Source organism: Pipra filicauda, unplaced genomic scaffold (assembly GCF_003945595.2).
Source record: "Pipra filicauda isolate LSUMZ 115617 unplaced genomic scaffold, ASM394559v2 scaffold14_size4853619_pilon, whole genome shotgun sequence".
Lineage (NCBI taxonomy): Eukaryota > Metazoa > Chordata > Aves > Passeriformes > Pipridae > Pipra > Pipra filicauda.
The window spans coordinates 625,820-1,202,535 of NW_024103985.1; the positions used below are offsets into that span (position 1 = coordinate 625,820).

The 576,716-nt window shown below is 43.6% G+C and overlaps 6 protein-coding genes, 6 long non-coding RNA genes and 5 other non-coding genes across 23 annotated transcripts; 3 read left to right on the forward strand and 14 right to left on the reverse strand.

The window, feature by feature from the left end:
- Window positions 1-70,385: 70,385 nt before the first annotated feature.
- Window positions 70,386-90,714, reverse strand: SCARB1 (scavenger receptor class B member 1). Of its 2 annotated transcripts, none has more exons than XM_027733170.2 (12): window positions 90,506-90,714; window positions 86,128-86,285; window positions 84,358-84,499; window positions 83,697-83,900; window positions 83,400-83,495; window positions 82,679-82,791; window positions 80,600-80,766; window positions 79,870-79,988; window positions 78,753-78,826; window positions 77,804-77,855; window positions 77,196-77,342; window positions 70,386-71,512 (listed from the first exon to the last, which is right to left on the reverse strand). In XM_027733170.2, the coding sequence occupies exons 1-12, from the start codon at window positions 90,623-90,625 to the stop codon at window positions 71,390-71,392; spliced, it is 1,515 nt and encodes a 504-aa protein (XP_027588971.1). In that variant the 5' UTR covers window positions 90,626-90,714; the 3' UTR covers window positions 70,386-71,389. The 2 variants fall into 2 exon arrangements, with proteins under 2 accessions (XP_027588971.1, XP_039234811.1); XM_039378877.1 differs by lacking the exon at window positions 70,386-71,512 and adding an exon at window positions 71,533-74,869.
- A 3,517-nt stretch (window positions 90,715-94,231) lies between these two features.
- Window positions 94,232-95,762, reverse strand: UBB (ubiquitin B). 2 transcript variants are annotated; one of them, XM_027733173.2, is made up of 2 exons: window positions 95,659-95,762; window positions 94,232-95,232 (listed from the first exon to the last, which is right to left on the reverse strand). In XM_027733173.2, exon 2 carries the CDS (start codon window positions 95,224-95,226, stop codon window positions 94,309-94,311), a length of 918 nt encoding a protein of 305 aa, XP_027588974.1. In that variant the 5' UTR covers window positions 95,227-95,232; window positions 95,659-95,762; the 3' UTR covers window positions 94,232-94,308. The 2 variants fall into 2 exon arrangements, with proteins under 2 accessions (XP_027588974.1, XP_027588972.1); XM_027733171.2 differs by having other exon boundaries at window positions 95,708-95,732.
- A 250-nt stretch (window positions 95,763-96,012) lies between these two features.
- Window positions 96,013-99,759, reverse strand: LOC120322752. Of its 2 annotated transcripts, none has more exons than XR_005562643.1 (2): window positions 99,655-99,759; window positions 96,013-98,325 (listed from the first exon to the last, which is right to left on the reverse strand). It is a non-coding gene; the product is annotated as an uncharacterized LOC120322752 (long non-coding RNA). The 2 variants fall into 2 exon arrangements; XR_005562644.1 differs by lacking the exon at window positions 99,655-99,759 and adding an exon at window positions 98,930-99,242.
- On the reverse strand, window positions 98,504-98,575 carry TRNAA-UGC. Its single transcript has one exon. It is a non-coding gene; the product is annotated as a tRNA-Ala (tRNA).
- Window positions 98,875-98,946, reverse strand: TRNAD-GUC. Its single transcript has one exon. It is a non-coding gene; the product is annotated as a tRNA-Asp (tRNA).
- Window positions 99,184-99,256, reverse strand: TRNAF-GAA. The gene has a single exon. It is a non-coding gene; the product is annotated as a tRNA-Phe (tRNA).
- On the reverse strand, window positions 99,600-99,671 carry TRNAD-GUC. The gene has a single exon. It is a non-coding gene; the product is annotated as a tRNA-Asp (tRNA).
- Window positions 99,760-99,906: 147 nt separating the features above from the next.
- TRNAA-UGC lies at window positions 99,907-99,978 on the forward strand. Its single transcript has one exon. It is a non-coding gene; the product is annotated as a tRNA-Ala (tRNA).
- Window positions 99,979-100,923: 945 nt separating this feature from the next.
- DHX37 (DEAH-box helicase 37) lies at window positions 100,924-117,264 on the reverse strand. Its single transcript, XM_027733169.2, has 27 exons — window positions 117,100-117,264; window positions 116,001-116,170; window positions 114,946-115,058; window positions 114,011-114,338; window positions 113,157-113,305; window positions 112,338-112,430; window positions 112,120-112,216; window positions 111,628-111,741; window positions 111,147-111,248; window positions 110,539-110,653; window positions 110,057-110,152; window positions 109,407-109,483; window positions 108,591-108,729; window positions 108,261-108,337; window positions 107,454-107,686; window positions 106,905-107,016; window positions 106,209-106,315; window positions 105,637-105,825; window positions 105,388-105,512; window positions 105,003-105,119; window positions 104,711-104,883; window positions 104,206-104,320; window positions 103,638-103,775; window positions 103,221-103,315; window positions 102,713-102,786; window positions 101,753-101,850; window positions 100,924-101,315 (listed from the first exon to the last, which is right to left on the reverse strand). Exons 1-27 carry the CDS (start codon window positions 117,200-117,202, stop codon window positions 101,239-101,241), a joined length of 3,426 nt encoding a protein of 1,141 aa, XP_027588970.1. The 5' UTR covers window positions 117,203-117,264; the 3' UTR covers window positions 100,924-101,238.
- A 218-nt stretch (window positions 117,265-117,482) lies between these two features.
- On the reverse strand, window positions 117,483-123,904 carry LOC113994217 (BRI3 binding protein). Its single transcript, XM_027732994.2, has 3 exons — window positions 123,490-123,904; window positions 122,523-122,625; window positions 117,483-121,956 (listed from the first exon to the last, which is right to left on the reverse strand). The coding sequence occupies exons 1-3, from the start codon at window positions 123,682-123,684 to the stop codon at window positions 121,538-121,540; spliced, it is 717 nt and encodes a 238-aa protein (XP_027588795.1). The 5' UTR covers window positions 123,685-123,904; the 3' UTR covers window positions 117,483-121,537.
- Window positions 123,905-129,983: 6,079 nt separating this feature from the next.
- On the reverse strand, window positions 129,984-130,750 carry LOC113994219. The gene is made up of 2 exons (XR_003542975.2): window positions 130,602-130,750; window positions 129,984-130,498 (listed from the first exon to the last, which is right to left on the reverse strand). It is a non-coding gene; the product is annotated as an uncharacterized LOC113994219 (long non-coding RNA).
- Window positions 130,751-130,818: 68 nt separating this feature from the next.
- AACS (acetoacetyl-CoA synthetase) lies at window positions 130,819-170,975 on the forward strand. Its single transcript, XM_027732993.2, has 18 exons — window positions 130,819-131,131; window positions 134,256-134,359; window positions 137,955-138,075; window positions 141,030-141,143; window positions 147,723-147,820; window positions 151,512-151,626; window positions 152,136-152,217; window positions 152,900-153,047; window positions 157,161-157,241; window positions 158,356-158,480; window positions 161,213-161,277; window positions 161,456-161,578; window positions 162,860-162,973; window positions 163,477-163,602; window positions 165,182-165,251; window positions 165,933-165,991; window positions 166,828-167,030; window positions 169,643-170,975. Exons 1-18 carry the CDS (start codon window positions 131,014-131,016, stop codon window positions 169,778-169,780), a joined length of 2,004 nt encoding a protein of 667 aa, XP_027588794.1. The 5' UTR covers window positions 130,819-131,013; the 3' UTR covers window positions 169,781-170,975.
- Window positions 170,976-182,001: 11,026 nt separating this feature from the next.
- On the reverse strand, window positions 182,002-188,072 carry LOC120322750. The gene is made up of 3 exons (XR_005562639.1): window positions 187,492-188,072; window positions 183,459-183,587; window positions 182,002-182,157 (listed from the first exon to the last, which is right to left on the reverse strand). It is a non-coding gene; the product is annotated as an uncharacterized LOC120322750 (long non-coding RNA).
- Window positions 188,073-189,158: 1,086 nt separating this feature from the next.
- On the forward strand, window positions 189,159-419,181 carry TMEM132B (transmembrane protein 132B). 3 transcript variants are annotated; one of them, XM_027733115.2, is made up of 9 exons: window positions 189,159-189,374; window positions 252,155-253,034; window positions 289,861-290,001; window positions 349,358-349,544; window positions 381,292-381,435; window positions 404,235-404,440; window positions 410,458-410,731; window positions 412,011-412,202; window positions 413,432-419,181. In XM_027733115.2, exons 1-9 carry the CDS (start codon window positions 189,290-189,292, stop codon window positions 414,584-414,586), a joined length of 3,264 nt encoding a protein of 1,087 aa, XP_027588916.1. In that variant the 5' UTR covers window positions 189,159-189,289; the 3' UTR covers window positions 414,587-419,181. The 3 variants fall into 3 exon arrangements, with proteins under 3 accessions (XP_027588916.1, XP_027588917.1, XP_039234812.1); XM_027733116.2 differs by lacking the exon at window positions 189,159-189,374 and adding an exon at window positions 206,662-206,707; XM_039378878.1 differs by lacking the exon at window positions 189,159-189,374 and adding an exon at window positions 243,888-244,181.
- On the reverse strand, window positions 379,804-381,442 carry LOC113994259. 2 transcript variants are annotated; one of them, XR_005562645.1, is made up of 3 exons: window positions 381,200-381,442; window positions 380,976-381,060; window positions 379,804-379,850 (listed from the first exon to the last, which is right to left on the reverse strand). It is a non-coding gene; the product is annotated as an uncharacterized LOC113994259 (long non-coding RNA). The 2 variants fall into 2 exon arrangements; XR_003542987.2 differs by lacking the exon at window positions 379,804-379,850 and adding an exon at window positions 380,141-380,227 and having other exon boundaries at window positions 381,200-381,440.
- An 11,890-nt stretch (window positions 419,182-431,071) lies between the features above and the next one.
- LOC113994260 lies at window positions 431,072-456,469 on the reverse strand. The gene is made up of 3 exons (XR_003542989.2): window positions 456,341-456,469; window positions 431,762-431,871; window positions 431,072-431,144 (listed from the first exon to the last, which is right to left on the reverse strand). It is a non-coding gene; the product is annotated as an uncharacterized LOC113994260 (long non-coding RNA).
- A 24,599-nt stretch (window positions 456,470-481,068) lies between these two features.
- On the reverse strand, window positions 481,069-489,336 carry LOC120322747. Its single transcript, XR_005562635.1, has 3 exons — window positions 489,264-489,336; window positions 482,226-482,365; window positions 481,069-481,111 (listed from the first exon to the last, which is right to left on the reverse strand). It is a non-coding gene; the product is annotated as an uncharacterized LOC120322747 (long non-coding RNA).
- Between the last annotated feature and the right edge of the window lie 87,380 nt (window positions 489,337-576,716).

A 576,716-nucleotide genomic window follows, 5' to 3' on the forward strand; every position in this document is an offset into this window, starting at 1 on the left:
GGCAGCCCAGGTCACTGCTACACCATTCCCACCTTCCAGTTTCACACTGCAGTTTCTGATTTTAACTAATAACCTACTTTTTCTTCCTCTCCCTCCTCACAGGGGTATAAGGAAGGTCGTGCCCCCTCAGCCACCACCATTCCTGCTCCAGTGTTGGGTGCCCCCTGCCCAGGAGAAACCACCCCCTTCTCCCTACCACATGACCACAAAGGATGGAAAAGCATCTTGGAAACTTCCACTTTTCCCTCCCTGTTCCAGCAGCTGGAAAAACCTCCATGTCTCCCTCCCCACTCTAGCAGACCACGTAGGCAGAGCTGAGCAGGCACGGGTTCCCTCCTGCTCTGCCTCCCGCAGTTCACTTCTTTTTTCCCACATCTCCCATGAGCGGTGTTTCCCTGGGAGCGGGAGAGCAGGATAGCGGGCAGCTCACGGCATTCCTTGCCCCAATACGGCTGCGCCGCTGCAGGGCAGAGGGACTTTCCCAGGCCTGGACTCGGTCTCCTTAAGTCACCCGACTTGCTATGTAAGCACAGGCGCACGGCTCAGTGTGAGCATAAACAACAGGAGCACCAGGCAAATTGCCTCAAATGAGCCTGATGCGCCAGGAAAAGCAGGAAAAGTTGCCCTCCGGTGCCTGGGGCAGCTGGGTGTCCACCAGCTTCGGGCAGCACCTTCTTCGTGGTTCAACACTTTGGTTGTAAGACTTTATCCACAGGCTGAGTGTCTTCTGAAGCAAAGGAGCAGATCAGATCTTCACATTTATCTTGGAAGATAAAGGACTGAATTTATCCCTGTTGTATTGCGGGGTTTCTCTGCTCCAGCCATTTAGCATTTCTTGAGCTTTTTTCTTTTTTCTTTTTTTTTTGTATCTGTAATGTTTCACTTAATGAATAGAAGGCAAGTCCTGTACCATGGCAAAAAGACTCAGGACATTAATTTTACAGGAGCCAGGCTTTTAGGTTCCAGTGACCTTAGAACAACATTAGAATCAAATGTATTTGAGTAAACCCCGTAGGGTTGAACACACTTTCCAGCAATGTTGAATATCCTGCCAGAGAACAGACGGATTATTTGCCTGCTCCTATGGTCCAGAAGGCCGTGGTCCCAAAGGGGATCACTGGGCTGGTATTTGCAGTGGCAATATGAGCTTTTCACAGTAGCATTGCTCTTATAACAATGGGGTTGATTTCCTTGTGCATTTCGCCGTCCTGTGTCAGCCTGGCCATTGGTAATTGGGATCAGCAGCTACTGATCCCAGTGATGTTTATAAAACCATTATGGAAACCCACTACGCCTAGTAATCTCAAAATAATACCAAAATTACCCAATAATACCCAAAATAATGCTTAGCCCAATGCTGTGGGGCTAAGTGACTATAAGTGTGAGTCAGGACCAAGTAGTGAACCCCTTTGGCTGAATCACATCTTCATTATCTTCATCATCTTCATCTTAACAACTGCCTAATGAGGGATGTGTGACTCTCCTTAATTCAAGAGGCTAGATGTGTTTGTATGGAGTTGCTGACCCAGGAAAGCATATCCCTTCCCTGTCTCAAAGCAAGAACACTGATCTTGGCTTTAAAATAGTGGCCTTGCCAACATGAGGCAGCAGTGCTGTGCTCTTTGCAACAGGGTTCTGGCTTTTGGAGCCTTGAGGCTCCCTGCGATCATGGAAGCTGGAAGCTTCTTGTGCTGGTGAAATCACAGATGAGGTTGTGGCAGAATCCCAGGGCTCTGGGGGCTGTGGCTTCATGAAAGCAAAGCCTACGGCGAGCCTGCTGTGAGCATCCCGGAGCAGTGGGAGAGCTGGCGTGGGTGCTGTGCTGCAGCCGGACACGTACACGCACATTAAACACAGGAGACAGAGCCTGGCTGTCGCTGTAATCACAGTATATCTGTGCTGCGAGGCTGCAGATAGCTTACACAGATTTTCCGTAGCATTTCACTTGGAAGTTGCTGTTGATAGCTATTCCATCAGATAAAATGGTAATGCGAGCGCGTCCAGCAGCAAAGATGGGGATTTCAGCTCTCAGTGGAAAACTGGAGTCCTGCCTCGGATTTTTGAGATGTTCTACATTAAACTTTCCCCATGCCAGGCACAAATGCAAGAAATTGGGGTATTTTCTTGCTTGGGTTGACCTGAACTACTCCAGGAAAAGAAGCGAGATGCAAAACAGGAGCCACCCTCCCTTTGAAACCGCCCTCTCATGGAAAGCTTTAGGGGAAAGTAATTACATCTAAAGCAAGCTGCAGCCTTTAGCCTCAGTCAGCCTGCAACTGACTTTATCAGAGCATCAGCCCACTAGGACCAGTGTGGGTGAAAACCATGGCAGGGGTTAACCCTCCACAGTCACACGGAACCCACAGTACGGGCACAGGAACAAGGGGTCTTGAACCTCCTAGTCTAAGGGAGAGAATGGGGTATATGGCAAGGTGTGGAGCAGCAGGAAGTTTGCACCCCTGCCCTGCATGATGCAGTGCAGCTCCTTCCAAAGTACCTTCCCACCACCCCAGTGACCTGCCTTTACTTGCTCCGGGCATGAGAGGAATTTCGTGGAACTCGGGTGGTATGAAGGGATGCAGTTCACCTTGGGGAAGTGGATCCATATCAGGAAAAAAACCCCAACAAACTACAGATCTCTGCATGTCTCCCTGGAGAAGGAGGAAAGGCAAAGACTGGGGAGCTGGCTGGCAATGCAGGGTCTTGCACCAGCTCCCCCCAGCCAGGCTCTGTCTGCAGGAGGTGACTGCTCCTGCCTTTTTCCATGCTTGCTTTCAGGCTGGCAAAAATTTGCAGAAAAAAATTTCTGTGAATATTCCAAAATTGGTGGCACTCGGCTACATGCTGAGAGGGGTAAAACTGAAGTCATCCTGGGTGGCAGCTCTAGGTTGGGAAATGATCCAAGCAGATCAGGTCACCTTCATCCCCAAGGTGCAACAGTGATCCCACCCCGTGCATCAGCCCCACCATGGGAAAGGGACCCCTTCAGCACCCCAAAATGCTGCAAAGGGATTGTACTTTTCCAGGCAGACCTGACCCTGGCCACAAGGCTTGGCCTCTCCTCTTTCTCTGGCCATTTCCTTGGCTCCTTCTCTCAAATGGCTGAGCTGAGCACTCCTGAGCAGCTGCCCCATTCCCTCCCATGGTGGGTTTGGGTTAGGTTTGCACACCCTGTGTCAGGGCCTGGCAGTGGGTCACACTCCATCTGCCACCCCAAACGCCCATCACCAGCAGACCGGCACACTCACATAGGCTCATCGCAAGTTGTCCTGAGGCTGCCTGAGGTTTTAACGTGTCAGGGGGCAGACAGGACCCCAAAAGGGCCATGTCTCTCCTGAAGAGATCAGCTTTTAAATGCAGATAAATGCAGATTGGTTTTAAATTCAGCTAAAAGCAGCAAATGCATTCTCCCCGCTCACAGGTGCAGGGTGATCCCGGGGCTGAACTGCTGTGGTGCAGTGAGGCACAAGGTGTGAATTTTGAGCCAGTGGACAAAGCTATCTTTGTCAAAGCCAGCGATGTGGATGCTGACAGGCAGGACACAGGCTCAGCAACCAGTCCTACGTGCATTTTTACCTCCCAAATACACACCTCTGGCAGATGGTTGCTGCCTCCCATGGTACTGGGGCAGCTCACAGGATAACTAACTAGTCTTTACCACAGAAATAAATGGCCACAGCTTTATTAAATCAATATTAATTCATAATCTTTAACAGACAATTATAGTTATCTCACACACAAAACTACCCACCTCTTCAAATCTCTGATCTGACAGGGTTATAATTAGCTTATTACTGGCCATACATCTGCTAATAACTTTTCCCTCAGCCCTGTGAAGTGAATTAAGGAGCGCTAATAAACCATGGCTGTTAATCCATTTATATGTCTTATGCTTTTGTCTAGGCACCAAATTTAAAGATACATAAAAAGGGGTTTTCTCTTTCCTTTCCTCCAAGGTCTGAATACCTCGCAGCCCCCAGATGCTGGGTGTGGACAAGATATCCTCTCCATGTCCTGGCTCACTGGGACAAGATGCAAGAGGAAACTTGGGAAAGCACTTTACAAGCTGAAAAACCTCAGAATATTTGTAAGCAGGAATATTTTCCCCAATGCCTTCTTATTCTCAGCCCCACGAGGCAGAGGGTACTTGGGAAGGTCCACTGGCAAGGCTGTGAACCCCAAAAAAACCACATGGGAGGGCATAACAGACAGGCAGGCAGAGAAGAGGGGCTGACTTTCGGCAGCACTCCCAGCTCTGCCTGCTCTCACTCCACACCACAGAGCTGTTCCAGGGCCGGTCATTAGCAATAATGAAAGTGAGATCAGACGCGGTTGGGGGTGGAGGGAAACGTTGATCTCAAACGATGGCCAGTAATAAAGGACAGCAGAGAGGCACTGTGTGATGTGACGAGATAAAAGCAGATGGCTGGCTGCTGCTTCTAATTATAGGACCCTGCTAACGAAGAGGGCGCTGATTAGACTGACATTGTTGTAGGACATGAATTTGTTGAAGGATCCGGTGCTGGGGTTTGGGGTTCAGGGGTGCTGTGATGGGGATCCCCACTGCCTGGCAGGAACTGCCCCAAAACCTGCTTCTGCCCTGTCTCTGCCTCACCAGCTGCACCCCCAAGTGAGGTTTGCTCCCACCATGGGAACAGCTGGGTGAGAGACTGGGGAGATGTCAAGGAAGAGCCAGCAATGATGTCCCTGTGTGTTGGGCGGTGACGAGTGGGAAAGCCCTGACGTCCACCACCAACCCAGGAGGCTCCGAGTTCCAAGCCCCTGAAGACGAAAGGAAGTTTCTTTTGAGTAAGAAATGTGGTTGAGTCTCATGGGGGAATAATTTATGATGCTTACTGAAATGAGACAGAAAAAAACACATTCAGTTCTGCTTTCATCATATTTTTGGCTATGAGTAAAACAGTAGAAAATGATGAGGGCTTCCCACAGCAAAGCCAAATGCCTCAGACTGAAACTGGTAGCCAGGCCACTTCTAACCAGTGAGTTGATCTTATGCATATTTTTGGTCATGTTGGCACTTTTCCTCCTCCATAGAGGAGATCTGAAGTGTATTTGTAATGACAGCTCTGTCTCTTTCTCGGCTGAGCTCAGCTTGGGATGCGGGAGCCTTCCCCAGTGGCAGAGGAGGACACTCAGCCTCACCAGCCTGCCTGGTTTGGTGGCAATGCGCAGACACACATCTGCATGGGACAGCTCCTTCCTGAGGGGCTCGGGTGCACCTGCACCAGCGTTCCACCCCACAGCATCACTGCACCTTTCCCCCTTTTCCCATGGTGGCTTTTTGGGACCTGCGGTGGCCCTGGAGCAATAACACCCATGGGAGGGGATAACTTGTTGGCACAGGGTCCTGAAGGAGGATTCCCCATGCTTACAGCCTCTGGCCCTGCAAGGATAGCAGGGTTTGGTTTTCTTCCCCAAAGAGTTGAGCTGATCCAGAGCCCCTTCTCACCCCTCCAGTGCCACATTTGCAAAACTGCTTGCTTTCTTTGGATGTGCTGCTCTGTGCAGGAATTGGGAAATTTTGTTTGTGGAGGTTTTTTCATTTTAAGACATCTGGTATTTTTTTGGGACTGGGAAAAACATATTTCTCTCTTCTGTAGTCACTTAAACTCCAGCAAGAGCCCTGCATTGGGATGAAAAAGCACCTTTTAGCAAACGACATAGAATATGCAGCCTAAGGAGGAGCCAGAAAAAATGAGGCAGAAATTTTGCAAGACAGGAGATGGACAGAGCAGCTGGCAAGCAGCTGGCTGAAGTTTGGAAAAATCCTGAAAAAAAAAAATAAAACTCAGCAAAGCCAAACCAAAGCTTGAGAGTCAGTCTCTAAAAGAAATCCAAACATCTTTCAGGCAATGGCTTTTTCTGGGTGAAGTCCACAGGAATGACCCACACGACCCTGAATTGGTATTTTCAGTGTGGCTGGAAAGGCACAGAAGAGGCACATGGAGCAGTGGGTGAGGTGATGCAGGATGGGACCAGGCACCCGGGTGCCCAAGAGGTGGTTACTCCTGGTCAGGAGAGTTGTACTTGCTTAAATTAGAGCAGATTTTCAGGAGGATCCTGTAGCTGAGCTATGGGCATCTTCCCATGGACAAGGAGCCCAGCAAGTGCCTGTGAATTCCCTGCAGGATGACTGCAGGAATTTCAAGCCCCGCTTAAAGAGATGAAGCAGTTGCCAGGGCACCCAACCTTTTGACATCTTAATGAGCCAAGAGTTCAAAAGGATTTTTTTTTTCTTTTTTTTTTTTTTATTTTCCCTCCCTTCTCAGAGAATTCAACTTTTCATTTCCCTCCTCCCAAGTACAAGACAGCCAAACAGGGGATGACAAATGAGCGTCTCGCTCCACCTGAGGAGTTCAAGCTGCAATCATCCAGCTCCTTGTAGCTCCAAAGAGCTGGGAAGTGCCAGCACACAGGAGAGGAGATGTAATTAGGTGCGATTCAAGAACAGCTCATCAGCTATATTTAACAGACAGGCCAATTCCTCGGTAAGCAAAACCTCACGGAGGAGCTGGGCTTTGCAGAGCTGTGCTCCCCCAGCCCTGGCTCTCCTGTACTGAACTAGGCAAGAGCTGTTTGCGTTTCTGCCTGAAACACTCTTTATTTTGCTTTTTTATTTATTTTATTCTGCAATTTTAAGTTGTAATGGTTGTTTATCCTGTAAACATCTCATCTGAGCAGGGCCCTCTTGTCCAGGTTTTTTTAGCACGTAGAGTTTCCCCTTCACAGGGATCAGTTAGTTGGAGGGAGAGGAGCACAATGGCCCCTTTTATCCTAATCTTTCCGCCTGGAATAGATGGAGAGTTCTGCCTGAGTCCTGATGACATGCCATGAAGAACATGGTAACAGAGAAGTCACTGTGCCTTATGCTGAGAGAGGGGAAAAGAGTGCACATGTGCGTCGGCACAGGAGCATCAAGTGGGATGGGAATGCCAGTGCCTGGCTCCCACCAGCTCTGCTCCTGCATAGAATCATAGAATGGTTTGGGTTGGAAGCAACCTTAAAGGGACCTAGTTCCAACCTCCACACCATGGGCAGAGATGCCACCCTCTAATCAAGTTGTTCAAAGCCCAATCCAATCTGGCTCTGAATCATCCCACTGGCCAGGGTTAACACAAAGGACCAGGAGGTTTGGGAAGCACCTAGGAGAGCTGGCATGCTGGGCTGGGGGGGAGGGTTGCAAGGCTGCTGAGGGTTATGGGACTGACTTTTCCTCAAGCCACTGTCTCCATCCAGCCAGTGCCATACTGGGAGCTGCTTCCTGCAGAAAAGGTGCCCTCCCTCAGTGTCTCTGCCAGACCCTGTCCCAAAATAACACCCAGAGATGGGGAACAGAGAAGTTCAGGAACCAGCCATGGCCTATTGAGGAGACAGGAGATGCTAAATCCACGCTTGCCTATGAAGGTCTCTTAAATATACAAAGTGCATTAAAGTATCAGCTTAGCTACAAAATTCAGTGAAGTAACCATTGCAGCTCCCTGGAAGACCTCTCTTATTCTTCCTCTTAATGAAAGTCAGCAAGAGGATGGAAATTCTGTGTGTCAAACTTTGGTGAAGCCTTCCCAGCCATCGCAGGCCAGAAGATGGGACCGATGATGTTCAACCCCCAAGTTCAAGGATACGATGACCAAAAGGGATATCGAAATACTCAGGGCAGAGTCCTCAGGCCTGTGGGGATGGGTTCTTGCCTCCAACAAGGCTGGAGCTGAAGCAGGCGAGTCCATGGAGAGCAGGGCATGCTTCCCTCCACAGGGAAGGATAAAAGAGCTATTATGGAGATGCAGACTCTGTTCAGGCTCACGCTCAGCTCCTTGTGAGCAGAGGGTAAAGAGCTACTTATGCTGGAACATAAAAGCTGGGAGACAGCAGAGCGCTATAAATAGGGAATATAAACTTTCAACTGACAAGGCTCTGATTTTGTTATTGTAAAAAAAAAATAAAAAAGAGAGGGAGAAAGAGTGCCTAGGTGGAGCTGACAAAGAGGGAAATACATGCAGAGTACAGGTTTGTTCCCAGGAACGCACTTATTATAAGTCAGATGTAGTTAGAGCTATTACTTTAGCTTCAAATGAATGGAAGGAGAATAAATCTGCCTTTGTGCAAGGCTGCCTGCAAATAGCATCTCCCTCTAGCAAACCTGCAATTGTGTTTGCATGAGACATTTGTTAGAATAAATGCAATTTAAAAAGAAAAACAGTTCACACCTACGGCAAGGGAAGGCTGGTGATATGAATGGCAACCAGCAGGGGAGGAGGATGAAGCACAACAGGCTTTGGCAGCAGGGGGCAAAGCCTGTGGCACTGGAAAGGGCTCATCTGGGATGGCTGGAAGGATGGAGATCCTGTGAACAGTTCAACCATGGTCCCTGTCCCCACACATTATGTCTTTACACTGATCACCCCAAACTGCTGAGCCATTTTCAACCATTTTCCTACCTTCTGTTCCTAGAGGATGGTGTGATAAAACACAGATCTTCTAGGGAAAGGATGAGGCACACCGGAGGTGTGAAGAAAGTATCTTCCCCCACTGCAAGCAGCCACACCATCACAGCTTTGGGAGCAAACCCTGAGGTTTGTCCTGCATCTGGGTAGCCAGGACACCACAGGGAGGGGCATCCCAGGAGGGTTTATCTTCTTCTTTGTGAGCCGACTGAAAAAGAACAGCACTTCCTCAGAAGCTTTTGGTTTTGCATATCTTATTCCTAAATAACTTTCCCAAGGTATCGAAAATGCTTGAGGGTTATTTTTCTTCTATTTTCAACAAATGGAGAGCTTTTCCTCCCAGAGCACATCACCACCCCGTTCTGACCTCCATCCTGCACGGCTGCAGCAGCAGCTTCAAGGAGGCAACCTGCAGGGTTGGCACCTCTGGGGGCTGCTTGTCTCCTCGTGATACCCACAGGCGTGTCTGTGCCCACTGACAACTTCCCCCAGATTGCAAGAGCATGAATGGACCATGGCTTTTGACAGGCAAATGCAACATCTTGCTTGGGCAATGACCTAAAGAGGAGAGAAAACCCTACGCAAAGTCCTCTTCTGCCTTCTGTTATTACCATTATTATTATTTTTAATATTATTCCCATTGAATTTATAGGAGTAACTGTCTGGGAAAATTACTTTACCTCTGGTTCCTTCATAAATTTTTAATAGAGCAGAAATAGAAAACCAAAAGGGATTTAAAAAAAAAAAATATGCGTTAGCGTCAAACTCTGGCTCTATTCATAATTAATTATACTTTCAGGGGGAGGGGAAAAAAAAGAGGAAACATAATTACAAGCTTCTAGTGAGAACATTCATTATCATGCTAATGCAGAAATCAGTACTGCTGCGCCTCTGTGTGTGTGTGTGCCCGTGCTCGGTCTAATTACTCCGCACTGATGTGTGTCATTCGCACGGTTACCTCGGTGCTGCATGGGACCACGAAGTCAAAGTTAAAAAGGAGAAGGTGAATCACAGTTGGATCGATGAGACTGGCAGGTGCTGGGGGTGGACGCTGCATCCCTGGCAAGGCTGGGGTTTGCCTGGTGTTTCCCAGCGCTGGCTCCTCGAACACCCTGGCCGCGGTGTTCGGTGTTCGTCAGCGAATAACAATCCCAGCTTCGGTATTTTGGGCTGATAAGCCATTACAGGAGCGTTAGGAAGCATTTCAAGGTGTGAAGAGCAGCACATACCAGGGGAGGGAGGAACAAGCCAGTCTGAGGGAGTAAAGAACCCAGAGAGAGGTAGAAGTGGAGAAAAACAAGGCAATAATTCAACTATTTAGTACCTGACAAGTTCCCGCATTTGCCATGCCAAAAAGATTCTCACCTTACAAAGCAGATCCTGAGCATTCTTTTATGAGAAGCATTTGGGCTCAGCTGGGCTGCAAAACCACCCTGGGCAGGGTGGCCCAGTTGTTCCCAAATGCCAGGGAGGAAAGGGAGATCTTCCATAAAAGAAGGGGTTCAATCTAACCCCAGATAACTGATATTACCAGCCGTAGGTGCTTTTTTTCCCTTTTCTATCCTGTTCCATTAGGCACAACCGATGCCAGCACTGAGCCTGGCAGTGTGTCCCAGCACAGGACCCGAGCGCCTGGCTGCTCCCAGCATCCATCTGAAAAAACCCTTGGAAACCAGACAAAACCATCTTCCTCAGCATTCCAGACCTGAACCAAGGGGCCTGGTGGTACCCAGTGGGGTCAGGCATGAGGACGAGCCTGCTCTTGTTGGATACCAAGGGGCCTGGTGGTACCCAGTGGGGTCAGGCATGAGGACGAGCCTGCTCTTGTTGGATACTTGAAGCTCCAACTGAAATGAAAGAGAAAAACTGCAGGCTCAGATCCACGCCTTGAACATCACGTTCGGTCCCAGACATGTTTATAGACATGAGTTATCTAAATTATGTTAAACCTAAGTTCGGCATCTGCACAATCTGAGCATTTCTGGGGAATAATTAAATGGATTTCCCATTATTTCTCGAGCTGCCAAGTGAATGCCCTACTTTTATAAGTCAGAGCACTGCATTTCCCCAGTGATAAATCCTCCATCAGACTGCAGGAACTAGAGCCCGGCAGGCAGAGTGGAGCCAAGGGGAAACAAGGCAGTGGTGGGACCTCCAGCCCTTCTGGATGTCTTAAAAGCCTTGGAGCAAAAAAGCTCCAGGGCCAGTGCCATGGTATGTTCTGCCTGGCAACAACTGGATAGGGAGAGGGCAGTGATGGGCAGCTGGAGAAACTTGGAGCCAGGAGCAGCCAGTGCTCCAAAAAGGGATTAAAGAGGGGAGGAGATGGAGTGGAGCGTTGGTGCAGTGCCATCTCTGATTCAGTAATCCTCTGCTCGGAGGAGAAGGACAGTGATAATTAAAGGAAGATCACCCTTGCTCACATGGGAAAAGCAGCTCTTGCAGGAAACTGGAGGGAGAAAAGATGGAGCCAGGGATGAATGCTGTGCCCCCAGCACCCTGCAAACACCTTCTTCCTGAAATATCCTCCTGTGCAGGATAAAAACCCTCCTGGGCACTGCCAGGATCAGCGCTGGTTGCTGGGCGTCACAGGTCCAACTTACAGTGATGCTTCTGGAGAGCTGCTGAAAAGGGATGACACAACTTCCATGGGAAAACCCATTCCCCAGGCGTGACAACTCTCCTGTGCCTCCATCCAGGGCACAGCAAGGAATTACTGTCCCAAAAAAACAGTGGTTGCTTTGTCACCTACAAGCCTATGTTCAAACACTTTGGAGCATCTCCAGCAAAGGAACATCCGAAAATTAACCGATTTTTCTTGGCATAAAAGCAGCTGTTGTCACACTCATATGAGCACATTAAATTTAAGCGGAAAAAACATTTAAAAACCTCTGAGAATTGTTTGCCCCAAAAGCCACCATTGCCCAGGCATGACAGAAAGATGCTCCACCAGCAGCACCAAGACCCTGCAGCTGGAGGGTGGGAAGAAGGGAAAGTTTATGCCTGGAGTCCCGAGGATAAAATCAGAGATTATTTTTTTTCCCAAAGGTGAGCTTTGTGCAACATCTGGGAGTCATTCCCTTTCCCATGTGCTCTGGCAGCCGGGCAAGGGGCTGCTCTGGCCTCACTCAAACCCAAGCTGTGCCTAATCCCAACATTCAGGGCTGCCTGCGAAGCTCCCTGACCCACACCAGCCCCAGACAAATGGACCAGGCAGCATTTTCAGCCAGTGACCGAGCTCGGGGCTATTTGGGAACCTGGAGCATAATTACTCTGCAGAGTCTGCCAGCTGCTCTAAAAATATCCACCCCACCTCAGCAGGCCGACACTCCCACTTTTATCCAAAAATGCATTTAGGAGGCAGAGGCTAAGAGTAGCACTGGGTGCTGTGGCTTTGAAAAGAGCAATTACATGGAAAATAAAGGGGCAAAAGCACAATCTGGCCATCTCCATGGCACTGGGCAGGCGGTGGGGTGCTCGGAGTGGAGTGTGGCCGGTGCTTGCACACCCGCCTGGTCCTGGGGATTGGGGTCACAATGGCTCTGGTGTGTCCCCAGGCTCTGCTCTGCCCCGTTGGAGCACTTTCCCAAGCCATAAAGCAGACCTCAGGTTTTATGTAAGCGTCTAAAATGAGTTATCACACAAGGGAGAGACAAGCCAGCCATGCCCCCTCCCTGAAAGCCCTTCCCAATAAAAGGGCCTCACTGTTCTTCCAAATGATGAAACCGGAGCCAAATCCCCTGAAAGGAAACAGATGACCTCTTGTGCTGGGAACCGCTCCGGTCTCTCCGTTAATTTGATCCCCGCTGGAGTGTTGCCTGCCCAAAGGAAAAGCAATAAGCCATGACATGAGCATCCGTGTCCCTGTCGTAGGAGGGAGGGAGGCGCTTCCCACCTGGTCCCTAACGAAGCAGCTCGTTAGGGCTAACGGGATCTGGGCTCCTGCCACACTGCCTGCCTTTCCCAGGAATTTTGCAGGAGATATTTGGCCTCTGCCAGTGCAGGTTGATGTTTAAGCCCTCAGCAGCCCCAAGTGCCAGTAGGAGTCATGTTTTTACACAGAAAGGTCACGTCAAGCATTGCTCCCCTCAACCAAAATGTTGCTGGATGCAGAATCTGGCATCTCAACACCCCTATTTCTGCAAAGTGGATGCAGCCCAGGCCACGGTTCAAGGTTTTTTTGTGTTTATAACCAACCAATGGAAAAATAAAACCAGATTCCGCACGCCGTTTATAAATATGTTTTATGATGTATGAAAATAGCCCTAAAGCTTTTCCCAAAAGTCCCCATGACAGAGTTTGGGAACAGCCAGCCACAGGCAGTCCAGCTGTGCTGGGGGACCTGTATCTGCTGAGCATCCCCATCCTCTGCCCTCCAGGCAAAGGCAGTGGGAGCTGTTAACTTTCCACTGAGAAAACCATGCTACTGAGAAATGGTGTTGGAGATCAACACACACAGAAACGGTGATAAGTAGATTATATATATATGTCTATATGAATGATGATAAATAGATTATCTTTAAGATCCCTTCTAATGCAAATCACTCTATGATAACTCCAAAAATACTGGCTCATGGTGTTTTTCCATGGGAGTGGTGGCTGCTCATACGAGGATGCCGTGCCCAGAGGCAGCATCATCTGTCCCAGTGCAGGGTCCCAGCACAGCCTCCCCATACCCAGGGCAGGGCTTTGGGAAGCACCACATCTACCAGGGCACGGACAGCCCAGTTTAGCAAGCTCCTTTTTTCTCTTGTTGCACTTTCTCCATCTGTATCGAATAGCAGAGCTATGAATATTCAAGAGACAAATGTGTTAAAAATTGGTGACATTTTCAGGATTGGCTCACACTAGCCAGAGAACGTCATTCACAGTAATTACAAATAAAATCCACAGCCCTTCACAGATGACAACAAATCCAAATGGCCTTTTTGCACAGTGAAAATATTAGCCTTAACACCTTTTTTTTTTAAATATCTTCCAACCAGTTGCTGCTTTCACAGGCATCTCTGAGAGAGCTGATTTCGGGAAAACTTTTCCCATTGTGGTTGTGTTTGCTGCCTGGTACAGAAAGTGAATAGCACTTTTTTTTTTCCCTCTCTCTTATTTGAGAGTTTTCTTGGTAGGGATGAAACCACGAAACAGAAGGCTGCCTAAATGAAATTATTAACCCAGAGAAACCACCAAAGGAACTTGATTAATTTGCCAAGTAACAGAGCCCGGTTTGTTCTTTTAGGCAACACATCTTAAAGTAATTGAATCACCCCTTGAAAAAAAACCCAGTAGATGATTGAGCCCTGAGGTACACTCGTTCGCTATCCTTAATAAATCTCTCTTTATGAAGGAGGTAGTATGCTTTTCTCATCAGAAACCTGTTAATTTTTTTCTCCTTTAAGTAATTGAATACAAAGTTCAAAATCTATCTGCAGCATCCTCCAAGAAAAAAAAAAAAATCAAAGGTTTATCTCCTGCTTCATCTCAGCAAGTTAATTATGCTCTCATAATTGAGTTAAACCAGCAGGTTATTAAAAATACCACAGGATTTTTTTTTTTTAAAAATGAAGTATCATGAGCCTCAAAAAGCTTTGGCAGAACCAAGTATCCCAAGATATGGATCGTGCCCTGCATGCTGCAGGACATGCCAAAGATGGACCACTCCAACCTCATTCCATTTCAGAATAGTGTCTGAGATGTTTTTTCCCCTCCATTTTCAGAAGCAGGAGGATGGGCCCACCATCAGCTGTGGTATCATAGCTTCAGCCAGAGCTGCAGAGCAACTTCTATGGGCAACCTGTGCCAGGGCCTCACCACCCTCTGTGTAAAGAATTTCTTTTCAATATCCCATCTCACCCTACCCTCTTTCAGTTTGAAGCCGTTTCCCTTGTCCTGTCACTCCATGCCCTTGTCCAAGGTCCCTTTACAGCTCTCTTGTAGCCCCTTTTGGCACTGAAAGGGGCTTTAAGGTCTCCCCAAAACCTTTTCTTCTCCAAGCTGAACAACCCCAACTCTCCCACTCTGTTGTCATAGGAGAGGTGTTTCAGCATCTTTGGGGCCATAACTGAGACATCTTTGACTATTCTCCCTATGAAAGAAACCTATGCTGAGCTTTGTGGTGCCCTGGGATGGAGGAGGAGCCCCCAGTGCTCCACCACCATGGTGCTTCCACGTCAAGTGTATTTCTAATCAGCATTTCACGTCAAATATTACCCATTCAACTAATTCCACTAATTCTAGGGAATTACAGAAATAATTGCTATTTTCCAATAGACACAGGCCTGCCTCTCGAGACAGAAAAAAAAATAAGGAAAAAAAATTCAATGAAGTACTGTTTAAGGAAAGTCAAAATAAGCTATTTCCATCTCCTCATTTGCAATTAACTTCAGAGCATAACACAGTGGGAGGTGGTTCATGGGAAAAGTACGACTTCATTGTAATCCTCCCTCCTTTTAAGAGGAAAGATCGGCGGAGATGGATGCACCCTGCCAGGCCACAGTTGCTCTGCTCCCTCCGGGCTGCCTGCCACCAGGGAGAGGTGAGGGCAGGAGAGCTGCCAGCCCCACGCTGTGTCCCTGCATTGCTGTCCTGGCAGGGTGCTGGGCATGGGCCCTTCCCTGAATGCATGTGGTCACCACCAGCACCACTGTGGTCCTGTGTGAGATGCTCCATCTCCATCCTCATCCTCATCCCCGTCTGAATACAGATCCCACACCACAGCCCCCAGGAGACACCTTCCCAAAGCAGAGGGAGGAAAGAGATAACAGCCTGGAAGAGCAAGCATCTTCTCTGGGAAAAATGGGAACTGGTGATTATCGGGTTGGAGGTGGCAGAGTGAGCATGTGGTGGGGTGGCAGGATGGAACTGCCCTCCTCTCAACTGGGCTGACACTGCCTAAATGAAGGGCTGGTTGTTACCATCATCTACGGGTTTTTTTTAAAATTAAATCAGGACTTTTCTGCAGCAATATTCTTTTCTTCTTTCCCACAGATAACAGTACCACCACAAGAAGAGGTGGCCCAGCAGCACATCCTTCCCTGGAGAGCTCTGTAGAAGGGTCCCAGAAGGACTTTTGCTCAGTGGGGCACTTCAACGCCACTCTGCCTTGCATCAGCCCTGCTTCACCTCAAAACACCTCTCTGCTTATGGGTGTTTCTGCCACATTCTCAAAAAAACCAGGCCAAGCAACGGTTTGGGTGCAAGAGGGACCTGAAAGAGCCGGTTCCCCTGCATTGTCTGGCAGGGTTGGGAGCTCTTCTCTGCTCTCCATGCAAATGTTCTCCAGAGGAGAAGGCTCAGACCTTGCCATGCACTAGAGCTGGGAACATCCTGCAAGTCTCTGCCCAGAGGCAGAGATTCCAGACTGCAAGGAGGATGTCCATCACGTGCCTTGCCTCGTCTGACTTTGGGGTTGTGGGTTGATTGCAAACCAGCCAGTGAGCACAACGTGCAGCACAGAGGCTGGGGCCATTAGCAGAGCCAGTACCCCAATCCTGCTGCCAGCAAGAGCAGAAACCTGATGCCATTTCATGATCTGTCCTCAGTCTCCCCCTCCAGTGCCTGGTGACCTTGGCTGGAGAGGAGGGTGCTCTGTCCTCCGGCAAGCACTTCTCTACAACATTAAAAGCATCACTGACGTGGCAACCTGCTGATTGTGCATTAAATATTCACCTACATGATACTTCCTTTGAAGAATTCTCCTTTTAACTGTTCTATTTTCATCGCTGTCCTCATCTCTCCGTAACGCTCCATCTTCTGCTTAAGTGTCATCTTCAGATTTTGTTCCCAATTAATATTTCTATGGCAACTGCATTTAATTTTGAAGTGGTAGCACTCGCTCTGCATGGGGAACAGAGCCTCCTCCCCACCTCACAGCTCTGTGCCTGTGGTGGACATTTATGCTGTTGTGTTTGGTTTCAGAAGCCATGGTCCTCTGTAGTATCTACACCCACTGCACAGCCTGAGTGCCCCTGCCTTGCTCTCTTGATGCCAGCCTGGGCACAGCCAGCAGGTTGGTCCAGGCAAGACCAAGCTCAAGTTCATCCATCATCTTGTGATCCCTTATCCCCAAGGACCTATATTTGCTACAGCATGGGGTAAAGCACAAATATTTGGGAAACATACTCAGTAGGATCAAGACACACATGGTACACCCCGGGGAGCAGCCAGGTCCACAGGCAGGATGGGAACACACTGTGAAACAAGAAGTGGTGGGGAACACAGGAAGTGGAAGAAGGAAACCCAGCCTCCACCCTGTGTCCAGCTCCAGATGAGGACCAGTGCTGGGTGGAGAGTTTTGCCCCAACACCCTGAGCTGTGAACCCAGTAATGGGGTGCAGATACTCTCCGGCCCCTATGGCCACCAGGCACTGCCCAAAGCAATGGGGAAGGCACCCACTCCTGTCCCTGTGTGGGTCTCCTCCTCATTCAAAAGGCACAAGCAGCCCTTGAAGGTGGAAGTAATCCACAAAGGTGACCACCAGCAGCAGCACAGGGACATTCCCCCAGCTCAACATCACCAAGTGCACCCCAGGACCCTCCTGTGGGCTCTGTACTGGTGAGAGAATAAAAATGGGCACAGAATAGTTAAAATAAACCTGTGTTATTGCTTGGAATGAGAAGTATTTGTGTGCTGGTTTCCCTGACATGGCTGCCTTTGGTTCTGGCTGAAACCTTGCAGGCATCTCTGGAATGACAGAAATGCCGAATGTCCTGTTAACGGGGTTCTGCATCCATCATCCTTCATCACAGCCTGGCTGGCTTGCGTGGAGGAACCTGTCCTGGATGGGCCCGGGGGAGGGGGCTGGCAGCCTGACAGATGTAAAGCTGGGCTACTGCGTGTATGACACGGAGTTTGGAGATTAAGCTGTATAAATCCATCTTCAAAATCATTTTGTTCTGAGCCAACATCTCTGCTGCTGCTGATGCCCTCCCAGGCACTACAAAATCATGTCCTCTTCATGCACAGGGACGATACCTGCGCAGAGGTTCTTCTGTCACATCATGGCTTGGTTCCCTTTTCTGTGTGAGGGCTGTTTTCCACAGCAGCTTGGGGCATCGCTGCAGTTGCACTATGCCTAGCATTGCATGTTTCCATGCAAAACCACCTCAGACACCCTCAGGGGACATTCTGAGGTTTTGCTCTGTTTTTGGCCCTGTGTGTAAAGTTGGCATCCAGCTTTCTAATCCCAGACTCCATCCCCTGCGAAGTGCCCAGCTGAATTCCTGCCTCCACCTGGAGCCTGGCATACAGATGGGATGCCCTCCCACCCCCTGTCCCCACCATGCCACCACCACCCAGCAAAGTGCCACCAGCAGCACAAGTGCACCCACCATAGTTTGGTTTTCCAAGCACTCCCAGACAGGCTCAGCTCACAATATCTACATTATTCCTCATTCAAATGAGGGAACCACAGAAAAATGTAATTTTGGAAGCCGAGTAACTTAACTCCCCACAGCTGTGCCTTGGGCCAGGCTCCAGCTGCTCGGCCGCCCGCAGGGCTCCTCTGCGCTCACACATGCACCAGATTCCTCCCAAAACTCACTTCCCAGGATGAGCAGTCACTGTGAATAAAATTTGGGGCTTGGATTTCTTTTCTCAGCCAGTTGGGCTGCCCCGTGGTGGTGGCACGAACACGAACACCACTGGAAGGCAACAGTCCTGACCACTGCCCTTCCCCAAAGAAGCTGTTGCCCAACTGAGCTGGGGGAGGAACAGATTCCCCACTCTGTGCTGGTTAAGCATGTTTTTCCACACCCAGCCCTACACTGCCAAGCAGAAAGACATCTTTCAGAGCCCATGCCAAGACGCTGGCTACAGATCTGACCTCGTCCCTCCCGTAAAATTATTCTTATCTCAATGACACACTGACATTCTACCCCAAACCAACTCCCACCATTGCAAGGCTCCATGTGCCCTGGAGAACACGCAGGAGCTACCTTGATGCAGCCTTGGGCAAGGTGACAGGCCAAGGACAGAGTCTGGGGGGCGCAGGGCAGGGTTGCTCCTCCCCCACCCCTACACAAGTGCCCATCTCCTCCCTCTCATGCTACAGCGAAGCTGGGAGCTCTGCAGTGCAATTGCTGCCGTCCCTGAAACGCTAAATGCCCTTCTCTTCACATTACTCGGCTGGGCGGTGAAGGGCTGCTGCCCTGCGCAGCCTCCCGGAGCGACACGCACTCGCCAGCTCTCAGCTTGGGGAAGGTTATTAATGCCTTCCTGCTGCTGCTGCTGCTGCCGGGCTCCCGGGCAGGCTGGTGGCAGCACACGTCCCCAGACACGGTGCCACGGCGGAGCACGTCCCGCGTCAGGAGCTGCCACGCAGCCGGCGCATGGCAGGGAGCGGCCGCAGAGCCCTGTCCCCGTCACCTCTCATTAACGTGAAGCGACTGTTCGTACAACTCGCTCGGTTGGGAGCTCACCAGGTCCCTACACCCAATGTCATCCTTAAACGCGGGCACTGTCCTCCCCCCGGGGCTCTGCGTCAGGACATCTTTCTGGATGCACCGGGAAGGTGAGTGCGAACAGAGGCAGCTCGTCACTGCCATGAGGTGTTTTTCTCTGGTGTATTTTCAGGGGTGATGCATCCCTTCCGTGCTTCCCCCTGCATCCATGCCCTGGCATCCCTGCTCCAGCTCACGTGTGTTTGACCATATCCACAGCTTCCCTGTCCGGCAGCCCAGCACCACCCAACGTCCCAGGGTAGGGTTTCCACCTCCCAGCTGCTCCCACGGGTTTATCAGGGCCAAAGGCTGATGGAGGCTGTGCCACAGGAAACCCACTTAACAAGAGGTACCTCCACAAATCAGTCTGATCCCTGTACGTTTGTCTCTCCGGCTGAAGGACTCTGCACTGTCCCAGTGAGCACCCAGGGACAGCAAATCACAAATGAGCTCAGAAAACACGGCTCATGCACTGAAACATTCCTCTTGGCTTGCCCCAGCCATGGAACACAGCACCAATAATAACAGGCATCGGCTTTCTCTTTAACCTGAGATCCTTACAAGTGATCAGCAAATTTGAGAGGCCAATTAAGGAAAATCAGCACTTCATTAGCTTCCTGAAATGCAGCCACCGCTGGAATGAGCAGAGCTCAGCACAGTGCTAACCCTCAGCGAAACACAGAGGAGAAAAACACTCCAGTCACTGTGGACTACAGAGAAGGAGAACTCGAGATGCCTCACAGAGACACCACATGTGGGACTGCGAGGGTCAACAGTTGGGAGTCTCTCCCTTGCTAGACACTTCATCCTCAGAGCCCTGCCAGCTCCCAGGCTGCAGGTCAGTGCTGGGGGGGGGAAATTTTAAAAGGCATGGCTTTTTTGACGGTGTAGAATGCTTCCCTACCACTTGTGCAGGCTGGCTCTTTTCCATGGGTGAGCTCATTCTCCATTCCCCTTCCAAACCACTGTACTGTGGCCCCAGCACCGAGTGCTGGCAGATCTGTGATGACAACAGCACAAGTTAACCCCAGCCCAGCACCCAGCTTCAAGCATTGGGAAGTCCATCTTCCCTGGCAGATGAAAGGGGAAACCCTGAGGTTAAGACTTGGCAGTGGAGTGAGATACCTCTCCCTTCCCTACATCCCTTCCCTGGATTATGGAATACTTTGTTTTTTAAGACAGCCTTGTGAAAATGGCATGAAAATTTAATCGTCCCAGCACAAAATGCAATAGCTGCTCTTCACACGCACTTCACCACGATTTATTCTCCTGCTAAAGACTTCACACTCACCATCCACCTACAGCAGCTCATCTGTCCTGGGGAAAAGCAGTGCCCACACCACGCAGCCATTCCCTCAGCCATTCCAGGGGCTGCAGCACTGGGATGTGCTGGTCCTCTGGGATGCACTGGTCCTCTGCAGCAGCTGCAGTGTCACACAGGGTGGAGGGACTTTAGGTGCAAAGTGATTTTTACACCACTGTGAACATTGCTGTGAGCACAGTGCGGGTCCAAGAGCATCTTTGTGGGCTGAGGCTGCCCCAGTACAGTGGTATTTCCTGAACAAGAGTCCCTGCAAGGCCCCATGCATTGCTCCCAGCCTGCCACGGGCTCCAAGGAAAAAATTCTCTCTGGAAACTGAACATGAGTGATGCGACACCCAGTGCTGCAAGAAATGGGCTTTGGCTCTTTATCCTTCCCCTGGACTTTTGCTCAAGGAAAGCCATGTCATTTATTGGGAGAATGTCCTCCTGTTAAAAAAACAGAGACCCTGATTCTGTTAACAATTTGGCAATGAATTAATGACATTTTCCAGTGGAAAAGAAATTGCAAAACTCTCCCGGGAGCTTCTGATTCGACTCAAATAATCTATCAAGTCAAGCTGACTGGAGCCTGCCCGCTCGGCAGCTCGTGCAGCTCTGAGCTTATCCCCAGCCCAAGGAGCAATAAATAAAAAACCAGGAGGATGAGAGGGGTGACAGGGAGGAGTTGGGGTGTCTGGCTGATATCCCTCAGTGAGAAGGTCTGAGGGGATGGAGATGCAGGTTTGCAGGAGATCAGTGCATTGGATGACAGGTTTCTTTAAAATATCAAGAATATCAATACTCTTTAAAATATCGATGAACCCCACGGCAAGGGTGGAGGTGCCACCATCCTTCCAAACGTGGACCAGCCCCTCCAATTCCAGCCCCACATGCTGAGTTGCTCTGCTTTAGCACAGACATCCCTGGCCATTGCATATCAAGAAAGGAAAGATGCTTAGAGCTACTGATAGCTGGGGCTAAAGGAGACATTATCATTATCCAAATTGCCTGCTCCTCAGAGAGAGATGGGCAAATTTCCAGGGATGCAATGGACCCCATTTCCCTGGCACCTGAGGGATGCTCTGTGCTCCCTTAAGCCGGACAGCTGTGTGGTGGCACTGAGGTGAGGGGGTGAAGGGCTGAGGACTAGCATAGCATAACATCCCATGGGATCCTCACAAAGCAGGAGACACCCTGGAAGAGGCTCAGAAGAGGGTTGGGGCTCATTTAAATTCCTCAGCAGCATCTTGGTTGCATTAGAATGGAGCAGTAGCTCACAGGTGCTGTGCAGCTGAATGCCCAGCTTATAAACAGGGAGATAAACACTTATTTCTTGAGAAGATCTGCTGTGGTGTCAGTCCCCACACTCTGAATCCCCTGATTTACAGTTAGAAAGTTTGCCTTGACTGTGCTCAGAATCATTAAGCTACAAACCATAGACTAATTATGGGGCCCTGGGCAAAAACGTTAATCCAAAGAGCATAAAATTATAATGACTTTCTTGGCATAATTAGACCAAACAAGATAAACAGTCCAAATAGCAACTGCGGCTTCGGCACACTCACAGTCCCAGCTCAACCCACTGCATGGTTGCAGGATGGTGGTAGGAGGCAGCAGGAGAAGGGATGTGCCAAGGGCAGAGGGGTTAGGAAGCATCACTGACCAGCCCCACAGTGCTCATTTGAGCTCATGCTGAGCCCAGTGTGGAAGTGTCACACAGCAGCAGGGATGTTCCCCTCTCTTCCATCAAGCAGAGCTACCCCATGGTCTGTCATTTCCCCAGCAACTCCAGGGACCAAACCCAAGGCACCAGCATGGATGCAGGAAAAATGCAGCCACTGCCACTATCATGCTCAGCATCCCTCCTGCCACACTGCCAGATGTCCACAGCGACAGCACATCCCAGCATCACCTGGACCAAAACTCCAGCACAACAAGGCAGGCAGGGCTCATCCAGTCTGCCAAATCCAGGAGGAGTCACTCAGATCCCTGTGCCTCTTAGCAGCCCCATGCCAAGGGGCCAGCAGCTGAGCCCCGGGACCCAGAGAAGTGGCCTCAGGCGGGGTCAGCAGAGCTGTTTCCAAAAGCACGGCTTAAATGTAATGCTCACTTTATCTGCATCTTTATTTATTTATTGCTGACTGGGAAGTGCAACACAAAAGCTAATTATTTGATAAAAGCTTTGGGCAGGGTATTAATGAGCCAGACTTCTAAGCAGATTTCTAAACCTCTTTTCTGTCTCTGGCTGCAGATCGGAGCTAGTTGTGCCGGAGTGGGTTGGGAAAACAGGGCCCCTTTCACGTGTGACTGGGGGGTCACCCTGCATGGCACAGGGGGGCAGGGCACGGGGACAGGCATGCTAAGCCTCCACTGCAGCACCAAAGGGCTGTTATCCCTTTTTTCTCCCTCCTGGAGGATTGCTGGTTGTTCCTAGTGCCAGGGCTGGAAAGAAGGGAGTGGGAAGATGATGGGCAGGGAGTTCAGCAGCCAAGTGTGGGTGTGATCACCTGCAAACAGCTGTGGCCCACAGCAGTGCCACAGGGCCTCTCAGTGCACAACCTGTGAGGCCATATAAATTTAGCAGAGACCATATATATATATATATATATATATATGTATATATATTAGCAAGGTCATTTGTATTGAGCAGGAGGGAAGAGGGCCAGCGGGGAGCTGCAGCACTGAGGAGGTGCAGCATATCATGAGCATCACCCTGCACTGGCCATCAGCAAACTCAGCACTCAGGGTAGGGGGACCACAGTGCATGGATGGCTCAGCCCCAAGAAAAGCAAGGAAGGGGGTGATGTCCAGCATGAGGACCCAGTCCTCCCTGAGGGGCCACTGGGACATGGCACCTGCCTCTGACCCACCAGACCAAGCAGGAGCATCAATCAGCATCTCCTTTCCAGACCCCATTCACGGCCTCCCACCAAGACAAGCCTTTGGACTCATTATGTCCCTATTTTCTGAAAGCCTTATTTCAGAAAGTCTGATAGCCAGACTACTCAGAAAGCAAAAAGAGCCATCTCAGTGCTGGCAGCCCCTCTGACATGCCCAAAATGCCACCCCCCTTGGGTACAAGGAGAAGCCCCCTCGCAGCTCAGGGCCTGCAGTGAGGGCAGGGTGCACATGGAGTGCTGGAGGCTCTTTCCAAGTCAGAAAAACCCCCTTTGACACCCAACAGACCTCCCCTGCAGCTGAGCCAGCGTGGCATTACTCTCCCTCCCTCCCCTCTGCCTCCAGCACCAACTGGCTTTATGGGCACCAGTTGGAGCCATTCCCCAGTAACCAGCTGTTCAATCCAGTTGTAAATCCCAGCTTCCAGTTCATTTTTGCCATTCCGGGCGACACCCTTGCTCATATTTGTGGCCACACTTGGCAAAAAAGGTCAGACCAAAAGCATGTGGCTGGAAGCCCCATGGAGGGGATCCCACCCCCCTTCCCTGGACTCTCTTTGGGTGCTTCCCAGCCCACAGCTGCTGTCAAAGTCCACCAGAGAGCCTCAGGTCTAGGTTTTGGGGGGGGGGAAATCAAATTAATCCATCTCTTTTTTTCCTGCTGTTTCATCTCTGTGTGTGTCTGCCCTTGTAGAAACCCACCTCCCACCCACTCAGGGCAACAAAGCCACTCAAATGTTTTTAAAAGCAGTGTGTTAGCTGGAAAATTTTGCAACCACAGTATAATGGAGACTATCTCCGGGCAACCAAGAGATTAGGAAGATAAATGACACCGATAAAGGGCATTTTAGCCCAAAGCAATTTTAAATCAACGCAAATGGGGGATTTTTTTTGTGGGCAGATGTGCGAGTGCTGGGGCTGCCCATGGGTAGGGCTTGGACATCAGGATTTCAGGGGGAATGTTTTGCCTTTGCTCCTGTGCTGCTGAAGGAGTTGGAATGGTTCCCTCCTGGCAACTAGTGAGCAAAAAATGGCTCTTACGCTGGAGTATTTATTTTGAATAATTTGAATTTCCTGTTAATGGGGGAAATTCTGTTAAAATTTAATGTGTCTTGAACCAGCAACTATTTCAAATAAGGAGAATAACTGCACCTACAATGAACCACAGGCACTGCTCATGAGCAAAATGCATCTTCTAGGTGTGGAAATGCTTATTTTTCCCAGCAATTAAACCACCATCAACACCAAAATCAATCTGTGTGCACGTGCTTTCCCTCCCATCCATGCTTATAAAGTTCCCTACGGGGACACCCACCCAACAGCTTCCATATGCCACCACACCTCTTTTTTTTTTTTTCAGTCAAACTTCAGTGTTTTTTTAGGATGTGACACATGAAAGAGTAGTGCCAACGAAGGGGGTTAGCAACATGAAAAGTCAATTCCAGATCCTGTGAGCACAATGAATTGCTCTTAAAAAAAAAAAAAAAATCCAATCAAGAACTTTTCCTTTCTTCTCTTTTTTCTATTTTTTTTTTTTTAGCCAAGGACGGTATGTGATGTGTATAGTCTCAAAAGGAGATTTACTAGACACCGCTGTGACTAAGGCAAGATGTAATTAGAAGAGGGGAGGAACATTTATCATTTGCCAGAGTGAATTAGGTATTTCGACTTCTCAAAAGAATTGAACACAGAGGGTGAATTTTTTTCCAATTTCTCTCACATCTCCAATATTATTAAGTTCAGCTAGAAAACACTTGAGACAAATTGACTCATCTGAGCCCATCTCTTCATAATTGCTACACATTTTAAATTGGCTTAGTTAAATGAACGCTTCGCATGGTGGTTGACAGGTTCTGTTGTCTGGATGCGATATTAAAAATATCAAAATCAACATGAGAGCTAGAGCAGAGCTTGGGGATATTGCTTTTCTGAGCACTGGATATTGCTTTAGCTGGAATGTAGGAAATATGTACAACTTTAAAGGTGGTTTTAGACGCAGATTAAGAGATACTATTCCTCTCCTATTAATAGTAAAGTGGTTTTTTCCCCTTTTCTTTCTACTTAGCAAGAAGTTTATAAGCTCATGCTCTAATCAACTGGGCCATCAGCCATGGTTGTGTACAGACACCATCCCATCACAGCTTATTCACTGTGCAAGCCTCCACAGAGTGCAATGCCTTAACATATAGTGTATTTCCAGTTGTTTTCATGGAATATACTCCACTCCCAGCATTCAGGAACCTCAAGGAGTCTGATCCTGCCCAGTTTTTTATGACTCCAACCAGTGGAGGCTGGGACAGCCAATGCTGGGGGCTCTGGGGCAGAGCTGGAGATGCTGGGTTCCTCCCCAAACCCCAGCAAATTCACTCCTCCTGCTCATTTCCTCAGTGGTGTTGGTGCACGTGAGATGTTTCACGGGTCTCATCTAAAGGTTACTGAGAGTTTCAGAGAGAAGGGAAGAATTTGGGTCTGTGCTTTGCCAGCGTGATCTCCGACCGCATTTGCAAGACTCAAGAGCTTTGTGAAAACCCAAAGCCAGGCAAAATAATTGCTGATACAGAAACATTTGAGGAGCTCAGGCATGCATTAGATAAGGGATCTTGTTTCTGCTCCCCCTCCCCTTGGCCTGTGTGCTTCCTTTCCACATTGTTTTATCATGAACAGAAAATAACAGCAGAGACAGAAAGGCAGAGCCTGCCAACAGTGTGATTTATCTTGGCTTTGGAGCCAAAACCCTTGATAAAGCGTCTTGGATGACTATGAGCAGGGGCTGCAGCAGAGCTGGGTACCAGTCTGCCCTCTCACTGCCCATGGAGCTTGCAGTGGAGGAAGAATTGAGGGCAGAAACTGGTTTTGTACAGAAGCCAATCAGAAATTCAGCAACTGTGACATTGGGTTGGGGTCTCCCAAACTCACAGTCCCTTTTTGCACCCACACCCTGCTCTGCTCAAGCCCCTGAGCCAACTCACCTGTCCCTGCCCTTGGGAAGGACATGATGAACTGCCTGACCCAAAAAAGGGGAAAGCAGATGAAGTACCACCCGCTCAGGTCATGAAGCTGCAGCCTTATGTTGATAATAAACATCACTCAAGGTCTTGCTATAAAATCTCCCAAAGATGGAGACCATGTACCTCCCTCTGTACAGGGATGTGCCCTGCACTGATGTGTCTACAGAGGGATGGAGGGATGTGTCCCTGCAGTGATGTGTCCACAGAGGGATGGAAATTTTGCAACTTGTCAGCCCAGTTTGCTGCAGAGACGCACAAATAACCACGTTGGCAAAATTTTTTCACAGGACTGGGATAGAAATAAATGGGTTACCAGAGCCCAGTGTGTATTTGTTCATTCTTATCCCAGCAGCGAGATTTCTCCCTTATTTAAATAGCGTCTCCAAGGGCCTTACCCTTACTCATCTAATAAAGCAGTGTGTCAACACCAGTTCTGCATCACAAAATGAAGGGCACTCAGCGATTCCCCCATGGGACGATTAAATAAAGAGAGAGGAAAACAAAGGATCATTTCTGCACGAGGAAAGACCTCTCACTGCACGAGGCACCGTGGGGCTGGGGGAGAGGGATTCACCCTGTCTGCACAGGGCACGGCGGGCGAGCACTGCCCTGCCCAGCTTCGAGGACAGCAGGGCCAGACAGGGGACTTAAGGGCTCTAAACCCACTAAATTAAAGCTCAGGGCTAATCCTCCCGGTGGGATGGACGGGGGGCTCTGGCAACTGGGCTGCCTGGCACTGCTGTGAATCAGTGGTGCTTCGAGGCTGAAACGGGAATTTGCTGATTTGGAGCCAAAAGCAGTAGAGCCAAGCAAACCACTTCAATTTAGGGTCTGGCTTAGCGACCCTCATCCTCGCACAGCCTGCCCGCAGCCCCACCACCTCTCCCCTTCCTTCCCCCAGACATCAGCAGACAAGATCATTCTGCGGCATCCCTGGGTTTACCATCGAGTTTTTTAAATCTGCTTTTTTATGAGAACACTTGGGTGCTTTTTTAGCACATCTCCATCGAGTTGGTTGCCCCAAATAAAAGGACACTTGGAGGGCAGAGCTGTCCTGAAACATCTTAGCTCTTGGGAAATACGGTGCTCATATCCCCTTTGCAAAGAGGAAGGGAGTGAATGTCTCCTTTAAAGTGCCTCAAAATGAATTTAATTTAGAATGGATTTCACATTCGCATTTGATGAATTAAAACCAATGTGGTTTAACAACTATGTAATGGGGTATATATATGATCTGTTAAACAGGTGTTTGAGGTTTAGCAATTATCTAATAAGAGACTTATACATATTACAGTAGATAAACTTCAATAAATATGTTCTTAATCAACCAGAGAGCACTCAACATACAATTACCATCCCTGCCACATCTTGTTGAAATGAGCAGCTGATTCAGTGCACGATGGGATTTTATGTGCTGCTTAAAAAAACCTCCCATGTCTCCTGTTTGTGCTGCCAGGGTGTGGGTGCTGCTGGAGAGGGGTCTCCATGCTTTCCATCCAGGAGATGGGGCAGCTTCAAGAGCTGGGTAAGAACCTCAGTGGTTGATTATCCCCATGGCATATTTGTGATGGGGATCCACATGAGCAGCACTAGCTCCTGCCCTCCTCACCCCATCTTGCTACACATGCACATTCATTCACCAAGAGAAATGGAAAGGGATTCAGGATGGAGAGTTTCACCCTGACAGAGGGATTTGCATTAGGAGGTGTCAAAAGTGGAGCAATAGGCTTAACATGCACCACAACACCTTGAGATTTTCCCTGTGGCAAGCTGTGCCAGTGATCCATGCTGTGCTCCTGGCTCACTCTGGGAGGGATGCAGAAACCCACCCCCATTGTGATGTTTTGGCTAATTTGCCACGTTCCTAGCTAGGGTGTTAAATCTAATTAGCACGTTAGTGCTGGCTTTCCCAGCTGTAAAACAGTGGGAAAATCCCTACGAACACCAGAGACAAAGGTGTGAGTCGATTCTGTGGCTTCCCCCATCTTTGTGCCCCGGAAAGCCGGGTTTCACCCCAGACTGGAGGACAAAGATGACAGTGCCTCATCCTCTTGCTGCTGGAGAAATAAACACTGGCTGTTGTGTTGGGCGGGAAAGTACCCAGAAAGCACCCTTGGGTTCACAGACCTTATTTTATTTTATGCACAGACCTCAAGCAAAAGTTCATGGTGGGTTTGAATCAGTGCTGGGACAGAGCAAAACTCAACCCAAGGGGATTTTTACTTCTAATCACGAGACCTTTGCACAAAGAAGCTTTGGAACGGCACATGCCCCTGTGTCACTGCCCCAGGCCCTCTCTTTCCCAGCTCCTAATCCCCACAAAAAGCCATAAAACCATCAAGCAATTGGGCAGCCCGAAGTGGCTCCTCTGGGTATTGGAAACAATAATACAACTGCAACATCAAGCTGACCTCTGAAATCGCATCCACCACTCCATGTTCCCCTGAGTCCTCCATCAGGCCCTCCTCACCCCACAGTATAACCAGGTAAACATCCTCTGTGCTGAATTAACACCCTCCCCTCTGTGGAACCAGGGGATTTACTCTCTGTAGCCCTTGCTGCTGAAATCAGGGAAGTTTGGACCATGCACAGCCTGCGAGACACCCTCATCCCCCTGCGTCAGGACCCTGGGGACATGGTGCTGCCAGCAACAGGCACACCAAGGCAGGGAATATAGCGATCCCCCTTCCTAGGGAATTTTCCTCCTTCTCCCCTTGACTGCACCAGATGAGCACATTTTTAAATATAGCATTAGTGCTGTCTAATAGCTGGCTCGCTCTGGCTGGGAAATCTGAGTCGCTCTCATTGATTTCACAGCAGTAAATGCACGGACACCAGGCGTGCCCGGGGGACACGCAGCTCCTTGGGCACAGCCCGCCCTGGCTTAATGACTTCTGCCAACACACAGCAGCTGTGGAGCCCTCCCTCGCTGTGCACAACCCAACACAGCTTTGTCTTCTCCTGGTGGTACTTTTTTCCATCATTACCAGGGCGATTTTATCGATGACTCTATTGCTGGCTATTTAATTATTCCCTTTTAATCCCTTCAAGCAGATGAGACATAAAAGCAAAGGCCATTAGTGACTCTGGAGTGATGTGCAGGGGCATTAGCCTGGCAGGCAGAGCAAATCTCAGGCTGGATCATGCCACCCACCTACCATCTCCGTGCTGGACAACCATGTGGGAAGAGGCATGCCAGAGGGAGCAGTGCTTTAAATAGAGACAACAAAGTGGGGAAAAGCAAGGAGGAATGTGCCAAGGGTGTCCCAGTGCCTGTTTATATATCCCCCCAGAGCACCTCGGCCACAGGCACCCGTTTCAAAAAGCAGCTGAGGGCTGAGCGTCCTTGGCGGGTTTTTCTGCTCAGCCCATATTCACAGCACCCAAACCCCTGCTGTCATGAGGCTGTCACCACCAGCACCCCTCAGGGATGCCTGCCATGTTCCCACTGAGTTTCAGCTGACGGGCTCAGGTGGAGGGAAAGCAAAAGACATTTGCTTCTTTTTTTAGACTTGAACAGAGAAGTTGTACAATTTCAGCGTATAAATAATTGAAGGGCTAATGTGATCTCAAACTGAGCACTTATTAAATGGAAACGTCCCTGTTGACAGATGAATTCCTGTAAATTTTCTTTGGTTGAGCTCAGATGCCCATTTTCTGCTTCGAAGCAGATGAGGTCACCCTGGCTGGACAGCACACGCTGTGCCTGGCAAGGACCTGGGCCTTTGGAAAGGAAAAAAGGATGATAACAATAATAGTTGTAATAAAGGACTGAGATTTTAAAGGCTGCAGGGTGGCGCATATAGCTCAGTGCACACATTTGCTTTCCCTCTTCTTCAAAGACCCAAAGAAGGTCCCCTGGGGTGTCCTCAGGCAGCTGAAGATGACCCTGGCCAAGACCCTGTGCATCACCCCAGGGACCACAGTACCGGTGATGTGGGAGGGACGGAGGGGAAGGTCAGGACCCCTCACAGACGGGCAGCACGGAGCTGCCCCCGGCGTGCCATCACCTCCCCCCTTGCTGCCGCTGTGTTTACGTTCTGCCTTCCTTCAATTATAATTAATAGCGGCTCATTATCAGGAGGGGACCGTTTATAAGATTCAATTAGAAGCCATTTATTTTAATGCTTTTGAACACAAAATGAGTTTGATCTCAGGAAACATTTCATTAGCATAATCTTCCCATAACAAGATCATCTCCTGAGCTTGACATATTTACAAGCCGGTACCAGGCGGAGGGACCATGTCCGAGGGGCTGTGGCCCTCGGATGCTGGTACTGGAGGTGGTTAACAGGGCACAGCCTGCACCCTTCAGCATCTCCCACTCTTCTGGGAAAAGCATCCTTAGCCAAGGGCTTGGCTGTTTTGTGAGAGTTTGGCCCTCACCTCTCACCCTCTCCTCATCCCAGGCACCAACGTGTGGCTCTTGGAGCTGCCTCACCCTGGCAGGCACCAGCGTGGTCCAATGTGCTGGAGCCACAAACCCAGCACTGAGTCACCAATAACCCTTTGCCCTTGACCAAACACAACCTGGGGGCTGTTGGCAACACTCCCTCTCTCTCCCCCAGCTGGAACCCAGCCTGCTCCAGCTCTAGCAAACAGCTCCCAGCAAAGCTGTGCCATGGCACAGAGAGGGAGTGAGATCATTTTATTTGACTGTTCAGCTTCGGAAATTTAGTCATGAAGCAGGAATGAAAACTTGTGTCTACTCCAAGTCAAAATACTCAATACAGCGTGGCCATTTTTTTTCCCCAGGGATAATCATCTCTGATTTGTTGCCCATATGGAAGATGTATTGGTTTTCCATACACCGGATGAGTTATACATTTCATAAGCTAAGCCGTCCATATATTAAAAGTAATATGATATCATTCACTTACAATTAAGCTGCATAGTGCACTGCCATGTATTTTGGGTATAAAACTATGCCATGAACATATTTTTAAATGCTTTGTCTTTATCAGAGCCCTGTCTGGAGCTATTGCCTTCCAGAGAATGACGCTCTTAGAGTTCTGCCACATCCACTGCAAAACGGACAAATAAAACACCCCAACCCTCCAGCAGGCACCGAGCCCCGGCAGCGCCCATCCCTGGCAGGGGTTGTTTTGGCTCCAGTACACATGGATACAGGACCACAGAGTGCAGCAAAACTGTGCTTTGTTTGTTGAATGGAGAAGGAGCCCCCTTAGCCCAGGGTCCCCCCAAACCTCCTCTCCAGGCTAGGCTGACCCTGGGCTCAGTCACACTTTCCCAGGCCTGGTGCTACACCTCCCTGTTTAACCCAGGGACAGGCGAGTTGCAAACGGGCAGGGATTCAGGTTCCAGATCATTGCAAGTGGACAAAGGATAAAAAAAGGATATAATTATTATTAGAACATTGGCATTAGGGAGCGGGAGTAGGCAGTGCCCACACTGCTGGCCCCTCTGCTGCCCGGCTCAGGCACAGGGCATGAAGCCAAGTGCTCCCTTCCCCGCTCTGCATTTCACAGGATCATGTTTTAAAGCCACCTAAAAAACTGGGAAATAAATTCCCCCCCAAGGAAATCTCTGGTGTCACAGCTCCAGATTATCTGCTAGTGCAGGAGGCAGTGCTCAAATATTTTAAATGTATGGGCCATACGTTCTGGGAAATATAACATACACAGCGAAAAAAAACATTGCTTCCCATATGGGCTTGGAGAAGCTGCGGATTACAACGCATGGAGCCAGATGGCCGGTAACTCAGTGCAGCTGAACAAAAATCTCTGGGCCAAATTCATCCCCACCACAACCACCCTGGGCCCAAAAGGCTTACGACATCGTTTCGCTTGGCTCCTCATGTTTGACTCCTGCAATGTGTGAGTTATCTGCTCATGGAAGTCAGTTTGCGACAGATAGCTGGAGCCTTGTGTCTGCAGTTGTTCTTCCCACTCCTGTGGGGGTCTGTCCCTCCTCCCCGAGGTGTGGGAACAGATGGACCCCTCCCAGTTCTCTCACTCCAGGGTTGGGAATGGGGCACTTTGGGGGAAATTATACAACAGGTTCAGAAACACCTCATTGCACCAAAGTGTTTCAAATCCACTCTATAGGTTCTCCCTTCTTGGAGTGTTGGGTATCCTTGATTTGGGGCTGACCACACCATGCACCCACCTCCTCAGCACTGCACCTCAAGCTCTGTGCTGCTGGACACCGTCACCTGCACTCTGTTGCTTTTCTCTGATGTTTCAGTCAGGATAAATGAACAGAAAGATCTATTTTTGTGCTTAATTTGCTGCTGAGCTCAGGTGGTGAACAATCCCTGAGCAGCCCCAGCAAACCCTCTCAACACCCACATCAGACCAAATAGCACCTGCTCACTGATGGCACAGAGCTGCAGAGGGACCTGGGCAGCACTGGCATGTCCAGGCCACCAAAATTGCTCCCTGAAAGTCCCAGGGGTGCCCAAACCCTGGAGGGACAGAGAAGCTCCTACAGCCACAGGAGCAACAGGCATCTCACACTGACAGCACCCCCAGTGGAATTAAGCAGCTGATTACACATAGGGATTGGAAATCAAGATCTTTCCTAAAAGGTGATTAAAATGCCCATTGCTATCACACAAGATGTGTTTCCAGCTGTCACACTGTTAAATAACCGGCTCAGGAAGGAGAGAAGGCTGGAGCTCCCCAGGCCCTGGGCAATGCCAACGCTCCCGGGACAGGCTAAGCCTCCTGCTGCCTTCACGTCACCGGATTTTCCCTGGGAAGCCGGAGCGCCCAGCGTGCCGCATCCTGCCTGGCGGTTTGCCGTGACTCACCCACGAGCCTCCCCATGGAGGCACCAATCCTGCTCCTCTCCCTCCGCTCTCCCTGCCTTACTGTCCCTATGAATCATTAGTCTGCAATAAGGACACCAGATGCGTGTAAAGATGAGTCATTTGAAGGAGGTGAAAGGAAAACCAGACCAGCCACATATTGAAACTCCCTGTAACAATAAAAGGACCGTGTACGTAAATCAGTTTATTTTGACTACGGCGATAGTGCTCTGCTGAGAACATGTTGACTCCCAGAGAAAACACCAAGATAGAACGTGATCCCGTTCCCCAGCCAAGGGCAGTGCCCCAAAGGCCATCAGACCTGGTGCCTTTGCTTAATGTGGGGCTGAGAGGGGGTGCTGGGGGACACAGACTCCACGCGGCCTCAGAGCAGACACCCTGGCACACCACGGTGCTGCTGGGATGGCTCTTCTGTTTTGAAATGGATACAGAGCAGCTCTGTGTGCATTAGGCACAGGTTAATGCAACCCAGCCACTCAGGCAATCATTCAATCAGAGAATCCCATAATGGTTCGGGTTGGAAAGGTCCTTAAAGATCATCCAGTTCCAACTCCCTTGGCACGGGCAGGGACACCTTCCACTAGACCAGGTTGGTCCAAGCCCCACCCAACCTGGCCTTCAACACTTCCAGGTATGGGGCAGCCACAGCTTCTCTGGGAAACCTGTTCCTTCGTTCATGCCTTTGGTTAATGAAGTTGAATTTAAACACAGCTCAGGGATGGAACAAGTCCCTTGATGCAGCACTGGGGCACTCAGGTCTTATCCCTGAGGTGCACAGGAGCCCAGGTGCTGCTGCAGAACCATGTCCCTGGGCTTGGGGACCCCAACAAAAAGCCAGCCAAAGAGAAACAGCCCTGCAGGGAGCTGCTGCTCCAGCCACGCTTGCCCACCGAAGGGAAGGCAGGAGCTGTGATCGTGGGATTAAAGTCAATTTACTTGGTGACATGGATTTAGATTATTGCCCAGTTACAGTGTGATTAGAGGGGCTCAATGTCACCCTAGTGGGGAGGGAGGGAAGAGAAAGGGAGATGCTGCAAAAGCATCTGGCCATGCACTTAATGAAGAAAAAGCACAGCTCCACAAGTTATCTCAGCTCTGTAATGGGGTCAAGGGATTTTATGGGATTTTTTTTTTTTTAGTCTCACACACACCCGAACCCCAGGACAGCCCTGCAGTCCTGGAGAAGGAGGGAGGGGATGAGCCCCTCAGCACCCTGTGCCCGGCTCCAAGCTGTGCCTGCACAGGGCCCTGAGGATCCCAGCTGTAGAAGGGAGCCCTGGCCGTGCCAGGCAGCACCATGGTTCTGCCGGCTCATCCCAAATTGTTCACATTCCTCCACTAATCTCCAGGCTGCCCACGCTACTCCTCTCAGCGCTTCCAAGGAATTGAGGGCTCTTTCTCCCCTGCCCTCCCCAGCGCTGCCAAAAGAGCTTTTGCAGCAGTCTCAAGGAAAGCAGAGGATGGGACAGGGATGGATTTGGGGCTCCAAAGTGATGTGGACAAACACATCCTTGCTAAGAAGGAATATTCTTCCTCTAGCTAATGAAATCACTAAATGGGAGCAATCTGCCCCTCCCAGACCCTACAGCCGAGCAGGCGTGTGGGGCACGGCCGTTTGCACACTCAGCAAGGCAATAAATACCCAAATGCAGCCCTCCAGCCCTTGCCTGCCTCCTGCAAGGAAAATGCCAGGAACAGAGCCATTGCCAACCTGCAGGATACCAGATTTGTGTGTACCGAGTCTCTTACGTGGTAAGATAGAAAGGAAGACAACTTTGAGCTGCAGAGAGAAGTACAGAGAACTCTGCAATCCCAATCCCTCTGGCTTGACTTCACCAAGGTCTATGTTTAACTAAGCCAGCTCCCTCCCTGCCAAATGCAAACATGATCCTTGGGGGAATAACAGAGCGAAGAATTTGGATGAAGAAGCTTTAAGAAAAAAAAAAAAAAAAAAAAAGGAAGACATCCAACAAATACTTAAGGATACAACTGAGGAAGAGATTTTCAAAAATTCAGAAGTGTAAGGGGTTGCTCTTAAGAGAAAGCCAGCTTGGACATTCCCAAAAGCTGCCATTCCAGCACTGTGCTGATGCTCCCTGGGACACCCCTGCCTGCCCCGGCAGCCTCCCATGCCCTGTAAGGTTGGCTTTATATCTGAGTATGCCCAGTGGTTACCTACTCAAAGAAACCACAGAAACCACCTCAGGGTATATGCAGCAGTTTTAAAGAAAAAACACGAATTCGTCTTGGAGAAATCCCGAGGTCCTTCACTGCACCCTCAGGCTGAGCAAACCTCTGTGGAACTCCACGTGCTGCCTGCAGGGCAGATCACAGTGCAGCCTCACAGGGCATGCAAGCCCCTGGGGATTGTGGATAAACCAGACTTAATTACCTCTCTACCTTCCTTTTTTAATTTTCTCTCCCTCCGGTCCTCTGTTTCTAGACCACAGCCACTGCTCATCCCGGTGGCAGCGGGATGTGGTGGTGTCCTCCCCTCTGGCCCCATGGGTAGGATGCTCTGTCCACTGAGCACACGAGGGGCTTTGAAACATCAACACCCACCTCCAAGGCTCATCCCCTGTGCCCCCTGCTCCCACTGCTGACAGAGACAGATGGCCAAGGGCCTGCAAGGTCTGAGCAAACAGGAGAGAGTGAGGAGGAGAAGGGAGTCTGCCCTTGCTTTTATTTGCCTGGCAGCAGGGTCACACCAGGGATTTGGTGCATTAACTCTGCACCGGTCCTGACTCTGCTGCCCCAGTGCCATCCCAGGTCCCCTCATCCTGCTGCACGTGCACCCACTTATCAGACATTAAAAGACTGTTGAACACATTCATTTAAGTAAATTATGTTGTTGTAAGATTGATTTAGCTGTGCGGTCCTCTGAGTGCTATATTAACATCCTATTAGAGGAAGGAGAAATCCTCTCCCCCAGCTGGGATGGAGGAGCTGTGGAGCATCCCAGTAGTATCATTCCTGTTCCCCTTGGCAGGGCCAACAACAGCACTCAGGAAGATGGGAAGAGAAGTTTGTTTTCAAGACAGCTTTGTCCAGGTTTCTGAGTTTTCCAGATGGTTTGGCTGTCTGGGGATGCCTCTTGATGCCTTTCACAGAACGAGCCCTCCCTGAAATATGGGAAATGGGAACTAACACTAGAGTCCAAAAAACAGATTGCAGGAGACTGAAAATACAGATGTGTCAAGAAATCAAAGGGTGGCTTTTCCCCTTCACCACTATGGTCGTGGGATTCTTTTTATAGCCAGAATACTGATGTAAAACAAGCCTTTCCTAAAATGTCTAAAGTTCAGAGCCTCTTCCTGCAGCAGAAATCACTGTTTCAATATGGGGTAGGACCTGCGTCTGCAGGAAACAGGAGACTGGAGGAAAACCAGGGAATTCCTGGGGAGAGCATCCCTGGATGAGCCATGGCCTCCAAAGGGATGTGTAATACTGCATATGGACTAGATGACTGTTGTAGGTCCCTTCCAACTGAACTGTCCTGTCCTGTCCTATCCTATCCCTGTTGGTGATCATCTCTGAAGTAACAGGAGCCTCTCCAGATGCCTATTCTGTGGATGGGACAGCACAGTACAGTCTCACTCCAACCACAACACCTCCAGCAGCTCCCTCCCAATGCCTGAGGAACCACCCAAGGCACTGCCCTTATCTGTCACCCCTGGAGCCATGAGTCCTCACAGGGACCTTATTTTGCACCCACACCTCTTGGAAAACCTCCATTTCCACTAGTTGTTTCCAGGGAGAGTCTCTGCTGCTCTGGCACCAGCCCAGCACAGTGGAGAAAGCACTCGCTGCCTGCTTTAAGCAAGAAAATCCATACATGGTAGGAAAGTTTGTAAAAGGCAGAATCATTTCGATCTCAGATAGAGCCAGCATGTGATGGAAAGAATTTCCCAATTGGCAGGGCAGGAGAATCAATTTAAGGTGTTTACACAATGCAAAGCTCCCAGTGTATAATTATCATTTTATAGTCAATCAATTGTAATTCTGATCCAGGAGCGCAGCACGGGAAAATTAGCATTCAGGAGCACCTTTGATAAATTAGCGAGGATTACAGAGTCTGTGTTTGCAGAGATTTTGGTCTGGCACTAGGGGAGGATTTAAAAATGGCAAAGTTTTTGCCTCTGCGGCTCAATACACTTGGGACTGAGGAATTTAAATCTGTTTAGTTCTGGAAGAGAAGTAGGATTAAAGCTATGGAGAGGGCAGGGATCTCTTCTGTATTTGATTAGGAGTTTTATGATGCAAAGAAGCTTTAGGGAACGCTTCAACTCTCTGTGCATGGGATTATACACATCACTGTATTAATTATTAGTATTAGAATAACACCTAGAAATCCCAGCAGCATGCAGAGCCCTCCTGTTCCAGGCACTGAATATTTTGGGTATGATCCAGACCCTGCTGAAGTGACCCAGGGATCCGAGCCCACCGCTCACTGAGGTTTGGATACCGTCCCTGGAAGGGATGGCTGCACCCAGTGAAAGTGCTCAGGAGCTTCCAGGGATCCCTCACTGCTGCTGTTGTGAATCAGGGAGACCCCAGATCAGGCACAACAAGAAGCTGTTTTCTGAGGAACAGCCGGATAAGGATGAAATCACCCCAAAACATCCCAGCGCAGCCACAGATCTTCCCCAAAGGAAATCCCAGGCAGGGGTTGAAGAGGGGTTGAAACAACCATCTTGCCTATAGACCTGATGTCTTCCTTTGCCCAGATTCCTGCAATAGGTCCATGTCCTTGCCCCCTGAGAGCTGATGCAGCATTTCTCCCTGCCAAGGTACCACTTTACAGGGCACTCTTGTGACTGTGGGCAGCAGTGCTGAGCCTAGGAGTGTTGGGGTGCCCAGGGCATGTTTCCCACACAGGATTTGTTTTATCTCAGGTACCCAGATGCTCAAAAAGGTGAAACTCAGCTCCTTGCAGCAATCCCACAACCTGCCCCGAGTCCTTTTGGCAACACTCAGCTTATTTTGAACATGGTGCTGAGCAGAAATGCAGCCTTTCCTTTGCAAAAAGCCAAAACACCCTCAGCAGGGGGGGAAAAGCCAAACTCTCAAAAGCTTTGGTGGGTCTGGAATCAGTTGGTTCCTTGGTGTCAGGGAAGGCAAGATGGACCCAGTACAGACAGAGAGAAGCTCACGGGATGCCAGCATTTCCTGCCTGCCTCACCAGCTCTCAGGGCTGAAAGCACTGCCAGAAAACAGCAGAAAATCAATCCAGTAAAAAGAGATGTTTTTTCTGCCAGGGGAATGACTTGCCCAGCTCACAGACCGCACGTGAGAAAACAGCTTCCAAAAGCTGATGAACTGAGAAGCTGAGAGCTGGGGTGGCTCCTGGTGGAAGTGGGGCTGGAAGGAGATGCCCAGGGATGGGCAGTACCCTGCACACCCACTTACCATCCACCTGCACCTCCAAGCATTTGCTTTGGGAAAAGGATGAATTTGGAAAGCCCTGGTCCCAGGGGAGCCAGGCAGCCACACCAGGCTTTCCTTCCCTGGCCTGTCCCATCACACTCCTTTCCTAAAAGGCCTTTTAACAGCACAATTAATAGACAGAAAAGGATGGAGGGAGGAGGGGAAGAAGCAGCAAAAGGGCCCCAAGCAGCAGCTGGGTGCAAGGAGTGTGTGACCAACAGTCCCTCATCAGCTCCATCCTTGGGAAGCCACCGGGCTCTGGATGGGGAAGGGAAACTGCTCTGTATGCACAGCCCACCCCTCATCTGCGCCGGCTTTATCATGGTAATACCGGGAGCCCAGTCTGGTGGCAATAATCTCCTCATTCTCTGCCATTTCCTCACGGGGGTAAAGATCATGGAGCATTAACACAACGGATGTGCACTTTGAACCAGAAGCTGTTCCCTGGGCTATAAATCAGCGCCTGCCACTGCAGCACAATGGCCCTGAAATTAATTACCCTGTCGCTTTGCCAAAGGGAAAGCGCCTTGTGCCGCTGCGGATGCAGGCACCGGCAGGCACACAGACCCCAGGGACAGCCTTGGGGACGTGCCGTGGGGCGGCTGGAGCCGTCACCGGTGCCTTTCTGCCAGCGAAGGGCAAACCCTCACTGCCAGCCCAAGGGGTTTTCTGGATACACATCTCCCTTGAAACCTCTTTGGCCATTTGACTGTGCCTGGGACGGTCTGCCCTGCTCCCTCCTCATCCCCACGATGCTGCTGGAGCTCGAGGAGAGCAGTACAAGTACCAAATTGGGCCATGGAGCCCAGTCATTCATCTTGGGGTAAAATCCCCACGGTTTTGGTCCCTGTGCTGATCCAACCAGCTCTCCCATAGACCAGAGAAATCTGCTTCCCACAGGCTTCAAAATGGGCTGCAGTATGCAGGCTGGGTTTATGGGGAGAGCAGACATAAAGAACAAGCTGAGAGCCAAAGAGGGCAGGGAAGGAACGTGTTTTTTTCATTAAATCCTGCAAAACACAAGACATTTGTAACCATTCTCAGATTAAGAGTCATCCACTCTTTTTATGCCTTTCCCATTGTTTCTCAGAGGCAGAAAGGAAAGGAACAGGGAAGACACACCAGGTCTGGAATCTAGATGATCTTCTCTGGGTGACTCTCAGTTCCCAACAAGAAGTCCCTGTTGGAGATTGTTGCCCAGTGAGGTCTGTTGCCCCAGCTTGCCCCTCCACATTCACCAGAAAGTCTCCCACCACCAAAGGATGCTGTTGCATCCCCACAAATACGTACTTTTCCCTCCAGCCTTTCTGGCTGAAGCTCTCTGACAGCAGACACCCCTCAGGTGACACACTGACCCCCCTGAACAGCCTTCACTTGCCAAATTTCACGCTCAAGGAAGACAAGGTGCTGCAGTGGGTGTGCTGGCACTGCCGGGCAGGAGGAGCACTGCCTAGTGGGAATCCATGGCAGGACTGTGCACAGCAGGGTTGCCCTCAGGCTGCTCTGGGGGATGCTCTCCCTGCACACCTCCTGCTGTCCTACGAGATGCTATTTATGAGAAACACAAACCCGCCTTCCCTTCCCTGCAGCCAAAAAGGTCACATCAAGCGAGCGGTGAGATTTCCAGCTCGAACAGACTGTTCGGGGGTTGTTTGCAGTAAATTTTTGTATTTTTTTTAACATCTCAAGAACCGGCGCAGCAGAGCCCTCACACAACGCTTAGTCCTTGTCTCACATGAAACACAAGAAAGAAAAACGCAGTTGGTGCCCAGTCCATTCAGAGCCTCCCCTGCCTGACTTCCAGATCCTCCTCCTACCCTCTGACAACTCTCACCTTGGCCCTTCCTGTCTCACCCTCAGTGCCAGGGCTGGCAGTGCCATCCATCCATCTGCACGTCCCAGCAGGGTGACTGCTCGTCCGAGACATGCCGACAGCAGCCCTGATGAGAAGCCGAAAGCGCCGCTGCCTTTGGGAGCCGGCACAGCAAAATTTATGGGAAAATGAGACCTGAAAACGTTGGTGCTAATGGAAGGGAGAGGTTGTACAGCGCAAATAAAAATACGACCCGAGTGATGCAGAGTAAAATGGCAGCATCCATCAGTTCTGAGATGTTTGCTTGCAAAGCAGAGGCTCTGGCTATTAGTTTGATGATGATTACAGAAAGGAAAGGGGAAATTACAATGCTTTTTCGGCCTGGCTTCCCTCCCACCTGGGCAACCCATCCCTCTCTCTACTAAAAGGTGCAAAAGGACAAAGATGAACCAAGCAACCAAAACACAGACCACAATGCAAGTCCATTAATTTAAGATATATTTACATTTTAGGAAAGAAAACCAAGTGCATCCCAAATGAACAGCAGTTTTGGCTGTTGGTCCTCCCTCCATCCCCAGTGCAGCCCAGAACCAACAGCTCAGTAAATAACACCCTGCATCCCTTTGCACCTGGGTGAAACCTAGTTAGGCAAGGCCTCTTGGGAACCTCCAGCTGGGCTCTGTTGCTCCATGGCACGGTGCTTGCCAAAAGTTTGAACCAAAAAAAATTTTCCTTGAAAATTAGGATAGGAAAGATGGAAATGCCAGCAAATTCACCATGGCAAAACCTGTTGGGATGTGCCAGCACCAACTCTTCCATGAAGGCGCTCTATCAAGAGGGATACTGGGATGTTAAGGAGCAGCGGCCAAAGCATGGCCTTGCACTCCTCTCCCTGTGCCCTGGACCAGGCCAGCAACAAGAGGAAACCCCACTATTGCCCATCACCAACTGGGCACTCTCCTGGATCTATTTGCTCTTTACAGGACCATATTCAACATCCAGGAGCTGCCTGGAGAGACTATTTTTTAATTGCTTGTTGTTCTTCAGTTAAGAGCCATAATGCCCAGCTGAGGGAGGACCCAGCACTGCAACTGCACCCGCCCTGCCATGTATACACCAGGGACATAAAACATGGATGTTGCTATCTGGAACAGGAAAGTGTTCCTCATCTCACAGGGGCTGCGGGCTCTGCACCCAGAACTACAAGGCGACCATCAAAGTACATTTTCAGGGCAACTCCCCCTGAAAAACCTCTTTCCCCAGCATTTGCTGTTGCAGCATTAATTCTTTCTGTTCTGCTGCTTTATAATTGGGACAGAACCCAAAGCGTTTCATACGTGGACTCCTGCAGGAGAATCTCTAATAGCTGTTTACAGCTGATATGATGGAGCAAAAATAAAGCCCCTGTGCTCAGCAAGGCGAGGAACATCTCGCCTCTATATTGCCATTTTTAGCTACCTGAAGGTACTTGACTGCTCAGAGGCAGAGCTCAGGGATGGGCCTGCTCATCATCCATGGAGTATCTGATATTGATGGAGAAGAGAGACACAAAGCCCTACCTACCTGTGGAGGTGCCATGAGTAATGGCAGAGGACCTAGGAAAAGAACTTTAATTAAAATTAAACCTGTTTTCTGCCCACTCGTGGTCACACATCTACTGGTGACCTGAGCTGGTGTGAGCACTTTATGAATCACTTCTTTTCCTCTGAGTGTAAAGTAGAACCAAAAGGAAAAATCCTTGCTCACCACTGAGCTGGACTCGGTGATCCTTACAGGTCCCTTCCAACTTGAGATATCCAACAATTCTATGACAGTTCACGCTTCTGGAGCCAACTTGGGGGTCCAGAGGAGCTATTGCTGCCCAAAGCCCCATCTCCCTCCCAGCTGGCACATCCAGGCTTTGCTACCCTGTGGACACCCCATTCTGCACCTCGGCACTGATGCGCCTCGAAACGACTCCCTGACGAGCAGAGCAGGAAAAGTACATTTTTAATTAAGTGATTTTGGCCAAAGTTTTTGTAACCAAAAGGCCCCAGAACAAGAACAAAAGCTTCCTTTCAGGCAAAATAAACGTTTGATGAGGTATTTAATCAAAACCAGCACAACTTTGAGGGAAGGGAAAAGGAATTGTGCCAAGATGGTGTGTTGCTGCATTTTGAAGGTCACTATGTCCCCCAGCTCAGGCCACCCAGGACAAGGCTCAGCTGTCCATCAGGACAGCATCCCCCAGCTGTCCTGTGACTCCCACCCCACTGTTCTGATTTTACAAGGGACAAATGACCACACCTTGGGCTCTGCTCAGACATCCACGGGGGACCAGGGCTGATCCCTTTCAAGAGATTCAGAGCTGGTCCCAGGGAGGGCCCTGCTCTGCAGGGCTTCTGAGTCCCACCAAGTCCCTTGCCTCCCAAACCAAGGCTGCTGCTTCCAAGCCCCAGCTCAGCAGATGAAAGTGGGGAGCTGACTCCACGCTTACAGGGACCTCACAGCTCTTCATCCACTGGAGAGGATACTCCATGCCCCCTTATCCTTTACAGCAAGTGACCCATGCAAGCATCACCTCATCCTGCTCTAGAGAGCTGCCTTTCCAAAACCCTCTATCAAAGACCTGCCTTGAATATATATATTACTTTTTTTTTTCTTCTAATAATAAAACATTTAGTTCTAGGTCACTAAGCAGAGGAGATGGAAGAGGAGAGGCAGAGCTGCTCTGATCTCTTTTGCAGCTTTTTATAGAGAAATGTTCTGCTTAACTGCCTTTCTGGAAAAAAAACCCCAAACCTGTCCACAGTATAAATGAGGACTGGCCCTCAGCCAAGGCTGCCCAGCTTCAACCTGCTGGTGTTATCAGCTCTGGGGGCTCACTGGTAACCAAAGGTAATTTAAAGGAGTGGTGTAAAAACCCATTTTCCCTGGCTAGAAGAGCCAGATATTCACAGGAGAGCTGAATGGCAATAACCAGCCCCAAAAACATCCATCTGCATGAGACCCTGAGCAAGGAGATGGGAAGGAAGGGGCACAAACCACCTTCAACTGCAGGGAGCAGGGCATCACATGGACCAGGATCATCTGCACCCAAAGCACCATGGAGGCACAAGACCCAGCTCTGCCCCTTCCCTTCCCCAGTGCCCGAGCCCCATCCAGCAAAACATCACAGCTTTCTGGTGACACGACGTTCCCCCTTCCCACGCAAGTTCTCAATCCCTTATTCATCATCCCCCATCAGTCATGTTCTCCATCCCTTCACTGGTTTTTATTCCCCTTGCCTAAATTTCCTCTGATTTGTTGATATGAAGGAATAGCTCATGGGTGGTTTCCCCATCACTGTGAGCTGCAGAATGTCATGGGAGACTGGGCAGGGGGTGAGACATCAATAAAGCAGATGCAGAAGATAATGATGCAGGGATTTGGGTGATATGAAGTGCTGGACATACAGAGTCAGACCTGAAAACCCACCAATGGGAAAACCCATGATATGGCCATGGCATGGTGAGACCATGGGGAGTGACCTGCCCCCTCCTTAAGCACCAGACTTGTGAGGGATCTGGATTCAGCCTTTCACTAATGCTCACGTGCAGGCAAATGCTGCAAGAAATCACAGGATAATTAAGATTGGAAAAAACCTCTGAGCTCACTGAGTCCACCACTAAACCCTGTGCCTAAGCACACATCTACATATTTTCTGAACAATTCCAGGGACAGTGAACTTGCTTTGCCCTAAATCACAGTGTTATTGTTGGGAATAACACTGGAGAAATAAAGGGAAGGGGAGTACAAAACAGCACTGGTATTTGGGTGGATTAAGCAGAGCATGAACTTGAACTACTGGAAGTTCATATGCTCCTACAGCAATATGCTATAAAGCTTTATGCACTTTGATTTAGATAAAAAGCAGTTTGCTTATTTTTTATTCTGCACTACAAACCAATAAGAGAGCAAAACCCAAGTCATTACTGAAAAGCCGGCGCTCACGTAAGCCTTACAGAAAATGTCTGTCTCGTGGCTTGATAGCCATAACAAAAATGATTAATAATCTGCTGCAGACACTTATAATTGCGATAGCTTCCTCTTGTGAATTTAAATAGCTTTCTTGAATTACTGCCTTTGACATAATCAATAAAGCTGAGTTATTGCTTTATCAGGTGGTTCTGTATGGCAGTGGAGAAACAGAAACCAGGGGAGACAAAATCCCTCCAAAAATTCAAAGCCAGGGGCTTGTCCCCAGCAGGTCTGGGCCACTGTGGCCCCAGAGCCCCTCCAGGCTTATTTATATCCTTTTAAACAGACTTGACAGCGAGCTAGAGACAGAGTGGGAACCCATCGCAGCCCAGCAGCAAATATTTAATGACTACTTGTAAACCCAACAATATGTTTAACTTTTCTCATTCCCTATAGAAAGGCTCTTATTTAGCCTAAGCGGACTCTGAAGTTAAATATAGGGTCTTATGACGTGCCAGCGCTTCAGGGGGACACAAGGAGAGTTTCTAGACCAGGATTTCCATCCTGTCAATGTGGAAAATGGTGTGAGTCTGTCCCAGGGTAATCCACGCCAGCAGTGCAGGGATGTGACTCTTCCCTCTCCCTCGCTTTTCACCACAATCAGCAGTAAGGGGAAACAGTGTGTCTTCAAGTTTCAGATTAAACCCAGAAACTTATAGATAATTTTTCCCCTCCCTCTGAAGAAAATAATATTTCTTTCTAATAGGCAGAAAAAAAGCAAGAACTCACTTCGAGCTTTCAGGAAAGTACACTGATTTGGCAAAACTCTGTTTTAATTTAATACCCTTCCACACAAACTTCAAAGATTAAACACTCTGAAGCCATCAATTGAATTACTTTAAGGCCAGAGCAGAAAGTCCCAAAGAGATGCTGTCCCATGCACTGTCCCTCCCGACTGACCAATGTGACCAGCACAGCACCTGTTTCTCTGCCTGTCTGTAACAATGGGTCTGGATGGGTTTGAGCAGCACCAAAGCTCCTCAGCAGTCCAGAAATGCTCTGGGGACAGATCCTGCTTTCTGGCCTCATCCCACTCTGGTGGGAAGAAGCCTAAAAATGAGATTGGCTAAAAATAACATCCCCGAGGTCAGCAGCATCTCGGGGAACAAGTGGTCTCACACAAGAGAGATTTCCGTTTTTGAGGCCAAACTAAATGTTGACTTTTTATTAGATTGGGTGTTTTTTTAAACCTACTTATCTCATTCCCTGACTGGGGATGGAAACAACCATCCTGGTGAGAGCCCAGTTTTACATTTGGCTCCCCATCACAGAGAGATAATGCATTGACAAGATTTTCTGGTCAGATAAAGGGATTTTTCTTGTTTCCAAATTCATGCCTTTGATAGATTTTTTGAAGTGCAAAATATTTCCTTTTAATAAATGCTGCACCATATTAGCATTAAACTGTTTTTTTTTTTTCCATGAGAATCCTCTGCTAGATCTGCCCAGCGAGCAAAAACACCCCCAAAATTAGGAAAAAAAAAAAATCCCCTGAGGTTAACAAGGACTTCCCATAACTCACTCTGAGTCTCTGCCCTAATGGAGATGGATGAGTCACAGGTGGGGCCACTCTGAGAAAATCACATTTTTCATTTTGATAGCACCTTTTAACAGGAGCTCTCAAAGTGCTTGAAAAACCTTTAGTGCTGCTTCCCAGGAGTGGAGCATGGATGGAAATTTCCCTTGAGGGGGAGGATCAAGGCAGGCTTTTGGTTTTGTTTTTTTTCCCCTCTGCTCAATGAAGCCCAAACCCAACCTGACACCAGGACAGCCTGCAGGACAGGAGCTCATGTCATGCTCTAACATCAGCATCCTGGACCAGTGTTGCCCTGCACATGCCCAAGCTTTCCTGGAAACAAACAAGAAAAAAAACTATACCCACAACTAAACCTCGCTACCATTTTGTTCCATCTGTGCTCTCAGCACTGGGGGGGAGCCAGCACAACAAATATTTCCCATAGGATCTTTTTTTTTTAAAAGATAAATGAGCAAAATCTTGTTAAATTGAAGACTAGAGACAAGTATAAAGTGGGATTTTCCTGTCTGGGAAGAAAGCGTTCCTTTTTCTTGACTAACCAAACTGTGCAGCATCTTTTCTTGTCACCTTAATTCCCCAGCTGATTCCACCTCATGTTGGGAAAAGCCTTGCACAGCAGGAGAGCACCCACCATGCTCCCTGTCACATCTCCTCTGGGGAGGAAAAAAAGGGGATTAACACACGTAATCAAATCCCAGTTTTAGTGGAAGCCTTTCTTTAATTTAATCAGCATCACGGATATTACACCAGCGACGCGTTAAGCTAATGTACAGGAACGCCTCTGCTAAAGAATTAAGATGATTGAAAACCAGAGGTGATGCTGGTGTGGTGGGATGTCTTGTGGAGAGGCTCAAAAGCTGCCTATGGGTTTACCCAGCCCCGAGCCTGGGCAGTGAGTCCCACAGTGCTCATGGAGCAGCACATGGATGGGAGATAAAGCTGAATTTAGGGGCATTATTTGGAGGAGAAGCTGGTTAATTCTCTTAGATGAGGGTTAAGCAGTAACACAAAGCTGGGGCATGAAAGACTAACCAAATAGCAACTCACATGAGGTTTGGGTTTCATAAGAGGAGGATATCACAGAGTCGTAGAATGGTTTGGGTTGGAAGAGACCTTTAAGTCTGTCTTGTTCCACCTCCCTGCCATGATCAGGGGTAAGTTCCACTACACCAGGTTGCTCCAAACAGTGTCCAACCTGCCCTTGAACACCTCCAGGGATGGGAAACTGCTGTTAGTGCATCACCACCCTCTGAATAAGGAATTTCTTCCTAACATCTGATATAAATCTTCCCTCTTTTAGTTTAAAACCATTCCCCATTATCCACCCATGTTAAAAGTCATTCTCCCTTTTTATAAACCCCTTTTAAATACTGAGAAGAGATGACCAGACCTCAGAGCTGCCAAATGACCCACATCAAACACAGCCTTGGTTTGGTGAACATGATTGCCCGTGCCTCAGAGCAGCGCCTGCATTCCCAACTCAGCCTCAGAAAATCCCAGGACATTAAGCAAAATAAAGAGCCTCTTGCAGCAGCGCTGGCTGCTGAGGAGGCTCTGCGGGAGTGGCAAGTGCTGGCAAGCAGAAGGCAATGTTCCTGTGCTAATGCCGCAGCAATGACATCTTCTTCAAGGGCAAAAATGAAGATAAAGTTCCCAGCCCCAGCCAAAGTGATTGATGATGGCAAAGGAAGGCACAGATTCTGGGGAGAGGGAGAAAAGCAACCTGAAAATGCCTGGGAGATGCTCACTCAGAAGTGCTGTGCAGAGCAGTCTCTGCCCAGATCCTGCCCCACACAGGGTCACCCCGGCTGGGAGCCCCTGCTGCTCCTTACCCCCCTTCATCCTGGCTTGTGTCCTCCTGAGGGAGGCCTGCCCCTCTCGGTGGCCTCTTGGCGCCAGCGCCAGCAGCCTCCCTCTCTTCCTCTCCCCACAGTGTACCTTGTGGGATTGTGAATTTTTAGGTCATTTCCAGAATAAAATGATTTAAAAAGCAGAGGGGCCAGCTCCTGCTCTCGGCTGCACAGAGGAAATTCCTGTCTGTCTCTCAGGGGCTTTGCCTTATCCGTGCATCCGCGCTGGAGTTGCTCCCACCACCACCTTTTAATCGTTTTTGACTCCTACTTCCTCCAGCTCCTCATCCAGCTGCTCCAATCACCAAATTTCATGATTTCCTGAGACCAACAACAACAAACAATACAAAAATCTATTAATGCTGAAAATAAACCTATTTAGAGGCTGCAAGTAAAGGACTGGTGATGCGAAGCAAGGGAGGAACAGCCAGGCAGGAGCTCCTGCCTCAGGGAAAGCCCTCTGAGTCCTGGGCACGCTGGCCAAAAATTGTAACCACGGAACTCAGCGAGTGCCAGGATTTCCATGACATGGCTGCAGAAGGCAGTGGGCAGGACTGGAGCAGGAATGATGTGCATCAGCCTGGATCTGGCTGGTGCTGCTCCGGGACAGACTCTGTAGCCATGCCAAAGCCCATGGAGCATGTTAAAGTGATCAGGGTTGGTTTTAAGTGGTCCCAACCTGGCTTTGAGCAGTGTGGGGTAAATAGGGGCTAATTGGCTCTTTGGGGGAGTTTTTGCTCTGAATTCCTAAGAAAAATCACTGCCTTGGCATCCTGCACCAGACAGAGGTTTAAATAACCCTCAACAGACACTGGAGCATCCCAGGGACCACGAGGTATAGCCCCAGGGTTAAAAGCTTGCTCTGAATAAGGCAAAAGATTATGATGGGGAAAAGAACTTACATTTTTTTTTTAGGCACAGATCCAGCAAAGGTGCAGTAAGAGAAACTGAAGCAGGAATCCTCCAGCCTCCCCCTCTGCCTTTTCCAAATGCAGGGAAAAAAACAGGGGTAAAAAGAGCCAGCACGCTGGATTTAAGATGATACCTCTGACCTCGTGTTTTCCCCTAATGAAGACATCAGCTGAGGATGAAGGAGGAAGGCAGGGGCTGAATCCAGGCCTTGGGGATGGTTAAGGAAACATTAGTGAGAGCTGGAAAAGCCCCAAGTATGGCTCCGGATGGAAAGTCTGGAAGTTGACACGTTAGGTTTCCTTTTGCTGCTTCACGTGCCTTCTGCTGCATCTCCACCATCTCTGGAACATTCCCATCTCTCAGGCTGTAACACACACACGTGCCAAGCAGGAATATTTTAAACAACCTTGGCACCCAGGTGCAATCGTGTGTGGAATTATGGGTGGAGAAAACTTGCAGAAATGACGGTATGCAAAGCGCTCAGCAAACCCCAGTGCCAAAACATTTAAAGGATTTAAAAGCTGTAGGAACGGGCTTTCTGTGGTGTAAGAGTTATCCTCTAAGGGGTCATCAGGGATCTGGCAGGTCTGCACACATGGATGGCCAGGCAGTGCTCCCCGGTCAGGCTGTTCCCGTGCTTGGAAGAGCTGCCGCATAACGAGCCTGTCTCCGTTTATTAACACATATAAACATTTTTGTGGTGAGGTTTTTATGATCCCTTTAGTAGCAAAAATGTAAACAGGACCTGAAGATATGCAAGGCTTAACATTCTGCCTCACGAGGCGGCTGCGAGGCCGCACTGTGGCCCTGTAATCCCAACGATGCTTCATATCCCCTGTACCCACACCAAGACCTTTTCCAAAGCTTGGTCCTGTGACCACACCCTGGGGGCAAGGGAACAGCAAGATGGCACTTGCAGCCCATGGAGGAGCCACTGAAGAGCGTATGGGGTGTCCCAGAGCTCCTCTCACCTGGCCAGGTGCGTGAGAAAGGAGAAGCAGTTTCTGCCTGGGGACTACCATTTCTCATGGACACATCTCCTGCAATGGAAGCAATTCCCCCAGCAAACACCCACAGAGCTCAGGCCACGTATTTAAAGGAATCCATTTAAAGGCAGCATCTAGTAAAATTAAGTCATTCTTGACAAGAAACAGTTTCTCTTTTCTTGGCTCCTGCCCTGAATTTGTGGGGAGGCTGAAGATATCACCTGCTATATTAAGCATGATATGCAGCCTAATGGCCAAAACACACAGATCTGGCCTTCTGCCGCCTCACCCACCCATGCTCCCAGCTCTTAAATAATTTGCTCCCTTTAATGTTTTTAAGTGAACAGGCTTTCAGGCATGGCAGAAATCTACTCTGAGCAGTCATGAAAAGAAAAGGAAAAGGAGACACACAGGACAGACATGTTCTCTACACCCAGAAAAAAACTTGTTTGCAATTCAAGATAAACAGACACCATAGAAATACAGAGCCAGATGATGAATCCCTGGCTTCCCGCAGCTTTGGGACCTGCCCTGCTGCAAGGGCATGCTTGGGGCCAGCCCCTGACACCACAAACCTACACCGGAATTGGGGAGCACATTAACCCTCAGATCTCTGCAGAAACACAGCCCCCCCATGATACATCAGGAATCAGGCACCCCAAAATAAAGGCACAAAAAGCTCTCTGATTCCCACGGAAAAGGAGGATTCAGCACAAGGACGAGCCTCCATGGCAGTCTCCCACAGGCCACCCTGTCCCAGGAGGACAGGAAGCAGCCCTTGCCAGGGCTTATGCCAATTAATGGGTAGTTGAAATACAAATCGTTTAACCAGCAGCCGAGGTGCTGAGGGACTGCCGGGAATGCCGTCCATCTCCCCCCAACACCCTGGTGGCTTCAGGCTGACAGGAGCTTAATTGCAGCTGGGGGGAGAGAGGAGCCCTTCCCGCTCGCAGCCAAGCTGTGCATCCCTGGAGGCATCCTCCCCAGTGAACCAGCTGGTTATTTAATAATCTGCCAGAGTCAGGCACATTCCCAGGCCTATGAAACACCTCTTCATTAAGGGAAGGGAAAGCAAGAGCTTTCCCAGCCCCCGAGCAGCAGTGGGGCTCCCACCAAAGCCCCTCGCCCATGCCACGCAGAATGTTTTCCTCATCCAGGGCACCACAGCATCTCCACTTTTCATCCCTTCACCACAGTGTTTTTGGCAGGCAACGAGCCAAAAACATCAGTGCCACATCCCATCAGGCATTTGGCTACATTGGGTCATCCTCCAAGATCCCTGGAAGCGTTCACGGACAGGTTGGATGGGTCTTTCAGCATCCTGGTCTAGTGGGTGGCATCCCTCTCCACGGCAGGGGGTTGGAACTCGATGATCTTTAGGGTCCAGCCCAAACCATTTGATGATTCCATGATCCCAGCACAGCCCAGTCCCCCCTCTCACCAGCCATGGGCATCCCCCCCTCACAGCTGCCACCTCCTTCACAGACCAGGAGGGGAAGCAGAGGGAATTAAGCTGAGCAAGATGCATTAGCAATTTAACAGGGGGAAGGAAAGGACTGAAGATAAACCTTAATGATACAAATGTACCCTATAATTAACAGTTAACATTCAGGGAAGATAGCCCTCGGGTGGAGTCGTTGCTACCAAGGAGAAACATGGTCATTTATATTCCGTGTGGGTCCAGGAGCAGGCAAGGAAGCTCCCACACACTGCCAGCACTTGCATGTGTAAATAACGGCTCCTTCCAATGAGGGAAAGAATTTACAGCAAACAACATTCTGTGTGCTTGCTCAAGTATCTTATGTTTAAATAATAGGAGCTAAGTGATGCATTTCTGCTCAGGCACTAATCACTGCCAGGGGCCCACGGCTCCGTTAGGGAAATTGCCTTCTTCAATCATTTAGGACCATCTATGGCTTCTCTGGACCCAGAGCTGCTCATTATTAGCCTCAGTACTCCTACTCACGCATGGGTTTTTGGAGAAAAAAATCAGAATTGGGGATTTAATAGCCCGTATGTGAGTTGCAACCAGCCTGACAGCTCCAGGCAGCTCTCAACATCCCCTGCCACAACGCCAGGAGGGAGGAGATCTGGAGGAGATGCTGTCCCACACATTCTGTCCATCCAACATGTCTCATCCAAGTGTGCAACACAGCCCTGAGCCTCAACCATGGTGGGAAGCGCTGTGGTGACCTGTCAGGGTGGGCAGTGAGGGTTGCCCAGAGGAGAAATAAAGACCAGAGCGGCTCAAAGCAGTTTCTAGCAAGTGCAGCAAGTGTCTTTCCTCTGCAAGCACACTCAGGGCTCCCCTTGCCAACCTAAACATTATTCTAACTGCAAAACCAAGACCGTAATCCCTGTCACGGTTGGAGACTAGCAGGTTTTTATAACCAAAGCTGGAAAACAAAAGTCCCACATTTAGTTTTAAATACATCACAGCTTTTCCCAGGTAAGAGGAGGAAATCCTTCCCCCAGGGCCCTGTGAACTGCTTGGAGATGGCAGATCCAGGATCTACCAGCTGAGGGGTGGAGAGGACATGCAACCCACACATGCTGTTAAGGCTGTTGTACTTTTCCAACTGCTAAAATTGCAAGTAGGCATTAAATATCTTATTGAGACTATCAGCACATACAATTTGTGGTCATTAAATGCATTTCCTTTATGTTTCCCCGAGGCTAGAACAAACCTTATTTTCAGCTCATTTGCAAGAAAACTCTCCGAAGACTATAATTTACCTGCTACCAACACCATAAATCTTTAAAATTAGTTACTTAACTGTTTGCTAATGACCATGGATGTGTTCGCTAATACAGCTACTTTTTAATTAGCTCACAAGCAGAAATTTGAGCAGAGAGAAATGCTTGGATTTTGTTTAATGGAAGTCAATGCTATCCCAAGGTAACTGAGACAGCACTAGTTATAGGGCCCATCCTCCTTGCCACTCCAAGCCCAGCAGCTTGGGGGTAATAACCCCATCCAGGATCAGAAAGCTGGATCCAGGCTCGTTTCAGTATCCAGGGCTGGCAGCACGCACAGGTACACTGGAGCAGCAAATAGCACAATGAATTATGGAAAATGTGCATTATTCCCACTGTCAGGAGGGAGGTGGGAATGCAAACAGCAGCTTGGTCCAGTGCAGTGCCCAGGCACCAGCGGGACACAGTGAGAGGCAATGGGACCAACAGAGTTCCCCTGAGCCATACAACCCCCTGCACCCCTCCAGCATCCTCACCTGCAGCATCCCCTTCCCCATCCCAGAGCTGGTTCCATACAGTCATGCTCACCTTCCACACAGGGCAACAGTTCTGCCTGAATTCCCACATTTATTCTTAATTACCTCGTGAAGAAGTCAGATATATTGACTGCCACCTGTTCGATACATAATTCATGTGCCAGGAGAAGCAATTTCCAAAAGTTCACCTTGTTGGATCCTTCCAGGGGAAGGGAAAGCAGGTTTTTTCTGGGCGTCAGCAATCACATGCTGTTAGCAGAGATGGATCCCTGCACGTGTTACAGGGGCAGCGGATTTCCAATTGCCACTGCAAAACACGGGGGCTACAAATATTAGCACTCGGAGGCATTTTGCAAGGCAGACATTTTAATTTAAATCGATGAGTTATTGATTCATTTTTCACGCAGGAAGGAGAGCACAGTGTGTATTTCTGCCACTCGATCTGTACTTCTGATGACCTCAGGCATACAGTATAAACCTGATGTAAAATATTTCCTTTCCTAATAGGGGAGCTTTTATGGCCTTGGACCTCAGTGAGCAGAAAGTCATCTGGGAAAGGATGCCTGACAAGGAAACCATGGCAAGGAAGGTAATTAATGTTCAGCGCATACTCTCAAATTAGCCTATCCCTGAATAGGAAGGAAATGAATCACGATCTTGAACTTTTATTTAGCCTCAGGGTCTTCTCAGACACTTACAAAATTTCCCGGTGTACAGGAGCTGATAAAGGGCTCAGATCCCCATGCCTACAGACTTGGGAAGGATGAATGAAGAATGAAGCCAGGAGGGAGAGACCTGTTGCCTTTCCAGAAGCTGCCCTGTGCCCACAGTTTGCTTTAGGGAATTGGGAAGCTGGTGGGGGTTTTTTAGGGAGTATCTTCATTAGGAAGCTCAGGGACCACAGGAAAAGCTGCAATCTGAGCTGTGACTCTCACTGATCCTGCACACTTCCTAATGGGACCCACCAAGAGCATCCCCTGTGTTTCAGGCTGGGTCCCCTGCTGTGTTCAGCTGCAGAGGGCAGGAAGGGGAGCTGGCACCTTTCCCTGGTGATGCAGATACAACACTGTCTTCCAAATAGTCGAAGGAGGTGTGAAGGACCAGTCTGGTATGGATGCCTACTGGAGGAGGTGTCTGACCACTCCCAGGATGCTTGGTTAGGAGGTACCTGCCCTGCATCTGCCCCTTCCCTGAGCTGGGACCAGGGCATGTGTGCAGTGTCCCAGAGGAACAGCCCCTATCCCAGGGACCTCATCACAGAGCCCAAAGCCAGCTGAAGAGAGAACATGGAGCAGGACGGAGAGCTAAGCCACAACTAAACATAGGTAAAACATCACTTTTCCAGCCATTTTGCACTTTTGTGAGATGATTCCCCAGCAATGGCTCTTTTGCCTCCCATAAGTTCATGCTCTCTGACCCTGAAGCCATCATCCAACACTGGCAACACCACAGTGACTTTCATGGCTGCTCCTGCCATGTCACGGGGCATGAGGACATCCAGGCCAAGGAACAATGACCACAGACACCAAAGACCTTGTCTGACTGCAATCTTTCTCAGAAATCAGCAATTTCAGTGAAAATAACAGGAGTAAAGCCTAACTGTGGGACGGGCTCTGAAGGGAAGTGGTTTTCCACAGATTTCCATGAGATACCAGCAGGTCTTCGCCCAGTCTGCATAATTGCATCCTTTGAAGTCTGGCTCATAAAGCAGCAACAACAAAAATCACTTTCATGTCTCTCATAAAGCAGAACTATAAAACCATGAGCCAGCTTCCAAGGAAAGCTGCCCTGTGCTAGTCAGGACACCACCTAGGGTTCGGACTGACTGCCTGGCTGCAGCTGAGGACACCAGGAGGAGACGGAGAAAGCAGCGGTCAAGACAAGTGTGAGTGGAGGGGCTGTGCCAGGACAACATGAACTGATCCCCCAAGGGATGTGGTATTACACATATGCAGAGCATAATTTTTGCAATGCCCCTTTTGAGAAATACTGTGTTTTAGCCCCAAAAGCAGCTGCCACATCCCACCTTTGGCTGTGAGCTGGGAAAAGCTGCGTGCAAGTCAGCCGCCTCCTCCTGTCTCGTACCACAGCCCACATGGTGCTCCTGCAGCATCCGCATCCTGATGAACGCCAGCAGGAGCTGGAGACCATCAGGATCAGCCCTTTCCCCTTCACCACAGGACTCTGAACCAGGACAGCAGCCAGGTACCTTCTGCCCCCTCTCTGTGGACAGGTTTTCTTCCCACAAGTGCCACGCAACGTCTCAGCACTCATCTTCAAGAGCAAGCTGTCACCACTGTAATAAGAACGCAGGAGATCTCTATTCCTGGGTGCACAGCACCCTTTGCATCATCGAGAGGTGTCCAGGCACCTCAGTGGTCTTTATTGGCCCCTTTTTTCCATAGAGATGGATAGGGTTTGGGGAAGCATTTCCCCAGACTGCCTGACAAGAGATGCCAGTGGTGCAATCCTGAAAATGTCCCTAATGCAAAACCTTTTGCATGGGCAGGAGTGTGGGAAGGTGCTGCATTTGGGCAGCCTCAGCTGGGTGTTAATCAAGACTTTTCAGTGCAGGAGATGTTGCATCAAGGGCAGTTTTTCTCCCCAGCACTACAGCAGAGCAGCAAACAGACACTGAGAGAGATCTTTGCAGGTGAAGGGAAGAGCTACCAAACATTATGTGGATAATCATTTCAGGGGTGTTTGTAGAAGAAACCCTTCTGGTAATATTAAATGATAAATTATGTGCCAATAACTTCCCCGGCACCGATCAGAAGGCATTTCAGAGACGAGCAGGAGATGGGGCCAGTCCTGACAGTGACAAATTGGAAGTGCCGGCAGACACGCCGCCCTTCCCAACGAGACGGTGAGGAAATGCCATGTGTCAGCATTTACAAATTAAACCTGCGAGGCTGCCGCAGCCCCGCCAGACACCGCTGGGGCGCAGAATAAATTCCTCTGAGTCACTCGGGTTCAGAGGCGGCTCTCTCCGAAATTAGGCTGACTATGGGCTCATTTGCAGAGGGAAATGCAAAAGCCACATTTGTCATGCACCAGTGTCCCCAGCTGGCAGCAGGGCTCTGCTTTTAACCCACTGCTTTCCTCTCCGCGGTGCTTCCCAAGGGAACAGGCTTTAGGCAATGCATTTTGACTGAGACCATGACTTTGAGGATTTTATGCTAAAGGACATTAAGAGATTTAATGATAGAAAAGACATTAAGACTTCCAGCCTAAAGCTCAGAACATTACTCCCACGGAAAGATAGCCAAGGATCACCCCCAGGTCTGCTCCTCGCCAAAGAATAGGGGCACTTCTCAGTGTAGGCTCACTGTGGGAAACTTCAGGACTGTGATTAGACAAGGAAAAACAAGAAAAGAAAATCTGAGCCGTGCCTCTCAGGGACAAAGGCTGCTCCAAAGACACCTGCACTTGCCAGCAGAGCAGAAGGACCCTTGGCAAAGCTGCAGAGTGCTCCAGAAGCAGAGCTACCTCGCCAGAATCCAGAGCAAACAATAGCTCTTTGTATGGCTAAAACACACCAGATGGCTGGTGTTGTGAGGATCCAAGTTTAAGGATGCACTAAGCCACTGTAGAAGAGGAGCAGGGGAGAGGAACAGAGCAGAGTAACCCCGGGCTCAGCCAGCACTCCGAGTGTGGAGCCATAGGGAGAAAGGGCTGCAGAGATAACAAGATGTAACTTCCATCCCTGCCTCACTGAGCAGCCTTGTAGGGCTCTGCCAAGACCTACAAATGTGTTCAAAGCCCTGAGCATGGTCTGCAAAGAGACCAGGTAAGAAGCAGAGCCTCGAGGAGAGATGATTTACCAGGTTCTGCAGGGAAACACTCCTCTCACGTAGCACAAAAGCAGGATGTAGATGTAGGAGAAGTAAACAGGAAAAAAACTAGCGAAGTCTGGATTCCTGGTGTGCTGCAAAGAAAACTTTCTCCCAGAGAAGTGTCTGTGTGTGCTACCCCCTACAACGCTCACAGCAAGAGGGAATTGTGCCAAAATCAGCAGACTGAAGGGAGGAAAGCACCCAGCAGTGAGTCAGAGGAAGAGATTTTGTCTATAGATGGTAGAAGTGCAGCAGAGAGAAGTGAAGGGGACATATGGGGAGTGGAAAAGGCCACACCACCAGATGAGGCAAGCCACAAAATGCGAGCTGTGACCAGGACGAGCATGGGAGCTGGGCTGGAGATCTCTGCATTATGCAAGGCAAGGCAGTAAAACTACAACAACCCAGCCAAACCCTGCATTCTGCAGCACTGCTGTCATCGTCCCAGCGGGCACTACAAGCTGCAGAACAGCAGGGGGAAGGCACAGGAGGATACTTTGAGTAGTGGAAAACCAACAATAATATAAGTTTTAACCAACTGAATTGATGAATCAAATGAGCCTGAAGCAGAAGCAAGTGGTTCCTACAAGGGAAAAACTAAAATTTGTGTCCAGAGCTGGCAAAACCCAGGGAGATCTGCCCTCAGATCACCCAGGCATCACTGGAAGGGAGGGAGCATCTTCTGAGTGCAAGAAAAAGTTTGTGCTGGAAAGTGGGAAACTGCAGCATCAGCTATGAAGATGTGAGGGCTGTACCCTCTGGCACCCGGGATTGAAAGGGACAGAGGATGCACAGGAGGAAAGGACCATCCTCTCTGAGCACAGACTCACAAGTCCAAACACAGCAACAGAACAGAAACACACCATTTTCAACCTAAAAACACGACGCAGAGCTGCACACAGGCAGGCACCCAGGTCAGGGAGAGGTGCTGCTTGGGGTGGTGGGTACAGGAGCTCTGTGTCCACTGCAAAGCCTGGGAGTGTCCCTGGCAGCAGGATTTGGAGGACAGCCAGTGTGAGGCTGTGTTTCCACTCTCTCATAACTGGCACCCAGCTGAGCTCACCCAAAGCAGCCTCCAAAGAGTTTAACACTTCCCTCTGCTGCCAAAAACCACACACAGGTTTGCACAGTGTTCCAGTCCACCCAACAGCCACCCAGCCCCCAGGACAGTTATACCCCTGGTCCTTATTAATAAATCCCAAGTTGTTCTAAGCAACAAAATGTTGGTTTCCCATGAACTTGTGCAATTTGTCCTGGCAGCCTGTCCCTGCTCCCTGCCCGTGACACAGGGAGCAGGAGCACCAAGGGTGCCACACTGCTGGATGTCGCTGGGGTCATCACAGGGCAACTCAGTAAATCTCCTGCAAACCTCTGATTTCCTCCTGTGCCTCACTTTCCACTCCCAAATCAGACATGCTGCAGTTTTTGCCAAGTTGAACTCTTAGGACAAAGGGGAAAAAACTTCTGGTGATTTATTTCTCAACCCAAAGCTATCCCTTTCAGAGGAGGCCTCTCATGCCAAGTCCTAACTGAAAAAAAAAAATAAAATCACATTCATTAGTCAGCTCACTTGGCTGGATCTGTAATAAGAATGTAATAAACTTTCCATATGTCTCTGATAAACTAGACAGCTTAAGTTACGAGCAGAAAAAGGCATCAATTTTTAAAATGTCAAAATTTGCCATGTAACTCGGGCCAAGCACTTGTTCCTAACGAGATGGTGGAAAGAGTCAGATCCAAGTTTAGAGACAAAAGAGCTGGAGGAGGACAGGCCAGTTCACCACTTGTGGCTCCTTTTAAAGCCCTTGTTTTCCCCAGCAACATCCATGGCAAGCACATTCCCCCTGGTGTTGTCAGGTGGTTCTCCCTGCTTCCAGACTAGGACCCATCCCCATGGTACCCCAGACAAGAGGTACTGGTGACCCTTGTAGGGCATCCCTCAGCAGCCCCAGGCACAGACACCCCTTTGCTGCAAGCACAGGGGTTTGATGAAGAGGCTTTTCATGTCCAGTGTGGGACTCTACCCTTTGCCCTCCAGCCCCAGGGGTTCGATGCACTTACATTCACAATCACCTCATTGCAGGAAGAGGCAAAGAGATGGCCTTTCAGGCTGACACATGTCCAGGGTCATCACCCTGAGCTCAGCTTTGATGAAACCCTGTATTTTTGCACACACAAAGTCAGCTACATTCCTCTGGAAAAGGGTCTGAGAAGTTCTGACACCCTTGGGTATGGCCCAAACTTACTCTAGTGGTCAGTCACACACAGCCATGGTGGGAGACCGTCACCTGCCACATTCCTGATGCTGAGCCCTGTGGATGAGCTGTTTGAGGGATGGGGGCAAACCCTCAGCCTGTCCCCCTGAGCAGTGGTGCCCATGGATGGTAGCACAAGGGGTGCAGCAGAGATGCAGATCTGAAGTGTGGGGTCCATCAGACAGTCAGACTGGCGTACAGAGACTGGTCCCCAGTCCCTATTCAAGCCGTGGGATAGCAGGAGCAGGCTGAGAGCAGGCTGAGATTGTGTCTATAGATATTTTACCACCTGTCCTCCTTGCAGCCAGGCAGGGAGCCGGCCCTCACCCGGGGGCGAATCTGAGCACCATCAACCTCAGAGAGTGATGGTCTTTCAGCACTTTAATTACAAAGCAGTAGGCGAGAACAGCCCGCCTGATGTTCAGCAGGAAATTGAACTGCACAAGCACAGCAGACATATTCCTGCACGGCTCCCCTAGCAACTCTGGGAAAGTTTCCAAATTCCTGCACCATTAACATTTAAGGAATCGTCTCTGAACTCTGGTAGTTAAACAGTGAGGAGAAACAAGACACTGTAAATGGATTTGTTCCGTGTAGGTCAGTTACTGAAGGGGCTGCTTAAATCAGGGCTCGCTGCTTCACACTGACAGCAAAGGTCTGCCTCAAAACACTTCATCATTTTAAGTTTTCCACCTATTTTTTTCCCCTTTGACCACTACCAGGCCACAGCAATATCTTATAGTCCTGCCCTGCCGCTGCACACAGCAAAGGTGAGGGGACACGGAGTCCTTTGGGTGAGAACTCCTGTTCATGTCCACCCCGAGACCACAGTGATGGGCAGCCCACCAGGGTGAGCAGGCCCTTGGAAGTGAGGTGGTGGTCACATCCCAAACACCCACGTGAATCAGGTCAGTGGCCATGTACAACCATGGCAGTGGGTGCTGGTGGGGAGGGGTTGCAAGCAGTTGTGCCTGGCATGGGTGGCACATCGGAACCCTCTCTCCCAGCACAGATCTGAAATCATCGCCTGCCTCTCCTCTACTCCCCCTTACACTGCATCAGAAGACACCTTGATGCTCTGGGCAGGAAAATAATGCTGTGATTTATCTCCCCACACGCATTAACTTGACATCTTTATTGGTGTTTGCAGCAGGCAGAGCCCTCGGCGCAGGAGCGGGACTGCACGTACCGACCCTGACAGGCGATTGCATTTCTCCAACGCCCAGCACAAGGTGCTCTGGGGTCTCAAGGCTGCCCTTGAGCATCCCTCACTTGGCATGAATCATTTCCTGGTTAAATCACCATATGGCTGTGCTGCCAGTGCATGCAGGAGCTCGTTATGCCTCAGGATGGGTGAGCAGCTACAGGGCAAGGCTTTCCTCTGGGTTTGTTCTCCAGTGCCCATCTTACATTTGAGCTTGGTCTGAGTGCCCACTCTCTGGGGGTGAGTAGATGGCAGTGAAAATTATTCCTTTTCAAACAAGTTGGATCTCTCTTGCCTCAGAGTTTAACACAAGCCGAGAAGATGCACAGTTTCTTCCCTCCCCTCTTTTAGTTAACCTGCCTAATGCAACACAGAAGTGTAATTTAGTTATAAGCTCCTGATTGTGTGTCCTCAATCCCAGCTGGAGAACCAATTCTGTCTCCACTGTCCTCTTGTAAAGGCATCAATCTAGGATTCCAATTTTTTAATTTTTTTTCCTAAGCCTGGGGCTGTCCCGTTGCAGGCTGATGGACAGCACAACCTTGCCATTCTCCAAGCCATTCCACAGCAGAAAGCCAAGGCCTCCTCTGAAATCTTTTCAGAGTGTTATCTATGGCCCCTGCCCTTTCCTACAGACAGGAAAGAGAAAAGAGAAAAACACTGTCCCAAATGTGTCCCTGCCCTGGCTGAGCTGCCCCCACCACACACCCAGCAGGATGCACTCACCCTGCCCAACTCAGCTGGGGTGGTCATACACACATCTGGGAGTTGTATTGGGAAGGGAGCAGCTCCCCCACTCTGCAGGGAGACCAGAACCACCCAGAGCTTCAAAAGGCAGAGTCTGCACCCAAAAGTGCATCCCAGTATTGTCCTGTGCCCAAGCTGCTGATGGCACCTCGATGCAATGTGCTGCAACAGAGTATTAACAGCACAAGTTAATCGAGCAGATCCCTGCTTGGACACTGCCAGCCACCACGGGGCTTCAAACCATTCAGGTCCCTCGGACTAGTCAGTGAGTCCATGATTTAAGAGTGTGTAATGAGTCAAGGGTATATAATTTTTAAATTTAGAGTAAGTTTAAGAATGCATAATAAGTCAAAGTCAGCTCCAATTAGTTTTTCCAGGACCACCCTGCGTGTGAAACACAGTCTTGCTCCAGTCTAACGACTCTGCCTCTCCTGCAAAAGGCACGGAATTGTGGAGAGCACATTGGCAGAGGGGACTGTCCCCCCTCAGGGTTGGGGGATCACGGAATGTGCTTCTGCCAACAGGCAGCTCCTGTGCAGAAGGTACCAGCGTTGCCTCAGAAAAACAGGTTTGGCATTTGGAGACATACAAAGCACTTGTGTTCCTCTGCAGCCCAAATGCTTGCTGGGTGCGTAATTCTCTCCATTAACAAATCCATGAGGGGAAAAAAAAATAAATTCTGGAAGAGCTTGGGTACACCCTCCTGGGACTTTGTTTCAAGTCTAATTGCCACTTACACATCTTTAATTTCAAGTGTTGACCTCACAACTGCTCCCAGTGCAAACTGAGGATGGACAGCAGAGGCTGCTCCTCTCCCTAGTCTGGAGGCAACAGCAATTGTAGTGGATGCTGTGTTTAACAGCACCAGTCTTCCCAGCCTTTTGTAGTGCCAGGGATGGAGCTGAGGCTGCCCTGGCCTCTGCTGAAGGACCTGGGATCCATGGATATTCTCCATGGCTGTGCTGTGGGTATTTACACTCAGCAGTATTTTAAAAAATGCATGAAGCCAGCAAGCTGCTCAGCCCTGCCCAAGCCTGGCCAGAGGGGCACAGTCAGCCCCAGTGTTCAGAGGGGACCTTAAAAAACCTCTGAAGCAATGTGAAGTCGGGCTGGGAACAGGTTCTGAGATTAGCCCTGGATGGTCAGTGAGCAAGTAACCCTCCCACACTGCAGCAACAAGGCAAACACAGTCCTAAAAGGCACCCTGGCCAACCAGAGCCAGCCCACACGCAGCACTGCTCACCTTTAGAAGTAAAAAAATCACACTTACTGACGCACACTCGCACGAACCAGCACCCTTCGATTTACTGTTATGTATTTCCACAAGTCAAAATCCACCTGGTCAATAGAGCTGGAAGGAGAGCCCATCGCTCAGCCGCCCCGCGGCTCTCAGGCACGATGATGCATTGGCATCAATCACCGGGCGCAGGAGAAATAAAAGCACTGGAATATTGTTGTTCCAGGATTAATGCCTCTTGCTGTGAAAACAAACGTCCCAGACTTGCCTCAACATTCATTTTTGATAAATGATTTGACTTTGCCTTGACACTCCTGTAGCGGCGGGAGACCATTATCCTGAGACAATGTTTTATTCTATTGACATTATCTCTTAATTATAATGTGAGGGATATCAAAGAGAGCAAGAGCCCACCAATTCCTCAGACAGAGTTTTTACAGTTTCTCCTGTCAGGGTATCTGGGAGAGGTTTATTACAGCAGTTCAATGATCTGCTCCAGTTCAGCCTGCAAAGGGGACCCTTCCCTGACCCACCTCTGTTGCAGCCAGGGGAGCTGTGCCCCTTCACACAACCTTAGGTCTATATGTTTTTATCCAGTAGGAAGAGGTTTGCTTGGGTTTGTTTTTTTTTTTTTTTTTTTTAATTTCCAGAAGCAGGGAGTTTTTTAGAAAGACAGAAAGGTCATTTGCATATTTTAAACCGAGATTTTTAGCAAGATTCAAAAGAGATTTGGCATTTAGTGTACGTCAGTTAACATTCAGATTAAGTTTTTGGAAGGGATCGTAAACCTTATGCTTCAGGAATTATGCCAGTTGCTAACTTCTGGCAGGAGACTGAGGAGGCAAGTTACAGGCTCACCTGTGCTATTTTGGGGTTAATTACCCCCTCAGAAGCTCCCTGGAGCAGGGAGAGCCCAGACACTGCTATGCACAGCTCAGCCCATGAGCAGCTGGGGCTGGGCTGTCAGCAAGTCTGATTGGCATTAATTGTTTGGAAGATTTTGTTTTGCCAAACTTCTTTGCAACACGCTGAATAAACAATAAGACGGGGAACCAAAAAGCTCCCTCGTCCTTGAATCCCTGAACCAGAGCAAGCACCCCTGCTCCTGTCTGAGGGCCCTGCAGAGCATCACATTGCTGCTCTGGAGGGAGGAAAATACCAGTGAACAGCGTTTTTAATACTTGAACTGAGCCAACTTAATTAACTTGCAAGAAAAAATGGCACAGCGTTTTGTAGTGGGACGAGCTTTCTCTACACCAGAAAGCACAAGGGTAGGTCTGGATGCCAGCTCAGGCTCCCATCAACGCCTCCAGCCCTGCAGGGCTGGCACAGGGGGCGGAGGTGCCCGCGCAGCGTGGCGGGAGGGCTGGACCGGGAAAATCAGCTGTGACATGTTCAGCCGAGCGGGATCAGAGGGAGATGATGGGGCTCATCGTAACATCTTCATTCCTACCCTGCAGCCATAAGCCAAGGCATCTTCGCCTGTGACAGACAGTACTGCAAGTCCCCCGTGTGCCCGGGGGCAGAGCAATTAGCAGTGCCCTAACCACGCAGGCAGGGTCTGGCCTCCTGCAGCCACACGGGCTGGCAGGTAAGGACATCCTTCGAATAACCAGGGGCTCCATCAGTGACAGAGTGGTGGGGACCAAGTCCTGTCTCGGCTCCACAGCAGCACTCACCACTCCCATACTCCAGCCGTGACCAGTTCTCCATCAGCAGTTTGAAACTGGAGCGTGAAGCTCTCCACAGGGAGCATGTGTTGATTTGTTTCACGATTTCCATTAATTACCAGGTAAATGAGATCCCTGCACACTCCTTGGGCACCTTGCCTCATCTGTCTGGGCTCTGACAGCTGCTGGAGCAGTAAGTATGTTTTCATCACATGATGCCTGGCAGTGCATCCTCTCCTCACTCTGACCTCCAGAATCATCCCATCTGTTTTATTTCAGCATCCTCCCCTGGAACTTGTTCTCAGCGGCTAAAATTCATCCCACTGCAGGCAGGGGAGCGCTGAGCCCTCGAGGCTTCAATTAGCAAGGGAAAAATATCTTGGAGCCTCAAGACTGGCTGCAGTTTTGGGGCAAATGACACCCAGTGCCCTGAATTTGGGACCTGGCACAGGGCTCACATCAGGCTGAGCTACCACACACAAGGAACCAAGCGGATTGATTGCTGGTGTGTTCACCTTCCCTGTGAAACCTTTCCTGAAAAGCCAATTAATGGCACCTAGTGACTGCTCTGGCTGCTCTTAATTTGTAATTAAAGTCAGGCCACAGCTGAGCAATAGTGACCTTTGCAGGGAGGCAGTGGGGAAGAGGAGAATAATCTTTGATTTATTTTGAGGGAGAGAGCCAAACTATGGCTGCACTTGGGACTTGTGGAATCACATGTTCCATGACTTGAAACCCTATTGCCCAGCAGGGACCAGAAGGGATGCAGGTCTCCTTCTCTGCCCCAGGAAGTTACAGGGATGGAAAGCAAACTGAGTAGGGCAGGAGGTGCAGAAGATGCCACGGGGCAGCCCTGGTTAATGGGTGACTGAGGGAGGTACTGGGGGACACCCAGACCAAAGCAGACACCTGGAGGACACCAAACCCATCCCCAAACTGCATCCCTAGGGAACTGCTCCTCGAGGAGAGCTCTCTGCTCCAGTCCCACATGGAAACACAGCTGGAGGGCTGGGCACACTCCCACCCTACCACCTCTGGTGATCCCAGCTCACTAAGCTGCTGTTCTAACGTAACAAGGATGTTTTTTCTGGGACAGAGGGACGTTTTGGATCAGATGAAGGGGTGGGACACGCTCATTTGCAGCCTGTGACATGCCCCAGTGATTTACAGGCACGCAGAGGGCCTGCAGCCCACTGGGCTTTCAAGGATTACTTAACACAGGATAAAGTAGATCAAATGCAAATGGGTGGATGGTATGTGAACCACTCCAGCCAGCCAGGACTGCTAAACCTTCTGGTTTCTTTCACAAGGCTTTGAAATGGGGAAATGTAGCTTCAGATAATTTATTTGCTAGGGGCACTAAGGAGGGCAGGGAAAATTTATGAGCCGAAGAAAATCCACAAGGTATGTCTCTGGGGATGCACCCGCCAGGACACTGAGTGCTATTTAGACACAGAAGGGGTGATGTGATCCCTGCCTTCAGCCCTGTGGCTGCTGGGGAAAGGGTCACCTCCTCCAGAGCCTGGCCAGAGCCCTCAAACTATCCCCATCAGGGTATGGAAATTAATGCTGTGCACAGAACATCTGGAGAGGGGATAAGTGCAACCATGGGTTGCCTGGCAGCTCTCTGCAGGCAGGCAGGGACTGCCCCTTGGTCTCTGCCTCCCCGTGGGGTCAGACAAGCTGCTTGGTCACCAGGGGTGCAGGTGAGACCGATCTCACAGGGAATCTCCCCTATACCCCTCCAGAATGCCCAGCACACCTGGACCAGAGCAGCCCTGCCAGAGTCCTGTGAGGGAGGGGACTGAGTTACCAACACCAGGAACTGCTGTTTGCTAAAATAACGCTCAAAAAAATCCCAGTCACCATTTATTTTTATTGGCACTGAAGGTGCTTTCGCTGCTGCTCCTGGCATCCAGAGCTCTGGAAACACAGTGCTCACAAGGGAGATAACTGAGAGAGGCTCAGTGTCAGAACTGGGGACAATTGGTGCAGAAAAGAGCCATGGGCTGTGAACCTGGACAACACTGACCTCCAGCCCCGGATGTTCCCATGGATCTGCTCTGCTCTGGTTACTATGTACATGGCCCTGAGCCAGACACTTACTTGGAAAAGCAGAGGAAGTCTGCAGCGAGGGGGAGAGGGTAATTCCTTGAAATGCTGTCTTTGGGGATGGGATCTACAGTCACTGGAAATTCCTTCCCTGGAAGCTCAGTTGCAAAGTTCAGCTCCCTCCCCTCAATGGCTTCCAGGCCCTTGCAGTGCCTCACGCTCAGCCCGATGAGCAGTGGGATACTAACCCATGGTCCCACGATTTGCAGGCACAAGGTGAAGCCTCCTGTCCCACAGCACAAGTTACTCAGCAGGCAATTTCCTACAGGAACCGGGCCAGAAACTAGTTCAGATGGAAAAGACAGAAAGCAGCTGGGTCATATAGGGAGGTGGGGTTTTTAACAGAGTAGCATAGCTACAAACAGGGTTATTAAGCCCAGAAATGCAGCTGGATACCCCCAGGAACAGTGCTCAGCAGGAACATCCATAGTCACAGGGGCAGACAGTCAAGATGGGAAGGATCACCTGGGATGGCTGTTGCCTGATGAGGATTGTCTCTGCCTGAGGACAGCAACCACATAGAGCTGGCAAAACCCCTGATCCAGTATCAGATGCTGAGGATGGTCCCTGGCCCTGCAGGACCAGAGAAGGGCTCATCTCAGACCCTCCTCATCCTGCAGACACCACATGCATCCAAAGCGGCATCTTGTGCGTTCAGCATCAAAACTGAGGCCGGTTTGTGTCTGGGAAAATCATGAACTTACGAAAGGGGGAAAATAATAAATTCTTTTAAAAAGAAATCCCTTTAAAATAGCATTGTGTGCCTATGTCCTAACCCTCAGGAACCATGGGTTGAGAGATCAAACCTTGTTCCTCAAGGGACTGATAGCACCATTTGGTATCAATTTTCCATCTGACTGCTCCTTTTTAGGAATTGTTTCTCCTGCTCCAGAAAACTAGCACTCCCAGGGAACCACCAAGCACAGGGAACACTGGCTCCAGGCCGGCTTCACGTCACCACTCTGAGCCCCACGGACTCGGATTGCAGTTGGAACTCCCCACTGGGCAGCACCCCACATGGATGCACACGGCAATGGGAAAGGAAAACAGGGACTCAGTGTAGGGCTATGGTCTGGTTTACCCCAACAGAGCCAAGATTTGGCGCGTGAACTGCCATGAGAAAGTGATAGGGTGACTTGAGAAGCCCCATGAGCACAGCAGCAAGAATGGAGCATCCCAAAGGGATGCTCTGTGCAATGGGCTGGGGCTCTGGCTCTCACTGCCAGGACACAGCAGCACCTCAGTGAAAGGAACTGCTCAAAGCAAGGAGTACATTTCTTTTTCTTTCCCTTTTTGAAGGGCAGGAGAATTTCTGACAGCCCTGGGCAGAGGAGCTCATGCACACAGGCTTATTCCCAGAAATGGTCCAGCCCTGACTCTGGTGACTAGTGAGGCGATAAAATTAAACTCCTGTGTCCTCATGAGCAGGAGGTAGAAGGACATTTAGTCACACGCTTCTAATGAGGCATTAAACACCATAAAGTTTAACACCAACATCCAACACACACTTGGGAGCAGAGGCTTCGCTGCCAAAGCCCAAGCAGCCCGTATTTGCTTTCTGCCACGATAACACACCCAGCGAGGGTCTCAGTTACACACGTGGAGGGTGTACCCACGGCAGGGCTCACGCTGGGGGCAATGCCAGGGTGGCCCAGCGCTGCCCCTCGGGGGCAGGGAAAGGACGTGGGCAGCGATCTCTGCGGCGTCGGGCACCCCTCGGGTGGGGTAGCAGTGGGCTGGGCAGCAGCCAAGGCAGCAGACAGCTGCACAGAGCGGGGCTGGCCAAGCAGAGGGCAGCTCAGGGCCAGGGCTGCCGGGCACCGCTCGCGCCAGCACTGCGGCGCCGAGCAGAAAAACACCATCAGCTCAGTGTCAGACTGAGAGAGGGCTTAAACCAGTGCAGATCCCCACACACAGCCTAAAGAGCAGGGTCCAGGCTGAACTCGCAGCTCACACACAGGAGGGTTGCTGATTTAAGCTACACGCACCCAATCCAGGACCTGAGTCCTGCACCACAACACGACACAGCAGAGATCCCTGCACAAGAGAGGATTAAACCCAACCCGCACAGGCAAACACTGCAGTGCCCAGGCACAGACAGGCCGTCCAGGCTCTCCTCCAAAACCACATGAGCTGCTTGTCCTCCCTCCAGATATTTCCTCCCAGACAGAGAGGTTCATTGTAGCCAAATGCAAGAGGAACCAGGTGTTGCAAGGCACTTTGTCTCCTCCAGGCACACCTCGCATGGATATTGGGTCCTGCAGTCCCACACTGCAGACATCTGCATGCACATAAAGCTCAGTGCCCTATAGCTGCCACAGAGAAAAGCATTTCCCATCAAACACCACAAAGCCACCTCTATAACTGCAACAGCATCAGCCACACATTGCTCTGCTTGTCTGCTTCTTGTGCGGTTTGTTGGGGTTTTTTTTAAGCAATAACAGCCACAGCTCTGCCCCAGGAGACCCACCTGCCCACAACCACCAAAGCAGCAACCTTACTCACCCCCCGGCGTTGCTGAAGAGTTTGGTCACTGCTGTCAGAGTCCTGTACACAGGGGAGACCAGAGCCACAGCTCAGGAACCGACCTGGATGTGATGAGGAGGAGCAGAGCACTTACACAGCAAAGACTTCCTGAGTCTCAAACAAGAGCTCCCTTTGCCTGCTGGGATTTTAACCCAGCACAACTAATGATGGGCACCTGGGAGCAGTGGGACACAGGTGAAGAGGATAACACAGAGGCTGCTCCTGCTGCAGGAGCGTCTGAACCCTCTCTGCAGCCCTGCAGCCCCAGACGGTAGCTCAGCTGGGGATGCTTCAGAGACGGTGGGATAGAGATAGGAAATGGGAAAAGCTCCTGTGCTGCATTTATACTGTGTTTATAAAAGCACCCTACCCCCAGTGTAAATGGGGAAGGTTGTGTTATTCCTGGTTTGTCTTACAGAGGAGCTGGTGAAGGCTCCATCACGCAGTGGGGGGAAAGAAGACACCGAGCCCTGATAGTTCCTCCTTGACGATGAAGCACCTTGTGCATGGAGATGACCCATTCAACTCCCATGGCTGTTCCAGGGTGGGTGAAATGAGGCTCCCAAGACTCCACACAGTAAAACAAGATTGTTGTTATGATTACTGAGCCTGTGAAGGCCAATTAAAATTCTCGGGAGAAGGTAAATGACTTCAACCTGGCTTAGTGCAGGGGAGGGAGGGTGTTGCACCAGAGGTGTTTGGCCTGTGACAGCCCCGAACACGACGTACAAAGGGAATTGGCAAGGGAGAGTGAGTCAGGGCCAGGAAAGGACTTTGGGCTGTGAGAAGCATTTCAAAACGAATTAGAAACCTCACAAGCAGCCAACAAGGTGAACGGAGTGCAGGGGGGGAAACAAGGGGAGCGCTGCGAGGCGATGGAGAGACCCGTCGCAGCGTGGCCCCGCCGGGGCAGGGGATCAGTGCCGAGGATCTCTGCCCGTGTCCCCCATCCCGGGCCGGCCCCGCCGTTCCCGGGTCCCGCCGCCCCCACCCGGGACCACGCCGGGCCCGCACCGACCGCGGCCCCACAGCGCCCTCGGGCGGCCGCTCGGCAGCGCTGCAGCGCCCGGCCCCGCCGAGCCCCCCGCGCACCCCACGAGCGGGGGTGAAAGGATGAGCTCTCGCGGAGTGTTTTGCCGCAAAGCCACAAAAACAAACAAACAAACAAAAAAAACCGAACAAACCGACCGCCAAAGCTCGTGCTAGGAGCGGTATTCCCGTGTTTTTATTTGTGTTCACTTGTCCAACAGCAATTAGCACCGGTATGTCATTAAAGCCTCTCGCAGGGAGCCCACGGGGTGGTTATCGCTGCTCTGCCCTCAGCTTTGGGTCTCATAGGTCTGAGCTGATGGGCTGGTGTCCCAGAGAGCCTCTGCCCTACTCCTGTCTCTGTCGCTGCTGGCCAAGGCTGTAGGTGTGAGCTGCTGTTTGCAGCTGAGTACGTTTGGATTTAAGGCCAGAGAGAGTTTACAGCTGTACTTTAAGCATCACCCTCAGTGAGGACTCGTGCCACAGAGATAACCCAGCAGTAGTGGCCACAAGAAGGGACTTGGCTAGTCCTGTTGTACCTGTGAGACACACTTCAGGCATCAAGGTGAGTTCAGCCCATGGACCAAGTTCTGGGGAGCTGCCACCCTTCCCTGTCATTACCCAGGCTGTATCACAGCTGTTTCCACAGTAAGGCAGCCCAAACCCACTGCAGGACTGGGAACATGGCCAGTAAGGAATGCACTGGCACAGGAATTGTGATGTTGGTTTTAACTCCTGTGCTCTTCCTGCCCAGTAAGATGGACAGAGGTCTAAAGGGAAAAGTATTGCTTACCCCACAAGAAGGTCACAGGGTTGTCCTGGACAACACTTTCCAGACCCCAACAGTATTCATGCCACACACAGTGCAACAATTCCTCTGGTCCAAGGAAGACCCAGCTCTGTTTTGTCCTTGCCAGATGCTTCAACACTGGCCCCTTTAGTTTTCCTAAGGGCTACCCCAGCTCCTGGTTGGAAGTGAAGAAGGCAAGTGTGGTAGACAACTACTGACTGGTAGTTAGACAAAAATATCCCTGTGCTTTGGGCTTCTTTTTCACTGAAGTGTGATCCCAGCCCACCCACCCCTAGGTAATATCCAGGCCCAGGTCCCCCAAGACACCGTTTCAGAAATCTGCAATAGTTTAATCAAACTGTACTAAGGCCATTGTTACTTTCATGATTGCACATATTCCTTGCTCTCAAAAGCACAGATATTTTCATTAACACTCAAGGACAGGGTTAAGCTTCCCCCTTCCCATGGTCAGGCAGAGTGGCTGGAGCAACCAACAGCTTCCCAACACCGACAGCCACAGCCAGAAAAGCTGACCCTGGATGGCTGAGCAGGCAACAGGGACAACTGCCAAGAGCTGAGTGACAGCTCAGATGTACCACAGAGTTTTTGCCAAGGCTCATCTCACGCAGTCACTGACAGCAAGGAGAGGCAAAGTAACAGGGCTGTGAGCTGGAATGACTGGAGTGCAAGGTCATGGCACAGAACTGGGGCTTTAAAAGTCACCACTGTACTCTCCAAAACATGCAAAGCCTGGAGCAACCCTGGACAGGCTCCAGGTACCCTCAGAACAGACATCACTGAGGTGACAGCACCCAGAATTGATTTGCAGTGTAGTCCAGTTACATCAAGTGGCAATAAAACCATAACTGGCTCCAGCACAACTGCCCCATTCAGTGAGAGTAACGGTAGCTTTTAAAAAGATCACTAAATCCCATCCCTGCTACCTACACAAACCTCATTTGTTTTAAAGGCTCCCATTAAAGTACCTTTTATCCCTAGCAATAGGCAGTTCTAAATTGCAAATAACTTCTCAGATCAGTCAGCAACCACCTTCATTCCTGCTAGCCCACCAGAGAGAGGGGCTGTGGCAAAGGCTGGCCCTTGGGGTCAAGGGTTCTTGGACATTGTGTTGAGAGTCTGGATGAGGTCTCCCGTTCCTGGCGCGGGAGTGCTGTGCAGCAATACTGTCCCGTGGCTTTGCTGTGGTTGTGCAGGGTCTCCACTGAGCTGTCCAGGACAACTTCAGCTTCCAGAGACCTCTGGGGATCCAAAGCAGGCCTCGCCTCCAGCACGGGTGTGTTCCGGTGGGAAGCGTGGCGGGGCTGGTGGCTCAGGATTCGGCGTCATCCTGGCTCAGCGTGTCAGCGTCGTGTAGGAGCGGCGTGGTCTCGGAGGAGGGGGGTGGTTTGCTCTGCCTGGTGGGGGGACGTGGACTCTTCTCGGCGGCGGTTCCCTGCAGGGGAGGGACAGAGGTTACGGCGTGCACGTGCCGGTGGCACCGCACTCACACCTGACAGCGCGTGCCACCGCACCCCCACGTGGGCCACGCCCACCCCAAGCCTCTGGAATTTTCCCGTGGCCAACGACCCTTTTCTGAAGGCTTCTTAAATTGAAGGGGTTTGTACCTCCTCCCCCAACAAAACGAAGTTAATTTCCATTCCTGCCCACCGACATCGCTAACACACCCCACCAAGCCCCCAGCCTGAAGAGCTGTGTGGAGGAGATACAGGACAAAGTCAGTGTGCTGTGGGAGGATGATGGAGAGGTCTTCTCAGGGACAGAATGGCTTGAAGACCCCCAGACACCACCTGCAGTACACACGGACAGCACTCGTTCCCAGTATAATGGTAGGTGCAGCCTCTGGAGAAGGCGAAGGGTGGGAGCTGGTGCTTCCTGACACCAAGAGGAAGGTTCCTCCTCACCTAAAGGCTTACACCTACAGAACAGGTTCACCACCCTCAAAGCTGAGGAGGAGTCAGAAACACCTTCAAGCAGATCGCGTGGGCCCCTGACCATAAATCATACAAGAACCCCAGGGGGAAGCAGGAATTGACAGAACTGGGTCACTCGCTACTGGTGGGGACAGAGACACCACCTGCCCACCTGACTCATCATCTAGAGACATTTGCTGCTCACTGGGGATTGGGGTGTTGTGGAGGGACTGTGAGGCTTATCTAACCCTTTGACTACTGCCCACTGCTGCTTCAGCGTGAGCACCACTGATACCACCAGGACCACCTGGAAACTATTTGGGCATGGTGTTATTTGACTGAAGATTGGACTTGATGATCTTGGAGGTCTTTTCAACCTTTACTGAGTCTATGATTCTAAAAGTGACTACAGACCTCAGGTGGGGGGGTATACAGTCTGGGCAAAAAAGGTGGTTAATGTTCAAGGACCACCTCCTCCAAGTTCAAGAACCCAACGAGCACCCAAAGCCAGGAAAAAATACCAGCAGGCCTACCCGGATGAACCAAGAGCTCCTGGCCAAACACAAATGCAGAAAGGAAGCATATGGAAGGTGGAAGCAGAGACAGGTAACCTGGCAGGAATATAGGGGCACTCTCCCAGCATGCAGGGATGAAGATAGGAAAGCCAAAGTCCAACTGGAATTGAATCCAGCCAAGGATGTCAGAGACAAGAAAGGCTTTTATAAGTACCCAGGTGACAAAAGAAAGAGTAAGGAACATGCAGGCCTGTTCCTGAATGAGGTAGGGGACCCCAGAAACCAGAGGAAAGTCTGGAGCAAGGAAGACACACCCTTGGTGGAAGAGGATGAGGTCAGAGAATACTTAAGTAACCTAGACATACACAAATCCATGGATCCTGATGGGATTAGCAGGTTAATATCACAACAAGGCCACTCCCCATTATCCTGGCAATGGGGAAAGGGGCCCAAAGACTGAAGGGAAGCAAATGTCTCTTCTATCTTGAAGAAAATCAAGAAGGAAGACCTCAGGAGCTACAGGCCAGTCAGCCTCCCTTCAATCCTTGGGAAGGTGATGGAGCAGCTAATCCTAGGAACCATATCCAGGCATACGAAGGACAAAGAAAGTCATCAGGAGTAGTCAACATGGATTCAGCAAAGGGAAATTGTGCTTGACTAACTTGATAGATGTCTGGGATGAAATGACTGGTTTGGTAGATGAGGGGAGAGCAATGGATATCATCTACCTGGACTTCAGGCTTTTGACACTGTCTCCCATAAAAACCTTATAGGGAAGCTGATGAAGTATGGGCTGGATGAGCAGTGAGGTAGACTGAAAACTGGCTGACAGCCAGAGGGTTATGAGGTCTAGTTGGAGGCCAGTAACCATCAGTGTACACCAGGGGTCAATACTGGGTCCAGTCCTGTGTAACATCTTTATTAATGATCTACAAAAACTGGGAGAGTGGCTGATACACCAAAAGGGATCTCAGTAGGCTGAGAAACGGACTGGAAGGACCCTCATGAGGTTCAACACTTGGGCAAGAACAACCCCATGCACTAGTACACAACAAGGGTCACGCAGCTCTGAAGCAGTTTGGCAGAAAAGGACCCGAGAGTCTCAGGGGACACCAAGCTAAACATGAATGAGCAGTGTGCCTGTGTAGCAAAGGCAGCCAACTGTGTCCTGGGCTGCATTGGGAGTGTTGCCAGCAGGTCATAGACGTGATCCTTCCCCTCTGCTCATCACTGGGGAGGCCATAGATGGACTACTGTGTTCAATTCTGGGATTCCCGGGCTAAGAGAGATGGAGCTGCTGGGAGGAGTCCAGCAAACGACCACTAAAGTGATTATAAGACTGGACTGTCTCTTATGTGAGCAAAGGCCAAGAGAACTGGGACTGTTCAGCCTCAAGAATAGAAGGTTCAGGGGGATTTTACCACTGTATACAAGGATCTGAAGGGAGTGTGCAAATACAGAGCCAGGCTCTTCTTGGTCATGTCCAGGAACAGGACAAGAGCCAAGTGGCATGTAAACACAAGATATTCCATATGAACATTAAGAAATACTTTTTTCCTTTTCTTTTTCTGTGAAACTGTAACAATGGGAACAGGTTGCCCTGAGGAATCTCCATCCCTGAAGATATTAAGAGACATCTGGACATGGTCCTGAGCAACCAGCTTTAGGTGACCCTGCTTGGTCGAGATGCTGGACTCGATGACCTCCAGAGGTCCCTTCCAACCTCAACGATTCAGTGGTTTTGTGATCCTGTAATACAAACCCAGATATTTTATACATGACAAATTCCCTCTTGAAAGCCTCTCGAGGCTTCCTGCATGCAGGGGAAGGGCGACACCCACCAGTTGGCTATCTCTGTTACCCCTACGAGTTTTTACCCCATTCAAAAACTTACCTCTGGATCTCAGACACTTGGAAGTGGGGGGAAATAGGCAAGAAAAGATTGGTGGAAATACCAACCTTACTTTTCCCCCTGATCCCTGCTGGTCCACAGATCTGGGCCACAGATCAGGTACACCAGGAGAAACAATAAGAGTATGTGCTTGCAACGTGGTTAAGTGTGAGTATTAAGACATCTAAATTGCCCTGAATAAAGCCATGAGACAACGTTGTTCCAAAGCTTGCCAGGAGGGCATGTCTGGTAGATGTGGACAGTAAATGTTTAATTTGATTGGTTTTAAGCAAAGTTTAATCAAATCAGGATGAGAGAAAAGCATGTTACCTTGACTGGGTACCCACCTACAGTCTGGCTTCCCGCAACACCATCCCCTTAACCGGAGGCGGCTTTATGGCAGAGGTGGCCTGGTTGGCCTTATTACTGTCTGAGTTCTTTTTATTGCTACTCCAAAATAGAAAGCATTTTTCCTAGAAGACAATCAGTCTTGTTTATGGTGCACTTGGACACAAATTTCATGAGGGTTCCAATTTTCAGAGGAGATTTGAAAATCACTGTTGAACTAGAATCTAGTTATTAATGAAGATTTCAAAATTTAGATTAAACTAAGTCCTATTTAAGATTTTGGTCAGTGTCAGCCAGTTTTAAAATGGTCTGTTTGCCTTTTGAATGTGTCACCACACAGGCTCTAGGCCACAATGGCAAAGGAGAGATACAACGTCCGGGTGTGTTTTACACCTGTACAGAGTTATGCATTTTTAGAGCTTTGCGTCCAACAGATGCATTTCAAACTGGCTCCACTATAAACTAGACTAAGATTTAAGTGTTTCACAGTACCTCATCTGCACTGGGTTCAGAGCACACTGCTCCCTCCAGAAGCCAGAGGCACACAAGACACTCCAGGGAGGAGCTGGGTTCAGGGAGACCTTCACGCTGGCAGACACGTGAAGGGGCGGACAATGTCCCCGCTCAGGGTCCCCTCTGACACAGCCTGTGACTTCAAGAGGCAGAACTGTGCACGATTAAGCAATCAGCGCCAGATCAGCAACACTTCAATCAAATGAGGAACACACCTTGGCTGCAAATCACTGTCTTCCAGTTTACGAGCTCTTATCTACTCAATTAGGTGGAGACATTCATGTGTTGTTGTACAGCTTTCTTGGAATTTAAAAGGTTATTGGAGGTCTTTAATCACTTTCCAGGTAGTCAGGCACTTTCTGCAGTTGACACAGTTCTAACACTTCATGACAGTTTTGGCTGAGCACAGAAACACAGCTGGCTAACGCCTGGATTTGTGACATTGCACAAGCAGATATTCAGTCGGCTTGAATGAGTTTAAAAATCCAGCTTTTCTCCCTGACCCTTTCTGGCATGGTTAAATCTCTTCGATACCAGGAATTAAGACTTGCACAAAGCAGGGTGAGGAAATGCCAGCTCAGGGCTACGTAAGGTGTTAGAAGCAGCTGCCCAGCCCTTTCTCAGACCCGCTGAAGTGCAGCAGAGTGTCTGCCTGCCACCGACCACTCACATGTGCTGAAGGGGAGCCATTCATCCCAGGACCATCCTGGGAGCACAACAAGGGTTTGGCAATGAGCACTGGGCTCCATGCTGGGCCCTAGCAATGCTCCCACCCTGCAGGGAAGTTGTGTGGAGGAACAAGGGGATTTGGGATCATGTGTTTAAGTCACTTAAGCAATTGTAGGCTTGGTTAAAATCCAATTACGTGATACTCCGAGAACTCCAGGGGTATTTAAGGTGGGTTTGCATTAGTGTTTCAGTTAGAGCAGTAACAGGAGGCTGAGCAAAGGAAGCCCCTCACACAGGCCTCTCCTTAGTCCGCTCTTATCCCAAGCATTGCCTTTTATCCCCACAAGTAGCTCTTCACCTCTGTAGCTTTAGAGCCAGCCTAAGCCATCTGATTGTAGTGCAAAACTAAACCGGCTTGCTTTGATACAGGTTAGGGCAGGGAGCTAGATCTCTACTTCAAGAGCTAAAGCTTGTAGAGAGCTTAGTGTTATCAGATCACTGTCATGGAGCCGGAGCCACAGATCTCCACTGAGTGTTTTAGCTCTTTTATATTCTGTCCTGACAGCTCCTCAGCCTCACCCCCACTGCCTGCCCCATCACAGGCCAACTGCTGCCCAGCTGCCAGATCCTGGCAGGCTTCAAAGGTCTGCACTTCTCTGTAAGCCCAGATCCACAAAGGCTCTGAGGGTTTCACTTCCAGAGCTATTTGGAGCACTTTGCCCAGCAACCAAGTGGATTTCAGTGGAAAACAGAATCTGAGCTGGGCTGAGAAGCAGCCACAGTGGCTGCATCTCCTCTGCAAGAACACAGCAACTGCATTTCATCTGTGAACAAGCTGTGCTCAAGTAGCTCCATCCTCTGGAGAAGCCTCTGCTCTAAATGGAAAACTGTTGGGACCCTGCAGGGATGCAGATTTGTGCAGTGGCACAGACCTGCTGCTGCCTTCTACAGAGGCTGGGTTGATAAACTAGGCTTGTTTCTTCATCAGCTGGCTGAGCTGAGAAATACCTCCTCCTTCATGAAGCCGCTTTCATCACCACTGTGCCCCAAGAAAGCCACAAATGCTTTATGTTATCTATCTGCAGCCCAATTTCCGGGTGGCTGAGGAAGTCCTGCTGCTATCTGCTGGCACCTGGCACCATTAGGAGATTGTTGGTGGCATCAGCCAATGTTTCCTCAGGAACGTTAGATTGTCAGCCCAATCTACATCATCTGATTAAGTCTGATTTGACTAACAGCATTTCCTACCAGACATCTGCAGATTCTTACCTTATTTGTTACCATGAGCACAGCTGCTGAGATAATGAGTGGGACACTCAGTCCAAGGAAGATATACTGCAGGTATTCCAGCAGCGACGGGAACAGCACCAGGTTGGTGTAAAACTGGTTTAGGACTGAGCCGTCGATGGATCCGCTCTGCTCAAAAAAGCAGAGTTGTCAGTGGCATTTCCCTCCCATCCAGGGTTGACACACACCAGCTGAAGAATTCCTCTCCCACCCCCTCCCAGCCTAAATTAGGGAATTTATGCAAGATTCAGTCAGGCTAGAAGCTTTTACTAAATAGCTGGAGTCAGCTGGACATGCACACAGATGGGGGCTACACTCCCTGGCCCACATTTAGTACAGGGATGCTGGCAGCTCTGTCCAAGGCCCTATTTAACCCCACATCTAGGGCAGAGCCAGAGATTTACCAAGTATAGTGCAGGGTTTGTTCAGCTCAGAGGGATTAATGACATAGCCAAGTATTGAAAAGCCTTCTGTTGGTGCTTAATTAGTCTGGTTGGCTTTAAGCTTTATCCAAAGTGGAGTTTCTCCAGCACTGGGTGATGGGGAAGCAGGAGAAGCTCTGCAGAATCAGGTCGAGGAAGGCAGCTCACCTCTGCAAACCACAGCAATGGCAGGACCACTGGCTTAATCTTCCCTGTTTGCCTAGGGGGGGAAGAGAATTAAAAACAGAAACACACACTTAGATTTATGGTTGATCAATCCACAATTAGTGCCATAATTCTTCCTAAGGGGATGGGTCTGATAGACTGACAGTGGCCAGGAAACCAGTGTAAGGAGGTGGCAATCCCTGCTGCTTCAATGAGCTGCTCCCACCGTGGGGGACCTAGGTCCAAGCTGGGCTTTTCATGCAAGAGCAGAGCTTATGCTTTGATTTGGGATGAACTGCCTGAGGACAGCACTAAGTGCCATCCCAAACCTGGGCTCCAGGGACATGAAACTCAGTGAAGCAGAATGCTGAAGTTCATGTCTCAGTCACCTGAGTGGTAGAATGGGGTGGTGCAGCCAAGTTGGCAGCATGGGGACTGTCTGCAGGTATGTGCACCTCAGCCAAAGCAGCAAGAGCACACTCCCACCCTTGTGGATATTGAACATCTGGCACCACACAACTTGGTTACAGAAACCTCCTGTTTGCTTTCATAGAGCTAGAAGTGTCTTTCTGGACACAGACTTCACTGTTAACCCTGCAGCCAGAATGTTTGGCCTCTCCATGTTGGAGGTAACACCTGAGAGGCAACACAGCACAAGTGAACAGCTCCTACTTCATCAGGAGGAGCAGTCCATCTGTGAGCTGTCTGGTCAGGAACAGGAATACTGTCAGAGCTGAGCAAACAGGCAGCCACACCTGCACTGCTAAAGGATGGCAGCTGGTGGTCACTGGAATGGCTGACATTTCAGCAGGAGCCAGCTGGCTCTGGTCAGTCAGGACAACTGGTCATGGTAAAGCTGCTTCATATTTGGAGAGAGTAAACTCTGCAGTGGCTCAGCAGCACTCCCTGCTCAGGGAAGGGAGATGGACACTTCTAGAAGGTGACTACTTACATTATACCAGACACCTGCTTTATGTACAGGTTCAGCTGGAGCTTGATAGAGCAATTCATGGGGATGCCCGTCATCTGCACAGCAAGACACCAACCAGTTAATCAATAACCGCTAAGTGACTTTGTAGGAACCAATAGATCCTGTCCAGCAATACCCCAAGACCATGAAAACATCACACTTCAAAGCTGGGTCTTGTTGGCACCCATTAAGGCAGTGGTTTCTCATGACTCTGCAGTTTTGCAACACATTTTTACAAGCAAAGAATTTTTGTTGGACTGTCCCTGTTTTAATCAGCAGACGGCAGCTAGATAAGAACATATTTAACTTTACTTTTATCAGTAGATGTTTGATACTGTAATAAACTTAATTAGATTTTCATAACTGCGATAAGAAAAGCAGTCAGAACCCAGTGTGCAGATAAGACACACAGTTTACCTGCCTCAAGAGGGAAATTGGCTTTTAGCTTAAGCAAACATCACTGAACGTTTGGAAAAACTAACCATACACAACAGAGGCCGTGGGTGGAAAATCCCAAAGTCCCCTCCCCATCAGCAGCTGGGACAACACCACCTCAGGATGCCCCAACTCATGCCCCCCGGAGTGGTGACTTCACCCTTACGCTGTGGATGTGTGGGGAGTGTGACACAGCAGCAGACCAGGGCAAAAGCAGCCATTTCGATGGGCAGGTTGAGAGACTGGAAGAAGCTAGACCAAAAATTGGTGGTGCCAGCTTGAGCCACAGCATGATCTGCAGCCTTTGGCAGCCATTTTCTCATGGCAATACGTGTTTGCAGATTTGGGGCATAGCTGGGCTGCTGCCAGATACACCTCCTGGTGTTATAGACCTGAGTCAGTAGAAAGAACTTGATTGCGCTTATCGAAACAATTACGCTTATAATTAGTCCTGTAATTCCCCAGAAGCCAGGCTAATTACTTAGTTAGTTTATGGCTTTGACATTTTATCTGCACATGTCCTCACCAGTCTTTGCACTATGGAACCTGCTCAAATCAATGCCATGAGAGCAGAGTGTGGCCACCACTCAGCCGATGGCACGCTCCCTTCCCCTGCCTGGGCTGGCCCGTGGGGAGATGGGAGGACCCCAATGGGTTCACTTACAGGGTGCACATCCAGGAAAAGTGCATGCTGGTCCTTGCTGGGGTTCAGGCCCACGACGGCGTTCACCAGGGAGGGGTCGGCGTTGTAGAAGTGAGGGTGGGAAATGAACATTGGTGCATCTAGATGAGATCAAAGGCATCTTAAGATCCTCCACACCTACCTGGAACACTTTGTTGAGGTTTCTAAGCCTTTGCATTACCTGTTCTGAACAGGCTTTTATCCCTTTCTCCTCCTGACTAGAAGGCTCCTTCCCTTCACTCCCCACAGGTTATCCCACTGCCCTGAGAGGATTAAAACCAGCCACCCTCTCCTACCATGCACTGATCAATGCTGTGGTAACTCGCTGTTCCCAGATGCAGGTCAGGACACTAAGTTTGGATTCTCGCTCCTGGGTGACCCACACTTAGTATTCAAAGCCAACATTTACTTTGGCAGTTACATGAGCTGCCTCTTCCTCACTCCCCTGCCTGCTCCCTCCCCAGCTCCCACTGTATCCTTGGGCATTCCCACAAACGCCACGCTGTCCTAGGGCCAGGGACCAAAGGAACTTTGGGCACAAGGGTTTGCCTTCCTTCCCTCCTTGCTGAGGTGCCTGTGGAGTGCGTGCAGAGCCCAGCAGCACCTTTCAGCACTCTGGCAGACACCAGAGCTGGTTTTCCAGACAGCCAAGCTTGTATTGTCTCAAATTTAATATCGGTACGGCAGGGACAGACAGGAGAAAAGGACTTACTGAGCCTACAGGTGCTGACGTTCTGGATGCCAGACTGCATGCAGGGGCAGAAGCCCTCGTTGGGTGGATAGTCTGTGCCATTGGCAAAGAGGGTTTTCGGCGCCACGAAGCGATAGGTGGGAACACCCTTGAACTTCCCGGACTGCTCGTACACCAGTGTCAGGGATCTGGGTTTCGGTGGAGAAGGATCGGAATTAGCCAGCATGATCCCAGCCCAGAATTGGGTTCTTATCTTGGCTGGATAAGATGCAGTTGCAATGTAACTTAGACTTTGAGATCAAGATAAACCCTCAGAGCAGTGCTTGGGATGGGGAATGAATATTTAAGCTTTTTGCTTTCCATGTTTTAAGCACAGATAAAGGGCTGGTCAGGACTAGCTACGGAGAGAAACTACAGGCTTATAAATCTGTTTGCTGTATCCAGGTGAGATTTGTTTAAAAGGCATGTAGTAATCCCCAGGGCAGCTCTCCAAGAGATAATACCCACTTTGTGCAAGCCTTGGCTCTGAGGTTCTCCATTACAGGGGATGGACACTGCATAAATCTCTTTTGAAGCCCAACTCCAGCCATTGTCAGGGGAGTGGAAAATTTTACCACATGACACAGCAAGATTTTTTTTCTTGCTACAATAGGCTATTGATGTTACACTGCAGTATTGCTACCAGCTGGCCAGGATCGATGCAAGTTTCCAGGATAAAAGTTTGCTCCCTTCACACTTGATTGAGGCTTGCAGGGATCACAGAATGGGTAAGGGGTCACAGAAGGGACCCATGACAGCCTGGGCCTGCCAAGGGGATGCTCATGCCTACAGATGCCTTCTGACACCAGGACTAAGGATTCAGGGCATGTCGAGTACTTACACTCATGCCTCTTGGCTCTGCTCACCTTCCAGCAGGGAGGCAGAAGCTGCTGTAGCACATCACCAGGGTAAAACCTTGCCTACCCTGCAGGGATAACCAGGTAGTTGCCCCTCAGCATCAATCAGCTGCACAGGAGATGAGCCCTGCCTGTCCTGCAGCAAGGCAGATACACTTTTAGTCTATCAGCCGAGGTTTGTGACTCTGGATAAACACAGACTGAGGCAGAAGTTTGGAGAAAAGACACAGCACTGCCCAGTGAAGAGGCTGAGCCACTTCCCCCACAGCTCTGCCTGGCAGGACCCTCCTATGCTAACAGGAAACCAAGTTTGGTGTCCTCCACTTCACTGGAAGCATGCTCTGTTTTCTAGAGATTTCTGTAGTTTTACAGAAACAGGTATGTGTATTTAAACTTTGGTTACAGGTAAACTTCCCTGTAAGTTCCTAGCTCCAGGTCACTTCAGTGTTTGCTGATGTCCCTTGTGCAGAGGAATTCCTGTACTATTGCTTGGCTCAGCTGCCTTTGTTTGTTCACTGAAGAGGTCATTGTTCCCTATTCAACATGAGCACTTGCTTGTTTTGCAGCACTATCTACAGAGCCAGAGTTAACTTCAGCTTCCCCAAGCTGAGCACAGGGGTTTTGTGTCTGCTTGCCCTCCTTCCAGCCTCAGGTATACACACACGGGTGGCTCTCCAGGGTACTTTAGTCCCTGTGTGATCAGCTAAGGTCAGGGTGTCTTATACAGGACAGGCAAGCAGTGCATCACCCAGGCAGGAAAAAAAAAAACAAAACCAAAACCCAAAACCTAAGAGAGACGTGAAATAGTGGCACAAGTTCCCCTCTGACATAATTTCTACAAGGGTTTAGTCAGCTAAAAAAGTTCCGCAAACAGTTACAGCTGCATTTCCTCCTGACAACCCCCACTTCTCCCTCTCGCTGCCCACATCTTATCTAGACTGGTTATTTTCTACTGATTCAACGCGGGCAAGTTGGACTCCTCCGGTGATCTGGGAGGTATTTATGGACAGCACAAGATGCTGATAATCAGACAACTGCGCTGTTTGCTAAGCTCAGATACTGCAACCCCGAACCGCAGCTGAACTTTAACTACAGAGACGAGTCCTAAGGCCTCTGCGTCACTGCACAGGTACTCTGTGTGCACAGGATGAGTGCAGCGTGTCCTGACACCTGCACAGGGACGGGCTGGCAGCTGAGGCCTCACCTGCAGGCATCAGGGCTGTAGAACTCCAGCGAGGTCGGGGGCATGAACGGTGGCCACATCTCCCCCGATGTCCCATTGATCATGTTGCACTCGCTGCTCCGCCAGTAGTTCACCTGTGGGACAGGTGGAGAGAGAAGAGCTCAGAAGGGTGAGTTTGCTGGAGTTGGCTTCCACCCCTGCATGGGACATCCACCACCCTGCACTGCCTCCACAGCAGCTCGAGAGCGCAACACCAAAGAACATCAAAGATCCTTCCCATCTTAAACGTCTTTTCCAACCTCAGTGATTCCATCAGTCAAACATCTGCCCAACTAATGGAGAAAAGATCCACCACCCGTTGTGTTTGATGTGTAGATTCAGTTGATTGTAGTTAGGAGTGATATTCCATGAGGGAAGAATAAAGCATCCCTTTAACAAGGGTATTTAAATACCTTAAACACAGGCCACAGGGGCCTGAGACTTCAACCATTAGAGGCAACCAGCTCCAACAGCATTTCAAGGGAGTCCAAGTGACACCCATGAGAAGCTGAATTTAATGCTTCCTTACAAGCCCCTTGCCACATGGCTGCCTCCTGGCAACTTCCTAGAACAGAAGTTGCAGCAGTTTAGAAACTTGTCTTCAAACCTATGACCCAGAGACAAGAGCTCCTAGAACTTTCAGTTTATCTTAGTTTATCTCAGGCATTGCCCCTGTGTTAAAGGTTTGCCACCTGGTACTTACCTTCTTTAGCCCATTCCATGAATCCACCATGTGAACTTGACTGATGTTCTTCATGCCCGTGTTCACTGTGAACAATCCTGAATTGGAGTTGTTAAACTGCAGAGAGAAGAAGACTTTTTAATCCACTACACGTAGCAGGACTGCAACACGTTACTGACTCGGTGTGCTTCACCAGCTCTAGGGGTGCTTCACATACTGCCAGCTAATTAACTTCTACTTATTTCAGTTAAGTGCCTGAGCTATCCCCAAGACCACTACTGCTGTGATTTTAGCATTCCCAACCAACACTTTACTCACCTCTATAAACAAGCCAAACTTCCCCTCGAAAGGAATCAGACCAGGAACAAGTGTATTTATTGTGTCTATAAGAGGGTCTTCGTACCCCCACATGATCTCCCCCACCGTCCGGTTCATGAACGCCTCCTGTTTCATGCCAGCCAGGGCTCCACTCAGTAAAAGCTTCACAAAATTTGGCAGTTTTTCCATCATTACAGCTGCTCCCTGGAAAAGAAAAGAAACCTCTGCAATGAGAGCCTCATCTTTACCAGACAAGCATAATCTTTGATGCTCAGCAAGATCCTTCTGCTGCTCCCATCTATAGCCCCAGAAAAACCCATTGGACAGACTGAGGTTCTTCATTTATTCCCAGTTTGGGAAGAAAGCATTTGAGGGTTCACAGGCTTCATTTCCCCACAGGATGCTCAGGGGAGGTTTCATACTCAAGCCCAGCTGCTTTGCCAGCCTCTCTGGTTTTCGAACATGCACACACTGGTTTTGGAAGAGTAAGCGCAACACAACAACTAACAATCAGAAAGAAAATTGCACTTTATTAGTTTTATACCTCGTTGCTTGATGAGCCTTAAGCCCTAAAAGAAAGTAAGCTTTGATTTAGCATTAGGCTTCACCACCCTCCCCGCAAGCTCAGAAGTTGGAACCCATCCAGGGAGCAAGCACTTACCATCATCAAAATGTTTGGTACGACGACATAGTCTTCTTCAGTGCCATTGGACATGTCTGGCTGGAAGAAAAGGTTACGGTACTCCAGGAAGGAAACAGTGTCATTGTCATGGAACGTGATGTTTGTTTTATACCTGTACTCCCTGCAAAGAGATGAAAGAAGTCATGGGAACCTTCCCCCAGGCAGAGCCCCCGCAGCCCCTTTGGAGCAAGGATGGGCTGCACCGGCCTGGGCTTGTGGAGGAGGCCGAGCCCCAGGGAGAAACCACAGGGAAGAGGTATCAGCCTCCACCCCAATCAGAGTTAGGGTCTAGCAGGAGGGATGGGAATCCAGGTGCAAGGCATTCCTGAGAGACTGGATTCTTTCAGACACAAGGTGTTCTTTCCCAACTCAAGACCCAGCCCACAAGAAGTTTGAGACAAAAGCGTAAATCTCCTCTGTCACTTTGCTTACAGCCATCGAAAAGCCCAGCCCCATCAAAGAGGTGCCCAGATATGCAGAGCCACACCAAACTACACACTAAAAACGACCTGCAAACAGGAAACTACCAGCCAAGATGCCACAGGACCACCAGTAAGCCCACACTGATTTGCTCCCAAGCTCCCTGACAGCTTCCAGGTTCAGGGCAGCACAGCATTGTGGCCCTCCTCCTGCTCCTCGGGGCTGCAGGCCATCCAACTCCTGCACGCTGCCCAGTGCTCTTGGACTCTACCCCACACCACAGGGGCAGTCCAATCTCATGGAGGCTGCTATGCCCTGCCATAGCATGAGGTTGTCCCCAACACCATGAGCCTGTCACAGCTCCTGAAGGAACTGAAGCTCAACCCACCAGCAAAAACAAAGTCCTTTACTGTGGAGCCTCTATTTTACAGCCCACATTAGGGAAGGGCACTAATCTTGCTCAGTGGGAACACAAGGACACTAATAAGCTTTACCCCTTTGTTTATTCTTATTTACAATAAGTGAAGCCTTTTCCCCAAGCCAAGTGACTGATTGGATCACAACATACAGAACCCACATGGTATGACCTGGCAAGCCCAGATGAAACAAGGGTATATACATACTGCCAGGTTTCCCCCCAGCACTGCTCAGCTTTGGATTAATCAGTAATCTTTCCACATGAGCTTGCTTAGCCTGCTGACTTAACCTTGCCACATTGGAGTAGGCACTAACATGTCAAATATGACTACTGATGGGTAAATTCACGCTCTCAGCTCAGCATCAACCATCACTTCATGTTTCAGGTGCAGAGGATGGGACTTCAGCCACCATCCTCAGCCACGGCAAATAGGTCTGACCAAGTTTTAGTGGTCTGTACTGGTTCTCATGACCAGAACGCTCATGTTAAGCAGATTCTGGGTCTCATATTAGATAAGGACCCATGAAGTTTGATATTGAGGTGACTCCAGCTCCAGAGCTGGACTCTTAAATGCACAGTGAAGATGAAACGAGTACACTCTGAAGATGAGGGTCACTCACCACCACACCAACACCCCTCATGCCTATGTTTGGAACTTATCAGCCCAGGTCTGGCTGTCCAGCAGGCCCCAGCACAGGACTGAGCTCTACAACATAGTGAAGAAGAGATCAGTTTTACCACCCCAGTGGCCAGGGGTCCTACTAGTGGCTTTAGCAAGATCAGAGCAATTAGAGCACATTTGGGTCACTTTAAAACCCTGTGCCACTGCACTCACACCAAGTATGCAGCGCCGTGCCCTCCTGCCAGAGGAGTCAGCCAGCAGCTGAGCTGGACCACACGTGGTCCCTGACCTGTACACGTAGGGTCCACGCTGGGTCAGCACCGGTTTCGCTCCCTGGAGGACTTGCTTGGGGTTCAGCACTTCGAAGAAGTGCACAGACAAGTAGAAAGGAACAGGAACGACTTTCCACATGTTGAAAGAGATGCTGCTGGGGTCAATCCTGACGTTCTGTAAGGGGAGGAAAAAAAAAAAAAGAGAGAGAGAAAAAAGAAGTGAAAAAAGGAGCAAGGAGAGACAACTTTTGGGCTCTGTGGCTGCAGATGAGCATATCCACCCTCAGCTCCATGTGAGGCCCAACTGAAGGCAACAGTTCCTGCAGAGGCTCTCTGGAGGATCCAGGTGGGCAGACTGAAACTGAACTAATCTGAACTGAGAACTTTTACTTATGCAGAAACATCAAGTTTATGCTACAGGATGCCTGTTGGCTTATTTATTCAGGCTCCATTTTACAGATCCTACCCACAGGATTTGAGAGTTCTTTTGATGTGCTGGAGACTCACTCTGCACTAGACAAAATAGCACTGAATTATTCACACCTCTGCATGTTTCATTTGCTTGGCAGAACAACCTTGCCCCAAAGGCCTTCGCTTGTGGGTTTGGCAGCTCCACACAGCCAGGAGGCAAGGGCTGGGAGAAGTGACAGCTATCCTCACAACTGTTTGGATACCAGCAGGAAGAGCCCATTAGATTCCCAGAAGATGGAGAATTGGGATGGCAACCGAGCTGTGTCCTAACAGCACAGGACACCTCTGATTCCTCTCAGCTGCCATCCTGCATTGACTCAGAGTTGATCGTGAAGCAGGCCAAGGACAACACACAATTGTGTTTGCACGTCATTGTCCTGTTTGCTGTGAAATGACTGCAGGAGCTCAAAGACAACTTAAGCCCTCCTCAGCTCAGGAGCTGGCATCTGCATACACCTGCCTCTACTCCCTCCTTGCCTTCGGGGTAGGGGGGGCTGCATTAGGGGTAACAGCCTGTTCCTTCTTGAACATGTACTTTGGGTGCGTTCCACCATAATCTTTCTTCTGCAGGCACAAATCCTTGCCCTGGTTAGGTAAGTCAGTCAGCTTATGGAAGTGGGGTTGATCCACTAACTGCTGAAGGCATGTGGGCTTATCACAGTGCAGCTTTATCACAGTGCAGCTCAGCAACCCCTCAACAGCTCTCCTGCTCTGGAGCAACTTGATCTGACTGGGCACGTATTTGTTGGCACAGGGGATTGAGACAGAAGGCTGCCAGAGGCCTCCCCACAACACCCCATCTTTCTTTAGTCATTTCATGACAAGGTTGGGCTACCCACAAGCAGCAGGGCTCTGCAAGCCCCTCATCCAAGCCCTACCCCTAAGCAGACACCTCCACGGTGCAGTGTAATCCACCTAACCTAGCAAACCCTTCCCACCTCCACTTCCATGCCCACATGCTGCTGGACAAGGGCCTCCATCCTGCTAGCCTGAAGGATTTTAGGGCAAAGAAGCAGTGATAGGACAATTTTTTATTTACTCTGCTTTATAATCCTGATTCCCAAGTGTCCAGCCAAGTACGATCAGGAGCATCTGGTTTCCTTTACTTGTTTGTTCTGTCTTGCACTCCCTGAATCACCTGTTGCATATGCATTTATTTATGTAATATGTACCCAGTCAGCATCCAGGACTTTGAGCATCCCAGCTCAAGGCTGCCTGTCCCAGCCCCCTCCCATCTGGGCACAGGAGCTCAAGGTGCTCCATAGGTGCTGCTAAGTAATATCCACTGACAGGGTAGCCTTGGAATTAAGCTACTTGTAGGTCAAAACAAACACGGTCATATGCCTAAAATAAAAATAGAGTACTTGTCAACTTAGATAAAACAGAGTATTTGTCAACTTAGATGGGTTATAAAGTGTCACTGAGATGTTTGATCCCTTCTAATCAGGATGATCCTTGTTCCTGAGGAACTGAAGGGAACTGGTTGCTGCCCATTGGCTCCAGACAGGACCAGAAGAGCAGCAGCTCCACTGCAATGCCCAAATCCTGCTTCTCCAGGAGGGAGGCTTCAGCCACCCTAATCAGCAAAACCGAGAGTCAAGGTTTCCCCTGCAGACTGAGAGGAGCAATCACATTGGGCGTCGGTCAGACCTCACCCTGCACCTCCTCTCACCACCCTCCTCCTCACCCTGCTAGAACAGCGAGGACAGGGCTGTCAGCCCACTCCCAGCCTTCAGCCAGGACAGCACCAGAGCTCCCAGGTGCAGCAGCAACGGGTGGCAGAGGGATGAGCTGATGCAGCCTCACTGTGTTCAGGCTCATATCTTGTAGGCAAGTCTGTGGCATTCCAGATGCTTCCAGAGAAGCAATATCCCCAGGGTTTGCATGGCCAACACCACAGGCAGCCCAATTTAGATTCAGTTTCTGCAGTTGGGGCAGGAGATAGGCTCCAAGTTCCCTGTTTCTACTGTGTCTTCTCCTACAGATTTTACCCAAAGATATCCTTGAAACTACCACCTCTTTGTAACCAAGCGCTTTTCCATCAGGAATCACCATCCTGACAGAGCTCAGGAAGCCAGCATGGGCAAACAAGCCTTCACCTGCCCAAGACCAGCCCTTTAAGCTTCCCTCACCCAGACTACTCTGAAGACCAACCCAAGAGTTTCAGTGAGCCCCTGAATACTTCTCACCACCCATCATCACTCAGTTACGAGGCTTAATGTGAAATGGAAAAAGTAAGAGCTCAGGGCCATTTTGGGTCATTTTGAAGATGTGGAGACCAGTGCTTGAGATGAAGGGAGGAGAAACAAGAGTTGGTCTTTCCCTCATCTTCTGTTCTCATTGCAAATTATTAGGATTTAGCTAATTAGGTTGAAAGAATCAGGATTAGCTAAAAAGAGGGCAGAAAGGTTTTTGGGGAAAAAAAAAAGAAAAAGAAAAAAGTAATTTCTGTTCTGCAGGGGCCATCCAGCCTTTTATTTGCAGGTACCAGCTCCTGATGTCCATGAAACTGAACAAAGATTTTTCTACCGTTTAATCCACAGGACTGCCTGGCTCTGCCCAGACAGCAGCACTTCCAGGGGATATGTTTAAGTAGGTCATTTTCGGCAGAGACTTTGCATCACATGCAATGACAGCCATTGGTTGTTTGTTCACCTCTTTCGTCAGAAGCCCATTTTCAGGGGCTGACCTGGGTAGGTGGAAGCTTGGAGAAAGGCCCAGGCAAGGAGCACATCTGCTTTGGACAGCGAGAAAACAGTTTGGCTAAATAAGCTCCACATTACAGCAGGATAACTGGGGTCCTGGCAGCAGGGACAGGAGTGTTGGTTCACAAGAAATGCAGCAGTTACTGAACAGACCAACAACTCCATCCACAGACCCACACTGTGGGGGACAAACCCTCTTCAGCCACAGGACCTCTCTTGGGGATAAGACAGGTCTTCTGAGAAGCAACTCTTTAGGTTTTCAGTCTAGGGGAGAGGACTCAGAGGCTCAGAAGCTGCCCAAGGCTCCTTCCAAGTGCTACTGTACATCATTTATCCTGTTTCCACTCGTGAAAGCATCACACCAGAGTACACTGAGACTGACAGTCTGCCCATCTACTTATGAAAGGAACAACTGGTCCTGCAGGTAGAGACAGGAGGGATGGGAGGAAGGGCTGGTGCCCAGGGCGATGCTCAGCCCAGCACTGGGTGCCCAGCCAATTCCAGGGATGCAAAGAGCCCTCGTTAATCAAGGGTGGGAACCTGCTCGTTCCGGGCACGTTTGCCGTCGCCAGGAGTGAAATACCCCAGGGGTGGAATATCCCAAGTACGGATTTGCTTAGAGTAAGATCCTGAGGCTGCTCGGGATTGCAGTTGCGATACTGTCACCTCCAGGGCTCGGCTGCCTCACGCTGTCGGGACCGCACTGCATAAAGGAAACGTGCCCACACACCAGCCAGCACCGCACCGGCTCCAACACACCACGCTCCGCACCAGTGCCGACCCTGCATCCCGCACCGCCACTGACACACCCTGCTCCGCACCAGCACCGACCCTGCATCCCGCACCGGTACACCCCGCTCCGCACCGACACCGAAGCTGCCCAAGGCTCCTTCCGAGTGCTACTGCACATCACTTATCCTGTTTCCACTTGTGAAAGCATCACACCTGCCCCCCGCACCGTCTCCAACACACCCCCTGCTCCGCACCGTCACCGCCACCGACCCTGCATCATCCCGCACCGCCACCGAGCCCCCGCACCACGCACCAGCTCCAGCACACCCCGCTCCGCACCGCCACCGACCCTGCATCCCGCACCTCTCACCGGACGAGGACCAGCCCCACACCGATGCCCTGGCCACGCACCGGCTCCGACACGCACAGCCCGCTCCGCACCCCCGCATCCCGCCGCGCCCCTCCCGAGCCCCCCGGCCCTGCTGACCTTGATGACCTGCTCCCTGATGATGAGGGGCCCCACGATCAGCAGGCAGCCCCCCACGAGGGCGCAGGCCGCCCCGGCCAGCCCCAGTCCCACCGACAGCCTGCGCCGGGTGGGGGCCATGGCGAGGGGGAGGCGGGAGCGGAAGCGGAGCCGAGCCAGGAGCGGGTCCTGCCGCCGCGGCCCCTTTATGGCCCAGCGGCCCGGCCCGGCCCGGCCCGGCGGGAGGGGGCGGGGCCCAGCGGGGAAGGGGCGGTGTCAGTCGCGCCAGGCCACGCCCCCTCTCTCCGGCGGCGGGACGGGAGCAGAACCCGGGGATGGTGTGATCGTGAACACGTGTGTGAGCACGGAAAAATATAGGAAAATAGGTAAAATAGAGAGAGATATACAATATGTACGTAGATAAAATATCGTTCAATCATACAATGGTTTGGGTTGGAAGGGACCTTGAAGATCACCTCATTCCACCCCCCCCTGCCATGGGTAGGGACACCTTCCACTAGATCAGCTCAGAGATTCATGCAACCTGGCCTTGAACACTTCCAGGGATGGGGCATCCACAGCTTCTCTGAGCAGCCTGTTCCAGTGCCTCACCACGCTCACAGTAAAGATTTTTTCCTAATATCCAGTGTAAGCCTACTCTCTTTCAGTTTGAAGCTGTTCCCCCTTGTCCTGTCACTACATGCTTTTGTAAATAGATAAAAAAACATAAACATGTATGTATGTGTTCATATGTATATATAGTATGAGTGTATATTCATCGTAGTAGCCCAGACTACTCCCATGAGGGTCTGGTTCCCTCCATGACTGCTGTGTTGGCAGGTTGGGGAGCTGCAAGCCTGTTGTCACAGCTGGTATTGGGTGTCTTGGGAAAGGGGGCATGGCACACAGACAGCCCAGCAATCAAGCAGAACCCAAGGCTCAACCCCAGGCTCTTCCTGAAGAGAAAACATCCATCACCTCTTAACCCACCATGTTTGCCCAAGGAATTGGGTTTTTTGTCTATCTTGTATGTCTAAAATGTCCCTGAATAAAAGCCTCGATGAAACTCATCCCTAGAAGTGTCTAGAAGCCAGCAGAGACTAAAAAACAGAGTCCAGTTTGTGACAGCCTGTTTGAAAACAAGCCCATTGTCCCTGAGCTAAAGGGACTGGAAACTGGAGTGCACCCAGCTCCCATACACCGTCCTCCATACAACCCATAGCTCCCACCAGGCAGAGGCCAGCACAGCACAGCACTTGACTCTTGCCACGGTCTTCACCTCGGTGGAACACCTGCATTTGTATCTTTACCCTCAATTGTGTCTTTTTTTGTTTTTTCCTTCTAGACCCCTTTTCACTCTGGTAGTTGCCTCTGATTAATTGCCAGATCAATTAACGGATGTCTCTGATCGATCCTTGTTGGTCTCTGCAGGTGAGGCAGCAGCAGGCTGTCCCCCTTCTCCCCAGCAGCAACGCTTTCAGACCAGCTGTGTTTTCTTTTACTTTAAAACATTTTGCTACAAAGAAATTCTGTGAAAGGAATTTTTCTTCAAATCCCAATAAAGCCCACTAAAATCCAGGAGATGCCCTGAGGTGCTGCGGAACAATGTGATCGTGAGAAGGTCTCTCAGAACAGCATGTTCCCAGAGAATGTTTTTGGGCACACCATGGTTAGAACAAAAGACGTCCTTAACGTTTATTAAGTACTTTGCTGTTCTCATCAAATTTAGCTGTTCTGTGGTTAATCCCACCCCAGATGTGCTCTCTGATCAGGGGTGCTGCCTCTGAAGCGTTGGCACTGCCACTGTGAACCTTGAAATTCCTCAAACCAAGCAAAGCGACCTGTAGAGGTCAGGGAATCATGGAATGTCCTGAGCTGGAAGGGACCCACAAGGATCATCGAGTCCAGCTCCTGGCCCTGCACAGGACAGTCCCAAAATCCCACCATGTGCCTGAGAGCATTGTCCAAACGTTTCTTAAACTGTGGCAGCCTTGGGGCCGTGACCACTGCCCTGGGGAGCCTGTTAAGTGCCCAACTACCCTCTGGGGGAAGAAACTTTCCCTAACATCCAACCTAACCCCCCTGACACAGCTCCATGGCGTTCCCTTTGCGAGAGGCAGTGGCTGACTCAGCTCATGAGAACACTGCATGGGTTTCCTCTCCAGGCTTCCTGTTCTGCCTGGCTGCAGCAGACTCCAGGGTTGCTGTCAGGGGTTTGTACAGCATTGTCGTTTTTAAACATAGCATTGTAGAGTTTTTTTCACTGAGACTTATTTAAAATGAGTTTCTTAAAACACATCTCTGCAGTCATTTGTGTAGGCTTTTTGTGACAGTGCTCTCCCCCCACAGCAGTCAGGCTGCCTTCAAATCAGAACCACTTGAAGTTATTTTCTCCAGCTTTTTTTTTTTAATCACCAGACTCCCAAAGCTAATCTTACCAAGCATGTAGAGAAAGGTGTTATGAAAACACACCAAGCTGCACTTCTTCCTTGTTCTGTAAGAGCAGCTCCCTGCATTCCAGCAACACTCACCCTTTAGCCGACCAGACCCCTGTGTTTAAGGAACCAGAGCCCCGCTGAAGGGCTGCTCAGTTTGTAACTGCTGCGTGAATTTGGATGCCCCAAGAGGCCAGAAATCCCACAGGATGGCAAACTGGTGGTTGCAGTTGTTTGGTGATCAGTTACTGGAACCAGGACAGGCGTGGGCAGAGCCTGGTGACACCCCTGCAGGAACGCGACAGTAACTTAGCGATGGCACAGCACCAGCCCTCACCCACATGGGATTAGCTCAGCAGTGTTCAGAAGCTTCCGCCAGACCAGCACAGATCTCTGTGATCCAAACTCGCTCCTTACAGGCCACACAGCCCTAAAAGCATCTTCCACTGCTTCTTAAAATAACACTTGGTGTTACTTGAGTTCAATCCCACTATCGGTGTTAAGATCCCTTTGGGTCTCCCTGAAGTCAGTGATCAGCTCAGGTCACTACTCAGCTCCCATCACCATCCCCTTCCAAAGGCAACCACTCTTTAAAAAAGGGCACTTGTTTCCTTCAGCCTCTCCCCTTCCCACATCCCATGGCCAGCACAGCTGTGGTTAACAACTCGTCAGCTCCTAAATGCAACCTCCCCACAAACCCTTCAGTGGAAACTTCCCTTCAGCCAGGGCTTTACAGCACACGGGAACTGCTCTGGTATTTTAGCACAATATTTCCAGCTGGGGCACTGCTGGAATGAAGTTCATTCCAGATTTCCAGTGTCTGTGAAATTAGTTTAATTAGTTTGCTTAATGTACTCAGGCTGCCACACCACTTCCCAAGCCCAAGGGCTGCAGGACCAGCAGTGACATCTCAGTCCCACCCTGTGTTGGAGCTTCAGGATCACCCTTCTGCTTGCTCCATTAATCCCAAAACAAGGGCAGAACCTGGCCGTTGCTGGGAAACCGAGAGCTGGGTTTCAAATCCTCCCAGCTCAGCAACAACTACAGTTTCCCATTACATGTCCACCCTTACACAACACCCACAGCTGCGCAACATCTGCAGGTGGGCACCGAGCTGCAGCTGGTAGGGAACACTTATACAACCCAGGAAAACCATGGCTGAGGGATTAGCTACGCTTGCCAGACAAGTGGGAGCCTTGCCTAAGGCAGTTTTACAGTTCCTTTGTCCGCAGAAACTACGTAATTATTGTTTATTAAAGAGCTGGAGTTGGGAAATGGCACAAACAATTGTTCATGTAACCTGAGACACAAATTTTTGTGGATGCAACAGCTTTATTGGAATGAATAAGTGCAGAGAAACTTTTTATTTGGATGCAACAACCTGTTGGTTCAGTTACCACCCCTCAGGCGCAGGACAAGGTGCAGGGTGGACTCCTTTTGGATGTTGTAGTCAGACAGGGTACGACCATCTTCCAGCTGCTTCCCAGCAAAGATCAGCCTCTGCTGGTCGGGTGGAATGCCCTCCTTGTCCTGGATCTTGGCCTTGACATTCTCAATGGTGTCACTGGGCTCGACCTCAAGGGTGATGGTCTTGCCAGTCAGGGTCTTCACAAAGATCTGCATCCCTCCCCTCAGGCGCAGGACAAGGTGCAGGGTGGACTCCTTCTGGATGTTGTAGTCGGACAACGTGCGACCATCTTCCAGCTGCTTTCCAGCAAAGATCAGCCTCTGCTGATCTGGGGGAATGCCTTCCTTGTCTTGGATCTTGGCTTTGACATTTTCAATGGTGTCACTGGGCTCGACCTCAAGGGTGATGGTCTTGCCAGTCAGGGTCTTCACAAAGATCTGCATCCCACCTCTCAGACGCAGGACAAGGTGCAGGGTAGATTCTTTCTGGATGTTATAGTCGGACAGGGTACGACCATCTTCCAGCTGCTTCCCAGCAAAGATCAGCCTCTGTTGGTCGGGTGGAATGCCTTCCTTGTCTTGGATCTTGGCCTTGACATTCTCAATGGTGTCACTGGGCTCAACTTCCAGGGTGATGGTCTTGCCAGTCAGGGTCTTGACAAATATCTGCATCCCACCTCTGAGGCGCAGCACTAAGTGCAGAGTGGACTCCTTCTGGATGTTGTAGTCGGACAGGGTACGACCATCTTCCAGCTGCTTCCCAGCGAAGATCAGCCTCTGCTGATCTGGGGGAATGCCTTCCTTGTCCTGGATCTTTGCCTTGACATTCTCAATGGTGTCACTGGGCTCGACCTCAAGGGTGATGGTCTTGCCAGTCAGGGTCTTGACGAAGATCTGCATTTTTCCCTGGAAGAGACAAACCCGCTGTGCTTTAGTAACGCTTCCGCTCGCCGGGGCCGCGCTCCCCGGCGGTGACGTCACAGCGACGGCCCCACCCTTTCCGGGATGTGGGCGTGGTCTCCGCCCCTTCCCTTTCCCGCCCGCGGCGCGCGCCCGCCACCATCTTGAGGGGCGGCTGCGCCTGCGCCGCCGCCATTTCGCTGGTGCCCGTTCGCCCTCGCCCCTCCCGCCCTTCCCTTCTCCGCCCCCGGCTCGCGGAGCTGCCGTTAAGGGGAGGGCAACGCCCCGGCCCTCACAGCCCGCCATTGACCCCAGCCATCGCCCTTTCTTTCTCAGCGCGCACATACACTCTGTGTGTCCCACCCGGACACCTAGCATGCATCTAAGCCCTGTTGCCGCCACGCCAAGCGGTTCCCCCCGCCGAGCACTCACCGCGGGGCTGGCAGGCCAAGCCGACAGAACAACTCCCTCCCAGACTCACCCGACTCCAACTGCGCCACACATCCCCCTCCCGCCCCTTATATGGTCTCGCGCGCCCCGCCCCCACGTCCGGATCACTCCGCCGCGCACTATTTTCTCGGCCCCGCGCGCCGCCGCTCTCCTGCGTGCGCTGGGGCGGGATGGGGCAGCGCGGAGAGATCTGTGCCCCGCGCGTGGGTGCGCTGCGTCCAGCGCGCGCGGGGAGGCGGGCGGGGCGCGAGCAGCGCCGGGAAAACCCGGCGTGGAGTCGCCGCCGGAACGGGACTGCGGCCATGGCGCCTCAGCAAGCCCACCTCGGAGACATGCCCGTGTTTAAAGATTTATTCCAGAGCCTCACGTTTTATTCAGGGCTTTAGACATGAGGACACAACCCCGCTGGGACGGGCAGGTCGTGCCAGACCCTCAGTGCCACCATGGCCGTGGGAGAGGGGACAGGGAGGAGATGGTGCTGGGACACCTGCCGAGGCTGGACCACCTCAGGAAAAGGGGGCTACAGGAGGCTCCTGCCTGGGGTGGAGAGGTGACATGAGGGACAAAAAAGGATGGATACAGAGTTCCAAGTCCTGCAGATGGTCTGCCTGAGATACAATGAGTGTCTATATACACACACATAAAGTAGACTGTGCATCTGAGCTATCGTGGAGTTCATAATTCAGGACTAAGGCCTTGCCTTTACCCTAGCCTGGGGTAAAATCAATCATAAACAAATCAGAATAATGCCTATTTCTTATTCTGTTCTTGCAGAGCACATTCTGGCAGATCTCTGCTGCACTCAGTTGGCTCCTGTGCCATCCCAGTCAAACTGCACAGCAATTCCAGGCCACGGCTGAGAACAAAACGGGGCTTTGTCTGCAAGATTCAGGAGACGCCATTCGGTCCAATCCGCCTACAAAATCCTTCGTTTGCCAGCACCCAAGGAAAATGGAAGGGACACAGATAACACCCAGGACTGCTCACCAGCAGGAACAGAGCAGAGGCCCAGCAACAGCTTTGTGATTGGTTTGAGGGAAACCGCCTGTGTCTGGCTGACACATGGAGCTGTTACAGGAGGGGAACGCTCTGGGGAGCTCCTCGGCCTCTGCTGCCTCGTGTTTGTACCGACACTCACCACAGCAGCAGTGATAATAATCTCAAACGCTGGGGTCATTTAGACGGGGAAAAAAAATCCACAGAAGTCTTTTGGTTTCTTCTCAGTGCTCAGTGGCTGACACTGTGTGCATTGGGAGTTGAATAAACATCAAAGACTGGAAAAGCCTTCCAGGTTTAGGTCTTTCCTCAGCTGAATATTAATGTTAAGCTTGTTCTTTTAGTTACAGAGGGAGCACTCAGGACTGGTCTGAAAATAGTCAAAAATGCACATGGAAAGGTATTTCCTGACAAGATGGAGTTTTGTAACAGGAAGAAATAAGATGACACAGTGCTGTTCTTCACCTAATTAGGGTAATCAGCCAAGCACTGAGCATCCTGAGTGAGTTTATACCTGATGTCTGAATCAAACACAGGAGGAGCACACATTTAAAGGTTGAGATTGGCAAGGCAGATGTTCGGCCCTCATCCAATAGTCCTTAAACACATCTGTGTGGTTTGCAGGAGGACAGTGTTTCCTGAGCTGGGAGAGGATTTCTGTGAACAAAGCCCTCCTTGTTTATCCTACCCTGCCTCTCTGAGTACCCACCGTTAGGATTTCAGTGCAGGCTTGATGAATATGTTGATCTTAACAGACCATGACCTGCTTTACTGACAAATACCAACTTCCTGTGCCAAAAAGTTACTTTGTGCCTGTTAGAATAAACTATTTCTTATATTTACATGCAGGGCATATTCCAGAAGTACAGCTGCCCAGGGAGATCCAGGGAGTGATTTACAACAGGGATATTCACACTTAGCAGTGCTGTAGCCAAATACTGGCTCAAAATAACAACTGGAAGTAAGATGAGTAAATAAATAGCACAAGGAGCTTTTCAGCCACTGTGGCAGGAAATGTCACTTTGCATTTGTCACCGATCATCTCCCACTGCTGTTGGATTCACTGTTGGTAACTGAACAGTGAGATGAAACAGCTGCCACTGAACTGTGTAGATAAAAGCTGTTTCGGGCTCTACGTGGGCTTTGGTCTCTCTGGGCCAAAACTCTCAACTGTGCCATAACTCAGCCCTCTCGGCTCCAAAGGGTTTCCTGATGAGCCCAGCCAGCCTGAGGAGATCAAAGCAGAGAGGTTGTTTCCCCAAGAGCTCTTTCCAAGCTGCTCTGGGCGAAGCTGCCCACGCTGCCGAGGGGCTGAGCAGGACAGTGGAGGGGAGTGGGCACTGCAGAGCCAGGTCGGAGAAGGGGAGAAGCTCCTGCATTGTCGCAGCCAGTGACTGCAGTCACCTGGGGTGTCCTGGTGTTTGTCCCTCCCCCTTGGCTCTGGGAATGTGAAGCAGAGACCGTGAGCTCTGTGTCGCTGCAGGTCTGCACGTCCCCAGCTCTGCCAGGCTATGGGATGAGGAGGTGTCAGGTGGGGCTGGCCAGTGTCCCCTGCGTTTTGGGGTTTGGAGCTTTGTCCCTCTTTTTGGGCTGCTGTAGGGCCTTGGCGTGGCGATGGAACTCCAGCAGAACACAAGAGCCGTGTGTGTTTGCCTGAGGAGAAACAAGTAACAAAAAAAAAAGCTATCCTGTGCCACCAAGGACCCGTTTGAGGAGCAGGGTCATGGCGCGGTTTGCTGCTTGTTTAACGAGAAATGGCGACTTTAACTGGATAAAAGACATTACGGGGGGGAAGGGGGAAAAAGCCAAAACCAAAAGAGCAGTAACCCCATGGAGATGCCGGGGATTGAACCCGGGACCTCATACATGCAAAGCATGCGCTCTACCGCTGAGCTACATCCCCCTGCCCGCGGTGCTGCTTCTGCCCGCCGCCCAATTCCGTCTTGTCCGCGCTTCCCTGTCCCCGGTGCAGGGAAAAGTGGGCAGAGCGATGCGGGCACCGGGTCCCCGCCGGGCCGGGGGAGGGCTGTGGGCGCTGCAATGTAAGGAGCCCTCTGTGGCCTTCACGCAACCCTTAGAAACATGGGAACGCGCTGGTTCGCACACACAAAACTGATTTTTTTTTTTTTCCGTCCTTCGGAAAATGGAAAAATTCGTGCGGGAAGAAGAAAAATGAATTCTAAGGAAAAAAGTGGTCGCAACCTCCCCGTCGGGGAATCGAACCCCGGTCTCCCGCGTGACAGGCGGGGATACTCACCACTATACTAACGAGGACGGCTTATCAGTGTCCTTCTGCGCGCCCGGTCATGCCCGAGGTGACGACCCGGGACCTGCTCCACTGCTGCCGTCCTCCGGGAAGTGGTTCCCGTCACAAAATCTTCACCCACCTGAGCGCCTGCGGTGACTCCGGGAGAGCCGCCCCTCGCCCGACGCAGGGACCGCAGCCCCGGCCCCGCTCCGCCCGGCGGCAAAAGCAGGGGCCGTCACCCGCACGGGGAACGAAAAAGCTTCTGCCGAAACCCGGGATCGAACCAGGGACCTTTAGATCTTCAGTCTAACGCTCTCCCAACTGAGCTATTTCGGCGGGCGACAGCGCCCTCGCTGGCCGCGGATACGACCCCGCCCAGTTTCCCCCCCCGGTGCCGCTGCCCGGCCGAGCCGGTCCTCCCGCGCGGGTCCCACCCCCGCGGCACCAGCGACCCGTTCCTGGCGTGCCCGGGGGTCGCACACCCCCGGGTACTGATGTCCACTCCGCGGTCCTCAGGCACCCCTCCTGGCACGCCCAGCCCTGGCACAAAACGCAGCACTCCCGTTTCCACCCCACCCCTCTCGCAGGGGGTGACGGGGCCCGGGGTTCCACTCCACGTCAGAACCCTGCGCGGGGCCGCCCGCAAAAAACGGCGGCCGGGGACAAAACACAGTAGGACCTCCCCGTCGGGGAATCGAACCCCGGTCTCCCGCGTGACAGGCGGGGATACTCACCACTATACTAACGAGGACGGACGCACAACAGCGTTTTTTCGCCTTGCACTATAACAGTGCAGTCCCGCCCCGGGCGGAGCCGCCGCCGCTCCCGCGGGTGCTGCGGCTCCCGGGGCCCCGCGCGGGGCTGTGCGGAGCCAGGGGGGCGGGACGAACGCGGGAGGAGCGCGGGGCGGGCGCGGTGTGGCCGCCGGGCCCGGCGTGCGGGCGGCAGTGTCTGTTTATCGGCTGTACAGGCAAGTTCCCTATCCAGGGGATGTAGCTCAGTGGTAGAGCGCATGCTTTGCATGTATGAGGCCCCGGGTTCAATCCCCGGCATCTCCACTTTTTGCCCCCGCCTCGTGAAGCCTGTGGGTTTTTTGCTTTCTCTTGCCCCATTTTCTAAATTAGGAGCCACGATTTCCAAATAAGTTCCATAATGGCGTTTCTTTTTTTCCTTTCCTCCCACAAACAGGGCAGTTTGCAGACTTCTGCTGCAATTCTTGTTAGAGAAAGGCAAGACCCCCCAGCACCCTCCTGCCTGGGGTTATCACAAAACACTGCAGAGCTGCACTGTTTGACTTACAAACACAGTGTAAGGGGCTGGATTCCTTCTTGCTCGAGAACAAAAGTTGCTGTTTCATCAGCTTTAGATATTTTTAATGCTTACTTGTGTCCTGGCCTCACCTCTGAAGTGTGTGGGAGCAGTGGGTGAGTGGGAGCAGTGGGAACAATGGACATGCATCCAACCTCTTCTCCAGTTGGACCAAAATTTCTTGTTGTGAAATGAGCAAGTGGTCGAAGTCTGCCCTGCTTCCCAAAACTGGCTGCATTCCCCAAAGTGCTCCAGCCTGTGAAAAGCAGGTGGCTCTCGAGCACCAAGACAAAACAGCCCTGACCAATCATGTGGCAAAAGCCCCAGGAGATCTGAGTGCCTGCAGCACTATGCCAGGAGTGAGGAGAGATTTGAACAAAAATTTTTGGAAGCAAGATTAGTGGGTATCCTGGAGAAATGGCAAACTCCTCAAGATGCAGGAAAAGAACGATTAGGACTGCACTGGTTTGGCTGGGCTAGAGTGGATTTCTCCATAGCAGCCCCCTTGCTGCAGTTCTGGATGGGTGACTGACAGTGCTGACACACACCAGTGTTTGTGTCTGGGTCAGGGTCAACCCACCACCAGGCCCAAGGGTTCTGTCTGTGTTTGGATCTGCTGACACATGTGAGGAAGTGCCTACACAGCTCCGAAATTCTGCTCACTGCAGCATCCCACAAAGAAATAATTTCTCCCATTCAAACCAAGAATTTTACATATTTATTACAGTTCATATGACTAATATAGTCCAAAGAGAAACTTCTGATTAAAAAAAAAAAAATCCATAAAATACAATGGATAAAATTATCCAAACATTAATATTACAAAGTACCAGCCAAACAGCTGGTAGGACTTCTGGGAACAGGGAGGACTTCCCAGAAGAAGAGACTAACACCTGGCTCTCTTACAAAAAGGTATCGCTACAGTTGGTGAGTCCATCTGTGTCAGATTTCCAGGGAAACCCTTGGAAGCTCTCGAAACACCTTGGAGACAAGAAGTCCATCAAGAACAGTCATACTGGTGGCCAGTTCTGGGCGAGGTCATCGTGCATGGCTTCAGGGATCCACTGACGGTAGGCTGAGAGCAAATCTGGAATGGGAGCAGAGTGGTCAGACAGCCCTGGGAGTCAGGGACTGGGGTGGTTTGGCTGGAAAAACAAGGTCCTGTGGGATCACCCCACAGGAGCAAGAACCAGCCTTTCACCACTGGGATGGTGCTGGAGCTTGGACACTTGCATGCAGATGTAACAGCATCCAGTGGGGGAGAATGATTGTGAAAGTCATCACTGCATCACTTTGCTGCTGCTTCTATAAAGACCTCTTATAATCTGGTACAAATACTGAACAAAAGCCATTTTACCTGGAAAAAAATTTTCTTTGCAAGAACCAAACACGGGGCATTACTGTTTCTCGTAAGAAAATATCTGGAGCTTATCAAGTGACATTGTCCACTTTTTAAATTATAATTCAACAGTGCTCGAGGTACTCCACTGATATGACTGATAATTAAGCAAGCAGAACACTTACATTTAGGATTTTTCTTCCATGCAGCCAGTAAAGCATTACGATTATCACAATTTTCTGCAACCAGAGCCTGCAGGAGGGATTCTGTCCTGGGCTGAAGTCTGAATCAGTAAAATGGTGCAATAAAACAATGTTCATTAGCACAGTTTAAGTTGGCTTTCTAAATTCACACTCCATATTTTTAAAAGGCTAAATATAGATGTATAAACACACAACCTCTACATAGAGACGTGCCACTGGCTCAAGAAAGTTCACTCTAAGTAGATTTTTCTCCAACCACAACTTTTTGTGGTTAGAAGCTGCAGCAGGTTGCTCTTATGTCTGCTGTGCAGCTGCAGAGCACAAGGTAAAGCAAAAAGGTCCCATGCTGAGCTCTGGATTGACTAAAACAGGGAAACACGTGGTCACTGTAGGACCCTCGGATAACACCAGTCCCTTTTAACGAAGTCTTCCAAAATCCTTCCATCCATCAACTCCCTGAGAATTCATAGAAGACTCAGAGAAAGTTTATTTTGGCAAGTCAGAGGAGGATGAGGGGAGAGAAAGGGAGTGACAGCTGACAGCCTTTTGGAGGGTCAGAGGTCTCTAAATGTAATCAAACCCATGGTCTGTTGGAAACATGTTTTTGAAAAGAAAGGCAGAATAATTGGCCAAACTGCAAAGAAAAGCAAGGAAAGCAGCAGTGCACATCTGGCCATTCCTTGGAGGTGTGAGCAGTACCTGTGAGCAGCAGAGCAGAGCTCAGTGCCCAGGCTGTGTGTCCTCCCACACTGCCCTCACAGTCACCCAGCTCTCCTGAGACACAATTTTTCTTGGTAGGAAAACTAATTTTCTTCGCCCTGCAGTTACAGCCAAGATCACTATCTGCAACACCCTTCCCAGCATTCAATTTTTTTAATTTAAAAAAGAAGTGGAAAGTGTTTGATGGAAACAACAACCTGAAGTTTGTTTTTAACAACTTACTTGGACCATGTCTTCAGCATTATGAGGGGACTGGACAGCAGGCACTGGCTGTAAGAACCCAACTTTTTAATGACCTGAAAGATTTTTAAAAACAAGGTAAATTAATTGTTCTGTGGAGACAACCATCCATCACCTAGCACTACTATAAATTCCATCTCATATTCTCTTTTACCATCTCTTTCCTATCCATGTCTCCACACCAGTCTTGTCCTGACTGGCTTGTTAGACAAATCTTGTGCCTCAGAATGGACAAAGACATGAGCTAAAACTTCTTTTCCTTTGCAAAAATGATACTTCAGTTTGGGGGGTTCTTTCATTCAAATACTGATTTTCATGCTTTTTTTTTTTATTTTAGAGGTATTTTCCCCAACACACCAACCACAGCAAACTCCTCCATCCACCAGCAAGTTATAAGCAATGACACACACACACAGAAATTCTCCTCCAGAAGTGGGGCTAAAAACTTATTGATAACATCAAGGAAGTGATGCACCTGGAACACACTCACCTTTCCTTCAAGCAGGAACCTGGCAAAGTATTTGTAGCGATCAATACCTTCTGGATAATCAACTTCCACGGCAGGGAGCTGCCAGCTAACACGATCTGGAAACAAAGATCACACCATGCTTGAAGACAAGGGCACGTTTCCATGGAGGTGCTAAGAGAAGAGGGAAGGACGCTGCCACCACCCAGCCTTCACAGGGGGAGCAGCAGGTTCCATAAAATGCCCATTTCAATGGGAAGATGCCAACATTTAAATGCTATGAACCCCATGGAGCTGTTCAAACCACACTGTTAAGCTCTCTGAACAGCCCAAGCTGAGCTTGGCCTTTCTGGTGTGCTGACAGCCCTGTTAAACCAGCATTACAGTGACAACAGGGCAGCTCTCGGACAAAACTACTGAGAGACACTCTAAGACACTTACAAAAGACACTCGGTCTGTGACACCGAACTCGGCCTCTCTGGGGGCAGTACGAGGGAGGAGGGTTTTCCAGAGGCTTCCCAAAGTGGCAGTATGGTGGCAACAAGGCAGGAATCCACTCAGGTTCAACTGCAGACACACCTTAGGAGGGAAAACACACACTGAATGCAGGTTTGCTGCCAAGGGCCACCACTCACCAGCGGCCCCACAAGTACACGATCTCATGTCATGATCTCACCTCCAAGGATTCACTTTGTCTCATTTTTCAAGTCAACTTTTTTATGTTGTAAAAAAGCTGTTCAGAGACCAGCAGAGACCAGCCCTGTCAGCTGGTGCACAGCAGCTATTTCAGAAGCTGAGCTTTGCTCCAGCCAATTCTACTATACAAAGAAAAAAACCAGGCCAATTTATCCCCTGATCCAGATCTAGAAAGCATAAGGATCCAAATCCTAGGAGTCACAACCACTCTATAAGGAGAGCATTTAGTCACTACAGCAGGGAAACACTCTGCCAAGGAATTTTTGAGTTCCTCACCAGACCTTCAGCACAAGCTGGCCCACAGCGGTCTCACCTTTCATGTACAGCTTTGTAGTCTCGACAATTTCTTGATACACCACAAACTCTGGAAGTTCTTTGAACAGAACTGAGCTTGGGTGGATGAACACCGGGTCCTCCAGGAGAGCAGTCTGTAAGGAAGCACAAAAGATTGAAGAGAGTAAGATGAGTTACTGGCAATCTAATTTCTTGGTTGCATCTAATTTCAGTCTCAGATGTACATTTATATGGTTTCCCTAAGCGATGGAGGTTTTTAATAGCCCCATCATTTTCTGCTTCACCTTCTCTGGAGACATCAGGAACTTTGCAAGATGGACTAATGAACCTTTTCTTAGCTCTTTTAAAACAATTACTATGTGAGGACTGGGAAATTGCAACACTGCAAACTTAAATTCTAAGGAGAGAACTTACAGGAAAGTCAACATAGGCAGTCCCAGTGCTGCACCCAGCCAGAAGTTTTGCACAGGAGTGTCTTTCTGCTATGCAGAGGAGGAGGAATTCAGCCCAATCCAGCTGTTTACCTTGTACGCATTTTTCCACTTCTCATCCAGAAGCTCTTCTGCCTGAATCCTTCGGGCAACATGATCCCCCAGCCCTGCCAGCACGATCTGCCTCAAGTACGTTGCTTGAGCTTCTGTTGGGGGCTTCATCTTCGGATCTACATAGAGCCCAGCATCTGTGCAGACAGAGTTCACTGCGGGGAGAAAGAGGTGAGATAAGAGTCAATAGGAAAAAAAAAAAATCAGTCCAGTTGATGTGTCACCCCCCCCCAAAAGAGAATAAATGCAGCAATTGCTCTCAAAACCCACTTACCTGCTGTTGTCAGCTGCCCTCTCAAGCGCCTGATTTCCAGCATGGCTTTGTATCGGAGCCCGTTCTCTTCACAGAATTTGCGGGTGCACCCAGCGAACTCACAGGCCCCCACTGCCCCTGGGAGTGAACAGACAGGTGGAGAAAATGGCTTAGCTGATCAGTTTTCCTAATTAAACCAACGGTGGGACAGCTCTGACACAGTTAACAAATGCATTTTGCTGTTCCACCCGGGAGCAGCACTGGCGGGCCGCCCAGAGGAACAGCCTAGAAACTGCACCACTCAACTTGGCCCTGCAGCACGAGGATGCCTTTGGTTGTACAAAGCTGAGGGCTCAGGGTGATGGAGGAGAACAGAATGAAGTTAATGGTGAAGGGAAATCAGTACCTAACATCACCATGAGGTCCCCCAGCTTCTGCATCGGCCCCTGCCCAGCCCAGATCTTTTGCATCTGTAAAAACCTCGCTCTCTTCCCCTTCAGCTGGGCTGTCTCTTCCTCACTTACTGCTGGCCTGAAAGAAACACAGAAGAGCATCAGTGAGTGTTGTGTGTAAGTGCAGAGGGGCCCCAATATGAGAGGCATGAGCTGTGAGGGTGATGCCTCCTGTAAGGAGGGTGTCGGGCTCACCCACTGACCTGTCAAACTCTTCGAACAGCTCCCGGACGGTCATGGCAGACACGATGGTGATGGTGTAGGGCAGGCAGTCGTGCTGCCTGCTCAATGCCAGCATCTTGGCATAGCGGGGGGCTACAGGAAAAGTGGCCATTATTCTGCCCAGGGGACTAATGGGGCAGCTCAGCTTTGCTGCCAGCTGCTGCTTCAGCCTGGGGAAGGAAGAGGAAACTCATGTAATGAAGTAACGTCTGATTAGAACAAGTCTGTGTTCCTGGTTTTGGCAGCCCAATTAAATTGATGTGTTTTCCTCAGGTTTTGTTATGTGCTGGTTGGAAAGGCTGCGGGAAAGGTTCCTTTTCCTCATGCAGCTCCCACCTGCCCTGCATGGCACACTCCCAGCACAGTCTTTCCCTGCCCGAACATAACTGGGGCCAGTAAAACAAACAGAGGTGATTCAGAGATTGAAATGATGGCAGTTTCTGTACCAAAGCCCACCCTCGGATGCGAGGGCTGAGATGGAAAGGAAGTGGGAGGACAGCAGTGCCCACAGGCTTGACAGAGGAAGAAATTCATGGGGGACCACAGACGTTACCTTCCCGTCACAGGGGGTTCCTTCAAGGCACCCAGGGCTATCAGCAACTCCTCAGCTGCTGCAAGTGTTTCCGTGGGAGGTGGTGTTGGGAATGGGAAGTTGACTACCTACAGACATCATGAGAAAAAGCCCATCAGTACATCACTGACACAGCCCACTGAAAAAAGTCTGAATGCAGTAAGAAGCTTTGGAAGGGAGTGAAATTCTCCCCTCTGGTTACATGTGCCAAAGTAAAACATTTAGGATATTTGCCAGGAGCGAGAGGAAAGGACACATAATGGGAGGAAATGCTTAGAACAAGAACATTAGGAAACAGGAACACCAGAGTCACCCTTCGCTGCCACTGATTGCAGGCACCGCCTAGGGCAGGCTGCTCTAAGGTCTAAATTTATGTATTGTGCTTTCTGAAAGTGCTCCAGTATCTCCAAAACACAAACTCCTGTTTGGACAGGGGGGTTTTATACCTCTAAGAACATAAGAAATCACTTACTACCTGAACAAACATGTTTGTTAAGGCCTGTTGGAATTCAGAGCAGCTTCTGCAATTTGCAAAACCAAAATCAAGTCTCAGGGTCCTAATTTCTAACACAAGGCACAGACTCAAGCAATGATGACAGAAGACATTTCTCTTTGTTTCTGACTCCTAGGGGCAACCACTTTAATGAGTGCTGTAGTACAAAGCCACTTCCACCTCACCTTTTCTATATTTAATGCCTTCATTTGCAGAATCAAGTCTTCTACCGGTCGCTTTGTTATTTCTGGAGCAGAAAATTTCTCAAAGTCCATGAAGACTGCAGAAGAGTATAACCTAGTGGAACAGAAGTGCTGCTTAGAGTCTTAAAAGAAATCTTAACTCAAAAGATACGCATGAAAAACTGGCAAGGGATTTTAAAAAAGGCCACTTGTGTGTATTATTTACATAACTATGTCATTATTTATGATGCATATGCCTTATTCACAAGTTAGCTCGGCTTGGAGTTAAATCCATCCAGCCATGGTTAAATCTAATCTGGCCATGGAAATAAGGGTTCTCAGCAAGAGAAAGGCCCTTGAGAAGCCAAACTGTCAAACTGACATCACCAGTTCACGCTTGGCTTTACCTCCCCTTTTGAACCAAGGGCAGGCAAACCAAAACATTCCAAGCAGCAACAGATCCCTGCAAAAGGGGCAGCAGGGCGGGGGAAGCTGGCAAATTCCCACTGACCCTCCAAAGGGCTTTTTGTTTCTCCCCAGCAGGCAGCTGACCTGTAGCAGTGCCCTGGCTCCGTGCGGCCGGCCCGGCCCGCCCGCTGGTTTGCCGAGGCCTGGGATATCCAAGTGACTCTGAACGACGACACCCCGGTGATTTTGTCGTAGAAACGTTTCTTGACCTTCCCACAGTCCACCACGTACTTGATGCCCGGGATGGTAAGCGATGTTTCAGCCACGTTGGTGGCCACAACACACAGTCTGGTGCCAGGAGGAGGAGCCCTGAATACCTACAAGAGACAGATGGGCCTGTGAGGTGCAGCGCCAGCAGCGGAAAAGGGACAGGCAGTCGGCTTGGATGGGCTGCAAAGGGATGACGGTGCATATGGCACTGCAGGGGAAATCCAAGAGTCAGAGCTGAGACTTAACTCTTTGTCTCCAGCTCTAGAGCTCTCTGTCCAGCTCTGTGAATCTTCAGAAACACCCACAGAGGCTCCAGGCAGGGCACACACCATGTTGTGTTCAGACACGCTGTTGTCACTGCCGAAGCCAAGAAGGAACACGAGGATCTGTACAAACTGCCACTTGGCAGCAGGATCCCAACGTGCCTGGGGCCAGGGCTGATTCTGACATGCTGCAGGACTGTCACTTACCATCTCTCCCAACCTACTGAACTGGCGTATTAGGGAGACCCCAGCCCAAGCAAGGCCTGCCCCAATCCCATCCCAACCTGCCCATTGGGCCACTCAAGTCTGCTCATTGACAGATAGTCCAAGATGGGAATTTCAACTCACTTGTGGCTTTAGACAACGATCACACATATCTATAAGGATCATTTATTCACTGTGGTAATAAATCCTTTACCTTTGCCTGTTTCTCTGGTGCCAGCAGGGAATAGAGTGGGAGCACATACAGGGGGAGGGATGAATCAGATTTCTCATCTGTGAAGAAACAAACCCACATTTCAGTACACAGTACATCAACTTCCAGGCTTAGTCCCAACATCATCTCCACAAACACCACTTCATCAAAACCAGGAAAGTAATAGGTATAAAGCTGAAACTGGAAAACCTTAACAGCTTTTTTCACAGGTCTGCCGTGGTGTCACATCAGTTCAGCAAAGGACAACCAACTAATGTCACCCATTTCACAGGTAACAGGAGATAAGGGGTTTTTCTTTCATATGGGCCAAACCTTCTTCTGAGTCTCCATCTCCTAAATCCAGGTCAATATCAGACCCTGCAGCATCATCATCAGTGTCAGCATCTCTGTCTTCATCTCCTTCATCCACTGGTACCACAGAGTAATTGTTCAGATCAATTTTGGGGAGCGTCTGAGAAAGACAAGAAAGACAACACAGAGCATGAGGGGGGGGACAAACAGCACTTTGCATTGCTTTGAAAGCAAAGCTGAGCACTTACTCCAAACATCTGCTGACCTGAAGGTGACAGAAGGATTGCAAGATTTCATTGGTATTTTAAGATTCAGCATTTGGTAACTGTGACAGTCGGGGGAAGGGGGGAAACCCAAGCATTTTAAACAGTATTTTGTGCCAAGCCAAGCTTCTTCACTTAGAAGACGGTGGGAAAGGGTAAAATTTCTTTATTCAAGCCCCTTCAGCTACCAGGATACAATGTCAGCGGACAGTATATCTATAGCACCAAGATCTCCCACTAACAAAGTGCATTCAGGATGGGGGCAGAAGCCAAACACTATCCTTGCTACGAGATGCATCAGTCCCAATTTTGGGTAACAAACAGTGAGATGAGGAGCAGCCCTGGGGCCAGCAAGTCTGGAACTCCCTCCATTAAAGTTTTAGTGGTCAGTACTCAACCTGAATCCATCTCCTGCCCATAATATCCACAGTGTTAGTTCTCTGCTGCTCCTGATGCAGCATCAGCAGTGTGGGCAGTACTGTTGGAACTCCTGAGGAGACATGCAGGCTACTGTTTGCAGGGAGGGACCTGCTCCTTCCTGTCTCTTTGAGGAATTCTACCCATCACACATTACCATAACTTTCCTCCGCTTCCTCGATTTCTTAAATTTTCTCATTTCTTCCACTGAGTCTTCTTTGTCATCCTCTCCCCCTACAAAAAGAGACAGTGGAACAACTGTTAGCTGACCATGCTTCCCTCTTGGAAAAGGTAGTGGGAGGAGTCTGGTCCCACTCCCACCTTTTTGGGATTGCAACGTGTCACAGCGTGAAAGAAGCAAACAGTCACACTGAAGGCAGAGGGGACAGGGATAACACACAATTTTAAGGTTATAATTCCATCTGGGAACTATACAGAGGATCAGCAGCAGCACACACAGCAATTGTATGTCTGGAGGTTTAGGAGGCAACTAGCTCAGCTGTATAAGAATTTTTTGGAAATTATAGTATCTGAAAATAACAGTCATCAACAAGCAGCAGCATTTCCACTTTAATTCCCAACAGAGTAAGTGAAGAAATGCAATGGAAGAGATCAACACACAGAAACCTTTTCCCAGGCTCAAACCAGCATAAATTTAACAATCAGTCATGAAAATCATCCACAATGAACCATTTCCCCGATCCTTGTTTTTTGTGTTTTTAAAATAAAAGCTTATCTTTTTAGGTGCAAAGCAAACTCACTTGTCAGTGGGATAAATTCAAATTTTAACAGTTTCTATAGCATTACCTGCAGTGTTGTTTTTTTGGTATGGGAAGGCTTTCCTTAGCCTTCTACAGAGAGAGTGAACTTCTGCCTGGCCTGTTAAAAATACCAAAATCCCACCTGCAAGAGAAGAAAACACCAAACCTCAGCACAGGCATTTCACCTTGGAAAACTTCAGATCTTGTTTTTGATAAAAGACAGGTTCAAATATACTGTGAAATAACAAGAAGGGACAGGGTGTTTGACCACATCTGTCTCCTACCACTCTCTCAAGAAGGTAATACAACTATGATTTAGTTGAAGGGTTGCTTTCACAAGAAAAAGTAAAGTAAATAAAACCACCCAGGACTTCATTGAAGTCCCACGTTCAGCTTACAAAAAACCTCACCCCAAAACAAAACAAAATACCCCAAATACCTCCCCCTTCCCCTCTCAAAAAAACAACCCAAAAAATTATAGACATGTGAAGTACAAAGAATTTGAGAGGTTCTCAGCAGTGACCTTACCTGAGGGCAACATTCGATGGATTTTACAGACCTTTCTGAAGCACTCTCCACTGTAATCATCCAGGGGGGTTTTCTTGTTAAAATGAACAGTTACAGGGAATTGCCTTGCATCTACCTGGAGAGGAAACACAAAGAAAGGGTTTGGTTGCTGTCATAGCTCCAGTACAATCACTGCAGTGTTCATGGGACAACTAGGAAAGCTCATGCTCTATTTCTGTTCAGCTCTTGGGTTTGGTAGCTACAGAACACTAGACCCACAGAAATTATCAGTGCTGTCTGCCCTGAACACCATAAAACCAAACAAGAAACCAAAGCTTTTCTCCCTTTTAGATCATCAACTCAGATTGAGGCTTTCTAGTTCTCCTGAACTTACAGGTTTTTAAGATAATAAGATTCTGCCAGGGTGGTTTTCTGATAAAAGTGGAAAGAAAAACACCCAATCCCAAAAGAAACAATAGCCTAAACAAAATAACTATTTTTAAATTGGTATCTGAAAGATTTCAGCACCAACTGGAAAGATAAAGAGTGCCCCTATTTTGTAACTGGTTTTATAAAGGCTGTACTTGAGCCAGTACATCTGAGGCAGATCTCAGGGAGAAATACAATACCTGAATGACGGGAGGCTTAACAGAAAACAGCCTGTTGTTGTCAGTGAAATCCTCCACACGAAGGGTGGCCGACATGATGATCAGCTTCAGGGGCAGCCCTTTCTGCAGGGACACAAATCTGTCACTCTGTGCCCCACTTATTTCCTCCCAAGCTCTGCTGTTGGCAGCTTATGCCAGTTCAACGATAAGCATCTTGTTCTCTACCAGGCTCCTGGTATTCAATTATCTAAGTCTCAAACTGGATGTTGCCTGAAAAGTCATCTAACGTTGGTACTGATATGTACTATTTTCCCCCTTTTTGTAGGCTCTGTGCTTCTTCGATCATACAGAAAGACGAGCACATTATGTGTTATTTCATCATTTCTGTCAGATTTCCATGAACTTCCACACCACAGAGAGTCCCTCCTCACACAGAGCCTCCTCATGGCTCACATCCCCCTCCCCACACCTGTGTCTAATACAGGAACACTGCTCCTCTCACCTTCTGACGAAGGGGCACGATGCGAGACAAGAGGCCTATCAAGATATCCGTGTACATACTCCTCTCGTGGGCTTCGTCAATGATAATGACTTTGTACTTGGAAAGAAGAAAGTCCTGGGAAGAGAAATCAATTTCACCACAGGAAGCCTCAACCAAGGACGTCTTTCAATCAGAACACCCTACAGCTGCACAAACACTGACTCCCCATCCTCACGGCTGCATCTTTCACACATCTGAGCAGTTTCATGTGTCCACCGTACATGAAACAGCCTAGTTCTCAAGAGTTTCTTCCTCACTCTCACTTTACACAGCAAGATAACCTAATGTTTAGGGACCTGGGCAGGAATATCAAGGGTTGAGATGAAATACACCTCCGGTGCTGAAAGGGATTTTGCTTTGAAAGTTTGGTGGCACATGCGTGCAAAGCAACTGGCCTCTCTTCCAGCTACACAAAACAATTCCCTTTTTATAACACTGAGGACAGCAACTTACCTTCTGAATCTCTTTCAGCAGCACACCATCTGTCATGAACTTGATCTGTGTTTCATCTGTAACATTCCCCTCGTATCGGATTTGATATGAAACCACTCTGCGAGGAAACACCCAGGGCACCCACAGGAAAAAGCACAGGGGGAAACAGAAAGTCCGTGACATACACAGAACACCTCAGTGTCACCTTTCAGTGAGGTCTCAGCTGTTTTTCTGCTCACCTGTGTGACAGGTTCATTTCCTTAGCGACTCGCTGGGACATGGACACTGCAGCCACGCGCCGAGGCTCCGTGATCCCGATGGTCCCGCTGGAACTAACGGGGCGAAGGAAAGGAAAGGACGGGTTGTTTTTATTAAACTAGGAAAAGAACCTAGAAAGATGACAACAGGATTTCTGCACAGTGGCTCTAGATTAAGCAGCATCACTCACACGGTATCATTTAGATACAGTTAGAAGGAAAAGACAGAAAGGAAGTTTTGCGTTTCCCAAATGCATTACATGTGTATTGATCTGAAGATGCATTAGCACAGGAATTTCCCCCCTGCAATTCCAGCTCACTGAACTCCAGTCCCCTTGGGCGTCCCTCTGGCATTGGGGTCCATTTCAGAAGAACTCAGGCTGGGGCAGCAGCACAGAAGCTGATGCAGCTCACAGGAAGCACCTTATGAGGTGCCTGAGCTCATAAATGTTACCGAGCGCCAGATGAACCGCAGCTATTTTCAAAGCTATTCTTAAGAAACACACACATTTCCTTGCAGAGGTAAAACCAAACCTCTGAAACTAGAGGATAAATCCTTTCTGCAGGAAACAGGCCAGGGGCTTTCAAGAGAATTTTTACCTCAGAGGTTTGAAAAGATTACTTGTGCAGAGAGACTTCTGCAGGTCAGTCTTATTCCCCTCGGATTTCCTAAAAGCCCTCTCAATATGGCCATTACCACTGCACAGGGAAGACCAGATTCAGTTCAGCCATACCAGAAGTGACTGAGCTCTGCTTGAGTTTTCCTAATTCCATCTGCTGGATATAAAAGCAGATTCCTACCTGGCATAACCAGCTTCATAGAGAAACTGAGGCACTTGTGTGGTTTTACCGCTTCCCGTCTCTCCACATATGATCACAATGGGATTCTCATTAATGGCTTCCATGATGACTTGCTCTTCAGCAAGGATTGGAAGTTTTAGTCTTGCTTCCTAAACAATATAAAACACATATTTTAGTTTCATTGTGTCTCACTGCTTTTTTGTTTTCCTCAGGATTGAAAACTGTTACCTTCCTCAGACCATAAGCCCACAAAAAAGAATTCTGCAAACCTTGTGGCTCGAAAAGGTCTAAACCAGCTAATATAACACCAGCATGTCTGAGAATCAGTCATCAAAACAGCTTCTCAGAAAGCAGCTGGCAAGCCCTGCACTTTTAATTTGTGAAACTTCAGAGTCACTTGAGTTTTTTAATACGGCACCTCAAGGGAAAACTCATTTCACAACTGTCCCAACTGTTCAGACCCATGCAGAGCTTTTCCCATTTCTACAGGACGTCCTGCCTACAACAAATGGGATAAAACCATCCAGCACAAGATACAGCACAATGGAGAGCTAAAAGAGACTTCACAAGATTTTCCAGTGAAGGACAATAAAGGACTGCTAATAGATTTTATATATAATACCACAGACAAACTCTTATATCCTAAAAACAGAGTCTTCCTACTGCTAGACCAGACAGGCTTAAAGCTCAGATCTGTACCTGAACAACTTGCCTGAACAAGGGCACTCTGCTGCTGGGTCAGATTAGCAAGAGATGCAAGACACTGCTACAGTGTCTGCAGGGGCCCAATCCAATGGAAAATACCACCATTCCCAACACCTTTGGCGAGCACTGTACTGCTCACAGAGCCTCACCTGAATCTCAGGAGACCTGTCCACTGGGATGAACACTGCAGGCTTGCAGGATGGTTTGTTGGAGGCTCTCTGGGAAGCTGGAGCACTGGGACCAGTTGGAGGCTGTTCAACTACTGCCTTCCTTGCTCCTTCCTCTGGCTTTTCAGCAGCACTCACAGCACTGGCTGAGCACTTCTCAGTTTCTTGTTTCTGCTCTTCCTCCTCCTCCTCAGAGCTACTGGGCTCTTCCTCAGGCTCCAATTCTGAACCTGAGCTGTGCCTTCTCTTGTTGGCACCACTGATGCTCCTGATCTTTTCAGGTACATCAGTCCTTGGCTCCTGTACTACCCTAGAACAAAACATGAACATGTGAACTAGGTTTTGGTCAATATTCTCCAGCATCTCAAGCCAGACATGATTTCCACACGAACCAGGATCTCCATTCCTGGAGGTTTCCACAACTCTGCCAGGTAAAGCCTCAGCTGTCCTGATTGCTGTATTTGTATCTAAGCAGGTTCTATCCTGGTATTTATTCATTTCTTCAGATGGCACCTTTGAAGTCTCATTATTTCAACTTCTGCCAAAATACAGCTCATGATAAATCTAGCAACTGTGGACCACATCAGCAAATGTTTTCCAATACAAGAAAAAAATGCTTAAGTAACTGTTTAAGTTAAATGTTTATCCACCAATTTTGTAGTTTAGCACAATTTGTAGGACTCTGCAGATGTAACTCTCACCCACCTTGTCCCCTATGAAAGACCAAGTTCTTTTAACTAACATCCTTTCAAAGAAGAAAATATTATCCGGAAAAAATATTATCAGATAAAACCCAGAAAATTATTTCACTCCATCCATTCCATGTTTGCAGCAAGAAGAAAAAAAATTAATCAAGGAAAAGCAGCTCAAAATGTTGCTGTTCAACCACAATGGTCCTTCTCAAAAAAACCCCTTACCTTTTAGCCTGATACATGCGCTCCCCAATACCCAGTTTGGAAGTCGTGTACAGGAGTTTCATTTCTGCCTCAGAAGCCTGGACCTCGTTCAGCTTGCTCAGCCACTCAGCTCGCTTTTTGAGGAAAAACAAAAAAAATCAGTGCTTACTGTCACCAGGAAATAATTTCATTTCAAGATTTGCACTTGAGCACTACAGGGTGCGCTCTGTGCTCTGGCAAATCCTGCTGTGAAGTTGTAAAGACCTTCCTGCTGCTGCATGGTCAGACCTCCCCAACGAAGATTTCAGCTCTACACCAGAGCAAAAATAGAAATGGGGACTTGACATCACTGCAGTGAGCAGCTCAGCTGCACCCTTCGAACACAGGGGAGAAAATGGATTTGAACTAACGTGCTGGAATGAGGGCTGGAGCAATGGGAACCTCCCTTCAACTCTCCCATGTGGGACTAGCAGGGGGTCAGGCAGCCACAGTTTTAAAGTACCTCCAGAACCAGAGTTCCTTTGTCAAAGCATTATTCAGACACTAAAAAGAAAAGGAATTTTGCCTGGAAAGGTTTTGTAAAGAAAGAATGCTCTATTTCCATACAGAAGGCTAGAAATAAGTACTTCAGGAGCACCAGCAGAAGCAGAATAAGGGGTGCATCAAACTTTTCATTCTGCAGCAGGACAAAGCTGCTCATACAACCCACTTCATGGAATGCTTTTAAAATGTAATCATGTCATTGACTCTGCCAGCCACTTGTCTACTTCCCAACACCTGTCTACGTGGTCAGGAATGGGAACCTGAGCCAGAAATGGGGTGTTCCTGCAGCACCTGACTCACTGGGAGGGAGGGCAATGCTCTTCACCGCTGGAGCTGCACTCACGAGCCCATGGGTGGTGCATCTTCAACACAATGCCCAGCAAAGGGGTGGCTGGTGCTGTTGTAACATAAAGTTCAGCACCTGCATGTCTGTGAGTTCTGCTCATCATCATCCCATTTTCCACACACCGATATTAAATTATCACTTTAAGAGAAGTGACGAGCCTGGAGTTGCCAGCAAAGCAACAACATACCTCTTTTTTCTTCTCCTTCTGCTCCAAGACTTTCTGCAGGTTTTTCTTCTGTTTCTTGCTCAGGGGTTTCTTCTGCTTTTGCACAACACAGGCAGATTTTTTCTTCTTTGCTTTTTTTGCTGGCAGGACTAGGGCATTGCTTTCATCAATTCCCTTCAGTGTTGCTCCATCTGAAATCAAGTCTTTGATTATTCACCAGCGCCAGGTGGACTATTTTCAGCACACTGTTTAACAGCCTTATCACACACCAGGACAGATTTTGGAGTTTCAAACAAACACAAGCCTCGTGTCCAGCCAAAGAAAATTCTGCAACATCAGCAGGGGCAAAAGACCACAAAACTGTGGATTAAATAACCCTGAGCTTACTATAGCCCTGAGGGAAATTTTCCATGACTTATGTAACAACACTGCAATTTTTGTCTTTTTACTCAAATCCCCAGGATCAGGGGGCAGCACATGGCACAGTGTGCCTTGGGGTGACCCTGCAGTCTCCTGCCTTGCCCAGGCACCAGTAAATTTTAATGCTAAAAATCTGCATTACTAAATTCTGAAAAATAAAAATAGTATAATAAATGTGGGGGTTTTTTAAAGGTAACATTTGAGAATGCAAATGTTAAACATAAAACCACTTTAAATAATTGCTTTAATAAATAATGGAACCACTGGTTGTCCTGAGTTGGAAGGGACTCCCCGAGGATCATCGAGTCCAACTCCTGAATTCCCTGAACGCAGTAATGCTCCAGCAGAGCTGTTAATGCAAAGCCTGCAAGTCACAGAATCACTGAGGCTGGAAAAGACCTCTGGGACCACCGAGTCCGACCTGTGGCCGAACATCTCCCTGTCAGCTGGACCATGGCACCAAATGCCACATCCAGTCTTTCCTAAACCACCTCCGGGGGTGGCGACTCCAACATCTCCCTGGGCAGCGCGTTCCAGGGAGGTCCTTTAAAATAACATTAATGCTTCCAATAAAAGCATAATAAAAATATAGCAAAGGCATGACAGTAACTCCAATCTTAGCAACTCTGCAGCCCCTTCAGCCCGAGTTCTCAGCAACGAATACAACGCCCGGGAGGAGCCGGGCCGGGTCCCGCCGCACCTCCCAGCTCCAGCGGCAGCTCCAGCGGCTCGGCGGGCGGCGGCGGCGCGGCGCCCTGCGGCAGCCGGGCCTTCCAGTTGTGCCGGCGGCGGGCACGGCCCATGGTGGCGGATACACGACGCACGACTGGCCACGACACACGACAGAACCCAGCGCCGACCCACGTGCGGCTCCTGCGGCCGCCGCTTCCGGGGGGCGCGGGGGTCTCGCGAGAAGGGGCGGGGCCGGGCGTGCGCAGGCGCAGGGCTGCCCCGCGGAAAGGCCCCGCCCCCCCGGAGCTCAAGGGCCCCAAAACCGCGCCGGGACCCCCCAAACCCACCCCATCCCACCCCTTCCCATCCCGGGGTCTCCCCCCCCGCGCAGCCTCACCAGGGACTCGCTGCTCAGTGGAAAGTCTCAGTAAACATTTATTCGAAGCTTTGCCACACAATACCATTAAGTTGATTTGTGAGATTTTTGTTCTAACAAATACTGAACTACGGAGTACACGGGTTTGGCTGGTCCGATAATAAATAAATAAAGGCATGTTAAAGCTCGGTAAAAAATGAGTCTGGTACATTTGTAGCTACTTAACAGTATTATCAGCAGAATCTCGTATGTCTCTAGGATTGTATGTCAGAAGTGAACACAGAGCATCTCTTCAGACCAAATCGTTTTCACATGAACAATTGTACAAACTTAAACACTGTGAAAGCTGATGTACAAAACGGTGTGAAATCACTACCATCAGTGCTAACAATGAGTGCTACCACAGCAAATATAACTTCTCATCAAAAGGAAAAGGTCGGTTTTTACATGTGCTGTCATCACAGGTCGATGGAATTATCCAAAAAGTTTAAAATACATGCGGATACAATAAAACCTTTTATTTTCCAACCCAGACAAAGAGAACTCATGGTCACTTATGCCATTAGCTGCCAAATACGAATCAGTACATGAGGCAAATCACACTTAAAACACCTCTACACCACCGAAGCTAAGGTTGATACTGGTCTATTTTCCACACTGACGATGCAACGAGTCTTGGAAAAGCAAATCACAATGTGAAGGACGGGCTATAAATACAGCACTGAACTACACCAGGTTTGTACACAGCACTCTGACACCCAAAACCACTGTGAAAGCGCCACATTCCATACAACACATCGGTTATCTACAGCCGGAGGTGCTGCTGCAGACGTCAGCTCTGCAAAGATGGGAGCGCGTGGAAAAACACTACAGGAGTTTCAAATATTAGGTCCTAAAGCACGCAGGTTTAAACACTCCAGACCCAACGGGATCTCCCATCCTGGACAGCCTGGAGCCCCTCCTCAGCCGGTTACACGGGGTGATGTTCTTCGCAGGGGAAGGTCCGTGAGCAGGATCCATTCCGGAGGAGCAGCCAGATGGGATATCCCCACACCCAGCCGGTCCCAGGTCACCTGTGCCCCCTCAGCGGCAGGTCAGGAGGGCCATGGCTGTGGCAGGAGTGCACAGACATCACTCCCCTCTCTCTGTTTTGCTGGATCCCAGTGAAAGGAGGGAGCTGCGAGGTTTGTTCCAGTCCCATCTCTGCCCCCAGCCCAAGCGAATCCATCAACTCCCAGTCTTGGTTTGTCCGTGGGTGACAAGGCAAGACCTGCCTGTCTCTGGGACGCTCCAACCAATGGCAATACAAAAGCAGTGCAACCACTGGCACGGGTTCTAAAAAACAGCAAAAACCTCCATGGATAAACTAGATGGCCCGGTATGGAAAATACTTGTAAAAGGTTATTTACAAAAGTTGAAAGAGATTAAATACAATACCACATTCATGTCCCAAAAGCGCTTTCACTACAGTGCATGTTTAAAAATACAGAGCATTTTTAAAGTATATATATATATATATATATTGAAGATTAGATTGTGCTTTAAAAAATCATTACTTCTGAATTTGACTAATGTGAAAACTGAGTGCTGGGAAAAATACTGATTAAAAATACCCAATTTTATATATAGCACTTTTGACATAACATTTTGCTATACATGGGATGCAAGTAAATATAAAAATACATTTTTCAAGCAGCAGGGTGATCAAAATCAAAAGTATTAATATAGGAGGGCTGATTTTACAAAACTAAGATAAATGATTAGAGCAAGACAGGGAGAAACTATAATCCAAATTAACTTTTACATAGTATTTTTAAAGAAATCTTTATAATAGATAACTCTTAATATATAAATGATTCAGTATTTTTAACTTCAACGTTAAATATGGATTACATAAAATACAATCTATGCAAACTGACTCATGCACATAGTCCTAAGAAGGCGATGGAGCCGCTGACACGAGCGAGGTTTGCAGACTTTGGTCCTCAGGCCTTAAATTTAACAGAACACATCAAGACCTGACAAGCTGTGCTAGTCAATTCCTAATTTCCAGGTTGGTGTTTTAGCCTAGTCTTCTGTGCACAACAGTAGGCAAAACTGAGTTTACAGGGAAGACTCTGTAATACTATGGAAAATGAGCTGGAAAAAGGAATACATTGTATTTTATATTTTCAGCTTTACAAAGCGGACTACTTGTTGCCATAGTCCTCATCTTAAGTTGCGAAAACCAGTTATTTTACAACTCTAAATGTTGTATTTCTCAATAAATGGTGCGCAGGGGGATTTACAGGTGACATAAAAAACTAAAATGGATTCCAACCGTGCCAAGTGCATATGAACTTCAACTGTGTTGAACTCAAGTGATCACCGTTCGGAGTAAAGGCCATTACCATGGATTTTAAAAATAACCCCTCATGTAAATGTCACATACAGACCCAAAGAGGTTAGGCAAGTAACACACATTCTAAGAAGAACATTAAACTTCAGCATAAAGAGAAAAATAAATTTGCCCAACAGTTACATTCAGTTAAGCATCACATCCAGCAAAAGTTCTGCCCAACGGAACAAGAGGACAAAGGCCAAGCCGTGCTCAGCTGCCCTGGCCTGTCCTACTGGCACTCACAGGCGTGGAGAGGAGAACCTCCTCATACTTGTTCCCTTGCTTTGTAGCCAGGCCCTATCACAGACCAATTTTTTGTTGCGTTTTTTAATGTAATTTTACGTTTAGACCCTATGGAACACAGAGTGCTTCAGCTGTGGTCCCTTCCACCTCTCATGGTATCAGTGCTCATCACTACGGGTCAATGCTTCCCCTCCCTTCCCACATCTCTATCCTCGAATGCTGTTGTTCCCAGGTCAAACCACGTTCCTGACTTCCTTCCCTGAGGTTACCTTTGTTTCACTGCATTTCAGCAAACCGTTCACAAAGCCAGTGATACTCTACCAAGTCAGTCAGTTCTAAGTTACAAATATAGAAATCCTGCAAAATAAAATTGCTTCAAAGCTCCACCGCTTTGAAATAGAACCGTTTCCTACACCCTCCTCATAAGGTGACTCACTTTCCCCAAAACCTAATGAGGACACAGACTTCAAGCAAAAAGCTCCTATAAAACTATTACAATTTTAGAAAAAAATCCAGATCTTCCTGAAGATAATTTATTGCCGCTTATTGGTCCTGAGAAAGCTTTAAGCAACAATACATTTGCACGTGTTTTAACTGCTGCCTTTTCTGAGAAAGTACGTGGGTCCTGAGATTAAAAATCATGTTTTAGTCTATGCATTTATGCTTGGAAAATGCTTCACTGTGCAGATCAAATATGAATTACAATTTGTCACGCTACGTCTTTTCCCTCTGTGCCAATTCATTAAACCAGATTTCCTTTCAGACAGCAAATTAAAGGTCTTGAGATGAAATGCAATGAAAAAATGCCACGTGTGTTTCTCAATTCCTCCCATTGGACTGGCATTTAAGGACTTCAAATCTTCCTTCTCCCTCATTCCCCACCTCCTATTAAAAGCTATGGTGTGAATTTTTTGGCCTGGATACCAGAAAATTCCTCATCTGATACTCTATGAAAGGCAACTTCAAGGCAATGAAATAAGCCAACAAAAACACAAAAACATTCACAACTTTGAAAAAAATAAAAATGTGGACCCACAGCAGATACTTCTCAATGGAAGTGCTTGGTAGCTCGAGTTTTTTGTTGTTTTTTTTTTTTTTAACTTTTAAAGTGTCAAATTTGCATATGTTTAGCTCAATTTCAGTATTTGAAAGACTACTCAATTTGCTTTTATAAAAACTTTACAAAAGATGTTTTTAAGTGCTTGTAAAAGTAAGCGTTTATCTACTGAGAAAATTCTAGTACTGGATAAAACTCTGAATATACAGCTGAATTTTGTAAATGTTTTTCTTTCTCCTACAAGTTTAATGGCTGAGTGTATAATCTAGATAAATTAGTCTCACACATGATGAAAAGTTATAACTTTGCACACTTTTTACCATGTGACGTTTTTGTTGCTTTGTAACTTTGAATGAGACAGTGCTTAGGAATTTTCTGGAGCTGGTGTACAGTGGTCTGCAGGGGCTGGTTCATTGCTCGCTGCCCCTGTCCAGGTTCTCAATCACCCTGGAAAGGCGGATGCTCAGCAGTCTGATCTGACTCTCCAGGTGGTCCATCTTCTCCTCCAGGCTGCTGTTGTTGTTTCTTCTCCAGTAAAATCCAACCGGCCCCGTCATGAAGTAAACAGCGACGACGAAGCAGAGCGGCAGGACGGCGTGTTCCGGATCGCCCTCGTACTTCTGGAGGATGTACACGCACGACAGGGTGAACAGGGCAACCCTCGCAATCCAGAAAAACCGACCAAACAGCATGTGCAGGAGATAGAAGAAGAATCCAAGGAAGAGAGATAGAAACCAATAGGCAAGTAAAATGGCACCGATCAGCAGGAGGGCACGGGTCGGGTTGTTGGCAATTGCTGCTGGGCTGAAATAATGAGTCAGGTTGGAGGCTGAAAAACAAAGGAAAATGTACAGAATGTTAATGAGGGCAGGCTGCAGTGGTACAGGGAGAAACACGAGCACAGCTCCAAAAGGTCAGTCCCCCACAGCAGCGGGGTCATGGCTGTGTTTTCTAAAGTGAGGGGTAAAACTGGTTTATCCGTTTCTGGATGGACCTTCTTCAAATTACTGGCTGACAAGTTCATACTGGGGCTACAGATCCTGCTTTGTAAAAGTTATATTCTAATGGCTCTCAGCTGTGTCTTTCTTTCCTCTAGTCCTCCCTGATTTCCCTGCACCATTCCTGGCTGCATGAATCCATCTAATGATGATACCAAGAAATCAACCATGACTTCTAAGTCATTTTACAGACATCCTACAGATACATATAGAGAAATGGAATGGTTGAGTTCAGTCTTCTTGTTCGAAGGTACTCATAGCAAAATCAAAGCCACATAAGCAGATAGAGACACTGCTGATGGATGTTTAATGCAGCATGATAAAATGATTTTCCCATTTGCTTGTAAACACTGACACAAGCTGAGACAGTTCAAGGGTAAACAGGCATCACACTTACCATCAATTCCAAGAACATCTAACAAATCAGTCCATATTCTCCAGAATGTGTCCATTAATACATCCACCCCATTCACAAACCTCTCTGTCAACCTTGAGAAAAACTGAGAAATAAAATTGAAAATTAAAAAAATCCTCAATTCCTAGAAACATACTTTGAGACTTACTAGTCATAAGTAGAATTATAATCCATTAAGCAAGAATTGTAGGTTATTTTGTAGTCCCCAAGGGAAAAAAAGTAATTTTGCAATTTTTTTTAACTCTGTGAATCTTAAATTTGCATATTACAATTATCCTTAGTGTAGGTATTTGGGCATGTAAATGTATACGTTGGCAGCACTGAAAACTGCACTTTATGGGCTTTACTATTGTTCTGAAGTTTAGAGATAACACAATCATTAGCAATTGGTAAATCAAAGCAGGGAATTAGTTTTATCGAGGAACTGCGAGATGTCCCCAGCACCACGCACAAACGTCTCAAGTGTACTCGTAGGTCAATTTAACAGTATTTATTACTTCTTCCTACTGCCTGAGGGAAGGAGGAACAGAGAATCAGGTCCTGCACGCCTGATTTCCTGCAAGTTCCTACGGCCCTACAAGCGCAGGATGCTCTGCTGATGCAGAGAGACCGGATTTCAGCTGAAGGGCTCCCCACCGACAGCGGGCTGCCCTGGCCGTCTCCCCCACCTAAAACAACCTTGATTTAGAGATTTCCCTGACAATTTCTCCCAGACTGCCGCCAGCCTCCGCTGCCGTTTCCCTCCGCGAAGCGCCGTTCCAGCCGTTCCGCCGCCTCACCCGCACAACGACGAGGCCGCGGTGGGTCCCACCGCGCCGAGGGGCGATGGGGGAGCGCGGCTGTGCCCCGGGAGCCGCCGGGTCACCCCGGGGAGCGCAGCGAGGAAGCGAAGGAAGCGCGGGAGGTGTGCGGGGCGGCGGGGGGGGCAGAGCAGCGCCAGGCGCCTCACCTTCTGCAGGGCCCGCACGTTGTCCTCGCCGAAGAGGCCGCTGACGCCCTGGTAGAGGCCGCTGGCGGCGCGGCGGAGGCTGTTCTGGCGGTCGCCGCCGCGGCCCCGAGCGGCCTCGGCGCCGGGTCCCGCCGAGCCCCAGAGCAGCAGCAGCAGCAGCAGCAGCGAGAGCAGCGCCCGCCGCGCCGCCGCCATGGCCGCCCCGCTGCGCCGCCGCCGCCGCAGCGCCGCCCGCGGGACCCGCGGAGCAACGGCAGCGTGAGGGCCGGCGGGTGAGGCGGGCGGGGCTGCCCGCGCGGGGACCGATGGAAACCGCGAAACGATCGCTCGGGTTGGCAAAGATCGCTGAGGGAAGCGGGGGGAGCGTGGCCAGCGCGTAGAGGTGATCCTACCCCTCTGCTCGGCCCTGCTGAGGCACGTCTGGAGGGCTGTGCCCAGCGCTTGGGCTCCTCTGTACGAGGAAGATAATGAGCTGCTGCAGAGAATCATAGAATCAGAGAATCATAGAATCATAGAATCAGCTGGGTTGAAAGGGACCTCCGACATCATCAAGTCCAACCCTTGATCCAACCCCGCTGTGGTTCCCAGCCCATGGCACTGATACCACATCCAGTCTTGTCTTAAAAACCTCCAGGGACAGAGAATCCACTACTTCCCTGGGCAGCCTATTCCAATGTCTGATTACCCTCTCTATAAAGAAATTCTTTCTAATATCTAACCTAAACCTCCCCTGGCACAGCTTAAGACCATGCCCTCTTGTCTTGCTGATAGTTGCTTGGGAAAAGAGACCAACCCCCCCCTGGCTCCCCCCTCCTGTCAGGGAGTTGTAGAGAGTGATGAGGTCTCCCCTGAGCCTCCTCTTCTCCAGGCTGAACAGCCCCAGCTCCCTCAGCCTCTCCTCATGGGACTTGTGCTTGAGTCCCTTCACCAGCCTTGCTGCTCTCCTCTGGACCTGCTCCAGGACCTCAATATCCTTCCTGAACTGAGGGGCCCATTGTATTTTATCTCAAAATCAGGAATAACACTATTTTTCCCTTATAATAATTCAGGTTGAAATCTCCCTGTGCAGCCCCCCCACCCCAAAAGGTCTATTCAAGTCTCTTGCTGTGTCCAGCCTGCCCTGGGATTTAACTTTTCCCAGTCCATTACCAGTTCCCAGATTTAACCTCTTCCAGCATCCCATCTGTCACAGTATTTATCCAGTTCCAGGTGAAATTTCACATGTAATAATCCACATGGCAATTTTTTTTCCCTACTGTAAATCAAGGCTTACAGTGTCTCAATTTAGGGTCATTGCTCTTACTGACAGAGCCCTGGATGCTATCAGGCTTCTTTGCCACAGGGCCCATTGCTGTCTTGTGATCAACTTTCTTGGCTCCTCGATCCTCTCCCATGGAGCTTTTAAATTACTCAGCTGTTGGGGCTCTGGAGACTTGTCACAGTCTTTACAGAATACAGAGAGATGCCTTTCCTGCATGGGTATGAAATCTCCTCTGAGGCGATTCTGAGATGCAATCCCCAAATGACAAGGGGAATACAGAACTCTCATGTCTAAAAAAATGACGTCTCTCTTTCCAGTACTCTATCAACTTCACTTTGAGGGATTCTGAAGGATGCTCATGCCCTTCACCCTCGAGAAACTCTGACTCAGATGAAACGCCAAAATTCAGCACGTTTCATGGTGTGACTCCCCCTTCTGACAGGTTTTGTGTTGATTTTTCCTTACTAACCAGGCTAATAAAGAAACAGCTGGGAAGTGTAAATTAGACAATGTTATCAGGTCGTTCTGTGTAGTGAAGCCTAAGCAGGATGTTGGCGGAGTGAAGTAAGAATCCCCAGGAGATAAAAGAGCACTTCATTGCCTTCAGAGCACATTCTGATTCATCACTGATTGACAGGAACACAATGACTGCGATATAAAAATAGATCCACAGGTCTGTAGCGTAGATTCTGCACCGACTGGTGACGTGAACTGGGGCAGCAACTGTTTGCTAAATTGCCCAACAGTAACTTCGAGGCATGAGGGATCCTGATGTCCTCCCCAGAGCTTCTCGGTGAGCTTGTGAAGGTGTAGGCGGCCCATGCTCATGTCTGTGCACCACTCAGGGTGTCTGCTCTGAAAATTACAGGGCAGATCTCTGCTTTTACTGGCCCCTTCCTGGGGAGTTCTCGCAGAGTCAGGGATGCAGCTTGTAGCTCTTCCAGTCTCTGGAATAATTTGAAGCATCTCTTTCCAAATTTATACCCCATGTTCTCAATGTTTAAAGCTCATGGCTTGGCCCAAGCCTGGTAGCTGAGTAGTTGAGTAGACATCTAGAATAGAGACATCTCTGCTATGGCCTTTTTCCCAGTTTTAGTCTGGCCAAAACACTTATTTTCACATTTAGCAGAATGGCCTAGACCTTTCAGCATTTATTTCTATTTGGCCCTGGAAGGGTTGGGCCCAGATCCAGGAAGGTACTTAGGATCTTACTTGATTTCAGTAGGGTATAGATTTTTAGATTTATAAATGGTGCTTTCATTCTTTTTTAAGATGGCCCTGAATTTGCTGATTTGTTAATCCCTGTGTATATTCGGAAGTCTATCTCATGCTCTCCCAAAATGGGTTGGCAACTGATGACAGGCATTTCTGAAGTTCTTATGAGGTTTCTGGTTATCTGCCCTCAGTGTCATGCTGTGCTTATACTCTGAACACACAGTAAATGTCAGCTTCTGGGGCATTTCTTGCATCTAAAGAGCCCCACAGTACAAAAAACCAGAGGTAATTAACTGTCATGAGTGTTGTTTTCTGTGCCAGTTATAATTCTTCAATTTGCTTCCAACTGGCATGGCCTTCTCTGGGTCCCTTTGTGCTGTTTCTGGTCCATGGGGTCTTATATCGGAGAATTTGGGAATGTTGCTGTTTCTCTACCTGAGTTGCCATCGTGAGATCCCTTCAAAATCGCTTCTGCAAGTGCCTGTTGTTTCTTTCCATCTGCTCTTTACAGAGTTTCTGAGGCCTGTGCTAGGGTTGGTTGCCTTTGGAAGCCCGCACTCAAGGCTGTCCTTCACACGACATCAGGATATTTTGGGAGTCTTCCTGGTGTTTAATTGATTTCCTGATCTGTCTCAATGAGCCTATTTCAGGTACGTTCAACTCTCCAAATCCACAGCTCTTATGAAATTGTGTGGTATTTCACCCTTCTTGTTTAAATAAATGAAATAGCGTCTGCTCAAAGAGTACATTGCGTCATGGTATGAAATATTGATCTCAGCCACACTGAACCTCTTAGTGAGGACAACTGTGAGGTTTCCAGAAAGATCCTCTGATGAGGGTCTCACTGCGCAGAAGAAGAATGAGTGTGCTTCTCTGTTTCCTCATCTGCACTAGAAACTGTGTAAGATGTCCTACTCAAATAGAGGGATTTAGCAACAATTTGAACTGTATTTAGAAGAAACGGGGGTCTGTTTCCTAGATGTCTAAGTTTTGGCAGATCATAGGGCTCTCTCTTTTTAAATCATTGTAATGCTGAAAAAAATGGCATAGCCTTAAAGAAAGCCAACTGGTGTTACTGTGGATCAGTTCTTAACCTCTTTTTTTTTTCTGTCTTTACTACTCACCAGTCTCAACCTGCCGTAGCTGATTGCTTTATGACCTCTTGTCATTTTAAGCCTTTTCATGTCCTCCCTGTGAGGCTTTTCTTGCAATGTGTCACTGTTTCTTTTCTTATTTTTTTTTCCTTTCTCTTTTCCTTTTTTTTCCCCTTTCCCTTTCCTTTTCCTTTTTTCTTTTCCTTTTTATTTTCCCTTTCCTTTCTTTTTTATTTCTTTTTCTGAAAATGCCTTAGATTTTGATTCTAGTTACTTGTATCTGATACCACACAGAGGTTGCAGAGATCATGGAGATCAAATGAGCCAGAAGTTTCTTATTCTTATCCAGACTTATTAACCAGCTGGTGCATGCTCTGAATATAGGATTTTTTTACAAAAACTTTCCAAAATCTTTATATTTCCTAATCCAGATGTTGGATCAATGGATCATGGTCAGGCCTCAGCATACTGCAGGTATTGCCACAAGGTATTATTACAAAACTTCTGTCTCACAGATCCCGGAATTTCATCACTCGAACTCCCAAGTGACTTCAGGTTACCTCAGAGACAATGTGGTAGTGCCATCACCAGTGTTATTACTGTTCATTGGCTCTGAAGGATCTTTTGAAGGGCCCCTAATCTAATCTAAAGCAGAAAATATGATCTCATTTTTAACCTTATTACTATTAGCAGGCATAAAGCAAGGCTTAAAAAGATTTGAAAATGGTCAATTCCAGTTAATCTTATTCAGGCTATTTTCCTCCAGCTATCCTAATCTAGTCTCCAAACTAATTGCAGTAGTCACTGCAGTCCTCCTAATGCCCATTTTCTCATTAAAGATTTGTTTAATTTTCCTTCTTCCCATTTTTCCAAAGTCACTTTTGAAAGAGGGAAAAACTGCTTTGGATAAAGCAAAGATGGAATGGAAGCAAGGAACCTGGATGCATAACCCACTCTAAGTAAGGATGCAATAGTAAAACTGCTGTTAATAAGATAAAAACACTGTCAGACTTTCCTAAAACCCCTAGTTTTATCATCAAATCCCAGCACACCCCTTCCTCCCTGAGCTGTGACTGTGTCAGTCCTTCTTAAACACCTTTTCCAGCTCAGCGAGAGGATTTTTGGGTCGCTTCTCAGGTAATTTGGCTGCTCATTTTCTTTTTAGAAGCCCAGGTTGCTCTGGGTGGGGCAAGGCGGCTGTTTTGCTGCTGCTTTTAGGAAGAATTTCTTCCCAAAAAGGGTGCTTAGACATTGGAACAGGCTGCCCGGGGAGGTGGTGGAGTCACCGTCCCTAGAGGTTTTCTAGGAAAGCCTGAATGTGGCACTTAGTGCCGTGGTCTGGTTGACAGAGTGGTGTCGGGTTGGACTCGATGATTTCAGAGGGCTTTCCCAACCTAACTGATTCTGCGATTCTGTGCATTTTATCTTAAAACGGGCAATTTCGGCATCGCCTCGGCGCTGAGGGGACCCACGGCGGGACCCCCACCCCTCCCTCCGTGCGGCATGAGAGCCCTGCTCCCATTGGGCACACCTCCCCCGATCCGGCCGCTCATTGGCCGGCAGAGAGAGGGGCTTGAGAAAGCTGTGCGCCGATTGGTTCTCCGTGGCGTCGGCTCTTCCCCCGCGAGGAGAGTACGCTCTGGGCTGATGTGGGGCCAGGCACGCCGCAGCCAATCAGACGCGCCGACGTCACGGCCGCCGTGCGCCGTGCGAGATCCGTCCGCGGGGCGGGGCTGCCCGGCCCTGAGGGGCGGCGGCGGGTCACGGAGTCCCGGAATCAGTGCATCGATTAGGTCGGAAAAGACCCCTGAGAACATCAAGTCCAATCTGTGACTCAACACCACCATATCAACCAGACCGCGGCACTGAGTGCCACATCTAGTATTTCCTTTAACATCTCCAGGGATGGTGACTCCACGACCTCCTTGGTGGTTCCAATGTCTAATCACTCATTCTGTGGGGAAATTATTCCTAATGTCCAAGCTAAACCTCCCCTGGTGCAGCTTGAAACTATGTTCTCTCATTCTGTCACTTATTGCCTGGGAGAAGAGACCAACCCTGACCTGGCTACAACCTCTTTTCGGGGAGTTGTAGAGAGTGAGAAGGTCCCCCCTGAGCCTCCTTCTCCAGGCTGAGCCCCCCCAGTAGCTCGTCATAGGACTTGTGCTCCAGACCTTTCACCAGCCTTGTTGCTCTCCTCTGGACCTGCTCCAGCACCTCAATGTCCTTCCTGAACTGAGGGGCCCAGAACTGGACACGGCATTTGAGGTGTGGCCTCACCAGTGCCAAGCACAGGGGTCAGTGGGTGGCCTCGTGTCCACCCTCCTGGGCTGTGACCCCCTTGGGGAAAGAGTGGTGGGGGTGCCTTGGTAAAAATGAGGAATCACAGCTTTGCTTCCAGTCCTGTCCAAAACCTGTCCCAAAGCTCACCTGTACCCCCAGAGCAGGGCAGGCTGTTTGTCAGCTGGGGGTAAATGGTGTGGAGGGGCTGCATGAGGTCTGAGGTCTGTGGTGGGGCAGGAGGCAAAACCCTGCTGGCTGCTGCCCTGCATGTCCTGTACCAGTGTTGTACCCACACAGGTTAACACTCTGTCAGTGTCATAAATACCTTCACAAACACAAAGGGTTAAAAAATAAAAGTCACAGAGAGATGGGTTCTCCAGCCAGTTTCTCCACCACAGGCTGTGGATCCCAAGCCCGCTCCTGTCCTGCCTTCTCCCTTATCTCTTGGCAGGTGTCTGGCTGTGGATTTCACACTGCCATTGACCTCTGAGTGCTGCCAAGGCAAGGGAGGCACGACAGGCAGATAACGTGTCCCCGTTCCACCCCAGCCTCCTCAAGGCCTACAGCTCTGGGGAGAGTTATTTAAAAAAATGCCAGATGTAACATCTGTCTCTAGGCAAATAAACTGTGGATTGTTTAAATCACGTTTCCATGGTCTCCACATTTAATAAAGTACTTGCATTCTGGTAGCACAAAAATCTAAATGACATTTAGAGCAAGTATACGATCTACTACACGTATTTTACTTTCATATACAATATGCCTGTATATAATTTACCATCAAACTCCCATCTTTTGAGTCTTCTATGCATTAGAAGCGAAATCATAACCTTGAAAATAAGTTACATAAGCAGCACGGATACCCTGTGGAATCGTTTAGATTGGAAAAGATCTTCAAGATAGCACTGAATCCAGTAGTGAATTTCACATAGTTAAGTGCTTCATTAATGCCAATTCCTGGCTGAAATCACAGTGACAGCCACTAGCAGAGGTCACACTCGGAAAGCAGAGTAGCAATAGTAGCTTTTAATCCAAGGTGCAAGCTGTGTAGGCAGGGAGCGTTACACAAGCACGGCTGGGATGGTGAGGCCATGGAAAGACGCGTTTCTTGCCTCATTTTTAGGTCAGACACTTGTTGCGACTTCTTCAGGCGTCCCTGGGGGGGGGGGGAAATTAATAGAGCGGCGGTGATTTCTCAGAGATCCAGTGAGAAGCGCGAAGCGATGGTTCCTCCCGGTGCCCTCACGGCGTCTGGTGACCTTTAGAGGTGACAGGGACCGAGCGCCGGCTCCCGAGTGTCCGGCGCGGCCGCTCCCCCATTCATTCCGTGCCCGCGCTCCCGGGGCCGGTGCAGCGGGTGACCTCGCACTGCTCGGGCGGGCACCGGCCCAGCCCCGCCGCCCCGCCCGGCCCCGCCGCCCCTCCCGGCCCCAGCTCCCCTCGGTCCCTCCGGTCCCCGCCGCCCCTGGGCGGGGCGCGACGCCCCGCACTTTTTTCCCCGCGGCGGAAGGTTACGGAGTGATGCGATCGGCGGCGCCTTAAAGGGTGCGCGCGGAGGAGGGGCCGCAGTCAGCGCCGAGGCGAGGCGGGTGCGTGGGGCTCTCGGGCGGTACCGCCGTTACCGGAGCCCCGTGGGACGGACGGTGCTTGTCTCGCTCCTCTGCCGCCACCATGTCGCGTGAGCCCGAGATCATGGAGTCGCAGGTGATGTGGGAGCCGGACACCAAGCGCAACACCCACATGGACCGGTTCCGCGCCGCCGTGGCCAGCAGCTACGGAATCCGCCTGGGTGAGCGCAGGGCGGGGGCGGGCGGGCGCTGCTCTGCCTTCTCCGGGCTGGCCTCACTGTGGGGCCGCGGTGGGGCTGGGGGCCATCCTCCTGCCCCTCAGGTCTCGCATCCCTTGGGTGCGCGGGCACCCCCCGGCGCAGGAGGGTCACAGTGGTCCAGGCGGGATGCTCTGCTGGAGCCTCGGCCAGAGGCCTCCGGGACAGCATCCACTGAGTGAGAAGGTACGTGCTGGTGGGAAAGGCAAACAGCCTTATCTGCGCCTGGTGCTGCGGCTGGATGTCAGCCCAGGCAGCGCCGGCGTCGCTACCTGCGGCGGCTCCCGGTGTGCAGGGAGCTGCTGGGACCAGGAGCAGCACTGGGGTGACTTGGTGTTTTAAAGGGATGTGGGAAGGCGGGATCACTACCGCCATGGCTGGGAGGTTAGTGTAAGCCTTGGTATGATGCTTTAACGACATAGTTGTGTGAGATTTAAGTTAAGGCCATGTGCATCTTTGATTAGGGAGAGTATGTTTTTGTAATATTCAGGTATGCTGGGAGGTGAAAGGTGATGCCTAAGCTTGTTCAGTGGTGGAAGATAAGGGTTTTTTTGCTATGTATCTGCCAGAGTTTGTGAACTGCGAGCTCTGCTTTGTGCTTGTTCAGGAACACCTGTATGGCTGTAAATAAGTGCGTGTGGTTCTTTGACTTGGAAACAACGTGTTGTCTTTGGGATGAGCTGTGCTTTGAGCAGGGGTTGGACTTCCAGGGATGTTTTCAACCCAGAACATTAGTTTTTCAATGCTTGCTGACTGTAGGTCATGTCTCCAGGGTATCAGTGGTTCTGGCTGTGTGAGCTCAGCCACATCATGGACGAGGTGAACTTCAGTGCATGTGTGGGTCAAACCCTCCAGTTCTGACTAGCTTGTTTTATGGTGTCTGCTCTTCCTAAGTGTTTGAGGGCCAGGTTGCTTGTGTAGCTTTCCTGTGATCACTTGTCTGATGGGGGATGAAGGGAATAGTTTTGGTAAGTGACCTGAAAGTTTCAGTCCAGTGTAGATGTCAGTGGTATGAGCAGAGACATTCTGGAGTGGTAGCAGTGTATATAGTGATTCCTGCAGTTCATGTCCAGAAAACAATTCCTCACCTTGATTGCTATGTAGGTAAGCCAGGTCATTATTTTGACTGCTGGTGATTTCCCCTGGGAAGGCAAATGTATAGTGTCTAACTCTCCTGCTGGATAGGAAGCAAGTTACTACAGTGTTTTAGCCAACTCCTGAGTGAAATGTGATGTAACTGGTACTCATATGATCAAGAGTGAATGCAGTTTCAGATGGGCTGCCTGTGTTTATGGCTGAAACAACTAGAACTCTTTTCATCCCACTTTGAAGTGGCTTTCCCTATTGGAAAGTGGATTGCTCTGCACATGTAGAAACCTTTGTCAGCCTCCATTAGATTTGCACTGGTGTTCACTGGCCTGAGTGCTATTCAACAGCGAAGAATGGATGCTTTATATAACCTTAAGATGTGGACTCTCTGAGGAGAGCTAAGGGCAGTATAGCCCTTTAAGCAGCATGGCTCTGCCTGGCCCTGAAAGTGTAGCAATAAGATGCAATGTTTAACTGCTGAGTAACAGGCCTGTGCCCTGAAGGACTTGTGTGCTGATGCTTATTTGGAACAAACTGTATAGACAAAACAGAACAAACTGTTCATACTGTGAGAAACCAAATTAGTAGTGTCTTGAACCTTTTTGCATTTGTCAAATTATTTGGAGCATGTGGTGCAGTTTGGTTTTGAAGGGGGAGATGGCAACTTAAACTTTTCTTGGGTAAAGTTTTATCTCCACACAGCTGATGTTTGATGTGCCATATAGTAACTTGGGTGGAGTGTAAAAAGGGTATGTAGGAGTCTGGGATTGAGGCAATATGTAGGCAAAACATGATTTATGGAGAAGTCTTGGCCTTTGTCTATGTCAGTAACACAGACAAATCTCACACTGATGGAAAGAGTTGAGGTGGAATTAAATGTTCAAGGGACAGACTGGGTGAGGAAACTGCTGTAGTGGCCATGTGTAACAGTGCAGAGGTAGTTCTCAATGTTTTTCTCTCACAAAGCTGGAAGGTGTCCTCTTTGTAGGAAGAGGATGCAAGCTGGCTTCTGAAGCAATTGGCTGGATAACAGGATGACAAAGCAAAGCTAATTGGTGAAAATGCTTCTGAGTGGTTTAGCTGAAAGCATCAAATAGGGCACACAGTTGGCAGAGCAGGAAACTTATTCTCACTGATGGCAGATATTCATATTTAATTGGTTGTTGGCACAGCTTCAGACAGCATGGACATGATGAGGGAATGTCACTTTCAGGCTGGTGATGTGGCATCAGCTTCAGTTATTCATACTTAGAACTGTTTTACACACTGAATTTTGGTATTTAGTTTGAGTTGTGGGGTTTTCCTATGCATTCCTCAGGTTACTTCATCGGTCTCACAATCATGTAAGACTTTAAACATGGAAATGAGGAGTTTATTGCCGGGTCATGCTTTAATATCTAGCTAGTAAACATCTTGTTTCACTTCATTCATGCTTTTTCAGCATGAAAAGGTAAGCTGCAGTCTGTCAGACCCCATATTTACTGAAAGTTAGGCATGCTTCCTCTAACAGTCCTGTTGATACCACAGCTGGACAATGAGTGTCACATAATCCCCGTGTCACTGAGCTCTCAGAGGTCTTTGGCCCCTGACTAGAACCATATAGCAAGCGTCCCTTCTCAGGAAGCCTTGTTTATCTTTTGCTGTGTGAACATATCATGTTGATATGATAAGGGAGTGAAAGTGTCAGCAGACGGGACTCTGGCCCTTTGATCTTCAGCTGCACTGATGTAGGAGGAAACAGAGTTACTAGGAAAGGTTTCTGTCTCAGTGGTGGCAGATAGCTTGTAACAGTCAGGTGAAGGGATGCCATGTGTTCAGGTTCAAGTAAACTCTGCTATAGTCACTTGCCTTGAGCTGAAGTCATCTACTCTGTGTGGTCAGATTTATCTTCCTGCTTGTTTTAGCCACAAATTTTCTTTATCCAGGACATCCCTAATTGTAGTTTGTCTGAATTCCTGTAATTATCTGCATAGTGCTGACATGTATCTATTACTTCCAGCCAACTATGATGACTTATACCAGTGGTCAGTGGAATCCTACTCAGACTTCTGGGCAGAATTCTGGAAGTACAGTAACATCGTATGCTCTCGCCTGTATGATGAGGTAAGTTGAGTGTTTATCTTACAGTAAGTGCAAAACAAACAGGAAATAAAGTGGTTTCACACTCGATCTTTTGACCTCTTCTTTGAACTCTTGCAAGTGATATGAGGAATCTCTTAGATGTATAGTCCTGAACTTCCTTGTGTGGTGGGTGGTGGTGTTCTGTTGCTGGTACGCTTTAGGACAGTGAAATCCTCAAGTTTTGTTGTCCTAAGCGTTTCTGCTGTAGTGTCCTCGTGTTCATGTGCTCTTGCACACATTATCATTCCTGGCTTCTTGTGAGGAGTCTATCAATACCTGTCTTCTGCTTTAGCATCGTGCTGGTAGAATATCACCTTGGTTTTGTAAATGCTGGCGTGCTGTCAAGTTCATGTTTGACTTCCCTGAGTCAGCTTACCTGATAAGCACACCTGTTACTCTCTGGCTTTGTAGAACTGGTTTTGGAAGCTCTGCAATCAGGCTTGAAATATTTCTGAGGGAATGGTAGTGGTTGAACACTGTCACGGTGCAATACTAGAGTGTACCACAGAGTTGCTGTGGGATAAAGGTGACTCTGAAGCTCTTGCAAATGGAGGGCAAAGCTGAAGCCCTTTTATAGTCCTAGTGTAAGATATCAATATCACCCTGTAGTTTTCCATCTGAGGAAGATGATGGATTGATTGCTTCAAAAGATTGATGCAGTGAAACTTTCCTGGGACTTAGTGGGGAGGACTAGACTTGTTTCTTAATCCCTGGAGACCATCTGTTCCAAGAACCCTCAGAGTACTGGCAGTCCTGCAGAAGGGACTGGTAAGTTTCTTTTGAGTTCTCCTTCTGTTTTATGAATTTCTGTACTGATGTGATAGATCAAGTGGTTCTTCCTGCCATGAAACTGCTTTTTCAGGTGTCTTAATGTGACTCATCCTTTAGAAGAGTGAATTCATCAAGAATGTAAGAACTAGCCTACTTTGAAGTGTGTAGTCTGAAGACTGTAAACACTTAATCTTTACATTTTCTATAGATGGTAACTCAAAATCTTGCCAGGTTGAATTTGGGTACTGTCTATTTTCTCTACATATTCTGTGCTCCTAGCAAGCCTATCCTAAATTTCCACATGAATTCAAATTGTCTTGAGCAAACAGTTCAGAGCAAACTGGACAGTAACACTTGCTCTCTTGCCTTACAGGACTGGTACTCCTGAAAGCCAGTCCCTCCAGATGCCAGCAGTGGCTGATGCATTGGAGGGAAACTGGAGCAGGAGATGGTGCCCTAAAGATGGATGTTTCCTGGGGATGAGTAGCAAGAAGATGGGGATGTTTAGAAAGGCTTTAATTATATTTCTTGTGAGCTGCGGGCCTGTGTTGTAGTGGTCTTGCTGTGATGTCAGGTCTTGAGAGAGGAGAGGGAGGGTCAGCTGATGGACAAGGACTGCAGAAGATACTGAGTCACTTGTGCTGGATGTTGCTGTTTGCCTTTTCCTCAGTGTCAGCTTCAAGGCTTGACTCCAGCTTTGCTGACTTGCTGTTAGTCCTTGCCGTTGGTCCATTTCTGTTGTGTGTCAGGAGGAAAGGAAGGTCACAGTAATTGAGCTGGTTTGTGGTAGCTAAAGAGCTGAGAAGCTTGATTTAAGGTACCTTACAGCTTGATCCTGGCTGTCTATTGGAAGTAAGCATTATGCTTTGAGGTAAATAAAATTTTTCATGAACCAGAGCTAACTCCTTTGTTCCTAGCCAGTGGAACAGTTTATACTTGCACAGGTAATTCAAAGAAAAACAATAAAATGTTTACATTTTATGTTGTGTACATATAATATGAACAGCCAGTGTTTTACTTAAAACCTTTACTAAGTTTAAATATTTGATGTAGACATGCTGTTGTCGCTCTGTAGCAATTGATACCCATGTCACTTGTGAAAAGAACATGGGTACTTGCAGTGGGCAAAGCTACACTGACATGGCAGCTTTGGCATTGGCTTGTCAGGTTACAAGTAGCTGATTTTGAATAAGGAATATAGAGTCTATTTCTTTTTGCTATGAGAAGCACCTGACAGCTGTTGTTTGGTTCTGTGGAGGGTCCTCTAAGCCAGAGATCAGGTTGTTCATATCACAAAGTACCACTACCAAAGACAGGGTATTAACTAGGAGTCATAAGTGTTACCTGGGGAGAAAATACTGGAGCATCAAGTATTATATGATTTCAGCACCTTGTGCTAGTGGAGCTCTTTGATGCTTTTTAAAGGGTTTTTTTTTCCACTTCAGGAAAAAGTAGTTATGTTGGATCTTGTCCTGGAAAATGTTGAAAACATTCTGCTCACTTTTCTTCAAGCTAAGGAAGTCATAAATGAGTCAGATCTAAAAGCAGCTTCTAATTGATGCAGTAATATATGTTAGTATATAAAAAATATTTCTGCAGCCGGAGTTGATAAAGTGTAAATGTTAGAACTCAATTTTTATTTGTTAGGAGAGAAGAAATCTACATGAGTTCCCACTTTTAGAAAATACATTTGAAATAAAGTAATGCAGTAGATCACTTGCACATGAGCTTTACCTTGGCTTATAAATTAATTTCAGGACTGCCTCCAGCAATACATACTGCCCATCTCAAAGCACAAAACCATTAGGTTTTCTGGAATGGGAGATATTTTGAGCTCTGCCTGGCTTTCAGAAGAGCCTTTCAATTGATTTGAAGGAATGCTGTTTTTATAATGTATGTGCAGTCCACGAGAGAACCTGAGGGTATAAACTGAAGCTTTCAAAAACACAACTATAAAATAAAGTTTCTATTTAAAGATTTCAAAATACATGTGCTGCTGAGCAGTGGTGCATTTTGGAAGGAGTTTAGACCTCTAGGGCTAATGCTTAGGGGCTCTTTATACTTATTACTGTTTTTAAAGGTATAGTCTTAACTGTGACTGATCAAGGGATATATTAGTACTTTGAGGCTTTATAAGTTCGAGATGGGGAAGTTATTTCAGCTCAATCTCTTTTTGATGGCTTTTCATTGCATTTTTCAGTTCTTTGTATGTCCTAGTCCTAGATGGGGAGTTACTTAATATTGGTTTATTATGTTGTTGGACCCTCTTCATTCTAAAGCATGGAGAATTGGGTACATTTGACTATACAGTTCATTATTTTGAATTACCATTGTTTGAGTTCCTGGTGTTGGTCTCTCTACCCTGTGACTCGTGCTGGGGAAGGGTGGATGCTCACACCTTTCTAAGAGGGAGGCTGGGGAGTAAGTCTTGTGAGAGAGTTTCCATATACTGCAGCTCAGCCCCTGTTTGGGGTGTTCCCAGAGGCTAAACCCCAGTGGTCACTGTGGTTTGCCTGTGCCTTATGGTCTGGATGTTGTCACAGTGGTTTGCTTTGCTTGTGTATTAAAGGCTGGTCCAAAGGTAGAACTGTCAGCAAGGAACTTCTTTAAGTTTAGTTGTAATGACGTATTTGCTTGTGACAGTTGACAAATAATTAATCTTTCCAGGCCAGTAATTCCAGGATTCAGTGTCTGTCTGCCATCTCTAAGCTGGGAGAAATTATTCTTGCCTAATGCAGTCTAAAAAGAGCTTGGAATTAATTAGCTGATTTCTCTGAAAAAGAAATGTATTATGTATTCTTTCCAGGTGGTCGATACATCCAAAAGTATTGCAGATGTCCCGGAGTGGTTTAAGGGCAGCCGTCTGAACTATGCAGAGAATCTCCTGAAGCACAAGGACAATGACAAGATTGCACTGTATGCAGCAAGTAAGAAAAAATCACTGGCTTATATTTATTTACAGTTCACAGGACTAGGCCTTGTGAAACAGCTCTGATGATTGAAACCTTGAAATAAACTGGTTTGGGTGAGGAGAAAAGAGGGTAGTATGATCAGTTACTCTGCACAATCTGTGACACAACTCTGCAAAAAATCCCAGCGAAACACGCTTTTAACAGCTACACAATAGTTGTGCATCGTGTCCTCTGCTAAGGAGCTGCAAGACTCCATTGTTCATTGTTAAGCTACTAAGAAGCATCACTGCTTGGTCAGTCTTATGATAAGGATTAGGTCCAGCAAAGGGGAAGCTCAGAATACAGCTCCCTAAGGAAGCACTCACACACCTGCACAGAAGATAATCTCATCTAACAGATTAGAATCCGGTTTTTAAAGTTACCAAAGTCAGCAGACAATAAAAATCCCTTCTCTGTATTTCAACATTACCGTCCTTATGGCTATGCACAGATTTTACTACACTTTAATCTTCAGTGTAACCAAAAAATTAAGACAGAGTTTAGTTTTCCAGACAAGTGAAATTGCAAGTCCCCCATGCACATAACTGTCTTTTCTGTATTGTCAAGAGCAAAGTTAATTCATACCTACACCCCATGTAGTCCTTCGTATTCCTAAAATAAAAAGCATAGGAAGAGGGTGGGAGGGACAATATCAGCAATAGTGCCAAAATACTTCCTGAAGGCAAGTGTTTATGACAAATGTGAAATAATACCTCAAATACTGAGTGCTGCTAAACACAGCAGGACCTCAACTACCTTAATGCAGTTGAACACATTCTAAGAAAACTTCATTTTGTCTGCCAAGGACTTTCTGTAACTATCTGTATTCCCAGAGCATGTTTGATTGTGTAGGTGTTAAAAGTCTCAGTTTTCAGATACATAGGAATCAGTTTTACAGTATGTTGCTCTTCTGATAGCTGTTTAAAAACAATGCATCACATAAGAATTTAAGTAGGTTTACTGCTGTAAATTTACTGCTGAAGAAATACTTATCAGTTGCATTTTATTGCTTAGATGTATTGAAAAAACCTTTCTGATCTCATATATATATTTATATAAAATCAGCTACCGGTTCAGAGAGAATGGGGAAGTCTGTGACCCAGTTTTGGTGTAATAAGAATTGATTTGGTGAAGTATGATAGAAATGAGGCTTGTAAAAGGAAGGTGGCTTCAAAGTGATGGACTCATTGCTTTCGGAGTTTGAGATCATTATAAAAGCTTCTTATGTATTATTTAATGGAGGAAAAAAAATCAGTGTAGTTAAGTACATCTTGTGAAAGCCAAACATTGATTAGTAAGCTAACTCTAAATGTGTGTAGAATTGATGTGATTGATTTGTTAACGTTAAAAGCTAAATGTTCAACTTGAGAAAGTGGAGTTAAATATTGTCACTTTGAATTACTGAAGGAATTATTATCAGTTTAGTGAATTACTGCATTTGACATGTGGTTACATTGTCCCTAACAAGAAGCAAGACCTACAGGAAGTCATAGGTTGTACTGGAGATTCACTACTTTGTCTCACATAATCACAGGTGATGACACCAAAAAGAGCAAAATTTTCTAGTTGATTATTGAATCAGTACTGGAGTGAACACGTTGGTTCATCTGTGGTGAACAGACTTCCACCTGCATTTCTTTCATGACCTTCTGCTGTTTTTAATCTTCTTAAGACCTCTTAAGTCAGAGTATTTTTTGTTAACCCCGTGCTGCTAGGTCAGAGTGGTGGTTTGGGAGCCTGGTTTGTGTTCCCTAGGGATGAGTCTGTGGGAGCAGTGTGGGTGTTCTAGAGCACAGGAATGCAACTGGAACTTTCCTAAACAATTTCACTTGTCACTGGTTCCCGCAGTGAGTCCTTTTTGTGATTCCCTTCTCCTGGGGCCTTAATCATGAAGCAAGATCAGAGTCCCATTTCCTGTTGTTCTGTGGGAACACAAACTCTGTTGGCAGTCCCTGCTCAGTTTATGAACTACACGTTATGTGGACTTCTGTTGTTTTGCATCATGACCTGCTCCCTTGCTCTATAAGTCCAAATTTATTGGTATGAAATTCTAAGAGGGCAAAAGATTAAAAAATACTGTTCCCTGCTTAAGGCACTCAGACTGATGGCAGCTGTTCTGCAAGGACCAAGTAGCAGGGTATGCAGCTCACCTTTCCTGTGACATCCTTGGCATATGTATTTCCCTAAGAAGTCCTGGATACCGGAAACAGGACAGGCCAAGTGGTTTGCAGGAGTCACATTGAGGAAGTACAGGAAGGGACCTTTAAGATGACAAATATTCCCTTTCATAACATTTAGATTTGTTCTTTTTGTTTTGCAAGTGATTTATTAACAGCTTATGTAACATCTGACATTCAGTACAAAAGTGAAAACACCCTGCAGATCCTTTCAGAGATGAATTGAGTCCAGGTTAGTTTGTTTGCTTTGTGCTATGTTGGCAAAGGCAGGTGTTTAAAAAACATATTGAAAGTCAGGCCTGTACGTGCACGATTTTCTAGTTAGTGACTTACTGTAATATAACCTAAACTTGGCAACTGGATTCTGCTTCCTAGAGCTAATGAGAGAACTGAGCAAAAAGGGAAAAATGATGTTATTTCTGTGTTAGACATTAGCCTTGGTGGGTGCAGTCTATTTACCATGAATGCCCTTTGAGCACACAGGTTTCTCCAGTGAATATCTTGTGGTTTTTGCAGATGTATCTGTTTTTAGAAATGTCCTTGTGCCTTTCGAATGAATACCACTGATTAATACTTGATTCCCATTAAAAAGAAAAGCAGAAGAGGAACTTAACAAGCAAAAAGTAGAAATATTAGTGGAAATTCTTATCTTAAAATTGCTTTGTATCCTTCCAGAGCTAATTGTTTGTACTAGACTCTGCTTATGTTACAATACCTAATTTCTGACTGGTTGCTTTAATTTTCTTTCCTCAGGGGAAGGCAAAGAAGAAATCTTGAAAGTTACTTTTGAAGAACTGAGACAAGCTGTAGCTTTATATGCTGCAGCCATGAGGAAGATGGGAGTAAAAGCAGGAGACAGAGTTGTTGGTGAGTAGTTTTTTTTAAAGGACAGGAGGTGGAATTGTTTTAAATACGCAAGTGACTAGTTGAGTTATAGAAACCTGAGTATGAAATACTATTTCACAGAAACTTTCCAAAGAAAAGGCCCTTATGCTGCTGTATTTACATTTGTAAGAAATATACTTCTAGAGGGAAGGAACCTGGATTAGCCTGCAGGTTCTCTAGCACTGGAGGGGGAAGGAAAATACCTCATTCAAAGCTTCACTAAGGTCTGTTTCATAAAGACTCTGTGGAAGCAGAAGTGAGAGACTTTGCATCTCTCTGAGCCTTAACTCACAAGGTCTGGCATATTTAGACAGGGCAATTGGGAAATCATGGTCTCAGGTTGGTTGTTCTGGTGCCAGCTGGCAATTCCTGACCCTACAGCCCTGGGTAATCTGGTGCTCTGTGAACTGCAGGTCTTGAGGAGTGGACTTGTACTGTCTTCTCCCACCAGGGCCTTTGGGAGGAATCTCCTCTGGAGCAATGGTGGTGAACAGCTGGTGGGCAGTAAGCCTTCAAGTCATACCAGTGTGAAGATCAGTGGTTAGAGCCCTGTGATCCTTTCAGTATCTCACCAGATACTCTGCAGTCATAAGACTGTGATGTAGATTTTTCTCTATAAACAGTTTTTTGTCTTGTGAATGGCTTGTACAGTCCAGGCATGGAAAGGGGTTACTCAAGCTGGTCTCGGTTCATTTATTTCTGAATTGCTGGTTTTGATCTTCCAGCTGAGCTGCTTCATCTCTACTTCATGTGCTCTGTAATTCTTTAGTTTTCTCAGCATAGTGCCAGTCAGAACTGCAGTATCTTTGAAGCTCCTTGACTCCTACCTGGAGGTTCTGGTGTGTGTATCCATCATAATGCTGTAATCACATGTTTTTGAGCAATACTTGGCCATTATCCCAAGTATGTGTAAATTCTTATGTGATGCAAACCCCAAGTGATGAAACTGTTGGTTTGTTTTCTGCGTGTTACAAACTTGAACCTGTATCTTGAAAACCAGAAGGGTGTGTTTTTAAAGCCATAAGTATGACCTGAAAATGTAAAATAAACTCAGAGCTCATTTCACACATATGGTATAAGTATTCTCTGGAACTGGTAACTGAGCACTTAATTATCACAGCTGGTGGCTTGGTTTTTAACACAGAATTAGAGATAAATCCTTAATTGGGTATGAACCACCCAGTGAAGTTGAGGCTTGTCTGAGTGAAGACTAAGATGCTCTAATTTCCATCTTAACACTTACCATGTTCTTATTTGACCACTTGTTGAGGAGCAACAGAATATGTACTCTGTAGCTGGAGAAAACATGCTCTTGAAAACATAGCTGTAGTCTGTGCTGCTAATTATGCTATTATTATGACTTTAGTAACAATTCCTTTTAGTTAATGACTGTCTTGTTTAGCACGTCTGCCTGGCTGCTGCAGGGACCAGGGATCTGTGTGGAGTGGGGCCCCTTGATCATTTCAATAGCTTAAGCATATCTTTATGAACAGCTGCAGTTGGTTTGTGGAAGAAGTCTGGCATTGTAGGCTTGGAGTGTCCTTACAAAGCCCTGTACTTTTGGTAACAAAAGAGATTAATGAATCTAGGCAGCCTCTTTTCCTTAAAATCACAGTGTGGTTTTGGGCTCAGGTAGAGCTTTTTACATTTGGAGTCTTCGCGTGTGTGTTTTCTTCTGGGCAGTTTTTTGCATTCTGCATTTTTCCACTCTGCCCTCTTACCCTGGCTGGGGAGACTCTTTTCCTTGTAATCCTCAGTCAGAGGAATCCGTATCAGTTGAGCTGTTGCGCAGTTCCCGTTCTTTCCCTTCCCCTGGTGCCCCTAGTCCCGTGCTCCTGACTCTCTGCTTTGCCTTGGGCAGGAGCCCACATCTAGGGAGAGCTTCCCTGTGAAAGAAATCCAATGGGATTTTTGACAGTAATCCCATTATTTAGATATATATATTTCTTTGCACTGGGTTTCAACTTCTTTCCTGTGTTTCTCTCCTATGCCAGAGGATACCGGCAGTCCTTGAAAGAGCTGAACTGTAACATTGCAGTCAGAGACTGAGGCTTCCCAAAATGAGTTGGGGAAGATGCTTCAAGTATTGGGTGGGAAAGTTTGAGTCCTATGTCCTTTTGTGGTATCAAAGGTCAGGCTCTCTGAAGCTTGCCAAAATCCACTGGGACTTAATTTGTTCCGAAATTTATAGCGGATGGCAGAGGGAAGGGTGATTCTTCATGTGGCTTATAGCAGTAACACAGGGCATGCTTCTACTGCTTCTGAAAAATCAGCTTTTAAATAGAAGGGAGATATTCTATTAATTTTATTCCAGCTGCCTACCACTTAGCAAGCCTGTCAGGTTCTGATGCCCTTTAACACTTTCTCTTAACATCTTGAGCTGTTAGAATCACACATGAGAGCTTTTTAATGTTGTTTTCCTGTGGACTCCATCCCCATGCTCTACTGCCTCTAAGACAAGACTACTTTAACTTTTCATTACACTTAACATATCCCCTAGTTTGTTCAATACCAGTTGTGGTTGCATCATGACAGTAATAGTGTGTTAAAGTTGGAGGTGGGTGAATGTGGGTGGACAGGCAGTGGTGTCAGCACTCTTTCAGCTTGTTTTCATCCTAGTCCTCCCTTTCCATCACTAAGGAGATGGCACTTAATAGTAAACATAATTGAAACAGGTGTGTGGTGAAGTATTTCTTCCTCTAAAGATGTCTTGCAGTACTGTCAGTGATGATTGAGCAGTTGGAAGAGACATAGGTGCAAGCTGCACAGATCCACATGTGAGGTACTCCTGGTCTCCCCCTGGCCATCTGTTTGGCGAGTAACAATGACTGAAATAGGAATAAAATAAACCTGGGAGTGTGTTTCTCATCTCTGGATATGTTGCTTCTATTATATCCCTGTAGCCAGCTTTGCTCTGTTACAAGTCAGCAGTTAAAAACAATCTGATCTTCCCCATGTGTTCACACAAAAACATCCTCAACAAAACATGAATGAATAATATTGTTTAGAGCTGGTATTTTATCTATAGTAACTGTATTAGCCCTAGTTGCTTACGTGGGTTTTAAAGCTAGCTTTGTAAGGAGATTAGCATGTTACTAATAGTCTCAGGCCACAGTAATGTTAGGTAGGATGTCCAACTTTAAAGTCCTACAGGAGTTTGAAATGCTATGTTAACATTGAAAAGGGAAACTGGAAGTCTGGTCTTTGAATTCTCTTCTGTTTGAGAGCTGGTGTAGTTCAGTAGTATAAGCCACTGAGATGTTTTAGTTGTAGCTCTCCATTTCCTTCCTCCTGATGCATTATTTCAATGCTCAAAGTCTCTGATGCAGGGTTTCAGTTCAATTTCTTTTTCATGCAGGTGACTGCAAATGTTTGGATACCTGTGCTTCTGTATATACATTTCTTCTACCTTATTAAGGCATTAGAATGTGTTCTCAGCACTCTGAGAAATAAGACCTGTGACATAGTTTTCAGCATGATCATATAAAATTTTAAACTTCAGTTTTTACCTGTTCTGTTGGTGAAGTACTGCAGTGTAAGTGAACACATGTAAATGTAATCTCTGTGTGTGCTAGATAAAGCAAATAGCAACTGACAGAAAATGCTGTCTTGAGCAGATCAGGCTGTTAGTGCCTCTTAAAAAAAAATCCAGGCTGTTTTTAAGTTACCACTTGTCCTGCCTAAAGGTTTTATGTCAAGCAAAGTTTTCATTTCTTTGTCCTTATGGAGATTGTATACATCCTTATAAGTCAGGAGGAGTGCTGCTAGGGCCCTTGGTATGTCATACTCTGATATTCCTAGTTGATGAGTTCCCAACTCGTGTGTTTTGAGCCCTCTATTCAATTGCTTTTCAGTTCACCCAAAGTATGAAGATCCTTCTCTTTCTAGTAACAGAAGTTAGTTTTCACCTTCTGTGAGGGGTAATTTAAGCTACAGAGATAAATACCTTTTGCAACCTTTACCCATGTTGATAAATTCTAGTTTTCTTAGCTGAAATATTGTATCAAGGAACATGGAGACTCTAGTTAAATACCTGAACAAACATATGATGGATATCTAAACTAGCAGTACCATTATTCTTCTGTAGTACAGAGCTTCTATACATAGGTCACTGCTCTGTGACTCCTGCCTGATGTTAAAATCCAGCTAAAGAAGTTGCCTTTTTCATCCTCTTTGTCAGCAACATTCCTATTTCTCCCATTTTAGACCCTTGGGACCTGTCAGCCCACTGAGTGCTTTGAGGAGTAAGTTGGTATCTCAAGGGGTGCAGTCAAATGCAGGGAGCTTTACACATGGCAGTTGCTGTGGTTTGTCTGCCAAACTCAGATGCGAGAGAGGGAGAAATCAATTTTTATAATAGTCTTTCTTATTTCTCAGAATCCTGTTTTAATCTGAAAGACTGGCTGAAGAAGTAGTTTGTGTCATTGAGGGTTGGGAGCTGCTGAGAGAAAAGTAACAGGAGCTCTTACATTGCTGTGTTTGGAGGATCTCTGGTCAGAATAGAAACATCTTTATTCATAATACCTGGTGTTGGGACAGATGTGAAATCTCAGGGATCAGGCAGCCTGGCTGCCTGCAGAGATTGGGTAGATACAGAAATGCAGAGTAAGTTGCTGTACATGTTTCATACCTTTGGGCAGTTTTGGCTGGTATCCTCCAAAACTCAACCACCACCTCAAAGGCAACTGACAAATGAAACTAATGATTTAATTGTCTGGCTCACAATAATCAGCAAAGACTTGTATTCTTGCCTTGAGGGCTTTTGTGTGGGAGTGGTGAAAAGGAGGATTGCTTATAATAGAACTGAAGCTTGTGAGCTATGGCAAGGTACCAACTGCTCCAAAGCGGGGAAAGAGATCTTTCAGTTTTCGTTGCACTCTGGCCCCCTGATCATCCCATCCAAGAAATGCTCAGTGGAAATATTTGGCATCAATTAAAGAACTGCTTTTGACACACAAAATGACATTTTAATCTGTTCAGGTTCATATATTTCAAATTATCACTTAGGGAGGAAGGTTTGTCTTAAAAGAAAAATTTCTAAGATTTTGGGATACTGTACCCTGTTCATAAACCTTGACCCCAAGGGAAAAATAACAAAATAAATAATGCCTTTATGGGCATGAGATTTTGCTGCACTTTTTGCTTAAGAACTAAACTGAAGAAAACACCACAAGCTATAGGCAATTCTAGGGAGTAATTTATGTCTTAGCATGGTAGGAGGCTTTTATTCACTGTTGGGTGTTTTCCAGAAATTGTTGTGCTTAAGTCATAATGCTGTTTTCAAAGTTCCTACTCCCAAAAGCAAAGCTGCTTAGAGTAACTGAAGCAGCCATGCTGGTTTAAGAAGGTGTTTCACTGAGTTTTTTGACTTGAAGTTTACTTTTTACAAAGTTGGAGAAGGATGGATTTTTTTTTTTCCAAGTGTTGTGGACAAACTGGCAAAAATCAAGCTCAGCATCCTCTTGCTTGATAAAGTTGATGTAACAGAAATTGCTGTTAAGATCTTGATTGGATGTACTTTTCAGGACAGGAACTACATAAGTATCTTTCTTTGAGAGGTGCCTTGTGCTGGTAAATGTGCAGTCCTAGATCTGTCAGTGTTCACTACAGATGTTAAGCAGGTGGAAAGCATTTTTTATTGCCACTTACTGCCATTTAAGTTTGCTTTCAAATGCTGAATTCTAGTTAGGTGTTGGAGTACTGCAATTAGGTCCATTCTGTGCCTTTTTTTGGTTGCTTAGGAAGGATGATCTTTGATCTACGTCAGTGTAGTTTGTGAATTCCAGTTGCATGTTTTCCTTTGGGTTGGATTCTGATCAGTGCAGAGTCAGTCTCAGCCACCCAGCACCTTCTGGAGAGTTGTTCAAGTTGAGCTTACCAAAACTCTTAAGTCTTTTGACATTAATTTATTCTGTATGTCTTAATAAATTGAATTTAAAACTTGAAATCTTGCTGCAAGCTAATGAGAGAAACCTGAAGAGCCACAATAATGTAGGAATGTTCCAGGGCTTGTCCCACTATTATTCCCTTATCAGCTGAGACACTGGTTTTGCTTGTTTTGTGTTTATGATTCTGGCAGTGTCTACCAGACAAAATCTAGCTTTGTAAAGCTGAATCTCTGCTGTTGAACTATTTATAACCTTTCCTTCCAGATACTCGTTTCTTCTCCAATGGCTGTTCCTGCAGACCTGTTCTATTCCCTTGCATATGCTGTATCCTTACGTACCCTAATCAATCCACAAACTTTCTCTGCCAGCTATTCTTTTCAATGTGCTGCTCTCTTATCCTGGAAGGCTCATTAATTAAGCAGAAACACTTGTAAATTGGGGGTAACCTTCTAGATAGAAAACCTGATACAAATATTTTTATAAATGGGTTTATTTCTAGTACCTTGTGTAACTGATTTGACTTCACAGTAGGACATTATGGTTGTGTGGGGAACTTGAAATCATGCTTCAGTGTAGGATTTTGAATTTTTAATATCTGTCTACTGTATATATTGTATTTACTGTAAGATTTGATGTTTGTGTTCCATCTCTAACCATCCCATCCCTGCCCTAGGTTACTTACCAAACAGCATCCATGCTGTGGAAGCAATGCTGGCTGCTGCGAGCATCGGTGCAATCTGGAGCTCCACATCACCAGACTTTGGCATTAACGTGAGTGGCCTCATTGCATGTGCAGAAAAGCTCTTGCTCTGTTTCAGACAACTGTGAGGGTGATAAATACAAGTGGCAGATCGATTCTGTTCACTTTAGTCTTGCTGCCACCTCCTGGCACAGCCAAGTACTCCGGATTTTTTTTCTGGCTACCACAAACTCAAACGTGTCCTTTCAGTTGTCAGTAATGATTTTCAGCTTAGAGGTTTGAGTAACTTTAGCTACTCATGTTGGAATATTTTCAGATGGACTCCATAGTCTTGGTTAGTTTTTATTATATTAAATATGCTAATAAGCAGCAGTTCAACTGAGTTGTCTGAAGTTTGGCCCTTCATTCGGGGCTGCTTAGCAATGTTCCAGGTTCTTTGCCTAAGCAGTCCCATCCTTTTCCTCTTGTGTGGGTAAACTCAGCACCATCCCAGTTGGTCTCTTCCCAAAGGCTTTGTTTGCCAACAAGGTGGAGAATTTCAGGCTAATGTCACTAACCTTGTTGACTTAAGTGAAGAAATAAATTTTTGCTGTATTTCACACACAGCATTATCGTGGCATCCAAATAGATATGCCCTGGAAGCTTTGGGAATATATTCTGCTTGCATTGGGAAGTCTTTACCACCCATCAACAGATACAAATTACTTCCACAGTAGAGTGTTGAACCTTCTATCTAAAAGTTGACATGACAGCATTTGGAGAATGTGCTGTTTGTGCGTTGCAGGGCACAGAACACCAAGGCTTTTAGGTAGTACCCTCAATTTCAGTGTTTAACCACAGTGTCTGGTTAAATGTATGGAATGTGCTCCCTGGATTAGCACTAGAGGGCGGCAGCATTCCATGTTTTGGAAAAAAACTATTAAAAAATCATTACAGCATGTAATGATCAATCTGTTCTACAAATATTTTCTGCTTGCTCAGAAAATGACAGTATGGAATATCTTCTCTGCAATGTGATTTGGTCTCTCATCTGGGGGGAGATTGTTCATTTTGCTTGCATTACAGAGGACTGGTATGTTTTCTGTCCGTGTTGATTTGCTGTTATTTTCAGTGCCCAGCTTTAAGTTTTTGTGATAGTTTTTTAATGAAACTTAGCCTTGGAGCAGCAGTGCCATCAATATCATTTATTCTCCTTTGGCAACATGTGTTGGCATGAATTCAAACCCTAAAATCTTGAGGGAGATCAGCAGAGATCCTCAGACATATTGGCTTCCACCCTAAGGAAAACATATTCTTCCTTCTGTGCAGTTGCATTAATCCTGTTAATGTAAATGAAGATTTTTTTGGTTGTGTTTTGGGAAATAGTGTAGCATTTTCAACATTTCAAGTCCAATTGTGTATATATGTTTGAAGCTTAGAAATGTCACTTTTCAGAGCTGCCTACACACTGCAGTCTCTGAATGCCATACATCCAAAGGTTTCAAGCATTCAGGAAGTCTGCTGTCAGAGAACCAGTGAGCTCCCTCCCACACAGAATGCCACTCTTGGCAGCTCTTGCTTCATTTCTCTAGTCTCTGGTAATCCATTTCCATATATTAATAGGAAAGTGGTGCTCTGAGGCCTGTGCGTGAGAAATTGTTGGATATAAGAGTTTATAAAGGAGCTCTGCATTTAGAACTAGGTGAGAAACCTTTGGTGAGCCCTGGCACTGTCAGTGCAGCTCCATTTGTGGGGTCCTGCAGAATTTTTAGTACTGGATTTGAGGCTCATGGAATTGAACAAGCCATATCTGCTGTACCTGAGCTTTTTGTGAAAGTGATTCCTTGCTGAGCCATCTGGTTGGATTAAAGTTTCAGTGTAGCAATTACATGTTCCATCTGTTTGTATTGCCTTTGTATCATGCCAGGCTGCCCTGTGGGATTTGATCCTGCCAGTGCTAATGAATCCAATGGAGTGTGTTAGCAGATTTGGTAAGACCCTGAGTATTGGAGTCATCTCTGTTTCTGATTCACTCCTCTTCAGATCTGATTCTTCTGTTAGAGTACCCTTAGTTCTCATTGGTCTTCACTTTTAAACACCAGGCAGTGTGGAAATGGGGTATATGGGCTCTGTGCTCAGCATGAGTACACACAGATACATAAATACACCCAGCACGTGTGTGTGGCTGCTTCGTCTGTTCTTGGAAAAAGGTACAAAGAAGTAGGTATGATAAAATACCTAAGAAAGCAGGAAAGTGACTGTAATGTATTAATTAAATCTACATTTCTGAGTTTGTTAGTTAGGGACCTCTTGAAAACCACTTCTGTCACTGAAACAGATTCTGGTGATTGTTATTTTAAACCAATTGATGTATTTGAGTGTCAGTGCATTGTCACTGTGTTTTCTTACGATGTGAACAAGGAAAATGAAATGCATCTTTGATATGAGAGAAAGCTATTAAGTGATATACTCAGCAGGGACAGTTAAATATTTATACTTAGTCATATCCCTCTACCTTACCTGTGGTGTTCAGGGAGCTTTCCTGAAGAGAAAGAAAGTCCATGGGAAGCTGTTAGGACAGGACTGCTGTGCCTTTTCAGGAGGCTTTCTTTCAACCCTGAGGAGTCCAGCTTGAAAAGAAGTTTAACAGAGATTACTTGATTGTGATGTTTTTGCATTCATCCTCTAGTTTGGTAATTTGTTTCTCACTTTGGCTGCGAAGTAGAAGACAAAATAGAAAACAGAAGAATAAAGAATGCTGGGAGGAGTAAGCACATAACTCAAGTCTGACTCTTGCAGCATGATTTAGGAGATTGTTCTTGAACAGTTAGCTGACAATTTTACAATATTGAGTAATCTTATAGTTCTTAATGCTTCAAGTAATGTAGCTAGAGAGGTTTGAACATCACTATGTGCTGAGTGCTTTTAATAAAAGGATTTGCTTCTTGCTGTTGAATACAAACTGATTTATTTCTGGTAGGCTGTGTACATGCAGTGTACATGGAAAAAGTGCCAGAAAGGTTTTAATCTCAAATAGGATGACAGCTGTGATAAATTCCTGAAAAGAGTGTAAGCTGGAGGAGACACCTGAAAAATTAGCATTTGAATGTGCCCTGCCCCAGAGATTCTAAAGGAGCTGTGGTAGTTTTTGCTGGTAGCGTAGGTGTTTGTTCAATATGCAGATTATTTTGATAAAAGAGTGATATAGTTTCCTTTGTTAATTGTAGCAAAACAAAGCTGCCAGTTCAGGTGAAGTGCCACCTCACTCTATGATAAATACATCTCCCACAAGACTGGGCTGTTTGTTTCTCCCCATTCAGAGCCCCAACACTGGTGCCCTGCCAAAGGCACCCCAAGGGCACGTAGAGCACCTGCCTGCAGGTGCAGCCAGGAGTCCTGTGGGCCTTTGTGGAAATGAGGGGCCCAACTCCTGCTCACATCGTTGTCCTCTTTAGATGAGTTTACAGCTGACTCTCAAGGTGACTTTTTTAGCTGCTTAGACAGCTTTGTGAGCTTGACCCTTCAGTGAACAATGTTCTGTGGTCTGTGGGGATTTTATCTGTATTACTGGTTGATACATTTGGGGATCATGAAATAGATTGTTACAAACCTGTTGTACTTTGGACATCTTGTGTGAATGAAAGCAGGCAGTCTTTTAACAACTCTCCTGTTAATTCCTGTCCTTACTCCTTGCTTGAATTGAAATTTGCATTTAGCATCCACTGAGATTTCCTAGCAATTCATTTCAGGGCTTTTTTAACTTATTTTTCTCTTTGTCCCTAGGGTGTGCTGGATAGATTTTCCCAAATTCAGCCTAAACTTATATTCTCTGTTGAAGCTGTAATATACAATGGCAAAGAGCACAATCACTTGGAAAAGCTGCTGAGAGTGGTAAAAGGTATTTCACTGCATCTTACCTAGTCTTAGTTATACTGTAGTTCTCTGAGCACTCAAAGCCTGCACTGACACTGCTTGTTGCTGTCCTTCCTTCTTTACCGTATCACTGTGGTCACTTAGATTTTCAGAACAGATTTGAGTAAAAACTGAGTGGTACTTTCTGTAATTTTAACGGTTTTCTGCTCATTTAACTTAAATAGATCACCAGATATTAGTCAGCAGTAGAAGCAGAGGAACAGGAGCTGATGATAGTGTTTTTAAGCTCAAGCAAAGTGCTGCTGGAGACAAATGAAAGAGGTATTAAAGCACTAGAGCTTGCAGATTTACACATAAAAGGCTGGCAGTATTGAGGAAATTATATCTTGGGTAACAGTTTAATCTTTTGGGGTTTCAGTGCATCAGAATTATTGCTGTTACTTCGTGCATTACACTGTATGATTCAACCAGGCAGAAAAGACCTCTGGGTATGTAACTGAGTGTAGTAAATAATTGTTTTCTTCTTTCTTTCAGGGCTTCCAGATCTAAAAAAAGTGGTAGTGATTCCGTACGTCTCGTCAAGAGAAACCATAGATATTTCCAAGATTCCAAACAGGTAATGGGAGCTTGTGAGCTGTGAGTGTCCAAACTAGGCATGAGATGGATATTGATAGCTATGGAAACTGCCTGACTGACCTCTTGAACTTGGAAAAAATGGGATTTAGTCAGATTTAATGTGGTCCATCCTCATACTGGAAACAGAAGTGTAGTGTAGGTTGCTGCAGATGTTTTGCTCCTACAAAACCATCATTGGTATTACTGGCTCTCAAATGAAGGCACAATTCAGTAGGACATAGCAGGGAGAACAAAGCTTCCTGACCTGAATAATTAATAATCTAAATGACATTTTTAGAGTTTCTTTTGCTTACTTACTGATTTGGATTATGTATGTTTAAACACTTTTTGGAAATGATCGAGTCCCAGGGTTAGACTCAGTTTGTTCCTGTCTTCTTTGAATTGTTAAGACTGGTAGCTGGTCACAGGGGCAGGTTTATAGGTTTGATTTTGTTGTCTTCAGTCTAAAGATTATACTAATGGCTTATTTTAAAACAGAAAAGGAAACAAAATAATTAGCAATTCAAAGAGTAGACTAGAAATAGAAATTATATACATAGTTTGGGTATATGGCTTATTGTAAATGAGCTGTTGAATACAGAGGTAATCTTATGTATGGGCTGGGGTAATGCTTTCAGAAGTTTCTGCAATGTTCCTTTTTTTTTTTCCCCCCTCTTGTGCAGTGTCTTTTTAGAAGACTTCCTGGCTACTGGGAAAGGAGACCAGGCTCCCCAGCTGGAGTTTGAGCAGCTGCCTTTCAGTCATCCTCTCTTCATCATGTATTCATCAGGCACAACAGGGGCACCGAAATGCATGGTGCATTCAGCAGGGGTATGTCTCCCCTCCTGGAGCTGCACTGCCTGTACTTAACTCCCTGGATTACATCTTCCCTTTAACAGCATCATACCATGGTGTACTTTAAGGAAGAATTGATTGCTGACAGTGTTTCAGTAACTCGCAGTGAACCTTTTTATTTATAAGTGGCTGTTTGAAAGCAAATATGGATTGCTATAAAATATATTGGTTTAGAGATCAGTGTGGAGACCTTTCAGATTTCTGGCAGCAAGTATCAGTCACAAAAGCATCACTAGAACTGGCCTGACTGATACTTGTAGAGGAAAGGCCAAAAAACTTGAATTGGGTGTTCGGAACTGATTTTTGGACTCTGCCAAGCTAAGGCCCATAGGAAGCTTGCAGTTTTTATAATCTAGATTATTTTTTGCTTTAAACTATATTCTGTGTTTATTAGTTCAGAGTATGTTATTCTCATCAATCCTTTTTTTTTTAAGGAAGGAAGCCAGAAGGTTACCATCTCCTTGAGTGTAGCTTTTGCTTTGTATGGAAACTTTGCTTTAGGCCATGTCTTGTTATGGCTAAAGGTGTATATGATATTAGTGCCAAAATGGTCTGTGCTCACGTTATTTCTGTTTACTATTGATGTTCTCAAGCTCTTAAAGTAGAGGAAGTGACTCCAGCAGTCAGACATAGTGTTGAAACTTTAACTCTTCCATTAGTGTAATCCTTAAAAGGAAGGGCTTTTTTCCCCCTCAAGGCAGGCAGGATGTGTTGAACAGTGCAATTGTACCATCATGTGTAAATGGAACTGCACAACTTTTAGCCAGAGTCCATCATTTCTGCTGTTTGCTCTGAAAGTCAGGATGAGCATCCTGCACGGCTGGGTGGCCTGAGGGCAGGATCCTTTGATGCTGTGCCCATAGTGTGTATGTTCTTGCCTCTCTTTGATGGCAAGGACTGGAGGATTTGCCCGCAGACAAATCCCCTGCTGCCTGTAAACACTCTGCTTTATATATTATCAATAGGAGTTCATACCAGGCAGCATGTGATACACAAAATGGTCCCATTGGGACACATCCAGTGTTTGTGAAGAAGGTATATTTTGTGGTTTGACAGCTGTTTTGAAGCTGTGCTGGCTTTAGACTGGTTAAGTACTTGCAGGGGTGGATTAGTAAAATCAGGACAGGTGTTTTGTTCAGTGATGGATGATAAACAGTAGAGATGAAAACAGATGTAGATCAGACAGCAGGACTCTGCAACAAAGTTCTTTCTTTTCCCATGTTACCTGTGTTGCTGCTTAGCTGAATCATTGCTCTGGTCTCCATCTTTTCAGTTTGTACAGAGCTACCTTAGAGTTTAGGTACAGATTACTCATCCTTGCTGGGGAGGAGAGGAGGTAATGGATGGATGAATAGGTTTGTAATGATTCTGTTCCTATTGAGCAGCTCTAGTTCTGTGTTGCAGGGTGACTTTTTTTTCCCCTTAAGTTCTAGAAATTGCCTAAAAGCAAGTTGTTTCATCAGAGGCCGCAGGAGTTGCATGCTTTGTATGTGTCAGTGTGAATAGGGCCTGCAAAGAGTCCATGCAAATAAATTCTTAAATGCCTTCTACACGCTTGGTTGGGTTCCTCTGTTTGTTCTTGGCATAATCTTGTTTCGACTGGAATTAATAGTAGGATTCTTATTGATTTCAACAAAAGCAAAATTAGTCCACCATCTTTGTTTCATTTTCCAGCCTTACATTAACTCAAGTTTGGTTTTGGTAATTAAAACAGCAAGAAGAGATGACATTTCAATGAAGACATTTCAAGTATTGCTTATTTATAGCATGCTTTGATACTGTGTTGTTACTGTAGTGATTTTAGATGCCAATAGGCAGCTTACTTTAAATTCACAACTCAGTTTATCTAATTCTGCAGTATGTTTCTGGTCTATTTTCCCTGCACATATTCTGTTTTCTTGATACACAGTGAAATGACACATTATAGATAAAGAAAATGCAGCCAGGTCATGGGAGATGTTTTAAAAAGTGGTGCCTCAGAGAGAGTAGGCTTTTTCTGGTGTGTATGGTATTGAACAGTTGGGTGTGCTACAGAAAGACATTTGGAGGGTTCTTTTTAATACGTAAAATACATTAGTGAGTAATTGTTGTTCTTTAGTCCTAAAAACATTGGTTCTGCTTCTTGCCTCGTTCGTACAGACCCTTTTTCGGTTATTCCATATTCCCAGCTATCTAAGGAGATAACTTTTTGATAAAATCCACATCATTTCTTTCCATCTTAAAGACTTGCAAGACATCTGCCCTGCTGCAGACTCCTTGTGCAGCTGCAGGCAAGTCACTCTGAGGATTTTTCATGCTCGGACTCTTTCTGAACAGCATGCAGAGAACACTGCTGGTTTGAGACCAGGCTGAGCAGCCATGAGTAGTTACTCATGGCAGGCTCTCAGCTGTGTAACTGCTTAACACTGGTCCCTCCTGAGCCACACTGTGGCCCAGGAGCAGCAGTGCCTGCTGGTTTTTGGCACTGCAGATGCTCAGCACTTCACCTGCCTTATGTTGAGCCCACTGAAGACAAGTAGACCAGTAAGTTTTATCAGCTACCAGATCTGTGTCATGAAATGCTACATGCTCGGGATTTATTTTGAGGGTTGTAAAAGTCCTATAAATAAGCAAGCCCTATAAATAAACTTGAGAGAGCATCTTGGGCCATAAGCTCTTTGGAACAGCTCTGCCTTCTCCCACAGTACCTTTGTTTCCAGGCTGAGTCTTAACAGGTTTTGCAGGGGAATAGTTCATAGCCTCTACCTGAAGTCATTGTTTTAAAATCCCCTTTTGATCCCAAAACTGTGAAGTAGCAAAAACCAAATGAAAGAAAAAGAGAACCAATACTTATTTTAATTGAATTTGACTTTTAATTTTGCTATTTCTTGTGGCTCTTTCAGAATCTCCTGCAGGGGCAGTGTGATTTCTTTTTGTAAATGCAGTAATTATGTTAACACCTGCAATTCTTCTGGCAACCTTAACAATTCAGTTAGACACAGTGTTTCTAAGTCCTAAAGGTTGTGGTAATTTTCAGCAGTAGAAGATGGTAGCTATAGCTAGGTGGCAGTGTTGTGACAGCTGAGGGTGTTCAAACAGCAGCAGGTGAATTCAGACCTGATTCCTTTGAGCTGTGAAGCAAAAATAAGATTTACTCCTTTATTTTTATTTAATGTTTTCTGCCTTTTCTCCCGAAGCGTTTGCCAGTTTTATGACTCTCCTTTTTCATTTCAAATGTTTATCTGTAATCTTTTTTCTTTCAGTGTAAATCTTGTTTCATGCTTATGAGGCTGTTAATAGTTTCACTGTAACTCCTTGCATAAATGCAAGAACCATTTTTTATTTTAACATCAGCCACGTTAATTTGTCACTGAGGTGAAGTGTCTTAATGAAGTAGTCTGTAAATTTATTTATCCTAACAAGTTATGCTTTAACGATGATCAGGAAGGTACTTTAGCAGCATTTCCAACAAAAGAAAAGTAATATATTCAAGTACATTATTAATACTGATGATCTGAGCAGTGAGACATTTCGCATTGCTAGTCACTTCAGTGCTTACAAGAGATCTCTAGTGTTAGGTGTTATGTCTCCTAGATGTTAATAGATAAGATAATTTGGATACATAGTGCTAACGTATAGCAGCTGCTGCAGTTTATGGCAGCTCTCAGTCCTTCATTCCTCCCAGTTGCCCAAACATGCTGAAAATGAAACTCTGTCAAAGGGCTTATCTTGGAAAATCTGACTGGTAAAAGCCTGATGGTCTGGTTAAAATGATGGTCTGCATGGAGTACTCTGCAACTCTGATGGCTGTGCAGAGTTGAAAGTCAGGGAAGTTATTTATTCCATGGATTAAAAGTGATGTGCCATGAGGATTGCTGAGGTCTAATGAGAGAGGCTGAAAAGTTATGTGAGAATGAGGAATGCAATTGCTACTGCAGTAAATAGACCCTGGGATTTACTTCAGTTGTAGTTAAAGGAAATACTTGCTTTAATCCTGCAGTACATCCTGCAATGTATTGACTACATTAGTAATTTTTAAGTCTTAATGTGCTGTCAGAGTTTTGCTTTTCACTTACATGATCTTGTATTTTTCTTTCACTGTCTTTGCAGGGCACACTAATACAGCACCTGAAGGAACACATTCTTCATGGCAACATGACCAGCAGTGATGTGATTATGTACTACACAACGGCAAGTGGGGCTTAAGGCACTTCTAAAATCACTATAATAAATCTTTATAAGAAAGATGAGAACTTTTCATACAAATCTACAAGTACATTTTAAAGTATTTTAAATGTTTGTTCTGCAAGGGATTGTCCTATGTAACTGAGTTTAAAAAAATTCAGGTAAAATAATAAAATGCAACCTTTCTGATGAAAGGTCAAACCCATGTTAAATGTTTCTGACCTAACTGGTGAGGAAAATGAATTGATTTTTACAGTCTCTTAGGTTTATTGATCAAACTGCCTCATCAATATCACCTACAAATCAGATTCCAGTTTCCTCCATCATGCAGGGCTGCATCATACAGAAGATGAGACTTTCTATTATGTGTCTGTTTTGATGGGGAGGAAAGGAACTGCCCAGCTCTAAATTTTGTAAAGGAAAGGGAGCAAACCCGATCTATGTAAGAGTTCAGATATGGGGTGGGGGTGCTTTTTCTGATGCTGTGATAAAGAAAAATGATTCCAAAGATTCCCACTGCTGCAGCTGTCTGAGAAGGCTCATGTCTTTCCTCATGAGTTCCTTTCTGAGCTTTAACACAACTAGTCAGTTTGCAATATCTCCATGGAGGGATCATTGTAATTGCCTTGTCTCAAAGTTGTCTTGTCTCTTGACTTGTGCCTTAAAGCTATGTGTGTAGGGAGGCATGGAATTCCCATCTCATTAGATATTTGTAAGGATAAGTTAGATGAGCATCCATCAGGAACGTGTAGCTGCTCAGTCTTGGGACAGGTGAGAGGATAAGCAGTGCTTCAGCCTTATTTGTGGATTCTTAAATAACATGGTTAGACATAATAAGTGGAGATGGGTGTGAACTCAGGTATTTAACAGTTTCTTACAGCAGGAGAACTTCAGGCAAGGGAAGCAGAGGGCAGGGTGGTACCTTTGGCACGAGGACAGGGACCATGCCTTGCTCCAGCTTCTGCCAACATTCACACCTGTCCATCCTTTTATAGTTGCCTGTAGCTCCTCTACCAGCATGTGACAGCAGACAGCCCTCCTGATCCTGTGCTAGAGCTGCCAGAACAGCAGACAGGGAGCTGATGAAGATAAACTGATGTAGGTATCCTCTCTTTTCCAGACTGGCTGGATGATGTGGAATTGGCTAGTGTCTGCACTTGCTACAGGAGCTTCAGTGGTCCTGTATGATGGATCTCCTCTAATTCCTTCACCAAATGTGCTCTGGGACTTGACTGACAGACTAGGGTATGTAAACAAGATTAAACAGAAGGATAATGGCATTTGCTTCTGTCACAATGACCGCATCCAAGCAATCTCACTAAAGGTGTTGTTCCCTTGGTCAGGAACTCGTACACAGCATGACATGGTTTGTCTTTTGACTTAGCCTTGATTGGAACTACTTTTAAAATTTTGTGCTAAAAACACTTTTTGAGAGAGCAGGAGAGACAAAGAGCTAACTGTTTCAAATTTGAGTCAAGTATTAGAATTCCAGGCAAACAAAGAGTTCTGGTTCAATAGTCAGTTTTCAAGAGCAGCCTTTTCAAAAGGCAGTAATTGGGAGCAATCTGACGAGTAATTTCTCAGTGCACTCAGAACTTAGTAAATAAGAATCCTTTTTTTCAAGCAGCTCAACGTAAGACTCAACATAGAACTTTGGCTTAAAGACATAAATTGACTGGAAAGACTCAGCAGGGTTGCTTGTATTTCCATACTTTGCTTTTTAATCTGTAATGCCTAATTCTTGCTGACAAGCTATTCTGTAATTGGTTTATACTGGTTTTTTTCTGCCTGCAAATGCTCAGAGTGCCCTTTCTTGAAGCCTAGAGAAATAGCAGGTATCACATAAAGCACTGCAAAACACTGTGGTGGTATTTAACTTTGTACGCTGGTTGAACTTCGTTTTTTTTGTTTTGGTTTTTTTTGGTAACTTTCCTATTTTGCCAACTGGATGTAAGCAGTAGGTTTGAATGTTATTACTGGTAAAATAAGTGTCATTTTTAATTGATAATGAAAATTAATTTGGTGGTAGAAAGTGGATGAGTGGAAAAGTGGAAAAGATTCACTTTCCAACTCTTGATAATTAATAATTTAAACCTCACTGTCTCTTGTGACATGTAATATTTAAAGACTGGCATTTTGTCTCTGGCTGTTATAACTGAAAGTTAATGCCTAGTCAAAATGCTTCCAGTAGAGAAACAGCACAAAACAAACCCACAAACTTGAGCCATGCCCCACCCCCTAAAAAAACCCTGGTAGAACAACAGGCAAAAAATCAGAATCGAGAAATAACACAGCTTATTTTTAAGCATTGTTTCTTTTCTACATGCCAAATCTGAGTGAAGATAAATGTGTCTGCATGTCTCACTTTTGTAATCTGGCGCTAAAAGCGGTGGCCATCTGGGTGGTACTTCATCATGCAGTCTGTTCCCAGCTCACTCATATGTTAAATATGTTAAAAAAAGGCTTCAACATGTGAAGACTACCTTGCTTCTTTGGAGATGCACCACACTTGCCTTCAGATACCCTGATGATACTGTAAGAATATGCAATCTCCTACTGCATGGCAAGAACTACTCAAGTGGACATCCATTAAATGATCTGTTGAAGTGAATTAGTGGATGGTGACTAAATGCAGTTATGTAGCATTTGGAAGGGAATAATAGGAGACTTGGCTCTACTGTGCTATAGAGGAAGTGTCAAACATTAAAAATAAATAGAGAAGTATTTTTTATTCTAATGTAAAATAAGCACTGATTGGAGACATGGAAGGAAAGAGATTATGTAAGCATAAAAATAGTTCACATGGTTGAGGTACATGGGAACTGAGGAGCAGTGTCCTGTGGGCTCTTGTGGTGGAAGGTTCCCTGCCCATGGCAGAGGGGTTGTGGAGCTAGGTGACCTTTAAGGTCCCTTCCAAGCCAAAGCATTCTGTGATTCTGTTGTGCTGTTCCCATGTGCCTGGTAAATTGCTCTATGCCACTGATGTGTTTGTGCAAGTAACCTGAGAGCTGAGAGTCATCCACCTGAATGGCAAAGGTAAAGCATCTCTTTTTGATAGTGTTGAAATATCTCCTTGCCTGGAAGTGTTCTACCTTCTATCTTGCCTTTGGAGTAAAAGCCAAGATAGCAGGATCTTATTTTTAAGCTCTGCTGGTGTCTGTATTGCCCATGTTCTGTGCACTGAGACTGTAGGCTTATCCTCATCTATTTTCTTGAGTCAGTTTATTCCTGAGTGAGTTTATTGCTGTAATATAAAATGAATTAGCAGAAGGCAGGGAAGAGGATTTCCTGAATGTTAGCAGAAACATTAAACTAGCACTTCTATCAATAGAGTAGGGAAGAGTCACAGCCTTTGTTTCAAGTTTTAATTCCATTGTATCACAGAGCTCTAAATAGACTTTGCAAGGGCAGGATTGAGTTGGGCCAAATTTCCTGTTTGTTTAGGCACCTGCAGTTCAGGCTTTCACCAGTGGAAACTGAAAAATCCAATCTCTGGAAAATCACTGAGTGCTGTCTCAGAGTAAAGTATTTTTTATCCAACTGTGGCCTGAAATGGCAAAGGTTTTCTGTGTAAGAGTGTACCAAGGCAACAGCTTTGCGTTACACAGCTTTGTGGCAATTATGACCCATTAATGAAGTAAACATTATAACATTTTCTGTTGTCTTTGGAGTGTTCTGCACTTACAAATTCCTGTAAGTGAAAGTGAATGATGTTTTCATGAGGTGGGAAAGCTTTGCTTAATATTTAAAGACAGAATGAAAAGTTTCAAAGCTGCAGAAGTGACACATGATCTGACTAATTTTGATAGTTCAAAAGGATGTGCCTTCTACTTAGAAAGCTTTAAGAGACTGCATTGTTTGACTAATCCACATACAGAGTGTCTAACAGCCTCTGCTTACAGCAGTGGGAATTGCACGTCTTTGGAATCTTAGCATATTTAAATATGTAAAACATTTAAACTTTTTTTTCCCTCTAGGATCACCATCCTTGGAACAGGTGCAAAATGGCTGGCTGTGCTAGAAGAGAAAAATTTAAAACCATGTAAGCTTCAAAAAGCTGGTGAATCCCTCCTGTCTTCCTTCCTACCTTTCCTCTCCTGGTTTTGGGCCTGTATCTTGTCACAGTCCTTTATGTAATTATGCTGTGTTGTAGTGACAAAGAGTTCGAAACCCTTGTAAAAATTATACATTAACCTGCGTTGATTTTTCTCCTTTCTAAGGTGAAACACACAATCTCCAAACACTCCACACTATCTTGTCTACAGGATCACCACTCAAATCTCAAAGCTACGAGTATGTCTACAAACACATAAAAAGCAGTGTCCTCCTGGGATCCATTTCAGGTGATGCTTTTATACTGCAGCATCTCAGTAATTCTCTTGATTGCCTGTGCATTTCCTTCTTGCTTACTTGTGCTGTATGTTTGGGAAGCTTAAGCCTTGGATCATTTGGGAATGGTTATAGTTAAACTGAAATGAACTGTCTTTTTAGTGCAGAGATTTTTCTGCATAATTCACTGTGCCATAATGAAACTCATACACTCCAAAAGGTTTTTGGTGGATGTTTTGGATCTTAGCTCTTTTTAAGTATGATCATTTATTTTGACTGGCTGTCCTTAGGGGTGGCAGGGTTGAGATCAAGAAAAGAGTCTATTAACCTGCAGAACATACTGTTCTGCAAATAGCTGACTTTAGCAGAAAATATCTCTTGGAGAATTCCCATTTCAGTTCTTTTGTGCCAAGTAATTGGCACTGCAGACAGATTTTTTGTAAATTATATAATTAGAGAAATATCAAGCCCCCATGCTGTGCAGTTTGTTGTGAGGAGTGCTGAGGCAACTTGTAGTCACATAAGATCCACCACAGCACTCTTCCTTTTGCTTTGTAACAAGGACTGCCTCTTTCAAAGGGCTTTTTAACTCAGTTTAGTTTGATTTTTTTTTTTTAAAGTATAACCATTCTGCTGAAGTTCTCAGACTCTGAGCTCAATAAGAGTAGTGCTGAATCTAGAACTTGCTACTACAGACATTAATAGACTCTAATGCAGAAGCCTATTTTTGAGTAAAGCTAGCATGATTGATTTGTGTCTTAATTCCTCTTCTTTGAAGTCCTAGAAAGACTATAAATATTCCAGTTAAGTAAGCACTTTGACAGTATCTATTTTTCTTAAGATAATTGTTCATCCTATAGGCATGGCTCCCCTCCTGCTATGCTAATAAGATATAAAAGCTAAGTAAATGTTGAGTGGAATAGCTTGACTGGTTACTTTAATCAAAACAAACAAGAAAACATTTCTAGGTAATTCTCTGAATATCTTAAGTTTGTAAACTAGGGCCTGTTTATTTTCTCATTCTTCTATAAGTGGAAATATCCTTAAATGAGATTAAAGAAAATGTTGAAAGGAGAAAAGTTATGCCTGAAGGGGTAGTTCTGCATGAAAGGCATACATATATAAAGACATAAAGCAAGGAAGGAAGTCTTTTATTAAAAGTCACAACATTATCGTGGATAATACTGTTTGGTTTATGGTGCTTAATGTGGATCAGAAGCATTTGGCAAAGGTGGCAGTTTACTGCTCTAGAGTTCAAAGTACTGTATATTCTAAATGGACTTCTTTTATTATAGGTGGAACAGATATCATTTCATGTTTCATGGGTCAGAATGTTACAGTTCCAGTTTACAAAGGAGAAATTCAGGCCAGAAATCTTGGAATGGCTGTAGAAGCGTGGAACGATGAAGGTAACTATTATCCAAAACACTATGCATGCTTATAAAACAAAGTAGTTACATGACCTTAATTTTCATTCATCAGATGGGTCAACAGTCAGCTGTTAATGTGATTCCACTTTAGAAACGTGTTCCACAAAAGCTGCATATGGATCCATCTGATCTGGATTTTAAGGGACTCCAGTGAAGATAATAGTCCTTCCTTTTCTATTACTCTGCTAAAGCACATCAAGGCCAAATTCCAGCTTTTGGTGTGTGTTCCCTAGCTGTGTTGCTGGGCATGCCAGGCTGGCTTCCACCCTGTGGTGTAACTCTCCTGAAGTTACTGAGGTTAAGATAGGGATGATCTTAGTAACTGAACACCAGTTGAAACCAAGACCAACAGTCACAGCATGTCTCATACTTACACCAACATCTGGCTGTAATAATAAGTGAAAACTGTAGGTGCTCTTTGCTTTGGTACCCTCTTATTTACAGAAGGGAAATGCAGAAAACACTTCTTTGTTTGTAAACAGGAAAACCAGTTTGGGGTGAAAGTGGAGAGCTGGTTTGTACCAAGCCTATTCCCTGTCAGCCCACACACTTCTGGAACGATGAGAATGGAAGCAAATACAGGAAGGCTTATTTCTCAAAATTCCCAGGTATGTCATGAAGGGCTTTGGATATTGCTTAGACTGGCCAAGGATCCAGATTGTGTTGCTGTTCCTAGCAAGGCACAGGTTTATTTGCTATTGCCCAGTGACAGGCATGTGCAGCTTTGAATTTCGATTCCCAGGGTGAGAACCCCACAGCGTGTTTCATATCATCTCACTCTGTTTTCTAGTGCTTTGTTTTGATTATGGATCCAAATCAAACTAGTAAGAACCTCTGCAAGGCTCTAATCCCATTTTGCTGCTTTCATTAGGCAGATCTGACTGTCACAGCCTCCCAGACTGCAGTGCAGACACAGACTGCTTGGCACGAGTGTGAAATGGAAGTGCTGAATAGGTCAGGTAGCAATCAGCTATTAATGAGTCCTACTGCACCTCTGCCAGACTGCTCCTGCCTAGCTGGAGGAGTGAATCCCAAGGGATAAGTGCTGACCTGCTACCTCATTAGCATGAAGATTAAGTATATGCTGCCTCAAACATGCATATTCTGCATTCATAGTCTCCTACAGAGCAAAGGAAGAGGCACTGTGGGCCAGAGGCTTTCTTCCTAATAATTGTGGAGGACTCTGCTCATCCAGGGCTTTTCCTGATGTGGCACAGTGATGCTGAAATCCCTGCTGCCTCTTGGGCAGGGATTTTATAGGAGCAGGATCTCCAGCTGCTGTGTTTTGGAGATGGAAGCTTTTTTAAAAATAGCAGCAATACAGAGTGGATTCACAAGAGAAGTCAGATGTTTAGCAGGAGATAATCTTATAGGAAAATTGAGGGAATGTGGAAGTTGCAGTCTGCATGTAAGCCTGACAGCAGTAAATAGAAAAAATGTGTGTGACAGTTGTTAGACTGAAATCACTGTGGTCCAGAGGTTCTGTCTTTCTTTGTAAATGGACTTAAGGCTGTAACAATTAAGTTAGAAGATGGTCTTACTTGCACATGCATGTGAGGTTGGAATTTTTCTCTAGAAAAACTTGAGTAGAATTGGCTTGTACTTCTGGTTTTGGCAGGCTGTGTAGCAGTATCAATTTTAAAAATAATACAGAAGTCATTCTAGCTCCAAAAAGTCAAATCAAATTTTACATTAACACAGATCAAGAACATTAAGCACATAAGCTCCCTAGGGAATTGTTGAGACCTATTATGCAAGTCCAGAAAATTTCTTGCACAGAATTTTACATTCTAAAAGAAGTGGATCAAGAAAGACTGGTGGGAATATTGTTACCTTTGTGGAGGATTCTTCCAGTTTGCTCAAAATGTGGTGTTCAGAGGAGCTATTCATCTGCTTTGTAAAAGGATGCTGTATAGTTATGCAAACAAAGAATCAGAAGATAATGTGGAGTTTGATCCTAACATGTGAGCTGCTCCTGGGTGTGCTAGCTCTTTGTAGTAAATGCAGTATGAATTGTTTGTGTAGTTAAATACTGCTACGCTTGCTGTGGGTAGTTCTCAAAGCATATCAGATAAATTATACTTAAGTATGTATTTTATTAAGTTAATGTGAGTTGAGTTACACAAATGTCTACTGTGACTGGATGAGTAAGAAATCAGCTGCTTAACCTCTGCCATTCCCTAATAGGTGTCTGGGCCCATGGTGATTACTGCAAAATTAATCCCAAGACTGGAGGAATTGTCATGCTGGGCCGCAGGTAAAGTGTTTTGAGTAAACAAGTGCTAAAATTTGCAATCTTCACTTTGGAGTATGATGTCCATGATTCTGTGTCACACCTGTTAGCTTTATATTTTATTTAATCCAGTATTGTGGATTTCAGACCTTAAATTAATCAGAGCAGCTGGATTAGAGGGAAGGGACTAAATTTCAAAGTTCTACACCACTTTTTTTATATGTGAACACAAGACAGTATTGGACTTTCTGCTTTCCATGGTTTATAATGATCACTTAATTTCAATTGAGAGTGCAGCACATTCAAGGTGGTGAATTGGGAGATTGTCCTCTGGTCTTGTCTTTAACATCGACTTGTTTTACAGCAAAACTTAATTATGGAAGGTCAGGTATTAAGCTGTGCCTGTTTTAGTGATCATTAGACATTCAAGATCACAATTGGGGCTGAATTTTCTGCTTGCATTTCAAAGCTGCTGTTTGAAACCAAGTTGAGTGAATGAATACTGTTGAGGTTCTTGGTACAGCTTCCTTTTAATGAGCAGAATGCCTTTGTGAATTAAGTCCTCTTACAATTCTGTTTGTGATGTGGCTGCACTTTCACTGCCTGAAATGTAGAGAGACTCGGTTAATTGCATTAATTTTTTTCTCTTCATCAAACTGTAATCACATTTTAATGCTTCTTTGTTTTGTTTGTCTGACTTTTCAGTGATGGTACATTAAATCCAAATGGAGTAAGATTTGGAAGTTCTGAAATCTATAACATAGGTATGAAATCAACTTTCCACCTCTTTCAGCTATGCCATCGTTGCCTTAAATCTGAAATCCAAGCATTATAAAGTGCTTGAAAGGATTAAGTAATCAAAGACTTGCTGTCTTTCAGACGAAAGACAATACAGAGTATATTAGCATTAGCAAAATTTGGTTTTGTGAACTTGAAACTGGTTGCTTTCCTGAAGTATGTGTAGGGTGGGAGATGACTAGTTGAGATTATACAAAAGCAACATCTTAAGGAGCATATAGTAAGGCTTTACAGACTAATAGTATCATGCAGGTTTATAAGAGAACACTTAACTTGTCAGGCTTTTTTTTCTCCCCCAGACAAGCTCTTGACATTGTTTTTATTGTACCTTACCTGGTAATTAAGAAGCAGTTCTTGAGCTTGTGCTTTGTGCTTCAAAGATGTTGTGGCAGGTGGTGAAACTGTCCCTGCAAAGGTGCTAATCTGAGACTTAAGCACCTGTTGCCTCTTTGTTCTTGTGTCATCAGGCACATTATTCTCCTGTCTATGCATCTGTGAGGAAAGCCAAAGAAAATGGCTTAGTGTAAAAGCTTATTATCTGTCCCAAAAGCTATAGCAATTTTTTTTTTTGTTATGGACCTAAATGTATCCTTAAACCTGGATTTTCACCTGGGCAGGAGTTAAAATTTCAGAGCACCCAGAGGGGAAGCTGAGTGTAGGATAATCTAGGCAGGTTGCTTGTTTGCCTTTGCAGCTCTAGGGGAGGTGATTTTTTTTTTTTTTTTGATACAACCACAAAAAATGTGCATCACGAATGGTACATAAATACAAATACTAATAAGGACTTCCTCTTTATTTTCAGTGGAAGCCTTTGAGGAGGTTTCTGATAGCCTCTGTGTCCCTCAGTACAACAAAGATGGGGAGGAGAGGGTGATACTCTTCCTGAAGATGGCATCAAACCACACGTTCAGCAAGAGCCTGGTGAAGAGGATTCAGGACGCGATCCGGATCGCGCTCTCCGCCAGGCATGTTCCCAGCCTCATCCTGGAAACCAAAGGCATTCCGGTATGTCATGAAAAATGCTGCCTACTTTTTTCTTTGTCACCTTGAATAGTAATTAAGGAGCAGTTGTCACTGCTCTTCAAACCCACATACATGGAAATTTTAGCATCTCAAAAGTGTATTCGAGCTTTATAAATAGTTTGTCTATGTTGCCTAGCAACGTCTTTTCATCTCCTTTTCAGCTAAGCATGGTTTTTGTTTTTTAAATGTGTTGCATTTTCTCAGGAATATATCCTTAGCCTTTTAAAGGAAAATATTAAAAAGGTAACTTAATAGCTTTTCTTGATATCCACAAACTTATTTTGTTTCTGTTTTCCTGTTACAAGTGACATTCTTAGGAAAGCTGAGAGCACCCAGCAAATTCAGAAAATCATTTTGTAAATGATTTCACTTTTACATCTGTTTAGCTGCTTAAATGTAGCTCTATCACTCTTAACTGTAATAGTAATTAAAATTAAATTGTTGTGCTTGTGTGGGAGGAGAAGTTTGTGTAGCTCAGGGTTCTGCATGCTCAGTCTTCTGAAGCTGTTCTGCCACAGTGCTCGTTGTGTGAACTCTTTAGTTAGAATGTCTGTTTTTATAATCTTCTCTAATGCTACAGTCTCCTGAACAGCTCTGAGCAGCAGAATGGGGGTGGAGAGTGTAGGTTTCCCAAGTCCATTTGCACATAAACTTGAGTTCTCCATTTGATACTCTTGATACTCTTTTGCTGCCAGTGTGGGTTTCCCTGTGAAAGTGCTTTAGGGTTCAACACTACCAACCTCCGTGGTCCACATAGTGATCTGGTTCTGATCTGTTATTTCTGCTTCAAGCCACTGTTGGCAAATAGTACTTGGCTCAAAAGAGTGTTAAAAAATAAAAATCCCCTGAAGTTTAGGTTTTCTGGGCTGTAACTCAGCTTCTGCATGAAGTGTTGAACTTGTGAACTGTGTAAATCACCTGAATGTACAGCACAAAGTTGATTGTAGTGAGGTGTTTGTGATGGGCTGCCCCTCAGGAAAGCCTCCTCAGATCATTAATTAGTTCACACATTGACTGAATTGAGAATTGAGTGAATTTTAATTACCTTTCAGATAAATATGCCAGTGGTAAAGTGATCAAAGCTGTCTCCCATCTTCTAAAGTTTGCTTGGAAGGGAAACCTCCTATTTTCTCCTACTTTTAGAAATGTTTGCATCCTCATCTGCAAATACAATCTAATCCTGACACTGATTTCTGGTAGAAATAGTACAGCTGTGGTGAGGTGATTTAGTAATACAAAGAATGGCTTTAATGGGATATCCAGGTGTTAAAAAAAAAATGTAGTGCAAATCTATCTTGTCTTGTCCTGAGTAAGCACTCTGGTCATCATCAACAAGATTTACTGATTCAAGTAAACAAATTTGCTTTGAACACTCTGATCTTTGTGTTCTAAAGGGCAGAATTCCCCTGCAGGCCACTGAGATTTTCTGGTTTCTGGGCACTTGTGAAAATTAGTTTGCTAATCATTGAGGAGAAGGAAGAAGAGTGGTTAATCACCATGACTCAGGGGGGTTAGATTACACATGACTTCAGTAGATCTAAGAAGGACAAGTTTGGTTTAGCATCAGGATCAATATTGCAAGAGTGCATTGAGTTGAGGATTATTTAACTTGGCTCTGAATGATCTCTAATGAAAAATAGTGGTGCCTGGAGTTGAGTTTTCAGTGGTTTTGGAGGCCAGGAACAACCTGAGTTCTTTGATCAGCGGATTCATTAGTGTAAAGCAGGTGGGGATCCTGTTCCTAGAGCAGACAGACAAAATTAAGGAGATACTTAAAAGTCAGTTTTTCCAAGTTGACGCCCCAAAATGTCTGTGGTATCAGCACAAGGAAAGGGCTAATAAAGCCTTGGTGCCTGTAAAAGCAGAGACTGTCCAAAAAGGCCCTTGGCAGTTCCTGATCACATTGAAGTAGTTGTTCTTTCTCATACTTCACTAGGTAGAAATTAGTGCTCTGATCCCAAAAGGATAACAACTAGGGTTTTGTTTTTCTGCAGTGTCCTTACTTAGAGTAACACAATGTAATAGAATTTGTGTGATACATAAGTGGAGGTGAAACATGTTTCTTACACTGCATTTTGTTTGTTATGGTTTGTTTTGAAACATTTAACTATAGAAGACCAATTAAGCTCAGAGTTTCACTTTGCCCTTTTAGAAAAACTGTCCATTTAGGATAAAAAAAATCATGGTTTCTTTCTCCCAAATCCCAGTGCAGCTGGGCTTTGTTTTTTTATCCCACCCATACAGAACTAAAAATTGTTTGAAAATTGGATGTGTCAGAACACAAACATTAAATATTTTTAGTGTTTATACCATGATTCTGATCTGGGTTTGTTGTTTTATATTGGAGCTTGATTGTGTTCTCACAGTATTACCAACAGGAGTAATAAACTAAAATGACATATAAACTCTTTGAATTCCACCTACTCTTCAAGTGATATTTCAGAAGAAAGTACTTCAAATGTAACAGAAGAGAAGGCATTGTGCTTAAATTTTGATAGAGTTCTGGGATTGGTGGGGGGTTTCATGAATATTTCCGTAAAGCTGCTACATCAAAAAAAAAATGTAATTTTATCTTTGCTGGTTTTGTTTTTCAGTATACAATAAATGGGAAAAAAGTGGAAGTAGCTGTGAAGCAAATAATTGCAGGGAAAGAAGTTGAGCAGCGGGGAGCTTTCTCAAACCCAGAGGCTTTGGACCTGTACAAAAATATTCCTGAGCTTCAAGACTATTAAAGTCACTTATTTGGGTTTTTTTGCATCTGTCTTTGTTTTGTGTTTGTTTTGTATATACCAATACTGTATGTAAAGAAAAAACTCTATTTAATACCAGTGGTTCTTTTAAAAGAAAAAATATTTCATGAAGTGCATTATGAAAGGCTTGGGTAAAGCTTAGCTCCCTTTTATTGGTTAAATATGCCATATATTTTGGTGGGTTTTTTTCCAGCCTGGAAAGAGAAACTTGCCTGTTTTGATTTTTATATATATGTGTGCATCTTTTCTGGTTAGATTTACATCAGCCCATCAAATGGGAGCACTAATAGTTGCGGTTGCAGATAGAATATTTCTTTCATAAAATATTTGCTTTCTTTTTTTTAAACTGGATTTTTAGCAACGTTTTTCAATCCCATGTGTTTCAGTCACCTGTAAGGAACATACAGTGATTTTAACTCCTTGAACCCTGAAACATGCAAGTGGTTCTATATGTAGTGTGCATTTAAATGTTTTTATAAAGCCAAATCATAATGCACTAAACCCATTTGACTTGACTCAGAGTAATTTCAGTCTTGAAATATCTCACGGTACCCTTGAAGGTAATTGCTGCTTCATTTTGTGATGTAGCCTTCCTATTGTTTTAAACTTTTGGTTGGTAGACTTCTGGGGGCTCAGAAGGTGAGGGAGCAGTTGCCTCCTTGTTGCTGGGGTAACTCCAGGTTATTTCCATGGATTTTGCAGTCATTTCTCTGGATTAACATAATTGCAGGTGAAGAAGGCGTTTTGCTTCCTTGGTTGAAGTCCTTTATTGGCTCTAGGGCAGAGATCCCATATTAAGCTAACTGAGGAATTTCAGTGTGTTTGTTTATTAAAAGCTGATGGGTTTTGTAACTTTTTTTACAAAATGTCACATTGAAAGTGAAAGACAAGTGTTTTCTAGCTCTGTTTCCTTCCAGTTTATAAAGGGAAAAATACTGTAATGAGCATACTAAAACAGTAAAATGGAAGCACTAAAGTGTTTTGTTTTTCATAAATACAGTTGCAGTAGTTGTACCACCCTCTGGCATCCAGTGTCTCCTGCACTATTTAAATTTTGTGGGTGAAATATTATTGTACTTACAACTGTGTTGAATGCATTCAGCGTTGATAAAGAGTTAATTAAAATGAATTGATTCTTTATATATATAATTATATATTACTTCTGTTTCAACTGTTACTGTCTTATTTTTATTTTTCTTTAGAGTGGGTGTCATTGTTAGCTCAATTTGTTACCAATTTTAATGGTTTTAATTCAAGTCTGACTTACTACAGAACTTTCTCTGTCAGTTTTATCCTATTTTCTTGTACAGAGCCCAAGACACTGTGGACACCCCCCACACTCACTGGGGGTTTTAGAAATCCCTCATTAGCAAACGTGGCTTTAAATATGCTGGTACTTCCTATACTGTACCAAGTCAGCCCATGTTGGCATGGTAAATGTGGTAATACAAGTACCAATCACTCAGTAGAAAAGTGTAAAAAAAATGAGCTACCCAGCTGCCAATAACCTATGATTAAAGGTACTTTTAAATTCCTTCCCCCTCTGGCTTGCTACATATAAATTTTGCATTAACTGTGACTTTGTATTCATTAAAACTTCATTATATTGTTCTTTAATTCATGCAAAATGTGTGGAGTTTACAAAGCCCACAGATCCTTATTAATAAATCATTTTGGGATATTTAATTAATTAAAGATAGTTTAGAAGCACAGATACTTTAAGAACATATACAATGCCTGGAGGCTGCTTTTTAAATCCTTTATCCTGCTGGAAACACTGGAGAAAGTGTCATTAATGGATATAATTTGATCTCTTGCAAATGTCACATGTTGCAAAGCTTTTCCCAGACATCAGTTAAAAACAGAGAGATCTGCTTCTGTATTGCTCTGTGTACTGGAAGTGACTTTATATGGCCATAAAGCCCTGATGGGTCCTGCAAACTCTGCTGTGCCTCACCTAGTCAAGGGTCTGAGTTTCAGAAATGCTGGATGTTGACAGCTCCTGGAAGCCCAGAGATGAGAAAATCTAGAGATGAGGAAAGGTAAGTGGGTATTTGAAAGGAGGGCTGTGGCAGAGCTGGGAACACTGTCCACAATTCCACAGTGCAGCTCCTCCTGTTCCAAATCCTGTCCTCCAAACATCCAACTTGTATTTGCCTTTGCTTACCCATAGTGTAAGTGACCCATGTCTTTTTGGATGCTGCCATAGAGCCATGAGGATGGCTGTACTCCCTCCACCTGGGGGAAGGCCAAAATATCCCTGGCACAAAAGCAGGGAGATGAAGTCATCACGATTTGCAAAGGAAGAGGAGAGAGCATCACTTTCTGTTTCCCACCCAGGTGGGTGTTTTCTGGGACTCAGGCAGAGGGGAACTGCAGTCCAATTCGGTTTTAAGAATGTCTTTGCAGACTGGTGGCACCCAAAAGCTTTGCTGCAGGGTCTGGCATGGCACTGAGCTTTGGTACCATGGTGTGAGCAGCAAAAATTCCTGTGAGCACCAGGCTCTGCTGTGTTCCCAAGGCATAAGCTGGGCAAACCCTGCAGTGTGTGGCCAAGTTGATGGGTCACTGAGCTGCCTCGGGAGTTTTATCCAGGAAGACTTGATGCCTTAGGGCTTTCAGGATGTAATTAGTTGTACCTTGAGTGTGTAGCCCTCTTTTTTTTTTTTTGTTGCCTATTTATAATTTGAAGTTCACAGTGTTTTGCCTGGAAAGCTCCATGTGCAGATTTTAGTGGGATGTGTGGCATGCAAATAGATCTGGCTCTGGAAATGGCATTAAGCTCTGACTTAAATGTTGAACAGCAAAGCAATTAGAGCAGAGGAACTCCAGGCTAGGTGCTTTTCTTGCTCAGTCCTCAGCAAATTTGAGAGTGACTCTTGAATTATGGGATGGAATCAGCCCATTTGCCCTTGAGAGATGTGGTTTTATCACTCCCCTCTTAGAAATGTGCTTTTGTCAGCTCCTGTTAGAGCAGGTACTTTCCCCTCCCACTACCTTATGATTTCAATTAATTTCCCTGGTTAGTGGTGGTTCTCAACGAAATAAAATGAGCTGCTACACAGCAGCCCAAGCAGGGCATAGCTGATAAAATTGTTTATTGTTATGTGCAAGAGAAATCGGTTGTGTGAATTACTTATTCAGTGGTTTTAAAAACACAGGTAATTGCCTGATGGAATGCAACTTCCCCGGGGCCATTATTGTCTTTCAGTTTAGTGCATACATATTTAAAAGGATTTCATTTATGAGGCAGAGCAGTCAGTCACACAGGTAAATGGGCGTTAAAATTAGATTTAAAATGCATTAGGAAGGAGTACCAGGGTCCGAGTCTGTTCTTGAGACAGAACTTGTAGGCTTTTGGTCTGGGGGTAAACTGGTGTCTATAGGTAATGGGAAAACCAATGTCTATAAGGGAATGCTCTGGCTTGCCTTTGAGACCCTGTTCAGAGGTATTTCAGTACACAGGCAGGCTTTGGTCTTCCTACAGGGGACCTTTGGAGCTCTGCATTGAGCAAGTCTTCCACTGAAATGTTTGAGCTCGTTAGTGCTTTCCTGAGGTGTCAGTGTACTGGCTGGATCTTGTCCTACAGAGCTGAGGATAAACCTGAAATTGCTTAGTGCACCTTTAGCCCTTTGTGAGGAGGATATTTTTAGCTCTTTAATAACCAGGTCTTAGATAGCAACAAGACGCAACTTAATTTTCTTCTAGATCTTTTGTAGAAAGAGGAAGGCACGTGTCCTAACCTGTGTTCTTCCAGAAACAAAACTGGGGTAGGAATTGCTGTGAAGCATGGCCATGGTCCAGCATAGCAGCCTCAGAGCTGATGAGAGCACACACATTTTCCTTGCTGGGAATTAGGAGCGTTTTTAGATTCCGATAATGAGATAATCAACATCAATTTGAACATTTTAGCTCTACATGATCTGTGTGCAAAGCAGGGATGACTCTGTTAAGCAGAGGAGAGGGAAGCTGTCTCTGAGATGCTGTTAGTGAGTCAAAGAGTGTCTCGGAACAATTCCAGTTGCAGAACAATAAGATGTCCCAAAGTATTACTGCAGCAGGCTGCAGCTGTCCACATGATTCCTCACCACTGCCTCTGATGGCCGGAGAAATTCTTCCAAACCACCAGTCAGAGATGAACTCTAGTGATGAACCAGTGTTGGTGGGGTGGGGAAAACCTCGGCATGCCATTGTTTAACTGGGTTGTGTAGCACACCAGTGAGAGCTTAATTGGACCTTGTACTTCTTAATTAGAAGACAGTAATGAATTCTTGTCTTACTGCTTTTGACAAGTGGTTTTGAAAAGTTTAGGAGGCTTATCAGCATTCAGCCTGAGATTCCAGCTGAAAGGATAATGTCCCTTGGAAAAAGACATAATCTCCAGGATCAATAATTAGTTTACAATAGCATTTTAAAGTACACATGTAGAGGTTTGCATCAATAATGAGTCTGCTCAAAAAAAAAAAAACCTTTTCAGTTTTGTTCCCTCTTCTGTAGTGATTTAAAGGAAGTTAAGTTTTGGCTGCTATAGGGTAACAGTCCTGCTGGTGGGGATAATCATGGAATCATTGAATGGTTTGTGTTGGAAGGAACCTTAAAGATCACCTACTTTCACCTCCCCATTCTGTTTTAGTTTTACAAAGAGGTTGTTTCTAACATTTCCAGTCTATTGATTCACAGCCTGTGTTTTGACAAGGATTGGGAGGGTATTTCTCACTGTATGGCTCTGTGCCATTAGAAACATGGTTTGGCAATATTGTTCCCCAAAGCCCTGGGGTGGGATTAAGGAATCATTTAGGTTAGAAAAGACCTCTAAGAGTGAGTCCAACCATTAACCCAGCACAGTCAAGTCCATCACTAAACCGTGCCCATAAGTGCCACCCATTCTGGAAAATGGCTCAATCCCCACCTCGGGAATGAGAGGGCTGTTTATAGAAGCAAGTTCTAAGCTGAGTGGTGAGAGCTGGAATCAGTACCTCTGTGAAGGTGTGCAAGTGGGTAAGTGGGATGTGTGTGTCTAGGGCAGAAGAAGGGGAGGCTGGAGGAGGAGGTCACAGCAGTGCTCCTCACTCTGCAGCCCTTGGATGCTGTGGTGTTTGGGAACCTGTAGCCCAATGCCCATTCCTAGGAGCTGCCTGTTCACTTTGGCTTTGGTACTCCGGAAAATGTTTTGGAAGCTGTTTTCAAAACCCGGTCTCATTTAACCCATACATTTCTGTCCAATGCAGACAAGAGCTCTAGGGTTGCCAGCCTATTTTTAGTTAAGCCCCAGCTTAGCATGATGGGCTTTTTCCCTTTCTAAAAATCAGTTTATGTTGGGTTCTTTCTAGAGCAGCCAGAGGGAGGAGAGTCCCATCTGTTACCTCTTATTGTCTCTGCCTGTGTCTGCAACATCTTCCATTGCCCAGGAAAAGGTGGGTTTTAGGAGCTTGCTGAGATGTGAAGTTGAGTTTCCTTCTCTTGCAGTGGATTTTGAACTGATGGAACTTACCTGGCACAGCTGGTCCTGTGGGCAACTAGTGATGGGCTTGGGCCAGGCACAGACTATGGCAGTTCAGCAACTGGGGGGGGCTACACCCTGAAAACTCAATTACAATTAATTTATCTGACAGCACATTTATTTCCCTTTGAATGAGCAATATTTCTCTTCAGCTTATATTAGCTATGAAGAGGTTAAGTCTAAATGGAAATAAATTGCATAATAAGTGAATTGAAGGAAACTATGGGAATTTATGCTAGTTTAACTGACTCGGTTTAAAAGGTGAGCTGAGTTTAAACCAGTGTGACTTCAACCCTCTCCGGGGCTGAAGGAGGTGGCCTTGAGCGTACAAATGTGATACTCAACTGAGAATTTTAATTTGCCTAGTTCTCATGTATAATAAAATATGCTAGATACATGACACTTCATGAATTAATGCAGGAGTAGAAAGCATGAAGAGAGATTCTTGTACAGGATTTGTTCTTATAATGCAAATGCCAAGCAAGGCTTTAAATGGCCCTGGCTATCTGGAATCATGGAGCCTATTTCACGCTTCACTTAAGGGTTTGTTCCCATTTCCTTAACCTTTTCACTATTAGAGGGTGTGTGCATGTATGGGAGGGAGGCAAATTAGGAAGGAAATGCCCCAACAAGCAAAAGCTTATATAAACCCCTGCATGCATGTATGAGCTCTTAGCACATTGGGGGCCTTTGTGGAGGTTACCGAGTGATGAAGCAGTGGGAGAGCTCAGCCTGTCAGCCTCTGTCCTCAGGAAAGGCATTGTTGAACCCTGCTGGTGTGACTGGGATTACTGGGGCTGTTGGAGTGGGGAAGGAGAAGGCCTAATTGTTGTTCTTTGGATGATCTGCCTCAGAGGGATTTCTCTTTGACTTCATGTAATGGACAAAACATACAGGTATTGCCAGGGTTGGTGCAATGCAAATAATCTGTGTCTTTAACCCCAGGGGTTACATGTGCTGCTGGGCTGTTGGGACTCAGAGGCAAAGTGCTGCTGTTCTGCCTGGGATGAGGGAGGATACTCCTGGTGTCATGGGGAGAGCTCAGCTCATCCCTTCTCTGGGTTACTCTGCTGGTCACTCCATCTCTGTGCTGTGCCTGTACATGGGAGCTGATGGTGTCTTTGCCCTTCCTCTGCCTGACCTGCTCTGGTAACCCTTGCTCAGAGACACTGTCTCTTGCCACGTGTCAGTGCAGTGCTGGGCCCCCTCCCAGGCCCTCGGGTCCCATGTAAGGGAGAGATGGAAGTTCACAGGTGATGCAGCAGCAATGAACTCTGCATCTCTGCAGGAGAGATGGCTGGCCATGACACTCTGCATCCTCCTTGCCAAAACTCTCTCCTGCCTATGCTGAGGAAGGATCAGACCCTGCCCTGAGCAGCACAAGCCAAAGGCAGTCCTGACCCTGCAGTGTGGCTGTGCCAGCAGTTCCAGATGACATGAAAAGATACCTGTAGGAAAAACACCAAACCAAGGCTGATGGAAAGGTGAGGGAATGTGGAGGGCATCAAAGACAGCTACAAACCCCCACTGATACTGGGATATGATCACTTCCCATGTGAAACCTGTAATTAGACTGAGAAGAGGACAGCTGCTTCTGACGGCATAAAAATATTGAGACATGACTGCAAAAGCAGAGATTTTTCTCCTAATGCAGCTCAAATTAAAATGGGGGAGGGGGAATAGATTTTCATATCTCATAAAAATATTTCTTTTTTTTTTTTTCCCCTGAATCAGTTAATCCTTGAGAAGTAAAGCAGCTCTGTGAATGAGAAGAAAAAAAGTTACCCTCACTGGGATTACAGTGTTTACAGGCAGCAAGTGTGATCAATGCTAAGCTGTTTGATATCTCCAGTGATGATTCTCCTCCTCTCCCACCCTCTGCTCTACCCAGACCACGTGTACTTCATCCCTGCCCTGTGCATAGGACATTTGGCACCACGGGCTCCTGCTGAAAACCAGAACTTGCTTTCAGACTTCAAGGAGCTCTGGAAACCTCCAGACATACAAGAGAAAAGGTTGAATGCATTTCCTCCCTAGTTTAAATTTCTGTCTTTATTCCCTGATGCAAAACCTCAGTTCCCACTGAGTTCTAGGTGAAATAATTACTTTCATGTACAAACAGGAGCAAAAGAAGTTTTTAAGCAGTGTGGAGTCTGATGTGAGAATTCTATTAGGTTTCAGTGGGTACCTGCTTGACCTTGTAAATTGAAACTCTGAAGGGTCACTGTGTCTTCTCATGGTATTTAATTTTCTGTGCTTCAGCAGCAGGGGGTGAAAGGGAGCTGGAATAGGTTTATTCAAATCTGTGTAGGAACTGAATGAGACAAAAATAACTATTTTTTAAAAATGGCACTAATCAGAGCATTGCTCTTTCTGTTCTTCCTCACCTCTGCCTTTTTGGCTCCTGAACCAGGTTTGAGTATTGACAGGACAGATCAGCTTGTTGGGGTTTATGAAATCCTCTGTCTCCCCCACATGCTTGTTTTTCACTTTTAGGATTATAATGGAGACCTTGATTTGTATCATAACGATGAAGTTGGGAATATAATATAATGGCCACTCTGAGCTGCCTCACTAACAGGCTAATTCCTGAATTTAGGATCACTGTAAATGCCATGTATGTTCATTAAAGGCATTAATGTAATTAATAATAAAGAAAATGCCAGGTTGATATAATTTGGCTTATTACCTATTCCCAAGAACATCAGCTCCTGGGAAGAAGCATTTTGGTGGCAGGGAGTGGCATGATTTACTGCCACCTCCCATTGCCCCTCTCCCAAACCTCCAGCACATTCGTTATGCCTCAAATATTCTTACATTGAGTTTTTTTCCATTGGTCTAATTATAAACTTCATTATAATTGTTCATTAGTTTTATTTTGTTCAATTAGCTTAACAAGTTGCCAGATGAAATACAAGACTGGCAATTAGCTTGATCTAATCGTAATGAGCCACTCAAACTGGGTCACCAAATATGTTCGTTTATAGCACTTTTTTTTTTTTCCCCCCAGTTGGTGAAAAATAACAAATATTCAGAGCATCTCCTGATCTAAGGAGTGGAAACTTCCCAGTAATTTATTAGAGTAGAAAAAGAAAATCAGTTGTTCTGCTCTTGGTAGCTCAGCAAGGTGCAGCCCAGGTACCTGAGTTGCCCTGGCTTACCCAGACATGGGCAGCAGCTGAATGGGGCCGCTGGTACCTCGTTGAGCCCTTGTCCTGCTGAATAAAATGAGTCACTTGAGCTGCCAGGAGGGAGGTCAGCTCTGACCTAATGTCTGTTTATCTCCTCAGATCCCAGAGAATTCCACGTTATAGTGGCTTGTGGCAGAAGGGACCTTGAAAGATCATCTAGATTGCACCTGGCTGGTGCTCCAAGGGACAATGACAACAGTGCTGTGCCCTGGTGGAAGCTGAAAGGTGAAACTGTGCTGCCTAAAGAGGGGAAAAGCCCAATGTGAGCTGAGCTGCCCCTTTTGGTGAAGGGTCTTGGGAGGCTTTGGGCAGCCCAGGAACTTGGTTTGAGCCACTCTGGTAGGATGGTTTTGGCCATGTTCAGCCCTGCACAGCAGTTGGTTTTGCTGTGAGCTTTGGATAACCCTGAGCTTTCTTTTTTTTTTTTTTTTCCAGACTTCCCTTTTGCCACGCATTGCTCAGATCGGCTCCTGTTAAGTCGCTGCTTAGCAGCAGCTCCTGGCTTGTATGGTCCAGTGGCTTACAGCAACCTCTCTTGGAAGATAATTTGGGCAGGAGAGATTATTTGGTATGAATAATTCCTCCAGCATGCTAGGCACATGACATCTAAATCACAACTAAATTGCAGGGATGAGCCGCATAGCGGTGGCTCCTTAGCAAACTTAAGTGGTGGCATTTAGAAGATTCAGCCCCGGACTCGGATTTCTCTGGGATCTTGTCCTGCAGCTGACAACAAAAAAACCACAATGAAATATTTAAACCAGCACCGAGAATACAACTACCTCTAAGTAATTCATAAAACACTGCTCTGATGTCAAGAGCAAGGGCTGATGAAGCCGTGTGCCAGTCCGAATCCATACCTCTTCCCTGGAAAATCTTGTCTACCAAGCCCATCCCTGACAGACAGATGAGTTTGGCGGTCTATTAGTGCAACCTCTTAAAATTTCAGGCAGGGACTTTGTTCCATGCAAGAAGGGGGCGAGGAGGTGCTCGTCCTCGTGGAAAGACAAATCCCCCACCTCAGCGCACCGACAGCCGCTCTTTGCTCCTGAAATCCCCTTTGATGCGGCGCTGTCTCTTGGCTCTATCTCTAATTATCCGCGCTGCCAGCTGGGACGCGGCGGTGTCAGCGCTCCGCTCGCTGAGCGGGCTCAGATTAAAGACCCCGAAGGCGCAGAACGGGAGGAAATTCACACCTCTGCCTTTCGCGCCGCAGACAGATCCCTCAGCTCTTCAAACGCCATCCAAAGGCATGTCTTCGACTTAATGAACGCACCCGGAGGTAGCGGCGGCCTCTGGGGCTGCTGCAAACACGCGCACACCCCTTCCAGAGCATCCTCACGGCGCTTTTCGCTCCAGCCTCCGCACCCCGACCTGACCCTGTGCTGCACCGGGAAAGCCTGAGCGCTTTAATGAGCGGAGGGATGCAGGAGCATCCGCTATGCCATTGGATGTCCCCTGCCTGCCTGGAACAGGTGACACCAGGCACAAGGGAACAATTCCAGAAGCTGGGATGTGTCCATGTGTCTCCCCCCGGTACTTGTGGGCTGTGACCCAACAAGCGCCAGCAGGACCCGTCTGCCCAGTGCCAGGAGAGGACTGCACTTGAATAAGTCCTGTGAAGAAACATCTCTACTCTTAATTCACTTTTCTCACCTTATATTAGTTTTATTCCTGCTGGGTTTTAATCAGGCAGGGGCAGATGTAAACAGACTTGTAATACGCTGCTGAAATCGCGAAAGGGCTGTCTGACACGTGGCTTTGCATTGATTCAAGTAGTTACAGTCATAATATCCATTAATTTTTGTAGTGCTCCTGGGGGCAAAAGTCTCTCCTGTTCATTAGAGAGACCTGAATTTCTAAGGATCCCGGTGTTCGACACAGCCTGTTTGGCACTCCTGCTGTGAAAAAAATCCCCTTGTTTACACAGCTGATGGCCTGGGGTGGGGACGGTCCTGGCACCGGGGCCACCTCCCCTGCGTTTTATTTAAGGCTCTGAAATGCTCCTGCTTCGAGATCCCAGAGCACTGCTGAGAGGCGAAGGGTTGGCGGAATGCTTAAAAAAAAAAAAAAAAGCCACATATATTCCAGGCAAAAATTTTCTCAGTATAAATGTTGAGGCAAAGCGGCGTCACAGATGACAGGTCTTCAAAGCCGAAGCACGAGCTACGCTCGGGGAGGGAGGAAACCAGGCAGATCCCTCTGCCTTGATTAGCGAGGCTTTCCAGGCGCCGGCTCGCTCCCTTTCTGTCTCCGGGCTGCCTTTGAAACAACCCCTTTGACGGCTTCAGGCATTTCTTAGTTTAGCTGAGAATGAGCGAACATAAGAGAAGAAATCTGTAAGAATGACAGGGCCTGCGTGTGTCTTTTATATGCATTTCTGGAGCACAAAGACTGTTTTAATGAGCCGGCACATGGCTTTGTGTGACTCCTGTTTTTAGCAACTCTGCGGTGATGGAGCTACCTGAGAAGTTTCCCGGCTGTGGCCTTCATGGAAAATGCTTCATTTTTTGGGTTGGTTTTGTTTTCTATGGAAAACCAGGTCCTGACTGATGGAGGAGTGCAGGGGCAGGAGCATCTGCTGGTCCCAATGGCACAAGGTGTTTGGGGGCTGAGCTTTCCTTACCCTCTCCAGAGCAGCTCCTCCAGGCACTGCTGTGTCCCTCCCACCCCCACAGCGTTTGCCCTGTGCCCTGCAGTGGGTGCAATATCTCTCTGTTTTTAAGCATCACTCCTTTGCTTTGCAGGGAGAACTGGAAGCAGGTGTGGGTGCCCAGGCTGAGGCCAGAGGAGGACTGCATGGTACCAGCATCTCCATTCAGGTCCATGTGGCCTTTGTGGGTGTGGGCAGACCCAAAAATATTAATTAAAAGCTCTTCTCTGTAATGTTCCAGGCAGCACAGCTCTGAGCAGGAGAGCTGAGACATCCCTGCAATCTGCACTTTGGCAGCTGCTGGGAGAAAGAGCAGAAGGTTTCTCAGAAGGAGCAGAATCAGGGCTTGTCTTTGCAACCCGGCCGTGGTTCCAAGTGGTAAATGAAGGACATATGATGGAGCAGCCACAGGCCCCAGGTTCACCAGAGGTACCGGGTATTTTATTCATTCAGAGGCATCAGAAAATGATGTAGCCAAAACATGGTATGAGATCGTTTCTCTTTATTTTGGCAAAGCTGAGAGAGTAACTCGGGTTCCTCATAATTATGCAAATAACAGCATCTACATGGCATCTGACTGATTTTCTTCATACGCAATTATTTCCTTAAAGAATACGACTGGATATTAGGAAAAATAAAGAATAATCAAAGAATGCTTTATGATATCAATTTCTGAGGGGCCTTGGGCTCCCGTTGTTTTCCTAAAGATATTAAATTGGCTTGTGAGAAGTAGATCACACGTTTAGAAATGTGTGCTGGCTGAAGAAGTGAGTTGCAGAGTTCTGCAGCACGTGCTGTGCTGCTGACTGCATGTCCCACGATGGAGCCATGGCCAGTACCCGTGTGCCAGGCCAGCATATGCAGCACTTCTTAAAAAACTGGCACATTTGCCCCCTGGTAAAATGTCTGTCCCACTGGTAATCTGTCTGTCCCACTTGTAATCTGTGCTTCTCGGGGTCTGGAGTACAGTGGTGGGTCCCAGTCCAGCTTCTCCTGAGGTCAGTGGTGAAACTTCTGATGGAAAAGGGAACTGGATCAGACCTTTCTCCCAACCTGACCTTTCCTCTGACTTCTGCATCCAAACCCCAGGACTGCTTTTCCAGGGAATGGTGTCTGTGCCTTGACAAACACCTTCCCAGTGGGCAGACATCAGGGATGGAGCATCTGGTGTCATCTGAGATGAATTCATTGCACCCAATTTTCCTCCTTCCCACCCTGCTGTGGCACATGAGCTTGCTCAGACTCTTGCTCCTGTGCTTGCAGCATCCAAACCCAGACTTGATTTGTTTGTGGAGAGAGTGCTGGAATTGAGGGCTGTGGGATGCCTGCCACCTTCCTGCTGAGCCAGTCCCAGCCCAGCCACAGTAACTGGGCAAAATCCCTCAGCAGCAGCAGCAGGGTCCTGCACAGCAGGGTCTCGGGGTACAGCGCTGGGGGACGGTTTGCAGCAGTTTGGGAAGGATGGGGTGTGAGATGGGTGGGTGCAGCCTGGCCAAGGGCAGCACTGAACCCCCTGCAGCTTCGAGAGCCTGAGAGAGCCCCAGGCTCCTGGGAGAAGCACAGCACAGGCACGCAGCACACGTTCTCCTTATGTTCATTTTCTAGGGATTTTGTTCTGTTTTTCCTCAGGGCTGAGCAGCTCCCAGGCTCCAGTGAGCCCCAGTGACTGTGTGAGTTTGACCTAATTGGGGGAGCGTTAATTCTCTGATCTTTGAGCTTCTCTGACTGGAGTCTGAGGGAGGATGAACACACTTCCCCCAGCCCTTTTGTTCTTCCCATTACCTGGGCCATGTGGTCATCCACAGTCCCATCCTCCTCAGCACCCTCCTGGTCCCTGGCACAGGTTCAGCCACGCTGGAAGCCCTCCTGCACTCCCTCCCAGCTTCTGAGCTCACAGAGCCACAGGAGCAAACCCCATTCCTTGCTACAAATATATAAGCCATTTCTCTGGGTCTGCTCCTGCTTTCTCCCTCTCTGGTGCTTCCCAACCAGAGGAAGAGAGGAGACATTGAGGGTGGGCTGTGGACCAGGTGCACAAGCCCCCTCTCCTTTGCAGGTGGCTCATGGTGGTGTCAGGGGTCACTGCCCCGGGCAGGGGGCTCGGCTGGATGCTCACAGCTGCGAGTAGTTGGCAGACACTGAGCATTTCCAGCTGGCACAAGGACATGGGTTCTGCCAAGCATCCCCCACCTACTGCATACAGGTGTTTGAAATTACACAGGCAGAAATCAGTCAGTCTCCTGCTTAGGCCTATCTTAAACCAATTTAATTAAACACAGGTAAAGGAGGGAGCAGAAATTATGGCAATTCATCACCTTTTAGTCTCTGCAGGTGCTTGGCTGCAGCGGGGCACCACAATTCTAGCTGCTCTGCACTTTTCCTCCTGGGAGCGATTAACCCGCTCCCTTCTGGCGAGTGTAGCCCTCTACTCCTCTGGGAAGAGGCTTTAAGGATAATGAGTGAGAAGATGATTAAAAGCAGAAAAAAAAAAAAAAGAAAAAGCCAAACCACTCTGATTCAGTTCCTGCCTTGCTCACAGGTTTCCTGCCTGATGCTGAGTGAATCACTTACCTCGGTGATTCACGCCGGCCCCTCGCTGCCAGGGGAACAGCGGCTCCTCCTCGATGGGTCCCTTTGGTTTCTCCCTCTGTGGATGATGCCAGGGACCAGAGAGGGGCAGATCCCCAGAGGACCCCACTTTGTGCATCGGGGGTGCCACACCACAAGCTGTAGTGTGGTTCCTACAGAGGGGCAAGGGCAGCTCGTGGGGCTTGGGCAGCCCTAAATAGTGGTGCTGATGTGCTGCCCCATCTGTAAAGCGGGGATTGCCATGATTTCTCTGCTCAGATGCTCTGGGTAGAGTGTAACAACCCACAGAGCAGGTACAGGGCACAACATCCCAAGGCTGGATTGCTGGTGGTAACTTCCATCCCAGCCACTACCAGTGACACGTCAGCCTCCATCCGACAGCCTGAGGATTCATTACCCCAGTGTTTTCCAACACTGCAAAATGGATGCAATTAAATTTTTGTAAAATCTGGGCTTTCTCTGACCTGGAGCTAACACTCCTTCTTGCAGCTTGCAAGCAAGCAGTCGGCAGACACGGTCTGACAGGACAGCATCTCTTAATGATGCTCTAGATGGAACGGGCTTCCTGAGGGGCCAGATGGACCCACTGGCAGAGTTTCTGGCTACCCGCTCTCCACACACAGCAGAGTTAAATCTCAAGCTCCACACGAGTTATAGGTCAAGGTGCCATCGTTTGTACACAAGCTCTGATGATTTAAAGGAGGAAATGCTAAAATAGGAACAACTCCATCTTGGTCCTGTCAAAGCCTCTTCCCACCCATTGTCCAGACATTTTCAGTAGTGGCAAATCCATCAGCTAAAGTAGCTGTTTCTTCACATTTCTGCCCTGCCCATTAGGGCACTCCCACAGGCACAGCCACAGAGCCAGGCTCATCATCTTCCACAGGCTGTGACGCCAGCACTCCCCGTGCCCCAGGTGGGACCTGGGTTTATTGCCTTTTCCCAGACCTGTTCACGTGTGTCCTGGTCTTACAGGTACCTGATGCCCTGAGGAATGCAGCCTCTCTGATTGCACAGTGCACCGGGGGTCAGGACTTGTCCAGCTGGGAAGAAAGTATTTTGCTTTCCTATAAGCTCCTCCTTTGTACTTAAAACGAAATAACTAACTCAGGTCGATTTCCAAAACATACAAAACCAAAATATTTCCATTCAAAAGCACCAAAAATATTTAGATTTCACCATTTTCTTCCCCCAGCCAAAGCTGTTTGTGGAGTTTGACCTGGTTTCGTGAGCTGCTTTAGTGAGCCCCAAAACTGCAGTTTTAGGACAAGTCAGGGTTGGTTTTTCTGGAATCACTGAACTGTTTTTAGGTCTGGCAGCTTTTCTTATAAAAGCTGATCTGACAAGCTTGGCCACGGTAGGAAGTGATAAAGGTACGAAGTGATAAAAGCTTTCAAATACTGTAAGACACCTCAAAGGGTAATTAAAGTAATTATTTCCCGTCATTATTAAACACTGGTGGAGGGAAAACCAGGTTAAGAAAATATTCAACTCCTGCCTCCCTTATCAGATACTGCTCTGATTCTGATGGTAATTTTGCAGACCCTTTGCTGCAGTTCCTCCTTCTCCTGCTCCCAAGTCCAGATGTGGACAGGAGTGAAAACCCATGGGCTGGCTCTCCACCCTGGAGTAGGTGTTCCCCAAGGGTTTCACCCTGTTTTGAGCATGTGATGACCCTGAGAGTCAAATTTAGCTCAAGCAATAACATTTCTGCTGTCCTGTGTGCTGTACAGAGCCTCGGGGTTACTCAGGCTCCTTATTCCCTCCAGGAAATCCAGCTCAGGATCTGGCCTCCATCCTTACCTCCCCTTAACTCCCAGCTGGGTTTTTGCCTCCTAATGCCTAAAGACATCTTTAAAATTCCCATCCTTACTGTTTCTCTAGGAGCATTCTTGAAACCTTCTATCTCCTGACATTTGAGTGATCTAAAACCCAACAGCTTTCCATAATGCTGCAGAAGTCTTTCAAGTCTTTCATAACACAGGTTGCCTCTGTGTGTAAAGTCACGCCGGCACAAGGAAAGTGCAGCAACATCCCACCGGAATAACTTAAAAGAAAATCTCCTTTGGGAAAAGAATTATTTTGAGGATCACATATGGGAGACACAGATTATGGCACCACGGGCGGCTCGGCTGTCTCGGTGGCATCTCCTCACGTCCCTTTTGATGCTCTCGCACCAGAAGAAGACAGGGAGAGACAAGGCAGGCTGTAAACCAGCTAAGGAGCTTGGAAATGGCTCAGCAGCGATATGGAAACCAGAAGCTCCAATGAATTGTGCAAACTCAGTCGAGGAGCACTTATTGTCCTGTTGCTTTGATGAGGAAGCTGTGCTTCATCAGCTGTAGCTGTTTATTATTTTGTTGATTAATCTGCAATTCTTCCTCATGCTTTGGGAGATCCTTTGCATCTCCCAATAATCCCCTTCTGTTTTTTCACGTCTCCTCTTTTAACCTCAGTGAGGGAAATTAATCCTGGTTGCCCCTGTAGTTTATGATCAGCTGGCTCTCCAACAGGTTTGCTCCCCCCACTCCCCAGAACACCTGTCATGGAGCAGCTTCTTCACCATGGGCTCACCCTGCAAGGCATTTTCTGAGCTGGAAAATCCCTAATTCTGATGCTCTTTCCCTGTGACAACTTGTGTTTCACCTGTTAATTTGTACACAGTCCCTAGTGTTCAGCCCCAAAGCCTCAGAAGTGTTTATTACTCTTTGTATTTGGTTTTGTTATGGTTTGTTTCTTGCAACACAAAGAAAGCTGCTGGAAGGAGAGAAGGCAATACCAGAGCAACTATCTTAGAGTCTGTAGGCACCACCTAATACTTGTTTCCACTTCATTTTTACCAGAATATTACCTTTCATTAAAAGGCAGTAAAAGCATTAAAGCATTTTGCAGAGGAGGGAGAAGAGTTTATTGCTTTATTAGGCTGAGAGGCACATAATGGATCGCTACAGCCTTACTATCCATCTTAAGCACAAGTTTGGGAAGATGTTAACCAGACTAGTCCTGCATGGGAAGAAAGGGACTGGGGATGAGCACCTCTCAGCCAATGCACCTGGATCTCCGAAAGTGGGATCACTTCCCTGTCAGCACTTTGGCAGTCTGCAAAATTTCTCACTTTGGATTTTCTTTCACATGTTGGATATAAAATCCTACTTAAAAATGTGCAGCAATGACGGAATAAAGTCTAAATGCTTCCCAAAGCTTCCACAAAGGTGACGTGTGTGCAGGATTTGGGCTGATGAGGGGGACAGGACAAAGTGCTGGTCCAGGGTACCCCACCAGGGGGTCAGTGCTGGGTTTGAGCTGCACAAGGGAGTTGTCTCCTATCACACTGTGCCCCTGTAAACCCCCTGAGCTGCTGCCCCCAGGGAACGCAGCTGAGCCACAGGGCAGAGTTCATGGACACCTTTGGGATGCTCTGGGTGCACAGCCCTTGGATGCCCAGCCCTTGGATGCCCCTTGCACACCCCTTTGCACATTTCTTTCATAGTGGCACAAGACCCACAGTGACCCATCCCGGTCAGAGGCGGCCCATGGACCTTCAGCTGGCTGCCCATGGCAAACCCAACATCCCCCACACTCCCCAGGAAAGAAATGGGATGTCTAAAGCAGCTAATTCGCTTATTTTGGATCACCAGATTTCCACTAGCAACTAAATATTCTGGTGGTATTTTATTAGATCAGGTACCAACAGCAGACAGCAAAACGCTTCTCATTACTGCTTTTTAGGCATTTTATATACTTGTGTATTAGTTTTACCTTTTTAGAGGAAACCAAATCTTTGGGTCCTCTTGGATTTTGTTTTTTCTCCGCCTGTGTGGGTCCAGTTCTTCCAGCCTGAGGTTGATTCCTGTGTGCTTTCATGCTGATGTACAGTTCCCTACGTGGGAGATAAGCATTTATTCACGTTCGTGTTTGTGTGGAGTGGTAAAATATTAGAGTTAAATTTTTTATGACATTCCTAGGAGTGGTTATGGAGCAAACAAGATTACAGCAAGTACTACAGAAGCGTTTGTTTATGCAGGGAGAGAAAAAAATCAAACTTGGAGACGTGTTTGCAGAACTGCTGGAGAGCCCAGGGGATGGGTTTAGTTTTCCCTCTCTTTTTGTTTCTCTACCTCGCTGGTTTTACTGCAATCACAGTAACAACTCCCAGCAATTAGGGATGAGTGGATTTTGAGTGGATTTCTGGTTCCAACACTGGGATGTGTTTACATTCCAGGGAAGGGAACACGGGCAGCGCTTGTCTCTATTGGCAAAGTGCCACCCAGGGTGATCCCGCTGGGAAGGGGTGTGTGAGAGGCTCCCCTGGGCGTGCTGCTGGTGCTGCCAGCACTGCCCTGGGCACCCTCCTCACTCCCACTGCACACTCCTTGGGACACCCTTCACACATCCCCCGGGGTGCCTTCACACCCCTTGGGGCTTCTTTTGCACAGCCCTTGGAACACCCTTTGCACAGCCCCAGGGGTCCCTTTGCACACCCCCACGCCCCTTGAGATGCTTTTTGCATGCCCCTCGGGACAATCTCACATCCTCCGGGATGCCTTTTGCAGAGTCCTCAGGATCCCCTTTGCACACCCCTTGGATGCCATTTGTACACACTTTGGGATGCTCTCACATCCCTTGGGACACCCTCACACCCCATGGGATACCCTTTGCACACTCCTTGGGACTCCCTTTGCACAGCTCCTGGGATGCCCTCACATCACATCCCTTGAGGTGCCCTTTGCACACCCCTCGGGACACTCCCACACCCCCTGAGATGCTCTCACACCCCTCGGGACACTCTCACACCCCCAGGACAGCCTTCGCACACCCCTGGGATGCCCCGCGCTCCCCCCGCGCCCGTTCCCGCACCGCGCCCGCAGCGGCCCCGCGCAGTGACGGCGGCGGCCGCCAGGGGGGGCCCGCGCTCTTCCCGACGCACGCGGCCGCCGAGCGACCCCCCCCAACCCCGACCCCGACCCCAACCTCAACCCCAACCCCGACCCCGACACCGCACTTCCCCCGCCGCCGCCCCGGGCTGCGGGACCGGCCCCGGGGCGCTCCCAGCCCACCCCGGGAGAAACTCCCGCGGGCCGCCGGCATCGGGCGGGGGGAGTGGGGGTGGCGAGAAAAGGGCTATACGGGGCTCCCCTTCTCGCTGCTCCCGAGGGGCGGTGCGGGGCACCTGTGGGGCTGTCCCCTCATCCCGTCCTGACCCTGCTCAGGTGAGCCCGGCGGCACCGCCCCCGCCCGCCCGCCCGCGCCGCCGCCGCAGCCCCCGGCACCGCGCCCGCTGCCCCGGGGGAGCCGCCGCTGCTGCTGCCGCTGCTGCTGCCGCGGGCGGGGGCGGCGCTGGTGCCCCCCCCGGGGCGGGGATGCGGCGGGGGCGGCCGTGAGCGCGGGGCCGGCGGGGAGAGGGGACACCCCCCTCCCCACGCTCGGCGGGCGCCGGCCCCGCCGCCGGACGGAGCAGGAGCGGGCGGGAGCGGGGGGGAGTGGTTACGGGCTCCGCCGCGACACCCCCGGCCCCCCCCGCCCCGCTCAGCCGCCCCTCTCCAAATAAATCAGCACCATGACTACTTCTGGGCATGGAACAAAGAGGATGCTCTCCCGGGGCCCCGCGCTGCTCCTGGCGCCGCTGCTGCTCCTGTGCCGAGGTAACCCCTGGTCCCGCCGCCGCGACCCCGGCACCGTGGTTATGTTTGTGGTTTGTTCTTTTTTACCCCCCCCTGTTTATTTTTTGTTTATTTTTAAACTCTTCTTATTTCTTTTATCCCCCCCCTCCTCCCCCATTTTTATTTATGGCTGTTTTCCCCATCCCTCCCTCCGCGGGCTCCCTCCGCAGCGCTGCGGGTGGGACGCGCTCCGAGCCCCATCTCTGGGGCGCACAAAGTTTTCCCCATCCAGCTCCGCCGCCGCAGCCCCCCCGCTGCCTCCCCGTGTGTCCCCCCGCCCCTCCCCACGCGTGTCGCGGGTTCCCGGCCTCCTGCGCGGGGGCTGCCCCGCGGCTTCAGCGGCTGCCAGCGGGTCGCTGCCGACTTGGGGGGGGGGGGGAGGAAAAGTTTGGGCTTGCCACGGCGCTTGAGAGACGGAGAAGGGTCGCGGGGTTTGGGGTTTTCCACAGTGCGGCCGACCCCCGCTCCTCCCTAATGCTCCTCGTCCTTTCTGACTATCCACGGGCGCTGGTGGGGGGAAGGATGTGCAGGAGTTAAATCCCTTCGGTAACAAAATACTCGTGCCGCCTTTCTTCCGCTTTATTCCGAGGGGAACGGGTTTCCGTGCCCTGGCGGGGAGGGGGGTCAGGCCCTTGTGTGGGCTCAGGTGGGATTCCCTTATCGCAGCCAGCTCCGAGGCAGGGAGCGCGGCTGGGAGCTGCTCTCCCTCTGTTCTTTTCTTTTCTTTTCTTTTTTTTTTTTTTTTTTCCCCCCCCAGCTGTACTCTGGAGCAGCCTTTCGGGTCCCACTGGTGGGTGTTTGCCGGGGAAGGGCTCACCCCCAGGCTGGCAGAGCCAGACCCGGTGCCCCTGGGAAAGTCTTTAGCAGGACTTTTCTCTGGGGACGTTCTTCTCTGCTTGCTCCCGTGAGCTCCCTGGCAGATGTTGTTCCTAATAAATAGGGGTTGTTAAAAGCTAATTAATTAAGGTGCATCGGTGCTGAAGTTGCTCGGGGATTCGTTTGCTTTTACTGCTCCTCGGGACGGTGCACACGTTCGGCCGTAGCGTGGAGCCTGGACTGCTGGGGAAACTTCACGGGGGTTTTAAGAGTGTGCCTAAATGCAAGGATTTTAGGTGAAAAGGGAGTGATCCACGGGAGAGGTAATAGCAGCAGCTGTAGTTTCTGGGGAGGGCACAAGGAATGCATTGAGGTAGGGAAGGTGTTTTAGGAAAGGTCTCTACAGGGGCAGTAGGAATAATTTGCTAAGAAGGAAACATCAGCCTTGATGATGTCCGTCAGAGATGATGGACAGAAAGGGGTCCTTGCTCTGCTCACCCTAAAAAGTGCTGCTTGCCCCTGCCCTCCAGCTCCCTCCTCTGCTGGGGAGTGCACAGCCACGGGGGCACTTGGAAATACTGTTGAGCACAACATGGCAACTGGGGTGCCGAGTGTGGGGTGCAAGACTTTGGGGGGCAGGGCATGGAAAGTGGGGTGCAGGTTGTGGGGAGTGCAGCACCGAGCACAGGACACGGGGCATGAGCACTGCCCTGCGGAATGATGGCTTTCTGTTGCCAGTGTGATGCCCTGTACTTGTGCACCTCTCCCTTTATTTGAGGAGAGAGTTAGGAGCAGTGAAGAAACAAGTTTTCTTTCTTTCTTTCTTTTTTTTTTTTTTTTTTTTTATTTATTGCTTAGCCACATTAATGATAATCTTTCCCCTGATATTCTCTCCTCCTGTGTGGGTAGCTACCATGGTGAGATTGGGCTGTGGGTGTAATTCTTCCAGCGCTCTGAGTGCTTAAACATATGGAAACCCACTTTGAAACAGTTTGTGGCTGCAAACCTACCGATGTACCCATTCCTCTCCGCCGCTCTGAATCCTCCCTGCACAATGTGCGCTTTAGGAACTCGCAGTGCGCTCTCAGCTCAAGCTGTGAATAACGAATCCGCTCCCCGCCTGCGCCTCTCTCGGCTGCAGCATCCCTCTGCTTTCGTAGCGGAGCTCTGCCCCTGCCCTGTCCCACCCCTGGCGTGGACCGCAGCAACGTCTGTGTGTGGAGAGGGGGTTTGGGATGTGGGGAAACCTCTTCCGAAAGAGGCGAGCGGTGGCAGAGCCCGGGAACGCCTCCCTCCGGGGCTGTGCTGGTCCTCCTGCGGCTCGCTGCGATCCAGCTCCGCTTTCTCCTCTGGATTACAGGGGTTAACGAACCGCATCTTGGGTTGGGTTGTTGCAGACGGGAGAGACACCTGCATGAGTCATGCCGCGGTGCTGCCATCCCTGCAAAGCTCCTGGCTCACACAGACGGTCGCGTTGGGCTCTTGCCATTTTTCTCTATTTATTTGCCTTTGCTCCCTCCCTTCCCCCCTCGCCGGGGCCGGCTCCGGGCAGGCTGCGTTTCGGGGACCGGAGATGCACCAGGCTGAGTTTCTCCAGCCGCTTCAAAGCGGGTGGCATTTGTTCGCCTGTCAGGCAGGTCCCCTAAATAGCTTTGTGAAGGTCCAATTAAGAGATCACTCTCCTGCCCCGGGTCTCTGGCGGCCCGGCTGCTGGCGCGCCCGGCTGCGAGCAGAGGGTGTGCGTGTGTGCTTGGCAGCCGAAGGCCGCTCACGCTGAGCTCGAGGATGTCTCTCGCTGGCAGCAGGCCCCCGTTTGTTGCTGGCATCTAGGCAGGGTTTTGGCCGCCTTCCTCGCTGGCGGCGGCGGAGCTGTCTCCGAGGTTGTATGAATAGGTATCCTGTGAGTGGCATTGGATGAGTTACCTGAATATTTTGTTTTCGTGCCTGGTGCTGTTCTCCCCCGGCTCGCTCCCCTGCCTTGCACCCCGGAGCAGGTGTGGGAACGCGGGAATGGGGCGTGCAGAGCTTATTGAACAGGCTCCTTCAGCCCCTGTAGGATGCGCCTGGGCTGCTGTCATCTGAGCGTGAGGAAGGACCTGCGAATTGCTTTTAGACTCTGGCTCCGGGGAGGTGTGGGTGGAGAGACATTATGCTTATTTTATTATGTGTCCCTGTATCACTCTACATAATATGGAGGCACTTTTTATTCAGAGGCTCTTTAGGAAGAGAAATGAAAGACCTGTGTTATCTACGGTACAATAGATTTGCAGAACTGTTGAAATGTGGGTTATTTTCCTCAGATTAGTGCAGATCTCAACATTCCATGCAGTGGCTGTTCAAAATGATGTGATTTGGGGAATAGTGGGGTAGGGGAAGAAGTCTGAAATATACTGCCTCTTGCTCCAGCATCCATTAGAGCAATATATTTCAAATACTCTGATTTTACTTCCCATCAGTGTAAATCTAGAGCAGCTCCTCTGAAGTCAGTGAAGCTACTCTGGATTTATGCATTGTTGCTGTGATCAGCATTGGGCTCTCTGGGAATGCAGGAGGCAACTGTGTGACTTGCCCTGCACAGCATTTTTCACTTCAACATCTCCTGTCACCGATGCTGCAGCCTCTTTTTCGTGTTTGAAATGGGGAAGTCCACATCACTGACTGTTTTTGGGTTTTGACTGTTTTCTTGGATTTGTGAGGCTTGGTCACAGAACTCCATTCGCTGACACTTGACTCTGGCTGATCAATGGAGTCTCCTGAGGTTTGAATGTCAAAATAGTTACATTAAAAAATAAATCAATGAAGTGCAATTAATTTGGTGTATTTTATTGCTGGGAATGATAGGCATTCCCAGCCCTATTATCTCCATGTTTAAAGCAGCTTAGCATGGCGAGGAAGGTACGAGCCCAGGAGCAGCTGTACAAGGTCAGAGCAGAGGCTGGCTGAGGCTGGGACAGGGTTTGTGCCTCGGGAAGGATTTTTGGATCAAGGATGCATTCCTGAGCCAGAGATGGCTCCATTTATTTAACTGCTGTGATGGGTTTGCAATCATGGATTTGGTTGCTCTTTGAGCCCGGGCAGATGTTTGGTGTGCACAGTTTCTGGGCAAGGACTCCCTTGCTTCAAAGCACCTGGGGAGAAGAGTCTGTGCACCAGGACCATGGCAGAGGGATCTGAGTTACCCGGGGCCTTAGGGTATGTAGGGTTTTGCCATTTCCCATTGATGGGATGGAGATTCCACCGTGCTGACCCCACACTGAATGGGGGTCCTCCTGCCCTTCTCTGTAGCTCCTCAGAAATGTGCTTTGCAGCCAGGCTGCTCAGGAGATCCGTGCTGGCTGTGTCCCAGCAGGGTCCCTCTGCTGAAGGGTGGGGGAAGCAAAGGGTGTTGTTATTCAGAGCGCTGGGTTATGGCAACTCAAGTGCTGCTTGTCCTGACCTCGGTGGCTGATGCTGGTGTGAAGCAGGAGTTTTGCTGTGATGGAGAGGTGGCTTCACCAAGCCGTGTCTCTCGCTCGTGCAGGTGGCTGCAAACCTGTGCTCTCTCTCAGAGGTGTGACTGGGGAACAAAGGGGAGGTGACAGTCTCCTACGTCCTGCATGAAGCAAGTGAAACTAAGGTCTTCTGGCCTTAATAAACCTCCCAGCGAATGAGAAGCCATCCCACCGAAGTAAATACTGTCAGCTCAACAAATTTAATTCACAGAACTGGGTTCCCCCTTCCCTCCCCGCCTAAATATAACTAATGTTTGTTAATGACAAGCGGTGACTTGGTTTGTTGGCACAGCATTAGCTCTTACCCCTGTCAGTGGCTCAGCTGATGTGCTGGCACGTGGTGCTTTCCCGACTACGGCTGTCAGATCCTCTCGCACTGACGTGCCACGGAGGCTGGGGAGTGTGAGTTACCATGTGGTGCTCTAGATGTCGTGGAAGATGCTTCGATTTCGTGCTGCAGGGAGTTTCCCAGCTGCCATTTCAGGGGAAGTTGTTCCCACGTGAGGATGGGCAGGCAGAAGTTACAAGGAAAGAGGTCCCCGGAGATAACTTATGGGAGGGGATGGGGATTGCCCAGTGTCTGCCTTTCCCTGGGTGTTCCCATTCCCCTCTGTGACGTAGAGTGCTGCAATGGGATGTAAAGCAAGGGCTGCTTGGAGTGTGTGTGGTGGGTAAATTCAGTGTGGAAGGACTTCACTGTTTGTGCAGTAGCCTGCATGATGGACTTGAATCTCAGGTGCAGTGTAAATACTAATGTTTCTTCCACACTATCCAAAAATTCTCTTGCAGCACACTTTGAGCTTTTCTTTGTTTACATAAATGTGTTTGTTTCTGACAGCATGTAGAAAGCTTAATGAATTTATGATGTGCTCCAGATTCAAGCACACTTTCTTTTTTCCTTTTCTCTTTTTTTCCCTTTTTTGTTTCCCCTCCCCACCAAAACCATTCTTTCTTCCCAAATTTTGGTGATGAAATGGCAAGAGCTATGCACCTCTCAGCAGGCTAAAGTAACCACTCTGGGCAGCTTATGGCTTAAATCTGGAGAGTAACACTATTGAGAGGCAATGTAAACATTCTATCTTTCATGGAAGTGAGTTTGTTCAAGTTCAAAAGCAGCTCAGCCTCCCCACTCGATCAATTTGCCTGTCACAGGAGATGATTTTGAAAGTGACGATTACATCCTGTCTTGTCTCTTGCAACTTCAGGCAAAGGAGTGAAAATGAAGTGCAGCATTTGATTTTTAACTCCGTTTATTCTGATTTTTTTGGTGGTGGTAGTCAGGGGCGAAGCAAAGGGGTGCCCTGAGGGGTGAGGGATAGCCAGGAACAGAGGGGTTTCCACGGGGCTGCCGTCTGCTGAGTAAACTAATTGGAATCTGCATGTAAACCAGCTCTGCTCATCTCGCCGTGCCTGCACCAGCTGGCCCTCAGGAGCTGCTCTACCCCGTCGCTCCCCTGCAGTGGAGGAGGAGACCTGCGGTGGCAGGAGGATGGGCTTTTGGTGATAAAGGTGGTAAATCTTTGGGAGAGGGTTCTCAGGGCTCTGTGGTTGTGTGCCCTCCTGCCCCGGGGAACGGTGCTGCCATCCAGTGAAAGGCTCTGCAGGAGCCAGAGCGCTGGTTGTGAGGAAAGGGGTGGTGTGAAACTACCCCTTTTAGGCAGTTCTGGCTTGACATCAGTGACGGTGCCACAGAGCTGCCCCGGATGGGAAGAAATGATGGAAAAATCCCACTGATGCAATTCAGACTGGGGCTAAATGGAGAAGCAGGGACGAAAATCCTTATTCTGGCCAGGCCAAGGGGTTCAGGAGGCTTCAGAGATGGTGTTTCCACTGTGACCAGCCCACTGGATGGTGTGGGAAGTGGTGCCTCTGGCCAAGCAACTGTCCCCATCCCAAGCCAATTATCCACACGGGGGTAACAGGTGCCCTAAATACACAGTGCTGGGAGAATTTGGTGAATCAGCCTGGGGAAGAAAAACATTTCTGCTAGAGAAGGGGAAAATGTCATCCTCATTGCCCCAGAAATAAAATCCTTTAGGAAGGTTAAATGAGAGGTGAAGTTATCTTTGGTTTTTTTTTTTGTTTGTTTTGCTTGTATGGAAACATTTCAAAAGCAGATGGCATAGCAGAGATTTATTTCCCGTTAAGTGCAGAGGGCTGGTGCACAGGACCTTATCTGCTTGTGGGCCCTGTAATAAACCTGCCAGCAGGTGATTTAAATCCAGTTTTTCTGATTGGGAGAGTAGTGGAAGGAACAGGGTTTATGTTACTTAGGAATTTTATGGGCAATGTTAGATTTTTAAGATGCAGAAATGATCAGGGCATGGCTGTGTAGCACCAGAGATGTTCATTTCTTTCATAAAGGATCTTCACCGAGTCAGAAAACTGAACCATTTTCCATTATTTAGCAGCTGAGCTGCCAGAGCCAGCTGTTTGCATGAGTGACAGACGCAGCTACTTTATATCTCAGTTTAGGAGTTGTTGTCAATTAGCCACAGCTTTTGCTTAGCAGCAAGACCTTTGCCACAACGGGGAAGGAGGGCTGTTTAATGGATGCTGCAGCTCTGGAAACAAAACATTTATGCTGCAGCTCAAAAAAAAAAAAGGATGAAACTCACACGGAAAAAAGACAGAGGCCGTGCACCCTAAAAGGGAACCCTTGAGCAGATGGAGCAGGTTTCTATGCAACGAGCAGTAATTAGAAACTCTGCAAATAGTCAGTAGCTGCTGGCTGGTTTTTGGTACTTGGATTTTTGATTGAAAAAGTAGCAAATCAGAGATGAGCTTTGGAAGGAGTTGGTCCGGATGTCTGCATGGGGCAAATCCCTGGCCAGTGTGAGCACCTGGTCTGGTGAGAGACAACAGCCCACCCACGGTGCTTCTGTCCCTGATTCCATGGGGCCACAGCAGTCTGGAATGTCACTGGTGGTTTTGAAAGGCACTTAAGAGAGCTGGGGGTAGAGGGGACCAATAACACAAAGTCTAACTATCTTTCACTGAGAGCAAAAAGGATACAGCACACGCCTGCACCGTGAATCAGGCTTTGAAAGGGTTGCAGCAGAGGTGCCCAGAGAGGAAGGTAAGCTCTCTGGAAGCAGCAGAGCTCTGTCAGGGCAAGCTCAAAGGCCAGTGTGCCTCAGCCATCCTCAAATTGTGGGAATTAGAGCTGGAAAAGTTGGCAAATGAGCTGCCTTTCCCATCTCTGATGGCTGTTGGGTACAGACTGTTCCTGAGCGTGGCTGGTTTTCAGGGATGCAGCAGGACTTCTGCTGCTTCCTTTGGCAGAGCTCTTCACGGCCCATTAGACCTCTCCTGTATCCGCCTACTTTCTTCTCTGCTTCCTCCCATCGTTTGTTGGATGACCTGAATCCCCAACTTTCCAACCCTATCACCCATCCAAAACCACAGCCAGGCAAATCTATTAAACAGGGACAAATGGTTAAGCAGAGAGTGGTAAATGCTCTAAAGAAGGAGCTGGGCTTGGCATGTAAATACCTGGCGTGTAAATACATTTACAGCTGGAGGTTATTTGGAGAAGAAAGGGCAAGGACTTGAAATGCACGTGGTGATGAGCCATAGATTATGCTCTGAAAACACTTGGAAAGCAGTTACAGTCCCACTATCTCATTCATCTCCCACTAAGACATTCTGCTCCAAGGTGTTTGGAAATAATGGAGTAGCTTAGTTACTAACATGATTAAATCCTCATCTCTGACAGCTATGAGAATTAATATACAAAGGTTTCCTTTTTTTTTTCTTTCTTTTAATGCAGCTCAGTTATTCATTTCCTGTCTTTCACTTAGGAGTAGTCCACTGAAAGTTATTAGCATGAGTATTGGTGCAAAAAAGGCTCAACTCCATTAAAGACAAGAAACAAGGAAGAGAAAAACACAAGCTAGCATGAGTTTTATTAGAGTTGAGCCATTTTTTTTCCTTTTCAAATATGAATAATTCATCGTTCTTTCACCTGTAGATCTCAGGGGGCTTTAGAGAAGAGGGTGGGCACCATCAAAGACGTGGTCTGTCCTCTCCATCATTGCCATGAGGGGCCCTGGGGCAGCAGGAGGGAGAACAGAGGTGTTGGGTGAAGCTGAGCTCTGGGGTTATTTTTTGATGACAGCTGACTTTTTATGCTGCTGCTCTTCGAGGAGTGAGGCTCCCTTTGGTGGGAGCCTGCTGAGGTGGTGTGGCCAGTTGGTTGGCCCTGGTGTGCTGAACCCTGCTTTGGCACCATCTCTTCCTCCGTGTCTCAGCCCTGGCTTGTTTTGGTGTCTGAGCTGCTCGGCATCTCCAGGGCCCATCCTGAGTTGTGCTGAGGCCTGTGGATGAGTGTCAGGGCTCTCTTGGCTGCCCCAGAGTTGGCATTGTGAGGCTGAGTGCCATGGGTTATGTTAGGGAAGGGCTGAATTAACACTTGGTTCTTCTGCTGTGTTTGATTTGCACCAGCCTGTTAAAACTGTTATGGGAAGTCATAAGCAGAAATGGAGAGATGGAGTTTATGTTCTCTATTGCTAAATCAAAGACAACTCTACAAAGCAGAGCCCAGGTGATGGTGCCCAGCCCTCACCTCCCTGGCATGACAGAGCTGGGCAGCCCATGGGCACTGGGGACATCTTTTCAGGGACTGCACTGAGGAGCTGTTCTTCAGACATAACCCTTTACAACCCAAATATCCATCTTCTGCACCTTATGTCACTTATTACAGTGTCATAATGAGATTGCTGGTGTCTGCTGTAAGCCCTGGGGGATGCAGAGTTTGACAAGTATCAGCTCCTGGATACAGCTTCAGCTACGTCTTATCAAAGCATCCTGCTCATCCAGAGTTAAAATGTCTTCTCCCCTTTCTCTTGAAAGCATATTGCAGCCCAACAAATTGAATGCATTAGAAGGCTTTATTGCATTTAGCCAATTAAAAAAAAAGGGAAGGTCAAAGAGAAGTCATTGCTTTGGTTCCAGCACCAACCAGCAAACTTTTAGATGTTTTCCCAAACTGCCCTAGGCCCTCTTTTCCCACAGCTCACCTGCAGTATGACAGTCCCACCTTGCCTTCCTGTGCCAGCAGTGCCAATAAAGACAAGTCCAAGTGTGTGTCAGCAGCCTGGCTCCCCATGTCCCCTGGCAAACGCCCCACATGTGGTTTCCAGCACTGAGCCCATCCAAGATGACCAGCTTCCTTTTGTCACAGCTGCAAAACCCTCATCCCTCCCCTGTGCCTGTGGTCTGTTGTGTTAGAAGAGCCACTGATAAATTCCAGCTCTCGTGGCTGATGCTCAGCCCCAGCTGAAGGCTGGGTGGGGAGGGGAGAGGATTTGCAGCTGGACAGGCTGAATCAATCCTGCATTGCTACAGTTTCAGCTGCTACATGGACTTGTGTCCGAGGTGGTGATCGTGGTGGGACAGTGGCCAGCAAAGGGCTGAGAGCAGGAGCAGCTCCAGCTCTAATGTGTATCCATCAAAATGCTTCCCTGTTAGGTGTGGAGAGTCTGGGAATTGCTGTTTCAGGCTTCAGTCTGTGGGACTTCATCATCTGAGTTATTATCTCCAAAACACAGTTATCTTCCCCGAATGGCAGTCTCCTATTGAAAATGATGTCTTTCAGCAGGGCACTTGCATTTATTTACTGTGAAGCTTCTCCCATTAGTATAATCATTACTCCTTGGACTGGGTTTGAATTCAGAGCATCCCACTGTGGTACTTAAAGAATTAATTAAAGCGATGAAAGAATTCCTCTAAAGACTTCTATGAATTGGTCTGGTTGAAGTGTTTTAGCTTTGCTTCAATTGGTGCAGCGCTTGTCAAAGGATTGTGAGAAAATGCATGGGTCAGTGATTTAGATGAGGCAAATTACGTTAGAAAAATTGATTTGATTTAGAAAGTGAGCTTTCAGATCACAGGGAATTGCCTGCTTCTTTCTCTGCCGTGCTGATTCTCCCTGAAGATGAGCAGAGGCAGATAATTCAGGGTTAAAGTAAGTGGTTGTTGTAAAAGGTTTGTCAGAGAGCGGAGGAGAGATGGGCTGACACATATCTTTAGATAAACGATTATTGACCCATATATTGCTATCTGTGCATCAGCAGGAGTTACAGACGGATGAGGATGCTTATAGACACTCACAGGCAGTTCACAGGCTTGCTAAAGAACTGGGTCCTTGTTTTTAGGTTTAGGTTTGTTTTTTTTTTCCCCTCAGAAATGGCTTTTCCACACAGCACATCTTCAGAGCTGGCACCGATCTGGGAACGGGTGCTGTGTGGCTGCTTTAGCAAGCCCCGTGCCTGCCTTGCCTGGCTCTGTGCTTAGTCATTCCTGGGGCTGGCAGTTTGCTTTTCCTGAGGTTTTTCACTTCCTCGGATCAAACTGAGTGTTTCCTCCTTCTGTCCCTTGTCCTTGTCTTAAAGGGGCTGCGGTCCCTGGGCTGCAGTAGGATGATGCCCAACAGTGGGCACGTCAGGCACTGTCCCCTCAGAGGATTGATTACTAAAAAGCACTTTCTGAATGAGCAATTCCCTTCCCTGAATGCTGAGACGTTTCTTTTGAGTTCTTCTCCCGACCAGCTGTGTTTTGCCTGTGAGAATGATGGGTTGCAAGTGCAGTGACTGCTGTCCAGGGACCCAAATTGTTCACAACTGTTCGTGAGCCGCTCTGAATGGGCTCGATGTGTTTGTCAGGGAAGAAGGGATGAAGTTTGGCAGCATTTCAGTTTTCACTTTGTAAAATTTCTCCTTTAAAGAATAGTTAAGGAGATGACTTTTGCCTAGCAGTGCTTTTTGTTTCTTTCTCACCTCGCAGAAGCTTTTAAATTCCAGATTGGTTGCTGGAATGCTGGAGAGACCTCATTTTTGGTGTGGCTTGTGCTGGTGGCATTTCTCTCCATATCATCACCACCAGCTCCCTTGGCATGAAAATGCAGGTGTGGGGCTCTGGTGTGCTTCTGCTATTCTCTCTCCCCCAGGGTGGGCACGAGAGAGGTGCAGGGCTTGTGTAGTATCGACATGGTGGGGTCCAGCCTTTGGCTCAGAGGGTGTGTGCACATTCCTGTGCCGTGCAGAGAGCCCCATCCATACCCCAGCCTCAGGCTGGGAAGCGAGATGACAAGTGCAAGGAGAGAAATGATGCTGGAGAGTGCTGGAACGGAGCCTCCCGCCAGCAACTGAATTCAACGCTGCAAAAAGAAGTTGCAAAAGTAGCAATCCATCTGTCCACTTAGTGGGAGAAGCCTAAGATCATTTCACAGTAATCAGCCCCCTGGTGTTCAAAAAAAAACCCAACCAAAAATACTGCAGGTTTTTGCTTTAATGTGGGTAACATTGTGGCAAAATCTGAAGCACATTAATGTGCTCAGGGGCTGCGTTGTTTTTTTTCCCCCCTCTTTTTGGCAAGTGGGAGCTGTATCAAGCTAAAAAATAATATAAGGAGACAATAGGTTGTCTTTTTTTAGGTACTATGTTTCTGCTTTACATTTCAGAGGACTTCTGTCCTCCCTGAAACTCTCTGGGTAATTACCAGCAGAGTTATTGGCAGGTGGATGTTTTTCTGCAGGGACAGTCGGACAGAGAGCAACGTCATCATGACGTACCTCATGGTAACACATTCTCAAACTGATGCATTAGGTAGGTGTGTTGCCCTGCTGTTGCTGCTTGGCTGTATTGGTGTCTCTGTTAAAAGCCACAATATTCAGGGATTTTAATTTGGTTGTAAAAACTTGCTCTAGGCACTACAAAGTTCGGGAGTGTTTTTTTTGTTTGATTTTTTGTTTGTGTTTTTTGGTGGGTTTGTTTGTTTGTTTGGTTTTGGTTTTTCTTTGTAATCTCATTTTTTTTTTCCTTTCCCCTTAACTGAAAGGACCGAGAGGAAACAGGCTCCAAAGGCACCACTTGATTCTTGCTTATGTAAATTGACAAGCACTGAGTTGGGGGAAGATCGTAGAGATTTCTGCCCCCGCGTATGGAAATGTTCATTCAGATTAAAAGAGGGGTTACAAACGGTGGGGTTTGAGCATTGCAAGCTCAGTGCCACAGGCTTGGCCTGGTGTTTGGGGGTGGTTGGGGCTGCAGTGAGCAGAGCTGGATGCTGAGCACACGAGTGAGATGCAGTGGGACTTTGCTGTGGGACCAGAGTCGCTGAATTGCAGCAGATGCTTTGCTGCTACACAACAATTTGTAATTAAAACAAAATTTGACATCCCGATTAGATTAAGCGGTTAAATTCATTCGCGATTTTTTTTTTCTCCCTGCATTGTGTAATTAACAACATATGACGCTTTTATTAGCTCAGTTAAAAGTTATAATGATTAATTTGCACATCAAAACCTCCCCATGAATCAACTGGTTCAGCGCACCGGAGCGAGCTCAGTTGTGGTGTGATTGTGGGAAGTGCCCACGTGAACATGTGTGTGCCTGCTCCCAGGGCACGATGGTAGTGGCATGATGGATGCTCCAGTGCAGTGGTTCCTGCTGTTTCAGTCCTTCTGTGAGTCAGCAGCGTCGCTGTGCCTCGAGTTGCTCAATAAATGATAGTGTGACACTTGCCAGGACGTGGCCATTCCTTTCTTGCATCTCATCTCATCCCAAAGCACCCCTCTGACCAGGCACCTGGAGCACTAGAGGTCATGATGTCAAGGTTACTGGTGGTTCTTGTTGTTGCCTGGTGTCTAAAGTTGGCCAAATTCTAATTGTTTTTACCCAGGTTAATCTTTGATTGTCATGAGTTTGGCCTGAAGGCTTTGTAAGTCAGTTTGGGGTTCTGACTAGTAAAGAACCTTGTTCCAGCAAGCCAAAACCAACAAGAAAACTACTATAAGCTAATTATAACGAATGTCTTCTTTCTTTCTTATCTAGTCATAATATTGTCTTTCTTTCCACCTTCTGCTGAGCTGTGAAAATATTCTGCAAAATTATATTTTTGAGTTGATGGAAAAGTACACCCCTGTCAACAATATTTTTCTACTGTTCATCAGAGACAGGCTTCATAACAGAAGAGATCTGTGCTGGAAAAGTACATCAGCTGCAAACACTTTATTCAAAGTCTTCTCAAATAGCAGGGAGGGTTTTTGAGTTCCTGCTCTAGCTGAAGATGAAATGCAGAATGTGGCTTCTAATATTTCAGAGACGTGAACGGGGCAGGTCGTAATAATGTATTGCCATTTTCACAAAAGATGGATTTTATATTAAAGGTTCTGGTGGAAAAAGGTCTGGGGGTGTTAAAATATTGATATATTGTTTAAGTTAGTCTATGAGGGTGCCATCTCCTTCCCTGGAGCACTGTGGGGGTCAAGGACATGTAAGTGAGTGGAAAACGAGCTCCCACCTTCTGTGGTCCCTGTCCATGTCTGTGTGTACATGCACATGTGTGCACTGATGTTAAATTGGTGGGGTGTTAAATGTTTCACTTTTCCAACCATCAATTTCAATTGAATTTCATAAGCCATTAAAGTTCTCCACTGCTTTCTTTGCTGTTCCAGTTATGTGAGCTCCAGCCATTTAGCTGCGGGTCCTGAGGCATGATTGCTCTGTGGAGCAGCAAAAGTAAATTGGTTCCTGATGTAAAATCTTTTATATATATATATATATAATTTTTTTTGATCTCTCAAACTCACTCTGAGTGATGTTACAGTGTTGGGCTGATGATGTGAATCTTCAAGCTTGGCTTTTTCTAGTCCAGTTCTGGATCCCCCCCCGACAGCATCTCTTTTAAAAAGCTTTTGTGCCTGGCTTGAATGGCAAAGTCTTATGTGTAGAAGAAGAAGATTTCTTTTGTTGTTCATATATTTATCTTTAGAATCATGGTGGAAAGATTGGACTGGGGTTTTGGGTTTTCTCCCTGTAGAAATGTTTATGAGAATGATAGTTATTTGGATCAAAGGAGATCTTCTGGCAGTCCTCTGACTTTGATTCAGTACTGGCAGTGCGACAAATAATGAAAAAGCAATCATTTCCCCTTCTCCCACTTTTATTCTCAGGATAAATGAATGGTTAAGATCTTTGTGCTCCAAAATAATTGCTCATGGCTCTTACAGAAAAAATAAAAATCCATAACATTCACCCTTTAAATAGATGATTTGATCTTCTCTGTTGGTTTGTGTTTTGCACAATTGAGTGTCTTTTGCTGCCAGTCTGAGGCTAAACTGGACAAAGTTGATATGGAGGCTTTTGTAGGTTGGAAAACTGGATAAGTAATTTTACTGCTTTGGAAAGCAGTTCCCATGATGGGAGCTGAGTAGCAGGGATGCAGCAGGGCCACGTTGCCATGGTCCACTGGTAGAACTGTCCTGCACAGCATAAAGCTAAAGCATTTGCCAGAATATCAAATGACTGGAAAAAAAGAGTAATTTTAATTTTCTATGTGATTTTAAAGTAGCTCAAGCATCTTCTACAGTGGGTGTGAGCGACTGCTGAGACCTGCTGGGCAGTTCACGGCTGCTGGTTCCTCCTCCAGCTGCCTGGGGGCTGATGAACAGAGGGAGGTGTCCACCAGTGCTTTGCCAGGATTTTTCTTTTTCCTTTGTTTCGTTGCTTTTATGGCAGTGGATGTAGGGATGACCTGCCATATTTTACATCTTTCCTCCCCCAGCAGCCAAATGGTGCTGTGCAAACAGCCTTGGGGCTGCTCAGGGGGACTGTGCACTCCACCTTCTTGGAGCATTAACCCACCATCGTTTCCAGCAAAGCCAGGCATAAAATATTAGGCTGGGCCTGTACTCCTTATTTGGGGATAACTGCAGCAGTTCCATTACTTTTTTTTAATTTTTTTAAAATCCTGCTAATTGGTGCTCTCAGCCTCAGCTCCAGTTTAATGAAGGCTGCTGCCTGAGAATCATTGCAAACAGTTATGGAAATGCATTTAAATGCTTAAATCTGTTGTATTTTTTTTTTTCTTTATGGGCTTATTACTTCAAAAAGAATAAATATGCCCTGCATCCCTGCCTACCCAGGATTGCGCTCTCAGCTGGGCTCTGGGCACTTCTGCAGCAGAGAGGGGGGGCAGGAGGTTAGTGCAAATGTGCTGAGGAAGCCCAGTGCTGCTGCACCCGTTGTGCTGAGGGAGCACCATTTTCGATCTGTTTGCTCCGTGCTCCAGATGGGGCCTTTGGATGCTGAGGATGAGGACTGATAGAGCATCCAGCTTCCCTCCTGCCCAGGGGAGGAGAGCATCCCTCCTCCTCTGACCTGCCCAGCACAAGCATCTCAAGCTACTGGCCCCATTAGATGAACAGACCTGCTATAACTGGGTGCCAGTGCCATGGCTGCACCCCTCATGTCTGTCTGTCCATCAGTCAGTGAATGTCCCTCTGTTCCTCATGGTGAGGACTCTGCATTTGCCCAGAGACAGAGAAGGTTTAAGCTGTGTCTGTGCTAAAAAGTGAAGGAAAAGAGTCACATAGTGGGTTTTCCCATCATGGCTCTTGGCTGTGGCCATACATTCTCCAGGTTGGGAGATGCATGAGCCATTCCTGGTGGGTCCTGGGCTGGATTTGGACGTGGGCTCGTGGTTTTTCCTGAGGCAGAGAAACACCATTCAGTTGGATGTACACTCTCACAAGCCAGGCCAATTAATTGTGCTCTGGGCATTGAGCCAGTGATGGTAGGAAGCAGTGAGGAATAGGCCAGGCTGTTACTTACTTCTCTAAAGAGAGAATTTTGGGAGGTCAGGAGCTGCCACAGTGAGTGTGCTTCTGGAATGGTTTGCAGCTTGTTTCTGTTGGTGAGACACGGCAAAGGTGCTGCTTCCATGAAGCATCCCCTGAGGATAATGTGTGAAGTTGGTTGAAATGCCTCTTTAACAGCTGGAGTTCCACCAAATTTATTCTGCTGTTATTAAGTTGTGAGACCTCAGGGTGGTGACTCTGTGCCCTTGAGACAGCGTGGTTTGGGATTTCTTTTTTTGTTTGCTTTGGTTTTGTTTTTGTTTTTTGGAAAGCCCAATCTGGTGCCCCGTGCCAGCCAGTGGTGCCCAGAGGTTGTCACCCTGTGGTGGCCTTGCCTCGGCTCATCCAAAATGAGCTGCAGGTCCTTGAACAGGTGTGTGGATCTCTGTTAGTTGTTGGCAGCTTTAATCAGAAAAGCCGGATCAAGCATCAGCTTATCCTTTTATCCCAGGAGGTGGTTGCTTTGGGCTGATGATGAGGGAGATGACCTATGTTGTCTCTCACCGTTTGTCTGCAACCTTTCACTGGTAGTAAATGCAAAATCCTTCCTATGGTGTTGGGAGGACTTTTGGGGATCACGGATTCCCACCACACCCACACCCCCCTGCTACTTTTTTTTTAAGGCTGGACTATATCTTTCTTTGTGAGAGAGCCCATTCATCCAGAAGCCTTCCAGGTAGGGATTTCCCTGGTTCTGTGTGGATGTTTTTCTGCCTTTTTGTCTGCAGGAAAAAAAAAAAAAAGTGATTCTGAGCACTGCTGGTGAGGGGGGGCATCCAAGTAGAAATGCAAACTTCTCCAAAAAAAAAGAGAATTAAAACCCCTGCTTTGTTTGTGTGGAGGTTTATTTGTCCAAGCTGTGTCAGTCATTTCACATGACTCCAAGTATATGGTGCTTCAAGACCAAGAGGGTGCCCAGGGCCTCCTGAAAATGGCTGTGAAAGTAAAATAAGTGCTTGTGTTTAAAGAACAACGTGGGGTATTGTTTATTTGTGCTCCTAATTAGAGGGAGATGCAAGTGCTCTGATTCCCATATTTTAAAAGCAACATTGAGCCAGTGTGATGGACAGGGAAGATGAGAAGAGACTGCTACAAGCCAAAAGCAGCAAACTCATGAAGCAGAGCTGGAGACAGCTTTAAAACTATGAACATAATTGCCTGAGGAGTCTGCCAAGGAACCAGATGCTGTAAAAGAATAACTTCCATGGCTTGGCATCTGTCTGTGATGCAGGGAGAGGAGGAGGAACAGGGGAACTACATGGAGGAATGGGGAACGGTTGCTCCAGCTGCAAAAAGGGGACCTTTGAAGAAATTTGTTTCATGCTGACATTTTTCTATGGAGGAGAGTGAACATGTAAAGAGGAGAGGTGAGGGTCAATGTGCTCGTCTTGTGGGCTGTTTGACCTTATTCTGCGTGTTTGATGTCAGTGTTAGAAGGTTGTTTGGCTGCTGGGAAGATCCGGGTGCTGTAGCAGCTTAACCAGGTGGTGATAAATGAAGAAGATGTGACTGGGCTGAATTTTGAACCTTTTGGGACCCATTTGTGCCCAGAGCCCTACAGAGTGCTCAGTTTTCCGTGCATGGACAAGCTCAGTTAATTTTTAAAATAAGTGGCTACATGTGACTTGTCTGAGGTCAGGTCACTCTTGGCAGTGCTCTAGTTTAGAAAGCCATACTGGAAAGTTTCTGTTATTTTTCTCCCCAATTTAGTTTTTCAGTGGCTATTAAAGTAATTGCAGTCCTAGCAAAGGTGAACAGCTGGGTTTGACATAATCAGTACATGAACAATATCCATCATTTACATGGTATAAAACCCCTGCCACACAACATATTCCTGAGGCTGCATCGTAAGGGAAAAATAAAAAGCCTTTATGGGAAGGGGAGCAGAAAATCAGCTGGGGTCCTCATGCATTGAGTACATGGCAGCAGTCATGCAATCTCCTTTCTGCTTGTGCTTGAACCAAATACCCCAGAAAAGTGATGATAATAATAGTGCTGCTCATGGGGCATCTTCAGAGCCATGCAAGTGGTGCTGCCCAGTGTGCATAAACATAAGGTGCTTCTCTCAGCTGGGAAATAAAGGTAGTAGTGCTGTTTTTAAACCAGGGAGAGGAAGGAGGTCTTTGTTCATGAATTAGACTTTTTTTGCCATTTTAACAGCCTTATGTTTTCTACACTTATTTGGCTTTAGTCAGTGAAGACATTTAACATGCTTCTTGGGTGCACAGGGATGAGATGGAGGTGGGAGTGGGATGAAGGGCTTGGGACTGGGGGGGCATCACTGGCATCCCAGGGAGCCTGGCAGGGAGCAGGGTGGAAACTGGGAGTGACTGGGGATGAATTCAGCCCCTGCCTCTGCGTGCTTGTGGCAGCCTCCTGCACGTGTGTCCTTGTTTGTAAGCAGCTGTGGTTATTTTGCCTCAAAATAACAAAGCTTTTTTTTTTTTTTTTTTTGCAAGCAGGGGTTGGGGGAGAGGCCTCTGTGTTGCTGCAGCTTGGGGACACAGTCATGTGCAAGTCAGAGAGCCACATCATGTTGAGTTCTGAATGACTCTGCTTATTAATATAATAAACCAGAGGAACACACTGTCATGACAGTCTCTGCAGCGAGAATCCAGGGGGTTATTTCAACCAAAGCACATTAAATCTTTCTGTCTCCTGAAAATTGCACCCTGGAGGTATGGGCTGGAGGGTAGGAACATTTAACAAGGGCTCGCAGGAGGTTTTATGCATATCGTGGTCTCCAGAGCAGTGCTTTGCTGTCTGAGGTTTTATATCTTTCCATCACTCTAGTTAAGTTCCTCAGACATGATAAGAAGGAAAGCATTCTCTCTCTCTTTTATTTTTTCCCCCTTCATTCCTGAGTTTCAAGATGAAGTTTTCTCTGCTGTAGCCCTGGTACAAGACCTTTTCTTCAGATGCACTATATGAAAACGTGCTGTCATCCTCTTTGAAAGCTGTGAAATGTGTGCATGTATATGTATATTCTATATATACACATACACTATAGAGAGATACATGTGTGTATATATAGATATTATTTTCTCTCTCTCTCAGATAAAATAGGCTTTTCTCCTCTCTTTAAACTAAAACTGAGTGTTTGTTAGGTGATGGAAGATAAAATTCTCACCAGGGACCCTTATGGGCTCACAGCTCTATCTGATGTGATTGCAAGGGCAATAACACTCCTCTCCCTCGCCCCTGACACCAGGGTTTTGGTCACTGAGTGCCTGGATAGGTTCACCAAACCCTTGGAGAAGACCTGACATGGGGTTAGTTAATGGCAACAGCCCATCTGCCTCCCTGAGAGCAAAGGAAGTCTCTGATCCCACAGAGACACCTTTGTGGCTTCAAATGGCCCCACCCTCGGGGCTGCCCGCTGTGGACAGGGCTTTCCAGGAGGGTCCAGCCCCTGCCAGGGAGGGAGATGAAAACAAAAAAGGCAAGTTTCTTGGAGATAGCAAGTTGAGGGGAGTCCCTGCAGGTTCCTCTGAAGTATTTTGCATCATCCCTGTGCCAAGCACTGAGCGTGTTGGGCTGGTCCAGGTTGCTTTGCTCTGAAGAGGAGGTGGAGCAGCCCAGAGCAGGGGATGTGATGGTCCCCCCTTTGCCAGCCTCTGGTAGAAAAGGGGCCCCCATCTTCCTGTATTTCCTAGGTGTTGGCTTGACACACAGGCAGCCTTCTCTTTTCTTTTTCTAATCATGGAGAGGGTTCAACACATTGTCTGAAATACCTCTTTTGCCTCGACAGGGGGGTTCCTTGAGGCAGTAATTGACTCTTCTTTCAGCAGTGGCGTTTTACCTGGGAAAGCAGCCAGTCAGTATTTTCAGCACAGTAGATTTCTGCCTTGCATTAAAAAGAGGTGGTTTCAGATCCTCCTTTTTTTTTTTTCCCCCCACCCCTTATGATGATGTAATTTTACTTTGTGCCCTCTCTACCGTTCCGTCCATGGTCACTCCAGCTCCTTCTTGGAAAAACTTCCATTGGGCGGGCACTTATTTAGTTTCATAGAAACAGCACCTGCAGGACCAACAGGTGAATAATCTGGAGTCCTCAGCTGCACCATGTCAGGCAACTGAAATCTCCTTTAAGTGACCTCAAAATGAAGGCTGAATTACTGCTGATTTTTTTTTTCCTTTCGGTGAGGAATCACAGAATGAATGTGTGATAACACTGAAGGTAAATTGGAAGTGGAGGAGATGCTGGATACTGGCAAGAAATCTAAATAGACCAGGAGAGAAGGATTTCCAAAGCAGAAACAAACTGTTCTTCGTTCTTAGTTTTTCATGCCAATTTAACGTATTCATGAAAATTGCCTCAATTTAACTTCAGGGGAGAAAAGAAGCTACAGGGATGGTGTAGCTGAAAAGCTGCATCCTGTTTTAGTAAGTTTGCTGTACTTTAGATTTTCACCTAGAGGGTGGCTTTTTTTTTTTTTTTTAATGATACTTTCCACCAGCAGTTCTCCACACCTGCTTCTTTTTAAAAAGCACTCTGCAAGCTGCAGGAAAAAGATGCTAAGAACAGTTATCCTTGTTCCATGGGTAGAAGGAACTGGCAGGGATGTGCAGTAACTTTGGACCCTGCCAGGAACAGAGGTGAGCCTTTAGCTCCTGCATCCTGTACAGCACTGCACACCCCTGCCTGGGAATCATCCTGCAGCATCCGACTGGAGCAGGAGGTGTGGGGCTGAGCTGGTCATCCTGCTTGATTCAGCCTCATTTTATGTTCCTGCCCTTGGGTACAGGCAATGAAAACAGTGGTGAATATTTTGGATTATATACACCCTGTATAGCTAAAGGCATGAAAACTTGATAAACGTGGCTACTTGTCTGGCCTCTCTTGCCAGTTAAGCAATCTGGGTTGAATATCTCCCCCTGCTCTGGGCATTGGTTTCCCCTCTAGCATTTTCTCTTTCCTCTTCTTATCTCCATTGTTAATGTGCCCACACTCAGGTGGGATTTAAGAAGCACTCACTTGGCTTTACGTGAACTGGCAGGTTCTGCTCAGGTCATCGAGGTACATAAAAATGCACCAGGAGAAACCACTGGTGTTATTGCTTCCTTTGCAAGGTCGTGCAGCCACCCAGCAAACCAGTGTGAGTCCCTGCCCTCTCTCCAGGACAGGCTTTCTTGGGCCCACAGGGATGGGAGATCTCTTAGCACCTGGAGTGAGATACCTTGTTAATATAGCAGCACCACCTCTGCCTATCTACCTCCAGCATTTTTTTCCTGGAGGTTTTGATGCTTGAAATGCAGTGACAGTGTTTCCCTCCTGGTACCTGGAAGAACATGATCCTCTGCAGTAAGTTATCAATGCTGCCTTACCTTCTGCTTAGGAAAGGGCTTCAAGGTATTTTATTGTGCAGTTTGTTCTGTGCCTCTTTTGTGTACAAGGGGGAGACAGTAGTTTCTGGGTCTACTTTATCCTCCTCTACATTTAAAAAATAAAAGGCCTTAGGAAAAAGAGTAATACACTGTCAAATTTTCATAGTTTCTTTTGCACAGTGTGGCCTTGTTGGGGTGATCACGATACCGACAGGCAGAGATCCTGCAGCGTGCTTAGGCAGAGGCATCAAAGTTTTCAGGGTATGGGTTGTAGATTTTAAGGACTTGCAGCCCAAAGGCGTTTCTTTTCCATCTTTGCAAATGTTTCTGATGCTGTATAAATACTGTCTCCGAGGTTTACCAGCAGCTAACATTATCACATGCTTTCATCTAAAGCAAAATCAGAGCGCCTCTTTTATATCTCTGAGAGAATTATGGAAGTCTTTGCAGCATTGCAAACAAATGGAGATTGACAGTTATTAGTTGATGATCTAAATGCTCTGACAGGGTTTGGTGCAGAGGGATTTTCAGTGACTGACTCAGAGACATCCCTTGTGTGTGCTCCACAGGGATGCTGCATCCACCCTGCCACTGCTGACCGTTTACTTGGTCCCCACTGGGGATCTCTGTGTCCTGGGCAGTGAAGGTGCTGATACTGAGCAAAGCGTACAAGTTGCCCACCAGAAACCTGCTGTTTGCACAGGTGCTCAAAAGGGGCCTGAGAAGCCCCCTTTTTTTTGCCCCCAATATAGAAACTGCAGGATTATGTTGCGCACATTGCAGGTCACTTTCAGCAGTTATCAGAAGGAATTTAGCACCTAATCTATGTCTAACAAATCTGAATTAAGTCTTTAATTGAAGGACTTAATGTGTAGAGTAACCAAAAAATTAAACCCCCTGTTCCCTTGCTATTGCTCAGGTGTGCAGTATCTCTCCTGTGTGAGGCAGATTATATAGCTCATTTTATCTAAGCATAAGCAGCATCTGCTGGATAAGGCTTCAGGCATCACGGGCCCCTCTGTCCCATCTGCACATCCCAGAGCACTGCTCCAGAGCCCTGCCTGCCATGTCCAGCTATGGCATTGCAGCCTTTAAATACGATGGTTTTCATTTGTCACAGCTGTCAGTGATTCAAATCAATCTCTGGTGTCGTTAATCCATCCTGACTGGAGATCCCAGCAAAATGGTTTAGTAGTTGGGAAAAGTTTACACTGTGGTGATACTTTGCAACAGGAGGGGCAAAACCATTGTCGTGACTGTGCCCAAGCTCTCCAATTCCCAGGGCAGCTTTCTTTTTGGGTTTCTTTCTGGGCACAGTAAGCTTTGCACTGAAGTCACTGGGATGCCGGCAGGGGAAGCAAGACATTGCCTAGATCAACCAGCACCACCCTGCTTCCCGTGATGCTACGGAGAGCTGGGAGTTAAATTTTCTTAAATCGCACAGAAAAGGCAGAGCACTTATTTTGCTTGCGGTTATTCCTCCTGCTTCTCCTCGCCGGTTATTTGGGTTGCTGTTGAAATCTCTCTCCTCCCTGTGTGTAGGAGCAGCGGCAGGATGGGCAGGCACGGGTTACATTGCTAAGCAACCCTGCCGGAGCGCCGCGCACCCCGCGCCGTCCCTGCCACACACCCATTCCCATTGTCCCCTGCCCCGGCGCTGTGCTTGCTGGATTTTGATCTTGCAGATCCGTCGATATCATTGATTAGGGGAGATTGCAGTGATGGTGAAGTTAAGCAGGAAACGGCACTGCCTGTTGCTGGTGGGAGGCTGTGGCACAGGAATGTTGTTTGCAGGGAAATGATGCTCGTGGCTATTGATTGGCAAACACTTTGCATTGCATCGAATGTCAGTCTAGTTAGGTCATAAATTTATGGATGTCATTCTGCATTTGCCACAAAGTTTCCTGCTCTCTGTGTCGTTTTTTTTGGGAGAGTTTGACTAAAATGGCAACGTGATCTGCTATGAACAAAATGGAGAGACGGGAATAAAATCCTAGCTTTATCATTTGCATTTATTCTACATCTCAAAGAGGAGTGTTTAGCATACCTCTGCTTTCTAATTTTACTTTTTAACATGGTTTGAAGCCCAGGGACACTCATTGTATGTCAATATAATGATATCGGTAAAATATTGGTATTTGGAAATGGTTGTCAGACAACTTTCATTTTCCATGCACAAGCGCACAGTAAACACACACATTTATTTAATACTTTGGAGACGATTTTAATCTTTCAAATATACGCTGGGTAATTGAAAACAAATGTTAGCTTCTCTTTAATAGTGCTTCACAGTTGTCACAGTGCAGTGTGACCGAGTTTTCATTTTAGTATCCTTCAGAGACAGTTGAAGTATGCGGCTTCTTAAATCTGAGCTGACTTAGAGCATGGGGATTTCTCTCTGTAAAATGCATTATTGCAGTGGTTTGAGGAGTCTGCCGTGTTTGTCCCTCCAGGTCGTGCCTGACCTGTTCAAACTGGATGCCCTCTTTGCAGCTGACCGACTTTCTGGGCTGAAATTTGGTAAAAACTTTTGTAGTGTGGGGGCTCTTGTGTGGCACTTTGCAGCTGGGAGGCAGTTGCTTCATGTGGCCTTGGGGTGTTGTGACCCGTGGCACTGCGGGGTCTGGTCATTCATGGTCCAGATCCAACCCGGTGGGTGCTGTATCCGTGTTTGTGTTGTGCGAGCAGCGAGGGCGGCAGAGGGGAGCTGACCTGCATTTGGAGCGGGGCTGGAGCTGCTGTGTCAGCAGTGATCCTGGACACCGTGTCCCCAGGGGCCACCAGGCTCCAGGTGGATGCTCAGCAGTTTTGCTGTGGGGACAGGACTCCAGAGGCAGCTTGGCTTGGCTCTGCAGGAAGATCCATCCCTGGGTCACTGCTGTGTGGCTTTTCAGAGGTAACCAAAAGAGAGCAATGAATGCTTTTTCTCCCCCCTGCATGTTGAGTTTGGGCTGGTGATGCTGAGGAGGAGCGGGCCACATGTGGGATGTATCTTGTCTAACAATTAGTCATCCTAAAAAGGGTGTTTTGGTTCTCTGTTTAATTGCTGCAGAGGAGTGGGCTGCCTCAGAGGTAATTTGTCCTGCCTTCACCCGGGTCTCTGCACGCAGGGGAGTGGGATCCCTGGTCCTGCCGGGTGGAGAGGAGGAGGTATGGGCACTGCCATGGGTTGATCTGGATGGGGTTTTCCAGACTTCAGCTAGATGAGGTTCTCCACCCCAAATGTGCTGACAGCCCTTGAATCAGTAAGTATCCTCTTTCCCAGCCATGTCTCCGTGGAGACATGTTTGAGGTGGGAAGGGACCCTCAATCTCCCAGTGCCCTGTAACCACTGTGGGAAGAGGGGCCACTACACTCGTCTCTGAAGTACAGAGAGTTTGCTTTCAGCAGAATAAACCATTGCTGAAGAATGTAGCTAATGAAGAGATTTGAAGTGCATTTATCCTTTGAAAAGTGAGCCTAAATATAGTTCTGTGGAGTTTCAATATATCTCTCTCCAAGACATTTAGATCAAATGTACCCATTTTGAGACTTTTGTATTTTTTCCTTTTTTTGTCTGTAAACCCTCCCCTGGGAATTTAAATTCTATTTGAGCTCCTTTGGACCCGTGAATCACTTCCAGACAGAAAGGCACTGTGGTGCAACTGGAACATGTGTAATTATGTTAGTGTTCAGTAAAGCAGAGCCCACGTCACCCCCCTCCTATTGTATCACTTCTGGTGTTGTTTTGGGAATAGTAATAATAGTAGTAGTAGTAGTAATAATAATAATAATAATAAAATGGCTACCATGAAAGCTGGGGGACCTGACTCAATGCATGCAGGTAAGAGAAGCTGGGGAAGCAGCAGTCCTTCCCAAGTGCTCCCCTGGCAAGTCTTTACAGTCCTCAGCTTTTTTTTGGATGAACTGGAAGCATGATCAAGCGGTGACTTCTTTTGTGAGACAGCTGTATCCAGAAAGGCCATTCTCATACACTGAATGAAAATGGAAATTCTTCTCTAAACATCCACATTCATTTGAAAAACAGTTAAGAAATGAAAACTGTCAAGACCTGAGACTGAGAGTCCATCTGGGCCCCTGAAAGAGCTCAATTTTCCCTTTGCTGATCTGGGCCAGGTATATAAATGTGATTGGCAAAACAGCAGCAGAGGTGCCTGGGCTCATTTCTGTTTGCATCCATCCACTAGAGACTTCTTTCTAAGGATTTGCTAGGCTCCTGAATTGTCATCTTATCATAAAAGGATGATAAAATTGCCCTATGCTGCAAATTCTCCCAAGATCTGCACCAGAATCAGAAAATTCTTTTGCCTGCCACGGTGAAGTCCGAAAACCAGTTTAACTTATGCCTTGCCATGCACACTTTTGAAGAGAAGTGCTGAAGATTTGTTCTGTTTGTTCATTAAGTAAAACTAGCAGAGAAAAGGTCTCATTCAAATGCGTTATTTTCTGAGAGTGACATATGCTGTTGACTCACACAAATATGTCTCCTCTGGAGAGTCCCTTGTGTGAGAAATCTCGGAGCACTTTGTCTTCACTCCTTAATGAGATTTTTTTTTCCTTCAGCAGAGCTATTAAAAACTCTGATCTTAATTCTCAAAAAATGCAAAAGATGTCAAATTATACAAATCCAATATTTGATATGTTAATAACCAAAGAGGCTGTAAGAGGGGGAGCGAAAACATAACCTGAGGTAATGCATTGTCTTCCTGGTGGTGTTTTTCCCCTGGTTGCTGTTTATTACTATCCTTGTTACCTTGGTAGCAGTTTCTGATGTATCCCTAGATAATAACATGCACACAGTAATATGACAAATGTATGGTATATTGGAGCACGTAGAGTACATGCAGGTGAAATGAGGTGTATTTCTTTTTTTTCTTTTTCCTTCTGGTATTCTTGAGGCCATAAAGTCCTCAGAAATAATTTGCTGACTCTCCTGATGCTGTCACAAGGGTGGTGTTTCTGTAACACCCCCAGGGATTACCTTTGAGGGCTGTGTCCTGCTTTAGAGTGCAACACTTGTGGTCCTGGTTTTAGGAGCAGAATTGGCATTTTCCTTTTTATTTCAGCTGACAATTAGCAGCTGTTGTGACATGTGGCAATTGTGTTTTTCTTGCTTTATCCTCTATATCAAGAAAAAAATATCTCTAAGGTGGTACGTGCTCAAGTCTTTACCTTGCAGGATGTGTATGAATGGATGGATGACTTGGAAATGTCGAGTTTTGTCCTGCTTTTGGTCAGTCTTTTGAAAGATACTCTCAATTGCCAGCTCTGATGGTTTTAATACTTTGTTTCAGCAAAAAGTGAGTAAGCATTTTCTCCTTGGATCAATGTGTGGTGCCAGGCCCTGGATGGAGGGATGGGGTGGGGGCTTGCTCAGCTGGATTTATCTTGGTGGGGTCTAAATGAAGCTGAAGGGTTTCAAATGCTGACCCCCATCAATTGTTCTTCCCATGGAGATAGTGCCCCTCTCTTAGCAGAGGAATTGCCCTGTCAGCCAGGTAGTTCAGAGCTATCTTAGGCAGTGGTGTCAGGCCTGTTCCACACAGGGTCAGTTCAGTGTCACAGTGATGGTTTTGAAGGTTCCAGTTGTATTTATGGTGCTCTCCTAAACTGAACAGAAAGTACTTAGAGCACGTAAATGGCAAAGGGCATAACAAAAGCAAAAATCCATGGGCAGGGTTAAGTAATGAAGTTGGTGTTTTTTCCACAGGCAGGATTTTCCACATTGTGCCTCCCCCCTGACTTGGATTCCTCTGGTTGTACATGTCTCTCTTCTGCCACCTGTATATTTCTCATGTTGCCCAACTTATTCCCGTGACAGTGAGCAGGAGTTTGAGTCAAGGAAAAATGCATTGAGCAGATTGCCTTCTGGGATCGGTTAGGGATTAGTGGCTCTTTTGGGAGCTTTAAGAGTTAGCTTCCTTTAAAAAAATTTTGTATAAAAAATTGGGGTTTGTGGTGCAAAGTTTTATGGGAAGCAGAGAAAATAATAAATCTGACAGGCTCTGCCCAGGGATGTCTTCTTTCTCTGCACTCAGATGTGGCAAAGTTTAGCTGCTGGCATCTCTTGGAATGAGTGCATAAGGACTAGATCTTCAAAAGCTTGTCTAACTCTTTAGGAGTCAAGCTCAGTCCTGCAGGATGCTGCTTTTCTTTACTTTGCTGCCAGAGGATCCCTGCAATGGCTTCGTGAATGCTCAAATGCTCAATGCCTGACTTTAACCAGAGTTTTTCAGCCTGATATTTTCCCCTATCAAAGTCTGCTCCCATCGTAGCTGAGAGGGAAAAGCAAAGTGTTCCCAGCTTCTGGCTTTTTTTCTGAGCTCAAGGGCCACGGCCGTGCTGGGGTGGATATTTAAGTGAAAACCAGCTGTTTTCTGTGAGTTGCAGTGGATGGGAAGTCTTTGGGCATTTGATTTCAAGATGCTTTAGTTTGCTGCTCTTCTGGAGTTATGAAATACCGTAGAAATGCTGACAAATTAGTGACTTGGAAAACAAGCTCTCATAATGAAAATGTCAGAGTTTGGAGACCTGCTTGGTGGCTCGGGGGAGTCCAGTGTTCTTTTCCATTGATTATGGAGGTGCTGGAATGGCTAATTTTGAGCTTTCCTCTGCAATATTTTGTGACATGTTATATACTTGGCAGAACAAATCAGGTCACTGCCTTTACTATCTGCTTGTGCAACGTGTAATTTTTGGAACCAGAGGGCAACACTTGAAATTTGCACAGAAATTGGAATTTAGCTGTGAGGATTTGAGACACTTATTTTACTTGGATTATGTTCCTGTTTATCAGCATCGGGAGGTATTTGAGCGACCTAAAAATTGAATTCTAGGTTTTGCATTAAAAATAAAAAAAAAAGTTAGAATGAGTTTCTCTTTGTGGAAGTTGGATATTGAGTATAGATCTGACTCTCCTGTGTCTGCAGAAAGAGGATAAAGGATAAACCAAGCTTATTCTTAAAAGGCACATAATAAAAAAAGAAATAAGACTTAAAAAAGTCTATTGGACAGCTTTGAATCAACAATACTGAAGTGGGAACTTCAGAAACTTTTCAGAACAGATTGTGCTTGCTTTCTTTTATCTCTGTAAAAGCTAAAACTTAAAAAAAGAGGAAAAAGTAGCCACTAATGAAAACACTGAGGCAACTGTTAACTATCATTTTCGATTAAACCATCTAGTGAAGAGCCTGTGGGAGTTGGCTTGAAAAAGGATATTATTATTACATTGCTTTATAGCAATACCAATTTTTAACCACAGAATCTGTTCTTTAGGCATTAAGTACTGGGAAGAGCAAAGGAAGTGAAGATTCTGAATTACATAAAGCTGATGAAAATACATTTATAGGATGATCTTTCTCTGCTGGTGAGAGAGTAAATGCTAATTTACTCTTGCTGTCTAAACTGAGCTGGAGTAACAGGCACACCTATGGTGAATGTTATGACCTTTGTCTAGTGCTGCTGTGCTCCCTCCCAGAGCTGGCAGTATTTTGTGGATCAACAAAGTACTTTCCATTTAGATGAAGACTTTTAAACTCCTCTCTTGAATATATGATTCACTTTGGAGATGTGTAGTTGTCTAACACAGCAATGGCTGTTGCAGTTAGTAATGTATTTTGAGATCTTTGAGATTGGACAATGCTATCAAACTCTATGATGTCTGTTATTTTAATTTTATGTTCTGCTCTATACAGTCCTGAAGCCAAATATATCTTCTATTCTGCTAGAGGGAACTGGCTTCTTTTTAAGATTTTACAGGCTGTTTCTGTTGTGCAGTGGAATTCAAATTAGGAATTATTCTGTTCTGTTCAGAAAGGAAAGTCTAATGTTGAAGGTGGAAAGCCAGGCAACGTTCAGTGGCAATAAAACCATGAGGGAACTGAGTCCATGGCAGTTAGACAGCTGCTGGAAGGTCCTTTGCATACAGATCATAGCTGGGATTTTTGTTCTGGGTCTTAAAGAACACAGCCCCCTTTCATGTAATATGGTGTTCCTTCTAAACAGAAAGGTTCCTCTTTAGTCCTCCTTCCACGTCATTCTTGGGGAACAAAACAGTTTAGTCTCAGCTTTGCAAAGAAAAATAAGGGGGGGCTCCTGTTCTGTGCTCAGAGAACTGGTGTTCGATCACAACCTTTAGGGATGATAGATATGTGCCTGACCATGATGCATTGATCCATATTGATCTTGGAAAACTGATGAGGGGCTCAGGCTTGAGTGGTCCATCTACATGGAATCAGATGCAGCCTTATCTCAGTTTAATTGATTATTGAAGGCTTTCCTGGCTTGCAAGCCAGAATGAGCTCTTATTAGATTTGGCCTTTAATGGCAGCACAGTTACCTGAGGGCAGAGCTGCAGTGTTACAGCTCCTGAATGTTTACTGGCTCCTCCTTTCCCTCCTTAATGCTGCTCAAGGTGACTGCCAAATCCACAGGCTTTCCTAATGAAATGTAGAAACTGCATAAATCTTTTTTTTTTTTTCCCCCCCCGTCTGTTCTTTTTATCTCCTATAATTGTTCCCCTTAGGATTGGCTGCATGATATCAAAGAAGATTTTCTTGTGCAGTTAGTTTCAAAATGGCATATTCTGCCTGTGCATCAGTCTTGTGCTGTGGAGGCAGGTGGCTGTGGGCCAGGAAAGACCTTGGCACTGCTCCTGGAGGGCTCTTTTGGAGGCCTTGGTGGTGAGGACATGTGCCAGGTCTGCCTCCCTTCCCCATGACCACACATGCTCGGGCATTTACAGGTGACTATTCGCCTCCCATCTTCCCTTGGAAGTGCTGATGCATTCCCATAATAAAGTCCAATAAGACATTTAAGCACCTGAGTCCCATTACAGCCTGCAGGCCTTCAGCAAACCTGGTTGGGCGAAGCCAAGCTTAAAATATTGGACCACCCCAGAACTGGTTCCTCGGTGTTGCATCATTGGTCCTGCAGCAAGGTGGGTTCTGGGTGTGAGGTTTGCTGGTTGTTTTGCTGCTTAAAAATTGAAGTAGGTCTGTGCAACTCGGACAAGCCTTCCTGGGCTTCTGACTTGTGTAGATTTAGTCGCAAATTCAGTGTGGATGAACCAAACACAGAAACAGCTGAAGGAATTTAGCTGGATCAAATTTTCGAGGAGGCTGACAGAAAGAGGCATCTGCTTGAGTAAGGATGATGGAGCTGTTCTGCTGTTTTGAATAGGTTTCATATGCCTGCAAGCTCTGGACTTTTTTGGTTTTGTTGAATATATCCTACCTGTTGTAAAGCAATCTGGCCTTGTTTTAATAAATGCTACAGAGCTCTGTACTGTAGCTCCACAGCAACATAAGAAAACTGGGAAAAAACATTCTTGGCTTTCAGCAAGCCTGCAGAGAGGCTGAGTTGCTATGGGTTGTGTTCTTGCATGCGCCACTGTGAAATTAAAATACCAAGAAGTAAAAAAACTAACCAACAACAGCCATTCCAACCTTATTCCTGTCTTGTTCTGCTAAGTTACAGTAGTGATAACTAGAAAAGTTCTTTTCAACTGTCTTCCTGTGTTCCATTCAGAAAAGCAAAGCTAATAGTGTTGCTTTTTAAAGAGCTTTTTACACCGTGGATATTCTCCTGCACTGATCTTAAGTTTGGACTGCCAACCATGGGAAATAATATTTATTTAATAAGCCACCACCATCATGAAATCCCTTTGGACTTAAGGAAAAGATGTGTAGAATAGAAATTAAATGTAGCAGAGGTAAACAGAAATTTAATAAGGTTCTATAGGAATTCCTGTACAAACCTAAGGAGTTTAATAGAAAAGAGGTTATTTAAAGAGGTTATTTTTAATCATCCTCTGGAACTCAAGAGCACGTTTTTAATTAAATTATATAGGATGGGTAGGAAAAAAAATAAGGAAAGATGACTAATTTTCTATTAACCTTTATTCAACTTTTTCATAAAATGAATTAAGTTAATGACTCATTTCTGCTTGTGTCGTCTTGGTGAAAGCTCATATTTACAAAATTTAAACTGTCTCCAGTGTTTCCGGTCATTCCTGTCCTTCCACCCCTCACTGAATAGGAAGATGAACCTATAGAAAACATGATACTAAGCCCTGATGACCCTTTGATTTATTGTGGGACTGTGAGATTTTTTTACCTTTTATTTATTTATTTATTTAATTCTGATTCGTGTGATTGTCCTGGGAAAGAGGAGAGTCCTGAATTCCAGGTTCCTCCAGACTGGTTCAAAATGGGTAACTAAAAGAACCACCTCGGTTCTGGCCATCACCATGTGGAGCCACATGGACCCTCTGGCCTTTTATGGCCTTGTTGGGTTTGATTCTCTGTGCTGCTTTAATAACTGTAAAATGCAGTAATTAAAGAAAACTTGAGAAAGTCGTCAACCTTCTGGACACTGGTAATTTTTTGCTAGGCTGGGTAATGATTGCACTCACATGGGCCATTGGTCTCTTAAATGAAATTTTATCCCATGCTTTGAAAAACGCTTGACGTTTCCTTTAGTACCAGAGAAACCAAGCCCACAGACACCCCCTTGAAAATGGCTTCATTAATTAATCCCACGAGGCTCATCAATGTTGCTGGTGTCTCCATTAGTTAAATGCAGAAATAAAGACAAATGGCTCTTGTTAACAGTCCCAGGAATGCACAAATCTTGCTTGTTTATGGAAGAAGGCAACACAAGGAGACATTGTGTTACGAGGCTTTTTGTTTGATTTATGGCGTGTTGCCTTCCTCTGCAGTCATGGATTTAGGGCAGAAATGTGTGGATGGGTGCAGTGCCCTACCAAATGCACCTCATTTGATCTCACACAGGTGACACTGTGGAAATGTTGGTTGGAAGGATCTTCTGGAGGTTTCCAGCCTCCTGCTTGGAGGACAGTTGCCTACATGAGCAGTGGTTTTGCTCATGTGAGATGAGCCCCAAAGCCCCTTCCCCTGGGATGGGGGTTCATCCTCTCCCTGGCACCTGTTCCTGTGCTGTCTCTGAGGGAATACCTTCCCGACCATCAAATTAAGTCTTCCAAACTGTAACTTGTAGCTGTTGCTGCATTTCTCTGACAGATCCCCTTTTGAGATCACTTCATCTGATCTTTATTGCACTCAAATTGAGCTGGTTTTGCTCCCTCTGGTCCTTGCTGACCCATTATCACCTTCCTTTCTGCCTGCTGAGGCTCCTCCAGTCCAACAGGGTGAACAGTACATAATTTCCTAAAAATATCTTGGGTTTTCAGCTGTCACAGCTCTCTTTGCCCTTCCACTACAGCCCTGCTCATCTTTTATTGCTTGTCTTATGTGAGAGCACCATTCTCCTCGTTGGGGAGGAGCTGCCTGGGGGTGCTCACGATGGCTGTGTTCTTCATCTTACCAGAAAGCTGGACTTTTCTAAAAGGGTGCAGAAGGGTACCTTTGAAAATCAGTTTGCAGGTCTGTCTTAGAAAATTTTGGTTTAATTTTTCTCTGTGACTGAGCAGTGCTTCATGGAATCAGAACTCCTGGAAATCAGCAGTGCAGTGGGAGGGGACTGTGGCTGCTCCAACTGTCGCTCGTTCCTCAAACAGTGCAGGAAGGAAATTCCTCTTAATTTTGAAGTAGAGGAACAACCACTCTGTGTAGCTTGTTTTAACAGTTCATATAATTAATTCTGCTCTTTTAGCTGGGGTTGCTATTTTTGTCAACCCTGGACTTGTGTACTGCTGTAGTTACAGCTCTGGGGCAGACCTCCTGTTCCTCCCAGTCCCGAGTGCGAGGTAGAGCTCTAATTATATTTACAGTTAATTCACAGTTCAGCGAGCAGAGCTTGGGGCCAGTTTCACAAGTGCTTCGCTTTGTTACCAAACTGCTAATAAATATGGGGAGCCTTTGATAGTGAACACAGGCAGCAAAATCTTAACAAGGGTGGGAACTTGTGTGTTATAAACTCCATGCTACAGCATGGATGAAAAGCAGAGCCCTGCAGAAGGAGCACACAGGATATCGCAGCACATCCATCACAAAGATGTTGTTTTACTGAATCACGGTTTAATTGGCGTGTAGGCTTTGCTGCTCCCTTTTGAATGTTTAATGGTTACTGAGGTGTTTAGATGGAGGAGAGTAGGAGATAGTCTTGTGTTTTAAGTTATTAGGCTGTGATCAGGAGATGTGTGTTAAGTCCTGCACAGTGGCTGGGCTCTGAATTTCAGCGGATGCTTCATCTGTGCGTGTCTCAATTCTGCAGTCACAAAGCAGAGATAATGTTTGCAAGATTAGGCTGCCATCCTATGTCCTGCCTGGCTGCCTCTAAGCCAGACGGAGGGGACTCCTGCAGCTGACAGCTCCAGCTGCCTTCTCTCCCCCTGCCTGACCCAGGGCAGCCCAGCTGGCTGGGCCACCACAAGCCTTCTGCCTTCCCATGCCAGGCAGGCACCACACGGGCAGTGCTGGCAATAGCTGGGGTGGGCAGCAGGGCTGGGGGGTGCCACCAGCCCTCCCTCCAAGTTGTTGTGTTGGAACATGTTAAGGCAGCTCCACAGTTGAAACTTTCCTGGTAAGGTAAGCCCTGTGCTCTGTTTGCCTCAGGATCTGTGTTAGTTCCATCCCTGAGCTGTCCCTGAGCTTCCCTGCTGTGAGACAGTGGCTCTGGGGGGAGGAATATCCCATGGTCTCTCCCTTCCTTCCCTCTTGCCATTCATGCATGGAAGCTCCCCAGTTGGAATCTGATTCTATGCAACCTTTTTCAAAGCAAACTGTAGGAACAAGGAATAATGGGAGAAGAGGTGGTTTGGATGATGGAAGACTTCTGTGCACATCTGTCTTACCTACTGACTTAGTCAGCTTTCACTCCAGCACCTCCATCTCTGAGGACTGAGGCTTCTTCCTTCTCATGTCTCCCCAGAGGTCTTCGTACATTTCTCTGTTAGTTTTCTCTTTTTGAAGCTCAGCAGTTGGAGCTGATGGGATTTCAGACCAAGCAATGCCAGCCTTGCCCATCAGTGGGAGCATTCTCAGGATGTTGAAACTGGGGTTAACTGTGAGATTTTGTAGCAAACACCACAGCTGAGGTCAGGTCACCAGACCAGTTCATTTCGTTAAAGAAATATGCACCAGTGAGGAGGAGGAAGGGCATGGTGCAGCCTGGCATTTAGAAAAATCGTGAATCATTGATTTGTCCCACTGGGATAGTGGATATATAATGTGGCATTGTTATGCCTTGCTTTCCTCCCAAGGATAGGCTGTGCATCGATTGGAAACTCATCTGTATTTTCAAATGTCTTAGCCAGGCTGTAGGTGTTGAAGAGTTTTTCAGTGAGTACAACAAAATGTCAAAGTTATTTTCTGCATTAAGCCCTCTCCCTCTACTAAAAATTCCCTCCTGCCTTGACTCTGTGGTATGGATATCGATGTTTATATTTTGACTTTGTTTATAGGATACTGGGCCAGATCAAAGGGAGAAATTGGACATAGGCAGTAGGAAAAAGCTGCCCATTAAGAGATATGGAAGTCGTGCAGCTCTTCTGCAGCAGAGTTATGCAGAAGGCTAAAGCCCTGCAGGAACTTATTGCTCCCAAATCCTCTCCTGACTGCTTAGAGTGAGCATGTAATTTAGGTCAAATTGTGCAAAAAGTGAAGAAGAACCCCCTCTGTCCCTGCTTTTTGCCTTCTCTGCTGAGTTTCATTCTTCTACACCTCCCATGGCTGTTTGGCATTTCCTGGGAATCTGAAAGTAGTATGTCCATGTGCAGGAGGTCTGTGTGTCCCTCCTCACCTGCCCTGTTTTCTTGCATTTCAGGGTTAATTTGTGTCCCTCACTAAAATATCAGGTTACTTTGCTTGATCAAATGCCAGGATGGAGTGGCAGGTAGGCACGAAAAATGAACTCACCTTATACAAAATCGTTGCTCTGTGTTTACATTTCCATGCTGGTTGCCAGCCACAGGTTCCCTATAGGTTTTATCCAAGTATTATCTATTGTATTTATTTAGGGTTTGGATTTGAAGCAGGGTTTGAATGCCATTGCCCTGTACGTGCTGACAGAGAAAGAGCGAATGCCTCAGGTGCACTGTTGTCCCATTTCTGAAAGCACTGGCCATGGATGTGTCCACCTGTGAGTTACTGCAGTGGAGAAGAGGGCAGAGCCGAAGCTGGAGCAGCTGCTGGTGAAGCTCTCCATCTGCAGACAGCTGGTGGGGCTGGTTGACATGTGTTATGTCCCCATGGACCAGCTCTAAGCAGCTGTCATGGGAAAGAGTGACCTTTTTTTCCTCTCTTTCCTTTTTTATTTTTACTTTCTTTTCTTCCTCTATCCTGCTCTAGAAGCAGATATTGTAAGTCACTAAAAGGATGGGGCTGATATCAAGCTGTACCTGCCATATCACTAATTATAATTAGCCATTACAGAGGGAATTATACTGGGAAGGCAAACTCTGAACCATCGAGTCCTCACTATTATTTAAACTCTTTTGGTGTCTATTTTGCTCTTGAGAGTCAGAGTTCAGCTCTTAAATCACTTTGAATCCTTTTGGACAGAACAGTTGCTGAAGCTGGGGGCTTTTTTACAAGACCTTGTATTTGTGAGGTTTCCCTGTGATGCACAGAGGCATTTGTGGGGTTGTAGCTTATATGTTTTAATGGAAGAGACATGGCAGTGATTAATTGTTGAGAGTGCTGGAGGTGCTCGAGATCATGTGCTCCTCAGCAGGGATTCAATTTAACATCCTCTGGTCTGGAAAGGTGCTGGACCAGACCTGCCCCTGTGCAAATTCACGTCGGTATTGTCGCGGGGGAGAGTTTTGCATCAGAATTCCTGAGAACGTGGATAATATGAGGGATTATGGCCTCTATCAGTGGGTAGCAATTAAGGGGTGTCAAGATCATTAATGCATAATTATTCTTAATCTTTCTACTGCTGTATGTACTTAACAAACTAATACAGAGGCAGGGATCCGTGCCCTCGCTTTGACACTTCAGATAATAAGAGGCCAGCAATAAACTTGTTCACTGCATACTTCTGTTTTTCCTTGTAAGTAAATTCTGAGCTCAAACAATTAAAAATTACCTTGAAATTTATTCCTGTTAGAAATCACACCGAGACTGATGAGACTACAAAAGGAAATGCAGGGCTGGCTCTGGTCTGCAATAATTGTTTGCCTCTGAGTTGCTGACTGAAGTGCAAGGTGGGTATTTGAAAGGAAATACAGAACTTTTAATTTTTTGCTCATGTTTGTGAGCATTCCTGACTTAGCAAATCACCAGGAAACTGGCTAAAAAGAAGCGATTTCTTAGCAAATGAATTGTTAATTATTGAGCTCCTGTGTATTCCTGTAATTTTAAAATCACGTTGGCAATGGATCAAAAGAACATGTGGTGCCACAGTGTTAGAGTATTTTTATTTATATCTGATTCACAATTGTCTCCATGGCAATGTGAGAGATGAAGGCAGAGGAAAGAAATGAGTTATCACATTATTAAATGACCCAGTGGAAAAAAATTAAGGCATGTTAAGGATTAATTTTACATTATAGAGCTGCCTAGCAAGCCATTATCATTATAGTTAAGGATTTGTTAGCATTTCTATTATAAACATGTTTTTGAAGTGTTTATTACTGTTTCAATTTGCATTAGGCTGCAACTTTGCATACAGGTTCTCTGAAAAATGAAATCTAATTTTAAAATGCACCAAGTAGGCCAGTTTATTAATTTTAGAATATTTCAGTGCTCTGTGTCTTGTAGAGAGAGATATTTTTTCATTCTAATGACTAAATAATGGCTCTTTTCCCTTCCAAAAAGGAACCCCATCCCCTCAGTTGGAGAAGCAGCCTTTACTAGTGTTTTTTTAGTGGAATTTGGGGCAAATCAGTGGATTTTTTACAGGTGAACCCAGCCCAGCTTTTTGCAAATTGAGCTGTTTTCTACTCTGCTTGTGTCAGAAGTATTGTCAGTAGATGTATGACTGAAACAGAACAAACAGCTGGTGAAATTCTCTTAGAGAACAGAGGTTTTGTTTGTTTTGTGTGGGTTGGGGTTTTTTTTGTTTTTGCCCCTTGGCAGAGGGGGGTGGAAATGCTTTTCATTACAGCACACAGTTTATGCAAAGTCCCCCTGCTCTCTGTGGATTATTGCATAATGCACGATAGCATTTTCAAGCTTGGCTAGCTGTGATTAGGAAGCTAAATGGGGGGGAAAAAAGCAACAATTTTTGTTCTAAAGCCAAAACATATTTGTGTCTTCCACCAACCAGGGTGCTGGTCCTGAGTGCTGGGCAGGGAAAGGCCAGAGGTGCTGGGGGGCCAGGCTCTCTGGGGACACTGTGAGTGACCCCACGTGTGCCTCTGATGGAGGGGACACCTCTCTGTCAACTGCAATTTGAGGTGTTTTCAGTAGGATCTTGGGGGCTTCAGCTGCCCCAGAGATCTGTCTGAAGCATCACAGTGAGAACATCAGGTGTGCAAGCAAGGTGGGAGTTTAATGGTAGAAACAGAATAGTAAAAATGGCACCAGTGTGTAAAACAGAGGGAAAAGAGGAGTCAGGGCTTTATGGATCAACCCGTTTATCCTGAATTCCCAGAAAAATCTGTGAGGCTCTGCAGGGCTGGCTCCTGTCCATCTGAGTTCAATATTTTCATTATCAATCTGGGTAATGGAATGGAGAATACGTTTGTTAAGCTGACAGGTGATATAAAGTCGGGAGAGACTTGCACATTCCTGGGGAAGAAAAACCAGAGCGCTTTCTTAAAATAATCTGGACAGATTGAAATGGTGATCTGGAAAAAAGGGATGAAAGGGTCAAGTGATAGCCTGGGGCAAGAATTGCAGCATTCAGCAAATAGCAGGCTGGGCAGCACTTGAGGCATAGGATTGGGGGTTACAGTAGAGTATCAGCAGCACAAAAATCAGCATGACATGGAATGATAAAAAAAGCTCTCTGCAGGACTGTGTGCAGGGGAGGCACGTGACGTGATGCTACTGCTCCAGCAACCCTGAGGAGGGTTTGGTGGGATGTGGGGCCCAATGTGACCACTGATGACCTGTCTGGGAGAGAGGGAACATGTTCCCATCATATTTGAAATCTGAAAGCAATTCATGTAGGCTAGAGGACTCTAGGAGGAGTGTTGCTTCTCCTAGAGTGTGTAGTCTGGGAACACAGGACCACTAAACCTTGCTTTATAGTTCCTTCAGAAGCTGTGGTGTCCTGCTGGGTTGTTTATGCAGAAGAAAGGATCAGTAATACACAGGTTTTCTGCAGCCACCCGTTTTCTTGCACATGTCTCTCTTCTGAGCACTGACCTAACTTGACTCTTCTTAGCTTTCATTCAACTTTAATTTTAGAAGAAGTTATTAACAGGGTAGCAGCACTGAACAGGATGGAGCTAGCTGAATTCCCTCTCTGAAATGCTACTTTACTTGATTAAGTCCAATGACATCTTTGCATTCAGCTAACTAGCTCTCTGCAGGTGATAGAATAACTAATCAGAGTAAAAACATCAAATGACATGAAATATAGACTGTAAACACCATTCTAATTAGCAGCTTTATGGGACTATGTCAGTGAATGATCATGGAAGAGATTTCTTGTTTTCCATCTTGAGAATATTTGGGGTATTAGTCATGGCTGAATGCTTGCTTGTGTCTTCCTAGCTGGGATTTAGGGTATTTTAATCCTGGTTCTCTGTGCAGTCCCTGCCTATTAGGAAGAGCTGAAAGCTGTCCTTGGCTTCACATTGACCTCTGGTTTTGCCTTTGTCAAATAAAGTTGACGAAGGTGGCCTGGGTTTGGTGGCCCTGCAGCCCCCAGCACCTGGGTACAGGCGCCCAGTGTAGCAGTGTGATGGGTTATATTTTGAGCACAGTTGTTTCTTCCTCTCTCTTTGGAGCCAGCTCAGCCCTTCTCTGCTTCTGGAGCCAGCAGCCTTTGTCTTGGAAGTTCATCAAAGATGATTTTCAGTAATTAACTTCCCAGCCTGGAAAAACAGTTTCTTGACTGCAGAATTACTGACTGTTATGTAAGCAAAAACATTTTTATACAAAATACCCGGACACTTTACATCTCTCTCTCTCTCTATTCATGTAGACAGAGAACAGGTGGCTGTGGCTGCACCCTGCCTTTGATAGCTGATGGTTCCTGAGCTGTTGAGGGTGTTGCACCTCTGAGAAGGAAAGTGGTGTGGCAAACCTGGCAATCACCTATGTGGTGTCCAAAAACGATTCCTCGTGTTGGTGCCCAGATATTTGGGTCGAGTCAGCCCATGTGGGGCAGTGGGAGGAGGGCACTGGGGGGCTTTCACGTTGCTGTCATGTCTGTGGAGTGCTCAGGGAGGAGCTGTGGTGTGGCTGATTGCTGGAGAGGTGGTAGAGCAGGGGGCTGTTTTTTTTTTTAAAACCTTTCAGTAAGATGGAGAGGAGGAATGATTTCCATGACAACAATTCAATTAGGGAGAGAGAAATGATGGCTCTTGGAGAGGGAATCTGAAGGGAAGGTGTCATTGCTGTGAACCTGGAGGGGGACTTGGGGGAGAGCAGGGAGCTAAGTAGAATCAAAACATTAAAACACAAAAGCATGATTATTGTTTGAGAATCAGCACTTTCAAAAGGAAATAAATGATGGGAAGAGTGATGTGAAGTAAGCCCTTGGTGAGGAGGTGGAGCACTGGCAGGGAAGGAGGAGGTCAGACTCCTGCCAGCTGGTACCTGAGTGTGGGAGGGGAGCAGGTATGGGAGGTGACCACACATCCTGAGGAGCCTCTCGGCTTCATTCCAGTGCTTTGGTGTTTTCTCCGTATGTGTAAGTGAAACCATCTTCTCTGTTTCAATGGACATGACAGGGCTGGAGTCCATGTCTGAGTGTGGGCTTTCTCCTCTTGCCTTGAAATCCTGTAGCTGTGTGTGTGCCTTGCAGGTCCCAGCAGTCTGGGTGCCCCTGCAAGCTGCTCCAAAGTCAGCCTGCAACTACTTTCTTTTCTTTCATCAGTCTTCATGAGCTGATTTTCTTCCTAAATCCTTGAATCCTAGCTCCCTTTCATGCTAACTAGAAAAGGCTTAGCATCTTGAAATTGCTTGGACCTTGATTATGATTATTCTTTCTTTTCAGACACTATAATTTTGGGCAATAGGTGGACCAGTAGATTTGGTTCTGGCACTGACACTGTTGAGTGTGAGAAGTTTGCTTGACCTTGAGGAGCCCGTCCTAAGACAATAATGATAAACAAAAAAACCCAAACCAAAATGTGAATAATATCTAAACTAAACTTTGCAAAAATGACATTCATTGAGCAATTTGAATTCTATGCAGCGAGAGCAAGCTTGGAAGACACTTGGATGCATTTTCCAGCCGTAAACCAAACAGGTTGTCAACTTGAAAGGTACTTGGTTATTGCTGATAAAAGACGTGGCCAGTAAAAGGCAGGAAGATACGCTGGGAATAAATAACTGAGTCTATAAACAGTCGGTATTTGTTATATGTCTCTGTAATGCAGTGTTTTTGCAGACAAGTGTACTGAAATTTCAACTTATCGGATTAAAACAAACAAACAAAAAAGGTAAATAAATTCTGCTTGGGATGGGCGAGGTGGTAGCATTGTGCAGGGTAATTGCTCTCCTCCAAAAGCACCGTGGGTGTATGTGAGCATGAAGTATTGCCATGCTCAGAGCAGCCCCGAGCTGGATCTGGCCAGGTGCCTGCAGTGCCTGTGGGGTTGAGACCCTCCCCAGAGCTCTGTGCCACTGAGGACACCACTACCAGCACTGGGATCAGGGCAGCAGCAACAGGTTTGAGGTGGTGCTGGTGGGGTGTAGGTGTACACAGACCCTCCTTCGCAGGGGTGTTGTGGCCGTGTGGCTGTGCCCGTGTGACCTGGTGATGGACAGTGTATCTCAGGCAGCACTAATGGAGGAGCAGAGTCCTCTGTGCTTCAGATAAGCCCAGACATCAGCAGTGCTTATAATTAGCACTGCTACCCCCACGCTCCGCCTCAGGAGCCGGCTGTCAGCAGCTTTTATCTCTGACGGTCATTAATTGTTTGGGCTGGAACAATCCATGGGCGTAGAGACTGCCACTGAATTATGGATTATGAATCCTTCACCACGGATTTTATCTGTGGTGCCAAGGAAATAGGTGCAGCCCACGCTGCCTCGGTGATCTCTGCTTACCTTTCCTTGTTCTCTGGGGTCCCACCTTGGCATTCCTGATTTGCAGGAGAGACAGAGGAAGTGAAATGCAGAACAGCTGAGATTTGAGCTCATGCTGTTGTGTAGTGGAAGTAAACAGAGGAGCTTGAGACACCCCAAATCATGCATCTGGGTTGGCGGATAAAATTTTAGTCTTTTGCCTTGTCCCAACTGTGGAGTTGACCCCTGCTGCTCCTATCCCCAGAGTGGTTGTACAGGGAACTCCAGTTCTTGAATTTTTTGATTGCTGACTTATGTAACCATAAAGTTGTGGGGGTTTTTGGAACGTCTTTGGTTTTTAAATGTCACCTTGTGCGAAATAACTATGCTGCCTTAACTGAGGAGGAAACACTGCCCTGTGATAGAGTGAAAGCCCCGGACTGATGTAGGTTTTTCAGTGCAGTGACTGCACTGAACGATGGTGTCTGCCATCCATTTGCACTTTGGCATGATCCAGCAGTGTCTGAAATGAATGCCAGAAGGAGAAGTCAGCACATGGTTCTCCTCTTTTATTTTTAACTGATATTTATATACAAGGAGGCTTTCACAGTCCCCTCTGTCGCAGCCTTGCAGAAAATAATCTGCTCTGTAGTGTGTTGTCTTTGGAGGGCTGCAGAGGAGCCATGAAGCCACATATCCCTGTGGAGGGGTTGGTAAGCAGAAAAGCTGTGCAGGTTCTTGCATGTGGGACGTGAAACAAGTGTCTTCCTCGTTTGTAGTTCAAACCTTTTGGGGTAGAGCAGGAAGGGAGGAGAGGAGAACCAGATGATTCATGTTCAAAATCATCTTAAATATTGACAGGAAAAGCAAGATCATGAGATGGTGCATGAGGCATTGGGAATGACTGATGAAGCACTTGGGCCAATATATCCTGCTTTTCTTTTTTCAGGAGATGATTTAGCTTCTGTTTTCTGACCTCTTTGGATATTAACAACCATCCATCTCACTGACTCCTGCTCTGTTGCCGTTCTGATTTTAGTCCCAGGTCAAAAAGTCCCAATAACCCTGACAAGAGTGAAGGCAGAAGGGCAGAATTCACTCATGCACTCTCACATTTCCAACATACAGCTTAGCTGTGTTTTTCCAAGTGGGTTTGTTAAAAGGTGGATATACTTTAAAAACAGGCAAAATACTGAAGCCCCAGTTTAATTGCTGGTTACAGATGCTGCTTTTGATCCAAGCTAAACTTCTGAGCCAAGCTGAAGTTCTTACAGAGAAGAGTTTGTGAAATTCTAAAGAGGAGGAAATCAGCATTAAAATAGCATTTGTAGAGAATCTTAAGCAAAATTTGCACTTTTCAGTAAAGGCCTTTGCATCATAAATTAGCAACATCTGTCCTCCTATTCTATATGTTATTTCCTCTCCAAATCCCCTCCAGAATCTGCCATTTTTCAGAAGTATTCTTGGATACATTGAACTGTGGCTGAAGATGCTTCATAAAATATGCATAAGCACTTGTCACTCGGATAATGCTTCTCAATACTTGCCACTTTGCTGTATTTTAACAAATTAACCCTCCAAACATGACTGATTCCCGTGGTGAATATGGGCCAGTATCAGGATGAGACTCTATTGGACCCAGGAAATCCTGTTGTAAAGTGTGTTCAGTTGTGAGAAGCTGCTGCTTTTTTTGTGCAATACATTGTGGTGATTGGTAAGATCTGAGAAATTCAGAGTATGGCTTACAGGTAAGCTCCAATATAGCCAGATTTTAGAGGGATGACATAAAGTAGGATAACCTGTCATCTTCCCCACTGCTGAGATGCTGCTGATGTCTCAGAGGGCAGGTTAACTCTCTTGCTTGTTTCAGATGCAGAGTTCACTTGACTGTTCGTAGAGAAATAGGACTGGGAGGGCACATGAAGGGTCATCTACTCCATGCCCATGTCCCAAGGAAAGCTCACATTTACCTGTGAAATTCCTTGCAGATAGGCTGTTCTTATGGACTCCCAGTGATTAATACCTTCTCGTGCTCCCAGGCAATGTGATCCCGTGTTTCACTGTTCAGTGGATAATATTGAAGAATAAAGTCCAATCCTGGAAAGCTTCTAAGTGTGAATGAAAACATTTAAAAATCAATACTGTGCTTTACAAGGAGAAAATAGGTGTGTGATAACACTGGAGAGAGATACCAGGCAGATTTAATGCCTGATCCAGAAGTCCTTACTCAAGCAGAAGTTTTATTTTACTCCCAAATTCTTTTATTTCTGCTTTACTGACTTAATGGCCACATGCATCTGTCAGTGGCACATCCCATGCTTTGGGCCATGCTGAGGCTGCCTTTGGGAGGGACTGACTGGCATTTGGGCTATTTGTTATGAAACCACCAGCGAGTGTCCCCTGCTGTGAGTATTTGAGTGGGATGGAAGTTGGCATCATCCTGAGGGTGAACAGGACAGAGACTGTGCATCCTCAGTCCCTGCAGGGATGGTTTTCTCAGTGACCACTGAATCCCTGTGTTTCCTTATACCCTCAGGTGTGGCCAGGCTTTGCTTGCATCTGTTCTCCAGGTGGAAATAGCTTAGAGGTGTCTTTGTGCTTCCCTGATTGTTTGGCCATGCTGGACTAGGCAGACGTGATCAGGAATTACCTGGCAGGAGGGAGAAGCCAGCTCTGAGCTTTTGGAAAACGTGTTGCAACTCCTGTAAATCTCAGAAAACGTGAAGTGTGTAATGTATGCGACACCAGTCACTGAAAGGTCAGCTGGCTTCGTGCACATTAGTAACGTGCATAAAAAATTAATGAGGCTCACTAATTAGTTTGTTGTGGTGGAATTTTTTTTTAACAAGACACAATTGATTTTCAGTTTATGCTAAAAACATAATGAAGTGCACTGAAGGCTGGTCTTCGCAAATTTCTGGTTCTCATTGATAAAATGACAAGATTTGGAGCTGTTGTGGTCTGCGCTGTTGGAGACAGCACAGGCACCGTCCCAGCCCTGGGAATTGCATGGATTCAACCTTCCCTGCCCCCCCTTCCCCACTGCTGCTCCCATTGCCCGAGCTCCCCCATGCCTGTGCTGTACCCCAGTACTGCCAGGAGCCCAGACTTCCTGGGACTTAATTTCCTGCTATTGTGGGATGTCTGTATATTTAGAAGGTGAAGATCAGCTTATTTGCTTTACAGTTTTCGTAACGCTTCTTACTTTAGGAAAATTAACTAGTTTGGGTCTTTGCTGCAAGCTGTGTATATGCTGGAAACATTGTGATTAAACACTGCGGAAAGAGTAAGATAAGGCTGTTGATTAGTTAAAATTGTATTTCTTTCTTTTTTTTTTTACCCCTGCACTTAAAAGAAACAGCAGACATTTTTGTTTTTATTGCAATCATGCAATTAACTGCATGAATAAATATACTGCATTTCTGAAAACCAATATTCTGGGAAAAAAAAAACTATGGCAAACATGTTTTGTTTAAAATATTATAATCTGTGATAAATCCTGCAGGTGATGATGTCCAGACAAAAGGCCTCTAAGGCAGGAGGGTTACATGGAAAACAGGATGATCTCTGTGTCTGTACTGGTGCAGATAAGCTGGTTGAGACAAAACCTACTTGCAGTCCATGTCAGGGGTCCAGCTAAACACCTACACTGCTCCTGGTGTGGAGACACAAACCCCAATAAATTCAGACATGAGCCAAGAAGAAGAGGAAGAATGTTGCCTCTTCTGGGCTATCTTCCATTTCGCTGCAGATACTCCCAGTTTCTCTAGACACTCCCTGGGGAGCTCCCTGGCATGTGGACCTTGCATTCCCATCTGTTCTTTCCAGGTGTGTTCAACAGCCTGGTGTCCTTGGAGCTTGGGGTGAGGGGGACACACAGGATCTTTCCATGTGCAACCTTGTGCCACAGTCAAATGTGGTTATGTAAAAAGTGCTCTAATTTTTCTGAGAAATGATGTGCCAGGGGAGCGTTGTGGAACCTCTGTCTCTATTAATCCTTTATACTGCAGTTTTTCTTCTCCATAACTGACTTGAAACATGTTGAGAATTCCTTTGGTTGCAGACTTTGGGAAGCCTTGAGGGCTGCCCAGCAGACAGATGCATTTTTCCTTGCTGAGTTCCAGGAAGACTCGTGCAGCATCCTTGCTCTTCAAAGCAGGTTGCTGACAAGCAGTCAAAGTGCCACACTGTGACGGGTGGTCACTGCTGAGGTTAAACCTGAGTTTTGTTGTGATCTTGCATTAGCAACTTTGATTGACAAGTTCCCCCTCTTGAACTAATTCACCCTCCATCTTCATGTTTCTGTCTGCCCAGCCTTGAACTGAAGGCTATGAGGGTGATATCAAAAGGGAGGCTCATTTATAGTCTGGTGCCTAAAAATATCTGGCTCTAAGTTTCATCTAAAATTCAGTAGAGATGATGAGTTCAAAGGGTGTGTTTGAAAGGTAAGGGCTAGGATTTTTGCTTTTTATTAAGTAAGTCTTTATTTCTCCTCTCTTTGTTTGGTTTTCTGAAGCTTGCAGTAGACTTTTATAAGAATTCTTAAAGTAGTGGCTCTCAGAAGGGACTCTTGCCATGTGGGGTCTGGTGACAGAATTTTTCATATCAGGCAGCAAAGGATGCTGGTCTGAACCCCACTGCACAGAGCAGTATTTTCTTGTGTTTGCAGTGCTTACACATTTTTGGTATGAGTAAGAGTGGCAGAGCATTCCTTGAAGATTAGCCAGGAATAGATCAGGAATAGGCTGCCTTTGGGAGGCTGTGCTTCCTGTTGATTAATTTAGCATCCCACCGTGGTGATCCGAAGGTACTTGGTGTGTGTGAGATCATGGGTGAGTAAAGATGGCAAAATAAGCTCTTTTGCCAACAAATGAATTTGCAGTAAGGGATGCATCCGGGGCTCTTGTTCCATATCCAGCATTTGTATGTAGAGGCAGAAGTGCCTGTGGCTTGGTTCATCAGCCTTGTTCCCATACCCTTACAACAGGGCAACTGAGGCATCCAACTCCTTACCCTGAATCAGGCAGTGCTTGTGCCTGAGGACTGAACACAGCATGGTCCCTGTGTCCTGATGGGACAGGGTGCCCTCTCCTCTTGTCCTCATGCCTCATTTCTCACTCTGGATGAGTCCTGTACTTGTTCCTCAAGTAGGAAGCAGGTGATGCAGTCAGGCTTCTTGCCATGAGATCCAAGTCTACCAGAACAAGGCTGGTGAGGTTGGCAGAGGACAGTCTCCACCCAACTGGTATGACATTTGGCATCAGTCAGATGTTGATTTTTATGCTCAGGCAGATGTTGAGGCCAGCAGATAAATATGCTGCCTGAGAAGTTATCTAAATAAATTTTCCAGATCAAGGCACTGTGCAGGAGAGGAATCAAGAATAATTAATCTCAGAGTGCCTGGGAGAAGCAGCTGTTCTACCAAAGCAGAGGGAGAAGCAAAGGTAGAAAGGGAGGCGAGGATGGCCCGGGGTAAACTGGTATGAACTGTGCAGCCTCTGGGGGAGAATGCTGTGCTGATGGGACCTTCAAAGCAGGAAGGTCTGACTCCAGTGTGTTAAGGGCAAGACATCCTCATCCCAGGGAGGACAGAAAGGTTTCAAAGGGGCTTTTAGCTCTTGGGACCAATGATTGATGGCTTGGATTTTTTTTAATGGAAATAGTGAGTTGTCAGTCTTTGTATAGTCAAGCTTCTTTCCTGCTCCTGCCACCTCCTCTTTGCTCACTGCTTTTCCTGTCTTACTCTCCTGGACAGTTGCCTCCTGCTTTTCCTTGGGACTGTTTTTCCTGTCTACTGCTGTCTCTTTTCTCCCTGTGCTGATTCACAAGGCCAGACCTGTCAGCCTTGAAGAGCATATGAGCTCAGGCTCTGCTTTGTGCCTCTCCTGCTCCTGACACATTCCCCCACAACAAACTTCCTGCTCGTCTGGGCTCAGTCTTCACCTTTGGGTGCCTAAAAGGAGTGGGCCCTTCCTTGGCATCCAAGTCAAACCCAACTCAATTAGGAGAAATGGGAATCATCTACATTTCCTTTAGTCTCAGTGGGAGCTGCAGGTGTTCAGGCCCTTTTGAACACAAACAACTTTTAAATGTGTGCAGAAGTGTTGGATTTAATTTGGTTTTTATGTACTGGCATTTGAAATTTCTGATCTGGCTGCTGTATTTGTCAGTAGAAATAAATATAGCCGGGAACTTGGATGGGACCAATTTTCCAATGAGCTTGAAGGGTATCTGGCTTTATGGATCCCAGCCTCCTGGCATGGCCTGTGTCAGTCACTGAAGGCTTGTTAATTCTGAGAACCAATCTTGAGCAAAATCCTAGACTAATATTTGTCTGCTTCTCTTTAAAGATTCAACATCCAGTGTTGCGTTAGTAGGTTCCTGGCATTTGCTTCTGATATATATTTGAAATGCTGGTGTTACAAATGAACTCTGATCCAGAGTGCTCATCCTGCAGGTGAAAGTTTTACCTCATAAATTCATTATTTGTCAGATCATTATAAAAATCAATTTTTTATCTTTTTTTGGAATATTTATTTTACAGTTAATCCAGATTTGCATTTCTGATCCCTTGTGGGTGTTGTCCATATTTTAGTTCACATACTACAATGTGGTCTCTATCCAGCTCTGAAGGAAAATATAGGACCAATTTCAATGACAATCTACAGTTGTACCAGCATGTCCCAAAGCCTGGGGAAACCTGTCCATTAAAAAATAATGGAGTAGGAAGTCCTGGCATAAAGTAAAGCCTTGAGTGAAATTCCACAGCTTCATGGACTGTTAATTCTTTATTAGGTTTTCCTAAGACTGAGATAAAAGGCATTTTATCTTTTTTAAGGTTTGCATTAACATGTCATTGAGTTTTATAGATACATTGATCTTCATTTGGCTAATCGAGAAAGGGTAATAGAAATGTGTGTTAAATGCTAGAGCAAAGATAACTCCATAACACTTCAATTTTTTTTGTTATTTTTATTTATTAAGTTTTCTTCAGATACAGAACTGTGGTCAGTGTCAAGTTGTGAAATTCAGCTCCTTGTATATTTTTATTGGTTGTCTTGTCTAGTGTTTTTTCTAATTTTTTTTTAGCTGCTGTTGCTTTCTAGCTAATTTGACAGTAAAGTTGATGTGTCTTCCCCAAAAACTAACGAAGAGAATTGACAGGATTTTTAAAAAACACTGTCTCTGTCTGATGGATTCTTGCCTCTCTTGGCTACCCAAGAGGCTTCTTTTTACAGTGTATTCCAGTTTGAGATGGAGCAATGAAGTGTGTCTTTGGATTCAGAGAAAAGACCTGAATCTGACTGATGTCAGTACTTTTTTTTGCTGCTATTGCCCGTGAACAAAGATTAAGGTCTGCAGATTTCCAGAAAAATGTACCATGCTTAGGACATGGCTGGGACAACGGAGGTGGCACACGGAGCATCTGAGAAGACAAAGACAGTTATTTATCCTCTTACTCTAACAGTGAAATCTCAACTTGGTGGAAGTTGGAGGGGTTTTGGCAAGTCAGGGATTTGTCTCTGCTCTTTGGGTCGGCAGCCCTTGCTCATTATCACTGCCTCACGTGGCTCGGGAGGCTGCGTCTTCCGCCGAGGGTTTAATTGTGCCTGCCTTGAGAGAAACGAATCCCCCTCACCAGACTCACTGTGTGCATTTACTGAGGAAGTATCTGTGGATAAAACTTTATTAACAGCTGTTGTTATTAATGAAGATTGTGCAGTGGTTGGTGTATTAGCCCTGTGTGTGGAGGCATGTGAAAGGGAAACAAAATGAGAAATTATTTTTGGCTTCTCTGTGTTGAAACTATACATCCTTCATCAGTCCTGCATGTGCATAAAGTAGGGCCAGGGGAAAGAAGAGGTTGACTGTGGTTCTCTGCTGCTGGAGAGAGCTCAGGCTCAGGCTGGATGCTTGTTCCCAGCCTCATCAGATCTCAAGGCATCCTGACAAATAAGGAACGAATGAAGCACTGGATTAAGTCCCCTGTGCAGCACTGTGTGACGATGACCTTCCCTGCTTGTTAGCTCTGAGCTGAGAAATCTTCCTCTCCTGCTGCTGAAAGGACTGCAAGGACTTCACTCACACTGAAAGGGCACAAGTTGGTTGGTTTCAGAGATGGTCCCCTTCATATCAAGGATTTATTCCATCCTTTCCTTGCCAACCAGTGTTGCCAAGCCAAAGCGTCAGAGCAGTTTAGATCCTACTCACACATCTCATCTTCAGCTCCCACTCTTGCAGCCTCTAGCAAATGCTTATTTTAGCACCAGCTGGCTCTGATCCCTTTGAACTCTCTGATATGAGATTAAATGTTAATTTATTACATATCATTATAGGATTATATGTTATCTCTCGGATAATGGAATCCAAATGTTAGAATAGCATGTTTAAGATTTAGTGCTTGCACACATTTTCCTCCACTCAGGAAACAAGAGCAGATGAAGGCGGAAGACTGAACAAGAGGTGAATTAATCTGTCTGATCACAGCTAGCCAAGAGCTCAAGCCCTGAAAGAGTATAGCCAGAGATTCATACTCTTTTTGTAGAGTTCAGAAGAAGAGGAGAAGAAATTGACTGCATTTTCTAAAAAATAAAAAAAATATGAAGAAATTGTTATCTGCTTTGGGTGTTCTATGGGCTAAATCCCATGGATAAATTATGCAGTGTGAATTATGTGCTTGGCTCTAGATATAAATGCCAGACGAAGCAGAGTGCTGAAGTGGCCTGGATGCTGAGTTTCTGCAGAATTTTATTCTCTAGGCTGTGGATAGGTGAGCAGTACTGGATGTAATAAGATATGACTTGAACTTGAATTGACTCAAACTTGAACTGCACTTGTGATGTTTCTGTGAAAAGGTTTATAGGAGATGCCACTAAGCAGAAGGTAAACATGACTCTTGTGCTGCTCCCTGTCACTGCCCAAGACAGCAGCTTTGAATGGGCAGATGCTGACACTGGTGGAGCTGCATCCTCAGCATTCCCAGATGCTGTGCCGTGCCCATGCGCACTGGGCTGAGTGAGTGATGCCCTGTGACTCTTTCTCAGTTTTATAATTGCCCTGTCATGGAGAAAAGAATTAGATGCAGCTTTTTGCCTTCTCAGGGAATCTCAAATGTGATCTAATTTACTCTTCTTGACTCTTTGAGAGTTTGAAAATGCTGTCAGCTAATGCTCATTATCTTTTACTGTGTTAATACGTTAACACAAGTGAACCACACAGCAAGTGTGACCTCATCCAAATTTGGTTTTTGCTCAAGAGTTTTTGGTCTTTGCCTGTAAGTTAATAATTGTCTGTGAGCAAGGTAACTGTATTTGGTGCCTCACAGCATGAAAGCCATAATGAGGTTTCACTTTCTTTACACACAAATATTTTGACAAGATCTCCTTGAACTGCCTCCTCCAGAGCTACTGGGAATTTTCATTGTTCTTAGAAAATCAAACTCTGTCTGTTGACAATTAGCAATTCAGAGAAACAAACACCCAAGAAGTCCTGGGTGAGGCTGCAGGCTCCTTCTCTCCCCAAGAGGAGCTGTTCTCCACGTGTGAATGACAAGCCACGGCCTTTGATCGCTGTAGTAAGAGAAAAGCAGCACCGAGGGATGGTTATTTCGTCCATTCTGACAGCACCCGCCGTAAATTTGTAAAATATGTCAAATGTGTATTCATAAGGTAAAATAATGCATTCAAGTGTGGAAAAATTATGCTTTGTTCTGATACCGGGATGTGCTTGAGCAGGACTGTTTCAATAAGCAAGGGAGCATGGGAGGAGGTCAGCAGTCACCCTAGGAATGCAAAGCTCTCTCACTCTGTAACAAATTAATGGAGTTGCTTGAGGCTGTTGTCATTCCAAAAATAAAATGTTAAGTAGAGGAATCTGAGAGAAAACAGAAACTTTTGTTCTGGGTATTTTGGGGTGGGGGAAAAAAAGGAAGCCGTCATTAGAAAAGAAGGATTTGTGTTTTCCTGTGCTGTTCCTTGAGAGGCAGATATGAATTGATGACTTAATGATGTCTGACCTGCAGAATAAGGCCTGTGTGGTTGCTCCTGTGGGAGCCAGAGAACATGTATTGTTCTGGGAGTCTGGTTAGTGTAATGTAATATTGGTTGCTGGTGAGAGCAATGCAAAGTGCAGATTGAAGACTGGGTTCAGAGAAAAAAGGCACAAATATCTCTGAACTAATAGTGGTGAATCTGTAAAGCCATGGAGCTTTTTCTGAAGCAGCTAAAAGGCTGTATGACCTCACAGGTCTCTGTCTTGGAACTTTGTGGCTTGTGCTTAAATTTCCCATTGGGAAAACTCCCTGAGTTAGTGAGACTGCACATACTTGAGATGATACCTGTATGTGCGTGTTTGCAGGATGGGAACACAAATCTTGCTGGAGGTAACAGCCTGCACCTCCAGAGTTCTGAGGGGAGACCTAAGTGAAAGTTGACTGGTTTCCACAGACCTACACACTGCCAAGATTTAACTCTTTAACTATCTACATTGCTAACAGTGCCCAAAATCAACGTGGGTAGTCAGAGTCACTGCCCAGGTGAGAGATCCAGCAATAATGGAGTGTGAAAGGTGAATTTCTCCCAGTGCTCAGGCAGAGCTGTGGGGCTGGTGCCCGACTCAGATTTTGCTTTGCGCGCCTCCCCATCCTGTGTTGCTTTATCGCGGTCCCCAGCAGGGCCATGCGTGGCATATTCTCTTCCTGGGATTACAGTCACAGTGGGATATGGATGTGTGCTGGTGAGAGAGAGGATTTTCTCTGCATTCAAGACATATCTGTGTTCTTAATAACTTTACAGGGGTTTTGTTGTAAGCTGCTTTTGTGGTTTCACGGGGCTGTTCGGGCCCATCAGTTTGGAGCTCGTTTCCTCCAAGAGCTTCGAAACAACAGGATGGGCAATCCAGCGAAAGCCCGCTGCTCTGGAGAAAGGCTTTGGATTGACCATCCTGCTTTTTGGCAAAGCCTTTGGAGAATCTCCTGCCAGCATTTTAACGCCTTGTAATTTTTGGCCCAGGCAAGGAATTTTTCAGTATCTCCAAAAACAGATGCTTCTATGGGGAGAACCAGAAGTGCTATAAAATGATTTACCTGTATAACCTGTGCATGCAGGAATGTAGAAAGTCTGCAGTATGTAGAACTTCAAGTTCCTTTGCTTCATTTTGTGCTTAGGTGTAATATTTGAGGCCACTGACTGCAGTCACAAGCTGGGGTTTGTAAAGACAGACACAGCCAAGATCTCAGTCCTCCAGGAGCTGAGGGAGGGATCAACCCACACTGGGGCAGAAATTATTGCTTAGAGTAAAAATGGACAATGCTGAAGCAGATTTAGGGAAGGGTGAAATGGCTCCTTATTTTTTTTGGATGAAATTTGTTCCTTAAAATGGGAGTGCAAGCAATGCAGTCAGCACTGTGTTTCTCTGTATTGTTTTAATGGTGAACTCAATCTGGGAGTAATGGCAACCTGCATTAGTGATTTGGGGAGCAAAATGGTAATTTGGGAAGTGCAGTATAGAGGGATTTTCTGTTTTCTGGAAGGCAGCTGTGCTCTGGTGTCACGGGATGCCATTTATACCAGTGCCCCTTGTTCCATGCCTGCTTTTGAGGTGCCATTTGCTGGGGGTGTGAGGGCATTTACCCCAGTCCTTTACTGCTGTGCCACTGAGGAACTTTGTGAGAGATGGGGATGCACTTTGCTGTTCAACCTTAGCTGCTTAGATCAATATCTGCAGCAGGAGAGTGATTTTAATAAAAGGACTCTCTCTCAGCTTTCCTATCTCCATGACAGATAGACCCCAGCTAACATAAATCCTGGCCTTTCTCCTGTCAGTCTCTTGGCTTTGTGTGACTTGTAGGTGTTTTGACACTGAATACAAATATTTCAGAGTTGGCTTAATGGTTTAGAGCATATATTTAAAAGATTTACTTTTGCAATCACCTGGTGCCTTTAGTGAATGTGTTTGCCTTGTGAAGCCTCCCTGTTGTTTGGAGAATATATCCACACACTCCCATACATGTATTCATTTTCTGTTGTTTATGAAATATCACTGAGGGAAAATGACTTTTGCTTTGGATAACGGCTTAGGGAGCCCTCTCCTAACTGCTTTTTTAGCAATGAGAATCTACAGTGGCCGTGACAAACCTTATTTATCAGGTTCCAGGAGGGATGCACAGGGGTTTGCAGTGCTGACAGCTGGAAGCACCAACTCTGCGCCGGGGTAAGGAACAATGCCAGGACCAGTGCCATGTGATGGGGAGCTGGGTGAGAGGTCCAGCAGCTCTGCTGGGGCCCCTGGGACTGTCCCCCTGCTTAGCTTCACCTGGGTTGGCTGTGCCTCTTGACTACTGTAGCAAAGTTGTGCTGCCTGGGAGTGTGAATCAGCCTTCCTGAGTCGGTGCTGCCTTGGTTTTCGGGGTTGATTTTGGCATCTCTACCTCCAGCCAAGATGTGTCTGGAGGGCAGAAGAAGGATTTAGGAAACCTTAACGCTGCTCATGCTGGGGGGAGGCACCTTGGGGTGGGCTGTGGTTTTCATGGTTTGTGTTCATGGGTTTCTGCCCACCAAGCAGAGGTTGTGCAAAACCTGTGTGTGTGAGCATTGCTTTAGCAACTGTTTCTCCCCTCCAGGTAACCAGAACAGAAACTCTCCATGGTTAATCAAGTGTTTTTAAACTTCAGTTTAGCTTGCAATAGTAGCTCTGTCATTTAGTTCTTCCAGCTGATGAATTTGTGACCTTTAGCCACTGTACTAATGCCTCTAATTGTAAGTGGCAGGACAATTTCCCTGCTGCTGTTGTATAAGAGATGCAGAGAAACTTGCCAAGAGCAGCCTGTGACTTTTAACCATGTTATCAACACCCCTGATTGAAACTAAAATTGCAAGGTAGGCCAGTGATCAGCCCAGCAGAGCAACCTGAGCAATTGCAACAGCCACATTAAATGAGAAACTCATTGGGGACTTCCCTTCTTGGACACCCTCCCTGCTCTGCAGCCTGGGCTTTGTCAGTGTCTGCACCAAGGTGGCCTCGGCTGTGCCGAGTGTGATCTGCAGGAAATCTCCCTTCTAGCACTCTGGGAATTAGTCTGGGCAGGAAAACCTTAGTTCTGCCAATACCTATATTACCTCTGTCAGAGGAGGCAGGAGCTGGAGACTCCAAGGAGAAACCCTGTGAGTGTCTCATCCTATTTCTGCTTGACTCTTGGAGAGGGAAAGTTCAGTGTCCCTGTGCTCTCTTTGTGCTCATGCTTTTCCTCTGTAGATTCACCCTCAGTCTTTGTTCTGTGTCCTTCATCCATTGAAAAGATCCTCTTCTCCTTAATGGAAAGAATATTTTACACCCAGGAGATTTGGGCAACAACTCCCTGGCCCTGTGAGCCTGTGGACATCTGCCTTGGGAACACCATTATCCTGTGGTTTGTACAGTCCATGGATGGGACCATGTGGTGCCTCTGCACGACATTCAGGTAGTACTACAGGGATATATATATATATACTATCTAACTTCTAGCTTTTCCTGTCAGACACGTTTGAATAAATGGATTGAACAACAAAGATTCTGGCCAGAAACACACGTGTGAGAGTGAGGAGGAGATGAGTAAATAGAATCCGTGATGACATAAAGATTTTACGGGGTGTGGGGATGGGTGCATTACTCACAGCTGGTGAAACCATCCCACTATGTTTCAAGAAAAGCTATTGTAGGGATGTTTAGAGAGTTTTAAAATTTGTTTTATTGTGACTGTTTTTTCTATTACTCCAGCCCATAAAATCAGGTGCCTTAGTTATCATGTTTACCACTGTACAGGGTTCAGAGGGAGCAATAAAAGCCTCTAAAACTTACCTGAAATAGCCTTCCTACACTTACAGATGCCACAGGTTTAATGTCCTGTATCTCAGATCCTTCCAGGCTTTGACATGATGGTAGCATTTGGAGGAAAAGGGATCTCTCTTCTCCCTGGTGGAATAAAATTTCCATTGTGTAACCTATTTAGGTGCTGGATCTTTGGATTAGAAGCTATGACAAGTTTGACTGTAACAGCCAGTGTTAATGTTTCAGGGGGATTTGCGTTCCTCAGGTTTGAACAGCATGATTTTGAGTAATTTCATATTTGAGCAGAAATTGTTCTCAAAAAGAAATGGCAATGCTGGGGCAGCAGAAGGATGTTTTGTCCAGGAAGTTGAACCTTCTTGAGAGGTGAATTTCAGTTGTTATAGTGATGTGGTGCATTATAGACATACTTATATTTCATCCTAAAATTTTTTGTTTGTTTGTTTCAGGCTGTGTCACCTTTAAGGTGACTTCAGTCTTTGGAAATAAAAATACAACTTGGAGAACCATTCAGCTGTAATGATAATGGTTCAGCTGCAGCTTTGTACTTGATAAAATCTTCTATACAGGCAAATCTGATGTCTGCATGGGCTCTCACGGAATTCAGAGGAGGAGGTGGCTCAGTAGCTTTACTGCTTGGGTTGCATGCTGTTCCCTGGTTAGGATAAATATATGGTCTGTTTTGATAAACAAGCTGGAACTCCTCTTTCCCAGTAATAACGTTGTTCACAATCATCTTCCCAGAGAACAGCAAATAATGAGGTAGTGGCTTAGCCACTCAATTTCTCAGCCTTTTATAAGTAGAGCCTCGTTTCCTTGAAAAAGGATAAATCTCTAATCTGCTGGTTACAGTGCTGCTGTAAGGGTTTTAATTTTCAACTAAGTAAAAAATGAGGGTAAACTTTGTGTATTTGTTTGATGGATTTACTTTACCCCATCTTGTTTGCTTGCATGTCCTTGTGTAATGTTGTGGCATCCTGTTTTACAATTGCTTTAGGAATCACCTCTGACGTGTTGCCAGCGAGGGAGAGCAAATTAAGAATGACCATACCAGGTCAGGGCACAAATCCACCTGGCCCAGCAGCCTGTTTCTGATAGCACCCAAAAGCAGATAATTCTGTAGGAAAGAGTAAGATCAGGCAATCACAGACAGTGCTTCCCCTAAACATGCTCTCAGCAGCCCGTGGCAGAGGTCCTGTCTCTGCCTAACGCTGATTCAGGGAGCACAGTGAGGAGCATTCTCTCTGGAGTCCAGCACTTCTCATGCTTTCCTTGCCAGGCTAATGGCAATTTTGAGCCTTTTTGTTTTACTCCAGTTTTCCAAACTTTTGCTGATAGAGAACCCTGAATTAATCTTCAGGCCTTTTGGGTATTGGGTTACACTCTGCCTCGGTCCTTTCTGTGACAGCAGTGCTGGAACTGGCATGGGATGCTAATCCTGCTGTACCTATTCACTCAGTCGTAGAGGAAAATGTATGAAAACAAATTGCTAGTCCAAGCTAAATTTAGATTTATTCAGTTGGAGTTAATTATAATCTTTATTTAGTCCCAAGCGATGCCTTCTTATCATACACTTAGTATAGCTGAGAAAATTAATTTTTATTCTACCATAAAGGTGAATGTAATAATCTGGGTTCAGGGAAGGGATTACTTTAATAAGATTTATAGGCAGCCTTTCAGACAGTACGGTTTTATTACTATCTGTAGGTGGCCTTGCTGCACATATGGCTTTCAGTATGGGTGACTCTGCAAAATGCATGCAAGCTAAAAACTGTGGTAAGCACCAGCTCAGAAACTTCCCCATCCAACTTAATCTTCTGGCAATGGTAAGCAGGCATAGCACTTGACTTGCCTTGGAACACAAAAATACAATTTATTACTGAACTTGTGGCTCTGATCAGGGGTTTCATTCATATGCATGGTTTAATTTTGCACTTAAAAATGCGTTTTAGTAGACAAAAGATTTATGAGGCCAGAGATGTTGCTTTCTTTAAAGCTTTTTGAAAGCAGCGTGATGGGCAAACATAGGCATGTGGTGTGGGAGGAGAAGCTTTAGTGAAGAGTGAGCCAGCAGATCTGATGGGGCAGGACTGCTCTGGCCATGGTCACCTAAACCTGCCACATGCAGGTCTCCACTGGCCACCTTTAGCAGTCGAGTTTTTGGATAGAAGGAGGCTCCTCCCAAGGGTGACTTATCACCCTGCAGATGTGTCTAGGAGAGGATGAATGAATTCTGGGGAGACCCTGATTTGGTGAAAGAGGAGGTTGGAGGGTGGCTGGGCTTTGATACCCATCTGAAATGAGATGGGCCAACTCCCACGGAGGGTGGCAAAAACGTGCAGCTGCAGTGAAGCCTAAGTAACAGCAGCTTGACTCAGACATTTGGAGATAAGTATGTGAGACATTGTCCCAAGCCTGCAAAAGTTAATTAACCACTCTTTAGTTTGAGATGTTTGGATTAAGTGGACTTCTCTTTTTTTTTTTTTTTTATTGTATCCTTCTTCTTGTGTTTCAAAACAAGCTGCTGGACCAGCAGTGTTTTGCAAAGTTGAATCTCTGTCTCCACAAGTGTGTAATCAAGATTGAATGTAAGGACTGTAACTGGTTGCAAGTCCTACATCAAGTTATATCCTTACATCAAAATGGGATAAGAGGAAGAGAGAATGAGAAAAGCTTGAAAGGATCCTATCATCTTTTCTCACTCTACAGTTTTTCATATGTTGGCAGCTTCTGGGCTGGCTTTAATGTTAAAAAGGTACTGGGAACTCTTCTTAACTCTTTCCTGCAGTATCATTTATATCTTCAAATTATTCTGTTACAGTTGAAAACATTTTTTGTTGTTATGGTTCTTTTTCTGTGCCAGTGTGGTTCACGGGATAACTACCTCAAGTACTAAAGGAGTAAGGCTTGGTTTTGAATGGCAGGTGATGGAATTTTTCTTAGTTTAGTTAGATGATGGAAGTTTACCCCTCAAGGGCACTATGGAGGCTTTTTCTCCTCCTTTTCCTCATGAATGTAAAACTGAGGAGATGAGTCACAGGATGGACTCTGAATGTGGGAAGTAAACAGTGACATCCTCCTTTCATGGTTATTTCACTAAATTTTGAATGAGTCAGGGAGAGCACGAGGCGGGTGTTCATCTAGGCTCCTTAAATCCTCACACAACCCAAACTTAGCCTACTCATAGTGCTCAAATGATGTCTAAACTCGTGGTAGACTTCCACACTGTAATCATCCTCCTCATTTTCCTGCTGCCAGGATTAGGAGTCAGAGTTTCCCCAGCTGTAGCCAGGTTTTTCACCTGGAAAAACGTCTCATGGCTGAGGCCACTGCACAGCATCAGGTCTTACCCGTTGCCTGTGTGAGAGAAAGTGACCTACACAGCTGGCCCATAATTAATTATTCTCCTGTGGTTTATAAGTTCCAGAATAGCTTTCCTTGTGTAGACACCCTATTCTGGGATACAGTGTGTTTTTATTTCAGGCTAATGCCTGCAATTCCAGAACAAAATAATTATTATGAATAGAGCCATTTTTATAGTGGAATAATGTACATGTGTAGTTTGATCTTTATGGTCTTCAGTAAAGGCTGGTGGGAAGGGCTGGTGATTTTTCTCCTATACAGACAAGCCATTGATTGCCTCTATGAGTCATGGATAACATCATAGTACTTACTGGCACCACATTACTTGAAATTATTCCTCTTTTACAAAGAGGAGTGTCTGTATGATCTCGCTCTGCAATTCTGATGATGCTGCAGGAAAGATGAATTTTAACATTTTCACAGTTTTCCACAGGTGCAGGATTGGCTTCTTGTTTGTTTTCAGAGAAAAAGGATATTGAAAAACTGGCAATTTTAAACACTTGTTGTTCCTTGCACCTCCAGCTTCAGAATTACTGAGGGTTTATGGAAGACTTGGCTCCTGTTAAGTAGTTTGCTAAGTAGAGAGAAAATTTAAATGTGAAATTTGGATTTGTGCTCCAACAGGAGCTACTATCCTTTTTAATAACAAAATGATGATTTTAGAAGACTTTCTTCTTACCACAGCTTAACATATATATTGTTTTTAATGCTGACCTGCCGCTGCCACCACTGTCTTCTAGCAGGATACTTGTTTTACTTCCTATTAAAAAGTATGAAATCTAAGAAATGTAGCTTCAGTGAAATCTTGAGTTACATGAATGGTAGGTTTTTACTGCACAGTGTGCCCTGCAGCTGTGGCTTTGTGTCTGCCTTAGTCCTGTGCTGCTTTTTGTGGCAGAAGTCCAGGGTCAAGTGAGATTAAAACCAAAAGCAATGGATAATTTCATGATTAAATAAAAAAAAAGAAAATATCAAGACATCAGAAAAAAAGCCTTGGTTGAGGTCTGAGCTGGTTAGGGTAAGGACCAGGAAAGGGCATCTCTTATGCACAGCATCATATGCTTGGTTTTGTGTGTGGTGTCTTTCTCTCTGCTCCTGAGAAACATCAGAAGGGTGTTTTCTTTCTGTCTCTACTCTCGAACTTAGCAGGATGAGCTGGGCTATAAGCATATTGCCCAACTCTGGAGAGAAGAATTTTTGGCATAAAATTGCAGTGATGAGATTTTCAAAGCTGTCCTGTTGCTCTAGGGGTCTGGATATTTGGCTAATCTGAATGAATATCTTAACAGGGGCAAAGCACCTGCAGAAAGCCTTGCCGAAGTTCTCATTGAAGGAGCAGGTGATTGATCCATTGCATTGTTGCACACCAGAAAGCTGCAAATGTGTCCTGTTTCTGATTGTTGCTCTAAGGAGATTGATGCTGTGGTGCTGATGTGGTGAATTAAAAAGGTGGGGTGTTGGCCTGCCATCGTATGAAGAATTTCTTTTTAGATGTTCCTATAGCGTCATAAAATGCTGCTAAATTCAGATATCATATTTTGTTGCAGGCTGGTTCTAGGACAAAGCTCAGCCCTGTCTACTGGTGTTTATGGCTTCTCATATAAGCTTTTGGACAAAATTTGTATCTCATTTTGCTTGAATGATATCCTAGCAGGATGATATCCTAGTCCTCACACCAGTTCTGAGAAGAAGCACTGAATGCTGCCACTATAGTGAAATGGAGGGAAGGGAAAAACATACCTTTTAAACTTCCTGTAAATCATTTCTTGAGAGAGATAAAATATCTGCATAAAGTGTGTGTGGGAGTCCTATAATGTAAACACAAATGTATTTAAGCCTTGTCTTGTTTTTGGCTCCTCTTTAGGCGCAGGAACTATGTCATTATTTAAGTCTCTTCTGCAACCTGGTGTGTCTTGAGAGAGGGCAGGTTTTAGCTCTTCCCCAGAAATCAGTGTGCTCTCGCTGCTCTATGTCCTTTGCTCATCTGTACGGCTGCACAATTTTTACAGCAAATGCAACTTCTCAAAAGTGTTACTTTGAAATCTAGTTCAATTTATTTACAATTAATCCAGGAAGGGGCTTGTCTGCATCTGACTTTTTAGCAAAAGAAACAATACCCTCCCTCCCCTCGCTGCCTTGGCTTTCCCAGGAGTGAAGTTCACTTTCAGCACCCGAGTTGTGCAATTGCACAACAAGCCACACTGTGTCAAGGTGCTCTGTAAACCTGGAGACTTCTGCTCTAGAACTGGTGTGCATCTTCTCTTTTCTCCTGCTATGAGCAGGATGAGGTTTGACCCACACTGTGTTTCCAAGTACGGTTGTTACTCAGTGCTGAGGTAAAAGCATGGGGGTCCCACAGAGCAGCACAGCAAGTGATAGTGGAGCATTTCCTGATCCCTGCTGACCTGGTCACCAGGTTCTGCTTTTTACCTCTATCCCTGTTGCAGGTTGCTGTGGGTTCCTTGCCTTGTGCAGAGGAAGGTGTGGGCTGGCCTGGTGTGTTGGGAGAGATGGGCTGATGTTTATGCATCAGTGCAAGGCAGAGGACAGCCAGGTGGGACGACTGCTTGGCAGCTGCTCTGCATCTGCATTTGCCAGCGGAGCTGAGAGGAAACCCTGATCTGATCCCCATGTGCAGTAGTGAGAGAGGACACTGTTTGATATTGTTTCCTGCTGAGAATTTTTTTGGATACTTTTGTATATTTTTGCATATTTACTCACTCCTGCAAAGAATATTCCAATGGCTGAAGACAAATCTTGGCGCAAGGAAATATACAGCAAAAGTAAAGGCAAAAGTATAGTGATGAAATGAGAAGCATTTAAACAAGGGTAGATAATATCAAACCATTGAAAAATAAATGACCAGAATTTCAACTGAGAACAAGAGTGGGGCAAAGTCAAATGGATGGGATTTGCCCTAGAATCCGTCTTTGATGAATGGGTAGGCTTTAAAAATACACAACCTGAAAAAAAGAGCTTAAATATTAGAGCTTTTATCTCTGCTAAATTGTGGCTGCGAGTATCTGAGTCATCTGGCTGGAACAGGTGTAATTGTTTGTGTGGTTGTCGCGTTGTGTATCTGCTCTGCCCAGTGCTGACAAACAGTGGAATCACAGCTAAGCTTCAGCGAGAGACAACGAGAGTTTTGACCTTAGGATCTGTCATTGTGCCTCTGTTATCTCTCTGCATTATGGAACTGCTTCATTTCAATTCATTGGGTTTCTGTTTATTTCCTCTGTGGCAGTCCCAGGAGCTTGGATTCACCGGCTTTTTGTTGGAGCATATGAATTGTTAGTTTGAAAGGCCCACTGTTTCTAGTAGAATTGCAGCCCAGGTTGAATATATCTCACTATTAATTAGAGATTGGCCCGAACCAAAGACGTCTATTTGATCCCTCCCTCCCTCTGGAATCTTTTCTTTCCTGGGAAAAATTGCTCAGTGCTGGCTGGAGGATTGACTATTGTGTTTCAGAGAAAACTTTTGTGGTTTCCAAATGTGTTTCATTCTCCTCAGGAATTAAACAAAAAAATCCTTCTAAGCGTCTGCAAACCTTCTGTATGTAAAGGATTTCTCCTTCTCTCAAGTTCACTCTTGTCTATAAATCCATCCCACAGAGACCCCTGTGAAACCCCATATATTTTAATGTGAAAAGTTTTGGTTTCAAGAACACAAAGCTTTTATCAGTTTTCCACTGACCTCCAAACTGCTGACCTGGCAGAATGAATTGGGAGTGATGCAGATTTGCTACCCCCCCATTGCATGGTGTGTTAGTGACATTAGGCTAAAGAAAACGTTCAGTTTTACTGCTTAAAATGTTGTTTTACTGCCTACTGATATTTAATATGCCAGTTTTTAAGGCATATTGAGACATGGGTGAGAGAAAGCTGAAAGTTTAATCTGACGATAAAAGAGAAAAACCCGAAGAAGTAAAAAGTTTTGGAATTTAGATTGGGATCTGGACAATCAATCCCCTCCTTGTTGTATCCAGAACTTGATTAATGGCTTTCAAGTATATATCAGACTGGGGAAGGTGGAAGAGGAGCTGTACAGCTGATGCAATGGGATGTTTTCAGCGTATGAGCTTTGAACCAAAGGTGTTATTCCGTGGTACCTGTGTCGGATTGTTTTGTAATTGTAGTGAGCAGTATTGATCTCTGGTAATACATTGCTTTTGAGAAAAACTGAGGGGCATGCTAAACAAAGATTTGAGCTGTCTTTCTGTTTCCTTTTATCTTTGGCCTGCAGTGGTGGAGAGCCGAGGAGGGATCATGGACAGCGTACAAAGATTCTCAAACCTGCCAACGTATCTCCCCGCGAGCTCCCACATCTGCAATGCTGATGTTTTCTTCTTCCTCAAAGAAGCCAACCAGGATATCATGAGGAACTCCAGTTTGCAGTCTAGGGTGGATTCATTCTTTATATACAAAGCCAAACAGCCACCTGTCCTAAATGCCACGTATGGACCCTTTTCTGTTGAACAGCCTGTTCCCTTGGACCTCATGCTGACTTCTGCATCTTTTGGTTTCACAAATAAATTCACTTTCAATTGGAAATTAAAATCTCACATAATCAACAGCTCAATCTATTCCAATAAACCCAAAATACAAACCTTGTTCTATATTGCGGGGAAGGACTGGGATGACTACAGTTCTGAGGAGATGTTGCCTTGTGTGAAGATGTTTGCTTTCCTGGAGTCTAGAGAAGTTGTGGCCAGCTGCAGATTGACAGGCCTTCTAGGATTATGTGTTGCAGAGCTGGAATTGTCTCCTAGCTGGTTCAGCTCCCCTCCACCCATGGTTTCAGAGGAAACAGCCTCTCTGGAAGGGATTACTGTGGAGCTCTTCTATAAGATTTATACAGTGGATGGGGAATGTTCTCCAGAGGATGAAAAGTGGGAAAACAATATCCATGCAGGTGAAGATAACGAACACCAAGCTTTGTCAGCTATGGAGAGGATTGGTAGCATCGTTGTTTACCCAAATCAAGACCAATTAAAACAGTCTTCACTAAGGCTTGATGAAAATATCGTTATTCGCTTACCACTGAACCCGGTCAGAGAAGGTGACATTGTGACCTTTCATGTTTGCCTGGCTGATGACTCACTAGCAGACCAGTTTGTATTAAGGTAAGAGAATTTTTAAAGTGCTGTATGCTAAGCAGTCTACAAATAGAGGCAAATCACTGCTGGGTGTAATTTCTTTGGTTATATTCAGTGTTTTCCTGAGAGAACTTTGGCATTTCCTCTCCAGCAGGGGAAAACTATAAATTCTCTGTGTGGATGATACTTTTTGGAACATGGACATTGATTTTAAAGTATGAGCTATAAATGTTTGTTTGATTATTTCTTATTTTAATTCTGTTTGCTTCTAGTAATAATTCTGCCTCTTGAATTATCCCTCTGTAAGTCAACCAGGGTAACTGCTGTAATCTGTTTTGCTAAACAGTTTGCAAGAGGGTTTTTGATTTCTTTGGTGAAAGTTACTCTGCTTTTATCGATTTTATTACCATCTTTCCAAAGTACATTGGATACATTTTGCACAGGTCATATGTGGTGAGGAACTGTTTTGTTGCATTGTATGGAGGGGAGCTGAGAGGTGAGAAAATGAGATGTGCCTCAGCTTGTGTAGGAATCCTTTGGCAGAGCCAGGATTTGGGGCCAAACTTTGCAAGTAGTCTTCAATTTTCTTGTCAGACCAGCCTACCCTGTTTCCTCAAGCTTTTGACTGCTTGTTTTGTGACCCATTTTTGTTTTAACTTTGGGGACTTTCTGTTGACCTTTACTTGTGAATCTGCCTGTAATAGGAAAATTCAGGCATTTCTAACCACCCCGAGGGTTAGTGCTGAATATTTGCTATGTCCTTAGCTGTCAGACTGTGGGTTCAGAGCTTCACAGAGACCAAATTCAGAGAGAAATGTGAGCCAAACTGGGGGAATAAGAGGGCCAAAAGGTAATTGAGAAGTGTCATCTGCTGTGAGAATGTGAGACACTTGGGAAAGAAGGAGTTGCAGCACATGCAAGGAAACCTCAGAGCAGATTTGTGCCTTGCTTCTGACTTTCTGATCCGAGAACGATGGGAGCAGAACATGACAGAAGTGCACTTTGGGGACAGATGTTGAGAAAACAGACAGCAAACCTTATGCAGCACTTTCACATCATTCAACATCTGTGAAATAGCACATGAATATTAATAAACTTACAGATTGCTGCGTGAATTGGGACAAGTGGTTCATAGTGCAGTGCTACTGATGGGGGGGGGAATGTGTGAGAAATATAATGGGGTTTAACCAGACTTTAAAAGGTTTGGGTCAGGTTTAAACACAACTTAGTCTTGCTTTTACCTGGATTTACTGGTTTTTCTTCGTTAAATGTGGATTTGGCCAGCATCCACTGTCAGAAGATGGACCAGCCTCATGGAGCAGTTGGGTTTCAGCAGTTGTGTATTGATTGACTGTGCTATAGCAGAGAGATTATAGAATTTGCCTAAGGCTCTGCAAGTATTTAACATCAGCTCTTAATTCTCAGTTTTCTGTTCCCTTTACCACACCACAGATAAAATTCCCAAGGTATTAGAGACAACCTAAGATGAGGATGTTTTCTTTCCATTGGAATTTCTAAAATAGCATTTGCCTTGTACTAAATGGCACAAGGGTAGAGTTTTGATATTTCTGCTGGCCAGGAAATAATCAAAGACTTCTTGCAGAGACAGTTTTGAAATGTTGTCTTCCAAAAGCAAAATAGGTCCTGGAAACTCTGAGCGTGGTACCTAACCTGGGGTTTCAGGGAAGCAGAAAATGAGGGAGTGGAGAACTTCCAAACTGGGGAGCCCCAGGATGAGACACAAAGCCTGGCTACTGCCAAGATCCTCATCTTCTCCCACAGCCCCCTGTGGCTTGCATGGCTCCAGCTGTCAGGTGTTCTCCCAACACACAGAACGTGCATCTTGGTGCTCCCGAGCTGCTGAGAAAGCAGTCAGGTTTCCATGGGGATTTCCTTCTTTGAAAGTATGGAATCGGTTAATCTCCAGGAAATGTTTCTGTTACAATAAATCAGCATGTTTTACGTGCCCAGAAATATTTCCTTGGAAAAGTCACCATCGGCTCTGTGTAGTCCAGCCTGTCTGGGCTTTGATTTGGCTCTGCTTGCATCGTGCTTTTCATCAGAGAAACTGCAAGTATTTTTATTTAACCTTCAGTTGAATGCTGAAAGTAAGAGGCAAAAAGGCAATTCTGCTGATGGTTCACCTGTCCTTCCGGATGGAAGGAGCACCAGCAACTGTTGCTATGATTGTTTCAAATGACATACGTGGGGCCCATGGGGAGATTATCCAGCTGAAGTTTACACAGTGGGCAGGGAATTATGCTGAGGGAAATACAAGCATTATAGTTCCTGCATCTAATTTATGCAGTTTCCCTCACCAGCTTTCCCTGGTTTTTAGCTCAATGCTAATGTCCATAAAAACCCAGAAGGTTTTTATATACATAGAATTTCTGCATGTTATAGCCAGAGAAAAATACATTGAAGTGAATGTTTGCCTTGGGAAATATATTTTTACCTAATATAACTGATTGTTTTTAATCATATCTGTTATAAGTGTAGCTGGGTGAATTGCAGTCTGGCTCATATGAGATGATAGATCAAAATCAAGTCATTCTCAGCGCAGCGTTTGATGCCAGCCTTGAGCTCTGACAGTATGCAAAGGAACAGATATGCTCAATTTTATGCACTTCTTTACTATTTCATGCTGTGTTGTGTAGTATTTTATTTCATGTTGGATTTTGTTCTAGCAAAACTGACTTCAGTTCTCATATGAGACCTGATTCTTCATTGTTTTGGTAAAATTTGGGATTCTTAACCAAGCTTGGAAACCGAAAAGCAATTGGAAACAGTTCCTTGATTCAGCAGGGTGCTGTGTTGAAAGATGCTCACTTGTTAGACAACTCTTCCTCCCAGTGTTACTTATGGGGTGATGCTGCAACTTGTTTGTGAAGCTCCAGCTATCACTTCCAGTAGCTTCCATCAGTCCAAACTGGTTTTGCTGTGCTCTTGGCTGTTTGTTTTCATTCAATAACTAGAATTTCAGGTGGAGTGGAGGTTTGGTGGTGCTCTGGTCTGGGGAATTTGTTTCTCTTCATACTGCAACCCAGCTGGTGTGGCTTGGTGTAAGTGAAGGACCCGGATATGTCAAGGGGCAGAATTTGGAGACTAAGTGTGCATTTAGTGCTTTTGCTGTGCCTGACAGTCATGCTGCTCACTTTTTTGACAGATGATCTATACATGTCTGCAATGAAATTCTTATGACACTGGAGATTATTTCGTGGCCTTGCTGATCTGATCTGTACTGTAAAATTCACCATCTGTGAAGATAAATTTTGCCCATTATGTTTGGTGGGTTGTCACTAAGCATAGTTTAACTGTAAAGGTAGGTGAAATGGGCTATGTTGCCACGATTAAACTCTTTTATGTGCTACCTAGTTAAAACAAAAATAATTAAAAAAATGAAGGACAGCTTTGAGATTCCAGCAGGACTCCTACATGTTTCAGTGTCACAACGTGCTTCAGCGTCACAAATATTCAGGCACTTTTTGTCCTTTGATGCACTGGAGTATCTCTGTTACCTTCCTCACTGACAAACTTAGATGGAATGCAGTAAATGAGGGAAGATGGAAGTCATGACTGCAGAAGGGGTAACACCAATTTCTGTGCTAATTGCCAAATGGAAGAAGTCTCCTGATACCCATGGAGGAGTTACAAAAGAGACAGGAGAAAACAATTCCTGCTCAACTGGAAGAACAGAAATCTCATCTAATAGCATTGGGAATGGCTTCTATTTCTTCTGTGGTGTTTGTTATTATTTAACTCCATCTTGAGACTCAAAGGGTGTATTTAAAAGAAAAATGGGAGTCAATTTGTACAGCAGAAAAACGTTTAAAGGAATAAATGGACAATTGCCCTTTGGTTATAGGGAAGAAATGAGGACAGTCTTTAGAAATAAACCACGGATTTTTGTCCTGTTTTCCAAGTCTCCCCATTTAAAGCGTCGGCGAGGATGTGCTGGTAATGAAGGCTGAGCACTAACAGCAAATAGTCGAGTCGCAGACAAAAAGTGGGTTTGTTGGCATTCCTTACACGTCCCTAACACGAATGACCCATCCTTCTTTTCTGCCGGGTCAGAATAGAAGTGGAGATTGGAGATATTCCAGGAATATCAGCAAGGGGCTGAAACCAGGTAATGAATCCCCCGGTAGGGAAATGAAAGCGGCTGTGGTCAGGATGTGGTCCTGTGTCTGCAGGGCCCTGCAAAGAAACCTCGCTGTCACTCGGTGCCTAGGCAACCTCAGGGAAAAGGATTATCTGCTCCTCCCTGCCATGGCTCCACACAGTGCAGGGCAAAGATTGCTTTTTGATTTTTGGGATGAACCAGTACAAGGTGTAATGCCTGCCGGTTGACTTCTACTGATTATTCTCATTGGGAAAAATGATATTAAGGATTTATATTAATAAACATATATCCATATGGAGGGGGTTATGTCTCCTGCTAAGGAGTAAAAATTGCACAGGCCATTAAAACTGACTTACGAGGCTTCTGCGTTAATAATGAAAGATCTGTAGAAGTCTGAGCAGTCGTCTAGAAGGCCAGAAAAAGATCATTAAGAGGATGTCTCCTGCCAATAGCTGCCAAGAGCAAACAAGGGGAAGAAAACAGAAGGTTTTGGATCTGGAAATGCATAGAAAATGAGAGCATACAGACTGTGGGGAATGCAGCCTGGCTGCCTGTGAGGAGGAGGCTCCGTGAGACCTTCGCTTCTAAACCAAGCTGGTAGGAATGGAGAAGCACTGTTACTGGAGATTATTACTGGGGATTATTACTGGCAAGAGAAATAAATGATTAACTGAATCGTCATTTTAGGGTGAAAATTCAGCAAAAGTCAAAGTGTTGAGAAAGGAAAAAAATTTACTTCTGAAGTCAGAAATGCTGGTTCAGATTTAGAAATAATCACAGAATTAAAGCATAATTGGTGGCTTGGGCATATTTGGGTTTTACCCAAAGATTTTAATAAACCCAAGATGACTGTTGAAATTTGTTATTTCTCTTTTTTCTCTCAATATATATTGAACTAAATGTAGGTATGGAATAATGATATGCAATATTAAAAAAATAATGCCAAGCACTGCAAAGTCTGGAAATGCCAAAGAGGTCTGTGCAACCTTAGTTCAGGTCCCAAGTATATCTGCATTATAATGTATTCCTCAAAGACAAATTCACACTATTTTTTTCCAGATCTACTGCTTCATTTGATGCATACATTGTCTTCCTCCCACTGTTTTCTTTTCTTTTTGTCACTGAATGGGAAAGGGAGTAGCATCCTTTCAGGACACTCCTACGAAGCCTGGGGGAGCTGTCACCAGAATTTTTTTTAGCTTGAGTAAACCATTTCTATAAATTCCCTTTGAGAAAGGGCTGAACCATTCTTTTATTTTCCTTATTTCTGTTCGAGGCAGGCGCGTGGCCCAGAAAAATTGGCTTTAGCTGACGAAAGCCTGGCATGGTGGTATGGAGTCACACATTTCACAAGGATGCTGTATGAGGGAGTTAGACCTGAATGTCTGTTGGCTGAAGGGAAGAAGACATCCTCCCTGGGAGCTGCTGGCAGTGTATGGCTCTGCTGCACGCACGTGCACAAGCCAACCTGCCCTGGCAGTAGTTGTGCCACGCTGGCAGATTTTCTCTCCTTTTCATGTGCCTTAAGATAACCTCCTCTGCCCTAACCACACTGGAGAGGGAGCGGAAAAGAAACCACCCCCTCGTACAGTCTCAAAACCATTTAAAAATTACAAAAAAACAGCTCCTTCCTGGAGCTTGAGCACTCCTAAAAGCTTAAAAACCAATGGATCTCCGACAGTGAATAAATGACCCAGTGAATCCTGAAAGACCCTGAAAGACTACAGTCAATAAAGCTTTTTAATGGAATTTTAGATAAAGGTCAACTATCTGCTACAATAATCAACCGTCCATGATCACTCTTCACAGGAATAAACCAGGCAGAGCAGCAGCCCCACGTGACAATGAGAAGCCCTGCTAGTTGTTGGATATTGGCTTTGAAGCACTTCCAGATGGGATTGCAGTGTCGTGGTGATAAAACACTGATTTTTTTTTTTTTTTTTTTAATTGGGATGTTTCCTGATGGCAGCTTCTGCTGCCCTGCAGAAGGGCTCCTGAACATGATGCTTTGTCCAGAAACAGAGTTCCTGTGGTGTTAACAAAGGTGGTGATAGGGTGAAGGAGGATGAGGCTGTGGTGCTGAGTTTGGGTGAGTGTGGCAAGTGTCCCTGCTGTTTACTCCTTCCCTTGTCCTCCAAAGCCTTGGTTTAGGATTCTCTTCTCTCATGGGAGTGGGGAAATGTTCCTAAGAGTTGGAGAGGAGGGTTGATCAAAATACAGAATTAGATTAACTAACAGTATTTAGTTTTCATTTCACCAGTGTTTTTCACTAAGAAGGTGAAGCGTCAGTTATTTTTAATTTTGATAGTTTGGGAATGTTTCATGTGTATGGTGGGGGAACACTTAGTACAGCTGGAATGAAACAAGGATCCACTTCTCATTGGAAAAGGCGTTTGGTTTGCCTTGAAACTTTAGTTTTTCTTCTTCTCAAGTCCTGCCAACACCTCAACTTTCTCATTCATCTACCCATCTGCATCTATGAGCACTAAGGATGTGGCAGTGTTATGTAAATTAATTTGCTGTATCTCACATTCAGAACCCTGAAGTGGAAAAAGGAGTTAGCTGCGTTGATTTTGGCCTGGTTGGGGCATGAGCAGGTGTCTTGTCTTCGCACTACAAGTGGGTACACGGTGCTGTGTGCAACTGGTGGCATCTTGACACATCAGATTGTTTTGCATGTGTGTGACAAATAAGGTTTGTAATAGGAGGCCTGACAGCCTCTTGCCGTGTAAGCAGACATTGCTGTGCTCTGCAAACAGAGATGATGTGAAAAGCGCTTCTCGTGGATCTGGAAGGTGCCAATACGCCGTGTGACTTGACACAAACTCAGCCTTGTTGATGGTAATGGAAAGAGATTTTACATTTTTAAATGGTTCGGGTTCTACAAGCTTGTTCCCAGGCTGATCCCCATCTCCGAAAGCACTGACATGACAGCTCCTGCTAATTAACTCCAGGCAGCTCCTGCAGAGCTCGGCGCTTGCTCCGGGGCCGGGTGTGGATCTGCAGAGCACTGTCAGCAGATGTGGCAGGGCTGCACCGGGAGCAGGGACTTAAAATACTTGTGATGCTGAGCGGACCTGGGATGGAGATTTTGGAGGAAACCATCACTAAAAGGGCACCCTTGGTTCGTTGCATCTCTTCAGACTCTCTCTGTGCGATGTGGAGGTGTGCTGGGTGTGATCCCTCCTGGGTGAGGAGCTGCATCAAAGGGGCTGCCGAAGGTTCAGCCTCTGCTCTTCTCCAGAACTTTCTTTTGCTGGGGGCTATCCTGTCTTATCCCTGCTGTGATTAACATTGGTGCAGATAAGAAAAGGGAAGAGTAAGGTACTGAAGATGGAATTAGGAGTTTTTTGCCTGTGAGCACCTGGCTCTGAGTTCAGTTACCTCTGTTAATGAACATGAAACTGCCTTGAGCTGACAAAACTGCTTAAATACACAGTATCACAAAGGGCAATTTAAGGAAGACAGCTGCAAGATAAACACTTTCTTCATCCATTTCTTTTATTTCTTATCTTGTACTCAGGTTGGAAGCACAGGTCAGAAAAGGTTCCTGATTTTGAGTGATCATTTCGAGTTTGGGGGCATGCTGTGGCTCTTTGCAAACTGTGTTGCCTCGTAAGCAAGTCCCTGGCAGGGAGCTTGGGGGGGAGTCTTTGTTTTGGACAATATGCTGAGTAGTTCCTGCTTTGTGCTGCCAGACAATGATGGCATTGATCAGTTCTTGTACAGCTCTTCATTAGCTGGCAGTGCAGTAAATCACAGTCTTGTTTAAACAAGTCAGACACAACAGTGATTCGGTCGTTGATGCAGTTAGTTCTCCTTCTATTCATTACATTCAGCGTAATGAATAGTATTAAAAGTAGAAAAATGTGTCTACTTTGAAATTCCCTTTTTTCCCAAGATGTTTGGGGCCATGCATTGCTCTAATTTTATCCTGGTAAAAACCAGATTACTATCTCACGAAGCTGATGAAGTATTGCTTTGAGCGAGCACACTGATCTCAATTTCTTCATATTCCTGCTGATGCAACAGAGAATTGCTTTTGTCCTTGTGTTTACCCATGAGTTTTTGCATGGTCTGATAGAAGAAGGCCAGTGTGATGGTTTGCTGACAGCTTTGGGGAGGAAGGACTTTCAGAAAGAGCAGGAGACAGAATATTGCAAGAAAATTGTCAACATATCTTCTTGTTTTGGGTGCTCCTCCTGCTCCCCATGTGATTTCTGTCAATAAAGGACCTGTAAGGAATGGTTTTGGACAAGGCAGAGCAGGGAGCTGTGCTGTGTGTGAGGTATTTAATGCCTCCAATGGCTGCCACGTCTGCCTTGGACTCTTCACTCAGCCAGGGTATAAAAGAAATCATATTAACAAAGTTATTGGATCCCAGATGAATCAAAAGAGCTGCAGGAGAAGAAAACAGTGACAAATGAGTCTGCCATCCTGAGGCACAGCAAATGGTGCTTACAGCTAAAGCTATTTCACTTCTTGCACCGCTCGCTGCCAGCCCTCCGGTGCTGCGTGGGCAGCGGGGAGCGAGGCGGTGCCAGGACGGGGATGCCTCGTGCTGGCAGAGCTGCCAAAAGCCCCCGTGTGGTGGGACCAGTCTTGATTCAGCTCTCTGCATGAGCTTTCCTGAGCCCGGGGAGCAGATCCTGAGTGGTGGGGTTCACCTCTCATCTCCCCCCAGCTCTCAGTCTGCCACCCAACAGCCCCCTGCCCTAAGCAGCGCTGGGTGTCAGTGCCCTGCGTGCAGCAGTGTTTCGTCCTGTGTTGGGAGTTACACGCAACTCAGTAACAGGAGAATGACTCTAAAATATGTTCTCCTTAGGATCCCTGCGGAGATGCTGTGGGTATTCCCAGCAGAGGAGGAATTGGTCTGAGCAGCAGTATTTCCAGGGGCATCCCAATGAGGAGGGTGCTCCTGGGAGGGCCATATTCAAGCAGCCCCATGTTTGCGGGGCAAATCTGTCACCTTTGTCACTCTGAGCCATCAGGCATGGCTCCAGCAGATCTCCCTCTGCTCCTGCCATGCCTTCCTTTAAATTGCTTGCTAAGACCGAAATATCCACAACATCCTTTTGAAAATTTTCCTGCCAAGGGAACTTTCTCAGTTGCTTTTATTCTCGCTGTGTGGCCCAAGCTTTTGTGGCATTAATGAAGGAGTCCTCAAATGCATTTTCACTAAATCCCCATCTCTAACTGTCCTGGTCCTAGAAGACAGCAAGTGGGAAAGGCAGAGAGCAGAAGTGTGGGATAGGCAATGCCCTGTTCATGGGCTTTCTAAGCATCTGCTCAAGTTAATAAGGGTCTGCTCAAGAAATGTGCCAAGTGACCACAGGAAGCACATGGATGAACTCTTTGATACAGATCCCTTGTGGAAGATAGTGATAAAATGCACCAAGTGATGCTTGGGGACAGTCTGAAAAGTTAGTCCCATCCTGGGAGATGGCAGAGGATGAGGGAGAAGTGGTAGCAGACTGTGAGAATCTGGATCAGGATCCAAATGCATTGTGAGTATTGGATCTGGGAGTTTGGCTTTGGCCCATCTCTAATTTAATTTGCCTGGCCAGAGTCTTCTCTCTCTTACACAGAAAAGAGGGGTGATTTAATTGACTTCCATAGAGTTGCTTAGGATTTGTGCCAGTAAAACTATTTGAATTTGGTTATGTGCAAGACACGTGTGGGGGCCAGTGTTCTGGCTTCCTATTTCTCTGGGAAATTTGTTAGGGGCTGTAGTAACCCTGAGTGGGTGGGTGGACAGGACCCAGATGGATAGGGAATGGTCATGTTTTGAGTACTGTTTTTAATGACACACAGTAACACTATTAGTACATTCTTAATTATTGCATTTCCTGCTGTTATCTCCGTAATGTGGCATAAGTACCTATGCTCTTCAGTTAAGATGACTTTTGACTCACTTGCCAAAGCTAATAACCCTTTAAAAATAATTTAAACGCTTTCAGAAGTATTTTCCTGATGCTCTTGGGACCAGTAGTCCTTGATTTGCCATAGAGCAGATACAGAATGAATAGCAGTACTGTGGACTCCCTCTAACAGCGACCTTATGTGAGATGTAGTGATTACAGCAATTAAATCCTCTTTGCCAAGGCAACCAGGGCTTTATTTCGAACTGAAGTTAGATTTTTTTTTTTCCCCCAAATGAATCTCTTCTGCATGCATTATTCATTTTTCTTTGGAACATTTAGCCTGTATGAGTTCCACAAGCTCAAATTCGGTATTATTATTTATTAATTATTGCATTGAGGTAACGTCTAGGACAATCTGCCTCTGGGGGTCAGAGAGCACAGGGTTCCCCTGTGCAGCCACAAGCAGAGCAAGGCCATAACCTTTCTCTCAAGGTGAAGATTGAAGACTTTACTGCATTTGTAGAAGAACTTGTGAAGAGTTTGCATTCACTTTTTGCTTGACCCTAAAACCCCTGTCAAGGAAGTTTGTGGTATTTTGGTCCACTGAATGCTCAGGCCAGTATAGTTTTGACTGTACTATTAAAATTATTTACTTAAGTGTTTGAAAAAAGTTGGTTGTGTCAGCTCAGCCTTTTTAAGTCCAGCTATGTTTGGGTGAGTTGAATGTGGAACTTCTTGTCACTGTGACTCTTTCTTGGAGAAGGGAAGGTCAGTGATCAGCAGTTATGGTTAAGATGCAACATTTTCTGTAACCGTTCTGGAAATTCTGGCTTAGGGTGGTTTTTGGAATCCTTTTTTTTTTTAAAGAAGAAAAAGTGTTAAAGAAGTATCAATAACCCTTCCTTTGAATGTGCTACACTCTTATTTTAAGATTGAGTTCATTGTCTCTTTCTGCTGTTATATAAATAGCCTCTTGATTGACAAGAAAACTAAAATGATTCTGTTTAAATCTGTACTGCTCTCTTAAGAAATCTACATTCATTATTCCTGGGATGACTGAAAGATTTACAATAGTTTATAATCTGGTATCATTTCATTCTTCTTCTTGGTGTTATTAATCACCTTGTCATAAAACGTCAGGAGAACTTTGTTCAGCTTGCATGATTTGGGCTGAGAAAGCCATACTTTAATATTAATGTTTCGTAGGAAATTGGGTAGATATCTTTGCATTCTGGGAACCATAAAATGGATGAATGATGTCCTTTGACTAGATATTAGATGCTTGCAGGCTGCTGAAGCATGGTTGAAAGAAACCTGCAGCTGTACCACCACGGGAAGAAAAATGACCGTGCAGGGCAGATCTGGCTCAGGTCAGTATTTGGTTGTGGGCACCTGCAGTCACAGGTACCAGGGAGGCTGGTGTTTGTGGTTGATCCTTCTCTGTGTTAGCGCTGGACTTCCATCCTGGTGTGTCTCATTGGGCGACATGAAACCCAAGTCCCAATTATTTGGTCATTTGAAGATTCTGGGTTGCATTTCATAAGCCTGGAGGCAGTCAACCAAGATCCTGGCTGGGTTTCAGCTTCAGTAATTACAATTTGCCAGCTCAGATTTTCTCTGCCTCTTAAATCACATCCGCTATTTTTCACTTCCTTTACTAACTGCTGTGTCCCCTGTGCTGTTGTTGATGATAATAGTTCTAATGCTTCTCCTATTTCTGTAACGTTATTTTATCTGTAATGTCTCACAGTGTTGGTACAAGAAACGTCTGTCATTGCTTTCGTTTTACAAATCACTATTTTTATTGCTCACGTTCCAGTGATATACCTCAAAGAGTAGGTGCTTTCCAAAAGGAGGAAGGCAATGCCCCTTCTACCCCCAATCTGTTATTTTTCAGTGAGGACTGGGGGGCTGATGGGGTGCTCCTGCCTTGCCCTTTGAGTCTGTTACCAGGGCAGACGTATTTGGGATGGCCCAAAGGGTACCCTACACAAGGCTGGTGAGTTGGTGGGCAGGGAGGTGCCACCCTGTGGGTGCCCCCTGTGCTGCCCCCCAGGTGGTGATGCTCAGTCCACCTTCCCAGGGGCTCTGCCCCTCCACCTGTCCCTTAGAGGCCCCGGCTTTTCCCAGCTCACCTGTATCCCCTCCATCCCAGCATCCCCACAGGAATGCAGGGCAATGCACAGGCTCGGATCTGTGTTCAGGCCAGGAGAGGGCAGAGTGGACTTGTGTCTGAGGCAGAAAACCCTGACAAAAGTCAACAGCTGATCGGGAGGGGAATAATTTTGGGCAAGAATGTGGCTTGGTGCTAGTTCTGGTGCCCTGGCTGGAATGGGAAGCTGCCTGACGGGCTGTGATCCCTCGGAATGGACCCAATGCATCACCTCACCTCAAAAATGCCTCTGTGGGGGGACATTTAGCAACTTGTTCCCCCCAGTGTGCAACCCCCCTGCAAAGGGCAGAGACATGGCAGCCTGCAGGGCTTCTGCAGGTATTATTTCTTACTGAGGAAGAGCAGGTCTCTTCTGAGGTGTCCTCCACACATCCCTGGGATGTACCCAGGCTGTGGGCTCACGTAGGCAATTTGCCACCCGAAATTGAAATGCATGTAACATGGGTTTATGAGTTTTTCTTTACCCCTCCCCCCTGCCCTTTTCTGAAAGCTGTTGCATTTTTTCTCTTTATGAATGCACTGTGCCCCTTGTATGTGCTGGATATTGCAAATGCACTTCATAAAGCAAATTTCCCCGCTGGTCTGAAGGTTAAGAAGCTGTAAGTGAGCTTGTCTCTTTGCAGAACAACTTTCTTTTTGGGCTTGAAAAACAATGGAAATGTAGTTAATGTTCAGCCTGACAGAGTCTTAGCAAACGTACTAAGGGCTTCATTTAATAAAATCATATTTCACTTTCATAGACAAGAAGCAGAATAGAGTTGAGTCTTTTTTAATGAATAAAGTCCATAGTAAGGCACTTACAATCTTTCTTTATGTGAGGCTCATTCTCGATTTTTTTTTTTTTATTATTATTTTAGGAACCAGGAAGATTTAGTGCAGCATTTTCTACATTTTGTCGTGCTTCCTTTGGAACAGAATGGAAAGGGAAATGTATCTTAATGTTAAACAGACATGAAACAAAAATGTGGTTTTTCCCCAAAGAAAAGTTAAACATTTGCAAGAAAAATGTTCTTCACGACAGTTTCAATTCTGTTAAAAACACATTTACTGTCAGAAAATAATGGTGCTGGATGAGCTCTAATAATAAACCAATTTGTGTACCACAGGAGTGGACTTTTTCAGCCTTTTGTTGTAAGTCATGCTGGAAGGGCTGCCACTGGGCTACAAGAGCACAGATATTTTCACACTGGGATTTGTGTCTGCTTGATTTATGTGAATAACTCCATTGAAGTACAACTGGGAAAAAATTCATCATGTGACTTCTTATTAAAACATTGCTTTTTTTTTTACTCCCCTCGGTGATGTTTGAGCAGCTCCGTGTATTTTTCTCTCAGATTTCTCTTTTTTATTTCTCTTTTCTTAAGTGCTCTCTCTGCACAGTGCCTCGATTGTACCACACACAGAGCAAGCGACAGCAAACTCCTCATTTCTGGCTAACTGGCCTGCTGCAGCTCACAAATGCCATTAATGGGCTGGGTGGGAGATGCATTCCTGGAGCACCGGGGTTGCACAGCGCTCCCCTTTCCTTCACTGATCCGATCTGTCGAGATCAGCAGGTGCACCAAAGCATGCAAATCTAAAATTTGCTTTGAGGAAAATTGAGTGGCATTTTTCCCCTGAAACGAGCTGTTCCTCTGAACATCGCTGCCAGCTCGCTTGCTTGTGAGAATATTTGCAGAAATGGGATGCAAAAGTGGTACAAATGCAGCCAAATTGAATACATTTACAGATGTAAAAGGCTGGGCTTTTTTTTAGGCTTGCGAATCTCTTTGGGGCGAGGACTGTCACTTTGTGTAGATTTATAGTGTCTCGTGTAATAGGTCCCTAAACACACTGGCCTTCAGGTGCCACTGCAGCCTGGTGGGTTCAATGCTGGTGACAGTGACAACGCTGGTCCCACCCAGCTTACAGACCTGCAGGTTTCTATGACGGTGCAGGTACCTTTTATCCTCTCCAGGCCACAGTCAGTCATGCTTGATAGCAGTGTGAAAATTGGATTTGTCAACTAGTAATCCCTCAGTGATCAATAATTAGTTGTAATTATGCGCTGTTTAAGTGCTGTGGAGAGAAAATTGAAGTTTGTGGCCGGAGCAAGGAAATGAAGAATGGCAGGTACACCAAGCTGTTTGGCATAAGGGAAATTCAGTTAAAGAACTGAACTCACATGAAGAATGGTGAGTCAAACTGCCTTCTACAGCCAGGCCAGGTCACACAGCTGGAGGGGCAATAGTGTTTAGGCTAAGCAGGCTAAAATAGTCCTTAGTGAGCGTGCTGCCCATAAAACATCATGACTTGGACAACAAGGAGGTTTGCTTTTTATTTGTGTCTCCCACAGATGTGCCCAGTGTGAAATGCCATGAATAAGCTGTTATTTGTGTGAAAGTATCCTTTGAAACGTCTTTGTTTATAATCAGAGCTCACTCCCCCACCCTTTTTTGAATTTTTGTCCAGTATATGTGCTGAGAGAGGCTGGAGTCCCTGCTTGAGTGTTAACTCCTGGGACTGTGCCATCCTTTGCACTCTCTCTGAAAAGGTGCAGCTTAGACACATGGTTTGGTTTCAGACGGAGGAGGAAAGGTCTTCCTTCTTTTTGCTTTCTTCTCTGTTCCAAAGAGCACAACAGACCAGGTTTCCAGATGGGCAGGAATGTTATTCCACCTGTTTCTGAAAATCTGGTTGCGTCTGGCCTGGGATTTCTGTACCAACTTTGCAGATAAATCTGTCACTGGTAATTCTTCTCAGTCAAAGAGCCAGAGAGGCTCTGTGTTTCTTCATAGTATACCCATGGGTGATTTCTACTGCCTCGTATGCCTGATTGTCATTCTCTAAATAGACATGCAAAATGAAACTGTTTAACTGCAGGAGGTGGGAGTGAACTAGCTGGAGTAGACCTATTACCCAGTGGTATGTGAGAAAGAGCCAGCAAAATTTATGGTTTCTGAAGGAGCAGTATATTTTTAAGCTTCTTGTATTCCTACACTTCACAGCTCAGATTAGCAGATTGTTGACAGCTCCATGATATATTTGCTGTCACCTGGCTGGAGTCCGAAGCAAGTGATAAATTTTTAGTTTGAATGAGCTTGTGTGACATGCAATGACAGATATATTTTTTGTTACTACAAGTATGTAGCGTGTCCTATGGTTGGGGATTTTGGTGCTATTCTTGGTGTGGCCGTGAGTGATTTGCTTGCTTTCCTTGTGCTTCTGTTTCACCATCCAAGAAAAGGTGGAGAAAATGACACTTTTCTCACTTGCTGTGATGGCTCATTCTTTTTTTTTTTTTTTGCGATGTTAGAGCCTGACAGAGGCTTGTATCATCTTCTTTGGGTTCAGTAAAGCCCATCTGCTGGCAGGAGGGAGGAAGAAAAAGAAAAGAATCCAACATTTCCAGTTGCTGTTGCTGAATTTCATGTATCTTGGGTATATGTCACATGGATTTACATTCAAAAACTTGGAGTGTTTTCAGAGTGACAATACTATATTCTGGGAAGATTCAGCTCCCAAAATACACATTCAAGGTGGGAGAAGGGACAGTGTGAATCAGTTTTGTCTTCACATGACTGAACACCTGGAGGAACTGAATTTACAGATTTTGATTGCAGGTAAAACCACAGTGCTGTATATTGGTGAGCTCTATTCAAACAAAGAAGAAAGATAAATGCTAGTTTATTGGATTCTCTCATCTTTATAGTTTCTGGTGACTAAATTTATCTCAACAAATTCAAATCTCTCTTCCCCAGGCCTTTTAAAAGGTCTCACATATATCAACATTAATAGGATGTAGCAGTGTTGAAGCTGGTATTCTGCTGCTTGAGAAACATCTGAGTGAGGTGAACTAGCTTTGCTTGCAGTGGGAGAAGGAAGAGAAGTACAGTGTTACACCTCAAGTCTTCTGCTTGCTGGGGGAGCTGGAGTTGGCGATGGACTGTGACGGAGACTTTGTCATCTGTGATCAATGAGGTGTCACACACAATGTTCAAAACCACTGCCAAGTGTAGCTGAGCACTGGGAGATCTGTTTAGGCTAGAAACTGTCTTTCATTTGTAAAATCAGCTTCTACTAGCTTGAACAATAGGAAGTTTGAAAAGAAAGTAATTATTATATTCCCTGGAATAGAAACATTGGATTTTCTCGCTGAAGACTTTTCAGAAATACATGCCCACTAATTACTCTTCACTTGGAGGATAAAAGCAGTGGTTTCCAGGCCAGGTAATGCACGTCTGATGTGACTTCTGGAAAGAAGCAAACAGGGAAAAGAAATTCTCTGAGAAGGCTGCTTGATCTGCTGGGGAGGAGAATGGATAGAAGTGCAACATTGCAGTGCAAGGGCATTTGCCAGGAATTCTACTCAGGCATGGAGCATGGGGCTGTGGGGCACTGGGAAGTTGTCCCTTCCCTCCAGCTCCAGGTGGAGCAGGGACCTGCTCCTCAGGGCACACAGAGCATATGTGTGCAGATGGACTCGTGCAGGGCCCCATTAGCTTGTGCTGTGTGCCCTGTGTGGCTGGCGTGGCACGGGGAGCTTGGCAAAGGGTCATGTCAGTGGAAAGCAGTGCCCTGTCAGGGAATTTCACAGTACATGCACATGCAACCTCCATGGGTCAGGCCTGATTAATGGATTTGGCCAGCAAACCAAAGGGAGCAGCCAGTTTGGGAAGTGGCACTGCTGCCTGTGTGCCCTCCAAACTGCCAGGGAGGGAGCAGCAGCAAACCTACTGAATGGGTAAAATAAGCTTTGCATGTACAGGAGGCATATGTGTAAAGAAGCAAAGCCCCACCTCTACTGCACTGTGTGTTTGTACTGTTCTGGAGAAAGGTTCAAACTGTACCTAGAAATAGGTCTTTCTGAATTTGAGAGCAGTTTCATGATAGAACATGGCAAACAAAAACCCGTGAATATACATCATTAAAATACCTACTTTAAACTTCATGTTGTACAGATTTATATTTCCTAGACATTTTTCTTGAGGTTTTAAACCCTGGACGCTTCCAGAGGGCAAGAGATTTGGTGCCAACAGTCCATCATGTTATAAGGCCTCTATCTTTCTACATACCTTGGAGTGAAGGGTAGCACAATTCATGGATTACAGGAATTAATATGGTTTCTTTTATGTGTAATTATGGAAGGCAAATGTATTTAAAACAAAAGAACTATTCCAGGTCCATAAACCCATTTTACTTCGAAACAGATGGTAGAGGCAACAGCATCAAGAGACAGGGAAGCAGGCTCTTTCCATTTCAAGGAAACGTTTTGTTTTTGTGCAGGCAGAGCAAGGGATTAAGCCTGGGCAAAAAGGTTGAAGGTTGTGTCTACTCAGCAATACTTTGAGAGGGGCCACATGTGGAGCTGGCATCCTCTGCTTTTAGTGTAGCTGTGTTTCGTGGGCAGACAAGGGTAGATGTCCAGCCCAGATGCAGCTCTCGTTTGGGTTCTGCCCCCATGACACTTCTCTGCTGCCTGCTTCTTGTTCAGCTGCCCACATGTCCTCCTCCAACAAGGGCAGAGACGCTGTTCAAAGCACCTCTAAAACTCTGATGTGCTTAGACATCAAAAATGGGAGGTGCACCTCTCTTGCTATGGAGTCCTGGTGATCACTCGCCTTAGGGGGGAGAGCATATGTACAGCAAATGGACACTTACATAACCCTATTAGCTTATACTGTGTGATTTCAACTGTTGGTTTGCCACAGGGAGCTCGAGGAGAAGAATTAGGTAATATAAATAGAAAGATGACATCCTCAAAAAGAGCGCCATTCAGCACATATTGCTGGCTGGCCTCATGGTTCGGAGCCGATAAGCAAATTTGGCCTGAATCCTGTTGCAGCATTTTATGATGGCACCAGCATAGCAGAATTGGCAATATCAGCAGAGGTGGACGCTGTGGATGTGATCCCTGCCATCCGCTGCCCGCAGCGCTGACTGCAGGAGTCTGCCTCTCAGTGGCAGAAACCTGGGGCCAAATTAATTGTGATTAATTTTGATTACAGACCATTCCCTTTGAAGTGACTCTCAAGATGAATTTGTCCCATGAGTGCTTTAAAGGGCAAGTTGCTCAGAAGTGCTTCTGCTAATGCATCCTCCAGGTTTATTTCAAATATCCTGTTTTTTTTTTCTTCGTTCAGCAATTGGTTCCTGGTACAAATACAGACACTTTGCATTAATTCCCTATAGGGCTTCTGTGCCATATTTTTAGGCTTTTGAGTGGCATTGTGGAAAACATGAAAGCATTATGGTAATGATCAAGGCCAATTCTTGTCTTCTTTATTCAGATATCAATTAGGGAAAAGAAAAATCTGTGATGCTTAATCATGCAGAAATCCTGCTAAGAGCTCATTTAAGGGAGGGTTTGAGTGGGGACCTCAAGATTTGGCCCCTAGTGCATGATGAATTTTAACAACAGCGAGGTAGTGATTAGGTGGAAGAATGTGAGTATAAGTGGTTGAAGTGCTGGAATGAAAAAAGAGTTAACAGCATTGTCTGCTCAGCACCACAAGGAGCTGTTGCATATTATTACATTTAAAGAGAAGGAAAGTACAATGAATGCACTTTTAAGCCAATTCCTCCCACCGTTCTTTTCATTTGTTTGGGAATATTTTGTGGGACTGACCGAAGGCTTTGTCTGGTGTAGCAGTAGCCTCTCAGCTGCCTAATAGCGGTGAAGGAAGTATGGAACAGCACCTTCTCTTACTTATTTACTCATAAAAAGGAGTGTTTACAGAAAGCTGTGCTTTGACCCATGTTTTAAGAAAAGCCACCCGTGCTTCACTCCTTTCAGTCTTCTGAAAGCTCACGTGATGAGAAGCACTTCTCACCACGAGCAAACTGCCAAATGCATTTGAAATGGAAAATTTCTGATTGAAATGGGCATCTTGGAGGTTCCAGCTGCTGGCGACCGTATGGCAAAACAATGGCGACGTTTGCAATTGCTCTGCAAAAGCTGCTTATCCAACAATCAGGACAGCTTTAAATATTTATTTGAGACTGGTTGGTTTTAAGTATTGCTTTTTGTCACACACACTCTTTGTCTAATTAAAACAGGGTGATGGCAGCCAGGGATCCTGTTTACCCACATCATGAGTGCTGAAGGTGGGTCATTTCAGGGCCTTACAGGTCCCTGCAGAGAGGAAGAGGAATTTGGAAATGGTTGGGTTCACTTGGAAACAGAATTTTGAAGACTTTTCTAAACAAATGTGAAAATTTCAGAGGAGGGATCAAGAGCGGAGGAAAACTTCCCAGATTTTTTTCCATTCATAGGTAGAGATTGAGAGCAGCAGGAAACTCTGAGGCTGGGGCACTGGCCAAGTACTCAAACTTGAATTGGGTTGGTTTTCTGTGTCATCTTTCCCCATTTTCAGCTAAGGTAGATGCTGACTTCCAGCTATGCTGCTTCCTGTGTTCTCTGTTCACCTTTGAGGTCTGTGGTTGGATAGTTTGTACTCGGAGGATCTTTTGGTGTGTGGAAGGGGTGAAGGAGAGCTTTGCCCTTCACGTGGTCTCTTGCTCCTCTTCCACAGCTTGTTCATGAGTTTACAGCAAAGCTTCTTCTGACTCTACAGCTGTGTGACTCAAGTGCAGGACACTGGTGTGGCTGCAGCCAACTGCCGTGTCATGGGCTGATGGCAGCTGGGAAGAGAGGGGCTGTCCATCTCTCTGTCCCAGAAAGTCCTGTACATAGGTAGAGAGGCTCTTTGGTGCAGAAAGTCCTCTGACAACTAGGAAATGTAATTTTGAAATTTATCCTTACAAGTCCTTCTGACAGCTGTTCCTATTAGGAACTCAATCAGTACAGCATTGTGAATTCAGTCAAGTTTTCCCTTGACATGCTATGAATGTATTAAGTGATGAAATGTCATAGAATCAAAGCAAATTTGCACTTATTCCAGAAAGAAATCTGAATATGTAACTGTTGTAGTGGTGATGGGGTAAGCAGAGATTTGCATTCCTTTTGGTGCATAATGGAAATTCTGAGTAGCTGGACTGACTTCCCAGCTAATGTAGTGGTAATCCTGCCATAGCCAAATTGTTTCTCATTTCTAACCATTTTTGGCCAAGTTTGAATACCAGTGTTTCTGTCTGGTTGACTCTAGTTTGCAATTGAATAATTTAAATGAATAAAGATTCAACTCCCCTGTTGTATTCCCATATACTCTTTGCAGAATTCTCTTCCTGAGCTGTAGGAAGTGATCAGGGATGAAAAGGGGGACTTCTTGCACCCGGCAATTCTCTTATTTAAGCAAACTGCCTCTTGTCTCGAGTCACCTTGAAGAAAGTAGCTCTTCAGTAAACAAAGGGGAAAATCTGCTTAGTACATTTTTGGTTATGAGACTGTAACTTGTAGCAGGCTCTGCCACTAATCTGTCTGATGGAGGAACGGGCACCTCTTAAGAAGCTGTGGCCCAATAATAATTTCGGCAAATGTATTCGCTCTTTGAAGAAACACTGCTAAGGGTCTGAAAGCTGTTGGGAAGCTTGTCCAGCTCAGGAAGAAGAGCTGAGATGTGGTGTGGGTTGGACATGTGGTGGGTTGGGTGTACTGGGGGGGAATGTCGTGGCTGAGCTGGCACTGCTTGTCCTGCTGTGGGACCTGTGGGACCACACACCGGGGTCACGGGGTGGGCACGGAGCTGAAACGCTGCCTCTCTTCAAGTCCTCCCAGGCTGAGAAATGACAAACCCATTATCCCCTCCAAGCACTGAGGTATTCTGGCTGCTGAGCCATCAATAACACACCCCATCATTTCCCAGACAAAGCTTTCCTGTTCCTTGGGTTTTGTGACACGTCCGCATCCGTCGCTGCCGCTCCACCGCACGTCGCCGGCTGTGTGAGCCTTTCACAACACATCGCTCTGCACTGAGTGTCAGAAAGCCGCTCAGAGGCATTGAGGTCTCTCCTTGCTTTGTTTCAAGCCTGAAAACCTTGAGATTTTTTCCATGTTTTTGTTCAAGCCAAAGAAAACTTCCATTGGAAGGAAGAATCTCGGGATTTGGCTTTACAGCCTAAATGCAGCCGATCTTGCCACATCAGTGGTTTATCTGAGCGAGGGCTGCAGCATTGTCTCCTTTTAGGGGCTCTTGTCTCCCTTGTTCTCCCTCCCCCTCTGCACTGTGTAGTGCATTTGGAGCCTTCCGAGGCCATTTCCAAAGTGTTGTGATTCATCAGTAATTACTCTGCTTTGAATCTATTGTTAGTTTACTTTTCATATAAGTCATATAAGTCCCCAGCTTTAAAACCTGCTCTTCAACTTTTATTTCATTCAAGTTTATATTGGTCTTGGAAAAAAAATATAATCTTGTGCACTTTTATTGTCTTTTAGCATCTGCTTCATTATTCGTTATATTTCAGTAGTTATTTATTCCAATGAAGGAATATAAATGTTGGAACATTCTGCAGAAAGTCAAATGAACTGCCAGCAGTAAATAGCATTTTTGACCAGTTTATTCATTTTTCTTTCTGCTTGCAAATTGCTTGTAAATATGCCTCCATTTGTACAACTTTGGTTGTTATTTGAAATTATTCTGCAAAGAGAGATTACTTGAGTTGTTTCATACTAGGCGGGCTTGCAGGATTTCATCTGATCAACTATAAGCTTGGTGTTATTTATTTTTAAGAGTAACCCTTCTGTTTGTGCAGTGTGCTTTGGCAGGCAGCACGGGCTGTCCCGATGCATTGGCTTGCAAGCTTTCTCTCTACATCAGCTTTTAACTAATTTGTAGGAGTTAAATAAATATCAATGACTGTGCTGTTTTGTTCCTAACCTTGATACATTTCCAGCCCTTTGTCCTTGTATTTGTTTTGATTCAAGTTGTTGGTCTGCATTCAGATTCCAATTAGTTTTTCCCAAAGTATTTTCTAGCAATTCTTAATGGGGATGACCTGCCCTGTCCATTTGTTAGCCTGCTCTTTATAAAAAGTCTTTAACATAGGACTCTTTGAAGCATCTGCAACCCACCAAAACCTAAAAACCCTTCTGCTACGAATTTCCCATCAAATTTCTTTGCTCCACAGAGCAGGACTGACTTATCTGCGAGTTCTTAAGGTCGACAAAATTGTTCCTCGTGAGACATTCAGTGAAAATGAAATCTAAAATCAATGGTCATCTGCTGAAACAGCACCTTCCTAGACATTTAAGGTTTGAGCTTACTGGTACTTCATGACTGGCATCTTTGTGTGATGGTCATGGGGAATTCAAGGAGTCACAGCATAATTTCTCCCCTTATGCAATGCTTCATGTGGCTACGTAAAAGTAATCTTACATCAAGTGTCATGTTCAGCGTAAATCAAGAATGTGGAGGAGGCTGCACTTTTAAACCTGTGGCAGGAAATCACATTAAATTCAGTGTAATTACATTGTTCTAGAAATGTGATTATGTGTTTCAACTACCAGCCTCCCACTAAATTACTTCAGATCAGTCTCAATCTGTGGAATGAAATCTGCCTGATTTAGATGTAAAAAATGCAATAAATATGAGGAAATGCATTTTGCATTTATATTTTATGCTCACCTGTGACTGTTTATTACCTTCTCCAAATCTAGCCTTTCCCAATCTCACCTGCTTCATGCAGGGAAATTGAACCCTGACTTCCCTTAATATCATGATTTAGTCTTTGCAGTACTTCGTGTATGACATTAGCTACTTAATTTCACATAAAACTGCAGAGAGATCTTAACTGCAGGAATATTCCGTAAAGAAAGGGTTTCCCCAAGTGAAAATAAGATAAAATGTTCTCAGGACTAAGTAAAAACTTGAATGTAATGGTACTGCTGAGGTTTCACTGTTCTAAAAGGTAAAAAAGAGGGATAATATTGGTATTTCTGATGAATGAGCTTTAGACTATGGCTTGCAGGTCCACTTTTTGAAGCCCACTGCTGTGCTGGCAGACAGTGTAATACCTGAGAATAGTTGAGCCTGAAGTTAATTGAGGATGATGGCTTGACAGTGAAGATTCAAGTGAGGAAGGCAACACTGCCAGGAAGGAAGGGAGCACTTTCTCAACTCCACTTAAAAAGACTTCCTCCATATATATAGTGATTTTCTGAATGGTGTCTTTGTAATTTGAGCTCTTCATCAGCAAATCAGATCATTTATAGCCTAACTATCAAATTAGAAAGCAGTCTCAGCCCAGTAACATACTGTCTTGGTGTTTAATATCCACAAGCTATTGACGTGAGTAATTGATAACAAGGTTTTGTATCAGCAATTACTGGCATGGAAGATATTGTCACTTTAATGCCCCAATACTTGACTCTAGGATAAAGTCAAATATAGTGACAGTAATTGGTGGGGGAAATAATTACAACCGCAATCACACAGGCATCGACAAACACCACCTTTGCAGGAGACTGATCTGAAAGCTGAGCTCTAACTTGATGTTAATGTTGCAATTGGAAAACAATTGCAATTTGTAGGTGCAAAATTGTGTCCGTAAAAATACCAGGCAGGTTGCTTTGCTTGTGCTTCTTTATCCCTTGGATCTTCTGTAGGAGTAAGCAGAGTTACCCAGAGTTGGATCAGGCTGCATTTCTCAACCTTTAGTCCCAACAGCATCTCCTGTGTTCAGAGCACCACCAGGGTGGGTGACTCTTTGAAAGTGGAGAGGTTGATTTGTGAATAAATCTTCTCCAACTCTCTCTTTAATTTAAGTACCAGATAACTTTAAGCCTCCCTCCCCCACCTCCTTTCCATACTAAGTCTCAGTGAATGGGTCTTCCCCTTAGTTTTAATGGGTCTTTGAATATCTGAGCAGTACAGTCAAAAGGACCGTGAAAATAAAGGTTTCACAGCTGTAGAAACTACTCAGATGTTCCATGAAGATGAAGTAGGGAAGGAAATGATTAATCTTTCTGTCTTTTTCAAGATGTGTTAAGATCAGACCAGGTCATTTTCTCTGAAGAGCTTGGGAGGAGCTCAGAGGGAAAAGGGCTTGTCTCCAGAAATTAATCTCCTGGTCTTCAGGATTAGGCTCTTGAAATATGTCTGAAAGTGACTGCTGTAACAGAACAAGGAACATTTATTCCATCTTCGTGCATTTTATAAACCATTTCAAGTATGATTAAGCTCCCCCTCCCCCAGCTGTTTCCAGGTATTCATGGGCGCATGATGAGTGATATTATTTCATGAAAATACTGTCTTTTTGGTTTTCACTGCTTTATCAGATTTTTCATGACCCGAGAGATACATTTTTCTGCTGGAGTGAACAAAAGAAGGCTGGGCTGATGTGGCTGCATGCAGGGCTTTCTCCAGCCCTGCTGTCAAGCCTGGAGAGCAGAGCTGTCCTGCCTGTCCCCATGTCCCCAGCTGTGGAGGAAATCTGCTCCTCTGGACACCCTGGGAGGGGAAGACTCCAGAGAGACAGTTCTTTCCTTCCAGGCACAGGGAAGAAGAACCACAAAGACACTTGTTTTACTTGTCCCCTTGAAGCAAGAGAGGAGCGGCTGCTGTTTTCCTGCTCAAGCATAACTAGTCATAATTAGTTTAGCCCTGGGTTACTGGTCCTTTGCTGTATGAGCTCAAGAGGGGGTGTGTGTGGGTGTGTATGTGTGTGTGTTTCTCATAGTTAAGAATTCTGGTGTAAAACCACGCTGGCATCATCCTCGCTCCAGTCACAGCCATTTTTTGACCAGCCCCAGATTTCCCAGCAGATGTTAAATGTTCTTAACGTGTAAAGACGATTTTGACCCCAGATGCCAAGCTGTGAGACCATCATATGGCACCACAGAGCCGAGGGCACAGTGTGCTGCCCCTTGTTAATGTGACTTAACAGCTGATTTCCTTTACTGAAGGTTTGGAATCCCCCCTAAGCACAGCAGATTCCCTTGCTGAATTAGATCGTCTTTCTGTGGTTTGAGCCTCTATATCAGAACAATTTCAGTATTCAATCCTCTAAACAAGGCTCATTAATCATGAATTCATGACTAACAGGGTTAGGGACTAGTTACAATTGGAAAAGCGGAACAGGAATGGGAAGTGCTTAATGCTCAGTTGGATATAGTGTCTCACTGTGAGTGTTTTTCACTGAAAACCCTTGAATGCACTGTAATGGATTTTAGCTGGTTTTATAGGTAGTTGATTCTGTGCCCCCCAACTCCTCCCAGTGGGAAAGCCTGATTTTGGAGTGTTTGTTATGGCAAACACAGTGTATGCTTTGAAATGCTGAAAGTGTGAGAGACTTCTTAGTAGCCAGCACTTAGACCTCTCTAGTCTTCATAAAACATGAATTGTTTCTCCTCCCCCTTTTTTGATCATGACCTTTTGCAGAGATGATTTTTCATCTGGTTTCTGAGGATGTGTAGGAGCTTGAATCTTGGAGTGGTCAAGGAAACAGGCTAACCAAAATCAAAGCTGTGAGAGTGGCTCACTGGTATCCTCACAGTGCTGGGAGCTGTCCCTTGCTGTTTGTCTCACTGAAGTTGCCTGGGACAGTGCTGGGTGTTGGAGCCTGTTGTGCTACTGCTTGTAAGAATCAGCTTCTGGTGACAGACCTTTTTTCAGTTCTTCGCTCTTGACATGCTCCTGAGTGAATGTTGTTTGGCCCCAGACTACTGAAGCAGCTCATTTAGCAAGGATGTTGTGACTGAGCCACGGTGGAGGATCTGCTGTCCTTACAGGGGGAATGCTGGGACTGCAGGTGAAACCAGGACAGAGAAGTCCTGGTGGCAAACAGTCCAGCTGGTAAAGGAAATGTGATAAAGGATAAAGTACTGGTGTTAGGAAGGAAAGGGAAAGCTGCAGAGGGAATGATGCTATCACCTCTACTGATTTAGGAAGTGAACTGACCCCCTCTACCTCTGTGCTCTTCTGCACATATAGACAAAACCAGGAGCACCTTCCTCTGCCACTTAGGTCAGATGCCTCCAGTTTTTGATTATGGCCTTTTTGTCCTGTTATGCCCCCAGGTTTTTGTTACATGCACAGTGCACCTAGGTCTTTGTTAGGGATTAACGTTCTGGAAGTGGATTCGCTCCCCTGAAATCTGCAAATGTTTTAAAAAGAAGTCAGAAGCACAGTGTGCAGCTGCCTTTCACCCTGTTTATTGTTGTGCCAGACCTGTCTGCCCACGTGTTACATCATGTTGGAATCCATCCTGAAGCAGGCTGCTGTCTGCAACTGGTTTTCAGCCCTGCAAACACTGGAGTTTAATTTAAAAGTCGCTGTAGGGATTAAAGAATCCTTCCCCAATCCTGCTGGTCCAGTGTGAGTAATTCTTTTCGACAGGCAAGTAAAATGCCATTAGTTTCTTGCATTACCATCAATCACTGTGGTGAACGGCAAGTAATTTTTGTGATGTGGCTGCTAAATTTTCCTGACAGCTTTGCAAGGCTGGATAAACTTTTTAAGCTGCAGCAGCACTGTGAGCAACAGTCTTTGGAGGGCTGGATCCTCCTGACCTCTTTGCCCATCTCAGGCTCTGGGGCTGCTGGGGTCTTTCTGTGAAGCATCAGCTTGCGGGATGATATTTTGGCCAGATCTGGAGAACAAAAGCCTGGACTTGGAGCTTCAAGGCATCCAGAGGGGAAAAATTGTCTCCTCATCTTCATAGTTAGAAATATTGGAGGCAAATCCAGGCAGACAGTGCTTTGGCACCATCCAGTTGTGGGGCTTTCTCTGGACTTTATTGCAGTAGATTATGGACCCAGCTGTGCTCGGAGGAGAGACAAAGCTTGGGACTTGGAAAACCCTTGCCAAATCTGCAGAGATCCAAAGGGGGATTCAAAGAGTCATTGGTGAAAGTTCAGCCTACCTGCAGAGAGTCTTCAAAAAGCTCCTGAGAAGCAGCACCTGAAGAAACCAAACTGGGCTGCCAAGGGTAAAAGCCTGTTGGCACAGGGGCCAAAGGGCTGATTAAGGCTACTTGAGCACCAGAGTGAAGAGCTGATTCTTGAAGAGAGTCTTGACAAATTGTGGTCTGCAGCTAGAAAAGGAATCTTACAGTAAAAAAATCAGAATGAAGGGGAAAAAAAAGGGAAAAAATAGTCTTTGATGTTTTATCCCAGCTGGAGGGCTGGTTCTCGTCAGAATTCGTACATTATTAGCCTGCTTGGTGGTCATTGGTGCCTGGAGTACAAACCACATAATCATAATGCTCACTAAAGTTTTCACTAGCAGCAGAAAAATGCTTTTTTTGCTGTAATATATGATGCCACCTTTTCAAGAAAAGTACTGGTCTGAGCTACGCTGGAAATTGAATTCTGTCTTGTGGAAAGGGAGATTATTTGCCGAGGTTTCCTTATTCACCGTCCTAGCACATTCTGCTCAAGGTAAAGGTGCACTCCAGGATGATTGATTGGCAAGCACGAGAGGACTGCTGTTCCATGTGACAGGGATATAAAGAACGATATTTTTATTTTTTGACAGTGAAGGGGAAATGGCATTACTAGCAATATTCAGCAATGTACTCTGCAGCCCCAGTTAGCTCTGCATATTTTATGGCATCCATTTTCTTTCTTCGATTAAACAACATAAAACCCCATAAAATAATCCAGTAAAAACAACAACTACTAGTTCAGGCAAAGTTCTTGTGGCCTTTTTAATTTTGGGAGATTTTTCATTGCTATGTTTTTTTTTTCACTCTTCCCTCTAACTGTCCCTTGTGCTCAGGTCTGTGTCTCCTTGCCACAGCCTGGGTGGAGGTCCTGGTAACAACCTCCTTTGTGCTCCTTCTTTATGCAGAATGCTGAGCAAGCATGGAAAAATGTACCATAGGTCCCTTAAAGGCCACAAACAGTCCAACAAATACAACAAACTCCAGGGCTGACTGTAATGCTCTGCAGCAACCCAGGAAAGTTCCGATTCAAAGTTATTTATATTATGTCTGGTAAAAGATAATTATTTGTAATAGTGCAAATTGTATTTAATAAACTTTTTTCTTAGAGGAAATTTATGAGTCTCCAGAGTGGTGAGCAAATTCAGCCACAGTGATGTTTTAAAAGGTGTAAACCCTCACTCAGTGCTGACCAAGACAATGCCATGGAGCTCATTATCTGCTTTTACAGGGAGAGAGGTGGAAAGTTTTTACTTTGTTGTTGTTTAGGTGCTTCCAGAAACCATGACCTTCAGGGCTTTTTTTTTTTTATTATTTCATTTTATTTGTAGAGGTAGAAAAATGACTTCTTTATAACAATTCTTTGTCTCCCAGGAGGCCTGAACCCTATTCAGGCTGCAAACATTTTTGCTGTGCTGATTCCTGAAAGGAACCTTTCAATAAAAGGAAATCTGTGAGTAGCTTTGTCTTTGCAGGAGGAAACCTCTGGCTTACTTTGATTTTTTTTCATTATGGTTTCCAAAGCTGTGTTTCTGCATGATTGCGAGAATTCCGAGTTCAAATACTTTGGACACCTTCAGGCTTGGTAATGCATATTCTCCTGTACTTCTGGGCTTTAAGGAAGAGTTTCATTTATCAGAGCATTGCACTGGTTTCAAGGCAAAGGACATGGTCTGAGTGTTTTAGATCTTTCAGAGTAAGGTTGAAGAGACTGAAGGGGATTTGATTTTTGTTCTGTAGACACGTGTTACAGAAAACCACTCCAGTGTTTTATTTCTTCTCTCTACAGAGGAGTTAAACCACAAATTGTTGTGTTGGAGAAAAGAGGGCACGCGGTTCAGCTCTTGGAGATGTCTAGCAGCACGTGACAGCAGACACTCCTGAGCTCTTTGAGTAATCATCAACACACCATAGACTCAGTTAACTCAATGGAGGCAGTGGAATAAAGGAAGATATCCCTGCTCTTTCAGGGGATGCAGAGGTGTGAGCTGCTTGTGCATCCTAATGAGAAAGGGACGTTATGAGTTGTTTGGATGTTATGAGTTGTAAGGATCATTTAGGCTTGGGAAAAGACCTGCTGTCTCCTCCTGATCAACAGTAGTAATGGTTAGTTCATGTTTATTGGATACTTTGAGTGTGTAAAATGTCGAATGAGTTTTCAGAATTGTGTATTTATTTGCAGATTATGGGCAATGTTTCCTGCCCTCCAGGCAGGCAAAGGACAGAGGACCTGCTCCTCTTCCATTCTGGTGTAGCAGGAGTCTCTGGGGCTGTCAGGCCTTTTTTCCTGCTGTGAAGGGTTTGCTGGAATTTAAGAGCTTTCATCACAGTCTAGACCCACATTTGCTTATACTGTAATTAAAGTAGTTTGTATGTCAAAGGCAAAACGTTTTCAGGTGGACTCCCATAAATTTTGACTTTGAGCTTTATTAAGAAAATGCCAATTGCTACAGAACTCTTTGACCTGCAGTTTTAAGTATTACTGAGAAATCACAGAAATATACTGAAATGCAGTATTTGTACAATTTTTAAGGATACAAATACACAATGTCTCCATAGAAATAGTAAGGTTTTTTTGACAAATTTCCATACAAAGTTGAGTAAACATCCTTATTCCCATTTTGAAGTTGTCCAGACAGTTAAATGGTTATAATAACATGTCTTTAGTCAATAGATTTGGACCTGATGTCTCCTGCCCCAGTGCCTGGCAACTATTTTTCTCCCAGAGGGACAAAATTCCACTGTTGTCATATTTCAAAGAAAACAGTGCTCACTGTGGGAGATGGCATTTTCATTTCATATTACATAAAGACTTCTGAACCTCTCAGGTTTCCATAGCAGTGTTGGAAACCCATATAAAACAGGTCTGGTTTGTGACAGGAATAAATAAGAATAAAAATTAATAGCTTTAATTTCAAGCCAATAAGTGTGTCTTTCTGCTGTTTTTCTAAGCTCAAGTTGCCTACCCAAAAGAGAGAGAGCAGGTTGAAAAATGGAGTTTCTGCTGAAATGTGAAGATGAAATCTTAAAATGTCTTCTCTCTTTTAAAAAAATGACAAAAATTGGGAATTTTCCATTGGATATGGAAATATAACATGATGTTTGTCTGCTTTGAAGTTGACCACATCCTTTTTGCTGATTTTATAGTCTTATGTCTTGAAAATGTTTCTGAGACACCTTCCCTTTCAAAAAAAATTCCTAAAGGGGGGCATCTCTTCTGACCTTCCTTCACAGATGTGAAATTTAACATGTCAGTGTTAAACAAGTGCTTTAAAATTCATCAATCTGGTGATCTAGAACAACTGAGGAACTCTCCTAAAATGTTTATACAATCTTAGGAGAAGTGGGGATCTCTTGAGGGAAGCTACTGCACTTTTTTTGGAGAAGTTTTATGTACAGTTTGATGAAAAGAAGGAGGAAGAATTTTTGGTGAAATACTCCCCCCATCATCATCTCCTGTTTTTCATCCTGTCTTATTTTGATCATGCTTCTGTAAAAGCTTCCTCAAAATCATAAGCCATCATACTCAAGGGGAGGTTGTGTTAATTTGTCTTCCCTAATAGTTAATTTATCACATGGAAAGCGCTTTACTGTCAGAATCCAAATTAAAATCCTGTTTACTCTTTTCATTATTCAAAATCCAATATGCTAGTGAGCTTGATGGTTAACATATTTTGAAACATTTGATGAGCTGCAGAAAAAAAATAAAAAAGGTTGATCGCTTCACCTTTTTGGGCAGAAGAGTGGTAATTGTATCATTCTAAATCTTTAGCATTGATCCCCTCCATGATTTCGAAGGGTTCTCTGTTCTCTGAGTTGTTGGGCTTTTTTCATATCAACCCCCACATCTGTTGAGCAGCTTCCCTCCTGCTTTGCACCACGCTGGTCACCGAACCTGATTTGTCTGCTTTGTCCTACCCAGTGCTTTGACATTGACTTTTTTTCCCTTGAGCGTGTGTTGGATTGAGATATTCTGATGTACGACAGTAATAACTGCTTTCAGAGAAGCTGCATCCCCAAATGTTTGGCAGGGTTAAGTAAGACAGCTACAAAAGGTTGCGTAAAAATAACTGCTGCAGGGAGGAAGTGAGGTATGCCAGAGGGAGGGAGAGGCAAAGCTCCCGGGGTGGTGTAAAGGTGAGAGAGTGCTGAGGGGATGAGGTACAGAAAGGGCATTTCCACGAGGTGCAAGGTGGCTGGGAAAGCTTTGACCCTGCAGTGGGGAGGTGTTCTGGGGGGAAGGGGGCCAAGGCAGGCAGAGCACAGTACACCCCTGGCTTGTTTTGGAAACACATTTGGGCCAATTATGCATTGATTGTGCAATGAAGGGTCAGCCACTGGGGTAGTTTTTAGCATGGATGAAATTTGGAGGTCAAATCAGTTGACTCTAGAAGTTGATGCCTCTGTCTCTTAAGTACTGAGTTATTTTTATTCTCAAGGGCAAACATGCTTTCTTTTTGTCCCACCGTTGAGTTCCCACATTATTTCCCACGTAATACCTATTGCCACTGGCTTTATATCAGGGCCACATTAAGTTTTTACCTGCTGGTACCATTAGTCAAACCTTTTTATTTGGGATTTCCTTTTATCTGGTGCCTTGCAGTGGACCTCTGTTCCAAATTGCTGTCTGCCTGCCATCTACCTACACCTCTACCTACACCTCTACAGCCTCCCTGGGCTGTAGGCTGTTTGTTTTACATGTCATTTGTGCTTCTACACTTGTTACCTTTTGGAGAGGGTTTGGATCTTTGCAGGGTCTCTATGTATCTTGATGTGTATTTTATGTACTTGGAAAGATAGCTTTACTTATAGTGACATTAATATGGAATTGTAGAAGCAAACACAGCTGGCCTAGTGCTGCTATTTTAAGGAGAATTTGATGGGGAAGTAATTTGAACATAAATATGCGATAGGTCTTTTAAAATATAAAAAAACTCCAAAGAACTAAAGTTCTTGGAAAAATACTTTAGAAAATAAACACTTGCTTAGGTGTGAAGATTTAGGACCTGATCCCCTGAGCTGTTGTAAATCTGACTTCCATAAGAGGTAGGGCAGTGCAGGATTCCTGTTTCACACATACTTCAATCCCACAGCAGCAGAAAGGACACTGGTACATGGGTTGGTCTTTCATGGCCATTTCCTGTACAGAAACACTGCCCATCGCACCCACACCCCAGAAATCCCCAGATGCTATGCCTGAATTCAGTGATTATTTTAATTTATAATGCTTGGTTTAATGTATCCTAAACCACATGTATTTTAACTAGAAACTCCCCAGGGTCTTCGTTCAGAACTAATTGCTTGCTGTTTGTGCAGTTCTTCAAATATGTAAAATGCTCTGTGAGGGCTTGGAATTACTCAGCTCTGCTCTGGTTTGGTCCTAAAGATGGGTAGGGGTGTCTAGCTGAAGTGCAAGCCTGGGAATCAGGATGTATAGGCCCTCATTCTGGCTCTGCAGAGACAGTATAATTTTTGGGCAAGTTGACTAAAGTGGCCTACAGCTTGGATTTCCTGTAGGGGAAGGATAATGATTTTATTTTTAATTGGGCTAAAAATGCAGTTGAAGGTCTGACTACAGAAATGGTTGGAAATTACAAATGAAATTTATCATAGCTGTTATTATTAGTACGTCATTGAGAATGAATTTAGCTCAGATCATGTTTTCCCCCATAATAGACTATGGGGGGTAAGAAGATTTCTAAAATAGCTCTGAAAAAGTCTTTTTTCTCATAATTTTGAGCATTTCCCATCTGCTGTGAGCACATTCCTGTTTTATTTCCTAAATATCTTTTCCTTCTGTTTCTATTTTAAAGTTCCTTTTGCCAAGATTTTACTTCCCAGTCACTGCTGCCAGGAGTGGGGTGGGTGTGTGTGGCAAGCAAGCATTTACCTTTCAGATTTTGCAGTTAATTGACTGGCAGGCCATGGAAGTCCCTGCACCACTTCCACTAAGTGCTTGGTGCTTAAATCCCTCTTGCAGCCCTTAAGTTGCTTTCCAGCTCTGGTGATTACTGGTACCTTCTCCTTTCCTTCTGTTGTAATAACTGAGAGGAGAGGTTTGGAGTGGCTGAATTCATGGGGTCACATACATTTCAGGCTGGGATTGCATTTTAAAATAGTTCCTGACTGTTCCAAGTTGGCAGGCTGGGAATGCTTCTGCTTGCCCACTGCATTCAGTCTATCATGTTTCTGTCCTTATATTCTACAGTAAATGGAGGACATACTGTTCAGGGGAAAAAGTCCTGCCAGGGCTACCAAATGTACTTTGCAGTCTACACTGAAAGCAGCTCCCTCTGTTCTATCTTTGGAGCTGGAGAAGGGGCTACATTCCCTCCTGAAGCAGTTTCATTGATTCCCTGCTCTGGGCAGCTTTGGCACTTCTCCCCCTCCAGCTCCCTCCTCTTGAGATCTTATGGGGAAAGTGTCATGAAAGGCAGTTCTGGAGGGTGTCACATTTCTGTGGGACCTCCTTCACCCCTGAAGAAGGGATATCATGAATAAATAGGCCCTGTTGCAGGGTAACTTCTGCTGAGCTCACTCAGTAATCCTCTGTCTCACATCTCTACTAATTGCATTATCAAAATGCCATGTACGTTGTAATGTCTTAAAGCTTTTTTTAACAGGACAGTTTTCTGTCTGAAAATTCTGCTTTTCAGAAATCAAGTGTTTCATGGAAATGAAATGTCAGTTTTGCCAAATTTCCTATTGGCTGTCATCTTTTGTTCCTTTTTCCCTTCCCCCCCTCCCCATTTCACAATTATCCTTTATAAAAAGAAGGAATTAAGCCATCTTAGTAGTAACAGTTACTTCTTGGGTCATGCTTCTGTGAAATACTTCAATTCCACGTTTTCAAGCCCAGAGACGGCAGAATTGTTGTCAACTGGCAAATTAAAGGACATCAGATTTTTCTCAGGCAATTCCATTTGTCCTTACAACTCCCTTTGAGTTGGAAGACCAACACTTCCCAGTATTTTATGTGTGAGGAAGGGAGGTATAACAAAACTAAATAATCCACCCAAGCTTATAATTGAAGCCTGGCACAGAGTGGTGCCCACACACGTGCCATTCACCATCCTTTATCCAAGTCATGTTAGCTCTGCTAGGAATTTCTTACTCTTTTGCAAAGCCTCAGTCCCCAAAACTTACAACGATTTCTGTGCCTGTGGAGTTTGGGGGCAGATTTAAAGATATGAATCACTTATCTGAGGAACAGTAGGCTCAAACCTCCCATATGTAGGCTGGTTTAATTTGAATTTCTTGACTTTTCCTAAGTGAGAAACTGAATGTAGTTTCTTCCTTCTTTCAACCTTCCTGGCTCTACTGATATCCAAAAATGCAAAATGACATCTTGTCTCAGCCCACCAGAGCAGATGCATTGCAAGGGATTAGACTGGAATTTTTCCTAAAATGCAGTATTCTGAGACATTTTTGGAAAATGTAGCTGGAGAACAGAGGGTTTGATGTTCACTTGATGCTAACCCAGCAAGGCAGGAGATATGCAGCAAGTGAAAGCTGTAGGCACAGCCCAGAGCCAGCATGGCCAAAAACCAGAAGGCCTCTTGTTAAGGGACAGAGCCCTGAAGGTGAAGCAAAGTGGTGGGTCAAGAGGACAGGCACCAGCAGAGCCTCATCTGATGTCCAGGCAGGGAAAAACCATCTGATAGCTGCATTCAGACACAGGAGAACAAACAGCAAAGCTCCTGGCTGAGGGAAGTGGACACAGCTGAGGGGCTGAGCTGAGAGGAGAGTTGTTGTTTTGGGGTGCAGAGTGTCTGGAAGAGGTTGGAACAACTGGAGATGTGGATAGATGTGGATATTTGAGGCTCTTGCATCCTTACCCCCACTCTATGTGTGAGGAGCACTGATGGAGGTAAAGATGAGCAGCAGCTTCATCTTCCATGAGAAGGGAGCTGCACAGGGGTCTTGAATGCTTATCCCTGCTCAGGTGTGCAGGGAACTGTGTCATGTTGCTCTTCATCCTCGTTGAGATACACCAACCCTAGATTTGGTTCAGAATAGATGTAAGTAAACGCTGCAGAGTGAAGATATCTGTGTAGGAGGACATAACAAGCTTCTGACAGATGGAAAAAGGCTGATGAATCCTGAAATCATGGGTGAGATCCAGCTGTCCTGGTGTGTGTGTCCCCCCAGCATCTCCTGCCCTTCAATTAACCTTTAATTAACCAGGATTTGACCTGGGTGGAAAGCCAGGTTAGAGATTTCCAGACATGTTGTCAAGAAAAAATATAGGAACTTGAGGGGACAGGGAGGTAAGCTTGTTAAAAAAAATACAATTTTGGCTGAGAAAGAAAAATTTTAAAAAGCGTTTGGTGGGGTTTTTTTCTTCTTTTTCTATTTTGGCCCTAATGATTTTTTTTCAAGAATGGTTGACTAGGTCTAATGAAAAGAATTATTGAATCCATTGCTGAGGGCCTAATTCTCTATCTCATGTAAATTACAAGTCAGTCTGAAATGAAGCCATGCAGGTGTCTTGCAGGAATTATTTGGTCCACTGTAATTACTACAGCATAAATGAATGTTCCTCTGAAAAAAAAGAAGAGGAGATGATAGGAAAGGGGCCCATCAGCTTTGAGGTGTGTTGTGTGGAGATATGAGCGCCTGTGGAAAAGCATGAAGGAGACAATTAGAAAAATATCAAGTAAAATTCTGTCTTTACAGGGAATATTTTTCATCAGATTGGTTATGCCAGGCACGGATTTGACCCATCAAGTCAGTAAAGCCTTACAGGCAGAAATAAGGGTATCATAAAAGCAGGATGAATTAATTCCTTCTCAGGGGAAAAGACCACCCATTGAGTCCTGAAGTTACTTTGATCCAAATCCATGAACTCAGCTAGAACTTAAAGGAAATTCTTAATAGTGTAACACGAGCACCAAGTGGCCACGAGGCATCAGGGCAAATCCATCACAATTCACTGTTAAGTAACGCTTCAGGTCTCAGCAGAGCTGTTTCATTCCACCATACAACTAAGAGGTCCCTCTTGGCTTTGCTTTTAATTAATTAAGTCACAGTAGTGGCAATCGTGGCTCTGCAGCAGTTGCTTTCTGCCTAATTGTACTCCAGGCATATCTGCAGCACTCCTGTCAAACTCCCAGGCTTGTTTCAGGAGTCAAGCTGCACAAATGAAGTCCCTGCTATTAAAAGCAGTTTGTTTCCTATTCTTTGGCAATCTGTTCCTGGTGCTGAGCCCTGCTGGAGCATGGACTTCTTATTTTTTTGGCAATTTTTTTTTAAAGTCAAAAACCAGTGACATTTACCAGCTACCAAACTGATTTCAGACTCTCACCATGCTCTGGAAATCAAGGTTCTCCATGTCAGCATCAGATTATTTGTAGCAGCAAGAGTTTGATATGCCCAGTTTGATAGATCTTGATGCAATGGCATGAATATTTTCATCCCTCAGTCCTAGATCTGGAATAACATTCCTTTGTATTCCTTCCAGCATTATGGTTTTTGATCAGTGAAACACTTTTTTTTCATGCACACCGCCCTAATATTAGAAGACACCTTACTCCCAAAGGTTTGCAGGCAGGAGGATGTATTTTATATCACAGTCCTCTTATTCTCCATCTTAAATTGCAGGACAGACACAGCAAATTAAATCAAGTTATGCTTAGTCACATCTGCTTCATTTGTATCAGGCTGGTGCCACTGAAGTAGAAATTGTTCTTAATCTCTCCACATTGCTCGAGCTGGAAGTTGACTGGCTTTGCACATAATGAAACTCATACTTCATCTCTTTAAAATGATTGGACCTGTTTTATCTTTTTAAAGCAGAGTGACTTGTGGTCGCAACGTATCAGCCTGTTATTGACGGGAGAGGGAGCATTTCCCTTCAGCTCCCTCGTTTACCTCTCCGGGTTTGTTTGGAGGAGATCTGTGACTAAAGCAGTCCCTGTTGTCCCCCAACAGAATCAGGACAGCCCCAGGTGTGAAGATCACGGACATCAGAGTGAGTGATGCTGACCAGTGGGGGGTCCAGGAGGAGACGGACAGCGCGAGGAGCACGGCCACCGTCACCTGTGTGCACAACGACCCCGGAGCAGAGGACAGGTGAGACACCACGGCCTTTCCTGCAGTAACCCTTGCTAAAGTGCTGTGAGAGACATGCCAAAGCTTCTTTAATGAGCCGTATTGCCCTTATTAGCAGTATTTTTTCCTCCTCAGCCTCCTTGGAAAAGCTCTATGTGACCTGATGAGAGCTTTTTCCTTTTGTTTCACTTCTGAGCTTCGGATGTAGATTATCTAATTAAATTGGAGGCAGCCCACAAATCCTTAGCTCACATCTGCTTTTCATGAACCTTCAGGGCAGCAGAATTCCTGCTGCCAAAGGGCCAACAGGAAAAAATGAACTCAAATGGAGAAATATGAAGAACAATTGAAAGCAATATAGGGCAGTGCTGTCTTCTTTATTTGAAAATCTATGAAAGTCACAGCTATTCAGTTTTATTCATTATTGCTGCAAAACACCTGAGTGTCTATGAACTCTCCTGAATGCTGTGTACTTTGTTATGTTAATGCTCCCACAAGCTGTATCAAAGGTAAGGAGAAATTTACATTGTTAGTCAGAATTATGTATTTTACAAAACGAGCAATTTCTCTCCATTATCATGCAGTTAAAGTACACTGTGTGTAAATTTAGCTAGAAATTGTATAATAATTAGGAAATCACAAAACTTCATGTCAAAATTTTTATTTGTGGAGTCTTTTGCATCCATCCTTTTTTTCTGAAAACTCCTCTGAGGGAGAAAAATGGTTGCTAGCCAACTGTTTAGATCTAGGAAGATTGTTGTCAGAGTTTTGCAGTGCAAAGAGAGTTTCTACTCTGCTTAGTTTCTGCAGCTGTATTTGAGGAGCAAACAAATCCCACCCAGCCCTGGGTACCTGCCATAAAAGCGCTGGGGGGAAAGCTACTTAATGTGAGTTTACTTTTTAGCAACAGGCAGTGCAGTAGGCACTGCTGAGGTGAGAGTCCTCTTGGATGTGTAAAAGAGGCCTGATGAATAGCAAGGAAAAGTGCCTGTTTCTCTCCAGTGCCGACGCAGAGTGGAGGCGACTGAGTGGGACGCAGACATTTGCCTTGTAAACCCGTGAAGTGAGGGGAGGTGATTCCCCACTCTGGTGAAGTGCTACAGAGCCTTCCTGGCATGAATTCCAGGCGAGGCTTTCAGTTCATCAGCTCTTTCATGCACTTCTTCTCAATTAAAAAAAAAAAAAAAAAAAAAAAGAAAAAGTTTGGTGGGGGAAGACCCCTCCTGTTTCCTAAGTGCAGTCGTCAGTCGTAATTCTGAGGTTGTGATGCAGGAAATTCTAGCCACCTTCCATCCTTATTTTCCTGGGGATTCCTAGGCTACTGTACTGATAAAGCAGAGCTCTGGCAGCTGAATTTGGCACTGTATACTTTATCTCCAAATCCTTTGCCTTTTGGCAAGAAGTCCCAGCTCCTCCAAAAGATGCTGAAGAAGCCAGTGAGTCCCTTTGGTGGGGTAAGAGCTCAGCCACAGGGGCAGTGGCCTGGAGGGGATCTCTGTGCTTGTCCTGGAGCTGCTCAGTGACACACAGAGGCTCCAGCAGTGAAGGCTCAGCCAGAATTGGCTCTGGGGGATGATCAGGGTGGCTGAGCAGTGTCTGATCTCTGCTGAACTTCGCACTGGGGATTTTTTCTCTAACAGCTGTGACCTCTGTTCTGTTTGGAGCAAGGTGGAGAGCCATCAATTTGAAAGTGAAATGCTGAGGTTAAAGGAAAACTTCAGATGACTTGGTGTTACAGAAATCAAAATGAAACAACTATTTTTAAAGTTGGAGAAAAAAATAGCGTGAATGCTGAAGCTTATTGCCTTCTATGTGGTTTCACTAATCCATGAAATTATACCTGTCACAGTAACTTAGTTTTTATTAAAACTGAGTTTTGCTTTGTGTTGAACTGTTAAATTGCACAAAAGCAATGAATCTCAAGTTAATTAATACTTTGACCCTTTCCTTTGTGAGATTAGTTTAATATTTTTGGATTAATTAAAGTATGCAAATAGAAACTGCTGAAAGATCATTTCCAGATTTGCAAATATTGTAGTACTTAGAGTAAATATTTAACTTTGATCTCTACTTTAATTTGCCTTTTTGGTCATAATGGTGGCCCTCCTGTTCCTTTTGAAGGATGTTAAGTGTTTATGTGGAAATTCTGCTGTCTCATTTAAATGAGCAGAGACCTGAGCTTGCTTCTGTTAAGGTCAATGTGGAAAAACTGTCACTAGACCCGATTCATCTGTTCCTCCTTTTAGTAATTCAAGGAGCTTCATTAAAGGCAGTTTATGTATGAGAGCACAGGATCAATCTCTTTGGTTGCAGAGCAGAGGCTGTTAGTAAACAGAATCATATCTACCTCGGGGGAGATGGGTTTTTCTCTCTTGGAAGGCATTTCAGCGCTGCTGACTTGCCCAGCGTTGTGCTGGTAGCAGAGCAGTGGGTAAGCCAGGACTGAGCCTGGCTTAGCTTTTTTCTGAGTAAGAGTTGGCCACGTTTGTGGTGGCTTTGAGCCTCCCTTGGGCTCTGTGAAGAGGGGCAGCTCCAGGAGCTCCAGGAGCTCTGGTGAAACCGAGAAACTCCAGCAAGTCACAGCTGGGTTTGTGAAATCCCTGACTGTCCCTACTGCCCTGCCCCCCGACAGGGCTGCTCTCCCCTGCCTTGCACTTGGGTTGTGCTTTCTTCCTCAGTGTGCAACTCTGATAAGAGCCACCAACAGGCACTGCCTGCCAGGAGAACAGTGGCTCTGGGGTGTGAAACGTTCCTAATCCAGTCTGCATTCCTTTTAGCCACTGTTATCAGCTGGAGCATTTTCAAATTTGCTTACTTTTCTGATCTTTCTCCCTCTCCCCTCTGCAATGTTATCGCTATCCTGAGTTTTTCATCTCCATTTCTCACATTTCCCTACGCAAATTGAGTGTCCATTAAAATGCTTTAAATTAAGACCTTTCCTCCTTTCATGCAGAGTGCATCATGCCTATTCTGCGCATTACTTGAAAAAAAAAATTCCTTATCACAGTGTTTCAGGCAGTTTACATTATATTCTATTAAAAATCCATTTTGTCCAAGGTTGTCACAATTCATAGATTAAAGCTTTCCAGAGTGTGTTTTGTTAGGAATACATTCATAAATTCACCTCTTTAGTAGTCCCATAAGCTTGTATTTAAAACCTCTTTTTGATAATGTAGTTGAACAAAGAGTGTAAGAAGAAGAGATTTATTTTAAATACACACACACAAATATACCCACATCTATTCTGATTTGTGTGGAGACTTGTTTTGCCCTTACTGCTGCCATCTCAAAGGACTTTTTTGGTAACTTGTTGAGTGAGGAGATTGATTGTTGCCATCTACATCTCTTCTCCCTCATGTTCTCTCCTTGGGGCAGAACTCTGTGAATTTTGGTGGGGTTAGTTGAAGCAGCAACATGGTTTGTTGCAAAAAGTTTCTGCTTCAAGCACAAATAGTCCTGCATTATGTCTGCAGCGCTTCCATTCCATAGGAAAGAATCTTTATGGATTTCTGCACTGAGTTCAGATGCATCTTGTAAGGAGTGAGGAAGTCAGGGCTGGTGGGCTAAGCAGCAATTAGGATGTTTTCAGCCTTCAGTGCAGAACAGCTGAGTTTGTGAAGGGCTGGGATCTTACCCTGTGCTGTAGGGCTATATACTGAATTATTGCAAAAAATGCTTTTGAACCACAAGGCTAAAATTTGGGAGTCTACCAGACACGAATCCTTTGTGGTTTCCAGAAAACTGATCCTACTTTTGTAAAGACCGTGCAGGCTTTTCTCACTGTATTTGCCAAAAGATGGATAGAGCCTTGCACTTCTTGTGTCCTTTGCTCCTGAGAGTTCTCTGGAAGCATCTCAGGAAATGCCATAAATTAACCTGCAGTGGGACTGGGGCAAGAGGGCTCGAAAAGATGCCCTGAGAGCCTGGTCCATCTTGGCAAGCTACAATACCCCATAACTCAGCACTGATACCCTGAGGAATGGGATTTCTGGAGCTTTGCCAGAGTGATTTAGCATTTTGTCAGATTAGGTTGTTTCAGGTCATTGCTGAGCAGGAGCTGAGTTTCCGTGGTCTCATTTGAAAGGCCCCACAATACCACGTGTTTCATGGTCATGGTGCTTGGTGTCTCCTTGATGGAAAGCTGAAGAAAAAAAACTTAATGTGACCTGGCCCTTGGTTGAGGACAGATGAGATGCCAAGAACACAACAACTTAGGTCAGAGAGTTGCAGCTCAGCTCTGAAAGAGAGCATAGAAAGAGATAATTTTCCTTACTCAGGAACACTGTCATTAAATTGTATTGGATTATTATCAGATAAGGAGAGTCTGATCCTCTGACAAACTAGTATTTTAATCAGAAGGGTTATATTTATGCTAACTAGCAAAGTTAATAAAATTGATTTTACCTGCAGTGTTGAGTACAGTGTTATTGAAACCAAACTGGTTCTTCTCACCTAGGGATTATTTTATCTTCATGTCTATAATACAGCTTCCATCTCTCAGGATATCCATCACTGCATAAATTAAACTTGCATGAGGGGCACTCAGAATGCAGAAGTAAGGAGAGTGAAATCTTCAGAAAGCTTTTTTCCAAGTGCCCTCAGAAGTATTTATTCTGTCACCTGAAAATTTATATATTTTTTTTTAATTGATACAGACCAGCTCAGCTCTGGCATTTTACATCATCTGTCTTTAAACTTGAATGAAAAATTAGGATTCTATAATGATCATTCCATTTCTTTAGTATTTTAAGAGGTGTTTACAGAGTTCAAATTATTTAAATTATTTTACGAAACTGTAATTGTAATGTCTAAAACAGAAAAAGCAGTTATTTTATGTATTTATAGGTAGGTTTTAAAATAATTCACTTCTTTTTCTGTGCTTGCCCTACATATTCTGCTCCCCACTTTACCGAGGGCAATAAGCACTTACTCCACCTGGAAGCCTGGGGTGCTCTGAGGCTTCCTGGCAGTGCTCAGCACTATCTCTGCCAGATTGGAGCTCTCTCTCACAGCTTTTTGGAGGTGTTTCCGCACTGAATTCCCCACCACTCCGCTCCAGAATGACACACTTGAGTCCTGTGTTGCCTCCAAGCTCACATACCATCAAGCAGTGGTAGTGTGGTGCATATTCCCACTGTCTCCAAAGCAGAGCCTGCTGTGGTCCAGGGGGTTTGATGAGCAGGGGAGACCTCACTGCAGTTACAACTTCCTTGGGAGGGGAAGAGCAGGGGCAGGCACTGAGCTCTGCTCTGTGGGGACCAGTGACAGGACCCCAGGGAATGGCCTGAAGTTTGTCAAGGAAGGTTTAGTTTGGATATTGGAAAAAGGTTCTTCCCCCAGAGGGTGGTTGGGCACTGACCAGGCTCCCCAGGGCAGTGGGCACAGCACCAAGGCTGCCAGAGCTCAGGGAGCATTTGGATGATACTCTCAGGCACAGAGTGTGACTCTTGGGGATGGTCCTGTGCAGGGCTGAGGGTTGGACTCGATGATCCTTTTGGTCCCTTCCACCTCAACAGATTGTGTGATTCTGTTATTTACTGCAGTGATGTGGTCCTGTGGAGGGTCTGGTGTGGTTGTATCCAGAGTGCCAGTTCAGCACAGGGCATGCTGGTGCTGGAATGAGGAGTTTGGTTGCTTCTGTAAGATAAATAAGCCTATAAAGATGGGTGGCTGTAGCACACAGCAGTGTGCTGTTAACCACACTGGGGAAGGCATCAGGCCATGCACTGAAACACTCACTGATGTGTTTATTGCCAAAGGAACTCGCCTGGCCCCAGGACACTGAGTGTGTAAAGTGCCATCAGCAGCAGCAGTTGTCTGACAGAAGATCAATTGCATGTGTTGCTTTACACAAAAGAGCAGTAACTGGTAAAGACAGACAGCCTTGCTCTGTCTTATTTTAGGGCCATGCAAAGGCTGTGGGCTGGATGCCATGAGGTTCGCATAGTACTACAAAGTGAATGAGCAAGAGGAGCAGAGGGAGCAAAGAAACACAAGAAGATGTGTAAAGCACACAGGAAAGAATAGAGAACAGCTGAGGGAAAAAAATCTGGGGAGATAGGAAAGGAAAGCCAATGCTGTCATCCCCTACCAGACCAGTCTGATGTAGGTGAAGTGATCAGACTTCCTTAGGGCCTCTTTCCACCATTAAAGCTGTATTTCTATGAAGGCAGCTAATTTGAAAAGAAAGGTTTTGAATTAAAAACCAGAGGTGCTTAGGGTGTAGGAAGAAGCCATAGACTCTGTGGTGCAGTGTTTTTGGGTGTTTCCTTCCTATTCTTATGTACTTACTGCTTTCCTTAGGTCGGAGGTGTCATGGGCAAAGAAATGTAGAGTGCCTATGACCTAAAGATCCTGCAGGAGTTCATTCCCTGGCCTTTGGCCAGCCCTCAAGACAGCACTGTCTCTTGAGCCATTGATGAAGAGGATTTTATCTTTAATGTACCAGTTTTCAGGCTGTGACCTCTATTATGAATGATGGAGTCTGTTCTGCTTTGTATAAAGGGTGTTCCAGTGAGAAGCATCCACACACATTTTCAAACATAAGTGACTCTATTGAGTCACAAAGAAAACTTGAGTTAGAAGAATTTTAACTAACCTTTATTCTTTACATCCATGCCTTTTTGTATAAAAGAACCCAGGCCTGCTTGGAAATGTTCCTCTTAGATAAAAGCACTGACACCTCACAGTAGCTTACAGAGGACGTAAAAATAATAGACAAATTGCAGTGGTACAAGGGACAAGTTATTGTAGAAAGCTGTGGTGCAAGGATCAAATATCATTTCTGGAGGGTCTTTTTTTTTTTTTTTTTTTTTTTTTTTTCTGTTCAGGGCCAAGAACAATGAAATTGTCTGTCCATCTCCTCTTGGGAGGCTAATAGCCTGGAAACCCCATTAATTCTCTCCTGGCCAGCCAGCTCTTTTGGATGGCTGTTTCTTCCTCTTTCTTAGTTGGGTTCACTGCTGCTCAAGTACAAACTCCAGTAGAGATGGGTCAGAGGCAGTACTGACTGGTAGACCAGATAATTGCTTTCTGGCCCCAGTTCACTCCTCTTGTTCCATCCTTGCTGGTGTGGTACCTGTGTTATGGCACAAGGGTCCCTTTTTGAACAAATTCATCTTTGGTAGATGGAAAAACCCATTGTGCAGTGCAGCAGGGAGCCCCAACAAAGTCGGTATACTGTTGTCTGGAAAATTTGGAGAATGAGGAACATCTTGTTGGAAGAACTCAATTCAGTGGAGGAAGATGATACAATACAGAGACATGAGTATTACTTAGAAAATCAATGCTTGAGAAAGGTATTTTAACTTGCCAAACAGACAGAAAGCTTTATGTCAATCCAGAGAAATACGCAGAAAATTCCTTCTGGCAGCATTTGCTTAATGGACTTACAGTGAATTAGAAAAATATTTTTTTATTTTATAAAACTTGCATCTTGCTTAGAAGGTTTGGTTATGCCTCAGAAAACGTGTCTACCTACCCTGCTGGGTAGAATGGCCTCTGATGGTAAACTGTCTTTGTATAGAGTAGGTGTGATATTCCATGAGAAGGTTCAAACTTGAGTTATGTGTAGCATGTCTTGGTGAGAAAGGGCCCGAGGAATTAAAGACTCACACTGAGGGAAAGAAAAAATTCTTTGTTGTTGCATCCCACCTTCTACCTTTTTGGTAGCAATGGAAAGAAAACTATAAGAAATAGATTCACTGTGAGAAAAGTAACATACATGTCTGACCCCCTGGTGGTGTTCATTCACAATTTTGATCTTTCCCTCAAAAAAGCAAATTCTGATTTCTTGGTCACCTTGCTGATAGATAAGGCAGTTGCCAGCTGTGTTTGTGGCTGAAGACTTTCTTCCCGAAGTCTGTTCCTAACTTCTAGAAGTGGTTATTCAGGCAATATTTTAGTTTAGAATTTAAGCCCTTTCAAGTTTTGATCTCCTTTTTCTGTATTGCCAGTTCAGGTGGTATAAGGAAAATGGAAGATATTATTTAATACCTGACTTTGCTTTAGTAGATAATGTGGGGCTAAAAAAAAAAAAAAAAAAAAAAAAAAAAAAAAAATTAGTCCTTGGTGCAGCGATGAACATGCAAAGAATGCTTAAATAAACTCTTCACAAGTGTGGTTAATAGAACCTGATCCAAAGCCTATTCTGAGTGACGTGTCTTTTGAAAGATGAGCCAAATAATTCTGAAAAGAGTCTTGTTTTTTAATTTGACCTAATTACCTTCGTTTTGGGTATTATCATTCCTAGATGTGAATCTTAATATTGATGTAACAGTTGGGAAAGTTTAATTTCAGGCTAGGGTAGTCTGCATAATTAGGACTGCAAGAACGTGGCAGGGAGACTGGGAGCAAATTTCAAATGCATGCAGACGAGTGAATGACTGTTCAAATCATTCTTCATCCGTTGGAGCTTGCGTGCTTTTTCCACGTTGGATGCCAGAGGGAATGATGACATATTCAGAAGTCAATGGGCTTCTCCAAGTCTCTGCTGGTTTCCTGTCTGCTGTTTCCTGTGCGGTGTGTTTTGATGTGGGTGGTTGCACATGAGTTACCTCAGGAGGTCAATGACAAAAGTCTGTACAGCTCTGGAGGATTTCTAAAGCTTTACAGACCTGTGTGTGCACATTGCAGCCCTGCTTAATTGATAAAGTCCAAGTAACCATGGCTGCTGAACTCATCACTCTCATAACAGATGTCCTGACTGAAGGAACAGAAGTGATCGTTTGTTAGATTTTGGGGGTTTGTTTCTATAATTTAATCACCTTTTTCTTTTCCCTCGATGACTCAAAGGAGCCTTTTCTTTGGTCTGAGTGTCCAGGAAACACAATTCTTAGTGCAGTTCATCTTATAAATGCAGGATCTGCACCTGTTTAGGTATCTTGCAGCACCTTTAGGCATCTCACATCACCTCAGTGCTGGGAAAGCTTCAGTGAGCCTTCTGGAGATCACAGAGGGAGGGAGGAGACATGATCAAAATTATTATGCTACAAAAGCATTACCTGATTCTTCTGTAAATATTGTACTTATTTTTATATAGACCCAGATTAGAAACCTATTCGTTTGGCAAACTGAAGTCTAGACTCAGAAGAGCACCTTTATGTAGGGTGCCACTTAAGTACGTACTTGGTTTCGAGTACCTACCTTGTTTCTGTGGATGGCAGGTATAATGATAAAGGAGGTACTCAGAGTCTGCAATTAGAGACACCAATATGTGGAAAATATAAGACTTGATGGTGAGCCATGTTATATATAATGACAGGCATTAGTGTGTCACACCTGAAAATACTGTGGAAACCAGAAACTGGAATTTTCTGTAGCGCAGAAACCTCTCTGGGTATGTTGAAAGTGTTGCTAAGGAATTTATTTTTGGCAACTGTACACTGAGATTTAAGTACCATAATTGGATTGTTCTTTGATATAATAGGACTAGAAAAGATTATTGAATGAATGTGAAATTGGGGAGCTGGTATTTGAGGTATATTTAATTCCCTCTTTTACCAGTTTCTGAGCTTGACTTGTAGCAGAACCTACTGCACACATTTGAATTCCATTCATGACATGTTGACTTGCTTACTTAATAGCCAGTGCATTAAAGTACAAAAGCTAACAGCTCGTTTATTAGGCGTTTAGCCAAAATTTAAACTTGTTTTATTGTTAGGAGGTGATGTTGCTAGACAGGCAAATATTAAGTTTGTTACTTTGATTTATTTGAATAATCTCTGCCAAATACGTTATAAAACATCCCAGCATTAACTTTGCATAAATTATTTTTTGCTTTAGTTGGAATTTTTCACTCATTTTGCCATTGATATGCCTCACCTGTGTATATAACTTAAAAAGTTGTAAACTTTTTATGTTTATATTTTTATGCTTAAGTTAAAAAGTTATAAACTCTTGTAAAAAAAAAAGTAAAAATTTGCTGATGCTTCTGCCAGTGTCAGCATGTGATTTTTATTTTATTATTTTTTTTTTAAAAACCTCACTGTTTATTTGAGAAGAACATTAAGTTGGAGTTAAGCTAAGAGCCTTTGCACATTCATTAATGTGATGAATCTTTAAACTGGGACTTGGGGCACTTTTGCAGGATCCTGATGCTTTAGGGTGTCCAAAGGATGACCTTGTAGAGGTTATACCACTCCAGAGGCCAGTACAGAATGGCCAGAGAGAAAAAAGCCTTCCAGAAAGCACTGGTAATTGGGAAAGCTCCGTGGAAGAGGCAAAATACTGTAACTTCACTGTTGGAGGGAACAGTTTGCATCAGGACCAGCTTGTCTCACGAGGTCTGTAACAGGAAAATAGTTATGTCCCCTCATCACTTGGCTGAAAACGCAGGACACCATTTTATTATAAACTTGAACATACTGTCTTTGGGAACTTGCACTCAGGCACTTGGAAGCTGGACGTGTTTGTTCTTTCTGTACAAGTTGGCCTATGCAGATTTTCCCAGGACACTTATTAAGGGGTTTGCTGTGAAATATTGCAGTCATTAAGGCAAATTGCTAAAGCTTTAGCGAAAAAACTTTCCTTAAAACCAACTGCCAATAGCTTGATCTCACAAAAATGCCTTTTTTTTTTTTTTTGTTGGTATAATTAATGAACTGGTTTGATTCTGCTGGAGTTTTTGGACTCACTGGGCTCAAAAGCTTGGCATGTACAGCTCTCATTAAGAGCTTTGTTTCTGGGAGTTGTTCTTCTGCATGTGTTGTCTGGGTGCTGTATTTTTTGGTTCTTAGCCTGTGCCTGGATTGTGAGCAGCCCTGAGCTGAGGATGGGGCAAACACAGACCCTCCTGATGTCTGCTTGTTGTGTTAGGCTTGGCTCCCCCAAGGAAATATCCCTGCTCCTGACAGCCAGGAAGGTGCTACCCTACATCACCCACGGGCTTCACACGTTTTAGCTCATCAGCCAAGGGACTGATCAGCATTGCAAAAGCAAAAAGAATTATTTTGTCTTTCCTCTTGGGAGTTTTCAGTGCAGAGATTTAACCCCAGAATTATTGACCTTGGCAGTGAGGTATTTGGATTCCTATTTTCACTCTCTCTTGGACAGTTTTTGTCCATGCTGATTTTCTAAATCTGTGACTGGTGTATCTTTTTGTTAGATGAGCACTTCTTCTTAATAGTGTACCAGTTAATTTCTCTAGTGACAAGAGGAAGAAATAAGTTATTCCTCCTCTAAAAAGAGTGATTTAAGTAGGGCATAATGAATGCAAAATGCTGTCATTAAAAATCAGCAGATAAGCTGATGGTTCATCTGTCATTGCCAAACCTTGCCATAAAGGAAAAGTAGATAATTTTTTTAAAAAACAAAACTGGTAATGATGAATATGGAACCTGCTGACTGTGAATGCCTTAATAATGAAAACTGTTATTTAGTCAGTCGACAACACCTTGCAACTTGCTGTACAGCAACACCTTGCAGGAGAAAATTACTTCTTTCATACTGAACGTTTTTATTTGATTGCCAATTGTCATCCTGTTATTGTTATGAACTGTTTATTAATCAACACCACAGGGATCCAGAAAGTTTTTTCCATCTCTGGCATGTGCCTTAGGAACTGAATGCATGTGCAGGAGTCTCTCTTCAAGTCTCAGTAGACTCGTATTTGGTTCAGGGACAGGTTTTCAGGGAGCTCATTACAGAACCTCAGCTGACATTCACAAAGCCAAATAGCAGCTGTCCTCTCTGTTTTGTATGCCTTTATTTAGGTTTTTCTTTAAATGGGAGGCTCTGCTCCTCTGCAATGTGTCCAGTAATCAAGATATGAGACTGAGACTTGTTTGGAGTTCAGTAACATTGAAAACTTGACACTTATTTGCTTGCATGAAATAGGACCTGACTGTCCCAGCCCAGCGTCTGATTTAGGCTGATTTAGTGCTCTGTTCCTCACTACATGCCCCAGAACATTTATTTTTCTCATTCATTACATGGAGACAGGGAAGGAGAAGTTTGAGACCTCGTCTCAGTATATGCTCCATCCCACAAAAAGCATTTCTAATGACTGTGTCTGAAGCATTGAGCTGCCTTTGAGAAGCTATTTGCTGCTCCACAATTAGCTCAACTTTTCCAGTTGCTCATGTTTTGCATATATTGTTGCTCCGAGCCAGGTGAGCATATGCATGTTCTGAAAAAACTGTGGTGCGAAGGAAAAAAGTGTCAAATATCTTCTTAGAAACTGAAAATAAGAGCTGATGTCTGTTGATTTGGAGATGCCCAGGCATTTGTATCTTTATTCTTTGCATGAGTGTTGAAAACCACTGTATGGCTCCTTTCTCTGTGTTTCACAGAACAAATTCTCTGATCTTTTTTTTTTCTTTCATATATAATAACAACAAATACTCTAAAGAGCAGGAGAACTGGATGGGTGGGAGAAGGAATAGAATGGAACCAGTTGAATGGAACAAGAAGTTGATCACCTGCAGTGGGGCAATTTGTGGGTTTGCCTCTTGTGATGCCGTGAATTGGCGAAGCCTTTGGTTTGGTGTCAGTCGGTCCTTTAGTTTCACTTTTTTGATGAGGGGATGTCTGCTGGACTTCTTTCCCTCCGCCTCTTCCTCCACCCCGAAGCTCCAGCAGAGATCAACAGAAGTGATGTGGTTATGTGAGCTGTAATTCTGTTTCAGCCATGATTATATGTCAGTCTGCTGCACACCGTAAGTGGTGCTTCTGGATTCCTGCTGTGAGCAGTTGATTAGATTCTAGTACCTTTTATGCTATATAGAAGGATTTTTTTTTTAACAAAGCACAGTAACAACACAAAAACCCCAGTTTATATTTTATTCTTTTTTTCTCCCCCACTAGTAACTCATGCTTAAATACAAAACTAAAATGTTTTTTGGCATACCTGACCTTCCTTAACCCAATCTGTCCTCCCATTCCAAATAAAATTAAATTTAAAGGTTCCTATTTGCCCTAAATTGTAGGATAAGCCTTTAGCCTAGGTAGAAATTTTCTACAAAATGTGAATCTTAAGCTGAATTTTGTACTCACTCTGACAAAATGAATGCTAACTGCAAGTTTATTTGTAGTCCCACTTGTTACATTTTTCATTGTCAGCACAAGCTTTATTCCTCCAAATATATTATTGAATGAAAGAAAGAAGCTATTCTTTTATCTTTTACTGCTGATGCCTGTAATTCATCCTGTTCATTTTCTGCTGTTTTCTTTGTATGGTTCCTCTCTGGGTTATGTAGCACAGAAAAACTTAATTGCTTAAGTCTGATGTACTTTTCTATTCCTGGCAACAGTGTAGGTTGCTGAACCATTATGTGGGAGATGCCTTCTGGAATATGAAGTGTGTGTTGCAATTGGGATATGGCAGGGTTAGGGCCCAGTCCAGGAGGAGCCTTTTAATTGCTTTTTGGAAATTTTCTATAGTGCTGCCAATTATATTATTATTTCCTGAGCGGTTTTTGCAAGTGGAAAGTTTCCTTTCTGAAGGTCTCGGGCTACAAGGCTTTCTTACTGTTTATGTGGCCATTTGATTTTGAGAGATCAGGAGTGAACTCCCTGAATTTATGTACCAGCAGCTGATGTTTGACAAATGCCAGGAAACAACTCTTCATCTGAAGATGTGAGGACAGACCCATTACCTTTCATAGTTAATCAACTCTGATTTTTTGCTGTTCAAAGCTTTATTCAGTCGTTAATATTTGCAAATAATATGTCTGGTGCTGGAATAGTGGATAACACTGGGGACAGATTGTGTCCCAAAAGGCCAGGGCAGCTTACATTTACTCATTTGCACATACTGTACTTTATTTTGTTTATTTTCTTTTAAAGAGAGCTTTAATTGGGTCTCTGGATGAACACTCATGTTCCCTTCTCTCTGTGTGCAAAGTAGTACCTTGTATAATGAAGGCTGTGGAGAAGCCCAGGCTCTGGGGTTGGTCAGGATGAACTTTTTCCTTGTTCTGCACCTGGACAACCAGTTAAACTTCTTTGTAGGTTTTTAAAATGCTGTAGAGGAATGACCCCTGTGATACATAGGCTCTTTTTGTATTACATAAACAGAGTTAATTTCAGCTTTAGTTCTACCTATTTACCATAAAATACTGGGACAATGCTGGTACTCTGATGTGCAGAGGAGTTTTATTAAGTAGTGATGATGATGCATATTGAAAAGTCACATTTTTTATAATTTCTTTTCAAATATTTACATTCTAAGTCCCAGACTTTGGAGAAGGATTGCACTTGCATTTGTATGTAAAAGTAAGATTCTTCTTGTTGTGGCTGATGAAAAATCTTGAAAATTTTGTGAGACTCAAAAGATGGGAAAGCAAAGAAAGAACATGTAAGAGCTTCAGGAATCCTCAGGATGAGGTCCTGCATGTGCAGGATCTGATAGGTGGTGTTTGTGTGTTGGGGATGCAGAGGATGGCTGCTCTTGGAACCCCTTTCTCAGGACCAGCTGGGCTGCACACCCTGGTGAAGGGGAGCTTCCACATTTCCAGGCATAAGTTATGTCTTCTGAAAGTGGTCATTGGATTTCCTGTCTTGGTGATTAATTAATGATGGAGCAGACAGTAATTTTAAGATTAGCATTGTCAGTCTACCTGTTAATACCCCATGCACACTGAGGACCCTGCCCTGCTAATTAGTATTTCTGTGGTTTCACTAATCACTTGAACTGGGAACTAGGCCAAAACTAACAGAAGAGACTTCCAGTACAATAAATTGTTTTAATTTTGTGATCTGATCTTATGCATGGCTCAGTGTTTCTGAAGGCAAGGGTAGAACAAAATCTCATTTTGCATGATAACATATGCAAATCAGAACTTTTTGGTCCCAGATGAAGCTTCAGTTCTATTGACATGGTGCTAGGAAAATGCTGCTAAGAATAAAAAGCCACTAAAACTTTATTTTGCTGATAATATTCTATTATTGCTTTGTAAGCTACTTTATCCATAGGGCAAAATCTGCCAGAGAGATAAGAGATCCCATAATTCCTGTTTACTTGTATCATTCCCTTTATAATTTATAGAGTTCTGTAGATGTTTGTGGCATTTTGCAGACATATAAAAGATTGACATGTTCTTACCTCAAAGAACTGAAAAATTCTGCAGTTTAGCAGCACTCAGCAGTTCCTTCTGTTTGAATTTTACTTTTAATGGCACTGTATAAAATCACTATTATACAGCCACCAAATGAAATGGCATTTTATTTTTAGTTACAAATGCGATGTTTTTAAAATGTTTGCTGTAGGTCCTAGACTGTCTAGGGATGGGCTGGAAGGCTCTGTTCACAGTCATCTCCTCAACTCTTTACCTAATTGTATATTAAACCTTTTCCCACCACTGACTGGAAAAAATTGAATGTCATTTCATTACTGGTATTTGAAACCTCACTTTGCTACTTGACACATCTTTACCTTCTGCATTATGTCCTTACATCCTAAAATTTATGTAAAGTTCCACCTTTATACATGCAATTTTAGGATTTCCAGGCACTCGTATAAAGTAAAATCCTTCTATATCCTGCCCAGGCAATTTAACAGAATTATATATATAAACACAACATTAAAAGGAATTTTCTGAGCCTCATGATTGCACTGATTTTGTTTGTCACACACACCTGCATGTACTGACTTGCTGTATTCTGTCACTCATAGTAAACTCTGTCTCACAGCGTAATGTGACAGATGCTAATGAACATGAGACATCACCAGTTTCCATAGCACAGATACTTGGAAAGGGCTTTCACCTTATTACATGCTTTGAAAATTAATTTTATTGAAAATAAAGTAAGATTCCGTGGGGTCTAAGGGGCTGTACACTTGACCCTAAGCATAAATGAAATTCACTTCAATTTTATGGCTCGCTTTGATGAATTCCAGCCTAAAAGACTTTAGAGCAGCAGACTGGTGGGAGGCTGGAATTATTCAGAGAGGTTTTGTTCCTGAGGAGGTGAGTGAAAAAGCTCCTGCTAATTTCAGTGGGAACTCGAGTAAGCTGCAGTGCTGTCGTCCAGTTACATTTTCTCAGTGCAAGGCCACAGCAGGAGTGGTTTTGTCTGGATTCTTGGGTATAACACTCAGAGGGTTGCAAGGTCAAAACTACGCAAGTTTGTCAGACACCCTGCCTTTCCCTTTGAACAGAAGCTCAGCAGAGAGCACGATGTAACAGAATTTACAAAACACACAGTTTCAAAGACAGCGAACTTTCTTAAGGACTTTGGGCAGGGAGGACTGGGCCGATGGTTCTGCTGTCAGCCCTGAGGTGCAACGTTACACCCGTGCAAATATTCTCACATGGAAGCACGAGGGTAGAGATTGGTATAACCACTGTCTTCTAATTCCCTGATACATGCTTTTTTCTTCCATGCTTGCTGTGGGAGATGAGTTGGTATGCACCATGCTGGGTGAACAGCAGCTCACATCTCTGTGCATCCACAGCTCTGTGTTTCCTTTGCTCCAGTTTCTTCGGTTCTTTGACATCTCCAGTTGCCTGCAATGGATAATCATGCTCTGGTGTGAACTTTTTATGCTTTCCTGGGGAGCACCTTCCTTGTAGGCTGTTCTCTTTCTCAGTGCAGTGAGCTGATCTGCTGTCACAGGCTTTTTCACCCCATCTCTACACTGGTGAAACACCTTTTGACCCCGGTGGCAAATCAGGACTGCCCAGCTCTGTTTAATTGGGGACAAAACAGTTGTAATCGAGTTTAGTAAACTTTTTGCTACTTGTCACGTGCTTTAACCATCATCAGGGCAAGGTGAGGAGGGCAGGGTGCAACTGAGGGGAAGAGGTTGAAAATTCAGAGAACAGGAGGCCCTGCTCATACAGGCTCCTTAAAGCCTCCCATGGACGGCAGTTCCTCCTGGCTCTTGCCTCAGGGATTTTGGAAGAAGGACCAGGAAGCACAGAGGAGGTTTGTGAAGAGGGGCTCCTGCAGGGCACTGAGGTGGGCACTGCCACGCTCCCCTGTGTCATCCTGGGGCATCTCACTCAAGGCCACTATGGTGTGAACCAGATCAGCGTGTCTCTGACATGCACAAATGTTTTATCAGTTATGCTTTAAACTACAGGGGTTGTCGGCATTTCGGTCACACGCTCTGCTGGGGTGAGTTAATATCCTTCCTGACTGAGTACATTGCCTAGAGGGACCATTTGGTGTGTAACACTCTGGTTGAGAGAGCGATACCCGGCGCTGAGCGGCGCGGGGTAAAAGACTAATGTGAGCTGTGTTAAATGGTGTCTTGGGCTTTCCTGGGTCCCTATTCATAAAACACAACAAAGTGGCGACAAGTATAAACCTTGTCAGCTAAAGGATCTGCTGGGAATAGCAGAGAGTACTTAGTGACTAAAACAAATCAAATTTTGAAATCCTCCCTTCCAAAGGAAAGCACAGAGGGGATTTAACTGCAGTGAACAAGTGTGTTTGCAGTAAAATGGCAGCAGGAGTGGGGCGGGGGAGAGGAGGCTCCGGGATTGGCTCCACTGTGCCGGGGTAGGGCATTCTCTGATGGGGTTGGTGTGTGGCTCCAGGAGGGCAGTTAGTGGGCTTCGAGGGACAGGGATAGAAGGGCTGCCTGGCAGGTGTGGGTGACCACCCTGGGCAGTGAACCCGGGGCCAGGGTTACGGCTGTGCCCTCAGCCCGTGCTGTGGCAGTGGCAGTCAGAGCAGCAGCTCCTTTCCAAACCCCTTCTGGATGGTAAGGCCCTGCCTGCTCAGTGCAGGGTCCTACTGCACAGGGTTAAATACACGTTGTGCACTGCTACCCTATTTGAGTCTGGGAAGATTCCTTTTTAATTGTAATTAGGCTGCCCTTGTGTTCGTGGCGTGTTTCCATATGGGAATTGTTCCTGATAGAAGCTGTTCCAGGAGTTTGGCTGCTTGCCTGGTGCTGGGGAGCTGGTCTTCAGCTCTCTACTAAACCAGATGCTCCCTCTGTGACCCTGGCCAAGTTGCTTAGGCTCTCTGTGCCTCAGTTTTTAATCATAAAATGGGAATATTGACAACTGCTTCTCTCACAAGGGACTTAGAAACACAGTAATCAGAGAGAGTTGAACCCTCACAGAGCATTGGGAGGAATGGTACATGTTCCTCAGGCAAGCAGACAACAGCACCCATGTGTTTGACTCTGGCTTGGACCATGTCCTCAGATGAAGGAGACTAATGCACCAGTTGCGAGTGTTGTTTTCAGTTCCCCAGCAAAGCTTTAACTGAACCTGAAGTCTTTGATAGGCATAGAAAGAGAAGCAATCAAGAGAACGCCGTGAAATAAACACTCTCCTTCTCTGACTAAAAATGCAGATAAACTTCCTTGGGATTTTTAGTAATATTTGTACCTAAATCTTGTTGAAGTTTGCAGCAGTATGACAGAAAATTCTACTAGGCCCTTAGTGGTTATGTTTTCTGATCACTTATGTCATTCATTTCGCCCTTTAGTAAGGTGCTATTTATTTCCTTGCAGTGTTGCCTTGTGAGCCTCAGTTGCAGCACCGTTAGTCACCCTTGGACCTTGACTGAAGAACCTCTCAGTGCCCTCTGGCAGTGGTTGGTTTGCCCAGCACAGCCTGGTCATTGGTATCCTTGTGCTTTGGAGATGGAACATGTGCTGTGCAGGCTGAGACACTGAAGTCCTCCCAGGAACAGGCCCTTTCTTCGGATGGGCCACGATGGCACGTCCTTACTTGTACCACCAAGTAGCCCAGAATATTGGGCTGAAAGACAATTTGTGTCTTGCTTTGATTTATCTTTTTCCTCTTTCATTTCTTCACTGAACTACAGCATTGTATCCCCTAAGGACAGGACAGGGCCCTTGCTCTATTACATGGAAAGTTATTGAAAACCTGTAGGAAATTAGGTTCCCTTTCACCATTCTCTACTCTTGCATTAACTTGTTCAGAGAGCTCCAGCAGGTAACTGAGTTTTCTCCAGCAGAGACTCTGCTGCCTCGAGCCTATCATGTTAATCTCCCTTAATTAGATCCTTCATCCCATTCTCAGGAACAGATGGGAGGCTCAGGGCTCTGAAATACTTGGGATCTCCTGAGACACCTGAGGAGCAGCCCTCCAAGGTCTTCCACCCCTTCACAATCCCAGTCATCTCCATCGAGGCTTTTCTGTGCAAGGGCAGTGTGGGTGTCCTCTCTGCTGCCTGTGGAGTGCTGCAGGCTCATGTTGCCCTTACAGTGTTCCCCTCCCTCCTGCTGCCTCCATCCATTCCCCTGCACCTCAGCAACCCTATGGAAGTAGTGAGGTGAGCTGCCTCTCTTTCCTACAAGGATTTCTGATTTTATAATGGATTTTGGCTTATCAGGAGCACATCCCATGTCTTATTTAACCTCCTGCTTTGTTACCAGGGTGGACATCATCTTTCCACATGGCTTTGTGAAACTGTTTATGTCCATGTCCTTTTTCTCAAAACTACAGTTGCACATCACAGCTTCAGTGGGTGACGTAAGATCTTTCTCATGTAACACATACAGTGCACTGATACTCAGTGGTGCTCCTGTTTTCTAATAATGTCCTAATATCTACTAAGACCAAGTGTAGAAATCATCTCTCTTATTGTTTTAGCACTTGCTCTAAGTGTCAGTGGCTTACAGGATTGTAGCCATGTGCTATGTGGGATATTCACAAGCCTGTGAAAGGCAAAAAGCAGCAAACCATGTCTCATTGGATACACTACATGGCAATGCATAGCCCACATTATTGATTAGAAATCCAATTACCACTGCATGTCCTGAGCTTTTCTACATGCTTCTTTGGGACAGTATTGGAGTATTCAGCCAGAAGTTCATAGCAAGGTCCATCCATAATCTAAGCTAGATACAGCACAACTGCTGAAAAGGGGATGCTGACAAGGGAAGGAAGCTGGAACACAAGAATCTGGCCCCCTTTCTCCTGGATATTGTAAAAGAAGATGAACTGCTGTGTGCTCGTGGTGACAGTTATTTTTTGTCATTATTGTAACTGGTTTACTTCCTTGGCTTGTCAGCCAAAGATGTGCTAGTCAGCAGTCGATACCTGGGAGGAGCTGTAGTTCCTCTGATAGAAACCCTGTTGTACAGGGGTTTTTTTGTTTATTCCTTTAATTCCTTCCTTCACTGGTCTAAGCCTTTGGTCCAGTTCCACAGATGCCAAAGGGTTTTAAGGGAAACACCTGCATGCTTGGATTTTAGTCCGGAACAGAATTTCACAACCGTCACTTGGAAATGGGAGATGGTGCAGTCAGTAAGCTCAGCCTATGAAGATTGGGTATGTGAAGGATGAAGAAGAAGCTGTGAGTGAAAACCCTTATAGAATGTTTTTGATCTGTTCTGTTTGGTGGATCTTGGAATACAGACAAGCCCATTAAAATGAGACCATAAAACAAACCACGGGTTTTGGTATATGTACAAGTTTGTCAAGACCCAAAGCAGAGAGCTACAAGATTTAAAGCAAGTATCCTTCTGAAATTATAGTTTGGAACAGGGAGCTCCATGCCAATCGATGGGAGTCTGCTTTTGTTATGGTCCCCAAAACCACGAGGCTGACTCATGCTATTACAGTGATGCACAGTGTTGTCAAGGAAATGGATTTGGGCACTTGGCAAATACAGGAAGGGTGTAAAAGGCAAGGAGATGTTCTGCTGCCTTCCAGGAGCAAGCTTCATATTGAGGATTTCTTTTTTTATGGCTGAGATAGAGAATACTCATTTGTGTTGTAGAAGTGAGAATTTTATGCCCTGGCCTATTGCTGATGTTGTGCACATCACCCATGGGAATGCTATTCTTTCCTATACGTAGCAAGGTTTGTGAACTTTTGCTGCCTTGCCTCCTCCTGCTGATGCCTAAGAAGCTTCTGTCCACAGGGCTTAGGTGAAAATTAGAAAGAGGGAGAAAAGGGAAGAGAGTAGAGATATCATGTATATTTTAGTTCCTTAGGGAAGAGCTTGGCTGTAAAGGAATTGTTGGGCTGAGTTCTGAAGAGGCTGAGGTAAGGAGTGAGCCTCTAAGGACCATATTTGCAACCTATCAAGGCCTTTTTTTCCTTTTTTTTTTTTTTTTTTAATAATAGCAGCAATATTTTAAAGCACTGTTTAAAGATGAGCTTGAAAAGATCAACCAAAAAGGCAAGAGAAGTGGGATTTCTCTTATAAAAACTTTGCTATCCAGTCAGCCTGCTTAATTGAACTTTGATGAAAAGAGAAACTGAGAGGAGGAGGGGGAAAAAAAAAAGGAGAAAGTAGCTACCTGTTAAAAATTATCAAGATGAGGGATTGCTGTCTGTAAAGCTTCTTAAGACAAATCCTTCCTTACATAACTCCTTGTCTTTCTTTCACTAACTTTAATGAAATCAGAAGCTGACAGGAAAAGTGAAATGTCTGCACTAATGAGATAATCTGACTTATGAAGACCAATAAGGCAAAGGATGCATTAAGTGTTTGAATAATAGAGCTTAAGACTTGGCTGGAGCAGTGGATGCTTTGTGGGAATGTGATGTGGGAGCTGTCAGGGACTCAGGGAGCAGTGGTGAGTGTTGTTCCCATGTGTGCCAAAGGGTGTTCACCTGCAGGCTGGAAGGAGAGCTCTCCAGATGACCAGGTTTGCCTACTCTGTAGCCTTTTTTTTTTTTCTCCTAAAAGAGACAAAGGTTGGCAAGGGGTAGGAGACCCAGAGAAAGGAAAAGATAGTCCATCATGAGGTCTGGAAAAGGAATGTTGTGGCTTTTGGGGACTAATATATATGGATATGAATTGCTAAGAGTAAGTGCCTTGTTTATCCAAACTCGATGTGTGTCCCGCTTCTGAAGGTCCTAATCCAACCTCCATCCAAGACAGTGGGAAACCTTCCTCTGATTTGTTTTTTTTTGGATCAAGCCTTTGGTGGTAGAAATCTGGAATCACGCTTTGATACAGGCCACGACTAGGTGGAAAGGAATTGTGAGGAGAGCCTGTGCCCATGTTTAACTGCAAGCTTGCAGTTATCAGGAGCATCATGATACCTGTTTATGAACAAAATCCATTTTTTTTTATGTGGTACCAGCAGCATGCACACAGGTTCTCTAATAGCCTCTGGTTTTGCCTGAGGTGAGAGGTAGCTGGGGCTGGCATTTGTAGATTTATCTTGTGAGAGGTGCACTTTCTGCAGCTCGAAGTGAAGGAACTAACTTACAGTTTGAAATGTCAACCTTTTCCAAGAGTGTTTAGGATTCACAAGCACTTTTATACTGTAAAACCGTTTTGGGGGGAGTTGTGTTATATTTTAGCAACGGAGATGCAACCACTTCAGTCCAACAGCTGTTGTGCCTGTTGGTGATGAGGCTCTGGAACGCTCACTGCAACCTGAGGAACAGTCAAACAACCACTACTAAAACAGGACTTGCAAATGGGATTGTGCAGCCTGGTAGCCTGTGGTAGTTAGTAAATGGCCTAGGTCACCTCCAGTCCTACTTTGTATTTTCTGATGTATTAGGAAATCTCAATTTAGAGTGTCCTAATCTATGTTAGAAATGACAATATTTTACTTATCAAATGACAACACACAATGAAGTTGGATTGTACATGTAACAATTCACTGAGGTTAAATGAACTGCTACTTAAAAATAATATGGTGGTAGGCATTTAATCATCCCAATCTAACTGTAAGATATAGTGGCAATCCTTTTGTTTCAGTAAATTAAATGCCAACAGGGAATGCAAAAGGGAGTGAGGCTCCATGAGAAACATGGCACAGTACATTAAAAATCAACTATGGAGAAAGGTGATTCATTAAAGTAAATGCCAACCTTGAAAAAGAGACTCTAACAACCTATTACTGTAAAACAAATAATAGCTTAGATGTGATCTTTTGCCATCCCATATTCTGTTATTTCTCTTTTGTTAAGGAATACAGAGATCTGACAGCAATGATGGAAAAGCTTGTGCATGGAAAATTTGGATTGATTGGACAGTGACAGCATTTGTCAGCTTAAGTAAAGATGTTCAAAGTCAACACACTACCTGGAGAGGTAATATTTTGGTGTATAGGAATCACTCTGAGCTCAAAATTTAACCAGTGATGCCAAATCTTGGATATGTTGCTAATTAGCTCTGCAGAGCTGCAGGGATCCACTAAGATTAATAGCAGTTGTAGAAAGCTATAGATTTTGTATGATGCCTTTCTCTTGTCAGTGTAACTTGTGCAGGAAGTCTACTTCTGTTTACTTTAAGATTTGAACTTTTAGGTGAAAATAGTTTCTCTGGGCAAAAAATAAATCCTTCAGCTCTTTACTAATGTTGGAGTATCAGCTTCAAAATGTGTTTCCTAAGAGAAATGATGGTACCCCATAATATCTACACAGAAATATCTTACAGTTCAGTGTCTTTTATTTTGAAGGATCTCCAAATCCTTTACAAACTCTGATTGACATTTCCTTCTCTGATCTGCAAAGTACCTTTTACTGTGTTCTCTATAGCATTCAGCATGTATTGATGTTGATTTACCATGAAGACTGAAAGGGCTGTGCTGTATGTATGGGCTGGGTCTCTCACTTCCTCTGCGTAGCATATAGACATTTGATATATAGATATTTGAACACATAATATGTATGTTTATATAGATATTTGAGCACATAATATGTATTTATGAAGCATCTCAGTTTCAACAGGACAGCACAGAGGGACGATAATGTGGTCCTTTCATTCATCATGTTCTCTTAGCTGTGTTGAAAAGCAGCCTGTCTTTAATAATGGGTAGAAAACGCCATGGTAGTCTGGTTGTCACTGCAAGTCCTTGGGAAGCAGAGTGACAACAGGCCAGGAACGCAGCGGATGCAGCTCGGCAGAGTCAGCGGAAGCCGTGGGAATGCTGTTGACGTGTGTTCATTTGGGTTGTCGTGTTGGGCTAATCAACAAAACATCTCACTGCTGCCTGAGAGTCTGGCCCAGTGTCACACTTTCCAAACCATACTGGGCTGAATACAGAGTTTTAAAGGCAGGGCTTTGTTATATATCTGTATGTATGCATAACCCCCAGCTTCGAAGAGCTTTTCTTATGAATCTCTGTTGTGAGGGAGTGAAATGTAATCTCTTGTCCTGGGCAAGTAGATACAAAGTGCTGATTTGGCTACTAGCAAATATGAGGAGTCTCTCAGCGAAAACTAATATCCTGTGGAAAGATTTTTTTTCTTTCTTTCTTGGGTCTGTTTTCCCTATCTTTGATGCCTTTATTTCATCACCTTTACTATTACTGTATTTAACATATAGTCATAGGTTTTCCAAGGCAAGGGAATATTAATTCATGGTCACGTAAGAGAGCTTTTTCCTGTTCCATCCTGGGCATGCAGAGCATCACGAGGAGTCCATCCTGGCTCTTGGCTGAAAGGGGCTGTGGGAATGGCCAATGAGAAGGGAAAAAAAGTCTGTGCTTTGTTGCCAGCAGACAGACCTTTCCTTTCTGCCACTGGGAGGAGCATGAAAACAAGAGAAACCACATCTTCCTCCTTAGAAGCAGAACGCTGCGATTCCCAGACTGGAAGGACTCAAGTTGATACCTGGATGAATTTTCCTACTGATATGTGGGAGTTAGTGGTCTCATCTTTTGGGATGTCAACGAATACAATGTTTTTCACTTGAATACTGAGATTATTGGGGCACTGTGCTTTTGATTCCCCTTCCCAGCCTTACAAACCCTATAAGGATGCTGGATGTTTGCGCAATTAAAAATGGACCAGTTGCCACATTGTGCAGTCCCAGTCCTGTTACAGCTACTGGACTGGGATGAAGGTGTAGTCCTGCCAGCCCTGCTTTACTTCTGGGGCTTCCAGAACAGATCTGTGCCCCCTCAGCATGACCTAAAATCTTCAGGGATAGAGGGGGTGTTGAACAATAAATTAATTAATTATTTTTAAAAAATATTATTACCAGTTGCTCTTTTTTCCCCATCTTTAGTTAAATTAGCTGGTCAGGTATAAGCAGATCGTAGGAAACTGGATGTTCTCCAACTGGCTGTTGCCATCCTGCAGTCTGAGAGATTAGGGTAGAGGCTCTGCCCATAACAGGAGTGCTTATTGAAGGAGGAGTGACGCTGCAAGTGACTGTAGTCCTGCTGTGCTAAAATTTAAGCTTCTGGATAAAAAAAGTCAAACGGTAGTATGTGCATGAATCCAGACCCTTTTTGGTGCCTAGGGGAAACACTGCCTTTCCCACCCTGTGAAATAAACCCATTCAGAGGATTTAAGACCTGCCTGGAAGGTCTGAAGTTTTGGTGGCTGCCTTGGATACGGATGCACACATGTGTAAGGCAGTGCAGGAACTGGTATTCCCCACGTGGAACATAGCAGGGTAAAATGTCAGTGCAGTCCCTTTGATGTTCAGAACAGTGACAGGGCAGCACTATGGGAGTACAGTCCCATAAAATGGAGGTTTAGGAACGACAGCAAGGGTTTCTGCCTGATGCTACAAATTCACAATAAAGCTCAGGGGCACGGTGTAATTATTTACTTTGCTAAATAACACAGAGGAGCTATGGTTTAATTACAGTAGTTTAGCTATGCAATACAATTGCAGAGACTGAGGCTTCAGTGCATTGCATTAATGAGCATTGCTATCGGTTACTTCTAATATTGGATAATGTTTCTTTTGTTTTAAATCATCCTTTTCAAATGAGTTCCATGCAGATGAGAAGGAACCTTTCCAAAGTATCACAATGGATTGTTTTTGTTTCTAAAAGACACAACCCAACAAGGCACTTGATACTACAATTATACTCAGGAAAGCCAGATGCATTTGGCTCTGCTCTTTTTGTCATTGACATCCCTTTTGTGCTAGCTTTTGATGAAATTTAAGCAAAAAGGATGTAACTGGGCATCTTCAAGATGGCAAGAGTCTGTATTTCTCAATCCTATCATCAATCCAATCAACTTTCATTTAAAGAAGATTGGAGAAGCGAATAATGCACATTAAATAATAGCTTTTCCTGAACATTTAGGGCATACTAATTAATAAATAGCTCATTACAACTTCAAGGCCAAATTTTATTTTTATTGAAGTCAATGGCCCAGCTCCTTCAACTGAACAAGAATAGTGTTGGCCATTGCTGTGTAGTGTCCCAGAAAATAGATCCTTCCTCCATTGTTACTAAACTCTCCTCTTTTCTAGCCTTTTCTCTATCTGGTCTGTCCCACCTGCTTTAAGATGATCTTTCTCCCCACAGTTCGAAGCCTAAATTTTTCTAAATTCTGGGTGTAAATGGTATCTTCGGCCAACCAGTTCTTCAAATAAACTCTACAATAAATTAAATTTGAACTACAGGTAAAAAATATGTCTAAAATACTGTTGCTTTTAATATCAGTTACATATCCTGTGATTTCCTCTGTGATGAGAGGAAGGAACCTTGTCTAGTGGAAGGTTCCCTGCCCAAGGCAGAGGAGTTGGAATGAGATGATCCTTAAGGTCCCTTCCAACCCAAACCGTTCTGTGATTCTTTGAATCTGTTTTTCTATTCATATGCTTGGTGTTGTTTCTCAGTCTGTGTAGTTGTGACCCATTGTCTCGTTTTCATACCCTCATCAAACTTTGAAGCAATGACAATATGGAACATGGATAGTGTGTGTTGAGAGCAGTTACCAGCTGGACAGGACGTGGCAGTGAAGGATGTCTGCATTTCTTGATCGAGTTGGCTACCTGGGAGATGTAGGGCCTGGGGAGTGATGAGGGAAAGCTATTCCTTGTTCTTATTTTTGGAGATTTTTGTGTTTATTTTTTGTAGGCTTTTCAGTGGCTCTCAGAGGAACAGTTTATATATTTCTCATAGGTGTCATACTGAGCTGGACTGGAGGAGTGTTTGGAAGAGAGAAGGGAGTATGGTCAGTGCCTGCAATTCGCACCTGACAGGCTCTTCATTTCATTTTAGTTATGGATGCTGTTCTAAGCTGTGCATCTCAGCTATGCATAGTAAATTCATGGTTAGACAAAACATGCTTTCCTTTCCCTGCTTTATACCTCTGAAGAGATGGGATGCTTTTCACAGACAAACTGATAAAATACTTGAAGTGCTTTGTGTCGAGCAAGGTTGTATTGACATGGAAATTTAGGTTGTTCAGTGATACAGCTGTCCAGGCTTAGCTAAGTTTCATGTATTAGAAGCTGGTATTCTTCAAACTGTCAATTTTGGGGGTGGATGAGTGACTAAAACAGATGTATTAATGTCTAGCAGTTGAAGTACTGTTGCCTGTGGTTATACAGACTAGCGTAGCGTCTTGCCAAGATTCAGAAAATAAATGGAAGGAGTGCGAAAAAGGGGAATGCTGTGAACACCAGGAAAAGCTTTGGTGTTTCCTCTCAGGAGGAAAAGGAAATGAAAGACTGGCTTAGTGCTAATTTTTGCTCTCAGAGGTAGAAGTAAGACTGTAATACTTAAAGGTACAAGGGAAGCCGGCACTTTATTCTCAGAAATGTGGCTGTAAGTCCCCAGGTCGTGGCCCAATTGTGTTTTGGGGAATCACATTTTGGAGATCAAAATTTCCCTTGCTGTTTCAGTTATCTGAAGCCATTGATTGTTAAAGGTTATGAAGTTAATTTTCATTTCAAAATGCAAGCGAATGACACTAAATAGCTTCTTTATGTTTTTGCTATTTTACTTGTGAAATTCGGCATGGAAAGAGCATGGCAGGCTCTTGGGAACTACTCTGGTAGAGTGGGAGCTAGAGAGAGGGAGGAAGTTCTCTAGTCTCATTTCCTTGCTTTTTTTGGTTTGTTTGCTTTGTTCTAAAACAGTCTCATCCATTCTCAATTATCTGTAGTTATTTGTGGAACTGAACAAAAATTTATTTATTTACTGAAAAAAGTGAATTATTCTGCCAACCAAAACTTGTTATATGTTTATACCATTTAGGCTATAAATAAGGAGAAATATTTGATCTGTGTTTTTTCTAGACCTTGGAAAAATAGATGAGTTGTTGTTTGTTTTGGTTTGCTTTGTTGTTTTTTTTTTTCCCTTTAATATCCTTGTTTGGAGTTCTTGTTTTCTTTTAAAATATTCTTGCTGTGGCTTTCAAAAGGTGTATGCTCTGACCTTGCAAGAATGATAAAAAATTTTTAATTTCGCTTGGTCTGATCTGAAGAAATACTGCAACTTCTTTCTTTCTCAGATTCAATCACATTAAAAAAATCAATTCTTTGCAGAGCTCTCTGTGTTAGGGACATTTACGGGTCTGTCTTCAGAGAACTGAGCTTAGGAGCCATCTAGGTAAGACAACAAGGGCACAACAGTAAATTGAGTGCTGGTATTTCTGTCAGGTTTGCCCGAAGAAATGCCAAGGGCTGTGTACAAGGAAACCTTGTGCAGGCAGGAAGGACGTCTGAAGTCGCTCTGGGTCCGAAGCAAATACAAGCAACAGCAGGACTGAAAATGCAAATAGCTTTCAGACAAGCCTAAAGAAAACTGCAGCAGCAGCAGTGGAACCATCCTGTTTGCCACCAGGACCCCGCTGTATTCCCCACGCATCTCCTGTTCCTGTGACCAGCACGCTGCACGTTCAGAGCTGCAGAAGTGGTGATCCAGAAAATTCATAAATGTAATAAACTCAGACAGCAGCAGCAGAGTTAGAGAAGCCTCGTGCCACAATCTCCTGCTTCCCACTGTTAGAGACGTGTAGCCAGAGCATTGTTGATCTGCCTGGTACAATCAAAGATGTTTGCATGCTGCACTGAACATATGCTCTAGGTACTCTCCACAGGGGCTGGCAGATTGCTTCCTCTGTGCAATCATTTGTGTTGCTGCGGCTGCTATTCTCCTGCCCAAACGCAGGGCTGGAACCAACACAGTAATTTCCAGTCCTGCTGTAAGTATTCCTGATGCTGGGACTCTCAGAAGACTGCACAGGTACTATTTCTGGGACAGCCCTAAAAAAATACCCAGAGAAAACCCCAGCGATCCAGAGAAGCCAGAAAGGTTTTTTCATTATCTTGGGCTAGAATTTCAAGAGTATGACTTAAAAATTCAACCTAGCTCTGGTTTGGCTTAAAACCCAAGTTCTCCCCTAAAACTGCTCTTGATGCTGAAGATAACCCTCTTTATTTAGCAGCTCTGTGTGTGATATATGAGCAGTTTATGAAATGTGCTCTTTGATAATAACCTGATGAAAAATCCTGCCTTATATAAATAGTGTATGAATTCGGGGTGCCATTTTGCCTTTATTAGATGTGTGTGGGCTGCTCAGATCTACAACATGCACTCTGTGATCCCAGCAGGGCTCAGAGGTCTCTCTTTGTAGGAGGTTGGGCCCAGAGAGGGGAAGGACAGAAGAAGGAGCAAGGAGAAATTGTCTGTTCAGTTCCTCTATTGTACAGCAGAATGACAGACTTTATGTTTACACTGCCGAGGTGTTAATCCACTTTCTGTATTGACAATCCTCCTTTCCTTCCAGCAGAAACAACTCAATATTTTAGTCTCCTTTTTCTTCCCACTTCTTTTTTTTTTCCAGCGGCCATATGGACATTTTGGCTTTGAGTTGAAGCACAGGACACTACAGTGCAAATAAACAAACTTTGCATATGGGCTGCTGCTTTGTTTCGGCAGCTAATGTCTGTTCAACTGTGAGCAGAAATCTGTCTAAAGAGGATAGGAGAGAGAAAAATAGCTGGTTAGACAAAAGTTCCAACCCCAGAAAATTCTTGAGAAACTTTTTAAGAAGAGGAATGGAGCAGGTGCCAGAACAACAAAAGAAATGGAGTAGGTGCCAAAAGAACAAAGGAATGATCCTAACTGACATTGTGTTATTAGGAGAAAATCACCCTCTGGATCCGTTCAGGAGACGATGGATGGGAAGTGTACACGACATTGATCGCTGCACGTTGTGTTTCCCCAGCCTGTCTGTTCCCTACCAGGAGGGTGTTCTACAGGATTCTTAAGCAGATTCTGCTTACCTGTGAGAGGCACAAATTTCACCTACCCTGAGACCCTTTCCCAGTCATTTGGCAGTGTGAAAGGATCTCTGTCTGGCTCAGAATCAGCCCCAAGATTTTTGTTAAACTCCTTTTCCTTTCCTATCGAGCACTGAGCCAGAATCAGGATGTGTTATTCTTTCCTTTGTCGAGTGTCAGTATCTCTTGGAACCCTGGGGTTGGTCTCCGATCCCAGCTCACTGGAAATGGTAAGGGAGCTTCAAAGGCACGGAGCCCTTGAACAGCCAGGCATGTTAGGGAATGCTGCGTCCTACCTGGATGAAACAGGTTGGCAGCAGGAGTTGAAATCAGATGAAATGGCAGGAGGTCAAACCCTTGGCCTCCTTCTCAAACAAGCCTTATTCATCTTATTCTGAATGTTGAAGTTTTTCTAAGGTAGTTGTTTGTTTTTTTTTTTTGGTCTTTTAAAAAGTTATTTGTGTTTTTCTGTTCCTTTTGGAGGCCTAACCAGTAATGATCCCAAAGATCACCAGGCATTGTTTCTGCTGGAACAGAAACAGGAACTAGGTCTCCCAGGACATCATGTTTAGAGGTTGATTTTCTAGGTTGTGAGTCAGTTCCTTTTCAAACAGACGCTGCTATGTCTTCTAGGAGTGGCTACAGGGGACTAAAGGATATCTTGTAATTCATATCATTGGGATATATTGTAAATATTCTAGGAAGTTAGGGGCAAATTCTTGGGTACTGTGCTGAGCACCACAGAAAATGAACGTCTAACACATCCAGAACGTGCCAAATCTGGCTTCTCTTGTCAGATTTCTGCTTTGGCCAACTCCGGGCACAGCACTGCCACTTATCACAGAAAACTGAAATAATCTGTTACATTTTAAACAAATCCAAACCTTCAGATTGTGGCTCTCATTCAAGTGAAAGGCACAATTATCCCCTCTATTAAATGTGCTAATGAAGCCAAAATGAGGTTGGGTGGGGGTGAAGTCATTGTTTGATTTTAATGAAACATATTTTCTTTTTGCATTTTATTTTAATGAGAGATATCCCATTAAGCTTAATACAGTCAAGCTTCTGATAAAGGCCCTTATCAAAAAACATGCCATAGGAAAATAAATTAATTTAATTGTGGCAGCCAAACAAAATGGACCATTTTCTTGGGTTGGAAGCAAAAATGGAATATGATCTAATAACACCACACTTATTAGTATTTCTGATATGTAAATTAAAAGCATTAAGTGAATAGCAAGATGATCCATAGCTTCTCTAGATAGAGTAATAAATGTGAGCCATTTTTTTTAACACAGAAAACTGGTATAATTAGAAGACTGTTAACAATTTTTTTAGCTGCGTGAAATGAACAAGCCACAGGAGACCAGTTTGTCATAATAATTAAAGTTCAGAAATAGTTTTATATTACCATAAGTGAGATTTGATAGATATCTTTTTAATTTGCTGTAAATAGCTGCTTCTTGTTTGGTTTGTGTTTTTTTTTTAAGAAAGCCCTTTTTTTTTTTAAAAAATTTTAATAGAAATATGTCTCATCTTTGGGTGATAGTGAAATAGAATTTCAGATGCTCTGTAGTCTGTTATTTGCCAAGGGCATACATTAAATATCTTCCTAATGTGAGGAACATATGGGTTACCACTTCACAGGAGCAAACAGACACAACAGTTTCTCTCTCATGTAGAGCACACACTGAGCGTGATCATTGGATATTTCTGAATTTCAGAATTTCTCTCATTTCCCAATGCATTCTTTACAGTAAAAACTTATGATGTTTTGAGGACAAATTAATGACAAGGAAATGATATCTGGGCTAGGCAGGCTTTGTACTCTTTGGAATTTAATGCCATGTACCGTTCCTATTCTTTGGTGTGGTGGCAGGATCTGCACAGTGCAGTGGGCAAATAGGGCCTGTGTGATCCTTCTGGCTGGTGCAAGGCCTGCCCTGAAAGTGGAAAGTAACTTTGTGCAGTGCCCATGGGAACACTGAAGGCAAGAGTGCTCTTCAATCCTAAAATATGTGACTTTCTTCACCCCTGACCCTTAAACCTATCTCCACTCATGTTCTTTGGGCTTATTCAGTCCTGTCTTGCCATATTCAGTCCTAAATCCTTTCTTGATATATTTGCAGGCTCCCTTTAGTTGGTTGTTCCTGCATGGATGATTTAAGGCCAGCAAATAACTTTTTCACAGAGTATGCAAGTGTCTTCTCCAATAAATAAACACCACATCTCACATCAGTGGGCACCTTGGGACTTGTGTAACAATTCCACTCCTGTTTAGTTCAGATAGGATGGAAACAGAGTCCAATTGTGCTGTACATTTCAGAGCCCTGCTGTTTCAATGCAGGACTGATTTTCCACTTTATTTGTAATGGAAAATAGGACATCACTGTGTTGGTAGCGAAAAAAGCAAGAAGCCATTGTAATCTGCTTTAGCTTGTGGCTCTTCTGCTCTATATAGATCTCCTGCAGAGTTTATGTAACTTAGTTATGTAGTGCAAGTAGTGCAAGAGGCCAAACCTGGAGTTAAAAGGATTCCTCCCCAGTCAGTCAGAGCAGCTGGTGGGTGCTGTGAACCCATAGCTATTGCCTATTCCTAAATATTGACATTCCATTTATTTTGGCTTTCAATCTTCATTTAAAAAATAGATATCTGTGTCAAGAATGCTGTTTTCTCAGTAATACCCAGGGACAAAGATCCGGAACCGAGCGTTGCAGGCCACAGAAATGGAAGTGGTGAGCAATCCTTCTTTGTGACACTCACAGCTCTTCATAGATGTGAGCTGGGGAACAGCCATTCCCGAGGAGCCAGGTCTCAGCAGTGTCTATTTGCCCTGCTGTGGGAGGGAGAGCAAAGAACAGCAGAGATGGACCATAAATAAGAGAGGCGAGTTAGTATTGATCAGGAAATGGGCATCTGGAGAAAAGGGTAAATTCAGGAGTCAAAGAAATTATTAGTGGCAATCAGAAACTTCATCTGAATGTATTGATTTATCTGTAGAACACAAATAAGCTGACAGCTTTGTACTCATGAAGCACTTTAAATGTGTTATGCTTGCTTTTTCCTAATTGCCAGAAGAGGAGTTAAGAATTGGTCTGGGTTAAAATTATAGGGAAAAGTTGAAGTGATCTGGATTAAATTCCTAGATCTCTTGTGGACTTGAATGCTACGCTGAGTACATAACTAAATTATTGCTTTTTGCCTCAATTCTCCATCTTTACAATGAAGGTAACAGGCCTTCTCTGAGATAAAGGGCTGGTATGATAGGAACTGAAGATGTGCTTGCCAGGCTGATACAAGAAAATTGAGGTAAACATTGAGAAAAATCCCACAAGTTGACTTAATAATCCCTGTCCTCAGTGAGGTAAAGGCAGGAACTCAAGCAAATGTTTGTGGTGAAGTCCCCTCCACTTAGTGCAATGACATTTGTGCTTTGAGTTTAGGATGTGTCAATGTTATAACCCTTGCTATAAAAACAGCGGTAAAAACTTGCTTTACATTAAAACTCCTCAGAGCAACCTGCTGCTCAGGAGGCAGGAGACCTTGTTTTCTGTTCTCAACTTTGTGAAGAGACAAAGCAAGAAGATGGGGTGGCAGCCTTTGCTGTGTTCTAGGATGACTTCTAGGTGTATGTAACCACTGTGCTTTAGAGTGATGAAACGTGGTGACGCAGAGCTGCTGCTGCTGCCTGACCCTGGGTTTTTTCTGGAGGGGAAAAGGACCTCCACCCTCCCAGCTGTAGAGGAGGAGTTGTCTGTGTGGGAACTTGGGGACTGAATCTTTCAGAGAGCACAGGGGTTTCCTCATGCTCCACAGGGCCAGATTTTCCAAGGGGACTCAGCACAGTTGTGTTATAGGTTTAGATTTTTTCAAAGGAAATTCATGGGCACCACATTGAGTGATTTTTTTTTGAAAGCCCAGCTCTGATAATGAGTGCCAGGCTCAATTTCCTGGTAGACCTCCTGTTACTATTAATGATGCTGCTACCTGGTTCAGAGGATGATTGTGAGATTAAATTTCTTCTTTTCATAAAGACTTGGAAGTATGGGGATGACAGCTGTTCTACAGTCACAGTTGATGGGATTAAGAAGATACTTTATTGATAAAGATGAATTTGGAAGGGTAACAATTTGCTTCTGAGGTCCCATACAAACTAGCCTTAATTTTCATCTGCCATCTTGAGGCACACTAGGGAGGAGAGTAAATTCTCACAGTCAGACTGGAAAAAGCATTCCTGTAATTCTTATTTAGTACCACTTCCTATTAGTCCCAGCCTCTCATCAGCTATACTCGGATGATAATTTATGTTTTAATGGGCAGAGCACTTTACTGCCCACAGGGTTCTAAACCAAGCCAGAATTTATGTCCTGTGCCTCTGAAATACCATATATTTATTTCCCTGGCACTCAGAGTTGGCGGAGTTGAATCTTTAAAGAGCACAGATCTGTCCTTGTACTTTGTTAAGAGGGGACCTCAAATGTGGTTTTCGTTTGAAACCAGATGCAAGAGAAAGCTGTTTAGTCCTGTGGTGAGGATGGAGGAGCAATCATGGAGGGGAGGGCTGTGATAGGGTGGTTTTACCTTGGCTTAGCTGCTAATTTATTCTTTCCTACAGGGTCAGCCTTCTGGTTTTCCTTATAGAGGGCAGGGAATTGCTACTTGTGGCCCTCCTGGTGGCACTGGCTTGGGCCAGCTGTGAGCTGTGCTGGGGCTCTGGCCCCTACTTGCCCTTTGCTGTTGCATTGCAAGGAGTCCTGAGATCATTTCTTTTTCAGCAGAAAGTAGCAGAAGGGCTTTCCAATCAAATAGGAATATTATGTCTATTTAAAGCTATTTGTGTTTGTGCAGGCCATAATCCTGTGAGAGGCAGAGGCAGTGGGAGACAGCCCTGTGCAGTGCTGAAACAGTGTGAGAGTTAGGGAGGAAGAAGGTATAGCCCGTTCCATCTCCTGTTTTTTCAGACCTGTAGCATTCCAGCCCTCTCCATCATGTTGATTTAGAGCAGCCCACCAACATTTGGGGCTGGGCAGGGAGTTGGTGCAATTCTCAGAGCACATTTAGGCATCGATTTCTCTTCCCACCTGTTTTAGGGCTCAGCAAGCCCTGATGGCAGAGACTGGGGAAAGCTAGACGTGTGCCTTTGACCTGCCAGTTTGCTTCTCTCTGTCCTGAGGGGAACAGAAAAGTTAATTTATTGACTATCCTAAAATCTGGAGAGGTTTTTGCTTTCCCTCCAGCAAAGAGGTGTTCGGGGGATTCTCATTTTTAATGCTGAAATTATCAGTTTTGCTTGGAGGATTGGGAAGGTGAACCGTGTGCAGGCTGATGTTATCAGGGAGGAGTTTGACAGTGACTGCAGTGATACCAGTCCTTGACAAGTTGTGATGTGTGCCAGTCAGAACTTGGAGCTCTGCAGTTAAAATTGTTTCTAAATCATCTGCAGGTCTCTATTTCCTGAATCTCCAATTCTATTAAGTCTCAATTAAAACTTTCAGCTCAGGCTGTCTGACCACTACTGCTTTCAGTAAATCTTCTTCTGCTGGTTCCTAACTAGTAAGCTCCACTTGGCATTTAATTTAAATATGTTTCAGCTGAATTTCTTTGCTCTAGGTGTGAAATGGGATTCTTTTATTTAACTTACGAAGATAAGTTATATAAAATCAACTGTGGCAACTTTGTTCCATTTATTAGGCAAGAAACTTCTCCCAGCATTAGAAATCCTGTCAGGCACTTGGTGACAAGAAATACATATATGTGTGTGTGTATTACATGAAATAATTACTGTTTGTAATGCAAAAGACTGGTTTAATCTAAAAGAGTACACGGATTTTTTCTTGAAAACATCCTACAGCTAAAAAATAGATGAAATTTAAGAGGTTGGAAAGAAAAATTAAAAAAACAAAACAGAAAAAGAAGTCAAAAAGGAGAAGAACTACAGTGGTAACAAAAAATAAACGTATCATTGGAATTGGTATTTACAGCAGGTAGTGCTTCCAAACCCTTGGAGAGGTGAGGAATTATAAATGGCAAGTGCTGTAGAAACAAAAATATAATCCCTACTGCTAGACTTTTGTGAACTTGGTGTGAGGCAGAATGCAAGGAGGGGACGAAGCAGGCAAATGGGAAGAGAAAAGGTGTAGGGTTGCCAGGAAAACAGAAATTACAGCTTGCCACTGACAAGTATCAGCAGGGGCTGAATTGCAGTCATCACAACTTGAACATTTCAAAAGCCTTGCAGAAAATACGGTGTTTTGTTGTTCTTCAAAACAAAGAAGTTCAGAGGAGGAGGTGCTCTAAAGGCTGACTGAAGCGTCGACGGGCTGGACTAGTTCTCCAAATCTGAATTTGGTGCCGTCTCTTGGTGGCATCATTTATGTGCTGTGATGTGTAGCAGAAAACACAAGTTACACTGTGTTAGACGCCCTTCTGGTACCCTGAGGACTGCTTGGAGTATCCCCACTTCTCATGGTCTGCTACCAATTTGCAATCATGTGTAATGAGGTTTTGTTTTCACTCGTCTGCCTTGGTGCTGCCGATGGGATTGACAGGGCTCTGTCACAGTCACTCCTGTGCTGCAGAGGATGTTGACTGATCCTCTCTCACAGACAGGGCGTCCTGAGAGATGCTTGAATTGGGTAGTATGGTTCTTATTACTTTGTTACAGGCATTTCAGCCATTGAACATCTCATTACTGTCAGCAGCTCCTGAGATTATCTATTTAAAACTCAGTAGTTTTGTAGATAATATTTTAACACATGCAAACATTTTTCTGGCTTTGCCCAGGCTCACATCCCCTGTATTTGCTTTGTATTTCACCTTTCAGTGAAACCAGTGACAAGGTTTAAATAAGGAATATTAATATTAATTGGTTTCAAACTGAAAAAGGGGTAAGTTAGGTTAGATATATGGGAGAAGTTCTTTACTCTGAGAATAGTGGGGCACTGGAACAGACTGACCAGAGAAGCTGGGGATGCCCCATCCCTGACAGTGTTCAAAGCCAGGTTGGATGAGGTTTGGAGCAACCTGGTCTAGTGAAAGGTGTCCCTGCCCGTGGCAGGGAGTTAGGAACTAGATGGCCTTTAACCCTCTAAACCAAACCATTCTATGATTCCATGAATTCTGGGAGGAATGTTTTGCATCCTGGCAGAAAAACAGCTGCTTTGTATTTTACTGGCCTAAAGGCAGGGATCGGTTGCCGTGACTTGCTGTGCCACCATGTGACTTTCAGACAGATATGGGATGTAGGGAATGAGTCAATTGAAAGCTTGTGGCTAGTTTGCTGTGGTTTTTTTCCTGCAGAGAAAATTTGGGAGATTGTTTGTGCATAAGTGATTGTTAAACCACTCATTAACACACAGACCTCCCCAGCTAAAGCATTGGAGTGCATGATTCATCCTTGGCTCTCCCTGCACCTGATGCTGCAGCTGAGCTCAGGCGGCCGCTGGCTCTGGGGTGAAGGGAGGATATCATCACCCTTCACCAAAGACACACTGTAATAGTGACTGACCAGCACAGGGATTTAATGAACTTGGCCTTTTTCTAAGAGCTCGTGTCCTTGTGCCCTCTTCCCGGCAAGTCCTGTCTACCTTAGGAGCTGTGCTGGCTTGACAGTAATCTCTCCTTCCCTGAAGGGGCTGTGTTTTGATCTCGTTATTGATGAGGTCTGGGTTGCTCCTCAGACTCCTCTTTGGGGCTGGATGCTGAGTCTGACCTGTCCCATGTGTGCCACTGTGCTCAACATAGGTGCTTTGTAGCTGGACTTAAAAGGGAGTCAAACCTTTTCTTTCCTGAGACAGGATCATGTCCTTTTCATTATGAAAGCATTTTACATTTATTTAATCACAGCTGCCTGAAGGAATTTCTCTGAGCATTCAATACACATTATTGTTAAGAAGCTGTTAAAGTGGTTTCATTCATGTACGTTCATTTATGTTATATCACAACAGAACATCCACTTCTCTCCAAAATTACATTGTGCTGAGCACTGGAATTCCTTTCCTTCACTGGGTTGAAGGCTTATTCAGTCACAGTGCGTTTACAGGTTTCAACATATTTGGCAGTCATTGTTCCTCCAGGTTTTTGCTCTTGCAGTATGAGATTGGAGATACCTGTATCTTTTAAACCACATCAGCTTATTTTAGCAACAGGCATCTTCAGATCCTTTTGGATCCTCCAGCTGTTTGCAAGACACATTGCTTGTTGTCAAGTCAGCATTGTGTTAGCCTTGCTGTGTGTGCTGGTATTGCATCTACACTATTGCAAAAATTAAAGACTTTAGCTTTTGAACAGGTAAAAAATCTTTTTCTGCAGGAGATACTGGTGGCAGGACACAGGCCCTCACTGAGATCAGCTCAAGTTTGCCTGTTTGGAGGGGTGGCTGGGGGACCCAGGTCCACACAGAGAGGGTTCCTGGTGAAGAAAGCCAAAGCTACTCCATTTCCTTAGATGCAAGAGCCATTTAGTTCTCCATCCTTACTCGAGGTCCGGTGGCAGTTGTTGATTTAGCTGAACTTGTCAGGTTACTGACTGAAATGCTCCCATGTCATAAAAGAACATGTTACTATGTCTTTTGCAGCAACAGAAAGGACTGACATTGGAGTTCTTTCCAAATTTGAAAGAAAGTACAATTTTTAACCATTTAATTTCCAAGTACCATAATTTCAATTTACCTTAATGCATATTTTTTCTAATGGTATATATCTAATATTATTTAAAGAAATTTACCTAGTTTCCTCAACTGAATTTAGGTAAGCTGCACTACCATCAGCATATGGGATATTTAGTTATAAAATTAAGGATGCAGAAGGTAATTTCAATTAAGAGAAAAGATAAAAATTAGCAGCTAGGAAGGCAACATCTGTGTTCTTCTGCAGAAAAGGGAAAATATCCACTGGGATGAAGATACCCATCTCAGTGAGAATGAGTCAGGTCTGGAGAAATTTTAACATTGTGACAGGTGAATAGGGAAATTACTGTCTTTTCCAAGAAAGGATTGGTGACATCACTGGAAACCAGCAGCTGGCAGGTCCAAAGTGAAAGGAGGTTCTGCTTCACCAGCTGCACGGACTGGGGAAGGCCTTGCCAGAGGATGTTGTAGATTAGAAAAGTTTACGTGGGTTTGGAAAGGGAAGGGGCATCTTCACAAAAGAAAAATCCATTCAGTAATAAGAAAATTCCTTTTTTTTTTCCTTCTTCTTCTTTTCATTTTTTTCCCCAAAGTCCCTACACTGTTGGCTGCTGCTGACTGGCCGAGGGCTTGAGGAGTGTGTGCAGGCTTTCCCTGACCTAACACTCCCCCGACCTAACACTCCCCCTTAGACATCCTCCTCCAGCGATCTTTGGGATCGTAGTAGGGCAGAGATGTGCCTGTGATCTGACTCAACTCATAACCAGAACAGTTGCACCAGCACAAAGCTGGTGTTGAAGACAAGCCTGAGGTAAAAGGCTTCCTCTTCTTTCCTCTGCACAGCATGGGCTGTTTCTTAATTTATTTCGAGATGGTGAGATGAGCTGGGACTGGGCAGGGATGTGACCTGCTGAACCCACAGTGTTTCTTGTTTTCAGAGCCTCCAGAAGGAAGGAGCAGCTCAGCGAATGTGAGAGTTTGCTCTGTGTGGGATGTTTCCTCCTCCTCCTTGCCTGACTGAGAAATGGTTATTTATAGTGTGCAGGTCCCTGGCCTGCATGTGGACATTTGGCTGCAGATTCAGGTCTCGTCCTTTAATATGTCCCTTAGCTAAAAGCCATCTGATAAACTGCTGACACAGGATTTGAATTTTTCTAAGGCAAAGCTCCTGTCTAATTCTGAAGCAGAACTAGAGGTGGTGTGTGCATCCTTTCCTAGAAGGAAAGTTTAAACCTTTCTAGTACATTGTTAAGGGAAGGTGTAGGCTGCAGGCATGGAAACGCAGAGCATCCAAACGATGGCTTGTTGTAAAGCACTCAGTGTGTGAAGCAGAGATGATGCACTTGACAGCAGCTGCTCATCTCCATCCCCTGCATGGCAGGCTGCTGAGGAGAGGAGCAGGGGTCGGCTTGCCTTTATTTTTGGTTACAGCACACTGCAAGCACATCATTCCTGTTTCCGACACACCTCTGTGGGGCCTTGCTCTTCCACCTGCCACCTGGGAAAACAATCTGTCAGCTCACGTGGCTGCCATGACTGTCACTTCAAGCTGATCCATTTTCCCCGTTAACCCTCTACATTACACCCTCTTCCACAGCCTCAGTGCAATTCTCTGCTCTTTTCCCTGCGAGTTCCATCAGCAGATGTTGTGTCATCCACTGCAAATCTCCCTTTGCTTCCAGGATATCTTAGTCACTTAAAGCTGAGTTAAGTAGAAGCGAAGGACAGAGAAGAAGGAGAAGGAAGAGGAGGAGGAAGAAATAGATGGTGTTGCTGAACACTGTTGTCCATGAAAATCTCAAACTGGCAACCACAAAGCGTGGTGGTGCCAGGCTGCAGCTGTCCTGACGTGGGCTTCAGGCTTTCCATTTACTGTGAAACTGCACTTGCAGCAGTCAAAGCTTAACACTAACCCACAGGGACCATGTGCCTCATCCTCAGCAGGGAGAGACTGGGCCAGAGCCAGTCTTTCTGCCCCTCTGTCTACTAGTTCTTCATTCTGTAATTCTTTTCCCAAGTAAGTCTCTCCGGTAGTCAAATTCTTTTTCTAGATTGCCTGGCTTTTACCACTGATATCCCCAGTAAAACGTTCTCCTTATAGTCCTGCTTGAGTCAGGAAAGAGATTCTTACAGTCCTGCCCGGTCAAACATTTCCTATTTTTGGTGCAATCTTGGCACCAGCTTTTTTTGCAGACACAATCTGCTGGAAAATCACGTTTCATCCTTGGTGTTATCTGAATCTGTTGATTTGGTCTTGGGCTGCTTTCCTAGAGAGATGAGGTGGAGATGTGTGTGTAGATGTGTGTGTGTCCTGTTTTCAACGAAATTTGACAAAGTTTTCAAAGACACTGAACTCCTGTGCATTTCGTGAAATACAGGTGTTAGATAGAGAAGAGAGTCTGTATTAGTAATCCCTCAGACAGAAAAGCCACAGCATCATCTTTGGGCCTGTTGGACAGCAGAGAACCCACCAAGGAGAGCACTGTTATGAAAAGCCAGGAAATGGCTCACTTAGACTCTGTGAGTTCCCAGTCTAAAGCTCAGTTTCATTAGTTCTGCTGCTCCCTGGACCTCTTGACTTTATTGTGGCATATTTGTACCACTTTATTTTTATTTTTCCACATAGATGGTTATTTAGTGCCTATTTAGGTTATCTCTCTAGGTGCTTTTTTTCTGATTCTTTGCCCTGGCTAATGTTTGCTTTTCCTTTCAATTTAATACTGTACATTTAATATTAGACATTTTTACAGTGGGAAAGAAAGAGCCATGCTAAAATATGTTACTGATCTAACACCAGGCCTGTTTTGTGTTTTGTTTTGGTTTTTTTTCCCCCCTAGAAATGGAGCAGGTTTTTAAATACTGAGTTTGTAAACTGAGTTTGATTATGCAGTTTATTAAGGGTCTTCTACTTAAATAATTACATACTAAATGTCCTAACAGCTCATGTTTTCTCATTATTTCAGTTTGTTTCTCTTTACAGACTTCAGAAGGATTTTTATTTCAACTGAGTAACAAGCATGTGTCTACTTTTTCTATTACAAACCAAACAAAAAGAAGTAGCAGTTTCCCAGACTGTATCTGCTTTATAAGACTGTTTATATAGATCTATATTTCAAACAAAAGGGATGATGGTCTATATCTCACCTGTGACCTACACCTGCAAACCACATAAAATCATTGCTGAATGGAACTCTAAATAAGTTATGTTCATTCTTCAGCAAAGATTTTTGCTCTGTGCTGTATAAGAGGTGACAAACCAAGACATAACAGTGAGTTATTCAACCTAATTTCTTGAGCTGGATGTACAATTTGTGGCTAAAACTTTGTTTTACTTCTGCTTGTTTTGTTCACAGGCTGTTTGGGGTTTGACCATGTTACTCGTAATTTGAAAGTATCTGCCAAATAACTTTCACAAATTGTTCTGTAGATTTGTGTGCAAATAAGATACTTTGAGTTTTTTTACTGTATAGAATCACAGAATGGTTTGGGTTGAAAGGGACCTTAAAGACATCATTTAGTCCAAATCCCCTGCCATGGACAGGGACACCCTCCACTAGACCAGGTTGCTCAGAGTTCTGTCTTTGAATACAACCTGACTTTGAATACTACAACGTGGTATAAAGATACATATAGAAAACATGATGAGTTCCAGAGAAAATGCCATGAAAATGCGTTATTTGTAATGCAGGCAGATAAATTTACTCTGGCAAAGCTGTCCTAAATTTTTAATTCATGAGTTAGTTAAAATAGTGAAAGGAAATTATCGTTTTAATTATAACAAAACAGTTTCCTGATTGCTATGGCAATAGTTAAATGTATTTCCCATAAATTTATTATGGTGATTGCAATGACTGTTAGCTTTAAATTATTTTTTCCTTTTTTTTTTTTTTAATTATAAAGCATATGATTTTTTTCCCCCAAGGTTAAAGACCAGAAGTAAAGTTGCAGGGAGGAAATATGTTATATGTGAGAGAAAAAGTGTCATTATGCTACTGATCGTAGTGCTGATGGTTCAGTTGGTAGCAATTGCTCAGCTGCTTCAGAACTGGAACAATGATCCAGGTGGATCAAGGACAACTTCCACATAAATCAGAAAATGATGGCCCTCCTGACTGGTTCTCATCTCTGTAGGTCTCTAGTATTCTTCACAGAAACACTGCTATTAGTTCCTGTGTCTGATTTGATTGAGTACACTCTGTCTCCCTAAACTTTTTTGTATGCTCTGTGGGATATGATCCACTTCATTCTGAATTTATGTAGAACTAACAAGAAATACAGGATATCTTAGCTTTTCTGCAAGTGTTGAGCAGGAAGATATTAATGCAATTAATATTTCAGGTCAATTTGCTCTGAATTGGAGTATTTCATTTTATCAAACTGGTCTGGAATGTGCTAATTGAAATCCATTCAGGGAAACCATTAAAAAGCTTGATCCCAGCAGGACACTGCCATTCTTGGTTTCTGTTTTCTCATCCGGGTCAATAATTCTAGATGGAAAAACCCTTCCCATTGTCTCTCTGGGTCACCTCAGAGACTGTGAGAGACTGAGCTCTGGTGAGTCCATCAGCTGGAGGGTGAGAGAGGTTTGGGGGTCTGGCCAGGGGTCTCTGCAGAGAGGCTGATGTGCTCCATAGGGCAGAACCATCCCTTTCCTCTCTGGTCTGGGACACTGACGCTGAGAGGAGCACAAGGGCCACCAAAAGTGTGTGTGGCTGCTGCCCAGCAGGAGCAGGATCCGACCTGCTTTGTCATGTGAGTGGGATTTCAGAGGGTATAACTGAACAGGGACTTAATAGAAAGGAAATAACATTATGCAGATCTTCAAAAATGGGAGTAGCATCAGGCCTTACCATATTACCCTGATTTATGGAAAACCTCTGTACCTGCAGGCCTTTGGAGCAGGTGGCCTTGGTTGTTTTTCTTGGCAGTTAGGGACGTGAGTGCATCCATAGAGACCATGAACAAAGCATGGGAATCGTTCTGAAGAGATTATTTATGCATTTACCTTTATCAAAAGCAAAACCACTTCATTAAGCACCCAGGGAATGCAAAAGTGAGGGGAAAAGTGGCTTTCTTGATGAGATAAACACAGTACCAGTTACTCATTATGCATAAAATAATAGCACATACCACACATTCCAGGGGTTTCAGGCTGGAAGATGTGTCACCACTGCCACGTTCCTCTCGTTTCCCTTGTATTCATCTAAAAGGTACTGATTCAGCCACTGTAATTGGGTTGTTATATACTTAGGGAAAAAAAAAAGAGAGCCCCCAAAATCTGCAACAAAACCCTTCAAACTTTTACACTGAAAGCTGTGCTGTGTGCTTGTATGTGTTTCCATTCGAATATGAATTGGAAGAAGGGGAACTTGAATTTTCAGTTCTCTGATGAGTAGATGAATAGGTAAGTGAAGAAAGAAGAGTAAATAAAAAAAACCTGTAGGTAAAATAAAAGGCATGCAATAAGCCTCGGCTTTGTACACCACTCTGGAAGCAGAACCATCTGTTCCTTTTGCCTCAGACACCTTCCCTTTTATTCATATAGTCCTCTCAATTTTAAATTAAAAGAAAAAAAAAGAGAAGAGTTTTTAGGGATACCTCATTATCTGTATTTTGTTTATGGAAACAACTCTCAATGAACTTGATGTTTACTTTATTGTCTGGTATCTGTGCAGGGGCTGGATGGGGGGGAGGAAAGCCCTTTGGATACATTTTGCAGTTTGCTGTTTTAATTAGAGCATTGTCATCTCTTGGCTGTTTGCAGATCTCCAAAGAAGTGTTGTGGCCTGCTGGGTTATTCACTAGACATTTGTGTGATTGATCTTCTTGTAGCTTTTTCCTATTGTGATTCTTTCATTTCTGGAAGCAGGTTTGCAGTTGGGCTTTGGGTGCTTGGTAAATAGGACTTGAAGCAGAGAGAGAGGAGCACATGGTGCTTTGCCCAAGTGGATGCTTTGTCTTTCCATGCCACCCTTGCTTCCAGCTGCCCAGGCAGGACCTGGGCAGGGCTGTGGCCAGGGATTTAGGCTCTGTGTCTCTGCTTCATGCTGGGGACCTTGGCCTGGTGCTCTGGGGGGCTGACCTGGAGGTGAAGCTCTCGTGTCCCATACAGACTGTGGCACTTGTGTGCACATGGACCCCTCTTTTCTTCTGAAAGGAGAGAGTGGAGGGGATTTTTTCTCCGAGAACTGAAAGGGCATTTTGGAGCAATGCCACCAAATTCAACATTGTGGCTCACAAGGTGCTGCTTTCCACTCACAGGAAATTGTTTGGGGGAAAGTGATAGAGAGGTAAAGTCTGGGAGACAAAGGAAGATAATGAGGAGAAGGAACTCCAAGAAAATGAAACTTCAGCCTTAGTCTGGTTCTACAAAGACCTTTGTGTTCTCAGTCCCATGAGCCAAATGCAGACAGTTGTGCAGACCAGTATTGAAGGTAATTTAAAACCAATGTCACTTCAAGTACTGTGTAAGGGGAAAGGAGCCTTTATCTTGTTTGTTCTGCTTTGTAGGTCTCCTTGGAACAATTGTGTTTTATCTTTAGTATTGAAAATTGTTTTATTTTTAATTAATTTAAAGTAGCAGCTCCTGCATTCACTCACAAGTGGTAAAAGTCCCCAGTATTAGGTCAGCTTGATGGAAATAGGTGTTAGTAAAATGCTCTACAGATTGCCTTCGAACCTGCTTCCTGATTTTAAAGGTTTTTTTGCATTGCCTCTGCTGAAAATGATATGCAGAAGTACAAGTCTTGCAGCTAAAGCTGATAATCTACACCTACCTCCCACAGTCTGCTTTGTTTATATGGTGCCCTGGTGAGAAGTATTTTTAAGGGTTGGGGTTCTGAAGGCAAAAGGTTTGAATAAAAAGGGATACTGGAAAGTACAGATTTTTTAAAGGCATAGATGCCTAGTCTCTTTTCCCTCTGATTCATCACTTCAAAAAATTTTCCCTTGATTTTTGAAATCTCACATTCTTTTCATCAATTCTTCCCACTCTCCTCTGAAGTTTCAGTTTATCAGAATTCCAGACTTTCTCGATTGTTCCACGCTCCTGTGCTGAAGATGTCATTGTTTCACCCCAAGATAAATAACATGGAATTACTTTATTCTTCAAAAGAAACAGACTTACACACGTGCAATGTTGGTGTCAGTGCCTCCAGTCGAACTGGGTAAAGCTCATTAACCTGATGTTCCCGTGTTAAAAGCAATTTAAAAGCAAATATAACTTGGAAACCTCAGAGTGCTGTTTAATACCGTGTTGTGAGAAACATGGTAGGGGTTGCTTTCCTCTTGTAACCCAGTTTCAATATTCAGCTTAGGAACAGAGGAAAATACCCTCAAGGTTTTTTTGTCTTTCAAAAGTAATTTTTGAAAATGGACTTACTTTAAAAAAAAACACGCCTCCTGCTCTTCAGACCAAATCTATGTCAAAAGCTGAATTTGACCCATGGCACAAGATTTAGGTGCTGTGAGCAGCTTCACAAAGCAGGTAAAAACCCCGTGATTGTTTATATGTCTTATTATCCACGTTAATTGCACTAATAATAATAATAAGAAAGTGAACTCATAAAGATTACCCTAAATTCTGGTACAAATTGGGATTACTGTTGATCCTTCACCCTGTTCAGTTTATGCAGTTTCTGTGTGTTTCTGGGGCCACGTTAGATCACAGAATCATAGAATAGCCTGGGTTGGAAGGGACTTTAAAGATGATCTAGTTCAAAACCCCCTACAGTGGGCAGGGACACCTTCCACTGGACCAGATTGCTCAGATGGATGTTCCTGCCTTCTAGTACATGTTTGAATCCCTATCAAAGCAGTTTATCAGCTGATCTCATTCTCAATTATAACCTTCAGAAGCATTCATATAATTAGATGTGCTGTTGTAATCCTCTTGGAAACAAAATGTGAGCATGGAGCTGCCGATAAACTGCAGTAGTAGGGAACAGGTAATATATATTTTAATAAGCAATAAGTTTAAAATGTGTATCTAATGAATTCTAATGGCATCTTGTTTTTCTTAAATTTGTCTTGTAAAGGCAGAAGTAAATTTCAAAGTTGACATTGAACCAGAATTTTTTATGTTTTGATTTTTTTTTTTTTTTTAAATTTATGGTCCTACTCAAGAAGTCGATTAGATTTTAGGTGCAAACAGATCTTCGTCTTCTGCCCACTGAAAGGAAATATAAAGCTCAATGGACTTCAGAGAGTTAAACTTCTTGAGTGGTCCTGCCCTGTGCATTGAGCATCTACTTTGAGGGAGGAATATCCTGGTCAAGTAACGGGTAGATCTTTCCTGTGGTCAGTGTTCTGACACCAAGAGGTTGTGTAATGGTGCTGAACTGGGAGGCCAACATTATGATCCAATAAAGGAGGCTCAGAACAGTGATCTGATCATGAGACTTGAATGTGCTCTGCAAGAAACCTCCCAGGGAAAGAAGGATGTGGCAGTGGAGGGGTCATGGCTTGGAGCTGGTCACCAGTGGCTGGTGCAGAGATGCACAGGGAGCAGGCAGACAGCTGGGGGGGCATGGAGGGATCTACTTGGGGACCACGAGGTGTGGGGCAGGGTTTGCTGCAGCTCAGGAGGTCTCTAGGTTAGCTGGGAACAAGTGTGGAGGACCTGCCTGCAGTGACACCATGCTCCAGGGGGAGAGCTGTGTACAGGCCTTTCTGTTTCTCTTCTGTTTGATCTATTTGCTTGGAGTTTTCCCTGTTTAATAAGTTACATATTCGAGGTTTATGATGATGAAATCTGGCTTTATTTGAGCTACAAAGGCTTTTGGTCTTCTTTAGGGAGCTCATTATGAAGAAAAATCATAGGTAGTGGATGTCAAAGCTCTGGCTGACCCAGGAGCTTATTATACCTGGTTTAAAAAAAGAGTGAAAAAGTGATCACAGTATGAGCTCTCCCTCCTCGTTTTGCAGGGGTTGCACAGAAACTGGAATTTCCTTCCAGCATAGAGAATGATCCTGCCTCTTTGGGCATATGCATCCTGAGCTGTTCCTTCATGATGGCTTTATGTTCCCTCTCTCCAGAGGCACTGGGGCATTATGGTTTTCCTTCCAGTGGGAAGAGCTGAACAGAGCTCCTTCAAATATCTTGCAGTAAATCCTTTAGTAAATAAATCCTAAGCGAACCTCAACACCTAATTTTCCCTCTGTGGGTGGAATGTGAGAACAAGAGCAATGAAAGCTGAGAAACAAATGAATTTCCTTCTTCAAACAGTATTATTTGCAGGGCTGTGGGGTGTTTTGCACTCTGTCTCCCTGCCTGGTGCAGATTAGCTGGGAAACACAAGCTGACTGGTTGAGGACCACGCAGGAGGATGCCAGGATCTGCACAGCCACTTCTGTGGTGCAATCTCTCTGACAATTAATTTACTATAGGGCTTACCCCTTGGGGTCTCTTAATTCCCATCATCCTTTTTCATCCAGCACAAAGTGTTGGACTGCTCAGCCAGGACTCCAGCTTTGCTTTACAATGGGTTTGTTACTGAAGTGTTTTATGTCCTGTTCTGCACTCAGGTTGCCCTTTGGATTATTTTTTCTCCCTCCTAATCTACATTCAATAAACATCTTCAAGTTGCTCTGTCCTGCTATTTAGCAAAGATAAATGATTTTGGAATATGAATTCTCCCAGTTCAGCTGACTGTCCAGAATAAAATTATAAACACAGGAGATAAGATTAATAAAAGCACCAAACTGCTGGGTGGATATTCTCATTACTGCACACAAGCTAGACAACATCCTCCTCCACCAGTTTCCTAGTTTGATAAATGCCTTGAGCTGATTTAAAAATGTATAGGTTATTTTTAACCATGGTAGCAGAACCATCTGTATTGTATCTGATGAAGTTCTGTGATAGAGCAAATTGATTTATTCTATCTCCTTACAAGTTATACTAAGCTTTATGTTATAAATAAACTGGTTTGAAGTACATGATGTCATTGAGCTTGAAAGTCTCTAGATAAATTTGTACTTAAAGGGTTTGCGCCTTCCGTATGAATTTGAATTGGTCCAGATTGTTAAATCTCGTTTCTGTCTCTGTCTTGTGGACTGCAAGATCTCTGGGGTCATGACTGTCTTTATAGTTGTGTTTGTATGAAATACACAGAGGGCCCAAAACAAGCCTGGTGCTCTCGTACATTACAGTGATAAAAATAAGAGCAATCCAAAAAACAGAACTGTGCATTCAATGGCAGGATTTTCAGAAGCACTGCAAGGAACTGTGTACCTAAATCCTACCCATTGCTGGTATAAAATACAGGGAATTAATGAGGAGCTCAATTCACTTGAGGTAGAAACAGTCCTGGCTATAGCAGGGATGTGCCCTGTGCCATGGCCAGTCTGGACTGAGGTCAGATTTGAGATTTCTTATTCCATTCCAGGGCATGAGAGAGGCTTCTGCGGGCACAGACTGGCATTTCCCTTTGCCTTGCTCTGAGGTCACTGGGTCTTCCTCTGAAAATCCATGGGAAAGGTGCCTATAGTGGTAAGAAGAGGGAATTAATCAAATGCTGGGCAGAATACACTTATTGTTAGATGAGTACTACAGAACCAGCAAAAATTGTGGCTGAAATAAGGCAGAACTTCTGAAGGAGGTGGACTGGAATCACTATCCCTGTGTTTAAGGATAGGTTTTGAGAGACCAGCACTGAAGACAGGATGATGCCTGATGAGTGCCATGTATGGTGCAGACTTCGGTGTAATTAAAAAGAAAATGAGCAATGCTCTAATTGAGATCTGAAGATTAAAAGTTAAAAGCTCAGTATCCTCTATTACTTACTGTCAGATAGGGATTTATGTTGCATATGTGTAACAAACCATTGCATTTTAAAGATGGAACCATAAAAAAGTTGCTGTAATTTAAAAGCAGCCAATTTACTAGGAGTACAGTTTGCAGCTATGTCACTTGCTAATCAGTCTGTTAAACATAATAGCCATTCTTGTCTGGAGGCAGTTAATCATGTTGTGAATGCACTTATCAGCGTGTATTAGAAATACAATACAAGACTTTCCAACAGAGGAATGGATGCAATTACTGCAATCAGTATACATTTAGCTACAGTCTTATACCATGTTTTTCTTTCCCATTTTTTTCCCTTTTAAATAGTGCAGCAGTGATTTTTCTCTTAGAAAAATATAAAAGATGCACTTGAAAGTGTTGTTAAACTCCACAGACGTGCTCAAAAGTGACCTGTCCATCTCCAGGAGAGGTGGCTGCTGGCTGCTGAATCCTTCCTGGACGCAGCAGTGTTGGAAGCTGCTGGCTTTGAGTGTTGTGGTGATGGTTTTCAAGGTCTTTGAGCATTTTCCCTGATGGGCTGGGAGCGTGTCTGTGGTGGCATTTGTTAGGTGGTGGGGAGCTGGAGTTGCTGCATTTGAATTAGACTAAAGGAGCTCAGCATATGGATGAACTCTTTTTTTTTTCTTTTTTTCTTTTTTTTTTCCCTGTGCTTTTCTACATCTAAATCAATAGCGATGAGGGATCTCAAAGTTTTTGAAAGGCGATATTGAAAAAGCATGAAAGCTAATTGCTTCCAGCATGACTACCCACCAGCAATGGGTGTAAATACAGCTGTCCAAAGAATGCCAGGACTCGACAAAATCTAAGGATTTCAGCTAAACAATTTTCCAGGGCCGAGCATATTCTTGTATGGGGAGGAAGGGAGTTGTGAGGGGGGTGGGAGAGGGGAAGAGATTATGAAATCCTGAAGAGATTCAGGGAAGAGAGGAATAGGAATAGAAAGAGAATAATTTTTCTTAATTCTGCTTTATGTTAACCCATTATGTTAGGGATATTTTATGTATTTTAGTATGATTTGCAGTGCTTTCAGGAACCTGCCTTCTTTTTCTAGAAATCCTTTTATCTGTCTCTTCATTCTTTGTGACAGCTGGTATTTTTGCTTAGGTAATATTTTTAATTGTAGCAAGGAAAATGAAAAAAACAAATCAATCCCCAAATTTTGTGACTGTTATAGTGGGTAATAAGGGAGTCAATATAACACCCTCTCCATCACACCAGTATTTTTGCTACTCTTGTGTTTGGGTCATACATTGCTCAGACTCACTGATGAAAATATCCTCGGTGAGATGTCCTTGGGATCCTTCCCAGTGTATCTGGACTGGCTTACACTGGTCAGCAGCTCAGCTTGGATGCTCAGCCCCACTCCATCACAGGTTGTTGCTGAGAAAACTCATTGAAATGAAGTTCTAGTATCATGTTTTGTCTTTTATCATCTAAACAAAAGAGTGGGGCAGGTGGGATGGAACACCACTTCTCCCCTCTCCATTTCTAATTATTCCTTTTCAGAGCCTAAATGACTTAATCTCATCTATTACTGACTTGTGCCTGCACTCATTTACTCGTGGTATGACCTTGGCTCTGAGCAATATTCCAGCTGCCCCCCTTTAGCTGTCACTGCCTTGGAATTCATCACGTGTTGGGAAATCATTGTCTTGCAAGTGTGACAAAGTCTTGATTGCCCTTTGGAAAGGTGACCTGGAGATGTTACAGGATGACTGTTGTGTTGACCTTACTTTCATGCTATTAAAATGTAATTGTGGGGTGATTTTTAGAAAGAGAAATATTAAATCCACCCATCTGTATTTTGTTATTTGGAGTTATCTTTGCGTGTCTAGGGATATTTGGATTCATTTTTGGAACAAAACCAGCCTTTTAATGGGGTGACTTGGATTAGAACTGGTTGTTTCTCTCCTGCTTTTAGTTTTGATATGAAGATCAGGACTTCATGCTGATCTCAACTAGCAAAGAATGGAGGTACATAGAATTACTGCAGATGGCTCTTTCTGTTCATACACTGAATGCAGAGCCTGATCCACCCTGTGTTTGCTCAGCTGGATGAATTAATCTTGTTTATTAATTAAAACTTGAGAAACTGATGTGTCTGTGCCAGTCTCACTGTCATGTTTTTACTGTCTGTTCAGTGGGTATCAACAGCGAGAGGAAACGCTTAACTCTTTTTAAAAACATAATTATCAGCCTTTAAAATAAAACAATTTTATGCACACCATGTGTCTCTCAGGGAAGTGGGGAGAGAGGAGGTCCCGTTTGTGTTAATGTTAATGGGCTACCTCGCTGCCTGCTTTGAGGATGTTGCCATTTATTTCTTAGCACAAGTGTGAATTAGCCACAGGGCAGCCTGCACATTATCTCTCCATCTCGGGGTACATTAGATTCAAAGAAAGCTAGGTCTGCTTCATTAGATGCTTAATCTTGTTCACATCTGAAGAGAAGGAAGGAGGAATGAAATAATTCTTACCATGTCTCTATTTTGATCTTCATTTCATGCAGGTAGCATTACAGTAGATTCTACAGCAGACTTATGAGTTCTGTGCAGTCTTAGCAAGCTGTAGAAATAAAAAAACAACCGACTGTTTTTAAATGTCCCATTGTCTTTGCTGTCTGCTTGGCGTTCTGTTATTTACTTATTTACACTCTCTGCCTGTTAAGCAAAGGATTAAGTTAAAAAGGTGTTGACTTAGCTTTTCAAATCCTCAAGAGGAGAGCACCATTTGTCACTGTTTTATGTATCCTCCAGCACATTAGGTATATTCCTGTCACAGTCTGCAACTTGTCTGCCCTTTCCTTTCATTCATAAATTCAGTGCATGGGGAATTTGCATTTCTAGATCCCCTTTGGTTGATTTTTCTCCCCAGGGAGATCCAGCTGTCATCCTTAATTGTAATTCTGAGATCAAAAGAGCAACTGGATTGCAAGGAACTTTCTCCTAGGTCTAGTTGTGTTTTTCTTTTCTCATGGCAAGAGAAAGGGTCTGATCATGTAATTCTGATGTCAGGCATATAAAAATCATGAAGTGTTTAAAATGACAAAGAAACGTGTTATTGGAAATGTGTTTTGAGCCATTAGGGTTCCTCCACGTTGCTTACCCAAGCTTTTATCTAGGAAGATGAGGAAGCTGCATGCATTATTTGTAAATATAAAATTCAAAAATTACATAATTTTGTACGTTCAGGAGCTGCCACATAGAGTCACTCTTCCTGACACAATACATTTGGAAGACGTACAAATAAATTAAACTGTTGCTTGTCTTCCATTTAATGGTTGGCAGGAGAAGAGAAAGACTCTGAATAAAGCACCTTCAGCTATGCTGAGCTGGTGGCCAGTAACCCAGTGTGGGGATGGTGGAGGAGCTGAATTAAGAGTGGCCTTTTTCTTCTGCTTCATTACCTATGGTGACATTATAGACAGCCCAAAGTCTGTCCCATCCCACTGCAGTGAGTCACCAAGGATTTCCAGCAGTAGATTTCAGAATATGTTTCCTATCTCCACCGTCGAGCCTCTGGATGCCCCTGACCATCCTCTCTGTTTTCTCTGAGGTCAAGTGAAATGTTTGCTGCATTGACTTCACACCCAGATTGGCTGAAGTTATCTGTGCCTTGGGTTATTCAGCTGCAGCACAGGCTCCCAGAGTTGTGCTCTTGTTCTTTTAAAGGTCTCTTAAGAGTCTGTGGAATGAGGGTCTTTGTATGTGAGTTCCTGCACTGTAGAGAACTTCTTGTACCACCGAATTTATTATCTTGAATTTTCAGTCACTGGTCCTTTAAAAATCCATCTCTGCTTTATAATATATTTCAGCTGCTTGCACAGCAATGTTGAAAATAGACCGTGTGATTATGGTATGTAAATATGTAAGAATTTCTGAATAGTTAAAGAAAAATTTTAAGCACCATTTGGGCTGTTGATACTTATTAACTGGATAGGTTTCAGCATGTCTTTCATCATAAAATCATTCTTATTTTTTAAACAACAATAACTCCCTCTATATTTGCATCCAGCATCAGCTAAACTCTGGCCCCAGTTTCCTACTGGATGTGTTTGTTGTGTTCCCCAGCAAGATGCTTCCTCCTGGCAGAGAAGCTTTATTTTAAGAAATACCCAGCACAGCAATAAAGAAGTTCTAAATAGTAGTCAGAAAAACATTCCAGTGCAATCAAAATGCTTTTTTAAACCCCAAAAGACTGCGTGCAGTTTCAAAAGGGGAGAGTCATGAGAAAGGTGCAAATGGAGTCCCAGCGCCAGCAATAGATGTTACCAATGGAACTCACCAATTACACACATACTGGATTCGGTCCTAAAAGCTGTTTTGTTAAAGGTTGACTAAAATAGCATCTAAGGGCTCTTTTACCAGAAGCATTTTTGTACACTGTCACAAGGGTGCAAGCAAATAAAAATAATTGAAGCAATTGTCTCAGTTGTCTCCAGGGCTGTCATGATGATGTTGATAAAATCAAATAAAGTGGAAGTTATTGCAAGTTGTTAGTGAGCAGCACAGTTGTGAATTGGCAGTGGAGGAAGCTGAAGAGCTTAAAAGGTTTGCTCATTATCTGGATTTATTGTTTTCAGTTGTAGGAAAATGTTGGCTAAGCAAAATAACATGAGTAATATCTGGTCTTGGTGGTGTGTTTTGAACAAAAATATTTTCTTCTTGTTTTTATGGCTTTTACTGGATTATTAAAATGTGCTGTGTCAATCCATACATTCTTAACGGATTGAGCAGCTTGGGTTTATCCTCTGTAGCCATTTTCTTTGCCCATGCATCTGTGAAAAACATGAATTTACAGCAGTGAAAGAAAAACAAGATCAGGCACCAAGAAATGTTTTGGAAAAAATCTGTATTTGGTGTAAAGTAAACTGGACAACAGAGCAAGTTCTCTATTAGACTGCAGAGTAAATGGTAAATTGTGACTTTGAAATGCATAGTGAGAGGAAAACAAGCAAACTTTTTCCACCCACTAATAGAAGTGTCTGACTTTTATCACCTAAATAGTTGATGACCTGGCAGTGTGAGCCAAAAACCCCCCCTCCATGTGCCTGTGGCACTGCAGAGTGTCCTGCTTTATCATCCTTCATCGTGGCATCTTTCATTCTCTCTCAAATACATAGGGCAGGCCCATCAGGTTGGCTAGCAATGGAAATATTTTGTAGTAGTGAATAATAGGCATTTGTTTGTTGAAGTGAAATACTGACCATTTGGACTGTTATGCTGTCATGACATCCGTCCCCGAGTATTATTCCAGTACTTAATTCAATAATTCCATGTTTGGTTTAGACAAAAATAAAATTAAATTCATTATTATTTTGATGTCAGGTGATTTTGTAGTACTTGTTAAAACCTCTCACATCAGAGCTGTGTTGGATCTTCACAGTGATCTATTATTTTGTGGAAAAAAAAAAAAAGCCTATGAATTTCAATAGAAATACTTAATGAGGTAATGAACTGTAGAATCATAGAATGGTTTGGGTTGGAAGGGATCTTAAAAACCATCCAGTCCCACCCCCTGCCATGGGCAGGGACACCTTCCACTAGACCAGGTTGCTCCAAGCCCCATCCAACCTGACCCTGAACACTTGCAGGGATGGAGCAGCCACAGCTTCTCTGGGCAACCTGTGCCAGGGCCTCCCCACCCTCACAGGGAAGATTTTCTTCCTTATATCTAATCTTAACCTACCCTCTTTCAGTTTAAAGCCGTTTCCCCCTGTCCTTGTTAGAAGTTCCTCTCCAGTTTTCCAGCTGCCCACCTGGATGTGTCCATTGGAAAGCTCTGGGGCTTAGCAACATGTTCCTGTCCTGATAACTCTCTATTCTGGTGTAGGTTGGAACCGGGGTTGGCTTTATTTGGCATGGATTTACCATTCTGTGCTAAAACTCTCCTCCAGATGGGGTCACAACCATGCCCACCGACTGCTGGGTGTGGAATGAGAACTGGGGATGTTACAAAGCTTGACTGGGCTGTTGGAGACCTTGTTTGAATGCATCAGATGGGTATGAGGGCAGACAACAGGAGATTGTGCAGAAATCTCAAGGCTTTGGAGGTTCTTCTACCACCTGAGAGAGGCAGCATTGTGAGAGTACGCAGATAGGATTATAAATCACAATTTGAAGAAGAGGACCTACTTACTGGAGTTTGTGAGAGGAAATAAATCCGAAAAGACCCATGGGGTTTTTTTTTTCCTTTTCTCACCAGAGAGAAAAATGTGTAATGAATGTCTCATGTCTGAAACACTGGGCTGGATTCATCAAAGGGAGTTAGTAATTACCAAATTGAGAGAATCATGAAGCGCTTTTCTAAATTTGAAAGGCTCATCAAGAATAGATCAGGAGCAGGCAAAATTAATAGTTATGAACTCATTTCCATAGAAATGGACTTATTAGCAAGCATGCCAGCTGCCTAAAATTATAAGGTCTTTTCCTTGTGCTTGCAGGAAATAATCTTTTTTTATAAAAGTAATTTTGACTTTTTATTTTTTATTGCTCCTCTAAACTAGGGTTTGGCAAAATCCTAAACCGGGAAAAAACTTCACTGGACAATGGAAATATTTAACTAAAAAGAGAAGAAAGATGTGGAAAGGAGAAGTGATTTGTAGTCCTTAGATTCCATCAGACTCTTCCCAAGAGTACAAACTTATTTAAGAGAAAAATGAAATAGGTCTCCAGAAAAAGTTGAAAAATCTTGATAGGATAAAGTTTGGTTTAACGGGATTTAATGACTGATAACAGCATGAGTTACAGTCCCTGTCTTCTCTGCTTGTGGATTTTCCCACTGGTAGCATTTTGTCTTCACTAGGCAGTTGCAGATTGACAGATCAGACTAAAAGCTGAAGATTTGCCATGGCAGGGTGGAACAACTGCTTTTTAAAAGGGTTATAGTGTAATGCTGCATAGCCAGGAGAGAAATTTAGATACAGGTGTTGGGATGTGAATTCATCAGCTAATGGAGCTGACATAAGTAAATGCTAACCTTTGAGGTCTTGATTATGGTTTAATTTATCTCTGGTTTTATGTTAGCAACCTCCATCAATTTCAGTGGAAAAAGGCAGTGGTCTCCCACACGATATTATAGAGGATGGTTAATAAACTGCAAGAATTATGAATGTAATACCAATCTTTCTACTAGGAAAGAAGCCTCTGTGGGATAAGAGATGCAGCAGCCAGTAGGCAGGCACTGGTCTGAGCATGAAAGAAATTAACTTTTCAGGTTTTATCATGGGTTTTTGCTATAGCTGTAACCTGGGAAGGAACTTAGAACATAGAGGGTGGATTAGTCCGTGGGGCACTTGGTGTCCCAGATACTGCAACACTTGGCATTGCTTGAAGGTTGAATCTCTGTCCTAAAGAGGACAAAAGGGCCACCATAATTTCAGAGAAAATTAATTCACCCGCTGTTTAAAAGGTAACTGGAAACCTGCTGGTGAATGAAAGAGTCCAGAAAGCTGAATGCTGGTTTTCTAGAGCTGCACACTCAGTGGAGAAACTCTGTAGGTGAAAAATGGATAGGGACAGCAAATCCATCTCTTCTAGCAGAAGTTCAAACTGGAAGTGGGTCCTTCTTTGGTCAGTATTAATGTCATGCTACAGCATTTGCTTCTGACATAAAGCAGAAAAATGTTTGACAAGCCACATTGTTTTTCCAGGTGATGATAAGGATTCTCTTTGGAACCAGGATGAGGACTGGGAAGTGAGCTTTGCTTTAGTTCGTATGTTAATACAGTTAGATCTGAGGAAGGTTTATATATGTGAGTTGGTGCTCTTTTGTAAATGCAGAGAGACTCCTTGCTAACCCAGCAGTGATAACCATGTCTGCCTTTAAATGGAAGGTCTGTCTTGTGCAGCTCTACAGCTGTGCTCAGGCTGCAGTGAAGGTCTCTGCATGTTTACAAGCACTGGAGCTGTTTTACTCCCTGTCATATATTCAGCTTGCTATATAGCCAAGACCCACACATGCTCCTCTTAGGGAGATCTGAGTCCCAGTCTGCCTTAAAAACATAAAACCACTACTGTAGTTTCTTTTTGGATGTGTAAAAGGGAAAACAGGAAAGCAGTAAATTGAAGGTATGATGGGCTGAACTCAAAGAAGTGCCAGTCTTTGGGACTGGAATGGAATTTATTCATGTGGAATGGATTTATCACTGCAGACTAACTGGGTGTATTACTTAATTGGTGTATCTAAACCAAAATCCTCCATTGGTGTTTTTGTTCTGAGTTTGAAATCATTCATGGGTGTTTTTGTGAATGGCAGCTATTGACTTGAACAGACTGAAGCTAAATTGCAGACCTAAACATACCTTGGCAGGCCCAATATCTAGATCCATAGTTAGTGTAAAGCTCATATCTGAATTTTATATCTGTGTTGTGAGTGAATTAATTTTATGTAATTTAGATAAAACAAACTGCTGGAAGTGATATGCCAAAAACTATGAAGTTGAGTACTCCATCGTGGTGCCCACAGTGGTTATGTTTTTTAACAGAAATGGCTTAATTACATCCTTATTATTGTGTAATAAAATTTATCTTAAAAGGTTATTGCTGATTGTCTGATTGGCCACCCAAAAGATGACTTAATAGCTTTTAGTTTTGCCTGGAGGTGGATATTATCTTCTGTCAGCATGGAAAATATTTATCCTCCAGGCATTGAAGCATATGTTTGCGTTGTTTGTTGTCAGAAAGAAAACATGAAAATCAATAATTCCTGTTCAGATTTTTTTTTCCTTTACAATGAGCCATCAAAAACATATGGCAAACCCAGATTCTGCCTCTGTGCAGTTGGGAAGAGGAAAAGGATGTTTAAAGTCTTTGTTCTCTGTAGCAGAAGAATAAAACTTTTCTGTGAACACACAGCTCTTGGAGTCACTGCTTTAGGGAACGGGCACACCGTGGGACAGGACGGAGGGGGAAGGTGCAGAGGTGGGTGATTACTGAGGGATTCCTGCAGGCACAGGGAACATCCCTGGGAGGGGAACAAGATCCTCCTGCTCACAGTGAGAGCACATTCAAGTTGTTACAGAATGGTCTAACATAGAGCAAATTCACATTTTCACCAATTTATGAGCACATACCCCAAAACTTCATCAGTATTGGGAACATCAGTTGTCTCTCCAATAATCTGATGAAGCAGTTGGGTCTGTGCTGCTGCCTTTTCATCCCCTCTCCATGTATTGTAACCTCCATTGGGTCTCCACACTGCAGGTGTTTGTCTGCAAAACTGGGGCTGGAGCTTGTATGCTGATTTGTAAAATACCTTAAGTTTTGTGGAAGCAAAGTGCTGGATGAGCAGAGATCTGTCTTCTAAACGGATCCCTGCTGTGGATATGTCAAGTGCTGTTGGTTAAATCTTGGTGTTTGCTTCTCTGTAACATGAAGATAAGATCTTTCTTTCTAACCTGAGGATTAATTATTAATATTTACATAGTGTTGGACCTGAGGAGAGTGCTAAGTGTTGTTGTTAAGAAAAGAAGCAGAAGTAATTTTTAAATTCATTTCTCAATGCCATGCATTTACATCCATTTCTTTACTTTTAAACTTATATTTCCAGATGAGAAATATATAATGATTGCCATATAATTACAAGTCTGCACCACTGACGAGTACAGTGTTGTCCTGAATTGAAAATAAGGATAGTCTATGCCTCACTTATTGTCATGGATAATTTCACAAATGCATTTTTTTCACTGAGATAAAGACAAGTTTGGGTTTGAAAGACTTTTTCTCCCTCACAAGAGCTCATTTCTGACACAATATGAGGTATGGCCGAGCATTCTTGTTGCGCAGCATCAGAATTATAATAATGGTATATTAAATAATTTAGCAACATCTGTGCAATGCTTTTCCCAGGGTTTGTGGCTTATTCTGTAAGTTCATTGCGATTATAAAGAATGAATGCCTGAATTTAATGGGAAAAATGCCTCAATTTCAGGAAACTAAAAGATACAGTGTCACCCTATCTAGAAAGTACAGAAGTTGCCCATTGTGTAGTTTTATTTAGGTTTCTCTCAGTGTCTTCAAATCCGTATGTTGCATGTAATGGTAAACTGTTTGGTGAGTAAAAGATAAAGGTGAATCTTTTTATGGGGAATTATTTTTTTTTTTCCCCCCCAGAGCAAACATGTCCTCCTACGAGATCCTGCAGATGGACTTTGAGGTTGACAACACCAGCAGCCTGGCAGGGGCCCAGCAGATCACCTGGCAGGTGGAATACCCCCGGGATGACTCCGTGAGCGAGCTGATGGTCTCCGAGATCTTCGTCAGCCGAACAATGTTTGTGGGAATTGTTCCTCTTGCCATGGTAAGAACCTGCTGCTCCTCCTTTTTTTTTTTTTTTTTTTTGCTCAGCATTTCCGTTGATCCTCGTTAGTATTCCAGGGAATGTGAGCCTTTTTATTATGAGCCACTTCCTATGCACCTGCTGCAAGTGATTTAAATGCAAAAACCGCATTTCAATAATATTTTATTTACCTGATATGCCAGAATGGCTCCTTGGAAACCATTTGGGTCTTTTGTGAAAATCCTTTACTGTTTGTGGATTATTGGCCTGGTACATGGTAATGGCTCCTCTGGAGCCGTTGTCTTCTGGTGTATTAATGCGACTGCCATGCCTGTGCTCTGAGGGTAAATGTTGTAATTAGTTGGGACATTTTCAATGAAATAAATTAGCATGCATGTGTGGGAAACTTCATTGCTAAACCAAACAACTGGACTGTTTTCTGCTGTGCTTTTCCCCAAAAGAGCCAAATAGTCTAGTGAACTGCAAAGTGTCAATTTAATGAAAGGTCTGGTTTGAGTTACATGGAAAGGATCAAATGCTTTCTGGAGATGTAGCTGTTGGACATGTTTTCCAGGCAGGTTTAAGGTGTGCGTGTGCAGAAAGCTTGAGGCTGATGATTTATTTAAAAAATGCAAATATATCCTGATAAAATCAAAGGCACCTTTTCTAACAGGGACCTTTAACCTGTGTTTGGGCCTGGTGGACTTTTTCATACTAGAGCTTTACACATGGACAGGGATGTCAGTGGGGATATTTGAGTGTAAAACTAGAGAAACAGCCAGAGAGTCAGGATGTTATACCAGTTACCTCAAAAACACTCTGGTATTTTTTTTGCTTACTTTCTCCTGAACATTTACCCTTCCTTTCTGAGTTGGTCCGTGCTAATTTTCTTTCTATTACACCATACACACAACAAATATTGGCATTTTCCTCTGCATGACCACTGGCATGACCAGAAGAAAGGTAAGATGCTTGTAAAGGAAACAAGACTCCAAATGATTTTAATTTTCAGTTCCTACTGCCAAAGGCTGCACTTTCTGGCAGCCCGGTGATAGAGGAGAAATTATGTGCAGAAAAGTCAATAGAGAATTTTCTTCTGCTCCCTCTCTTTTTGAAGCATGTAGGAGATGAAACAAAACTCTAATTGTGTGGATAGAATATAATCAAGTAGTAATAGTGAATCAGATGTAATAATGAGAAAATGTGGTGCAGGAACATCTTGCACTTAGCACCGTGGTTTCAGGTGGATAGCAAGGGGTTTGTGCCATGCAGAGCACTGTGGATATAAAAGAAAAGCAAATGCATCCCAGAAGCTCACTGTGAATGTTGGATCAGAGCTCTGCTGCTCTCTCTGCCAGGGATTTGCCAGGGTTTTACTTCATCTCTTTGCAGTTATGGCAGCTGTTGGCCACTTCAGCTGTCTCTGATTGTTCTTGGACAAAATCTGGGGCTGAACCTGAATTCAGGGAGGAGTTGATCTAATCTCTGTTATTTTGTCATTGTAAAATAACCGTGGAGTAAAGGAGAAAGTGGGTTTTTTGGTGAATTTATGACCTTAATCCTTGAATGGGTCTCTCATGTAGGCTGTCACTTTGTGGTTGCACGTGAGCGTCCCTGACTGACTTGGCCCAGGACTCATTGGAGAATTGATCACAGCAATGGCAGGGACTTTTATTGGCATTTCTTTCCCTGTGTTTGCCAGTTTGCAGCTCTGCTTCATTTAGAAGTCATCAACTGTTGTTCTGTTGCCAGAACTGCAGGTTCTGGCACTGCATTGCCCTGTCAGGAGCAAAACACAATCACTCTGCACATCATCCTTTGTTGTTCAGAGAAGAACATTCCTGAGACTTCCAGACTGAACTAAAAGTATTTTAATGTTCGTTCCTCTTGAAGATTTGCCTGGCTCATTGGTAAGGCAGCTTCCTCTGAGTGCACTTGTGCTGTGAAGCAAAGTTTGGTCATCTCCTGGACCTTGACCCCTCAAAATAGCACCACAGAGGGGTTCAGGAACGAGTGTTTCCATGCCTTTGCCATTGCACTGAACATAAATTACTCGCTGTTCCTTGTCAGTGTATCCACTCTTTCATTGTAAACACTGAATATTTATGGATGAAAACATGGAGTTTCTTTGAGAGTTTAGAGTTTGAGCAAAACCTTTAGTGCCTGCTTTGCAGGAGTGAATGTTTTGATGGGATTACCAAACCCTTGTGATATCTCAGTGGTAATGGCACCAGCACTTATATGAAGAAGTGCAGCACAGTGTCATGAGGAAGAAAAAGTTCCAGTAGGAAGACAGATGTGGATTCAGTAAGAACTTAGTGGAAAAATTAGCTTTAGTGAAATCCTGCTAAAGAAAACCAAAGTTTAATTTTGTCTTTCTGTAGGCAACTTTGGGTTTTTTTAATGAAAAGACATCCTATTCCATGTACTTTGGAATATCACTGGTTTCTTGCTGCTGTTGATCATGACTTTATGTTTGTTTTTCATGCTACTTTCTTAAACAAAGAGGAGAAATTTGAAAGAGCGCTCAGAGAATTTATCCTGTCATTGCATTGTGGTGACTCTGGAGATAGTGATGAGGATATTTTTCTCATTCTATCTCGCTTTTTCTTAGTAGATAAAAATATTGGAGACTGCATAGTAACCTTTGAATAATAACCTGATGAAAAGGGCTGATTTTTTGCCTTAGTGAGTTCATAGAAGCTTTTAACATCAAAACTAGTGTTGTTGATACATTTGGTACCAAGCTTGAAAAGCATTTTTTTGCTTTTTTTGCTTTTTGTTTTCTCTAAGTGAAGATGAAACCGATTTTTGCACATTATATGGCAAAAAAATTACTCCTTATTAGCCAACAGTCTTGCTTTAGTGAAGTGATATTGCATATTAGTTATATCAGTTTGGCAGGCATTAACAAGCAGAGTTTTGAGACTGAAGGAAAGGGAAGAAGGACAGAAGGAGACAGGGCCAGGGAGAGTCTACAGGTGAAATCCTGGCCAGGGTAGGATTTCAGTGCTCTGTGCCTGCTCTTAGCCTGCTCCTGAGGTGGGGTTATCCCACATAACTCAGTCAAAGAACATGATGGTAAACTGCAATGCCTGTAAGCTGTGACTAAAAAGGAACAGAGATTTTTAAACCTTGATAGGGACACTAGGAAGTATCTGGAATCTTGTTAGAATGTGAGAAAAGTGGAAGTACTCAGTGTAGCAAACCCAACTGTTCTTGATAATTGTATGTTGTGGGTTTCTTGAAGCATTTTATATATTTTTTGGAGAAGAACCAGAATAAAATCTTGGAATATTGGGAATTCCTCCCAAACTGTCCATTTTAATTTGAATGATCCTCTATATGATAAATCTCATTGGCCAAACGTAATAAATCTTTACGGCCAAATTCAGTGCATTCAGAATATGTAAATAAATAAAACATTTGCACTAATGAGAGAAAATAAAACAACATTTCATATTGAAAGAGAACCTGCTTTCTGCATCATCTCACAGTTCTCCCCAAATCCTTGAGCTCCCTCTAATTGAAACATCCAGTTTCAGCAACTGCACAGGGCCAGGCAGTTGGGATTTCCTAGGAAACTACACCCAGATGGAAACAGCACACTCCAGTAATTGAGGATTTGCTTTCTGAAAGTCTTATCTCTACTCCTGGATGAGCAGTATAGACTCTGCAAGTGGGGAGGTGCACAGAGAGGATGCCGTGGGAATGCAGACCATCCCTGGGAGACCTGGCAAAGGAAAAAATATCAAGATAGAATCACAATTGCATTCAGCCTGAACCTCTTGGGAGCTGGTTTGGATGCCAGCTGTGCTACCCCCACTGCTGCAGGAAGGGCAGGCTGGCTGTGTGGAGCTGTGCTTATGGCCCTGCTTCTAAATCAGATGCCAGCTGAGACACTTCAGTCCTATAACACTTATTCTAGGGGAAGATAGTGGGGAATGCTCTCGTTAAGGTGTGCTGTCATTTCCCTCATTCCCAGCTGCTGAGAGGAGTGTGGAGAAGGAGGTGACCCTGCCTGCCTACAGCCAAAGCCACGTGGGACAGCCCGTTGGTTTTGCTTGGTGAATGCTTTGAGAGGGGAAAGGACATAAGAGGGGAGAGTGTACCTTTCAGCCTGTGCCCCCTACAAAAAAACCCCAGTTTCTGTTCAGTCCAAGTGTGGCCTCACTGCCTCCTCGCAGGTGACCAGAGCACCAGCCCAGAATCAATTCCGAGTGGGAAGCACTTCTTGTCTCCCTGGCACCGTTTCCAGCCTTTCCAGCCTCAGGTGTGATCTGATCCCAGATGGTGTTGCTGTGTGCGTTTTACACCATTTTGGAAACAGATTGTTTGTTTTGTCTGGTGTTCAGTGTGGCTTATGCTGAGATGATCAGACGAGATTCTGTGCCTTATGTGCCTGTCCTACCTGGCCCTTGTTTTATAGCTGATCTCCCAGAATAGCCTGGAAGGGTTTTTTTTCTGTAGATAAACCTAGACTGGGAAATTCACCCCTTCTGAACATGAAAGATGGATATATGCATAATTGTCCTCTGCTATAGCTGTACAGGTATAAAAATATGTATATATATATATATATATATATATATCGAGACAAGGTGTCAGAAGATACCCACCTATAAGTACATAGGGAAATGTATGATTCTTTATTTTCAGACTGCTTTAAAAGTGGTCAGTGAAATTTTAAGTTCTTTGGACAACAGGCTGAGAAAACACAAAGCTCAAAATGTAAAAACCTCTGAAATCCTTCGGAGCGCTGCTGTTTTAATCCCAAAAGCTGTGCAGCTGGAGCTGTGTTAGGAGGGATAGTGGTTTTGAAAATATATGAAAACCATCTTTGTGTGCGTATTGCTCTGTAAGTACAGCTTTGCAAGTCATTCTAAATTCATTTTCTGTGAACTGTGACACAAAATCTGTGAAGATGCGTTGTCCTGTAATTGCTAGAGCATTTTCTGGTAGCTGAAAGGGATTGGATGGGCCTGCTTACATAGGTGAAATAAATAAATGCTAATTGCTAAAACTCCATGCAAATTAACAAATGAGTTTTTCCTTAAGTACTCTATTATTATTTAGTATTTATGTAATCTTTTATATTTTCAGAACACTTTACGGAAATTAATTAATCAGACCTGAATAAACCAAGCTTGATGAGAATGGAAAATTAAATGGAAATTAAGTCAATCTTAGTCGGTTTTACCCGTTTCTGAATGATTTGTAAGTCACTTTTCATACTCCTAAAGGTACATTTTAAAACACTTAAAAAATCGTGCAGTGCTATTGCTTATTATCCCTAAAAACTATTTTGGTTAGAAAAGAGGTAGGATTTATAGCACCAAGAACTAATGACAGCAGGGATGAGTGGCTTTGAAGAATGCAAATGCTGTTTTATCACCTAAGCTGTGCATAGCTGTTTAAGCCGATTTAATTCAGGTAAAAATGCATGGATGTGAGGATTACTCCCTTAGTTTGAAGCCTATTCAGAAGTTGGAATATTTGACTCCTGGAGGTTTCTTTGGAGGAGGCTGGAAGGAGTGCTTAGTTATATCCAAGTTTTTGTCATAACCTTTAAAGATAAAGAATTGTTGAGAAATTTTAGCTCTCGAAAACGAATGAGTGTGATGAGCTGCTGAGCAGTTTGGGGATCCACGCAGGGTTCTGCCCTGAGCATTTACTGCACCTTCCTCCTGTGAGCTACAAACGTGTCCCTGAGCACCTTTGGGGATCTGGCCCTGGCTGTTCAGTTTAACATTCCACAGTTTAACATGCACTGTCAGGAGGAGGTGTCAGCTGCTTTGCTCCTGGGAAGGCTTATCTTGTTTTCTTGTTGGTGATAAGTGTCTCTGATAATTGATTGTTCCAACAGCTGGTGCACAGACTAACACGTGGAACTAATGTCCCCCAAAGTAGAAAGGTGATCCATTTCCATCAAATGGAGTAGAATAACAGATCAAGGTGAGGAAAGCACACCTGAAGCTCTTTTTGGTTCCATTATTTGTTGTGCTACTGAATATCAGGAAAAGAATCTGCCTTCTGCTGTTACAATTACTGAATATAAACACTGCAGGTGATTATTTTAAAATAAGGTTTATGACACTGGAATAAGATGCGAGTTGTGAATCTGGTTGTAGTCTGATGCATCAGAAGGAGTGTTTTAGACATCCAGCAGGTCCGTCAGAACATTGTAAAGTTGGATCTAAACTAGACAATTTGATTTGTCTTAATATAATAATTAATAATATATAATAATTAACATATTATTATATGTTATCTATCATGTATATTATAGATAACTATATATTACATATATAACTATATATTACATATATAGCTATATATTGTTAAATATTAGCAATATATAATAATTAATTTAATAATCTTGAAAAGTAGAAGTGTATGTCCTGCAAATTGCAAAAACTGATAGCATAGATAAAGCTGTTCTATCCAGTGGTGATACAATTCTGTTATCTGTCTTGATCTAAGCAGACATAATCTGCAATTTCCATAGTTATGGGAAGTTTTTGGTAGCAAAGGCAGTAGAGTCTGACACTCCTGGGGTGCAGGAAACAAACACTTCACCAGCTTTGAGCCTGTCATCCAGGTTTCTGTCACAAATAAACGTGATTTGATTAATCTGTTATCTAACTAACAGTTGGGGAAACATAAAAAGATAAAAAAAGAAAAAGGAAAAATCCAGGTCTTTTAGAGAGTTTCTAGGCAACCAGGAACTTAGTCAAAGTAAAGAACAAGACATTGAAGAGATGGATTTTAACTGGTTTTTATAAGAAGGCTCCAGCTGAGGCTGACGGCTCGTGGAACAATAGGTTTAATAATAGACGAATATCTGGCATTCTCTTCTTATCTAGGAAAATGATGGCTTGGTCTGTGACTGGCAGCACTGGTCTTTTAGATATACGTGCTGCAAATCCTTTCTTGTGTAGTAATGGAATTGTAATTCCCAGACTGTCATTATTCTAAAGTGTTTTTCAAATGCAACAATCAATATTTCACCAGGGCTCCGGGCCCCTCAGCCTGAAACATTTCTGTGTAGCCTACAAGTATTTAATCTATGTCTTCAGAAATCTTGTTTCTTCCCCCCAAAAAAACGTAAGCTGTTGGTTGACTAATGGTTTACTAATGTTGTGAATCACTTACACAGATGGCTGTATATACTCTGATGAGGTTTCTTTTAAATGGGAGGCTGAATAATCTCTGGTTGCTGCTGGCAAACGTACAGACAAGAACCCGTGGACAAATTGTCCTTAAAGGTGCCCATTGCTATAACTCAGGCTGAAAGGGGATTTCTGAGTGACATACTTTACAGATTTGTTTTAGAAAAAGCAGGAACACAAGGTGAGGATTTTTATTGTTTTCTTTCCTTTTTTTTTTTTAGTGTACTGCTAGCTTTGGCTGCTGAGTATCCATGGATAGGAGGGTAAATGCAGTCCAGGATTAATGTCACCAAATCCCCATTTGCAGAGGAAATGGCACGGTGTCTTATTCATGGAGAATCCATGGCATGTTCTGATAGATCATTCCCAGTGTGGGCTGCATGCTTCCCAGCCTAAAAGTTAAATTAAAACCATCAAACAGACTTGTGGGAAGATTTTCCAAAAATGATGGACTACATAAAAAACCCTCTCTGTAAAATGTTTGGTTTGGTCTTCTCTGAACATCAGAGGCAGGGCTGGGGTGCCTGGACTGTGCTGGGGATGTTGTCACGTGCTGTGGCACAATCTCCAGACAGATCCAGGTGCAGCCCTGTCCAGCCATGGGCTGCAGAGCTTCTCTGGGCTCAGCGATGCCCGTGTGACCTCCTGGTCAAACAGTCGTTCTGAAGTTTAGAAATCCTGTTTCCTGGGACTGCTTCTCGTGGTTTGTGCCTCTTGTCCATGAGTCTGCTGAGATTCCATCCCGTCCCGTTATTCAGGTTTTGCCGTGGCTTTCGTTTGTGGTGATCCTTGTGCCCTTCTTTGGGGAAAAGATTTCTTCTGTGTGTTCATTTTAATTCAGCACAAGTTAAAAGGTGTCTGAAGCACTGAGAATTTGAGTGTCCATGTTCCTATATAGAACATTGTTGTATTCAGCTATCAAAAAGGGAGTGTTTAAAAGTAGAAAAAACCCCAAACCTTTAAAGAATCTATTTTTTCTACAGAAATTGTGTTTTGCTAATGGAGATACAGCTTATATTCAGACAGCAATTAAAGGAGCACATTCACTCCAAGGTGGAAGCTGACCCAGACTTAGAAAGCAGCTTATCTTCCCCTTAAAGTAAAGTAGAAAATATCAAGCTTTAGCAGCCTTTTTTCTTTGCTTTCTCTGGAGTCAGTTAAAAAAAACAAACAGAAACACCTAATCCTGAAGTGTCAAGAATGTCAAGAATAGGATCAGTCATTTATAGCAAACCCAGATGATTTACATATTGTTTAGAAGTTGGTTAAATGCATTTATATGCAAAATTGTCCCCTACATGTTTATCCATTGCACTTAATGCATATTTCTTACTTGAAATCACTTTGACCTTTGGCCTTCCAGTTCCCTTTAGGTTACACAGTGCCTCTCTGTTCTACTTTTCATGCAAAGGGACCTACCCAAATGTGATTTTGTCATTCACCATTTCACAGAAAAAAATATTTAAATATAAATTCAATCTGGTGTAGATCTTCATCCCAGAAATAGCAGGGATTATCAACATTGTTTTTAAATAAAACTGGAATCTATGGCTCCCAAATCACAGATTTCAGTGTGAATTTTAACATTGATTAATGGCAGCAGGATGGAAGCCTTGAGCTTTCCTAAAACCTCACACTAGAAGGATTGATTTTAAACTCAGAGCAAATTAACTACTGTGGAGAGAGTACAGATTTAGAAAAAAGAGATTCTTCTGTTGTATTACTATATTTCCCATGCCCATACTGAATGTTTTATGTCTTTGTAGCAGAGATATTATCTTGTGCAATTATTACCATCTTCAAATTAATTGTTGTAGGCAATTAAATGGTTTTGTTTTGTAAGGCTGTTCTGGCAACCACAGGGTGAATTTTATGGAGAAAGATGAAATTTTAAGGCATTTCTTGAAACACATTAGCCAAAACACAAAGCACTGAAGATTTTATTAAGTTTGATCCAGGGGAAGATTCCTGACTCTGAAACATGCTGGAAGAGAAATGTGTGGAGAGCTCATGTCATGAGGAATGACCACAGGGGCTTTGTCTGACTGAACAAAGCCCAGGGATTTCAACACACTGTGAACAGACATTCTGAAAAGGGACTTTGGAGTGATCAAAACAGTTTAACAGCAGAAAAACATGTTTCCTTGTAGAATTGAGGTGTTTGATTAAACTTGATTAAATGATAGAATCCTGGAATGGTTTGGGTTGGAAGGGACCTTAAAGATCATCTCGTGCCATCCCCCTGCCATGGGCAGGGACACCTCCCACTAGCCCAGGTTGCTCCAAGCCCTCTCCAACCTGGCCTTGGACACTTGCAGGGATGGGGCAGCCACAGCTTCTCTGGGCAACCTGTGCCAGGGCCTCCCCACCCTCACAGGGAAGAATTTCTTCCTAATTTCTAGTCCTCCCCTCTGACAGTTTGAAGCCATTGCCCCTTGTCCTGTCACTCCAGGCCCTTGTCTGAAGTCCCTCTCCAGCTCTCTTGGGGCCCCTTTAGGCAGTGGAAGGGGCTCTAAGGTCTCCCCAGGTGAACCCCCTCCAGCTCTCCCAGCCTGGCTCCAGAGCAAAGGGGCTCCAGCCCTTGGAGCATCTTCATGACCTCCCTCTGGACTCGTTCCAGCAGGACCATGTTGGGGGCCCCACAGCTGGATGCAGTTCCAGGTGGGATCTCACAAAAGCAAAGCAGAGAGGCAGAATTACCTCCCATGGCCTGTTGCCCACACTGCTTTTCATGCAGCCAGGATATACACAATAATGTACAAATATTTAATTTGAGAAAAAAAAAAGTGCCTTTTTTTTTTGAGTGAAAATATCCCATTCTGAATATGGCAGAGTAGGATCATTTTGATAATGTCAGCATTCTTTCTCAGTGTTCTTCCAAAAATGAAATTCCAAACAATTTCATGAAGTGTTTCATTTTTAACTGGACTGTGTTTTCCAAAGGATATCACATTTTTTCTCTTTCAGTCTAATTCTGGGCATGTGAAGTAGGTTCTGGAATGGCTCAATGTGAACCATTATCCCCTTTTTCCTCTGCTCAGTTAAACATCCTCTACCATTTAATTTTGAGAGTGAAAAAGAAAGAACGAAACTAAAGGAAAATTTGCTATTGGTGGGACAAAAATAATGGCGTTTTGAATGTTTCCATGAAAGCAATGTGACATGACAAATTTTAAGAAGCTCTGTGAATACTATTAATATTTATGATGCACTCAAGAAAACAGCTATTGTGTGCCACATCCATCAAAGATAAGAATTGTATTCAACTGTGTTGGATGATAAACATTGAATGACAATAGCTGGAGATTATATGAGGGTTTTCATACTCATGCTTTATGCCTGCTTGAGTAAAGCACCGTGTTATTCCACTGTGAACCAGTAATTTTCTTTCATGAAATTAGATACACTTGCTGATACTCGTTACAGCCATAGTCCAAAATATTAATGAATATGCAGGAGTGCTGGTGCCAAGTGCTTCAGAGATCCTGTTGCAAGCCACTCAGGATCAAGTCCTAAATGCAGCGTTTTCTGCTAATCCTCCTCTTGGATGTCACTCCAGAACTTACCAAATTGCAGTGATTTGACCACATATTGCTGGTTGGTTGCAGTTTGGATGAATGCAGGAGATTACCCCATGGAATGAAGGCCCTTCCAGCGTAGCAGGCTGGCTTTTTATATCCCATATTTCTCCTTGAGAAAATTCCCCAGCACCGGGAAGGGAGCAGGATTTCCTGTGTTGTGGGAATGCCTGCACTGATCCCACACCAGCATCTGCCTTTAGATAACGTGCCCCAGAGTGTCCTAAGTGTGGCATTGCTTTTCTTCTTTTTCATCGCTGTAAAATGCAGTTTTGGAACTAATTTATGATCACCCAGGCAAGCAACTGCTGGGGAGAGATAAAGGGGACTTCTCTGCCCCCTCTTGCTCTCCAGCAGTGCATGTCCCCTCCCTGTGCTGTGTGGCCATTCCTGGCAGGCTCCATGGCCCCCTCTTCCTGCTCCACGCTGGGGCTGCTCTGTGATTAATCCCATTGACAGGAGGCTGCATGCAGTACCACTTCCATGTTCTTCCTGCCCTGCCTTCTTGTTAAAAGTGCAGTGCTCTGGAGATAGTTCTCTCTGAAGATCAGGCTGATGATGCCTGAATTCTGCACCTCACAGTCCCATTTTTGGAAAGAGACTGTAGTTCAGAATTGATTGATGAATTCCTGGAGCAGCTCTGGTCAGGTGTTTATAAATAAAATTGTATTTGGAAGAGGTAACATGCTGACCATATATCAAGGGTAGAAGGACATCCAGGTATTCCTGCAGCCAGAGTGAGCTCAGGTCTCTTTGATCCATGTGGAGGGTTACTATTCTTAGAAAGCCCTCTCCAAGGATGCACAGGCACTAAATTCTTGTTAGAAGTGAGTGGTTCCAGTAATAAATGTGCAGAGGGAAATGCTTAGAGGTGCTCTTCCCCTGAGCTGTGTGGCTGGGCAGCCCCTGGGGGCTGTTGGGACACCTCTGCTCCGTTAGGTTTGCTGCTTCTGATGGAAAATGTCCCGATGGGAGTTCAGTGCAAGCTGATGGAGGGATCCCTTGACAGAGGATCGATCAAGAGTGGTGGGACCTCCTGCAGGCACAGGGAACCTCCTGACAGAGTGGCTGCCAGAGGGATAAGCTGAGCCTACCTGAAGTGATTTTGTGAGCAGTACAGACTGCTAGCAGGACCCAGACCAAGGACACACTGTGCTGGAGGGAGCTACAAAGCTTTTACTTTGTCTACCTAAAATGAGACTCTTCTTGTTCCTTAACAATTACCCAATAATTTGGCTCATCTGTAATTTTTTCCAGCGTGCTCATTCTGGTTTTATTGCCAATTAACTTAGCATTCCAGTCTTGGTCTACAGCTGATTGGCCAGTAATTTGAACCAAAGCCCTCATCAAAAGGGCATCATTTGTAAAACAGAGAAGAAATCTCCGAGATACTCAAATTACTGTTAATTAAATCAGCACATGAATATAATGGGCACACATGAACAAAATTATGTTTGTTTTTGAGCTGTTCTGCTAGCTGGAGACTAAGTCTTATTAGGAGTATTTAGTAGTCAGCCTGTATTTATAAGATGTACAGCAAGCTGAGTCCTTTCTGCATTAATTAATTTTGTATTGTGTATGTATATACTGTATTTCTTATGTACATGCTGCAGTGAAAGCTTTCCTTTTTAAACAGGCATTTGTGTTTTACACAACTCATGTTTAAAGGTGTTACTGACCTTAATGTAGTTACTTCTGATTTATGTGGCCCCAATATCAGTTAGGCTTAGGAATTATTTTACATGTAATTTCTATTTTTTTAATTAAATTGAAATGGTATCATAAAGATGGAGCAGAGCAGCAATCAGAGAGCTTTAGAAGTTGTAATGTAGCATATAAGCAGCTATTGTGTAGGAATAAATGTCTTCCAAAGGTGCTTCAGCTTTACTGAAAATGCTAAGCTGCAGCTTTATTAATATAATCAAAATACTCTAACGTGGTGCTTTGGGACAGCCCTGTAATATTCTGCGGTGCTCAATTCTGAAGTTTGAGAACTAGCAGCTTCCCAGGTCTGCCTCCTGTGGAGCTGGAAGGCCAAGCTGCATTTTGTGCTGGTTGGCACTTTTTTGGGAGCTCCTTCAAGATCAGTCTGAGGCAGAAGAGAGCAGCTCGTGGGGGTGGCAGGGGGAGGCATCAGCACTGGTGAGGGCAGGGAGGAGCAGGCATTGCAAATTCCTGGTTTTTCAGAGGGAATAAATGCATTCCCTGCTGTGGCTGGGGAAGAAATGGGTCCAGTGAATTTCATGGGGTGAAACGTTGGCGTCATGCAGAAGTGTGTGAACAAGAACAGGGAGACACTAATCAAGTTTTGAATAGTCTTTGGAACCTTCAATTCTGGCTTGGTATGTGCACTGAAATGGCAATGGCTCTCATCATTCCAGCTTGCTTTCCACAGCTTCTGGGAATGCCACTGCCCAAAACCTCAGTGTTGTGGGACCAATGCTGGCTGGTGCTTGGGAGAGAGCCCAAACCTGCTCTTCTCAATCCCTGCAGAGAAAGTCCCTTGCCCTGACCTATACACTGATCACAGCCAGTGTTTGCAGCTGCTGCTTGTGCACTGTCACAGAATCACAGAATCACAGAATCAGCTGAGTTGGAAGGGACCTCTGAGATCATCAAGTCCAACCCTTGATCCAACCCCGCTGTGGTTCCCAGCCCATGGCACTGATGCCACATCCGGGTTGTTGTAAAGAGCAGGAGGAAAAGGGGCAGAGAGTATAATCCCAAAATCACACTTCATTCATCCCCATTCCTGCACGTGTCCTTTCTCCTCCCATTGTTTCCTTGTGGTCAGGAGCAAGTGAATTCCTGTGGTGTTGGCTTGGCCCTGTGAAAGAGGAGGAGCCACAAGAATTTAGTTTGATAGTAAGAAAATGCAGGGCCATTTTGGACACTGCAGCACCCTGGTGTGCCAAGTATGGGTTAACAGCCCTGATGTACTTCATGTTGCTGGAGATTTAAGTAACAAACAGAGCATTTGATCTCTGTCTCTCATTAGTGTGTCATTTCTTCTTTATAGAGCATGGATATCAAAATGTATTTGATCTGCTGCAGAGTTAAAACCCCTCATTGTTTCAGGCTCCATTTTGAAGCTCACCAATGAAGAGCAAATTTCAAAGGGAAAAGTGTGCTATTAAATTCTGTGTCAGAATAGGGAGCTGGAATGGTTGTTTAGTTTCTTGCCTCTAGGTTTGCCAGCTCAAATCTAACTCTGCCGATAGAGATCAGAAGAAATGTTTGCAATGTAATATTATCTGGTTTCTAGGGACCAGCAATTTACATTAAAAGCAAAACTCCAGCCCTCTGAAGTGTGATAGCCCCATGATGGTGAAGTACTGGGAGTCATTTGTAGAATTTGAGCCTCCTGGCTGGATTTCTGGAAGTTACTAAGACACCAGGAGCTCCAGACAGTGACTTCCTGGGATTTTTAGATGGACCTGGCTGTTTAACTCTATTAACCAGGATCTCTTACAGAGAAATAAAGGTATTTTCAGTGAGTTTCCAGTGAGTTGTGTGTATCTAAGTCAGTCCAGTTACGCTGACAAGAGGATGGGGCACAGTGGCCCAGAAACATGTGCACAGATCAATAACAGCATTCATAAAGATTCACATTTATCATTATTTTCAGTTGTAAATTTGATATTTATAATTTAGAATTAGTTATTGCTTATAAGATGCATAAGTTTTCTTAATTATGTAACTTTTTTAACAAAATGAGCATCAAACTGGTTTTTTGGTTTTCGGTAAGAGCACTTTAACATTGTTGCTAGTTCCATGATGATCTGCTCAAGAAAAGAGGAACAACAATACCAATGGTCTCCATAGCTAATATCCTATAAAATGAATTTCAGTCCACAAGTAAGAATGGTTTGTTTGGTGGAAAAATGCTCGGGCTAGGAATTATTCACAGAAAATAATTCTGATAAATGAGCACATTTTCAAGTTTTCCATGGTCATGATCAATTCACAAAGAGGAAAAGGAATGCAAAATTAATCAAATAAATTATTCATTATATTCACTCAACTATAGCTAACAGTGAATTGTCTAGACAGTAATTACTAATTTTTAACCTATGCATGTTCACATAACACTATTGTGTGAATAGGTTCAGTATACAGTGGCTTGAGATAATAGTAATGGATGTAAGTCAACTAGCAGGTGATTTTAATTGGGAAATTATATTGGATTTTTCTATTGAACTTCCATAAAACATTACATAAATATTGAATCTTCTCAATGTTTTTTCTCCAGTTGAAAATATAGGCACACAGAGTTCTGTGCTAATTTGATCAGTGCATAAGCAAATATTTTTTTTTTAAAATTCTGCTGTAAAATTCTCCAGAAAACCATTAGATTCAGAATACAGCAAGAATCTACAAGGAGTCTGATGCAGTAACAACATTTTCTATTCCAGTGATGATTTTCCACTAACAAGTCTGAATGGCTCCTTAAGGAGGGTTTGTGTCTGTGAGCTGATTCAGATTCCTGACAGCACAGGGAACAAACCTCAGCCCTTCCCCTTTATTTCTATGGCAAAAAAATCAAGACTTTGGGGGGATTCCCTTTGTTTCCCAGGTGATGCAAAACTGCAGTGAGTGATCTCAGCTCTGCTCAGCCACCAGCTGTCTGGGGGATGTGATTGCTGGGGTTTGCTGGGTGAAGCTGGTGCTTGAAGAAGGACCTCAGAGCAGTCCTAGGAAGGTACCTGGCCACAGGTGTTGGGCAGCTGAGGGTCCTGCAGGTCTGTCAGCACTTGGCAGTCACCCAGGTCTGTGCTACCAAAGGACACTTTTGTGGGTTTGATGGTGAAAAAAACAGGTTTTCTCCCCCCCCCCCCCCCCCCCCCCCAATCTCTAATACAGTCATTTAGAAAAGAGTTAGGTTGAAAATAAAGCAGAAAGATCATAACCTCAGAAACTGTCATTTATGAAGCTCTTCCACCTCACTTCGGGTAACTTGCCTTGGGAGACAAATAGCAGGAAACCCACACAAACAGCTGGAAATGATGGAAAAACTAGGACATTGTAGAAGAATATTTGCATGAAGTGTTGGTTTTGTGTATGTCAGCTACGTCCTTTGGGATATGGCTTATAGACAGGTGCATTAAAAACTAACCATGTATAGCTTCCATTAACCCTAATGCAAGCTCTGATTCTGACTTCCTGTGTGCTTAATGTTATTTTAATGCATTTTGATTTGATATTTAATTGCAGTAATTTAATTAATGGTTCTGTAAATAAAAAGGCTAAGTTGTGCCCTCCTACACGCACAGATATGCACAGCAAGCAGCTCTAGTGGCTCCTGTGAGACTTGAATTTATGTGTCTTAGAGCAGAATTTAACCCTAAGGGTGTATGATAAAATGCCCAAATCCCAAAATAACACTGTAATGGTGTTTGCATTGGAAATGTTACAGCATTAGTTCAAGCTTACAGGAGGAGAGTGGCATTTAGAAACCTAGCCTACAGATTTCTCCCTAATACTTGTCAATGGGATAGGTCCCAGAATTGCTTCCTTGTATAGCTGGATTACATTTAAAATACTTTACAAGGATTTAGTTATTAATAAAACTGTTACTAATTGGATAACTTGATATTAAAATTGTTACAGAATCCTATTGCCCCGATGGGTTATTTGGAAGTAAGGGCTTATTTGTGTTTATGACCCTGCTATTGATGTGCCTATTACTGTCTCAAATATATGCTGCTCGTATCTGTTGCACACCTAAAATGTCTATTAAATATTGATTAATCTCCCTTATAAACAATTTATAAATAGAAGCATGTAGTATAAATGTAACCTAAAATCATTAAGGCTACATGATGTGCAAGTTAATAGTAGCAATGTTGAAAAGTTAGGGAGTGCATGAATTAAGGGAATTAGATTCATAAACTCTTTTCTCAGTACAGGATAGTGGAGTTCCCATTGAAGTCAGGGATTGTCCATAGCATGTATTGAAGAATTTCCACTTTTTAAAGTTTTAGACTTTTTTTCTGTTTATAAATAAGAGGTGACATAATGCAACTTCGCATCTGCCACGTAAGCTCAATTCTTTTTTCAGAGTAGGCCTGTGCAAACTGCAGCTCCAAATAGTTATGCAAAGGAGAAGGAAGATGATGTATTCACATATGGAAAAGAGGTCCACGTTCCTGGGTGTTACTGCTGTGAAATGCATAGGTGTTCTGCTGATGTTAATGGCATTCTATTGCATTCTCTATACCATAAATCACAGACAGCTGCTTCTAAATCAACCCATCAACCCCTAAACTGAACTGGATTCTGTATAAGCAGCGTTCCACTTCAGCACAATTGCCTGCTGTTAAACTTGTAGGTAAATCACATTTATGTCCCTTCAAATCCATACCTGGTAACAGCGAGATCTGAGTAAGACCCTTTGCCTGAGTTTGCCTTGCCCTGAGTTTGCATTGCCATGTGACTTAGTATTAGTGCAAATACCCCGACGTGTACTTGACAAGTAGGTTTTATTTTGGAAATGACACTTGACCCCTAAGGATAGACCAGATTCTGTTGCCATTAACAGGATATTTAGACAGGCAAGAACCAGCTCTGGTCTAAAGTCTGATGTACTCTGAAAACCTACAAAGCAGTGTGAGAATGACAGGTTCGAGCTCCCTGACAGTAAGGACAATCAGCAGGCCTTTCGTATGCAAAGGGACAAATCAGATAGATGGAAACAACAATAAACCGACAATGGTTCAAAGTGCTTTCTTTCAAAACATCTCTTGCAATTTCCAGCTGCCTCCCTTCTTTGTCACATCTCACTTCTCAGATAAACAGCAGGATTAGTCAGACACACACTTTGCAGTTTTCACTCTTCACTCAGTGTCTGTACCTGACCCCCCTGGCTCTTAAAAGCCCAACAATTAAGCGAATTCCAAAGAGGATTACAATTGAGAATCAGAGGGTATAAATGTGATTTAGCACGGAGCGCTGAGCATGACAAATCATTTCTGTGCCTAGACCCTACTTGTTCTGAAATGAGTTTCATTTAGAAGACAGAATGGATTCAGCTGTGGTCCAATGCCAAGCATCAGATGCAGCCGTGCAGTTCCTGCAGATCAGCTCTTGACAGGCTGGCCAAGGCTGTAGGACCTTTCCTGAAGACAAAGTGCCATCATTTTTATCAGCTTCTTAGTCTTGGGAGGGAATACAGAGACATGCATGTGCAAACCAAGCTCCCAGGTAATTTCCTTCTCTTTGGAAGCTTGGCTGAAGGCAGTGCATTGTAGAAGGAAAGCACGAGGACATTGTGAAGTGGACTTAGGGTTCTTTGTTTGTGTGGCTGGAGGAGACAGAGAACCTGATGCAAAAAGTTTCCAAAATGTGTGATCAAAGTGTACAATATAAGGGAATAATTTCTTGAATGTTTTCCTGCTGTGAATTACTCTGTGAGAAGTTTGTCTCAGGCTTTCACTCCTACAGAAGCTGTGGAGTGTTTCATTGATAAATGAAGATGTTTCTCACATCCAGAAGGAATATTAATAGCATGCACGTGTGTGTTTGCATGTGTCTGTGTATTGAGTTGCCTTGGAAACAAGGAGAGAAAGTGCCATGAACCAGGACATGCTTTTCATTTAAGGAACACTTGTGCTACTGTAAAAGCACATACAAAAATCAAATTCATTCATCCGTTCTGTGAGGATCTTGCTACAGAGAGCAGCGTGCAGCCTGAGTGTGTGGATGCTGTGTAAAGATGACAGAAAGCCACTTGACTTTGGTTCTGAACATATTGTTGATAACAAATGAGTTGACATTGGTGAAGTTGCTAATAAGGTGGCAAAAAAAAAATGTGTTCAAGTTATACAAACCCTTGGCGATGCTCCAGGTGTACATTAAAGTCACTAAGATATGAAACAGGCTCAGAGTGTTCACACTGCAAAACAAAGTGGGCAATTTTACCTTATGTATAAGAACAGCTGTTTCAGCATATTGGCCTCAAAGACAGTATGTTGAAACAGCTGTCCAAGTGTTTTGGAGGTTAATCTTCTCAATTAATCATTGTGTATTTTCTTCAAATTGTAATAATGTTTGTACTGTCCCTTGTGGGCACATGAACAAAATATTAAATGTAAAGTTTTAGTCATCAGTGAAATGCCTGTCAGAACACCTTGTGTGAAAAGAAACTCTAACTGCAAAGTGACACTGGGTCTTAGAGGGATGAACGTGTTGTCAATACAGATGCTGATCTCAGCAGCCAAATTCTGGTAGTTTTTTAAACATAAATTTCAGAGTAGAATCACTAGCAAGATTGGTTTGTGAAACATAAGACCCCTGGACTTTTGTATGAAGTTCTGTGAAATAATTGAATAAGGACACTGTTTTTTTGGCTGGTGGTTCCAAGTCATCTGTGTGTTTCCACCCTGAATAACCTGCCAGCTGCAGTTTCCTGAGGTCCAACCAAAACTCCTGAGGCTGCAGCCTGGAGTGCAAAACATCTCAACCATTTTGGTCTCTGGTAAATGGCCGAGGGCTGTCAGGGTGCAGCTTCCTGGCAGCCTGAGTGTCTTGCTCTGGTGCCTTTGGACATGGAATGCTCAGGATGGGGTGCAGGGTAGCCCGTGCTTCCCTTGCAGCAGCTGGAATTTGTGTGTCAATCCCCTTCCTGTGGTGCTGCAGAGGCAAGGACAAGATGCCACACAATTAACACAGTGTGGTTGTTGTAATACTCAAAAATAATCTTCAGTGAGACTTTGCCCTGGAGAGAGGTGTGTTCTCAGGTGTGTTGTGCTCTGAAAATCACACACACATGAAAAGGCTACTTCTGCACCTCAGCTGAATTAACTTTGCAGCGTTTTATGAATGAAATCCCAGAACCTTGCACATTTTCTGCATATTCACTGCCATTGAGTTGCAGACAGCCACTGTCAGAAAAAATCCTCTGGCAATCCATTTGACTGGAAATAAATAAAAATCTAAACATAATTTCCAACCTTTCTAAATATCACTGCACATGTAAAAATAGCAAAATCTTTATATATCATATCCCAGTCCACCTTTCCCGTCAGTGTTTTTTTCAGTCAAATGTAAGGTTTCTGGTTTTGTTTATCCCAAGAGACTATGCAGAATAAGAGGGAAGAGTTATCCCAAAAGTTGGTGAAGTACAGACTACAGCAGCTATGCACAGCTATGCTTAATGGAATCTGAAGTCTTTTCCTCTGCACTAATCTTCCCAGATTCCAGGTTTATTCCCCTCTGGACTGAACAGCAGTGCATGCTAGGATGAGGCTTTTTAGATTGAAACTCTGTTTTTGAGATGCTTGTCCAAGAAAGGAGAAAAAACAAACCAAACCGTAAATGGTGCTGCAGAGAAGGGTTGGCTGCCTCCTGAGATGCTCCTGCTTGACACGTCTGGGGTTGAGTCTGTCTCAGGCTGTTGTTGTTTCTCAGCCTCATCAGTGACACAGCCTGACACGGCCTGGCCAGGAAGCATCATCTCCTCTCCCACTCCTGTCACAACCTGTCGTTAGGAAGAAGTAAAGTTGCAGTTTCATTCCGGGTTGTTCTCCGTCATAGCCCTTGTCACGGTGCATTGGATATGTGTACCAGAGTTAATTACAACACTACTGGGAGAAAAATCCCAAACTAAATCAACAACAACTTGCACGATTGCCTTCATTAACAGAGAGGAAGAAAATCAGCATTAAAATGTCGGGTACCTGCACATTTGACAGTGTAACTGGTGGGCAGGGAGCTGAGCATCAGTGTCATTTAACAAAAAAAAAGAAGAAAAATATATAGAAAGGTGTATTTAATGTAGTTACTGTGGTCTTGTGGCTTCAGTAGCTGGGCCCTGGTTGACCACTTTGTATCATATTGGCCATGAAAAAAACAAACATCTGTCCTTCAAGACTAACTTGCAGTAACACAAGAGAAAGCTTTTGATCACCTTTTTTTTTTTTGCTTTTTGTTAGAGTGGCTTTCTGGCAATAATTTTGGAGCTTCTGGAAAATTTTTGCATCATAGCAAAGGAACAAAGATGTATGGAAACACAGTTGTTATTTCAAGATCCAGTTTATGCATCGTCAGATCATTCCTGTTGCCTAGAAAGAGTTTAAAATGCTGTAGTTTAAATGAGACACTTTGTTCACTATGTTCTCACTAATTTCTTCATGTGCATTTTCTTAATCCCAGACCCAGGCTCAGCTTTTGTAGGTGAACATGCTCACCTGGGTTTTGCATTTGTACCTTCCTGCCGTGGATTTAAACATAAACATGCTACAGTTGGGACAAGACCATTGATTTTATTCCAAAAGTGTTGTCCATCAAAAGCCTGAGAAGAACTTGTTGAGGCTGTGCTGGGAGGAGACAATCCACTTCTGGGCCCTCAGCTCACTGCCAGGTCACAGCACATGCAGAGCTGAACTGCCTTTGCTGTGTTGCTGTTCGTATTCTTACCAAGTAGGAGTGAGGTGTTAGTGGTCTTTGAATAAAAGAGATTGTAATTTGATTTAGGTAAGACCCTCCCTTTTTGGAGGAACACTTTGAAAACAAAGTGTAGGAAGTACTGGCCCACATCTGTGCCATTTCAGCACCGAGGAGGTGAAGTGTCAGTGGGAGGGGAGAATGTGGCTGAATACTTCAAGGTGTAAAAAAAGAAGGAAAAAAAGCCAAAATTATAATGGAAGGTGAGGAGAACTTGCTCTTTTCTGTGTGGTAATTGTGCAGGAGTGCTTTCAACTGAAAGCACTTTGGAGCTGGAATTTTGTGTCATGTTTAGGAAGGCCTTTAAGTACAATGCTTTTCCTGTCTTTGTCAATTCCTTGCTAAAATGATGTGTCAAAATGCCAGAGAACCGTGTCTTTTCTTCTGTAAAAAGCATCTTCCCTTGTACTCATCTGTCCATTTAGCAGGAGCAATGACTGGGCACTGAGGGGGCCCCATCAGCTGCAGGACAAGAAAGGATATGGCACTAGACCTGGCCTTCCTCCCACCTTCCAGCAGTAAACAATTTGAAATTGGTACTGCAAAAGAAGAAATAAGTGTATTATCAATTGAAAATCTACCCATTTTTAGAGGAAAGGTAAAGAATGAATGGTTAACACAGCCAGTTTTAAGGCAGATAAATTTTCTTTCATGGAGTTCAATAGCAAATATTCATTCCATTTGAACAGTCCAGTTGTGGTGATCTGATTTCTCTTTGCAACTGAGTCAGGCTGTGTAATTTTGTGCCTCACATTAGGTAAAATGGCAGCAAATGGGGGACGTTTTCCTCCAGTTAGATCTTGTAGATCAGTCCTTCAGCACAAATTGGGTAATTCTCTTTTCCCTCTGTTGCTGTTCCTAGTTTATCTTTCTGAAAAAATCAGTATTTTTCCCATTTCTCATAATGTAACAGGTTCTAAAGAAATAGATTGTAAAGTTTGAACTTGAATAATGTCTTAATGACTTCTAAAGGCTAATTATGAAGACAATGCTTTGGAAGTAAAGACAGAAGTCTTTTTTCACTTTCCTCCTTGCCTTCAGTGTCTTTTGTTGAGGTGGAAAACCAAATCAGCCACTACCTCATATAGTTTACAAACAGTTTAAACCAAAAAATTTTAAAACTAACTTGGAGACCCTTCCTGGGCTGAGTTTGGTGGTGAGGGGTAAGAGCAAGGGACCATTGTTAAAATTCTTTATGAAGGAAACGTGCTGTGATTTTTATATATACTTGCACTCAGAGAATAATAAGTGGAGCACTTTTTCTGTTTCCAGAATACTTCTATCAAAACCCAATAACACTGTCACTTTACGTTCCTGAGAAACATTAATGTCACCCCCCTTGCCTGCTGTTGTCTTGCCCCATTTCCAACCACCCCTGAGATGGCATTGGGAGCCCTCTCCAAGTGGAACAGTTTGCAACAGTTTGATGTTAAGAGGTATTCTGTGATTTTTCCCTTGAGTGCAGTTGGCTGTTGCTGGGATTACAATATATGCTAATATGCCATTATCATTTTCCACCTAAGAAGGCTGACAAGTAATATTGTATTTCTTCCTTTCCTTTTATCTGTTCCTGGTTGCTGTGTTTGTAGCCCTCTATATTTCTTTGCAGCCACTGATACCTGTTTTACTGCTCAGCTGAATTTCAGTGAACAAGCCAATAAAACCACCATTTGAGAAGTTGCAGGCTCAGCATTGACTTGTTATGCAAAAAGGCCATTTAGTAGGAAAGATTTGGAAATTAGTATTTAAACTGTACAAAACCAACAGCCCAAAGACAGCAAGTTTTGGGTGTAACCACAGAACATGTGGACATGGGGAAGATGGATTTGGCTTGTTGATCTGTCACTGGCCTGGTGGGATTTCTGCTACCTCGGTTATTTTAGCTGTATAATGAAGGTTACTGTCCTGTTGTCTTTGGTTTTGAAGTATTGTGTAAAGGCTAGATGCTATAAGGAGTAATTTAAATAAATCATTCAATATGTAATTTTTAGAACAGATGAAAGAGAGGGGAACAGATGAAAAATTAAATAGTTTGATGCTGATTTCACAGGACTTTTACATTTGTGTAACTACATGGTCTTTATTATAATTACTACCTCCAGTCAGTCTTTTTTTTTTTTTTTTCCTTCTCACAGATTCTTAAAACATTCTTTAGTTTGAGAGACTGTGTTTCCTAAAAGCTGATGGACTCTGGAAAAATATTGATGTTCTGACAGCAGTGGCTCAGCTTTTGAAACACAGATGATATTGTCCTAGTCTGCAGGAAATAAATACACTGCACAAGAGTTCACTGAGAAATTCAATCACTGAAACAAAAAAGGGATTTCATTCTGAACTTGAATAAAATAGAGGTCGTTCTTTATAACAGTTGAGCAGAAAAAGAAATAATCAGACATAGCGGCATGTCAGAACAAGGTAGCACGTCACACAAGGTGAACAGACTGACAAATTAAAATGAAGAACAAAATTCAAGCCAAGAAGGAGAGGAAGGAAGTAAAAACCTCCAGTAGTTCTTAGATCAGTCAGAAAACTCTCAAAAACTCACTTCAGATAAATCAATGTTCTGATTTGAAAAAAATCCCAGTTTTTAATTTTAGTTTTTTCAAAAGAAAATATTCTCAAAGGTGTCTTCTTTGTACTTTTTGATTTTTGTCAAGAAACTTTTTTTTCTCCTAGTCAAAAAAGTTTTTCCCGGGCAGGTCTACACACGGACAGGAGACATCTTCTCTAGTGTTTGTTTAAGTAGAAACTAAATGTTTAAGACTTGAAAGGCAGCACTTCATTCCAGTGGAGTGGCAGTGCAAGGATGAGCAACGTACAGTTGATGGATGCTCCCAAAATCAGGGAATAAGACACCAGAAATCTCTGAAAGCTCTGAGTGTGCAAGGGTAGTAAAGGCTGATGCCTGGACTGGTTACAGATGTGTTCTCCTTTTTATTTTCCCTGCATCAAATACAGCAGTAGGCAATTTTATGAGGTGGAGTAGATAAAAGGCACAGGTGTTTTTGTCAGTCTCTGTCACTGTGGGGAACATGCAGGGGTGTAAAAATTTTTGGGAGTAGTTACCTCCTAGGAGTAAAGGAGCCAACAGTAGTGTATAGGTACTAATTGTTTAGAATTCTGAAAGCAGGAGGGGATAGAGATTCTGTCCCCCAATTCTAGAAATCAAGTATGAAGAGACATCTGAGCCCTTTAGTAGGCAATGGAGAGAGAGAAATCTTCCAGTGTCACTTGCCCTGTCCTAAGACATGAACTGGCAGAGAATGAATCACTCACTGCAGGCACTTTGGGGGGAGAAGAGAGAAGAGCCTGTCTGAGGAGAGCACATGGTAGGAAACACTCTGCTCCCACAGCTGCCTGAAAAGCCTGTCCTGCAGCAATGTGTGTGTGCTTTACATCCCAGAGCAGGCCAATGCAAGCCTGTGAAATTACTTAAATAGGTAAAATAAGTAAGTGCAGCAGTCTGGTCCTGACAGATAAGACAGCCTGTCTCCAAGAAAGAAAAAAAAAAAAAAGTAATTCTTTGGGTAAGGCCTGGGTCTTCCCTGTCAGATCCATGTTCTTCGGAAAATTAAATCCTCCTTTTGCAGGACAATGAATGTGAGCATCTCATAGATCTCTATTCCACTTTAAACTCCATAATGCCCTTCTGAGGTTTAATTAATATGCATCTTGCTCTGTCCAGGACTTATACCAGTGTTTGAACTGTGCTGAGGGAGAAGATATAAAATCTAGTTCTTCTGAACCCCCTGTACAGTGAATGCCAGACAACTGCCCTCTATCAGGGGATCTCAGAGGACTTTGCACCATGTTTTGGTCACTTTTCCATGGATCTTTTTCTGCTTACAAATAGGTTCTCTTAAGCCATAGCCACTCTGAATGGCTTAACAAAGCAAGTCACTGTGTCTGAGGGAGAGAGTGAACCCACACTCCCCTCTTGTTGATGCTCCTGCAGCATGTTGGGAAGTGGTGTAGACACTCTGTAATTAATTTGTGCATTAAACAGCTGTTATTATAGAAGGACATGGATTTCTGCCCAGGTAGTGCTCATGGTAGAAGATGAGCACACAGACTGTGGCTGTAAACTCACGTGATGTGCAACCTTATGTTTTGGTGTCTATAGTCTTGCACTTGTGGAACTGAACCCTCCCTTCCCTCCAGCTCACTCTGAAAAAAATTGCCATGTCTAGTAAAAGAATTAGAGAAGTGCCTGAAAGAAACTTTTCAAAGTGGTTGTCCTCAGTGTTGTTAAATATTATTAAACCTGTGGGGCAAAGATACAGAGCCAGGAAATGATATCTTTGATGACTGTTGGTACTCAAGTGGATCTCATAATTATGTTCCATAAACTAGGCAAAGCATGGCCTCCCTAGATTCCTCTGTGGGAAAAAAAAATGCCTTTGAGGGGTGTTTATATTAATTATTTCATGGCCATTTGAAAACAATCATTAGTGCATCAGTTTGAACTGAGGCTCACTGCTCTTGTGTTCACTTGCATATGGGGGGATATTGTTTGATTTCAGTTGGAGGTGACCCACAGTTTTACTAAGTCAGAACGTGATTAGGTTTTTCTGGAATAAAAATGGAAAAAACCAGTATCTTTAAATGAACTGTGGAGTTTTAAATATGTTTTATAATGGTTATCAGTCATTCACTGTTGAGAAGAACTGGCTCAAGTCTGTCAGATGAATGCTGAGACACTGCACAGATTTCTAAATACAGTGTAAACTCCAGCATGAATCACTGGCAGAGTTCACCAAACTTTTGGTCCTGTAATTCTTGGTGTACTAAAAGTCCTGAAACATGGCTCAGGAGCTCTTGGTGTCTGTTCTCTGTGCACAAAACTAAAATTAGATGCATGATAGTTGCTTTCCAGCTCCTTCTACCTCAGGTATGCACTTCAGAGCAATGGTGTCACAATGTCTAATGCAGCAGGTTTGGTGAATAAACTCTACTGGGATATAATGAAGGGAAATAGCAGGAGCCCAGTCTCAGGAAAGGTCTTTTGCTCATGCAGAAGGCACTGGTACTTAGCTGAGACAGTGGAGACTGCCTGGCAGGATGCAATTACTTCTGCCAAGTGCACCAGGCTGTGTTCTGAACCTTTGCTTAATGGGGGCAGATCTGTTCTGAGTTATCAAAAATAAAATAAAACTGCCTCAGGTCACAGATATGACAGTATCTGTGAGTCTAATCAGGTTTCACCTTCAGCAGCAGGTTTTGCTTATTCATCCTACATAAACCTCAAAATGAGCTGAATTTCCTTCATAAAAAAACCACAAAATGGAATAAATCTCAGCTTTTAGTTTCCATGAACAGAGTTACCACTCCAGCTGACTGCGTGTGCCAGGTATACTCTGTTAAGATAAGATCTTCCTTCAGTGTATCTGTGGCAAAAAGACAAGTTATGAAATAAGATTCCACTTTGGAGTCTCTGGATCATGGGTTTTTGTGCTACAGCAAATTGGTTTTGCAGCACACGCCGATACACATCTAGAATAATATTCAATTAGGCTCATGGTTGCTGCTAACATTGTTGGGTAAGAACCAGTGATTGGGAACCCCTGTGTATGGTTCAATCTGCATTAATTAATTTCTCCTGCAGAATATATGCACCTGCCTGTTCTTCCTTTGGGATGCCCATTTGAAATAAAGCTATTATGCAGGTAAACAAAGGAGATAAAGGATGACCTTTAACTTTGACACAATAGCCTGAAGTATTTGTGATTTGCCATCTGTTGTAACTGATCCCTTCTAACAGTGATATGCTGGGCAAGAGGCTGAAAGGAGGAAACAGCCAGAAACAGAAAAATGTTGTAGAGGAGTGGGAATGACCTTCTGGCTTGTCAGGGCAGGGGGACCCATGCTGACACCTGAAAACTTGGTAAGAGTTGATTCCACAAGTGGCTCCACTGAAATGATGATGCAAGGAAGTAGCCTTTTATTAGGAGAGAGGAAGAAAAGGAAAAGAAGAAGGAAAAAGGGTCAAAGAACAGCATCAGCTCTTTGCAAGATTGTTTATGTTTTCTATTGTTTCGTACACACGTAATCTCAGTTGTTTGTTCTCACCATTGGGTGACAAAATGGCATATCTTACCTGCTATAATGGAAAATATAGATAGCTTTCTCACAGCCATGCTTCATTAATATGTATGGAAAACCTAAAATGGTATTCAGCCATGAGGTGGGGAAAGTACAGAATTGCTTTGGATTACAATAATTTCAGCAAAGCACCTAATTTATATATTAAGCTTACTTAATGGATTTGTATTGCCTTGCTCTTTGATCTGAAGAAAAAGGTGGTGAATAATTTATCAAACAAAAGAGCCTCCCCTAACCCAGCCCACAATCTGCCCTGTAATTTACATTTTTTTTAAGAGATGCCGTTTCCAGGCAGAAGAACTGGTTCCTAAAGTTTCCTTCTAATATTACAAATGTATTTTTGTGAGGTACACTCTAGGGAAAGACATAATAATGAAGGAATGCAATTCTACAGACAAATGTTCCAGCTCTCTGCCTTCTTCACTAAAGACAGTCATTTCAGCTAAATGCCAAAAGGCATTTAGCTGTAGCATTTGTCAGTGGAATAGGGCTGGCTTTAGGTTTCCCTTCTGATTTACAATTGAGTGTTTATTGGGTTTACTGTACTGTAGCAGGTTTTGTTAACCTCTAAAAAAAACACGACCAGCTCGTGCATTAATCAGAAGGATGATACATGTCACAGCAAACTGGGTCAGTGTGGGACCTCTGTGCCTCGCCAGACTTTGTGGGAAGGATGCCGGCTGCTCCCAGAGGGGCGGGAATCATGCACTGCTGGCTTTGGGCTGGGATCTAGGTAACTTGTGTCCAGCTCCTGGCTCTTGAGATGCTTTCTTGTGAGATGTGTGATCTATTTCTCCGTGCCTTTATTTTGCAGCCAAAAGAGGGGGTAAAAGCTGCATCGTGTGGGTTTATGGGAGGTGGGTGAGCTGCTCTAGAGTCACCTGTCTAAGGAGGATTTAGGTCACCAGGGTGTTGTTTAAAGTGTAATTGGGAACTTTGTGCCTGGAGTTCCTCAGTTGGTTTGTACCTGTCGGAGTCATTCCTCAGTAATCCCTGCTTCTGGTCACATCCACAGGTAACAGCAGTGTTTGCAGTCAGAGCTCTATCAAGACTTTTGACACATCTGCTGTTCACATTTCCCCCCATTTGTCCGAAGCAGCCAGTTGTCAAACATTTACTATGGCTGTGTGCACCTTTTATTCATATTTAAATAAAGCCATTATCCTGGCCTAGAGTTTCAGTGGTTTTCAGCTCTTCCTCTTGAGTATTTCTCTCAGTAGTGCCATCTAATCAGCTTTAGGTTTTAATTAAACAGCTGTCATTTGCTTCCTAGTTCTGTTGCGACCTGATGTTGTATTAAATTTTAATTTAGCCTAGCCTGCATAAGAAGTAGATTCCTTCAGACAACAAAGAAATGCTATTAGCAGGTTACAGTTGTAATTAAGAAGAGCTCTGCTGAGGTGCTTATGCATTCAGGTACCAAGAAAGAGCTGGAGATAAACACGCACATTATTATTATTCATGGATAGAGCCTGTGATATGAGTGTGTAGCTTCCACCCAGCCTGCTGAGTTGAAGGTTTTGGTCAAGATCTGGCAGCTGAAACCTTCAACGATAGAAATGGGGAAGGATTCCCAGTTTTCCACCTGGGACCTTGAAGTGTCCACAATTGGAGGTTTGTGCTGGTGGTTCCTGGTTGTAGTTCCTGATGTTTCACTTATGCTGTGCCAACATGGGAGGACATACCTGTGTAAATCCCCACCCTGCATTTGAGATGCTGTTAGTAATGACCAGTACAGGTATCTAAAGTTCAGTAACTTTTTTTCCTGCAGTAAACCCTACTATGGAAATACAGACCAAGCCTAACAGAATTTAGATGAAATGCTTTACTTGTTGAAGATGCACTAAAAAGTCTGTTTATAAATCTAATGGACAGTCAATTAGTTCATATTTCTTCCTCAGAGGAAATATATTTTTTCAGTCTCTAAATAGCTGGCTCTTTAAAAGGTCTTTACAGCCTATTATATTTGTGTAACACTCACTCCAGGCATCAGGCATCTGAAATATTGATTTCTATAGTGGAATTACTTGCAGTGAAGTGCAGTTTTTGCGAGGCAGCACCAGCTAATTAGCACGGTGGGTTCCTGTACACACTGGGAAACGGAGAAGGTTCAGGACAGTTCTTGTGCTTTTACTCGTCTCATGCTCATCTTCACAGGGAGTTATGAAAGGAATGCAAATGTCTTTATAAACTTTGCATTATCCTTCAGCACATCAAAGTCAGACTTTAGCTTTGGTAGCTAAACAGCACTTAGGGTTCAAAGGAGGCAGAGGTTTTTTATCCTTTGTCACATGCTGGTCAACATGTGGGTGACGGAGCAAACAGCACAAAAACCAAAGAAGTTGGTTCAGGCCTGTTGAGAACCTGGTTCCAAGTCCACTGAAGTCCAGTGACTTGGTAGGGCTTTGGACCAGACTGTAATTGCATACAAGTGCTGCCTGCCTGACCTGGAGGAGTTGCTGTGCTAACAGAGTGTGTTTGGAAGTGGCATTAGTCACGTGTTCATTGTTTGTGACCTTGACCAAAATAGTGTTTCCTCAGATGCCCTGAAGAAGACTGTCTGTTGTTGGAGAATGGCTTAGAAATAACACAGTGGCAAACTGGTCCTTGGGACTCTTTTGACACAGGACCACCAGGTCTTCATCAAATATCTGGCATATGTTTATACTGGATTGATGGCTTAGGATATATGGAATATTTGCAGGTGGTTTGGTGAAATGTAACTATCTCTTCTCTGACATGCTTGTGGATGAATTACCCTCAGTTTCTCTTTGTCTGTCTTATACAACTTTTTTCCACCTGAGGTGCATCTACGTGTTTTCTTTCACCTGGCAATGCATTTTCTTCTTAGCCCTTTTCAGATCTGTCTTTGCAAAGGTTTTACAGTCGTTCTTTCACACTTCCACTTCTGTCACATACTTCTCTCTTTCGCAGTGTCCCTCTCTCATGGATGGCAGCTGGTTATAAATGAGCCCATTCAGCATAAACAAAAACTAGACAGTCATTTACTGCTTGAAACATCTGGTTTGTGCCTGGCAGAGAACAGAACAAAGAGGGTATATTTATTTCATGAGGTATTATTCAGAAAAGCATCTTTTTTTCAGGATGACTCTTAAATCACATTGAAGTCTAAGTGTCGAGTTGAGCACGTCCTCTTAGTGCTGTTCTGATCAGAAATGGACTCGAGTGTGTGCTTCAATGCTTTTCTGGAACATGGCTGCCATAAACCTCTGGTAGACTCTATTAGTTAGCTGGCACTAGTGTTATTAGTACTTCAGCTCATTTAATTCAGGGCGCTTTTTGTAGAAGTTTCTGAATATTGATTAATAATACATCTTAGTTGCAAGTATTTATTGGTCTTCTCCAGCTGTCCTTAGCTTGTGGTCAATGCCCATTATTCTCCATCAATCTAGCAGCAGAGCAAATGATAGTGAATATATCTCCCTGTGCAAGCTGCCATCAAATTTTTCACTAAAATCCATTTCTTCTTCCACCAATTCTAATAATGGAATTTAAAGTTAGATTAGTTTGAAGCAACTTTTTCCCCCCCCCCCCTCAACTGGCAAGCAATTAGTTTTATGGAAGTTGAAAAATGAAAAGTGGATTGATTCAAAGCAGTATTTCCTATTGCAGGATTTTCGAGACGGCCGGAATGAATCTCTGTGAAATCCCAGATCATTCCTTGCCCAGCATGAGTGTCAAGTTTTGGGCTGGCAGTAAGCACTGCTTATGCAGAGACAAGCTGCTCCCCTCCAGTCTGCATACCTGCTTACACAAGGCAGGGACCTCTGAAGCAACTCATTTGGAGTAATTAATCAAACTGCAGCCATACTGAGACACAGAGGAAGGCTGTGTTAATGGAGTCATTAGAGTGCCAGCACTGTGGATTCATCAGGACTAGAGATAAATGTGGTAAAACATCTCTAGGTGGGATTTTGATGGGGAAAGATTAAAAAAACCCCTGTGTATGGAGGCAGAGTTTTTCTCCTCATGTATTTTATGTTTCGAAAAGGGATATTGGTCAACTCACAACACTGTCAGCTGGAACAGTGAGGAAGAAATGCTGTTATTGTAATGCTTGATTATCACCTCCCAAATTGCTGGTATGATTTGGGGCAAAGGGGTGGGAGGAGTCGCTGACATCCTGGAGATCCTACCCGAGTAGTGCTGTGGTTCTCCTGAGCTGCAGACAGGCCTTTGTGCCTCATTGCATCACAGATTTCATTGCCACTGCAGCCAAACCTGTAAATGAGCTCAAAAAGAAGAAATCCATGTTCGTCAAAACCAAAACTTGACTGTCCACATGCAACTTTTGGCTTAGAAAGTTGCTAAACTGTTGACTGCAGGGAGATCGAAGGGCGTGTGCAAGGGAGGGTCCCACCTCTGAGCCTGTCCCTATCAGAGGCAGGGTTGGTTCATTCTCGTGGTTTTGTGCTTCTCTAACACCCATCCTCCCTTTGTCTGTGCATGCAGGACACAGAGGTCCTTAACACGGCCATTCTGACGGGCAGAATGGTGTCAGTTCCAGTCAAGGTCGTTGCCGTGCAGGAGGACGGGTCCGTGGTGGACGTTTCAGACTCCATCGAGTGCAAATCAGCTGATGAAGATGTCATAAAGGTAAGGCACCATCTGAGGTGGAGGATGGAGTTCTCACCCTTTTCTCCTCCACTACCACCATACTGGGACCTGGCCCACATTTGGGATTTCCATCAAGCAGCTGTTTTACAGGGATGGCTGTTTCTGTGGTGGATGGTGGTACCTGCTGTGCACTGGGGAGGGTCTCCAGAGGTCATGCAGGGTTAGCACATTTCAACAGACTGATGCAGAGTTGTTTGAGCTGGTCTGTTCCATGTGCAAGAAAGGGCCAGGGATACTAAAAGAGCTGTCCTAGTCTTTCTTTGCTGGCCAGTCAGTGCTGATGAGAAATAGTGTGTAGCTGATATATTGCATTTAGGAAAGATCAACTCTTTCCAAAGGGGTCTTTGTTCTTGCGTGGATTTGCTGCATCCATTATTTCCCAGCAATGATGTAGTATTTTGTAACAGCATACAGGGTGATTTCCTCCATGCTTCTGGCTGTATCACCTGTTTCCAGTCAGGAGTTTCTTATAATTAAAGATACCGAACGGTGCCAAAATCTGGAGAAGCATGACAGAGAATAGAAAATAACAACCACATTGCAAAAGTTCTTAAAACAAGAGCTGGGAGCTTTTAAACAATGTTGTGGTTTGTTTGTTTCTTTGGGTTTTTGTAAATGTTATTTTCAACTGGCTCTGCCTCCCTGACATTGAGATGAAAATAGCATTAATGGACTTTATCATGACACTGACTGCCTGACTTCTGACACCATTGCATGGCTTTCAGCTTTTAGCTCATTATTATTTCTAGGCATAAAAGAGGTACTTTTGAATATCTTTAATAGGTTAACTTGTTTTATTATGTGGTATGGGAATGTTCTTGTTTTAAATGAACTTAAGAATTGACTACAGTGAGTTCTGTATGGGATGAGGGGTTTTTTTTGGTATTATTTATGGGTTCTATATTTTTCCTTCTATATCAGATAGGGAAAGAAAAAATCCCATTTTCTTTTTCTGGAAACCAAATTTCTTTGAAGATCCTTACCAGAGGAACATGGATGAATATCTTTCTTTATGACTAACATAATTAGTTGTCAAATAAACAAACTGTCTTGATAAATGTTGTTATTCTTTTTTTTGCTGGGTGGCACATAGCTATTATCTGACTAGTGGCTATTATTTATCAGTTAATAAATATGAACAGTGACTTGTTCATATTATAAACTCAAGCAACAAGTTATATATCATCAAGATATTACTGGGACTATCTTTTCTTTGCACTTCAGAAAAACAGATCCAGATCTAAAAGATGGTGTATGGCGACTTTTGTTTCTATTGATTGAGTTTGTAGTATTTCTAGGACTTGCTCTAGTTAGAGAATACCTCTCTGGGCTGAACCAGATAGGAAAAGGTCAGGAAAAATACTCCCATTCCTCTTTGATTAGTAGAATTAGTATCTGCAGATTGTGGAGAGATGCTGCATTTCAGAGCTCTGCCTCTTTAAAGCCCATTTTGGTCAATCAGCAGTTGTCCTAATGGGTATCCTGTCAAGGCTGGACATAAAATTGTTCTGGTTCCCAAATTTAACAAGTCCACTACAGCTGGCAACTAAATAAGTCTTGACATGACCTCTGTGAGCAGAGACAAGATTTCCAGTTGCAGTTGTGGATTTATGCACTTCAATACAGCAAAACTCTTGCCCTTTGACCATCTTTCCTTTTCTCTTTTTCAAAACTTTGTCCATCTCGGTGGAATTAGATCTGCTCCAAAGCACCCCCTCAGGCTGGTGAGTGTCCTCCCATTCCTGGATAGAGCAGACCAAAACACAGGCCAAGATTCTGCACGGGTTTCATAAGATTTGCACAATAAATTTGCCAGGTTTTTTTGGTAGCGACTAAGTTGGTATAAATCAGGTCTTTATTTGACTGCTTTGTGAAATTATTTGGGCATCAAACCCCCCTGGCAGTGGAGAATGTCTCTGGGACCCTTTCCCAGACGTGGTACCTGTCTCTCTGATATTTTGACTCAATGAACAAAAACAAGAGGTCTGATTGTGGTCTTCATTGACTAGATATTGCCTCATCCTGGTGATATAAAATGGGAGTAATGTTATTTTTCTGAAAATTGCAGCATACTTTTAGTGAATTTCAGTCACAAATTACTGAGAGGTGCTCTCAGACTGAATGCTGTTCAGGCATAATTTTTTAACTGCAAATATATGTATTGGTTGCAAGATTGAATCCATAACAATTAATTAGCTGAGTTAAAATTTAGTACAGGGTTTATGTGCCTATATTTTTTCAGAAAAATGCATATTCCCTTTACAAGCCCCTTTGGTAAAGTCAATATTGACTTTGCTTCTGAATTGGTGCTGCCTTTTCTATATAGGTTGTACTGCTAAACCCTCTAATCAGAGTTGTCAGGCATTTTGGATCTAATTACCTAATCTTAAGCTTCTTTCCACTGTTAATTCTGCTTTTATTGTTTCTTTGTAATTGGAGAGATATTCATATTCTTTTGGGCAGAATAGAGTGTTGCATTCTTAACCTTTTATTCCTGTTTAATAGCTAATGATTTAATAGACAATTAATGAGACAATTCTTTGATCACTGCTCTAACATCATTATTTTCAATTAAGACAAAATGAATTGAAGCTAGTTTAAATAAAAACAGACTTTGGCCCAGGCTCTTAGGAATTTATACAACACGTGCTTCTCCTTAGCAGCTACCTTGGCACCACATTGATACTGCTCAGAGATGGTCAAATAGATATGTGAGGTACAAGTGATTTATTTGTAGGCAAGAGATGTGAATCATTCCTATTCTAAGCCATATATTCCCTCAGCCTAACAGTTTAATGGCTTCCCAACAAGACAATATTTCAGTCCGGTTTTTTCAAGGCCCACTAATTAGTGCTAAATATAATAAAACACACCTAGTTCCTTTTTGACCTTGCATTTTCCAGCCTTAGCATGGTGTGATCCTGAAAGGAATCTCACGGGTGAATTTGCTTAAGTTCATCTACAATCCCTGGTCCCTACAACTGCTGATCCCTGCAGCTGGACATAGGTCATAATGCTGACCAACCATTCCACTGGAACCAGCTTCTCTCTAAAATATTTTGATGGAAACATCACTGTAAGTTGATGAAACTCTTGTGCTTATTCCATTATTGAAATTTAATGGTGTTGGCATTTGAGGGAAAAGATTGCCTTTATGATTAAGGCACTGAAATGCTTCTCAGCATTAATTTCCATATCTCTTGCTGATTTGCTGTGTGACTATGGGTAAATCACTCATTCCCCTTGGAGTCTCACTTCCTTATCCACTAACAAGGCAGAGAAATACATCCTTTTCCCAGCTTTAACCTGCATTATACTGCTTCTGAAGCTTCTGTTGACTCCGAATGGACAAAAACCTTATCCCCACTAAGAATCTCATTAACTTCAGTGGTCTTCTGTCACAAACTCACTGGAAAGACTTCTCTCCCAGTGTTCTGCTTTTTCTGCAAACCATAAACAAATAAATTGGGTTGCAAAGCTGAAAAGAAAGAAGTGGTGGAAACTTGACTGAAGTCGACTACCAAAGGTTTATTACAGAAGGAATTATAACCTGAGAGGTTCTGGCACAGTCTTTAGTTAGAAGCTCCAAGCAAGATTGATGCACTCCTTTTTCCTCCCCGTAAAAGTGCCTTTAAAAGCCTGAACTGTAGTAATTTCACATGAAGGAAAATTCTGAAAACTGTGTAGTTCCATGGTAGTTGTAAACATCACCATCAACATCAAGTGAAGAAGTTCTAATGAGGACAACTTTTTAGTCCAAATGTTTATCTCAGTAGTGTTCAAATGAAAGTGAGACAGCTGTCCAATTAATTCATTCTTAGATTAGTCATATTTTCATGTCCTTTGCAAGTCACTCAGAAAGTGACTGATCATTCCAATTAATCTCTGCAGTCATTCAAACGGCTTCCATGGAGTTACACTGCGGACTAATTTAGCCTAATTTTTTTTTGGTAGCAGAAAGGGCCCTCAGTTGAACAGAAGGGAAGTCACAGGGCCCCGTCCTGCCCATTTCTGCCCACACATGAAGTGCAACAGAAACAGGCTCACTGTGCCCAGGCAGAGCCAAACACTGAGAGCCACAGTGTTCAATAATATCCCATGAACTCCATCTGTGCTAGAATGCACTTGTTACCTTGCTAGAGGAAAGCTCTTCAGTGAATTATTTTTCACCTTTTCATAATTTCCTGTCTAATTATAATGAAAGTAAAATTCAGACCATTCCTGCCCCCTACTTTTCTAACACAAACCTTATCTTGAACTCTATAATTCATGGTAAAACAAGAGAAGACCTAATTTTCCTGGCAGTAGCCAGCCAGGCTTTATCTAAATGTGCAGTAAAAACAGTTTAACAAAGGCAGGAAAGGTAATAGCTGAAATAGATTGAATCTGCAGAGGGCTCTTCCCTCTTCCAGACAAAAAGCAGATGAGCACTGAGGACCTCATTCAACAGCCCTGGGCACAGTGATCTCCAACCCCAGCACAATAACTGCTACAAGGAACCATGGGGAAAACACAAATAGGGAAATGGATGGATAATGCACTTCTCCAGTTTAGATGATACTGGATTTTTGGGAACAATTCCTTGCTGCAGACTCACAGCACACTCTTAGGACAATTTACGGAAAGAAGTGCCTGCCTGGAGTTGTTAAAAACAACTATTTATGCAGCAGCTCTGAAAACAAAGCTAGAGCTTGTAATTTGCAAGTTCTGCAGCTGCTTTGCCATTAAAGTATGTGATCAAGAATGTAATGGACTTGTACATAAAGTAGAGCTAATCTTTGTTCTCCATCTATCATATTTTTGAGTACCTATCACTGTATTACCTAAGAGCTTTATTTTGTGGTCACTCACACAGAAATGAGCTCCCACCAGGAGTCCAAACTCTTTCTGGAAGCAGTGCAAATCCTCTCTACTTGTTCATATGATGGATTTACTTTGGTGCCACTTGGTTTGTTGCACAATTAATTTTGAACTAGACCTTATTTTTTAAGTGATTTTTTTCTTCAGTGCTGGTGAATGGTTCAAGGTTGACAGCCCTGGAGGCTTCACCTCTCTCCATCTTGCCCCAGAGCAGGGGACAGGTTTGGGCTGTGGCAGCAGCTGTGCAGATAGAAAGCTTTTGAAGTGCAAGTGTTTAATTTGGTGAGTCCATCTCCCTGTTCATGCTGTCCTTTTAATCTCACCTGATTAGTGCCAGTGAGTCAGTGTCATCAGCTCCATGAAATCAGCAGTTAACAACCACAAGTCACTGTCAGCTTCATCCCCATCTGTCTTTGGGAGCTGGGAGGTAACAGGCTCTGTGCAGTCTATTACAAAGCCCTTGAAATAATGACTCCCCTGATGCCTGGCAGAGGCAAGAGGTTTGTGGCAGGGAAGCATTCCTCTGAATGGAAGGAGTACTTAGGAGGTAAGGAGCTTGCTTAGGACTGAAAAGTTCTGGTTTACTTCTCTGCCTTACTCCAGACCTCCTCCAAGAAGCTGCTGTCTCTGCCTCAGTAGTGATGACAGGGATACTTCTGTCCCAGTAGGATTTATTGGCAAGAAACAGTTCTCTTGCCTTAACATCTTGTCTTTTGTATCTGTAGACAGATAAGCCTAAGTTAGAGCAATAATGAGTTATCACTGAGCTGCTTGCAATCCATTAAACTTATAAATTAGAGTTTCTTACAATTTCTAGTTATTTTGTCCAAAAAACCCACTCTCTCTGTCCCCCTACAAAGTTCATCTTTATGAGTCATAAGAGGTGAGCAGGAGAGTACATCAGATCCCTCTACAATATGTCAAGTGTTGAATCAAGGATTTTGCTTTTTGTTGACGTATCAGAGGTTCTGACATACAGGTCACCAGATTCTGCTAATTAGTTTTCTAGCTTGACAAAGTATGATCAGAACAAAGTACCATAGCCACTTACTGCATATTAAAGATTTATCTTGAAAAGCACTCTAGTTACTCAGCAACAGGTTGAAATCTATATTGTTTTAGGATGGTGCCAAGCTGAAACTTTGGGTCTAGAATCATATTTGCACACAAACCAGCTCCGTGTGTAGCAATAATGATGCCAACGAGGCAGTCTCACAAAATCACATATTGGAGAATTAATATTCTGTATACAGTACACATTGTACACAGTTTATAGCAAAATATATGTGTGTGCCTTCCTGAAGCTATTTTTAAACGCATACGGTCTTCAAAGCCAGCTTGAGAAAACAGTGTTTTGTCTGGGAGAAGGATCCGTTAAGAACAGACCACGGCGACATGTGCAATTACACAGATTTCGGCAGAGATGCTTATGGTGTCTTCCAAGGCACCAGCTGCTACTTCAGAGGAAGAAAACAATTCTATGGCTTAGCATTTGGCTGCTCTGAGAGCAGAAATGCAAAGGGCATCGATCCCAGTCCTGGGAAACAATCATTAGCTGAACCACAGTATTGCTCAGGATAAACTCTGAATATTTTATACTAAGAAATGCACAGAGTAAACAACTCAGTCCAGGCTCAACAAAAGCAAATGCAGCAATAAGTAGCTGTTGTTGAGAGAAAATGACAAACTTCTGGAGGCTTTTTCTCCAAATTTTGTAGGAAATAAACTCTGCTTTATAAACTTTAATGCAGCTGGCCATTTAAATATTCTAATTGTGGCTGCATGAACCTCATGGATTCGGAGGCTTTTATACCTCTTGAACTATCATTCTGGCTAGGCAAATTAATTCAGGTTCCCATTGTCATCAAAACTCCTGGGGGCAAAATGTGTTCTCAGCTAAAGTCATGAGAGTGTGTGACAGGCACTGGAGTGATGGAGGTGTTACAGAGGGCAAAATTTGCTCCATGTGAAAGTTAAAACAGCCATTAACTGTCAGCTAAAGGATGAGAGAAAAGTCTTTACCTGCCACCCTCATCCCTGATGTTGGTGGCTGAGAGAGGTGGGAGTGGGCAGCACATGCTGCATTCTGGATGGCAGAGCATCACATTTTAACCCAGCAATAATGGTTTGGGCACCAAAAATGTATGTTAAAATGTACATACAGCACTAAATATTTCAAGCCACAGGTGGCTTTAGTTCCAGAGAACTTTGTTGGAGGCAGCTGGGCAGCGATGGGCACACGTGGCAACCAAAGCTTTGTGTTCCCCTCGCTCCGTGGGACACAGTTGGATTTTTAATGCAGCTTGAGTGTGTGTTTTTTGTGGTCTAACTTATCCACACCTGTGTTTTAGTAATGTGTTCTGAGATGCATTCCCTTGAGATACATAATTGGAGTCGAAGATGGAGATGATGAGGCTGACATGCCATCATCATTTTGAAGCACAGTTAATTTATTTGACAGAAGCACCTACTGTTGACAGTAACCAGCTCTCTTTATCCTCTGTGGGAGAAGGCAGGGTTTTTCTTGCTATGTTTTTAATTATTAATGTTTTTGCATTCTCATTATATGGAATAGGAAATCAGAATAAAAACTAGTTTGGTGTTCTTCACAGGAACAGAAACAAGAGGAGAAATGACATGTAGTTTGGCAGATCTCTACCTTTGTACTTCAGGATTGGGGTGTATCTGGGATTTTGAGGGGAATGGGGAAAATCCAGCCTTAAAGAATTGTAGCTAAATGCTGGATTATTGAATCAGACAGCTCATTAAATAAGGATGAAAGAACAAAGTGAAGTTATAAATGGATTTCTTTTTCCATTTGCATGAAGTATGGAAGAATCACACTGGGATGTGTTTTTTTTCTTCTTCCGATTCATTATGCACTCTAGTGAGAGGGTGCACTTCAGTGGGAACAGCTTCAGTGGGAACAGTGATTTCAGGGTTAAATAAATGGCTGGATTTAGCATTTTGTTTTGTGTTGTCAGTTCTTAAGGTCTGATTTATACTAATGTCACTGTGCCATGACATTCACTCCCACATCAAAGGCTTCCTTGAATTGCTGGAGTTGTTTTTGTGAGTAGAGTCAGGCTATTGAAACATGGTCCAGGTACATATTTAAAAATATAAAAATGCCAAACAGGGATTAAAACTTTAAAGTTTGCATTTGTTCAACAGGAAGTGAAAACTAATTCCATCACCTCCACATTTTACTACTCCTCAGTGGGGCGGATTTGGAATTGTGTCAAAGTCAGGCAGACTATGCTATAGAGAGGTGTATGTGTCCCTGTGTATAAAGCTTATGTGATACTCATGACAGACATTGGAATGCTCACTCCTGTTCTGTTTCTGCTCCCATAATAATTCTGCCCCATTTACTGGGTGAGAGTGAAGACTACTCGTGTCAGAAGCATTGCAGGGTATGGCCTCCCAACAATGTAAAATACATTTTAGCAGCATTCTATCAGCAGATAATGAACCCTACAGCTCCTTCGGGGGGAATTTTAGCCTGTTCCTGCTCGGGAGCACTGGTGATGTCCTGCAGGCTGAGCAGCACAGTCCTGCCCTGGGCTGGAGGATCAAACCTCCCTCAAACATGAGCCTGGATCCAAAATCTGTGAGCCAGAGGAAAGGATGTATTGTAATAAGGAGAGGAATAAGGAGCAGAGAGGCATGAAGTCTTGCAAGGGTCAGGAAGAGGCTGTAAAATGGTTGCATGCCTCACTGAAAAAGATTTGGGCGTTTATTTGAGTTGTGTGCATTGACTATTTGTGGAGTGCTGGCAGTGTACTCAACCCTGCACAGGAGCGGTGTGGACACAGGGCCCACCCTGCAGCTCTCACAGCTGAGCAAGAGTTACACAGGGCTCGCTACAATATAGACATTGTGGGAGGTAATCCTTTACTGAGTTACTTGTGCAAACATCCAGTGCAGCCCAGCAGGGCGGAGGGGAACTGCATCACCCGGGGAGCCGAGATGGAGATTGCCCGGCAGGACTGCCAGCGAGGGGAGTCCTTTGTTTGAGAGGCATTGTCTGAAAAGAGAAGTTCCTAGCAGGAAATGCTATCTCCTATTTATATACTTTATTTATTTGCTCTTTTCCAATTGCTGCTTCTGAGATTGCTGTTTGGATTTAATTTGCAGTCCCTCTCCAGTGGCTCTCAGCTTTTCTTCTGAAAACATAAGAGAAAATCCTTAAGACACACAGTTCTTCCTCAGATCTCTTACATTCAAAATTATCCACTGCAGAGCAAAATTAATGTATGCCCTTCCTTATTGTTTTCCTTCTTAATTCATTTCTTTCCATAAAGGCTCAGCAAGCACCAATTTTCCAAGTGAGTTTTTAATCGCTTGAGCTCAGCATGATTACTGTCTTCCAATCTAGTTGCCATTTGATGCAATCAGTATTTCAGAATACAATCATTTCAGTTTTTTTTCCCCCAAAACTGAGTGTTATATGGCCATCTGATAACACTTGGCTGCAAAGAAACATAAAATACTTATAGTTCTGTGTGAAAATATAACGTGTGATTGCGAGGTCCTCCCCAGCCAAGTGCATGAAGGTGATGTGAAACACTTTTGTAAGATGGGACACAAAGAAATTTATTATTCCAATGCTAAGAGCACAGGCTGGAGAGGCGGTGAGAGAAGGAAGGGGAAGATGGGAACGTAGCGTGCTGAAGTATTTCTTACTGCTGGAATGTTTGCTTTGAAAGGGCCTTTCAAGAGTACACGTTGCCAGGGGAGATCTTTCTCTCCACATCTTTTATTGCCACCCCACAAATAAAAGATTTCAATACACCCATACTGGAAATCTGCAGACTTAAATAGTCCCTGCCACACAGGAGCTGGAGACTTTTAGATTTCCCCAACCTGCAGTGAGTTTAGCATGAGAGATTATCAGTGTAAAATGAGAAAATCCTTCCTTGGAGTAAATGCTTCATTGCTGTGTTTTTAAGCACATTTTGTGTGCTATAAATGCCAAGCAAACATTTTCAAAATTACTGAGTGAAGAACTCGGGAGCTGAGTACAAAAAACGAGGGCAAAGTAACACTGAAGCAAATAAAGGGTAGAAGGGAAACAGCAGCTGCAGATATGGGGCTGCATTCTTAGAGCAAACTGCCAGAGTTGTGTCTCCTCCACACCTCCTTGCAACCCATCCTGCAGCACCCCCACAGTTAACCTGCTCCTGCAGAGCACTAGGGATGGCTTTTTGTCTCTTTATGAGAGGTAACAGTGGGAGGAAACCACAGGGGTGCAGCTGGATCCTAAATAATTGCACTTAACCATGGTGAGATGGGGAAGATCCAGTCAGCACTGTTACAGAGGAGAGCTGAGATACTGGGAGGCTTCTCTTTTGTGCTGTTTATTGAATAAAGCAAATGCCCATGGTGTATGGATGTTTCCCAGCATTTGCTGTGGATACCATGCCACTAGAACTATTTAAGTTACAGCTTGTTTGTTTTTTATGATGTTGTTGGTGAGTGTGGTTTTCTAAATTCTAGTAGACAGCCATTTGCTAAGATCTTCTGTTCTTACAAACTTGACAATGTGGCTCGTTTAATCACCTTATGTTGTTATTGATATTTTCATATTGTGTAACTCATTTTGCTGAGGAAAAATATATTACTGCCAACTTCGATCTCCTTAGTTCTTGTAAAAAGATGGCTCCAGCTTTGGCCCATTGGAAGAATACACAGATGGTTTTGTACAGGAGCGTCACTCCTTGGGAAGGTTGATGACCTTGTCTGAGTCCGTGGGTCAGGGTGAGAAAAGATGCTGTTTAGTGAGGCTGCTGCTGCCTGTCTTTTGAATTATTTTTCTGTCTGTCACAGGGAGTTCAGCAAGCTCAGGGAAAAGCCTGAGGTACCTGAAAATGAAGGTGATTCTAAATAAAGAAGGCTAGGATGAGACTGACAGGCAAGAATAGAACTAAGGGAAAAAACATAAGGTATCCTGAAAAGCAGAAATCTGGCTGGAGCAGCTCATCCCTTCCCAATTCCCTAACTCAGTGCAGGATGTTGGTGCAATCTTTCCTAAACCCTTGGCTGTGGCTACAGCCACTGTGTGTGTGCTGCTCTCCAGGCAGGCAGAGGAGATGCTCATGAGTGCAATCTGTCATAACTGGGGTGGCCTTTTTACCTCATGAGAAGTGAACCCTTTGTGCCAAACCTTTTCCATGGCTTCTGAAGTCTCTGGAAGTGCCACTGACAAGCGGGCGAGGTGCAACAGCGAAGTACAAGTGTGTTTTCTAGACAGCAGCCTGTTAAGCAGCACAGGAAGCCAGGAGTGAGTTTTTGGTTATTTTAGTTTGAATAAAATATTTGCTGCATAATCCCCTTGAAGCTGAGTGCATAGCTAGAGATGAAGTGGACTGTGGATTGGCAGAGCAGAACACATCTGCATGAGAATGGCCCTTAATGTTGAATCAATAAGTGCAGATGCCCTGCACTGAACATGAGTTCCCTGAGAACTGGTGACCTTCACCAGCTGCAGGGGCTGTCGTGTTGGGCAACAAGGAAGGCAGCAAAGTGGTAAAAACCAAACATCTCACTACCACAAAGAAGGGTGCTCTCTCAAGTTAAATCAATAGGGCTGCATCTATGACCTGCATAAAACATGAGACTTAATAGAGTTCTTTCAGTGAACAGAAGCTGATAGCTTTGGTAGCTACAAACTGACTTCAGAGACACCTGCTGGAGGGGATGTCATGCTATAAAGATGAGATTATTGGCAGGCAGAAATTATTGCCTTAAAACTCATGAGCTTTTCCCTCCTTGAAAGTCTGGAGGTATTTACAGTTAAGAACTCTGTCAGTGGTGAGAACCCTTGTCTCCTTTTTCTTGTTATCCTTTAGCAAACAGAAAATAAAGTGGACATATGGTGCTCCCTGGTACCTGCCACACTGACCAAAGTGATTTTGATGGAAAGACTCTTTTGGCTTTGTCAAAGATTGGTGCATGCGCAGGAATGTGTTTCATGGGGATGTGGGGATCCCCCTCTCTTAACCCCCTTTTGAAAGTCTTTCTGTGTGGAGAATAGAACAGATAGGGGAAGACATATAGCTAGAAACTGTAAGAGCTTAGAGGGATGAAAATGAAAGAAGAGCTGAAAAGGAGAAGCAGAAAGAAACACATGAAAGGGAAGAATATGAAATCTATCACAGAATAAGGTGAATGGACAGAAAAAAATCAATGGTTATTGGCAGCAAGCGTGGTTAAAATCCCAAACAAAAGTTCACTAAACCATCCTCTGCCACAGAAGTGGGAGATCAAGGAAAGAAACTATTTGAAGATTTCAGGATGAACTAGGAAATGGAGCTGCAGAGGAGGAGATGACAGCTGTCCTATCACAGCCTCCAAAGTGCACCTGCAGCACAAATATCGTAAAAAAAAAATCCATGTGATGTCAGCCAAGAAACCAGTATTAAGAAAACTCCAAGATCAGTGGAGAAGAGAAGAAACATGAGTTTCTTAAAGAAAATAAAGGCAAAATCTACTCAGCCTTCAGTGCTGATTGCACAGAGAGTATGAAACCACAATGCAGCACCTGCTACCCTGTGGCAGGGATGCCTGGGATGCAGTTGGAGTTGCACAGGACTTGTGTTCTGTTTGGGCAGAAATGTGATGGTCACAGCATTGGTTTATATTGTCTCTGTATGATTTGTATGAATGAGGGAGGGAGTGTCTCCAGAGAACAACAGTACAAAAGAAGAATCATGCGTCAATTAAAAAATGAAACCTGTGCTTCACATTAACTTGGTTTTCGTAGCTATGGCAAGCTAGGAGAAGAAAGTAAGAGAAGAACCTAAGATTTCATGGGAAAGTGCTTTCTGTATCTGTGCATGGAACACTTCACACGTAGATTGCACCTCGGTTGTTCTCTGATCATGTCCCTCTGAGTAAGCTCGCTTGGGACTGACAATGTGACTAAATATATTATAGTTCATATTATATAGAATTCATATAAAATCTCTGATAACTTTAAGTATTTTGGAACGCAGCCATGGTGAAGAATTCATCTAGGGCTAATGGACTTGGGCCTGCAGTACATGTAAAATTGTAATACATTTTTACCAAAACCCAGGCTAACTAATGTACAGCTCAATCAGGTACATATGCAGGTGCTGTCAACCTGCTTCATATTCTGGTTGCCTGGCTACTTTATTTTCATTTTGTTTTCCCTGGCTCTTCTTCTAGTGATTTTTTACATAGGCTTTTCCTATCCCTATTTTTTTCAGGGATTTTTAACGAAGTGACATTTTTAATGACACCATTTCCTTTTCAGACACAATCTGGAAGTACTTTCTTTTTCCCACTATCTACACCTCCATGCACTCACTAGCTCTGTGTGTGTAACAGCAGTATTAAACCCAACAAATTTACTGCCTAGGGGGCAGTTTGCCCAGCATTCAAGTGGTGTGTCACCACGGCATCATTTGACCCTCTGAATGGGGAGTAGCAGCATCTCTCTCCTGCAGACAGACACCAGGATATGCTCTGGGGAAGCTGCCAGGCCCCTTCCATACTGTATCAATGGCATAGCTTTAAACAAATCTGTATTTCCTGAGGCCCTTACCAGAGGCTTTTAGGGTGATTAGGCAGATGTGGCATCATTAAAGGAGTAATGATCCAGACAAGCAACCTGTCCTGGTTTGCTCATCCTTTGTTACAGTGCTGGTTGAATTACTTCCTGTTAAGGCCATAATACACCTGTAGGCTTTGTGGTTAGGAGAGAGAACTCATAACTTCTAGGAAAAGATCCAGATTCGTATGTTTTCTGATTCCAGGTATATGTTTTTATTTTGTACATAGCTTTTACATATACTTCTCTTGTGATGAGGTGAACCGGTCTAATTTTAAGAGAAGATAGGAACCTTTTTCCACTGCTCCCAGGTTTTTATGTTTTCTCACTCTGGCATGTTTTTCTGTATCTACACAGCCCAAAGGGAAGATGTCAAAAAACAAACTCAAAGAGAAAAATCCCAAATTACAACAGAAGACTTATGGCAGCACTCTGCAGTTTGTCACTTATCTTTCATGCATGAGTTGGAACGGTTGTTTTTGTCCAGATTTGATGGGGAAATGGAGGAACTTTACAGATCTATCTTGGCATTCAGACAGAGTTCATACAAGTCCATGCACTGGGGCTGTAGATGGGAGAAGGACTGATGGATAGGAAGAACAACTCCTTTGTAGCTGGATTTTAACAGAGTCTTATTTGGTGAGAAAGAAGCCCAGTCCACCCATGTCGTATGGATTTTGAAGCAAAGATGATGCACAGTGAAGGAGTCAGGTAGCTCTGCACTGATTTTTCTGGTAATTCAATCTCTGCCTTTAAGTGAAAGCCAATAGCAAAGTATTGATTTTCATAGGTCATGGTTTCTGAAGAGCTCTGTGAAAAAAGGTAAATCTTGTGTCATCCAAAATGTAGGCACTTTGACATTTGTTCTCACTGTGACTCGCAGGTTCTAAAAAGTTCTCCTCAAAAGGGAAAGCTCTGTGGTCTGTTACGTGTTTTGCAGACCCTTGTAGCCCTTGGGTCTGCAGCCCCCAGCAGAACCTTTCTGCTGTGATGTCTGGGAGCTCTGGACATGCCAACCCAATGCTTCCTAGTGCAGGGCCACCTGCACACGAGCCACACACGACCTCCTGAGCCACACACGTTGTGTCCTCAGGGCTCCTCTTCTGTTTGAGAGCTTTGATGGGCTGTGTCCTTGGTAAAAGGATTATGACAGTTAATACTCTTTGTAAAATACATGGAGATGACTAGCAGAGAACCTCTAGAGAAGCATAAACACCGTTCCATGACTTGGGGCAGGCATGTGTCACATGGAGCTGAATTGATGAATTTGGATAGCAGTGTGTAGGGAAAGATGTAATCTTGGCAATGCCATTTCCTTAACACTGTCCTTTGCCCACGGTGGAAGACACTTAAAGGTCAAAAGCTCCAGCATGTTAATGAAAGAGGAAATAAAGGTGGGAGGGGTTAACAGATGTCAGTGTCCTCTTACTCCTACTGGCCCTTTAGGTGGAGAACACATTGGTGCATGTCAATGAGAAAACATTTCCATCTTCAGTGCAGTGTATTCACTGCTAGCAATGCAGTAGCCAAACATTTGTGTTACAATTGCACCAGGCATTTGTAAGTATGTACATATAATTACATATATAATTATAAATATATGTAATTATAAATAATTATTTGACATTATTAAAATATTCTGCTTCTCAGAGGCCAGGATGTGCTTCCTTCACCCTTGTTGGAGTTTGGATTTACTGACACAATAAAAGTCAAAGAAAAGACAGCAATAGAGCTGAGGTCACCCTGAGCGTCACCCTGAGCATTGTCCCCAAATGGGGCTGTTCTTGTAGGATTTGTTATGTTCCACTCGCTGCTCCTTCCTTTATCAGAGGGAAAATTCCCTCCTCTACTGCTCCAGGTGGAGAACACAGAGGCAGCTGATCAGATCAGATTTTCATTCTTGTCATTCTGGAGCTCACTGTAACCCCCCTGTGACACAGAACCAGTGCAGATGTGGTCCCTGTGGGAGTGACACAAGGGGTCTTTGCCCCAGGGCACCATCTGGCTCGGTTGCCTCTGATCCCACAGAGGTTGTTCCCTTCACCCTTAAGCTTCCCTTGTTTTCACCTTGGATTTCTCCTCCCCTGGTCTGGCAAGAAACCACAGCTCAGAGTAGGAAGACCTCTAGGTGTAGAGCGTCAGAGACAGTGGGTTATAGAGTCCAGTGGGAAGCTCCCAGACCCTTTACTGAATAGGGAGCTCTCTCCTAATGCTGATCATCTGTGCCACTGTATATTAGATCAATAAAACAGTCCAGTATAGTCCAGTCTTGTGAGACCAGAGAAGGAAAGTAATTTTTTAGGTAAAGCCTCTTGACATCTTCCCCAAATAATTTTACTGAAGCACTTGGCTGAATGGATGCAGTTTGAGGGCTGCTTTTGTTGGCTGTGTTGGCTGTCTGAATGTCCCTTTTTTCCTTTTTTTTTTACTAATTAATGAATTATTTGTTGCTCAGAGACTAAAAACTAACTGGGAAGACTTATGAATGTTGATGTCTAGGCATAGGACCAGAGTTTTCTTTAAAAAATGGAAGTGTATTACTGTGCATTTAAGAGCTCTTTTTGGATTTTTTTCTGTTTTTCTATTGATCTTTCAGGATAAGGATGGTGTATCCTTGTATTATTGGGACAAGATTAAAGGCTAGATTAGTGTGGCAAATATTCATGACTTAAGACATTACTCTTAATACTGTTAAGCTCACAAGCTTTATTGCTTGTCTGTCTAGTCTTTTTCTGGGCTTTACAGTGCTGTTGTAGTTGCCATATATTCACATTGCATTCACAGGGAAGGGGGGCAGCTGTCCCTCAGGGGGAGAAGCAGCACACAGGGCTCCTTTCCTCTGTGGAGTAGCCCAGGAGCAGCACAAGGACTTCACGGGCACTGGCCCCATTGTGAGCATCCTCCTCTTTGCTCCACAGCATTTCTGTGCAGCTGGGGAGGGCTGAGTTACCAGTGTCCTACACGGGTTCTGTACACACTTAGTGTCCTGGGGCTTTTTGCACACTGTGTTGTAGCAAATATAAAATATTTGTGGAGATGAGGAAATGTGGAGTTGATTTGCATTCTCCAGGAAGGCTGAGAAATCAACAGGAGCAGAAGAGCATTTTTTATATATATATATATATATATATAACTATAGCTTCAGCAGTTACAACTGGTCTGCTGGGTTTTTCAAGTACCCAGTCTTTAGAAACTTCTATTTCCCCTGTTAAAATTTCATTGGAAAAAATGGAAGGATACGGAATACATGAAATTGGATGAATATGCATGTAATTGTTCCTTTTTCTTTAATTTCATGGCGCCTTAGATCTTAAATTTCAGTCACAGGGATTAGAGCCATGAATCATGAACACTAAGTTTACTTAGTACATAGCAAATTACTTTTAAAGCCCATTATTTTACAAAAACCGTTACATCTGATGTTACATCTGCCTGAATATTTTCCCTTCTTACTTTTCTCACCAATGTACAAATTATTCTGTCAGCCTGTAACCCCATTTGTGTGAGTAATTCCAGTGGGGAGAAAAACAGAGCTGGGGAATAAAAAAACCACCTTAGCTTATAGTTCAAACATATGTGTTATTTTCACCTAATTAACAGTTTTTACAGAGCAGGTTCAGTGTTTGCAATTAGAGTCGGTGCAAGAAAGAGCTGGTACCATATGCTGGGGTTTCACCAGATAAACAGCTCTTAAGCCCTTCTGGGATACCAGCTGATGAATATGAAGAGTGTGGATGTTTGCTTAAACTAACAAGTGTTGGTAGTGCCTAATCTGCAGAAGTGTAAGGATCAAATACTTAAGCAAAAGCCACCTCAGACAAGCATGTGCTTAAAATTTGTGCTGGCGAGAGATCCTTTATCTCAGCGCAGAGTATGAAGATGTCTGTCTAGAGATAAACATGCCTGTCTGGGAAGGATGTTGGCCCAGGAGAGGCACTGTATCTTGGTGACAAGGCAAACAGAAGCCATGCTGACTTGCATAATAGGTTGCTTAAAAGAAACAGAAACTCGTGGAGCAAGAATGGGACTGGCACGATTTTGATCACAAATGGACAAGGAAGCAGGAGATCCTGCTCTGAGCTCCTCTCCATGTTTTCTCATTATCAACAAAAGTAGTAGTTGAATGCAAAAAACCCCAAAGTATTCCTGAAGCTTCCCCCCCAAACAAACTGTGCTGATTGAAATGAGCTTGAACCACATGAAATAAGTTTCACGTGCACCTGCTCTTCTGCATCCTGGCAGTGGAACTTCTGCTCCATCAAGGGGTAATTGCAGTTTGTCCAAACAACTTGGAATATGACACAGCTCTTAAAAAACACTGCCTAAAATTCTCCATTCCAAGCTTGTGTCACAGTTGGCTGTCATTGCATTACAATAGACAGTTAAGTCCTCACATCCTTGAAAGCTCCTGGTCTGAGGCCAGTAAATCAGTAGAAAGTCTCTCACTGACTTCAGTAAGGGTTGGATCAAACCTAAAAAGACATGCTCTATCCCCTAGCAGTTCCATCCCATTTGTCTTCCACACATCAAAGTAGAGTACCATCTGGTTTCCCAACCAGCTGTAGAAATGTCTGTGCTAAGACCAACAGCAACACAGCCACCACTATAATTTAGTTATTGGTATCACACATCATTTCTTCTTGTGCAGGGGAGGTGACATTCCTGGTGGGCCAACCACTGAACCAAGTACTGTGAGCAAAGGCATTCTCTTATCTTCCAAAGACACCAGAATCCATATGGCCATGGATTTGACCTAATGAGGATGATCTCTCTTTCTCAGTCTGCACATGGCAATGATAAATGAATGGGGAGAAAAGTTACTGACAGAAACAGTAACTTTTAATTCCGACAGAATTCCTCAGCTTGCATTTTTTGTAGAAAAAGTGCAATTAAAAGCACAGCTGATGGGTAAAGGATGGAGCAGAGAACATTTTGGCAGCCCCCATGTACTGCTATTAGCTGCCCCCCAATTGCTTCCAGTATTCTCCCTCCATAATCAGTAAGAATGAGATGCCAGAGTGGCTGCCCTTGTGAGCAGCTGCATCACCACTGTGGGTGCACAGCAGTTACTACTGACCCTGAACTCAGGCCAAGCAGTGGGCTGGAGTTTGAAAGCACACCCACCTCCTTTGGTCCTCCCCTTTCAACCTGTGCATCCACCAAACCTGCCATCTCCAGCAGGAACGCCCCTGCACGGCACGTGGGAAAGCAAATGAGAGCAGCTGCTCTGCACCTGGGACTGAAATCCTGGCAGATCTCATGTGTTGCTTAATAATTTTGCATAGATCAACAGTTTTTGAATAGTGCACACTTCATTCTGTACAGCAGGTTTTTAAACTCTCATTGTACGTTCATGGATCATTGCACCTTTTCTAAGCCACAGCAATTGTCTACATTGTTAAACCAAAGTGTTAATGTCTTCCATGTGTCCTTCCCTCTAGTTCACTGCATTTCAATGGGGGTTAAACGGTAAAAACACTCTAAAACTTCAAATATCCATTCACATCATTACAAGCTATACCTAGTGTCATCTCCCTCCTCCCTCCATTTCCTGCTTCTCTTCATCAGTAGTGTTAAATCTACAGAGAAAATGAGCAGGGCCTTCTTCAATAAAACAATAGGGTATCACTAACTCTGCGGTGTTAATTGCTGCTGAACTGCTGTTGAAATGGTCTCATGTTGTCCACGTGGAGCTCTGTGCATCTGTGTAATTGGTAATCCCCTCCACGAGCCTACTGCTCAGACCCTCATGGTTTTCTGGTCTCTTGAACACACAGCACCTCAGTATATTATCTGTTTTTCCAAATCTGTGCTTTCCTGGACAAAGGGGGTTTCCTTTCAATCTTGCTTCTAACTCCTCGTCATTCCGTGCCAGACCTGAGTATAAATTACAGTTTGTATTTTGTACACAAGGACTGTGACTGTCTCTCCTGTTACATCCCTTTCATTTGGCCTCCTTACAAAGCTGAGGGTGAGGTATGAGCTTTGGAATTGAACCTGCATGCAAAGATGAACCACAAGCAGGCATTTAGTTGTTTTCTTGTCAGTTCTCTGTTTTACCTGTGGACCCAAAGGATATATAAACTTTTGCTGACCTGAACATCCAATAGTTTCCCACTTACTCTTTTGGACTGGTAGCTTTTTGTTCTGGATTAGTCTAAAATGAGGAGGCTGTGACAGACTGTACAGGGCAAATTGTGCTTTTTACAATTACTTGTGGGGATTGGAGCCAACCACCTGCTTCAAAGCCCAGAGAGGTTAATTGCAGCTCTCTTTGCCTTGACCTGCATACTGGAGCACATCACGGCCAGCCTGCCCTCCTGCTTGCAGACTGTCTCAAACAGCACTTTCTGGTTCTGTCAGGCAGTTGACAATAGATGGTGACAGACTGTTTTAAACAGGCTTGTTCTGTGCATTTTAGATGAGAGGGTGGCATTCTGATTCTACTCACTGTGTAATGTTTGCAGGAGAGACTTAACAGCCGTTTTCCTCTTTGTTCCCTCAGAAGCAGCAGCTCAAAAGAATTCTCTGTGTTAAGTCACCTGCTAATGCAGCTCTGCCCATGTTTCCCTGCTGTGGCAAACCTGTCCATTTTCTGATGTAAACAGGGATGCTCTCCCCAAACCCCAGCAACACGTCATACAAGTTCCCCTTCCAGCAGCATCATGAGCCACTTCTGGCAGTCAGAGTGTGGCTAGAAAAGTATGGAAGGGACTTTAAAGGAGAGAAAGTGAAGGGCAACATTTGTTATAGGCCATTGGCCAGAGCTGGCACCGAGTCCCCAAAGCTCAGTGTGTGTTTCTCAATCCCTCTTTGCTTTGGAGCATCAGAGTGCTGTTAGCATGAAATCACAGCTCCCATGTGAGACCTGGAGGAAATCAGTGTTCTTTCCTCACTGTGCAGCAGGTCCCAAGTGAAATAGGAGTACTGGACATTTTCTATACACACTCAAGGTTCTCATTTCCTTCAGCTGAACCAAACTTACATTCAGGGGACAGTGGCTGTAAGGTTAGAGAATGAAACATGGCAGTAGTTAAATATGTGTGAGTGCAATAGAGGCTTCCTCTTTGAGCTTTAGTCTAGCCTGCTTTATCATGGGATTCAGGTGGATTCAGCTGGCTGCAGTTGTTTTCATCCTTACTTGTACAAACTTATTTTTCCTTTAAATAATCTGGTTTGCTTGTACCTAATAGAGTAAACCCAAATTCCAGATAAAGAACTGACACAATAATGTCTCTCTTCAAGTTTTCCAACCTGGGTTGGATTATTTTCTGGAATATACACTTAATATATACTTAAGTGAATCAAGAGCTCTGAATGCTACACAAGACCACTGGGTGAACTATAGCATAGTTATGTATACTGATTTGTGCTTACCTCTTGGTCAGTATATAAATGACCAAATGTCTCTGTCTAGACATATAATCTGTGAAATTTGTAAGCCTAGACTTATATTTTTATAGCTACAATTAATGCCCATCTTTCAGTTCCCTAATTTAGCATCTTTCTTGCCTGCTGTAAAGAAGACAAGAATATTTGAAGCGGCAAGAAGAGAATCTGAAATATTAGCTGTTGTCTTGTCAGATATTAGTTATTCCCCTGATCCAGTCTTGATGTTTATCCCTCCCTCTTTGAGTTTTCTTAATTATTTCTGTCTTGTATTAATTCTCACAAACTCCCTAGATGTAGGCTTTATGGTTTAGAATCTCAACTGCTCATTCAATTAATGGGCTTGCTTAATGTGCTTAAACTTTCCAGAGACACTTGTGACACATTACAAGGGGAGAAGAAAGATTCTGAATATGCTCCATCTCATTTGTGGTACTCCTGAGCCTGGAGTCCATTTTAAGCTCTATATCAGATTATCTAGATTTATTATTTTTTTATATTCTTGTACTCATTAAGCATTTACATGGAAGGAGTATTCTCTCCAGAAGAATGACTTAGTTTCCTTTGCCCCTTCCCTCACCACCTGACTTAGCCCCTTTTAAAGAAGCAATTGGTTGTAGTTTCAGTACATGGAGTAGGATCTGAGAAGCTGACTTGAAAATGGCAAATGTGGAAGTGCAGCTCTTTTATATATGAGTACTGCATATTTTTTGAGCAAAACAAAATGGCTGCTAGAGATCTTCTGTAATTTTTCTTGGCTCAGTAACCCCCAATTCCTGCTAATATCTGAAAAGATTTGAGGTAGGTGTGCAGAGGAAAGCCAACCTGTGTTTCAGCATATTCCCCACTGAAGTCTACATGAGTTATCTCAGTAACTCCAGGAAACCAGAATTTAAACACTGGCTTAGCCAGGATCCCTGCGGATCCGAGTCCCAGTGCATTGTACAGCCTGACACAGAACAGTCCTGACAAGAGAACAAAGTCCATTTCAGTAACACAGCTACATCTCATGAGCTGTGGGTTTAAAAGATTAAAACCACAGTACATGGACTCCATTAGAAACCATCCCCTCTCTCTCTCTCCCCCCAGCAGAATGTAAACCTGTATATAGATACCAGTACATGTACATGTGCATGTATATACATATATATGAGCACGTTGTTCATGAATCTAAATGTGTGAATGTGTATATAATCTGAAAGTATACACACATTCATAAATATATTAGGAAATCCTACCTCATGGAGAAGGAGTCTCATCTTTCCAGGGTGCAGGTTAAAGGTGTTGCTACCTCGTGTTCTTTGTATAAATAAGATCTGTGCTCAGGACCTTCATTTTGTGCCAGGGGATCCCTGAAACCAAGAGGGCAGATGAGTTGTAGTATAGAGCCCACATGCTTGTTTTAGCAGTGATTTCATAGAAAGACACAAAACAACTATGAATACATTTTGTTAAAACAATTACTGAGAAGTTCTAAAAGTTAATGCTTCTGCTGCACTTCTGCTCATGAGCCATACGGGGATCTTTGTCTTTCAGCATTACAGTGCTCAAGGAAAAGGGAAAGGATTCTGGTTTATGGTTCTGAGTCAGTCTTTTTCTTACTAACATATGGCCCCATTTTTTTCCTGGTTCTTTAAGCAAGTTGTAAACATAAACGTTGATGCACATGGAGTTTGATTCATGAAGAGTTTAATTTGCCTAGTATAAAAGATTCACACAGGTTATATAACATCATTAAATTATTTTTGTAGTTTGAGTAGTATTCTTTGAGGAAAGCAGAACTCTTTCCCTGGGGTCCATTTATCACTGTTTGCTCCTAATTAGAAAACTGAAAATGCAATATGCATGACTTACATTTTCAGAGTTGTCTTTGGACTGATGTATCATTCCTTGTGCTTCCTCAGGAACTTTTATTCATTTCCTAATTTTTTTTATTTTTTTTTTTAAGGTCTCTGACAGCTGTGACTCCATCTTCGTTAATGGCAAGGAAATGAAAAGCAAAGTGGATACTATTGTTAACTTCACTTATCAGCATTTTACCACCCAATTAGAAGTGACGGTCTGGGTTCCAAGGCTCCCGCTGCAGATAGAGATCTCTGATACAGAGCTTAGCCAGATCAAAGGCTGGAGGATACCTGTCACCTCCAATAAAAGGTATGCTTACAGTATTAACTCAGTCCAGACACGTGCCCGGGGCCTCTGATTTTAGAACACAACGATTTTTAGAGTATTTCTCAGAATCTAAAATCTCCTGTTTGCCACTAGCTTTACAGTCTGCCTTTAGCCTTCATTAAAACATCCAACAATGATATCAGTAGGTTACATTTTATCCTAATCTATATAGTTTAAAAGTCTGTGGCTTTGCCTGGAGCATTAATCAATTCCACACAATCTCAGGGAATCGTATCACACACTCCGATGTGCAAAGCTGGGGAAAAGGACCTGGAACTCTCCCATTGATATGTAAACATCACTTGTGTGTGTGTGTGTGATGCTCAGCACTGCCAGCACTCAAGTTTCTGTCTATGGTGATGAATAACAGGGCCAAGGAGGGAGTGAGGTCATGGGGGTTGGACAAGATGATCACTAAAGGGCTCTTCCAACCCAAACCATTCTTTGGGTAGTTATTCAGTCTCTGTGCAGATGCACTCTACAGCAGACCTGGCTGAAGCATTATTTACCAGATCTGAATTAAGTAAAAAACAACTTACGCTCCTATTGACGACCACGTTTTGATGAACGGATTCTACCAGGAAAAAGTGGATAGGGAAAAAGAAGGGAGAGGATGGCAGGGATTTTGAGCTCTGTGCCCATCATTCCCTCTTGAAAATACCCACTCTAGAATAACCATCATTTGGACAATTTGCAAGATTAAGAACTTCCAGGAACACTGCTATATTGCTGGATTTCAGGCGAAGTTGAAAAATATTACTGAAGAACAAGGTGTGACACCAGCTCAGATTTATATTACAGTGAAAAAGCCTTTCTGGCAGCAGTAACTGCAGTGCTAAACACTGTGGCAGGTCTAGCTAAAGCACTCGATTGCCCAGGAGAACATCTCAGCTGTTGAAGAGCCTTAAAGAGACCAAACAGACAGCAGGGGAATAGAATTGCCCAACACTTTATGTGGGCATAAAACTAAGGGCAATAGGACACAATTTGCAGGATATTCAGATAATGAGCTCCAGAGAATGGGACTGACTGACCTCTTGATATGTGGATATTTTTTTTGGCTGTGACAGAAGAGGTGATGAAGATCTGGCACAAGAGAAATAGGTGTGTTTGCTTCAGTGACAAAGGCAGCGTTGCCCTTTGTGGCAGGCAGAGCTGTGCTAGGTGAGGAATGAATGGTTGCCAACTGCTTTAAGTTTCACTGAGCTTACCTGCTTCTGCTGTGCCTGGTGCTGCACCATTCCCTTAGGCACAGGTCCTGCTAAAACCAGTGGGGATTTTGCTGAGTAAACAGCTGCAGGATTAGGCTGTTGGTGTTTATTACAGCAGTAAACGTTGAGCAGCAAGCTCGGTGAGTGAGACATTCAGCTGTGGCTGAGAGTCGTGGACATTCTGAAGTTAAACCCATTACACACCATGCTGGAAACTTACCCCCTGGTTCTGATTTATTTGGCCAGCTGAAATAAAGATAATGGTCTGAGAGTCTGCTCTGTTTGCAACCTGGCAAGCTCTGCAAAGTTTTGATGCAAAGCATTTGCTGCTGCTTGGGTTGCATCTGAACTGCTGGCACATCTTCAGCAGGCATTTTCCATGGAGGGAAAGCATGGACACCATGTCATTCCCCAGAACTGCAGCTGGTAGGTCATGGCATTGTATGTCAGCAGTCCACACCCATGTGAACGGGAAAGGTTTCAACTGGAAATTAATTATCTCTTGTTTTATTGACCATTCATGTGGATTTCTTTAACTTTGCAGGGTATTCTAAATCAATAGGCAGTCTAGGACTAGCATTAGTTGTGCTCAGTCTGACATTTACTTTGTACATAAGGTTTTTACATTTCCTTTATTTTTAGATTTAGATGGCTTTTTACCTGAGATTTAGTGGCTTTTCATGTTGGTTCTTTTTTATTATTACTATTTTCCTCTTTATTTTTTAATCTGCTTATTCCACCATCTCCTCCACGTTTCCCAATATCCTAAACATGGGGGAGTTTTTTGATGAGTTTTTAAGTGGTGACCTGAAGCACACGAGACATTTGGACTACAGGCAGGAGCTGCAGGTTGTTTTCCTGAACCCTCATTCCAGGACAGAGCCAGAAGACCACATTCACTTATTCTGAGCAATGGTGCAGCCTGGAATTCTTCAGAGTGCCTGCCTGGTCTGCCTAATACACTGTTAGTGCTGCAGAGTAAAGATGATGCCTTATGTGATACCTGAGTAGGTTTGAAAGAGAGCAAGCAGAGTGCTTTTGTCTTTGGAAAAAACCCAAATCCAAGCATTTCCCAGCAGGTGGAAGCCATAGCATCACGTTGCTCCAAACTTCATTTTCATGTAAGAGCCAGTATTTGCAATTTGCATGAGGTTTTTGATATCTATCCTTGAAGGAAACCCATGGATTATTTCAAAAGACCCTGCCAACAGGCTTAGGCAATTTTAAACTTAGGTTCAGTCACACAGAGCCCACAGGTCAACTGAAACTGTACCACCGTCCTCAGGTCTGGTCATGGAAGGACAGCAGGGTGGCTTCTTTGTTCCTCACCTCACACAGACAGAACTATCTTCTGTTCTCCTCCTGTTCAACAGGGTTGGTGTCCTCACACCACTGCTTGTCTTCTCAGCAAGAGCTAAACATTGCTATAAAGTCATTCATCAGTATACAGAGGTAAAATTTTGGAGCATTTTTTTTAGGGATTGTGCAGAGACACTTCAGCAACCTCCAAACTTCCCTTTATCTCCTCTGGCTCCCCGAGGCCTCGTTCCCACACACACAGAGTGTGGCTGTGCTGGTTCAGTTGTCTGAGGGGCTGAGCCAGATGGCAAAATAGAACTGGGTTTACAATAATCTTTTAAACGTTTTTATTGGTGCTGTTGACAAAAGAAACACTTGTGAAACTCCTGCCTCAGCATGGCTGTTCTTCATCTGAATATAGCTGCTTCTAGTTCAGACCTGAGACAAGGGTTTATATGCCCCAAATCACATCTGTTCTTTCCAGTCATGTTTGTTGATCCAATAAAATGTATTGCTTCTCCCTATAAACCTTGTCATGTTTGTAATTGTAAAATACCTGTGATTAAAGACATGTTTGCTTATCTAACTCCTTGAGTAATTTCCACAAAGCAATGAATAAGACAGAGTCTTCACAAAAATTTTACAAATGCCCCACGCACAGTTCAGTTTGAACTGTGTTGGTTTTCAGCTGGTCCAAACTGCTGTAATAGCAGGAACTTGCTAGAGGAATAGAAAGGAAAAAACAAGCTGTTTTAATGCCAGAAACTAGAAAAAAACCCCTCGTCTCCCCTATGTAAGAGCTGTAATACAATTTACCAGATCAGTCTGCAAATATGTGGCAAATCTTTATTATTATCAAGAGGAGAACTTGATCTATGGTGAGTGCTACTGCAGATATGAAGAGCCTCCCTTGACAGATGAAAGTTGGCTCCACGGATCATCTCATGACTAATGCATGGTGCTTGAACCAGCATGGGCTGACAGAACTACTGCAGTGGGCTGCAAAAACCCACAGCCTCAGCAAACAATAGGTGTATATTTAAATTAAAGTCAAATATTAGAGTGTAGAAGAGGTCCAGGCAGACTCTGCTAGTCTAACAAGAACATTTATTTTGATTCCTCGTGCATCTGCAAAATAATTACCTTCGTCTTGAAGTTCCTGCACTAGCTCTGTGCACACATATTTACATGGGATGAGCTGCTCCAACTTGCATTAATAGGAATTGCAGGGCTGAAGTCTCCCAGAACAAGCTGGAAATTTAATTTCAGTACATATTTGCAACTGGGATAGCACATTGTTTTCAGGAGGGTCCCAGGGAGGCTGATGCCACACAGTGTGACTTCAGATGTGCTTCACCATCAGGCACAGAGGTCACTGGGCTGTGACCAGCTCTTCTTTGGTCCTGTCTGATACTCAAGACAAAAGCAATAAAAGCTTGCCTGAGAAAATAAACTGCTTTAGTTAAAGCCCTGTGTGAGTGCTGCCCCTCAGAAGAAAAGCCATACTTCAAGGTGAATTAAGTGAAACTGGATCCAAACCATTCCATTTGTGAGTAACAGCATCTGCACAAAGCTGGAGCACGCTGTAAATTCCCTCCTTTAGTTAATTGACTTTAATGTCCTATGGAGATAAGGCCTCAGAGATTTTTGTTAATAGGTAGACTGTATTTTCAAGATCTGTAAAAACACCAAATTGCATTTCTCCCTGAACTGTGAGTGGAGTTATGTGCAGCTTATTTCTGTAGCTTTCACTAAATCAACTTCTAGTGGTTTGCATTTTGTATCCTAAAGAGATTTTTTTTTTTTTTTTCATTTAGGGGTGTTCCAAATGTTTTTTAAATACATTACTCTTTTTAATGAGTATTTCAAATTCAAAACCAGCAAAACTGATTTCTTTGGGGTTTTTTTAACAGAAAATTAACATCTGGCCCGAGAATGTGATGTCTGGTTTGAGAGTGGAGCAAATTAAGAGAGACATACTTAAAGTGCTCACAGGCAGTGTCTATAATGTCGAGTTGACAGATCAGTGATTAGATCAGTGCTACCAGGCACCCTTGTAACAGGGCTGCTGGTTTAACTCAGCTCTCTGGCAAAGCCTTTCTCTGTGTGAAGTGTAAATTAAATATAATTCTGGCAACCTTGGTTCACTCCAGAAAAGCCAAAAAAGCAAGAAACAAAGTAGAAGGATTCTGAGAGATATTCCTATTGCTGGACACTATTGTTTTACATACACAAAACCAAAGACCATTTACTTGAGGCTGAATCTATATACTCAGCTAACAAGTGATGCATTGAAAACGTATTCCCAGCATATTAGATTCTGTAACACTGGGACTTTCTGTCATTTTGAAGAGCACAAGGGCTTTTCTTTGATACGTTTTCAGTTTACTGTTTGCCAACTTCGTCTTAAAACAATTTATAACACAAGCAATTCTCTTTTATAATAGTTTTTCATAGCTGTTATTTCAAAGGAGAAGATAAAGGAACACAATAAACACAAAACTACCTCCCAAAATACTTGAAAAATAAGAGACTTATCCTGTATTTCCCACCCTTGCTATAGAGGCTTCAGGCCCAGTAGGTAAAGGAGGAAGGAAAATTATTTCTAAGCAATGAATCCGCAGCATGGGGGCATAATGAGTAAAGGTGTGACCACCTACTGCTTAATACCTGACTTGGAAGAGATGAGAGAATTCATGTATTTGTCCAAAGAATGAACAATAGCAAAAAAAAAAAAAATTGATGGTAAACTGGGTCTTAAAGCAGACAAAATTCTGTGGGGTGTGACAGCACTGCTGTCATGTACAGATCACCCTGACGCCTTCTCTGAGGTTTATGGAAAGCTGTTGTACTGTCACAGGTTATATTTTGCAAGAAGGGCAAATAGAAAATGTTAAAAGAAGTGTGTCTAATGGTGCAGTTGTTTTTGTGGGGTGAGTGCTGGTCTCAACCACTCTGGCACGGTGTTACCTGAGTAACCAATGTCCTGAGAGGGAACCTAAGTGCCCAGTTTGGTTTTTTGGAAGCCCCATGTGATCATTACATGACTAAACATACCAGACATTTGCATGAACTGTATGAGATTTAAGATAAAATTATAATGTATTTCTCAAATGCAGAGGGCTTAATGAACCTCTCAGACAGACGTGGGAAGAGGTGGGGTGGCATTGCCTCATAAGGGAACCCCAGAGCTGTTACAGCAGATTTGGAGAGATGAGCAGACAGACTTTCAAACTGCTGGGAGGTCCCACTCAAACAAAGAATTTACTAGAAGAAGTGACAGTAGCTTTTAAATTGAACAGCACAAAAAAAGCTCTACAAGCATCTCATCAAGATTTAGTGACCGACACATCCAAAACCTGGTTTCCTGTTTCCCACACAGCAGCAGAGGATAACATTAATCTAATTGAGAACACCCTGCAGCTGAAGCTCTGCAGTGCTGTAGGGAGCTCATGGCAATGCAGATAATGACCGTGGATCTATTTACAGGCCCGCCCGTGACAGTGAGGAAGAAGAAGACGATGAGAAAAAAGGCAAAGGTTGTACCCTCCAGTACCAACATGCCATGGTGCGAGTTCTTACCCAGTTTGTAGCCGAGTCCTCGGAGTTTGGAGGCCACCTGACCTACATGCTGGGCTCTGAGTGGCAGTTTGACATCACTGACCTTGTGGCTGATTTCATGAAGGTGGAAGAGCCCAAGGTTGCTAAACTTCAAGATGGTCGAGTTCTGGTTGGTCGTGAGCAAGGCATCACCACGGTCCAGGTACAGCCTGAGGTGTATCTGCAGCTTCTGTATTGAGAGTTCTGGGTGCTCACACACAAGAGCTGCTTAGCTTAGAAAAGCAATTGATCTCAGAAGAAAAAAAAAGCTTAAAAAAATGGACACGCTAAACATAAAAGGAAGTTTGAATGGGTTTTCATTGTGGCTGTTTGTCCATAAAATACCTTTAAGTGATGCTTTTGAAGAGACTTATCTTTATTAGTGTGACTGGCAACACAGTGAGGTTTTCTGACCAGTGCAACAGGTTATATGATGCACACAGCTAGCTTCTTTTAACTTAAGTGGGGCCATGTAAGTGTAACTGTTAGGAAATTGTGCCAAATATCTACATGCATCTTTGTAAACTTTGAAAAATTAGTCCCTATATATTTGCAAAATGGATCACAAAATGTGGACACAAAAATAATCTTCAGACACCTTTCAGAGTGTTCCTGTTTACCACCTGTCTCTCTTTCTAACTTCACTCACATTTCTTAATCAGAATAAAGGAATACAAGATTTGGGCTCTTCTTAGTAACAGCAAACATCTGTAATGTTCTGTTCCCACTGTTTCCTCTGCAGTCCACACAAAGAAACAGGTACTTTTAGGGCTCAGCTCCTTTCAGCCTAAAACAAATGTCACAAAGAGGTCAAGGGACTTATGCCCTTAAGTATTTTGGGTTGGAACCAGCTGATTCTGGCATCACTGTAAAGGTATCTGTCTCTTTCTGAGCATGTTAGAAAGAAAGAGGAACTGGCAGGAGTGTTTTGGCATTGAAAAATGCAGGCAGACACCCAGTGGGGTTTTCAAAGTTCTTTTGCAAATCTCACTTTCATTTCATTCAGGTTCTCTGTCCCTAGAAAGGCAACAGGCCAAGTTCCTATCAGCCAGGCTTTGTACACTTATTTATCCCCCTGCTGAGTTTCAGTGTTAATCAGTGTCTTACACTCTGCCCTGTGCTGCACTGCATTCACAGGGAGTTTTTCAGACCACACAAAAATGACTTTTTTTTGAAAAACAAGTCCATTTAATATATTCTCTACTCCATTGTTGAGACAAAGCTGCAATTTTGAAGAGATTTGTTGCTTTATTAAGTTATTTTTTAGATAAAGTAATTTAGCAGCAAATGACTGTAATGTCTTGGGGGAAACATCAGTTCTAGTTTACACACGGATGTGACAAACCCAAGATTAATCTGAAATGTTGTGCTGATTAGAGGCTAATCTTGCTCTACAACAGTTAGTTGCTATTTCATGCAAGGTGTTTGCTTTCTCTTTGAAGGTTCTGTCCCCTCTTTCGGATTCCATCTTGGCAGAGAAGACAGTGATAGTTTTAGATGACCGGGTAACCATTACAGATCTAGGAGTACAACTAGTTTCAGGCTTGTCTGTCTCCTTACAAATCAGCAAAGGAAATAAGAGAGCAATCGTTTCTACCACCTCTGCCTATGATATCCTTCACACTCCAAAACAGGTATGGTCCAAAATAGTATATAGAATTAATTAATGTGTTTACTGTGCGTTGTCAGAAGCGAGGGAAAAGTTACTTGCTGTAAATTTTAGAGAGCACATGCAATGTATGGCTGTGAAAAGCAGTCACTTCACATAGTAAAGGCTGTTTATCTTCCTGACCAACTCCTGCGGGGCAAACACCTGTACAGAATGACCATTAAACTCTTCTTGGAGGTCTTGGAGACCTGCAGAGCACAGAAAAAGTGATGGGCATGTCCAGTCACGCAAAATGCCACAGAAAGCATGTATGTGTCACTCAAGACAGTTTTTGTATGGAAAAATACAGTCCAGTTGTGCAAACAGAGGTGAAAATCCCAGTCCTTAATAGTCTCACAAAGTCAGCTCACCCCAAAGAACCTTTGGCTCCAGGTACAGAAGTTTTCATGACCTGCATTGCTGAAATCTGATCAGTTTGTGAGGGATTAAACAACTTTCAATGAAACCACAGAATAAATTCCACACGTTTTTTTTTATAGAATTGAGGTTTCACATCAGTAGCAAAAGCGTAACTGTATTTTTTGCACTAGCAATTTGTAGCGGGAAGACAAATTGTTTTGATCAAAACATCTTTGAAAATTGTGGTTTTGTGAGTTTCTGTTGTTCCCAGAAAAGACTACAATCACTTTTGCATAGTACACATCTTGTATATTTGAAAGCATGACAAAAAGTATAAAGTATTGTACTGAGATGTGTTCTTAACCTCATTTGTTTGATGGGCTGGATGGGATCGCTGGTCTCACATAACAGCTCTGCATGTTGTATTCCACATGGCACTGGAACTGCAGCGTTAGAGACATTTCCCATTATAGGTCCTTTATGAAATTAATTAACCGGGACATTGGAAATATGATTATTTGCATCATGAGGTCCTGGCATTCAAAAGAGACTTCTCACTTCAGATTGAAAAAAAGAATTGTCAATTTTCTTTGTCATCACCTTATATTAAATTTAGATGACTGTTTCTTTGGTAGTTCCTGAAGATGAGATAAATGTGGTCTAGAGAGCACAAATCTGCAAAAAAATGAGAAGCACTGCAAACATTTTCATTTTCTTTTAAAAAAACCCGAAATAACAAAAAATCCTGAAGTTAAACTCTGTGTTTATTTTGGCAGTGCCAAACAGACTTAGACAACTGAGCATCTGATATGTTCTCTCTCTCACATTTTTTTCCTCATCCTCTTCCCCCCCCAGGAAGCCATAGTCAGTGCTTGGATTCTGTTCAGTGATGGGTCAGTGACACCATTAGATATCTATGACTCCAAGGACTTCTCCATCACCATCACTTCTCTGGATGAGATGGTCGTGTCTTCACACCAAGACCTTCAGTCCAGCTGGCCTGTTGTGGTGGCAGAAGGGGACGGGCAAGGACCTCTGATTAAAATTGAAATGGTCATCAGTGAGCCCTGCCAGAAGACTAAGAGGAAGAGCATTTTGGCTGTTGGGAAAGGAAGTGTCAAAGTGAAGTTTGGTCAAAAAGATTCTGACCAAAAAGGAGGCACTAATGACATTGATGATGTGGAGAGGGATTTTAAAAGCCATGCAAGCAATTCTATAGAGAAAGCTGCAGAACAAGATAGGACAGCACAAGAATGGTCCAAAAACCACGAGGACATGTTCAGTCATGAGGACAATGCAAACAAAAGCACAACTTTCATGTCTCCCATTGATCAGGAGTCCCTGGAGGATGGACAGCTCCAAAATAACCCAACTGCCTTCACAGGTTTCCCTACACAAGTAGAAATACCAGGAGAAAACAATCCCAGTGATCTCTCATTGACTTCAAGAGGATTAACAGATTTGGAGATTGGCATGTACGCACTGCTGTGTGTTTTCTGCTTAGCAATCTTGGTCTTTTTGATTAACTGTGTGGCATTTGCTTGGAAGTACAGGCATAAAAGGTTTGCTGTGAGTGAGCAAGGCAACATCCCCCATTCCCATGACTGGGTCTGGCTCGGAAATGAGGTTGAACTGCTGGAAAACACGGTGGACATTTCACTCCCGTCGGAGGAGTGCACTACCATGATTGACAGAGGAATGCAGTTTGAAGAAAGCAACTTCCTCCTTAATGGGAGTTCTCAGAAGACTCTTCATAATCATATCCTCAGATCTTCTGAGTACCTTTGTGAAAAAGAAGTTAAAAGTGAACCTATAAATCCTTCTGGGCCAAAGCAGAAGAGAGTAAAGTTCACTTCATATACAACAATACTGCCCGAGGATGGAGGCCCCTACACCAACTCAATTCTATTTGACAGTGATGATAATATTAAATGGGTATGCCAAGATATGAATCTTGGTGATTCCAAGGAACTTAGGGACTATATGGAAAGACTGCAAGACAATATGTAAAACTACTTTCTTATGTTTGTAATCACCTTTATGCCTTCTGTTTATGGATGGTGGAGCGGTCAGACCAGTCAGCAATAGGAACAAGACAGTCCAACCTTGGAGTTACTGAGATGATAACCTGATATCAGTGAGCAGGTACAAGAGGCTGGCTGAGTTAATCCTGTTTCACCACAAACCAGGATGTGCCCCTAAAACAGCTACCTGTAGGTGTTGGAGGTGTCCCACACGATGGCTGTTTTTGTATACTGCCTGGTACTAGCAAAACGCTAATACAACTACGCTCAGACTCAGAGGAGACTTCATTTGTTTGCCATCTCTCATGATAAATGGTAAATCGGAAAAGGAAGGGATATTTGTTGGCATTGATTTTTCTAGTCGTCGTCCTTTGTAAAGCACAGTGGACATTTCTTGCTTACAGCCTGAAATGAGGCTTACAGAAAAAGGGATCGGAATGAATCTAATTTTATTGCCTATGTGCAATGCAGCCAAGAAGTCTTATTATTTTTTACAGATATAAACCCCCCCATGTGGTTAATTTCATCTTCTATTGTTTATGAATTTCATTTGACTTAGGGAACATTAAATATTTTCTTTGAAGGGGTTTGTTTTCTTTTTTGTTGTACCAAAGTGTAGTACAGTAATATTTATAATGATTTGAGTTTTCTATTCATCTGCATCAGCCCCTAGAGATACCTCCTTCATCACTGATTATCTTTCTCCTTTCCATATGGGTATATGGGTCGTTAGTATTTGAAATATAGAAAGGTATTAGAACTCTTACTGGGAAAGGGTTGTATCTTCTTACAGGGAACTGTAAATATAATAATAAACCCTGGAAAATAAAAATCAAGGAGTAGCCCTGGGTTCACTTTTGTCATTGCTAATATGAAAAAGTAACCTGCAACAAAACAGCACATACTTCAAAGGGAAATGCTTTGCTGAAACAGCAGCTTGGTTGACAATACACGTTATTATCTGAATGAGAAAGTCAAATGTGGTATTGAAATGCCTGGAATAGGAAGGAAGCTTCCTAGGAAATAAGCAAAGCTTGGATCCACTGTTACTCTGTACTAGTTAATACACTGGTGGTAGAGATTAGCAGGACAGAGAAGTTCATGCTCGACAGCTCATGCCCCAGACCTTGTCTAAAACATCTCTGGCCATAAAGCCATTAAAGAACAAAACTTTACACCATGTTTCATTAAAAGCAAAGAAAGAAAGAAAGAAAAGACACACTGGGCACGTTGGGACTGTGGTCACACAATTGACTTAGCAATTTTAACAAGGGAAACATGCCAGAGATTCAAAGCTGCCATTTCATATGCATTATATGTATTTTTTTTACTGAAAGGGTGACTGAAATGTGTTGGAAGTTACAGTTAGGAAAAAAAAATAATCTACAGAATAATTAAAAAAACCAATAAAGCACATGTTCTTGTGAGGGGTCATGTGCAATAAACACAAGATCCAAATTACAACTGCCTTCCCTACTATAGTTCCCACCTCTAGATCAAAGCAGCGTTTGAATTTATAATTCAGTCTTGATATTAGAACAAACCAGACAACTTAACCATGGGAAACTCTGCACTTGGATCTTAAACTGGAAACATGTTTAAGGTAACTACTGGAAAATACCAGAATTTTAACGTTGAGACTAGAGAGTGAGGACACCAGGCTTATATAAGTGATTAGAGACTTATGTTTGCTGGCACTGAACTGCATAGGGAGGGGATGGCATCTGTTATAATCTAATTTTAAGGAAAGAAAATAATAGAGCACAGATATGCTTCTGTTTCATAAGGGATGCGTCAAATGAAGTCTTGGGTTGTTTAAAAAAATGTTCTCTTCCCTTTAAATCCTCCAGACCTCATAAGGAAATACGAATTCCTACAATGATCCTTATGACTAATAACATAAAAATCCCCTTTTAGAAGTTAACTTCTCTTTCCAACATTTTAATTTTGTATTTGGCCCAACCATGGGGCAGGACCGAAAAAATCATTTACTATTGTTTGCACAATATAATGTATCAATTGACCACAACTCAATTCAGCCTGAAAATCAGAGGAACCAGCTTGCTGATAGTAGCTGCAGAGGGCAAACAGCACAGCTATTTCCTGACTGCATATCCCTCAGTTTAGCAGTGATCTCCCAGCAGTGTACAGGGCTGCCTGACCTGTTTCTGCTCTGCGGCCCCTGCTCTGCTGACGGCACCAGCAGCTGCTGAATTCGGTCCCTGCTCGATGCCACAGAAGTTCACTGAGTGCCAAGGGACTCACAGGTGTCCTTGGCTGCTCCTCTGACTCAGCCACAGGTAACAGAAGTCAACAACTTTACTTGTTCAGAAAATTTCCCTTCCAGAGCTATGGCTCGAAAGACAGAAGGTCCCTAAGTCCGAGTTTTCTCCGCTGTCACATTGGGGTGTCCCTGGGCTTGTACCTGAGTCTTATCCCGGGTGGTCCGTGGTGCCTGCACGTGGCTCTGTGGCTCTGCATTCAGGCTGCACACTGGCAGAAGGACAAAGGCCAGACCCACGGGCAGTGTGGGCATTGCTGGAAGCCACCAAAGGACACCTCAGGCCTCTTCAGCATTTACTTGCCACAGGCTCCCAAACCCTTGTGCTCCCATTGTCTGACTGAGCACGCCCCTAATGCACACTGTGGGGCACAGCGTGACAGGGAACTGGGCTCTGTGTTCTGTTGGCATTGAGTGGTGGAGTCCTAGTTCAGTTCAGCATCTGTCAGCAGGGTTGTGAAGTTCTTCAGTGAAGTTCTTGGGTGGCTCAGGGGCTGAATTCAGGGCGTTTTTGGAGTCAAATCTTTTTCAGACATAGGTGTCATACTATCCCAAAGTTAAATGACAATTACAGCCCATCAGAAAGGAGTACAGCCACTACTGGTGATCAGTTAAACAATGGAATTGGATACAGCTGTCCAGAAAAAAGACTCATCCCCAAATCTTAAAAGAAAATCTGCAGGTTCATAAACCTTTCTTTTTATGTCACGTTGTTACATGAAAGTTCTTCCACAGAAAAATGGCAATACTAAAAAAAAGAAAACAAGTGGGAAGAGAGAATTCTATTCTCAGTAAAACTGGTATAACATCAATGAAGTGGAGTTATTTTGGATTTATCCTGACTTGAGCGCTTATGCTACATCTCAAGAAATCAAAAGCAAAAGAATTTGTATGAATATATTTGATGCAAAATAGTTCTGAGTTGATCAGTTCTTTTTAAAATTAAATATCTCAAATTTTAATTTCAAAATGATGGCATACTTTTAGCAAATTTAATTTAAAATTATTTTAAAACCCCCACAATTTTCCCATTCACCTAAATATTTTTCAATTACACTGTTAAATAAAGTATTTTATTCATGGAGTATCTAATATTCCACTTTGCTGTTAAATGAACAGCATTTACACATTGATAAAAGAGTCTCTGCTTTTGAGAGAACAAAGCAATGGTAGCCAAATGATCAAAAGGCACAAAAATGTATGCATTTAAGTATGTATGCAGGAAAGTAGAATTGTCTAAAAAATAGAAACTATACTGTCAGATAAACTAGAATTATGCTTCAGTAGGTGCCTAGGAAAGCAATACTTGTAATTTAATACCAAACAAACATCCTATCTTACTTATGGCACGTATAAAGAAGACTGTGAATGACTTTCCTTGCCTGCTCTCAAGGAAAGACAGTGTGTAGTATGAATATATATACCAGGAGACATCCAGGAACAGTCCTGGAAGCAATGAATTAATGGAATCTGAGGAGTTTGCAAACGTTAAAAATAAAGCTGATGCCAGACCCTCAACTCCTGCAGTCAGAGCTGAGTGACACGTGGCAGCTGAGCCCTGGCATGCAGAGAACAGAGAAGCAAGAGCTGGCAGTTCTCATTCGTGCAGAACTTTTCCTTTCATTTGACCATCACACCCAGCCCAGCTCCTTGGGGTTTGTCTGCACCTTCCTACTCATTGAAAAGAACTTAGGAACCCCTGCCCTGCTCTCCTCTTGCTGTAGAACACACAGATTATTGTTTTGAGCTGCTGTTTCTTAATTCATACTGGGGAATGTACAAGAAGATCTTACAGCCATACGACACAGTACAAAGAGTCCATTATACAGTGGAAAAAACCCCTTGTATTTCAAGGTAGAAAACCCTATGAATGAAATACCAATTTTTCATAGCGGATATGCTCTTTTATGAAGTATAAATCATGTGCACTACATTGAAATACACTATAGTGTATTGTGAAATGCATACATTAATTGCTGAATCTATAACACTGAATATGTATATACATCACACCCGAGATATTTATACAATATAATAAGTCTTAGATGTATAACATAATGAATTCTGTACAAAATAAACAGTAAGTTAAGACAATGAAAGACAACTTTTATATCTGTGTAATTTGTATGCTCTTTAAGTTGTTCAAGCTGCAGTTTTCATCTTTAAATGTGCCCTTTAAAAAAAATACTTACTTTCCATAGGCAGATGTCTGAAATAAAGACTTCAGTCTTCAGAAAAGAAGCAAATGAAAGACTGAAAGAAATGGATTTTGCTGGAGAAATAAACATCATGTTTATGTGTTTTTGTTTTTTTTTTTAAATGACTAAACCATTTTGTGTTTATACTGGTCAGGGTGATCTGCTGGTTGGGTTGAGGGTGATGTGCCCCTGCCAGGTGAACAGTAAACCAGCAGAATCACCAGTGTATGGATTGCTCCTGTGACTCCTTGCTCAAAGCAACACAAATGACTGGATTATACAGTCCAAGGGTTTGACCCAAAGTTCCCTACAAACAGTGCTCCAGCCCTGTTGCTGAGGTGAGTGATCCTTTCCCAGCACCAAATGTGAAAAGCAGATGAAGATACTAAATGACCAGTGTCTTGCAAAGAACAGTAGAACGCATTTGGATTTACAGGAAAGGGTAACAAACTAATTCTGTCCCTTTAGCTCTCCAGTGTGAATCATCACAGCTCAGATATTTGGTTCAGTCTTCTGAATTCTCTCATGTTCCCATTAGAATCAAAGAGACTCAAAATTATTAAGTGACCACTGACCTCATCATAAGAGCAGCAGAAAAGTAGCTTGCTAATGCCAAAAAAGGAAATTTGAGCCTCAGTTTTTAGCTTTTGCTCAGGGTCTTGGAGATGGTGGCAGAGCCAGAAACACAGACCACCCCCCCCAAAACCTGACAGGGTAATTGGGACTCCTGCAGCCAGTACAGCACTGGAGATCAGCACTCAGGAGGTACCTCCATCATCCTTTTCCTGCTTTCAACTGGACCACGTTTGAGATGTGGCTGTAGAAACTCACTGCAAAGGTAGGGGCTGCCTTTGTACTAATGGGAGCAATTCAGCATCACCTGAATGATTCACTGATCACTATTGCAATTTCCAGTGCATTGAAATGTGTTTTTATATATAGTCAGTTGGACGAATGGATTGAAAAATGTGATTTAGGAAGTTCCTCAGAGAACCTAAACTTTAACGTGCTTCAGGCACAAATTCCAGCTGGTCACCACTTAGAGTAAAATAAGAAATGTTTTTTGTAAATGACATTTTTTCTTTTTGTGCTGGCAGTTCTGGTTGGCCCCTGTTTGACCATTACTATGACATCCTTCCCCTTAGCAGCATCTTACTAAAGAGATGCCAGTGGCTCTATTCACACTGCAGTGCTCTACTCAGTATAACTAAAGGTAGTAGACTACGGGATTTTACAGAAAAATAGTCTTCATGGTTATATTTCACACACACACAGACACAGACACACTGAACTGTTCAAAACACCTGCCATAGGGGTAAATTTTAACTGCCAGTGTGTGTGTGCTGTGAAACCAAAAATAATTACCTGCATTCATTTGGGAAAGAAACGGACCAATAAATACAACCGGGTTTTTTCTTCCAAAAAAAGGGAGCCCTCAGAATTTGGCAGGCAAGAGGCCTGCATAGTGGCATTTGTCACAAATTAAATAGGCCAAATCCTGAAGGCTGTCTCAGTTGAAACTCCCACTGGTCTTGTTAGGAACTGGACTGAGACGGGACCAGAGGCAGACAATTACAGTCAGCCTGAGAGGTTGGACATGACTTCGTGTTACACCAAACTGGACCCTGCAGCTTCCAATCAGCAGCACCTCCAGCTGGTACCAAACAGCCAGTGATGGCGTTCAGAGCTTGTGTAACTGGTGGCACATTGCATTCTGTAGGATTCATGAGGCTGAAGAGATTCTAGGCAGTGAAAATGGAGCCAGTGTGCAAAAGTAGCAATTCTGAGCCCTCCCAAAACTGTCCTTACAGCATAACTTTGTATTCCTTTTATTTTCTTTTTCTATTACAGTGATCCATGTGGCCAATTTCTGCAAAAGTTTGGTTACTGAGGGAATAAAATTGATCTGTCTTATTGAAAGAGGCAGCTGGTATAAGAAATTAAAGCAAAGTGGATGATGTTTTGAGACCTGTTCTGAAACTCTTAAAATGTATCATAGTGTTACTTGCTTCCAAAAACATATGTATCAACATAAGGATTTATAAAGCAATGCAGATAAAGGCTTTTATCATTCTTTCTGATAATCTTGGGTTAGTCTATTAAAAAAAAACAATGGGATCTGATTATATAAAAAACAAATAAGGAGCTTAGGATTTAGTGGAAATGAAGAATGGATATCTTTAATCCTCCAATTTAAATCGGTGGTAGGCAAAGAGAATACACTCTTTATGCCACAGTATTATCTGTAGGATTTTTTTTTAATCGGTAGGATTTAAAACCCCAAAATCATCAGCCTTTTGAACAAAGCCTGATGCTACTGAGTGCCCCATGTGATGGTGCCACAGAAGACAAAACACAGCACACACACACTCATACCTGAATGGTGTGCCTCTTTGTTCTTTGGTCTTTGCCTCTTTGTTCCTTGGTCTTTGCCTAAGGGCCTAAACTGATGTTATTGCAGTGTCTTGAAGGTACCTGTGTGTGACACAAAAATGTCAATGGGCAGTGCAGAATTGTCAGACTTCAGAGAAAAAATCTAAGCTGTGAACTGCTACACTGGCTCACAGCAATGGCCACTGAACACTGACATCCTGCTGGAGTCCACAACCACAATGAGATCATTCAGCAACTGTCAAGAAAACTTACAGCACAGGTGTGTGTGCCATGAAACCTCTGTCAGACCAACGTGCTAAAACAGTTTTTAGCCAATGCTGGATAAATACAGGCTGTGGTTCAATACAGCAAATGCAGTTACTTTTCTAAAACTGCTCCATTATGTAAAAGTATGGAGGCATATTCACTTTTTAGTTTAGGTACACAGTTTTAGGTCTTTAGGTATGTGGTTACTGGAAATAAATGCATAACATGAGTTCCTTTGTCTGGCATATCCAGTGTGTGGTGCCTCTCGGTTGGATCTGGCCCTGGCAGAAGAGGGTTGGTTGCTCAAGTCCTTTCTGGCTTTGAGCCCTCTCTAATGCATCATTCTTACTTAGCAAATGGTTTAAAAGCACCACATCAAACATCACATCACCAAAATGTAGACTAGCAAGAGATTTCAGGCTTTTAGGGTTTGTGCCAGAAGCAGCTGAGCACGTAACTAAAGCCATTTAATTTGCTGCCCCACAGAAGCTGCTTTCCCCTAGACAAGCTTTCTGAAAGCCAAAGTTTCTCAGGGCATTCCCTGATTTGAAAAGAGTTCCTCTTATCTTGCTGCACTTCCTTCCATTGATGTCTCCAGCAGAAAGTATATTGAAAATGGAAAGTTGGCAGGATCCCTGATCTCAGTAGGGATGTAATGAGCCATTCCGGGATTCCCGATTACTTTTCTAATAGGCAGACGCTGCTGCCACCACACCCAGAGCCACGTGGCTCCTTTGCCTCCTGGCCCCTGACTGGAGCTGCACAGATTTGGGCATCCTTAGGGGGACTTACCTGCCCAGAGGTGCAGCAGGGACTGGGCAGTGGCAGCACAGGAGGAGGAAAAAGCTTTATAATAAACACAGAAACCCCGTGTGCTGGCGAGGCACATCAGTAACAACATACAAATCAGCCAGCCCTTTTCTGAACAAGTTTATTATACACCCAGGAGCCACCAAGGCATTCCTGAGGCACTGCTTCCACTTTAAACTAAGCTTCATTTAAATAAGGACACTTGACTTAGTATTTCTGAAGGCAAACAAGGATCAAAGCAAGGATTTTTGCTGTATGTTCAGCTGTTATTTGACTGTGCTACCTTTTTCTACTGTGTCTTACCTTGTTATGCTCTTGGTAACTGTAACTCATGAGAATGTAGAGTATTTGAAAAGGAAATGCAAGTGGTCTGAGTCAGCACTGTATGTACCAGCAATCCAAAAAATGGGAGTATGCCTTTGTCAGTACAATATGGTTTGTAAGTCAGTTAGTTCCTTTTACTTGCCAGAAGCTGACAGAGTGTCCCTACCTAGAGCTCCATGGGGCTGCTTTCTGCCTTCATTTTCTGCCATTTTTTGATATGAAAATTTTGAAATTGCTTCATACAAGCCCTTGGAGCCATTTAAACTGGCCATTAATATGGATTCATTCTTAAAATTAATCACCTGCTGCTTATGTTCACAGGCTGTTGTTTTAGCAAGGATACTTCTATAGCAAGGAATCTTCTATAACAGAAGTTCCCTCTCCCTAGGACCTGAATTAGCCTCTAGCAAACAACATCCCTCATATTAAAATCTCAATCCAGAGGACAGGTCATGTTGACAAGAAGGCTGGTATGACTCACATTTAAATGCCTTGTATCTGCAGTTAAAGGACTGGCAATTTTCATGGATTAAAAAAAAAAAATTATTTCTACCCTCTTTTTCCTTTCATGAAAGGTAACAACATGTAGCACTAGACAAGCATTTTTTTTCCTGCCTAGGAATGAAAAATAGAAGTTAGAAACACTGAGGTAGCCACATCAGTAGAGAAGGTGGGAATAGTTGGCATTTTCTGAACAAAAGCATCATACTCTGTAAATGACACATCATTCAATTATCTGCATGCTGTAAAAAAAGAAAACAGAAGAATAGATTCACAGTTTGGTTTTTTTTTTTTTGGAATGGATCAAATGTGTCAGAAGTGTGCCAGATCTTCTTGTTACTTATAACTAGATGCTTTTTACTGAATCTATTTCTGCCTGGTTTAATGCTTTTTAAATTTTTTTTTACATGGTTTTATATACTATACCTGGTTTGTCTTTATGTTGAGGATTGTTTCTCTTTGTAGTCATGAAAGAAGTAACCTCGCAAACAAAAAACGTTGCAGTTGCCTTCCTGCACTGCAGCATCCCAGAGAAAGGCATCAGTGATGGACCTTCCTGCTGTTGAAGGAGGAAGAAGAGTGCACAGTTAGGGAGAAATACAGAGGATACCAGAGCCTGGCATCCCTCAGCATCATTAACAACTGGCTCCAGTCTGGGCTGAGAATCAAACACCAGGAAAAAGCTGCTCAGATTTCCAAATATTCTTTGGCATCATCGTACATTTTGACATCTCCTACAGTATCCAAATACCTTTAACAAATCCTTTAAATGGGGGAGAAGGCTAAATCTTCCTGAAAGGTAACGGGGCTTGTGTTCCCAGGTGACACTGGGTAACAGTCTCCAAAGCATCATGAATGATTTATGACCTTGACCTTCTCAACAAGGCACAACTTGGTCACATTTGTAGGTTTTTTGCTTAAGCATTACAGCAAAAAAAACTTATCAGAGCCACGGGGACAGATATCTGTCACACACTTTGCCACCTATACTGAGAAGCATTTGGTTCAACTATTTTGATATTGAGCAATACAAGCTTTGTTCTCTTTCCAGCAAAAAAGGCCACTTGTCCATACATCTAAATTAGAAAACACATGCTCTTTCATTTCTACTGTAATCATAACTTAGTGATCCATTAAATATGAACCAGTTCACTGAACAGAGAAACTAAAATGATAAACTCCCAAATTAGTAAAAAAAAAAAAAAAATATAAAAAAATAATGCCTTGGGCAACAGCCTTTTATTTTTAACAACCATCTCAAAGAATGCATCCAATTAGCTTCAAAACCATGCATCTGCTTCCTCCTTCTCTTTTCTTTCTCCTTTAAATGGAGACATCTTTCCAAAGCCTGGAAAAGCTACTTAGCACTAGTGAGACCACACCTGGAGAACTGTTGTCAGTTCTGGATGCCCCACTATCAGACAAGGACATACAGGTCCAGTGAATGGCCACTGAGGTGATTAAGGGATTGCAGCACCAGACACGTTCAGTAAAGCTGAGAGAGCTGCCCCTGTTGAGCCTTGAGAAGTCTCAGTCTCTCAGGAGCAATCTAAACAATGTTTGTAAGCATTAGATTGGAGGCAATAAAGAAAATGCAGCCAGGTTACTCTCTGTCTCTCAGTGAAAGGACAAAAGACAAAGGGCACTAATTGAAGCACAGAAATAAATGAGGTAGTAAACACCTGACCCTTGAGGGTATTGCAGAGGGGCAGAACTGTGCTTTGTTGTGTCCCTAATGAACAAAATGCTCTGCAGGGAACAAAGAGCTAGAAGTAACCCAAATTACAGAAGGGAAAACATCATTACATGAGCCTTGGCCAACATCAGCTTCTATACATCTTGGTAGCTTTTAATGTTTAAGTGTGCAACAAGTGCTTAGCTGCAGAGGGTGTTTGTACACTGCATTCTGGGCAAGGAACATAACACAATACAAGATTTGTTTCCTCAATTACCATCTAGTAGGAACAGGCAATGCACACACGTGTATGGAGACAGGAAACCTCATGGGAGCTGGGAACTAAATGCAGTGCTGAGCATCCTACACTGGGTCAGGCTTGCCTGCAGGCAAAGGGGTTTTTTAGGTTAGCTGCACAGTGGTCCTGGCTAGGTCAAGGCTATGTAAGCACTCAGGTGAAAATCCTGTGCATACAAGGTAAGTCTAAATGCCTTTAAAGATGTGCATGATGGTCCCTGTTGTAGTGTGTTTGTAAACTGCTTGGGTCACAGAGGCAATGTACAGCCTACAGTGGGGTGGCAAGAGGAAGACAGTAAAGACCTCATGGCTCAGTGCTGGCCAAGTAGCCCAACCATTTCTAGAGTGCAATGCTAGTTCATCACTCACTGAGACATCTGTGTCTGAGGAAAGCTCTAAAAAAGCACAGTATTTTGGAAGCCAGAGGAACTTGGAATCATGATGGTCTGAATATGACAGTTCTAAATAAAGCTGGCAGGACTTGTTTCTGCTTCCACCACTGCTCATGGTGAAGGTACACTCACTAGCATCCCACACCATCCATCCCCTGGGGAATGCTGCATGCAGAGCTCTCAAGTTGACATGGCCTACTTCTGACAGTGGCTTCCACAAAATGCTTTCTCTCCTCCTTCTGTCCACATGAACCACTGCCCAAGGCAGCAGAGCCCTGGCTGGCCACAAACCATCAGTGTTCTCTTGGCTACAGATTTCCCAAGAGCAGCAGAGCAGGACCCAGATCAGCCCGTGCTGCTTGGTTGGTTCCCCATGGCATGTTCCAACCCACTGTCTGATTTAAGGCATCTCAGAAGGGGTTATTTGTAGTGACACATATCACACACTTGGCACATTTGCCTCCCACAGAGCCCACCCACATTTTGTCTCTCATCGACCCTGTTCTAATGTTGGAAAGCACCTTGGATGTCCCTCTCTCCTTTGGGGTAATTTCAGGATAAACCAGAGGAGATGATGTACAGTGAATTTTCGGCATCCCTTGGCCAAATCCACGTCGCCTGAGTCTGGAGCTGCAATGTGCCATTGACAGTGTCTTTTGTGTGGTTCCTGCTATCCTGAACCCCACACTGAGCTGTTAGCACATCCCTTGCATCCTGGAAAAGCTAAGCAGCATTTTTTACCATCTTCTTTTTGCACTGTTTTTGTTGAGATAAAGCCCCCTTTCACTTTTCTTCTTCAGTTACTGTAAAAGGCATAGCAACTTTACTAATTTATTTGCAGAAACCATTGAAGATTACATCTACTGTGATCAAATCCCCTTAAGTAAAATATAAACCGCTACTCCTCTGAATGTAAAGCCTAAATCAATAATGGACATGAAATCATCAAGTTTAATCTCAAACACAGTGAACCCAAGTAATCACTCTTCTTGATATAAAACTAATTCTGTTTGACAATAAAATACTACTAGTCTGTGCCATAAACCAATGGAACAAATAACTTTCTTAACCCTGACAGTTGCTGTCCAAAGTCATTACATCTCCTCTCCGTAGTGATCAAGTATGTCACCGTGGTACTATTTCAGCTCAATTTCTTTCCTATAAGCTGCATCATATGCACCAGAACTTTTAAAGAATTTCTTTTTAAGCGAAGTGTTATGGTATTTTCTCTTCTTCCAGCTCGCCAAAAAATGCACAGGCTGTACCAGGAACACACAAACAACACTTAAGATATGCCTTGGCATATAGCTAGATTGTCTCTTAGGTTTAAGTGTCAGTGATGGATGAATCTGAGCCCCAAATGCAGGGATCACAAAATCCAGGATCAATAGCAGTGAGGCTGAGGTTTCTTACAAATGAGCATCAATGTAATTTTTCCAGGAGCTGCACGTTTCCCTCCTGTGCTGGCAAACAAAGACTCGGAATTCTAAGGGCTTTGCCAAGGGCTCCACCCACACAGGCTGCTTTGTAGGTCAGTGCCTAAAATGCTGCAGCATTTGTTAGTACAGAGGAGACTGAAATTCATGCCAACACCCAGCCCAGCACATATGGATGTTTGCAGACACATGAGTACCTGGCCACATTCTTACCATGTTTCTAGAGCTCACTGTGTAGTCTTGACATCATGCCCTTAAATTGCTGATGGTATTGATAAATAACACACATCCAGGACATGGAAGGCAGCTCTGCCATTACAGAAAGCTGAACCCTGTTGATCTTTAGGGTGATGGCCAACTAAACCCTAAAACACTGCTGGCTCTGGAGGACAGGAGTGTTCTCTAAGTAATAATTTGGCCTTGCAATAAAATGGAAGGCAGGGCAGCAGAATGGGCACAAGGACTGACTGAGCTGACACCTCCAGCCAAGGCTACAGACAGACAAGGATGCTCTGCAGGTGGGAGGGTATGGAATAACCCTCCCAGCTGTTTGCTGTGGGAAGGCTGCTTGCCAGAACACATGGAACAGGCAGCAATAGAAAACTTCAGGGGACATAATCGGTTCTGTTCCTTGACTTTCCTTGCTTAAGAGTCACTGAATAGAAAGATTACAACTTAATATTGATTAACTTAGCATCACTAAAGTGTTGCTGCATTGAGGAAGCTTTTAAAAAATGTGAATTTTTGATTTAAGATCCAAATATGCACCAATGTCTTAATTATGTAAAACAATAAGAGGTACATAACACTTTTTGACTGTTATCATTTAGTCACTGGATTGTCTACACATTGTTGTTTCTGGTAGTCAGAAATCACATCAGGAAAAAAATCCGAAAGAAGATATGCAGGTCTCCTCTTCACTGCTTTTTGATTCCTAGTGGCAACTGGTAGAAATTATGTGAAAATCATTTTATGAGCTCTCAAGTTTTGAAAATATCTTCCATGCCTGTAATACTATTTTAAGGCATGAAACCACAACATGCTTTCTGGAGTAGGAGCAAGGTCTGATTCCTTTTTTCCCTACTGGCAGAATATTTCCTGTTGAGATCAGCACTAGATAGACCCTTCAATCCCTCAAGCTTTCAAAGTTCTGGATTTTCAAGAGCTCTGCTTACATTCAGACATCACATGAGTGCAGAGCTAATTCGAGGACCTGTGATTTACCTGTCTGACACACAGACTCTGCTCCTGAAAACCTCACTCAGGGGTTATTATTTTTGTCAAAACTCTTCCAGCACATAATAACAGCCAAGCCAAAGAGCAGAGTGTGATCCACGTCAGATCCATTTCCATGCAAGTCAGTGAAAACCTGATTATCTCACTGCTAAAATTTTGGATTATAAGGTAGAGAACAAGAGCCAATGGCTGTTATCATCTTGTTAATGTCAAAGCTTCATTTTTTTTCCCTCTTCCTTCAATTTTTCTGAAAATTTATATCCCCTCGCAGTCCTTGATAACTGTTTGGCATCTCTGAAGCTGAGAAGTTTTATATTCTATGGGTTTTTTTCCCCAGCACTTCTTTATTTTAATGAAAAAAAAAGTATTTTATATGGTCCTCATGAGAGGAGGAGCAGGAACATTTGCTATTGTGTGAGCAAAAGACGTTTCAAATAAGTGTTGCAATTTCATAATTATAAGTTTTTTTGGTAAATGTAACAGGAATGAATACCTCTGAAACAGAATGTGCTCTACTTTCTGTGCAGGTAGGATTTTTTAATTTCATTTTTCACCCAGGCCTTGATATTTAAATTTGGGAATATCTTAAAAATGGAACAACCAATAGTCTAATCCCTTGCCAGAAAAAAAGAATGTCTGTTTCTTTACACTTCCAAATGTATTCAGAGTGATAGTTTAGATGTATATTTATAAAGACTCTGAAAGATAATGAATTTAGTATTTTAAACATCGAGCCAGATTTTAAATTACAACTATGGCTTTCTGTGGTTCAAGAATCAACATGCTGTTTTTCTTTTGTTGGAGAAATATTCATCAGCACCACGATGCCATTCTGGCAGCAATTATTTAGAGTTCAGTCAGAAACAGATTTCCAGTATTATCTACGACAAATGCTGCAGAAACCTGCCCAGCACTGAAGTCCGAAGTTTAAATCCTCTGCCTGAAAAAAAATATGGTTTTTTTTCCCCTTCATTGGACTATTTCTCACCAGGCTGGATCCATTTTCAGTTTGGGTAGGTGGAATAAAGCAGTCCTGGCACTGGTACTCCCTGTGTCCAGGAGAGTGTTTGCCCTACCAGGCTCGGGGAAGGGAAGGGTAGGGATGAGAAGCAGGAATTGCTTTGTCCATAGGCTCACTGAGCCCCAAACTGAACTGGGAGCATGCTTTCCAGCTTTCCAACATGTTCTTATTCTATAACAGGACAAAATCAAGGCTGATAGACACCCATGGGACAGGATTTGAACACTTTGATGATGAAAACGCTCATGTCTGCAGTGGAAGACCTGCCTTCAAGGGCTGTTTATGAACTGAACTCTTGACCTCTTCCTGATTCTCCTGACATTCCAACTGCTCAGTTCTACTTGCACCAGACAGTGATTCTTCTCTGCTGTGCCACTGTCTACTTGAGAAAACTTTCACAACAAAGGGTTGATCAAAAGTGGTGCATCCCTGTGACTCCCAGCGTGTGTTCACAGAGAGTTCTAAAGAAAACGACCAAGACAAGAAGCAATGGTGTCCAGGCTATTTTTCCACAAATGCAGCAGGAAGCTCCAATTAGCAGTTTTCTATGTACCAGCAAGCTCTGACTATATTCTTTTCCCAAATTGCTATCTGCCCTCCTCTAAACTGTCACAGCACACTGTGCAACACCGTCTTACACCATCCCCAGTCAGAAAATTTGATGATTCTTTGGTGCCTCTAATTACTGGTGCTGATAAAAGCAATTAGTTGTAGTGGGTGGAAATCACATGCAGATCTGTAAACAAATGGTATGGGGTTACTCTGCACAATCTATCACTGCCAGCTGCAACTTATTCTCTTGGGAGCAGAGGAAACTTAAAGTACTCTCTCCTTAGCAATGGTGTATATTTACTCATCGATATGGATTAGTAACCCAACTGTCTCAGTGTCAAATAGACCAAGTAAATAAAGGAAATAGCCTCCACAATTCCCAGATAATGTTTCTACACCTGAAAAATTCTGGTTTGTTTATGCAAAATGTTCCGTTTAACATTATAATCATCATGAAATTTCACTGAAAAATGCTTGAAAGGAAATGCTTTTATCGGGTTTCCTTTAGCTACAGGAAGAAAACGTATGCTTAAAAGTCTTTCAGAAATTAAGGTTTTGGGTTGATTTCTGAGTGTCAGCTGGAGGTTACCTATTTTCCTCCTTCTCCACTCCAGTAAAATTCTTGGTCAGGGGGAATATTTTGGAAAGAAATTTCTAAACCACATGGCTCTTTCCACTTCTGAGTGAAAATCAACATGGAATTGCCTGAATTTTCTGCAGAGCCCAAGTTCTGAGTTTCAGCTAATGTTAATTAGCCCTTTCAATTATTGAGCCAAATTCAAAGCCTGGTGTAACCCTGCCATGGTAACTGAGCTGCTAAGAGTGGGCTGGACTCTATTCCCTCATCAAGTGAAAGAAACTACATGAAAAATTGTCACTTTTACATCCTAGACTCGACTGTTTTTGCTGTTCCAGGCAAAGTGCGTGACCCGCTATGACTGGAATTGGAAGTAGATCCTGACAGAAGATCCCTGCATGAAAGAATTTCCAGGACCTTCACTCCAGTTTTAGCCCTGGGAAAGAGAGGCACTGCAGGTTACCCACCTGTGATTAAGTGATTCCAGCACCTGCTGAAAGCCTTGCTCAAAACAGGATAAATTTTTAATCCCTCCAAATTGCCTCCGCAGCTGCACAAGGTTTCTCTTTCTTTTCTAAAATATTGATAAGGTGGGAGCAAGATTCTGCAGGGAGAAAAGATCATTATTAAAAATGAAATCTCCGCCTCCTAAGCAGCTACCATTTTATGGGAGTTGTTCATGGATTATCTTAAAAATGTCTGTGTTGGCCATTTTCCTGAGGAGTATCCTGACTTTCCATGGTGATGACATTTGCACCTTCTTGTGGCCTTTGAAAAGCTATGAGAATGCAGGCAAAATGTCTCATGACCATCTTGTAACATAGATCTTAAAGACCACCTCTGCTCTCACTGAGAGTAAATCCAGTATAATAATTTCAAATCTCTCCTAAAGAGCAACATTTCCCCCCTGGTTTGCATTTTCTGCTAATCCCCCGCTTTTCTAGGGTCTGCCTGGCCATGACACAGACATAACAAAGAAGAATTTAACCACTGTTTTCCAGTGTTCCAGGGAAGTAATCTAGGTCTTTATTCTAATCAGAACCTGCAGAGATTTTTTAAATCCTTTTCTCATAATTATTGTTTACAGGTAATACCACAGTAGTATCCAGAATGAATCTGGTTGAGTATTTTCCAACAAAAGGCTGGATTTGATGAGTTTTATATGAAGACTGGCTAAGAGTGGGATGGAATTTCTGGTCAAAACACAGAGCAAAAGCTCACCTGACTATCCCTGAGCTGGAGCTGTAGGAACTGGAACACACACTTGAACTTTGCTTTCCCACACTCAGGAGAGACACTCACGTGAGATACCAGGGATTCTGGTGGAATTTCTGCATGTAAAATATTCAGATGTATTTGGTTCCTTCTGAAACTGACTTCCAATTTCTATAAATTTCTATAAATTTTGAAATATCAAAATAATCTCTGGCACAGCAGAACATCTTCCACACCAGTGCAAACCTACAAGACCCAGGAAGTGCTGGGAATAGCAGTGGGACCGTGCAAAGTGCTACTGAGACACACTCAGAAATCAGCCCCTGCCCCAAAATATTGTCATCCTTGGGTTGTAAGTGGAGAGCAGCCCACCTGACATGGGAGTTTCATCCACACAGAACTGATCCCAGAATTCAGGACCCTGTTCAGTGCCTTTCACACAAAATCATCATTCATTTGCCTTCCACTGACTGGCTGTGTAGTGTCATACCATAAACACCCCTATGGATGGAACCACTGATCTCTAATCTCTAGTTTTGTTCTCTGTTGCACCCTCTTTTAGAGTCAGATTTCTTCTGCTTTATTACTTTGTCAAACAATGCGCTTTTTCTTTCCTTAAAACAAGTTGGGTTTTTTTGTCTCACCGTTGGTGTAACATTTTCAATTGATGGTATTTGAAGAGATCACAGATGGGTGAACAGGCTTGGAGAAACCAAAAAATTATCTTTACCAAAACGTCCAAAATGTGTGAAGCAATCCTGTCTTTATTTTGATGTTACACATAAACATAAGTACTCCCTTTCTAGCAAGCTCACGTCAAATAGAGCTCACTAGAACTCTTTTAATTAAAAACATTGGAAAAACTGTTTTTTTAGCTTTCTGTACAAGTGCTAAAAATTTTTAAATGTCATCTTAGAGTTATCAGATTATCCTCAAAGCTCAACTCTTCTTAGTGTCTTAATTTTAATCCATTCCAATGGTATTTGTATTTCCATAACATAAAACTCCTTGTGATTGCAACTGTACTTCTCATTTATATTTAGAGATTGAGCCATTGAGCCACACTGTGGGTTGCTGAAGCAGGTAAGAACTGAAGTTCTCTTTTAAGAAATGCAGAGAAGGACCAAGCACAGATCCATCAGAAATTTGTCCCTCAGGCCTGGATTTCCAATGGAAATTTCAGTTTCAAGCAACATTTCTTTCAGAAAATGCTGTTCTCTCACTGAACAGCTGAACCATCAAAATGCAGGATATTTTAATTCTGAAATATTGCAATTATGTCTTTGAGAAATGTGGTTCCTTTGCTTTTTTCCTGTTCTCCTCTAGGACTGGAGCTCTCCTGGCCTACATCTTCCAGGACATGGCACAGACACTTGGCAGACACAATTCATTACCCAGCTCTGGTCATGAGCAGAGAGGCCTCATGGGATGTACAACCTGACCCTGGAACAAACACTACAGAGAACAGTAAATTAAGACAGGATGGCAATGCCTATGGGGAACCAGCACTGCAATAAAAGGCATAAAGAAAGTTATATATAAAAATAAAATTAAAATCTAAATAATATAGATAAAATGCATGATTTCAACCTTTCACTGAAAATTCCACGCTTGCAAATGAAGATAAATTCCACTTTCTCACTGCATCCAGGTAAAGATTCCATTTATAATCCCTCATTAACTCAGGAGAAAGTTCAGGACTAGAATTCTGTGAGGGGATTTTGGGTTGTTTTGGATGCATTTCCACTTCATGTTCATGCCTTGCATTCTTAATCTCCTTCCTGCTTTCAAACTGTTGAAAATTAAACTCTGATTTTGAGGACCCCACATTCTGAACCCTGCCCTCAAGGCTCAGCACATCTAACTCAGGCATACATGGCTGTTCAAGTGCCCTTGAGTGACCTCATCTCATGCTGTAACTTCCCTCCCTCTCCTGCTGTCCTAGGTTGCCTGTGGAATTTTCTCTAATCCCCAGCTGCTGTCACCCACGTTTATAACTGAGCAAAAGAATTTCTCACTCCCATCTCCCTACTCTGTTTCCACCTCACAACTTCTCAGATTTAAGCAGAGAGAAAATACCCTGAAAATCAGAAAATCTCTCGAGATCTTTACTAATTGCTGTCAGGTAGCTGAAAATGAGCATAGCAATGGCCATGCCACACAATGAGAATTAACATTCCACCAACTATTGGAAAAAACTGACAGCATAACTCCAAGACAGAGTTATTACTAAAAGCATCCACTATGTGACACAATCCAGTACAATTCCAAGTCTCCTTCACTACTTCTTTTGACTAATTCTGGGCATAATGCTATGATTGCTTGAGCTAATCTAAACGTGGATGGGAAGCCATACCAACAAAAACTGATTATTTTTTTTGTCAGGTTAGTTTTCAGCTGGATCAGCTCTCTGCACCTTCTCACTTGACAGCTGCTCCCACAAGGGAAGGTGTGGGATTGCACAACCAGGGGCAGGAAGACAGAATTCATGGCATCACTCAGTTTTAGCTGCTAGGTAACCATGACTTGGAATTTAGTAGTTGCCTTCCCTTCTTCTTCTGGTTGCATAACAGACCTTTTGAAGTAGGGCTATAGTTTGAGAAGTATTTAAGCTGTTACTGCTAAATTGGCCTGTCTGCTGGCAGAAGTGTCTAGGGTAGCAGGAATGCTGCCAGAACATCATGATGTTGCAGCAAAACACTAACAACATTTATTCAAGACTTGTAAATCACGTTGCAAAGATCATAGCAGGTTTTCTAAATGCTAAACTTCTTGTTAGAGCTGCACTAGCGACTCTATTTCAGATGGAAAATACTAGCAAGAGACTCCTACTCAGCAGAATACTGAGGGAAAATGGCAAGTATATGAACAGTTGTCACTTATGGAGAGGAACATTTCATTTTACCTTAGACCAGGTGAGTGTATTTGTCAGCAGGCTCCAGGAATTGGCTCTGATATTAAAGTAGTCCCTGGTTTGGAATAGCTGGGGTACAGAAGTACTTTATTCTTCTGTAACACCTGATGCTTTGGCTTCTCCACTCTTTGAGCCCAAAGCTTTATTTAATCCACTGTGTGGGCCAAAGGAGAACAATTTCTCTTAGCTCTAGGTCTCTATTATAGCACTGCTGCTCACCCACTTCCCTCAGCTGAGCCTGGGCCAAATGGGTCTGTAATTGGAATCAGAAAAAAGAACATTCAGCTACAGTTAGCAGTGTGTTAATTATTAAAGGCTAAAGGGCCCCACAGTTATTAATATTACAGTGTGACTTTCTCTTCCTCATTTAGGGAGGAGAGGGGACTCTGCAGTGCTGTTTAAGAACTGACAGAGGTAGTAACACAATTTGCTTCCTTCTCCACTGTTGACACAGTCACCAAAGTAACTGTGTCAAACAAAAACAAAAAAGGATGTGCTTGTCTTTATTGCTAAGCTTCCTCAAAGAGTTCACTGCAGCACTTACAAGAACAAAAGCCCAGCTACGTATCCCTGGAGGGAACCTAGGAATTGTGGTTTCCTCTGGGATACCTAGGGGTCCTTCTCTATGCCCTGATCTAAAAAAACATTTATGTACATACTTACTTTGAATATCTCTGTGGAATTCGTCTTGACCTAATTAGGTATCTTGATTTCAGTGAGGTGACTGCATACATTTAAGCAATCTTTGTGTGGAGCTGCAGTGGTTGTGCCACGCAGTCCAGAGGGACACAGGTTGCTCCTAATATCTTACAGAGCCATTACTCACTTCCAATTAGAAAACAAGTATATTTACGGATCCTGACTCCAGATCCTCCAGCCAACATCCCTGTCAGCGGGTTTATTTCCATAGGGCCCCTGTGGATGTCACTCCAAATCCTGCTGCTCTGCACAGTGCAGCTGTGGCAATGTTAACTTGACATGAAGTGGGCAGGCTCTGAGAAGTCTGTAATAACTGCGGTAAGTTTTGCATATGGCAAATACACGGAGAATTTGGGCTTCCTCCAGCAAGACTGGATGAGAAGTCACTATAAATAACTTACCCTGTCTATGAAGAGCAAGCCCATGTTTTGCACATTTGCCACAACAAACAAGACAAGCCACACAGGAATAACTAGTGGGGTTTTTAATTTTGGAAGGCAGAAAAGGGAAGGTGTTCCCTCTCCAATTCACCGAGTGCTCTTTCCCTGTGCCTCCCAGCTCCTGCACTGCCTGTAGTTGTTCTGTAAACACCCATCACTCGACAGCGACAGAGACATTGAGCTGTTCCTAGTTAAACCTCAGCAACTGGATATTTTTAAAAAGCAATAACTACCTGAAATTGCAGCCTCATGTTGGCACCATTTCCTGCCCTGGACAGCTTACAGAGACACCAGAGTGATGAACAGCTGTTCCCAGCAGGATGGAGATGTCCCTCTACAGCACATGTTCTGCTGGGCAGCACTGCCACTCACATAGCACCATGAAACAGCACCTCAAAGCTCGTTCCTTTGTCAAGGAGACCCACTCAGAGCAGATCAAAATACAGATCACTCAGCCCATACGAAATTCAGCCTTTCAGAAACATATTTTTATCTCACATTGAGAGTCAAAGATGATGTTTTTCTTTGGGACAACATTTGAAAGGCTTTTTAAGGTTGTTATTATTATTTTTCAAAAAATATCAAATGTCTTCCCCCCCCCCCACAATGCAAGACCATTTAATTTTTGAGAGTTTAACTCACTAGGATAAAAAAACACTATAAAATTAAGAATTATATTAAATTGTGTATCCATATAAAGTATTAAACTGATTCGCTAAGGGAAAACAAGCTATATTGCAATTATAAAGTCAAACTGAGTAATTTACATTTTTCTCCATTAAAAATTCATGGAGAAGTGACATGTGCCATGAAACGTTTCAATTTCAGTAAAACTGGTGTTTTCAATGGAAAACTTCCATCCAAATAGTTCCGAAGTGTTAAATGGCGCTTTTTTTTTTTTTTTTTAAAAGTTTCCTTGCAACAACAGTGCCACCCGCTGGCTGCTGAGTGTTGGCTGTCACAGGTCCTGCACACAACGCCCTGTGCCAGCTCTGCTTCTCTTGGGAAATAAAAGCGTCCAGGTCGTGTCCTGCATCACCACTGACCAAAACTGAGGAGCTGGCTCTTCTCTTCCAGAGCCCACTAGACAACAGGAGTGTGTTAACCAGCTTGTTACAGCAACCACAGCACTGCAGAGGATGCTGTCTTGCTAATTTTCATCATCATTACTTCACCAGAGGACTGCTGCCTTGTCCCCATCTCCATAACAGAACATGAAAGGTTGCTGGAGTGCCACATGCCAAAAATCAATAGGATATTTTATCTTAATCTCTGCTGATCAGTTACTGACCAAAGCCTTAAATTTTGGGAGAAAACCATAGAATCATTTCTGTTGGGGAAGACCTTTAAGATCACTGAGTCCAACATTAACCCAGCACTGCAAAGTCCACCACTAACCCATGTCCCCGAGAGCCACATCTACACAAACAGCCCAAGGACAAAAATATGGCATCAGCTCAAAGCTCAGTGTCCTCCTGTGACAGTGGATAAGAGAGATGCCCAGACAAAATATGTAGGAAATCAGACAAGTGATTCCATCACTTTTAAGACCTCTGAGCTTCCTCTGGCAGTCGGTGGTTCGATGCCTTCCTCAGTTGGAAACCACCACCAGGCTATTTTCTTTAAAAGCCACTTTTACCTGGCCAATCTCTAATCTCTCATGAATTTTCTTGACACCATTTATACTTTTGGCTTCTAGACCATCCTATGGTACCAAGATCTGCAGTTTAATTACAGATTGTAAAAAAAAAAAAAAAAAAATTTTCCTCATATATTCTGAACCAGCAGTTTGACAATGTCACTGTGAACCTGTGTCTTGTGTTACAAAAAGCAATAAAGTAAAGAATAACTATTCTCTGTGTGCCTTCTCCATCTCCTTCATGACTTTATACATCTCACCTACTCCAGCTCCAGATGGTAAGTTCTGCCCTGTCTAGTTTCTCCCTCTCTGTAAACCAAGCTCTGCCTTTGAGCATCTCTATGCCTTGCATATTTTTGGCACTATCCATGTGTGGTTTGGTGGGAAGTACTGTCCACAGTCTTCCAGGTAGGTGTGGGGGCACCACACATTATAGGGCAGCACAAGTTTTTATTATTAATTCCTACAATTCCTCTGTTTTTATTATTAATTCCTACAATTTTATTTGCCTCCAGCTAGCACTGAGCTGCATTTTTGAAGAGCCACCTTCACAATCACATCAGTATTGTGTTTTGTCCTCTTCTATGCTTTGTGCCAGCAGCGTCAAGCAACCAGCCAGAGCCTGGATTAGGTTCAGGACACTAAAACCTTGATTGCAAAGATGGCCATAAGCTGCAGGCTGCCTACTGTTCCTGAATGAGCCCACTATCATTATTACCTTAATATATTCAAGAAGCAAATATAACCAAAAGCCATTGAATAAGCAGCAGGTCATACTCAGGGCCCAATTCTGCAATAATTTTTAAGCATAGCATTTCCCTGAGTTCAGCTTTAAAGGCTTGGTTCTAAATTCTCATGCTATCAGAGATATCTTTTGCAGTTGTATGGTGATGATCGTTTCCCCAAATCAATCCATTGCATGAGGCAGAGTGCAAGAGTTGCCATGGTTTTAAATGGACTCAGTGTGCTGATGGATGCTTTGTCAATATTTTGTTAACTGACCAAGAAGAACAGGCAGAGTCTCAGGTCTGACAGTGGTTTTCCAAATATTTTCACTGACAGATATTGCTTTGTTCCATTCTCCTGCACTTCAGCAGCCTGTGGGATGCCTGCATCCAGGACATTACAGCCCAGCTTCCTTCCAGTGAAAATGCACTGGGCAAACATTGTGGGCTAGAGGCTCAGTCTGGGGCCACATTCACCCCAGGTGTAAATCTACTGCAGTGGACTTATGTGAGAATGAAATAGGCCGCCTCATTTTATTGATGTAGCTGTTAATATTGTTATTTACAGGTTTCCTTATTTCTGCTTTGATGCTGGGTCAGCTCTTTTTGTTTTTGCTCATTTATATATTTCCTTGTTTACAATAGTTTTGTTAATGTCATGGTAAAGGAAAGTCATACCCAAATGTAAATCAAAATTCTGAAGCAGTTACCCATAAATGTCAGGAGATCTACGAAAGCGTGCAGGTTTCTCTTTTTCTTTCTCACTGTGTTGTGTGTCCTCTCTCTTTCCCTATTTCAGAATCTGTGTCAAACTACAGACACTAATCTGCATTTTGTCTCCCTCCTATAGCTTCCCATATGTGCTATAGCCATTTCTGTGCAGCAGGTCTGCCCTCCACCTCCTCGTGCCAACAGCTCCATAGTCAGACCCAGAATGGTTGACTCTGGAGGAACTCTTCAAAGTTACAACCTCAAGAGTTGCCTCCTCCCACTCCTTCAATCGTATTTAAAATGACTTTGCACAGTGGATTAACTGATTTCCCCTCTCACTTCCAAGTCACAGAGCAAACAGAAATGACAGGCACAGAAACAGGCCTCATAAAACACGAAGCCCCCTTTTCTGCCTTCCCTCTGTACTGCTCCTGTGGCAACTCTGCCCTAGAATCCCTCAGCTCTGCCACTTCCAGCACAGTTTACACACCTGTAAAATACAGCCTGTAAGTCTCATCTGTGTCAGTTATCAGATAAGATCTTATGAGTTGACTCTACAACATTACCATTAATAAATAATTCATGATTAATAGCAGCCACCTGAGATTCAGACTCTATTATGAAAAGCACAGCAAACATTATGAAAACCAATCCTTGCCCTGCAGAGCCTGGCAATCCAGGCAGGCAAATGCTGGAAGACAGAAAATAGAAACTCGGAGTGGGAAAGGATTGTCCGAGAATTTACAGTGTGTCAGCGTTGCAACCCAGCCTTTACCACCACAGTAATCACTGCTTTAGTTCTAGCTGTGACTCAGGGCCTGCTTTTGTTTTCACAGAAAGTCACTTCACATTTTGCTACTGTTTCTGAAAGCAGCAGGACCGAGCTGGAAAGAGTCAACACTGAATGTCTGCCAGTTAATGGGGCTCCACACTTAATAGGAAGTGTTTGGCTCTTAAAAAAATCAAACCTTCAGTTACTGAGTTTATCACACACTTCCCATAACACAGAAGGTGGTTCTGATGTCTCTGCAGAAACTTTGTGTGCCTCTCCTGCGACGTTTTCTCAGAACACAAACATAAAAGAGGGGAGATCTCCCACTGTGGATTGTTTGGCGTGAAGCCTTCACATGTGGGTATTTTTTCTCCCCTATTAATGAGATTCCACTGTCAGGTTTAGGCAGCTCTTTAGATTCATCACATGAAGAAAGGGGACATTTTTGCTGACAGCCCAGATTCTAGCCCGTCTCTTCAAAACTGAAGGCATTAATATTAGATACAAACAGATAGCTCTAACACTCTGCCTGTCACGGGAGCCAACTCCAGTGACATCTTTGGGAGACCCATTACTGTGAGATTCCTCTAAAGCTTCCTATGTCACCCTGAAACATGGAGGCAAATTGCTTGGTAGCATCCACCCAGAGGAAGAGGCCTCTAAAGACAACCTTTGGGGCATCAGTTTGGATTTGTTCTCTCCATAAATCAGGAAAGGTAGTAGCCTTTTCACCCAGGGCAGTGTTAGAGGAGCATATTCCTCTCACAAAAAATAAATCATTCAGAAAGAGGCAGATACAAAAGAATCGATCATTGCCAGTAGATAAAACTAAGTAATGCTTCAGAGTTCTACAGTAAGAGCATCACCACCTGTCAGTTCCTTGGCTGATCCATCAGCCTGTTTGGATACTAGCTCATATAAATCCTGTCTTTTCCCCTCCTTCTCCTCCCCTCACCCTAATAAAAGTGCAGCCTTTTATTCCTACAACTAATTCTTTTGGTTCACAATATGAAGTAGCTTTGTCCACAGTGGAAGTGGTCCTTGACTACTCCAAACCAGGCCAGGTCCTGTCTGGAGAAGGGCAAGATGACACTGGCATCAACAGTGAAAGGACAGGGTGGTCAAGCACCAGGTGGGAGCTGTGCCCATGCCTGTTTGAACTATTCCTGCAGATGCAGAAATGGATTCCCAGGCAAGAGATGGGAGTGTGGTTCTCCCTCATTATTAATAGCAGAGACAGGTAATTATCTCACTATCTGCAGGCTGGGAAACAACAAACCAGATTCTGAAATGTGTTCAGCGCTTACAGCTGGGGTCAGGTTTCTCAAAAGAGCTCTTCATCTTTTCAAGTGCTAAAATAAGTGACTAGCTTCTCATAAAGGAATGCCAGAAGATTATTTCCAATTAAAGATCAGGAGCAACATGCAAAAAACCTGCCCCAAAATCTTCAGAAAAGAACTCCTTTTCAGACATAGATATAACTATAAAAAAATGTACCAAAATGCAACCATTCCTCCAGGATCACAGTGGTCTAAGTCAGGAAGTGGATTTAGTATGTCAAAGATAGAAAGATTTTGCAGGAAATAAATTCAATTAAATCATTATTTTTGAATAAAATCTAAAATGAAGAAAAAATAGTTTTTATATTAGGTGAGCCAGACAGGAAGAATTGGCTGTATAAATATATAAAAAGCAGATAAAGTGTAACTTTCAGGAATCCGAGAGCCATTTGTCCCTACCAAGTTTCACAGTCACCTTCAACCAGTAAAAGTTTCTAATTTTGATCCAATAAAAATCTGTATTTAATTGGAAGCACTCCTCTGTCAGCTCTGTCATAGGAAGCTCAACACAGATTTTCAGGCCATTACAGAGAGCATAAATGGTGATGCTTAGGTACTGCCTTTGAATCTAGGTCCTTCAATTTGGTTTTATTTCCCTCTTTAAAATTAATGATATATTCCACATGTCTGTGGAATAATGAGAAGTTAAGTGAAGAATATAGCTATTTCTAACTATTCAGTTGTTCTAGAGATTCAAACCATCCATCTTCCCATAATTGCTATGATGGTAAATAGTTATTTAAAAATACTGTGTTGACTTTCGCTACTATCAGCTTGCATGGCTATATTTATTTCAGGTACTTAAGGAAGTTGAGTGTATTATAAGCACAGGACAGCCCTGCTCTGGGTCCAGAAAGAAAAGGCTGCTGCTGGTTGGCAGGCAGGCAGGATCAGGCCTGGGAGATTTCCAGGCTGGTTATGCAAAAAAAAAAAATAGTAAAAAAAAAGACTCCTTGCCATTGTACCTGCTTGAGAAAAGCTCTGTCTGGCTCCAGTAGGGAGGACAATACTGAATAATCATGTTGAAAATGGAGCCTTATATAATCATCACATCCACTTAGCTGATCAGCCACAGGACCTGTTAGTGCTCTCTCCCATTAGTGCAACAGCGAATGAAACCTGCCCTAAATTAGGTACCAACAGCATTTGTTTAACAGTTCCTTAGGACTAACAAGAGAGGAACAGTGTTTAAAATTGTGGTAAAATCACACATTCCTGAAAAATATTGAGGGGGAAAAAAAGGAAAAAGCTATCTTGTTGTGATAACAAGAAAAATTAACTCCTTTCTGACAAATTATATGCTACTGTTCAGCTTGGCACTAACCAAGGCTTTGAAAGCACATAATGTAATTACTCTAACACAATGATTAGCCAGTAATTAGCACTGGCCTATCTTACATTAGAATCCCAGCTTTTTGTAATACGTTTTTATCTTTACCTACATTCATTTAGGACAAAAGCTGAGACACGCACATCATGGCAAATAATTAGGGCATGGATTTCAGCTTAGTTCTGTGCAACAGTGCACTACAGTCCAATAACTGCAGTAGAATTTAATGTATAACATAAGGGCTAATTCACATTATCTATGTGCTAATTATTCATTTGTTTCTTTACCATTTAATTAAGAAGCTAACTGTTATATACTGCCATCAGTGGGCAAACTGAGGTTCCCTTATTCCATGGAACAATGCTTCAGGCCGTGTATGCCAGACACCACTCCATAAATCTGGAAGACTCTTTGTTCCTGCAGATGAGGAGGGGCAGGCAGGAGATTCAAATGTGATTCAATCTGTGATTCAATCATTGCACCAGGGCAACACCACCTCTGACACTGAAGCACCTCAGGGCTGAAAAAATATTTGTGATGCTAAGGAGTGAAAAGAGGACAATCTCAGTTACTTCCATGTTTTGAAGGGACAGAATGGAACGGAGGACAGTAGAGAATCTGTCCCCTTCCACAGCAGCAGTTTCACTATCACTAAGAGAAAATTTCACATTCTAACAGAATAAATCTTTGACTTGGACAAACTACAGTGGTTCCATCAAATTTGCAAAATGACTTAACCACAGTCTCAGATTTCAAAGTCACAGGCATGCACTGTGGTCACAGAATTTGTCCTTCTGTGTGTCCCTGCTGTAAAGTCTTTCCCAATTTTGTCTTTCAGCGGGTACAAAATATTCTGCCTAGAAATAAATACAGCATATTGACAGTTGGTTAATCCCACCAAGACCTGGCATTGCAAGTCCCTCAGGGTTAGGCCTGCTGTATTACTATTCTGTACCATTTCTAACCTCTGACCCTTCCCAATTCGAGAAAACACAACCAAGAAATGAACTTTCCTCTTGTTTATCAGAAATAGCACAAAACACTTGGACCAACATGTGGGAGCATCATGGTGGGGCTAGACTGTGACCATACACACAGGGCCAGACTGAGAGCTGTTTGCTGGGAGCTCATATAAATTTCTGTTTGTTGAAGTGGGAGAAGACAACGTTGGAACGTGGCACTGCCCAAATCTCCCCACAACACAAACGTGCAGTTTGGTGTGAGGGTGGCACGTGGTATCTGAGATAATCCCCACATTACTTCCAATGCTTTACTACTGCAGCCCTTTCCAATTGGTTTTCAGAGCATTGCATAAACATTTTTGCTAAACCAATCAAGCTCCTGGCTCAAACATTCTGTCCTTACTCGGCTGTTCTTCCCTTCTCTTCTTCAGTATGTGGGTCACAGATGCTCAACTCTTCGTGGTTCTGTTACCCATGTGACTGACTGTAAGCAATGAAACTTAGGATAAAACCTTGGCAGATCCTATTAATACACAAGGTGACAAGAATTCGTGACCTAGAAGAGGATCTATCATTTGCTGGCAAACTCTTCAAAACGCCTCATCCTCCTAATGTAGCTCCTCTCTAAGAATAGAGCAGTGCTGAAAACAAGATCTGTCAATTTGCTTCTCCTGCATTCCTGGTATGAGTTTGAAATCCAGAAGCGTGGCTCCCAAAGCACCACTCCATTGCAGCCACCAGGATGGCCACCTCCTTGTGACAGGAACTGAGCATCCACAGGAAAAACTAATGTAAGACACGCTAATAGTGACAATAATGAGCTCAGCTGGCAAAGAACATTTTTGTTCCACATGCTAAGGGCCATCAAATCACATATAACTGCAGGAAAGTGATTGGAATTTATTTCTGAGGAAGTGTTTTAATATTTGACATTAGGAGTTTCTATTATGGTGCTGAAGAAAACATTTTCACTGTCGTAAAAAATGACACTTCTGATGAGAGTCTTTAATTTCCATTCTGTCTGTTTTGTGTTTATCTCCACAAACAGCAGGCACATTGTTCATTCATCCCGTGTTACGTTTTTTCTGAAACATTTTTTCTTGAACAATAAAATGTCTGATAAGGGGGAGAAAAAATTACACTGTGGTTTCACTATAGCGTATTGTTGCCCTTGAAGAACAAGAATAAACCTTCCTCCCAGAACTTTGCCATCAAGAGACCCAAGTCATTACAGGAAAAAAAACATGCTGTCCTTATGCAGAAAAAAATATGTTAATTGTATTGCTAAGAATGTTGCTCCTTTTATTACTTTGCAAACACCACCACACAAAATCAAGTTGTTATCTTTTGTGTGAGGCTGGCTCAATTTTTTTTGGAAATTACTACTGGAAAATGTGCAAGATTTCAGGCACTTCATAAGGACAAACAATAATGACATTCCAGACAATTATACTGCCTCCAAATCAATTTGAGATGCTCCTGTCCAAATGGTTTCTAGGATTCTACCCATTGTTGCAGAAACCCAAGTTCCTACAATGACTGCCAATTAAACACATGGTGAGCCAACAGCCTGTCCATCCTCCCTGCACACAGTGTGTCCTGATCACACAGGAACTGAGGCTGGAGCATCACCAAGCACTTGTGCTCTGCATTAACCTTTCACTGACTTCAACAGGTGAGTTGTTGCTCAGAATTTGGCTCCTGGACTCCATATGGGGTAAAGTATCTTACTTTATTATTAATCACCTTCTATCAGTGCTCTAATCCTTCAACTGCCTAACTCTACTCTTTACCATTTCTGCATTAATTTTGACCAACAGAGTGAAACTGGTGTGAAGAAAAGATACATTATATATGCATACACACACACTTGGCTAGGCAAGTACTAAATAATACAGTAATATAGTGATTACACGACTACTGACTTTGGAGACACTTTCTCAGGGTAAATTGAGATACCAAAGGTGGAGCTTATCTGTTAGAAGGCAGATATTCTGTCCATCCAAAATACCAGGTGCCTTTGCAAGTGGTTGTCAGAGAATAAAAGTGAACTGCTTTCCCCCAGACTCCTCAGCCCTTTTTAAAGCCTTGGTTTGTGCTTTACTGGTCACTGTCAAGAAGATCAGCCTGAAAAGTTCTCACTCTCAGATTGCAGCAGTGGGAAGTGTTCTGCTCACTCTGCAAGGAGGTGGTGAGAAATATCAGCAGCTCCCAAAAAACACATTTGCAAATTATGGTCTGGCTCTAGTACAGCTCAGGCACAGCAACATTTTCTTGTTGCAGTCCATTTAGCATGACACTGCAAGCTGTAGGAAAACAGGCCTTGAAAGTTCATTATCATCAGGATCCAGCTAAAAAATATTTGGAACAGATCCTGAAATAATTACAAGAGAATGTGAATAATATTACAATCAACAGGAACAGGCTGGTGAAGGATTTCTTTTGTGCTCACCTCTAGAAGAAGAGATATGAGCCTTTTCTGAAAAATAACATCAGCCTTCAAAATCTGCCAAATGATATTATGAAAAATTAAATCTGAGATTCTCATTCAGACATTATTAAAGCAAATATATACATCCCTCTCTCTACATGGGAGTCACTGTCTCATTCCCAATGGTGACACTTCTCTGGTACATCGTTTTTCATCTATCTTGACATTGCTCATTGCTTTAAAGATGACTGGCATCTAAAATACAGCCCAGTTAATCTCACTAAATTTTACCCTATCCATTCATCGCACAGCATTGTTTAATGAAATCTGTACTTTTTTTAGCAGCACTGCAAACCCATGACTGATGAAGTCTTATTGGAGTCTTAGCACTGCAACACATGGTGGTGAATGCTAAACAGCGAATAGGTGAGGAGGAGAATGGGATTTTGCTTTTCAAGGGCCACACTCCTGTTTTATTTCCCTGGGAGAACGCAGTCACTGGGAGAAACTGCAGGAGTTTTTCTTTCAGTACAAGCTGGAAGGACCCAGCTCCTGGCTGTGTGAAGCAAACCACATTGGCATAGTGTCAAATGGTGCAGAGAGCCCGATGTCCTTCTGTAACCTCCTATACAGGCTCATAAAATAAAGGCAGAGGACCCCTGAGCCAGCATTCTCTTTTCTGTTTAGTATTGGAGTGGAGAAAGCAACCTTGAGGAGTGGTGAAGGGAGATAGAATTTCCTTTTCTTTGCTGATATTGTATTTTAACCTTGTAATGCTGACTTAGGACAGACTGTTTTAAGGTTCATGATGAGATACTGCTCTGGGTGGTGACAGCATCTGGGGATCATGGCAGAGGGTAAAACCTCTTTCTTCCTCTCCTCTCATCATGCTCTAACCAGAAATTCACAAGTATGGTTCTTGTTCTCAGGACTGTGCCTATCATTTGATGGTCTGAGAGATAACTAATAAATGTTTGTGATCAGGAATTAATCACTGAAAACACAAACAGTGTTTGACAAATTGGGAAATTATGCAGGGTATTTCCAAATACACAGAAAACCAAAGTTCAGTGGATTAACATGCTTGAGTCCTTTAGCTCAGTTGGAAACCTCTGCTTTTGGTCACCGTTTCTTCCATGTACCCACAGCCACTGCACTGTGAACACAGACCTTTGTCCTGTGCAGTCATGGCCAGCACAGAATTCCAGTGAACAGACAGATAAATGCTGTGGATGGCAAATACTCAACACAAGTTTAACCACAGGAATCAAGGTAAACTACTACCTGTCTCATGATATAGCCACTGATTTATGTCATTCTTAAACCTGGGACATGGAGCTATTTATAAACAGCAATTTACTTACCAATTCTAAGAGCCAAGACCTATTTGGTCTATTATGAAGTGCTCTTCCTGACTTAGGGTCAGAAATCTATGTATAGGCTCAAATTTATACTGTATTTGTAGGTATATTATATTTGTATATATGTTGTTTACTTCCCCTACCATTTTCTATTAGAAAAAAGGAAAAAGGAAATTCAGAAAGTGTTCCTGTCATTGCAGTCAAAGACTCAGAAGAATAACAGAAAAGCAAATCTAAGGGAAAAATACAACTGAAGAAAACTGGTCTAAAGGTTCAAATAAGTATTAGCCAGGTTGCTTTGCTGTGGTTCAGATGATAAACCAACCTGCAGTGGAGCAGGAAGGAAGTGATGATGGATGCTGTGTCTGCAGTTGGGTCCAGCAGCACTGAGGCTGTTTGGCTTTCTGTCCAGATCGGAGGATGGATGGTTCAGTGCTCCATCCACGTGGGGCAGTTCACATGCAGAGCCAGTGAGAGCTCACAGACTGACAGAACTGAACCCTGCCAGGCAGCCAGTGAAAAGCTCTTTTGGACAACACTTTGGAGAGTGACAGCTGGTGTAATCCAGTGGGGTGAGAATGATTTATATCATCTAAAGACCTGGCTCATCATGTTCATAATTTTTGAAAGCATTTACAAGAGCTATCAAACAGTATGGCAGGCCACTGAGCAGGGCTTTGGTGTTCCAAATGCTCTTTCCAGAAGGAAGCAGTAACAGAACATAGAGTGTGATGCATTCACTCCTCAGTAAATATTAACAATTAAAGGTACACTGTGAAGTTTTACTAATTTTTCAAAAAATGTATCAGTTCACAACACAATCCATCACTTAAGATCTAAATCCCTTGGCAAGAAATCAATGCAGCATGAGTCATGACCTTGAATACATCAATCTCTTATAAGGAACAGGAGAAATTGTGGTAATACTTGCTTAAATAATTCCAATGCTGTGGTGCACTTTTAAAGCCAGGGGCTCTTGTGCTGAATCCCATAATTAAAGAACAGGCATCTTTTTTTGATCTGGTCTTAACTACACACAAAACAGACCCCTGTGTACACTGCAGCCTGGGACTCTGCTCTGCTGATCACTGCAGCCATGGAGCATAAAGAGTAAGCAATGAGGAGGGACCCCCATTCCATCAACACACCTGGCAAAACACACCAGTCTCACTTACCAAAAATGCCTCTGAAAGGCAGAGATGGCTCAAAGCCAGGCATGACATATCAGGGAAGATATAAACAAGTAATGCCTTGTTTTCTTAGTTGTTTCAACTTAGGGACACAGGTTTTTCTACTCAACATTAAAGAGATACCATGATTTTCCACCCAGTTTCTCTGTTTGTTAAGGCATTCAAAAAACCCCCACCCTGTTGAAATCAGTTGCCAACTTCTATCTCCTCATTTTTCCTGCTATGGCCTGTATATCCATACAGGCACTGGCAGGTGCCTCCAAAAGAACTGAGAATAATCAGGCACCTATTCCCACACCAGGCTGAGAGCTGGGGAGTGGTCAGACACTTGTGCCCTTAATTTCAGCAGCAGCACAAACACACTGGCTGAACAAGAAGGGTCAGGCTTGGGAGTTTCAGTTTCCCACGCTGAACTACTTGTTGCCAAGGCATTGTATATCTTCATTCCATGTCCAGCCTTAGGTATCGACAGCTACCTCCACACATTCTGAATGCTTAAGTTGCCCCCTGGCTACGGTAAATGCCAAGGAGGCCCTGCAAGGGCAGCCAAGTGCCACTATCCAGCTGGCTGAAATACTTTTATTTTAAATAAATTAACTGGCTGCCTTCCACAGAGGCAGGGGAGGGTGGCCACTCGAATGCTCTCTGCCCTCAATCTTTTTGTGTGTGTGTGTTCAGTTCTGGATGGCTGTTCCATGAGACTTCAGTCACTCCGGCTCGATGACAGCTGTACAATAACACAGCTAAATGGATATGGGTATGGATGAAGGATGCCAAGGAATTAGATTTGTATTTCAGAGGTGGAACTTTTAAGGCCAAATTTGTAAGCTTGTAACTGCAAACATTACTGGAAAAAAAGGAAGATCTTTTTCCAGTAACACTGGGAGAAGGCAAGAAAACACTGCTTGAGGAAAGAACTGGGAACTGGACTTCTGAGGATCTGCAGCTGATCAGTCTGGCAATCCTGAGCACATTACTGGACCTCTGTCTCACACTTCTCTCTAAGTGTTCACACCTACTTGACAAGCGTTACCCTTTGCAGGAAGTTTTGAGTTTCTTAAGTAATGGAGTTTTTATTAGTGCAAAGTAACTTCAACAACTTTATTACATTTTTTCCCCATCTCTGCCAATTGTTGGCTGCCTCTAGTATAGATTCCTTGAATATCTTGAAGAGCTGCTAAAGAGAATCTGGCCATTTGCTGCTCTTGTTATGGCTGTGTATCAGTGATAAACATTCAAAGAGTATTTTATAAATTGTGGCCGTGGAAGGTAATTTTCTACAGTATGGTTGAGATAAAAGGCAATGATGACTATAATGCATTTCTCTAAGTAAATATAAATCATAGCAGCTGTTTTGGTGTTTGGCTTAACTGTTTCCCAACTTCTGTTTGCTAACTCCTGCAGCAAAGTTCTGTGTTTCTACTTGGATTAAACCTATATAGGAGGCCTCACCAGAGTGAGTTAATTCTCTCATACATTATTTACATCACGGTGGGTTTTTGGGTTCCTTGATATTTTTTAATTTTTTATTATTTAACACAAGAATATAAGACCTGTCCTAGTGAATAAAAAGAAAACTAAGTTACCTCAGATAAAAATTGGGACACCTTCCAACATTCTTTTTAAAAATTATTTATGAATTTAAATTGAACCCCTTAATATATGCTATTGCCAAGATGAAAAGTTATGCCAGGGGAGATGTCCAGAGACATTCACTCTCCTTTCTCCCCTCTTCTCATAGCACCAGATATATTTCTTTTTCCCCTCGAAGACAGAAATTAATATCACGCACATATAGTAATGGAAACAAGAACTAGGATATGAACTGGAGACATTTTGGCCTCCAAACAATAACTTCTCTGGACGAGCTAAATGCCTTTGACTCAGGCAATAGAACATTTCTATCTATAGAGGATAATCATACCCTCCAGCACAAACGATAACAGATGTTATGTGTGAGCTGGGAAAGAAGACAACAGGAAGGTGGACCCATCAAATTACATTACTTCAATACACTGGTTAGCTGTTAGGTTGGAAAAAAAAGGGGCCAAACTCTACACATGATTTGAACTGTGTATTTCTGAAAGTCACAACTCTTGAAGAAGAGGTGGGATTAGTGTTTTGTTAGAGAGGCACTGGCACACACTACTCATTTCCTCCATTGGGCTCCCATCCCTCCATCCCTATTCACAGGGACCCAGTTTTGCAACAAATAATGGCTGAAATACTATTTTTGTGATAGACCTAAAACCTAAATGCCAGTTGGACTGAACTTGAATAGAAGCTGAATTTCAACTTAAGTTGCCTAATGTCATGAATTATATTCACTTTTTTTTTTTTTTTTTTTTTAAATCAGGACAGCTAGAAAATAAAGACCTAAACAAATGAAATCAGTTTTAAAAAGTTTTTCAAAAATAAGTTTTACTATTCCTACCCTTTCCCACCCTATAAAGACTATGAGCTGCTAGAAGAAAGAACAGTTACAGCTTGATTTTATATAGATACAGATTCCAAATCCTGGCACCAAATCCTTAATAATGAAGAAGAATTTTACTTCTGCTTAAAATAGATTGAAAAGGATTGTTCTGGTTATAGAGTCCTTTCCAAATTCATTTAAAAAAAGAAAAAGTTTCACATGGTCTTATAAAAATACACAGTCCTATCCAGTGGAATGACAGCAGCTGTTTTGTACTTCAGAGGATGGTTGATATTCAAATACAGCATTCTACAGGTTCAAGGATCAAAATTCCCTTCACAGAAGAAATTTACCTGGACAACATGTAGAAAATATTGTGGCAACATTATCAAATTTTGGGGCACATTTTGCCCTCAGTTATACATGTCTGAAACTCATACGGGCCTATGGCTTACCGTGTTCCTTTAAAAATCCACCAAATAAATCCCTTTATGAATATCTGCCACAAATACACTGGTACTGTCAGACCTTTGTGGGAAGGTCTTCATAAATTGTCACACTTAAAGGTTGAGATGCCACCATATCAGTTACCTTTTTATGAACTCATGAGCTTATAGACACCCTCAAGGAAATAAAAGTCTTTCTATTTGCTAACAGGAGCAGAGAAAGAAGAAAGGAAGACCATTTTAAAAAAATCCACATTTTTCAAATAAAAGGAAAAATCAACTATTTCAATTGAAATTCATATTTTTAAAGTCCTCATTTGTCTTCCTCCTCCTCTCTTTGCTCTTCTGAGCCTGTTAAATAAATCTGCAAGCAGTGTTGAAATGCTATTAAGAACAGGGCAACAGTGTGTTCACTATGAAAGATGAAACAAAAGCAATAAGGCTAAAAAAAAGTAGCAAAGAAGCTCCAGGGTAGAGAACTGGAAGAACTTTCAAATGTGAGGTTATTTCAGCACTATAACAAATTGGCTGGAGAGTGTGTGGACTCTTCACCTTTGCAGAGCCTTAAGAACAGGAAAGAAAAACACTTCTCTCAATGGGTGCAGGGTAATTTATTCTGCCATAAGCATTGTCTAAAAAAGACCTCTTGACATCTATAAAGCTTTCAGGCCCAGAATGTGGTCAAAGACGACATTTGAGCCTCTTCCATGAAAACCAATGTCAGCAGTAGTGTCATTTAAACCTGACTTTAAAAGCTGAAAGTAACAAAAAGGAGGCCAAGATAATTTCTTCTGGTGTGAATTATGACTGAGTGATTCTGAATTGAAACCTTGACAGCTCTAAGAAATACAGAAAAGTGAAAAATAAAATAAAAATCTAATTCTCTCTGGCCTCCCCAGCACCCCATGGAAAGCAGTTGAGTTTGTCCAGAGAAGTATGTGCAAAGTACTCAGACACAGAACATTTCTGTTTAAATATCAAGGAAAACAAAGCTTGCAAGAAAGAAGCAAGTCCTTTTAACTTATTCAGATTTTGACACGCTATTTTTTGAAACACTTTCCCTCATCCAAAACAATGCAATTGGATAGGAAAACATGAAAAATTGTATATTAGCCAAGTGAGAATGCTCTTTCTTTTTTTTTCCACTTAAAAATAACTTTCCAGAATGAGATGTATTCCATTTTCTATTAAAACATCTACTATTTGAAAAGGTTAGGCTCAAAACAAAATTCCTCAATATAACTGAAATGTTAAGCTTTTTTTTTTTAATCAGAATGCTGTACAGTGGCATCAAAAATAAACTGGTTTTTTTTTCAGAAACTAAGAAAGCTCCTAGGAAGTAGAAAAGCCACTTTATATACAATTCTGCTTTAAAAGGGACAGAATTAAAATCTTATTTTCCCCAAGAGTCTTCAACTTCTATTTGAGGATGTTGCAAATCTAGCAGTTCTCCAGTTTTCATCTTTTTTTTTTTTTTTTTCTAAAATAAATAGGAGAGGATCAGACCTCGATTTCTATCATACAAAACAAGCCTTAGAGAATGCAATACTATTTGCAGGGTAGATATCAGAAACCTTCTGTTTGCATTTGTAATTCTGTACCAGTAGCACCATTTTCACAAACAATGTGATGGAATACATTGTTCATAACAGAACTCTGGGCTGTTGCCTCAGTGCTACGAGGAATCTCCTCTGGACAAGCCTTACTGATCACTCTGACAAGAATTACAACTCCTAACACTTCCAGGGAAGTCATGACCTTCTAATACCTCAGAAGTGAGGTATTAGATATCCCATCCCTTATTACTTCAATCAAGAATTGTATTTTGACTTAAACACCTTCCACTGATGTAGGGTCAAAAGCTGTGGCAGCAGCAAGCTCTGGCCATGCAGCCTGGCTTGAAACAGAATTTAATAAGCGGGAACTGCAGAAGAACAAGCTGAAGACACAAAGTTCTGGAGCTGGAGGTTGTAGCAACCTCTGCTTCTTCAGGATGGAGCACTGGGGTCCTACCAGTTTAACACCATTCAGCTCCTGAGTGGTGAGAAGAATGGAGGTATTTTACCATCTTTGTCAGGTGCCTCCCCTGGGATGCTACTGGGAGATTATTTTGTGGAGAAAATGATTCAGCTCCACTGATGTCCTGCAACTTTGGCAATTGATACCAATAGCATATTTTAGCCACAATTTCTTGCACGTGTTCCTCAAAATGATGAGTTCTGCATTTTTCCAGCTTAAAATAAAAATTATTTGGTTGAATTGCAGAGGCAAGATACCCAGTTGTACACAGGGCTTTCAAATGAGTTTTGCTTGAGTGAGATGTGTAAGGGCCAGTCTCGCTGCATTTCATTCACTTAGAATGCATTTGTTGATCATAATAGATAATTGTGATGCCAGGATTACATCAGTTGTCGCAATTTGGATGGAGTCCACCTCTCCTTTCATGGACTGAAATGTGTGAAATTCAATTGCTCTGGTGAAGTCTTAATTTTATACCAATTTACTTACAAACACTGAAAGGAAAATAAAATTTAAAATGTGCAAAAGATTAAAGCACTCTTGTGCTAATGAGAGCCATCTGCTTATTTCTTTCCTTTTTAAAGCATTTTCAATAGGTGGAAATGAAAGACTTCAGACACATTTTCATGTCTTGAGTTTCAGCAACAAAAAAATAAAAACACAGACTCATCATCTTCAGTCAGAAACTCGCACTAAGAAAATAAGCCTCATCCCAGCTTGCCAGTTGCTTCAGGGCCAACTTTAATTGCACTACTGATGTGCAAGTGCTGTTGCCCCCCACCAGGGTTGTTCTCCCTGTCCAGAATGCCCTTGTTTTGCCTGTGTCCCCGTGAGTGAATGGCCTGCTCTCATCACAGATCGGTCACTGTGTGTAGCTCAGTATTTAGAGGGTGACCAGTATCAGCTGGGGCACAGCAGCCAGTCCATCTCTCAACTCTTGGCAAGCTGGGGCTCTGCCACTGCAGTCTTGTGGCACCAGTCTTTGGAATGTCATCATCAGTATATTCCAGAGCCAGAAGGTTTGTCCAGAGCAGTCCATATACAGTTTTAATATACAAGCACCATAGCACACACACACACACACACACATATATATAGAACATAAACCCTCCCATATATATAGAATATAAACCCCCCCAGCACAGTCCAGAGGACAAGGGTCACATCAGGCCATGTTTAAGTGGAACAGAATGAATCCACTGAATACAAAGTCTGGCAGAGGAAAGAAATTGCACATCAGTAGACCACTGGAGCTCTGGCCTACAGAGCAAACTAATATATTAATTGGCAATTCACCACTTCAAACTGTTTTCAAATGCCAACCATACATTAGACATCTATATAGAGAGATTTACTGCACTGTTTGGAATTGCATCACAGTAGATAAATGCTTAACATTCAGCCAAAGGTGTCTCTAATCAGATACATGCTGCAAAATGACATAAGTCTTAGCAATCAACTGATCAAGCAAAAAATTACTAATCTTTTGAGGAGGGGTTATTTTACAGTGAGATCAGTCACCTCTTCCTGGTATAATTTAATGAGTAGTGAAAACAGGAGTGATGAGCTGGTGACAACCACCTGGAGAGCTGCAAAAGCAATACCATTACTGTGTGAGTTCACTACTTAAACAGATAGCCAACACTCAGAGAAAAATAAAGACAATTTGAAATGTTATCTCATGTATAGAGGATCTGTTCTATCCCTACTGGATTTCTTTTTTTGATTTCGAAAAACACCGAAGATGGATAGATTAATGAAGATTTGGGGTCTCTTAAGAATCCTTATGTTTTATAACAGATGATACCTATGTACAACTGGAGTTTTAGACTGTTGACACAAAGTTCCCAATGTCTTGTAATTAGAGCAGCATCTGTGCTCAATGCCCATCTGCTGATATTCAGGGAGAATGACTAGAATGTTTCCTGGCCTTTAAAGGCCCATTTCCCACACAAAGCCATTTGGACAGTATCGTGATACTCTCTAAGGACTGACAACACAGTGACATTTTCTAAGGGCTGCATATCAATGTTGGAAGGAGAGAGGGATCCAGGATTCTTGGACAATGCTTGTCACATGTTATTCACTTGGCTGCAGTCATTGGCTCTTGCCATGTTTGTTAGTATCTACAAAAAACCCCAACTCCCTCCTATAAGGCATGCCAGGGTGGGCTGCAAGCAAACAGCTCACTTCAGTTTACATGCAAGTACTGACCTTTGGCATAAGTTTACTCCTATTGAAAGCTTTGTTGGGACTTGAAGGGCTAAGAGAAAGTTCTGTTTTTAAGAATTACGGTTGAAACAAGAATGGAAGAAGAGAACATAAGCACACACAAGAAGTCAAGAACCCAGCCCAGGCTGAAATCCACCTTCCCCCAGTGCTGAGCCAACAGTTCAACCACAGGACTCTGCCCATGTTTTGCAAATCACAGGTATGAAAAATCAGAGGAGCCGAAGGAAGTATTTTGAAACATATACTTTGACAAGAACTAAACTAGGCAGAGTGTGAAAGACTTGCATTTTGCTGAAGTAGAACCCACATTTGGCCAAACTAAGATTTTACTCCACTGACACTACGGGATATAACCAACTAACAATGATGGATGGATTTGCAGCCGTGGCCCACTCTGTGAGGTGTGAGTGACAAGTGAACAAGCACCTGGGGCAGAAGTCAGATGAATAAAATTACTGAAGTCTTAAAGTATGCAGATTATGAAAACCCCCTCAAATACTTAATACTTGCAGTAACTTTTCACCTTCTATTTTTTTTTCTTCCTTTTATTCAACTTGGCACGAACGGCTGCCTAATAAATTAACACACCCTTGATTTGACAAGCTTTTCCCCAGTTGCATTACAATGTCAAGTACCAGGGCCACTGCCTTCAGCATAGCCTTGACCATTTGTCATTTTCTTATAATTAATTACAGCTGTCTCAACCAAGGCTGTACAGGAATGATAAGACTATTATGCAGCTTTCAACGTCCGTTGTCTATGGGATTTTCACTCTCTTCATTGTTCTCCAGGGGGCCACTGTCCAGTGTTTTGGATATGAAATTAATTTTATCTTTAATAGGAATCCAAAGCCCATTTTCTTGCATAACTTAAACTTCTTTTTTTAATTCATATTTTGTTAATGGCTCATGTGGTAAAGAATGCAACATATTCTGGCCTCAGAACATGCAGTACTTACCCCTGCTGTTCTGGATCACCACTGACTTGAGTCACACTCCAGAATTTTGCAGAACACACGTTGGTATTTCAAAACTTGCTTCTTATCTGAGCCAGAATACTTTTCTCCTTTAGGGTTCCCATGCAAGAGACATCTAAGAAAAAAAAAAGTCTGTGTTGGAAATTTTGTAATCTAATGTTTTCTTATGAATTTCATGGTACATGTTGCAGTTGGCCATATCTAGTACTTTTACATCATCTCATGAGACAGATATCTAAACTTCTGCCAATTATGGAGTTAAAGAATGTCAAACAGGACATTCCCTTAGTACTTTAGCAAGACCCTTTCATTTCCTTCTCAAAAATCTGTCACATATCTTTATTTTTTTTTGTCCAATATTATTTTCATATTTGGACAGATTTTTCAGGGTTTTACCATATCATTATCTTGGATTTTTTAATTATGAGATACTGTTTGTATTACAAGAACCTTTGCCAGCCCCAGCCAAGACTGAAGTCACAGTCACCTGAATCAAACCCTCCCCTAAAGATCTTGAGATTTACACAAAGCAGACAAAAGGCAAGAAGTGAAAGAATATCACACACTGGGAAAACTAGAAGCAGACCCGGGAAGAGAAACCAAGTCTCTCTGACTTTGTTTCAGTGTTCAGCCTACCAATCCAAACCCTCAGTCATGACCTTCACCAAAAGAACACCCACCAGCCAAGTTTCCAGCAGCACCTTTCCTTTCCTCAAACTGTGCCATGCTTTGAACACTTTGTGCATGAACTTTCCGTGCACTACTTCGAGAAATAAGATTTCTTTTACTTTTATTGCACAATTAGGTAAATTGGGCAGATGTTCTACTTTATTTTCCCACTCTTTACTGCTGGCATCTATCTGTGTCATTCCTCACTAGCCCGCTCCTTTCAGCTTCCCACGTTGCTCACCAGTGTTACTAATTGTTCTATTTTTGCTTCAATGGCCACAGTTATTGATCGGGCACGGGGGGAATTTCTGATCGACTCCTGCAGCAACACAAACACCAAACCTGCCAGGGAAGGTGTTTCTCCCTCTGGATTGTGTCCTGACCTACATAAGTCAGGGCAAATGGGTTCAAGGTCCACACCTATTTTTACTCCAGCACAACTTGCCCTTGTCTCTACTTTGCAAGGGCAGATGATAAATTCCTGATACTTTCACAACAGGGTGTGGATACATCTGCTTCATTATTAGGTACCCCAAATAAATCAAAATCTGGCTATTTTCAGTACAATATTTATTTCCAGATGCATTTATAAGACTACAAATATACTTCTATGCGTGTTATAAATAGAATTTTAAAGATAACACATTTAAGACATCTCTCCCTATTTCGGGAAAGCTTCATTTAAAAAAAAAAAAAGGTAAACATTTAACTGAAACTTAACAACTAACCTCAGGAAAATATTACAGCTATTCAACAAAACTATGAAGATATCAGCATTTATAATTCTCTCCCTGAACAAGTTATCTTAATTGCATTATAAGACTTCTGGCCAAGTAACATATACCATTTTCCATAAGAGCTTGTAAATGCTTTTGGCTTTGTCCCTAACTATTCCAATGAAAGTCTTTTCATTTGTGGATGAAAAGACAAAACCAAATGATGCCAAATATTCAATTTTCAATAAGAAAAATCTAGCTTTTATTTAACAAATTATATTCTCAACTTTTCAGTGAGGAAGTTGGGTATTTAAAAAAAAAAAGCAGAAATCTTCATCATAAGTTCTGATTTGAAAAGTTGATTCTTATAAAAAAAAGATATTTCCCAGTAGAAGTTTAAGAGGTGAGAGACCTCTATTAAGAAAGAACAGATATAGCAATAGACAGTATTGGGACCTGAGATCTTATGTGATCTATGGTGGCAAAGAATTTTTTATTAAGTTCATTAAGTTGGTCTCCTTGCCCAATTGCTTCTTACAAGTTTTTTTTGCTATATAAAAGTAAAAGAGGCAACTCAAGAACTCTGCAGTGCCAAAACTCCTTGACCTGCCCAAGTTTTTTCCAGGCACTCTCCCATCAGGGCTTCATTCCACACAGAGGAGACTTCCATTTTTCTGAAGTCCTGCTTCCCCCAGGTATTACATTTGATGGTTTGTCTTCTGGGTAGAAGCATTGCCCTGTATTATAAAGGCAAAAAAATTCTGCTACCATTTAATTTATTGGCAAAACTTTACTGGCTTCCTTTGCAAGAAATCAACCCTTTTACATTTAACTTTGCACAATTCGCCTGTCAACAGAGTCACTTTTCTTCTGTGTGTCACTGGATATTTGCCTTTTGTCTTAAATCCCCATTCCACCTATTCTCACTAATCTCTCTCACATGAGACTCCCTGTGAGACTTCAGGTAGTTTGCATATACTTAATAAAACCTTCCTCACTAATTAATCCATTGTTCTGTCAATATCTTGGAAAACTGACTGAAAGTTCAAAGCAAAAACTGTTTATATTTTTATCTAAGATTGTCTCTCCTGCTGCACATTTTCTGTGTGCATACTATTTACCATGTCAAAGAATGCCTCTACCTTTAAAAGAAACACAATATCAAGATAGACAGGCATGGTTTACTCTCAGAGACACCTGCTATTATTCAGCATCTCCAAGGACAAGTAATTTCAGTCTTAAGGAACAGCTAAGCCTGACACCAAATCAGAGTTGCTAGTGGTTACAGAAGCATTTTCACAATAAACTGCTGTTCTCCTTCAGTTGCCAAATTGTTACTAATTCAACCATTGAATAATGCAACTTTTTATCTTATATAGTGTGTGAAAATCACCTGCTAAAAAGAGCCATTCTTGAAAGGAATGGCCTGTCCATCATACACACACACAAACCCATCATATCCAAATCACATGAACAGTTTTGATAACAAAAACACATCCAGCAGGACATTCAGGGCTTTCTCTGGTTCTGTATCTGGCTAATGGATGACTCAATAAAGAGAAGCACCATGTCAAGGGGACTAAACCCTCCTTAGAAACTGGAAAAAGTGCAAATTATGCTGCTCTCGGTTTAAGGTCAACTCCCTGAGGCTTGGAAAGATCTCTGCTGCTCAAAAGCTACTGGTCTGGTCTCCTTTCTAAGAAGGTACTTCAGGTTGTTGCTTTCATCTCCATCTTCAAGGCAACTCCTTTAATGCAGGTGCTCTTTTGCATATCTAATGCTCCTCCTCAATTGTGGGGTTCAGTGGTGCTCTGAACTATGACAGGATAAAGGATCATGTGAGAGGCTGTTGGTTCTTTACCACCAAAATAGCTTTCTTTGGAACTAATGGTGGTACAGACTCCACAATTAAAATAAAATAAAATTAAAAAAAAATAAAATAAAAAAGCTGACTGAGGTGCCAGCCCCACTTTTTTCAAAACTAAGCAATGAGTGACATTCAGACAATTCAACTTGTCAGAAAACAAAAGTGAAAAGTTCCTCTGGTGCCGTCTCTTGTCTGGTACTCCAGAGCTGTTCATACCACAGTATTCCAGAGCTGAGGGCTCTCTCTAGATTTTCCTCAAGTGCTGCTTGAAGCTTTACCCCTTACTCCTGGAAAAACCCTTTTTTAGCATTCCAAATTCCACTGCCTCTTTGGTGCTTTGATCCTTCAAACATTTGTGTGCTGTTACGTTTCTCTGTAGCCACTGCTCAGCCAAAGTCGATGTACTTTGTTCCTTTAATGTTCCCTTTTATACGAGTCCCCACAGCTCACTCTTCCCCCTGAACTACCTCCAGCATCCAATACCTCTTTCTGAATTCCAGAAATCTGACAATGCTCAAGTTGGATTCTGTCTCCTGCAGTCAAGAACATTCTGTACTGAGTTTTTCTTGCGATTTAAACCATTTCTATGAACGTACTCTGAAAGTTTTATCTCCCATACGTCTTTTTTGGTGCCAAACCACAGCTGTGGGTGAGAGGGAAGCAGTGATATGGGATTACTTTAAATATCTGGTGTAGATGGGTTAGAGAGGCATGGAAGTCTCGGAGGGGAATGGGACTGGGTGGACAACACCGGAGTAGGTGCAATTCTGATCTGTGCCAGTGCATCTCAAACACACCCCTCTGGTCCTGAAGTCAACAAACAGTTTATTTTATTTGCACAATTGCAAATAAAGACATTTGGTCTCAATGGCTATTTCCCTTTTTTTCCCAGCTCTAGGGATGGCATGATTTTGTCAAGAATCTCCATCTCTTCATATTCCCATAGAATCATATCTGGTCAGCCATAATTTTTAATAAGATGTGTCCAGAAGATTAACATGCTGATTTCACATCATAACAAGTGATGTGAAATTTCAAGAACAGTCTGTTCTGCCAAATTTCACATTGAAGTTATTTTTGAAAACTCTAAAATGCTTCTTCCAAAAGTCTTCTAGTGAAATTTTTACATTTTTCTTTGAAAATATTTTGGCTCTAGCTTTCATTTACTCCTTTTTTAAATATTTTTCTTTTTCAAGCAAGAAAACATCAAAGAAGTAAAATTTTTTAAAACAAAGCCTCAACTCAGAAGAAGTTTACATTTCCTCAACGCAGCTTTAGAGAAAAGTTTAAATCAGCCATTTTCACCCTAAAAAAAAAATAAAAAAAATCCCATTTTCATTCTGCTTCACGTAGCATCTCTATGGACAATGCCATAAACAGCATGTATGCCTAACCTATAATTTTTTTCCTCCACTAGCATCTGCCAATTTGGTAAATTATAACGGAGCAAACAAATGTATTTGTCACAGCGATAATAAGATGTATCCATGGTACCTACATTGTTTGATTGTTATTAGAGAATGAGAAATTCTAATGCTGGATTAACACTTCTCTTGTCTGATTGAACAATCTACATTATATTTACTTCTGCTAACTCTGATTGAAAGTATAATGAGAGCTATGAGAATTATTCTGCTTGTCGTTCTACTGACGCTCCCACTAACCTGTGCAGTCAATAAATTAGCTGATGCACTAAAGCACTTTGCTGATACACAATGGTAGTAATTTCAGTAGGGCTGAAAAATCAAAGATATTTAATGACAGATATAATTATAGCCAACACTTTGTAAGGTTTCTTTTAAATAATGTTAAGCTCAAAAAAAAAAACCACCAGAGAACAAAATGCTTGAATACAGCGACAGACAAACACCACAAAAAACCTTCGAGACAAAACAAGAATGTAAACAACCAAAAAGAGAAATTTATTCTCCTACTCACTAAACCTGTCTGGGACAGAATCATGTATTTGAGTCATGGCACAGACATTTTTCCTTCAGAGACTGAACCTGAAATGTATTTCTTCCTTTGTGCCCAAATTCCAGTGAGATCCAGTTTAGAAAATAAAAGTTCATTTAACTCTCATGAATAAACTGAAAGGAAAACAAAACCTTTTCCCTCCAGAGAAGCCATTAGATTTTGGGAATTTTTAGTCTTAGGAAAGGTGTGCTAGAGATGAATAAAATGACAACCAGATTTTCGAGGGCTCAAGTTTTCTTCACCCCTTTGCTCCCAGTGAGATCTTCCAGCTGTGTAACCACAAAACAAATGTGTCTTTGCTTCAGTTAGGTGTGGGAGACGACCCTTTCCAAAAATGTGGCTTTACTCAGTTTTAAAGGGCACTGAAGATGTCTTTTTGTTGCTTTCTTTCATTTCACACCTCTTTCAAGGGACAGTGGAAACATCAAGTACTAAATAGAAACAGTGCCACAATCTGTAAGCAGGATGCAGCAGAAAGAAATGCTATATTTGATAAACTAGTAAGAGTGAATTGGTCTCAAACATTTTACATGGAGCCTATTCTGGCTAAATTTTTATGAGCTGATGCCTTGCACTTCAAACAGGAGAAACAAAAAGACTGCAGAGCCACAGCTTGGTCAAGCATTACATTTCAAAACAACTGTTTCCTTGAGGGGAACTATGTAAGTACCTTTTTTTTTTTTTTTTGTAGACAAGGGTTATTCAGTTAAAGAACTGCATAATGTAAATGAAAGATGAGGGAATTCTGCATGAAAAGGTAAACCTTGACACCACACACCAACAGCTGGTATAAACTGCCTTGCCTCCAGGGGAGATAATAGCTGTTAAGACTAACATTTGAATTTCACCCTTGGAAAAATAAGACAGTTGTATTTGTTTTCAGTGACTCAATATTAAATAAGATTCTTTTCTCTTCATATATTACAAAATCTGGCTTTATATTTTATTTCAGAGATTCAGCCACAACCAACACAGAGGACTATTTGTCTCAGCACTGTGACAGGTATGAAATCTGAAGTTTCCTTGTTTCTAATAATGATACAAAAAACTTACAGGAATAAAACCCAGTAAGAGTGAAGTTATACACATAGGGTCATGCACACACAAATGCATCTGTGGAAATATTTGTGTGAAGAAAGTAAGAGATGAGGAAATCAGTCTGAGCATCACAAATTACCTTAACTTCATCATCTAACGACACAAAATATCCGTGAACTTTGAAGACAAGCACGACTGGGCATGAAGTTAACCCAAATAAACTGATTTTACAGTTAGAGCAAAATTCTAAAGGCAGTAGTCTATTTATATCCAATGAATTAGCTGTTATTTTTGTAAAAGGATACAGAATATTTAAAAAAAAAATCCAAAAAATATCTATTTCAGTCGCTACTAACACACTCTTTCTGTCCCAGGAAAGCTAACGTCAAATTTTGGAAGCCTCAAATATACGCTGTCAAGTTGCTTATTTTGGAATTATGCAAAGAAAGTGTCTGCTAAAATAATAATTAAAAAAAGAAGCGCAACTGCACAGTTTCACCCAGAATAGATCTCAACATGCTCTATTCACAACTCTGTAGGAATACAGAAGAGGAAGGAAGGAAGGAAGGAAAGTAATTGCTATTTAATTATATCATAAAGACATCAGCTGACACTGCCAGCAAACGTGCCATCCCACCTACAATTTCCAACGGGGGCACCTCTGGAGCTCACAGAAGCCTGGACCACAAACAGAGGAGTCCAGTTCAGGATTCTCACACCCCAGAGCCCAAAATCCCAAACCACACATTATTTATCACCCTACCTCATGCCCAGACATTTCCAGGCTGTAGGCTCACTCAGGCTCTTGAGCATTAGCAGGAAACCACCTGACTTCCATTATACCCCTAATTTCTGCAGCTCTCCCCATCTCTGCACCTGCCTCATTCCTGGCTTTCCTTTGATTTTTGGCAGGTGCTACCCCAAGCATTTAAGGGTGCTCCAGCATAAACCAACTGCAGATGTTAAAAGGACAGCAGAAAATAGACTGAAAGCTCACAACATGATGTAAAATGCTCCCTATGGAATTAAAGCAAAATCCAGAGGATGAGCTATGAAGATATCCCACCAAAACCCAACATCCACAGCAAAACTCACCTGCTAGGGGGAAGCAGGGACCTTGACAAATGTAGTGGACACTGTCCTGGCATTTTTTCACACTATTTCCATGAAGGGCCTTGATTTGAAGCTGTGTGAGGACACTGAGGGCACTCGGTGTGTTCAGCTGGAGAAAAGGAGATTGAGGGGAGACTTCACTGCAGTTACAACTTCCTCATGAGGGGCAGAGACTGATCCCTGCTCTATGGGGACCAGGGACAGGACCCCAGGGAATGGTCTGGAGTTGTGGCAGGGCAGGGTTTAGGTCAGATATTAGAAAAAAGGTTCTTCCCCCAGAGGGTGGTTGGGCACTGACCAGGCTCCCCAGGGCAGTGGGCACAGCACCAAGGCTGCCAGAGCTCAGGGAGCATTTGGATGATACTCTCAGGCACAGGAGGTGACTCTTGGGGATGGTCCTGTGCAGGGCTGAGGGTTGGACTCAGTGAACCTTGTGGGTCCCTTCCAGCTCAGCACATCCTGGGATTCTGTGTAACACCACCTGCTCGATGAGCTGCTCGGGGCACCACAGCCCAGACACCCCCAGGAGCTACTGGGTCTCTCCTGCTGCACCTGATGTTCAGCCCTGGGGGGGTAACAGAGACCCACTGGATTTCTGTTTCATACAAAGGCTCCCGTGTGTTGTGCTGCCCCTCAGTAAACCTCAGTTTGCAGATTCTCTGTGTTCTCCTCGTGCTCCGAACCCGCCGCTGTCTGAGGGGGCCCAGCCCACGCCCAGGGTGTCCCCCCTGGCTCTGCTGCAGAGCTGAAGCCTTGTTTTCCTGATGGAGGCTCCGTGTGTCTGGGAGAGCTGCGTGAAGGTGACTGTGACACAGTCAGGCTGTGCTGGCTCCTCTGATGTCCTGCAGCATCTTCTGCTTGGCACAGTGCTCGTCTCATTCCTTCTGCATCCACTGTCTACATAATAAAAGTTTTCCCCCCCTTTTTTTTTAATCCAGAGGCACAGGGGTGTTTTTTACTACATCTCTGAGTGCATCTTAATACAGAAGTGATATTCATTTCCATTCAGCTGTATCAGAATATGTTTCCTGTAGATTTGGGGCTGCAGAATGCAGATAGAGTTCTGTATGAAGATCAGGCTCCGTATCTGAGCCTCGGCAGTGCCTTAAGTGATCCACTAAATAAGCAGAGCAGTGAGCTTCAAACAGCAGGTCTGCAGCACCAACAGTTTCTACACTGCTGGGCTTCCACCAAGAGCTCACCAGCATTCCACTGAGTATTCTGACAGGCACATGTTATCTTCCCTCATTTCTAACAGTTAAACCCTATTAGAATAAATCAGAAAAGCATCAAATATTTTTCTAAAGTCACTGGCCTGTGGAGCAACTGCTTTAGCCCCCGTGGGGAAGCCATTCCTTTTCCTGTGTCAGGGGAAACCATACACACAAAAAAAAGGAGAGATCGGGTTATCATACACACACCCAGGATTCCCAGACACACCCTGGCCTGTTCCAGCTTTTGTTTGGGGATTGCTGCAGGCACATTGGATGGCAACTCATTCCATTGGTTTGTGGCAGATGTGCAGTTTTCTCCTCTATTCCCTTCATTCAGCTCGAGAGGGTTGTAAAAAAAGAAAAGCTAACCTGTCTTCCTTACTGCAGATTCTTTCCTTGCAAGACCCAGTCCAGATCCTTGGATCATTGATCCGCTTTTCTGAATGGCAGAGGTATGAGACAAACAGTCTCATACTCTGTTGGGATGTGTGGGAAGAAACAGCACTTGCTCCTCATCCTGCTGCTGTGGGGAAACAGGAAGAAGACAATGAACAAAATAAAGGAATTAGACTTCAGGAGTGCTGAGGCTTTCCACATTTGAGGATGCTGCTAACCTTGCATATTTTGATTTTACAGCTTTGAGATTTGTATCAAGATCTCTTAGAAGAGGATTTGAGTTTGAAGCTTCAGGTCAGGCACAAACCACAGAGAGTTCTGTACCTGAGGTGAACACTCCTCCTGTCTCTGCACCATTTTTCATCACACAACTCACAGCCCAGGACTGTGGTGTTGGTTTTGATTCAGCTCACACAAACACATTCAGACCAGAACATTCCAAATCACCAGCTTTCAAGTGGAGCCAAATAGAAAATGCAATGCAAGCAATGAAAAGCAGCTCAGGCTTTTTTATACTCCAACTTATGCAAATGGTTTGATAAACTTCTTGTGAATTCACCCATTTTGTGATTTGTTTTTGGAATTTTTGCATTCCTCTCAGAAAAAAGCTATCAGTAATGGATAATGCCACCATTTCCCCTTTAAAATATGCCTCCATAATGAAAGAACTTGGATCCTCCAATCAAAAACATTATGTTTATAGACCTCTTTCTACCCAGGCTTCACCATGTGAGAAGATAAGGATGTGGGATTGAACTCCCTTTCATTTTGTATAATAGTCAATAATGGCTAATCACATATTGCATTTTTACTTGGGGGAAATGATCTCATTATATCAGTTTTTGATCCCCCATGATTCTTGAGACTCAGTAAATGGGAAGGTTTCCAAGTGAGTAACTGCATTCTTGATGAAACTGATTTCTTTTTATATAATCCCATAAAAGATATCTCTCCTCATATTAGTTGGTGAGTGCTATGTAATATACAGTGTTTCATCATTAGCCAGCCTAAATGGACATTCATTGGATTAACATTATAATGTTTAAATTTCTCCTGCAAAATAATACATTAGAGATTATTGCTGTAGTTTTTGCTCCAAGGCACTACTGCTGGTAATCAAAATCTCATTAAAAGGAATTCATATATTCTGTAGCCCAAAGGATCTCAGTTTCATTCCTTCCCCTGTCCCTGTGCCTCCCATGCACTGATTTATGTGAGTGTTTTACCTAAGGAAAAACTGTCCAATTTGGCTCTTTTAAGAGCAGGTGTCAAAGGTACAAACAGAATTAGACATCAAGTTGTTTACATACCTTTGAAAAAAAATCTCACTTCTCTTTTTGCCAATTTAAGTCAAACATTTAAAGTAATGAGAACTTTTTTAGCACACACTGCTCTGATGTATGGTCAGATAATAAAATCCTTTGACATTAAAATCTATTTGACTAGAAGGAAACATAACTTTACAGGGATATCTGGCCCTGTAACTAACTCCTTATCTTCTGGTTTTGCCTTTCCTCTTTGACTACATTTCTTTCAAACAGCTGATTACTTTTAAACTGAACACAGTCATTACTGGAGCCAAATTCCATTGAAATGAGATGTGAAGTCTTCTGGATTTTACAGAGAGTGGCATTTGCCTGTCACCAAGCAGAAAAAATAGAGGATGTTTTCCACCATTTTTTTTAATTGAACATCAAGATTATAATGAGAATATCAGTATTGTTTATTTTTTAGGTAAACCAATCTGGTACAAAGACACCAAAGCACTGGGTTCTTCAAATACAATTTTTTTACCTTTCTCTACATCACCAAGGTGAGAGGGTTCTCCCAGGGCAGCCTGAATTATTTGGTAGCACTTTATGGAAGATTACATGATGAGCTACTTTCACTGGGGACATGGTTTATACTGTCAATCTAAAGACACAAAAAGTGCTAAAAGCTATAATTGCCTTGGTGTGATCCTTGAGAAATGAAGTTCCTGAACCTCTTCATGTTGACAGCAAAGTCACAGGTGGAGCCTGAGGGAAGACAAAACTCAAATGGGTCCAGAACTCAAGCCGTGTTCTCCACCCCTGCTTTAACAACACCTGTCCTCTTTACTCGGGATAGTATCTTAATATTTTAGTCCACATTGCTAATTCACAGTCCACCTTAGAGAACTTGTTGGCTCTGCATCTGGTAGATCTTGTGTCCAGAGACTGTTGCTTCCTTCAGTGAATCCCAGGGCACAGCCCAATTTGAACATGATTCAAACAAACAAACAAACAAACAAACAAACAAGTCTAACTAGCTCTTTGCTTCAATTTTGAATTCTGTCAGCTGTATATTAGTATCCAAACCCAGCAGATACAAGATGCTGAGGTTCCCTAGGAACCCCCCCTAGGTCATTTTACAAATTGATTACCTCAAACACAATTTCAGCAACAGATTTATTGTACTTATTTCTTACACTTGGGCTCCTCATTTTTCTCCTCTCTGGCTTAACAGTGGCGAGATGGTGACGAAATGGTTTCATAGAGCAGCATGTGGAAAGAGTGCAAATGGGTGAGCCTTTGAACTGCTAGAGTGGCACAAAAATATTGACCTCAATTTTCGGTCAATTTGGAATCCTGAAATATTTTTAAGATGAATGTGATGCTTGAGAGCTGTGGGAGGATTTGAAAAGCTTTGCTGTTTTATGTACCTTCTGGCCCCTTTGAACTTCTGTGCTATATGTACCAAAAGCAGGAATGCTCTTTGTTTCCTGAACTCAAGCTGACAATTTGTGTTGCTCAGTTTGTTTCCTTGGCTGGAAAAAACTTCATAGATTTCCATCCCCGCCTTTAAGCTGAGAATTTTCTTTGTACTTGCTAATGTAGGGAACACAGTTTAATGACCTTCCCAAGTGCTAAGAGTAATTAATCACTAATTGTTTTTAGAAATAGGTTTTCCAAGGTACCAGTTTAAACTAAGCTTGTTTACTGATGCTCACTCATCCATATAATTCACATCTTGCAACTAAAATCACTTTTTCTTTAATATAATGAGATCTTAGAAAGTCCTCTACAGGTTTCCCAAATGTTCTGAGAAAATACCAGAGTGGCACATTGGTATGTTAATAAACATTTTATTTACTTCACTTTCAGCAGAGAAACTTGTAGCTAGACAAGAATATAACCCACAATTTAGGGAAAGCTGCTCAAAGGCAATCTTGTTCATGGTCCTTCAGAGCAAAGAGTTCTAAGTTGTTTAACCTCATGTAAAATCTCTGATATTTCACTGCCTCTCACCTACTTTAAATTAAGCTTTATTACACAATATTTTAAGGCTGTATAAAGCTCTGCAATGAAAGACCCTAGAGGTTTACCCAGTTGACTTTGTCTAGTATGAGATTTTCTACTGAGCTTCATATTCATCAACAGCAAAGTAATAATGGGCTCACAGGGGAGGGTCTTCCTTAAACTTGGGGAGGAATTGCTGTGCTTGTGCCTCTCAGCACCACAATTTATGACACCAGTGTGCACAGAACTGCAGCACATGTTAGGCAAAAGCAGATGATTAGTACCAACAATTTCAGTAAATTACTAATGCTTAAACATAAGCATCTCAGCATTAGTGAGTTCCTTGAGGATATCTTACATTTCCAGTTAAGGTTTTTTTAAAAGTCGTAAGCAGTAGAGAACCTTTCTTTTAATGGCACTATTCATATTTTCATCCTTAAAAAATTGGTTCAGGTGAAATCTTTTACCTCCCTTCCTTTGCAGTTAATTGGAGGTTTTTTCCTCTGATACTTCAGGGGACAAACTTTCACATACAGGGAGTTTTCTTACATTTATCTACCCAGATGCTGCCATAACCATGATATATGGGTGCTGCTGCTCATCTGTAATACTGATATCCATGTACAGAGATCTGAAAGGAAAACATTTTCCATTTAATCCACTGACCCTTCTTCTGGGAAGGAAGGCAAATGTTCTCATTATGACTTCTCTTTCTCTTTTTTTTTAATTTTAATCACATCTCAAATCGGCTTCATTTGATCTCAACTACCTTTGTCCTGAAGGTATCACTTTTGTCTCCTTTGTATGAAAACCAGGGTTTGTGATTCTGGAAAAAAGAAATAAGCCTTTTTCTCAAGTTTTATTTCATTGCTCTGTGCTTCACTTGGAAGATTAGCTTGAGGACAGAAAGCTACATTGATGTGGGAAGAGGATGGAGCTAGCTATGGGAATTCACATTTTATAACCAAATCTTAATTCTGCTTCGATTGCAGTCACTGACAGAATTCACTTGCCAGAGTTTGTGATCATGACAATTATTCTGAAATTCAAAATCACTCTGTAATCTCTCGTCTTGTTCTTCCTTATGAGTTTCATTTGATATTGGTGATTATTGAGCATTAGTCAAGCTGCCTTCCCCCTAAATGCCGGAAATTCAGTATTTTATATTTGGTTTCATGGTCCAGATGCTATTTAGAGCTATATTTGTGCTCACAGCTGGAATTGTAAACCCTCCTCTAGCCTCTGGCTGAGTGACATATGTGCTTAGCCAGATGTTTTGTGGATACAGAGGAAACCATCTCTTAAATACATGACCTGCTTAGCAAAGGATCCGGTTTCCTCAAATGTCGGGAGATGATAACACTGATAAGAAATCCCCTCTGAAACATCAGCCTGTTCTTTGCAGCTCCCAGACAGTCATCTGTTACGTGGGTTATGAGCTCATGCTACTCAGGCTGGAGTTTTCAGAGCAGCCTTTGACACTGGGCTTTCCTGAATTCTCCTGTGAAAACACTCACCCCTGTGCCTGTGCAGGTGCTGAGCCATTCATGCTCCACCCCGATAAGAATTATCCAGTTAGGATCAGATAACCTTTGTCTGCCAAGACAGTCCTGGAATACAGCCTTATCCAAACATTAGAGTCAGGATACAGACTGTATCTTACCACTTTCTTAGCATGTGCCCTAACATTTGGGAAAGATGCCCCTCACATGTCCTGCCTTCAGATGCATTTATGGCCCACGTCCTGTTTTGCTTTTCGTACACTTTTGTGCCCCCCGTCTCAATATGAACTACTGTGCTTACAGTGCCTGGGTATTGTTTCCTTGATTAGAAAACACTGTTGTCATTCCAGATTTGAAGCCAATCTTTGAATAGATCATATCACTCCATAAGGGTTAAGGCATCCATTGAAGATAGAAAATCAAGGAGCCCATTAATATATCAGAGATGAAACTTGCACTGTTGTTCACTTTGACACCCAGGACCACGACAGCAGATAATTCTGCTTAAGCTGTTAGTCAAAATGCTTTCCATTCTCAACACCAGAGGAAAAAACTAGATTCTAGTGAATTTAATGCCAATGCCTAAATGCCCATATAATTATTATGACACTGGATTGAACCACGATGAAACCATTCCTCTCCCATCTCCTCAGCACTTGACCATTAATCTCCTTGACCAAAAACAGAGCTACACAGCAATAGTCCAAACTTTTTAGTGGAGGTAGAGGGCAGTTATTAATTACTTGTCCATATCCCAGTATGGACAATACAGCATTTCATTTGATATATGTGTCACCCTTATCCTCAGTTTTTTCTTCACAACTGAGCACAGGGTCAGAAATATGATTAACTGTGAAATCTAATATATGTCAATTTACCTGCTGTTTGCTGTTTGTAGCATATTCTGAATAAAAAAATTGTAGACTTTCTCATTTTTAGTTATCCTTCACTCATGTCAGAAATGCCAGATTCCTGAGTTGTACAGTCAGAGGGAAAATAACTGAAATGTCCTTTCCTGAATCAATCCTGTCTCTGCTGACATGGCAAGATGTCACAAAACCTGAAGATGAAAAATTGCTTACTGTACATAACAGCAAATTAATAACAGTACAAACACTGCAGCCAAGTCCTACAGGTGTTACTCAAATATGATGCCCATCAGCTCCAACAGAACCTAATCCACTAATACCACAGGCTGTATTCTTCACACACTGCTGTCTATAATCATGCAGTATCCATAAAGGATTTGCAACACCAGAGCACAGTGAAATTCCCCTCTGGGCACAGTGTTTGTCTGTGTAAACAAAACCAGTAGAGTCCAGTTTGGTACCTCAGAAAAAGGCTTATGTGGTTCCTCATTACTGGGATTCTAAATGTGTTTCAAGCTGGCCTAATTTGCCTCCCATTACAGTAATTTGTATCCCATTAAAGTCACTGGTGGAATTCATTCCTTAGGTTTGAACAGACTCCAGTTGAAAGCACTGTTTAGGGTCCCTTGCCAAGCTGATGGTCACCACTGACACCACCATGGTGAGATAGGGTTTTCTTTATGCAGTCACAGCATTTTGAGGCCCTAACCAAGATCAAAGTCCCACTGTCCACCAGGAAAAAGACACTCATGAGTTTGCTATCTAAACATCCAGAAACAGGAGAAAAGGAACTAATATCCAGTTTTTCAGACGGCAGCTGAGGGTAGCACCTTGTCCAAAGCACCCATTCCTGTAGTTTAGAAACACAACACATTTTCCCTTCCAGGATTGTTTTCTCAAGATATCCGAGAGACTTGAAAAAAACAGGCTGTTATGATACAAATATCTCAAGGCTCGTTATTGCTTCCATTAAAGACACTGGAATCCAGGGAGGGAGCTTGAAATAGTAAAAACAACGGAGGGTTGCAGGAAAGGGATGCAAAACCCCAAGTGAGCAATAGCATAGGTGCAACTGCCAGCTCCATCCAGCAACTTGTCAGCTGTTATTCCTATTTTTTAAGTTCTTTGGTTTTCAATTCCTTTTGATTTGCCCAATACCACAGAGTAAGTTTGGCTAGTGAAGGACAACACACAAGGAAAGCTGTGTACCTAAAAATCAGCAATGAATTTAATCACTTGTTCTCTGCTCATTCAGCCAAGGAATAATCAAATCCAGAAGCACAGCTGAATTCATTCAGTAGATTTTGATTTATATTAATGAAAGAGAAAGGCTCTAAAGCTTCACTGCATTAGGATTGCCTTAGCATGGAGTCAGCACTTGTGTCTGCCTATCACATCTCTTCCCTACCTTCCCTCAACTTTTCTGACTCAGAAGTTATTAAAAGGCAAAGTTCTCGAAAGAAGATTACGGTACTTGTCAATAAAGTGTTTCTCACCATTACAACTGCAGAAAAGTTGGCAAAATCAATTGTTTATGTTATCATGCAGAACATTTTCACTTTTTATCTGTAGAATGATGTCTGACTTTTCCAAAAAGCTAAAAAAACCCCCCTCTTCTGTCAGTTATTAAAACTACAGAGCCTCCGTCTGGTGTCTTCCTACTGGGCCTCCCTCTCAAATCCTTGTGAGTTCTGCCTGGAGAATGGCAGCCAGCCCAAATCTACATGAGGCTCCTGTTTAAATATGACACTCAAAGCGAGTCTGAGATGTGACAGGTATACAAAACAAGGCCTCAAAACAAGAGGTTTAGTCCAAGACTCTGAACTAAACATTTGTCTGAAATTGAAATGGGTTTGGCAATTCGGTTTTGAAGCTCTGTTCAAAGGCCGTTGGAATAAGAAGCACGTTCCCTGAATCTCCCTGGGGAATTGTGAAATGCCTGCTTCTGAATATACCCTGTGCTGGCTTGGAGGGTTGTGAAGATCAACAAGTGAAATGGCTTGTCCATGTGTGTAGAAGACTCTCCATGAGAAATCTTGCTGCAAGAGGCCAGCAACATGTGGGCAATAGAAGCTTCACCCAAAATTTGGCCAGTTAAATTGGAACTTCTCTGCAACTCCTGATGGACATAGACCTGGCTCTCATTCTTAGCCTAACAGTGAATTCAAACTCAATCATAGGACTTTAAACAAAACAGCACAGCCAAATATTTTTTGTTAATTTAACCAGTCTTTAGAGAATGAAGGCTGACTCTAGGGCCCTATCCCTACTTAATTCCAAAATTCCTGTAAATTACTAGGAGAAATAAATTCATCACTGTCACCAACTTGATCAGGAAACAAATATGGCTTACAAACAAGTGATGTTGCACCTTTCTTTCTCTATCCTTGACTTCCTGCTAAGTGAAGTAGGCACCCATTTTGACTATTTCTAAAGCTTCTGTATTTATACAAATATTATTTATAACATATAATGATAATATTTAATATTTAATATAATATAAATAATATTTATAAATATAATTTATTACATTATAATGGTTCTGTATTTATTTGTTTAATTAGAAAGACACTGTTTTTCATTATGTTTGACTACAACAGAAATATATAGCATCATATCATCACAGGACTGGAATGATCCTTGGCCAAGGTAAGGCATTTTCATACCTGGCAGTAGGGTTTAAAGTCCTGCATTTTTGGGGTAACATAAAGCTGTATATCCTCCATACAGTTTCAGGACTAGGATTGAAAGACACAGCGCATGCTTTTCTGTCATGGGTTTAGGCTGACCTTGAACACAGGAAAAAAAAAAGAAAAATGCAGTGATGTGCCAGAGATGATTTATGGGAAAGAAAAGAGAGCTCTTTCCAAACAGCATTAGTGATCGGGTAGGGGAAAACTGTGAGCAAACACATCAATGCCCAAGCCAAGAGAGCACACAAGAGGTCCATCCCCTCTAAGCTACCTCCTTATTTCCTCTGCAATTCATCCATCACCCCTTCCAAAAGACCTCCACGGAGAGTCTTTTCCAGGCTGTGATCTGATAAGTGAAGCCAAATAGGATAACGAGGCAAGGAAACCTCACCACGCTCCCATGTCAGGTGGAGTAGCCGCAGAGAGGAAAACAGATACATTTTGCTTTGAAAAGAAAAAGAGACCAGAAAAAAGGGACAGAATGTAACATCGATCTCTGTGCTGAGGGGTGCTACTGGCTGCCACCTCATAAAATAATCAAAGAGCTCATAAAACCATTCCCCGTGAAAGGCTTTTTCCATGCCCGGGACAATGTGAAATCAAGTCACAGGTGGGTTGGTTCAAAACTACCTTTGCAGGTGTTGAATAGTAGAGCAGAACAAGCTAGAAGAAGGAATGCTGATCATTGAAGGTAAGGGGAACCAGAAATACAGGTGATCTGAACTCCATATTTGATATTTCTCAGCAAGTACCTGTCTCTGGATGGGAACGAGATCATTCTTATTTTTTTTATTCCCAACCTGATAGATAAGAAACTGTCTGTGAAACAGAACAAGGCAGCAATATGGAGCAGGGCAATTATGGCTCCTAGTTTAGCTTCCTTTTTACACCTGCTGCATTTCTGCTTTTCTTTGATTTCTTTTCATTGTTTTTATTTCAGTTTTGAACTCATTAAAAACACCACCAGTCTGACTGTGGGGTCTCCCACGGAGCAACTACTCCATCGTGTTCTTTAACTTGTGGGGAGACCTGCCTTGCTTCCTAGACCAAATTCTGCTCTCTGTTGTATAGCAGCTCAAATGAGGTAATTAATTTTCTGTGAAGTAACTGAACATTCTTGATAAGCAGAGAACTCAGCCTTTGCTCAAGTTTTGTGATAAGCCTAGAAGTGGACATTTAGATTTCTGCCAGCTTATGTGACTTTGTCTTTTGGTAAACAGCTTCTTTACACAGGACTGCTGTTTGCTCCCTTTATTTAATCTTCCCTGAGCCAGTGGAGACATATGTAGCAATTTTCTACAGACTCGTCTGCACCTAGCACAATTAAAGGGATTTATCAGACAGACTGCTTTGGAATTCTCTGCACCAGTCAGAACTATGGAGCTTGTAGCTTGGCTTGACAATGTGTAACTACGGATGGACCGAGAGAGCTTGATTTCAGCTGAAGGCAGGGTTGCAATCTGGCATTTCAGAATGGCACCAAGTGACACTCAAATTCATTAGTGCAGCTCTCGTGGGTGACACTCATGTCAGAGGGAGTTTCCATAAGCAGCAGGATCCACCGCCCCATCTTCTAGGCTGGACGCTGTAAATTATTGACTCCGGAAAAGAAGGTCCAAGTCAGCAGATGTTAAATCATTTTCTGAGGCTAAAACAGGTCTCTATGTGTGGCTTTTACATTCTGTTTCTCTTCCCATTCCACACTCCTGTACAACACACAGCTGAAGACTATATTCCATCTGTTCAGGTGACTTGCTTTCCATGTTGTACCCACCACCCATTTACAGCCAAGTTGGAGGTTGTTCCCATCCCAACTGTAACCTTGAGACATTCTCTGTGCTCACACTGAACCTTCAGGATTGTTTTGAGACCATGTTTTGCAACAATCAGGGTGTTTTCAGAGGCCTTCTGTTTTTTTGGCTTTCTTGGAAAGTGGCACCCTCAGGTCCCCCACGTAGATGGAATGTTTCCAGTTAATGGTCTTATCTGTACAACAAACCTCGTGCCTCAAGCTCATCTCCTTGCCAATACAAAGATGTTGAAGTTAGTTGTAAATATCTGAAAAAGCCAATATTCAAGTAATAAGACAGCTGAAACAAATATTTTTCTGCATTAAGAAACTTGAATTCCCCCTGCAGCTCCCTGAACCACTGGCAATCATTATACTTGTTCCTTCATGCATTGTTTTTGCCAGTGTGTATTATTAATCCTGTTCTTCTTGCTGCTAGATGGATTTCAAACCATGCTATGGTTTGAAAAGTAAATTGAAATTAGCATTACCTAAACCTCTAATTAAAGTAGTATTAATTTTTCTTCACTGAAAAATTAAAGGGAAAAATCCCATGCTTGACAAAAAAAAAAACCAAATCCAAAAAATGTCCACATTTTAAAGTCAAAGTTAATTATGAATTATGGATCATTTGAAATAAAGCAATACAAAAGTACCCACCAGGCCTGTATGCAAAGTAAAAATGAATTTATGACAAAGCTGATATTGACTCATCATTTATAAGGTCTGTTAAATTCATCTTAGGCTGGGTTTCTAGTGGAAGATGATTTATTAAACAAAGTAATATAAAATGTAATGAAATAGATTAAGTCTCTTTTTGAAATATTGTTATCCATTAGATCTGGTAAATTTAAGTCCATTTAAACATGAAATATCACTTTAGCAGATACTCCAGCTCCTACCTATATGTGGGGTTGCTAATGCTTAGTTTCCTATGTTGAAAAATCTTTGTCAGGAGAAGAGATGGCAGTAATGATTTTATTTATTTGGGGGCTTTAAATTAATCATCTTTAGGATATTTCAACAAAGCAAATCTTCTCAGCCTCCACAAAAAATACAGATTTCATCTAATCTCAATGCACAAGTGTTGTGTCCTGGTTCTCAGGGAAGCAGGATGATGGAGTTAAGCTTCCAAAGAGCCTTGCATGTTCCATACTGGAGTGGGAGTGGGAGTGGCAGCACAGGAGATGCTTCAGGAGCAGCAGGACATGAGTCAGCCCTTCCCCGGGCTGGTGATGGCCTGAGCCAGGAGGACCATGTGGTGGCTGTCAGGCAGGTGACAGGTTGTGCCCAGGAGAGGTTGTGGTGCCCGGGCAGTGCTGGCACTGGGCTGCCAAGTTGCCTCAATGGAGCTAAACTGCCTCTAGATCCCACCTGATGTGTGGTTACCTCTGCTGAAGGGTTTATTGACTCCCCCACCACGCAAAACATTTTCCTGACACAGTTCGTGTTTCCTCAGCATGTCCCTGAGGTTGCTGAGTATTCCAGTACATTTTGTTTCTGGATAAATCAATCCACATTGCAGCAGGAGTAGATGTAACTTTTCTTGCCCATGTTGCACAGACCTTGGCCCTGGGTACGTTCTGGAGGGAAAGGAGGCTGAAGGCAGCCACTGGTCCCACTCAGCAGATAAATATTTGGGAAAACTGGTGACATCTGTTAACTTTAAAGGCAGATAAACATTCAGGGACAGAGCCAGGCACAGAGCCTGGGAATGAACTGAAGTATGTGAGTAACCTCAGTGAAATCAGAGTATCCTTCACAGCACTCAGGGTATCTGTTGCTGCCAAACAGAAAGATGTTCCTCACTGCTGAGTTGTGTGAGAGCTGTGTGGTGTAAGATCCTGTGCATCTCCTGCACACCCTTGGCTGGATCTCTGGTTACTAATCTGCTGCTACAAGTGCTAGGATTCATTTCCTGAAATAAATCTCTGGTGTACGGGCTTGAATGGTTTATAACCTTGCTTCTCTCTGTGTTCCAACAACATTAATTCTGTTGTAATGACTCCTGTAAAGATATCATTTGAATAGTAATGTTTTATCAGTTTTACTTTCGCCTATTTTCCAGAATAATCCATTCTCTTATCTCCCTTTTACTTTTCAGTCTTTGAACACTTCTAAGCTTTAGTGTTTGTGCATAATGTAAAATTGCACTGCCACAGGAAAAGCAGTTTCTCTTTTTTAATTTATTCATAATTAAAAGTCTCGTGTTAGTGACAGTTCTCAAATCTGACATGACATTTTTATAATCTAGTTAATATCTCGAAAGGTTTCTCTGCACTGCAGACTGGGAATTATGCAAATTAAAAAAAGGAAAAAAGCACTGCCTCAGTGTGGTTTAATCACAAAGCTATGACTGAAGAATTATTATTGTTTTTATTGTAGAAAAACTACATTACAGGGTTTTGCCAAAAGCAGGTGATAGCTCAGTACATTCTGCACTGCAAGAATTCCCCTTTTCCTACAGCTTGCTTTTGCAGGCAGATATAATCATGGATTCACTGCCACTGCAAATATACCTGGCCTTAGTCCAAAGCTGGTGTTGAAGTTAATAGAAAGATTCTGTAATGGCCTTGGGATCAGGCCCTTTATAAATATAATTGACTGTCATGCTTTCCTCCCATTTATCTCTGTGCCTCTTGACATTTTACACTGCAGGATCTTACACATCCAGGCACGTTTGCACACCGTGTGTTCAGCCCTCACTGGAGCAGCCCCACGCTGCAGTAGAGGAGGTGCTAAATGGGCAGCTGGTTCTTTATAATGACTCTAAACTTTTAATTTGATGTCTCTGCAGTTAATTACCGAATTCTTATCCCTATATTGGGTTGGGATTTGTGATCCCCTCAGTGCAAGGGCAGCTATGAAATGCATCACTGAGGTAATCCACACATCTCAGTTATCCCTTAGTGGAGATCTGTCTTGGCAGAGGCAGCACAGGCAGTTCAGGATCTCCACAGAGCTCTACTTACAGTAAAATGAAATGGTTTGGTGGCATGAAGGGCTGGTAACTCAAAGCTCCATGCTGCTCTGTCACACTGCTCTGTCACACTGCAGGGGAGGGGGGAAGTACTGAGGTTTGGCCTTAATTTTTATGGTAGAGAGGAGGCGGAAGAGTTTGGCAGAAGAGTTTTCCACCGCCAGTGGAAAAGGATGGACAAAGACTGAGGGTAGGGAATGGCCCAAAGGTACACAGTATTTAAAAGAGAGGATTATGCATTCCTTATGCAATCAGTGCTCCACTAGAGCTTTCCTGTGAGTGAAAGCAAACAGTGAAACAGTGAAGTGAGTGCCTGAGCTGAGCACCATGTGTCGAGCCCAAACCTGCAGCCAGCTGATTTATGGTAAATTTGCTTTTCCTGGCCATCCAGTCAGCAGTAGCCTTTAAGCTGCCATCATTACTGTGTCACTGGAGAGTCTATTATTGCTCCAATCTCTTACTCATTTTCACTCTGCTCTTTGTGATAATCAAGGGCTGGGCAGGATTCATTACACTGAGACTTTGACTGTCACGGAGTCCCTACAATGTCAGACACTACCAGGTGTCTTTGGCCTTGTAAATCATTTCTCTACACATGCCCAGGTGACCCAAAATGTATTAAGTTTAGTTACCTGGTGCCTGTATTTGCTGAGTGTCTTATGTAACATCCAGAACTGGACAATTCATCGCATCAGGAATCTTTCCCAGACTTGTGCAGAAGAGCTCCTGCCACTGCAAGCCTCAGGACAGCCATAAAAAACTGTCTTGTTTCTCTGGCACAGAGCACATGGGATTTTATTTTGGGGATGTCTGTTGCCAGCTGATCAGTCGTGCCTTCAGACACAAAAGCTGACCTGAGGCTCTTTCTTTCTTGTCATTTCCCTTCATCAGAAATGAGTCATGGAGAGTGAAAGATGAAAAGTAAAATCAGTGCAAGGGAGCAACGAAGTGCACAGTTTGTGTGTGTGTACCTGTGCTCCCAGCTGTAAAGGACTGCAGCTGAGTGCTATGAATTTTAAAGAGATGGCACACAGAAATAAAGTTCTCATTCCAACCCCACAGGGATGGAGCTAAGGATTATCCACGGGGAATGACTGACCACTGGTCTCAAGCCTGGACTCTGGCTAACAATTTCTGCTCAAGCTAAATAGGTTGTCTACCTTTTTTTGGTCTTACCTTGTAAAATGTACTTCCACAACTCAGGTTAGGCTACCTCAAAATCAAAGGGAAGCTGTACAAGTAATTTCCCTGCAGTGATGGGTTCTGTCTCAGGGCTTCACCAGCGAGCACAGAAGTTCTCTGGAGTTCAAAAGCATCCGTGCTTGCTTGTTGCAATATTGAGTTTGTTGCTGCCTTGTGAGGTCTGTGCACTCAGTGCTCAGAGTAAAGCATGTTTATAATATATTTAGGAAGCCTCTTTCTCCAACTGCACAATATTTGAGTTATAAACCTTCCCAATTTCTTATACAGTTGCAATTTGTGCCAGGATACAGGAGAACTGTAACAGCTACACTAATGGTAAGATCAATTCTGACTGTGTGCTGTACAGAATATACATATATATATATATATGTATCTGTTCATATATGTATATACAACATATACGTGCTCATGTACTGTAAACTGGAATGACACTTGAATATATAACTTTAAATGCCATAAATTCACTAGCTTTATAGTAGTCTACAAATATCTGATGGCAGATAATAATTTCCATTCCAGAATAATTCTTATATAACTGAGAGATACCTTTAGCATAATTTATGAAGGTTCCTTAGCTGATATTTACAGCAGCTGCAGTAAATCCAAGATGCAACTTCAAACACAACCCACAGTATCTCCCTAAGATGTAACCTAATACTGTCAGGAAGCGTCAGCTTTAAACAAATAACAGTGTACTAAATAAAGATCATGACAATCTAGTGCTGATCTCCAAACTTGAGATGTTTAGACACAACTGAATTGATTTTTTTTTTCTTTTTTAAAAGAAGAAGGTCATCCAGAAAAACAGTATTTCAGAGGGCAGTCAGTTCACAGCCCTCACAGATATTTCGCCATATCTTAAAATTTCACTACAGAAAGAACATTATGACCATTTATCTTGTACTGCCAAGGGGGGAATGGGAAAGATGATGCAGCATCTAAGTTTTGGTGAAATAAATACCAATATTTTCACTGTTTGTAGACAATATTCCCCAAAAGTACAAAGTTACACTGGGTTAGTTTAATGATAAACCCCACAGTCTTTTACAGCATTTAACAAGATCATGTATCTTATTTTTTCTGCATACCCATCTTCTAGGCTTTATTTTCACATAGTGTTATAGCGACAACCACAAGCCAAAACAACCTTAATCCCACCTCATTCCACCACAGTTTATTTCTCAGTGGCCAAAAAGAGTTAAAGCCAAACCAGGCAGAGAAGGGAAGCGATAAGGCCCATGTCACACAGGGCTTACTACCAGAATCAGAACGAGAATCCAGAGCCTTATCTCTTAGATAACACTGTCATCAGAAATAAACACCAGCTGTAGGTTAACTGGTTGATGAGCACTCACTGGTTTGCAGCAGGGACAAGTGACAGGCCTGAGCTTTCTTATCTTGTCATAACTGCTCCTTGTCAAGGGGAGACGTGTTGAGGGAGGAGATGCTTTCCCTTTGGAGATCCATCTTTAAGAATGAGGGAAAGGGGTCACCCTGGGGATAGTGGCTTTGGGAAAGAATGAGACAATTCCTAATAAGAGGACGTGAGAAATATTTTCTATTTGGGAAGATATCCCAACAAAACAAATTCAACCCGAAAAACGCACCAAATTTAATACTTTGATAACAATCAAATTTTAGCTCACTAGTAAATACAGCATTGCTTTTCAAAGCAAGGTCTCCTCCTTTCTCCCACTCCTTCTTTTTAATTTGCTTAATCAGTTTTGCCACTGTAAAGACTTGAGGGAGGCCTTTTTGCCATTTTAAATGCCTTTATCTGGAAAGTCGAACTGTGCTCTGTAGTGTTCCCCAAAGGCACTTCCAGAGGTGGTAGAAGGGAAGGCAACAGGTGAACTACACTGTTCAACTGTGACAGTTTCACAGGAATAACAACGGCAGTTGCACACTCACTCATCCATCTTCACTGAAATATCAACCAAGATCAAGTGAATAAATACCTCAGTGGTATTCTCTGGCTCCCCAGGTGCCAAGTTACCAGACCTAGAACATCGGGAGGCGAGTCCTAAAATTTAATTTTGTGTGCTCCAATTACGTTATTTGAGACAACGCCTTCACCAAGATATACATTAGGATCTCTGAGGTGAAACCCATATAAAACACAAAATATGGGAGGTTTTCTCATGCAGAACAGCTGTCCTCCTTTACCTGTGCCTCCAGGAATAGGGCCATTTTATAAATAGTTTTCATTTCAGCAATTAAGCAAGATGTCTCACCAGCAAGCTACTGTTTCAGCAGCTTGTATGATTGCCTTAATAGAGTTCAAATGCTCTTTATCCCACTGCTTTGATCTACCAACCTGGAATTATATCCCTATTTCTTAATGCTAAATGCAAATTGTGTTTTCAGGTTTGTCCCATCTTCACTTTGATATCAGATTGCTCTCCTTTTGTCCCTGCTGTACTAAGGCTGTGATAATGACTCATGATTAACCACATCTTTATACATCACTTAAAAAGGTGGCCTTGGGAAGATGGTATTTTAGAGAGGAAGAAGTATAATAAATTGTGAAGTATATTATTATGAGACAAGGAACATCTTAGGTAAATAATTAGTGTCTTACCTTATGCCATGACAAGGTATGAATCAGAGGTAACTTGTCATGCTACAGCCCCAAAAAAGTGTTCAAGCATAACTTTAGATGTCTATGGAGGAGAAACAGATTACAGCCCATTCTGTTGTTTATTTTTTATTCTCCTGGCTCTGCAGAAAAGAAAATATGATATTACAGCTGACTAGAATTTCTGATGGAATGCAATGGGTTGTAACAAGTTTATCAGTTGAGCTGGTATCTGCCACCACTGGAAAAAAAATAAAAAGGCCTGCTTGTGCAAAAGCTGTCATTTCAGCAATCTGAGTCACTGCATTTCCCTCTTCAGGGAGCTGAGCATGTACCCGGTGTCGGGGTTCAAATGGCTGTGCAATGGTTGATTGCCTCCCACTCCCCAGGCAGGGTGGTGTTCTGATGATGATGTTACCAGCTAAATAATTGGGAAGTGATTTCGTGCAGAGAGTGTTGGCCTAACGCTTAGCGAGATTAGTGAAAGAATTAATTGTATCTATTCAAGACAGAACTGGCTGGTGTAGAGGGGAAATTGCTTTTCCTTCAGAGTAGGGAGAGCATATCACTGAGAAACATTAACTTCACCACAGATTAGGCAAGGATATAACAGGTTTTCCTACTGCACATCAAAGGTGAATGAAGACACTTGTAGGAGAAGGGAGAAATGAGAGTGTTGAAGAATTGACCATCCCTTGAAGACCAGAGCTCTCTGGAGCCTCATCCTCCAGCAGTGGCAGCTGTCACTGCACCTTTACAAACACATTGGCCACTGACCATGTTGTGTGTGGACATGCAGACCCTGCCTACTCACACAGAGCAGGGCTGGGCAGGGTGCAATGGGTTCCAAGCACTGTAGCTGGTATTTCTGAAGTATTGATGCTTCTCTGAACAAGGTGTGTCTGCAGAAGATGGTCCTGACACAATCACTGCCAGGTGGAATACAGTCAACATCGAACATCCTTAGTAGGTGGGGAATCCCAGGGTGGGCTGTGCATTTCCAAAAGTATCCAACTGCTACCCTTTGCCTCCCCATGGGAGAACAGGAAGGCTACTGCAGCCAAAAAGCAGTAGGGAGAACTAGAAGATTAGGGGGTTTATATTTTTCCATCAGTGGTGATATTTTTAAGTGATCGTGCTATAATTGTTCAGAACATTGTTCCTTAAAGGTAAATTCCATGAGCAAAGGAAGATAAAACAGGCTTTCAAGGCACACTTGGTTTGCATTGAATTTAAAAAAGGAATTATCTGTTCAGTTGAACTAGTTTTCTAGCCTGTGAAAATGCTGTAGATTCCTGTACCTGACATGTAATACTCTTTTGTGATTAGGTTATTAGTATAATGAATCAACAAAATAATCTCACCGTTTCTTTCTGATTTTACTGCATAGATTAAAAAAGGAAACAAGCTGGGAAAAGGTCATATATGAGCAGTTGGGTTTAACTTATGAATCTGCCCAAAACACATTTTAACCATGAACTGCAACAACAGTCACTCCCTAAGAGTCAAAACCCCCGGTGTTTTCAGTACATAAAACAAGAGAAAGAAAAAAACCCCACATGTTCTGGAATGAAAGGACATATACTCTGTTGATGTAGAGTGGAGTGAGGAACAGGGTGAAAAGAAACAGTCAGAGGTGAATGTGACCATGGAAAAACAACAGTCAAGGACAGGAAAAAATGCAGAGGTTGCCTGCTCTGATCCCATTCCAACGACTGTCAAAAAAGTCCTGTTTCCTGTGATTTCCTCAATAATTCCTAAAGAAGCATGAGCATGGAGATGCAACTTAGATTTATGAATAATGCCTGCAGTGAATACACCTACACCTGCATACTTAGGTATATAAGCATGTTCATGACCACAATAGCAATGTCCAGAGAGTTTTAAAGAAGTGTTCAAAATCCAGATCATTGCATGGTCTTGAAAATATTTTATTTGGGTGCCTAAACTGCAGAACTCTGGTCTTGACCTTGTACATGTCTATTCACTACACAGGATTTCCATTGTACTTAGACTTTTACCGTACAGTGTCAGCAGGCACCTTTTCCAGCCCTGAAAATAAGTCTAAACCACTGAATGTCTCCGGCAGAGATATCACTTTCTTTCAAAATAATACTTGTTAGTTTTATAACCTAAATTTTATGTCTTCTATTTAAAAAAAAAAAAAAAAAAAAGAAAAATCAAATGTTGCAGAGGTCTCAGTCCTTTTTAACTGGCAGGAACATTGACAGAGGAAAAGAAGGAGAGAGCAAAACTTTTAAACTACAGCGTTCTGGAAATGAAAAGGCTAGACTTGTAACTATTTATAATTATTTAATTGGGACTCTTCAGTTAATGCTGCATTAACACTTTGCATAATCTAATCTCTGCCTTACAGAAGTGCTATTTTAAGCTTTAAAATTTCATGTCGCAATTTTCAGGATAAAGAATTTTGATTGTAATGATAGAGCAGAGACTGGCTGAGAAAAGTGACACGAGACAAGAATGCAAAGCTGTGATTTCTCTCCCTGGCCACAGTTTTCCTTTTGCACTATGCTCCACAGAATAAGGAGCAAAGAGTGAACCTGCAATTAGATTAATCCTACAATTGATTCCAAAAGGTTCAATGGTTAAAAACAACTGTACAGAGCCAACATTTAGAAAAAGAACCAAACATTATTTATGCACCAGGTAGCTTTGTTAAAAAGAGAGGAAAAAAAAACCCCACCTCAAGCCAAAGTAACAAGTCCAAGGTTTAATTTATATAAATTGTAGCCACCTGCTCATTCCATTTCCAAAAGAAAGATTTTCCTGCATGCTATAAATCAACTTCTCTAGCTAAAGGAATCTCTGTGAGTCTCACTCATTTAATCTTCCATCTGAGGTTGCCAACCTCTCCCCTTAAACTTTATGTGTTATTAGTAAATTAGGAAGTGATTGCCTTCGCCCAAGCGACCACTACCTGTCTCCAGACAGCCAGATTCATACACACATTAAATGCAACAACCCATTAAAAAAAAAAGTATAAAGGCAGGGGAATCTCACTGCTCTAATAAAATATTGATTGTTAATGTAGGGAACTGTATTAATGCCTGTGGAATGAAATTGTGACACAGAGCCCAAGGAGCTGTACCTGCAGCCTTTTATGATCTCTCATTTGGCACTAAAGCATTTCCACAAGGTGGGTTTCCAGTTGATTGGCACCAGCAGAAAATCAGTGAGTGTCATTTCAAAGATATAGAAGTTATTGGAAATAATACAAAGAATAGCTCAATGTTGCTAGTTCATAAAACCACTTAAATGGGGGCTTGCTTTGATGTGCTCTGTAGGAATAGGCTCTTCCATTGGGAGCTGGTTTTCTAAATCCAGTCACAAGGGACTGACATGATCCAAAGTGCTGCCCAAAGAACCAGACAAATATTTTTTTTCCTCCAGTAGATCATCTATTGCCTCAAGCAAGCAAGTTTTTCATTGGTCTTGAACTGTTTGCAGGTCACTAGAACATTTGGTACTTAATTACTGGGCCAAATTCATCCCTTGTGTAATGCCAGAGACACGTAGGGAAAATGAACACTGCTGACTTTTAAAAAGTCTTTATAATATTAAAAAGTCTTTTAAAATATTTCCTCAAAAATACTTTTAATGTGCTGTCTTGGAGGGACTGGTTGTAGTAGGATGTATTTATGAACTGAAGGATGCTGGACTAGGACTGACAAATTTGGACATCTTTCTGTCACTTCCAATCATAATTCATTGTAAGGGAAGAGCAAGGGAGGGAAAGGGTTGGATTTACGAGCCACTGTTACTTTATGTCAATTGATATTCTCCATGGCTGCTGCTCATGACTCAGATTTCTTTACTGTTTAGATATTTTATCCCTTAAAAGTATGCAAAAAGTGAATTGTTGCCAAGAGCTTTTACAATTTAAAACACGCTTGTGGCAGAATTGGCAGAATGAACATGGTTATTTCCCTCTGAGCTCTAATATGTGTTATCAGTATTGGAATAGTTAAAGAAAGCATTAAGGAAAACATGTCCCTCTCTGAATTTGATGCACTGCAATATGCCATGAATGCCTGCTACAGATATCAGCTTTAAGACATCTAGAAGTAACCCCCAAGCCCAGATGCACAGAAATCTTTACACCCATTAAACAGTGACCATTCCCTGGCTGGAAGTACCTCTCAGATCCTCTCCCCCAGCTTGGCTTTACCCACCCCATAATATTACAACCCACATCAGGATGAAAAAGCAGGGATTCCAGTTGTCAGAGATATTTTAGAACTTAAGGCATTTTTTTCCCTTTGTTCAATAGAACTTTTGCAGATGGTAGAACGTGTGGGAGATGAGAGCTGCTGCCTGCTCTTGTCGGCCCATTTCACTCAAAATTCTGCTGTTTGACCAATGACAGGTGATCAATTCCACTTTTAATACTTTTTTTTTGAATGTCTCTTGAAGGCAGTGCCTCTAACCTTTCGTTTGCGTTTTAATTAAACCTGATTGCTAAAAATTAAAAAGCTATTTGCTAAGATTAGCATAATTTAAATAAAAATTATCAACACAAATTCAAATGAAATACTTTTTGTCATGATTTACCAGTGAATGAGTACCTGAGGTCACATTCCTCCCTGCTCTACATGGGGTTCACTCCTTCAGTCCTGTGGAGTTCAGTGTGATTCTGCCCACATATCACCCTATGTGGCCTCATGAAAACACTGAAAAATGCATTTTAGTATCTGATAAGTGGCACTTTACGTTCTGACCTGTATACTCTTCAATATTCTCATTTATATTGCATATTTGTTGTTTGTGGCTGACTAATCTGATTTATTAACTAATGTTAATATATGTTATTTAGCTGCATAGACTCAGATTTTGTGCTGCACTGTCTAACAGTAATTGGGTTATGGGAACCTCTCTGGTTCTGCCTAAGAAGTGAGGAAGAAATCTAAGTTAAGGACTTGGAGTAGAGGGAATTTCTATTGGAATCAATGATGCACATACTGAAATTAGTAGTGGCCTTGCTAATGGTTGGCTCAGCAGTGGGATTTATGATGATGTCTGGATGTACCTTTCAATCAAAATAAGATCGTTATCTTAAAGCTAAAACCATTTCTTTTTGGAAGAAAATTATCCCCATTTAGAGTTATGAGCTCACACATCCCTCTTATTGCTCTTCCTCCAAATATTTTTACAAACAATTTTGTGACCATTTCTCCCATTTTTTTTTTCAAATTTTCACAGCGCTGGGATCAAAACTTAACATGAATTTTACTGAATTGTTTCTGATTTCTCAAGCAGTCCTTTAAGTTGTGATTTTCCCCTTTATATAAAATCTTTAGCATCTCCAGCTCCTACAAAAACAGGCAGAAATTTTGAGGGCTATGCTGTAAATATGCAAGTTGAATTCCCTTAAGCACAAGCCAGTGTAACTTGGATACTGTTGTTCCACTCCAGTGATCATCTCATTTGCAGCCCTGGCCATGACTTTAGATGATTTTTTAAAGAGCAAAATGACAAATAATTGCAGGTAATGCTATGCAACTTACCATGAAATCAATACAGCAGAATGAAGAAGGAATATTAAAAGCAAGGGTGTTTTCCTGTTCACATTGGAATCCAGCACACATCAGATATGTGTATGTGTTAAAGGAATAAAAACATTTGACTGGATTATGAGATATTTGCTTTCTGTCTTAAAGATGTTATGCTATAGCAATAGCTATAGCTCCATCAGGAGGCATTATATCCTCGTGTTCCATCTCTATTCTCTCAGGGCTTTCATATTTAGCTGTTGAATGGGAAAAGACTTGACCATAATCTCTCATAACTATAAATACCAGTACAATGAAGAAGACAGAAAGAAAAAGGACACAGAGTAAAAGAAAGAAAACCATGTTGAGAATCACACAGCATTTAGAAAGGGAAAATCCCAGCTAGTACAGAAATGAATATGCTCCATTTTTCTTTAATTATCTTCATGATGACTAAGCCTCCATTTGGTTCTCAGCGACTCTTGAACCTGGAGCACCCAAATATTATAGTCAAAATATTTATTACTGAAGATACTAATTCCACTGCCAGATAGAGAAGAACCTAATCCTTTTGTGTGCCAACAGCAGGGAATACTGTCTGTAACCCCAAGAAACCTGTTCCACTGGAAAGGTCAGGACTGATTGTGAATGCCCTGATAGAGGACTGATAAAACACGCCAAAAAAATCCCTGTGCTAATGCAAGAAAATCCCTTTCAGGGGGTTAACACAGATTGTGGAGCTCAGAGACAGCTTTATTACAGTGGTGGGCAGAGCTACAATACTTCTACATCCACACATATAATCTGTTTGAGTCAGGGATAGAATTTGGTTTAATTAGATTGTGTTTAGAAATCTCAGTTTTTGTGGATAGAAGGTGTTGGAGAAAAACAAATGACTAATTTTTAATTCATGCTGTTTTCCCTTTCAGTTGTAACACATGTGCTGCATGAGAACAGAGTGCAGAGGGATTTTGGGAGCACCCAACTGCAAGAGCACATAGTGGATATCTGCTTTATTCTAATTTTTACATAAACTTGAGTCAACTTCATGAGTATGAGTCTGATCTCACTGGTAGTTTTATAGTCAGGAATAGCATCACAAAAGCCTGCAAATGTACATCAGTATAAAATTAGGATTTATTAAATCCAGCATCAGATGTGCTATTTGTTGCTCTCCAGTATGAACATTCAGAAGAGGAAAAGGCTTACTGACCAATTGTAAAAGTCTTATTTGAAAGTCAAGGTTTCTTTAAAAAAAAATTCAATTATAAAAGTATTATAAAATATCCACTTTCAACTTTTATTCCACTTGCACAGTAAGTCAAAATGCAGATGGACAAAATACTACAATCACCTAATCCCAGATCAAGTGTTTCTTACCGAAGGATTTTAAGATCAAAGAAAAGAACTCTCTGCCCTTCAACATTCCGTAAGATTGTTTTGGAGACAGAGAACAGGTCTCTAAGGAGAACCTTTACACCCAGAGACTGAGGTTTGTATGTCACTGTCTATAGGAGATGACACATACCATTAAAAAAGCTGTGATCTTCCTATTCATTCCTGTGAGAAGGAAGGTTGAGGCAGACTTGAAAGAGCTACAGCTGTGAGAGGGAATGGACATGATCTCAATGCAGATTTGGGATACAAGTTTACCCTGTTTTCAGAAGCAAGAATGATTAATGGAGTACAAGCATAGGAGACATGAGTGAACTTTAACAAACTCTGTAGCACGCTGAGAGAGATGATTTGTGAGCTGTATTTTCTCTGTGGGCCTTTCCCATCTATGCATCATAAATATGCACACTGGCTACAAAACGAGACAGAGAATTCTGTCGTGGCCTTAAAATCTCTGATCCTCCTCCCTCTTCATCTCGCCTGTCTGCACGTCTCGCCCTCTTCTTTGGATAATTTATGGGTGTATCATCTTTATAAGCTAAGCTTGAGGATGGAACATAAGAACTAATAGCTGGACACTGCGAATGCCAATGAACTCCAGAACCCAGCTGCCACTCAAACTTCTCTTATTCTTACCAGGTGTGATCTAGGTAGGGCAGATGGCAATTTTAACATGTACCCTGAGGAAGGAGCAGTTTATTGCTGCCCTGAGAGGCACATCAGAGATTCAGCAACACCTCAACCTCTTGTTCCACTGTTTTTTTCTGTAGAGAAGCTGACCCCTCCTCCTGCATGCAGCTTCTTGAGCAGACTGCAGCACAGACTGGGAAGCAAGGCTCTGATCCCATCCATCTCTCCTGCTTCCTTACCCAGAGCAGCTTAGCATTCTCTGTTCTCTGCTCAGGAGCCGTAACCACTGAACGAGGCACGACAGAGACATGGAGTGTGTCTGCACTCTCCTCAAGGTCCCTAAATAAGCCCGGGACAATAATGTTTACCACAGTATTTCCTGCTCACAGGTTTGTAAATCTAGCTGCTTTTTGAAGCTCCCCTTTTTATCCCTGTTGGGTTTTGGCTGCAGGCAGAGCCTGTTGTGAAGATCAGCCCCTGCACACCGTGGGCATTTTTCATCCAGAGATTGTTTAAAAAAAAAAAAAAAATTCTTATCCCCAAAGAGGTGCTGAGATCCAGGCTTCTGGCAGATGGTCATCTCCAGAGAAAGCTAACTGTGCTACCAGCAACGTGGAAACAGTTCTGGCATCCTGTCCCTTCTTTTCTGGGTGAACTGTGAAATCCAGGGAAGAGCTGACAGGAAGGAAATGTTTGCAGTGCAGGTCAGCAAGGGCTGCAACAGTCACACTGTAGTGCCTGGTACCAAGGTCCCTCAACACCTCTCACTTCCTAATTAAGATCAGGGAATAATGCTTTTCAGATGATGGGAGGGGTGTGGGTTTGGTACTAAAAACTGCCCTTCACTCACTTAATTGCTGCATGATTGTTCTTGAAAATATGCTTAAATATATCGAAAAGGAGTCTATCCCTGTTTGTTCATTCTAACCTAAGTCAGCACAGAGCTTCATCGACTTCCAGCTGCAAATTTAGAGCCTATAGTGACTTAAAACCCAAACCAAACAAATACTGATCTATTACTGTTTAGCAGAGCTGGAGTGAAGTAATTTCTAAATGAAAAAAGGCTCTTAAGTCATCAAGTGAAAACAGAAATTACAACATAAAGCTTTTTTTTTCCCCCCCGAAAGAAATAATCAGGAAAATATTATCTTCCTTCAAATATAATTGTCATTTTTAATCCAGCTACGCAGAGTATACGATCTATTCAGATGGAAGGCCTTTTTGTCAACAGATTGTAAACCAATTTGAAAAAAAAGAAAAGAACCCTTTGATTTTAAGCTGTAGATAAAAGTTAAACTCACAAAGCAGCTGAGAGGGAGCAGAACAATCAATCATTCCCCTACTTCCAACTGCAGCTAATTGCCTCCAGCACCATCTTAACACTATGGAACAAATCAGAAATCAAAAGCTATTTAATGTCAACACATCTAAACTGCAGCATTGGTTTTCACCAAATTATTAGAAAGCGATTTTCCTTAATTCAGAAATGGAACCTGCATCAAATTTCAGCCGTACCTAAGCTCTGGCAACGTACCAGGAGAGTAAATGCCAACTCTGGTTCCACTGAGAATGTTTTCCTTCTTGGATTTCAGAGATAGCTCAGTTTTCTGCATCCACAGAGACCTGATTCACCCTCAAGGGCACTTGGCACCTAAAGAAAGAAATTCTGTCACAATTGCACTTTCTTTCCCTTCACATTATCTGAGTATTCCAGTAAGGATATATGGGCAGGACAAATGGTTGGGTTACAGCCCAAGGAAGTTTTCAATCCTCCTTTTGCTGTTTTCCTCCCTTCCATTCAGAGCTATTTCTCCACTTGGCACTAATGAAATGGTCAGGGAATAGAAACCCAAAACAACAGATCTCATGTCACCTCCCTCAGACCAGATGTAGTAAGTGGTATCATAAGCCCTCAGTGCAGTGCAGTGGTAAGAATAAAGTCCACTTACATGCACTTCCAAAGTCATGGAATAACTTGGCCACTGGAAAATCCCCTACCCATCCATAACTTGCATGCTGTATGCTATATACTGTAGGTCAGCTGAGATTTTTCTCATTAATTATTTTTCCACAGGGACATATTTATTAGTGACCAACTTTTGCCAAAGAAAAGGGTTGGGAAAGGGAGCCAAATAAAAAGAACTGTGGTGTATAAGAATTCATGTCTTACTTTCCACCATGCTGGAAGTTTCCTATTCTATTTGGTCTTGAAGTACTTGAGGAAGTTTTGAACTCTAAGGAAATGTAAAGGTCTTCAGCTCTCCTTTATGAAAAGGGTATACATTTTTTTTAAGATGAAATTTTTTTTTAGTAATAGAAAAATCAATTTCTGCTTGTTTCTGTCAGATCCACTTGGGAGCTCCAAATTTCTTCCAGCAGAGGGCTGTGGGATGCACACCACAGTTCTCAGGCAGTTCATTCCAAGGTCCTCGTAACCAACTGTGACTTTCACCCCAGGGACACACAGGCTGCACTGTAAAATGGAATGATTAGCCAGGAATATGTTTAACCAGGAATTTTCATTGTACATAATAGTTCAGTGGCCATTTTATTTCTCTGACTTTAGTGCTCTCCTTTCAGACATGTACACTGTGCAGGCACCTGCAGCTGTGTTTAAAGCAGTTCTGTTTCACACAGGCAGCCTTTGTTCTCAGCTTTGTTTCAAGTATAAAAGTGAGTTCTGGGTTGGTAAAACATACCCAATACATAAAAAGATGGCAATTATTTAAAAGCAGCAGTTTCCAAATAACATTTTTACAGCACAGAATTAACTCCTTGACTATTTCTGACATGAGATCATATTTTGGAGACATTGCAGTGACTGCTTTTGAACCCAGAATGATTCTACCTCACCGTGTCCAAAGCCTAGAATAGGACAGTCTGTGTGTGAGGCAGAGGGCAGGAGTTAAAATTTGCTCTCCTGTGGTTCCCAGCATACTGCATTCTACTACCAGCATGATGATCTTCGTATCTGCAGTGTACCAGAGCACACCATTTCATTAAAGGGGTACTAAAGGTATCCCTTCTGCTGCCTTTCTCCCCTTTAAAACACATCTAAATGACTTCAAAAGCCAGAGAGCAAGCAAAATCTCTTCCAGCAGTGAAATATGTGTCAAAAAAGAAAACAGATATTAGTTTCAAGTTTTGGAGAAGTTATTAAACAACAGAGAAAAATGGAGTCACGCCCAACAAAAAATTCAACTGAAAGTCCTCATTACATCAAACACTTTGGTTTTTGGAGTGTGCCTCCTAAACATTCTGTCCTGGAGCACCTTCAATATCATCCCTTCTCCCCTGGAGTACATTGAACATCATCCCCTCTCCCCAGCCAGCTCCCTGTTCCTGCATTCCCATGCTCACACCTCCTCTTTGTCTCTTCCATTTGTTTGTGTTCATCAGTACTGCACTGGAACCCCCAGCCAGTGACCTAATCCTGTGCCAAGGGAAATGAAGATGGAAAGGGCAACGATTCTCATTGTCTAGGCCTGGGTTTAGAGAGCACTTCTGAGGTGTTTGAAGCTCTGTGCACCTGAACACAGCCCAGAACAGTGAGGCTCTGGGGGTAAAATGAGGATAGAGCTTGGGAAAGCAAAGGTGCATCCACACATCACATGAGATGGCAAAAGTATCACTGCAGCATTTTGAGGAGTGCTCAGACAGTGCCCCAAGCAGGCTGTGAACCTGCCACTTAAAACCTCCCCTCTGATACCCACGTTTGGACATCCAGGGGCACGGGAGAGCAACAGCAACAACTCCAGAGGAGTCAGTCCCATGGCACAGCCTAAGACAGGCAGCATGAACAATCCTCAGAAATTGGACCTTTTTCTCCCTGGCCTTCATTTGAAGGCCCTGTGAAATGTTTAGAGTGGTGCCTAACTTGTGGAAGGTCAAAGATGGGTAAAATATTTATCATGAGCTTCCTTCAACACCTTTAGCTGAGTGGGTGCCCTGGGAAATGCTTCTTAAGATAATTAATTAATCAACATCAACAATTAATTCAAATTGTTATCTTTTCAAGATAGAGATCCTCCACAGGTTTTCTTGGGAACAAAAAAGAAGCAGATTTCTTTTTGTCTTCTTGTGTGTGTGTGTGTGTGTGCCACAGGTTTTGCAGAATTTGGCAGCTGGAGAAGGCTGACATGATTGCAGTGATTTCTTTCTAAGTTTTGCGCTTCAAATTCCACCCTTTTTGCTAAAAAAAAAAAAAAAAAGTCTTGTCATTAATTTTCTCACATTTTCCAAAAAATGTGAGGGCTCTTTAGCACTTCTCTTTTGTTGTCATATTACAAGTCTAATTGATGCTTCTGTCAGGCCTGGGGGGCATGGCCAGCATACAACGTTCTCAGTCTCAGCACATACCTACCAATAGTGTCAGTTCACAGGGACTGAAGACAAGATATTAAAAATTGAAGTTAACAGAAGAAAAACACTTAAAACTTGCTTCATCATCCTCTGAGAACAGTGAGCATCTTTTGATTGGATTCAGCAGACTTCAGGTCAAGCCCATAGAGCATCATCCGATGGATGCTTAGTGCCTCTGCCCCTTAACCAACACATTACCATGGGAGAGAAAACCTCTTTTTTTGGTACAGGTTAGTCAGCTACTGCTATATCTGTTTACTATCATGTACTTTGGTACCTGGAGACTGCCACATCATTCACCTTCCCTGAGTAACTCATTCATTCAATGGGAAAATCAAACTAGCATCCCTGACTATATCTCAGCTCCCTCACCTTTCCCTCACCCTGATTCTGCACTTAATCCTGTAGCATTAAAAGAAGTGCTATCACTCACTGGGTCCTACTAATGAAACAAATGAAAAGTGCATCTCAGAGGAAACAAACAAACACCTTCAGCAGTTTAAAATGCCATTCATATTTATGCTGCAAGACAAGACGAGCTACATTCATCTGAGATGAGGAGTTAATGTAAGGTAGGTCAAATATCTTGGGCTCTGAGATCTGTGAATCCATGAAATATGGTTGCTTTTGCTTTGCAGAGGATATTCAAATAGCTGAATTAGGGTTCACTTCACCTCCAGCACCTTTGTGTGTTTGTTGGAATTCCCTTGACATGCACCCCGACGTGCTAAGGTAAATATATTCATAAAGATAGGATTGTTTGTAGAATAAAGGAAAGCTTCTATTCTGGAGAGATGTTTTTCAACACAGGGACTATTCTCTGTTTGGTGTTTGTATATCATTTACTTTAGTAGGAACATGAATTGACAGCAGACAGTGGTGCTAAACAATGTGTCAGATTATCATGGTGATAAACTCGACACATACAAAGCTCCAGCTGGTTTTTAGGGTTTTACTCTTAGACTGTTTGAGTCAGTGGGAAAACTGCCATTGACTTCAGTGGGTTTCTGGATCAGGGCTCTCCAGAGAGATAATTTCCTGAAATAAAACCCAGCAGATTTCAGCACAAACATCCCTCTGGAACTGAACTTAATTATTACTTTGACAAGCCTGTACTTCTTTCATTTCATCACGGATTTAGTGAGAAATTCCATGATGCTTCCTTTCTCCTCAAATATTTAAATACATGCACTATTTCGTTATTACTTTTCTCTCTCTCTTTCTCTTTGTATAAAATTCCCTGCACAGGATATATGCCCCAAAGGGATCAAAACAGAACAAGGATAAATGATAGCTTATTAAAAGAGGAAAGGGAAATATCTTTCTGATTACTTCTTTACTTCTCTGTCCACTGTTAAACCCTGCTTTAATGGCCCTTAATGATCAATTTTGTCATGAACTGTGAGGCACTCATATGACATTGTTGACCTAATTTTTGGTCAGCAATACTTTGCTGCACAGGCTCACAAGATAACAACCTTTTCCAGTCGATATGGGCTGGATGTATAATAGGTTGAACATCAGCCAGCCTAAATGGGGAGTCTGTCAGCAGACAAAGCAGTGCACTGGAGACTGAATGGACAAGAAGGAACAGAGTGAAGTGAAGCATAATTAAATATGCTGGAGCTATTTTTGAACCTATTGAAATAGAAGACAATTGAATGGAAAAGAGCCAGGAGAGATTAAGTTATGTTATAGATGGACAAGAGAAGTTGCATATCAAGGGTATGGACCCAATCATCGTTATGTTTGAATTCTGGAAAAGGTCAAGAGCTTGCAGCACTACAGATTGGGGTAATGAAAGAGGAAATGGGGTCAGCAAAGATGATGGCAGCTGCAAATGGACCACACAGCCATGAGACCTTCAGAAACAATAAAGAGTGAATAAAGAAATAGGCATGAGTTCCTAGGGAAAAAAAAATAACAACCCCCCCCCCAAAAAAAATCACAATATGGGTCTGCTTTCTGCAGATCTTTGGGTAACTATAGTAATACTTTGGGCCTTTAACGCCATGGTATTGAGAAAGCAGCTGTGATCTGTACCTGGGAAACACTAAACCAGCACAGTGGTTGTTACCAGCCTGTGGGACATTGATCTGTGATTTTTGCTGAGATTACCTCTGGTTTCAATGTCAGCAGCAGAGGATTAATCCAATTGTGACAGACAAAATGACATTGTTACACATCGAAACTGGCTGCCTGGTCTGAGAATTGCATTTTGATGTGAATTTTCAGTTTGTTCATCAGTGCACAGCTGCACTCATATTGCTGGATAAATGCTCAGTTCAGTGCTAGTCTTTGCTGAGCTACTTCCAACAGCTTGAAACCAAACTGGCTGTACGTGCTCTTGTGCTTTGCCTTAATCTTTGAGGAGACACAACACGACTGTGAGAAGTTCTTTTGATCTCCATCCAGTCCAGCAGGCAGCTTTTAAGCTGTAACACGTTATCTCCAAGCCTAAGTGAGGCTCACACTACATAGAACAGGCAACTGCAAATTAGAAAGTGTAAATTGTGCTGAGGAAGAGGGACACTGAAGCCAGCAGCCCTCCTTTTCAGCACAGTCCCACACAGTGTAAACAACTGTAACACAGAACTGTCCAGTGCTGCTTTCTGTGGATCTGGGGTTGAAATCCATCCCAAACTGGCTGCTCAGTTTGGAATCCAGTTTAAACCAATACTGCCCATCTCCACAGTCAATCCAAAAGGTTACTCCTGTGTTTTGGAAACCTTCCACTGGGACTTGAAGGAAGCTGGGTGATGTGCTTAGACAGTATTTTTAGATGGTGAAGTTAAAGTTAAAGAAGATATCCTCACAAATTTTCTGGAAAGTTGTCTTCCCTGGGTTTATGCTCCTGTTCACAGAAGGGCTTCCTTGGGGATCACTGCAGACAGTGCACAATGAATGCTGAGCTAAGCAAGAGGACAAATTTTTGCCAAGAACCAAAGCCAGTGTACAGTGTCCAAATGAACCCTTTAAAATTGTTTCCTATGATTTAGTCTTTTTGCACTTTTTGAATTGAATTACGTTTTTCCAATTTCCCACCCATAATTTGATTATTACAGGTAATCTCTATGATTACAACTAGTAAAAGTAAGAAATATAGACTAAAGCACTTCAACTTAATTTTCTGGAGTTTTTAGTTTGGCATAATCATTGAACTAAACACAGAAAATTAGGAACATGCTATTTAGCTATTTCTTGTTCAAATGGGATCTTCATCAATTAAACCTCTTATGGATATTTGGATGAACCATGAAGTCTGTAGAGTTTATTGCAGATCATAAAAATAGATAAAGGAAGAAAACCTATAAAATCAGCCTTCCTAGAGAGAATAAGTAAAAATGGCAAGCACTTAAATTTTCTTTTAATAAACTATATAGTAATATTTATTTAATGATTGCCCAATTCAGCTACTGTAACATTCTTTAATAACTCATAAAGCATATTTTATGCCAGCCATGAGATTTAATGTCATCACAGCGGAAGGAAAATCTATCTTGACACGAAGTTTCTGAAAGCAATGGGGAAAAATGAAGCTGAGGCTTTTGGAAGGGAATTTTTATTTTTTTTTTTAATTGAGTTAAATGCTTTCTATCACCTTCTTTGTCTGTGTTCTGTAGCCAGGCAGCCATTATATGCAATTCGAGCCTGCCAGCTGAAGAGCGTGATGCATATTAGAGTGGGTAAAAGTAGTTGTGAGCAAGTTAAATTTAGACCTCATTACCTGCATTATGTTAATGCCTCTAGGTGCTAACAGATTGAAACCCGTTGTGATAGACACTGTACAAGCACATAGCAAGACAGGAGTCATTCAGGGCATGGACTGAATCAAAATAGACAAGACAGAAAAAGGTAGGAGGCTTGGAGATGAAAGCAGAGAAAAATAAAGAACTGGCAGAGCCAAGGGAAAAAACGGCTTGTGACTTTTTTCATTTTTTTATTTTTTTGGCAAAAATATATTTCATCTATAAGTGAACATTTGTCAAAGCCATGAAAGGTTTTCATGAGCGATATTCTTCCCTGGGCATGTAAAAGACACACACACCAGTCAGTGCAGACCACGTACAAATCTGATCTTCACAGATTAAAAGAATCGGATCTTTGGTCTCCTAAAGAGTGACCTCGTGACCAAGCTGCTGCAATTCCTTCAAGGTGTTTTTCTGAAGACAAAATAGTGAGGCTCCTCGAAACTTCACAGGGTTTCATGGCACAGGAAACAGATTTTCAAGACATCTCCCACCAGGAACATCAACCTGCACCCCCAGAGGCCTCTCCCTCCCCAAGCCCAGCCCGGAGCTCTCCCCCATGGACTGGGCACTCTCACACTTTAGAAGCACTCTTTGTCTTTTTCTGTTATTGCTTTGATTTTTCCTAACCACAAAAACCACTGCCCCCTTTGGACCTTAATTTTCTTCTAAGCAAATAGCTGCAAGTTTGTAAACTCTCGTTAAGTACACGCCCAAGGACTCTGTTGTTGTTAGAATTAGAACCACTGGTGACACAGCTCACTGACAGCTGTAACCTCAGTTTAACTCAATATGTCCAGTACAACAGGCAGTAGAGTTTTACACAGCACCTCAAAGCAAACCAAAATTACTTGGTAGATTATACTAATAACAATCACTGAGCTGTGAAGTGGCACAATGATAACTTGAAGCTGTGATAATGGAAGCAGGGAAGAGGAAACTGTTGCTGGTCTACTGATTATGGGCATACTTTATTTTATTTAGCAGCTAAATACCTGCACAGAATGATTTAATACAAGGAGACACAGAACATGTATGTGTGTAGATATCAAATTAGTAGCTCACAAGCTCTATCATATTGTGGCTTTATTTCTTTGGCTGTTCTAGAATTTCCATTTTAATGTCCTTTCAGGTGACTGTTGCATGGTGACAGACGAGGAGAGCATTCCCATGTTAGAGAATTCGGAATGGATGTCATCACACAATGGTTTGAGGCTTCTCCCTAGCCTTGCATTGCAAGGATGTGAAAAAATACTCCCCCAGGAACAGCCTAATTCCCCACTGCAGCGCAAACAAAGTGCTGTCATTTTGGTGAGTTTTGTTTTGAAACTTATACAACAGCTGATGGCATGCCTGGAGGAAGGCAAATATCTCTGAACTGTCTACGTTTCCCCAGAACTCCCACATTTCAGCAGAAGAAAAATTGAAACTTCTTTCCCCATCCCCTTTCCAATCGTGTTTGTGCTCCCTGGGTGCCCGTGAGCCTGTCTGATGTCACCACAGGGGAAGTTATAAAAACGGATGCTTCAGAACCATTTTCCTCTGGCAACTTAATTTTAACAGTGTTTGCAGCTTTACTGAGCTTAATAATGGCAATGGGAAAGCCTAATGAGTACAACTCTGGGCTGTGCCTTGGACCTAAGGATGGGAATGTACTTTCTTCAGTATTGGAGTACAGGGATGGATGGAAAAGGGATATGTCACATTTAAGTATTAACACTTCAGCTTTGATATTTTGTCACGTTTCTCCACCTTGTCCAACTTGGTTGAAAAGCATCAATAGGAAAATTAGCTTCACTGGGTTTATACAACCAACTCTGTCCCTTCTTCTGTCTGACAAAACTGCAGCTTGTCACAGCCACTTGCTGGCATCCTGCTAATGTACAGAAATGTGCCATCAAGAAAAGCTAATTGCAGTCTAGTCCCAAGAGCAGAATAAGGTATGAAACTGTGATTTTTTTTTTTTTTTAATAAGCTCCTTTTTTTCTAGCTGGCAGGAAGATGGAGGTTTTTCTAGATTTATGATGAAACAAAACCTGAACTTAGAGCTGCCCTCACTCTGCTGAGGTTGACTTTGCATCCCCAGCCCTGCAGAACCCAAACAGTCCTTACACAGCTCTAACTGCATTTACTCATCCAACCACCCAGCTTGTTCTTGGTCACAACCTTGAGTGTCTGGGGACAGCACAGGGAGAACTCAGGACAAGACACAATTCCAGATCACTGCCAGTTCTGTGCAGGAAATAATTTTTCTGTAATTAAGTACTGATAATAAAGAAAGAAGCCTTGGCCTGGTCAGTACCTTTCCTTCATTTACAATTCACCTTCCTAACTAGTTCTTTAAATTTTCTAAATTTTTAAAGAACGAAATTACCAAAGGTAAAGGGGTCTAATATGGACACTGAAATCAAAACAACCCTGTAAAGCAAAGCATCTGAAACTGTCTCAGTTTGGAGCACCAAACAAGTTACAAAACCAAGGTGAGTACCAAGAACATTGCTTTGCAAATTTCTGTAGCAGGTTATGTGGCCCCTACTCATATAAAGGCCTCAAAGACTTTAATTTATTTGTCCTCACAAGATATTACACTAGGGAAAGTGAAGAAATATTTCTCCATTCATTAGTCAGAGAGAGACTGAGAGACCAGACCAACACAGAATATATGTTGCCACTTACTTCCCCCTGAAATGGCATTAAGGGAGAACTAGAACAAGTAACATGCTTACATAATTTATTTACCTATATTGCTATTAGCAATAAAACTCAACAAAAACATACTAGGGAAAAACAAGATGAGCATCTGCAATATGGGAGCTCAGCAAAAATGCATCAGAGTAGGTACCAAACACACTCCTTCATTTGGGATGCCCTGACCCTTCGTGTTTCTTAGTGACTGATTCATATTTATGCAAACCACCACTTCAATTAGAAACCTGGTGGGATTAATTGGATGGAAAAATACTTGCAAAGCAGCACATAAAGGAAAAAAAAAAATCAAAGAGATCTTTTCTCTCTTTGTCTATTGCCACCAAAATAATGCAGGCAGTTACATGTTTGCTACAGGGCTGTACCCCCTAAAGTGTTTCAAACTAATAACCTTTGAAAGGGATTTGCAGCCTTGGAGAGGCAGCAGGGATTCACTAGGGAATAAGATTTGATTTAAGATGAAGCCTGGCTCACGTGCTCATTAAAGCAGCTTGCTCACCAACAAAATGTCACACCATCACAGCCATCCTGGATACTCAGAAAAATCTCAGTTTCAATTATTTTACCCCCCCAGCCCCATGGACTGCATGAAGTTGCATGAAGTGAAGGTGGTGCCTTAATCCTGGAATTCCAGGCCATTAGGAGTGGGAGCAAAGAGCCACATTGCTGCCTCCCCTGTGGTTGGTGTGCACAGCTACAGCAAGGGGCTTCTCATCTCAGCCCTGCTTTTTTCCCATCAAACTTCTAAAGAATATCACACAGAGGGTTTCGTTAACATTGTGCGTGTGTGTGCATTCAACAGGCTGGTTCATGTTTAAAATGGTGTATGAAGAGGAAAAAGAGAGAGCTTCAAGTGACTTCCGGAGAGATTAAAGCCCTTGCTGCAGACTGCATGCCATGGAATTCCTTCTGCTTCCTGACTACATTCCAGTGAGTTCATGGAACACCTCTCCTACAGATCACAAACTTTCCCAGTAGCAGGAAACTCAAGATCACAGGCAGCAGACTTCACTTTTCCTAAAAAGCAATTATCCACTAAAGGCACCCTAACTCTACCTAACTTTGTCTGACAGTCCTGTTCTCACCAGAATGCCACTGCTGGCACACTGAGGGCAGAATTTTGCCCACACCCACCAAGTGTTGTACAGAAAAAAGGAAGAAATTGCTTGCTGTGCTTTTTAATGTTACCACTATATTTAGACAAGAGCTTAACAATACTTCAATTGCAAGACAGTTGTGAAGAAACTACTTTCATGAGGCACAAACTCACTAGCAGTTGGCCTTACCTAGAAAGGAAATTCTCCATAGGCTCATACCCATGAAAATAAAGATGCAATAAGATATTAGATCTCTGCAATTAAAGAGAACATTTTAAACACATATATTTCCATTTATTTTTTAAGTTTTTCATCTATATCTCCAGCAATCCATCATGTAAGCTCAAAACTGAGCCATGAAGTATAATATTTACCACTGAGCCCTGGAACACTTGCTGCTCTTATTTATACCCAGGAGGCCTCAGGTCACAACCTGTTGTGGAACCAGTGCCAACAGCTGTGGGATGGATACACAGAGTCATCAGTTTAAGGACAGGCAGAGCCAAGAAATAATACATATTGTTAATCATTGTGGCTCATCCTATCTGGGTGACCAAAGACAAGCCCCAGCCTGTCAGCGGGGTGAATGCCACACAAAGGGGAGAGTCCACATGCTCTGGGGTGCAATTCAAGAAAGTATGTTTAAGTAAGTGAACACAGTGAAGGAGGATCAAATACAGAACAAAACAGGAGGTTTTGTATTGTTTTCCATTAGAACTCCCTTTACCTACATCATCTGTCAGTGTAAAACATGGCCATTTTTCCATAATACTTTAAATAATTGTCTACATCTCTCATTTTCTATTTGGGAACAGGGCTTTACCTGCCCAGAGCGATGCCTACTGATCATGTTTTGTCTCTCATTCTCCAAGTGTAACCCTCTTCAGAAACAACAAACCTGGATCTTTTATCAGTTTTCCTAAGAGTTTAACTCTATCATCTCAGAGAAACTTTCTGACCACCTGCACCTGAGTGAGAAGCAGGCCCTAATCCTCTTCCACATCCATGAGCTTCCCAGTCAGATTCCCATATAAATACATAAAAATCAAAGAGGTTTCTTGTAAGAAGTCAAATCCCTTTCTTCCCCTCATTGCTAAAAGTGGGCCAGTTGCTTGAAAAATTAATACCACCTCTCTCCTCTCTCCTTTTTCTTGCCAATGGGTCATGTTTTTCCTCAAAACCTGGCTTCAAATACCACCACACTAAAACACTGCACACAGTGTGAACAAATCAGGTCTTCTAAACAAACAAACAAAAAAGTTTCAAACTGTTAAATGGAAAACTCAGCTTCATTCTGCTGTCCTTAAAAATGGTTATTGTGGATGACAGAAATAACTGTCAACGGAAAAAAATTTTATGGGGTAAAATGTTTCAACCTAAATTATTCAGCTAATGTTTATTACCTCTGCAAAATGGAATAAAGAGCCACGCGATGCTGCTCCGGCTAAAGCAATTTTGCTGCTGTACCTACAGAAGTAGTGTGAAATGTCTCCCCTAAGACAGCACTCAGAACTTCAGATTCTTGGAGAAAGAGCCACTGCAGAGGCACTTGCATAGTAGATTTGAAGAGCTTGATTACACTCTGGTGTACGCTGCTTTTTCACTTTTGGCAGGGAGTTTGGAGCTGTCTGCACAAGCTCAGAATCTGATTTGCACGGTTCTGCTGCTGGTTTTAAACAGTTCCTTGCAATGCTGGTTCGTTCCTGCTGCCGTTTGGAGGTGTTTTCTGCTTTGATGGACAAGATGCTGGGTATGTGCTTCCTCTTAGCAGCATAATTCACAGACTCCTCAGCCTTCTTGGCATATCAAGCGGGAAATGGCTTATTGTGCACTCTGTGTACGTGCGCTAATTTTGGCAACCTTCGCACTCAGCATAAGGAATGTAGGATGCCTTTGGCTATGTGCCCTCCTCAACCCCTAAAAAAAGGCACCTTGTCAGTGGTTAGCAGAGCTGTCAGGGTAGGAAGTTTGCCTCTCAGCTTCTCTTGAAATGGCCTCAGTTGGGAGTGGGCTGACACTGGTTTATGGAGGGGTTTTCTACCTGAGTCCCGCTCCCACGTGAGCTGGTTCAGCTCCAAGAAGGTCAGGGAAAATCCTGTTTCTTGCACAATCCGGGATCTACCCAGGCTGGCTCTTTGCATTTCTTCTCCTCCACAGCATTTTCTGCTGCTCCCTTCCTGCTGTGTGACACACAGGTGTGCCTCCCCTGTTGTCACACGAGCTCTCTCTAACCAGCTCAGGACAGCAGCTTTCCCGAGGTGCATAACTTCCTCTCCCACCTACACGACTACCTTCTGCTTAAACAGCAGATGGAACAGTGCTCTGCGGGGAAGGAGGGCTCTGACATAGCTTTAAATCCCACACAGACAATACTGTTTCCTCTCCGGGCTGCCCACCACCGGGAGCTGCCTGGCACTGCCTCTGTGCTCCCACAGGCACCCTCCTCCCTCTGTCCTCATTAGGAGTGTGTGGGTGCTGCTCTCCAAGCTTCCCTGGGCCCATTCTGGCAGTTCCACATCGTTAGTGATGCCAACACACAGCACCCTCCTGGCTGTCCCTCTGCCACCACCACACACAGTGGAGCACAGGGAGAGAACAAAAAGATGCTGATCAAACCCCATGGATATGATGTCTCAAAAGCTCAGATATCCCTGCAGCTCGCACAGCTACCCTCCAAAGCTCCCTCACACACAAATACATACACGTACGTGTATCTATATGGATTAGTTCTTGGATGGATCAGTCATCTATAGTGATAAAATGCATTTGACTACCTGACAAAGATGAGGATTTAACAGTCCAAGTGTGTGTTAGAGATCCACAGGGCAGGACTCATCTGGAAAATCTTTATCTAAGCTGATCTAAACTCAGAAGTGAAAAATCTGCTGTTGGCAAAAGACCTCATTTTTTTGGAAGTGCTAAGTGTCTGTCATCCATCTGTATTTCTTTGTCACCAGGCATTCCTAAAAATCTTAAGCCAATATGTATTTAATATGCTTCTGTAGACCAGTCACGGGCCATTTGCCATGGTTTTAGAGCACAGCAATGAGCTATAGATCACATTATCTGATCCATTAGAAGGGATTTAGCTGTTCGGTCATTATGAACTTTGAAGGGGACAGGTACGGTCAAGTACATTCTCCTCTTTCAAACACCTCTGCTCAGCATTACTAATCAAAGTGCTTAAAATCAGAAAATGTTAATATTGGGAACACATGTATGACCACAGAATCACTTTCTTTAGTGACTGATCACATACCGTGACACCCTCACAACCTATTTAAAAGTGATGCCATTTTTTATCCATGACAGAAATCAGAACTTGTACCAAAAATTGTTTAATTTTAAAAGTAAAGTCACATCAATGAAGGTAGTTTTGTGTAGGCTTTCCCATGTGGATGATGCAGCTTTTCCCCATTGTAACCACAAAATCTACACACATACTGACAAGGTGATAACCTGCAGGATCATAATAAAGATGTTTGAAAACCTGGATCCACTAAATGGGAGATTTTCTACAGTCTTCAACAGCACTAAGATTCACATCACTGTTAGCCTAGATCCTCTTGGGCAAAACAAGTGTTTTTGTCACATCAAAAATATGAACCAAACTTAATATTTGCTACCTGAAATACCTGAAATACCTGAAAAGATCAGCATCACTGTTAAGGGATTTTTGAGATTATAACTAAAGAATCTGAGAGAGCAACTAGTACAGTTTTAAAGTTTATATATAAAAGAGATGCAAAGCTAATGTTACCTATCTAGGAAAATTTTAAAGTAAAAATTCCACACTCAAAGCCTGAGATAGACAATCATTTTCTCCAGCTGTGGTCAGAGGGTCACTACATTCCTCTTGTTTATTACCTGCTATTTAGCTGAAGAGGTAAATAAATAAGGAAACATGAAAAAGGATGTAACCTACAAAGAACAAATGCAAATTTCTGCATTGAAGATCAACCACTTTTACAAGTGCAGAGTGAAGGATACAGGCTGGTCCCTTTTCTGCAGAAAGAAAAACCCTCAGATTATAGAGAGTCAAAAGCAGAACATGAACCAAAAGTTTGACAAACCACACAGGAAACACAAATAGTAGTTTAGCTCCAAGCCATGTGATTCTCTCCTCTCCTCTGACTGCATCAAGCTTTGGAAACTACACTTCAGGTAAAAAGTTGACTCATTCTTGCAGTGAGAAAGATCAAAGCACTAAACTTAAGAGGTGAGGTTGAAAGATCTGGGGCTGTGCAGACTAGAGAAGAGATGGCTAAAAGAAGGGATAACAGCCTTCAAAGTACATAAAAGGCTGCTGCAAAGGAGAAAAGGAATAAGCAGTTTTTGTGTGCTTATTTTAGGGAGGAGCAATAGTAATGGGCCTCATCTGCAACAGGGGAAAATTAACTTAAACATAAGAACGCTCTGTAAAACTAAACCCTGAAATAGATTGTGTGGGGAGATGGGGAATCTCTGCCTTTGAAGTTTTTAAGGAATGTGCCAGGCAAACATCTGACACAAATCATACAGGTATATTTTCTCATGCCCAGGAGTGGGGAGATGAACTCCAGGAGTCTGTGGATTATCTGTGCCACAGGGCGAAGCCGGGAAGCCTGGAAACACTGCACAGACATAGGGACCAACCCAAGGTCCTGCCAGGCTTGGAGGATCACTTCACCATCTCTGTGGGCCTGGACAACAGCCACAGCAGTCCAGCCTTGGGAGAGCCTGCTCATGGTGCCCCAGGAAGAGGAGGTTGATCAGCCAAACCTTAATGCCTGTCCAGCCTTTCCCCCTGTGACCTGCACACTGACATGATCAGGGAAAGAAATATGTCCATCCTCAAGTTGGGTCTATCAAATGGAATTGTTGTGGGCAAAGCCAGGAAACAAATTATTCATTGAAGGGTTGCTGCTGATGTGAAAATGAGCTGCAGAAGAGCGTGGGAGGAAGTAGTTTCTTTGCTTAACGGTGTGAATGTTTCAACCTTGTCCCCATGACATATGTTCTGGTTACAATCCTTCTGGAAGAGGTATCCCTGAGAACATCTGTAAAAAGTCATCTCCAAGAAAGAGTAAGATCTGTGATGTCAATGTCTACCACACCATTTCTGTGGTGTTGCTTCCCTCCTCCACCATGCCCTGACTGTGAATTTGAATAAATTATACAAGTTGACTTGACAAGGGAGCGTTAATGGTGCATTTACCACCCTAGAAGTGCATTAACAGGTCATTAATGTGTACCCTGCAGTGTTCTGCTCTTAGGACTCAACAGATATTTCATATTTTTAAAAAGATTATTTTTTTTTTTTTAAAGCAGCCAAAATTTTTTACTTCCATTTTTCTCCCTTCCTCTGCATAACTCTTTAGGTTGTAGGGGAATAACAATTCCTTAAAAGAGAATGAAAAAAGGGTTAAATAAGAGCAGCAGCTTTCTGTTATTCTGTGGACATACATAGGAGGAACATGCCAATTCTGTGACCTCATCTCTTCTCACAGGAATATGACACAGTTTCACATAAGCTTCAGTTGATATATTAATGCCCTTAATTCAGGAGACTGACCAGAAGGAAAGCTGAAATCAGTGAAGCTGAGAGTTCTCCCAGCTCCCAGTTATCACACGGAGAGCTGAGGATGCCCTGCACTTCATACAGGTAGGACTGGATGGGGAAAAAAGTAACTCAGGGCATGAAATTGTGCCAGGATTAGCCTTTGTATTGAGGAGAAAGTGGACAGTCAGGTTTCCACAGCCCTGCTCTCTGCAAATGTTGCTTTTTGAATGCATGAGGCACTGTTGGGTCGTTCAGTGCTGAAAGGAACACGAAGAATCAAGAGTTGAATAAAAGCCCTTACTGCGATATCAGAGATGACGTCATTTTCCTTTCTTCTTCTCTCTTGTCTATACAAGTTTGGGGATGAAAAAATAAGGTTTTAATACCATCGGAAAATTTGCTGTTCTATCAGAAATGTGTCTTTTGCCAAATGAATGCAGATGTTCATGCCAGGACAGGAGTACTTTGTAATTGGAAAATAGCTGAAAATAGAAAAAAAAGAAGTGTATTCCTACCATGCCTTAAATTGCCTGTAATCCTTCAAACATAATCAATTGTATTCAGCTACACTGAAGTCTTTTGCTTGATTACTTCTCAGCCTGACAACAATAGCTGGAATTTCTATAAAGAGAGCAAGTGCTTTTTTAAAGATAATTAGTCCACTTTGATGTGCATTGAGAATTTTTTGGAAGAGGACAGTACCTGTCTAGTTTTCATGCATTCACTGAGCCTAAGAACAAAGAGCAGTAAAAGACACCAAAAACTTTTACAGCACCTTCTGAGTGCTCTCCTCCAGAAAGTGCACTTGACACTGAGACCTGCTCAGCAAAAGAGGTGCACTGAGGCTGGAAATCAGACAATATTATCCCCCTTGGAATTCTTTCTTTGTGATCACTTGTAAGCTTTATTTCTTATAAATAAATGGAAATGTTGTAAATCACAGGTAAAGACTCTGAAAGCTGGATTTTTCAGCTCCTGAAAACAATGCAAAGGACCCTGATCCCAACAGCAAAATGCCTGTGTGCACGAAAGGAGATTCTGAAGCATTAGGTCATAAAGAAAACCAAGGACAGGAAGAGTGATGTAACTACGATTTCAACAAGTTTCAATTTCAACTTTTATTTGCAGCAGCTTGAGGCCCAGAAAGCAACTCCTCAATGCCAGCAGTAATGAACTGAGCACTGTGAGCACGATGGGAGGTCACAGATCAGGGTAAGGGCTTAGGACATATTCACACCCCACCAGGAGCGATGAAAAAATGCGTCAAGTTCTTGCTTTCTAAGAATTTTTGTGGCTCTGTGTTCAGGTACTTCCGGACAGAGGGAGCCAGACTCTCATGAAAATTGAAGTCAGGGCTTCTTAAGATCTTATCTAAATTTAATAACCCAAATGAAACATGCTTCTCCATCCCACTCCATCTGTAAGGCATTATTATTGAGTTTGCAGTGAATAACTGTTTATTATTTTCCTAATTTTCAGCCACAGCACAGTCTATTTTAACATAGCAACCTTCCAATGAATCTGGGCTGCAGAATATGTGACTGTCTTTAAAAATAAAAAGCAAACTAGTAATACAATGAGAGGAGCAAGCCAGCCTGCAGGCTATGGATTTCCAAGAGAAAACGTTGATTGAACTGACCGTGCTTGGAACAGCTTTTAGTTTGAGCTGAAGGAAATGGATGTGGCAATAATCCCATGTTACCTATTGAATGATAATTTCAGAGACATTCTTTGCTGAGTGTTTGAAAGGACAAAATTTAAATTCTAATTTCCAGAGAATGCAAAGGCATTTTTAGCAATTGCCTCTGTGCAATTGCTAGAGTACAAACTGCATGCAGGGGCACAGGACAATGCATCTCATAAGGAGTCAAAGATAAATGACTTAATTTGAGATCTACAACTCTAATTATATACATCTCTCTATCCTAAAGGGGTTTATTTTGCTATAGTTGCTTTTAGAGCCATTAACAAAAGGTTGCATTATATCTCTGTTAGTGTGGGGACATGTGCACAGATTGCATATATGCCTAAAGCCTATTTTTGTATTGAATGAGCCCTAAAATGGAATTCAAAATCAGTTTGTTTCTATTACAGTGCTGTGTTCATTACAAGTTACTATTTTTAAAAAGTATTGATAATCACATTTATGCATTGAAATGGTGTATAAGAAAGGAATAGAATTCATATTAAAAAGGTGAATTAGGAAATATCTACAAAGGAGCAAGCAAAGAATGAATCTGGCTACAAATGCATTATCCCCTTAGCAACACAAATCTCAACCTAAGCTTTCCTCAAGCTCAAGTTCTGCTGGCTGCAAAAACAACATTTCCTTTGCTTCCACGCTGAAATTGGAACTCTGACTTCTCCATCCTGGTGGAAGTGTGTAAAGATTTACTTGCAAGGATGGGAAATTACAGTTTAGCTGAGAAGCACAGATCATCATTCCAGGAGGATCCACATTACCAAACACATCTGTTGAGCTACGTGATGTAAGAAATTATGGGAAAATATTATCGCTACTCTGAAGTTGGAGTAGCCAAGGATGGCTCAGAGGCATTCAGAGAATTGCCAGTCAACTATGCAAAGTTTGATATTAAAGTGATATCCTCTGCTTCTGCTGACAAAGGTCACAAAATGCACAGGATCAGGTTCTGCATCTATAAAGTGCTCCCTCTATCAAAGCTCCTACAGTTGCATCAAAGTGGAACTCCTGGACAAGGGATTCTTTTGAGGACAAGTTTTTTTTAACACTATAGCAGTATAAGAGAAAGCAGATATATTTTCTACCTGTGTTATTTCTTACTTGCTGGGTAGATGCATTTCCTATGGAAAAAAAGGGTTGTATATCTTCAAAACAAAAATTAAAAAGAAGGGAAATACAGGCTAAAAGAAGAAGAAGAACATGCAAACTAGATCTGAAGTCATTCACTCAACAAGTTTTCACTACAAATCAGAGATGCAGGGCAAGTTACAAACAAGGTTGATTCTATCAAAGATGTTCTGGCTACTTAAGAGATCAATTGTCCATACCATGTCTTTGATCAAGAAATCCAAAAGCACAGACCAGCTGCACAACCACAGCATAAACAACATTTACTGTAGATAACCCTGGGGCTCCCAGAATAGGTTATAAGCATCAAGCCAGAAGAGAATTACCAAGAACAACAATCAACATAGATTCTTTGTTCTCTTAATCCTTATGGTGTAACTTTGTGTTCTCCAAGCTGCTTGGTCCTTCAAAGCAGAAGAGGTAATTGAATTTCAATCGTGTCATGGTCTGATTGAAAATAACCCATAATGGCACTCATTCCAATATTGCACAGTGCTGATTTTTATTCTGGGGGTAGTGTCTGTTCTTTGCTGTAGGAATTTCCATATGCTCCTTGCCCTGAATTTCAAAGAATAATTTTGCCTAATGAAGTTGAATATTGAGATTTTCCCCCCATGACTTATGGGTGCAATTTCAAAGGGGGGGGAAAAAAAGCAACATGTAAATGAAAAGCACGTACGACACTATGTGATGACAAACATTTGCTTAGCTAGAGCTTGTTTTTCATTCCCAGAGGCACCAGTCACTTTTATCACGAGATGACAGCTGAGTTTTACTCTTAAGATTGTGCAGATTTCTCACCTGACTGGCTCACGACTGTATTTCAGGTCAGAGAGCAACACAAGCTGGGCTCTATTTTTCTCCTCATGGCCTTTCTCCCCTGTCATTCTTTATGTTGATTTCCTTTTCTCAGTCCCACCAATAAGTTCCATTTCCCCCAATTATTTATTTATATCTTTAAAGGAGATTTTAGAGCAATCCACATGCCTTCTTTTAGGGGGCATCTCGTGCATGGCTCACCCTCCACACCCTAACCACAGACCCGCTATGCCGAGGGCTGACTGGTGTGTGATCACAAATGGCTGCTTTCTTCTTTCATCACCATATTCATCTGCACATTGTGAGCACTTGGAAGTCACATTTTCTGTGCTACTGTGAGCAGACAATTTGCTGTAGTGTGAGAGTTAATGGACATGGGAGACCATTAGTGACATTTATCGGTAACAATTTATGTAACTTAAAGAGTAGAGCACTGACTGCAGTTCAGAAGTTCAATTATCAGCTCTGCTGCTGGTCTGCACAGTTACCTTGGGCTAGTTGCTGCCATCTGGTATTTTAGTTTTCCACTGTAAATGGACAAATTATGCTACTTTGTGAAATCCTTAAATCACATGTATCTTATATATGAAAGACTGTCTGCCTAGAAAACAGTATCTACTATTTTTAAACATGCTTATAAACATCTGGCAGGGAGATATTCTCTATATCAGTTCAATAGAATAGGATCCATTTCTGAGTCCCTGGCTTAGAGATGATTGGTAGCATCATCTCTACCACACTGTTGAGCAATTTTTAATTGGTTGTTGCAGGACTGGAATGACAGTAAGAACAGACCTTAAATTTTTTCTGCCAACCTCCTTTTCCAGGGCTATCAAACTAGCATTGCTCCATTTCACTGCTTTTGCTTAATAAAATAAGTAATGATTAAGTACACAATTCACATCTGCACTGACAGGTCAAAAAATCAGAAAACTTGGATAAACACCAGCCAAGCCAGATGGGACATTTAGTTAGCAGAGACTGCAGTGAAAAGCTGTATTAAAACTTAAATCACGACGGCTGTTTTTCAGGGTTGGTAAGATCATCCTCAAACACTGCTGCTGTACTTGGCCATGTCAGGTACTGTTAAGATCAGCTTAGAACATTCAAGGTCCCAAAAGGGACGAGTAGATTGAATCCTCTCCAGAAATTTTGCTTCACCGATTAAAATCTCTGCAAGCTTCACGCACAGCTCAGGCTCTGCTCGGCAGCTCCCAATATTGAGAACATCTATGCCTTTGAAATCATCTTCATCTAGGAGTGTACACCATTTAGGGAGTTTTAGCAATAAAATCCAGACTCTGTCTTACACTTGCAATGCCACTTGTAAGACTTAAGACCATCTCTCCATACTACAGGTTCAGTATATAGTTTAAGAATGAAAAACATCTCAAATCAAATTTCCAAACATATCCTTTACTTGTCAGATGAGAACATGGTTTTCACATTACCCATGGCACTTGAATTTATTTATTTATTCCTCAAAATCTTCCTTTGGTAACCTTACCATGTGCAAATTTCAAGAAACAAAGAAACAATTTTATAAAATAATGGAACAGTTTCCAAAATCTGCTACAATTGGATTGGAATGGAATGTCAAACCCCTGAGGACCCTCCCGTGGTTTTGACCATTAAAGGGACGAAGGATGAATGAAGCATCCTGGAGAAAAGAGTTTTAATATTCTCAGTCACCAACTGGGCAAGCAGAAGCTCAGCAGATTTTTCTCATAGATTCTTACTTGCACTTATGTGATAAATTCATGGATGCACAACGATTTTAATGGAATATCTTAAACTTTCCATAATTTCTATGATTTTCCTTACAAAGAAATGACACTCAAGCAAGAGCCACTTATCAGAAAATTCCTGGCCAATTTTGTATCATATACTGGTGGGGTATTGGATGGTAAAAAAGCTGAGTTCTCTCAACACCTTTTTAGATTTTTACAAACAAATACAAACAAATCACACATAGAAACCGGACACTTCACCTCTGACAAAATGAAACCTCAAGTCTTTGGATGGCTAGCTGGGATTAGGTTGTTAATATTTCCTCTCCCATTTTCCCCCTTTCTACATTTTCCCCTGAAAAACAAAGAAAAATAAACCCTGGGCTCCTTTAATCCATTTGAAATGCGTGTTGGCCGAGGAGCAGCATTACGCTCATCTGTGGAGGCAGCTGCTCGCCCACCCTTCTGTCTGGAGAAGAGATAAATACAGAGGCTCAACAGAATTTTTCATTTTTCCAGTGTTTCTTGCCTACTTAATCAAAATCCGGCCTTGCTGCCAACTGTCAGCAGACTCACGGTTTATAAATGTTGTAGTTCAACAGGCGCTAACGCTGTATGTTATCTTAAAATAATTACAACTTTCATCTTGAGCAAAATGGATTTTTTTTGTGTGTGAGGAGGAGCACACTTGCTAATGTTCAGCTTTAGTTTAGTTTTATAACAGTCTGGCGGTTTCAGATGGGGGCTGAGCACTTGTGTTTTGTGTGAAGGTGTTAGAGGATAAAGCTACTGAATTTTCTTTGATGTTATGCTAAGATTCAGAAAACTTGGGCAGCATTTCACATTCTGGAGCCCTGATTTTTTACTAAGGTGGGGAGGCATGATGTAATAGATTTACAGCTATGTAATAGAAAACATATAAATGCGGTATTCTCAGGGATTGTCAGAAAGCTTTTTACTGGGAAAGATCCACCTAATCCAAGTCCATCCTCCCTCAGATCAGAAAACTGACACATGCAAATAACTTAAAAATACGTTTTTAACTTGAAGCATCATAAAAAGGAAAAAAAATCCGAAAGAAATCTTCTAAACAAGACAAAAAAAATTAATTCCCACTTTTCTGAAAGATAATAATCCTCTCAGATTCAGAAGCAGACCAGCACTTCAGAAATAAAACCTCTTTACTGCACTTTTGTGACCACACCCTTTGTCCTGCTGGAGACCCTTGGCCTCCGTGGGTCCACACCAACCTGGGGCACGTGGTGTGTGGGTGCACCTGCAGAAGGAAGTCCTGGCAGTGCTGTACAGCAACAGAACTTTCTTTAAATGGCCCCAGAAGGTGAAGGATTGATACGTTCTCATAAAGATCTCCTATGGAAACTGGAGGTCTTTGTTTCTCTGACAGAATGGGGTTTGTTTTGCTCCTTCTGCTGGATTAACTAACTCCAGAACATCATACCTCTTAACCAGCATGATTTATGGCATTCATCCTACAGCTGTGAGAGTCAGACACTGCTTCAGGGAAACATTTGGGAACGTTCGACCCTCCCATGGCTGCACAGACATCCTGCAGACAGAAGTAGCCAAGTCACCCTTAAAACACAAATTGAAATGATACTTGACAACAGGTTGTCAAGCCTGTACCTTCTGCACCAGCCAACATAAACAAAGAACTCTGGGAAAAGAAGGAATATTGAGAGCAGATTACACAGTCGCTCTCTTCTGAATCTCCCACCTACTTTACCAATTTAACAGCACCAGTACCTGAGCAGAGACTTGACTGTAGCCTTGAGGGGGGATATTTCATTATCTTCTCAGAAAACAACATCTGGCTGCATAATTGGCTGTGGCTGCTGCTCATGAGATTGCAGTGGCTTGGATGAGCAGGACTGGAGAAGGAGTCAGAATCAGTTTTGATTGGGAAGACAGAACCTGATCCCTTCCAAACAAAGCCAGCTTAAAGGGGAAGACCACAAGGTTAAGAAAGAAATTCCTTTGGGATTGGGTTTAATAATATCACACAGAGATTAAAAGTGCTTTACTTTGAGCATGCAATTGAGAACAGCTCTTTTCTAGCAATCCCTGCCTGAACTGTGAGGCTTGATTTCCTCTCAGGAAAACTAAACCCCAGGTTTGTCTGCAAAACTTTCAAATACTTAGACTGATTTTGTAAGTATCTTCATAGGGGATTAACACAGAATTTTAAAGTGAAGTTCAACACTAAGACATTAGAATAGGCAAGAAAGGATCAGCTTGTCACTTAACTAAAGGAGCCTGGAAGTAACTTTCCCATATCAAACTGAAAGGATGTAGAAAAATACCTTGTTTGTTTTTATGATGAATTCTGCCACTTATGTAAATTAGAGCAGAGTTCAAGAGATGTGGTATGTCTAAGCGTGAGTAACAGCTGGGGAAAACTGCACAGCAGCTGCCAATATCAATAATTTATTATTAATTGGTTCCTCAGCCATTTCTGAAACAGTCATGCCAAGAAGCTGTGCAACAGGATAATGGTATTATAGGGCAGGGTAAAGCCATGCATTTCTGTACTGCCATCCTAGAATTTCCCCAAATATTTGTGTATTACTGTGTATGCAGCTGTTTTTCTTTGAGATACAAATGTTATTACAAAATACAACCAAACAACAACAAGACCGGCAAAAAGACAAAACAAATCCACAGATTTGTGTTCACCACAAGTACAGGAAGACAGACATGGAGGTGGAATATGTGCTAACCATAAGTCCTGTGTAGCAATTGCACAAATAGATATGGTTTCTCATCAGAATGAGATGGGGCTTTGCAAACCTCTGCTTGAATTTGTGGGGGCTGAATCCACTTCTGTTTTGATATTGTATGTTATCAATTAATTTGACTGAACTTCCTGGGCAAGTTATTAAGTCCCCATGCCACTTTCTCATTATCTGTAAAATAGGGCTAACAGTATCAGCCCTAGTACTTCACAAAGGAGATCAAGGATTATATAGAACGACGAATAATTCACAAATCCTGGTTGAAAATTGCATGCCAACTTTTTCCTCTTATCTGAAAACCTCCAACCTCCCTCCAGTGTCATTAAAACAAGACTTATTCCAGCATATTATTTTATAAAAACAAAATAGGCAGTAAGTATTTAAGATGATTATTTGCCTACAATCATAGCTTGACTGCCACTCTCCTTGTTTTCTAAAAGGAATCTATTTTTGAAGGTGACCTGCATTACTGCAGTGTTAATAAAAATGCACTGTGTGTAATCAGTTATTATTTTATCTCTAAGCATATTCAGTCGTTCCAAATGTGTAAGCATTCTCAAGGGGAGCATCACGCCAGCAAGAGAAGACTCTTCTTCAGGAAAAAAGGGGGTCAAATCCTTCCCCAAAGTACTGAGTCCCTAATGATACTGATCTATTTAAACACTGCACAATACATTTCATATTTAGATTGTTATAATGTCTTGGACTTTGTCGCATATTTTATGTCTTGCCACAAGAATAACTTACTATAAATGAAGGTGCCTCTGAGATCCCACTGGCCACAGTTCAGGTGAAAATATTTCTCATGAAAAAGAATTTTTTAAAAGTAATGCTGAGCTGCTGAAAAACAATTTAATTTTCATGAAAAACTGCCCAACCATGTGCATCCTCCTTTTTTTTTTTGCTTTCAGTCATGCTCTCTTGATTCCCAGAAAACTTGAGATTTCTAAAGAAAAGCATCTCATTTTTTTTATGCTTAGTCTTAGGAGTACAATATATTTCCAGGGTTACAGGGAGGACAAACCCTCTGATTTCCAGTAATTCCCAGGAGCAATTTCATGATGGAACCTAAGTAGCTATGGAAACAATCTCTTTTGTTTCCTGTACAGTAGTCTACGTTTCTAAAAGCTTCCACTCACAGAGAAGGACACCACTCCCTCACAATGACAGTACCCTTTTCCACTGAGACACGACATGAGTTCAGCTGCTTCACTCCAAACCAGGTGAAACAGTGAGTTTGTCACTCTGGAGGAATATACTGGATCCATGGGGAAAGGCAGGGAGAGGAGGAGTCCAACTAACAGAGCTCTCAGCCTGAGCTGTGCAAAAGGGGTAAGTTCTATTTAGAGGAAATATTACACTATATAATACCCTGAATTACCTTCTGATTACCTATAAATAGTAATTACATATGGTAGCTGTGGTCCTAGCAAATTGAAGCGTGAGGTCCTATAAGGTAGGAAATTGGATATGGAATGGGCCAAGAATGAAAAGAGGTAGGTGAAACTCCTTGGTTAAATTTAGATATTCTGTGTAAACTTGGGCAAATCAGTTCATCGTTCCTCCTTTCCAATTTTCACAGAGAAATGGGAATCACACATTGCAAGGGTTGTACAAGGACATGCACAGCTTGGCTCATACTTTCAAGGCACCTAATGAAAGAAAGGTCTACAGCTCATTTCTCAACAATTATCTCTTCCCCTGTGATCACCCAGGATGGCATCAATCCTCTGGGTCATTTCTTGCCTTACTGGGGACTAGAGAGGCCACAAGAAGAAGCCACTGTCTGACACCTTCTCTCTGCACAGCACCCCAAACGTGGCAACTACCCACAAGATTCAAATACAGCTCTCAAAACTAAATTAATTTAGATAGTATCCTCTACTGCCATTATTTAGTAGATGCCATTTATCAGAGTAGCAACAGGAGGTAGTTATGTCTTTTCAGCCTTTATTCCTTAGCTAGGACTAATTTTTAGTCCTAGTTATGAGTTTTGTTATTTCTGTGCAGTGCATGATTATATCTTTACCAAGCCTCTCCTGTAAATGAAATCTGCTGATTCCATAGAAAACATCCAGCCAACCATGATTAATAAAGCAACAGAGAATACAAAGCATTTGAGTTCAGCTATCTTTCACACAAGTTGTCCTATCTATAGGGGGAAACTGTCTTCAAAAAGAGAAATTTTTTTTTTAAAAATACAAATATACACACATATATTTGAAAATTTCCTTGCATGTCATATAGCTTTGACCAGGATGTGATGGACATTCCAGAGTTGACAGCACCAAAGAAAAGTGATACTTGTTCCAGATTCACACTGTGGCTGGTCTGAACTTTATAAAATGTGTGAATTCGGTAAAAGAAGAAGCCCTGAGTAAATGATTTATCTTGGAGTGTCCAATCCAGTGTGGGATCTCCTGTGAAGGGACAGCAGTACAGGGCAAACCCAGCTGCACTCACCCCAGTGAACCACTGCTTGCTGCTCCAAAGGTAAAACCAACGGGATCTGTTCCACACACAAACAAGCATCACAACTCACAGTCACACTCTCAGGTCCTTTAAAGTGCCTTCTCTCCAGGGATTCCTGGGCACATACTGAGTTTTATTTATAGCAATTTAAATCTGGCCTCCAATAGGTCAGACCAGTAGTAGATTAAGATCTGATGTGGATCTGGGAAAATCAGGATTCCCTTCTGCCTCTACAGTGATTTCCAGTGTGACTGTGGTAAAAGTCATTCTGTGTCCTTCTGCCTCAGTTTCCTTTTCTACAAGAACAGGACAATGACATCCACCTCCCAGAAGTGTTTTAAAGTCTTCTGATGGAAACTGCAAAATGAGAGTGGCAAATATATTTATCAGTGGAGAGAAAAATAATCCTACCACTCTCTGTACATATATTGAAGAATGGGGCAATAGATTTTCTTCATCTGATTTGTTCCCTCCCCAGCAGATTTAATTCTTATCTAAAACTTACTCTTGAAAATCCCATTTAGTTTTATAACATGCTTGGGAATCCTTTGGAACAGTATCTACTTTATAAATGCAAGATAATACCCAGTGTTTCCAGGCTTCTGCCTCTAACTAACATTCATCCAAAAATGTAAACAGGCTGAAAATTTTGTCATAAATGCTCCATTTCTTTCCCCAGTGTTCCATAACATTTGAGTGGGGGAGCAAAAAGAACTGCTCTAACCACATTTGCTTTTTGGTAGGTTACACAGAGCTCATTAAATCATGTACATGAGCTGGATGCCAAACACATCTATTGCAAAATTAACTCAGAAACGAGGGCACATCCTTATGCATTCAGGCCTTTGGGCACCAGGGCTGGGATACATGAACACTGCCCAGTCTAGAAGAGTCAATAACAGAAAACCAATATTCTCAAGTAATATTTGGAATCTCAGGAGAGCAAGAACATCTTCTAGTGCTTTCTTGGTTTAAGTCACTTGATGACAGCTTCATTTCTAGCTCATCAGATGTCATACTAAATGTGATTTACCTTACTGTAATGATTTTTCAAGGATAGGGTCAATTTTTCTCATTTCTTTAGTGTATTAACATTTAGAGAATGAATTCGACTCCTTTCCTCCATGGATGCACACTACATAAGGTTACTAGATGAAAAAAGACTGCTTTAAAATGAACCTAATGACACTTTCAGAGACCCCTGAGTCATTCCATTCCTTGCAAATAGAATTCCTCCTGCCTTTGGAGAGGAATTCTGGTTTCTTATGAAGGCTCTGATGTACACACGGGCCTGGAACGTGCCTAACAAACCTACAGCTGCAAAAATGGAAGAGCCATTTCAAATTTCAGCTGTGGGAATGCAAACTCCCCCTAATCACACTTTTACTAAGCTGGCATTCCCAGACTTTTGGGAAGGGACCGTTCTGACACACCCATTGAACCAAAACTGGGATCCAACCCCACCCAACGTTCTTTTGGGGGAAGGCATATCTTGCTGTCCCAGGGCAGTTGGAGAAACTGAAGTAAAAATCACTCTTTTAACAATACCTCTGTGGTACATCTTTCAGTATTATACCTTTTAAGGATCCTTATCAAATACATACTAACCAGAGGTCTCAGATTTCTCTTGCTGGACTGCCTGCCTGCTTTTTACTGACCACGACTGTTAAAGGCAATTTTTACTGGAATAGTTTGAATAGTTAGCAGCCATTTCTGTAGCTCACTCACCTGTTTTCTGGATACTGGTACATATTTAAAACTACTTTCTTCATTGATTGGCTTTTCCATCATCCAGTCTTCCCAGGGCTGGAATACCAGCAGTTCCTAGCCCTACTTTCAGGTGTGCAATCCTGAGATATCAGTGTCTTAGGGGGTAACCTAAATCTTTTGCAATATTTTAGCTACTACCATCCACTGCACCCTTCAAGCTGCTACACAAGCTGCTTCTTGTACCACATTATATTTTGAAAACCACAGGCAATCTGGACTTTCATTTCAGTCCAGGGCTGGTGTTCATCCCCAAACAAGAGAGGTAATTAAACGTGCTAATTGTGTTCACGTGCTTCTGGTACACGACCGACACCATCACATTTGAACCATACATGGCAAAAACAAAGCCAGAGAATGGAATGCACTGAATAACTGAAAGGGATTTCCCTGCATGGACCCCCACCCCCCCCCAAACTAGAGAGCACCACTACTGAGGGTGTGAGAACTACAGGTTCTGTGAGTCACTCCACATTAAACCGGGATTACTTTCCTTGATTCCGGGGAACATGAGGCCGTTTGTAAATATATTCAAATTATGAATCTTACCAGCAGACCTGCATTCCCAGAAGTAGCTCATGATGGAAATAAATAGTCTGAAATCAGCTACCAGAACTTCCCAGTTCAATTATTTCAATTTGTTACAAAGAATGAGAAAAAACCATGCAGAGCTGTTCTTTGTCTACGGTGCTTCTTCCCTCTGTGCAGATAATGTCTCAGTAAAGCAGCAGTGGTATGATGCAATGTTTGCTGCTGCTTTAGAAGGGGCTTTTGAACAAAAAGATAGTTCTCTGCAAGCCTCTAAAATCCTCCTGCAGAAAAGGAACTTGGCACTTTAGGCAATACTTCAGGAAGATTAAGATATTATTGCTCTGATAGAAAAATAAGAATTACACACAACTATTAAAAAGACCAAACAAACAAACAAATAGCCAAGAAGGTAATGAAACAGCCTAAGAGATCCAACATTTAAGCAAGTAACTTTGCTTGAAAGATGAAGACAACTTCAAGCCCATCTTTATAACTAGAATCAAAAATCCAGATTTATCTTGCTAAGAATAGAAAACCTGACAGAACGTAAAGCAGGAGATCAGTGAATAGATCTGATACCATTTTCTCTGTTCATAAATTGTTCAGTAAGTTTGGAGACCTTCTTCCTGTTTCTGATTAAAAAAACCTAAACCAGCACCAAATAATCAAAGCCCAAACATATTATTCAAAGGCCTAAATTTCTGAACTAGCTGTGGAATTCAGGGGTTAGTTTGAGCAGCCTGGAAGGGATTACACCTTTTCTTTATGGAGCCTGGCAGACATGCTTAAAATAGCCCAGCCAGAGATTTTTGTCTGTGCCAAGTTTTCCAGCACTGCAGTAAATTGAGGGCTGTCAGCTGCAAGTTTCTGCAAGGGGAAGGTTAGAAGTCTGGGCACTTGTAGATAAAATGAAAAAGTCTTGATCCCTGAAACCTTCTGAAAGTCATTGGGAACTCCATCCTGAGAAGTTCCAAGAGCAGAGAGGAGCCATCTCCTCCTGAGAGCTGGCCTGGCTTGGAAGACCTATCAAAACTTTGGCCACGCTGCTTGTGTCAGATACACACCAAAATAATAAAATATTTGAATCACAGACTTACATGCAGAGATGCACTAATGATTCCTTTCCGGTTAAACATGAGGAGGCTGGAATATTCCATATTCCTTATACAATAATTTTGAGGAGGGTGACACAGGTGAGGGTGTGGTGCTGATACCAACAAGAGAAGTAGACGAACACATTCGACAGCTGCTACAGGATACGAAGGGTTCACAACCCATAAAAATAAAAGCTGTGCTCTAAAGGGTATCTATGCCATGGGTTTTTTTAACCTAGATATTATTAGATGGTGAAGCTTTCTATAAGTGAAAGCAGTTGTGTTTATTCCCTTGACACACACCCAGCTGAGATCCTTAGTCAAATTGGAGGAGATTTTTTAACCATTTTTTTTCAACTCATGCTCTTCAGGTACAAAATGGCACAGAAATGTTTGGAACAAGAAGCCCTTCTGGATTCACTCGACTGAGCACTGGTTTTGCAAAGCACTTCTAGGCCACGTAACTTGAAATTTTGCTATTTTAAAGGTATTAAGTCTTTGGCACCATCTGACATCCTGACTTTTGCACACAATATCTGGAACAGCTGCTTGTTAGAACACATCATCAAATTGTCCTAACACACAAAGATGTTATTTCAGACTCCAATGGAATCAGTCCTGCTTTGTTATCAGGAAAAAAACTGTTTCTTCAAATCATACCACAGAGCCAGGTCTCAGTTTAAATTCTCCAGCTTATTTTTCTTACTTTAAATGTTTCATCTCAGTATTTTATCATTTTCAGGATTGCTTTCCTCTCCTAGTGACATTCCCTAGATGAAAATCAGGGAGAAGAACCACCCCTCAGAATTTTTATTAGTTTTTCTGATTCGAGACATTTACTTGTAAGAAAGGTTGCAGGTTTATCAACAGTGACCAAGGAAATGATCTCAGGAAATGTGCAGAAGGTCAGAAGTCAGCCCCTCCATGTCTTCATATCTCATTGGAATTTTACTCCCGTGCTTCTTTTGAATTCTCTGGCAAAGAATTTCACATCCCTAGAAATGGTTCAGCCACATTGAGAGAACATTTTTCAATCTGTCTCTTCCTCATAGTTTTATCTATAAGCTGACTTTGGCCATTACCATTTTCTTTCAAGCTGTCCTTTCATCACTGTCTGCATTGCAGTCTGACAGCTATTTTGCTTCAGTGCCCTGAAGAATCTTACCCTGTACTGACCCCGGACTTAAATTCAGTTCCTGCTTTTACTTTCACTCATGAATATTTAACTGCTGCAGTTTACACCTGCTGGATCTCATTTTCTGTCATTAAGAGCATTCAAGTTTACTGTGGGGGAAAGAAAATAAAGTGCTTTGTGATGTCAAATAATTCTCTGAAATGATTCTCCCCTCAGATCTGGTCCCATCATAGTCCTTTTAACCTCTGTTTGCACCGTCAGGTCTCACTCTGGTGATCCCTTTACTCAGTTGCCACCTTTCCCCACAGCACAGGCCCTTGGACAAACCTTTTCTGAGTGTTCTTATCCAAATGAAAATAAAGAGAAAACTCCCCTAGAGGGTCACCTTTATCGTCTGAATTGGGGTTTAAATTCAAATCCCATGAACTTGGTTCCAAATTTATGATCATTTCGTTCCTTGCACCAGCATGAAAACAAGATCGGTGGGACCAGCAGCTCTTTCCAGCATCCACATGTGACATTAACTTCAGAGGCTGAACACCAATTTCTTCACTTTGAAAGTTTTTCCAGCCTGCAGCCCACTCAGTTATTCTGACAGACTTCGAAAGGAAAAACCAATGCATTTAGATATATATTTTTATATATATATATATTTATATATATGTAGTGTATATATATATATTTTTTAAGTTTGAATCAGAACAAGCATTTTATTCTTAAGAAGGGATGATAGGCTGGTGTCCCAAGTCCTGCTTTGGCACCAGTGATGCAACCCTGCCCAGGTCTGCTTCCCTTTGCACAGCTTCCTTAGCCACACAGTCTCAGTGTAGTTTAGGATGGGAGGAATCTAAGGAAGTTCCCTGCTCCAACACTGCTCAAAGTATGGATATGACACTAAAACAGGAACAGGGATTAAAAAAACCCCTTTGTTTCCTATTTCTTAAAGCAGTTAGTCCACAGAAAGTGCCTTCCCCTTAGCCCATGACAGCTCAGCTACTTTTAAAAGTTTTGATGATGAATCTCACTTGGAAGTTTTTTGCAAATCCATCTAACGCAGCACAAACCAGATCACCCTTCACATATTTATTGATTCCATCAGAAAACTCTAATGGATTTGTGAAATATGACTTTCCTCTACAAAAACAATGTTGTCTTTTCTCCAGCATATTTATCTAGGTGTCTATCAACTCCGTTTACTACACTTTTCTACCATTTTGTCCAGGAGAAAAGTCAGACTTGCTGATCTGTAGTTTCTCAAGTTTCTCCCACACTTTTTAAAAGAAAAAAAAAAATCCTAGTTTTGTTTTTATATGCCCTACCTTCCCTTCCTTACAACCACTGCAGAGTTCATTTCAGTTCTCTTTAAGCCCTTAGTGCAGAATTTTGGTTGCTTTGGTAGGGTAATGCTTCAGTTCTTTGACACAGGAGAAGAAATAATACAGCATTTCATGCATTTTCATCACTGTTTATGACAAGTTTGGCACAAACAGAACTGGTTTTTTAATGTTGCTAATATGACAACTGGATTTTTGGCTAAAAACTCACTTTTTTAAAAAACTGTAGAGGAGGTTATGTTCCTGCTGGTTTCTGCAAGCCAATGCCAGAAAAACAAATGGAAGATGGCACTGCTTTTACACTTACAGAGGAAATCAAAAGAAAGAGCAAGTTTGATCCTTTACTACTGATTGAACAGAATATCTTGTGGTTGAACTCCAGCTATGATAAGAGTAACTTATTTACATGGTAAAATTGTACCAATTTTGCACTGAAAGTGATGAGAAAATAGGAACTGGAAAGTTTTTAAACTATTATAAATGTAAAACACATCACCCATTCTGACTACATGTAGATCCTTTGTGTCAGGAAGTTTTTCCTTCAGCCTGCAACAAGTGGAGACTTGTTCTGTTATTTGCTGATATTTAGACACAGGAATAAAGCAAATGAGCTGTAAAGCAGAATCTTCCATGTTATTGCTCTGCAGATTAGGAATGTTGTTTGTTCCCAAGTTGAATTACAGTCTATTAATAAAGCAATAAACAGTTTGAAACTACTTACATTTTTAAATGGTATAAAATGTTCAAAATTAGCACTTTCTTTCCATAAAATAAATCTGATTATGTGCTCTATAGTTAGATTCAGAGAGATAAAAACAGATTATGCAGGTTCTAAATAATCTACTTGGCTGTTGAAACCCGATTCTTATTTTCATGTTCATGATTGAACGAGCAGAATCCTAACACATTCCTGTTTGCAGCATGTATCTCACTAAATCAAACCATAAAGTATAAATGCAGTGTCCATTTTAGCCAGTGATCAAACCTGCTGGTATTTTCACTGTCCTTGTCTGGAAAAGGGACACTGTTCATTTACAGGAGGCAGGAAACCTGGATGGTAGAGCTGAGTACTCAAACACTTGCAGAGTTAAGTATACAGTGTTTTAATGGAAGCATCAGTTGCCAAGCATATTATACAGGCTGTAGTAATAAACATCAGTGTAGAGAGAGAGGTCTTGGGGAAATAGGGACATATTTCCAGATTAAATTCACTGGGTGCAGCGTGATTCCACAACAGAAGCATTAGACAGAAGCAGTGGGGTTACCTTAATAGACCATATGGTCACCACCGAATGTCCCCATAAACCCTGGAACACAACACTGACCTAGAGAGCACAAAGGCATGAAATAATGGCCACTGCTTTCCTGTTCTTATAAGACTTTAATCTAAATCACTTCTTCTTGCTTCTATGACTGTACTATTGACTTCAGGGAAATTACTTGCATCAATAACCAGAAAGACATCGAAAACCCCAGGAACTCGTGTTCTTTGCTCTCTCTGCCTCCTACAGACACATACATTGTCTTGCCCAACCAAACCACTCAGAACTACACAATAATTTTAAATATATGCCAAGGTCAATCTGAACACATAGAGAAGAGATGGCATTTTAGCCTCAGTCTTCACATCACAGCACATAAAAGGACAGGTGCCAGTGGAATTATCTCTAATCACCAAATGCTGATTAGGAGTAAAATAACTGCTAGGAAATGTGTTGGGGGAAAATGGAAGCAGTTCTCCTAATCCCAGTTCTACCTTCAACTTTACCATTACTGTAAAGTAAAAATTCCTGGGTTCCAGAACTGTTTTGAGACCTGTTTACTAATACCTTCTTATAAAGTAAGGATTGACATCATTTTTACAGCACCTTGCACAGCAAGAGCCATTTCCAAGACCAGAGTTCTTGAAACATTAAAACAAAAATTAGAAGTTATTGTCTGAGCCCTTTGATGGTATTCAAACCCACAGCCCCACTCCACTATCACCAGCAGAGACAATCCTGCTCACAGATTTGTTTCTTTCTCTCTTTGTCTAAGTGAGATGCTCAAATCATCTCCTGAAGATCACACAGAAAGTCACCAGCAAGGAATGGAGCTGGATTAAATGCTTTACATAAAAATAAATAAATAAATAAATAAAAAAAAGAACAAAGTCACGACTTCTTGCCTGTTTGAGAGATCGAGGACCAGTGAATACTGATATATTTTAGGACATAATGACAGAGTGCGAGCCAAGGCACATGAGCTGTGCTATGCTGCAAAGTGTTTGAGTGCTCTAAAATATTTTCATACTCCAGAGGTTGGAATAGGCTGTGAATTTATGCTTTTTGTTGCTATGGTAATTTGTATTGTCAAAGTTTTAATAACCTCATCAAAAACTCGCATTCAGGAGCAATGTGGCACCTCTACGTAATTTAACACCAATCCACTCATAGCTTGTGGTACCATTTGAAACACTGCACAAGGAAATTAAAAACAAATAGAAATAAATCACCACAATAGGGAAACCAATAAATATTTAGGCTGAAAAGGTGAGCAGTCAGTGGAAAGAAAAAGACATTTTCAGAGAAATGATGGAAGCCTCTGAGACAATTATTCTCCTACCAACAGCAGCAGCAAGGTTAGCCAACATCAGTGGTAATTAGCCAAGAACTATGGGCTTGTTTGCTTGTGTGTGTGTGTATGAAAAGCCATTTTAAGCAAAAGCTTTTCAAAATTCAGATTTGTTAGGTTTGAAGTACAAGGTACACATGCTGCTAATATTTAATTAAGGCAGGTTAAAAATTACAGGCTAAAATCCACACAACGTTAGGACTATACACATGACAAACTCTTTTCGAGTTCGACTTCAATAATGTCGGTGGGATTTCATCCGGGTGTAATTTGGTCCTGTATCTAAATTTCCTCAGTGTCCTAATACACCATCAAATTACTCGTATCATTTGTTTGGTAGCTTTACATGCTGCTCGTGCACCATTTGCAGGAAGAGATAATTATGTTTCAGCTCTTTAGTTTATTTTTCTGCTTGAACTTTATTGCGTTTTAATAGTTTTTCTTGCTCTCTCCAGCGCTGAAATAAGGGAAGGAAAAGGGGCTTTAATAAATAATTATTTTTTCATCACTGTTACGGCTCAATGTGTGAAAATGGCAACACCTTTGACTTCCTTGAGTTTTTAAGTTGTACTGAGAGAGCTTGAGTTATATGGGGCCAAATACTAAACACTGTGTATTAACTTAACTGAAGCCAAAAAAACTTCTGCCAAACAAGACTCCAGTATAGTGGAAACTTGAATTAACTTCAATGTCTGGCAGATGCACAAAGTGTACAACCCACAGTTCCCCTCTGAATGCCTGGGTTTCCTCTGGACAGTTTTATTTTCCTCTGGACCAATTCTCTGCACCTCCTCCCGACGTGTATTCTTGCCTTTTTGCAGCCACAGTTACATCAGAGCAGCTATTTCAGTATATCAACTTGGTTTAGTCTTACTGAAAACAAGACGACAAATATTTATTTATTGCCCTACCTCCCACTTGCAGCAAGTGTATATAAAAAGTGGTGCTGATCCTCCTGGCTTCATACTGCTACTGGATCAGAGAGGACAACTGAAAAGCCAAGTGCATCAAGGCACAAAGAGAAATTGGCATTTTCATGGAATGGACAACACTGTCAGTGGATTTGCAGCAATCCTTCCAAACTGAGAGCTCCGAAGAGACTGGCAAAAAAATCCTGTGGGGAATCAAATTTCCTTTAGCGCTGTGATGATGGGGTTCATAGTGACCCCAAACCCACAAATTACAGCACAGGTAGAAGCTCCTGCATTACCAAAAGCATCTTAACAAAACCAGCCCCTGCCCTGCTTGCTAGAGCTGCTCTGAGGGCCAAATCGTCTCTTTCCCATGAGAAGGAAGAGTTCACAACCTGAAATGCCTCATGAAGGAACTTCTTGATTTTGGATCTGTCTCCCTGCCCTCCCAAGTAAGCCAGGTCTGTGCCATGGCAGCAGTGAACACTCTCACTGCTCTCCAGTCCTGGAGGAGCTGAAGTTCTCCCTCAGTGCAAGAGGCACATTCACCATGAATATTTTAATAGCCTTGAATACCTCAGGCAGTAATCAGAGGTTCCCCAGGTGCACAATTCTAAATGAATCTCATATTGAGCTTTTATTTTTAGAGAAATATAATGATCAGAATTCTGAATAGCACAGTTACAGTTGTCACTTCATTTCGAGGGACTTCAAAAATAATCAGACTTAAAACGTTTATGGTTAATTAAGGAAAACAAAAAGATTTATAATGTATAGAGAAGCCCTGTGTAAAAAGGTGTGAATGACGAGTGATCTAATTTCTTTGATGGCCTGGTGATGTGAGTGGGGGTGGGAAGGCAGAAATACACAAAATAAATAAGACAAGAAAAGGTTTACTGTAGGTGGAATTTGGCAAGAAAGTCCCATTTATGTCAACAGTGTCATCACCTATGGAAGGATAAGAAGGATTTGAACATCATGGGAGGATGCAAAAAGAATTAAAGGTCATTCCATCAGCTCTTTTCTACTGTCATAGCAGGATCTTCTGAACATTGTTCCACTGGTTCTTGAACACTATGGACTATTGAGAGATCCTTGATGTTGCAAGTCATAAACTATTCTTTCACAGCTGTATGGTCAAGCCTATCAATGTTAAAGTAAGACTTTTGTTGCAGCCACAAAATTACTTTCTTTTTCTGTGTTTTCAATTTTCAGACATTTACCATCACTAGATTTTCTATACTGAACATTATTAACAATATATACTAATTTTCTTTGCTCTCTTTTCAGCTACTGTAGCCTCCAGCAGAGACAAAGGCTCTTTCTGAACCTCTCCAGAGCAGATAATCTCTTCCTGATGGCAGAGAGTGCAGTTGCTTAGGAGACTGTAAGGCCCTGTAAGAATTTTAGTAGCTGTAATGTGGGATGCTATTGTATCAAAGCAAGTCTTAACATCAATAGAATAATCACAACTCAATTTCTCTTTAAAACACTGGGTTGTTTCTTTGCTCCACCTCATAATTAGAGCTTGTGTCAGAGCCTAAGCAAGAAGGCTTTTCAGATACCTGTCTAGAAATAATGAGAACTTGACTCTGAGCAAGCTGCTTGAGAGGCAGGCAGCTGTCTACTCAAGTCCCCAACCTGAGACCAGGCTGCACTTCTCTGATAAAATCAGCTACAAAAGCACTTGAAAGCAGAAAACTTGGTCAGAAACCACATTTCTTTCTCTACTTTAAATGTTTCCCACCCAAGCAGAAAAGCTCTGCAGTGCTGTAAACTGCATCCCAGATACCAGTGACTAGACCAGTCAATACAACATTTAGACAAATTACAATGTTGGTGATATTGCAGTAAAGTGTGTTCCTGTCACCTATGCACCTGGCTCCTTGCACAGACGTTCTGGGCAGAAGACACTAATCAAGCAAAGTACTGACTTAGGAAAGATTTAATCAAATTATTTCCATAGATGCCTTATTTTCACAGCCTCCCATGAGCAGTTCAGGATTCAGATAAGAGGCTTCATGTCCATCCCTGCTTGCTCTTGATTAAAATCCAGCATCATTTCTACAAATACTAGAGATCCAGACACTTTGGAGGTTTGTTGTCACTCTCTGTTTCGCAAATACTTTAAGACCAGGCTGTGTGGTAAATACTCCCTAATCCAAACTGGAAAAGCCTGGTGTGCAGAAGCACAGCTGTCAGTCTCAGATGGCATTTGCACAATTGACTTTTTGCCTTTGAAAGACAAGAATCTTCACGTTTCAGCCTGGAAGAGGAACACAGCCCTGTATTTATACAGTATTTTACAGTCCTTCACCCACATTTATCAGATATGTCCCCATTCTGCTGCCATCTCTTCCTACACTGGGGCCAGATTTGGGATCACTGGTCTCCTTGTGTTGGAAAGCAGGGGCTGGGAAGTGAGGGAGTAACGATCACTGGTGTCCCATTGCCACCCCTTTGTTATGGTGATGACCTGCCCTGTTCAGGAGGCACAGCAGGAGCGATGGGCTGTGTCAGACCCGTGCGGGGAGGGGAGGCAGCCCTGGCAGAGGCAAAGGTGGGACCACTTGACTCTAGATCATGATTCTGTCCTGGGCACGGTCCCTGTGTGGTTTGAGGGATGTGCTGTCCTTCACCACAGGGAACTGCAACAACTCAAACCCACCCTTCAGTGTTCTCACAGTAAGGGAGGCAGGACGTGTCTGCAACCCAGAGGCTCCGCTGTTCATTTTTTCCAAGCCACATTCCAGCCAGGAACAAAGCCAGAGTTCTCTGAAGAGAATTAAGTCCTGTGAACAGCTCTGTCCAATTATTAAAAAAATTCTTTGAAAATTTTGCTTACGGACATGAAAGGGAAATCTGACTTTGCGAACACCACGTTTGGGGGGAACAATGAATTCCATTTTCAAAGTGAAATGTCACCAAGGTTTTCAACAGAGGCTATCACAGCAAGTGCAGCAATTTATTCAGTATTCTAGAAACTGCCAAGGCAGAATTGGTGATAACATGACCAAGTTTGCAGTTCAATTTGGTTCTGTTCTTTTCATTTTTTAATTAAATCTTGATAGTTGTAGGATAGGACCACTTTTCTGTAATGCAAGTGAACAAACTAAATTCAGATGCTCCTTTACCCTTTTTCTTCTGGTTGTTCTTATGACTTATTAGAGAAGAACCACATATGCTGCATTTGATGAGAAAAGGAAATATCCAGTACAAAGTGTCTCCTGTGAAATGATGGCAACTGATAACATTCCCTTTATCATCTGGCATTTAGCCAATTAGCAGCAAGAGATTGCAGGAGCTGATCAATTAGGTCCCATAACCTGCTTAAAGTTAAATGCAATTTTAAAAAAGAGGGTGAAGAGTGCTGATTTTCTGTACAGCAATGAAGTGATCATGCCATTAGCTATGGTAACTGAAGAACAGTTTCTCTACAGCTGGTCAAAAATAAGTTGAAGCAGTTTTGACAGAAAAAAACTCCTATCTTTCAGCAAAAGCTCATACTTGAAAAACTTTAATTTGAAATCTTCAACTTTCTCTAAGTTAATTTGGAAACAAAATATCTCAACAAGCAACAGAAGTTTTGTTGCTTGTCGAAATACTATGTTGTGTTCTAGAAGCATCTTTCCAACAGCTCAATATTTTAAGTCTGTGAAAATCTTCAAAATTGCCTGCCACAAATTTATCACTTTGTCCATTGGAATACTCACCAAAAAAAAACCCTCAAGAAGGCTGTTGAAAGGTGTCATAGGCTCATTAAATCGCTTTTTTGCAAAAGTGAAGCGTGTAAGTATAACAATTAAATCACTGCAGACTTTTAATGCACAGACTACGTCGTGTTGCATTCCAGTTAATCTTTGCACTGACACCTGACTTGCTGCAATGTCTGTAGAACTAAAATTATAAAAGAATGAAGACCATAATGTGCTCCTAATTGCTGTGCTAAGCCTTAATATAAGATGGGGTCAGACAGACAAGGAGCTTAATTGATTTTATTGCAGGAAACAAAGACAGCATGCAAACAAATCAGCTGCTCTGATATCAGTGGGAACAGTCATTAAAAGCTTATTAGTGGGAGAGGTCCAGGCAATAAGACACAAACACAGAATATTAAAGGAAATAAAGTTTGCCCAACAAGAGCAGTGTGGTTTTATTTTCCTCACTGAAGTTTCTTCTATACTATAATATGATTAAGATAATTAACACACTGTAAACGTGAAACTTTAGAGCCTATCCAGCTTGCAAAGACAGGAGTTCAGTGACTGCAGTGAAGCAGCAACATCTAAGGCTGAAGATAGACCTGGGACACAACTGAGCTCTTGGAAAGTTTGGTTCCATAGTCTGCACAGTTCTTTCTCAATCCTGCCTGCACAGGCATTCCATCATTATGGGAACTGCAGCATAAACCCACCAAGAGCTCAGACTCTGCCTGCTGCCCAGGAGCATGGGGGAGTGGTGACATTCCTCCTGTCCCAGTGGGAGAAATTGCAATTCCAGGCTGCAGAGGAACAGGGAACCCTGAGCTAGCAACAGCCCTGCAGCATGAAGGAAGCCTCTGAAACCCCAACAGAGAGGAAATTCAGAAACAGGTTGGATGCCTAATGGTATATTTATCAACACGTCAAAGGAAGGAAATCATTTACATTCCACTTAATGGGTAAAATAAAGACATAACAATATAACAGGCAGGGTTATAATTTTCAACATGGCTCCAGTGGCACAGCTGTAGGAATTTTTTGTAGTTGACACACAGAGTCAGGAGAGGGCCTTGGTCTGTCTTCCCCAAATCCAGAACAACTAAAAGCGCCCCGAAATACAGTCTGTTTCCTTGAGACCCATTCATCCTGCTAGAAGTATGTTTGTAATTTATATTTTAAATAATGAGTATTTTATGTCTTATAGTAACATCAGCATTATGATCCAGAAGACCTTTTGGAAAAGCAGTAGTTTAGCATGGTCTCAAATGATGAATATTTACTGCCTTTGGACAATAAATATAAATAAAAGTCTAAACAGACACAGCAGTTCTGTGTAAGAGTCTGAGGAAAGTTTAAGACTCAGTAGCTTATCTACATGTTTAGTGTGAGAAAGGAAATATGTATATTTGTTTACCAGAAATGTGACTCTTGATATTTAATAACTTTTAATTTAAGATAATATTTATTCTTCTCATGATTTGTGGGCTTTAAGGAGAGAGATTGTTCCCTATGCTGAATGTTGGGCTACTGTCACTTAGGGAAACCTGAGTTTACACTCCTTCAACAGTCAGATAAGAAAGGAAAGGAGCATATCTGCAAGAGGTAATATCTTTCTGATGACCAAAAGCAGATAAGTGGTGTTTCAGTCAGCTAATTTGAAGCCAGTGCCTAAAATTAATAATATATCAGCAGAGTCAGTGCCTGTGGTGAGGTTACCAGAGCTCTTTGTTTAAAAAGTGCTTATTGTTTAATATATCCTTCAGGGCAAAGCAGTGTGCTGGGAATTCACAAGCCATGTTGCTGCTTCTCTCCCTTTTCAAGTGGCTTCCTTTCAAGACTGGCTGCAGCACCAGAGGCAGAGGGGGAAGAATAATAGAGTGCAGGATCCCTGTGGAATGTGGGTTTCAGAGAACAAGCAGATGAGAAGGGGTTTGCACGCTCCCAGCTCTGAGAGGCCTGATATCAAGAGAATTGAGGGTTTTTCATTAAAATAAAAAAGCAGTGAATTACTAGGACCCCATCAGATAGTGAAGTCATTCACTGGAGGAAGACCAGACAGAAGAATAAAAACCCCTTACTGAATGATTGGCAGAGTGGAAGGGAAAGCACAAAAGATCAAGAAAAGCCAAAACGTGAGCGAAGTGAGTGACTCGTGCCTGCTCTGCGGTGCCTTTGCCAGTCCCTGTCCTTGCTGAGCTCTGAAGGGGTAAGGAAGTGCTGGCATGGGGAAGATCACAGCATGAAGATGTACTCAAATGAGCAACTCATTGAAAATCAAATACATTTCAAGGCAAAAATAAAACGAAGTGGAGAAGGGAGAGGCTACAGTCTGGTTAATGCACTAAGATTCAAGACACTGGGGTTCAGTTTGGGGTTTTGCTGTGGATTTTTCCTGTGCTAATAAGGAACTGAAGGTCCTTGAGATGCAGCAAGAGGGGAGACTTCCCTTATTTCCACTGGCAGTCAGGAATAAATCTCCAACTCAGCTGGAAGGACTTTAGACCTTTTAAAACCAGCAATGGGCTCTGTGTGGGCATTTCCTAATGGCAGTTCAGCAAATGTCCAAGAATGGCAATAAATAACATTGTTTGCTATTGAAAAGTAAATTGAGGCACAAAGCTGTCAACAAACTTATCCAAAGTCATACACAGAGTCATATACAAAGTCATGAACAGATCCAAAAATACAAAATGACAGGGGGAATTTGTTGAGGAGATGAAATTGCAAGTAAATTGATGTGAGAAAAAAAATTTGATTTTCCTCTTCTAGTGCAGGAGTGAAGGACAGGTAAATGGGTGGGCAGAGGAGCTCAGCTGCCCGAGATCCAAAAGCACAAGGTTTTTATTGTTTGATATAGAGCCCTGCAAATGTGGGGGAGAAGGTGGGTTGAAAAAAAGAAAAGAGAGACCAAAGAAAAGACCTCAGAACAAGATTCTCTTTGAAGAGAAAACCAGGGTCCAGACACAGATCACATTGGTATTCCTACTGTGTTGTATCTGCTTATGTAGCAGTGTCATTTCTGACCCCGACAAATCACCAAAGTGATTATTCTCCCACCAATCTTACGTGGGAAGAAAGAATTAGGCACATAACAGAGGCAGGAAAACAGATGTCAACCCTGTCCATGCTGAATCACATCAGATCTTTCAGGGAGTCCACTAAAGAATTAAATTCAAGTGTAATGTGCTGGACTTACTAAAATCAAAAGGAAAACTCAGTATCTTTAGTAAATTCAGGTTTTATCGAGTTCTCTTGCTACCCTTCCCACACCTTGACATATTTTCCTACCTAGAATATTTTATCTCTCCTGTATAGTGAGAAAATTTTAATCTGGCAAGATCTTAACTCTTCTATTTTCAGTCTGAACTTAAATCTGGTATCAGATTGATATCTGCCTGATATAAAAACAGGAACAGAAGAGGCAAATGTCCCCCATTCTGACTTGAGATTTGATCAAATCTTGTTCAGCTGCTGTTGCCACTGGTAAGTCAAGGAGACCAAAGGGTGATACTCTTGCTCCTATGCAAACTACTTCATCCAAGAGCAGCTCCATGGAGATTATACACAGCTCTTCATGGGCTGAGGTGCTGTGCTATCAGAGTCCAAATTAGTGTAAGGAGAGAGAGATGAAAATGTTCTCACCTAAAATAAAATAGTGTTTGGCCACAGTGAGGTCTGCTTTGGGACTTCACACCTTTCAGTTTATTAGGCAGACATAGAATGAGGATTCTACGCCTCTTTCTGCTTATATACCCAATTATATGCCCAGACACTTTTTCAGACACAAAGATAACTAGTAGACATATATAATGGATGAAATGTTTTCAGAGACAAAAAAAATTAAAAAATAAAACTGTGGGGAAAAAAAAAAACCACCTCTGTGAATGGTATCAATAAAATTACTATGATCTCTGTGGCTGAGATGATGATGTCTCCACCTATAATGTAAATAACTGAGGATTTTTAACTTCTTCTTCTTTAAAAAAAACCCAACAAAACAACAGCCAAACAGAAATGTATTTTTAATAACTAGTATTGAAGAAAATTTGGCGCAATGTGTAAGCAAATTAAGAGATCTGATGCTCTCTGCTCATTAAAGAACCCTACTGTGGGAAATTTTCATCTGTTTTTTTATTTCAAAAGCTTCCAAAGTATTTCACTCATGAAAATGATACCACACTTTTGGAATATGGTTACCTTGAAAACAGAAGCTGACAGTGGAAACAGAAGAGATACTACAAAACTGTGATCAAATGAAAAACGTGTTGCTTCACAAACATTCCACATAGGCCACACAACTCTTCCCACACAAAATATTGTCAAAAATCTTTTACCAGTAAAAACAAGTGCCTATTGATATAAGAAAACCCACCCAAAATAAAACACATTTTTAAACTTACAAATAGCGAGAAAGGAAAGAATGAAAAGAACGTGGGACCTTAAAGAAGAAATTCCTAAACTCTCATCCTGGTATTGCCACTGACTTTTTACATGGCCATAAACACAGCCCTTCACGCTCCCCCCCAAGCACTGGATGTCTATTTAGTCAGATTCTGATGGAGTGTAAGTAATATTTTACTCAACTAATTTTACTGACTTATGAAACAAAGTGAATCATCTGGTAAGAAGCAGTATCAAGGTCTGACAGGACCACTCTGAACCAAAACACACTGATTTCAAGCCACTGTGTATTGGGCCTTTTGTTGAACTGACTTTTTGTAGATATAACTCTCTATATAAACTCTATTTTATTTAGTGTGCTTTTGTTTTAAAAAAACATCCTATTTGCAGAAAAATCCAGAGACAAATAGCTGCAGTTCCAAACAAATGCACACCAGATGTGGATCACAGTGCTGAAGTACAAAGCAAATCTAGATAAGTGGATCTACAGAACCTGCAGATGGCTGAGTGCACGACTTACACTGGCAAGTTAATTGGACAGGTAAGCCATCCCCCATGGGAGACAGATTAAGCTATAAATTCAAGCACCATCAATCTAAAATTATGCACTTAAAATTGCTTCTTCTCTTGTTTCTGCATTGCACTGAGTTGGATCATTAGTTTTTATTAATATATGACAATGCTGTTGAGTATGCTACTAACCAGCTTTTACCAGGGAAAGAAATAGATACAAAAGACCATAAACTTATCCTGCTGAATGTGATCTGGTCATAAATACAACTATATGGCCTGACTCAACTTTCTATTCTAAACAGCTGGAGAAGGAGTAAGACATTACATCCAGATCACCTCAGAAAAATTTGAAACTATTATCTAGATGCAGCAAGAAGGCAACTGAAAAGGCAAGTGTAGGAAATCCCCTGATTTGGGAGAGAGGAGGGCTGAGCAAGAGGATATTTTTGATACTGCGCTGGATTTTATGTATCATAAGGATAGGTTCAGTTTCAATTAGAAAGCTTGATTGAGAAAAATACTTATGTCATCAACAAATAGCTCTTCCATTTTGTTGGTGTTCAGAACTTTAACAGGTGGTTAACTAACTCATTATTTCATGCAGGCTTTTTACCTACCTTTGTTTCTGAAGGCAGAAAAAAATTCTTTATTGTTACGTGCTTTCTGGTAATACAGCAGCTGCTGTTTATGCTAATTCCTGCTTACTTGCAAATAGACCTGTGTTTATTTTGTGCCACGCCAGCTGTCAACAAAGACATTTGAAGAATAATTTCCATACTCAAAGGAAAGGCTCTGCTCCCTCTTCCTATTGCTCATTTCTTTCTTCTGCATTTCAGATCCAACGGGTGTTCAGCTGGAGAAGTTTCTAACGGTAAATTATGAGGTGAACTGAACCCAAAATGCCTGATGGTCCCCTGGGTATGCATCCATTACCCTGAATACATGCATGGGCCCCTCTGATCTCCTTGTCTTTATCACCACTGTGAACCTGCTCTCCAGCACACTGCTGAGGAGGCTGTGACAGTCGCATTCCCAAATGGGAATGTTCCACTGTTCCAAGAAAACTGACTTGCAGGCTTTGGTTCTTACCCCTATTTGAGTTGAGTTGCTCTGTACAGCCAGATTATCAAAAACTTCAAGTGCAGACTCCCCACACAGAGCATGTCACTGGATTTGGATGAGGTTTAGAGAACCACAGCAGACTTGGGGCTCAGCTCTGATTTTGTCACCAACGATAAACAAATGCTTTTATCAATCACCTGTATTTTCTTAATAAATCTTAGACCTTTAACAAGCTCAGTTTTCCCTGGGCTGAGGCTGCACCACTGTTTTTGCAAAGATCCTGGAATTTCTTCTGAGATGTGAAGTTGGCAGTACCTCACTCCTTAAGACAGCACATTACTACCCATTAGCATTTAGAATTAAGATCAGAGAACCCCTGAGGACAAAGCACTCTTAAATCAATCATTCAGCGACTCACAGTCCTGATCAGCAGAGCTCCCTTATTCCCTATAGTTTCTATAGAGAAAAAAAAAATCCAGATAGTGCTCCCACAGGAACATGGAACGGCTGTTTAGTGAGCAAAATGATGGAGTACTGATTTACTGCTCAGAACCTCCCCAACAGAGGCTTGGGGAGCAGAGTCAGTGCCAGCTCCTGCTCAGTGCACTCCTGCCCTGGGTGTCCACACCCTGCTGCTGGGGGCTGTGGAGGCTTTCTGAGGGGGACCCCAGGGCTGGTCCAGGCTGGTCCCAGTGGCTCCAGCAGAGACACAGCTGAGACCTCAACCAGGCTGGGGGTGTCTCAGGGAAGAACATTTCAGAAAGGGCAAAACCTGCTTGGAGTGAGGAAAAAGGTGTGAGAAATGACCCTGTGAGCACCCAGGTCCAAGCTGGGGGAGGAGGAGGAGTCTCCTGCACCATGAGGGAGAGGCTGTGGGGAGCAGGGAAGTCTGTGAGGAGGATGAAGCTCTGAGGGACTGGCCACAGCCCACCATTCCACATGATTTTTAAGTAATTTCCCTGTCTGTATATTGAGTCACATGATTTTTTCCTCTTTCTCCTTTGTCCTGTTGAGGAAGTGGAGTGAGAGTGGCTGGGTGGGCAGCTGGCCAACATCAACCCACCCAAAATGCAGATGCACGTTTTCTGGTTTATGATTTTGGTATGAACCTGCCATCACACAAGAAAACTGTTTCCTTCATTTTCTGTAATGACTTTGTAAGCACACCTTGCCACAGCTTTCACACACAAGCTGCAGTTCTTCCCATGGTGTGGGTAAATGTTCTCCTCTGATTGGGAGACTCCACCTGGTGAAATATCTGCCAGTTCCAAGCTGTAACTGTTGTGTTATTTTATACAATACCTATGGCCATGATATCCATATGTGCCTCCTGCAGACCTACCAATGCATCCTCACAACACTCCTGTCTGGCACAGTGAGATTAAACAGTTTATTCTCGGTCAGACTGAAAGTCTGTGGCAAACCAGGAACTCAGCTGAGAGCACTTAAGACCAAGTTTGCTACAATAAGCACCAAAACATCTCAAATTGTTTAATTATGTGCCATAGCAGGCCAGAAAACTTCTGGGGACAACAGCTATTTCATTGTTTTGGAATAGATTCATAGCAACTCTTTGTAGCCAAATTACACAAGGGTATGTTGTCACCACCACATCTCATTCAGGGATAGCTGCCTGAAGTCAGCATTCACTTATTGCCAAGACTTTGCTAGCCATGGATACTTACATTTATAAATCTAAGCAGGCAGAAGAACATGCCAGTACAAGTTGGTGATTTCTTCTTTTTCTGCTGCAATTACTTCCCAGCCAGCAGACACGAAGAGCGTCACGGAATCCATTCTCACTCCGTGCACTCCATATGTTCCCGAGGACTCAATCGCAGATGATGCCAACAGGAATGGAGAGTTACACCACTGTGATATATTTTATACGTGTTAACTGTCTAAAAGTCACTTATCCAGGCTCAATTAGAAGAAACATTCCCCCAAAAGGCAAATAATCCTGTTACAAGCGCTTAATTAATGAGTTTGATTCATCCTCCAGTTTTCTTTGTATTCGGAGAGGTAGCAAAGATTTTCCTGTCCTTCCTTGTAAGAGTAATCATGTTTATAATATCATTTTATGTGTACATACAGACCTCTGCTTGGAAAAAGTGCTTTATAAATGAATAAATTTCTACAGAAATCAAAAGCATAGGATTTGAGTATGAAGAGTGTTAATCAGCTGAAGGAACGGGTCCCAACTAGTTATTTTCCTAAAAACTGCTATTAGCTAAAACATTTACCTGAGGACTGCTTTACTCAGTGAAACAGAGGTTCTAAAAGGAACAGGATCTGTGCACATTCCACGTATCTCCATTGCACCCAGGAGTTTGCTGGGCAAAAGGACAGGGACACTTCTTTCTAACTACAGCTTTTTATGTTGGTTTTCCCTTGAACTGCCTAACCAGAAAGGAAAGCAGATAGGAAAAGGGGATGTGCCACAGTAAAAACAACCCTGGCACATGGGAATTTCCACACAAGCTCCCTTCTGTCTTTCGCTCAACCAGGGCTTATTTCCAAAGCTGAGTCCTGAGTAGGGAGAAGTGCAGGTAAATCTCTACAAAGTGAATTACCAGAGTGGGAAGAAGGAACAAGATATGGTCCCAGCTGGACAGACTCATGTTAAACCACCATTTCAGAGCTCTGCAGTGCCTTGGACTTGAGTGGTTTTCACCAGGCAGGAGATTCCACAGGATGGTGCTTCTCAGATCCTGCAGCTCTGAGCTGGTCTGGCTGCTTCCAGGCCAGCAGTTGGCAGCTAATCTTTGAAGCCACCAAAAGTATGTCAAGAATTACAAGCTACCAGCACATACATACCCAGCCTTCAGATCTGAACTCTATTTTTGGGGAAATGTTCTGAATTTCCATGTGGTAAGTGAGAGAGAGGAAAGCAGGTGGAGGAGGGAGAACGATTGCAGTAAAGCAGAGAGGCTCCATAAAAATTGCCTCATCCTGTCTCTGAGAGCAGCTGAAACATTGTCAAGGGGTAAATGGGAATACCAGCTTTCTGTTTAAATGTCTTCCTCAAGTGTTTTTCTTTAATAACTTGTCATTTCCTGGTGAAAAGAGCTTCCACAGCAGTGATTTGTGGTGGTAATTCTACACAGTAAAACACACTGTTGGAATTAGGAAAAATAAGATCCTGCTGTGCTACTGGGTCACAGAATCTGTGTCAGCTGAGAGAAAAAAAAACAAGACAACTGGGCAAGAAACAACTTCTGTCTGTCTGTGAGCTGTCTGCCAGGAAGCAGCTCTCGAATGGGCTCTGAAGTGAGATCTAAGGAGGAAAGTACTGGTTTATGAATGACCTCTGAGCAACAACACTACCAGGTACTCCCAACACCTGCAGTCCAGCAGGACACATGTGTGTCCGTGTGTACTGCAAGCAGAGCCTGCCTAGGACCCCTTACTTAGGGATCCAGTGAGCATTAGAGAGGCTAAGCATGTATCTTTAATCTTTCCAAGCTTAAGTGCTCAGCATCCTAACTTGGAATTAGAGCTGACGAAGCTGCCACTGAAATCTGAGTTTGTGCTACTGAGCTCCTCACTCTTCCCCCTGAATAAAGGTAAATATTCAAAGGTCTGCAGCTGAAGGAGCCTAGATTTTGGTCACAGTACCTGTAATACCTGGCCACACATGCACCTGCAGTGATGGGTGGACAAGTTAGGCCTGTGTTGCTCGTGGACTTCTGCACATCCATTTGGATTTGATGAAAATGAAATACATCATTTCTGAAAGACACCTGATGAATTTTCAACGTTTTTCTCGTAAAACAGTAAATAACTTCTCAGAAAATGTTTCATGAAAGATGCATTGGTTTCTGGCCATCTCTCTTTCCCTGAGAAACCTTGCAAACCAATTCTGTGAGAATAAAGGCTCTGGCTTAGAAAATAAGGATGGTGCAGTCCTGAAGGGTACTTTCATTTAACAGGTTCAAATTTTTGGAAGGAGTTCCTATATGCTATTAACTACATGCAGTATCTGCAAATGAAGTAATGAATAAATTATCATGAATAAACAGCAACATCCAAAGTCAGCCACAAAAGAAAGTAACAGTAATGAAACTCCAAAAGAAACATTGTCTTTTTTTGAAGAGGTACTCCGAACACACTAGGTGTCAGGGTGGGAATCAATCCATCAGGACAGAAAAGGTTAGACAATTTTGCTAAAAAAGTTGTCTATTAAAAACTGCTCTAACGGTAAATAAACTTCAAATTCCTCAGCACAAGCTGTTTACATGGATTCTGCATGCACCACATTTGTACAGATTGGCAGAATATAGGCAGGCAGATAAGTGTGGAGGCATTCACATAGCTTCAGTATCCTGAGAAAAATCTTGACAGGGCTCACAGATACCAATCGACAGTATTGGAAATACAGAAGCCAAGCTGTACATTCCTGAATTATGCAACTGGTATTTCTTTCTCCTGCAGCCATCAGACTCAATAAAATTTTAAAGTCCTATAAATCCCCCTATAAGTGCTCCATCTAGTCACCGTTTTCAGCCAGGAATAAATGTATTGTAAAAATATAATCTATGTATCTCAGTGATTTGATTCTCTTACGAAGAATTCAGACTCAGACATTGCTGGACAGAGACATACTGTATTGTGTCTCACCAGGCATCCCTTAAAGGATTTGGAGCTGGGTGAATGCAGCAAAGGTGGTGAAGCATAACAAAAACAATTAAGCCAAAAGAGATCTTTGTTACAGAATGCTCCATATCAAAGCACGGGAGCTGATGAGCAACTGGCATAGAAACACATGGAGATTTAGAAAATTTAACCTCCATTTGGAATCAGTGGAGTCACCTGAGCTGGATTTAGGCATCTAAATGCTCCAGAAGGCCAGGGCTCCATTCCCTCCCTCCAGCACAGAGCCTGCCCTGCAGCACCTCCTGAGTCTGGCTGAGGGCCCGGCTGGCTGGTGCCAAGTGATGTGTGCGTGGAGCAGAAGACAGGATCTAGTCCTGAGAATCTGTCTGTTGCTTCCAATTAGTGTTCATACAATAAGACAAGAAAAAGGAAACACTCTGGAGCTGTGAACTCTTTCTGTTGCTGTCGTCTAGAGATGGGATCAGAAACAAAGCTTTGGGCAGAACATCTGTAATGTGGACAGGCAGATGTCTGCACTTGCAGTTCTGTGCTTTAGCTTCTTTTTCCAGATATTAACATATATTCATGGAATTTCTTTTCCCCTCATGGTAAAAAAAACAAGTTAATCCCCCCTTAAAGCAGTTCTATCTTCTGCTTTACTGTAAATGGGGAGGTGGGCGAGATTTATTTGTTAAACATTGCCATAAATATTTAGCAGAGCAGGGCTCAGTTGAGAAGAGGACATCTAAACAGATTGCTGGTGAGCTAACCCTTGGAGATTTTCCAGATTTCTCTCTCTTTCTCCCCATTTTTTTTTTCTTTAGAGAGAAACTAAATAAACATTTGAAAGGAAGTGCAACCCCCCATAAATAATTCAAAAGAAAAGAAAATTAATAGGATTCAAGATACACTTTCTGATTATTAGCATGGCTGCTACTTTTTAGTTTATTTTTTTACAGTAACAACCAGCTGGTACAGTGCATCATGCTAATCAGTTTGGTGTCTTTCACATTTTTGAAACTCCTTGGAAACACATCTCCATCAAACCGCTTTGAAGTTCAATTTTAATTTAGATGCAAACTATCCCAAAAGTACTGATAGTCTAAAAAGCGCCTCTGGCAGCTTATAATTATAAGGCAATAGAGCTGTCAGGTTTGATTAGGATGCTGTTTCAGTCACTCAGTCCGTGCAGCACCGTTTAGCCTCACATGATGGTTTAAACATTCCTCCCCACCACTCAATACCCAGCACTTGGGGATGTAATAGATGGGGCTTTATTTACTTGCTGGTTTTCAATCACCCAGACCCTCCAGACCGTTGCAGTGATAAAGCTCTGAAGGAAAGCATCCTCAAATCTCCTTATCATACAGATATTCCTGCTGCAGCGTTTCATCTGCAAGAGATTCACAGCGTGGGGCTTAAAACAATCTGCCAGTATTATGGCTTAATAAATGTGCAATATTGTATCACAATGCTGGGGTTTGAAGAATATCACTGTAGCTGAATAGACCAATTCCGACCCAAATAAATAATATTTGGAGGATAAGAATAATTCTTCTGAGAAGAATTTCTGCGTCTTTGAATGCATCATGTGTCCCACTACGCAAGTGCAGCACATTCAGCTGACTTCAGAGGGGTTACCTGAGTCAGGTACCTGCACCATAATTAATATTTGCAGTTCCTGCTGCTTTAAATACATGCCATGAACAGTGAAAACAGAGAATGTGAATCCCAGAAAACACAGGCAGCTTAAACAGCACGTCTGACTTCAGATATTCAAAATAAAAGCCCAAAGAACCACTCTTGGCCTAAAGCTCCAATCCAACACCCTGACAGTGGCTCCAGGAAGGGCACTGGGGAGATGCACTGTCATGTTTGAGAATGATATTAGGAATATCAAAAAACTCATATCTCCCTCAAGCAGAAAGGCAACACCAAATACAAAGAATACCAATTTCTGTCTGTCTTTGGGGTTTATTCTGTGTGCTCTTTCTCTGCTTTAGGCCCAGGGCCAGCACGCTGCCTCTCTACTCTCCCTGTGTATTCATTCTTATCCCTTATTCTTGGAATTGTCTATCTGAAACAGGCACTGCATGTAATGCCTGAAAAGAAGGAGGCTTTTAAAATCTTGGGACATGCATTTCCTCCAGCTCCATTGTCTCAGTTGTTTAAAGAGGTGAAGAGAATCTGGCAATGCCTGGGATTTGGCAATGTTGGTTAATGTTACCCTTCACAATTCTGTCTCTTCTAGATGCTTTTCAGAAGCAAAGACAGAAATCACAATTCTGAAGGCTCATCCTTCAGATAGCCCAAGTGCTGTGAACCCCACAGACCACCAAGGTTCTCCCTATACAAACTTTTCCTCCTGCCCACATGTTAAATAAGATCTCATTCTAGTTTAAAGCTCTTATTCCCAGCCAGACCTGAAGGTCACAGCAGCAGCCCTGCTGATTCTAGTACCCAGAAAAAGTGTAACTTTCCATCCCTTTTACTGTGTGCCTCAAACACGTCCGTACTCTTTTGGGGCTCTTCAGGGTCACGTTGAAAAATAAGCCTATTAATACAGCAGGGTTTCAAAATATTTGAAGAGCTAATTCAGCAGAGTTTATATCTCTTGTGTCGGCTTCACTGGAGCCAGCATTCTTCACTCTGTATTCAGTCACTCTGAATATCAGTCAGGGCACTTTACTCAGCCATAAAAGAATTGCAAGCAGAGATGAATCTCATCCTTTCTTCTCTCAGATAGCTAAGGAAGCCACCAGCCTCCCATTTTCAACCTAACTACAGAAGACAGCTTAATGAGGCTCAGGGAAGATCACCTTGAACGTTAGCCAACAGTCCATTGTCACAAGAAGAGTTTCTTGCGTCAAAAACTGTATAACCCTTGAATAAATCTCTTTGATGCTGCTTACACTGGGGCTGTGCTCATTCTTGCTCCTTCAGCTGTCACAGTGGGAGGTGTGAATGTGTGTGGGATGCTTACGGTGAGAAAGAACGAGGGTATCATATTAAAATCTTGGTTGTAATCATTAATTTAAGGATTGGTATAGCAAGCAGGGAAGAGCGAAGGGTTTACAGACAGACCCTTTCATTCATGTATACGTCTGTAACAGAGACAGACAACACGAATTAAAAGCCCTGCACACGTGCACGGACACTCAGCTCTCAGCTGCTGCCGGTTTGGGAAACTTTTCCCTATTTTCTTGCATGCATAAGTACCTTCTTATCATAACACCAGCGTGAGAAACAGCCCATTACAAGAAGAAATTAAGAGCAAATAAAAATCATACCATTGTAAGAAAGTATGTTTCCACACAAGCAGGGAATATATTAATATTCCTCTTTCCTCAGTAACAGATGAATATACCAGAAAATGAATTCTTGAAAAACTACTGCTAATGCTGACCTTAAAATGGCCCAGAAATAATTTCAAAGGTTTTAGCCTGATTGTTTAAATATACCTTCAGCATTTTCTGCCTGCTAATCAGACATTTATTACTAATAACTTCTTCTCTCTCAAACATTCACCTGTAAACCAATCATTATAATTAGGCAGCAAGGGTGCTTTGACCACGGCTTAATATGTGGAGCACAGGAGTCCCATTTCCACCTTGGATCCTCTCATCTGGTTCTTACAGTGTCTGCTGTCCTTTCATGTGTAGAAGTTATTTCAGGCAGAGGGAAATCTTTCTTCTTGAGTTCCTGTAGAGCACCTTCCACACTGGGGTTCAGAACAAACCTTCTGGTCTTGTTATATTGACTGGTTTTGATATGAAAATCATGGCATTAAAGGAACATGGGACTGCGAAGCAGTTTGCATCAGAAAAAAAACGGGCTTTTTCTTTTTTCTTAACAAATCATGCAAGTTTTCTCATTTCTCTCATGGATTAAGAATGTATTTCGTCAAGAGAAAACATCTGTCCAAGCAGTGAGGAAGGAGAGAGAGCCATATGCCTGAATGAACTGCTGCTCAGGAATAAGTAAAGGAAATCTAGAGGGCTGGTTTGGGATTTAGTTCTCTGGAGGAGAAAAAGAAGGAAAAATTCACTGCAATCTGTTCCTGCATGAGAGAGGGACAGAGGCAAAGATGGGAGGGCAGGAACATCTGCAGAGGTAATATTTTTGAATAACAAGTAGCACACACCGGTTTGGGACAAACATCTGCGCAACAGAAACATCCACACCGGTGTAAGCAGCTCCCTCTCCTCCCAGTACTGGCACAGGAAAGAGTTGGGAAGGACAGGACAGGCTGAAAACAGGTGAGGGACAGATACTGCATTAAATGGCACAGCAGCCATTTCCTTCCATGTGCTCAGTCTAAAGGCACTGTTAATAGGGGAAGCTGTAGGCAGGCAAATTACCTGTCAGATGCCAGAGGCTGCTAATGAAGAAAGATTCAAAGAGCACGGGAAAATGCAGCCAATAAAACATCTCTGAATGCAAAATGAATGAGAAAGCCTGGCAGAGGTGTAGTTTTTCTTTCAGAGTGGAAACAGAGGGCTTGGAAGAGCAGATGGGACATGTAAACCCTGAGCTGGTAAATACCCCTCCTAATTTAGTTACTCTGCTCCGAGGGTTACAGGATATGAGACTCTCAGAGAAGGGGTGACTGTGATTAGTTGCTATAGGTGTGTGCTGGAATGCAAGAGCATAATGAGAGAATCATGGAATTGTTTAGGTTGGAAAGGACCTTTAAGATCACAGAGTACAACAGTTAACCCAGAGCTGATTCAACAGTCCCGTTCTCCAGGGCTGATCAGACATCAAACCAGGGGAAAAGAAAATTTAACCAAGTAGCAACATTTAGCCATTTCATTATGGGATTTATAGCTTTATCACTGGATTACAACTCTGGAGACCTCGTTTTAATTGTGCAGATTCCTTTGATTCCCATCAGTCTCTGAATGCTGGGTGGTTGTCTAGGCTACCTCCACAAGACAAATGATACCTCTTGAAATAAGTAGAATAAATCACCCCCTGAAAGTCCCTTTCTCTTTACTGAATGTAGAGGCAGTCTAGTTTATTTAGACCAGAAATCTATTTTTCATATGTCTAAAGTTATGTGAGATAAGCCTCACCATTTTTCTACCTTTTTTTCTGAGTATCTGTCAGCAAACTGGGAATAACATTTCCAGTTGCACTGCTGCACAACGAAGACATCATCCATTACTGTTTCAGAGGCAGTCACGTGCAATTGTACTAACAACAGCTCTGTAAGAATATAAACAGATTAAAAAGAGGCAGAGGAGGGTTTTTTTTATCATTATTATTATTATTTATTTGTGGTCTAGCTTTCAACACTGGTTTTATTTTTCCTATCTATCAGGAATTAAAGGTTCATGTGAACTGCAGCTCTAAAGGGAGTTCTATAAAATATCAAAGGCAATCCTACAAAGCAACTTTTTTATTTGGATGTTTTTGAAAAAAAACAAAGGGAGAGGATTTTCATCTACATTCTAATAGTCTCAATTCTGTGAAGGCTGACAGGAGTAGAACTGCAAACACTCTTATCAGTCATGGTCCATTTCTATATTGGGCAGATGAAAAAGTTTCCAGTTTCACAGATTGCAGCCAAGAGACCACTCTGCTTCTAAATGGAAGAGTCTTATGTCTGAAAACAGAGATTTGACAGAACTGAAGCTCTTCACAAACACATAGTGATCTCTTGAATACTTTAGATAAAAATCAGTTGAATAAGGTTGAAACATCTGTTTGTCTTGAAGCATGAACTAAATGTTTTAGGTAGCTATGATTTTTAGATTGTATGTTGAATGACACCTGTCAAGAAGATACAACTGTAATAAGTCAGAAACACTGAGATTAAATATTTCACAAAGTTAATTATAAGATCTCTGAGACTTCAAAGGAATTTCAGTGGTGGTTTTTTTTCCTATTTTGAACAAACTCAGGGTAAGAAGTGACACGTCCTCAGGGAGCACAAATCCCATTTCAGAGCCAGCTCCATTCAGATATCAATATGACCATATACCCTGCTGTTATCTGTTAGTTGTACTGGGGTCATGTCTTGAAGGAGTATCAGAGTGAAGACACTACACATTTCAGGGGATCATTTCCTGTGTTATTCATCTAATTTGACATTCAGTTGTATTGTGAGCATGAGCAAGACCCAGCACAACAAAGCCATTTAACCACAGCGCTGATTTGAAGGTGTCTGAGCTTTTGAGTTACTTGGATTTCTAGGGAATTATTTATTATTTCACTACTGAAAATTATTATAATATTATGCAAGCAATTCTTAATGCTACTTTTCCATGTTAAATCCACCACTTCTCAGGAGGGCTCGGCCACCAGGTGCTATTTTGATTTAAAATGTACACAGGAGAGATTAAAATGAGTAGAGTATATTATCTCTGCACGCATTTGTTGCTGGTAAAACATATTAATTGCACATGGAAATCAATGCAAGGCAGTGTAGCTTTCAGCCAAGCTACAGAATTAAATACAGGGCCTATCAAAACTGATAATCCCTTCTTGAATCAAACACATTGCCAAGGTCAACAAAAATAAGCAGTGTGTGAAATATATCAGAGAATAGTAAATCACATGCATAACTGTGTTGGTGGATATGTGCATTATACTACATATACAGTACAGCACTTGCCATTAAACATATCCACAACTACGATATTATCATAAATAAGAAATAATTTCCATTAGAAATGGGCAGGGTTGAGGAAGGAGAGAATGCTCCTGTGGGACTCGGAATTTAAGCTCCGCTCTTGGCTTAGTCTTAGAATTTGTGCAAATTACCTCATCTTTGTCTGCTTTGGCTCTATAATTGTTACTAACCCTGAATCACAATATTGGCCTCCCCCATGGAGCAATTCAACTTGCACTGAATTTCAGGAACTGAATGACATATGTCACCAGAAGGGGCTTGTTCAGTAATGCAGCTGTCACATGAGAATGTCAATGCTTAACACTGAGTAAAGATTTTGAACACAGAACTTTGGTGATTGCCCATTAAAGCAAATAGCAGGTTGCTCAAACTGAGCATCACTTGTACATTTCAATACAGTGTGCAGCCATTTGGACAGGCACTGATGGACACTGATGGGGTCATCTGGCTGCTCCCTACACCACTTCTGATTTACCATTCTCTCCTCTTTCTGTTTGGCTTTTTACTGCAACATCCTCCCTCTCCTCTGGTTTCTCTGGGTAGCTATCACCTCCCTAACTTGAACCCACTGGCAGGACTGAAATTACACAACTGCACACATCACAGAGTGAAAAGAGTGTTTGCAGACATCGTATTGTGAGCTCATCAGGACCTGCTGTTCCTTTTCCTCACCCTTTATTCATCCTGTCTCTTTGGATTTGTAAGGTCTTTGGGTCTGGGATTGATTTTTGCTCTCCAACAGAAGGGGGGTTGGCAGAAATGAGCAGTTCTTTGCTAGTCCTTAGTCATCCCCACAGGAATGTCATATTAGGGCTCACAGGTAGCTGATTTCTGAGTCCCCACCAGACTTAAAACAATGCACAAATTTATTACTTTTAAAACAATGCACAGCTATTCCTTTGGTAATTCTGGCTGTTGCATTCTCAAGCGTTCCTTTGATTTATTAGCCCAGTGTGTTATTAAAATAATGAATTATGTGTTGGTACATTGCATTTAACGCAGTATACACAGGGGCAAGTACATCTGCTACCTATTAATCAAATATTCACTAACAAAGGTTGATTAACAGCATTTTACATATTTACAGCAAGAATGAAAAGCATAATAGAGCTGCACTGAAGATAAATGACAATAAATTATTAAAATGAATTTACCTGTGCACTTAGTGCATGGGGTAGACAGAACTGCAGGTACAGTTTTGTTCATCACACAATACCAGTTGTCTATTGAAGCAGACTTTCATTTAGTGCATTATTTTCAGCTTTTTGGGGGAGGAAAACAAGCCCCCAAAAGCTGTGTACAGCTGTGCTCATTTCAAGTCAAACCTGAATGGAGTTCCATCACAAAGAATTTCCATGTCTGCCAAACTACTGGTTGAAGCTCTCAAATCACCTGTGTTGTTGATGTGTAGTGGAGACCCTGACATTTGCACACCCCAATGCCAAAGTTTGTTGTGGCTTTGGGTAACCCCCTTCCAGCTGTTCCAGCCTGCAGGATGTACTAGAAGTGGACATTTGCCAAGTAAGTACCAAAAAATCTGAGGCCTTTTAAATGGATATTTTAGAACCTCTTTCTGTTAGGAACTGGAATTACAAAATCATGTTCTTATATTTCATATCTGGAGGAGAAGGCCAGGAGCATTTTCCTTTTTACTGGAGCTGAACTGATTTGCACAGAGCTAAGCCTAATTTTCTTGCATAGGCCCAGCTCCCAGCTATGACAAAGGATTAATGGTCTGGAGACCATGGACCCCACTAAATCCTACTGAAGTCAGTAAGAAATCCATGGGCTTCCAGGCAGCAGGGTTGGTCTCCCTTGTTAATTATTGGCAGCTTCTTTAACTAGACTTCAGAAAAAATCATATTTTTTTTTCCTAAATTGCCTTTTTATTGATTTTCAACATAACATTATCACGGAAAGCAAACATGGACTATAAATGAGAGCTTAAACATGCAGTGCACATACTGTTGAATAGGGGAGAAAAATACAGTATGTTAATAAACCCAGCTAAAAGAATACAAACCAGAAAGTAAATAAACAGATGCAGGAATTATGGGAGTTCAGAATTTGAGTTCAGGGAGAAGAAATTAGGGTTTGCATTAGAGAAAATTACAGTACAAGGAAAAATATTATGGGAAAAATATTTGCAGCTGATGTAAATCAATATTGACTCTTTAACTTACTCCAGCTGAGAATCTGGTCCCTGCATCCTTTATGTTAGTATTTAGAAACACAAGCCATTTGTTCTCTGTGGAAAATAATTCCATATGGAAAAAAACCTCTTTTTTCTGATCACTTATCTAAGAGCTCATGTCTAAACCATTCTACTGAGAGTAAATCACTTATCAATCTTTCCCATAAAACAAAGGCAGAGATAGAGTCTCGGGTTTAATCTGCAGTGAGTGGCACTGTGTGGCCAAGAAAGCCATTTATAAATAAGAGTACAATTAAAATGACCTTCAGAGTTTCGCAGCAGAGCCTAAAGAACCACAAACTCGAGAAATTTAAACAATGAAGAGCATATAAGAATATAAACCGCATGTCTCTTGCAGATGTTTCTCTTCCAGAGTCTTAACTCACTTCCAAGGACACAGCTGGGGAGAAGGCATTCCATGTGTATGACAAGTGGTTACGCTGGGTTTTGTCCCAGTGCTAAGTATTTCTTTGCCTGTATTTACCTGGGGATGCTGTGATGAGCTGGATGTGGAACAAAGGCCTCAGGAAACCAGGCTTGATCAGCTTGACCCCTCAAGAACAACTTGGTTAATTTTTCTATGACAGATCAGGCTCCCTTATCAGATACAGAGACTGGGGGATCTGCACTGCTTCACAGGAGGAGATCAGAACCCAAAGTGATCTGGACAGCCAGAGAAATGGGCCAAGATCAATGGGGTGAAAGTCAACAGACAAGTGCAAAACACTACAGTTAGTAAGAAGGAATCAGCTGCCCAAGTACAAAATAGGGAACTAATGGGTAGGCAAGACTACTGTAGCAGAGGAGCTGTTACACCATGAACTGTCAATGAATCAACATGTCACTGACCCCAAAATAGGCAAATCCCAGTCTGAGGAACATTAAATGGAGTGTTACTCAAGATGCAAGAAGGAAAAAAAAGCAGCATCTCAGGAATTTTATAAATAGGTTAAAGAAACATAATTTGGGAAACCTGATCCTACCTCAGCGTGGGCAGGCAAACAGCAGATCTCATGAGGTGCTTTACAGCCTCAATCACTGTGATCTTATGCTCCCAGATGCAACTTAAAAGTATGAAGCCAGAAAAAAACCCCAAACACAGAATCATAGAATGCTTTGGGTTGAAGGGACATCAACAACCTGTTGACTTGATTTCCTGTTTGCATGGATGGGCACCTGCCCTGCTAATAACTTCCCCCAGACAGTGATTCAGGAGTCAAGGGAAAACTACATCTTATATTCTGTGCTGAACTCCTCAAGTTCATGAACCTTCCAAGACAATCCAGATTCATCTGAAGTCTTACAAGCTATTTGTAGTTTTCTTTAGTTTTGATGAGTAGTAGGTTTTTCTGAGTTCATCTGAAGTTAGATTTCAAAAGATAAAACTCTGTAGAAACCCAAACTAGTTTTGCAACCAAAGCCATGGTATGCTGTGCAGTTATTTTGAGAAGTGAAAATTATAAGGCCTCTTCTTTTTCCCCATCCACAAGAAACTTGAAAAACATTAGAAAACTGTCAGATGGCCAAGCAAAGAGATGCTGTAATCACACTGGGGGATACTAATTGCAGCTCCTGATTGAGCTCTGGAGCTGCAATCAAACTAATGCCAGCCCTACCAGGAGTCAGAAGTGAGATCCTGTACCTACCTCAGCAAGCAGGAGGTTACAAATATACAATAATTGGAAGGAAAGGTTAATTGACTGACACTTCTCGTTAACAACCATATTTCTCATTTTTAATAATGGTGCCACTTTTCTGCTTCCAATTTCTACAAAGTTTCTACAAAATAGAAGTAATTGTTTCTGATAAAGACAAATTTTAAGAATTGCTTTATTTTTTAAGTTGTAAAAAAGAAGCATCTTCTATAGTTTCCCTTCCAGTTCTAAATCATGAGAGTCCATGTAATAACCTGTCCAAGTGTCATTATAAAGTGAAAGAAAAGTTCTAGGGTGCTCTATCAATCAACCAAGATCAGAACAAAGTTTATTAACTAACTCTCAGAGCTCCCTTCCTTCTGTTCTGGCAATCAGAAAGATGGAGCAAGAGGATCACACAGAGCACACCCGGCTCGGGTACAACCAGAATCCAATGGAGACATCACTCTTTGGTGCCTCTGGAAAAGGGCTGAAGCAACAGGAAGGGTCTCTGACACTTCTGTTCAGGTGTGTGCAGCCTTTTGCTGCCACAGCAACTGAAAAACCTGGCTGTGGTGGGAGCAGGAGGGCTGAGATGGAGCACAGCAACACAGAATCCACTGGCAGCTCTGCCCCCGGCTGGCGTGACCAGAGGAGGTGGCATGAGGAGCCCTGGTCCCCTTCGTTTGGATGGTTCCCCTCAGCCAGACCATCCCACCCTGGCACAGCACCATCCACTGGAATAACAGCAGGGCTGCTGCACGGTGACCTGGATTGGGAGCAGCAGCAGCTGACAAAGAGCCTGCCAGAGACACAGAGATTTGCTGCAGCGTGTTTGGAGAGGAGCCGCAGGGAGCAGCAATTATGGAAATTGGTGCTGCCACTGAAAAAATACCTCCAAGTATGGCCCTGGCAAAGCTCAGTGAACTGGGGAGCTCAGTGCAGATGCTGATCTCCATCTCTAAATCCATTTCCTCGGCATCTACACCTTCTCTTCCTCCTTCCAGTCATCAAACAGTTGTGCACACACATGACAACGTGTGCTGGTGTGTTGTAGAGATGTCGAGGCAAGCAAGAACATGTCAGAAAGTGGGCAGTAGTAAAAATGCTTAATGCTACATCAAAGAAATTAAAAAATAAGCAGAGATATCATAATTGCTGCTAGCAGTTCCTTGCAGCAGAATCCCATAAGTTCTGTAGCCTGCTGACTCTTTACAAAGCACAAGTGTCTCAGTCCCTAGATATGATCACAGTAATCAGTTTTTCCTACCACACCTACCATATATTACACACTATCATCTACATCATCATTTTTCCTCCACCTGAAACTTTATCACAAACGTAAGGTGCAGTAAAGTTGCTGAAAACCTCTGGAACTAGTGAGCAGAGCTCCTGAGAGCAGCAAAATTAATTAAGATGCTAGCTCAGGAAATGTTGACATCAGATGACAAGGGGGTGAGTTAAAAACCAAACACCACAAAGCCTAGTGGAACCCAACAGCATGCTGGAGATCTGGTGAATCTGAAAGAGCAATGGAAATCACACACAGTTCCCAAACTGTGCCATCTTTCAGGACCTGTGGCATCAGGCAACTCTAGAAGAGAGAAATCCTCCTTCACCCTCTCCTTCTCCTCTATTTCGGGCTGAGATCAGGGACTCCCTCACCTGCTCCCAGCTCCCAGACAGAGCTCTGGCTTCTGGAGAAAGGACTCGTGGTTTCTTCTTGAAGCAGTGGCTCTCCACTTTTGAAGGGCCATTAATCAGATGAGAAATGGATACAAGGGGTGGCCCAGCAGCACAAAGAAGGGATGTTTTGGTGTGATTGCTGTCTGATGGAGTTCAGCTACAGCTCTGTGCATTTGCAGGTTGTAGACTATTCACTCAAACCAATGTTTTAACTAGAACAAGTGGAGCAAATAATTTATGCAGCATATTCAGCCTCTGTTTCTGAATTGATAAGAATGATTATTAAATGTCATTTACTTAGAACATCTTCTACTTCAGTCTTTCTTGATTTAATTTGATATTCCCTGGTTATGAGTTACCTAAGCTCTCCATGCTTCTGAATATGTCTTTTGTTTTTAAACAATATATTTAATCTTAGCAAATACCCATCTTCAGAGCATACTGATTGGTGCTCATTGCAAGCCATCATTGAAGATGTAAGAGAGTTTACATGGGACACTAAGCATATCTGTGTTATTCTAGAATATATTTTCTGATTATTTTATTATTAGAAATAATGTGCTGCTGATGACAGATTTTTTAAAATTTAAACTAAAATTGGATTACAATATCTGCTAGAAGCTTTTCTGTAACACAAATTGCCCTTTTTCTGTACTTTTGACACAGAATTCTCTTTGTCAGATTTATCTTAAACTTACAAAAAATAAGAGCAAGTCTGATTCTGGAAATATACAGCTGCCAGTGGCTGAGAGAATATTTGTGATCAAGCACCTGCTCTCTAAGCTGAAGAACACATTCTTGATCTGAAAGTTTTTCTCTATTTCCAACATACAAATATTTCATTGTATGACATGTCATGTGCTGGAATGACTAGAAAAATACAGGAACCAACCCCTAACCATTACATTAATCATGTAAGCAACATGTTAGATACAGATCTTGCTCTGCTACTCATTTGTACCCCATCACAGGTGGGAATGAAAGCTTTTCAAACAAGGTTTCAAAGATCATCTTCACTGACATCTTCTGTGTCTGTGGCTGGGAATCAGTCAAAAGCCTGCTGTTAGTGTGTCTCAGAGCTGTCAGTACCACAGTGTGCATGGCTGAGGCTGGAGAACACCGGGAAAGAAATGCCAAAGAGGGTGTGATGGGGTGTGTTTTCAGCTGTAATGAACACGTAGCTCCCTTGTGTGATAATGGTCTGAAGGATGTCATGAGTTCCTAAACTCTTGCAACTCTACTGCCTTAAAGTTCCTGATATAATGGAAGTTATATGACTATGTCCATTAGTTGTATAAGCTGCATGCTTAATGGCAAACCGTGGTGTTGTGAAACACAAATCACATTCTTGATTCTAAACAGCTCCAAGTTCCAATTTAATGAAGATCCCGCTATGGAAAAGAGCTCGTATTAAGAAAAGCTTTCTGTGACAAAGGTACTACTTTATCATTTAAAAATTTCAGTAGCAGGGAGAAATTTTAGTGCTAATGAAATACGTATTTTTCTTCTGTCGCAGCTCCCACCCCAGGAGCTCAGTGCAGCCTAAGGCTAGAAATGAATCTCCCTGTAGGTACTGTGTTGGCATTGCTGTTCTGCTTGCAGGGCAACTCACACACAGAATCATGGAACTCTTGCCCGAGCCAGCACAGAGAATGCACTACTGGTGCACCCCCTGTCTCCCACCAGCTCCTCTTTACCACTGCCCTGTGCACTGAGGACGTGCAGTCTCATTTTATGGATACAGAACTGCTGTGCAGGCAAAAGGGCTGAGGTTACTGAACTGCAGCTCAAAGCTGAGTGCCAGGTTGGAGCCCAGACACTCCTTGTGGTCCGTGGAGTAGAACAGGTTCTTCCTTGGGCTGGCTGAAAGTCCTGCACCTGAGTGCTTGCCCTGCAGCAGAATTTCCTTTCCCCTTCCTTTCCCTGCTTAGCAATGCACTGGCAGTCCAGGCAGCTCAGCTACAGGAGATGAATGTAGCATAAGCAACACGCCCAGGGCCATGCTGGAGGCTGGAGAGAACCTGAACACAAGCTGCTGAAATGCGAGACTGGTGTCTACTGAACATCACCCATCCTCCAGCTCCCAGATGGAGCCTGTGGAAGGAGGGAAACAAGAGGAGCCATTTGCAGGGCACAGCAGTGCCCAGGTACTGCAGACTCCACGTGCAAAGCTGCTGATTTTTGAGCACCATCTACTGGCATGTGACCCACCTCCCCTCCCATGCACAGAGCAGCCCTTCAGAGCACCTTGGGGTGTATGCCAGTGCCAGAGAGGGAAATGAAGACTCCTCACACACAGTCTTGAACCTTAATAACACCACCCATCCTCTTTGTCAGACGGGATTTACCACCATGTTCTGTCATGTCTTGCAATAACATTTTTTTAACATATTCAGCTCAGCTGAGTGACTGCAGCACAGCAACCCTTTTGCAGTGACTGTCAAGCTCCTAAAGTTACTACCTGTGAATTTGCACACAAAATTACTGTGTATCATCCCTTCAAACCATAAACCCAGGTAACTCAGACTTGTCAAGAACCCTGCATCAAATTCATCCTTAGTGTAACTCGGTAGGAATCCAATGAAGTTTGTATTAGAGATGGATTTTGTCCACTGTCTCCTGATTCTTGATATATTGGGATCAAAGCCTTGCCAGGGACCCCGCTGTGTATGAAATGGTTGCATTTGTCACTGTTCAGGCATCCAGTGACATACTCCCCAGTGTTTCCTCCATTCCAGACGAAAACAAAACATAGTCAATAATGAAAACCTAAACCAAAGAGAAGCAACTGCAAATACAGAAAATGTGACTTGATCCTCACCAGAAATTAATCAGAATCTGACAGAATATTTCCGAATGGATTGCCTTCAGAATGTAGTTTTCTGCTACGTTTTCCTTGCATTTAGCAAGACTGGGATACTCTAAACCCATATCATGATATTTTTTAGCTTTTTAAGTGAAATATAAAAATGATCAGTATTATTTTCAATGGGAAATAACCCTGCAGGAAATAGAGGTTTATGCTGGCTTGACAGGTGCTAATTTTCCAAGATTAAGTTCCATCTCCTGTGAGTAACACAGGAGCCATCAGCATCATTGTTTCCTGAATACCTTCCACCTCCCTGAGAGTTTAGTGTTCAAAAGTAAATTGCAACACTCTCCCTGAATTTCAGTTACACCAATGCCTTTTATTTAATGTTGGCAAAGGCTGCATGGTTCTCTTTTTGTAACAGTCCTCTCAAACAAGCAAAAATCCCAGAGAAGGTCAACAGAACACATTTCTCTTTCCTTGCATACACCAACAAAATCTTCTAACAAACCTGTCTGAACATCCATCCATCCATCCATCCATCCATCCATCCATCCCCCTGCTGCAGTGCACCGTTAGCACTCAAAGCTTCATAAACCATCACAACAACAGTGGCACACACATATCCAGCAGATATGTAGGTTAAAATTAGGCCTAGAAGCATGTTTTGGTTTGGCTTTTTTTATTTTGAAGAGCAGTGAGTTTAACACATCTGGTTTAAGCTTTGTTCCTTACTCTCAACATATATACCAGAAGACATGCGGTAAAAGTATAATTTCTCTTTTTAAAAGGGGAGTTTTCTTTCTGGATTTCTTCAAAGAAAAAGAACTTTTTTTTTAACCATATGTCTTCTCTGTGTATGTATTGGAGTTGGAACTGTGTGGCAGCTCACACAAGAAAGAGACATATGTTAAAAGCTGTTCTCTTTTCTCTGTTCAAGAAAATAAAAAGAAATAAATAGCAGTTGCTCCAACAGACACTAAAGTCAAACTAATACCTCACATTGATTACAGTAGTAATCAAGTTAGAGCCATGCTATTCCTCAGAGTGATTATTTGCTTCCTTTTCTAAAATTAAGTGGAGTGGTTGACAGTGTGCTGTGTTCTGGCACTGCACAACTGTAACACAAAGGGAGCATCAGTGAGACAAGTTAAAGGGATTCAGCAGAAGTGAAGCGTGACGAATTAGGAGAAACAATCAATGTCGACATCATTATAAAAGTCATATCAGTGATTTAGGCAACTTAAAAACATCCATAAAACCCCACAGCGCTGTGAATTAAACAAAAATTACAGATTGCAAAGAAAAATCGTCAGGAAAGGCTGTTTTGAGTGAACCTGTCAGCCTCGGTGACACGACTGTAATTTCTCACACGCTTAACACTCGCTCTTCTCTTCTGCAGCACCTCCAATCCAGCACAGCACTGCACTAAAGGGAGCTGCAGTAACTGCTCTTGCACTGAATTAGTGCTCAAATGATTATTTAAAGGACTCCACCTATCTGAATGCAGGGTATAGTCAGTATAATTAAATAGCCATTGAAAGGATTAGCAGTCCTTAATTACTTATACTTTCCTCTCATGTTTGTTCAGAATGAAGGACAGACCTGTCCCATCCCATCCCTTATGTGTTTGACCAGTCCAGTTATGGTATTGGCCACAGTGTCTCTGATAATGTCTTTCTTTCCTTTCAGAAAATGCTGCTGTATCTTAGGGAAATTGTTTTTCACTGGGTTATGGCCACTGAAAACCACCATTTTCAAAAAATTAAAGTAACCAATAATCTCTGTTTGCTTTCAGATACAGCCTTATCATTGTTGCATGCTAATCTTCTTGTAAAACATTCAAATTCTTCAGGAAAACACACATTTTTCCACAAAAGAAAAAAAATCATGTTTAAATTTTAAAAATCAGAAGAGAAAGAATTTCAATTTGTCACATGGCTCTGAAAGTTAAACACTATCCACTCACCTTTTTTTTTTTTACTTAAATAATGGACAGAAATACAGAATAAACGCGAAAAAAACCCAAAAGGCAGATACCTATTTTGTAAATTCCCATAGAAAACTGATTGTCTGCATTACTGGATTCTGTGGTCAACCACCTCTGAACACATGCATTCATCTTGCTTTTACTTGAAACTCTACATTTGCCCAAGTCCAAGGCACGTTTTGACCTATGAAATACCCTCCATCACTCCTGTTTGGCAGTGCTCAACTGGCAAGTCCTGCAAGTAATTTTTTTAATTTTCCAGCTCCTGAAATACTTAATTTAAGGTATAACTTTTCCATTAATGAAATCAAAGGGGCTCGGTGGAAATATTCTGGAGGCTTTTTACCATTAGGCCATTTATAGGAAATAGAGAGAGGAAAATTAAAACTGTGATGTCTGGAGGGGAAAAGTAAGTGAGGAATAATTCAGAAAGCTGAGGAAACAAAGGGAAGGGAAAATAAAGGAGACAATGTAAATTTTATTCTGATTTGCTTTTAGAGCTCCTAAGTAATTTCTCCCACTTGTGCTCCAAATTATATTGTCTCTGCCCCTAAAAAGCAAATTATCATTTACAGACTTCTTTTCTCTGGATGTAATAATTTACACCCCTTTCATAACTGGCTCTGTCAGTTAAACAACACCCAACAGTAACAAACTGTATCATCTATATCTTCCCCTGTCATTTCCCACTGCCCATTCTCAGTCCCCATCATCCAAGTTGAAAAGAACCTCCTGACCCCAGGGGGTATCAAAACAACTGCAAATGGCTGTGAAATGGGAAGTCAGAATAATGATTTTTTTTTCTAACATTTTCTATTAAAACCAAAAATGTTTCATATTAAACACCCCCCCCCAAAGCTTTTCTGGCAGGTGGTTGAGGCTCTGCACACCTGTCACCTGAGGATGGGGAGGAGAGTGAATGTCACACTCTCACAAGAAGTGGGGGGACACAGAGGACTCCAAGCACCCAGCCAGTGCAGAAGTCCCTCTGTACTGCATAAGGAATGCACATTGATAATGGTTTGATTCCTTGCAAAAAACAACAAGTGAGAGCCTAATAGTTAGCTCTAATTTTTCCTCTTGGGTCCTAAGTTGCTGTTGCTGTTTTGCAGAATCATAATAAACAGCCACATTTAGAGAAGTGTTCCCAGGCTGCCCCGCTCAGTCTGGCAAAATCTGTGAGTCCTCTCTAGTTTGGAAGAAACAGTTTACCACAAAAAGAACTTGAGCAGTGAGAAATGAGAGAACATAAAGGATGATTCAGTTGAAGATTTTCTTATTAATAAGTTGGCTGCTACTTTCCTATGAGGTGACTTCTTTTCACTTACTTTGGCTTGTCACAAGTCTATTTTATTGCATTGGTTGGGTTTCTAACACTGCTCTGACTCACTGTGTTTATTAAAGCCAACAACAAAGAGCCATGTCCTAATGTAGGCTTAATAACCCTTATTTACACCAAATGGGCACCGAAAGACTCAAACTGTTCCTGTTTGTATAGGGTTTCAATATCATCAATCAATGGAGAGCAAAGAATGCAATAACCAAAGAAATTATTGTCTGCTACCATTCCAGTATAGGTTGCAATAAGAATGCACAGAGGGGTCTTCACAAAGGCTAATTTTAGGCACAGAAGACTGCTCTCTGTAAGCACTTTCTGTAATCAATAGGAAGAGACAGGCACCTTCAGAGGGCAGTTCAGAGCAGGAGCTAATTTAAGTGCTCTGAATTGCACTCCTGAAATCCCCATCTCTCAGTGTTTTATATATTGGAGCCCGGGGAGGCATACCTCGAATTCTGACACAGAAAGAGCAGGAGAGAAGTAAATCTTCTGTGTTTTGTAAAAGAGTCGTGACACTTGTAAACTGAGGGCGTGTCAACGCGCCAAAATAAGACAAAGTGCAGGGAGGCCCAATTTCACCCTAACGTGTGCTGGTGAGTCCACAAAGCAAGGGGACAAGCCCTGCTGGAGAGGTTTCTCATCTCTCCTCAGCACAGGACAGAGCAGCTCTGCAGTTGCAGGCTGCACACTGATGCAGGCAGGTCCCCAGCCCTTGGGGACCATCCAAACCTTCCCCGCAGGCACTCGGCCTTTCCTGCCTCCGACTCCCAGGGGACCTGGTCCTGCTTGGCTTTTTCCTCCTTGTTAGAGAGCAGTGTCCCCTCAGCTTCACCAAAACCAGAGAAAAGCATGAGAGAAACAAAAGTGCTGGGATTCCTCCTAACATGAAACAAGGCTGATTTTGGGACAGATAAACAGAAGTAGGACACGTCAAACGCGCACACTACGTGAGATGACACCTATTCATGTTTACTTTTAAACAGAAGGCTTACTGACAACTTTGAACAAACTTTTGTTACTGTTGATGCACAAAACAGAATAAATACATATTCAAAACCAGTAATGAACTTATGGGCAAACTCTATTCTTTAAGAGGCATCTATTATTTTTGAGTTGTGACAGTAATGGGGCTACTGCACTTGGTCTGCAAAGGAGGTGTTTTCTGAAAATCATTTCTGCAGAAACATCACAGTGTATGAATCAGCAGGTTAAATTCATCCACCATGTAAATCAGTTGGAATAATGGGATTTCCAGCTTTGAACCCAGAGAATGCAATTTAATTTATTTATGTTTGTTATTTGTGAGTGAAGTACAGAAAATAGCTGCACTGTCTCCAAAGGCCCCCAGGGAAGGGGATGGGACTCAAAGAGCTGCCTTATTCCTGGACACACACTTCCCTACTATGACAAGCAACTTATTTCAGAATCATTACTACCACAGGAGGGGAGCTGAGGGGTTGGGTTGAACCCAGTGATCTTAAAGGTCTTCTCCAAGAATTCTATGAAAAGAAAGGAGCGGAAGCTTTTCCCTGTCTTCTGCCACAGCCTGTCTCTGGCTTGCAACAAAGGGAGCCTACAAGGCACTGTTAATACCTAGCACACAAGGGCTACTAGGACCATCTTCTTCCTACAAACTCTCCTGAAGATATTTATTATTTACCTGAGGCTAGAACTAGCAGCAAGAAAGAGAAAGAGAAGCTGAATTACTTATAGTACTCTCAGAAAAAAAAAAAAACAGGAACAGATAGGAAGGAAAGGAAATCAATATGTGTGATTGCTCTTCTCCATCCACTGTAAACATGTTGGTGAGGGACATGATTCATCTCTGCTGGTGAAAATTGGATTATAAGTGTTGTTGAAGCAGAAAGGGAATTTTGGAAGGAAAATATGTTCCTGCATTTATGGCTAAGCATTCTGCAGCGAGACTTTTAATTGGTTATATGACAAATCCTGTAAAAGAAGAGTAGTCCTGGCTAGAACCCTGAGGAGCAGAAGTCAGCAGTTGTCCTACTTCCCTGATGTTATACCCTGAACCTCTTTTATAGATGACTTTACAGTCCTTGGGCTTTCTGTAACACCCTTCAGTGGGAAAGGCACACAGTCAGAGCACAGGGGAAGCTTTCACGTGCCAATGCTCCTCTTAAGCTTCCTATCAGAAAGGAGACAGGTATTAATACAAATGTTTTTCATTTACCTAACTTGTTCCATTCAACAGCATTAACAGCTTTGTAAATACTTTGAAACAAAGACAGTGGGTCTGAGAAGTAAGATAAAGTAGCAAGGACATGAAAAATGAGGGGAGTTCCTTAAATGACCGCAGTGATTTTAGCTTTCAATGATTTTAGATTCTTTTCTCAGGGGCACCTCAATATAAATGAACCCACACTCTGCTGAAGGATGGAAATGACAGATTTAGTTACCCTGCTTGACCTCTGTTCTTCTTAGTTAATGGTGAGAAAAGATGAGGCACGTTTTATTCAGCTAATTAAGCTCAAGTATAGGAAAGAAATATCAGAAAATCTATTTCTTGCTGCATTCAGAGAGGACAGTGACTAGTTAGACAATTAAGCAACCTCATCACGTGCAATGTGAGCAGTTCACTGGTTTGTTTGTCCTCTGTCACTGCCTGACTGTATGATCTTCAGCAAGTAGCTACTAGTCCAGGTCACCTTTCCCTGGAACTGAGTCAGACACAGTTCACCCACAGCACTGAAAGGAACCTGCACTGATGGCACTTCAACTTCCACCAGCCACCAAGGAGCCCTTAAAAGTCTCCCTAAATGGCTCTTTTTCAAGGCTGCTAAAGAATTGCTGGTTTGGCAATCCAGTGCAAACTAAGCAAAACTCAAACCTATTAAAAATTATTCTCAGCTTGCAGTTAGCAGGGCACAGGCTCCAGAGGGCAGGTAGGAGCCCCTGGGACACCAGGGCTGCAAGGAGAAGAATCCAGGCTGTTCTTTCCAAGGAGAAAGCAGCAGCCACATTGTCACTGTTGTCATGGAAGTTTTTTTCCCATTCTGAACAAGTCTAGACAAAAATAAATTTTCAGCAGTTTTACATAGTCTTAATAATCAATATTTAAAGCATTGTGGAACATTAGAACAAAGGGGTTTGATTTTAGTCCCTGACAACTAGAGAGGTAACCTGATTTAATAAGGGAATGCAGCAGCAACCATGCTTCTGAGCCATTATGGCTAATTCTAAAGACCCCATAGTGATAAAGGAACAATAATGACTGAGGACTAATAAAAACAAAATCAGTGAGGGTTTAATCATCAGCAGAAGGACATGAATTGAGTGTTAGAAAACATCTTCTGTTTAGAGAGTTAAGCTGTTATGCACACTGAAGCATAATTTGCTGTCACTGTTTTATTGTCATGCAATAGATATTGTAGAGTAATCATTTTAATCTGCATGCAGATTATTAATTAGGGAAATAATAATTTAGCCCAGAGTGAAAGCACAGGCAGGATGAGGAAGCAGCTGGTTATTTCTCTGACCTTTTTCATTTCAAAAGCTACTCCGTAATGACCCAGCTGCTGTTTGGGGACAATTTTTATGTTAACTTTGTTGTAAAAAATCTGTACTATGTGTAAGGCTGCATTATGAATATGTCCTTTCAAAGATTTAGATGCACATCTATTATTTGTGCCAGGCTAATAAAATACATTTCACCATTAATTTCAGTGGACATCTACTGCTGAAAAGGGTCTTTCACTCGCCAAACTTCCTTGCAGGTTGGTCCACGGTGGGAGCGAGTATGCCAGAGCCTACCAAACCAGTAATGGTAAAAATTCCAGGACAAATGGAACACAGGGCTGGCAGAATTACCTGCTGGATGGTTTTTTCTTTCCCTCAGACCAAACTCCAAAGTGCTCCATAGGTGAGTCCTACCACGCACACACATAAAGTAACCACCAGCAGAGATGCTTAATCTCTCTGGCATCCTTTGGAATCTAAATAACTCGGCAGTTTTGGCTCCATGGTGATTGCTTGCATTCCTGTCAATAGCTCACTCATTCCTGAAGGCAAAATTTAGGACTTGAAATACTCCAAGGGGGATGAAGGATCCCATGTCTCAGCCTCCAGTAAAGAGCTGGCCACTGGAGTGGCTCATTCCTGCCACTAAAACCTGGTGTCATTCCAGTGTCCCAGGGCTGAGACCTGCAAAGCTGCATTGTTCACATAAAAATGAAATTCCTATTAAACTTAATGAATCTCTGAAATACCTTGCACGAATGATAGAACTTCTGCTTACTTTTGGATAGAACTTTTTACTTACTTACCAGGTTACTCTGAGCAACCTGGTCTAGTGGAAGGTGTCCCTGCCCATGGAACAAGATGATCTTTAAGATCCCTTCCAACCCAAACTATTCTGTAACTCTATGAAATGGGAGAAGATATTTAGGGAACCTTTTCCCTGTGGACTCTGGGGAACTCTCATTTTGGTGTCCCTGCTCTTTGCACTAGCAAAGCTTATCCTTCCCCTTTCCTTTCCCTATAGAGGAAACATTGAAGTGCTTCTCCCTCCCAGAAAGATGTGCTAGTTCACAAAACTGATAACGAAATATTAATGAAACTTAATGTATCTCCTTCTACTTCAGTTCAAATCTAAATCAGAGTACCCAAAAAAGAAACCCATCCCCAAGGCTTCTCCCTTTCTCTGATGTTCCATAGGGAATCTGTGGCTCATTGTGTCGTGGTGGCATTCAGAAGGCAGCATGAAAAACCCATTTAACGCAGAACCTCAAATGCAAGTGGCTGAGAACAAGGCAATTTCTTTCTGGCAACTCCTTTCACAGAAGCTTGTGACTAAACACAGTGCAATGTGCAGCATAACTAAAGTTTTCTAATTCAACCACACCTGCGTGAATTTATGTGTTCAGCCTCAAAGGTGACGCTGCCCAGCCAAATCTGTCCTTTGCCCATTGTGTTTCTGAGATTTGCAGCAAACCTGCAGCCTCCTTGGACTCAAGACAGACAGCTGTGGGCAGCTATAAGCAGTAAAGTAATTAAGGGATTTGCTGACTTGAGTGAAAGCAAAACGAAATGAAACCCAAATATAAATATACGTGGGAAAATCAATGCAAGATATGCAATGGGGTTTAAAAAGGCTTAAAGAAAGGGTTCCCAAAGCTCGTGGTGTCTTAGAAAGCTTTCATGTTCACCTGATTCAATACTATAAATTGTTTTGATAGAGAGAAATAAGTGATCTCAGAGATTGTTGCTTTATCTCAATCTGGGATTTCTGAGGAATGTGTTTTGACTTCCAAGCAGCCAGTCTGTTCCATTGCTGAGGATTGTGCCTGGCTGGCACTTAGCAATAAGATTTCTTTTAATCTGAATGTTCCAAAGGAGACAAGATTTGTAGAAGGCTGAGGTGAAAAAATACCCAGTTTCTTGAGACCTCCTATATTGTACATTTTGTGAATATGCCGTCCCTCAAAGGTTTTTTTCTTCCTCCAAGTAGGCTGAGATTATGAGGGCTCTAGATATCTTTGAAAACTGCAGAGCACACCCACGCTCAGCCAGCACTTTTCTAATTATATCAGCAGGTCTTTGAATTATTGCTGGTTAAACTCTATATAAACACCTCTGAATAGAGGTGATGGGGGATTGTACTCCACCTTCATTAGGCAACCTGCACAAAGCAGCCAATTTTTGATGGTCTAAAAATAAAAGCCTTACTTTCCTTCGTAAGGGAGACTTATTAACTGACTACAGAGCTTTCTTGCTTCAGGGCAGTGCAGCAGCAATTGAGGGGGAGAAGGACTGAAAGTTGTTAACATCAGAAGTTTGTTTTTAATCTATAAGGAAAAATAAGATGGTCTCACACCACTGCCTGGAGTGTTAAATGTCCAGCAAAACAAGATACCTTGCAAGTTGCTCTCTTTTTTTTTCAGAGTAAAGCGATGATTTTCATAATCAAGTCCCAAAAATCCTATTCACAGGACTGTCTCATTAATTCAAAGCAGTCTTTTCTATAGTCAAAGAGATCATCTAAAAATAAAAGTAAACCCATGACAGAGTATGTCTTACTGTTTGCAAGTTTCTCCAATTTATTAAAGTTTAATAAGCCTTTGGCTTTCCCCCAGACTCATATATATGTGGGAATTAACCCTGTATTGTCAGAGAATGCCACTCAATTCAACACATTTGTCTTTGAACACAGTTATCAGCAGCTCACTTTTTAAAGAAAGCATACATTACACAACTGAGTTCTGCCCAGAAAAATACTCCAGGATAAGATCAGAAATGACTCAGTGCCTCACCACTTTTGTGTGCAGGCTGTGGCTGAACACGGATCACACGAGGTGGATGCTCGCTCTGATCCAATACAGTCAGGACTGTCTTGCTGCCAGTCCTCCCTCCAACATACAAACACATTCATCACTTGGATTGATGCCTTTTCAGCTGGTTGCCCCCCCTTCACAGTAATGTACCACGTCATGAGTTCAGTGATATTCAGTTTTATGGTTCATTCCAGGGGATGCTGCCTGAGCCCTGAGTACCTGCCTCAGGTGGGCCCCTAGCACAGGCATTTGTAACTCCCTGCTCAACCCCCCCAGTAACTGCAGGGGGTTTGAGAGCACCCACCCAAACACTGTTTTGTAGTGGAGCCTGTTTCCCTTCCCTGCAGGCTCCCACTCCCCTGGGAGAGCTCTGTCAGCTCCGTGCCCTCCCCACTGGTTCCCTGCTGGAAAGCCAAGCAGGGATGACCATGGCTGGCAGTGTGCTGATGAGGAATGGCATTCATACACATCAGAACATTACACAGGGTACTGGATCTTCTGCTGTGACACCAGCACAGTGGAGCTGCTCAGACTCAAGCTCTTTAGAAGAGCATAAGTTACTCTAAACCCACACATTTAAAATTTATAGACAAAACAGTTCATGTAACTGTCATACTTAAAAATTAGCAAAACTCCATTAATGCTCCACTAACTTATCAGGAAAGTAGACAGGATATTTGAACACATCTGAGAATCTGACAGCTAAGTGCTATAGATCAGGACTGCACCTTGCTAAGCCATACATAAATTCCCCTAGTGTTTCAAACAAGAAGATAAATAAGCTATAACATCAGATTTTTTTTGGCAATTCTCCTTGCTTGGGATGATATGTAGACAGAGTTTCTTCATCTACAGAATTTTAAGAAGGTTTTCAAACAAAAGACCACACCAGCCAAATACTCTTTATGCAGAGCTTCTAGTGGCTTCTTTCTGAGTTTGAGCACATTGTTGCTGCTGCACTGTGATGTTTAAATACAATTTGGGGGCATCATTGACCAGCATCTTCAATGAGGTTAGAATTTAGTTTTCTGGATAGAAATAGGAATGTCATTCACTGCTGAAATGTATCCACACATAAAAAGAACATCAAAGTCCTCCCACAGTTTAGGTCAAATAAGACCATACTTCCCAAAAGCATGATCAGACATGCATATATGTCTTTACTTTCAGGCCATGGGGACATTCTTTATCCCCCTACTGTGAAGTCATACGTGCAAGCAGCAGTAGTGCTGGTGAAAGGCATCTGAGCAGGTACAATACACATGGAGCTTTGTACCCTGCAACATGGAGTATCTGAAATAAGCTGCAGTTTCCATTCACTAAGTACATACTGAAAACGGCTGTAGAAAGTACATGAATTATTTGAAGAGAATATACCATGAAAGAGGAGTGTTAACTGTGCAAAAACATGATTAAAAGAAAAGTAACAATAGAATGGTTTACTGAGCCAGAAAAGGATGTTGGCCACCAGGTGAACTAATGCAAGTCTCTCATTTAGACACACACTCATATATCTGAATCTAGAGAAAATCCTCTCAGCTGTTTGTAATTCATATCCATGTGCCCTTTAGAGAGACACAGAGCCAAAATCTGTTACCTTATATTCCTGTAAAACAGAAGAAACCCACCTAGTTACTATTTGTTGGGAGCTGGATTAAACTAGAACACAGGCAGCTGGGATGGAGTCAGGGAAGAAAAGAACAATCAGCCACAGGAAGTTTCGGGCTGGTTTTAAATTGTCAGCCCACATCCCACTCCTCTGCTGACCCCCAGCTGCCGAACTCTGCCAGGGGACAAAGAAACCTCACAGACTGCAGCCCCACAGACTGCAAACCAAATCCTCCTGGAAGAGCAAGGATTGGAAACATCCCGGAAGGGAAGAAGTTGATATTTTCCTGTTAGTTTTTTTTTCTCTGCACTTTTTATGCTTTCAGCAAAATCACTCTTTGTCTCTTCATTTCACAAATCAGAGCATACAAGAGCATGCTGCCAGAATTGCCCTCCCAGGCAACTGTATTGTTGGAAACCACTAAAGTTTTCCTCAAAATAACTACAAGGACAGCTGTTCTGAAAGCTGCAGGAAAAGAATTCTACTTGGGAAGCTGAAAAGGTTTAAGCTGCTGAGAAAATGAGGACCCAAGATGATACAGAGATTTAGGGGCTATTGTTTTTAATCTCTCTCTCTCTCTCCCTCCAAAGAATGCTTCTTCCTACACAGAGTTGCCATAGTTTCAGATTTCTGTGGCTCCCTGGTTGCTGGTTACTAGGGCATTTTTATAAGCCCTGATGATTTTATGATGTGTACAGTGTTGATTTGTTTTAGCACTATATGGCATCACACCTTACATATTAAAACATTACATTAAACCTTACATATTAAATTATTCTTTACTCTTAAAATAATCTCTTTTTAGTGTTGTTTCCCTACTTGAAACATAAAAAAAAAAAAGGAGTTCAAATTCCTTTTTTAGTTCAAAATGAAGCTTTCAAGAATCTCCTTGAAAACTATGGTTTAAAGAAAGAAGTAATTAAGCTTATATTATCAGAGTTTTCTCCTATGTTGCATACTAGAGGGAGCCAGTAGTTAATATTAATACAGACAGTCCTGTGCTGTCAGTGGGGAAAAGGCTACTGGGAGCTCCTGAGGAAAACTTATTGGTTTCTTTTCCTTTTTACAGGTAACCTATAACCTGTATATTATAAGCATGACACTAATAACAGGTATTAATGGTTTGTGTGATTTTTAGCAATTCAGCTTCCACTCTTGGAGGTGTTAAAACATGGGATTTGAAAACTCTCTCTAACCTCATTACTTTTCAGCCTTGTCCCCATTTCGATTGACACACTGAACTGGGTTCTGTTACAGAACGTTTGCTTCTGTCTCTCTTTTCCCCAGCCCTACGTGTCTCTCTACAATAATCTTTGCCTCTTCATTGTATCCCAAAGAAATCATTCTTTCCAAGTCTCTTTTCCAGCTCACCAGTCGTCCTTTCTTTGTGCCTGGTCTTGGCAAGATCTCTTTGCACTTCTTTCCCAATAAGGCCAGGTTTTAGCTTTATCTCTGCCTCATTTATTTTGCAGCTGCTTTGTTCTCATGCCCAGGCTATTTAGCAACATGTCCTGTGGAAATGTAAAAAATCCCCCCCAACAACCAAACATCTCGTCCCTGTAATGTGTTTGAATCAAATGCCAGTGCTGCTGCTTGAATCCGATTTCCAGGCATTTCCACTAATTTATTTCATCCCCCTAAGAAAAAAAACAAAACAAACCTGAACGACGTGGCCAGTTTGGACTGGAAGCACTTGGCTTCAGAGAGCCAAGCACCATTACTGGGATTCAGGAATGCTGCAGTAAGCAGCCCCTGGTCTGTGTGGAAGCAGGATGTGGTCCACTGCAAAATGTTTGTTTCTAATCTTTCTTTTCCTGCTTGATTTTTTTCTTACTGTGCATTCATGTTATCCACCAGCCACTCTCTCTGGATGCAGAGCTGTGCTACACCTTGATAAAAGATCTCAAGACAGCACTCTGACAAAGAGAGTCCTGCTCTTTTAATGGATTGTTTCTATACCCATCAGCCCCCAGTTCCTCATGCCACGATCTCAGGTAGCACAGCTGAGAGATAGGGAACTCTGTCATATGAGACTGCAGGAGAATGTTCCCTTCTCTTGGCTTTGCTGCTTGGGATTGCAGCGTGAGAGTGGAATACTCAAACACCCAGAGGGACATTTAAATCTCCAGGGCAGAAGCTTTTTTGCCTCACTGATCCAAGAAAAGTGAGCAGTTGGTGAATCACATTAATATTGGTGTTATTTACCTATCATTTTGTGGGTTTGGGTATATTTTTTAAATTGGTTGCCTACAGGAATGCTGATCCTGTCCCATAATACCACAATCAGTAGCTGCTGTTCTCCTTGGACAGAGATAACTGGTTGGCCATTACTGTATGCACAATTTCATCTTTTTATACACAGGAATTGTCGCTAATAGAAAATTCTTTAAGGGCCACTAACCAGTTGTATGAAGATAAATTACCTCTGCTTAGCATCAGTGTGAATGCCACTCTTTCTACAGTCTGATGTCACGAGTTTACCCCTGAATTGTGTGACTGAGACCCGTGGAGTGAAGGATACCACAGGATGGTAAAGGAAGGCATTGTATGTTTATAAAGACTGATTTTACTCCAGAGATAAATCTGCAGTGCATCACTGTCTTATTATATCCTTTCCTTACATATGGAAATTATTGAATTTCTTTTGCCTCATTTAATTCTTTTTAATCTCTTTTCTTTCCTTGCCTTCTGGTGATAGCTTTTGCTTACTAATTGTCCGAGGCTGACACCCAATGGGTAGCATTATGCTCTAATGCTCACAAAGCTCCATCCACTTCCCAATGGCTGCTACTGAAGGAAAGCTCAATTATGGCAAAATATATTCCTTTTCTCCTTCTGTGCTGCTAACAGGCCTAAGGCATTAGCTTCTCTTATGTTATGGGAAGTGAAACAGGATTAAGATTTGCTTGCTTTCAACTACATTGTAGAATTTTGAGACAGGCAGGTTTACACTCCAGTTGCACACAAAGTAACTTACAGCTGTTAAACAATTTGAGTCAGTGTAAATCTGGAATACTGAATTCCTGTGAATTTATGCTCACCCAGCTACAGCAGCTCCATATAAGAATACTTGTATGCATCGTCATCCACTGGAACAAGTACTTCCACCACTGTCCCGAGGTAATTTTGATCTCGCTGGGATCTCAGCTCAGGATTTTGTCCATCATGTATTAACCTGCTACTCAATAAGCATAAAGCACGGCCACAGGGAGTGCATTGCTTCTGTTCCATACCCTGCTCCAGCCCATCCAAGCAATACATTCAGAAGAATCATGCTGAGAGCTCAGTTTTGTTGTGAATTTGATCGTGAACTACAAAAACTAAATATGCATTACAGGCACAGGCAGAATGGGGAAGCCCACTTACAAAATACATGGATTATTATCATCTTAAAATCCCAGCAGTGCATTATGCAGCAGACCTGATGGCAAAGGCTGAGTGTGAGATAAAGTACAGGCACCTAAAAAATGTTATTAATGCAATTAATTAGTTTTTGTTTCTTTGTGCAGCGCTTAAAAAAAATAAAAAAAGACAGAATTTTAATGTAAAAGAGATCCTCCAGGAGACAAATTAATCAGCATTATGATACCCCAAGTGATTAAGATAAAACACAGGGAGGCATAATGAGAATGTCAGCATTAGCGAAGTCAAAATTTCTCACCCTAACACAAAATGTTATTAAAAATGCATCAGTGTATTTTATTTCAAGGACTTACAGTTCAGATCTACATATCTTAAAAATTTTGGTTTTCTTCTCCTAATTGTATTGTTTACTTCAAAATACTTTCCTGTGTTCAAAAATTAAGAGTTTCCTTCTGATAAACAGCAGAAAATGAAGGTCTGATAGACGCCCTTTGAAGTCAAGAGGCAGCTTATCTTTGGCTTCTGAGAGCTGCTTTGTCAGATGTTAAAAGCTGAATTCAGAAACCCCACAGTTTCATAAAAAAAAAAAAAAATCCAAGAGAGATTCAAATACATCACTGCTTCATAGACTAGAAACTGTGTGTTAAGTCAGGGACCAAAACTTTCAGTAGACAAAATCTTAGCCAAATTCTGCCCTAAACCTGAAAACAGAGGCACAGATGCAGTCTGGGTTTGGGATCTCTGGCCAGGCTGAGCATTGTATAACCCAATGAGGGGCAGGAGAACTGGCTGGAGAACGTACTAAAGGGTCTCTTCCATTATGCAAGCAAGGCCAGAGGGACAGATCTAATCCTGTCTCTGCACCTACAACAAACAATGCACTGAAATATCTTTCTTCATTATGGTAAAGTACACACGTAGTAAGTTTTTGGAACCCCAGAGACAAAGCTAAATATAATAAGATAGCTAAGTATCAAAGCAGATATATTATCTTAATAGAGAGCAAGAGGAGAGGAAAAAAAGAAAGGTGATCTCCATGCTCAGGCTGAGCCTTGCAGATGTTGATTTTCGTTAAACCACTTCGATGTTATTGATGTTCTCCCCCAAACAATACCAAACATTTGGCAGAAACTGCAGTAAATTAAGCACCAGGCTATCCCCTGCCTTTGGAAAATTGCCATGTAATAGCAAAGGAGCAAAGCACTCTGCAGCAGCCTTTAAGAGCCTGATAACAGAGGAGGACTTCTCATAAAACATCTTTTTAACCTGAACAGCCAGGTGGGAGAACTGCTATGTGATCCCATTCTGACCTTTACTACCAGATGTGAATGATCTCCACAGAGTACTGATCTGTTCACTGCAGTTATTGCCTTTTTTTTTTTTAACAAATCACTTAGTAGTTTTTTTAAGTTATTAGTGCTTCTGTCATCTGTTGCCTCTGAAAGTCTGTCTTTGTTTTTCAGGGTTTTCCTCTAAAATGGCAAAGCAAAGATGTTTCAAATGTACTAACAAGTGTCAGTCAAAGTCTAAAGATATAAGGCTGGATCCTACTCTGTATAAATCAATTTTTTCCTGGGTATCATTGGAGTTACAGAGATTTATGCCAGGAGAGCATTTTGCCCTACAAATGAAGAAAAACTATCCAAAGATTTGCTGCCACCCACTCTAACTGAGCCACTACTGACTATCAAAATGGTTCTCACATAATTTAATGGCAAGTTTTAATGAAGCTGCTGAAACAGAAAAGCTGAAGGCAACCCGAGATTTAACCCAAGATCTAATACTGGTTGTGAGGCAAAGCAGAAAGGGGGGCTGTGTTTTTAGTGCACCTCCACAAAACCAGCAGGTTTGCTCTCTAAACCTGATATGCTTTGTTTTGGGGCAGCTCTTTGGGATGGTCTGCATCATTTCTCCCTGATGTTCAGCCCTTTTGAGTTCCTACAGCTTTTGTCTGCAGCAGCTGGACAAATTTAACCCAGTCTGACAATCACTAAACCAACCTACTCCTTCCACCACGGCAAGTGAAAGGACATTTTAAAATAATTATTTTCTTATTCTTTTTCATATTTGTGTACCTGCCCGCATGATAAATGAAAGCAGGGACTCGCTGGCTGAGGGGACAGAGATGGAAATGAAAAGACTGAGGGTAGGAGGAAGGACTGGCTGACATGTTGTAAGCATTTCCCACCTTCCCCACATCTGTCTTTCCAGCACGAGCACTGTTGTGGTGGAAGTTTGATTTGCGAGTAATAGACAAGTAATGGAAAGAAGAAATTCTGTAGCTCCGACGCAGCTTTGCTGGGTACAGAATATTGTAACTGCACCTATCAATTAGTGAGGATATGCTGCAATTACTGCTGCTTTCGTTAATGCTGCTTTGTGATTTTGTCAAGCCCAAGATTTACGCACAGGACCAAATTCTACTTTGAGTTACGCAAGTTTGAAATGAGAGGAAAAAAACAAGCAGCAGCACGGTACTAAGGAACAGTCTGGAAAAAGATATGTTTTAAGGGACAACAATCCTATGTAAAGCTGACTGATACCCTGGAGGAAGAATGTGCTGTTTTGTCACACACTGAGACAAAGCCAAATAGTCCCAAATTGCTGAAGATGGTGTGGGGCTTGGTTGTTTTCAAGGCTCGTGGTTTTGACTGGCCAAGCCAGTTAAACCCTCTCACTCACACACCCCCTCAACCCCAGCTACCTTGGGAGGGTCAGACCAAGACAATCACATCCAGGAGGTAAAATACAGCATTTAACATCCTGCCAGGCGTTATCTGCTTTTGCATGCAGAGCAAAATCCTCAGTGCTGTTTGCCTTCCTACCAGTCAGATAACATTTCTAGAGGCCAAGAAAAACTGCCCTACAAGCCAAATCCAACCCTTCCATTATTGGGATGCCCTTGACCAAAGCCATGAACTTGCCACATACCTTGCTTAACTGCAGGGTTTGACTACACTCACTCCTTCCAGCAGGATTATTTCCACACTTAAGCAAATTCTGTGTGCAGAATTGGTGACTAAGACCCCCATACCAACGTGCACATTATGAAAAATATATGAAACTGCTTCGTGAACTCTAACAAGGAGAACAAACTGGTTCCCAAGCTAAGGAGGAACTGATAGCTATTTTGATGATCTTGTGCATCTCTCACCCCTCAGCACTGACAATCGGTCTCTGGGCTAAATTAAGCTTTTTCTCACTTCTAGATGAATCATATTTACTACTGAACTGATTCCATGCATATTAACCCCACTTATAAAGAAATTTATACATAGATAGCCACACTGTATGAGGTCTTCTATAGAAAGACAGTATCTCTTGAAGAAACAAATCCAACCAAAACACAAGAGGGTTTTTTTGTTCTCTTGGTGGCTGTGGCTGTTTTTCCATGGGCAGCACTTGTTTACCTCCTACACAAATCACCAAGGTTACTTCTGCACCACATTCTACGTGGATAGTTCAGATGATGTCTCATTTAATTTGACTTGCCAGTACCTGGCTCTGTCATCCACGATGGAGGAGAGAGCTTTACTGGGCAGTCAGCTCCCAGCACCTCTCCAGGGGAGATCAGAACAATGCTGTTTCCCACACACTAAGGCTCCAGTTTCACGTAAAAATCCTAATCTTACCCTTTCTGATTAAATTTTTGACTCAGGAGGTGCAGATGGTGGGAGACTAGTTCAAACCAGCTCCAGCTCCATGCCTCTCTAATTGCCTGAGCCCTTTTCTCACTGCAAAGCTGGAGGTTTTGCTGCAACAGATATGGCCATATCCATACATAGTTATTGTATGCATTACAGAAAAGTCTCTGAGGGTTAGGAAAAAATCTCCTCTTTGGTGCTGGGTGCTCTGGTGTGCAGGAAACTGGTCTGTGTTCAGCCTTCTCTGTTAAGTTGTGGAGCCTTAGTAGCAAAACTCCTCTTGTCTGGCCACTGAGCCAGTTCTCCAAGAGTTAAACTAGGTATGAGTTCCAATACAGCATTGCCATAAAGTTCTGGTGATGGATGTGAATAGGCAGTGAACAAAGAAACTGGTAGTTTTTGTGCCCCAAAAGACCACACAAATCATCTTTTATTGGAGCACTTTCATTAAAAAAAGAACGTGTATAAGATGCAGGAGCACTAAACATGCATCATAGATGGTATTTCAAAGGTTCAAAGCTAAGTTGAACCTTGTCTTGAACACTGCTAACTGTTGGAGGCTGCACTTCACCAACATGCCTGATTAATTGGTTTCCTGCTATGTTTATTGTTTGCAGCAAAATTATATTAATATAGGAGTGGAAACAGCAAGAACAGTACTATAAGAGTGCCTGGCTGTGAGAACAGAAAAAATAACTCAAGCACTTGTGATCACTGATTATTACATTTTCAGTGCTGCTGAAGAGAATTTTTTTGAAGTATGTTTACAATCATCTCCAAGTTCTATAAATATTGCTTTGTTATTGACTTTGTGCCATGAATCCAGTACCAAGGAAAATACTCACCCTTCCCACCGCCAATGGCAAATCAATGCTCTGGCTTTGCTTGGCCTTTGTGCAGTTTTAGAATTTGTAGGAATGGGAGTTCAATGGTTTAAAAATAATGAGAAGAGTGTGAAGAAAACAATTTCTGCCAGAATGAAAGAATGGTACAAGTTTTAAGTGCTAGGCTGTATTTACATAAAAGCACAGTAATAACACAGCTGGCAGCACTGCAGTTGTTTGAAAGGTGCCACTTCTAAGGAGAAAGCCTTGTTAAAAATGGCCAGGCAGGAAAAAAAAGATCTTTACCTGTTCATTATATTAACAGAAATTGAAATGTTCAGTTAATATTACTTTCAAAGGAAGAATACAAAATCTAAAATACAACATTTCTATAAACAGAGGGAAGGAATTTCCCCTCAACCAATGGAATGCCATAAAATCCCCTTGGATAGGGACTGATAATATTCCAAACAGCTCCACAGGGGTGAGCACTGTTGGCAGGGCTGAACACCAGCGTTACAGGAGCTCAGGGGTTTGAACGGGGCATTCCTATGGAACCCTTTACAGTTACCTAAAGAGTGACTGCAGTTACAGTTACCTTCTTTTACCCTAAATTCTGAACCCTGACAGATCAGATTTGCATTCTGACACAGTTACAGATCAAATACGTTGAAAATGCTACAAATTAGAGAAGTCATGAATAGCCAAAGTCTTTAAAACCATTAATTCTGTTCGATTCCTTATAGAATTGACTAGGGATGAAACTATTAAAAAGTTCCAATTCCTTCTCCAGTTTTGTAATTTGATCTGAAAAGTAACATTTCTTCTGCAATGACGGGACTTCACTGGAGATGCAAAGGGCAATTATTAGAATTACTGAGTTTTGGTGATAAAAATTGATGTATCTTTTGCTTATAGGTGGCTCGTCAGACTTCAAGGCACACAGCCCATGGAATTAGGGAATTCTATCTTTTTGCAGTAACCAGCAATGTTCCTCTGAAAGAGCTTAGGCCAGTGGTTGTGTCCAAGGTGATGGGAAGGCAGGGCATGGTGCCAATGGGCTCTTCTCCCGTCTTATGGAAGCTGATGTAGAGGTGGGAGCAGCTGGAATAAGGACCATAAAGTGAATTTTAGGAGGAAGCTGGAGCTAAATGTTCTGTTATAATCTCGTTCGTTACTTCATTAATAAAATCAAGCCCAGCAAAGAGGATGT

What these genes read in the sequence shown, in the direction of transcription:
- DHX37 (XM_027733169.2), bottom strand. Translation starts at nt 117,202, where the DNA reads ATGGGCCGTGCCCGCCGCCGGCACAACTGGAAGGCCCGGCTGCCGCAG. An exon ending in GAGCCAGGGCACTGCTACAG is followed by an intron (nt 107,017 to 107,453) that starts GTCAGCTGCCTG and finishes CTGTTCCACTAG; the next exon opens with GTTATACTCTTCTGCAGTCT. An exon ending in GGTTCCTGCTTGAAGGAAAG is followed by an intron (nt 102,787 to 103,220) that starts GTGAGTGTGTTC and finishes AAAATCTTTCAG; the next exon opens with GTCATTAAAAAGTTGGGTTC.
- AACS (XM_027732993.2), top strand. Translation starts at nt 131,014, where the DNA reads ATGTCGCGTGAGCCCGAGATCATGGAGTCGCAGGTGATGTGGGAGCCG. An exon ending in TTATTTCTCAAAATTCCCAG is followed by an intron (nt 163,603 to 165,181) that starts GTATGTCATGAA and finishes ATTCCCTAATAG; the next exon opens with GTGTCTGGGCCCATGGTGAT. An exon ending in TTCTGAAATCTATAACATAG is followed by an intron (nt 165,992 to 166,827) that starts GTATGAAATCAA and finishes CTTTATTTTCAG; the next exon opens with TGGAAGCCTTTGAGGAGGTT.
- TMEM132B (XM_027733115.2), top strand. Translation starts at nt 189,290, where the DNA reads ATGACTACTTCTGGGCATGGAACAAAGAGGATGCTCTCCCGGGGCCCC. An exon ending in GAATTGTTCCTCTTGCCATG is followed by an intron (nt 349,545 to 381,291) that starts GTAAGAACCTGC and finishes CTGTGCATGCAG; the next exon opens with GACACAGAGGTCCTTAACAC. An exon ending in AAGGCATCACCACGGTCCAG is followed by an intron (nt 410,732 to 412,010) that starts GTACAGCCTGAG and finishes TTCTCTTTGAAG; the next exon opens with GTTCTGTCCCCTCTTTCGGA.
- LOC113994217 (XM_027732994.2), bottom strand. Translation starts at nt 123,684, where the DNA reads ATGGCGGCGGCGCGGCGGGCGCTGCTCTCGCTGCTGCTGCTGCTGCTG. An exon ending in ACGTGCGGGCCCTGCAGAAG is followed by an intron (nt 122,626 to 123,489) that starts GTGAGGCGCCTG and finishes TTTATTTCTCAG; the next exon opens with TTTTTCTCAAGGTTGACAGA. An exon ending in AGATGTTCTTGGAATTGATG is followed by an intron (nt 121,957 to 122,522) that starts GTAAGTGTGATG and finishes TTTGTTTTTCAG; the next exon opens with CCTCCAACCTGACTCATTAT.
- UBB (XM_027733173.2), bottom strand. Translation starts at nt 95,226, where the DNA reads ATGCAGATCTTCGTCAAGACCCTGACTGGCAAGACCATCACCCTTGAG.
- SCARB1 (XM_039378877.1), bottom strand. Translation starts at nt 90,625, where the DNA reads ATGGCCCCCACCCGGCGCAGGCTGTCGGTGGGACTGGGGCTGGCCGGG. An exon ending in CGTGGACCCTACGTGTACAG is followed by an intron (nt 84,500 to 86,127) that starts GTCAGGGACCAC and finishes ATCTCTTTGCAG; the next exon opens with GGAGTACAGGTATAAAACAA. An exon ending in TACAGCCCTGATGCCTGCAG is followed by an intron (nt 80,767 to 82,678) that starts GTGAGGCCTCAG and finishes ACCGAAACCCAG; the next exon opens with ATCCCTGACACTGGTGTACG.